Below are 468,673 nucleotides of genomic sequence, written 5' to 3'. Positions count from 1 at the left end.
AGAAGTCTCCTTCTTCAGATGGACAGTTGCAGGGGATGCCTAGCCCAGTGTCGTGCTCCAGAAATTCTAATGAAATGGTTGATAAAGGTCAACGCACTCAAGCAGAATCATCATCATTCCATTGCAATTTCAGCGTTCAAATTTAATTTTCTCCACTCAGACAGAGTGTGGCTTCATTTAGCCTCAAAAAGAGAACCCAGGATGTTAAGAGATGAAGGTCATGGACAGTGCTTACCTGCAAAAAAACCTACCTTTTTCTTTTCTTTTTCTCTTTTTCTTTTTTTAAAGCAGCATGCCTATCCCTGCTTTGGGCTCAAGGGTGCATTAGTCTGCTGCCTTTCCTCTCTGAGCACCTTGACCTTCTATTCATACACAAGGGGCCTCTCCCTGTAAAAGCTTTTAGGAACACATTTTTCCTCTTTTTTTCTTATTGGGAGCCTATTATGGAAGGCTCCTTCTGGACATGCTGATGTCTGTCCGGTGGAAGGGGCAGATACAGATTTCTCTGTATTAATCGTGCCTTTGTATTTTCTGTATTCCTAATGCTTTGCATCTGGGGCTTTGCAGACCCAGGAGGGACTGCCCTGGGCTAGCCAGTTCCTAGAGACCTTAAAGGACTTGCCTACAAGCACAACTTTCATATGCAAACCAACCAATCCAGAACCCATACCCCAGCCACCCCAGGGCCCAGTACCAGACAACTAGAGACAGTCCCTACACCTAGAGATCCCCCTTGAGATTATTCAAACTAGCCAATCCTAAACTTGCTTACCTTGTCTTGCTCTTTCCTTCCTGTGGAAACTACAATAAACCTTCTTGCTGACTTTTCCTTCCTTCCACTGCCTCCTGACCGACTACAGTGCTTCCTTCTGTGGCCACTATGGCAGGGTGTGAGTCCTCCTCTTGGGACCTGTGTGTAACAAACTCTTTTCATCAGCAATTGTCTCTTGGCAATCTGCCAGCCTCACCATATCTGAATAATAATAACGGCCTACTTTAAAAAACACATTCCTTAGGCCTTGGAATGTCAAGTTAGAGGCTGATCCCAGACTCGTGAGCATTCTGGGTTTCACGGATGGATCTACTATGACTTGGGGCAATGTAACAGATTTGTTGTCTCATTTCACAACAATTGGTTGGCAATTGTGTTCCAGAGAAGAAAAATGAGACTTGTAGAGGATGGTGGTGGTTCTTTTTCCCAGGAAATGAGGTAAATCAGAGAGCAGGTGTCTCATGTCCCAGTCCTGTGCTCAGGCTGGTTCCAAGGTAAATCACACCCCAGGCTCTGCAAATGGGAACTATAGAGGCAAGGAAGCAGTGGGGAATACAGTGGGGGAAAGAACCCAGCTGGCTTCAGGAGATAAACGTTTATGGATTTCTGCAGTTTTATCAACTTGCTGGCCGCAAGGGAAAAGGAGATGCTTATCAAGCACCTATTTATGCACCTGGTGATTTTTATGTATTATCTATGATCTTATTTATTTCCTCTAAAAATTTTATGAAGAATATATAATTATCCCCTTTCATAGTTGAGGACCCTGGGATTTTAAAAGGGTAAGAGGCTTCCTCGAAGTCATACAGTAAATTAGCTGCAGATGAGAGAGGACAGAGTCTTCAAACTCTACTGTGCTGTTTCTTAGGGCTTGAGCATTTTTGCTTGTCAAGATGCAGGGGTTAGCCTCTATCAGATATTGCAGACCTTCAGTGCGTGTGTAAATATTTCCGGTTTGGCCCCGTGATGTTTCAAACATTTAAAATTATTGGTTAACCTTTCGACAGTCCAAGACTACTTGTAACATCAGATTTCCATCTTCTCTTAAAAGACTGGAGGACTCAAAACTTCAGGAGCTGAGTAATGGTGACCCCTTCAGTAGCATGGGTTGTCTGTGGGTAGCCGCATGTCTCCATGCCTAGGCTGGTTCATTCATTTATGCTGCTTCCCTGGCCCTTCCATCATCTGAATTGACAGGAAAGGGAATAAAGGATAAGATGCTGTATTGATGGGGCTGGGAGGTGGGAGGGGGCTCAGTTTCTCCCTGAGGGACAGAAATTGTGAGGCCTGAGTTTGGAGGCAGCCAGGCTATGAGTCATGGAGGCTGCTGGCTAATTGCCCTTCTTTGCATTACATGAGAGAATTTGAAATCTGGGGTCTGTTCTTAGTCCAAGAGATAAACCTTTACCAATCTCAAAAATGATATTAAAAACTCTTTTTTGATGATCTCACTCATATAAGACCTTATGCTCTAAATAAAGCTCTTTCACATGCCATGTAACTTGCAGATCATCTAGGAGGGAGATGGAGCAGTCAGTGTTGTCCCTGTCACTCAGTTGAGGAAATGGGGGGCTGTGGAGATGGGGATGGCACCACATTAAGTTACAAGATGAGTGCAAAGCAGAATCATGAACCAACTGTCCCGATTTCCATCCTAGTACCAATTCCATTAGCTATGCCTCATCTGGGCAGGTTGACATGCTAGCTGTCTCAGTCATCCATGATCCTTCCAATGGGATTGCTTTTCAAGATGCCACTGCCATATTCTTTTTCCTAGAATTCTCAGGACTGAGTTTTAAGTTGGATATATATATATATATATATATATATATATATATATATATACCCAAATGCCCCTGTCTCTATAGAGAGAGGGAAAAGGGGAAGAAAGATCATCTCAGTCATTTCCTTAAAAATAATCCAAGTCACCATTTGAGAGGCTGGTGTCACTTGACCCCTCATTATTTGGTGAGTCTGGGCAGGTGGCACAAGTTGATGTTGTCTTCCAATGGACACAGCTGTTGCTAGATCTTTTTGGCAATTTTAAAGTAGAGTTCTGGCCCCATGAGGAGGCCATGTGTTCTCCTCCTCCCTCTGTGCTGTTGTTTTTAGATGGAGGAACAAAAATAACCATTGAGGAATACCATGAAAGCTGCCAGAGAGGCTGTTGTGCTCTTCTCCAAGAATCTGTTTCAAAATGTTTAATGTTTCTTAAGTGAAAAGTATTTGGGAATCGGGGCTGCCAGAGTGTTCATCAGTAATGTCCTCCCCAGTATTACTGCAAAACAGATGGCAAGTTAAGTTTCCTGATGAGTGTATGAGACATTCCAGGTGCTTGGGCTGGTTCAAAGGAAAGCCCTCCCCAAGACAAAAATGTAAATATACAACCACCTACATATTTAGAGACCACCAGGACTGGAAAGGTATCCTTAATCCCCAAAATGTTTCCTTTCTCAACTTAGTTATCAATTAAATGCTTTCAATCATTGATACAGCATTTTATCGTGGTTTGAGATAGTATAAATTGTAAATAAAATGCAAAAAGGAAATACAGTTGACCTGGTATATGCAATATTGCACACATCATTCCATGCAATCCCACCCCAGGGGCAGAACTTGACAGGGGATATAAGTTGAATTAGGAGGGGTGCTATAAGGAAAGTCAGAGTTAGGGACAACATGCATGGCATTACAGAGATAAGAGGTAGAGAGAATGCTATTGGAGCCAATGGCAAAATTTTCCTATGGTATAATTAAATTTTAAAATATTGCAGTTCTATTACACATAGCTAAAAAAAATTAGGGTACTAGAAAGCTTTTATTGAAAAATAGCAGGCTATTTTTCCCTATCTTTTCTATCCACCAGTCCTACTTCTTGGAAGTAACCAATTTCCATTTTTTTTCTCACATTTATTTCTATATCTCTTTTTTAAAAGATGTTATTTATTTGAGAGAGAGACAGATAGAGAGAGAGAGAGAGCACAAGCTGGGGGAGGGGCAGAGAGAGAGAGGGAGACAGAATCCCAAGCAGACTCTGTGCTAAGTGTGGAGCCCCATAGGGGGAGATCGTAGGACCCTGCGAACATGACCTGAGCCAAAATCAAGAGTTGGACTTTAACTTATTGAGCCACCCAGGCACCTCTCTCTATTTCTAAATAATGGGTTTATGCTGCTCTTACTCGATATATCAGTTTTAGACAATTCTTATGGTTATAAGAATTTTACCACTTCAAGGGGAACCTGGGTGGCTCAGTAGTTGAGCGTCTGCCTTTGGCTCAGGGCGTGATCCCAGGGTTCTGGGATCAAGTCCCACATCGGGCTCCCTGCAGGGAGCCTGCTTCTCCCTCTGCCTGTGTTTCTGCCTCTCTCTGTGTCTCTCATGAATAAATAAATAAAATCTTTTTTTAAAAAAAGAATTTTACCACCTCCAGCACATGTACAATGCATACTTCTCTCCCCATTTTCTTCCCATTTGGTTTTTCTTTCACGCTATCAGCCTTCCTCAAAGATCTGAATGGCTTTTGTCCTTTCATGTGCATTATGATGTATCATAATGATGAGCTATTCCAAATTTAAGAGTCAGGATAAGGTGTTATTCATTTTCCTTTAGCCTAGTGTTCTTTAAACTGAGGGTTGAGGAATTGGGAAATCGATTTAGTGTGTTTTGACCAACAATTTAAAAAAGAGAAACAGCATGGAATGGAGTGGAATTGCACAGAGTAAAATAGAAAATGTCAGAATGTATCTAGTAGAGGTTAACACTGTTTCATGTAACAATTTCAGGTGTGTGTGTGTGTGTGTGTGTATGTGTGTGTGTGAATATTCTCTTGGCTCATAACAGTTATATCACTCTGAGGGTCACAATAAAAAAGTTTTAAATTCTCAAAAACAAAACCCATTAATAATTCTCTCTCCATAAAGAGGTAAGATTATAAGTTAGCTTTTTTTTGTTAACAATTCCCAAAGAATAGCATATGAATATCTGGCACCATTTAAGCCTCCCAAGAGCAGTAAGTTTCCGTCCTGCCTGGGGACTGTAACTGCGCGCAGGTGTTCACGGATCAGTGTGGGGAACAGCACCAGGGAGAGTCGAAGTCATTCGGTACAGAGTTTACTTAATCCTCCTGTTTTGAGCCCATGCCTCACTCCTGCTTCCTTCTGTCTCTGGTGGCTTAAGCTGTGTTTTATTTGGATCATCTCAAAGAACCTCCAAGAATTTTCTAGATGACTCAGCACTTGCTCTCACCCTACCATTTCCTAATTGATGTAGCAAAAGACCAGCGCCAAGGACTAGCAGTGAGGGAGTCTTTCTCTCCGCTGCCCCAACTCCATTTCCCTTTGTCATCGTTAAGCCGTTAGTGGTCTCTCCTGCTGTGTTCATTGTCTAGAGGTGTCTGAATTTTGGTACAAACAAAGGTAAAATAGCTCTGCATGTTGAAAAGTAAATGTTATTCATAATTATGAGCTGGTACTTTTGGCACAAACTTTAAAACAATTTTCAAGCTGGGATCAAAAATATATTAGAAGCTCAACATACCCTGGGTGAAAATGGAGAGAAGGTAATATGGCAAGGAGGAGACCTACCGCCCAGACTGCACAGCATTTCACACATCCTTGTAAGATTTACTCCTTTTGCCTTTCTTGGATACATGATTGCAGCAGCTATGCAGCCAGAACCAAGAGATAAAGTGGGTGGCAGCAGATAGAGGCAGATTACTTGGTGTATGAAATATCTATTTTTAGGTCCAAAACTTTACATTTCCAATAATAGATTCAGGGAGCCCTGGCTTTGCAATGTATCTGAAAGTTGCTGTTTGTACCTGAGGATGGGACCATCCTGAAGTGAGTGCAGTTAGAACCTGCCTCAAGTCCCAGAAAGCAAGTGTGCACTGTACCCTGAGTTAATTTACATGTGTCATGTTCCATTCTGTTCTGGCTACCACACTTTAAAAACGTGTATCATCAATCTTCTTAGGTACTGACAAACTCTTATCAAACTGTTTGTATCAGTTTATTCTTCTACCAGCAATATATGCGTTCCTGCTTCCCAATACTCACACCAATGCTTGATTTTTGTTTAATTTTAATGTTTGCCAGTCTGACGGGCATAAAATGACACCTTGTGGTTGTTATTGTTTGAAGTAGAATGCACTGTTTCTGTTTTTCCAAAGATGCTATTTTAATTTTCTTCCTGCGCATTTATTTTTTTTAAGATTTTATTTCTTTATTCATGAGACACACACACACACACACACAGAGGCAGAGACACAGGCAGAGGGAGAAGCAGGCTCCATGCAGGGAGCCTGATGTGGGACTCGATCCCAGGACCCAGAATCATGCCCTGAGCAGAAGGCAGACACCTAACCACTGAACCACCCAGGCACCCCTTCCTGCACATTTAACTTAAACATTTGAAGTTAGTATGTTTACTCTTCTCTTGAACAGCCTACAGACCTTTGCATGCCTTAATTCTGAGCAGCTCTTCTATTTTCATGCACTTTCGGTGCAATGTTTTAGTTGTAAAGTCTGTCTTCGTTATTCACAGATACCTTGTTTGTGAGTTTGCTTACCCATTAAAATTTATCTTTAACCTGGAAATTGATATTCACAGCACTTTCATGATAATTCATGGACTTGCACAGGACAGCAAAACATCTGAGTTGCCTGACTCACATGTTCCCAGTGAAGGTCAAACAAGTTGATATGCTGCCTTTTTGTTTCAACTCTTATACTGTCAACAACTGCCCTTTTGGTGATTTGGCATCATTTTTTCCTCCATTTTTGTGTTTTTGTTGATGATTTTGCTGTTTAAATGGCTCCCACACATAGTGCTGAAGTTCTATCTAGTGTTCCTAAGTGTAAAAAAGCAGTGACGTGTCTTATAGAGAAAGTATACACTAGATAAGCTTCATTCAGGCATGAGTTTTAGTACTGTTGGCCATAAGTTTGATGCTAATAAATCAACAATACACTATATCCTGAAAAATGCAGGGGAAATCCTGATGTGTGAGGCTGCTCTGGAAAGTACGTAATATCTGTAATGAATAATGATGCTATTGAAAAGATGGAAAAGCAGCTAAATTTCCGGATTTATGAGATGACGGTTGATTAAAAGAAAGCCTAGTGGACAGTAATGTTATGAAGTTGAAAGCCAAAGAATTTTATGGCTGGCTAGTGTCAGGATAATGTTAAACCCCTTTCAGCTAGTGCTGTTGGCTCACACATTTCAAAAAGCAGTATGGTGTGAAAACGTTAAACCTGCAAGAGAGGGTGCTATAGATCTGGAGGCTACAGAAGATTTTTAAAAAACATCTGCTAAGTGTTGCACAGGAAAAGAGTTATGTGAGGGTCTTGTTTTGAATTTGTCTATAATTGGTTTTTTCTCTTCTTTATTCTTAAAAGATAGTTTTGCTGGGTATACAATTTTATTTTATTTTTTGAGATATAATTTGCATATAACATTGTATAAGTTCAAAGTATATAATGTGTTGTTTTGGTTATATATATATTGCAGTGTGATTATCACAATAGCTAACACCTCTGTCATGTCACATCATTATCATTTCTTTTGACAATTGTAGATGGTCAGTTATCCCCTCTCAGTATTTTGATTCCACTATCTCTAGGGTTCTAATTTTGCTATTGAGAAATCAGCTTTTCTAGTTCTTGATTATCTGTAAGTAATCTGGATTTTTCTTCTGACTGCTTTGTGATCTTTTCTTTATCTAATAATAAATTTGATGTATTTATTGATCCTACTTCGGATCCATTGTGTTCAGGATTGGGTGTGTTTCACCAAAGGAAATTCTCTGCCATTGGCTTTTCAAGTATACCTCTTTCCTTTGCCTCTCTTAACTCTTTATGGAATTCTGACTATTCTTATTCCAGACCTTTTTCTATCTACAATATCTTGTAACTATCATATTTGTCTTTCTGTGAGCTCTCATTTCAGATCTATTTTACAAGTTAACAGATCTCCTTATAATTGCGTCTAATCTGTTGTGTCCCAGGTTGGGTTCTCTTGAAAGCAGAGGTTGGAACTGAGTTTGGGGTATAGCCTGTCGATAAGGGATCAAAACCCATGAAAGAAGAGAATGAAGCAGGACTGTATGGAGGAATAAGGCAAATAGCAATGGCTTCCTAACCAAACCTTGGCTACTCCATTGAGGAGCTCTGAAGTAAGTATGTTCCATCAGAGTTGTCCTCTCATTGAAAGTATGTTATTTCATTGAGATGGAATAGTCAGGGCCGTTGTATGTCTCATCACTCAGTCATTGCATACAGCTTCTCCGTGACCTTGGGAAAGGCAACTCTGAAGGAGCTGACCCCTGGAGACTGTCTGATGACCACACTTCTTGCATTTGGTTAAGTCCTTCTTTGATAAGGAATCTTGAAGATATGCCTTCATGTCTACTACATGCTTTTTAATCTGTCCATTGCATTTCTAATTCCGATCATTATTTTTTCTGGACCTCCATTTGTTTGTTTGTTTTTTGGAAAATGTCTAGTTGTTTTGATTTTTGATTATCATTTGTTCTTACATCACACTTTCAATATCTTATTATATTTTTAAACATATTAAACACAATTATTTTATACTCTGTTTTTGTATTTCTCAGATCTGATTTTTTTTGGCAGGATGATTTTGCTCTGTGTTTTTCTGCAGTCTCTGACTCACAGTACCTTGCATTTTTATGGCTTTTGTGATATTTGATTGTGAATTCATCTATTTTGAAACTTCATTGGTGGAAATTTGTTGAGGGCTAGATTTAAACTATGTCCCTCTAAAGAGAATCTGCTTTTATTTCGCAGGTGCCAACATCTACCTACCTGGCACTTTAAACTGAGTGTTTATGTTCTTATAATTAGCTATGTTCATATAGTGTGAATTATCACCCTAAATCTACACAAATAGAATGAGAAATTTCCTGAGGACAATTTCTTTCTTATTTCACCTTTTCCTCTCCTACCATAATTTTTTCTTCTCTTCCTCCTCCTCCTCCTCCTCCTCCTCCTCCTCCTCCTCCTCCTCCTCCTCCTCCTCCTCCTCCTCCTTCTTCTTCTTCTTCTTCTTCTTCTTCTTCTTCTTCTTCTTCTTCTTCTTCTTCTTTCTTCTCCTCCTCCTCTTCTTTTCTCTCTGCCACTGCCATGGAGCTGTTTCTCCTTTGCTTCTTTCCTCTTTTTCCTCCTCTTATTTGTCTTCCACCTACTTTATTGTAGTTTGTTGTTCACCAAGCATCCACATTGCAATCAATCCTACCAGTCTCCCATGGTGTGGGTTTTTTTTTCCTAGATCTTCCATGGTGGATGCACTGCTTTGGGTTCTTAGGTATATGTGGGTCTTCAGTCCAACTTATCACCCTATTTAGGCTTTATCTTGTACCCTCCAACTCCACAATCCATTAAACAACCACTCCTAGTTAACAAGGGATCAGCTTATTGAGTGAATCAGATATTTATTTTAAAATTTTTCCTATATTTTATCCAGGATTGTAGGTGGTCTATACCAAGAGAAATGTCTTTGGATAGCTAGTCCACCATATTGCCAGAAATGAAGGCGGTTAAACCTCTCAAACATTGAAACCTCTCAAACATTTTAGTCCTCAGTTTTGCCATCTCTAAAATGTAAGAGCAACTGAATGATATATGAGGCCTTTCCAGCCCCAACATCCTATAATCCATTTCAATAAAGTCTGATAATTTGGTCTGGGGTGAGGTTCAGCAATCTGTACTTTTTTTACATGCTTCCATTGAGACACACTTTATCCTTTTCAAACCCCAAAAAACATTTCCAAGTTTTGTCCCAATTTTTATGTTTTTGGTAGTCTTTATCACTTGCACTGAATTCTTTTAATCTCTCCATACCTTCTTTTAAAGGGTGATGACAATTTGACCAGCCCCGTGGAGCTACTGTGTTCAATGTGATTACATATCCCTACAGGAAGGCAGAAGCTTCCACCTCATCAGCTGTTGGAGTAACAATCTAAAAACCTTCAGCATTCAGAGATTCAAAGCAAATGACCAAGTCTGTTTGGCAATTCCAGGGCTGTAGGGAATAAACACATCCTTTTTTTTATGAGTTACAATTTTCTTCATAATATGTTCCTCCCTCTTCCCTTCTATTTCCTTCCATTTCAAACAATTTATCCAGAGTGGTTTTAATAGTATCATTTCTGTTAATGTTTATTGAGTAATGGAGCAGGAAACACATCAGTGAACTCTTGCCTACCAGACTTCAGTTATCCATTAGCTTTGATGAAGTGATCTTTTGGAAATAGTTCAATGTCCAGTTTGGCAAACATGCTCATGAAATTACTTTCTGAGACAGAAAAACATCAAAAGGATCCATATCTATTCCTTAGAGAAAGGGAACACACTGGTATCTTTAAGAAGTTCTGCAGTTATGCCCTTTGAAAAGTGTTCTTGATGCTGTTCTACTGTTCTTCCCTGATGATGATCACCAAGGGAGGAGTAAGAGAGGGAAGGAGAAATAGAGAGTGAGAGAGAAATGTGAGAGAAAAACTAAACACTTGAATAGTAAGGGTGCCATTCAGGCTGCTTGCTGTAGGACCACAAAATATCTGATAAGATGGCAGTGTACCTCATAACTCTTGCTTCTACCTCATTCACAGTTTTTGGATTCTTTTTTTTTTTTTTTTTAATTTTTTTAATTTTTATTTATTTATGATAGTCACAGAGAGAGAGAGAGAGAGAGGCAGAGACACAGGCAGAGGGAGAAGCAGGCTCCATGCACCGGGAGCCTGACGTGGGATTCGATCCCGGGTCTCCAGGATCGCGCCCTGGGCCAAAGGCAGGCGCTAAACCACTGCGCCACCCAGGGATCCCAAGTTTTTGGATTCTTGTGGTGAGAAAGAATCTTAGAGAATTTCTGTTTCAATTCTTTCATTTTTTAAATAAGAGGACTAATTATTGTAGAAGTTAGGATTATTCTAGAAGTTGCTTAAGGCCACACAACTATTTGATAAAAGTAGAGCATGCAGGGTGTGGCTTTCTCATCCAGCGTTCTTTCCACTATAAAGTCCTTCTGAGATGGAGCTTTGACTATCCAAAGTGTGGCATAGGTTGTCCCAGGCTTGCCCTATTTTTTTAAAAGATTTATTTATTTATTTTAGAGTGAGAAGTGGGGAAGGGACAGAGGGAGAGAGAGGAACCTCAAGAAGACTCCCCTACTGAGTGCAGAGTTCAATGGGGGGCTCCATCTCACACCCTTGAGATCATGACCTGAGCCAAAACCAATAGTCAGATGCTCAACTGAGTGAGCCACCTGGGCACCCCCAGATTTACCCTATTTTAAATCCAGTTCCCATTTTCTAGTTGAGCATTCTAGTTGAATGAAAGGATATGTGGGTACTCAGGTGTTGTGGTCTGAATGCAGGTGGTAAATGGAGCAGTACCTGTTGTGACTTAAAAAGAACTGAACCGGGATCCCTGGGTGGCGCAGTGGTTTAGCGCCTGCCTTTGACCCAGGGCGCGATCCTGGAGACCTGGGATCGAATCCCACGTCAGGCTCCCGGTGCATGGAGCCTGCTTCTCTCTCTGCCTGTGTCTCTGCCTCTCTCTCTCTGTGTCTATCATGAATAAATAAATAAAATCTTTAAAAAAAAAAAAAAAAAAAAGAACTGAACCCATTTTCTTGGCACAGTAATTATAATAAGAATATCTTCTTTAGCCCAGGGAACTAACTGGTGCTGGCTCGAAAGTAGTAAATACTCAGGAAACCTTAATCAGTTCAGCAACCTCAAAAGCAAGGAAACAATTGGTTAATTATAATTGATGACAATAGGTGTAGTTTTATTGTATGTTACAGGAAAAGTCATAGAACCATAGGACTTATTGCCTGAAGTTCCTGGACTCTAGGCAGAGATAAATAGGAAACAATGAAATACTTTAATAAGTAGATGCTGAGGAAGGTGTGATGTAATGTTCCTCAATTGATTCCAAAAACCTAGAGTTTCTGTTATTTCTCTTCAAAATTAAAATTTTTGCTTTTAATTGTGGGGTTAGCTAAAAAATTAATATGGTATATATCAACCTAGATTATCCTCTCAATACTAAATACTGACCTGTGGTTTTAGGACCCCTGTTTACCCTGATCACCAAGTAGCATTATTTTGTGACTGTGGGCTAATGTGCAAAGAATGGAGATGGAATTACTCTGTAAATTATGCCTTTGTACTAAGTGAGGCCAAATGACCTCAAGACAGGCAGTATGAGCAAATGTGTTGCAATAATTGCGGTATAGAAATCTGACCAGAGAGCTGCTTATGCTCAAGGCACCCATTTCAAAAGAACTTGCTCTGGAGCAAACAGGGCCATATTTTTGTTGAAGGCGATGATTCAATTTGAGGAAAACAACATTATCCCTCATATATTAATAGTGTGATTTTTGAATATTTGGGTTGTGTACCTTTGTATTGCATTTGAAAATTATTTGGGTGTTATCATTATGCAACCAACATAAGGACTTTAGGCATTGTTTTTGTAGAACCATTAAAATGATAACTGAAAAAATGTAAATGAACCTGTAGGACGTAAGAATCAAATCTTTTCTTTTTTTCCTTTGAGAGAGTTCAACATGTGAGTGAAGATTGAGAAACAGTTGTATAGTGAGAAACAGTCATGTAAACTATCAGTCCAGTAGGAGTTCAAGTAAAAGTAATAGGAACGTATTTCAAGTCTCTTGGACAGCAGAAGCAATGTTGGACAAAAAAGGTTAAATTACTGCAATTCAATTAAAGACCTGACTCACTTGGAACAAAGAGGGAAATGCAAAAATGTTCTCGTGTGCAGCTCCATAATGGTGGATTGGACTACATGAGTTTTGCTAATTGTTCTCTGCTCACCAGAGGGACTGCAAATAACAGTAGCAGAAGCAGTCCTCCGAGCCCTCCATTTTTGCTGCAAGCAAACTCTGATCCTAAGAGCACCAGCATTTGTCCTCAGGGAACTTTTCCCACTCCAGTCAGCAGCATCTCAGAGTGGCAGCAACTGGAAAACTTGGCTAGTAATTCCACCCTGTAATCCTGCATCATCTTTGATTAATGAAGAGGGAAAAAACAGGCTGCACCATCCTGAACTCTGATGCAGGGCTTGGCATCACAGTTTAGACAGTTCCATCAAGAAATTGTTTGCTCCCTTGTCTTGCCATTGCCCCCACCTGGCTTCTGTTCAGTAGGACTCATGGTCTTAGGAGAATTTATTTTTCCCGTTTGTGTTCTAAGACTTAAAGTCAGACTGACTTCAATAATTTGTGGTCTCAGCATAAATTCGTTTTCATTTTTATTCTCCTAGAACATTGTTTTGTTTGTTTATTTGTTTACCTTTGTTTCAGAGGATTTCAACCAGTTTTGGCATTTAAAAAATTTTTTTATTGTGGTAAAAATGTAAAAAGTGATATTTATCGGCTTCATCTTTCTAAGTACCCAGTTCAGGAGTGGTAAATATATTCACGTTGTTGTGCAAGTAACCCCCAGAACTCTTTCATCTTGTGAAACGGAAACTTTGTACCCATGAAACAGGAGCTCTTCATTTCTTCTTACTCCCAGCCTGTGGCAACCACCATCCTGCTCTCTGTTTCTATGATGAATTTGACTACTTTACATACATCACATAAGTGAAATTGTATAATATTTGTCTTTTTTGTGCCTGGCTTATTTTGCTTAGCAGAATGTCCTGAAGGTTCATGTGTGTTGTAGCATGTGTCAGAATTTCCTTTCTTTTTAAGGCTGAATAATCCCATTATATGGATGTACCACACTTGATTTATTTACTCATCCATCGATGGACACTTAGGTTACTTCTACTTCTTAGCTATTGTGAACAGTGCTGTTATGAATGTGGGTGTACAAATATCCCTCTGAGGTCCTGCTTTCAATTCTTTTGGATATATACACAGAAGTGGAATTGCTGGGTCCTTTGATAATCTTAATTTTATTTTTTTAAGGAACTGTCACACTATTTTTGATCATGTCTGTACCATATTACTTTTCCAGTAACATTCACATCCTCACCAACTCTTCTTATTTCCTGGCATTTTGTTTTGCTTTGTTTTACTTTTATTTTTTTTAAAGATTTTATTTATTTGTTCATGAGAGACACAGAGAAAGAGAGAGAGAGAGGCACAGGCAGAGGGAGAAACAGGCTCCATGCAGGAAGCCTGATATGGGACTCGATCCCGGGACTCCAGGATCACGCCCTGGGCTGAGGCGGCGCTAAACCACTGAGCCACTGGGGCTGCCCTGTTTTACTTTTTTGATAGTCACCATTCTAATGGGTTGAGGTGATATCTCATTGTGGTTTTGATTTGTATTTTCCTGATGATGAGTGATGTTGAATATATTTTCATATGCTTATTGGCTATTTATAAATATTTTACCCTTGTTGCTTGTACTTTGGTGGCATATCTAGAAAGTCTTTGCCAAATCCAGCGTCATGAAGCTCCTTCTCTATTTTTTTTTCTGAGTATTTTATAGCTTTATGTCCTATGTTTTGGTCTTTGATCTACCTGAGTTAATTTTTGTAGATAGTGTAAGGTGAGTGTTAGATTGAATGTTTGTATCTTCCCAAGTTCATATATTGAAACCCTAACCACTAACGTGGTATTAGGAGGTCAGGCCTCTTGAAGGTGATCAGGTTTGGCTGAGGTCATGAGGATAGAACCCCCGAGGTTGGATTAGTGCCCTCCAGACACAAGGGATTCCTCTCTCCACCATGTGAGAACACAGATAGAAGAAGGCTGCCTGCAAACTAAGAGGAGGTCCCTCACCAAGAACTAAATTGCCAGTACCTCGATCTTGGATTTCTCAGCCTCCACTATTGTGAGAAATAAATGTCTATTAAGTCATCCAGTCTGTGAAATTTTGTTCTAGCAACTTGAGTTGACTGTAAGAGTAAAGGTCAAAGTTCATTCTTTTGCACGTAGACATCCAATGATCCCAATGCCTTTTAAAACACTATCCTTGAAGTAAGTCAATCGGAGAAGGACAAACATTATATGGTCTCATTCATTTGGGGAATATAAATAATAGTGAAAGGGAATAGAAGGGAAGGGAGAAGAAATGTGTGGGAAATATCAGAAAGGGAGACAGAACATAAAGACTCCTAACTCTGGGAAACGAACTGGGGAAGGTGGAAGGGGAGGAGGGCGGGGGTGGGGGGGTGGGGGTGACTGGGTGACGTGCACTGAGGGGGGCACTTGACGGGATGAGCACTGGGTGTTATTCTGTATGTTGGTAAATTGAACACCAATAAAAATAAATTTATTATTAAAAAAAAACCCCACTATCCTTTCTATCAAATGATATTAGTGCCCTTGCTGAAAGCATTTGACCATATATATGAAAGTTTATTTCTGTGCTCTTTTTCCTATTCTATTGTCTATGCCTACCTTGACACCAATATTTCACAGTTTTGATAACTGTAGCTTTATAATAGGTTTTGAAATCAGGAAGTGTGAGATCTCCAACTTTGTTCTTCTTTTTCAGGATAATTTTGGCTATTCAGGGTCCTTGGAGAATCCAAAACATTTTAAGATGGACTTTTCTATTTTGGCAAAAAATGCCATTGGAATTTTGACAGGGATTTCATTAAATCTTTCATTAAATCTTTTTCATTAAATAGATTGCTTTGAATAGTATCGATATCTTAGTAATATTAGGTCTATCAATTCATGAACACAAGATATCTTTCCATTTATTTGTATCTTCTTTCACTTTTTTCATTTTGTAGTTTTCAGTATATAGGTCTTTCCCCTCCTTGGTTGAATTTATTGCTAAGTAATATTTTATGTTTTCTGATGCAACTGTAAATGGAATTGTTTTCTTACTTTTTTTCCTGATTGTTCGTTGTTAGTGTATAGAAACAACTGATTTTTGCATGCTTATTTTTTAAAAAGATTTTATTTATTTATTCATGAGAGAGAGAGAGAGGTAGAGACACAGGCAGAGGGAGAAGTAGGCTCCATGCAGGGATCCTGATGTGGGACTCGATCCCACATCATGCCCTGAGCCAAAGGCAGACACTCAACCGCTGAGCCACCCAGGAGTCCCAATGCATGCTGATTTTTTATTGTAGAATTTGGCTGGATTCCTTTAGTAGTTCTGAGAGTTTGTGTGTGTGTGTGTGTGTGTGTGTGTGTGTGTAATATCCAGGACATTCTACACATAAGATGTTTTCTGTGAACAGAGGTAATTTTGCTTCTTCCTTTTTAATTTCAATATTTTTCATTTCTTTTTCTTTCTCTAGTGCTCTGGGTAGGACTTCCAACACTAGGTGGAATACAAATGGTGAAACTGGTCATATTTGTCTTGTCTTGATCTTAAAGGAAAAACTTTCAGTCTTTCACCAGAAAGTATGATGTTAGCTATGGGGTTTTTACATGTGAATTTTACCACATTGGGATAGTTTCTTCCTACTTCGAGTTTGTTGAGTATTTTTTTTTCTCATGGTAAGGTGTTGATTTTTTTCTTAAACCCAATTTTTAAGAAGGATTTTATTTATTTATTCATGCAAGACACAGACAGAGAGAGAGGCAGAGACACAGGCAGAGGGAGAAGCAGGCTCCCTCCAGGAAGCCCAATGGGGGACCCAATCCCAGGACCCTGGGATCATGCCCTGAGCCAAAGGCAGATGCTCAATCACTGAGCCACCCATGTGTCCCAGTGTTGAATTTTGTCAAACGACTTCTCTGTATCAAATCAATAACCATTTGGTAATTTTTAAAAATCTCTTTATTTTGTTATTATGATGTATCACATTCATTGATTTTCATATGTTGAATCATTCTTGCATTCTGGGAATAAATCCCACTTGGTCATGGAGTCTAATTCTTTTAATGTGTTGTTGAATTATGTTTGCTAGTATTTTGTTGAGAATCCTGCATCATTATTCATCAGGGGTATTGGTCTTGTAGTTTTCTTATAGTGTCTTTGTCTGGCTTTAGGCTCAGGATAATGGTGGCCTAGTAGAATAAGTTTGCAAGTATTTCCTCCTCTTTGACTTTTTGGAAGAGTTTGAGGAGGATTAGTATCAATTCTTCTATAAATATTTAGTAGAATTCACCAGTGAAGCCATTGGGTCCTGCATTTTTCTTCCTTGAGGGTATTCTGATTATCGATGTAATCTCACTATTAAATTTGTCTGCTTAGATTTTCTATTTCTTTATGATTGTGTCTTGGTGAATATAAGAATTCTTTTCTTTTTTTTAAAGAAGGACTTTAATTTATTTATGCATGAGAGACATAGAGAGAGAGGCCGAGACGGGCAGAGGGAGAAAACTCCCTGTGGGGAGCCTGATGCAGAACTCGATCCCAGGACCCTGGGATCATGCCCTGAGCCAAAGAGGCTCAGCCGCTGAGCCACCCAGGCATCCCAAGAATTATTTTTGATTTGAATTCTCCCTTGCAATACTCATTTTGACTTGCAGGTATTTGGTAGGTTAGATTATGGAGGTTTTGAGCATGTATTTATGATATATATTAAATTTTACTAGGTTCTTTGTGTTATTAGAGTCTTCCTAAAGTTTCAAGAACTACTTATTAGATCCAGTTTTGATTCCACTATTTCCCTCACTCTCCATAATTAATCTGTTAAAGACCTTTGGTTCTATCATAGTAATAACTCTCAAATATTTCAGCAATATGTATTCACCTTCCTAGCCTGCTGCCACTGCCTTGGTTCAAGCCCTTGGTATTTCTTGCATGGATTGTTTCAATAACCTCATCATCTGTTTTCCTGCTTCTTCCTGTCCAGAATTGTCTTCCATGCCTTGATAGCTTTCTAAAATTTATTTTTAATCATACCATTTCCCTTGCCTAGGAATAATCTATGCTTTTTATTTGCTTATTTCATGAAGTTCAAAATCCTCAGAATAGAATAGAAGTTCTTAAAGTCTGTAACTTGCCCTCCTCGTCTCTTGTACCTCTACTTCTCCCTTGCTCCTCCATTCTAAGTCTGTGTCTGTAGCAAAATATTTGGTATTTTACAGCATACCTGGCTCTTGCATTTTTCTGTGCTTTTGCAATATATTATTTTTGGATTGTGAAATTCTACTCAAATCTTCAGAAACAAGGGAAAAGTGACTTCTTCCTTGGAATTCTTCAGACACACATTGTTTTGTCTTCCAAGGTTGTGTTCTAAGATGCTTGGAATCTAGTAGAAAATAAGCACTTATGTCAATATGTTTTGTAAGTATTATAGTGTTGTTCCCTCCCACAAGACTCTGATCCTGGAAGAGTAGTATGTGTCCCCAATTTGTCTTTGAATACAGTGCCTAACATTGTCTAGTACATAGTAGATAGAGTAGCTACTTAATAAATGCTTACATAATGAATAATTGTTTCTTCTTACAGATGAATAATATTAAAGAAAACCTGAACTATACTCCTTGTTCTTCACTAACTACGTATGTGACCTTCAGTGAGTCATTTAACTTTTCTAGGTGTCAGTTTCTTCATTTGTGAAATGAAAGGTGGGAACAGATAATCTCCCAAATCCTTCCCAGCCCAGACATCTTATTATTGCAGGTTTTATTTGTGCAAAAGACAATCTAATCATTAACATAATTTTATTGTCCATGACTTGCAATGAAGACAAAACCCAAACCAAATTCTTTAACTCATTTGACTCTGCACTTCATGTTCATTCTTGAGAGGAGGATCATTCTAATCTTAATGAGCTTTCCTGATGTTACAAATATTCACAACTTTATTGAATTAAAATCTTTTATGTTATTATTTAAATCAAATATATGGCTGTTTATATTTCCAGCAACTCCAAATCAAAAGTTTGTGGTACCTCTATCTTTCATAGAGATACAAAAAGATACTTTTGAAGGAACATAGTATTTAATAAAACAATATTTATCTTTAAAATGTCTTACAATTATGACCAGAAAATAATTTTGAAAAAATTAGAAAAGTCATCTCAAAACCAACTATTTTCCTACTTGTGCATTCCTTGTCTGTCTCATATATGCATATTTTACCTAATCGATTATTCAACTTTATATACTACTCTTTTTACATAGCATATCATCAGCAGTATGTGTCATTTCTACATTGACTTATAATTATTATTTTAGAGTCCTGCATACTGTTTCTTCAATGGACATTAGAAAATTTACTTATTTCCCTACTGTTAATTTGTTAGATCACTTCCTCATCAATATAAACAATTCTACAACAAATGTCTTCCTTTAATCAGAATCTAGAGATTTTTGCTTAGGATCCATTTTCAGAAGTGAAATTATCTGGTTAATGAGTAAGATTGTTAACTTCATAGTTGCCTTTGGAAATTATGTGCAAAAGTATAATTTGGGGGGTACAGCCCAACTACCCAATTTGATTTATGGTGTTATAATATCTCAATCAATACACCATTTTTTTCTGGATTTATTTGTGCCAACCAAAAGTTACAAATGCATTTGGCTGCAAGCAAATGAAAAAAATTAATCCAGTCAAGAGTGGCTTAAACAGATTGGAGTTTAATTTTTTTCTTGTAATGAAAATCTAGTGGTAGGCAAGCTGTCCTAGCCTGGCAACTGCTCAAGGAAGTCATTGAGGACCAAGGACCATCACATTTGACTCTTCCATCCTTAGTAAATGGTTTTTTGTTTTCATGGTTGCAAGATGGCTATTATACCTCTAGGCATTGAATTGAAGAAGGAAGAGGGGTAAAGGACTAAAGGGGCATATTATCTTTCTGTACTAATAAAACACTTTCCCAGAAGCCCCGTCTGGTTATTTTGGCTTTGATCTCATTGTTCAGAACCAGGTCAGAGAGTCACACTTCACTGCAGGGCAGTTTGGGAAAGAGAGTATTTTATCTTTTATATCTTTGTAGTCTAGGAAGATTAGAGTGAAAGGGGATATGAATGGTTTTTGAGTAAAAAGATCATGATGTTGCCCCATTACTTTTATTATTTGCAGTGAAAAATAAATGTGTTCCAATTATTATAATTAAATGATAAACCTGTTCAAGGAAGTCTTTTCAAATATTTTATTTTTAAGTAATCTCCCCATTCAACATGGGGCTCAAACTCATAACCCACAGATCCGGAGTTGCATGCTGTACCAACTGAGCCAGCCAGGCGCCCTTGTTCAGGGAGTTTATTGAATCCATGTCCTAATCCTCAGCATTAGCATAGTGTTCATATAGAAGAGGCTCAAGAAATGTTTGTAATATGTTGAAAAAGAAAGATATGATCCCTGGAATTTAGGATAGGTTCATTTAAAAAGTCCTTTTAGATTTGACTCATTTTCTTTAATATGATTTCTTGTCGAATACTAGGAATCTTCATATTTTGTATGCCAATGGTGTAAGCCTGAGAATCTGGCATTTAACACACATTCATCATGGACATCCCTTCTTCCCTTATTTGCTGGTAAATTTATGACCCCAGAACCTTCCCGGTTGGCTCTCTGATTTTCCTTCTAGGCAGATGAATGTTGGATAATATTTATTCATTCATTCAGCAAACATTTGTTACATGCTACTATGTGCTTCACACACTTTTGTTGAACACATGAGCTGAAATAGAGCTCATGTTCTAATAAGAGAAGAAAGGCAAAAGTAAATAGCACAATTTAGACAATGGGAAGTGCCATGAGGAAAATAAAGTTATATGTCAGCTAGGGCTGAGAAAGACATTTTAGGGAGTGTTAGGAAAGCTTTTCTGAAAAGGTGATATGTAAAGTAAGATCTGAATGGTGAGAAGAAGTAGAGTATATGTATTGGACTCGGTTTAGAGGACCTCTCCAGAATGGCTTGGCCCCAGCTGTCCTACCCCTTTGCTTATTCTTTTGCTCAACAGAGAGCCCCCTCCCCTGACATGGACATTGCCTCCTCTCCTGCCTCTGCCAGCTTTCTCAGTCTCCCCCTGAGGAGGGCTGAACTATGGCACAGCCTCTACTGAGGTAATATTGGCAGGAGATTCAACAGCTTGCTGTTCAGGCCCAACCAGTATCTGTCCTTAGAAGTTTCTCCCATCACTTGCAGAAAGGGCTGAGGAGTCTTGCTGTGGGGCAGGGGTCTGGGGTCCCCAGCAGGTGTCATAATGATCCAGTAACACAGCCAGGGAGTGAGGGTGAGTTAATTCCAGAAGGGACAAACTTCAGCCAGTGAGAGATAAGGCACAAGAATAAAGTGGCAGCGAAATTCGTCTTGCTCCTGCAGACAGAATGTTCCCAGCTGCAAAGACGATGTAAATCCTGTCTGGAAGAAGTTCTGGTGATCAAGCAACCAGGTATGTTTATTTGTGAGGATGCAGTCATGCCATAACTCACCATCTTGAATTTAATTTCCCCCTTTTTCTACCTTCCTCTCTTTTCCCTTCATCAACTGCTGGGATTATATTTCTCCATAAAGCCTTGGCTTGTGAGACTTACATCAAGGTCTGTTTTTCTTAGGGAACCCACATGAAAACAAACACCGTGGAGAAATTTGGGGGTAGAGCTACAGTTCCCAACTGTGCATGAAGGTGCTCCGTTTCTGCCATGAATTTACAGGGGCATTGCAGGATGCTTTAAATTTCCAAGAGAAACACAGTGATAGCTTCTGTTAGATGCCATGCAACTACTAGCTCAAGGTAGTTGAGAGCTTCAATACTGGATCCACACTACCTTCTTTCAATGACATTATTATCTTGGCAACGCTGGGTTTTCAGTGCTTGCTCTGATAACAAGCAAAACCAGGTACAGGAAATGAAAGTGGTGAAATCTAGTAAGATTCCAAGGTTTGAGAAGTTGTGCCATGCCCATTACTATCCCATTGACAAGTAATTTTGGCTATTTTTTTTAAATTTTTTTTTAATTTTGGCTATTTAAGAATGAGATACAAATATCATGATTTCCTTTCAAACCATATGCACTATTAAAAAAAAAAAAAACAACAACACAAACAAAAAACACCTGTTAGGGGCAGCCTGGGTGGCTCAGCGGTTTAGCATTGCCTTCAGCCCAGGGCCTGATCCTGGAGACCCGAGATCGAGTCCCACGTTGGACTCCCTGCATGGAGCCTGCTTCTCCCTCTGCCTGTGTCTCTGCCTCCCCCTCCCCCACCTGTGTGTCTCTCATGAATAAATAAATAAAATCTTAAACAAAAAAAGCAAGGCATGGACTTAGAATTAGACCCTCAACTCCACTTTAAAAATAAAAACAAACACCTGTTAAAGTTTTGAAGACATAAATGCTTCTTAAATTGTTAGGACCCAACTACCTAATCAACAGAAATGTTAGGTTCTTCTTTTGGCTTGGAGTTCCCAGGAAAATGAATTACTGAGGCACTAAGGGTTCTGTGAACTGAGAAAGTTTAAGAACCTCTGAAGTAGAGTATTCCAGGTAGCACAAGTAGCAAGTCTAGACATTGAAAGGAAAAAAGCCTACACATATCAGTTCAACTCAGTTTTTTCCCTTTGGTGACAGTATGTTCAAAACCTTTATTACCGGGATCCCTGGGTGGCGCAGCGGTTTGGCGCCTGTCTTTGGCCCAGGGCGCGATCCTGGAGACCCGGAATCGAATCCCACATCAGGCTCCCAGTGCATGGAGCCTGCTTCTCCCTCTGTCTGTGTGTCTGCCTCTCTCTCTCTCTCTCTGTGACTATCATAAATAAATTAAAAAAAAATTAAAAAAAAAAAAAAACCTTTATTACCTTGAGTTTGGTCTATGCATAACTAAGATCCTAAATGTGTGTGTGTGTGTGTGTGTGTGTGTGGTTTATGTGTGTTACTTGCTTTAAAAAAAACAACCACCATAATTCTGTGTTATTTCCTGAAAATTCTCAATTGCTACAAACATTTTAAAAAATGTTTGTTATACTATTCTCTTTATTACTGGTCTTGCAATCTCTTTAAACTATAAAAAAAAAAGAAAGAAAGAAAGAAAAAGAAAGAAAGAAAGAAAGAAAGAAAGAAAGAAAGAAAGAAAGAAGAAAGAAAGAAAGAAAGAAATTGTTCTTTCTTTAAAACTCCATGCTTAAAGATGTTTTTGGTCAGGCTAGAATTTGGAGACTCCAGTTTGGTATTTAGGACAGGGATGATACCAGGTTTTTGTTTTTTTTTTTTCTTTTAAGATTTTATTTATTTATCCACGACACACACACACACACACACACACACACACACACACACACACAGGCAGAGGGAGAAGCAGGCTCCATGCAGAAGCCTGACGTGGGACTCGATCCCGAGTCTCCAGGATCACGCCCTGGGCCAAAGGCAGGCGCTAAACCGCTGAGCCACCTGGGCTGCCCGAAGATACCTGTTTTAACTATAGAAATATGAAGTAAGAAGCCCACCTCATGGGGCATGGCTTTGGGTCCAGGGATGGAGATATTTTCTAGGTGAGGCCTGGGATTAGAAGCAGGATGTTTCAACAAACTCAGAGAAGCTTATTTTCTTGTTTATGTATTTACTCAGAATCATACAAGATGCATTTTTAAACCTGTATGACAATTTCCTTTCATGTGATTGGAATGCTTTTGACCCATTTCCAAGGATTCTACTTTAGAGTCAAGGTAACCAAGAAGTTGAATGAATAATTACAAGGTTGCCTAGTGACCACTGAAAAACAAAAAGGAAAATACGTTGCCTAAAAGAATAATTGCTATTTTAAGTAACTTCTTAGAAGGTCATCTACAACAAGAATTTTCATTTGTTTTGTGCTGGAATGATTTGTACCTCTTGGGTGTAGGGCTTCTCTCTTTCTCTCTTTCTCTCTATTAAGTTCAATGGTGTGTGTTCAATGACCATTTTCCTAACCCTATTTTCCTTTGTTCAGCAGCCCATCTTTGTGGATACACTCTTTAAACATGCAAATACACAGCTGATTGGTCTAGCTGGCTTTTCCGTTAGCGTGGGAGGCATTGTTTCCTGTCGGTATGTACTGATTTAATCAGACGAAAAACTCAACCTTCTACTAGGACCATTCCACTCTGAGTGTCACTGCCTTCTCATGTATTTTCCCTGAAATCCTATATAGCTATTCTCTTTTTTCCTGTAAAGGATAGTATACTATATACTCTGAACTTTGTTTCTCTTTTCTTTTTTGTTTAACTTATTTAAATTCAATTAGTTAACATATAGTGTATCACTGGTTTCAGTTGTAGAGTTCAGTAATTCATCAGTTGCCTATAATGCCCCGTGCTCATTACATCACGTACCCTCCTGAATGCCCATTGCCTAGTTATCCCATCCCCCTGCCCATCTCTCCTCCAGCAACCTTCAGCTTGTTCCTAGAGTTAGAAGTCTCCTCTGATTTGCCTCTCTCTGATTTCATCTTATTTTATTTTTCCTTCCTTTCCCCTATGGTCCTCTGTTTTGTTTCTTGAATTCCACTCTGTTTTTCTTTTTTCGTTAACGTATTTGAGATTGTTTATATTATTATGCATCACTTTGCCTTATTCCTCTCAAGGCTGCAGAGAATTCCATTGTTTGGGCAAATAATAATTTAGGTAATTTGTCCATTTTAACATGCATTTAGGTTGTTTCAGTCTTAAATTTTTGGTGTACACTTACAAGAACATCAGAGGACAAATTCCTAGAAGTGGAATTGCTGGGTTAATTAGGTTGTGCATTCCAAGTATTGATAGATACTGGCAAATTTCCCATCAGGGAGATTGTATCAAACTACCCCAATAATTTGAGGAAGTGTTGGTTTTCCTAATCCATCATCAATACCATCTATGATCAAACTGTTTATTTTTTAAAAATGACATCTTATTATAGTTTAAAATTGAGTTTCTTTTATAAGGAGTGAATTTGAGCATCTCTGTATATCTTCAAAATCATTTGTTTTTCTTTTCTAAGTCAATAAACATTTAATGATGACCTACAAATATGCCTAATTGTTATCCTCATTACTGGAGACATGGTAATAAACAATATATAGCCTCCACAGACATATGGTAGAGACAGACAAGTGGCCAACAGTTACACTGGTCAAAATGTGGTATAATGGTACATTGGGAACCTGTTGGAGACACACCCATCATGGTGTAGAAGATCAATGGAGCCTCTAGCAGGAAGTGGCGTGCCAACTCAAATCCAATGGAAGTATCATTGTAGTTAGCTAGGCGAATACGAGCGATGGGAAGAAGATCACTAGGGGGGAGCAGACCTGGGTGTGCAAAGATGGGAGCAGAAAGCATCTGGCACTTGTACATAGTCCCATTCAGAGTGGCGCTGTCAGAAAAATAGGAAGGGGAGGTGGCAGGGCCGGCACACCACCCACTAATGTGGCCTTGAAAATCAGTTCAGGGGTTATGTGAACTTTGCCCTAATGAGCCTATGACATAATTCGAGGAGTTTCAAATGGAGGATATCATATCAGAAGTATCTTAGGGGTTGAGCTAGAGTTGATTGAAGAAGATATGGCGAGCAGTTAGGAGGCTGTCCAATAATTCAGGTAAGATGATGTTTTTGTGGTCTTAGGGATACACTAGATATTCGTAGATCTCATCGAACATTACTGTTGAAGCACCTCACTCCCCCAGGCCCCTCTGAGGATGAGGCACATGGCACAGGGGTGAGGGGCAACCCCCTACCACCAGACAGCCTGGGTGCGGGTCCTGCCTCTGCCAGTTCCTAGTTGCACGAGCCGGAGCAAAGGAGGAAGCCACTAACATTTGAAGAGTGCTGTGAAGATGCGGAGATAAGCGTGTCAAGTGCTACGTATGGCACTTGTCTTATAAAAATGGAAGCTTAATAACCACTATCTGGGCTTTCTTTTTTTTTTTTTTTTTTTTAATTTTATTCATGAGAGACACACACAGAGAGAGAGAGGGGCAGAGACACAGGCAGAGGGAGAAGCAGGCTCCACGCAGGGAGCCCGACGTGGGACTCGATCCCGAGACCCCAGGATCACGCCCTGGGCGGAAGGCGGCGCTAAACCGCGGAGCCCCCGCCCCCCCCCCCCCCCCCCGGGCTGCCCATCCCGAGACCCTCTTCGATGGAAGTAGCAGCTGTTGAGGAATAGCCTGCGCTGTGCGGTGTGCGGTGTGCGGTGTGCGGTGTGCGGTGTGCGAGGCAGACGCTGGGCCGGCTGGGGGATGCGCGGAGCAAGGGGTCCCAGCCCTCGCCCCGGGGGAGAAGCGGGGCGCCTCGCCCGTAGCTTAAGCTTGACCCGCCTGCCCCCCGCCGCTCACTTGACGCCGGGCACCCTTTCTCTCCGGGTCCGCACGGCGCGCGCCCCACCCCCCGAGCTGCCCGCGGGCCTCGAGCTCCGCACGCGCAGGGAGCCGCGCTGGCCCGGCACCGCGCACCGGGCGTCGGGGCGCTCGAACCCGGCGGCGGCCCCCGCCTCCCCGTGCACCGACCGGGGCGCCGCGAGCTGCCCCCTGGGTGCCCCCCGCCCCCCGAGTTCCGCTCTGCTCTCCTGCCGCCCGGTCCGCGCCCCCCGCCCCGGCCTCCCCTCCGCAGCCCCGCGCCTCCGGGCAGAGCCCGCGGGCAGCTCTGGCTCGCGCCCCCGATTTAGGGAAAGGGCGGCGGGCGGGCGCGGGTTGGCCGCGGGGGCGGGGGAGGCGGCCTCCGATTGGTCGGGGAGGGGGCGTGGAGGCACGGAGTTTCCCACAATGCCCCGGTGCGGTGCAGCCGCGGATGGATGCTGCGGGAAGGGGCTGCCATTTGCCGCCCCTGCCAGCGGCGCGCCGAGCGGCTCGCTCTCCCGCAGTGGCGGCCCGGCCCCCGCGACGCCGCCGCCCCGGCTCGGTCCGCGGCCGCCGCAGCGGTCGCCATGAACCCCGGCTCCGCGGCGGGAGAGGACAAGGGCGCGCCGGGCGGGGGCGGCGGGAGCTGCTGCCTGGGCGCCGAGGGCGGCGCGGAGCCGCGGGGCGCGGGGGCAGCGGCGGCGCTGGGGGCCGCCGCCCTGGAGGAGCCCGCGGCCGGCGGCCCGAAGGAGAAGGACGAGGCGCTGGAGGAGAAGCTGCGGAACTTAACTTTCCGGAAGCAGGTGTCTTACAGGTAGGCGCGGGTGCACAGGTGCGGCGCCGGGCGGAGAGCTCGGGCCCCCCCCCCCCCCCAGGCGCTCCCGCCGACCTGGGGGCGCCTGGCCCGCCGGCGCGCGCGCTCTGCTCCTGGGTACCCCTCCTTCTCTCTCCCCCTGGTGGGGAGATGCAGCCTCGTCTCCTCCCAGCACCCGGGCTGGCGGGGAGCTAGGGGCGCCCGGTTTCCCTCTGGAACAAGACAGAAGACTGGGTCCCTGAGGTCACGGCAGCAACCGTCATGCGTGTGCACCTGAGCGGGGCTCAGTTTCCCCGAGAGAAGTCCGCAAAGTTGTCCCTAAGCCGGTGTCATCTGTAGCCACTCCCCCTACCTCCTGGATTTCCTTGGATGAACCTTTGGCACGAACTCGGTAGTTGAGATCAGTGGAGATGGCCCTACAGACAGGAAGGAACAGCACCGCACTGACGAGGAATCCTTGGGGAAGTTGGCCCTGCCCTGAAATCTCCCATCAGGGAAGGGTCGATGTACAGGGAAGTCTGTGGGTGGTCACCTGGGGAGGGGTTACCTATACCCGTGCTCTCTCCCTCTCCCCCCCAGTGGAGGGTGGGGGGTGCCCAGCACCAGGAGGTGGGGAACCCGCAGGTCAGTCCGGGGTGAGTGCCACAATGGGGCCATGCTTGCCCCTGAGGATGGATGCAACTGAGAGACAAGGACAGTGTAGGATAAAGGGCCACCAAGTTATCATAAGAGATGACCCCAAAGTGTTTCAGTATGGAAACATGAGAAATGAGGATTCAGTACGTTCTCTGCTCCACCTCCCCACCCGCATCCTCAGGCAAGAAGAAAGCTTTTGAGAGGTTCCGAGAGTTTCAGAGACTCTCCCCTTACTGCTGGGTTAGTTTTAAAGTCAAGGCAATAAATAAGCATAGAATTACAAACATTTGCACTTGCTGGGCTCTGAGCATTTCCTGAAAAGGGGTCAGTAAAAAACATTAGTGTGACCTGACTCCTTTGAGCCGGCAGTCCTTTCCAGAAACCCATATAAAGTATTAAGCCTGCCACACCATGTGCTGTTATGTAAGCAAAAGCAGATGACAGAGGTGTGTGGGTTTGTGAGGGCGTGTGTTGTGTTTATGGGGGCATGTGTGTGAATCATTGGGATCCCCGTAGGCATTGCCTGGACTCGAGGCCCCAGTCACTAGGGCATGGGCCCCGTGTCTCTAAGTGTTGGTTGGCTTCTGATGACTCGGAATCGGTCTTGCTGGTGAGGCTGTGGCTCCCGCATCACCTGCGTGCATTTTGTTCACTGTGCACCGAGGGAGTTTCCCACTTGACTTGCTCTTTTAGTTACTCACATAGATCAGGATCAAATGAATCTTTCTCTTTATATTTTTTGGTTTCTAAAAATAGGTGTTGGAGAGTGGGGTAGCTCTAGGGAGGTATGCCAGGACACAGGCAGTTCTACTTCCTAGTGATGATGGCCTGCCCAGCCCTTAGGGGAACAGGGACCACATCCAGTCTAATTTGGGAGCTGTGGGTTTGGCGGGGGGGGGGGGGGGGGGGGGGGGGGGGGGGGGGGCGTTGATTACATTAAGCACATTGTAGGTCTGGGCTTCTGAGCTGAGAAACTCTCCTGCATTACTGGTATTCATTGGACTCCTGGCGACAGTGGGTAGGGCTCTGAGGCCAGAGTTTGCAAGGGAAATCATTTCAGCGTGCCTCTTGGCAGGGGGTCATTCCCTGAGGCTCTCTCCTGGACCTGGGCGCTGTGTGAGTGGGGCATGGCTTTCTGGATTGCACGCCCACGCATGCATGTGTGTGTGTGCACACACAAACATAGACATGGACACAGAATTTTTCTGTAAAGTACTAAGAATACGGCATCTGCCTTCCAATCCATCGAGGTGGATCCCACTTTGTGAACATTTCCTTTCAAATAAAGCTTTACAATCTCCAATTCATGGAACCACCTGCTTCAGCATCACCTCAGGGGGCTGGTTAAAAAGGCCTGCCACCCCAGACTTACAAAATCAAACAGTCCGTGGGTGGGAATCTTTAACAGCCTCCTGAGGCAATGCTTAAGCACATTAATATCTGAGGATTGCTGCCCTATTTTTTGCCCAAAGGCTAAACAATTGATCTTTGAGCTCATAAACGGGTGCCCAGCCAAACAAGGCCAGGGAGTCCCAAAGTCAGAGGAAAGACAGCGAAGACATAGGTGATTCCATCTGGCACATGTTTGTCCTGGGTCACCCGTTTGATTACTATTATTATCTTTTTTAGAGTCAGGGTGAGTGGCCTCCCCACTCGCATGGCAGCTGTTCCTGCTGGATTCAGGTGTAGCTGGGCCTGACCATTTTGCTGGTGGGTTAACAGGTAGTCTGTAAAGAAAGTACAGCTCTGGCTGGAGTTGGGCCCTGGCCCCTCTCTGAGGCCCACGCCGCCTCACTCCCGGGGGCACCCGAGGACAGCGACTGGTGGGGTGGGTGTTCGTGGAGACAGGTTGGGAGTACATCAGGGGATGGAGCCTGAGTCAAGGGGTCGGTTGGTGGGGGAAGCCTGGCCATTTGTGTAAGGGGGTCGTGTGAGGTGGGGGGGAAGAGGAGCCTTGCAGGTAGGTAAAAAATATCTTTTGGAGAACATGGGAATTTGCAGAATGACACTTGACAGGAAAGAAGAAGGGGACTTTGGGAGAGGGTGTGCGTGTGCGTGTGTGTAGGGGGGTCTCATCTGCTCCTTCTGTTGCTAAGGAACATATAAGCTAGATTTTAAAAATAAATGAGGAGTGGGTGGGCATATGCAGTGACTCCTGTCTTTTTAGGAACTGGAGCCCTTTACAAAAAGCCTTTAAATAACCATTTCTGGAGGCAGATTATTCATTTTGCCTGACTTTTACTTTGTTAAGTAAAATAAACTCTTTATATACCTCTAGATTTCCCCTCATTATCTTTTCTTTCTTAGCCTTTTTTTTTGGGGGGGAAGCCATTTTTCCCATGGAGAGTTTTCCTTTATTTCAGATTCTGCTCCCCTAGAGCAAATAGTCTCTGTAGACTGTAAAGCTAAAGGTTTTAGAAGGCAGTGCAAGTGAGCTGGTACTTTTCTCTTAAAATTACTACTTCCTTTTTCTTTGCAAATTATGGTGCTGCAACATGATACATATGTGCCAACGACTATATAATGTGTAGGAACTGGGTTTTTTTAAAACTGCTGTAAGAATTCCCATTTAAGTTAGTAAAAAAAAAAAATTCTTTCAGAAATCCACAGGGGAGGGGAAGAAGAGGGTAGCTGATGTTCCTCGTACCAGGCACTGCATATGCCATCCTGTTTACTTGTCATGATGGTCTTATGTGTGGTTATGGTTATTTCTATATATTTCTGTTCTATTCATTCTACAGACAATGAACTTGAGGGATAGGACTTGAGTAGGAGGCAATTTGCAAACCAAGATCTGACTCTAAAGGGTGCTCCCTTTATTTATTCTTTTTAAAATTTTTTTATTGGAGTTCAGTTTGCCAACATATAGCATAACACCCAGTGCTCATCCTGCCAAGTGCCCACCTCAGTGCCTATCACCCAGTCACCCCAACCCCCCACCCACCTCCCCTTCCACTACCCCTTGTTCATTTCCCAGAGTTAGGTGTCTCTCATGTTTTGTCACCCTCACTGATATTTTCACTCATTTTTCTCTCCTTTCCCTTTATTCCCTTTCACTAATTTTTATATTCCCCAAATGAATGAGACCATATAATGTTTGTCCTTTTCCGATTGACTTATTTCACTCGGGTGCTCCCTTTAAACCACGTTCTGCTTCCCTCAACATTCACTTCGGGTTGGAAGCCTCTCCACGAGTGTGCAAGCATATATATGTGTGTGTGTGTGTATGTGTGTGATGTGAGCTGTTGTTCACCTCCTTTGTAATAGGTCACAGGTCATTATATATTATCTCTTACTCACTCTGGGTCATCTCCCTTTAGCCATATAAATTTAAGGAGTTCCTCTACTATGTCAAAAATAAAAATGAATATAGGGCAGCCGGGTGGCTCAGTGGTTTAGCGCTGCCTTCAGCCCACGGCGTGATCCTGGAGACCCAGGGTCAAGTCCCACGTCAGGCTCGCTGTATGGAGCCTGCTTCTCCCTCCGTCTACTGTGTCTCTGCCTCTCTCTCTCTCTCTCTTTGTGTCTCTCATGAATAAATAAATAAAATCTTTAAAAAAAGAATATAAATAATTCCCTTACTATGTCAGAATAAAAATGAATATAAACCCATGGTCACCGAAACATGTATTAGTTTTGCTTCTTAGAACAAAACCACCTACGTGACACCTGCCATAATCATGAAGATGCCCCTGTTAGAGTTTTACATGCCTTTGAATAAAAATTACACAGATGTTGTGTAGGTGAACCTAGGTCCAGTGAACAACTGGCTTGTGTGTGTGTCCTTGGGCAGCCCAAAATACATAATGAGGTATGATTTCACTTGTAAGAAGGCCTGGGCAGCTACCATTATGTATAAGATGTTGATGGTATGCTTCAGCTTCCTGACTTATGCTCCGGGACAGTCCTGCCAAACCCTCCTTAGAGGGGAATTTTGGTATGATACAGAAGTAACTGGCAGGAACTATTAAAGTCCTTAGGTTAGACAACTTGGTAAAAAATGATTTGTTATTCTTTACAGGTTGACAAGAACATAGTTTCCATTCTTGTTTTTTTTTTTTTCCTGCAAAGCAAGATTGTATGATTATAGGAAAGGCCAGTGGGATGTAGAAAGCCAAATAGGACAGCATGGACTCTGTTTTTCCTTGCACAAGAACCAATCGTGTGCGGGCAAAGTTTTCTCCTGAATATCAGTACGCAGTATCCTCCTTTGTAAATCAATTTTGCTTATTTTATGTTTCATACATTTGCTCACTATTTAGAGCCTTCAGGATCAGATGAAAACTTCAATTCTAATTTAATGTTTCCTTCCTGAATAATTCCTTAAGACTTGGCTAAGTGGGGATCCCTGGGTGGTGCAGCGGTTTAGCACCTGCCTTTGGCCCAGGGCGTGATCCTGGAGACCCGGGATCGAATCCCACGTCGGGCTCCCGGTGCATGGAGCCTGCTTCTCCCTCTGCCTATGTCTCTGCCTCTCTCTCTCTCTTTCTCTCTGTGTGACTATCGTAAATAAATAAAAATTAAAAAAAAAAAAAAAGACTTGGCTAAGTGTAGACGTCCTCATTCAGGACACCAACTGGGCAGGATTGCACTGGAACCGTTGTTCAGAGTACTCAGTCTGCTCTAGTTGATCTTTCAGAGGCTTGCTTTTTACATGGTAGGGTGACAGCATTGGATCCTGTGGCATCAGGGGGAGGAGAAGTTGGAGGGGGTTGTGCTGGTGTTTGTTTCTGCTGTGGCAACAATGGCATTGCGTCATAGGGTCAACTTTAATTAGAGTAGAGGTAGCTCTTTGGAACATTTCAGCCTCTCTAATAGAGAAAATGAGGACTCCCAGTGAGGCTGGCTACACCTTCCCTGTCCGATGGGGCCGGGTTCTGGGATACACATCTTTTAGGCAACCCTGAGTTGTTCTTGAAGGGGGCTCAGAACTGTGTGAAGCTGGAAGCATCTAGAAGGACCATTGCCTAGAGGCTGACATGACATTTACTTTCTGACTTGGGTTTATGTTGATAACACCAATCCTAATTACTTTCGCTAAGACCCTCTAATTTTAGTTTTAGGACAACAGTTGCTCCACATCAATGGTGGATAACCGAGGGACCAAGGTAAGGAGCAAAAAACGTCTAAACTGCAGGTTCTTTTTTTTCCTTGGAAATTTAATTTGCATGAAATAACTATAAAAATGGACTAATTTCAAATTGTTTGAACTGGCTGGAACTATTTGAACTGTTGGAATTGTTTGAACTGGTTGGAATGTTATGCTTATTGCAAGGCATAACAAACCAAAGCAATGTAGAAGAAGATTAAAGAAGTTAAAATGCCAAAAAACGTCTGCTTGCACAGAATGCCCCCATAATTCCTCTCTGGCTTGTTCACCAGGCAAACTCCTCCTGAGGGTTAAGCTCCAAAGTGTCCACTTTCTGTGACAGGTGGTGGGTCTTCCTGTGTCCTCAACATGGCACTTCCAAAAACCTGTGTTAGGACTACCCTGTGATCTTCGGGTGTGAGAATTCAACTGGGGTTTGAACCTGGCATCTTCTAGCTGGTCTTGGGCATGTCATGTGACCCCACATATTCATCTCTAAAATGGGGGTAATAGTGATGCCTACCTTAGAGGTTTGTGATGAGAATTGCATGGGTTGCTTTATGCAAAGGACTCAGCACAGCGCCTTGCAGAGTTAACTTTTCCAGTTATTATTCCCCGCTAAGTTGTTAGCTCCTTTGAAGATGCAAATTGCACCTTATCAGTTGAATTTCTGAATCCTGTTCTTATTACTCAGTAGGTGTTGGATAAATATTTATTGGATGAATGAATTTAATTGCCTTCTTTAAATAAATGACTACTCTTCCCATTCCCTGTCCATCTCCGCTGCAATTTGGCCTTTCCACCAAAAGAAAGGTTGGTCTTCTCATTTACACTTTGTCCGACAGCCCGGAGCTGTGTTTCTGTGGCCCTCTTCCTGCGTGAGTACCTGCATCGGCCAGCTGTTGGAGGCTGGAGAGGGGTGGCAGGCTCCGACTTAACCAGCTATTTGTGGCTTGTCAAAGAAAAGACCTTAATTTGCCTTCTGAGTAGCACTAATTAGCTCTCAGGCTCTCCTTTCTGTCTGTCTCATTCCTTTCTAAGGGGGCATCATTGATTTCCTCCTCGGGGAATATTCCCATTGACTCCCCCCCACTCCATGATTAGAATTTAGAGCTGCAGGAAGATGGCTCTCTACCTCCCCCCCACCCCCGCACCCCGCCGGTTCCTGGAACCTGTCCTGCTGTCCACCAGCCCAGGTCCTGCCTTCCAGGGCCTCCGCTCCCTATCACCTCACTCTCCCTTTGCAGGTCACCCACTTGAGTTGGGTGGGAAGGTTATTTTAGGAAGAATTTCTTGGAGCACCTGGGTGACTCAGCGGTTGAGCATCTGCCTTTGGCTCAGGTCGTGATCCCGGGGTCCTGGGATCGAGTCCTGCATTGGGCTCCCTGCATGGAGCCTCCTTCTTCCTCCGCCTGTGTCTCTGCCTCTCTCTATGTATCCCTCATGAATAAATACATAAAATCTTTATTTTTTTTTTAAGAGGAAGAGTTTCTTTGTCGACGTAGTGACGCTGAGCTTTTGTTTTTCACTAGCTTCATAAGACATCCTTCAAAAAAGTGTTAGCTACCTTTTAGCCACGTACATTTACCACCCTTGAAGGATGGTGGTGAGTGTCCAGACACCCACGGGGCTCAAGGGGACGTGGCACGAGCATTGCTCTGTTCCCTTAGAGGAAATCGGATAGTCAGATGTGTGTGCACTGGCTGAGGTTGGGTAGGGATGGGAAGAAGGGTCTTTGCAGATGAATGTTCAACTCCTTCCCTTCCAGCCCTGAGGTTTTGTGAGCCTTTGAAATGGAGTAAATACTGTTTTCAGTTTTGTTTTGTTTTGTTTTTACAGACAACAGCTTTCTGACAGGGACTTCTGTAGTCCTTAACCTCCATGCATTCTACTCAAGTGGAGATTTGCTGTTAAATTTGCAGATTCATAAATAATGCTCTGATAAGAACCAATTGTCATTTGAGCTATCACATTAATGGTCTGGCTTGCTGGATGGAGTGGGGAAAAAAATCAAAGCTTAAAGCAGTAAGAACTCAACTGCAACCCAGTCTCATTATAATTACTCTCTAATGTCATGAGACACAGGTGGGATTGTGGTTAACAGCCCTGACTCTAGAGCCCTACCACCGCGTTTGGTTCTCCATCCATCTCTGCCTGCTGGGTGACCTCAGGCAAGTTACTTAATCTCTCTGTGCCTTTATTGCCTCACTGATGAAATAGTACGCACTGATGGTAGTACCCCAGCCTGTGGAATTGGTTGAAGGTTGATGCTCGTAATGCTTCCGCCACAAAGTAAGTGCTACGAGTGTTGGAGTGGTGTCTTTCATAGTTATGTCCAGCTAAGGAAACTTGGTGATTATTCTTCAAAATGTTGAACATGAGTCACATGTCAGTAGCTAGCAATCAAATTATTCAGAGAATATGAAAATAAGATAGCTCTGTACTTAGGAAACTTAAAGGTTTTGGCATTCACCGAGGTATAGGATATGCACTTTTGCTTTCACAACATACTAAAAATTAGTTGACTCTTACTAGAGCGTGTGAAGAGGATCAAGTTGCCCCTAAGTGCTGTGGAAACTGGCGTAGGCAGGAAGCCAAGGTCAGAGATGATGCACATGGTCAATGTGCCAAGCAGCAGTGGCCCACACCCCCAGACCAGTCATTTGGGAGCAGGAAGTCAGGCATGGAAGTATTGGATAACAGGGGTCTCAGAGCTTCAAGTGTCAGGAATAGATACACAGATAAAGACAGAGGTACTAGAAATAGAGTTGTCACCAGGGACTCCAGGACAGAGGTCATTTCTCTTCTGGCCTGGCTCGATGATGTCTGCTTTATGCGTCCAGACAATGGCCTGCCGCCCTGTCCTGGCAATCAGAGAAAAAGCTTCCCAGATGCTACCTGGCCTGGATTATTTCAGAAATGGAAGGCTCAGCCTTCTGGGATGTTCTATCAGTTTTCCCAACCAGGCCAAACAACAGAATTTACTTTTTAAAATTGTAGGTGGTTATTAAATATTTGTTGAACAAATAAAACTGGCTCAAGACCGTGGAATAGTACTGAGGAAGTTAATTCATTTTTTTTTCTACAAAAGGCAAAGGAAAGGCAGTTTGGTTGCTTTTGTGTTATCATGCAGATTTTCAGGAAATAGCCAGAAAAGAGACTCCTTGAAAAGTTCAAAGTACATTTTTAAAATGTGTCATTCCTTTGTATACCAGAAATATGTCAAAAATTCTATGGAAAAAAATACATTTTTGTTTTAAAAACACTTGAAAGTAATTTGTTTAAAGATGAAAGGGGCTATATATAAGCTTATGCGGAAGCGGTTGGGAAGGGTTCCACATATGACTTTTGAGACAAACTTCTGGAGCATTCTTCAAGCCGAAAGGACTGTGTTCTCATCACTGTCCTTAGGTAGGTAACCGGGTGTGAGGCAATCTCTCTCTGAGACAGAGAGCATTCCCTGTAGGGGTTTTGGAGAAAAGAGCCTGATTTAAAACGGTTTCTTCCTTTTAAATTGGCCCCCTCTCAATGCAAAGACTAAGCTATAGCATATTTTTGTCTCTCTCCAATTGAAGCACTGTCCTCAGCATCTAAAGTAAGACAGGAAGTGCAAAAACCTTGAACCCTAGAAGCCTCAGAGCATGATCTTCCCTGGCAGAGTGAAAACCCATGGAGCCTCTGAACCTTCCTGGTCTACACCACCTTTTCTCACAGTGGCCAAAGTCCAGTGGAAACCAGTTGTTCTTGCCCTTCCCAGTGGCCGCTGACAGACCATTCCCCAAGGCAGCAGAGACAGCCCACATATTTCCAAAGTCTTTGTGCAGCGCAGCTAAGAGAAGAAACAAGCTCTTCTTAGGATTGAGATGCGGACTGTAAGTGTTAATTTACTTAACTACCTACTTGTGAATATTAATCAGTATAAGGTCCTGATTTTGCTAAATGTTTACTCTGTGCCAAGAGCTTCTGAACACTTTATAGGTAGCGTTTCCTTTCAGCCTCAATCAAGTCGGGACTGTTACTACTTCCATTTGACAGACAAGGGTCCTGAGGCTCCGAGTTTAAGCAAATTGCCTGAGGTCACAAAGCCAGTGAAATGGCAGATGTAAAATCCATGCCCGTGGCTGCCCACTGCTCTCTTAAGGCAACTTTGCACCTTGGTTCTTCTTTCACCCTTTCCCACTCTCTCTGTGTGCAAATAGCCCCAGTTCCACCATCTGGTGGTTTATTGGACTAACATCCCCTGAGAGGAGAGATCCACGGGCCCATCATTTAGGTGGGTCCAGCCAGTCCTGACACAGGACATAGAGACAGGTTGATTGGCTGGCAGAGCAAGAGTTCCTTTCCTGTCCCAGCATGGACTCGGCTCTGGGAATAGCCCCGTGCTACCGGGAACTGTAGGCAGGCCAACATTGAGCTTTCTTGGGTGGCTCTTTCTAAAACTGTATGAATTTTCCATTGCATGAGATGGGGAAATAGATCCAGGTTCCTGGGGCAGAGAAATGATTTGCAGGGATTACAGCCCGCTCCTTCAAATGCTGCTTCCACTACGAGACCTTGTGATCTGTTGGAAGCAGAGTGGAACTTGAGAGGAGTGGTTAATGGTACGGTGGCTTGGGGTCCAGTGAAGAAGTTAGAACTGATTTATGTGTACCTTTTGTGGTTGAAATGGTCCAGTGAGCACCAATTTGATTTTTTATTTTTTAATAAGTATTAATAAGTATCAATAAGTAATAATAAGTATTAGTAAGTAATCCCAGGAGAGCTGAGTCTTCACCTTTAACAGGAGGGCCTATTCAGGCTGTAAGTACTTGCAGTATAAGTTAATTCATAACGACACCCTTCAGAATTCATAAGTGTATGCATGTGCACCGTTATAGTCACCTAGAAAGTTCCAAAGGATGATTTAAAAAACCTGAGTCATTCTTTCCCATTTGAAGAAAACCTTCAGAATTTCTTAGCGAAATAAATCTCTAGTTCAAAAATAAACGACAAAGCTATTTAAAGATTAAAACAGAAGCTTTCTATGAGCCAGTGTGGAATTATAACAAAATCTAAGGGATTTTTTTTTTTAAGACAGATTTCTGGAGATTTCTTACACTGTTAATACTGACTAAATTTAAGTACTTATAATAAAGATGTGTGTGGCACTTTTAGGGCTTTACCATTTATAAACTGCTTTCGTGTACTTGATCTAATTTTACCCTCAGAACGATCTTAGGCAACAGGTGGGGTAGGTACTGGTTTTATGGCCATTGCACATTTCGGGAAACAGGCATGACCACTAAGTGATGGGCTAGTAAGGGGCACTTCCAGGCTTAGGCTAGTTTCCAAAAAGTCCCACATTCTTTTCATTTCAGGGCACTGCTTCCATGCACCGTTCTCTGCGTAGGTTGATAGCAACATCTCCCTTTTGTTAATTTTATTTACTTGAATTTATCTCAGTTGTTAATCACAATGGGCAAAGTTGAAATCAGTCACTGGCTGGCATATCAAATCCATATCACATTGACAAGGAGGATGACCTCATTGTTGATCTCATTACTCTTTTTTGTAGGTTCAAAAACGTGAAACCACTGGCGGGATGGTATATGTTTATCACTCCTCTACTGGGAGAAAAAAAAAAGAAATATTCAGGCTCTTCCTTTGCATTAGTTGCTAGGCAGCAGCCATTTCATTGTAAAGGAGATTCAGTTCAAGTAATGATATAGGTATTCCAAGAATAGCATTTCATTTTTACAGCAACTGCATTTCACGTCTCCATATAGCGTATGCTCTTGTGGCTCAGTGATTTTAGGAGGAGAAGTAGGCACCTCAACACATTTGCTGAATGTGTGAAGAACGTTCTATATAGCTGATCACCTAATAGCCAAACTCTCGTGACCTGTGACTAAGGTTGTGCAGCATTCATAAGCTCCTTGCACTTTTAAGGATTTGGAAGTGTCTCCAGAAAATATGACAGCCAAACAGGTATGCTTTTGAGGCCATATTTGATATTAACTGAGAACATCTCAATGGAATGTTCTGGATAATTTAGAATTCTAAGTTTTTGAAGTAACATGGCACAGAATAGAATTTGGTTGCAGTGGAGAGTTGGATCGTGGACAAGATTTCATTGTATTGAGATTTTGCTAGCAACTGAAGATAAAAGAGAGTACCGCACGGCTAGCATAAGTCCTGGAGTTCAGTTTTATCAGTGAAGAGGGTAGGAGTATAGGGGAAGGCATGTATCTGAGACATGAGTGTGTGTCATTCTTCTATAGTTATGTGTGTAAAAGAGGAGATTGTCGAATTACAGGGCTGTCAGGTGATATATTTTTTTGATTGCACTATCATTAATCTTAAAGGCTGCATGATCTGTGTGTGGAAGCCCAAGGCCCTGCTTTTCGAGGCATTTATGTCATCTCTGCTATAGGTTATCCAGACTGTTGTGAAATTTATGTGTGCCTAGACAAATATATTTTCTTTAGTGAACTGCTTTATGGGAGCTGTTAAGGGAGCAAACTTTGTTGTTTCCTGAGAGTGTGCTGCACACCACTGCTCCCCCGACCCCCTCACCAGGCCATTTGAGAGAAAATACCTCTTTCCGGGAGCAGATGGGATGCTTGGAAGCTGGTCTTTAACTTCCAGTAAATTGCCCTCCCATTTATGGCAAAGTATCTCTTCCAGGAACTAAAAGTAATCTTCAGAAGAAATAATACGTGGATGAATCCACAAATGGCGAACGGTTATTCCCACTGTGGTGTGAGTTCATTAGTATAGTTGGTTTTAGCATCTACCCAGCAATTAGTGCTTCTCAGATATTTCATTGTGCACTTTTTACAATTACTTAAAACAGCTTTTGTGAAGCAGGTCTGGTGTTGTAGGAAACCATCATCTACATGGAGAAATCAAGTCTAGAGGGCTGGAAAGGAGAGGACTGGAATCATTGACTTCTCTCCTGGCATGAAGCCACAGAGGAGCAAAAGCCTCCATGTCTTTAGAAAAAGCACTTCCGAGGGGTGCTCAGTGGTGTACCCTCATCATTATTAATAGTAATATTACCAGTCACAATAATGTTATTTACTGAGGTCTTATTATAAGTGCCAGGAACCGTGCTAAGTGATTTGCATACTTTATTCCAGTTAATTCTTACAACAACTCTATCAGGTAGATGCTGTTACTATTTAAAGTTGGACAGAAGGGCAGCCCGGGTGGCGCAGCGGTTTGGCGCTGCCTGCAGCCTGGGGTGTGATCTTGGAGACCCAGGATCGAGTCCCATGTCGGGTTCCCTGTGTGGAGCCTGCTTCTCCCTCTGCCTGTGTCTCTGCCTTTCTCTCTGTGTGTCTATGAATAAATAAATAAAATCTTTAAAAAAAATAAAATTGGACAGAAGAGAAAACTGAGGCACAGGGGAATAAAGTACCGTCTCAGGACCTCATAGCTAGCAAGCAATGAAGCCAGGATTTCAGCGTCAGGAGACCTCCTTGGCCAGTGCTATATCCCGGTATAGATGTATAGATCTACCCTGTTCTCTTCTTGGGAATCACCTCTACCCTATTGTGTGCAGTCTCTTGGGGTTGTACATCAAGGTACCCGGCTCTGAGCCATGGAGGCCACTGAGGTCTCTGGAAGCTGTCACCACTGGCTTCCTCTTACCGCACTATCTTAGGGCATATGACCTGAGTTTCAACAGTTCAAGCTCTTTTGGATTTGACCTCTTAAAGGCTGTCAGAGGAAGTGACAGTTTGTTCATATCCATTAACAATTCCCCGGTAGGACAGTTCCTTCTGCCCTTGCTGCTGTCTATTCCAAGCATGGATCCCCCAGCCTTTCGATTAAATTGTGAACTATCCAACATCTTATCAATGCACTTCCTCTTTGTTTAAGTAAAAAAAGCAAAACAACAACAACAACAAAAACAAACAAACAAACAAAAAACACAACCCCTTCTCCCACCAAAAAACTCCCCCAAAAAACTAACTGATAAAGAGTCAATTGGCAAATAGTCCACAGCAGAGGCTGGTGAATGTCTTCCCTGTCAGGTGTTCTTGGCTACACCTGGGAGAGTGTTATACTGTGCTTAGGTCTAATAGTTGGAAAGTTTTCATTATAAGGAAAAATAAGACACTACCATTTTATGGATATTTAGCATAACTTAGGTACTTCGTGCCTCCTGTTTTGTTGTTCTCGTATCTAATTATCACAGCAACTGTCTGAATTTAGTTATTTCTATTTTACAAATGAGGACACTGAATCTCACAGAGGGAAGTAATTTGATTCACGTCAAAGAAGTATTAGCTGATGGGATCAGGATTCAGACTCAGTTCTAGGTCACCCAAGGCATACAATTTTCCCCATGATCCCATGTTGCCTCCATGTTGAGGCTAACCCTGACTCCTTTATTTTTTGCCTACTGGCATTACATTTGCCCTTCTGGTGGGGCATTTAGATTAACCCTCCCCATTTTGCTATATGGTAGGTCTTCAAGTATTTGAAGTCAGGTATTATATTTCTCTTTAGCCCTCTGTTTCTTTAGACTAAACCATCTCCACTTTCATTCTTCAGTTTTCCCTTATCTAAAGGTGATTGCAAAGCCACTGTTCTGTGTGTCCCTAATTTGACAGCATACTGGTTTCTCCATGACTTTCTTCATAAGAATTGAGCAGTAAACTAAAAATGTGGTCTAACCAGGGCCACCACGAGCACATGCGGTATCTTTGTTTGAATTAGAAACAGGTTCCAAGTCTAAGTGGACAAGTTAATAAAAAGCCTCTCTTACTTCCGAGCTCTTTCTCAGCCCCAGAGCCAGACTCTGCAGGTGGTAGGTGGCACTTAGGGTGGGTTTCAGCCTCCACCTGCCCCCTCCTCTAGGTGTCCTAAGCAAAGGGTACAACCTGTGTGTATATGGGCATGGCTCTAGGAACTTACTTCCCTGCTGTGGTGGTAGGCTGCTGTGAGTATATGGGTTAGCATGGGTTCAGGCCAACTGCTGTAAAACTTGTTCCAAAAGCCAAATATTCAGGTTGCCAATTCGACAAATTACTCATGAAATTTCCGGTGTCTTGCTTAAGATGCAGCCATTTCACTTAAGGTTTGTCATTTCAGTTTGGCTAAATGTTTATTTGGCATGTTTCATATTTATTTCAGACACCAAGCACTTCTAGAATGTTCAGGATTCCCTTTCCTTTTCTTCCTCCTTCCCTCCCACTCTCCCTCCTTCCATCCCTCTCTCCATCCTTCTCTCCCTTCTTTCCTAAATAAGAAATGTCAAGCTCTTAAGAACTATTTACTATTACCTCTATTTTTCAGACTTATGCCCCGCATCTCCTCCCCCTTGACCCTGCTGCTGTTGGAGAGATGCCTGTGGTCAACCTTTCTAAAAGTGGCTTAAGCTATTTGTCTGTGAGGTTTTGGTGAACTTTCTTTTAGTGTGTTGACGCAGAACTTATAAAGAAATCCATCTGCTTTTACTAAACCTATATTTGGGGGCCAAAAACATTACTTATTTTGTCCAGAGGATAGCCTTCTACTGTTTCAGATATGAGCGCTGCCCAGTACAGTAGACATGAGCCACATATGCCTATCAGAAGTCATTTAATACATTGAATTTGAACCCAATTCCTCAGTCACAGTAGCCACACATTAAGTGGTTCATAGCCATGGTAACTACTAGGCACCGTATTGAACAGCACAGATACAAACCGTTTTTATCACTGAAGACAGGTCTATTGAACAGTGCTTCTTTGAGAGATTAATGTCAAGACACTAATTGATCAAACCTCTAGAAACTGCTAGCCGGTCATCCTTAAATGACAACACTGAATATAGTTCTTGAATGAAGAAATCTAGTTCTCTAATTACAAAGTTATACTTTAGAAGTATAGTAGGAAGAAGAGAGCACTGAAGACAGGGAAAAGGGGAAGGTCATTCTTGGTGTTCTCCATCATGTTGCTGGTCACATCCCTACCCGCCTCCCGCCCCCCCCCCCCGCCCCCCGCCCCAGTGATAACCAATCCCTGTAAGGGTAAGAACAGGAAATTTGTCTTCTCTTTCCTTTGTAAGCTTCATCTTCCTGTAAATTGCCAGATATGCAGAGCTCTGTGCAGCCGGGAACAAGTTCTGTGGCTTTTGGGTGGACTGGCTGTTTTGCCCTCGAGAATACCTAGCTTGGCCTACAGTTGTTGTATTTGGAGCCCAAGGGAAGGGTGGGTGAAGAGCATCACTGCTTCCCCATCAGGAGATTCCTGAAATTTGGCAAGGGCGTGGTCCACCATGCAGAGTATGCAGAACTTGGAATATGAATGTGCAGCTTCAGGTTCTACATCACAGAAATTGCTTATTAGGCTCCTTGTTTCATTCTTAACACTAGTTCTCATTACGTTCAATAAGGATTTATTGTAAATTCACCACATAGGCATGTAAGTAAATGCATGAACTTGAACCTTTAAGGTGGCTCACCTGGTTCTTACAGGAAAGACCTTAGGAGACTATGAAAAGAGCTTCAAGGACAAAGCAAAAACCCCAGGGAATCCTTGTGTGTTTGTGTGGATTCTCTCTGGTGCTTTGAACTGCCAATATTGCACACAAGGGTGTTCTAAAAATAACCTGAGTAATGTGCATCCTCAGCTGAAGGGAGTGAGATAATTTGTGAGGATGATGAAAAATGGAAAAGAAGAGAAGCTTTAGGACATGAGAAATGAAATACATGAATCTCCCTGGTCTCTGAGGCTCTCCCACGCATCAAGTGCTTTCTTTGAAGTCTTGATATTGAAAATCAGGAAAAAGTACTAAAAAAAAAAAAAAAAAAAAAAGGCACCAAGGGGAGAATCATTGGGTTTTTCTCACCTATGTTAATAACACGAGCAGTTGTCTGGACGAAAACTCACCCATCTTATAGGAATAGTTATAGAATACTCACATGCTGTTCATGCAAAGCCCTTGCTGAAGAATCCAGAGTCAAATAATAAATGATTTCTATCTTAAAGTGATTTAAACTGATTATAACTTATTGGGGAAACAAAAAAATGTGTTGAGTGCCTACTGTATGCCAAATACTATGCTAAGTGCTAGAAATAAAAGAGAAGAAATTCTGTTATCTAGCTTTTACAGTCTAGTGAGGGAGAAGCAGGGATTGACCTGTAGCAATACATAGTGATAAGTACAGAGATGGAGGGATGGTTGGGGGCCCCAGAGGAAGGGCGCCTACATCAGATGCAAGAGTGGAAAAAAGATCTTCTAGAGCAGATAATGGTTAAGCATGCCTTCAAGATGAAGAGAGGATGGCTAAGTGAATTCGTTCATACCCCGGATTCAATGGAGGAAACATGCCTTTAAGTTCCAAATGGCAAACTAGAATTTTGGAACACATTCCATTTGCTTCTACTCTCTTTTCAATAGCCCCTGAAATCAGCCATTTGAGTTTTTTTGGAGTGGAAGCTTTCAACAGGCTCCACTACCTATAAATCCACACATGAAGGATCTTTACTAGAAATTTTATCTATTCTGTACCTCTTCGGCATCAGCAGCTTGAACAAAGCTACAAACAGTAGGCATAAAGTGACACACATGGTCATTTCTGGGTTGTAGAAGCACCAAAGGGAGGGAGAGAAGTTAGTTATGTTTGGGAGTTTTCTTGAAACATTGGCTTTGAAGTATTGGTAGGATTCCAACAAGGGGAGATAGGGTGCAAGGAGGGCAGGTATGGAAAACAAGCCAGCCGGAAGGATTGTATGAGAAAGGACTTGGTGAGTGGAATGAATAAGGTACTGGAGCAGCCATGTGAATTATGGGATAATTTTGCTTTGAGTAGGGAGATACATAATGAAAGGTCAGGCAAGAAAGGTAACTTAAATCTCATGATAGAACGCCTTCATGCCATCAGAAGGGTTTGAATTTTGTAGTTAACAGAGAGCCATTGAAGATAGGGCAGAGAGGTGACACTCTGGACCCAAATGTGGGAAAGTCCCTGTTCTTCCTGGATCCATTTCTAATTCCTCTTTCTGGAGACACTATTATTACTGCAGAAGTCATTGCTGCAGAAGTGACGCCTGTCCCCTGCTCTGCCATGAAACCTTCCAGAGTGGACAAGAGCTTCCCTCCCTCCTTCAGGGCATGAAGAGGGAAGGGAGATCTCTGTTGTCTCTGCAGTGACCATGGTGGCTGAAAGCCATGCTCCTCTCCTGCCTGTGGGACAATAGAAAGGAGGAAGGAGGACACAAGGAAGAAGGGCGAATCTCAAATCCATGAGAATCTGGGAAAGACTGAGTAAGGAGAATGTGAGATGTACTCAGAGCCTGAACATGAAACTCATTTTTCCATAAAGTGTAAATAAGTGGTTAGATTTGGTGTTCAAACCAGGTAACCATTGGGGAAGTTTGAGAGGATAGGGTGCCTTAGAACTGGGAATTTCTTTTTTCCCTTTCAAGATTTTATTTAAATTCTAGTTAACATACAGTATAGTGCTAGCTTTGGGGGGTAGAATTTAGTGATTTGTCACAAGTGCCCTCCTTAATGCCCATCTCCCAATTCACCTCCCCTGGGACTTTTCTTTCTAATCTGTTTGGAGAAACTCCCCAAATCACATCATCATTGAAATTTTGTTAATGAAGTGGAAAGGTCCCCCTAGAAAGCACTGGACAAATTAATAGAGAAATATGTGTTTTGAATTTATTAGAAAATAGTAGTTGAGCAGCTTAAACGTTGTTCACTGTCAGAGGACTGTGTTACTGTCTAACACTCTTACATGAATAGGGATTGGCTGGACCAGTTAATAGAAATACAGGTAATTTTGCAGCCAGGAAAGATTTGCTTTCAGCTGCAAACTGCACACTCTTTTCAGACCTAATCTTCAGTAAATGGAGTGCAGCATTGCGGTGGAAAGTCAGTGTGACCAATTCTGTCCCATGGCTTTCATGCTGGCTCTTGAAGGATTAGGGCGGTGCCTAGTTCATTCTTTGTGTTAGGTACGTTGCATTGCAAGACTTCAGAGCTAGCCCCCCTCTGCATTTTGGAAAATCATCATTTTTCTTGTATAAATGGAAAATAGAAAAAATTGGGTAGAAGAGAGAACAAGTTGGAGATCAAAGTAATATTAACATACGGGAGGGAGTAGAGCTTGATTCAAGGCCACCCAGAGTGATGAGTAGTAGTAATCTTGGGCCTGCAGGCCCACATGACCTGTCTGATGTGGGGACACAGCCTGCAAACTTAATTTCAGGATTTCAAGATTTAAAAACTCTGTCTACCTTTCAACAAACCCGACTGTTAATTATGTAGAGACCACCCAGCAATGCTGTAATTGCATTTCATAATAGTAAACTCTAAGATGCAAAACTTTTTATTCCTTCCCATGTTACTCAGTGAAGCCACTTTTGTTTTAAATGAAAAAAAAAAGTGACCCTCAGTTTTTTCCCTCGATAGCCTTCTTTCAAAAATGTTCCTTCTTCACTGTCCTAAATCGACAAAGGCATAAATAAAGTCAGAAAATAAGTCTGGGGGGTGCCTGGATGACTCAGTTAAGTGACTCCTTGGGCTCAGGTCATGACCTTGGGGTCCTGGGATCAGGTTCCATATCAGGCTCCCTCTCCATCTGCCTCTCCCCAAGCTCATGCGCTCTCTCTCTCTCTCTCTCTCTAATAAATAGATAAAATTGTTTTAAAAATTAGAAAATAAGTCTGTTAATGTGTCATTGTCTATCCGTGTTGGAAAATACTGCTACCATGTATGTGTGTGTTTGTGTATGTTTGAAAATGGAATTAGCTTGTTTGTGTGTCACTTGCTAACCCTCAGGTAGGTCTCACTGTCTCTGAAGTCTTGTGTCCTCATCTGAAAAATGAGGCTGGTGATACCTATTGCACAGCATGATGGTTGAGGTTGCATGGAATGACATATGCACTTTGTGGATTGTAAACCCCGTCTAGATGCAAGACACTGCTGCACTACCACCACGCTAGATCATGTGTGTGCCATCTGTGATGGAAGGATGTGAAGACCTTATGGACTTCTCAGGGTAACCACATTTCTTTGTGACAGCTCTGGAGCATGGCCTTGCCAGTGGTACACATCATTTTGGAGGTGTGCTCATGCAGGTATGTGAGGATTAGCCAACTTTTGGCTTTAGTTTTTGAATATAAAATTTATTTAAATCAAAGTAGCACATAACTGTAGCTTGATGCATAGTTCATAGTTAACTAAAACCAATTTTTGGTTTTGGTTATAAATATAACATTTATTTAAGTCAAGGTAAATATGTAAGTATAGCTTATTGCATAGTTTGTAGTTAACTAGCACAGGCTTATGACAAATATGTGATTTGCTTCTCCGTGTTTCTCCCATAGTCCCACTTCCCCAGAAGCTGTTGTGACATGTTAGCTGTTTCTTCTGGATTCTACATTTCTATTTATAAATGATTGTTTTTGTAATCTCTCTCAACTGTTTCCTATGAGAAGGTGAGGATTTCGTTCTCTTTTGTCCCATCTGCACGTGTCCCTTCTTTCATCTTTCCAGTAATGCTCACAATTTTATTTAAATTGTTCATAAATGCTTCTGTTATTGACTCTGTAAATCTTATGGATGTCTGAGCCACCCAGGGCACTACTGAAGACATTTCCTTCCTTATATTATTGGTCTCATTTAAAAATACTTTTTTATGTGGATTTGTTTCTAATTTTTCCATAAACTTCTTAAAAGAGCCATACGTCTTCTATGGCATTTACAAATAACAAGTCATGATTCAGTTTCCTTGTTTCTGAGTAGAGAGCTCTGGTTCCCTCCCATCTCCCCCCTTTCTGGGCTGGTGGGTACCATGGGGCAATCTTTCTTCCCTGTTTTCTAGATTTCTGAGATTCCTTCTTTGGATTATGCCTCATTAGGTGGAGCATATGACAATTTCGAGAGCATGACATTCTTGGATAGTTTTTTTTCCCCCATCATCTTTTTATTTATTTCTTTATTTTTTATTTTTTTTCCCATCATATTTTTAGATGACCAACTGGAAAAAGTTTCCCAGGAGGTGGCTTCCTCGGACAGAGTGCACAGAAGGTGGTAGATATTTTAAGTCTTTTCATGTTAGAGAATATCTTTTTTTTTTTTTTTCTTTCCTGCCCTCACTCTTAATCGAGAGTTTTTCAGGGTATGGAGTTCTGGACGGGAAATAATTTTACCTCAGAGTGGTGAGGGCATTTCTGTGTTGCTGCTCTGCTTCTAAGAGTTGCAGTTGAGAAGTCCAAATCCACTTGTTTCTCAATAACTTTGCTGGCTTTTTATTTTTTTTTCGTTCTCTGTGGGTTTAATTTTTTTTCCTCTTTATACTTAAAGAGAATATGTGCCTTAGCATGGGTGCATATATTCATGGTGTGGGAACTTTTTAGATCTCTTCAATCTGAAAACTTAGTTGTAAGCAATTTTCTGGTATCATTTTTCCACTCTATCTACCGGTTTTCCCTGGTTATATTATATAGCTACTTGTATCTACTGGAATATTCCTCTAATTTTCTTTTCTATAAAAAGTTTTCCTTACCTTCTATCTGTCCTCTGGGGGATTTCCTCATGTATTTTCCATCCTTTTATTGGATCTTTAGTTTTGTTGTGATCCTGAATAATTTCTAAGTGTTCTTTCTTATTTTCTAGAGTTCTTTTTTTTTTTTATAGTACTCCATTCTTGTTTCATGGCTTTAATATCTTTTATTTCCCTAAGGATATTAGTGATAATTTTTGGACATTTTGTTTGGCCTATATTAACTCTGTTTTCTTTTTTCAAAAAAAATTATTTTTCTTTTAATGTTAGTACCTTCTTTCATGTTGGACTTTGTATTCAAATATCTGATGATCCATTCATATTTAAGAGAGAGGCCCCAAAAGGCTGCACAGAAGCTCGCTGTGTACACATATGCGACTTGTGAGACGACTAAGCTTCACTATGGTGTCATTGGTTGGGGATGTCATTTGTTTTCCTGGGAAAACCCTAAACATGAACGTTTTCTGTTCAGTTCTCTGAAGAGAACACTCTACTTTCCTTTTAAGAGGTTTGCACCCGTTAACTTCTCTGAGGCTGGGATTTTGACTATTCTGTGTGTAGATTTTTGGTTGATCTCTCTCCCCTCAGTGGAGGGGCTCAGACTCAAACCAAGGCGTGGTTGATGTTTCTGATTCTCTCTGATTTAGTCTCTTTAGGAACTAAATCTCCAGCGTCCTGGCTGTGTGCAGCAGGAGTAGCCACCAGGCTGTTCAGGGAGGGATCTAAAGAGTGTCTGTAAAGCCTTTGGCTCCCTTTCAGGCCCCTCCCCCAGCCTCGCCTTCTGCAGGACCTGGTGCCTCTGATCCAGAGCTTCTCTGGAACAAAGCAGGGGACTCCACCTCTCATTTGCTTCTCCCTCCTTGATATACTTAATTTCCAGCATCCTCTTCCTGCCTGCACACAATCACTTCTACTCACTCTCTAGCTTCTAAAAATCTTGTCGTCATCCCTTTTGCTGGCATCTTGCCTGTTTTCTTTGTTCTTGTGAAATTATGTCTTTTATTTCCTTTACTTTCATTTTAGTGGGAGTTTCCAGAGGGAGCTGGGAGAGAGAGGTGTATGTCCAACTCACCATGGTGAACTAGAAGTTTTTCGCTCTGTTCTTCCTCAGTAAGAACAATAGGAGATTTGACAAATCAGTGTATTTCTTTAGAATTTTTGAACAGACAATAATGTTTTTAGTTTACTTAAAAGAGTTTCATTAGGCATTTTGTCTGTCCCAACTCTCTGTGACATGGGAAGGGGTGGTAATTTCGCATCATTTTTCAAGCATCCAAGTAAAGGAGATAAAACTCCTGTCACTTTCCTCAGGCATTTTGCCACAATCCAGTTGCCTTCATTCAGTTCACCATTCACCTTGCAGCCATCAACTGAAGCTTCAAAATATCCTTTTGATTTCTAGAGCCTCCTCACCTGAAACCACTGGTCTCTGCTAGACACAATGTTCTCTGTCTCCTGTCTGTATCCTATGCTCTCCTCGTTTTGGGATGCCCTGAGACTTGTCATTCTAGCAGCTCAGATGCCATGCTCCCCAAACACCCAGAGTTCGTTTAGCACCAAGGACTGTGCTCAGCCTGGGATTTCTGAGGGACCTGTCACTGGAGAGAGACTGTTGCTAATGAGGTGCAAATTGGGAGTAGCTGGGGAGGGGCAGCTCTCTCTGGGCTGGGCCCCATGGGAGGGGTAGATTGCTATGATGCTTTCAGGGGACACTGGGTGTGGGCTGGCCATGGGCTGGCAAGACTGATTCCTGGCAACAGGAGGCCCTGGCACAGTGTTGGAGATTGGTCTGGGCTCACACAGCCACGCCCCTGGAGCCACTGCCAGCTGGCTAATCTGTTGGCTAGTTTTCTTGGCTGGCTTTTCTTGCAAGTAGGAGAGGCCTTGCTCAGTCCTGGGGCTTTCCCAGACAATGGAGAGGCAGCTGGAGAAGACCCACAGTCCCCAGAGACTGTCTCTCAGGCTGGGATGCTAGAAGGTCACAGGATTGGGGTTGAGTGGTGGGATAGCAGTTCCAGAAGCAACTGATGGGGGAAGGGAGAGTGTCTGTTCCTCTTGAGCATTTACCCACTGCTCTTGCATGGAAGACTCTTACCCTCTAAACTGTTGACCGAGCGCCCTCATCAGCTACTCTCCTAGGTTCCTGGAAGGTTCACCCTTCTCAGTTATTTTCAGGTGCAAGTATTCCCACCAGGGCTGTGGCAGGGCCGTGGGTGGACCCACGCTCAGAACCGGAAACTATGCCCTGGTAGAGAGAAGATGGAGAGAATTGGGTGGATGTGGGATGTTGCATAAATGGTGAAGCGGCTATACCCTCTGGGCTGCATGACTGCGCATGAGTGAGTGGAGCCCCGTGTATCTATTTGGATGATCTTGAGCCAACCTCCTAAATTCTCTGACTTTAGCACCCTCTGCCCCTCCTTCTGTTTCTCTTTATCTCATTTCCTCTGACTTTATAAAGAAAGTCCTGGGTGCTGGTCTAGATGCAAAGGTGACAGAAATGAATGAAATACAGTCCCTATCTTCAGTGAAAGAAGACAGATATACAAACAACACAGATTTACACGTGATGAGAAATGCACTATATCAGAGGCATGTAGAAAATGTCACAGATGATGGAGGAAGGGCAGTAATGCTCTATGAAGGGGTCAGAGAATGCTTTATAGCAGTGGTGATGTTCAAACAGACTGTCGAAGCTCGATTCTGTACCCAGACAAGGAATGAAAGTCTGCTCTAGAGAGGTCAGAGCATCGTCATGGCGGCTTGAAAAAGCATGACGCCTTCTAGAAAAGGCAAGTTGTTTGTTGATCCTGGGGTACAGGTGCCAAGTGCCTGGGCAGGCTGTGGGTCTGAAAATACACGGGCTCAGATGATGCAGGATGCTGCTTGCTGGAAGAGTTTGGACCTCACCTTATCGGTGATGGGGTGCTGTGGTGGGTTGTGGAAAACTGAGATAACTCACTAAGTGAGGAGGCTGGGCTCGATTAAGATCCCTTGTAGTCTGAAATTCTTGGATTCTTTATGTGGGTACAAAGATGTGGGTCTGGGAACACAGCTTCGTTGAGGAGTGTTATCTGGTGTAACGTCTGTGAGTAGGTGTTTAAATGTGGGCTGGACTCGATAGCTATATTAAGAGGTAACATCAAGTGGGGTGTGGAGCTCCAGGTTTTGAATTAAGCTGGAGTTTAAATATCCAAGTCTTGGGGTGCCTGTGTGCCTCAGTTGGTTGAGCATCTGACTCTTGGTTTCAGCTCAGGTCCTGGTCTCTGAGTCTTGAGATCAAACCCCAAGGTGGGTTCCATGCTCAGGGTGAAGTCTGCTTGATATTCTCCCTCTCGCTCTGCCCCTCCCCCCATTTTCTGTCTTTCTCAAATAAATAAATAAATCTTTAAAAATAAATAAATATCCAAGTCTTACTTTAGCCTTTGATTGTGGTTTTGACCCTGGCTAAAACACTTAACCTGTCAGTGCCTCAGGATTGCCACATGTGAAATAGCACTTGTGTAGAGTTGGAAGGGTTTTTGTTTGTTTGTTTGTTTTGGAATAGTTATATTTGATAATGACTTTGCTGTGGTTTAGGGCATTTGAGAGAAAAATAAGTTATTTAAAAGCTTAGCATTATTTCTAATTTTATGACTAGTTATCAGTAAGGATAGAAATAAAAGTTATCTGTGCATGAATTTTGTGTAATACACTTGTGATGAGTTTCTCTTGAGTTTTGGTTCAGATTTAGAGTAGGAATCTGGTGGGAGTTAGGGTAGAAATGGGAATATGTGCAAAAACCAGCATTGCAGGAACTAACTTAGTGAACCATACAGACACACAAAGCTTTAGCTGAGTGTTCCAGCTGGGCCATTTTAGGAATGTACTTGTGTAGCTGATGACACATTCCTGGACTCCTAAGTGTTAGTTTATGCTTGTTGAACTTTAAACCCCAGGGGATTATTATTTTCTGAAACCACATGACAAACACTTTGGCCTAACTCCAGAGCAGTTCCCAAACCCTGAGTTGCCTATTTGCTTTTGAGCTGGGAATATTTTCTTCAATTTTGCCTTAAGAGTTTTTTGGTCACTAACCTGCCCATTTTCTCAAATTACTCTCCAGTTAGCTCATCTTTGTAACTAAAGGGATAAACGATTTCTATGTGGTTTGGTTCTCAAGCTCTGAGACAATGCCGCTGATGGCTCGACAGCCAAATATGGGTGTAGGCGAGAAGGATGTTCAAAATATGGAACAATCAGTGAAGTGTGGTTGTGTAGTTGTGGACAACTGATACTTTCATACCAGTGTACACTTTCTGGTGTTTGCCCCAGCTGTGGCTCGAGAGGTGTGGACACATACATATGGGAATAAAACTTAGTATATGTGATGTCTTAAAGAGACTGAGCATCAGAAGATATCTTTTAGCACTGGCCTCATTCAGACACACGGCTTGGGTCCCCTACATTCTTGGGGATCTTAGCATTGAAATAACTTGCTGATATCTGCAGGTTGGCTTTCCAGTGGGAGTGATAGTAGGAATCACAAACATCTTTACCTCTGTCTGGTCTGGGAGGCTTTTATTGATCACTCGTGAAATTATGACCATGGTCTGTAACTTGTAGGACTGTATTGGGGACTGGAGGGAGACACAGTTTAACAACGTACAGAATTTGCTTTGTTCTATGCAAAAGAGTAAACACTCAGTGGAAAGTAATTTTTCTTGAATCTGAACTCTAATAACACTTTGTGGCTATTTCTCTTATGTCACATATTATTTTTGGCATTATTTTAGAGTTATATCTGCATGTGTCTTGTTAACCTCTGAGTGATTGTAGTATTCTTGAGGGTGCAGCAACTAATTCATTCAACAAACATTTATTAAGCACCTGGGGTGTGTCAAGCACCCAGTGTGTGTTTTAGGCATCAAGCACAAATGAATAAGATTCATTTACAGACCATAAGAATCTCATTGATTAGTAGAGGGAGATAAATAAGTAGACTGATAATCATAACACATATATTATAGTGATAGAGATATTCACATGGAATTAGAAAATGAGATATTTTGGGTATTAAAGGATGAGGTAAGGAGTTCCTGGGTGGCACCGTTGGTTAAGCATCCAGCTCTTGGTTTTGGCTCTGGTTGTGGTCTCAGGGTCCTGGGATCAAGCTCCACATGGGGCTCTGCATTGAGCATGGAACCTGTTGGGGATTTTCTCTCTCTCTCCCTCCCTCCCGCCCATGCTCTCCCTCTTTCTAAAATAAGTAAATAAATCTTTACAATAAGAAGCATGAGGAAAAATTACTCAATTGAAGACAGTGGGAAGGATCTTCCCCAGAGGTCAAGAGGTCAACATGAGCAAACACATGGCTATAGAAACGATATGACTATATAGAAAACTAGAAGTGAACTGATAATGCAGGAATATAAAGTGATGGCTTGGGCTAAGAAATGAGCCCAGGGGCTCCTGGGTAGCTCAGTGGTTGAGTGTCTTGCCTTTGGCTCAGGCGGTGATCCCAGGGTCCTGGGAATCTGTTTCACAATAGGCTCCCCGCAGGGAGCCTGCTTCTCCCTCTGCCTGTGTCTCCCTGCCTCTTTCTTTGTGTCTCTCATGAATAAAATAAAATCTTAAGAAAAAAAAAAAAAAAAAAAGGAAAGGAGACCAGATAGTAGCACTGTTGTCATTTAAATTGTCATCTCATTGTTATTCAATGAGGGTGATTTTGTCACAACTCTGGGGATGCTCTTGGCATCTGTGGTTTCAGGTCTGGGGCACTGATAAACATCTTATGATGCATAAGACAGCCCCTCACAACAAAGAATTATCTGGTTCAAAATGTCGTCAGTAGTGCTAAGGTTGAGCAACCCTGCTCTTGACCTTTACGTGTCTGGCTTTTAACATTCAAGTCTTAGCTCAAAGGCTTCCTTGAGTCTTAGCTCCAAGCTCAGAGTCTTCTAAAGTTTTGAGTCTTAGCTCAAGGCCAGTTCTTCAGGAACTGCCTTGGCACCCCACCTGTCATAGAAAAGTTTGCTTCTTTTCCTTTCCTCTGTCACTCTCTATTATTCCTGTGGGTTTTTTTTTTTTTTTGTACTTTTTGATACCATCTGACATTATATGATGTGTTTATTTTCATTATCTGCCTCTCCTCCACTAAAATATAAACATCATGAGATCTTTGATTTCTTTGCTGCTATGTCTCCCAAACCTAGAATAGTGTGGGGCACATAAGCAAATGCACGGAAAAGTTTGACATCTTTGGGTTCTGGATGGAGACGTGCAACCACTTAGATGCAGATTCTGTGGTGTTGGAATGATAATAGTGGTTAACATGATAATTATTCTCATTCCATATATGAGGAACCTGAGCCAGTAAGAGAGATTGAATATTTTCCCAGGATTATGAAGTGGCAGTGCTAGGGAGGAATAACACCTCATGTGATCTTTGTGTATTTGCAAAAGCTCTTTATGGCTACCGATCTGAGTACGCTCTGGGGCTGGATAGGGACTTGTGAATTGGATTTGAAGAATTTCAAACAATATCCCCAAAACAAAGATGCTAGTTCAGGTAGAAATGGGAGGGGTGAGTAGGTGGTGAACAAAGGAGATGTAATAATGAAAAGATTGGTGCCTTGTAAAGAATGGAGTATGCTACTCTGTGAGGGTGTCCAATGACCCAGATAGGTCAAAACTCTTGACTAGAGTCCTCTTATGTAAGGAGGGGAGATACAATGAGCCCTGGCCTCCAAGGCAATCCCGGGCTTAGGAAAAATTGTGTCTTAAGTAGTGGCATAATGCTGAGCAGTACTCCTGACATAGGTGCATCAGAAGTTTCTGCAGACCATTTTCAATGTCGAGAATGAACTACAGGGATAACTGGGATGACAGGTTGCCTCAGAGGAAACTTTTGGGCAGTGTCTCTGTGGCTAGGTCGCAGAGAATGCTTCTCATCACTGTAGGATTGCTCATTAGTTATATTTACAACGTTCCTATCCTGGTGGCTCTACAGATCTCAGAACTAAAGCCACACAGCTAAGTCATTTCATTGTAGTTCCTGTGTAAGTAACCCAACCTATGTTTTGTGGAAGGCCATGAACCTGACCTTCACAGATAACATTGCTGACCTAGTGTGGCACTCCTGAGATGGACTGAGATGGCAGGTGGTTACTGGTATCAAGTACCTAGAAACAAGGGAGGAAGATGACAGCCTTGCTTTGTTTTTCTTTTCTTTTGCCAATGGTAGAGCTGCAAGTTGGAGCTCAGTGAGTGCTGGTGTAAATACACCTTACGGAGAAAAGAGGTGGGGGACTTCTGGGTCTTTAGTACATTTCACCACTGGCCATTGGGATTAATGGGGCAGAGCAGATTGGGTTCTGAGTTCATACCTCCTTCAATGTAGTAAGACCTCCTGACACTGGAGGACACTATTGGATTATGGGGAGGGGCTAGAGAGGGAGGTGGCTGTACCTGGATCAGCGGGGGGCTGCTGGTACTGGAATATGGAGAGCTTGGAAGCCTGTGGTTGAAAGTTCAACCTTCTCTACATCCAGCAGAGAATAGTTCAACTGGGGCAACAGGCAGATGCAGGTGATAGAGAGCTAGGGCTACTGTGCTAGCCCTGAACCTGAAAGACTCTTGACATTTTATCCTGCACTGTTGTCTAAGTTGTGTCTCCAGAAACTGGAGCTGGTGTGGCACTGGCTGACATTGATGTCTAGCAGTGGAAGATGGAGCAAAGGAGATGTTCAGTCTGACTTATAGATACAGCCATGTCTGGAAGCAAGGACTTAAGTCAAACTGAGTATGTAAAACTCAGTTTGGAAGAGTTAGAAAGTAAAGACTGGAAAATTCTTGTGAGAAAATTATGTAGAGGGAGAGCTCTTCATGGGAAGCCCCGGGGCCCCCGAGGCTGATGCGAGGGGCAGTGAGCCAGTATTGAAAATGGAGGATTTGTTGCCATTTTATGGCTGGTATGGGTGACTACAGAGAGGTTTTAGATAAGGGAGTGCATCTTTCAGATTTGTTTTTCAGCTAGATTATTCAAATGCATACACAGAGGATGGGATAATACGGGATCTTGTGCCAGTCTAGGTGAAGGGAAACAGGCAAGAACAGGCCTACGAGATGGAGGGGATGGAGAAGGTCTTTAGAACTTAAAATGAAGATGACTTAGTGACTGAGTGAGATTTATTGAGAATGAAGGAAGAAGCAAAGGTGACTTCTGTGTTTCACATTTGGTTGGTTAGTGGAGCTAATACTTAGATAAAGGGTAGAGGATAATGAACTACATTGGACAGGGAAAAAGATGAATGAAATGCCAGTCAAATTGCACGTGAGGTCCTTGTGAGCCAACAAGATGAGAAAGTCTGATGTGTAAGGGAATCTGACGCTCGAGAGAACAGTCTAGGCTGGATGTGTGGATTTTGTAGTGGGAACTGAAATCCTGAGAACAAATGTGACTGTCTCGGGATGGTCTATAGGATGAGTTAGAAAGAGGACGTGGAGGGGGGCACTCTGAAGTCACATCAATGTAAAAGTGCCTATAAGGAGCCCACACAGGAAACAGAAAGAGTAGTAGAGTGACATATCAAGATCTGTGTTAGATGCAAGCTTCAAGCTGAAGTCTCTCCTCTCCATTGTAGAATTAAGTCCTCCTTGCTCTGCTCTATTATTGTTATTTTTTATTTACAACGAAGTAAGTGATATTATAGAGGCATTAGACAATGGTTAGTGTCGTGAGTGTCATGCAAGTTGCCTATAAGCTTCTTTAGGCCTAGGTCTTCATGGTTATCCATGTCCGTAGTATGAACTTGAGTGGCTCATGTGCACTCATAGGCTTTTAATAAATAGATGATATTGAATACATGAATTAGAAAATGTTTCATGAGAGAATGAATGTACCATTTTAGAACATTTGTTTTTTAGCCCACATCAGAAAAAAGAAATTTTATAGACCAATTAGGTTTTTATTCCTCTTGATTTCACAATGGATTCAACTCCCAGTTGAGCAAACCAGTTAGCTAGTATCTGAAATTAGCTACATCAGTATCATGGTAAGGTCAGTACCATAGATGTTGGCAGCTGGACCAGAAACTCAAAAAAATACGATTTTCTAAAAGGGATCAGCTGTGCTGGTTTCATGTGTGGAGGAGAAGGCTCTTACATTTTCATTGTTCTCAGGTGCATACATGATTGTGTTCTCTTTACTGCTTGCAGGGCAAAAGAGGGGGATGTATTTTTAAAGATTTAAGGGAAAGAATGCAGATTCTGTTAATATCCAAGAAAAGTAATGATAAAACAAGTTATCTACAAGTTATTCTACTTTTTTGAGCTGAAAGCCTTGTTGTTTAGTGCTGTTTATTACTGGAAGGCAAAAAGAGCAGATCTTTTTGGTTGATATTTCCATGTTTGCAGCAGGATTCAAGTGAGCAAAGGAGAAGCTTATCTTCCATTTTCCAAACTTGGAGACATCTTGAGTAATCCAGAGACAGGAAATTGCTGCCCAAGGACTGTATTTTAGTTTAGTTTATATGCTTCTTTGACCTAAAACCATCATACCATTTGTTTTTAAATATAAATGATACACCTACATAGTTTGTTCTGCCTTTGGAATATTTGTAGGCTCAGATTTCTCTCTATACTTGTTCTCTAGGTAGGCTTTACTATTTAATAATACTTAAAGAGTCTAGGGCACTTCTTACTGAGGTTCTAAGCCTCAACTTACGTGCCAGGTAGCTTGGAATAGCTCAAATCCCTGTAGTCAAAGGAGCTAGAAGCTGTCAAATGCTCAAGGGTACAAGAGACTCACCCCTTCTAAGAGGGATGATGCTGATGATGGAATTTTAACCCTTCTTGGCATTTTCCCAGTTTGTAAGAACACTAGACGGTATTCCATTCCAGTGCTAAGTTTTTCTTAACTCTTAAACTGAAAGCCCTACTACTAGAAAAGGCCTCATGAAGGCTTTTGTGAGTGAGCGTCATCATGCTACACTTGTGGCTTCTTCTCCTTATTTCTCCCTTTGATCCTCATGTACCTCCAGACCTACCCCTCCGTCCCACCATGGAGAGCCTTTGAAAATAGAGCATTAGAAGAATAAACCATTGATCAAAAGAGGCAGCAAAGCTGCCCTTTGGGGTTTAATAATGTGTCCTGCACTATTTTTGTATTTAGCAAAAATCAATTTTGCCTCATTATAAATGTGTTTTCCCTTGGGCTTTCATTTCTGAGATTATTTCAAGGGAAATTATATCCATATATTAGTCTCATTTGTCTGGTATCTCACTCAATAACTATTAGAGTTATTAAATATCTTGAACCAGGAAGTTGTATTTCGCCAGCATTAAATGCAGCTTGAAATTCTAAGATTCAATTTGGAGAAAAATCACTACATTTGAGTGGGTTAGAATATTGCCAAAAATGCCTTTTCCATCTGTCTCATGGATAGAGCTGTTTTAGCATTTGAAATTTATAGCTGAGGACTTTCTGCCATCTTTGCAAAGTGGTCTGGAACTGGAGATTGTGATAAAGATTGTAGGTCCTTGGGAGCTGTCCTCACGGTAGAGGACGAAGTGGAGTAGAGGTCAATTTCTTTCTGTTTTAGTTCCTTGAACTGTAAATGTCTTTGGTGTCTGATACTGTCAAGTCAGCACCAGCACCCTCCACACCCTAGAGGTGGTTCTCAGGGTGTCTGCACCCAGAACCATGCATATTCCAGCGTGACATGACCCATAGTGATGATCATGGTTCCTTCTCATCCTTTCCTCCTGACCTGAGTCTATCCTGGAAATATTAGCATTGGACTTATCCTTACACACCTAATCTAACACATGCAGAGAAGACTCTGAGTGTGCCAAATGCAACTAAGAAGTCAAAGGCCAAGTCAGTAATTGGTTTTCAGCCTCTTCACTAACGTGGTCCCATATGCAGTTGTTCTTTATTGTCCGAGGTCATGCACCTGAGAGTAATCTCTTCTCTTTGTCTTAGCAATGCTGATAAAGCCATGAGCACTAACATCATCACTCATGGGCACTATAGTTGGTTCTCCTGTCTGCTCTTTTTTTTTTTTTTTAAGATTTTATTTATTTATTCATGAGAGATACAGAGAGAGAGAGAGGCAGAGATGCAGGCAGAGGAAGAAACAGACTCCTCATGGGGAGCTTGATGCGGGACTCGATCCCAGGACCCTGGGATCACGCCGTGAGCTGAAGGCAAATGCTCAACCACTGAGCCCCCCAGGTACCCCTCTTCTGTCTGCTGTTATGTGGATGGAGCCTGTCTCTTAGCATCAACATTGGTTTACTTACCTGGCTTAAAAAGAGGGACTCCCTTCCTTTTGATTGCATGTTGTGTCTCTGCCATACCTTCACAATGTCTGCCACAGAGGGTTATTGTGAGGATTAAATGAATTAGTACATGCCAAGGGCTTGGAATAGTATCTCTCAGAGATTGATATCAAATTTTAGTGATTGAAGAACTGAAAGAGTGGGGTTTCTTCATCAGTCATTTTGCCCTGACACTTTACTATTTATTGACTCCAAGAAAATATATGTGAAACTGCTTAAGAGGTCTGGTATAACTTTTACTAGGCTAAACGCCTCTCTACTTTATATTATGTGGATGATGATGATGATAGCCAACATTTATGGAACACTTATGATGCCCCAGGCCCATCCTAAACATTATATATAATCTTATTTATTCATAAAAACCACATGGTGGGAGGCTTATCTCCACTTTACAGTTGAGGAAGCTGAAACTCAAAGGCTTGGGACTGGTTTCATACTCAGGTCTATCTGCCCAAAGCCTGCACTATTAACCATTACTGTTAACTGCCTTGTTTACAACAATGGGCCGGTTCTCCTTCAAAGTGGAATCCTGGGTGAATGGGAAGAGAAGGAGATCTTTCTGGGGTCTACTCCTAAGGTGTTATTGGAACTTGAGGAAGGCACTCAACTTCCCTGAAGTTCAGAGTTTGTCTGCATGCTGAAGAAGACAATCACTGGTCAGGTTGTGTGACAGATGTAAAACAAAGTAAAATACATAACAAAGCAAGAACAGGGAGGTACTTCAAGGATTGTTTCCTGGCTGGCTTTGCCAGGGCAATCAGAAATGCTGAAGATTTCATTTCATATACATGTTTAATGTACATGATGAAGGTGGGACAGTGCATTCTGAGATTAGTCTGCATTTCTCTCCATGATGGAACCGAGCTCAATGGCCATTAAGCAATGTGACTTGGGGAATGATTTTGGCTCAAACTGGGTGCACAAGTTACTCTTGTTCTGTGCAGTCTGATCAGTCTGGGAGGCTGGGACATAGCCCTTAGACTCAGTCCCAGTCTTTCTCAACATCAAGGAATTTACACGACAAATTTCCGTTCTTTCTGATAGGCTTTGCAAAATGCTGGATCTTCTTGGTCTTTCTTTTTTTTTTTTTTTTTTTTCTTCTTGGTCTTTCTAACAGAGTATTTTGTGATTGTTTCCTTCTGAGGTTGGTCAGGAAATTATTTTGAAGGGAAGCTAGCTTTTGCAGCCTGTGATTATGGGTGATCGTGATGGGAGGGGACATCTTAAATCCTTTCTGTCAGTTCTTGGCCAGAATGGAGCTTAGAATGGATTTCGCCATTTATGAAACCCATAACGCTCCCAATGTAATGCCATTACAGAGCCTCCTGACAGCAGTCGGTAAGGAGTAGCTCAGGGATGTTACTGTTTAATCACTTCAAACTCAATTTCACATGTTATTACAGATCTATTATTCCCCCTTCTTTATAACTTCATCTTTGGGTAGCACACCATTGCTTCAGAAGCAGAAATTCAGCAACAATTTTAGTTTATCGGTTGACAATAAACATGTTAGATTGTCTGATCAAGGCTGATGGATGAGTTCCATCTTTGGGATTATGATCAGTTCAAACAGGGCCACCTCTGCCCCATATCTGTGGTAGTCATTGATGCTGTTCACCAAATATTCTCTCTCATCACTCTGGGAGCATGGCAGATTGTACTTCCTGGCTTTTTTATATTTTGGTGGAGCCATGTAAGTAGTTTTGGACGATATGGTGTGATTGTACGCCATTCAGTAGTGATGTACTACTTCTGGGCTGGAACATTTATTTGTCGACATGAGCCTATCCAGGGATCTCTCTTCCTTCTGCCATAGTTACAGGCAACAGTCTTGATTGTCATCTTGGTCCCAGAGAGCCCCAGCCAACCCTTTATGGCCAGGCAGCCCAAAGTAGAAATAAACTGTTGTTATTTTGACAAATGAGACATTTGTTATGTGCCTGCAGGATATCCTGCTCCATCTCAACTAGTGCAATGATCCATGGTCAAAGGCTTGTACTTTTGGTGAGCAGTCAAGATATATCCTTGATGGAACTTGTTTTCTCTCTTTTATCTTTACCATAAAGTCCTTCTAGAAGTCTGAGAAAATGTGACACCTTGATAATAAATGTATTAGGGATAATCAAACTTGCTTCATAGTCTGATTTTTGTCTTTTTCTTTAATTTTTTTCCCCTGTATCTCCTTATCCTAGCCTCTACTATTTTGCCGGGCATATAGCAGCCACTTGGTAAATGAGTGATGAATGAATTTGTACATAAATCCACTAATCTGAAAGGAATTTGCCATTAGCATTTTAGAAGTTTTTCTGACTCTTCCCGAACTTACTATTGCCAATTATCCTTTTATTAATTTGACCTGCAGTCATACCGTTTTTCATTTTCAGGCCTCCCACAATGGCAGGCAGCTCTGCTCTGGCTTTATCAGTAGCTGCAGTGGCCTCTCTAGAGAGAGCAGCACAGAGGATCTCCATCTTCTAAACTCAGCAAACCCAGGAAATGTATGAGATCCTTGCTTAAGCAGACAGGAAAATCCCTTACTCTGGCACCATTTTCTGGACAAGGACAGAGTACCCAAACTGCTGCCGGCTCTGGAAGAATTTTCACCTTTTTTAAATTTCAAATTTGTGTAGTTTCAACTCTGACCCTAGAGAGTGCCATCTCTAAACTTCTTCCCATGAGGCCACACCTAAGATGTCTGTCCCAGATGCAGAGGGGAAAATGGACAGGGGTTAGGACAGCCCAAGACTTCAGTCTGATACCTGGGGACAAAATACCAGTCTTTACAACATTCAGCACATATCCTGCCCAACCAGAGATAAGGAGATATCCTCCCCCTCCCATTTTTTTTTTTTTGAGATTTTATTTATTCACCCATGAGAGACACACAGAGAGAGGCAGAGACACAGGCAGAGGGAGAAGCAGACTCCCTGCAGGGAGCCCGATGTGGCACTCAATCCCAAGACCCCGGGATCACGCCCGGAGCCAAAGGCAGACGTTCAACCACTGTGCCATCCAGGTGTCCTGAGATGTCTCTCGAAGCAATTCCTTCTCTCCATTTCTCCTGTCATCGCTTCAGATCAGGCTCTCAAATCCATTGATTGCACTATTAAATTAGAACAGTGCCTAGGACACCAATAAGTACAGCTATTATAATCTGTGTGTCTGTGTTATTGCTATTTTGTCAGCCTCGTATTCTCCCTGTCTCCATGTTTCTACATCCCAGTCCGTACTCTGCATCTTTTCAAAATAGATCAGCTCCTGTCTTTTACCCCCTCTCTACAGCCCTTTGGCCTCCACTGCCTAGGGAATAAGGCCCACAGCTCTGAACGCATCGTCCTTGTCCGGCCAGGCTTTCACCCACGTTAGCCGTGTTGGAAGCACCAAGGATGCTGGTCAAACTCTCCATCTCTGTACTCTCTTCCCCAAGAGATGCTGACGAGCTGGTTGTTGATGTGCAAGGGAGACATAACACCTTCCTGGGGTGGGAATGTGTAGTTTGAGGAAGATTCCACACCTAGCAACCCCCTGCCTCCCCAGATAGAACCACTGCCTCCCATTCTGCTCTCCCACCATGGGGCCACATCCAGTGTGGGTTCCCAGCTTCTGGAGCCTCCTCAACCTCCTCAACTAAGCTCCGTCATATCTCCTGGCTCTGCACATGCATGATCATTTCCTTTTATGCCCTTCTTCCTTTCTCTGCTTCGGTGCATGTTTTTTTAACATTTAGTTTAAATGTCAGTTCTTAGGCCTTTCCCAACACTGGATGGTTCTCTCTCTCTCTCTAGAGAGATGGTTCTCTCTCTCTCTCTCCCTCCCTCTCTCTCTCCAATGCACTGTGCATTGACCTGCATTATTGTACTTGTCATAGGGCAGCTTCATTATTTGTGCCTGCAGCTGCCTGGAGAGCAGGAGAATGTCTTGTTCTGTGATCCTCTACCAGATGCTAACTGAGTTTTAGTACCTGGGAGGCACTTAATGAAAGGCAGCACTCTTTTGAAGCATGGGTTTTGGAGTTATCCCTCCTAGGGCCCCATGACAATTAAATGAGAATATACAAGGCACTTAGCCCAGTGCCTGACTCTCAGTAAGTGCTGGATAAATGGCACCTATAATTTTTATGAAAGAAATGTTTAGCAATTAGTCAGTATATGTAATTCTTGCATTCATATGCTAACTTGTCTGCACATTCGTACTCATGCCAGGATGCATATTTTCCTCATCCAGATAATATTTCGACTCCCAATTATTTATTTAGCAAATATTAGTTGCTATGGAGAATATATACTACTTCATCTTTGCTTCCAAAGAGATACAACTAAACACCACCGACATCAACACAAACACATGCAAAATGGCAGTGAGGCGACCACAGGTGGAGTTTAATTGGCTGTGTCTCTACAGCCCTCTGGGCTGTAGGTGCAACAGGAATGAAAGGAGGATATGAGGCCTGAGAGACCAGATTCACCTTTTGGGAGCTTCATTTACACACACATATCCATACTCACCTCTTAGGAAAAGTGGTGGCAAGAGGGGATATGGCTTGATGAGGGGAGGAAATACAGGGTGGCAAGAGGGGATATGGCTTGATGAGAGGAGGAAATATGGCAAGAGGGGATATGGCTTGATGAGTGGACAGGTAGGTGGCTGAAAGTCTGGGCTGCTTTGGGTAAGTACGATGCCAGGGCCATGCTACTCAAAGTGTGTCTATGCTGAGCAGCATCAGCATCACCTGCAAGCCTGCTAGAAGCATAGAATCTGAGGCCTGCCCACCTCCCCCCGCCCCTCCCATGAGAATATGCATTTTAAAAGCATCCCCGGATGATTCCTGAGCACCTGAAACTTTGAGAAACAGCAACCTAGAAGAATTTGACTTTATGGGAGGCTCATTTTGGGCTTCCTGCGAGCTGCTGAATCCTTACAGGGGTTCCATAAATCCATCTGTATCTCCAATGCAGTCTGAACACTGCACAGACTCTATAGCTCATGCATAAATGTAATATTTCTTTGTTCCAAATGTACCTAGATGGAATTATGACAAAATACAAAATTCAATTGGAAGTGTTACTGATTCTTAGTAGTTTTTCATCATTATGTGGTTTCTCAGGCATCCAGATCTAAAAGAAAACAGCTCTTGAGTGAAGGTTTTTTGAAACAATTTGTATTAAAAAGAAGTTTTAGTGTTTGAAAACCAGTATTTAGAAACAGATACACCTTCAGTACTGCATGATGCACAATATTTTGGGTCTTTGCAGACAGATTTGGGAATCAAAAATGAAATGCGTCCCTTTGTTAAACAGAGCACATCGCCTGGCACATAGCAAAGCTGCTCCCTTGACCCAGGACTTAGGGGTTTGGCATCGCTCTTATCCTCGTGCCTTGTGCTGTATGAGCTTCTGCTTCATAGGATAAGGGAAGCAAATACCTGCATGGTCCTGTTCCTTCCCCTTTCCCCGTGTCCTCTGTCATTTAGGCTGCTGGTGATAATTGGTGTGTGGGAGTGGAAATTGAGGCATTTTATCCAATTCTTATTCCACTTCTTGGCCTCGGTTGGGTTTTTGGCTTGGAGCATGCTTGTCATGCTTGGTATGGAAGAGGGCAGGAGCGAAGCCTGGCTCTGTTACTGAGCTCAGTCCCGAGCATGGGTGCATAGCTTTAGCACCTGGTTCTTCCCAGGCTAGTGTAGCACTGACTTTGAAATCAGCTGGACCCAGCATCAAATCCTGTCTCTATCACTCTGGGCTGGTTTCCTAACCTCTCTGGAACTCAGTTTCTTCATTTGTGAAATAGGGGTGACAAATCTGACTCAGCTCCTTTAACAAACGAATGCAATCTGCAAGTAGTTTGGCAGATCCTTCCCATCCCTGAGACCCCCTACTAGGCCATAGTCATTGTTGCCATTTGCTGTGTCTTCTAAAGACTTCCCTTCCCCTGGCTTTCAGGTGGGGACCTTCATGTGGTAAATCTGAATGCTAAAGAAGGTAGAAAAGGGAGGCTGAACAATTATTCCTGCTCACAAGTGATTCACGGTGGAGGCCAAGAAGAAGAAATGAAATACCCTGTCCCCCAGCTCTTACTCAGCTTGAACCCTGTCTGTGTGATCACTTAGCATCACAGAAATGATCTTCCCGAGCTTTCTTTAGCTCCTGGTGCTGACGCGGGCTTAGCCTTGGCTGACCTGTCTGGACTCAAACAATTTCCTTCATCTTCCTTAGCCTCAGTTTCCTTATCTTTAAAATGAGAGTATGAGCCTTTGTGATCTCAAAGGTATTTCCAATTATAAAATTCTGAGAGATTACGCCCCTCTTAGAGCAAGTAGAATTAATGCGATGAAGGGGAGCCCTCAAGGGGGAAGCGCTGGAGATGAAGACAAGAATAGATATGAATCATCTCAGTTTGGGGGCTCAGAGAAGCTCATGGCAGGCTTCTGATTCCGTCTGCCTGGTTGCATGCTTATGCATTGCCCTTGTTTGGCCTTGAAGGGCATGGTTTTTTCCATTGTTTCTAGTGGGGACAATACTGTATTGTCACAAATCATTGTGTCACATCTGCTTGGGAAAGCAACCACGGCTGCTTCTCTTTGGCTCCTTGTCCAGGAAGCTCTCAAGCCAGTGGATTGCCTCAACAGTTCATGATGACTCTCCTGGTGGCTCCTCTTTGGCCAGGGACTTGTTCTCCCCTCTGTGTTGGACACCAGAGGGGATGGTAGGCATTTTCTCTCCACTCACTCCCACGTCAGGAACGGCACTGGTGATTGTCAGGCAGGTAAGGGGATGCCGTCATGCTCAATAGAGATGTCAGACCAGACGTGAGTCAGCGTTAGCTTCCCCCAAGCACAGCTGGGAGACAAAGAAATGGATTTACTGGAGATGTACACAAACCAGAACCTATTATGTTAAAAAACATAAATAAAATGAAGGAAAAGGCATACAGAGTGAAATTATCTTTTTAAAGCATTTTGGCAAAATAGCGCTCAATACACATCAGCACAATAGTGGAGTCATCCATGTGTGTCAACCTGTAGTTTTTAATGACAGGGATGTATAAACAAGTAGGTAATATACAGCCCAGCTGCTTCTGTGGTTTTTCTTGCTCTCTTTGAGAATGAGTTGGTGGAAACACAGCTGAAAATACAGACTTAGAAAATGAGTAATTTAAGTTGAACATCGAAAAGGAGATGTGGATGAAGATTTAGAAAGAGTATATTCAACTTCATAAGTGTACAATGTAAGATTAGGCTAAATAGACAGAAATTTTACTTTGCTCTGAAAGGATAAATATCATTTTCCATTCCTTTTGGTGGATAGGCAAAGCTATGCCGTGAATAATTTTTTAACTGCTGGCTTCTTTATGAAAAGAAAAATATACCGCATTTTTTTCTCTCACCCTGTGTCCACTCAGGCTCGTAACTCAGGGGTCCCTCCATGTCTTCTCTAGCCTGTATCAGTGCTAATCACCCAACACAGAAACACCAAAAAAGTTTAAATCTCTTCATTTTTTTTCTGCAAAGAATTTAAAACTGCCCACCTTTGTTCTTACAGATAATTCATAATAGCAGATTGGTTTTATTTATGTTAAACGAATGTGTATGGGGCCAAAGAGACTCATGGAGGAAAGAGTGAGTGAGGGACTTCTCTTCCAGAGAGGAAACAGGGACGAGAGCCAATAATGAAATCTTATTAAATCTTATTAAGGCAGGAAAAACTTGCCTTTACTCATATACCTAGAACATTCCAGATTCTTTCCTTATAGGATTTCTTTACAATAACTGTAAACTGGTAATTTTCTTTATTTTTGAAGAGGAAGTCAATGCTCGGAGAAGCTAAGTAACTGGTCAAGTTCCCATATCTCACAGGGAGGAGGATAGAGTGGAAGTCCAATGTTAGGGCCTCATTGCTCCCTTTTTAGACAACAAGATCAAAATTACACATTAGGTAGCTACTGTATGCCAGACATTTTGATGAAAACTGGAGATGTGAAGGGAAAAAGAGCCAAGTACTTCCTGTTGAGTGCTTCACAAAGCATTTATTTAATGCTTGCTGTTTGTCAAGTACTCTCATAAAGGGAAATCACAATCAAGCCTCACAGTAGATAATCATGTGAAGTGGACATGGTTATTAGCTTATTTTTCAGATAAATGAAAAGTACATGCTCAGACTATATATCTCACATAGCTAAGATCATATAGTGAATGAGTGTTAGAAGTGAGGTCTGGACTCAGCTATGTCTAGCCCTCAGCCCTTGTTCTTTTCTGATGTACATTTAATGCTTATTGAGTTCCCCAGCATATTTGATATGGACCTGATATGTTACATCTGCAGAAGTATTTGTATTGTAATAGAAAATCCTAAGGTGAAACTGTGTTTGTGTAAGAGACTCATAGGTGGTAAATGGGGGAAGTCACTTTGCCCAGGGAAAAATGTCAAAACTCTTCAGAATGACACCCGATGTTAAGTCTATTAGACAAAGACACATAAATGTGAGAGGTGGATTATCTTAGTTGGTAGACCACAAAGAGAAAAATGACATCAAAAAGAAATAAAGTAATGTGCAAATAAACTTCCGGTGATATAAATAGTATATATAATTCTTGAAAACATTCAAAGTCAGTGAGGAGGATTCCTCTGAGGATCTATTTAATATACTCACTGATACTAGAATCATAAAATAGAGCTCCAGTCTTGGTACTTTCCTGTATAAATACCTTGTCTGGCTAATACAAAAAGCTCATCTGCTCACTATCGCCTGACTTTTGTTTTGTCTTACCTCTGTTCTTCTCTTGGCTAGGACCCTTGCACCCTTTCTCCCCAAGTGTGGGACCATTTTAAATACTCACTCAGTCTCCAGGATGATTTCTATGATATTTCTTTACTGCAAGTGACCTGACCTGTCTTTCCTTTGGACTCCTGTTTGAAGAGCTGACATTCACCTAGTGATCCTTATTTTGCTTTGCTTTGTGTTGTTATTAGTACTTGCTTTGCTTTACCCACTAAACTGTAAGTTTCTTGAAGGTTTTTCTCATCTCTTTTGATTCTTTGTAGCATCTAGCACAGGGTTTACAAGTTGCAGTAATGAATATCGGTAGCTATTGGTCAAATGAAACCAAATTAGGGGCACCTGGGTGGCTCAGGGTTGAGTCTTTGCCTTCAGCTCAGGTCATGATCCCAGGGTCCTGGGGTCGAGTCTCACATCGGACTCCCCGCAGGGTGCCTGCTTCTCCCTCTGCCTGTATCTCTGCCTCTCCCTGTGTGTGTCTCTCATGAATAAATAAATAAAATCTTTTAAAAAAAAAAAAAAAACAAATTAAATAAGGCCAGAGTGAAATGTGCAGTCAGAACAGCCAGGCATCAGACTTTCTCTGACTTGTGGATAAACCGCTTTCCAGCAAGGGAAGGAATTGGAGGAGAGAGGAAGACAGAAGTAGGCACTTCTGTAATTTGGCAGGCATGAAGTTTACAATGGAAAATCGGCATGTGTCCACAAACCACCTTCACTCTTCTCATGAGGGACCATATCTCCTCCTTAGGCAGGAACTTATACAGTGGGAAAATCTCATAACTCCCTACAGCCATAACCCTATTGATGGCAGCATATGTGGTTACTTAGCAACAATTATGGTATCGCACGTAGATTATTATGATGCTTTCAGGTATGAAAACAACTGGAACAAAGGATTAAAGTTAGCAATGAAAGGGAGAGATGTAGTAAATTTAGAGCTAGAACAGTTCTTTCCAAAAACACATTTTGCGTAAACTTTCCCGTGCAAGGACAAGGCGCACATCCTAAAGTTAAAGCTTTCCCCACAGAGAGAGGGAGAGAGAGAGAGAGAGAGCTGAGGCCTGCAGTTTTTCCAGATAGTGTTTTTCCCAGCTGCAAACCCATATTTATTTCTTCCAGGATATTTACTAATCCTCTTCCTCCTGCCCTCATCCCCAGGGGATGCATGGCTGGGCATGTAAACACATTCTATTCTTTATCATTCAGGACTGGCGATAATATATTATCATCAAAGAGAATGGTCTTCATTTGATTCATAGGACTCACTGTAAGGACTCAAATCGCACTCTGTAGTGGTTGGCCAGAAGGGTGATAGCGTTGCTCACGATATAGTCAGTCATACTTATTATCCACTTTGTGGTTGGTGAAACTGAGGGCCGAAACCTAGTTTGACTTTTTCAAAAGCAAATGGTTGGGACCTGCAGGGTCAAAGCTCTCTGGTCCTAGGACAAGTGGGCTCATATTTTGTTATCACTATTTGTTTTTGCCATGTGCTCCATAGTTATAACGATGTAAAGGACACTGTTGTTTACTTATTTGGTGTCCAATCCCCCTGGCTTCTTCCAATCTTGATTTTTCCCCCCTAAATTATGAGATTCAGAAAAGCTGGCCCCATTTCCAACTCCAGGGAGCAGGGAATAAGCAAGTCCAGGTGGGCATGGGGAGAGATGGTGGCTTCTTTCATTCCCTTGTTATTCATCCACCCATGCACCGTCGCTCTTTTTCTTCCTTTTTTCATTTGTTTTTGCCTTCCTTCTTGTATGTTCAAAACAACGTCAAAAATATCTTTGAAGGATAAGGAGAAGATACCTCCATGTGAGTGGGAGGGTACGAATATATAAGTGCATAGAGAAGGAAGTGGAGTGTTGACTTGAAAGTTAGTGGGGCATTTGACCTTCCAATTTTTTAAGCACCAGCTGGTACTTCCTTTTCTTCTCTCCCTGATCCATGAGTCATGCCTCATCAAAAGTTTCCTAGGGCCCGGGAGTAAAAACGACAAATCACTGGGTACGAGTGATAGGAGAAGATTTCATTAGATGGACTGAGAGAAAGACTGCAGAATGAAAAATTGCAGGGTACTGACCCTTGTACTACAAACAGAAGGGGCATAGTATTTAGATAGCTGCTGAACAGTGCACATCTTAAGATGAGATTCTTGAAATTGAATATGGCCTAAGGTGAGGCAGAAACTCTTTACTCCAAGTCATAAAAATTCTTGCTTTAGAATCTGATGGAATGGTGAACTACCAAACTCCACTGAATATATAATTATCGAGGATGGACTCACAGACACTTGATTAAGCATCATGAGTATGGGATGGGCACAGAATACTTAAAAATAGGATGAGATGTCAAAAAGCATATGATCCTGAAATAAGCCCTAAGTATCAACAAATTTTGAAGCCAGAATGCCTGAATTGAATCTCTGCTCCTCCAATCTTGTCCAGGCCTAGTTTTATACCTATTAAAAATGAGCACCAAACTGTGTCATTGCTTTCCTGAAACCAGTGAGAAGCCACCTGGATAGAGTATCACTCCCAAGTTGTTCTAAGGATGTAGTAAATATTTGCCAATTCTGTTGGAACAACAACCCCATTGCCTATCCTGCCACATTCTGCAGTGGAGAAAATGGCACCCTCAAGTCTCTTGGAAATCTGAGCTTGCTCATTTCCATTTATAAAGTCCTAGACCTATTTCTCTAAAACAACCACACCTGTGCTCCTGCTGTCTCTTGTGGTTTCTTTCGGCTTTATTCCCAGCAGTCATCTAGAGATAAGCATATTGAGCAGTTGAAACAGGTATTTCTAGAGTCATTGAATACTAAAAATTAGTAAGGAACTAATCAACTACAGAGGGAAATTTCAAAAAGTTAAAACACGTGGTTCATAATCACAGGGAGTTTAAAAGCTAGTTAAAGCTTCAAAATGGATGCAACTGATGGAACAGCAGGCAGGACTTCTGTTGTATGGGAGGGATTGTAACTAATTTCTCATCTGGTCGTTCTTTTCTTCAAGCACACCTTGACTGAGATGGATAAGGCCGATTGCCTTACTATTTCATATTGGGCTTTCATGTTCTGGCTTTAATTCTTGAAGGTTTCAAGATGTATTTTGATCATTTTCCCTTAGAAAAGTAAGTGATCAACTTCTTAACCAGTCGAACCCCAAACGTAATGAACCGTAATGTCAAAATTATGGCTTTTAAAGGAATAAATTATAGGCAGAATAGCTGAACTCAATATGTTCTTCTGAAGAATTGGGCTGGTTTTTTTTTTTATAGCAGCTTTATTGAAATGCAATTTACATACCATAAAATTTACCCTTTTAAAGTGTACACTCCAGTAGATTTTTAGTACTGTATATTCACAGAGTTGGGCAGTCATCCACAGTATCTATTTTGGGAACATTTTAATCATCCCCCAAAAAACTCTGTACTCATTAGTAGTCACTCTCTATATATCCCTATTTCCTGCAGCTTTTGGCAACCACTAATCTACTTTCTGTCTGTGTATTTGCCTATTCTGGACATTTGGAATAAGTGGAATCATGCAGTATATGATATCCTGTGGCTTTCTTAGCATCATAGTTTCAGGGATCATCCATGTTGTAAAATGTATCCAACCTTGCTTCCTTTTCGTTGTCAGATAATATTCCATTGAATGGACATTCTATATTTTGTTTGTGTATAATGAATAATGCTGCTATGAACATTCATGTAAAAGTTTTTGTGTGGAAAAAAAAAAGTTTTTGTGTGGATATATTTCTCTTGGGTGTAAACTGAGAAGTGAAATCTCTATGTTAAAGAGTCTGAAGAATTGCCAGACTGTTTCTCTAAAGTTCAGCCCCATTTTATGATCCCACTGGTGGTGAATGAGGGTTCCATTCCTCCACAACTTTGACAATCTATATAACTGTATATATTGCTATCTATATATCTTTATATCTCCTATCACCTCTCTTTCTCTGAGAACCCTGACTAGTATACGGGGTGAAACTGGCCACATAGAATAAGCTGGAAGGTGCTTCTTGGTTTTCTAGTTGTTGCAAGAGTTTTTAAGGGCCTAGTGTTAATTCTTCTTTAAATGTTTGGTAGATTTCACCGTTGAAGCCATCCAGAGCTGGGGATTTTTTTTTTGGGGGGGGGGGAGTTTTTAAATTACTAATTCAATCTCTTTACTTGTTATAGGTCTATTTAGTTTTTTTTTTTTTTTTTTGTCTTGAGTCCATTTTCAGTAGTTTGTTTCTTTCTAGGAATTTTTCCATTTCATCTAGGTTATGTAATTAGCATAGGGTTGTTTATAGTATTTCCTATATTTCTGTAAGATTAGTAGTCATGTCCTTCTTTTATTCCTGCTTTTTGCAATTTCTCTTTTCCCTTGGTCAGCCTAGCTGAGGGATTTTCAGTTTTATTAATATTTTTTTTAAAAAACTAACATTTGGTTTTGTAGGTTTTCTCTATTATTTAACTAGAACCTATTGCATTTAATTCTGCTGTAAACTTCATTATTTCTTTCTTTCCTTCTGCTTGCTTTGGGTTTAGGTTTATTTTTTCCCTAGTATCTTGAGATGGGAAGATAAATTATTGATTTGAGACCCTCCTATATATATATTTTTTGTTCTTGTATTTCTTCATTACTGCCTTCTTTTTTGTTAAATATACCTTTCTTAGTATACTAGTTTAATTAATTCCCTTTTTAATGAAATATTTGCGAGTTATTTTTTTAGTGGTTATTCTGGGGATCACATTTAAAATATTTTCTCAAAAAATCTAGTTCAGATTAATGCCAGCTCAATATCAATAGTATTACAAAAACTCTGCTCATATGTAGCTCTCTTCCCCCCATTGACCTTTGTGTTATTATCACACAAATCACCTCTTTTACATTAGAGCCACAGTAACATCATTTTAGGATTATTGGTTTATGTAGTTCCCATTTAAATCTGATAAAAAAGAGTTATGAATAAAAATACACTAGTATCATCTTTTATATTTACCTATGTGGTTACTTTTACTGGTGATCTCTATTTCTTCATGTGTATTCAAGTTACTGTATATCATCCTGCTTTTTCAGCTAGGAATCTCTGTAGTATTTCTTGTAGGGCAGGTCTGCTTGTAATGGGTTCTCTCAGTGTTCAGTTATCTGGTAGTGTTTTCATTTCTCCTTCAAATTGAAGGATAGTTTTGCTGAATTTGGTATTCTTTTTTTTTTTTTTTTTTTTTTTAGATTTTATTTATTTGAGAGAGAGAGCATGAGCGAGCAGTGGAGAGGGGCAAAGGGAGAGGGAGAAATAGACTTCCCACTGAGCAAGGAGCCTGAATGGGGCTCGATTCCAGAACCCTGAGATCAGGACTTGATCCAAAGGCAGATGCTCAACCAACTGAGCCACCCAGGCACCCCTGAATTGGGTATTCCTGTTGACAGTCCTTTTCTTTCAGTTCTTTTAATAACATATCATCCTATTGGCCTTTGGTTTCTATGTTTTCTTTTCTTTTTTTTTTTTTTTGTTTCTATGTTTTCTGATGTGAGGTCAGCTGTTCATGTTATTCAAGATTGATTGCATATGGTAGGTCATTTTTCTTTTGCTGCTTTCAAGATTTTCTTTTTTTTTGCATTTGACAGTTTATGACTATCAAGATATAGGTCTCTGAGTTTATCCTACTTGAAGTTCAATGAATTTCTTGAATATGTAGATTAATGTTTCCATAATTTGGGACATTTTCAGTCATCGTTTCTTCAATCATTCTCTCTACTGTTCTCCCTCCTTTCCTTTTGGGACTCTCATTTTGCCTATGCTGGTGCAATGTTCAGGTCCCAGTCTTTGAGGCTTGGTTTGTTTTTCTTCATTATTTTTTCTTTCTGTTCCTCAAGTTGGATAATCTCAACTGACCTGTCTTTAAGTTTTAGTTCTTTCTTCTCCCCATTCAGTTGGGCTGTTGGTCCCAACTTTTCGTTGATATTATTGTATTTTTGATCTCTAAAATTTCTATTTGATTCTTTCATAATATCTCTTTGTTAATATTGTCTATTTGGTGACATATCATTCTCATATTTTCCTTAAATTCTTTAGGCAAGATTTCCTTTAGTTCTTGGAGCATACTTATAATAACTCATTTATAACTGTGTAGTAACTCAACATCTGAGCTTTGCAGGGATAGTTTCTATTGATTCTTTTTTCCTATTTATGGGCCATACTTTTTTTTGGGGGGGGGCATACTTTCTTATGTCATTATGTGTGCTATTTTTTTGGTTGTTGAAAACTGGGCTTTTAAGATAAGTTCATGAGACATCTCTGGAAATCAGATTGTCTCCATATCTCCATATCTGGTTTGCTTCATTGCTTGTAGTATACTGTAGCAGTTGTTATCAGTGCTATTTGCTTGATTAATGACTTTAGTAATTTTTAAAATCTATATTGTTGTATGCAGCATCTAAAGTCTGCTTGATTAGCGTAGTAGTCAGGTAATGAGTCAACATAGATTTCTTTAAATTCCTTTAAGTAATAAGTCTCCCACCCTTTTGCTACAGATATATGTGTGTGAATTGAAGTATGCCTTCAATGCTCTGGCAGTTTCCAGTTATGCCTTAGCCTTCATCTCCTGTATGGCCAACCATAGGTGAGAGATGAGGGCCTTCTTAGGTGTTTTCCAAGAATGCATATACATATGGCTTTCTAGATTCCCAGGGATATCTCAAAACTCTCCAAAGCCTTCTATGGACATCTCATTTCCCAGATACTTATTATAAGTTTCTTTGGTCAGCTTCCTGTTTGCCCCAACTGGTTTCACCATCTTAAGCAGCCATGATGCTAAATAATTCCTGATTCTTTTGGAAAAACACTCCGAAGGTAGGGATTTTCTCACTTAGTAATATCTGAGTTAGATCAACTAAAGATAAATCCTGCAGGTGGGACTTTTCAGACAATAGAGATAATTCTCTAAAGATGGGACTTTTTGAGGGAGCTACAGACCTCTTCTTCTTTCTCAAACAGCTGGAAGACCACTGGTTTTCATAGCCACCATGTTTCTACAGTTGCTGGTTTTCAAGACTGCTGCAATGCTGGGGAGAGGGAGATGAGAAAACAGCAAATATAAATGCCACATAGCTCACTGTTCTTCTAGAAAAACGACTATTTTTCTTTTCCATCCTTTGGTGAATTTACAGAATTTTGAAAATGTTTATTTTGACTATTTTGCTGCCATTCTCATTGCTTTAATGGAGCACCATTCTGGAAGTATTCCTTCTTCTTGAGTGACCTTGATATCAGGGCTGCTTTTGAGACATAGGTTTAGACCAGAAAGTTGTTCGGTATGCACCAGAAAATGGAAATGGGTGAGCTAGAAGGATATAGATGGATGATTAAGTCTGGTACTTGTTTCCACTCTGGGGAGATTGATATTTATGTCGGTAGAGGAATGTTGTACCTCATATTTCTGTGTTCAAGAGCCACCATGATTAGATATTTCCCTTAAGCCTTGAGATCACAGAAGAGGAGGAGGGAGGGGCAGTTGCTGCTGATGATAAAGTCTGAGTGGAAGTCTCAACTGAAAACCCTAATAAAACTGACAAACTGACAGAACAGAACTGTGACAGTGGGGCTTTGGAATTGGCTGGCTGATTGTGAGCTGTTGGTTGGGGACCCTTGAGATGTGCCTGCTGTTGACTTGCTACTTAATGTGCAGCTTAGGAACCACAGTGTCAGCACCACCTGAGAGCTTGCTGGAAATGTAAAATCTCAGATCCCACTCTGGTTTTGCTGAATCAGAATTTGCATTTTAACGAGGTGATTTATATACACAGTAAAGTTGGAGAAATACATGCCTATAGCATATTTATATCTTTATGTGGTTGTCCCAGGAAGATTCCTGTTGATTGACTAGCCTTGTCTCTTTCATGTTGATTTTTATCAACTTAAATCTCAGATGTAGTCATCTGTTTTCCTAAAACTTCAGAGAATGCCAATCTTTGCACGGTCTTATCCTTCTAGGGTTTTATTTTTGTTTGTTTGGTTTTTTTTATAGTGAGGATAAAGAGTTGAACCTCAAGAGTTTCAGAGAGAGAGAAAGTATGTGAGCTGAATTAGTCCAGAAAGGCGTTATTCGAGTTGGACTTTGAGGAAAGGAAAGGGAGGATGTGAGTACATGTCAGGTAGATGACGGAATATAGGTCAGCCTACAGAGGTGGGGATTATCTATCATATGTAGTAGAACTTCAAATTATAAAATTTTTGAAGATGTAGATTATGTCTTGTTCATATATCCATCCTCAGTAACTGCATTGATTCACTGCCTACTCAATGCAGTAGGCACTCTGTAAATTCTTTTTAACTAAATAGTGACAAAACTAGCTTCACTGAAAGTGAGGACTTATATAAGAATTATGGGAGTTGATACAAATTGCTTAGGATACGTCCAGGTGATGGGGACCTTGAAAGCTTGGTAGGAGTTTGTATTTAAATTTGTCGGATAATTTTCAATAAGCCATGGGGAAATGGAAGGAGGTTTACTTGGGGCTGTTATTAGAAAAATGATAAAAAAAAAAACAAACTATGTTCAAACTCCAGCAAATATAGCCCTCTAAAATCTTGGCTATTCTAGAAATGCATACATTTAAATGAGAATGTGTTATGGGAATCACACATTAAGGAGAAAGAAAGCTGGAAAAAAATGGTAGACAGTAGTGGCACATTTCAACTTTTTGTATGTTGTAGGATCTTAGGCAGAGGAATGGCATGTAAAAAATGGGGTTCAACAGTGATTAAAACAATACTAGGTGGATTGGAATGGGAAGAGAATGGAGTCAGGTAGAGCAGCCATGAGGTGTTTTCAGAATTGGGATGAGGGCGGGTGGATGTGAACCAAGGTCTACAGGATGAAGAGTAGCTGCTACTGGAAGTTCCTGGTTTTCCATAGGAGTGAATTCTTATCAAGCAGCTTGGGTCTTGCATTAAAGATAAAGAAGGAAGGAGAACAGAGAGAAACCACCTGGTACAATAGTAGTAGTCACAACAACTATTTTTTACCACTCTCATAAGGCAATGGTAAGAATTAAATGAGTTAATTCTTGTAAGTTGCCTAGTAAATGCCTGGCACAGGGTAAGCAGTCAATGTAAATTTTAGCTATTAACATTGTTTCCTGGAAGAAGGGACCTCCTGGTGCTGACAACAAGTGGCACTTCTGTTCCTCAAAATCAGTACCCAACTCAGTGCTTTTTTGTAATAGATACATAATAAATGTTTGATGAATGGGAAATAAAATATTTATCAATGTAGGAACCAAAAATATTGATTCTAAATAAAATCACATTTTACTGTTGATATCTATTATAAATATTATACCCCAGTGGAGGGCTGGAGGAAACTGATTATTTATCTTGCATCTTCTGCTCTCCAAACCAACTTTCTCTTTTTTTCTTTCTCTACTTGTCTACTCCCATCCTGGTGGTTCCTATCTCTATACTCGTAACTCCAGGAAGCCAGCTCTTCCTGTCTATCTGCATTTTACAGTAGATGCTCAGTAAATATTTGTGTTAATTTGTAAACTTGTGTTTTCTAGACCTGGGGCTCATACCTCAAAGCACTCCCATCAGTGAGGAAGATACCCGTGTTTCTCTGCCATATGTAATTCAGCTCTTTTGAATAGCTTGTCCTCTCTGAAACATCACTGAAGTGTTTGGTACAACCAAATTAATGAGTTGTGGCTGAAGTTCTTTCTCTATTTCATGTGGCTGAAATACATGTAACTGCACATTTGTGCATGAGCCCAAGTTTCTAGAACTTTCATGATTACTTGACAGAATAATTGAAGCAAGAGGGAAAGGATCGAGTGGTTCATTTTCGCTTCTATTTTTTCACCCACTACTAAGATAAAATATTCTCCTGTGCAAAAGTCAGAAACTTTTCCAACCCCTATCACCATATGACAGCAAGTTGAAGAATGGAATTAAAATAGAGAGTTATCTAGAATCTCTTTCCAAGAAGCTGAAAGTTCTATTCATGTATCACCAGAGAATCTCTGTGATAGAAAAGTTTCCATATGTGGTGATATGGAACTTTTAAGAGACTTAATTTCACTTGAAAGTCTGTAGAAACCTATAGTCCAGTGCTTCTGATCTCTCTGAATCCTTCTATTTAAAGTTGGCTTGCTTTCTGCCATTAAATAGGCCTTTTCCTCTAATGTTTAATAATGGTGAGCCTTTTGGAAGAGATTTGCTACAAAGGGTTTTGAATATGGGTAGAGAATCTATATCAGGCCCAACTGACTCACTGAAAAGATTAATCAGGCACACTTAAGAAGGAGCAATGTAATTTAGGTCATTTAAGAGAGAATATGAAACCATTAAATATACTTCCTATCATGTCCAGTTGAGAAAGGTAAGGCAGGAAATATAGGGGAAGAAATAGAATCGATCAGAAGAAGGAAAAGAACAGAGGAAAATATGCACTCGGAAGTAGATGCCCATGGCTCAGAAAGGGCTAGGGAGGAGGGAAGGGATTTGTGAGTTCTGAGATGAGCTGCTCCTCATGTGCTGTTGTTTCCTTGGACTGATTTCTGTGCAAATGAGTTGTTCAAGTAATAAGTAGTTTAAGCTTCTAGCTCCTTCTACATCAACTTGCAAGGAGGAAAAAAATATTATTTGGACTATAGCAACATTGACCCAAATGCTTTCTCTCTGAGAGGACAAATAAAATTAAGGCAAAAGCTGGAAGTTCATCTGTGCTCTTGAAAGGAATGCAAGTCACAGAGTTGAATCCTTACTCTGTAGCACATACATGTTCTCCAGAGATTACCCAGTTTCATCCTCAGTGAGTCCAGCAACAGGTACTGTTTCACCCATTCTACAGATGATAAGACAGTCAGGGATTTGGCAGGTAACACAACTACTTGAGGAGAGGCCGATCTCCATAACCAACGATCTCCTGAGTCCCGTACTTTCTGTTTCACCAGCTGCATCCAAGTCTCTTTCTAGAACTTAAAGGAACTTCAGAAAAACATCCAGATTTGCAAATTGGTTGAAATGGCTCCAGGCTTCAGACCGATAATAATTTGCTTTATTGAGTAGAGATGCATCCCTGGGCCTCATGCCAGCCAGTCGAGCTTCTTATCCATTTAAAGTAGAACAGCATCCAGTTGGTTGTAGGGAGTATTGTATCTACCCTTCTCTGACAGATGGCTTTCTACTTGGCTTTTAAAATTTTTTTAGGAGGGAAGTTCACAGTTTCTCACAGAGCTTATTGCAGTCATTTCCAGATCAGTCTTAGGATCATCGACGTGACTATCCACTGTTCCTCCCTTTGAGTGTGGCATACTGTGTGGGCCTGGCTTTCCTGCTCAGTTAATGATGATGGGACAGTCACAGAAACTGAGTTTACAAGGAATAAGTGTGAATAAGGACTCAGCAAACTATCACCCTTGGGCTGGATCAACCTGAATGTTTTTGTAAATAAAGTTTTACTGGAATGTAGCTCTGCTTTTTCACTGTGTACTGTGTATGGTTGCTTTTGTACTTTAACAGTCAAGTTTAGTTATTGTGACAGAGACCGTATGACCTGCAAAGCCTAAAATACTTATTACTGGCCCTTTACAAAACAAATCTGTGACCCCTGCTGTTGATTAACAAGTCACCTAGAGAATTCTTGAAGGGAAAAAGGAGCATGGGTGTTGTCTAGGCCATAGTATGGTGAGGGTCTGCTACAGATGTTTGGGGAAATCCAAAGGGGACAGTTTTCTTGATTATCCCCTCATAACAGGGATTGAGAGTTCCTTGTAGAAATGTTGCTTGTGCAACAAAATACAGAGTTGTGATTCTCTGTTCTGTGGTTCTTGTCCAGGCAAGTTTGGAAATTGTGACTCCTTGAAACCATGTAGGGAGCCAAGTATTCCAGCTGATGTTTTGTGATCTCCCCCCCCACCCTTGTTTAAAAATAAACTCTGTAGAATCATTTTTTCTTTCTTTTTTCATGGCTCTCTAAATATTCTGTTTTGAAACATTTAATTACCCAGGTTATTTATATGGAAAGGTCTGATAATGTTTCTATTGGAGTCTGGGAGTCTGTTATTTATTTCTTTTGCTAAATTTTATCTTATATTAGGGGAAGGGCTGAGGTTGGTTACTATGGCAACATTCTCAAAACTGCAACAATCCTATTATGGATGCTAAAACTATAGTCATTCTGGTGGGAGGGTAGCATGGGTAGTGGGTGGTAGTCTTTTTATTTTTATTTTATTTTATTTTTTTAAGAAAACCTCTCCCACTTCCAACCCATTTGCATTCATTTATTTTAAGCTTTGCAGTGTAGGGTACTGGAATGAGAAATGAACAGAAAAAAGGGTGTCCTGTCCTGTCTGTCTCCATTAAATTTCTGTAGTCTTTATCTGCTCCATTTGTAAGGATACCCAGCTTTCTATCTGATCTTTTATTCATTTCTTCACCACTCTTATATTGAGGACTTCTCTGTGGTAGAAATGAGTAAGACACAATCTCTGCTCTCATTTCTTCTTTTAAATTACAAATTCCCTGAAGTCATTAATTCACTTTGCTGTAATTCAGTTAAATAAATATTTATGAGGACATACACTATACCAAGCATCATGCTGGCATACAGAAAAAGGGGTTTTGGTAAAAAAACATGGTTTTGTTTTGTTGCGCAGTATAGGGAAGGTGATTAAAATAAACCATTATGCCCAGAGGTGATTAAAATAAAATTTGATCGATGCTAACACAGAAGTATGTAACTCACTTAACTCTCCAGTCTGGAGATCAGAGGAAAAATTTTGCAAGGGGGGCAACATTTGGGCTAATTCAAAGACAGGTCCCTGGGAATGGGTAGGGCATCCTAAGCAACTTTGGACCAACAAGACAGGGAATATGGTGGTGAGAGAGGTGTGCAGGAGATGTTTAAAGCATGCAGACAAGTGGTATTGGAATAGTCGGAAATAGAGGTTAGACTCATCAAGAAATGGCACATCTAGGAGGTTGGATTTTGGAGACTGGGAGCCACTGAAAAATTCAGACAGAATAGCAACCTGAGTGTTCTAGTTTAGCAAGATCTTTCTGTTAGTGGTGGGTGGGATGGTAGATAATGAAGGGAAAGGGGCAGATTGGATAGAACATGGAGACTTGAAAAGATGGCATGTTTCCTCTTAGGCCTTAGTGAGCTTAAAATGAGCCCACCAAATTGGACTATCCAGTAAGCAGTTGGTGATATGGATGCAAAAGTCATGAAATGTGGGTGGGCACCCGAGACCAGGGTATCATCTGAGGCTTGTGGGTGGGAGGGAAGCAACCAGAAGAGGAGCCACTCATTATCACATCCTCACAGTGCCTAATGTGGTGTCTCACTTTGAATAAAATACTAATTTTACTCAAATTAATTTCAATTAATTTGAAAAAAAAAAAAAAAAAGGATTCCAAAGTATTGATGCGACCAAAAGAAGTAGTCATTAGACTCATGATTCTTTAAGATTCCTCTTGGAATTCCTAAACTCGACAAATGGGAGATACTCCTCAAACAGCCTAGCTTTCTCCTTCTATTCATCCTTTAAATCTGCACAGTGGGGCATGCCCTTCCCTGGCTCTGCTGGCCACTCTTAGGAAATGAAAAACCTTTCTGTTGCAAAACACTGTACTAATTCACTAACTAAAACTTTCAGAGCTGGGCAATAATGAAAACTCTGGACTTAGAACTGAGGTTTCTTCCCTCCTCCGACGTGGATCTGGACAAGACCACTGCAGCCAGAGAAGAGAGTGGCCAGCTGCTTCTTTCTTTCTCCATGGTGCCTTTTCTCTCTTGTCTCCTACTTGCTGGTCTCAGTTGCAAACCTCTCTCAAGCTGAAGTGGGGCTGGCAAAGAGGCGGAGAGGGAAACAGTGAAGTCCCTATCTGCCTGGTCATGATTTATGCTTCTACTGCTAGTGCTCTTTGAATCTTGCAGATATGGAAAGTTGTCTTTTTCTCTTTAGAGTTTTTCTGTGGAGTCTTTATTGTCTTCCCTCCCTCATTGCCGAGGATCTCATATTTGCAGTTCCTTGAGATGAGGGCAATGCATTGCTTTCTTGGCTACAAGTTTTCTCAACCCTTAGGATCTTGGTAGCACCTCTAGCTAAACTCTGCTGTGGTGTTTTGGATAGTATCTAAGCCAGTCCCAAGATGGCTGTCTCTGGCACATGGCCCACATCTTGTTCCATGGAAGACACTCAAGCAACCTCTTTTAAAATATATTATGTATTATTTCTTGATGTCTCAGAGAGACTATTCATTGGAACATCTTGTTACATATATATATATATATATATACATATATATATATATATATGTATATATATATATATATATAACTACTCTCTCCTTGTTTCTTTTAAACTTTCCTGTCTTGTAGAGACAGTTCTGTTACACAGTGTAGGATTGGCTGGCTGCTTCTGGGTGGATTTAGTGGATGACAAGGGTGGAACCAGGTAGTTTTTGTGAGCATTGTGTGTGTACCTTCCATGTGGACGGGGCATCCTTGGACGAGAAGCGTGCATCTAATAGGAGCTCAGTTTACAAGACCGATCCCCTCCTTGCTAATGACTTCCAATCTCTTTGCAGCCCAGGCTAAGAAAGCACAGATGGACCCTGAAAACGCATTACAACCTCTCATCAAAAACCCTGAACCCCAGCTGTTCACCCTCATCTCCATCCTTATGGGAACATAAAATGATTGGCAGCTTCACTGCCCAGTTTTTGCCACGCTACAGATAAGAAATGGGCATGTTCACATTCTCACTCTTACTTCGAGAGCCCTATCATCCTTAACCACCCAAGTAAAACCTGAACCAGCTTTCTTTGAGATTTTTATTTTTTTAAAAAGATTTTATTTATTTATTCATGAGAGACACACACACACACACAGAGGCAGAGACACAGGCAGAGGGAGAAGCAGGCTCCATGCAGGGAGCCTGATGTGAGACTCGATCCTGGGTCTCCAAGATCATGCCCTGAGCAGAAGGCAGACACTCAACTGCTGAGCCACCCAGGCATCCCACTCTTTGAGGTTTTTAAAGGTTTAGGCAAGGTGACCTCCTCTCTCCTCCCAGTTTGGATACCAAAAGGAGATTCCAAGTTGAATTTTTGAGCTTAAGATACTCTTCCAGAGATGCAGACCATATGTCTGACATCTCTGATCAAAATATTACAGACTTAATTCACATCATTACTATGAATCCCGCTCTTCATCCTGAGTACCCATTCATCTTCATGTAATTTCTCTTTAGTCTTAATAAATGGCACCTAGAACATCCACTTAATTGTTCAAATCAGAAACCTGGGAGTCATCTATAAGTTCTTAAGCTCTTATGCACCATAGGTACCCCCTTTGGCAATGTATTGCTATTTATGGACACTTTTCAAAATGATGTCTTTAAACACAGAGAACCATTATGGAGACCAGCAATATGAAAATACAAGTCTATTTTGAGTAATTTGGAATCTGTGAATCTCCCCCCCCCCTTTTTTTTTTTTTTTATGATAGTCAATGAGAGAGAAAGAGAGAGAGGCAGAGACATAGGCAGAGGGAGAAGCAGGCTCCATGCACTGGGAGCCCGATGTGGGATTCGATCCCGGGTCTCCAGGATCGCGCCCTGGGCCAAAGGCAGGCGCCAAACCACTGCGCCACCCAGGGATCCCCCCCCCCCTTTTTTTTAACCTCTCATGTGGGTTTAGTTTCAGTCACCAGTCACCTGGGTGGCAGACTCATTTCATCTTGTCTCGCTTCAGGGCTACTTTCTTCATTCAGGCCTTCATTAGCTCTCACTTGAATTGCAGCAGTTAAATTTTATAAGGAATTTGTATTGGAAAATTTCAAATATGTACAAAGTATATAAAACAGTATAATGAAAACCCATAGAACCATCACCTAGTTTTGACAGTTATCAACATAATACTTCAACCTACTTCTTTCTACTTCCTACTTGATGATGATGATGATTTTATAGGGTTTTAAAACAGTTTTTTATTTTATTTTATTTTATTTTATTTTATTTTTTTTATGATAGGCACACAGTGAGAGAGAGAGAGGCAGAGACACAGGCAGAGGGAGAAGCAGGCTCCATGCACCGGGAGCCCGACGTGGGATTCGATCCCGGGTCTCCAGGATCGCGCCCTGGGCCAAAGGCAGGCGTCAAACCGCTGCACCACCCAGGGATCCCTTTATTTTATTTTTAAAAAAGATTTTATTTATTCACGAGAGACACAGAGAGAGGCAGAGGCATAGAGAGAAGCAGGCTCCCTGTGGGTAGTCTGATGTGGGACTCATCTCAGGACCTTGAGCCGAAGACAGATGCTGCCCAGTTGAGCCACCCAGATGTCCCTATAGGTTTTTGGTTGTACAGTTTGGATCCATGAATCCACAATCCATCCTTCATAGCAGAAAGCCCACACCTCTATGAAGAGACATCTTCCCAGAAAGTTCCTTCTTTTCCCAGTCCCTTTCCAGTCTAGCCTTGCCCTTCAGAGGAAACCACTCGATGTTTCTTAAAAACCTTAGTTTAGTTCTGTGTGTTCTAGAATTTCATGAACCTGGAATACAGTATAAGGTCCAACTATATCACTGCATGATTAGTAGGTTCATTCCTTTTTGTTGCTGAATATTATTCCATTATATGAATACACTACAATTTGCTTGTGAATCTTTTGTTGATGGACATTTAAAAATTTTTGCATATTGTGTCCCTGAATATTCCTGAAGTCTTTTGTGGGGAAATGTTTTCATTGCTTTTGGATAAATACCTAACAGTGGATTGGGGGGTCACAGGGTAGGAATAATGTTGATTTTTTAATTAAAAAAAAAACACAACTGCTAGATCTTTTCCAAAAGTACCATTTCACTTCCACTAGCAAGATATGAGAGTTCTAGTTGTTCCAAATTTTCACCAATATTTGTTGTCAGTCTTCAAATCTGGCCATTTTGGCGGGTGCATAATGGCCTCTTGTGGTTTTATTTTACATTTCCCTGGTAACTAATGATGTAAGCATTATTTCTTATTGGACATTCACATAATTTCTGTTGTGAAGTGTCTGTCCAACCATTTCTTGCCTATTTTTAATTGTTTAAAAAAAGTATTAGTAAAGTTTTAGGATTTAAAAAAGAACTCTAGATATAAATCCCTTATCATACATATATTTGGTGAATATTTTCTCCCCATCTGATACATACCTATTCATTTTTTAAATGTCATTTTTAGTAAGCAGATACTATAAATTTTTCTTTTATAGTATTGCTTTTTATATTTTGTCTGAGAAAACTTTACCCTATCTTTAGGTCATGAAGATATTCTCTATTTTCTTCTAAAAGTTTTATATATAAGCTTTCATATTTAGATCTGTGATCCATTTTGAATTAATTTTCATGCGTAGTATGAGACAGCAGTTGAGGCTCATTTTTTTTCCACCTGGGTATCTAGCTGTTCCAGCATAATTTGTTGAAAAAATTCTTCTTTTATGGAATTGCTTTGGTTTCAAAGTTTCGCATTTTGTTCTTTCTTCAAGATTGTTTTACTGTTCTAGATTCTTTACACTTACATTTCCAATTAGATTTTAGAATTAGTATGTCAATTTTTATTTAAAAAGCCCTGCTGGGGGGAAAAATTTAAAAAGCCTTGGGATTATGATTAGTGTTGCATTGACTCGATATGTTAATTTGCATGCCTTGTTCATTGGTTAGCCAGGGATCTGAGATTTTATTCAGATTTTAGGACTCACTCCCTTTATGACTTCCTCCCTTCCACCATTTCCTCCTACCTTTCTGATGATTCTGCCTTCCCTGAAATCACCTGACATCTCAGTTAAGTAAGGAAGTTGTGGTTTCCTGCAGCCCAACCTTTGTGTGGATTGAGAGGACCTCAGACAGGAATTTGCAAATTCACACATTTTTTCCATTGCCTTTTTTTAAATTAATTATTATTTTTAATTGGAGTTCAATTTGCCAATGTATAGCATATCACCTAGTACTCAGCCTGTCAAGTGCCCCCCTCAGTGCCTCACCCAGTCACCCCAACCCCTTTCCACCACCCCTGTTCATTTCCCAGAGTTAGGAGTCTCTTATGTTTTGTTACCCTCTCTGATATTTCCCACTCATTTTCTCTCCTTTCCCCTTTAATCCCTTTCACTATTTTTTTTATTCCCCGTATGAGTGAAACCATATAATGATCGGCCTTCTCGAATTGACTTATTTCACTCAGCATATAATACCCTCCAGTTCCATCCACATCGAAGCAAATGGTGGATATTTGTCGTTACTAATGGCTGAGTAATATTCCATTGTATGTATAGACCACATCTTCTTTATCCGTTCATCTGTCGATGGACACCGAGGCTCCTTCCACAGTTTGGCTATTGTGGACATTGCTGCTAGAAACACTGGGGTGCAGGTGTTCTGGCATTTCACTGCATCTGTATCTTTGGGGTAAACCCCCAGTAGTGCAATTGCTGGGTCGTAAGGCACTTCTATTTTTAACTCTTTGAGGAACCTCCACACAGTTTTCCAGAGTGGCTGCACCAGTTCACATTCCCACCAACAGTGTGAGAGGGTTCCCCTTTCTCCACATCCTCTCCAATGTTTGTTGTTTCCTGTCTTGTTAATTTTCCCCATTCTCACTGGTGTGAGGTAGTATCTCATTGTGGTTTTGATTTGTATTTCCCTGATGGCAAGTGATGCAGAGAATCAGAAAAGACCCCAAATAGCTAGGGGAATATTAAAAAAGAAAACCAGAGCTGGGGGCATCACAATGCCAGATTTCAGGTTGTACTACAAAGCTGTGATCATCAAGACAGTGTGGTATTGGCACAAAAACAGACACATGAATCAATGGAACAGAATAGAGAATGCAGAAATGGGCCCTCAACTCTATGGTCAACTAATATTCGACAAAGCAGGAAAGACTATCCCCTGGAAAAAGGACAATCTCTTCAATAAATGGTGCTGGGAAAATTGGACAGCTATGTGCAGAAGAATGAAACTAGACCATTCTCTTACACCATACACAAAGATAAACTCAAAATGGATGAAAGATCTAAATGTGAGACAAGAATCCATCAAAATCTTAGAGGAGAACACAGGCAACACCCTTTTTGAACTTGGCCACAGCAACTTCTTGCAAGATACATCCATGAAGGCAAGGGAAAAAAAAACAAAAATGAATTATTGGGACTTCATCAAGATAAAAAGCTTCTGCACAGCAAAAGAAACAGTCAACAAAACTAAAAGACAACCTACAGAATGGGAGAAGACATTTGCAAATGACCTATCAGATGAAGGGCTAGTTTCCAAGATCTATAAAGAACTTATTAAACTCAACACCAAAGAAATCAACAATCCAGTCATGAAATGGGCAAAAGACATGAACAGAAATTTCACAGAGGAAGTCATAGACATGGCCAACAGGCACATGAGAAAATGCTCCATTGCCTTTTAATGGTTCTCTCTGCTCCAGTTTTTGCATGACCTTGGCCCCTTTGCAGTGCTTTTGAGTAATATTTTCTTTAATTTTCTACATTTTGTCAATGTTATCTATGCGATAGTTGTTATGTCCAAGGTGCCATGCTGTTAGCATAAGACTGCCCCGTCAGCTGCCTCGCAATGCTCTCCATGCCTCCTCTCTCCCCTCCACTAATTTACTTGTCCCTAGTTCCCAGAGTGAACTTTCAAAATTGCAAACATGAGTGGTGCCTGGCTGGTTCAGTCCACATGGGACTCTTGATCTCGAAGTTGTGAGTTTGAGCCCATGTTGAGTGTAGAGATGATTAAAATCTTTTTAAAAAGATGCAAACATGAGCAAACCATTCCCTGAATTAAAGCCCATCAATGGCTCCTCATTGCTTTCATTGTTCCTCATTGTTGTCATATTTTTCTAGATTCATCTGTGTTTATCCCAGGTGCTTTTGGACTTTATTGAACCATTGGCATTCCCTAGACATTGTTCCCTTAAAAACCTCCCCTCCTTTGCAGGTATCGTGGTCCTGGCCTCAAATACCTCTACCTTCTTCGTGGTCTGGTTGACTACTAAGGTCCTTTAAAAGTCAGCTCAAAGTACCAACCTTTAAGAAAAACGCCCAAACTGGGTTACTCATGCTTTCTTATATTCCCATTGTTCATATTATATTTTAGCATCACAAAGCATGTCAGGTTGTATGTAATTGTTTAATCACTTATTTGTTACCTCAACTATCAAGGCTGTGAGGTCCTTGAGAATAGGGTCTTGTGCTTGAATGCCTGTCACCTAGCATTCAAGTGAAGCAAAGACAGGAGTATGGATGGGTTTTATAGTTAAATTATGGTTGCATTGTAAATTGTAGGTATCTGACCATCCCCAAATATTTTCTCTCATTCCTCTTGCTCATGGGTCTGGATATTTAAATGCCAATATGAAATTAACAAGGGGCACCTGGGTGGCTCAGGGGTTGAGCATCTGCCTTCAGCTCAGGTCATGATCCCAGGATCCTGGGATTGAATCTTGCATCAGGATCCCCACAGGGAGCCTGCTTCTCCCTCTGCCTGTGTCTCTGCCTCTCTCTTTGTGTCTCTCAGGAATAAATAAATACAATCTTAAAAAAAAGAAATTAACAAGATAAAATTAAAACAACAGAAATACCTCAATTATCCAGAGCAATATATATATATATATATATATATAGCAAAAAATATATATATATACAGTTGATTGCATGTTGTAAATGTGTATGTGGGTTTGTACTCTTTCTTTTAGCTGCAATTACAAAAACAATAAATATAAATAATACTATATAATACTGTGGTTTATATAATGTAATGATATATCTTTATAATATATAACTATATATTTATAAATATATATATTAAAGAGAATAAAAGACATCTATGAGTAGAAGGCAATGACAAAATAAATAAAGGACCAATGATGCAAAATATTTCATTTGTTGAGATATAATTTAAAGTGTTGTGAACACAAAGAAAAAGGCTGATAATGATTTCAGGAATAAAGCAGCCTCTTGAAACTTTAATCTACATGGTCAGCCAGTGACACAGGGGAATACCAGGGAAGCTTAACCATAGCTATGCTCTTGTGGGACACAGGGAGCCAAAATTTTTGCACATTTACTTGAACTCATCCATCTTTTTCCTTTCCTTTCCTTTTCTTTCCTTTCCTTTCCTTTCCTTTCCTTTCCTTTCCTTTCCTTTCCTTTCCTTTCCTTTTCCTTTTCCTTTTCCTTTTCCTTTTCCTTTCATTCCTTCCTTCAGTCTTTCTGCTACATAATCATATAGGCATTACTTACTTTTATATGGATTCTTTCTTGGTGGAATCCCAATGTAAAATACTGCTTTCATAGAAGTCATTTTTGGTGGCCAATGACTTTTCCACTTAACATTTTTTTCTTGTGATGTCACAATCCTCCATATTACCATCTTGTCCATCAACTAAGTTGGAAAGTTCTCCCAGCTTTTCAAAGACCTTTCCTTGCAATTAGTGATGATCTCATTATTCCCCCTTTTCTCTTGCATTTTTTCCTTCTTCTCCCCTTAGATTAATCTGTGAAAATTACCTTTCTGTGTTCACTTCACTTTTCCCTCATGCCTCCCCACTGTATACTTCCAGCGCCTTTCCTTTCTCACAGGGGCCTGTCCTTTCATCATGCTTTACAACACTGATGCACTTCCTCGATGAAGTTCACCTGCACTGAACATAAATAGTTGATTGCATGTTCGTAAGTGTGTATGTGGTGTATGGTCTTCTTAAAGTTGTAATTACAAAAACAACAAATGTATTATTCATATAGAATAGATAATAGAGAGTACAAATGGAAAGTTTCTCCTTTAAATACACCTGCCCCAAATATACCTCTTCCCTCATCCCCAGGGGTAACTGCATTACCATTTGTTGTGTTGTGTGTCTTTCATATTTTTCTAAGCACCTATGAATGCACACATGTACATACATATAGCAAGATAATGATGAAATCCTTGGCCACTGGTATGGTAGTACAAATAAATATATTTATTTCAGCACTTCAAAATATATTCTCTTCTATTCTCTGAGTAAACTAACTATATATGACTGCCAAGAGCTAAATGTTAGAGGGCAAATCATTCATCAAATCATTATGATAATTTCCAAAGCATTTCTTGATTTCTTGTTGGTATGGTGCAGCTCTCTACAGCTAAGTGATAGTGCTATATGAACCATGATTTGAAATGGGGAAACACATGAATCTGTTCCACAGTTTACTCACTGCATTGATAAGCATCAGGTTATTGAGCCCAAGGTTTTATTATAGCCAGAAGGTGGCTGGACATGCACCTGAATGCATGGACATGGGGAGCTGGTATCTTAGCCCCCAGTGAAGTGCCATCTTAGAAGCTGCTTGCTCCACTCTCTAATCAGTGCTGGTCTCTGAGCCCTGGCCCAGTCACCTGGCTCTGTGGTCACCGCCAGATGGTGTCATGGAGTGATTTGTAAACTTAGTAGGCCTAGCGTTTCTATTTCCAAATTGATGTGTAGGTATTTAAATAAGTTAACAACTGGTATGGTTGTACCAGTATATATAATCTGTGTATTAATCTTGTATATATTCCACATGATTAAATTCTCTGTGCGTGTGCGTGTACATGCATCCAAGCTTTTATGCATCCATAGACTCCCCAAATCAGGGGCACAGTAAGGTAAGCAAGAGATAGGAATGGCAGAGGCACCTGTGTAGAAGGTAAAGGAGAAGAGGAAAGGTGGCAGGTCTAGGGATGTGTCAATATTCATGTACCTGGAAGGACTGTCTATCAAACTTTGAGAAAATTTTTTGTTGTTTTCCATTGTCCATCCAATGACACTTTGCACTTTTTTTCTGAGCATTTAAGATCACAAACTGTCCTGCTTGATTTTCAAATGGTTTCCCTCCCTTCTGTGAGAAGAACTAAACCTCAGTGAAGCATTTGCTTTCAGGAGTCAAGGAGTTAAGAAAAAAAAAGAAAGAAAGAAAGAAGAGAGAAGTGAGTCAGAGAACTTCTGCCTGTGTGTCTGAGTCAGCTTAGTGTGTTTAAAAAAAAAAAAAAAAAAAAAAAAGCTGTGTGCAGAGACCTGCCTGGAAAAACTGCTGAATGGAAAGACTTGAACATAGCTTATATACTTTGATGGTGAATTTTGATGTTTTTTCAGAAATGGTTAGCAGCCACTAATAATGCTCCATGACATCACAGAAATCTTGACTCCTGCTGGTCCTTTGCATTCTCTTCCCAAGCCCATCCCACTTCCTTATCATATAGGATTTTAGCACAAGGGGCTTGGGAAGAGAAGAGGAGGGAGTGAGGCAGGTGGAGCTGCTGTCCTACCTGGCAGGCCAGTTTCCCTCACAAATCAGGCGGGTTTTTTGGAGGAAATGCCATTGGGTAAAAGTGACCTGTGAGTACTCGGTTGCTACCAGCAGCTCAGACATGTGGGACCGCTGGAAGGAAAAACACCCCTGGATGGGGGGAAGGTGGAGTTCAATTTTATGTTTCTATTGTGTGTGTGTGTGTGTGTGTGTGTGTGTGTGTTTTGGGGGGGTAATGGTAAGAGTATCTGTTGCAGACACATGAACATGCAACAGAATAGTGGGTGTGATTTCATTATATTCATGCGTATAAAGGTGAACATTTTAATTTTATTTACGGTAGGGGAAGAAGCCCTTCAGAGTTGAAGATTTGGTGTAGTGGAAATTGCGATGAAGATCCTAGTTTCACTCTGTTATCAGCAATATGTAACTTTCTGAGAAAGAAAAATCTACATTTTCAAAGCTTGATTTCTTTTAAGATTTTATTTATTTATTCATGAGAGACACACACACACACACAGAGAGGGAGAGAGAGGGAGACAGAGACACAGGCAGAGGGAGAAGCAGGCTCCATGCAGGGAGCCCTACACGGGACTCCATCCCGGGTCTCCAGGATCACACCCTGGGCAGAAGGCGGCGCTAAACCGCTGAGCCACCCCGGCTGCCCTCAAAGCTCGATTTTTAAAACAGTTTGGGAAATTGGAGCTAAAACTAACTCCTCCTTTTTTCAACAGTGAAAACGCTTTTAATGTGCTTTTCATGTTGCCCAAATTATGACCATTGTTTCTTTTTTGATTCAATTTCGAATCTGTTGGAGAGTTTAAATAACAGCCCACATACAGGCCTCTATGAGATGCTGCATGTGCTTCACTATTTTGTTCTCATAAAAAGTGGAATTTTTCTTATGTGAAATAGTGATTACTTTCCCCTGCAGTCTTAGCAGGTGCGTCAGCTGAGTGTGCTGTGTCAAGCCCTGGGTCATTCCTTCTTAACCTGTCTTTAAGGGGCAGGGGAGTGTGCATTATCACTTCTCTGATTAAATGATGTCTGGAGGCACCAGCCCAGGGCACGGACCCACTGGAAGACTTAATCATACATGTTCTTCTTACTAAACGCTCTATAAAGCAAAGTTCACTTTCTTAGAACTAAAATTGAAGTTGAATGCCAAAGACCCTCTAACCAGAATCCAGTGGAATTTTAAAATGTTGGCCCAAATTGGTCACCTGGGAGATATTATAAGGCACTCAGGTAAGAAAGTTAAGTTTAAGTGACTGAGAAAAGTTTGGCCAAGCCTCATGGAGGCAAGTTTAGTTTATAAACCTCAGACATATTACTGTGCATAATGTCTACCTGCTTAGAGATGTGATTTTTCTCACCTTCTAGATATCTGCCTTTTCACGATAGAGAGAACATGGATTTAGTGTTCCACAGTCTTGGATTTGAGTCACTGTATCACTTCTGTAGCCTCTGTAAACCTCCATCACCTCATCTAAAAAATGAAAATAATGCCTATAGGTTAGTATTGGAGTGAGGGTTAATTCAGTTTATTTCTATAAAATCTTGGCTCATACTAAGCATTTAGAGAACATCAGTTTCACCATTTTTCTTGTTTCTTGGTTGTTATTATTTGTTTGTCTGTGTCTTTCTGAGATGTGGGTTTCTTCTCCAATTTAGGTAGAAGGTGATTTTCCTGCAGTATTGAAATCTGAATTCTGCTAACAGAATTCTTTTTTCCACTGGTCTTATGTATTTTTTCAACAAATAGCCACCCATTCAGCCCAGCTCTCTGATCAATATCTGGTTTCTCAGTTCCTGTGTGCCCCTACTGGATCCACTGAGGCACCGTGACAGGGGTGTCCCTCAGTCAGGGTCACCATTCAGGGCTCCAGCATTTCCTGGGAGTCAGGTCACCTTATCAGGCTGACTCTGTAAAGCAGTAATCTGTTTCTCTGGCAAATAGCCTAATAGCGTCTTTGCAAGTTAATCACATTTATTCACTCTGATTGGAGTGAGGATTTTCCCAAATTGTCATGCCTTCACAGAGGGTTTCCTACCATTATGTGCTATAAGTGTGGCATCATTTTATGTTCCTACTCGTTTTTACTAATATAGAAGAAACCCCATTATAAATAATTCCAAGGGATTTTGCAGATTATTTTGCTGGTTCAATATAAGAGGACCGTTCCCTGGAACCTGGAGCTGCTGTGGTAGACAGTTTGTAGATGTAGAATGGGGTACAGTGCAATTGCCCTGTGGGTTCCATCTTGTGTGGAATGGCACCTGCTGAAAGAAAGTAAAAGGGGAGCAGATCTGTGCATCTGGCAGTCCTCCCCATTCTGCAGCATTAACTCGAGCACTTTATCCCATTATGACACTGACTCACCCTTCCTCTCCACCCCCATTGTCTGGTTCTGATGTGCTCTGTCCCCACTAATTCTAGGGTTGCACTGACTTATGCCTTCTGCACCCTGAGTGGGGAAAAAAGCTGATCTTCACTAATAAAAGTATGAAAACCGAAATGCCACCACTTTCAATGTGAACAATATATGTTTGTTGAATGCATGAATACAACAACTTGGAACAACTGCTGGCAGTGTTTCCAAATATTTTAGGCCTATTTAAGTAAAGAGACATGAATAATTTGAAACTGGCATCCTTGTTTTCTTCTTCTTCTTCTTTTTTTTTTTTTTCGCATTAGCAATGAATGTGGTGATATCTGAAGACAAATTCTTACAGTTAGGAGTGGTAGCCCATAGGCAGTAGGACCAGCAGCAGGTCTGGGACTTAGGCTGTTCTTTAGAAACCATTCTGCATATTTTTTTGGTCAGATATATGCATTCCCTTTTTTTTTTTTTTTTTTTTTGATACCTGCCTTTGATCAGTTCAGTCAAAGTAAAATCTATTGAGGTGCCTTGTACCAGACATTGTGCTGGTCATCTGGGCCTAAGGATGAGTAAGGAATAACTCTTGCTCATGAGTTCACAGTCTAGAAGGAGAGACAGAACAGACCAGAGGTGTAGTTAAAAAATATGATTCTGGCTTACAGAGACGTAACTGTGAAGGTAAGCATCTTCCTCCCCACACATTTTATTCATAGTTAAAAAAAATTCTGTCTTTTTGATGAGTGTGAGTGTATCTCACCAGTGTTCTAATGATATCACCATTTTGGTTTCAGTGCAAAAGAGTAGATGAGATTTTATCTTCATTTCCCCAACATGGAAGACCCCAGAATGAATGACAGGCATAAAAACCAGTCACAAGTTTTATTTTGCTACTTTCTCTCTGGGCGTACGTGCACAACAGTGTACAGCAGCCCTAAGTCACAACTTGGAATAAGACTGTGTAAGTACCAGGACATTCTTTATTTCCCGAAGCACACAGCTGCCAATTCCTATGTCTATATCCAGAGGTTTCCACTGCTTTTCATTGATTCTGGAGCACCCAGGAACAATGGCATCTTATTATTAGGAGGTGTTTCCAATGTGAATTGGAGGCAAGCTGAGCAGCTGTCTCCGGCGCTAAGTACTTCTGGTTTTCCTGACAAAGCTTCCAAACTCATCCAGGGGTTGTTAGACACATTTAATTCAATCTATCAGATTGTTCAGCAGTTAATGAACAAAGAAAGAGCAAAGCTGCATCACTCTGCATATCATCAGAGTGTACCAAGTCATTCTGATTTTAAAATATCACTGATATATATCATTAAAATGTCATTCAAATAAAGATTTGTGTTTTGTGGTGTCTATCTATTCCTCTATCTTGTTCCAGAGAAATTTACTTCGGTTTGTACAAAAAAGCTTTTTTGGCTTAATTTTAGGAGTTTGTGATTTCCACAAAACTAAAAATATCTGCAATGTGTATGATGTACCAGGACTCTCATTTCTACTAACTAGTAGGAAAATAGTTTGTCAGAGATATAAGGAAGAGTTTCATTTGTTGCAAGATAAGTGATTTGCTTTTGTTAATTTCAAAGCTAAAACATAAACTCAGATTGGGAATAAAAAGCAGAAAATGAAAGTTAATGATCATATGGATTCAATCTTTAATGATTTCATTCAAGGGTTGCTTTAACAACAGAAATGCGGTAGGTAACTGTCTGCATTTTATCCGTTAATTCCAAGATTATATAATGATATTAAATTTGTAAAGACACAAAAATTCTTTTAAAACTCCGAGAATACTTTATTAAAATCCACTTGGGTATAATTTATTATTAAAAAAAACTAATATTTAATTATTAACTAGTGAGTAGTACTGCTTTTGTCTTCCTTGATTAGAACAATTCTTTATAGCTCACTTTAAACCCATTTCTTTGACTGAGATACTTTTAGCTCTAAAATTTCAGGTACATTTGGGGTCAAAATCTTTTAACCGAATTTTGCCCTCAACTGCCATGGCTGGATTCTACTTCAGCCAAAGTTTATCTACCATGTTTAACATGCTCTGGCTTCTTCTGCACTTGCTCTAGATTTCTCCCTTTAAAGTGACAAAAGCAGAAAGTGTGATTATTGTCATGTAGTTGGGCCCCATAATCAGAATGAATAATCCCTCCACATAAATGCTGGCTTTTCTCAGAATTTCCTGACCCATTTTCTATTTTCTATTTTTTTTTTTTTTTTTTTTAGAAGACAACATTTTCTTTCTTGCCCTCCTGACTTCTTCAGAAATCTCTTACATTAACTGGTATTTTCATCTGCTGGCACCTCTCAACTATTACAATGTGCTTCTCAGATGGAATAGAGAGTGCCCACATTTTCTCTTAGAAAAGAAATACCTTTTCTGCAAGAGTTAGTTTCTCTAATGACACCACCATATGGACCATTTAATAGAAAACTCAAAAGACGTGAGAGCACAATATAACAGCCATTCAATCAAGGGGCAGCAATCTTTTTGTCCCTGTGTGAAGGAGGCACCCCGGGAAGGTGTGGCTTGGGAGGTGGAAGGCCAGAATACAGGGGCGGGTCCTGGGGAGGGAGGGGAAAGTCGGGGCACCTGGGTCAATGAAGGCACAGCGGGATTTTGCCTGGGGCCCGCCCATCAGGTCTGGACTCTCCCTTCCCTCTGGAAGCATGCCCTTTGCTAACTTTTTGTTTGAAGCAGCTGGAAAGATATTTTTCGCTCTGAGTCATGGCTTAGCTTTTGAAGAAGCTGCTTCATGAAAGTCATCTATTGTCATCCCTCTGGGTTCCAGCTCAGTGTGATGAGGTTACTTAAATATGTGTGTGTTCTTAGATGGTTGGGAAAATAAACCCTTGGCACCAATGTGGCTCACCCCTTCCCCACTACTGAGTTCTGCTCTCCCTAGGAGCAGCTTTCACTTCTTCTGGCTGTACCTTCTGGTATTCATTTACTTCCACATTTCCGAATACTATGTTTGTTACCGTTTCCTGATCTGCCAGGTGTAGACATTCTCTATGGTTTTCCTCCTTTGGATGATAAGGTCTGAGACTGACACCTGTGTGTCCCCTGACGTACCTCCTCTTCCTCTCTCTTCTTTGTATACGTACATCAAAGCTTTGGGTTAAATTAGTGATTGTACTATTTGTACCGTGATATATAACATGTTAAATAATAGCTGATAGTCATTGGGTACTTTTTAGGCATAAGGCACCATTTAAGAGTTTTAGACATGTGTGAACTTACTGTTGAAACAATGGTATCAAGTAGGTAACTATTGTTTTCCATTTTGTAGATGTGAACATTGAGACTGGGTTAAATAACTTTTGTTTTGTTTTTGTTTGTTTGTTTTATTTAAATAACTTTTTTTGAAGTCATACAGGTAGTAGTTGGTGGAGGCAGGCTTCAGAGCAGAGTAAATCTGACTCCAGAATCTGCTTTTAAGCACTGTACTCTGTAAATTACTCAGTTTTTTTTTTTTAATCAATACTATAGGGCAGCCAAATGCATACTATCACTTTTTTAAAAATTTCAGTTCACTTACTATAATTTCATTTCATGTTTTTCACCATGGCGTCATTTGTTTCCTTTTGGAACTCCCAGTAGCTGGAAGTTGTATGTCCTGAATTAAACTTCTGAATTTTTTTAATTAATTAATTTATTCATGAGACAGAGAGAGAGAGAGAGAGAGAGAGGCAGAGACACAGGCAGAGAGAGAAGCAGGGTCCATGCAGGGAGCCTCACGTGGGACTTGATCTCGGGTCCCCAGGATCAGGCCCTGGGCTGAAGTCCACGCTAAACTGCTGAGCCACCTGGGATACCCAAATCTCTGAATTTCTAACCTTTGCATCTTTACTACCTTTTGGCCAACATTCTGGGAGATTGCCTAAACTTTATCTTTTGACTCATCTGTTGACTTTTTGTTTGGTAATGTTTCTTTTTTGGCACGTTCCTTTGTTTCTCTTTTACTTCTTCGTGACTTTGTATTTTTGGTCCTGTCCTCTGTATTAGTGGTTTTCCTCCAGTGTCAGGAGCTCTGTGGTCATCAGTTCACATAGACAAGTGAGGCTTTAAGGAGCTGAAGGGATGTACTCTAGGGTGGCCCTCAGCCAGTGCAGCTCACTGCTGAGTGAGCTAGGCCTCACATCTGTTTGGCTGGAGGATCCCCAGTTATCATCTGGAAGCTTTTCCCATGGATAGGTCAGATTCTCCAGAATTGAGTCTTCCAGATTTGTTCCTGGGAACATGTGCTGCTGCAGGGATTGTGGGAGCCAAGTTTGGAGCCAGGGACAGAAAGATCTCATAATGCCTGTTGACTTCCACTCACTTCTCCCTTTCCAGGCTCACATTTACCCCTGCACCACCCTCACCACCATGCAAGCCCTCCCTACTTTTGTCTCTAGTTCCTGAGGACTGCTTTTTCAATTTCTGTAAAAAGAAAATCCCTTCTCTGCTGCACTTCTCGGGAAAGCATGGTCACATGCTGAGTGGGGAGCACAAGGGGGTCAGGAGGTTTCTTTGCACCTTGTAGGGAGTTCATGGCACTACTTGTAATTCTGCTGTCCCTCAAAGACCTGCAGTTTTAACTGGCTTGCTTTTCTTTGACTTTGCTTTTGGAGAGTTTTAGCTTTCTTTGTTGTAACAGGTTAAGTAATGCCTTGTTTATTCCATTTCCATCTTCTGGAAGACTGTTGACATGTCTTTCTTACTGCTATCACCTTTCCTTTTCTCTTTGTCCTTGTGGAGTTTTACTTTTTAAATTTATTCACTTTCCTTATATTGTAGTTTGGGAAGGGAGCAGAGATAAATACCACGTTAATATGCCATGCTTAATGGAAGCCTGCTTACATCACGATTGAAAAAAAGAAGTATTTTCTGGAACTTGTTTCATTTTCCAGTTAGTTTGGAGAACCCTCCCATGGTAGTTGTTTCAGAACAATGGGATGGATTCACCTTTCTTCCTTCCTGCTTGAGTTTTCTTGATGTGTACCTTTCTTTGTTTTCTTTCAGAAAAAAAAAAAATCCTGTATGGTCTCTCAGCTCTTTTCTCTCAAGATCTTCATCTGTAAATGAAAGGGACTGACAGGTTTCAGGAACTGGATCCTACATTAAGGGAAACTCGTGCAACAGGCTTCTCTTGGCCTTGTCCTCTCAAGGATGTCCTCTGAAACCTTTCTGTATTGGGACCTCTGGGTGACTTAGTGGTTGAGCATCTGCCTCTGGCTCAAGTGGCGATCCCAGGGTTCTGGGATTGAGTCCCGCATCAGGCTCCCCCACAGGGAGTCTGTTTCTCCCTTTGCCTCTCTCCCTCTGTCTCTCATGAATAAATAACTAAAATCTTAAAAAAAAAAAAAAAAAGAAAAAAAAGAAAAAAAGAAAAAGAAAAGAAAAGAAAACCTTTATTGTACTGAGGTACAAGTATGGGATATTAGCTTAAGGTATAAGTATAACTTCTTTTGGGAACATGGATAAGGCCTTGAGGATAAAACTCCAAAAATGAATTTTTATCTCCTTAGCCAGTTGAAAGGCTGGGTTGGGGCTTCAGGGCCTTCTTGGAAAAGAGGTGAATTATTCAGTGGTGTGATTCAGCTCCATCATTTCTAGGAGGAGGCCCATGTTCACGTTTCATTGCAGGGAGCTGGGGCGGGCTGGCTCTAAACTTCCACAGGACAGCGCTTTCTGCAGGAATGCCCCTTAGAAAACTCGTGGCACAGGGGAGATGAGGAGTATCATCGGCAAAATCATTTTGAGATTTCCTAGTTCAGGGGCTCGCCCTGAGCAGTAACTTTGCCAGCAGGTTGGAAGAAGACACTAGAAGCGTGTTTATTAAATCTGTAATAGATGCAAAGTTGGAAAGAATGGCCGATATAATCAATAACAAAAGTATGTCTCAAAATGATCTGGATATGTTGGGATGCTGGGTTAAAAATAACAAGATGACATTTCAAAGAGATAAATGTAAAAATCTTATTTGGAAGTTAAAAAAAAATCAATGGTAATGATGGGAGAAAAAAATCTACTGGCAGTTGTTCTGGTAGAGAAAAGACATTTAGGTTTTGTTTGACTAAAACTCAATATAAGCTGCTACATCTGATGAGGCAACTAAAAAGCTGCATTAATGGAACCATAATGTATTGATCCCAGGAAGAAACCCCTCCTTCAATGGTTAGCCAGCACCTGGAGACATGTGTTCGTGGGTGTACCTTTGATTAGATCCAGCAAATAAGAATTTGTCGGAGAGGAGCAATTAGCAAAGGGCCTAAGGCCCTGGCATCAGAGCCACTGATGGAACTGGGTATATGCAGTTGGATAAGAAAACTGTCTGCTTCTTAAAAGCTGTAAAACTTCAGGCAAGTTGCTGCCTGGGCCTCAGATGCCCTGTGTGTGAAGTGGGGAAGGGAGAGCATTTCTGCTCAGTGAGAGTGGGGGCCGGAGACGGCAGGAACTCCTGAATGAGACCAGAGAGGTACGAGGTGGGCATGAGATGGTGAACATCTTTGAATTTCAGGATAAGGGATTTAAAGTTTATCCTGTGCTACACATAAAGTATTCAGTCATCCCAGCTATTATCTTCCAAACCAGGACATTGAGAGTGAAGGGGAGCTTCCTAAATTTTGAATACAACAGATATAAAATGCTACCAGCAACTGCGTGCCAAGGGCACCCCGGGCAAACATGGGAGGAAAGGCCATCCTGGTAACTGGTGCTATAGGCTGGGGAAAACTGCTTTTTGGGATGTAAATGAGGTGCCTTTGGAAGCTCTTAAGCAGAGCTTGGCTGAAGGAACCTGTGTTACAGACCAGACCAGTGGTTCTGCTTTAGAGGAAATGAACAAGATGAACTTTAAGATCCTTTCTAACTCCTGGTATAAGTGATGCTCAGTTGGGGGGTATATGAAACAGGTGACATTGAAACCATCCTGGCCTTCCCCTGATTTTTAAAAATGTATATATTTGGCAAAAATAGGGCAGTTTCTTCTGAATTATGAAACCAAAGCGTTGGAGTCTGTTTACCTGGAACAAAGATTCTAGTGTACTTAGGGAGCTTCTTAAAAACACTGATTTGCAGGGCTGGAGTCAGAGTACGGCTGGGTCACATTAGAAAACATCATCTGTTCTAGAGTGACCCCATTCACATCTGAGATGAGCAGCAAAACGTATTTATTAAATAGTTGCTGGATCTGTGATAGGATTTGATCAAAGACAGTCCGGGAGTCATCACTTGGCACCTGTACAGGTTTAAAATAAATGTTATGATGATGTGCAAACACTGAGCAAATACCAAAGCAGTTAGATGCCCTGTCACTCAGTTCTCTGGCTCTCAGGCCCAGACTACTGTGTCCTTACTGGTTAGAGGTAGTACAGAATGCTTTTATCATTGACACAGGAGGCTGAAAATTGCTCCTCGAAGGGTAGAGAGCTTCCTAGGGACTAGATGCAGACAGGTGCTAGCAGTTCACATGCAGAAGAGCAGCTCCCCTTGGATGGGCGGGTAACTTTGTGTTGCCTTGTTAGGAAGGGAAACATCCAAGCAAGTCAGGGCCTCTCTCCCATTGAGCATTTAAGTCACTATTGTCCCCGAGAACCAGACAGTGGACCTCGTACATGGCAGGTTCGCCCAGTCCAGGAGATCCTAGGTGATCCTCTCTTGGTTTTCATTTTCACATGGGAAAGTAACTTTCCTTGAGAAGGAAGAGGTCTCCCTTTGAGAACAGGTGACACTGGACCTAAGAATTCTAAGCTTTCTCGTTTTTCAAACGGAAGGATTTGATCTCCAAGTCTAGAAGAGAAATGAGAGAAAAAGGCCAAATTTGCTGAAGAAAAAATAATTCCCCATGAAAGGCAAATCAAAATTCTCAGACTAATTATAATATAGTTTCTATTTCAGAAGGCTAAAAAAATTTTTTTTAAGTTTTTTTTTTTTTTTTTCCTGAAACCTGAATATACCTCAACAACCCTAGACATGCAGAAAGGTCTAAGAACCGGGAGCCCGTTGCAGGCAATGGCTGACGGGCTGGTTTCTGTGAGGACTCACATTCCTTCCTACATCTCACACCTGAACCAATCCTTCCTGACTTGGGCTTATTAAGAAGTAAGGTCGTTGAAGCTCTGGGCGCCCAAGTAAGAGCGAATGTACATTTCAGCTATTTCTGTGTCTAAAAACTGAAACAGGGCCTGAAAGCTGAGGAAGCTTTGAGCATTTTGGGTGCAGACATTCCTTAGGTTGTCTTCAGATATGGGTGGGTCAGTGTTTTGGGAATGGACAGCTGAGGCGATCGCACCTGAAAATAACAACTGGGTATAGCAGGATTTGCCTGCTGACCCAGGAATGACACACGGCTCACCTGCTCTTTAGACCCTTGGCTTTGGCAGTATCCCAGAGCCCTTAGCAGGGTCTGATCATGCCAGTCTCCTGTCATTGCTTAACTTCATTCTAGGTCTTCTTTGTTGCTTTTTTTTTTTTTTCTTTTTGGCTTTATTTTTTAGAGCATTTTTAGACACCAGGGGGCTTACCTTACTCTTAGGCGTTCACTGTGATCTTCGCATCAAATGTATAAGGAAAATAAGATCTGTGGATAAGTAGTTTTCAGCAGTTCTTTTGGTGGAAGTCCTACATCATTGTGCTTGATTATTTTAATTCTCCCTGCCATATGATTCCTGACATTATTCTGGACCCTTTTACACCAGGAATTACATGCCAAAAAGTACTCATATGGCTTGAAGGAAAGCCTAGTGGCATTTGTGATAGCATGCACCATTTCTAGGAGCCTCTTACTGACATCTTTTTTTATATATATAAATTTATTTTTTATTGGTGTTCAATTTGCCAACATAGAGAATAACATCCAGTGCTCATCCCATCAAGTGCCCCCCTCAGTGCCCGTCACCCAGTCATCCCCACCCCCGCCCACCTCCCTTTCTAGGGAGTTCGTTTCCCCTAGTTCGTTTCCCAGAGTTAGGAGTCTCTCATGTTCTGTTTCCCTTTCTGATATTTCCCACTCATTTTTTTCTCCTTTCCCCTTTATTCCCTTTCACTATTTTTTATATTCCCCAAATGAATGAGACCATATAATGTTTGTCCTTCTCCGATTGACTTATTTCACTCAGCATAATACTGTCCAGTTCTATCCACCGAAGCAAATGGTATTTGTCGTTTCTAATGGATGAGTAATATTCCATTGTATACATACATCTTAAAGCTATCCGAAAGATAACATTATTGTTCTCCTTATTTTGAAAATGAAGAAATTGAGACTCAGGGGTTAATCATCTTGCCCGTGGGTGCCGTGTCACAAGGTGATGAAGCTTTGATTCTTATTTTTGTTCTTTCTGACTCCAAAATGTGTGTGTGTAGTGTAGTTATACAGCTCTGCTTGGGAAGATCAATGGATGATTGATTTGCCTAAGTCTATGAAGGAAATCACAGAAGGTTAGGATATACCTCTGACTTTCAATAACCCATAGAAGAAAACTAGTCCTAGTCCTTTTTCTCAGAATCTTTCTGAATGAGGAAGATGTAAGCAAACACAGGCCTGAGCTACGTGATTCAAGCCTCTTGGCCTGGATAAATTACATTCTGGGTAATGTAGAGAAGCTACTATTGAATTACTATTTAGAATCTTTGGAGAATCATGGCTAATAAATGGGACAGGAGGTGGAAAATTGAGATAGGCAAACATTTTCTAGGTTTTCAAAAATGAGAGGACTGTAGATGAGAGAGTCTGACATCATTTCCATAAAGCATTCTTGAACAGGTTATGAAACACATAATTTGTAAGTAGGATAGGAAAGGAGTGAACCTAAATGCAAACACTGGTTTACAGAGAACTTGTCCAGGTAGCATGATTTGTTTTTGAGAAATTTAAAGTTGCAAAGCCTAAATAGATGTAAGCGCAATAGGTATGGTATGTCTGGGGTTCAGCGAGACATTTGACAGTGTCTGTGCCAGGTAATTTCACACCCAAATCTTCTTGGACAAGATCGATAAGTATGAGCTGTATAAAAAGACAGTCAGATACACCATCCCCATTTCAGTGACTTCTCTGGGGCCCTTACATACAATGCTTCACAGATGCAGAGATATTTCATGTGGATTCTGTGCTTTAGGTCCCTATTTGAAACTTAATGATCATAACTTAGATGACGATAAAGAGTACATGTTACCAAAATGTTAGGTGATCTGAAGTGGCAGTGAATACTTTGGATGAGCTTATAAAGGTTTCAAACAGATATGAACAATTTAGACAACGGAGCTAAATCCTACTGAGGTCATTCTTTGTTACTTAGTCACCAATATTAAGTTCCCTGGTTGCTGAGAATTGGGCTAGGTTCTGGGGTTAGGAAGTACACAGCTATAGAAAGGAGAACAAGACACAGATAGTATCCTCTAACAGTGCTTTGATGGAGGTAGACCCAGGATGCTGGAAGAGCATAGACGCAATGAACCCCAAGAAGGGGGAGCTCAGGACCAGGTTAAGTCCTCCTGGAGAAGGTGATAATGGAGCAGTTTTGAAGAATGAAGAGTTGTTTGCTATGGAATCGTGTGTGTGTGTGTGTGTGTGTGTGTGTGTGCGTAGGGGGTGTATGTAGTGACCAGGAGCAATGGGGTCTGGGTATGAGACAATGTGCAAAACCAGTTTATGGAGGTCGTCAATGGCAGGGATCTGGAACAGAGAGATGTTACCTAGAGTCCTCACTTTTTTGTTGTTGGGTTATAGAATGCCACTGCTGCTTTTATCAGTGCTTCCTAAGAGTGACCACTGTTGTGGTTGTTTTACATGTGTTGCCTCATGCAACCATCACAGTAACCCATTGAGGTGGCTACTGTTATTACCCCAGTGGCATAGGACACTGAGGCAATAGGACAGTCATGCACCTTGGCTAAAATCACACATTGGATAAGTGCTAGAGCCCAGATGTGAACATAATTGAAAGGGCTCCAGAGTCCTATCTGTTAACCACCACAACCACTTGCTAGAGAGTACAATAGCTAGGAGGCTCACAAGCATTTGCTGGATTTAACAACAGAGAAGTTCCTCAAGACCCGGGCTCTGCCCTGGTGCTGGTTGGTGGGGGCTGATGCATAATGAGGAAGTAGAGACAGGGGAAGGAAGATAAGTGGGCTTCACCTACAGGGTAATGGGGCCAACAAGGATTTTGTTCTAAGATAGGAAATGGTGTTTACATGCTGCAGGGGAAGAGTAAGTAGAAAGAAATTGGTTTACGGTTCAGGAGCCGGAGCAATTTTGGTTGAATTAGATTCCTAAGTGTTCTTACCACACAAATGAACAAACAACAAAGCAAAACAAAAGAAAAAGGGAAAAAAAAAGGAAGAAGGAAAGAAAAGAAAATGGTTAACTATGTGAAGTGATGGATATATTAACTAGCTTGATTGTGGTGATTATTTCACAATGCATACAAATACCTATACTTTGAGTTGCACATCTTAAATAAATATAATTGTTTGTTTCTCAGTAAAGCTGGAAAAAAAAGAGAGATCCCTAAGGAAGCAGGAGATCATAGAATCCAGATAGGCAGCAAGGCACTGCTCTGGACCTGAGAAGGGAATGTCATCCCTTTGAGCTGGGGGAAGAAGGGGTGTCATGGGAGGTAAAAGGGATGGTCTCTGTAGAATAGGATGCAAGGTTCGCTCTGAGGGGAGCTCACTGGGTGGAGTTGGTGTTATTGGACCTCAGTAGGCCTAGCATGTATCTGACTCCTTTTGCCAACCAAAATAGTTCTCACTGGACTTACCCTTCTTGTTCCTGTTCCTCCTTTTCCCCCCGCCATTTCTAGAACTTGGGTAGAATCTTCATTTCCACTTACTGGTTGTTTCTGATGTGAGTGCCACTTTTCCATTTAGGACTATAACAGAAAACCCTCCTGATAAGATGTGGTCGACTGGATGGGTGGCAAGGGAAAAGTGATTACTGCGTTTCCCCTTTATGCCCCAGGAAAAGAAAGACCTGAGAGTAGAGAGAGAGGGAAGCCATGAAAGGACGAGGAGGTGGGGGTAACCAGGAGGTGGGTTGGAGTGAACTCAGCTTGTTTAACAAGCAAAGCAGATCTAGATTAGAGTAACCATGACAACAGGCTTTGGGCTAAGGCACTCTGGATTTGGGAAAGAGGGAGGGAGGTGGAGGGGAGGTGCAAGCTGTTGGCTGGGTATCAGCCTACAGTTTTGGAAAAAGCCGGTTCTTCCCTCAGGGTCCTTGGCTGTCACAGGAATCACCATAGTCACCAATGGTGGCTGGAAGGGAAAGGCAATCAGGAAAGGAGGGTGATCAGGAAAGAGCAGTGGGTGAGATGGGTCCAGCTGATTCAAAGAAAGGGAGTGACCCCCAAGGACTAAGCAGGGTTCTTGACAGGAGGTACAGAAGAGGATTAGGGGGAGTCTGTATCTGGTGCCTCAGTCTACCCCCGTGCCTTCCAGGCACAGATGCACTATCCAGTCACATTTCATTGCTTACTCTGTGGTAGCGAAGGTGGTACCACCTCCATGGCTTTTTGTTTTTAGCTTCTCAGAATATCACATTTTCCACTTCTAAACAAATGAGGTATAAGCCCCTTAAGACTCTTTTCCTGAAGCTGCACCAAGTCTCTCTCTGTGTGTGTATGTGTGTATACACGCACATGTGTGTATGTTTGTGAGTTCATGTATTTTTTTTAAAGATTTGGCTTAATCATGAGAGACAGAGAGAGAGAGAGAGAGAGAGAGAGAGAGAGAGAAAGAGAGGCAGAGACACAGGCAGAGGAAGAAGCAGGTGCCATGCAGGAAGCCCGATGTGGGACTCGATTCCGGGACCCCAGGATCACACCCTGAGCCAAAGGCAGACGCTCAACCGCTGAGCCACCCAGGCATCCCAGAGTTCATATTTTTTTAATATTACTTGAGTTTTATGTGTACAACGTAGTAATTCAACAACTCTCTAAATTATGCTGTGCTCACCTCAAGTGTAGCCACCACCTGCCCCCGTACAGCACTATTACAATACCATTGACTCTATTCCCCAGGCTGTGCCTCTTATTCCTATGAGTTCATGTGAACGCAGCCTCTTCACCCAGCCCGGGCCTGTCATTATCTACGAACTTCTTGGAAGTCTTGTATCCTTGCTCTGTCACCAACCACTTCTGTAGCTGCTTGAGAATCTCTATCCGTAAGAATATAGATGCTTTTAAAATATGTGAATTCAGTTCCTTCCTGAGTAAGCTCAAAGCACTTGAATGGGAAATGTAAGAAATTGCCATGATCCCAAACTAATGATGCTTTTAGCTTAAGTATCTCCTCATCACACCCCAGTGAGATCTCATCCCAAACAGTACCAGCAGCGCTGCTGAGGACAGGCCTGTCGGAATTTCTCTTAGGTTAACTTAAAGTGATTTGCAAAAATGGCCTTGGGAGTCCACTCCCTTCCTCCCTTTCCAACTAAGTTTCTCCCTAAGGAAATAAAAGCTAGACTCACCATGGAATGGGCTGAATGAACCTCAGGAAGATTGGAGCCCTACACCTCACCCAGGGGTTCTTAGAACCATGTTGGGGCTGTAGGTTTATGTGTCAACAGTTATCATTTCAGATCTTCTGCAATTTTGACTGGGAAGGAGGTGATCAAGGGGATTCACATCTATTTCTCAATGTCTTTTCCTCCAAATAAGGAGGAAATAATGTAGAGCCCAAGCCGTTGGAAAAAGAAGGTTCCTTTGCACAAAGAGAAGTTAAAACTTGAGCTCTTTCTTCCAAGCTGTCCTAAATAGCTGTGAGAAGAGAAAACAGAAAGAGGACTGATTTCCCCAGGGTGCAGAGATCTTTCTCAAAGCTGGAAAGAGTATGCACAAGTCTCCAATTTTGCTCTAAGCTTAAAGCTACCCAACCCCCTTTCTTGAAAAACAGTCTTATGTCAGGTAGATTTAGTCATCTTCTTCTTCTTGGCTACATTATAACTTGTAAATGTGTAGATCTGTTCTGCAGTGTTGTGAAGAGTCCTCAGTACCTTGAGAAATAGGTTCTACATTGAGATTTCATTGGTTCAGAAGGATTTCTGGAACGAGTGACTTCGGTCTGGCCTCCTGTTGTCAGTACCGGCCAAGGGAAATAGAGCCACATGCAGAGGGAGGTGACTGGCCAAGTGCTCCAATGGAGGGAAAACGAAGGAAAGCACACTTATAAAGTGATGAGGTGATCCCTTTTGGGTGGAACTGATTAGAGAGATTCAGGAGGATTTGGGGAGGGAATAGAGAGGTGGTTCTAGAATAGAGTCTGGAGCACATTGATTCACTCACACTGTCACCCCTTGCACATAACATCTCATATAGACACGCATGTGTGGACCCACAAACTCACACACACACACATCTGCACTCATGAACCCCCCACGTATAAATCCAGATGCAAACAAAAAATTCAGTTTTGCCTATTTCATTTACTAGTTCATTAATTCACCTCCCAAGCATTTATTGGACATTTTTTTTGGGTGGGTCCTGTGCTAGACTGAGAGAAGGAGCACAGAGAAATGTCAGACATTGCTGCTGCCCTCAGGAGTTTATTGTTAGTAGGTGAGAAAGCCCCACAGACGTGGTTGTATCACAGGATGGTGGATGCTGTAATAGACGGGTAGTTGTATGAACTACAGGAAAGCATGATCTCTAGGGTGAGAAAGAGGGGGATTAAGGGAGGCCTATTAGACTGCTCTGGATGCCATAACAAAATACTACACACTGGGTGGATTAAACAGCAGAAATTTGTTTTCTCATAAGTTCTGGAGGTTGGAAAACCCAAGATTAAGTTCCAGCAGTGTTTGGTTTCTGATAAGAGCTCTCTTCCTGGCTTGCACACAGCTACCTTGCTCTGTCCCCACATGGCTCCCTCTCAAAGTATGCATGTTGGAGGGAGGAAGGGAGGGGGGGACTCCCTAGTGTCTCTTCTGGTACGGACCCTGATCCTTTGGGATCCTGGCCCTACCCTTAGGACCTCATTTAACCTTAATTGCTTCCTTAGTGGCCCCACGTCCAAATACAGGCACGGGGGTGGTAAGTGGGGAGGGGTGGGTGGGTAGGACATGTGAATTTTTGGGGGGGACACCAGACCAGCATTCGGTCTACAACAGAAGGCTCGTAGAGCAGATGACAATTGAAATATATTTTTTAAAGTTATGCAAGGGAGAACAGGGATGCATTCCCTCCCCCTTAAAAAGAATAGATTAGGAAGGGATGGAAGGACTTTCTGCATTTCTACAGATTAAGATAGCCAGAAAGTAGACAGGGAAATGGGGAGTAAGGACACATCAAAGGGCTCGGATTTACTTTGTGGTTGATATGGAGCCACTCATTCCTGTTAAGGTGGTAACAGTGTATGTCGTCTCATCAGAAGCAGAAAGCCTGAGGTAGAGGGGATACCATCCTAGGTTAGCGTGATTGGCAGTAGAGGGGAGGGAGGACTGGTTGTATTTGGTGCCTGGATGTAGGGAGTGTAGAAGAGCAGAAGGTTAAGCCGATTGAGCTGCTGTCTTGGCTTGATGGATTTGTTCTCACGGGGAGCAGGGGTGGAGGGCAGGCAGGTGTGGAGGGATAGGTAATGAGCACAGTTTTGACATTTTGAGTGGGAGCTGTTCACATATAGCTGGTCAGGAGGGAGGTCCCAGAAATGAAAGTTTGGAACCCCTCAACATTCTATGTGGCCATAGAGTGAGGGTGGGAAATGATGTGGAGATGACAGGAGGATTGGGCACAGAACCCAGGAGACCCTGCAGCTGAGGAAGGAGAATGAGAAGCTCGGGAAGGAGAGGGGGTGGGAAACTGAGGAATACATCACATCTGGAAACCAAAGGAGGCCTTGGTTATCAGCACTGGTAGCTGAAGATGGGACTGAGAAATAGCCGTAGAATCTGGGCCTTGGAACAGAAATAGTGGTTTTGGTGAGAGGTTTTGAGTGGAGAGTGGGGAGCCCAAGAACCTCATATGGAGTGAATCCAGTGTTAAATGGAGCAGAATAGAGTGTAGGTGCCCAGGAGCGGGGAGTCTAGAGTGTCAAAGGACAGCTTTCTTTCCTTTGTTTTGGGGATCCTGAAGAATGTTTACTGATAAAATTTAGAGGAGAAACAAATACAAAAGAGAAATAATTTAAAAACCTAGATTATTTATGCAGAAACACATTCAAAATCTAGGGAGCCCACACAGTTGAGAGAGACAAAAGATACGTAGACCTATCTGCACAAAAAGAGCTAAAAACTGAAGCGGGGAAGGGGTGGGGGACGGGAAGGAAGTCGTTGAGGGGGTGGTCTTATTAACACTGTATTAATCACTCGGAAATCTACTCAAGGTAGTCTCTGAGGCAAGTTTGTTTTAAAATTGGAATTTAAATAATAATAATAATAATAATAATAATAATAATAATAATAATAATAAAAACCCTCCACAAGTCTAAATACTTATTCTTTTAGATCCTAGAGATGTATGAAGTTAAATAGCTCTTTTAAGAACAGCGCTGCGTGGAAAATAACTAGGTTTACCCGGCTAAGTTTAGCATATAAAGCTCTTTACTGAATGGCTTCTTTGTCAACCTCAGGCTGGAGGAGTTCAATTCCTTTTTATTTGGTGAATTCCTTAATTGGATTTTGTTTGCCGATCTTACTTTCTCACATTGTAAGATTTTAATAAATCATTATAATCATTCCCTTATGTCTTGCAAAAATAACCTTTCTGACGGTTCCCGAATGATTTTTCCCCCCTGTGTTTGCATCATGGGATTATTAGTGTAGCTTACAAATGAATCAGAAAAGGCTGTGCAGCCGAGGGCGTATTTCCATCATTTCCTAGGCGTGAGCTGGGGGCATGATAACCTGGAGCCCCTGAGGTCATGCGTGGCTAGGAAGGCACAGCAGGCCTTGGCATATTATCTCCTGTCTGGATTATTGATGAGGTGCTTTGCTTGGAAACAGGGGAGAGATCTCCTATCTGCTTGGTTATTAAGGCCTCTGTAGGAAACAGGTTCATTGGTGATCTATGTGCACTGGTGATTTGGCTGCATTTTCAGCTCCGATCCGTCCCTTTTACTTAAGGTTGATGACTGGGTAGAGGAAGAACTTCCCGTCTTGTTTAGCTGATGTACTTGGTCAATGTCTCGCTTGAAGTGTGCCTTTCCTATGGCCCTTCCATGACAGATCTCTTCTGAGAGGAGGTGTTCTCAGTCACCCATTTGGGAACTGGACCAGGGACCCAAGGCTTTTTTCCTTCTAGCTCCCTGGGCTTTCCAATTTGCTGCTTTGTCGGTAGACTCCAGCACAGCGACCTTCTTGTTGGCGGAGCTTTTGGGAAGCTGGGGTTGCTTTGGGCGGTGGGATTTTCCAGACGAGACTCGTTTCTTTGGCATCTTAGCGCCCTCAAAGAATTAAAAGCATTCAGATGGATTTGTTTCCGGTTTGCTCCCTATGTAAGTAACCAAGCCAAAGATCTCAATCTTGACATAGAAGTAATTTTTAAGCCTGAGAAGTTTTGTTAACTTGCCTCCCCTCTCCGTAGCTCTCTCAAATTAAAGGCCACCATCCCAAGGCCCTACCAAAAAAGCCAGGCTCGGAGGTGAAGGCAACACCCTGCAATGCTATCTTCGCCCTTGCTTGGTGGTGAGCCTGTGCGGAGCAGGAGGTGTCGAGAAAAGCCTCGCATCCTTATAATCTGGTCCGTTTCTATTTCAGTCTTGAATGGATTTTTGCTACTTGCAAGGAAAGGATTCTCGATGGATACCCCTGGAGGCTGGAGGAGGCCTTATTTTATTTTTCCTCTTTGTATCTGCAGCGTCTAACGCGCCCCTCACCCACAGCACGGCCGGGCACTGATCCTGTGTGGTCTTACTTGTGCCGGTGTGTGTGTGTAAAGGCTTATAACCAGCAGTGCCCTGGAGAGCAGAGCATGGCAATAAAGTGCTTAAAACGCACAGAAAAAGATAAGCCTTGGGCAGCCCCGGTGGCTCAGCGGTTTAGGGCCTGCCTTCAGCCCAGGGCATGCCCCTGAGGACCTGAGATCGAGTCCCACCTCGGCTCCCTGCATGGGACCTGCTTCTCCCCCTGCCTGTGTCTCTGCTTCTCTCTCTCTCTGCATCTCTCATGAACGAATAAATAAAATCTTAAAAAAAAAAAAAAAAGTAAAGAAGATAGGTAACACAGGAGGAAGAAGGCAAATGCCTTGCCCCAGGTGCCCTTTGGGAGGCCGGGGGTGGGGAGGCAGGTGCTCGCAGGGCCGGGTCTGTGCTGGAGGCCCGGGTGCAGGGCAGGGGCCCGCGTGGGTCTATTTATAGCTGGTGCGAGGCTGAGCACCTTGTTCTTTTCTTAGCAGCCGCTTGACTTGCTATCAATTATCTAGGAGGTGGATGCCAACACCGGGGGAGTTATTCGAGGCAGGTGCCCTGCGGTGAGAGGGACAGGGCGGGTCACGCAGGGCCAGCTCCAGATGGAAGGAGTGAAATAGGCCGTCCTGGGTCCCCCCAGCTGGGAGGATGGGGGGCCGGAGCTGCTTGCCCCCGGGACTTGGACTCTGGCTCGGCCCTTCTTACCTGTGTTCTGCTTCCATTTGAAAAGCCCACTTGGGCAGCCCGGGCGGCCCAGTCAGTGGTTTAGCGCTGCCTTCAGCCCAGGGCGTGACCCCAGGGTCCTGGGATCGAGTCCCCCGTCTGGCTTCCTGCATGGAGCCTGCTTCTCCCCCTGCCTGTGTCTCTGCCTCTCTCTCTCTCTCTCTCTCTCTCTCTCTCTCTCTCTCGTGAATAAATAAATAAAATCTTAAAAAAAAAAAAAAAGAAAGAAAAGCTCACTCGGAAAATATGGGGAGCAGGAGGCGAGCAGCGGGGGTCTCCTCCTGGGGGAGGTGCCCGCAGGGGTGGGGGAGAGGCCCCACCAGGAAACTGGGCATAGGGGTGGGGGTGGGGGGTGCAGGCAGGGGCTGGACAGCCTCCCTCCACCTGGGACCCCTACAGGCGACAGGCGGCAGCCCCAGGACAGAAGCAGGAGTGCCTACAGGGCTGCTCTGGGCCCGGGCACCTGAGCACCCTGGTCCTGGGCCATGTGCCCCACGCCCCTCAGGAACCCTCCCTCTGACCTCTTAGATTCTATACTAGGTTCTGATCTTTTGTTTGTTTCTGTTCTTTTTCTTGCTGCTGCTGCTGCTGCTGCTGTTTTGTTTTTTCCCCATTGATCATTTAGATTCCATTTTTGGGAAGCTATTTCTCCTCTTCCTTCTCCAACTTTTTTTTTTTTTTTTTAAGTGTTGTAACAGAAACACTGTTTGCCCCTTTGCAGTGGGAGCGGCTGCCCTGGTGCCTCCTCTTACCTACCTGCCGTTCACCAGGCAGGTGCTGTAGAAGCAGGTGGAATTGGCTACCAGAGCAGTTCTGACGGTGCTGACGTCATTGCTTTAGCTCCAGGAATTGAGCGGCCCTGGAGGTGCCCGGAGGAGGCCGTCTTTTCCACGACCCCTCAGTAACCAGCCTTCTAGTCCCTGTGCTCTGCCCCCCTTGGACTTTGAATCTGATGAGAGGGAGACTGAGTTCCAGTCAAAGAGAATGGAAAGTGAATTTGTTGAACATTCTATCAGCCTTGATTTCGGGCATAAACTAGCTCAGACTTTCTACCCCGTCCCTCTCTAAATTTTCCTAATTTCCTTCTTCCGGTTGCCCTTCCAGTTCTTTCTACCTTGAGGGATTAAACTGTCGCCGCCTGTGCTGTGTGCGCTTGCTGATGCCTGGGGGGACAGCGCGGCTGCGTCCGGAAAGGCTTTGGGATCCTTGCGAGGTTCCTAACTATATGTGGAGGACACTGCCACGGTCACGGGCAGCCTCTCCCAGGGATCCCGGCTCTGGCTCTAATACCATCTGCCCGGCTAATCCACTTTCCAGGCCAGTGTCTAGCGCCAGAGAGTGTCTGGGTTTGCGAGTGTCCTGGTGCCATTTAAACCGACTCCAGCTTCCTGGGGATCAGTTTGCAGCCTTTGTTATCTTTTGGCAGAGCCACCCTGTCTTTTTCTTTCTCCTCTTCTTGGGAGTCAGACCACTCAAATTTAGCTTGGTTTATTATTTAGGGACTTCATGGGGAGGAGTTGAGCACAGAGCACCAAGCTTCCAGGCAGATACTGTGTGTGTGCACATGTGTGTGCTCCTGGGCACACAAGTGCGCACTCGTGCAGGAGTAACACACACATGAGTCGGTGAGTGCTACTGACTGTCTTGGGAAGATGAGTCCAGGATGGGTGGATCTCTTTTGCAGAAGCTGCAGGAACCAAGACAGGTGCACAACCCCAGTACCAGAGGCCTCAGATGGCTGGTAAGTAAAGAGGAACTTCCTCCGTTTTGTTTTCGTTCTAGGTCATAGCAAAACCTTTAGTTGACAAATTATTAGGTCTTCTTGCTTCCTCTTCACAGACTGAAGTTTGTGAAACAGACCTCCTATTTATACCTGTGTGGGATTGTGTGATCAGAGTTTTCTTTTCTTTTTCTTTTTTAAATTGTTGATTATGTTATTCTTGAGTGACGGGAGTTCACCATCCATAGTTTTGCATTGATATCATTTGCCCACCTTTTCTACATTGTTTCCCTCAGCTTTTATTATCCAGGGGGAGATCTGTTTGAAGATTTCTGGCTCTGGGAGGTTCGTTCTGGGGATAGGTTTTGGAAATAGCCAGATTTTTAGCCTGAAGGTTATCGCACCGAGGTTTATGATTTTGCAACATATTGGTAAATTGTATGAAGCTATATACTTAAATCCACAGTCAAATATATATATATATATATATATATACATATATATATATGGTATTAAATATGATTAAATGATTGGCTAGCACCTAGACATAACCAATAAACCTAGATGTTACTTTTGTTTTATTTTTTGTTATTGTCATATTATTACGGCCTCTTTTCTTAGCTTGCTCCTTAAGAGTCCATATAGGACCAAATCTCTCTCATTGGGATTGGCAAAATGATAATAAATGGTTCTTAGGCCCTTTTTTTTTTTTTTTTTTTTGTTCCAAGATTTAATTTAGGAGTTGGAAAACTGCAGCCCATAGTCATTCTGGTCCACTGCCTGTTTTTATAAATAAAGTTTTATCAAAATACGGCACACTCATATATATGTAAAAATACTGTCTGTGGTTGTTTTTGTGCTACAATTTGTTGTAACAGAGACTCTATGGCCCCCAAAGCCTAAAATATTTAGTATTTGAGCTGTGTTGTGGTTTGATTTCCTCTTTTCTTTATGTACTTTCAAAAGATCTATAGTGACACTAAATAGGGTATCTTTAATGGGAGAATGAGCACTATTTCTACTCAAGGGGATTCTAAACCTATCAAAAAAGGAGGAAAGATATACCTGAAATATGTATAGCAACACGTGTGATAAAAATATATGAAAAGATAACCCAACAGATATTAACAGCACCCACTCAGTGCAAGTAGCTTGTCAGGATGAGGAGAGGTATACAAGTGAACAGAACACAGTCCTATTCTCAGAGTTAATAGGACAAATCTGCTACATAACTAGAGTTTCTGACAGGCTGTCACGGTGGCTATAGGAAAATACACATTGTTATGGGATTCAGAGGAGGTAAAATGACTTTTATGGCCCAGTCTAGTAGGTACAAACTTTGGAATGGAAATTAAAAAATGATAATGAGGGTTGCTTCTTAATAACAGTAAAGGAAATCTTTATCTGTTGTCTCCAGCTGTTCACTGAAGTAGACCTTTGCTTCTATAGTTGAAGAAGTCTTGTTTTTTACAAGAAAGGATAGAAGGAATCTTAGCCAATTATTTGTCATGAGATTCACAGTTGTAATAGACTCAGCGATACCTAATTTTAGGCAGTGGATAGGAACAAAAATATTATTAAAACCAGTTAGCCTGGACCTAGAAGTGACCCATAGAGCTCATCTACAAATAGTCCACTCCTTTTACAGCTGAAGAAACTGAGTCTAAGAGATCTAGTTAGTTGTATAAAATTGTCTCCAGAGCCTAGGATTTTTGGCTTCCTGGTCTTGACTAAAGTTCACCATAGTTTTCTTTCCAATTTTTAAGCGAGAGTCTCTGTGGATGTGGAGAACATCTCAAAATTACCAGCATGAAGTCTTTATGGCCTTAATGATCATGTCAGTTCTTTCCTTGGTCCTCCTGAATCCTCAAAATCACAGATGGGGGAGTAAAGTGTTGGCAAAACCCCTTAGGCCTCTACCTGCTTCCTACTTCCCTATTGGACTGCTTGTGGGCAGACAGACCTTCCCAGGCTGGGCTGGGTGTCCTGCTCTGCTGGAGTGCCCTCAGTTTTATAGTGCTGCTGATTGGAACAACCATATAAGGGTTTATCAGTGGGGAGGAGGACAGGAGAGAGTGGGTGAGAAAATGACCCACAGGTAATGATGGGGGAGGGCTTCAACTTCCATTAACTTTCAATTAGTATTCATTGGTTATTTACTCAGCAGGTATTTATTAAGCACCTACTGTATTCCAGGTTCTGTTCTAGGCACTTGGGATATAACAGTGGTCTAACAGACAAGAATCCTCCCCTTGTGGGTCTCACATTTAAGGGTGCTTCACTATGGGAAAGTGTTTTTCATGGAGATGTGGCTTGGAATGTGGACAGGTTGAAGTGCTGGACCTGGGTAGGAAGGGCTGGGTCTGAGCCCAGCACCACCTCTTGGCCATCTCCAAAACTCTCTGCATCTCTTTACTCTTCATCTCATCTCCCTGTACTGAGTCTCTGTCTCTGTAATACCTTCACCCTGGTTCCTTTCTGCCTCCTTTCCTGGTTCTACTAATTCTACTTAACCTTAGGTTCCCCTTTAGGTTCTCCTATTACCTTTTTCTAGGAGGCCCAATGTCAGTTGTGTGTCCTTGTGCTGGACTCTGTGATGCTCTGCTCTGCTCCTCTCCAGTTTTCTAGCTCCTACCCAGCCCCACTAAAGCATGCTTGGCTCCAGATCCTGGGTCCCATCCAAGGGTCAGCTCACCTTGGGGAACAGCTCTACCCCTAGCTGTCTGTATTCAGCACTTTTGCCACATTCCTTCCATTTCTGTGATGGTATTTATTCACTACATGTTAATTCACTCATTTTACAGTATTTATTGGACATGATTCTAGACAGGGACATAATGGTGAAGAAGATCAAATTCCTGTTCTCATAGATCTTACATTCGCAGATGGAGAATCAGGGTTGAATTTGGGTTAACTTCAGGGACTGATTCATCATATGCCAAATGATGAGTTGGGAGTTGATAAACATCCTTTTTAGCTCAAACATCCATCCTTTTTAGCTCAAAAATTTCTCCTTTTCAGTCACTCTCTGTCTCTCTCTCTCACTTGCCTCTCTCTTGCTTCCTCTGCCTACAGCCGATTGATTATTATATTCAGTTAGAGTTATAAAAATGACCAGGATTTTTTAGGAAAAAGAGAAAGAGAGAGAAAAACGAGAATTCTTTAGATCCTGGATAAAATGGGCCTGTTGGATAGTGAAGGGGGCAGTGACAGCCCTTTGGTGTCTGTGAGTTGGGGTTCACCAGTGGTTTGAGTGGAGACTTTGCTTGGGGAAAATTAACTGTCCACAGAAACAATGGGGGGTGTAACAGCTGAGGGGAAGGGTATTGGAGGGCAGGGAGCTCTGTGCTCCTCATCTTATTTTAGGGTTCTGCTTTTGTATGTTTTGCAAATGGAGGAAACACAAGCAGCACGTATTTTATGGTGTTTGAGCATGGAAAGAGAAGACAGACGAGCTGTTTGAGTTTATTTTAGGTGAAGTTAAGAATCTTGTTTTACTAGTTTATTGATTATAGAATGGCTGGAGCTAGAAAAGATGATTAAATTAATAAATATTCGATGATCATTCTGGATCTGGCAACCATGCATGCCAATTTCAAATAATGCGTTCTATTGTCTCCATAAATAATCCTGTCATCATAACCTGCATGTCAATATTTGGTTCAGAAAATATAATCAATGGTTGCTATTATTATCTGCAAGGCACGATACTGTATTATCTTGTCATCCAACTCAATTTTTACCATTTTTGCTTTGGCAATTTTATTGGAAGAAACTAGTAGCTCATAAATCATAAAAGGCTAATAATCCCAGTCATAATTTCCTTCCTTTACCAGGTGTCCTTAAGATGCCCACTCTTGGGGCACCTGGGTGGCTCAGTTGGTCGAGCATTGGCTTCTTGATTTTGGCTCAGGTCATGAGCTCATGAGTGATAGGATCGAACCCTTTGTCCTCTCTGCGCTCAGTGGGGAGTCTACTTGAAGATTCTCTCCTTCTGCCCCTCCCCCTGCTGGGATGCACACCCTCTCTCCCTAAAATAAAATAAATCTTTAAAAAATAAGATGCCCTCTTTCAATCCTAATATTTTTCTAAAGATTTTTAAAGAACTGGATCATGATTTCTATGATGAGATTAGGTTGGGAATGATGAGTTTAAAATGAATTTCTGACAGTATGTAAAGAGTATATTCCTATGAGAAAATTGAAATATAGAAAAACATACAGAAGAAAGTAAAAATTCCCCCCTGGCTTTCTGTTTCCCAAGAAATAATACTGGAACATAAGGGATGATGAAGTGAAGATATTACCTGTCTTCTGCTCTGTTTCTGTGCCAAAAAGTGCTTGGCACATAGTAGACATGCAGTAAATACTTGTGGAATGAATAAATGACTGTTTTGTGTATTTCCTTCAAGTCTTTTTTTTTCCTATATACATATGTATGAAGATTATATAATAATGATTCCATTTACATCTTTGAATCATATTCTGTGTTTCAGTTTTGTATCTTCTCTTTTTCTTCATTCCAACCATAGATGCATTTATATTCAGGAGTTCCTCGAGGGAGCAGAAGAAAAAACAATGAAAATAGCATTACATATGGAATGATTTAAGAATGTTTGGTTTATATTTCAACTCCTGGTGATTAAGAAATCTGAAGTTGGTGTTTTCCTTTTGGGCCTTACTTCACCAGCTATAGAACTTTATTTGTAGGACCCTCTCTTAGGTGCAGATAGTCACTTTTGGATGATGATGATGAGCTGGTGGCGTGTAGGCAAAGCTAAGAGCTTAGGTTCTGGGATCAGAAACACCCCAATTTGAATTTTATTTCTCTCCTACAGGACTAGGTTAGGTGACCTTGGAAAAGTATCTTGCATTTTATAAATCTTATTTCCTTGTCTGTAACGTGGGTTTGCATTTGTTAGATAGGCTAGCTAGACTATGACTGCCATAAACAGATAAACCCTGGAATTGAATTGGTTTAGGACAATGAGAGTATTTTTCACTCACACAAGTCTGAGCCAAGTCTGGGCAGAGGGGAGAGGGAGGCAGGGGTGGAATGCTCTGCTCTTTCGAATGACTCAGGATCCAGGTTACCTTCTTGTGATGCTGCCGTCCCATTCCAGCATGTGATCTTTAATGTCTCTGCAGCAAAGGAGAGGAAGGCCTGGTGATGGCACCCAGCTCGCAGCTGCATTGACATCAAAGTCACACATTAGATACCATCTCCGCTCACATGTCATTGTGTAGATCTCCTCATTGCGCCGCACTCAAGTAGAAGGGCAGGAAATAAAATTTTCGGATACCTGGGAAGAAAAGGAGACCCAGGCACGGGTGAGCACTAGTAGTTTTTACAACAGAGCCTAATAACAGTAACTTCAACAAAATTTGGTATAATCCAAACCTTTGCCAGCCTGTGATAAAAAAGAAGATTACACTTTGTTTTTTAATCTTAAGTTACTATGACATAGAACCCTACCAGCCAGATTGCTGGAAATAACAGGCCTCCACCCTCAAAGTACCTTTCAAGGATTCTCAGGGTCCCGCTCCTGGGTGTTCTCTAAGAGGTCTTTAGGCTTCCCCATTCTGGTTCCTTCCCTTGTCCTGTGGCAAACTCTGTTGCTATTGAGAGGACTGTGCTGTGCCTGTCCATCCTGCATTGGTGACCGCCCACTCAGTCTTCTTCTCATGTTCACCCTGGCTCCCTTCAGTAGAGCCACCATGGGGCTCAGTTCATAGGACCTTACTGAAACCTTGAGGTCAAAGCAAGCAACACCTAGAGCATACTTCACACTTATTACCAGACGTGTTTGGACTCGTGGAGCTTCAGATGGAAACTTAACTTCAGAGTCTCCTCTTCTGCTAATTTGGGGCTCACCTCCACCTTGCCCCCATTACAGGGACTACTAGTTCAAGCCTCTACATGCTTGAGAATCCAGATCCTTTGTGGCCTGGGGAGAAAGAGGGTGAGGACGACTTCCCTGCCCTATTTCAAGGCATAAAAAAACCCCAAACTGACAACAATAACAAAAAAGTGTTTTCTTCCCAGGATGACTGTCAGTGAGAAGCTCATTTCCCTCCGGGGGGGTTCCGCAGTGTGGCTTGGCCCCATATCCCTGAAAATATAATGTAATAATTCACAATGCATTAGTCCAAATCTGGATTATTTGCACTCAAATCACATCACTGTGGAACCCAACAGCCCATCCAGATTGTGCTTGATTAAGTCTGTATCACCTTCTTGTGGCTTTTCCTCTAGGGGGCGGGAGGGGAGATAGGGCTTCACCACCCTCCTGATAGTCTAGCTTCAGCTCCATCTCCTGAGAGCAGATACCTGGACAACACAAAGCATGATCTTACCCTCCTTCCCCCTGCCCCTTTTAAGTACTCTCCACACCCAGCGTGGAGCATGGCATGGGGCTTGGACTCATGACCCTGAGATCCAGACTGAACTGAGATCAAGAGTCAGATGCCTAACTGCCTGTGCCACCCAGGCACCTCCAAGCATGGTAGCTCAAGAACAAAGTTCTAAATCAAACTTTGGGGGAAAAAAAACAAAAACAAAAACAATTCTGTGTCTGTAGACACAGTTCTGTTAATACAGCCAATTCCCATTATTACAGAGACACCTAACATGTTAGTCTGAAGTTTTTACTTCAGGCACTTGTTGCCTTCCATCTGTGTGAATGAAAGGCCCACCAAGGTAATCCCTTCCATGATAAAGACTGATTCTGCCCCAAAGACCAAAAGATACATTCATTCTTCACGTTCTAAGACCGAATCCCACAAATGGACATTTTTACAGATTCATGTCAATTTTAGTCTGGTTTCCACTGGAACTCCCTTACATTAAGTATTCTGATTATAATAAAACAATTTTATATCTTCCCTTCTTTGTCTTTCTTTGAATTATTTTCTTTAATAAACTCTATTGTACATAAAGTTATAGTCTTGCTAGTGGTTACTTCTGGGGTCAAGTCCTTTTTGCTCACTCACACACTTCATTTTTCCTTCTCAACTTCAGGCTTTTTCCTAATAACTTGTTCTCTTTCTTGTGGTAACAATGAGTAAGACATAAGCTGCTTATCTACCCAGGTCTTCATTCCATGAATGTCATGTTTGTGGTTTGCCTATCATCAGTCTTGTCACATGGGTTGACCTGCTTCTGCAGGCAGGTCTGTGTGTCTATGGGGCTGGGTAGAGGTAATGGAGAGCTCCCATGGGTGTTCCTTTTTTTTTTTAATTAATTAATTTATTTCTAGAGAGAGACAGAGAGCATGGGACGGGGGGTAGGGAGCAGAGGGAAAGGGAGAGAATCTCAATCAGACTCTCTGCTGAGCAGGGAGCCCTATTTGGGGCTCGATCCCAGGACTCTGAGATCATGACCTGAGCCAAAACCAAGAGTAAGACACTCAACCGACCGAGCTTCCCCAGCGACCCACCCATGGGTGTTCTTGTGTGTGTCTGGCCAAGATACCGGTCCCAGATTGGTTCACTGGCACTACTTTACTGGAAGCTCTATTTCTACCCAGAGCTACTCTCAGGTTCACCACTGCTACTCCTAATGTAAGGGGACCCTAACTAAGAAGGATTTTAAAGTTCTATATCTTTCTTTCTTTTTTTCCCTTTTGGAGGTAACAGCTCACTCACCGCTGCCAGAGTTGACAGGATTGGAATGGCAGTAGGTGGGTGAGGGGAGTGGGGGTGGCAAGGGGAATGGCAATCATCAATTTGGGAACAATCTCAGAGCCAAAGAACTGCCTTTGGCATATAAGAACAATATGAGAGAGTTTGTCTCTGCCTCCTTGGAAGGAGCTATGCTATAAATCTGACTCAAGCCAGGAACTATTTATGGGATATCATTATTAAAGAACAGATATTTGGTTTTTCAATTAGCATAGGCTTGGCGAGATTATGAGTTGGGCCACTAAGAACTTGTTGTTCCCTGATAACTTTCCTCCTGCTATCCATAAGGCAAATCTAAATTCTTGACAGGAGTCTCTTCATGAGAAACCAGACTAGGCTTATGTATAATATTAGTACATGTAAAAGCACTAACAAGCGTGGAGCTTTGTTACGAGAGAGCAGCCCTATGGCTTTCAGCATTGTTAGCAGCAAGTTCGTGTTAACTAGTGACTGTGCTTTCCCAAATCGCCCAGTATTGCACCTTCATGAAATTGCAATGAGCATCCAGATTTGTCATGATGGTTATAGTAACTAGATTCAACCCCCGAGCCCAGAAGGAACTGTCACTCTCAGTGATTCAGATGGGTATTTGGGTACAGGTGGCCACGTTTGGCAAGCAGGTGCCATGCAGATTCTGCACTTGTGGTTTGTTTGGTCTTAGCAGTCAGGCACAGATGCCTCCTGGAGTACCGCATCGTGCTGTTGGCTGAAATCTTTCTGCATAAACCACGACCTCTCCATGATCCTAACAAGAAGGAGTCAGTGTACAGAGGGATGTGACATATTAAGAATCAGAAGCTGGGATAAGCCAGAAGGAATCTTCTAGGATTACTTTCTTCTCTAAGTTGGGTAATGTTTCTTACATACCCTCTTTTCAAACTTCAGCATTTCACTTGTCCATCTGCATTTTCTCTAACTATTGCAAATGTCAGGTTTGTGTGAAGAGGCATCTGCAAAGCTGTTGGAATGAATAATGCCCCTGATATTTCTGTGCAGACAAGAGTACCGGGGGCAAGCCGACTTTCGCACACTTACTATCTTTTACTAATTAAAATCAAGAAGACTGTGCAGTAAGACCTTTGATGTGCAAGCACCCGTTGAATTGATTTTTCTCCTTTTTGGTATTTCTGATCAGGTGGGAGGCAGGAAAGGATCGCCAAATGGCTTGCAGCAAGCTGCAATGGTGATGTCCCACCACTCCCAGACAGAGTCTTCAGTGGCCTGCTGAAGTGTGCTTTTCTATCTCAAAATAACCCTTCAGGTGGAGATTTATTAACCCCTTTTGTACAGGAGGAAATTGAGGCTCAGAGAGGTTAATGATTGTGCTCAATGACACGGAGTGTGACAGGCTAGAATGTGGACCCAGAGCCACCGCTGAAGCTCATTCTCCTTCCACTGTCATAGCCACAAGCAGGGGATGGTGAGATAGCCCAGTTTCTGCATGAGAGCAGCCTTATTCTATGTGGAGTGAGTTTACATTGGATAGTTATTTAAGATTAGAGTCATAGGCTGAGCACTGCGATACCAGCAAGACACAGAAGCTTTCCGGAGAAGTTTTCTTGGTGAAATATTTGCACAACTTCTGATCACACTGAGCAACCATGCCTGGGCTGATTGTTGGGGAGAAGGATGGGGCTGGTCAAGGTAATAGCTAGTCTCCGTTTCTTACAGTGAGACATTCTCCGACTTTCTAGTTTTGAGGCAGGGAGGAGTGTTTGTGGCGAATCCCAGGAGACAACTTGATGGATGTTCCCTCTGTACCTGTCGCTGCTGAACTGCTTTGCTGGGGGCTCAAGTGGACACACAGGTCGGCCAGGCTGATGCCCCGGGGAGTTTCTTCTGCAGCCTGACCTTAGGCATCCTCCCTGTGGAAATTCCTCACATCAGACGTCTTGCATTCATGCCAAACAGTACTGATTCAGTCTCATTTGTTCCCGGGAATAATGTGACTAAAATCAGAAGCAGGAGATAGAAGAAGCTGGCCTTTCATCCAGAATTAATAAACCAAGATCTTTTAAATGTGTTTCCCAAGACTGTGGATTTCTGCAGTGTGTCTCTCAGGCTGCATAAACAGAATTTGTGCTTCAATTTCTCAGCATCCTTAATTTCTCAATTCTCTCATGGGGCTTTCAGTAGAGGAGAGAGCCAGATTTAACTTGCTGTGCAGTCCTGGGGTGGGTTTGCGCTTTGACTTTATCCCAAAGCAGGTGATTGGTGGATCTTATTTGTTGCAGTGAGATGCTGTTTCTTTCCTCCTCCAACTTTGGAAGTTATGGTGGAGCAGAACCGTTGGGCAACACCAGGACAAATAATTCAAAACTAGAGTAGTTGTTACTAAACACACAGAGAGAGAGAGAGAGAGAGAGAGAGACCTCAGTGTCACCTTCCCTCAGTGGAACTGCCAGTTCCATTCTGCAATTTGCAAATGTAGTCTGGAAAGCAGATACTCACTCTCATATGCTCTATGGGCAAATAGGAAAAATAGGGAAGAAGGGACTCAGGAGGCATATGACCCAAACTAACTTCCTCTGGACAGTCTGGTTGATAAAAGCCACTGTGAGGAGCTAGTATAAACATTCACATAAAAATGCAGCACTCTTTACATGTGTCCCACACTTTCATAGTCACCTCTCATTGGCCATTCTGACTCTGTTGTGTGTTGGGCAGGTGGGTCTGTTCTATTGGCAAGAGGGATGAGATCTGAAGGCAGCCCCTTGGGAAATGAGCTGGAGAGCCGGGGCTCAGCTTGCAAAGAAGTCCTGCCTGAGAAGTCCTTCCTTTCCCATAGGAAGCCTCTGTGATCTCTAGTTCCTGCCCCCCCCCCCTTTTTTTCTTTCTCTTAAGTCACACTGCAACTCTGAAAAATCCATGAAGGACTAAGCTTTTCTTCTAGAGTTTTAAACATGGAAGGAGGCTAAGAACTTATTTTGTTCATTTTAGAGATGAAGAAAAATGAGACCCAGGGAGATGTGACTTTTACAGGGTCAAACAATGCTGAGGTCCTAGCCAGTCTATGAAATACCTAGTGTGAATTTACAAAAATGCACCGTGGAAGAACACAGCCTTTTGGACACATTGCTTGGTAAGCTGGGGTGTCTTTGTGCAAAGGAAAAGATGCCCTTCTTTCAGGTGGACACAAAGCCACGCAGGGCACATGGCTTAGATGGCTGAGCATGAAACAAATATCAGGTCCTGATCCCCAATTTGAGATGCACTGACGATGTACTTACTAAACAAAGTAGCTCTGCATAGTTTCCCCCATTGTTTAAAACAAATTTGGTTAGAAAACATTATTGAGTGAGGGAGTCAGTTTTCTATTAGGTAGATGAGAGTGTCCATATGTCTACTAATTGCCCTCATTTGGCATAAATCAATCAGGCCTGGGGCATCAGGGGTGAGTCTTTCTTTTTTGCAGTTATAGACATGAATAATTAAGATGAAGCCAGACCTGCATGTGCTGGTTTGACTGATGGTGAACATTTTCAAAATCATCGCAAAGAAAAGAGACTTAATGGAAAGTCTGGCAAACTTCACAATGAATATCTAGTGAATTGGATGTGAAAAGGAAAGGAAAAAACTCTCAGCTTTTCAGCGTCTTAAAAAAAAAGAGTTCATGCAAGACAAAGCTGGTAAGTTTGGAGAACCATTTTCCAAGCTTAGGTCAATACAGGAGGGTTTTTTTCTGGGGTCCAGAATTTGAATGGACAGGGAGGTTGGTATCAGTGGTTAATGATTAAAGCAGATAAACATAACCCCCCCACCAGCCACATTACTATAAATGCTTTTTACTAATATGACATTATATTGGAAGGTAAATGTCACTATAACATTTACAAGTAGTAAATTAATTCCTTGGTAGTGAAAATAGCCCTACATTACAGAAACTAGACCCTTCTCATAAATGATCTTTGAGTAGCCCAAAGTTTTCTTTAGTATAACTCATTAGTCTTATAAATAATTATTTGCAGGTATGCATTTGATGTGTGTCTCCCTCAGTAGCTTGGGGTCAGAATAGCACAGTGGCTAAGGGTTCAGACTTTGAGGTCTGGTTTCATTTTTTAAAAAAGATTTTATTTATTTATTCATGAGAGACACAAAGAGAGGGAGAGCGAGAGAGAGGCAGAGACACAGGCAGAGGGAAAAGCAGGCTCCCTGCAGGGAGCCCGACGTGGGACTCCATCCCAGGTCTCCAGAATCACACCCTGGGCCAAAGGCAGGTGCTAAACCACTGAGCCACCCAGGGATCCCCTGAGGTCTGGTTTCAAATTCCACTTTTGTCACTTAGCAGCTGTGTTACACTGGTTGTGTTACTTAATCTCCCTGTGCTTCATTCTGCATCTGTAAAATGGTAATCATCATACAACATATTTCGTAGGGATGTATGTTGGGTGTATTAAACCGGAGCATCCATGTGATTGCTGAGCACCATTCCCAGGACATGGAAGTCCTTGGTAGAAGTGCTGGTTGCTACTGTGGATGGAAGTGTAAGGCACTGTTTCTGTCTTATTCCCTTGGTTATTCCCAGAGTGTGGGGCACTTAGACAAACATTTGGTTGAATAAATTAAAGGTCTCATTTCTTCATAGCTCCAGTGCAGTGAAGCCTCAGATTGCCAACGGTGGTATGTGTGAAATTAGCTCCCATGTGGCTGGGCCTTTTCCACAGTTGGTGTAACTATTTTGTCGCACTTCATTTAACGCCAGATTGATCTGCCCTCACATAAAAACAGTAATCTATAGGGGGCTTGAGCTCTGGTTCTTAGCTTCTAAAAAATTGACCGCTATTGTTTAGAGGTATTTCAAAATACAGTCTCCCAACAATACGTAGGGAAATAGGAGATGTGTTTTTGCCTTATGAGAATGCCGGAAAAAAGACTAAATCAGGAATTCTGGGTTGTTAAATTTCCTCTGCTTAAATTTACCTTTTTTTTTTTTTTTTTAAATGAAGGATTAGCCTTGTGATCCTCAAGATTTCCTGTCTTTTTATTTTATGTGTTAGTGATTTCTGTTAACTTCTTCAATGCACCAATACAGGTACAACTTTACATAATAGAATGCAGATTTGGTTTCTGCAAATAATGTTTCTTTATATTCCAAGGAATCCTTCCATAAATATATCTTGTAAATCAAGAATCTTTTCTCATGCCAATAGTTTTCTTTTATGTCTCTGCTTTGAAAATTTGCATGCATTTTTTTCTTAAAATCAGGCCCATCCAAATATTTGCTAGTAAATCTAACACTACTTAGTGATTGTACGCATACCCAAGGTAGGAAACTAAGCATTCGGGGATTTGCATTTTTAAAACACTGTCACATTTCCTGCCATTGACTCCTATTCATCCAGTTGTAGTTTATAGCCTGAGTCTTTGAAACTGATGAGGCTTGATTTTTTTTTTTTTTTTTTTTTGGAGTCATTTCACAGATTGCTCCAACTTCTTTTCACCCTGATTTATAGGAGATAACAAAAAGAGATCATTTACAGCCACTATTATTAATGAGGTGAGGGCAGATATTAGAAAAAAACTAGATAGGGTGCTTATCTCTTCCTGTGGTGCACGTGACCTCCGATTAATTTAATCCTAGTTCAGCATCTAACGTTGAGGGCCTGACACAAGGTCTTGATTGACAAAATCTATTTCCTCCTCACGTTCACTCAGGCCTCTTGGAAGCTAGGGATTTCTGATTAAATTATGCTATTTTTATAACCTGCAGAAAATCTCATATGGTCAATCTCAAGTTCCCTTTGCTTCCAGTATTTCTCCCAGATGTTTGTTTTGCTTAGGACAATCAGGATGCTATTTGTGGGTTTGTTGTTTGACCTTCTCTTATGAAAAGGTTTTAAGTGTTTCCTCTTTTTGCTGACTATTTTAAAAGTGAAATTTATTGACTGCCACGCACTGTAATGTGTTCTCTCCTTTATTCTTCACAGCAACCTGATGAGGTAAGAACTACTATTAATCCCATTTTAACTTTTCAAAATAAGCTGCAGAAGAACTAAATAATTTTCACACTGCCAAGCAGCTAGTAAGAAGTTGGGTCTGAAATTCAGGTTCATTTGTCTCCAAAATCCATGCTTAAGCCTTAAGATAGGCTGCCTCTTAGAAAAACCTATCCTGATAGAGACTGCATGCTGAATAGAGTTTGTCTTAATGTTGGAAATGGTTTATTGATGTTCCCAGCATTTATATTGGTCAGGTTGCAAAATCTGTGTGGACGTTTAGTAAGAGAGTGAGGCAAAATTAATGATGTCTTCTCTGAATTTTCCTGTGGCTTATATTGGGAGAAGTTAGAATAAATAAGCCAAGCAGCAGAGGAGAAGAGGAAGCTGGGGTCAGGGAGGGCAGGGGACTTAAACACATATTCCCCAGTGTTGACTGGCCCTGTGCACAGAACATATGATCTGTGTCCAGATCCCTGTGTTGTGTGCTTAGACATGGTGGTTCTCTTATTTGAGCCATTGTTCCCTGGTATGATTGTGGTGCTGGGGGGACAGGGTCCAGGAGAGTGTCCAGCATCACTGACATAGCAGCATACTGCAGCCAGTACAGGTGTTTAACGTGGGCCACCATCCTGCTCTCCTAGTCCCTTCATTTCTTAGGAATTGTTGCCTTTTCGTTGCTGGGCTTGGAAGGGACCACGTGGTCTGTCCCAACTAGTGTCCTTAATGTCAAATTTGGAGGGTGAGAGGTTAGGGTTTTGCTTCCTTCCTTCCCAAAATTCCTTTGGGCTTCATATGCAATGGAGCCCATTTTCTTTATAGTGACTGGTTTTACATACTGGGGCTTCCTAATCTTGAGAAAATGGCTGGCTGCTCAGTTGACATTCTTCAATAGCTTAGAGGTGGCTTTGTGCCGCCAAGAAGAATTAATTTATTTTAGATAAAAAGTTAAAGGAAAAGCCTCTCTACCTCAGAGATATATGTGTGTAGTGGTAAATGCTGAAACACAGGCATATCACAGTCCCAGAGGAGCACAGAAAGGGGCACCTGGCTAAATCTGGAAGATTCAGAAAGACTTTCTGATAAGATGAATCCTTATCTGATCTTAAAGAATAGGTAGAAAAAGGTAGAAAGAGTTTTCAGGTAAGAGTACAGTATGAACAAAGGAAAGGAATAATGATGAAGTGCTGGTTTGTAAAGCAAAAATCAAAACAGATTAATATCACTAAAGCACAAAGCATGTGGTGGAGAATGGTGGAAGATAGGTATTAACACATCATTAGAAGTCCTGATACAGAGCCCTAAAATGCAAGATTAGAGTTTATTTTAAGCAATTTAAACACCTGAAGGGTTTTAAATAGGACAGATATGTTTTTCACGTTGGTAACTCTAATGGCAGTGTAAAGGGTGGATTTCAGGGGCAATAGGTAGAGTAGAGGCAGGGAGACTTAGTTAAGAGACAGATGGTATGTGAGATGAAAAAGGATCTATCCAAGTATAGGTAATGGGGATGCAGATGATTTTCATATTATGTTGAGGGACTAATGTAAAGGAGAGAGAGAAATTATCATATATTCATTGATCATCTAGTTTGTTCCAGGCACTTTAAAGGTCTTGCAATGTAGAAATCTGGAATTCTAAAAATCTAGAGAATGGTTGCAAGGGTTCCCCTTATGAGTGAGTTATCTATTGCTTCATAAAAAATTACTCCATGCATGCAGGGCAGAATAACTAAACTTTCAGCTTTCTGGCCAGTTAACTGAAAAGGGCAACCCCATATAACCAGAAAATATTGAGAAGGAGACAATGGAAAGGGGGAAATTTTAAAAAGCAACACCATAAAGTTGTTTATGAACTCCCAGGCTCATCCACAAGCTATGAATGAATATGTCTGACCCTAGTTTAATAAATAAAACATCTTCATTCAAGAGCTATATCTCCATGGTATGAAGGGCATACAAAATATATATTTACAAGTATCTATTGAAAAGTGATTATACATATTATTTTGAGACTAGATCACTATTTGGCTTATTAGCTAATCTTTACATAACTAGCATTAGCGTAGCAGTTGCCATGTAGACAAATAAGTTGAAATTACAAATGGCAGAACCGCAGGCTTTTCAAGAACTGTGAATAGGTTTTAGAGTATTGTCGGAAGATGGAAACTTTCACTAAGACATGAGAGATTTAAGATTGAATTAAAGATTGTCTCATAGACATGAATAATTCACTTAAAGTTACATGATCCAGCTAGAGCACCAGCAGTTAGGTGGAGGGAAGACCTGAGCAACCAGAGTTTACAGGAGATATGGTATGGGTTTTTATTTGGGGGGGGGGGGCAGCAACTCTGAGTTTAATTTCAGCATATTCTTGAGGGTCAGATGGGCCAAACTCCACATAGAAAGTCTGTGGTTTATTTGGTGGCCAGACATAGGAAGCTGAGAAAGGAAACACCATGGGAACAACTAGTTCTAGAAATCAAGGTTAGGCAAGGTCAAGGACATGAGGAGCATTGTAAGTTGAAATAATGGCGTTGACATCAGAATACAGATGTGGGCTTGAATTTGGGAGGAAAGGAACTGGCTCACAGTTTATTTTAGAGTTGGAGGTTTACTCGGTATGGCGGTGCTAGGACACATCTGATGATGACAACGATGATGATCATGGTGCTGATAACATCTGCCATTTCTTGGATCTGTACTGTGTGCCAGGCACTACTAATTCAACAAATATTTTTAGTACCTAGTCTGTGCCTAGTGCTGAAGAAACAATAAATAGATAAAGTTCTTGTTCTTATGAAGATGGTTTAATTGGAGCAAGACAAAGAATAAATACACAGGCCAGTATATAGGAAATTGGGGAGTGATCAGCACTTTGGGAAACAGAAGAGGCAGAGAGTGAGTGGAACAGAGCTAGGGGAGGGGGGAATAATTTCATGTAGGATGCTGAGGACAAGCCTGGCATTTTGTTTTTTGTTTTGTTTTGTTGTTATTTTAAATTTTGTTTATTTATTCATTTGACACACAGAGAGGCAGAGACATAGGCAGAAGGAGAAGCAGGCTCCCTGCGGGGATCCTGATGTGGGACTCGATCCCAGGACCCTGGGATCATGCCCTGAGCCAGAGGCAGACGCTCACCCACTGAGCTACACAGGCACCCCAAGCCTGGCATTTTGAACAAGGATACAATATTGGTATGGGGACAAGCCAGACAGGTCTGGGGAAGAATGTTTTGAACAGAGGGAGGAGTAGGCCTGAAGGCCCTACAACAGGCAATTGTTGCCAAATATAAGGAACTGAGCTGAGGTGAAACAGGACATGGAGACTAGATCTTGCAGAGCCTCACTGGTGCTCATTTCAAGGGTTTTGTCTTAATCTAGTGAAATGGGAAACCATTGGAGGCTGCTCTAAGCATTCTGAAGCTTTCACTGTCTTAGCTCCCCACACCTGTACAAGACAGGTAATATTATTATCCCCTTTTACTTTAAAGAGGAACCTAAGACATAGAGAGAACTTAAGTGACTGGCCAAAAGCAGCTTTGAAGTTTTGGAAGGAGGAAGTTAACCCAGGCAGTCTGATTTCAGAGCACATACACGTTGCATAGGAGGGATACAAAGAGACGCAAGGGAAATTTGGAGGGTGATGAATATGATCATTATCTTGATAATGGTGATGGTTTCATGCTTGTAGATGTATGTCAACACTCATCAAATTGTACACTCCCAATATGTGCTATTTATTGAGTCAGTTATAGTTCAGTAAAGTTGTAAAGAAAAATGTTTTAAAAATATGAAGGGTTTTAAAGCAAAGGAGTGACATTTGTATTTTGTGAAGGATGGATTGGAAATTAAAGAGCCAACACGAAATCGAGGAATTGAATTAAGGTAATGCAGGGAGGAAGAGAAGAGGAGCTTGACTGTACAATTGACAAGACCTGGAGACTATTTGAAATGAGGGGAGAGAGAAAGAAGGAGCCCGAGAAAACTGTCAATTTGGTGGTTTGGGCAGAAGTGAACCGTGGTGCCATCAACCAAAATGTAAAACACTGGAGGTTCTGAAGAAAGATGATGGCAGTTGTAGACATGTTGACAATTGGGGTGTCTGTTGGGTATCCAGGCCAATAGATAGTTTAACTTAGGTAGACTTCTGATTTGGAAATAGAGGTGTGGGAATCAATCAGTGTGTGAATTGTTGAAACAGGCACAAATGACACGATCCAGGAATGAGAAGGACATGGACGGTAAAACTTGGTGGATATTAATACTTAAAATGGGATTTACTTTATTTATTTATTTATTTGTTTGTTTGTTTGTTTGTTTATTTATTTATTTTAAATGGGATTTAAAAATATTTGCCATAAATTTTGCTCTGCACCTCCTTTCACGCTCATGGGAAACACTGTGCATCAATCACAACACTCTGTCCTTTAAAAATCTCTCTGCACAGTGTTCTTAGAATTTGTGCATTTGACCAGTGCCAGGAAGGAAGACAAGTCCTCTTTCCTCTTTTCCGTCCCTTATTTAAGCAGTGAGTGTGAAACTGTTAAGGGAGATGAAGGAGTGTATCCTGGAAGCAGAGGAGATTTCAAGGAAAAGGAAGTAGTCAGCATAGACTTTAATCTCATATTAACTGAAACATATTCACTGGATTTAGCCATCAGAATGGTAATAACTGTTGAGAGCTGTGTTTCAGTGGCATTAGGGGGCATAGGCCAGACTCGAGTGGAAGGAAGCGTGAAAGTGAGGATTGTTCCTCCCAGAAGCTCAGCACTGAAGGGAAGCAGGCATTTTATTGAAATAACCTATATTATGTTTAATAAATTTCTTCCCCAAAGAGTTCAGTTAGTTTTTGTAGATTATTCTTTTTGTTTCTTAAATCTAGGAGGATTCTTGTCATCTCTTTGCTGGGAGACTTTGGAGCACAAGGCAGACGCCTTTATTTCTGGGCAATGTCTTGCCCTGTGGTCTGGGAGGAGGCTAAGCATTAGAGCCACTAGGATGTCTTTCCAAATGCTGGTCTGCCAGCCTGTAGCCGCCCCACCATCCTGGCACAAAAAGAGGTGCTCATGGTACAAAGAAAAGTAAGAAAACTAGGGGTACCACTGGATTCTGAGATTGTCTTTTCTCCTATATTTGGATTAAAATATCCTTCCTTAATATCAGTAGATGGTATTTTTTAAGTACTATTATTCAGCAAAATAAATAAGTTGGCAACTCTCATCCCACTTTTTTCTTCAGTGATTTTAATTCCTTATAAATAGACATCTTTTAAAAAATGTTTTATCTTTTTGGGGCCAGAATTAATTTGGACAATGCTAACTAACTAGAATAATGAAATCATTCATCCTTGAAAGCTAGTGACCTGTAGCCCAACCTCCAAGACCTTTAAAATAAAGGATATGAGATTACCCACAGAAATTGGACATTAAAAGCTGTAATAGAAAAATGTACAAAATTACCTTAAAAATTCAGAATGGCTTTCCTGCCAGCCAGACTTGATTGATTAAAACTCTTAGTATGTCTAATGGAAGAACATTTGATGAGCAATGAAGCTGATTACCCCAGGGAACATGGAGAAGCCACCGGGGCTGGTGGAGCCTATCTGAACACTGATTAGATGACAAGAAACCTTGGCACAGCGTGTCTTTGGGGACTTGTGTTACAGCAGCAGAGACACTAGTGGGTGCTTTGGGCTGGAAAGGCCAGGCTGTATGAACCAACATTTACTGCATCCAACTGGCCTTCATCTCTTTCCACCCTCTTTTTTCTAGCTTTCCAAGTAGGAAAAGAATACTATAGTGCTGGGGGGTAAAATATTGCTTCTCCAACAGACTGAGAATTCAAGTCCCTGTGTGGATATTTTCTTGATAGAAATTAATAAACTGGCATTCTTGATTCATCCCTCAGTCTCAGCTGTGGGAGAAGGATTCTATAATGTGCTGACAAAGTCTGGTTTCTGAGCCTGTGGGTATGAGGATTGATTGAGACTCTTGTGACATTAGCCAGGAGGACTCTGAGCTGTGACTTTCCCCAGGTAGGAACAAATTCTGGCATTGCCACTGTTTTGGGTTTTTTTCTTCCTCCCAATTTTATGGAAGGAAATCGACAAATACAATTATGTGTATTTTAATGTGTATGGTGTGAAATATATATATATATATATGAAATATGACCAAGATCAAGATAATTAATATACCCATCACCTCACATAGTTAACTCGTGTGCGCATACATGTTGAGAATGCATGAGATGTACTCTCAGCAACTTTCAAGTATATGATACTATATTAACTACAGTCTCCATGCTGTACCTTAGATCCTCAAAAATTATTCTTCTTACTACTGAAAATTTGTACCCTTTGACCTATATCTTTCCATTTCCCCCTCCCTCTACTCCCTGGCAACCAGAACTCTATTTTCTTTGTCTTTTTTTTTTTGGATCCCACATGTAGGTCATACCATACTGTGTTCTCTGTCTGGCTTATTTCACTTGAATTATGCCCTTCAGGCTCATCCATGTCACATATTGGCAGGATTTCCTTCTTTTTTTGTGGCTGAATGATATCCCATTGTATTTATATACCATATTTTCTTTATCCATTCGTCTGTCAAAGGACACTTAGGTTATTTCCATGTTTTGGCGACTATGAATAATGCTGCAGTAAATGTGAGGGTACAGAGACCTCTTTAAGATAGTGATTAAGGGAACCCTCATATACTGTCAGGCAAAATATATATTGCCAGTGTGGAAAACAGTCTGGTATTTCCTTAAAAAATTAAAGATAGAACTACCATATGATCCAGCAATTCCATTCCTGGGTATATATCTGAAGGAAATATTGCCAGTGTTTTAGACTACATTGTAACTTGCCATCATTTTTCTTTTAAAGTTTCCCCCAAAATTACCATTTTGAAGAAAACACCCAGTTAATAGAATGCCTATTGACCAGACATTCTGCAGAAAGTCGTGCTGAAGAATAACATTTGCCATTTTTCCTCAGGTATTGTTTAGTCAAATTTTTTTCTTTGTTTCCTATAGAGAATAGCTTCAAATTTTTATAAACTGTTTTATGCTCATAATTTTATTCATGTGATTTTGGATTGTTCTGTGATGATAAACCCCAAGTCAGTTCCCCTTTCTTTGCCCTCAATTCTGCTGTGATGGATTATTTGTCTTGCAGATTTTGAAGGAAGTGGGTAGAGAGGGTTTAATCATACCAAGATAGTTTCCTAACCCCCTAGTTCTTTTTACAAACAAAATGTTTTAAGTTTTTGCTATGAAAAATTACATTCAATTTTCCTCATGGTTTGCAAATTATTTCACTAAGGCTCAAGGCTTTTGACATGACAGTGAGCATGTGAGGGGAGTTGAATTTAGTTATTTGAGAGGGTTTGATGTACATTTTGAGAAGTTCACACATTTAAAAAAAAGATTAATTAATTAATTACTTAGAGAGCAAGCAGGGGGAGAATCCAAAGCATCCTCCATGCTGAGCAGGGAGCCCAATGCTGGGCTTCATCTCATGACCCTAGATCATGACCTGAGCAGAAACCAAGAGTGGGACACTTAACCGACTTGAGCCACCCAGGCACTTCAGAAGTTCACACATTTATAAACATTCCCGCTTTGAGTCTTTTGAGTTCTTTCCCCACTTTCTTTATCTGCTTCTTTGTCATTATACAAACACTTCCTTTCCTTTAGAAAGGAAGAGAGAAAAGTAATTCTTTGCCCAAATATCCCTTTCTTTTGTATTTGATCAGAATGCCCTCTGTGCTTCACTCTGGATGTTACATGATAGATATGGAGGGGCTTTGTAGAGGAACAGTGGGATTAAGCCTGGGCCCTGTGGTTGTTGCGTAACTGGGCAGTTTTGAACAAAATCTTTTCTGGATGAAACTTTTTTCTTATTGTCATATGATGTATTTAGAAATGAAAATAAGATGAAATATTAACTTACTGAAGTCTGATCTTCTAGATCAGGGTCATAATCCTGTGTTCCCCACTGGCATAGGAAAGATTGGCTAGTAATTTCTGTCCCCTTTTCTCCCTTTTGTATGACTTTAGACACCTGATTATTAATGTCATCTCTGGTAAGGAAAAAAGTCCTGTTTCTATGGAAATGGAATTAGGAAGGATCTTTGGGAGCTAAACATTTCCTCTTCATGAGATAATGTTTTGTTTTCTTTTGTTCACCTTGAAAATAATAGTACCTTTAACTAGCAATATGCATAAATAAACGCTTTGATACATAAGATGGAAACATAGAAGAACTGTTTTATCAGAGTTTATATCAGACCTGTAATAGCAAAGTAGAAAGGTCATTTAGGAATGAGTAATCGTCTCCCAGGGGAAGTCATAGAAGCTTTACCAGTATGCTTAAGATAAGAATTTTTTGAGGAAATTAAAGCAGAGAAAGTGCTATACCATTATCATCTTTCATAAATCTGTAAGTCAACTGTAGAGGTCAATAGTAATATAGCAACAATTCATGAACCTTAGAAAATATTTTTTAAAGGCATAAAGTTTTAGAAATCATCTTGTTCTTAGCTGACTTCTTTAAGAAGTAAGGGTTGTTGATGATTTGGCTGATATGTAAATCCTTGACCCCTCCATGGAAGAACTCATGGTTAGAAGAAGAAAGCTCATTATCATATCACACGTGAATTATTATATTAGAATCTACATTTTTTTCTCAGATTTTTTGAATTCTCAGATCTTTTTAGCAATTAACATTATAATTCAGTATCATTATATTTTGATGAATGATTTTGGTTTGGCAGAGTTGTTTTTGGTAACTGGGGAATGGTGTCCATGAGAAAAATATTTTGAGACTAGAATCAGACTGGAAAGACAAAGTATAGAAGAGGAGAGACCAGCTAGGAGGTTTTTGTAGTAATCTAGGTGAGGATGGCATGGATTGGTGTGGGGGCAGAGGAGGTGTGTAATGGAGAGCTTTAAGACATAATGTAGAGGCAGACTTGCCCAGGTTTAATGATAATTGGTTGTGGAGGTTGAGGATGATAGCGTCCTCAAGGAGGACATCTAGTGACTGAGTGAATGAAAGGATCATCATCTGAGATGGGGGAGGACCAAAAGTTGTTTGGGGTGTGGTAGGTATGAAGGATCTTCAAATGGGACAAGCACACAGTGGAAACTATGAGTTGGGGCTTAAAAGTCTGTGGGACTACTGATATAACATGTTACAACAGCTGACATCCATGAGTATTTGAGTATTTAATAACTAATTTTAGGTACTGTGTGACAGCCATAAAAATAAGAAATGATATACTTGGTAATACCACCCTACCCACCCCCCAAAAAACCCACAAAGACAAGCACATCAGGTCAGGTCCAGTAAAAATCAGCCAGTCTTGAAAAGAATAAGAGAGTTAGGCTCAAAGAGAAATTTAAGACTTTGCATTTTCTCTTTTGGTTTGATTCACATGAAAATTAATGCTGGAATGGGAAATAGAGGCTGTTATCAGAAGTCAGGAAACAAAAGAAGAGAAAGTAAACAGATTGCTTTACCACCACTTTTGTTTTGCAAAGGTTAATTAAATCTATTTATGCTTTATAATGAGGACGATGTAACAAAAGTTGTTTTTTTTTTTTTAATGACACAACCATTTTTAAGTTATTTGAAATAGAAATATGTCTGTTAGAGTCTGTCTCCTTTACTAGCTGAGAGGAAGTTTCCCAGCAAGCCTCAGGACTTGAATGGTATCCTGTGATGTCACCAGGTCACCTCAGGGACATGTAATATAATAGGAGAAACCAAAAGGAGGATGTGATAGGCCTAAAAATTTAATGAATCAGGGAAAGATTGATGGTACTAGGGAAATTTTGGTTATTTTGACCATTTGCCAAGGTGGTCCTGTTTGTATTTCTGCCCAGAGGAATGTATTCCACATAGCTGTAGACTTCTTACACAGAAAAAAAAAAAAAAAAACAAAGAGCAAAAATTCCACTGATTTATCATTTCTCTGCTAGGTTGAGTATTTTTTGACCAGCTCCTTTCTTGGCTGTGGTGTGTGCACACACACACACACGCATGCACATGCACACATTTGGGGCAGCAAAAATGTAGAGAGGGAAGAAGTATAGAGACTAGGTGCTGAAGAGGAAGCCCAGGCTCTGAGAGGGAGTGGGATTAAAGAGCAGAGAGGGGATAGTACTTCACCTCTCACCTCCTTCTTACTTTTGTAAATACAAATAACTTTTTTCCACTCTTTGTTCTTCCGTCACTGGTTGCTCCTTTTAGCCTGTATTGCTATAACAATCTTGCCTATCCAACTTATGATTGTTCAGAGCCCCAAGTGCAATATTAGCACTTCTGTTCCTCTCTGTCCCCAGCGGCTCCCCACTGGGATCTCACCTGGCCCAGTGACTTTACCACTAGATGCTGAGGACAATGGAATGTACGTCTGCAGTCCTTCTCTGTCTCCTGAGCTGTGGACTACCTACTGGACATCTTTGTTTTAGGTGTTTTATAAGCGTCTTAGACTTAATTTGTATGAAACCAAAGGCTTGATTTCCACATTTCCAACATTTGTCTTCCCCCAGTGTTCCCCTCTCAGGAAATGTACTACCATTTGTCCCGAAACCTTCAGTCATCCTTGGCTTTTTTTTTTTTTTTTTCTTACTCACAATCCCCCTGCAGTCCATTAACGGACATCTCTGCTTTCAAGATATATCTTGAATCTTACCTCTTCTTGCCACCAGTACTGTTACCATTCTAATCCAAGGCCCCATTGTCTGGACCATTGCAGCAGCCTCCTAAATGTTTATTGGACTACCCCTGTCCACTTCCACACCATTCAGATTTATTCTTCACACACCAGTGACTGTGGTCCTTTAAAACATAATTCTGTACATGGCACTCATTGGCTCAAAAACCTCTAATGGTTTCTTCTCATACTTAGTAATCCAAAGTCCTTGCCATGGCTAGAAAGCTCTGCATGCTCTGGCCCCAGATGCCAGTCCAGTGTCATCCTGTTACTTTTCCTTGCTCATTCAGGTCTAGCTTTATCACCCTAGTTGAACAAGACAAAAATCGGAGGGGCTTTGCACCTGAAGTTCTGTGCATCTGGAGTTGTGTTGATTCTTTCTCACTTCAATTAAGGTTCTGCTCATGTGGCACCTTCTCTGAGAGGACTTTGCTAACGCCTTACGCAGAACAGCATTTCTTATTCTGCTCTCATCCTTGTTTCCACTGGTGCTGTTATGATTGCAGTCTACATTAAAAGTGTGTGTTTCTGTTGTCTGGCTCTCTACTCAATGGTAAGCTTTCTGAGCCTGGGGCTTGGTTAGGTTTTCATGTTTCATGTCTTACATTCAGAAGACTGCCTGCACATGAGGCATAAGTATTAGCTCTATAAATATTAGCTGACTGAATAGCAAAATCAATAACTAGGGAGATCAGATTTTATGTGTATGACTTCTTACTTTGGCAGCTTGGGGAAGATAGAGAGTCTGCCCATGCTTGCAAGTGTCTAGCATGGTGCCTAGAGCAGAGTTTGCACATAAAATACATGTTGAATAAATGAATGAATGATTAAGTGAATGGATGAAGTTAGATTAGAAAGTTATTACCAGGGATGCCTGGGTGGCTCAGCGGTTGAGCATCTGCCTTCAGCTCAGGGCATGAGACTGGGATCCAGGATTGAGTCCCACATTGGGCCCCTTGCAGGAAGCCTACTTCTCCCTCTGCCTGCGTCTTGCCACCCCCCCCCCCCCATCTCTGTGTGTCTCTCTCATGAATAAATAAATAAAATCTTAAAAAAAAAGAAAGTTACCATTACATCATCATCTGCTCTTTAGTCCCATTCTTTATGGTAGGGTTAGAATAGCAAATAAATGTAACCCTAAGGGGTCTGTGAAGCCCTCTCTAAGGAGAGTATGTAATAGTAATCTTACCTGTCACATTACTGAGTACTTACTATGAGTCATCTACTGTGCTTAGTATCTTGTGTGCACTAGCAGTTTAATCCTGTGGGATTGGTACTATAATCAGTCCTACTTTACAGATGGGGAAAATAAAGTACAGAGAAATAGATAAATTTGTCTCAAGATCTATAGCTAGTGGCTGATAGAGCCAGACCCAGGCAATCTAGTTCTGGAGCCTGTGCTCTTAACTACGGTGCTATAGGTCTAAGCTGAGGACAGAAGAGAGGCGTATATGGCTAAAAGGAGGGTTTCAGTTAGGTAGGAGTTAGTGTTCTGGGCAAATGGAATCATATATGCCAAGGGCTAGATCATGACCAGTTTCACTGAGGACATGAAGAGACATGCAAGAGGGTAAGAGAAGAGATTTGTTATCAAGGCCAGTAGGCTGTAGAAGGCCAGTAGGCTGTAGAAGGAGTTTAGAATTACTTTTGACAAAGGGACACATTAAGTGATTTTAAGCAGAAACATTAGGTGCACAGATTTACATTTTTAAATAGTCATGCTGGTGGCTCTGTAGAGGATGGGATGGAAGGTAGGCATATGGAAAGCATGGAGACCAGTTAGAGAGGTTTTGCGACAGTTCTAGAAGGGGGTCATGAATACCTGTTGTAGAAGAGGCCATGGAGAGGTAGTAGAGATGTGAGGTTGAACCAACAAGACTCAGTGGCAGGGTGAGGAAGAGGGAGATAGATAGATAGATGTCATTTAGAGGACCAATTAATCAATCACTTCACTTCTAGGGCTTGGTTCTACAGATAGACTAGTTACTGATGCATGCACACAGGCCTTATTTTACAGGATTATTTCACTGTGGGAGCTATTTGTAGTTAAACTAGACACAGGAACACTGTGGGGCCCTGTATTACCCCAAGGGCTGCCATTCACAGTGGAGATGATGAGGAGAGCTCCCTGAATTAGAGCAACTGGCAAATCAATTACTGAGGTACAGGGTGTCCAAACAATGAAATAGGATGCAGCAGTTAAAAAGTGAGGATGCAAGTCTTCATGTACTGATAAATAATGATCTGCAAGATAAAATTGTTAAGTAAAAAGAGAAAGGTTCATAACAGTGAATAGTGTGCTATGATTTAGATTATTGGAATCTGTTTGTACACACACAAGTATATATGTATAAATGTGTAATATCACTCCAGAAAGGTACATAAAATCTTTCAGTGTAAAGATTTCATAAAAAAGTCCTAAATGGATTGGAGGATTGAAGGGTAATAGTAGTAAGGAAATTTTCCTTTTTTGTACTGTTTTTTTATCTGTATTTATGAGATTATTAAAATAATGAAATTTAAAAAATAAATCATGGGAGACTTGATAAATGCAGTGACAGTTAAATGGGAATAAAGCAGACATTGTACTAGTTTGTGAGTATTTTTCTTTTTTTATTTTTCTATTTAAAGGCCTGTGACACACAAAAAATTTAAATTATAAATTTCAAGGCAAAATTAAATATGAATGTAATAAATATGGGATTTGGAATAGTGTGTCAGGGAAGGGCAGCATATTAAATTCTTAAGTCTAGGATAAACAAGTCATAACAAAAATTGTAAATATAAAATGTTTGTAATAGCATGTGAGTATAATTAATTGACCTTAAAGATTCATGTGCATGTACATGATTAGGATTTGAAAGAAAAGAACTGTATTTAGAAATACTATCATAGAAACTTTAAGTATCTAATAATTTTATGAGAAATTCCACTTTGCAAATCACAATGAGGACTCAAGGCTCTTTTAAGATTGATGAATCTTAGATTATACTTTTGGTTCTGGGATAATACTAGTTCCTTGGAAAGTGTGAGGAGCTCAGTGTCCTGCAGTAGGTGTACAGCTGCTAGTGGGACTTTGAGGATTTGTTCTATTCACCAAGACATGTGAGAACTACTGCAAAATGAATGTGTATTGTAAACAAGAATAATAGTTTGAGCAGGCCCAGAATATTAGATCCAGTTTGCCATTCTGGACTTCTTTAATTCTCATTCTATAAGTAATTGCTGTCTTTTGACAAGGGGCAGACTTTACCAGTCCTCCTTATCTGTGCATCCACAGAAATGCTTGAGGACCAGGTTGGTGATTTTCTTCAGAGCTTGCCTGGGTTCTAGGTGAGCTTCATGTGCATAATCAGTCTTGATTAAAAGAAATGACAAATTAAAGGCAGATTCCAGTTAGGAAATACTTTTTTTCCTGAAACTCAAAGTCAAACAATTGAAACTATAATACATATATAAATATAAAAAACAATAAATATATTGTCTGATTATCATTTCTCTCCATTCACCTTTTTTTTTAAATTTTTTTTTTAATTTTTATTTATTTATGATAGTCACAGAGAGAGAGAGAGGCGCAGAGACACAGGCAGAGGGAGAAGCAGGCTCCATGCACCGGGAGCCCGATGTGGGATTCGATCCCGGGTCTACCAGGATCGCGCCCTGGGCCAAAGGCAGGCGCCAAACCGCTGTGCCACCCAGGGATCCCTCCATTCATCTTTCAAGAGACAAAAGGCCTAACATTGTGAGGGCCTTGTCAGAGTGATCATTGTAATTGTCTCTGAAGACAATGTTGATTTATGCCATTTTAAATGCAGAGAGCAGCAAGAATGAAGCTTAGGGTCCTTGTGTTCTGAAGATTCCAGGTAGAATGCATGAACTTCTAGGTGTCTCTCTTCAGCTTCTCACTCTTTTGAGATCTCTTGGTTGGTCTTTCTCCTGCAACCTGTTGTCCTAATCACTGAGGACAATAATATTGGGTGGCATGAGATACAAGTATCTTGAATGATACTTGTAAGATACTTGTATCTCATGCCATCAGATATGCAATGTATCTCTAAATGGTGGGCCAATGTTTACCTATTTCCCGTGAATGCTATACAAATCGATACTTGGACGTTTCAGTAATCCAGAAATATAAAGTGCAACAATCTCTAAAAGTGCAGGATATTTAAGTTCCTCCCAAATTTAAACTCCAGTACCCTCCCTTAGGTCTCATCCTTCAACCTATCTGTGGAGTTGGCTGTTCCTGGAAACTCACACTGTGTGGAGAAAAGTGACTTTTGGGGATTACATAGACAACAATGTGTGTTGTAAACAAGAATAATAGTGTAGACAAACTGACTTTGGGAATTGCATAGACAAACCTGGTTCAAATGCTATTTGTATCTTATTGGGTGTGTAGACTTGAACATGTTACAAAACGTAAGTGAACCTCAGTTTCTGCATGTGTATGGTAGGATTAATAATACTGTCCATGTCAGAGAGCAGATATAAGTCCTCCCATATAATAGGACTCAGTAGTAAATGTTCATTCTTTCTTTTGGCCACCCGCTGTTCCCAGCTAGGGCAGTGTGTTTTTAAGATGTGGTTTATGGATAGTCTACATCAGAACTTGCTGAGGAGTTTATTGGAAATGTAAATTTGTGGCCACCCCTGGCCCCACCCCACTCCCAAAGCCACTGGACCACTAGGAGCTGGAAATTTTTGGTTAACAAGCTCCCTTGGTAATTCTGATAGAAATAGTTTGGGGACCTGCTAGGAGTGCTAAGAGGTGGTGCCTTCCCAACAAGCCTCAGATGAATCCTGTCAAGGCCTCCTTTGCCCACCCTTCCTATAATACTGTTCCATTGGGGGTCTATGGAGGAGCGGGCTCCACTGGGAAACCCAGGTGAACTCAGCTCAGAAAGTGATGGATTCATGTCCAGGAGGAAATGGAGACATATAACTCTTAAACTCTGTGATCTATTGATCAAATGCAGCAAGGCTTACCAAGAAAATCATCTGGTTTTAAGAGATAATCCTGAAACAGCTGAGACAGTTGTGACTGATTCTTGGCTGAGGGGCTGCTCTGAGATGCTTGCTATGGAGGAGGTCCAAAATGGGAGGAGCTGCTGTGTCCCCACGTCACCCACTACAGCCATAAGTCCATCAAGGGGTCGGCCAGCGTATACCTCCCCTGACGGTATTTGACTGCCAGGAATCCTATTGGGCTGCAGACAACAGTTGAGTGCCTATAAGGGCATATTTGGTGTGGATTTCGGGTTTTATGCCCTGTTTTAATTTCAGTGGCATCTAGTAAAGACAGCAAATGGATGCTGAAAATCTAGTTGTCTAAGACATTAAAATATTATGTACCAAGACCAAGAAACTTCTACTGTCCAAAATACTGACAAAGTAAAAGGCCATGTCCCTTGTGTATTTTATACACAAAAACTCCATCCTGCTAAAATATCTGGTCTTTTTTATTTATTATTATTGTGGTTGCATTTAATTCCCTCCAACAGGAAAATTTTTATGTCAGATGGCATTCAATCTTACATAGCATAGTCTGACTCTGTGTTCTTAGTCACTTGTGCGTCCACTAGGAGCTTCTTTTGTCCTTCATTGCTTAGGGCTGGGGAACCACTACCAGAGTCCTGAAGACCACTGTTCTCACTTGGAGGAATTATGAGCCTCCTGGTATTGTGACTTTTCCCATGTTTTCCATTGCCCTCCCTGGACATCTGAGGTTTCCAGAGGACTTCCCCTCCTTGTCTGCGGGGGTATTGCTGCCCTCAGCAAGTTTCCTATTCTTTTGAGGCTGTGATTCTATGACTGGACCGTGTTGGTTGGAACCTTGTGTGTTTTATGGAGAAAGCTCTTGAGTGCCTCAGACTGGTCCTGAGTCAGAGAGAAGGCTTTGGCATTGCCCTCCCATTTTTAGTGTCTTTTCCTCACTGGCCTTAATTCCTTTCTCAGTCTTCCCTGCCAACATTCACACCTCCTGGCAAGGGACATTCTTTGGGTTCAAATCCCCACTCCATCTTTTATTCACTTGCCATTTTTAGACAAGTTGCGTAACCTCCCTGGGCATCATCATACTCCTACATAAGGTTGCTCTAACAATCATAATAATGCTGCCTAGTGTTGGTTTTTGTTATTTTAAGCCTCATATGTTGTCTGCTAGAAAGTAGGTGTTCAGCTGCTCATCATTGTTATCTGTACAAGGCTGGGAGCCATTGGCCACTCCAGTTCATTCTCATTTTAATTCACTTGAGAAGCTGCAGGTGGGCAGCACCACTGGGCTGAGTCGTCGCTCCCCATTCTAGATGGGGCTGTGCTCTGAGCACATTCTCAGAAAGCAGCCTCTGAGGAGCACTTCTCTCCTGGTGGGAGTGGAGCTCATGTTTTCTCCTTATACTGGTGGGTTACATAATTTACAACAACAATGTTAAGGGGGAAGTTTAAAGTCATCAGAATGGTATATATGGAAACAGTCTGATAAGTATGTAAGGATTTTTTTCAGCCAGGAATGGCCATTGGATGCAGACTTTATGTGAGAAGGCTTCATGGAGTGTGAAGGGAAGTGTGAACCCTGTTCATCATATTCCCTTGTCAGAATTTCACCTTTTCCTCCTTCGCGCCTTATCTCTACCCCACGTAGTATTTCTCTTCTCTCTAATTTTAAGGGAAATTTAACACTTCCAAATACCTATGTAGAATATACTAAAATAAAAATAAAAAGAAGAACATAAAGAGTATTTCTGCATGACTGTGTACATGCACACACCATGGCTATTACTGAGTGGTACCCACTTGATAATAAATGAACCAACAGACATTTCTTCAAGCCTTGTGGAAACTTCATAGCATCTTATAAAATGCTGACATCACCTAAAATGTGATTACCTACTCTTTGATTTTATTTCATTTTTTATTTTCCTGAGAACTATTCCCTGCAGCCGAAATGCCAAGTACTCATTTTAAATGAAGTTTTGGGTTTTTTCTTCCAAGTTACAGAAAGAAAAAAAAATAGTCTTTCTTTTCTTCTCCTTCTTGAGAGCCAAAAAAGCATGTCTGAGCCATGTCTGCCCACGATTAAATAATAGGGTCTCACACATCCCATGGGCTCTAAACCACCAAATTGAAGAAAGCAATCGTGTTGGAGTTTTTCCATGTACAAGGCAAAATTTCTTCATGTAGTTCCAATCATATTAACAAATATTGGCCCCCTAGTATTTTTTGGTCACTCCGTGTCCCAAAATAAGATAAGTGCCTGTCTCCAGGTATTCTAGAATCTAATAAAAAAAGTTAGAAAAAGTGACCTTATAGTATAAGTGGAATAGCGTGAGTTTTACAAGAAAAGATAGCAGTGTGGAAGAAGAGAGTCAAGTTAGTAGTGAGTGACGGATGTTGATGCAACAATCTGCAAGAGGCAGACAGAAGTTGAATAAAAACATGGGTGGAGGGATGCCTGGGTGGCTCAACGGATGAGCATCTGCCTTCGGCTTAGGGTGTGATCCTGGAGACCCGGGATCAAGTCCCACATAGGCTCCCTGCATGGAACCTGCTTCTCCCTCTGCCTGTGTCTCTGCCTGTGTGTGTGTGTGTGTGTGTGTGTGTGTGTGTGTCATGAATAAATAAATAAAATCTTTTTTAAAAAGTGGGTGGAAATTTTTGCTTAAGCTGGGACACAGAGCTGGGTGTTTTGTTGTTGTTTGTTTTTCAGAGGGAGAGGCAAAGGAATGGGTCAGTAATGGTGCTGAGGCGTGTTTAAACTTGAGGAGGGAAAGGTTAAGGAGGCTCCCCCCTTGACCTTTGGGAATTTGCACAGAACCTTTTGTAGGGGGATAGGGGGTACAGATGAAGTTTGGAACTTGAGGAGAGAACCTTTCTTGGGCAGTGATGAAACGTTCACTCTCAGTGTCCCCTTCAGTTTTTCAACACATGCTGCATATGTATTCAAGAGTCTACATTATCATTTGCTTTCAAAGATCATTAAGAGAACAGTGATTTCATTTTTAATTATCTCCCTGCTGAGTTTTCTTTCACTGGTGTCTTGTGCTTTATGTTTGAGTTAACCTATTCTGGATCCAGCTGTCTTTGGGTTACTGGTGTAAAGCAGGAGTGAGTGGCAGGTTGTTATAGCAACTGAATGTGATGGCAGTTAGGGATACCTGTGGGGATTGATCATGAGCTTGAATAGCGTACAAGCTTTTCTTAGGAAATTTTACAGTCATTTTAAGTCCTTTCTTGCGGCTTTTGTTCTGACAATGAACCTTTTCAAGAATGTTCAGATTGTCTGAAGATGTTACAAAATTAGAATAAGGCAGTTGTAAGAATGTTCCATGATTCCCAGGAAACTATAACATTGTATGTTCTATTGTGGTTCTGTCGAAGTTCTATTAATAATAAAAATTTGAAAAAAAAATTTGTCAGAGACCAGAGTAATTATGGGTTTCCTTACATAAAAGCTTTGGTATTCCCATTGCCTGTGATCTTCTTAGGCCATTCAAGGCTTCGTCCTTTTGCTCTCAGTCATCCAGCTTTATGCTCTGTTTCTCTCCTTCATACTTTGTACACATGAGCCACGATGGGTGACTTCTTGTACGAGCACAAGACTTTCACTGTCACGGCTCTGGGTCTTGCTATGCTTTCCCCTCTTCACAGCAGACTTTTAACCTAATTCTTCATCTGGTGAAATTCTTCTCAGGCTGAGCTCAAATGCCACCTCCTCACTGAAGCCTTCTCTACTTCCTTTCAGAATTCACTCTTCTGTGCTCCTTGAAAACTAGCCATACCACTAATGCAACAAGTTGGGGGTTGTATCATAGTTATGTGGTTAGTCTTCAGTGAGTACAGAGTGTTTCTGAGTAACACATGTTTTTCCTAGTTGCTTTGCATACTCCTCTTCATCTTTTGCACAAAATGGGGCACTTTTGCATGTGCCCACACTTGCTTCTTCTGTTGGGTATTTATTACAGTGCCACCCTAAATAAAGCTGGGGCTTTAATACTGACTGTACAGGGGACCATATAACACTCACATGTTTTGGAAGACGTTGAAAGGGCAATGTTACTGGACTTTAAAAATGGGAGGGAAGAGGACAGTCGGCCTCATAACCTTCCACCCTTCTCTTCCATCAGACCAGCATACTCTTTTGCCCTGGGTTTCTCAATCTAGGCTTGGCAAGAACTATTTAATAATACAAATGCCTAAACCTCAGAGCTTCTAATTTGGTGGTGTGTGGATGACTCCTAATTAAAGCATGTTTCCAAAACTTGGCTGGAGACTCTGTACACAGCTGGACTGAGGAGCATTGATCCCGCAGTGACTTTTATCCCTGGCTGCACATTAGATTCCCACGGGGAGGTTTTCCAAATATCAAGGCCAGGTCCTACCCACATCATTTAAATCAGAATCTTTAAAACCAAACTACTGATCTAAGATTTTTCTCTTCCTGCTTTCCACCAAGAAGCAAGATATGGAAAGGAGCAGAGGAGGAAATAGGCAGGGGTGATTTTATTATGGGAAACCACAGAGAAAGCTTATCACTTTAGTAATTTTTATGGTGATTATTTTAGTTTTTCCTGCACGAAGGAGAAATAGATTAGCAAGAAGGTAAGGGTAAGGCCATTCCAGGTGGCCGAATTAGTATTTGTGAAGGTATGGAAATGAGTGATTTGCTTTAGCTGATGGAAGGACTAAGTATGTGGATTATCAAGGTAGATCCCTGCATGAATGATTGCAGGGATGCAGTGGGCAGAGAAACTCAAAGTCTGTATTGAGGATGTGGACTTAATGTTGGAAATAACATTCCCACAAGAACTCTTTAAAAGAAGAGTTACTTGTCTTTAAGCAGAGGAGTAATTTCATAGATAGCATTTCATTTCAATAAGATATCTTATTGCTATGGTTAGGGCATGTCTTGGTTTGCTCATGCTGCATAAAAAATTACCAGAGACTGGGTGGCTTAGCCAACAGGAATTTATTTCTCATTGTTCTAGAGGTTGGGAAGTCCAAGGTCAAGCTGCTCCTTGATTCATTCTTGATAAGGGTACTCTTCCTGGCTTGCAGATGGCCTTCTCTTATGTTACCGTGTCCTCATATGGATGAGGGCTGGGGAGGGAGAGAAGACTCTGGTCTCCTCCTCTTTTTATAGGAACACTAATCTCATTATTGGACCTCACCCAAAACTCCCAAAGACCTCATCTTCAAGTATCACTGGGAGGTAGAACTTCAATGTATGAATTTGGAAAGAGACACAAACTTTTGGTCTATAAAAGGATGAATGGAAATGGATGGTAATATGGAAGGATGTTACCCAGGATCAACCTGTGTGGTAGTAATGGGATGCTGATCACTTCCCATTTTGTATGTCCAAAGATGAACTAAACTCTAACGTGGAATTTGAGTAATCAATGCCACCTTCCTCTCTTCACATCCCTGCTTTTCTTGCCTTTTCTTTCCACTTTCTTGTCACCATTTTTATGTTAAGTATGTTGTTGTATTCTCTCTAGGGCAAATGTCTAAATGTCAGTGCAAGGAAATGAAGGAAAAATTAAGAAACAATGATAGACTCTGACTTTTTTAAGATGAAAATTACCTTATGACAATCAATATGGACTGTCCCAAGGCACAAACCATACAGATTAAAATATATATATTTAAAAGCAAGTATGTGTTAGATATTTTTAACACTAGTACCCTTGAAAGAATCCTAAATTCTTAGGAATACAATATTAGTATTTTAGATCTATATTGGACTCATGTTTTTGCCCATTGTCGCTTCAGATATTTTCATTAAGGAGAATTATCTTAAAACTGGAAGAGAGAAATAAATATTGATATGAAAAACCCAAGATCAGAAAGAACATATTTTGAAATAATCTACTTTTTTGAAGAGGGAAGCTTCCCACATTCAAATAAATTACATCACAGATTGTGGGAGATCTTGGAAATTTGATCATAGGACCTACCAATAATGTCTGAGATATATTGAAAATGGTAGTTTCTGGAATGTTGGTGATAGGAAAATATTCTCATTGTCAAAATTGGGCAGGTGAATTTATAACTTAATAAGATTAATGGCAACCTGTGCAAAATTCCCCTAAGAATCTTATACAGATGTTTTATGTAAACTTAGAAAGGAAAATCACAACGAGCTAGAATGAGTTTCCTAAAAAAATATATGTGGTTAGCCTCATTTCATTTATTGGATAAGATTACTATAGTGATAGATTTGGGAAATTCCATAGATAAATTATATCTAGACTTTAGCAATGCATCATGATTTCCTTATGGTCAAGATGGAAACTATCCCCATGAATATTATCAATTAATTCCAAACTGGAAGCAGGTTTCTATTTGAATAGAAGTTCTACACTTGGTCATGTCCTGGTTGCTACTTTCATTAATGACTTAGGTGAATCATACAGGCATGCTTATCAACTTATCACCTCGTACTTATTCTGCTCTGGGAACTAGAGCTAATACCGTGATGATGGAAATAAGATTTAGATATCTATAAACTGGAAGAATGGACCAATAGCAACCCATAAAATATAACGCAAGGTTATAAATTTAGAAAAGGTGGCAATTAGATTAATTGGTAAGTATCAATGCTTATTCCCCCTGGTGATCTAGGATGTTCTGTTGTAATTTGTGTTACTTGGAAATTCCAAGCTGAAGCTGTCTGGCCATTTGTCAGGATTCTTGGCAGAACTAGTTCCTGAGTTGTGAGGAAAGTTGTATTAGGTTACTTTGCTTGCCCTGAAAGTCTATTATTCTTTGAAATTACTTTGAGAAACTGTTTTATGAAACACATTGTCATCTTACTTATCTATTATAGAGCTAAATCACCCATCTCATCCATCAAACTTGATTTCAAATAGCTTGTTGCTGTTTGACTAAAATAAAATCTATCCTCAGAGGATAAGGACTGTCACCATTCAGAATGTACAAAAGAACAGCTGCAGGTTCAGAAGGCATTTCTAAAAAAGAGGAATCTCTAAAATTTTTAACAAGGTATCAGTATATCTGGAAAATACCATTTGCTATTGAGAGAAATTTTGTGTGTGTTTTCTGGGGTGGCAACTTTAAGTGGACAGTAGTAGCTTGACTGTGTAAAGAATCACCTGTCCCTTTTCTGCTTCTAATTTTACAAGGCTTAAAAATATTTTTTTATTGAGGAGAGAGTATATAAAATACAACCTATTTATAAAATGTAAATTATAAAAAAAATAAAATTAAATGTAAATTCTAAGGAATAATAACCGACAAATACTTGAGTATTCATTATCCATTTTAATACTGAAGGGTACTACCATAACCTCTGAAGTCTGTGTAGATATATCTACTTCATTACTCCATTTCTTTGCCTCCTCTAATTGGCCTGAAATATTTACTTGTTCCCTTGTTTTTCATTGTTTTTTTTAACCATATACATGATATATATTTAAGTTATATAAACATAACTTAAATAATGATGGCAGCATAAAACCTTAATACAGTGTTTTCTGTGTGGCAGACACTTATAAGTGCCCTAATCTCATTTTAACCCTGTAACAATCCTCAGAGGTAGGTAGACTAGTATCCCCATTTTACAGATGAGAAGCTGATGTATATAGAGGTTAAATAGTCCAGTCATATAGTTAGTAAGTATGGTAACCAGAATTCCAACTCAGGCAGTCTGGCTGTAAATTTTGTTCTCTTAAACCTCTATGTTATGTGACCTCTCAAGAATTTCTTGCAGTTAGGCAAGAAATAGAAATAAAAGACACTCAGATTAGAAAGAAAGAAAGAAAGAAAGAAAGAAAGAAAGAAAGAAAGAAAGAAAGAAAGAAAGAAAAATTATTATTCACAGATGATGTAAGTGTCTATATGGAAAATTTGGTGGAATCTCCAAACAAGCTACTAGAACTAATAAGTGAATTGATAAAAGTTGCAGTCTACAAAGCAATATATAAAACTCAATTGTATTTCTGTGTGCTAGCAATGAATAATTACAAATTGATGTTTAAAAGATCAACATTTACAGTAGCATGAAAAATATAAAGTACTTAAAATAAATCTGACCAAAAAAATGTTAAAACCTACATATTGACTACAAAATACTGCTATGATAAGTTAAAGAAGACCTAAATAAATGGAATATATTATTGGGTCAGAAGACTTAGTATTGTTAAGATATCATACTTCAAAAATACAGATTTAACATAGATTCAGTACAATCCCAATCAAAATCCTAGTAGGCTAGTGTGTGTGTGTGTGTGTGTGTGTGTCTGTAAGTTAACAAGCAGATTCTTGAATTTCTTGCAAAATACCCACACTAATCAAAACTCAGCAAAAAACTAACGAAGTTGGAGGACTAACATTATTTGATATCAGGAATTCTGAAGCTATAGTAATCAAGACAGTGTTTTTGATGTTACAATACACCAATAAATCAATAATAAAGAGTTTGTATCCTGAATATATAAAGAACTTTCAAAGCTCAACAGTAAGAAAGCAAACAATCGATTGACAGATGAATGGATAAAGAAGATATGGTACACACACACACACACACACAAAATGGATTATTACTCAGCCGTCAAAAAGCAATGACATGGATGGAAATAGAGGGTATTATGCTTAGCAAAATAAATGAGAGAAAGACAAATATATCATTTCACCCATATGTGGAATTTAAGAAACAAAACAGATGAACATAGGGAAAGGGAAGGAAAAATAAAATAAGATGAAAACAGAGAGGGAGATAAACCATAAGAGACTCTTAACTATAGGGAACAAATTGAGGGTTGCTGGGGGGAGGGGATGGGGGATGAGGTAACTGGGTGATGGGCATTAAGGAGGACACCTGATGACATGAGCACTGGGTGTTTTATGCAACTGATGAATCACTAAATTCCATCTCTGAAACTAATAATATACAATATGTTAATTAAATTGAATTTAAGTAAACATTTTTAAAAAAGAAAACAATCCAACTGGAAAACAGAAAGGATGTGAACTGATATTTCACTGAACAGGACATAGAAGTAAGGAAATAAGGAAAATAAGGAAATGGAATGATGTTCAATATTGTTAGACACTAGGAAAATGTAAGTTAAAACCACAATATCAGTATCACTATACACTTATTAGAGCAGTTAAAATAAAAAAATAGGGATCCCTGGGTGGCACAGCGGTTTGGCGCCTGCCTTTGGCCCAGGGCGTGATCCTGGAGACCCGGGATCAGGTCCCACGTCAGGCTCCCGGTGCATGGAGCCTGCTTCTCCCTCTGCCTATGTCTCTGCCCCTCTCTCTCTCTCTCTGTGTGACTATCATAAATAAATAAAAAATAAAATAAAATAAAATAAAATAATAGGAATTCCACAAAATTCTAGCAAGGATGGCAAGAAACTGGATTTCTCATACATTGCTGGTGGTAATGTATAAGGTGTCAGCCATTCTAAAACCAGTTTGCCAGTTTTCTATAAAAGTAAAATGCAATTACCATATAAATTAGAAATCTCATTCTTGAGCATTTATCCCAGGGAAACAAATTTATGTTTACACAAAAATCTGTGCAGAAATATTCATAGCTGCTTTATTTCTAATAGCCCCAAACCAGAAATTACCTAGATGTTCATCAAAGGGTGAATAGTTAAACAAACTGTCATGTATCTGTACCATGGAATACTATGAAACAATAAAAAGGAACAAATTGTTGATACACTCAGTAGCTTGGATGATCTTGGATTAATTCCATTAAGTGAATAAAGCCAATACCAAAAGATTTATACTGTATGGCTCCATTTTTATAATATTCTTGAAACAATGAAATTTTAGAAATGGAGAATAGATTAGTGGTTGCCAGGGATTAGGGATTGGAGTGGGATGAAGGGAGGTGAATGTGTTTTATAAAAGGGATCTTTGAGGGATCTTCATGAGGGATCTTCATGGTAATTGAAAAGTTCTTTATCTTGACTGTTGCTAAGTGCACAGACCTATACATGTGATAAATTGTATAGAACTAAATACACATACAAATACGTTTCGTGCATACAGGCAAAAAACAAAATAAAACATACTATATAGCTCTGTTTGCATTTTTAAATGTTCTGTAAATGAAATACAACTGTGGTATTCTGGAATTGGCATTTTTCAATCACCACTGCTCTGGAGTTTCATCCGTTTGTTCTGTGGAGCTGGAGTTCATTCATTTTCATTGCTATAGAGTATTATTCTATTGTACGAAAATAATGTATTTGTCCATTCTGCTTTCATTCTGCTTTCATTTGGGATGCTTTCATATTTTTATATGATAAACAATGCTGATATGATGTTTTTGACACCATCTTCTCCATGTGTGCCAGAGAGATCTATGATCTAGAACTTGGAGCATAACTGGTAATTCTTATTTGCAGTTTTAGCATTCCTCCGTAACACCAGTTTGCTTCCTAGAGTGATTATGCCATGCTGCACTCCAACAGTACATTAATTCATTCCATGAGTTAATTTGTCAGACTTTTAAATTTTTACCAGTCTGGTTTTTTTTTTGTTTGTTTGTTTTTGTTTTTGTCTGTTGGTTTTGAAGTAGTAGAAGAATGGGGTGAAGATGGAGGAAGAGGGCAGATTTCCATTTCTCTCATTACTAATGAATTTGATGTTTTCACTTTTTTTTTTTTTCAATTTGGATTTCCCCTTCTATAAAGTATCTGTTAAAATCTTTGGTACATTTTTGGGAGGAGGAGGATTCTTTTTCTTTTTTCCTATTGGTTTCTATTAATTGTCAGTTGCATTTGTGGAAAATAACTTTTTTATTTTGTGCCTTGTCCTTTTTACTTTCTTCATAGTGATAAACAATTAATTAATTTAATGGATTTATAAATTCTTTCTTTTAGGATATCTGCATTTTTGTGTGTGTTTATTTCTTAAATGCTTCTTTCCACTTTTATTATTTTTTTTAATATTTTATTTATTTATCCATGAGAAACAGAGAGACAGGCAGGGAGAGAAGTAGGTTCCATGCGGGGAGCCTGACGTGGGACTCGATCCTGGGTCTCCAGGATCACACGCTGGGCTGAGGGTGGCACAAACCACTGAGCCACCTGGGCTGTCTCCCCGCCCCCACTTTTTTTTTTAAAAAAGACACTTTCTTGTATTATCTTCTAAAAGTTACATAGGTTTTAATTTCACTTTTCCATCTTATTCTCCCTGGGATCAATTTTTATGTATCCTTTGAGGTAATGTCAATTTCATTTTTTTCTATAAGGATAATCTTTTTTCTGGGACCATTTATTACTGTCTTCTCTCCCCTGTCGGTCAGTTTGTCTATTACTGCCTCAATACCACAGTATATTAATTGTTAGCTCTTTGTAGCAAGACTTAATATCTGTTCATGAGCTAGCCCTACTTCCAACTTTTGGCTCTCCAGGAGTCTCGGCTACTTTTGTTCTTTGCTCTTCCATGTATATCATAGAATCAACCTGTCCAGTTCACCCAAAAGCCTATAGAAATTTTGACTGGAATTTTTTGAATTCAAAGATCATTGAGAGGAGAACTGACGTCTTCCACCACATGAACAGCTCTCCTTTTATTTGGGTGCCTTTAATGGCTTCCTGATATGTCTTTAACTATTGTCCCTTCTCAGTTCTTCCTCCTTTCTTTCTGAAACTCTAACAGACATGTGTTAGAGGTATTTTCTCAATATTTTTTTATGTTTCCTAACTTTCCCTTCCTTTCATATTTTCTATTTATTATGCATTCAGGTCATTTCTTTAGATCTGCATTGTAATTCACTAATTTTCTTTTCTACTATTTCTGTGTGCCATCTACTCATTTATTATTTCCTTTTATAGTTTTCCTTATGAAAAGTTATTTTTATTCCTTAAACAATAGTTTTAATAGTCCTTTGTTCTTTCATTTTAACCCCATCTTTTATTCCTTTAAAGCCATCCAACATGATTATTTCATATTCTACTTACTACAGCTTTAGTATTCTAGAGAGTTTTCTAGAGTCCGCTGCTTTTGCTGGCTTGTACTCATTGAGTCCTTTTTGTTTTCCTGTGGATTTTTTTTTTTTTTTTTTTTTTTAAATTTATTTATGATAGTCATACAGAGAGAGAGAGAGAGGCAGAGACATAGGCAGAGGGAGAAGCAGGCTCCATGCACCGGGAGCCTGACGTGGGATTCGATCCCGGGTCTCCAGGATCGCGCCCTGGGCCAAAGGCAAGCGTCAAACCGCTGCGCCACCCAGGGATCCCTTCCTGTGGATTTTTTATGAAGATTTTGCATGTCTTGGCACCTCTTTTATTCTATTCTCTGAGACCTGGTTTGCAAATTGGTTGCTCTAGGGAGGATTCATATTTGCTTCTTAAGCATTCAGGGAAATTTCTTAAACCATAGCTACTTTTGGTTTGCCTGGGTGGCTCAGTCAGTTAAGTGTCCATCTCTTGATTTTGGTTCAGGTCATGATCTCAGGGTTGTGAGGTCGAGCCTCTAGCCAGACTCACCTACTGAGTGTGGTAGTTAAAGTCTTTTGGACAACCCAGGAACAAACTCATATAAAGGCCAGCTTATAGTCAAATATCCAAGGGGAGATCTTTATTTTTTTCCATCACATAGTGCCAAAATTCAAGACAGATTTTTTTTTTAGTAGACCCCTGGAGCTTTACAGATAAATATTTTTATTTTATAAGGTAGTTATAGTTTTATGTTCTATAAGGTACTTTCTACTCTCTTTTACTGTTGAGGAAAAGCAAGCTCAGAGCAGTTGCAACATGGCTTGCTCAGAGTTACAAAGTTAGTAAGTGTCGAATCTGGTTGTTGTTGTTGTTGTTGATTTCATCATCATCATTGTCCAGTTCACTCTCCCCTTTCCAACCCTAATCCTCTCTGTAATGGTGACATAGCCTTTTAAAAACCTTTGCAGTGTTCTAGAAAAGTAATAGGAGAAAGGTACCTTTATTATTCTTACTTAATTAAATCTTCACAACAAGCCCGCCCATGTGATATAAATTATTATTCCTGTTTTACAGATGAGGAAATTGAGTTTAAGAGACATTAAGTAATAGAGAGATCATGTATTTATTTATTTTATTTTTTATTTTTTTATTTTTTTTCATGTATTTATTAACTAAGAGAGTGAGGCTTCCCATCCAGGAAGCCTTTAAATCCTATCTCTGGGGGATCCCTGGGTGGCACAGCAGTTTAGCGCCTGCCTTTGGCCCAGGGTGAGATCCTGGAGACCCAGGATCGAATCCCACGTCGGGCTCCCGGTGCATGGAGCCCGCTTCTCCCTCTGCCTATGTCTCTGCCTCTCTCTCTCTCTCTCTCTCTCTCTCTCTGTGACTATCATAAATAAATAAAAAAAAATTAAATCCTATCTCTGTTACCTGCTCTGGGTAGCCCATCCTAATAACTGGTTGTTGTTGTTGTTGTTGTTTTTAAGATGTTATCTATTTATTCATGACTGACACATAGAGAGGCAGAAACATAGGCAGAGGGAGAAGCAGGTTCCCTGTGAGGAGCCTGATATGGGACTTGATCCCAGGTCCTCAGGACCACACCTGAGCCAAATGCAGACACTCAACCACTGAGCCACCCAGGTACCCCTATCCTAATCCCTGTTCATTCCCATTCTCTGCCACCTTCTTCCTGTTGTACCCTTCATAGTAGTTACATCTATTAGCCACACATCATGTGTCAACTTATTTATCTCTGTTTTCTTCATCAGGATCATAGGCCCAATGAGAAGAGGGGTGATATGAGTTTTATTTACTTCTGTACAACCAGTAATTAGTTTAGAGCCTGAAATATAGCAGGCACTGAATAAAAATATTAGATGCCTGAAAATGGGATTCTGAAACTCATTTTATTTTTGCTACATACACTGCCTCCTCATTTCTTAAAAATCTCTATTGAGTAGAGTTTCTCCTATTATCTTGGAATTACAGCCAAGTCCCAAAGCAGAAGACCATAAACATTGTAAGTATCCCACATTCTAAGTTTAGAGAATTGTCAGTGGTTAAGGTCAGACACCAATTGGGAAAGCTGAGATCAGAAAATTATTCCACCAAGCCTTCAAATCCACTCTTGTAAATCAAGTGTAATATAAAGGGCAGATGGAAGAGAAGATGTCACTCTATCTGGAATACAGTGTTAGTGAGGAAAATTTGTTTGCTTCCCACATTCTGTAGCTATCCCTAAGGGCAAAGGCAGAGGGCTCAAGAGAATAATCATACAAGTTAAGGGTGTCTGCAAGAAGGTACTATAGACATTTCCACTTCCATTAGTGCATATGCTTAACTCGTGGACTTGACCACCTGGCTATCCAGTAGAAGAGAAGAAGTGATGAAGAGATGTCTTGGTGAATGAAGTACTGCCAGGCACAAATGAAGCACAAGCTAGAGTTCTCTCAAGTTCTTAGTTGCTTCAGGTTTTGAAATATTGGTGCCACCTATGCTTTAAGGCCAAATGCTAGAAATTTTTATTTGGAGAAGAGGAGAATCTAGTCTTGTTAGTATCATCACAACTTTGAGTGAGTTGGAGGCAAATAGAACAACGAAAACTTTTGTGTCAGAAGAAGGCTGCATGATGCTACTAACATCTCAAGATCAGTGGGAAGATATGACATGGTCTTGGTCAGGATGGCCAGTGTGGAGGGAGCTTTGTGGGGATAAGCCTGTGGTCAGTGGAACGCATTGAGGCTACTGGGAGTCCAAGACAATGAGCTCAGCCTGCCCTATGGCTAGCCAAGACCAGAGCTGCTGCCCGCCTCTTCCATTCGAATGGTAATTTCCAGGGTTCTGAAAAAAATATATATTTTGACAATTTTTGCTAGTGTTCTTACCACTTTTATAAAGGAACAACTTTTCAGAATTTTTGGCACAGGAATGAGAATGGCAGAATGAGTGTTAGTATCTTTTGATATGTCTTTTGATAAGTAGATTTTTTGTTTTTGATTAAATTTAATTCATCAATTTCTTCTCTCATGATTAGAACTTTCTGCATCCTAGCTTAAAAAAAAATCATTACCTACTCCAATGGATGAAGGTAATTTCTTATGTTTTCTTCCAGAAACTTTATAGTTTTAGCTTTTAGGTTTATATCTGTGATCCCCCCTGAAGCATTATTTGTTTATAGTTTGAGGTAAGGGTCAAGAAAAATTTTTCCCCAGCATGAATAACCAGTTTTTCCAGCATCATTTGTTAAAAGGATATTCTTTTCTCCAGTGATTTGCTTCAGTGTCTCTTTTGAAAATGTACATGTATGAGTCTGTTTCTGGAAACACTTTTTTTCTATCATTCTGTTAATTCTTCCTCCAATATCCTATGCTCTTTTTTTTAAAGATTTTATTTATTTACTCATGAAAGATTTTGATAGGGATTGTGTTGAATCTATGTATCATTTTGGGAAAATTTGACTTCTTAACGGTATTGTCTTTATTTATTTTTAAAGATTTTATTCATTTATTCTGAGAGACAGAGACAGAGAGGGAGAGAGAGAGAGAGAGAGAGGCAGAGACACAGGCAGAGGGAGAAGCAGGCTCCATGCAGGGAGCCTGATGTGGGACTCGATCCCGAGTCTCTAGGATCACGCCCTGGGCCGAAGGCAGGCGCCAAACCCCTGAGCCACCTGGTGACCCCCAGTATTGTCTTTAAATGCACAAATAGAATACTTTGATTCATTTACGACTCTTTAATTTTTCTCAGCAATGTTTTCTAGCTTTTAGTGTGAGGTCTTATATATATCTTATTAAATTTATCCCTTAATAGTTCACATTCTTGAATGCCATTGTTAGTGGTATTTTGAACATTTTATTTTTCAATTTGTAGTTGCTTATATATAGGAATACAGTAGAATTTTCTATATAGGTTCCATATACTATGATTGTAAAGTCACACATTAATCCTGGTAGATTTTTGTAGATTATTAGCAGTTTTACATGGTTATAAAATCTAAAAATGAAGAGAGTTTCACTTTTTTATTCCCAGTCCATATGCTTTTTTCTCTTCTTTACTTTTTTTTCCTCTCTCTCTCTTACTAAGTGGTTAGGACTTGCATTATAATGCTGAACTGCAGTGATATGAGCAGACATCCTTTGTTTCAATCTTAGGGGGAAAGTGTTTGGTCTTTAGCCATCATGTATTAGGTTCTGTGTAGATTTTTCATACGTACTCTTTATCATATTGAGGACATTTTCTTCCCTCTCTCTGGCTTGTTGAAGGTTTTTATCATTTCTTTTCTTTCTTCCTTCTTTCCTTTCTCTCTTTGTCTCTCTCCTTCTCCCTTCCTCCCTCCCTCCCTCCCTCCATCTTTCTTTCTTTCTTTCTTTCTTTCTTTCTTTCTTTCTTTCTTTCTTTCTTTCTTTCTTTTTCTTTCTTTCTTTCTTTCTTCTTCTTTCTTTCTTTCTTTCTTTCTTTTTTTTTGTTTTTTCTTTTTTCTCTTTCTTTCTTTCTTTCTTCTTTCTTTCTTTCTTTCTTTTTTTTTGTTTTTTCTTTTTTCTCTTTCTTTCTTTCTTTCTTTCTTTCTTTCTTTCTTTCTTTCTTTCTTTCTTTCTTTCTTTCTTTCTTCTTTCTTCTTTTTTTCTCTTTTACAAGTAGGCCTGAAAGACATGTTCAAAGCATGAAGATCTGGGTAGTTATGAGTTAGTTGCTAGGGAGACAGGGAAATGAAAAGAACATGTACACTTACTTGCAGGCCAGACTGGATGGGATGGACAGAGGTCACACAATGATAATATAGACAAACTGGGCTGGATGAACAGACCTGATTTCTATTCCTGGCTCTGCCACCAACTAGCTATTTGACCTCAAATAAGTCACTTTGCTGTCTATCTAGCACTGAGAGATACAGCTGAGAGCCAAGTGGATCTCAGAGAGAATTTAGTAGAGTTGCAAATATGATTAAAAGATTTGAAAAATAAGAAATATGAGAACAGATTGATATGCCTGGACTTCTTTTGTCTGCTGAAGAGAAGTCTAAGACTTGGATTAGTTTTATACTAATTCTTGTTTACTGCACAAAAACAACCATAAACCTGTTATCTGGTTTTATGGTGCCTTAATATCCCTTTTCTCCAATATCACTTGTTCTGGTTTCCTTAGGTTTATTATAGGTCTTGAGATTAGGTAGTGGTTTATTCCTTTATCTACCTTTAACTAGTTGCTTTATTAAAGCCTCTTTATTGGAATAATCTGAGCTGAATTCAATTTTTTTGCCAGGACCCTTCCTTCACTGACGCAAGTTGGCAGTGTCTTCTCAACATATGGTATACTCTTGGTTCTCTCTGTAAACCTCGCCATCATGCCTAGGGCTGACCTCAAAGTAGATAAGTAGGTCTCTACTTCTAACCCAGACCCCCATCCCATTCCTCAGTGGTATTTACAATATTCTGGATTGGGCCTTAGGAAAATTATTTTAACTGCTTTGAATGTCATTTGACTCCATTCTTTGGGTCATGCAAGGTTTTACCTTTTTATGAGTCCCTTTTGAGAATGCAGATACTCTTATGGGGGACATATCCTAAACTGCCTTCAGTTGGCAAAATTGTGTTGGGTGATCTGTTCAGTGATACCACCAGTTGAGCAAGATTGTGGTTGAGGCAGTGTAGGTGCAGAGTGAGGGAAATTGAGAGGAGTAGAGAGTGGTTACTAGCATAGAAATAAAGAGGGAGGCTCAGATGTTAAACTTTTCCTGTTGATAGTTTTACTGGGAGGAACCCCATGGAAATCCAAATCCTTTCCCCTAAAATTTCTGTGAATTCCCAGAGGGCTTATGTTATTTCTGTTCTCAGGCTCATGATTTTTCTAAATTTGTTCAATTTTGGATTATCTTTCTATTCCAGTAGGCAACATCTATTCTGTATTCATTGACCTAGATGTAAAATTCAGCTGTTTCAATTTCCACATTCATAAAACTCCACTGCCTCTAAGACAAGGAGTAGACTTCCCTGAAGATTTAGGTGCAGGTGGAAAATATGGAGGAGGAGACAAAGAAAGCATTTCCATCACAGTATTCATCAACTTCCAATTGAACGTTAGACGATATTTTTAAAATGTCCTCAGCCACCCTGACACCAGGGCATTTTCACTGGTGCCTTTCAGTCCATTGCACATCCAGATCTTTTCTTCTCTCTCTCCCTTTCAGAGGGAATGCAGAGCAATGGAGCTTTTGGAGCCAGACATCTTGGCTCTAGTCGTGGCCTTATTACTTATTAGCTGTATGGCTTATTTAAGTTATTCAAACTGTCTAATGTCAGTTTTTCCATTAGCAAAATGGGCATGATAAAATTACCCATTTCCTAAGTTTGTCATGACTATTAAGAGTGTGTAGTGGATGCTTGTTTTGCTGCCCACATGCCTTCTCAGGACCAAAATGTTCCTCTCTCCAGCTTCCAGGAGCCTTGGCTGCCGATGGTCTACAGCTGCACCCCTTCTCAGGCATTGCCCCTGTGTAAGAAAAGCTTTAGCCCATGGTTACACTCTCCCAAGGGGCTGCCCATACCCAAAGACTGGTGGATGTGGAATTGCAAAGTCTCATCCCTGCCTGAAATTAGAACAGCTCTGAAGGGATGTTCCAGCTCTAGAAACTTACCTTTTGATCAGCTACAGCTTCTGTGGAAATTATATCACAGTTCAGATTCTCAATTTGCCAATTCTGCTTCCCTCACAAACCCTCCGCACAAACTCCAGTAAACCTCAACACTTCGATCTCAGAATCTGTTTCCAACCTAAGAGAAAATAGCTAAAGTTATGGTAATTGAAGGAGGTAGGGAATAAATTGTTATTATCATTTGGAGAGTGAGAGATTTTTTTAGGAGATTTTCTATAATATTTCAGATATAAATAGAGCTACACAAGGAATTCTATATAATAATTTGAACTGTGAGTAGTAAAAATAAAATTATCTTAAATTTTGACAATGGAAAATGGTTATCTGGCTTTTAAAAATTATTTAAGTTTGTTATTTATTTAATTTATTTGACTAGAACATATTCTAATTAGCCTGCTCCAGTAGAAGTAGAACCTTGTTACCGAGTAATTGACTCTTACCTGATACTTTGGGCACTGTAATTTCACTGTCTCTGTGTCTTTGATTAATAATCCCTAACTGAGAATGTGAACCGGTGCAGCCACTCTGGAAAACTGTGTGGAGGTTCCTCAAAGAGTTAAAAATAGACCTGCCCTACGACCCAGCAATTGCACTGTTGGGGATTTACTCCAAAGATAAAGATGCAACGAAAACGCCGGGACACCTGCACCCCAATGTTTCTAGCAGCAATGTCCACAATAGCCAAACTGTGGAAGGAGCCTCGGTGTCCATTGAAAGATGAATGGATAAAGAAGATGTGGTTTATGTATACAATGGAATATTCCTCAGCCATTAGAAATGACAAATACCCACCATTTGCTTCAACGTGGATGGAACTGGGGGGTATTATGCTGAGTGAAATGAGTCAATCAGAGAAGGACAAACATTATATGTTTTCATTCATTTGGGGAATATAAATAATAGTGAAAGGGAATAGAAGGGAAGGGAGAAGAAATGGGTAGGAAATATCAGAAAGGGAGACAGAACATAAAGACTCCTAACTCGGAAACGAACTAGGGGTGGTGGAAGGGGAGGAGGGCGGGGGGTGGGGGTGAATGGGTGATGGGCACTGAGGGGGGCACTTGACGGGATGAGCACTGGGTGTTATTCTGTATGTTGGCAAATTGAACACCAATAAAAAATAAATCTATTATTAAAAAAATAATAAAAAAATAATAATCCCTAACTGAGATCCCTGGTGGCTCAGCGGTTTAGCACCTGCCTTCAGCCCAGGGCATGATCCTGGAGTCCTGGGATCGAGTCCCACGTCAGGCTCCCTGCATGGAGCCTGCTTCTTCCTCTGCCTGTGTCTCTGCCTCTTTCTATGTGTCTCTCAGGAATAAATAAATAAAATATTAAAAAGAAAATAATCCCAAACCAATGGATGTGCTAACAGTTTATATCCCCATAAGATATAAGAGGTTAACCTATGAAAAACTGATGAGTTATGATTTTATAGACCACATGAAAAGTTAATGCCATGGTAATTAAGTTATCAATCTGTAGAGAGATAATACATTTTACATCTGATTTAGCAATCTTTTTATTTTATTTTATATTTTAAAAGTTTTAATTTAAATTTATACATACAACAATATTAGTTAATACAGTAATATTAGTTTTAAGTGTACAATATATACAACACTTCCATACATCACCTGGTATTCATCACAAGTGCACTCCTTAGTCCCCATCATCTGTTTTACCCATCCTCCTCCCCACTCCCCCATCCCCCATGGTAACCATCAATTTGTTCTCTATAGTTAAGAGTCTATTTCTTGGTTTGCCTCTTTCTCTCTTTCCTTTTGGCTCATTTGTTTTATTTAACAATCTGTTTCAACATTTCTTTTCTGATTATTCATGTCTCAATTTCTTATACACACTTTGATTTTGCATTGGGTTTTGCTGCTGGCTACCTCCTTAATGAGTTAAATAAAACTTTATCAAATGCTCACTACCTATTTGTATGAGAATATTGCTTTTTAATAGTAGCTTTTCATAGGAATGTGTTTCTGTTTTTTTTTTGTTTGTTTTGTTGTTGTTGTGTTTGTGTGTGTGTGTGTATGTGTGTGTTTCTGTTTAAACATTAGTTTCTGAAAGGGTCACATTTGACAGGAAGGTACCCAAAGTTCCATGGGGCAATTGGAAAGAGAAGTCAACATTCTGAAGTTAGCCAAACCCTATCATACTATATGCAAACTTTGGGTTTAAAGTATGTGTATTTGCCAGGGTTGCTGTAATGAAGTCCCATGCATTAAATGTCTCAAACAATAGAAATTATCTCACAGTTTTGGAGACTACCAATCTGAGATCAAAGCAGGGTTGCTTCCTTTTGAGGTCTGTGAAGAAGAGTCTCTTTGGGTCCTCTCCTCTAGCAGCTGCTGGTTTGCTGGCAACCTTTGGCCTTCCTTGGCTTGTAGACACAACCCCCTGATCTCCGCCTTCATCTTCACATTCTCCCTGTGTGTGTCTGTGTCCAAATTTCCTCTTTTAATAAAGACATCAGTTATACCGGATTAGGACCTGCCCCAATGGCCTCATTTTAACTTGATTACCTCTGTAAAGACCCTAAATCCAAATGAGGTCACAGTGCGACCCGTAACAGTATGATTATTTTTCTCATTTCCAAGGTTTACTTTTTCTCCTCAACAGGTACCTTAAGAATGTCATTAACTCCTGATGAATCCCAATTGAGAAATCTCCCTCCTTGTTTTAAAATGAGATTTATTGCCACATCTCACAACAAGTCCATGCTGGCATTGCTTTAGGAATGTAGTTATGATGAAGTAGGTTTGGGAAATAAATCCTGTTTAACAGATGAGTTCACAAGTTCTCAGGGGCATTTAGCAGCCCGAGTGCTTTACAGATTCCACAACAACAACAAAATGCCTTTTTTTGGTATAGTTTTCATTTACATGATTTTAAATAAATAAGTAATTTTAATGGAATTTGGATGGTATTTTAAAAAATATGTCGGTAAATTTGTCTGAGGGGAGAGTGTGCTTTTGAATTTTCATTGGGTGGGTAGGCAGGTGGTGGGGAAGAATGATTCCTTTGGCAACCATGGAATTATTTGCCACGACTAGAAGAAGAACTTTCTGTTTGAGTAACCCCTTTGAACAGTGTGACACGTAATGGAAGCTTGTTAAACGTTTACTCAATGAATGGAAGTGTCCAGGGAACTTGAAATATTTGAGAAGAATCAAATAAAAAACACCTGGGTGGCTTGGTGGTTGAGCATCTGCCTTTGGCTCAGGTCATGATCTGGGGTCCTAAGATGGAGTCTTGCACCAGGCTCCCTGCAGGGAGTATGCTTCTCCATCTGCCTTGTCTCTGCCTCTCTCTGTGTGTCTCTCATGCATAAATAAATAAAATCTTTAAAAAAACCCACATATTTATGCAGAGATTTACCATATACTTTGCTTTGACTAGATGCAACGGGGCTGCCAATACATGTAAAAAAGAATAATAGTAGTGATTATTTTTTTTGTGCTTACTATGTGCCAATCATCCTGCACACACTTCTTTTTAAAATTATCTCTGAGCTAGGTAATATTGTTCTTATTTTACATAGAAGGACACCAAGACTAAGAGAGATCAAGCACCTTGACTATATAGCTAGCGATTGGTAAGGTTAAGTGTGCTCTTAATCTGTACACTTGAGTGCCTTTCAGATTGGCCTATTTCTAGAAGCTTATGTTATTATTGTGGAGATGGGACATTTATAATTGAGGCAATTGGAAATTTGGCATAGTAAGACTCTAGCTGCTTTGTATGTCTCTTTTGCCACGTATGTGTGTGCTGTCAAAATTTCATAAAAATAACCATTGTATCATGGTTAAGTATGTACAATCTGGATTTTGATGCCTGGATTCAAATCCCACTTGTACCTCTTCCTATCTCTGTGATTTTGGACACATAGCTTAACCATTATGTACTATCATTTTTTTAAATTATAAAATAGGGTATAATAAAAGTACCTCCCTCATGGTTGTGAGGGACCTATATGGTATGTAAAATGATCTGTGCCTCGCAAAATGTGTTTCCTGCTAGAATATAGGCTTCACAAAGGCAGCAATTTATGTCTGTTTTATTCATTCATGCATCTTATACATCTAGAACGGTGCTTGGTATAAAATAGACATCCAGTAAATACATTGTTGAATGAATGAATATATTTCAATGTGTAAATGCCAGGGCTTAGTCACATTTGCAGATGTAATGAAGTAGTCACATGCTTGTACATCAATGTAGAACCATGGTTCTCAGCCTGGGATGCTCATTAGAAATACCTGGAAAGCTTTTAAATAGACTGATGTCAAGCTACATCAGTCTCCACATTGAGCAGTGAGCCTGATGTGAGACTGGATCGCAGGACCCTGAGATCACGACCCAAAGTGAAGGCAGATGCTTAACGACTGACCCACCCAGGCGCCCAAACTATCAGAAGCAATTTTTTTGAATGACTTACAACCCTTAGGAAACTAAAAACAACCTTTGTTTTAATATTTACATTCTTGAAAATTTCAATTCACATTAAAATTGTCAAAACTACTTTGAGTTCATATGTAATATGGATTAGGATTTAGGCTCAAATAATTACACAGGATTTGTTCCCCTAAATAAGTCTTTAATGGAATATTTGGAGTTTGTATGGAGCTTTGGACAATTTTTTTTTAATCATGTGGACTAACCTTAACATTGCTGGCAGCTCCTCTAGATCAACCAAGGAGCATCGTGGGCTGCTTTGAATATAAACAAAGTTAGTACCAAAATAGCATATGGGGAAAAGCACACTAACACATACACAATGATTGAGATCCCTCTTGAGGCACTTGGGGAATTAAACCAAGGTATGGAGTACCTTTCTAGACAGCTGCTTCTTTTTCTAAAACAAGGAGATGAGTTCACCAATCCCTGATGTGTCAGTTGCTTCTCTTAGGAGACGTCCTGGTTACGGGAATCTCTCAGTTCTGATGTTTCTCTGCTTAGCAGGCGGGGTCCTCATTCTATTCTATTCATAGAATCACCCAGAAAGGGAGTTGGCAAGATGGGGATGGATTGAATATAGGAGCCATATAAACTTGGAATCAGAGTGGAACCAGAGCGAATTCAGAGAAAATTGCAAAAATGGATAATTAGAGGGTATCCTGGCTAAACAACCACTTACATGTTTTCCCATAAATTTTAAAAAATTCTTTGCAAAGAGTATATGCTGCACATTTCTTTCAACAAATACATTATAAAAATGTTAACACTATCCCATGCCCTTTGCAAATGTTATAGCAATAGGATTTTATTTTACGTGGATCACAAAGCCGTTTTGATGTCTCTTAGGCTTCTTAACCCTGAATTGTACCTCTTTTGCCTTTTTCTTTAAAGAGCTGTTTTGAAGGATTTCTGGCCCTTTCTGGAAAGTATATCACCGAAATGCGCAGCCTGGGATATAACTCAAATCTTCCTAATCAGATTTCTCAAACCTTGATCTAATCAGCAAGCTGTTTTGCTTAGCTCTTTGGTCAAGTTCATTCATTAACTCAGAAGGCATTTATTGAATATTTGCTGTGTCTACCCCAGGGCTAGAATGTAATAAGATTAGTAGATGAATTGAGCCCTGTCCTTTAGGAGTTTGTAGTCTTATTGGATGAAGTAAAGGAAATAATAGAATGCTATTTAAAATGTACTATGGCTTTTATACTTTAAATATGTTTGAGGTCTTTCATGGCAGGTAATTGACATTAACCATGACTTTGTGTGCCTGAAACCGCATTATAAAATATTTTCTTTTCGTTATCTATTTCACAGTTAATATCACAGTTCTCCTTTTCAAAGATTCTTTTGCCATTATAGTCATCCCAGCAAAGTGTTGTTATAAGATTAATAGGAAGAATCACTGCCGTCTCACTGTCTCACTGACTGTGGGTTTGGGAAGACTCTGGGCCAGAGTCAAAAACCCCATTTTTTTTTTTTTTTTTTACTGGAGCATATTGAAACATAAAACCCCTGCCACCTCAACACACCCCAAATCCTACCACTCTTAAATGTCATCTCCTACAACCAAGAATAACCCACATAGAAAAATAACTTATACTAATTTTATTTGAGGTCTGAGAAATAGTGAAATTGCTTTCTTATTTTGGAACAAAAGGTGTATACATATATGAGCTATTCAAGAAAAGGATTTTCTCACATGGTTGTTTAGAAAGATAGAAAAGGCTGTAATCAGAAGTTACCTCCTACTTCCCTATAGTACCTGCAGGTATTTTTCCTGTCCTCCTTCCTAGGTAATATCCTCTTGCGAGGTCCATTTGCAGTTATACACCGGCACCACTTTGATGATTCCTACTTATTTTCCTCCAAATAAGTGTTTATGTGTGTCGTACATATACAATTTTCCTCTATTAATGTTACAGAAAACCAACCTTAAATTTGCATCCACAATGAGGGATAAATAAGCAGCAAAAGCCCTTACTTATTGTTTCTATTCATGGGCCGGGCAAGAGTGCCATTTGACCGTACTTTCATTGCAGGGCTTACTCAGGGTTGAAGGTATGTATGTCTTTCCTTTTATTGCCATGTGTTTTGTTTTGTTTTGTTTTGTTTTTTTTGCTTTTTTTTTTTTTGCCATGTGGCTCTTATAGAGACACATGCAGCCCTTCACCCTAATTTGATTATTTGGGCAGTGTGTCCCATCCCTTCTGGCTGTTTTAATTAGGAACACAGGCTTTGGTGGTCAGAGTCAACAACTTCTAGTGAGTTAAGCTCATTTATCCTGTGGTTTCCACTGTGCTAGCAGAATTGTATTCCCTCCCTTCTTTTTTATTCTCATCACAGCTCTCTGCGGCTGTGCATGAAGACATGAAGGGCTTGTATTTTCCTCACTTATTCAAGATTTAGGGATTCTTCAGTTCTTCCAAGGCCTTGTGCTTTGGCACTTTTTTTTTTTTTTTGTTAGAGTACTTAAATTTAGTTTGTGTTTTAAGGAATGAAAGATGGAACCTGTAGATTCTGACTCCACAGAGATCTGATTTTCTTGTGATGAAAGCCGTGAGTTAGAATCACATATAGCCTCTTTCAAAGCCAGAGAAAAGTCCTAAAGAAAAATATGACAGAAGTTCCTTGAACTCAGGTGGAGAAAAATGCTGGGCCCTGAAGGAGCACCGTGTGAGAATCTTCCAGTGTTCTTTTCTTATTGCTCAGTGGAACGGGATATACTTTGGGGTGGAGGGCTGTGATATTGTGATTTATAAGAAACATACATTTGAAAAAAAAAAAAAAAAAGAAACATACATTTGGTCCACTGAATGACCAAATATAGATTTCTCATATGTATTTGTTCTTCATCCACAGATATCTGCTCACAGTTCCTGAAACTTGTGATAAGGGCAAAAGAGGTGTTTTTCATTATGTTAACGAAGGTGGCTTTGTACCCCACTCAAGGGTGGGGGCTGTTTGCCAGGAGGACCAATCTTGTGATGGGAGGGTCGGAAGTTTCAGTTCTACCCCCCTTTCCCACCAGGGAGGAGAGGGAGAGGCTGAAGGTTGAATCAATTGCCAATGGCCAATGGTTCAATCAACCATGCCTATATAATGAAGCCTCCATAAAAACCCAAAGGGATGGGGTTCAGAGAGCTTTCAGGTTGGTGAGCATTGGAGGTACTGGGGGAGTGAGGCCCCTGGATAGGGCATGGAAGCTCCACACTCCTTCCTGTACTTCACCCCTGTATCCCTTCATCTGACTGTTGATTCATATCCTATATCGTATCCTCTATTCAATGGGTAAATGTAAATAAGTGTTTCTGTCAGTTCTTTGAGCCACTTTTACAAATGAATCAAACCTAAGGAGGAGGTCATTGGAACCTACAATCTGTAGCTGGGTGGCCAGGAGCACAGGTGACAGCCTGGGGGTTATGACTGGCGTCAGAAGTAGGGGGGTGGGAAGTAGTATTATAGGGCTGAACCCTCAACCTACAGAATCTGATGCCAGCTCTGGGTAGGTAGTGTCAGAATTGAGTTGAATTCTGGGACACCCTGCTGATACCTGAGAATTGCTTGATGTTGGGGGAATCTCCCAACTCCCACTCCTCACCCCCCACCTGGCTGCCAACTTTGGAATTGGCTCTGGGAACGCAAAAGAGTTGGTGTCAGTAAAGGGGCCAGAATGGATGTTGTTAATTATTTGCCTTGATGAAAATGAGGAAAGAGAAGATTGTGTCATCGGAATGTCTTCATTAAAGGTCTACATACTTGTAATGACTCTTTGGGGGATTACATAAAGCAAGTACATTGTGTGCTACCCAGTGGGAGCTTCTGAAAGTAGGCTATTGGCAGGCTTGTTGTGATCACTTCCAAATACTAAAGACCTTTACGCTATTTCTAAGACTTCCTGAATAAGGGATGGGGGGAACGGGCTGGGCACTTGCTGAGCTCTTAAACATACTTGGCCATTGATCAGTGGCTGCACAATCTTGGATTCTTTTCTGGATTTTACCGAGCCTTTCTTTGGGTTTTGAGGCTACTGTTTATCTTGGTCAATTACAAATTCCATTTCTGGGTGGAGTTTGCAGAGATCAGTGAACAGAGAAGAGAGATCATCTGCCCCTAGATTCTAACAGAGCTTTTATGTTTTATTCTTATTCCTCCTCCTTTCCTGGGCAAGTTCCTTGCAGTGGCTCAGTCATGATGGGATTCACCGTACATCTGGCCATCACTGCCTCCCCTTTCCCCATCTACCTGTCTGCAGCCTTGTTCCTTTTTTATAGTGAGATGGGTGAAGGAGTCTGAGGATCTGGGCCTCCCTGGGGAACCCAAGTGTCTGCAAGTCCAGGGTCCAGGATGGCAGATTCTTACTGCAACGTTCACATCCTATGAGATAGGATGCTGAGAGCTAGTGGGTGTAAAGTGCATAATGAAGTTACTGATGCTTTCTTTCAAGGGTCCTGGGTAAGTTAGTGCTCCCCCACTTGCCCAAATGTACTTGCTATTGTCAACCTAAATAAAGAGGTAAAACAAGGCAAGCTCAAATTATCAGAAATTGAGTTTATTTGAGAATAGCATGGGAGTTGCAATTCAGGAAATGAAAACTGTAGCAAGCTGCAGGCAAGTCCATGTAGCAGTTTGGGGTGGGCTGTTTTTATGGCCAGGGGTGTGAAGAGCAGGGAGTCTAGCCTGAGTCCAAGCAGCAAGTTCAGTGACTTGAGGATGGGGAGACAATCTTGGTGGATGTTCATTGGTTGAGGGATAGGTTTCCAGTCTTCTGTAAAGCAGGCATTAACCTGAAATCCGTCTCTAAGTTCTTAAATTTTGCTTTCCTGAGGGTATATTTGGAAGATTCTCCATTTCATATCCTCTTTAGATTAAAGTCTCTCCACAATCCCACTGAGCAGTTTGAAAACTTTAGCTCACAGGAGGAAGCGTGTATACATGCAGATTCCTGGGCTTCGCCCTCAAATCTGTCCAGGACTCAGCTGCAGGGTCACAGACCCACCTGAGTCTAGTTCAGGTCATTCTCAAAGCACAAGTGGGCACCGCTATGGAGGGAAAACCCCCCTCCTTTCCAGGGAGCCACTTAGTTAATTCACGAATCGGTACTTATATTTAAGCTTGAGACCCTTGTCTGGCATTTTTCAAGGAGTTGTTCAGAAATTGTACTTATGTTATTAATGGTGATACCACAGGATCTCCCTGCTTTCTTCCTCTATCTTCCTGTTCTCAACTTGTCCACCAGGCTCTCCTCTCCTTTCCCTTCCCTTTTTCCTGTAGTTGTTAGATTTGCTTGCTAAAGCAACTCCTCTTATTTCTTATCTTTGCAGACCAAGGTCAGGGCTGACTTTCTCAACCTCTCCTGATTCATTCTGTCCTTTCCGACCTGCATTCTGTTATGTTCTTTTTAACAAATGCAACCTAAGCAACATGCTTTGGTTTTATCTCTCTGTGGGCCTTTGTAAGGTAGTGGTCTTTTAGCAGGTGCCTTTTCCTGACAGATACAAATCAGTCTTTTCCCACTTGGAACTTCAAGCTATCTGCAGAAGTCCTCTGCAAGGATGAGGGAGGATGTTCTTGAGAGGAGCAAGACTGAACTTGGCCTGTGACCAGCTTGGAGAGCAATTTGTTGGGAAATAGAATTTCAACAGAAGACCCCAGGAGCCTACTTTTCTTCTTAACTTTTGTCTCTGACAGCTTTAAACTTGTCCAAGTATTGTGACCACCCAAGCCCTAGATCTCTCTCTCTCTCTCTCTCTCTTTTTTTTTTTTTTTTTTTGTAGACAGAGAGACCTGCATTCTGCCCTCTACCCTAAATAGGGACTTACATTTTAATTTCTGGTTCTGAAGCAATACTGCCCCCCAAGTGATCCCCTCAGGCTCCCTGCTGTCTTTTGAGACTTGCCAGCCTCTATCTTCACCATGCACTTTAGAGACCTATATTCCAATACATTTGCAAAGGTTTTCGCATGTGGAAGACTAACTCAGGTATTGTTTTTACCCCAGGGGAAGTTTTTAACTGTGTATTACTTTCTGATGTTGGTTTTTCTTTGTGTTTTTTTCTTCTGGCTGCAGGAAAGCAATCTCCCGGGCAGGCCTGCAGCATCTGGCTCCTGCACATCCCCTCAGCCTTCCTGTGGCAAATGGTCCAGCAAAGGAGCCCAGAGCGACTCTGGACTGGAGTGTAGGTGTTGGCTTTTTCATTTCAACATAATTCAATTGCATGTGTGTCTCTCTCGTTCTCGGGCTCCCTATGGCTATGAAGCAAGGCTTAATAATTTTCAATATTGCTCACTGACCAATCCTCAAATACCTAAGCCATAGCTCCATTTGCAAACCTCCAGCAACATAGCTCCTTTGTATGAAATCAGATGTGTTTCAGACTAAAATAAAAACTTCATGAATTATTTGAGGCACTACTGCCTGGGTTTGCAGCTGTGAGATAAAAAGTATCTCTGTGCACATACTTTATTGGTTCTTGCCAACTTGATGATGAATAGAGCTTACTCTTAGCAACATCATGGCATCTAAGCTTAATTTCCTCAGCTCAAACTGCCTTCTTTTCCTTTTAGGTGCTTGTTTTCTTGTTTTTGTTTTCCCTGATACAAGATGATTTCATTTTACATTTTAGGTACTTCATGCCCTCCTGTATGATATACTTCTGCCCTTAACACAAAGGTAGATGGGTCTGGTATCAGTGGTTTGAGTATAGTAACAATTTTAACCAAAACACATACACAAAAGCTATTAACTTGAGCTGAAGATTGCATTCTGAAGTTCTTAAATTAATTAGAATACATTTATTGAGGGTCTTCAGTGAATCACGTTCTTGGTCAAAGACATCTATAACTGTGGACTGAAAGGCTTTGTCCCTTCCTTGAAGGAATGAATGTAGGGAACAGCATGAAGGTAGAGGAGGACTGCCCTAAAAATTTTGCCAGTTTGATCTTGATGGTGATTCTTGTTTAGCATTTGTAGTTGCGTTGAACAGTGGGGATAATTCATGTTATCCCATATTAAAGAGCATTGCAGGGCAGGGTGGGGGAAAGGAAAAGAGGTTTTTTAATTAAAATATATATTTTTAGCCCATCTGTCATGACTTAATGTCCTTTTATATTAAAACAATTCTTCCTCTTTCCCAAGCACACGCTTACTGACATTCTTATTTTACATTCTGGACTCATGCCAATGTACGCTGCCTACCTAGAAGAAGACTGGACTTAACTGAGATGCAGCTTCTTCCGTGATAGGGTCGTGAGAATGCTTCGATAGCACCTGCATGTGCTGGATTGGTGCTTAGGATGAATGCTCCTTTCCTGGAGTTTCCCTATATTCTGGGACAGTGACTTAATAAACTCTTAAACCATAATGGAGTATATTTATACCAGTGTTTATATAATTAAAAAGAGTTACATGGGTAAATAAGCAGATAAATAAGATCAAAGAGCATCATCCTTGATCCAATAGTGCGAATGTTGGGAATCAGGGACCCAAACCAGTGAATTTAGTGTTTATGATGCCTAAATAACCCTCTGACCCCCAAATAGTAGGACCCTATTTGAGAGGTAGGATTCTAATGAAGGATAGTTTAAATCACTGACATAGAAAAAGTCATTAAATCCTTTTGCTTCTTGGGTGATGTTAGTCAAGTTACTTGATTTCTTTGTCTGAGTGTCCTCATCTATAGATGGGGACAATTGTAGCACCTCCCTAAAGGGGACTTCTTGAGTGTTATTAGGATCAAATATGGCAGTAAGGGTGAAAGTTCTTTGTCAACTGTGCATATTTATTTAATCAGAAATAATATGTTGATGAATTCAGTAATTCATCACATATTTGAGTCCCTGCTTTGTGCTAGAGCCTGTGTTGGTTCCTTGGGATTCTAAAATGAGGAAGATGGGATTTCTGCCTCTGAGAAGCTCAGGAAACAGTCAGCATACAAAAATCAGTAGCAAGAATATAGGGTGGTGACACCTAGAATAGAGAAGCCCAGAGTCATGGAGTGCCAGGAAGGATGTTCCATCTCTATTTGATGGTGGAAATAGTTATCAGAAAATACTTTTAAAAAGAAGTGTCCTGCTTGAGCTGACGCTTAGCAAGAAGGTATTATTTTCTGATTCCTGTAGAGATGTATGCACTCTAATATCTCATCAAAATGGTATTTTGGGCTAGTGGTGGGAGGCTGCACTACATAGCAGGAGAAGAGCAAGTAAGAGCTAAGCTCTTTCTTCCTCCCTCTCCTTTGATTGTGGGCGCCCTGTCATGGCGCCCCGGTGAAACGATGGCATGGCAGGAAACACTTTGGAGATGTTTAACAATGGAGGGAGCACTGAAAGCCTCCTCTGAAGACACTCCATCTGAGGGCATATTTGAAGTTCTGACGTGTAAGGAGCTATAAAGATATGACTGAAAAAAAATTAACTGTGGGCTGATACTGCTGTTAGCGAACTAAAGCCAAACAGTGACCAACACTACAATTCCTTATTTATGATTGATTCCTTATTATGATCATTATAAAACATTTTTCTCAGAAGAGAGGAAGAAGAAGATGGTTAAAAAACATTTTAAAGCTTTTTTTTTTTTCTAAGACTTGCCCTTGCTTCAAAATTTTTGGCTTTTCCTAACAAATGTGCTTTTCACTAATTTGATTTATGTCACCTTAGTTTGCTGGTTTGTTCACATTGCTGAACCAGGATTTTCTTTGTTCTGCTTAAAGTGTGAGCTCAGGCCATGGGCGTGACTTGTCTCTGTCATTCCCTCATCTCACCCCCTGCCTGGCTCCCTGTGGAAAAGCAGCACGACCACCTATGCCCCTTCTATCAGCCTATTCTCTGGACTAACGGCATTGAAATGATCAAAATTCACTTACTCACTTTTACTATTTACTGATCTCTGATTTGGCTTGGAGCCTTTTATGTTTCCCAAATGAGGGGGTGGCCTTAGGGGGATGAGGTCATCTCAAAGGCTTATAGGTAGGACTCTGAGCCCCTGACTTAAGTCACCTCCCCTCTCTGCATTTCACCAGTGGAAAAACAGATACAAAAAGCTGTTCGTGGTACATCTGAAGTTGCAAGACGAATCAGGATGAATTAAAAACTTAGTCCCTACATTTCTACTTATTGTAGAATCCCAAAGGGGTCCTGTTTTGACTTTGTGCCAAAGCCTTTAGAAGGGGCACAATGGTTTCCATAAATATCTTTGTGCAAAGGGCTTTAAGGAGCAACCTGACTACAGGGGTGCACTGATTTGGTGAGCCTAGACTGTAGGCACCTGTGTACTTTGGCCAGGTGTATCCTGTTGTAGGAATCGGTTTGATGTGTTGGGTATGTAAACTTAATAATTTCCTTAAAGTATTCATATTCTCATTTTCATATTCTCATTTACCTACTTAGTGATATATATTATCTCTCTCTTATTTTTAGCTGTTCCTCAAAGTCCCAAAACTTCCCTCTTGCTATGATTTACTCAAATGGTTATTAGGACTTATCAGATTGTGTCTCTCATATGATCTCATTTTCTTGGTGACTCTTCATGAACATTCTCTCCTGCTCCCTGAGCAAAAACCTGCCCCTCCATGCATGTCAGGGATAGAACCCTGCATGTTGATGTGTGGGGAGTAGCCAAATCAGTCTTCAGTATGGTGCCTGAGCCTTCTATTGACAACAGTAGACACATGTGGAAATTGCTATTTCCTATAGAGATTTCCTCTCTTGCTTTGTGCCAAGTCATACTCATCTTTTCAACTGGCCTAATTCTGTTTATCTTATTCACTTTTTGCTTTGTTTCCTCACAATACCTCTACCCATGGTGCACTGTCTTAGAAACCTTAGAACCAAAATAGTGGTTTTTAGTTGCTTTCTTAGTCCAGGTCCTCAGGTCGATTTCAGGCTCCTTGAAGGGAGGGACCAAGTTTTTTGCCCAGTTTTTCTTCTTCACAATGGAGAGCATGGGATCATAGGCCTACCCGCTATTTGGCTGCTGAGATCAGGGGACAAACTGATTTGGGCAGCTTTTCTATTCAATTGGTGAGAAGTGGACATTTCAGTGGGAGTTGACCAGCATTCAGATTATCTCCAGTTCCTGAAAGGATTGGTAGACAAGAGTCCAAAGCTTCTTTTGAAAAAAGAAATGGGTTTATGCTATTTGAATACCAAGTAACTCTTTAAAAATCTCTTTCCTAGTATGACACATTTAATTAAGTCTTGGAGTACAACAGTGGTCTGATCTCATTCCTCCCAACTTACCACCCCACACCCTTATGGTGACAACCTGTAGGGGCTGCTTCCATGGACACCATATCATGCATGTTGACCAAACCAGTTTTTGGGAAAACAAGCTAAGTTGCCAGAAAGGGAGTAATACTCAAAAAGGAAAAAAAATTCTCATCTCCTGGGCTGGAATCCAAGGTTCCGGTTTAGAGTGATTTAGCCCCTGTAGAAGTATGTCTGTTATATAGATAATGTGTGTCTTCTCTTAAATGTCATATGCTTCATTCTATGATGGAGACTTAATTCATACTTAGATATTTTTTCCCCTCTTTTTAGTATTATAGCAGGGAGCATAGGAGGTGGGTCTTACTCTGTCTCCACTGTTTTATAATTTGTTTTTGCCCATTACACTGCCTAAAACAACTTTCAAAGCAATGGTGAAAAAGTCATCCAGATCTTTCTTAAAGGGCATGTTGGTTTTAATGTCGATTTTAATTTCAGTTCATTTTTCCCTCCCTCCTTGGAAAATTTCCTCCAATCGTGAGGGTTATGGAAAATAGGATCAACACAAACAAAGCCAGACTCTAAGTCCAGACCATATTTTCTTGCCTCTAGTTGACAATGCTAAGAAAATAACTGCATTCTCCTAGGCAGGTAGAAACAAAACACAATTATACACCACCTCACCACTTGGTTCAGGAACAAGATTAGGGAAACAGAATCTTCACGCAGGATTGGTTTAAACTGGGTTATGAAACTAGGTCATCTTATCTTTAGAAACCTTGAATGAAGAAACAGGAGGAGGCAGGTGTGTATGGGTATGTGTGTGCGCATGTTCTCATTTCAGTCTTATTTCAGATGGCAGGTCCTGACAAACCTGTGCTTTTAGGCTTTAGCTCTTGTACCTTCAGGTTTGGGTGTTGTCCCCAATAGTGACTCTCACCTCAACATTTTCTCCACTCCCATCCCCATTTCAAAAACTGTTTAGTCAGGTTAATCATTGTACCTGATGCTTGAGAGGTCAGGAGGAGCTAACCAACTATAAATCAGTGAAGGTCCTGGTCCTGGTCAGCTGTGTTAATAGTGGGACAGATCTAGCATGATTTCCAGAACCCTCATAATCCTTTATTTCCTCCAATTTTAAGAATTTTAAATTATGTCACACTGGCTGCTGGGAGTTATCATAGAATCCCACAGTTTCACAGGTCATTGAGAAGTGTCTGGGTCTGAACTTCTGCCTCTAAGCAAGTGATTATCTAAACTAACACTGCCCAATAGAAATACAGGTGAACCAAAAAGTATTTCTAAATTTTCTGGTAGCCACATTTTTTAAAAGTAAAAATAAATAGGTAATTTTAACGTTAGGACCATATTTTGTTCAGCCAAATATATAAAAAATATTACTATCTCAACATGTAATCAGTATAAAAACTATCAGTGAAGTGGTTTGCATCCTTTTCTTCACGCTGAGTATTCAAAGTCTGCTGTGAATGTTACATTGACAGGACATCTCAGTTAGAGTTAACCATATATCAAATTCTCAGTAGCCATATACTTATTGGGAAGCACAGAGCCAAACCATCTGAGACAAATTCTACCTACTATTATCATGAAAATTTTCAGGGAGAGACAGTTGAGATTTCCTTTTCTTTTCTGAGTTTGTAAGGACATTTACATGAGATACATCTTTATAACTTCCTTACTGTTTCAAAACATTTTTGTGAGCAAGTGTCTTCCTTTTGTGTAGACTATTTGCTTCTAGTGTCAGTTCACTCTGTGTTATTCAAACTCTTCCCCACCAATACACACACATATCTTCTTACCTATAACCATTACTAGGACTTCAGTAGAACTTGAGAGCAAGGACTCATATCTGTATCTATAAATCCATACCTAGATGGGTCTCTACTCTTAGGTAGCTAGATCTGTCTTTATACAGATGGATGTATATAAACATATGTGTATCTATAGAGACTTGTCTCAGTGCTCACAAATACAGAAGAAATGTTATCTTCATTTAAAAGTGGGAGAACTATTTTTTCTGTCTAGCACAGATAGATATTCTCAGTTATGTATTGTTTGAGATGATAGTTCAAGGTAGATGTGTACAGGAGAGAGAAAAAGGTTCCTGGGTGGGGAGAATGGAATAAACCAAAAACATTGCACAAAAGAAGGAAGATATGGCTATATTTAGAAAAGAGAGATGAAGGAGGAAAATGTACAAAGATGCATACAAGGAAGGTTAAAGATAGACAAATTGGTGCCATTAATGGAAGGTCTAGTATGTGAGATTAAATTTGGATTTCATTTTATAAATAATAGGGCATTGTTTAAGCATCCTGAGCAAGACAGAGACTTAATCATAGTTCTGTTCTAAAGGAATTAATTTTGCAGCATTGTAAAATATCAAAGAGAATGTCAGAATTTGAGTTCAGAGCAGAAGAAATCAGGACTCAGTTTAGACATGTTCTTCAGTAAGTAACTTGGGGGTAGACATAGATAATGAAAGGAAATCCAGACAAAAATATGAGGCCTATATTAGTTGGTGTAGAAGAGGCTGCAATAAATAAAATATTCAAAATATATAATTACCATGGAGGAGAAGTATATTTCTCTTTCATACAACAAACCAGGACTGTTTCAAGTAAGTTAGGCGGGAAGTAGGTCCTATTCCACATTGTTATTCAATGCTCCAGGCAGTTGATCTTATATCCTAACCAGATGGCTTCTGAAATCATCCCAAAGGTTGACTTTTCAAGTATCTGGTGTGGGAAAAGAGCGTGGAAGAAAGCATGTGGGAGGTTTCAATTGGCCAACTCTGAAAACAGTGCATGTCTACTCATGCTTATGTTCCATTGGCTGGATCTTGGTCACATGGCCACAAGTAGTTGGAAGGGAGGCTGGGTAATGAAATCTAGCTATATGTCCAGGAAGAAGGAAAAAATTATTTTAGTGAATCACTAGTAGTCTTGGCTACAAAGTCCAAGGAAAGAAACTTGAATAATACCAACATCTATGGGTTAGAAGGGAAGGAAAACTGGAGAGTGTCTACCTTAAAAGAAAACTGCCAGTTATTTTACCAGCAAACTGGATTTATTTAGAACTAGCAGAGGAATTGCGCCAGAGTCCAGAGAGGTGATGATTTCTCATTGGCTGAGTTGTGGTATTTTCTTATTGGCTGAGCCTGTTGCAGGGGAGGAGAAATTCTTTCCTCCTGCTGGAGTAGTAAAGTAGGCTTCTCCTTGTTGCAAATGCAAGATAAGTCTCTTCTGGTAAGTTGGGAGTCTGTAATTAATGACAAGAGGTAGAGTGTGTCAGCTCCCTCATCTGATCTCCTGACTCCATTTTATTTTATTTATTTTTAAAAAGATTTTATTTATTTATGAGAGGCACAGAGAGAGAAGCAGAGACATAGGCAGAGGGAGAAGCAGGCTCCCCACAAGGAACCTGATGTGGGACTCAATCCCGGATCCCGGGATCACACCCTGAGCCGAAGGCAGATGCTCAACCACTGAGCACCCAGGCGTTCCCTCCTGACTCCATTGTATTGTATTGTATTGTATTGTATTGCATTGTATTGTTTATTTTTTAAGGTCCTGACTCCATTTTACATGAATTTTCTTTATTCAGTTTTGCAAGGGTAACCACAGCAAAAATAATAGAAACTATATTGAACACCTATTAACTTCTTATTGGGTGCAAAACATTGAACATTATGCATTTTCACATTTAAATATCACTATGATTTTGTGAGTGAAGTACAATTATTATTGGTGAGTAAACTGAGATTTAGGATAGTTAGAGAGGCCCAGGGTCATATAGCTAGTCGGTGGAAAATCTGTCTCATGTTTATTGATATTGATCTAGAGAAGGATTCATCAGAAATGTAAGAAGAGAGCCACAATGGTTCATTTGTCTGTTCTATTCTTGTGTGAATGCAACCCCCAGCTGGATATCTTTATGCAGAATTCAGGAGTCCCCAAGACCACCTTCACTTCTGACATCAATTGAGGGCTTGGGACTCCCTAGCACCATACTCAAAATGTTTGATGAGTCACTAGAAGGACTCACAGAATTTACTGAAAGCTGTTACACTCACGTTTATGGCTTATTATAGTGAAAGATGCAGATTCAAATCCACCAAGGGAAGAGGTACATGGTGCAGAGTCCAGGAGAGTGCCAAGGTGGAGCTTTGAGTTATCCTCTTCCAATGGCTCTGTGGACAGTGCTAACCTCTCCCAGCAACCATGTGTGACAGTACATATGGCATATTGCCAATTGATCTGAATCTTGGTGCCTTGAGTAGTAGTTGCAGCTTGATCATGTAGATATGGTTGGGTTTCTTCATGGCGGAATGTAATCTCTAGCCCCTCTGAAGGGTGAGCTGATATATGGCTCCAAGCCCCACCATAAATCATGATTCTCTTAGACTACCTGGCATAGTTCCATGTCCCAAGGTAAACATAACACTCTTATCAGGTAGGACTTTCCAAGCACTTAGGGAGATGACCTTCCTAGAGCTGAGGACAAAGTCCAGATTTCTCTTTGGGTAAGGTTACTATAAATGTACTTTATTAGGCATCAGACAAGATAGATGCACAAGAAAAGAATGAGGCATGGGAGAAATGTAGTCTAGTAAAAGATATGCTTCGTCATTATTTTGCATGATTTTTTTTTAAAAAAAGATTTTCTTCTGTTTGTGATTTAGAATACTGTCATGTTTCTATTGGGTACTTATATTTACTTCTCACAGTTAATGACTCTAAACTAATGGACAGCTAAAAATATTTATCCCTTTCTACCCCTTTGGAGTTCCATGTAACAAAATGACCATTCATTCATTTATTTATTGATTCTTAGTCTTTCATCTTTTCAATTCTCAAAATTTATTTGTCATCTACTATTTTCCAGGAACTAAGTGAAGTGGACATTCAATGTTCTAGTGGAGTTTAGAATCTAGTATATGAGGGAACATTAATCACATAATTATGCCAATGAATAGATAATTACCAATGGAGATAATTTTGGGAAGAGAACATGGTTTGATGAGAGAAACTAACAAAGTAACTTGACTTAAGACTTAAGCTTTGGGGTCAGTGATGGCTTCTTGGAGGGAGTAACACTTGATCTGATGACCAGAAAGTAAATAGAAATTAATCATATAGAATCAAAATGGAGAAGAGTAAACAATTTGGATATAATAAACAGCATTTGCAGTGAATAGGGATGTAGGGAGATTTCACAAAGACCTAAACAAAAATGAGTAAGGCACAATGTAGGTATCTTGTGTAAAGAATTTTTAGTCAAGGAAACAGCCAATTCAAAGGACCTGATGTGAGAGCTTCCTTAGCCTGTTTGAGAAACAGCAAGGAGACCAGTGTGACTGCAAGTCAATGACTCAGATGTAGTATGATAGAAGATGAGGTAACCAGGACAGAAAATGAAGTTGCAGAGAAACAGAAAGTGAGGGAGGCAACCAGGGTCTAGATAGTAAAAACTTTGCACTCAATTTAAGTTCATGGACCACCTTTGAAGAGTTTTGAGGAGATCAGTAACTTGCTCAGATTTACATTTTAAAGCAATTACTTTCATTGTTCTGTGGAGAACAGACCATGGGGAGGCAGTACTGAAGCAGGGACACCGGTTGGGGGGCTATTGGGACATTCTAAGCCAAAGATTATGGAAGATCAGGTGGTGACAGTTGAAGTGGTAAGTAATTGAGTTTCATGCCCAGTTTGAAACTGGAGTCAATAAGATTAGCGGATGGGAGGAGTGGGAAAGAGAGATCTAGAATGACCCCAAAGTTTTTAGCAAATATTTGTGGCTATAAGAAAGGAAATGCCATTTGCTGAAAATCTAGGGAGAAGATTGGAGTATGAGCAGATTTAAGGAGTATATCACAAGCTGAGTTTTGAGAGTAAAATTTTGGGTGCTTTTTGTTTCAAGTGGACATACTGAGAGAGCAGGGTTTTTTATTTGTTTGTTTAATGAATCTGAAGTTCAAAGAGAAGGTTTAATGGGGGAGGCAATAATTAATTGATGGAATCTACAGCCAGGAGAACTAAATGCAGTAACCTAAGGACTGGATGTGGATAGAGGAAAGATCTGAGAATGAGCTGTGGAACATTCTAATGTTTAGAGTTTGGAATTATAGGAAAGGTCCAGGAAAGAAGATTGTGATGGAGTGGCCAATGAGGTGCCACAAAAACAAAAGGAGTATAGTGTTTCCAGGAAGCAAGTGTCCCTAAAAGAAGGAATCATCTGTATCAAAAGCTGTTGGTTAAGATAAAGATCAAGAATTGGCCATTGGATTTAGCCCTGTAAAGTCATTGATGATGTTGACAAAAATAGTTACAGCGGAATGAGAAGGAAGAATGCCTGATGGAGTTGGGTTCAAGAAATAATGGAGCCAAAGGAAGTAAAGGTAGCAAATAAGGAAAACTCATTCTTGAACTTTTCCAGGAAAGGAGAACAACAAGTAGAAGTAACTAACAGGGATGTATGGGTCCAGAAATCAAACTACAAATATAATTTCTCCAGCTCTTATTTATATTCAAAGTTGTGATCATAATATACAGGTAATCTCGAATTTTATTTTTATTTGACTTTACATCATATAGTTTTCCATATGGCCAATCTTCATAATTGTACTTCTTGATGACTTTATAATATTCCATTTCATGGGCAGCCTCAGTGGCTCAGCAGTTTAGTGCTGCCTTCAGCTCAGGATGGGATCCTGGAGTCCTGGGATTGAGTCCCATGTCGGGCTCCCTGCATGGAGCCTGCTTCTCCCTCTGCCTGTGTCTCTGCCTCTCTCTCTCTCATAATAAATAAATAAAATCTTTTTAAAAATATTCCATTTCATGTATTATTCTATCAAACATTCTTCTCTACTGGGCATTTATGATAATTCCAATTTTTTATTAGACAAGGTAGAAATAAGCTTCTTGATGTAAATAGTTTTTTTCTTCTGTTAGGATTATTTCCTTAGGGTACATTCCTAAAGTAAGATTACTAAGTAAGTGTATAAACGGATTTAATTTACTCTGTTGCTTCTTTAAAGGTTTGTGCATTGAAGACTTTTCTCTTATTCCCAGGATCTATCTTGTTAACTTTGAACCTTCTCACTATGTATCTATGGTTTCCTGTCTCTTTCCTTAAAATCTCTCTTGGCTACCTTATACCTCCTCATCTCTCCTCCTCTCTTACCTTTTCTGGTGACTGTACAAGGACAGAAAAGTATCAAATTTAATATGTCAGTCATAGACAAGTTCCAGAATCTATTAACTTGAATGGGTAGGGTAGGGTTTGCTAGATTAGGGGATCTCAGGCTCTCTGCACACTAATCCTTTCAGAACTTTGAAAATTCATGATGTCCAGGTTTCACCTTACATTAGTTAAAATAGACTCTCTGGAGATGGTGCCCAGGTATTCTTAAAAACTCACCAGTTCATTTTAATGAGCAGTCACATTTGAGAGCCACTGTGGCAGGAAACCTCTTGTCTTTTTTTTTTCTCTCTTTCCCTACAAAGGACAGTCTTTCTGACCAGATTTCCTCTTCAGAATGAGGTTAGCTGGACCTAGCAGCTCTGCTATGCCTGAATCTGAGTCAAGGTTTATCAGCAAGGATCTGAGCGCTTGTAGGTGGTATGTAGTATGCAGGGGGCAAATAGCCCCTGGCCCAGGTGAAGCCTACCAGCCTGGTGAGTTAGTGGAGTGCTTGCAAATCTGAGTCCCCAAGTCTTGACTGCTCCTGCTTCCCTTACTTGACCTCCCAGGAGTTAATTTCTGGCCTAGTTTGGTATTTACTATCAGTGGTTTTGGACCATTTGACCCACGGCAACATTTTACTCTCCATTTTTTTAAATTGCTGGCGGGATTTTTGCTCTTTTGGCTTCCCTAATATTTGATGCTGTAATTATGTGTTTTGTTTTCATGTTCTCTGGTAGGTTTTATGCCGTGGGTTGCCACACTAACCCAGTGCCTGGCACCAGTGGTCTGGAATAAATGTTTATTGAATGAATTAAAGAACAACAGAATGAAAAAAATATTTTATTCTATAAATGGCAATAAAAAAGTTGGATATTAAGTTCCCAATAATAGGCTGTTTTAGACTTTGGGGACCAATTTCTTTAGGATACCTAACAAAAACAGGCCTTTCACATATTTAAGTGAAAATGGATATTCATCCATCCCTATCTGAAAATTTCTAGGGTGTTCTTGTCTTGCTTCTGTTGCTTTTCTGTAAGGTGGACTGTGAAGTGAACCCCATTTTCCCATTGACTTTCATAAAGAACATGAACATGACTTTCTACAGGGAAAAATGACCAACAGAGAAGAAAAATTTCTAGTGGAAAGACGGTCAGTCACCCTTTGACATGAAGGGTGGTGATTCTCATTAGCATTGCTTTCTTTTTTGGAAGAGTTTTGAGGCATTCTGAGATATGCAGGGCCTGCTCCTCCCGCCTTGTGTTGTTCCTGATCCTTCAATATCTATAGAACTCATGAATTTCTCTTGCCCCTCACCTTCACTCTTCTAAGAGTTGGTGTCATCTATCTCAGATTGTGAAGTCTGTGTAACCTACGCTTATTCTTGCCTGAAAATCATTTGAGCCTATGGGCTCTGAAAAGAAAGGTTTTGTACTGGAATCTTAAGAAATACATTTATTTTAAGAGATGATGGCACTTTGTATGTTTTTCAGCTTCTCTTCAGTATATGTTTCTGCTACTTCATGTTGAGCTTTGGGATTCAGAGGGCAGTCAGGCGGGCATTTCTGGAGTCTGTTATTATAAAGGTGACTCATGTGAGATGGACTTCTAAGTTACTTGGTTATTTTGTAAAGCTCCTTACTGAAGTCATTTAACAAAAATGCCATAAGTGGCTTAAACAATAGGAATTTGTTTCTCACAGTTCTGGAGGCTGGGAAGTGCAAGATCAAGGCACAGGTATATTCGGTTTCTGATAAGAACCCATGTCCTGGCTTGTAGATGGCTGCTGTCTCACTCTGTCTTCAGATACCTTTCCTCCGTGTATGCATGGAGAGAAAGCCCTCTTGTGTGTCTCTTATCAAGGCACTAATCCCAATCATGAGGGCTCCACCTTCATGACCTAATTAACTCTCAAAGGCTTCATCCTCAAATACTGAGGAGTAGGGCTTCACATATGAATTTTAGGGGGGGGGGGATTCACAATTCAGTCTATAACATCCCCCATGGAAGAGTGATTGCATGCCCCCCTGATGAATGAGATAAAAACAAGAGCAATTTTCTTTTAAAATCAGTAAACTTCCTCTCTTTGTGGTTAACCCAATACAGTGCCTTCCTTAGTAGCTGAGTCCTTTTCAAGCAAATGAGCAAAATTCACAATTAATACATAAATCCACAATGTTTCTGAGGTAGTGTGCCAGAAGGAAGGTGGCATCCTATTCATTATCCTGTTTTAAAGTATTATACTCCCCCCACCCATCCCAATGAAACAGTATGTGTTCCTGAACATCAGATTATTGTACTTATGTCACCCATCACAGCACCTCTGTTTGCCATCAGATGTGACTATGTAGGAGCAGGGAAATCACTCCGTTTGAGGAATGTAGAACTATATGGGTAAAAGATGTACTGAAGTAGGAAAAGTGTGAATGAGTAGAAATTCATTATGCTTTGAGTACACAGTGACTTAAAGTAAGTTTTGAGAGGCCTCTGCTTTAGAATATAATTTACCCATTACTGATAATACATATGGCTTCAAATAGTCTTTAAAGTACTCTAATACCACTATCCTTCTTCTTAGCTAATTTACTAAGTAAAGGCACCTTTTAATAGGATTTTGGTCTCAACTGTTGTGGGCTGTGCAGTGTTGGGCCTGGATAAATATGGCCTTCCATTGAGCAATGTGAGGGATTTTTCTTCCTTTATTTAAAATATGTTTCACAGATGACGGCATCTGTGGATAAAGCTTTTATAGGCCTAATGTCTGTTTTAGTTATGGCTCAGACAAAGTTTTCCCAAATATCTATTCTGTTTCTAGAATTTTGATAGGACTAACACCAACCATATCTCCAGGGCTGCGCTTATTTTCTTGCATCCAGAATCTAAATTTGAGATCTCCCCCCTTGATGCCTGAAAAGAAAACTGAACTCAGGTGGATCTTTTCCTTCCAGGAGAATGCTGTGAACGGAGAGCACCTGTGGCTGGAGACCAATGTCTCAGGAGACTTATGCTACCTGGGAGAAGAGAACTGCCAAGTCAGATTTGCAGTGAGTGTGCTCCTCGGACCTCTGGGCTCTCACCTTCCCCTGGGAGGGCCACCAAGTTGAGTCTTCCAGCAGCACAGAGGCCACCATGCCTGAATCTCCAAGGAGAGGTTTGAGAGAGCCTGTACCTTGTGAGACGGTTGACAGTTAATGTGGCTTTCAAGGGGTCGGTTTTAATGGCTTTAGGGCTTGGCTCATTATTTGTTATGGTCGTCTGTGATCAGGGATTATGACTGACTGAAAGCGGAGATAATGGTTAGCATTTGTAACAATGAAGTATTTTTTAAGGTAGGTACTTTTTTTTTAGACTTAATGGCATTGCACATTTAATAGACTATAGAATAGTGTAAATCATAACTTTCTTATGCATTGGGAAGCCAGAAGATTCATTTGACTCACTTTATTGTGATACTTTATTGCCGTGGTCCAAAACTGAACCCACAATATCTCTGCCATATGCCTGAATTCAGATCAAGTTGTGGAGGATAAAATTCTAGAAACTGGACAATTAACAAATACATTGAAATAGCCCATGCTTTTTAAAACTTGCTTCATATCCCTATTTAGAACCATCAGTATAAATGTCAAGATTGTCTTTATGTTCTGTGAAAAGAGCATGGTTGCCAGGCATTAAGTTGTGAGGAACTAAAATTGTATTAAGAAAGTGAACTTAAATTTTATGTAATTCAAAATTATCGATTTGGAAAGAGAGTAATGGGAACCCTAGAAGAGTAAGGAAGAAATTTAAAAAAAAAAGGGGTTCCTTCTTATTTGGGGAAACGGGCCTCATAAATGACATATAATACATTTCTTTTTCTTTTTCATTATGTTTATTACATGAAAGAAAAATTGGGGGCAAAATGCAGGACTTTGGAATTACAAATGAATATGTTTCTACTAATGACTAATAAGGAAGAAATTGAGTTTTCACTACAGCTTTTAGAAGAATATAGCCCTCAAGGACTTTTATCAGGCTGCCTAGAATTGCAAAGCCTGTGGAACAAGACTTTAAAAACTGAGTTAGCTGTTTTGACGACTGGTTTCTAGGTTTTGTTTGGGAGATTTCATAAGAGTTTAGAGGACCAGGGTTGCTTTAAGTGAAGTTAGGAACAAAGATCAGTGACAGGCCCAGCTGTATAGGGAGGGTCTCAATTTGAATCTCACTGTTACCACTCACTGTGTGATCTTGAGAACTCCTGTCCTTTGGGCACTGGCTACCTTCTTAGAAAAAGAGAGTATAGGATGAAATTATTTTAATTGTGCTTCCAACTCAGATCTGTACTTAGTTGTTTTCATTTCTCTTAATCTTGTAAATTCAATTGATTTAAATATTAGGGTTTCAACTTTCTGCATACATATTTTTAATTAAAGTATAATTGCATAAAATTTGATTAAATTAACCAAAAACCCAGAGATGCTCTGCTGTTTGGTCTGAAATGCTGTAAATAATGAATTAACATTAGGATCTTAGTTAATTGCATAAACACTGGTCTTGGAATATCAGATAATATAAAATGGAAAAAAATGAAAGACAATTTTACTTCCAAACACTTGCTTTTGAACGATTTCTACTGATACTCTAATTTGTTATGGAGTTCTACATCATTTCCAAATTACTCACTTTGATCCTCTTCTGGTAGTCATTTAGGGTCAGTACCTCTCTTGGCATATATATGTAGATAAACCTTACACCTTGGGTAGCATCGTGACCCACCAACTGATTATAACTTGATCACTATTATCTCTATACCAGGAAAAATAAAAAAGAATAAGGGAAATCGTAAGTGTAAGTAGGAGACAACAGAGTTGTGAATATTCCTGGTGCTCTTCTGAGTCTTTCTCCAAAGTTCATCTTTAATGCTCAGCAATATTAACTCACTTTACAATGTGTCTGGAAGATGAAGAGCTCTCCTCCAAAAAAAAAAAAAAAAAAAATGATGAAAGAGGAATGAATCCGTGAGGAAGTAGAAGATCTGTGTTTCCTCATCATAGACTCCTGAAGGCTCAGTTTCTTCTGTAAAGAGAGCAATGTTTGTAGCATTACATGAGATAATGCATTGAAGGAATTTACTTGTAGCAATCGACACAATGAATTAAAAATCAAAAAAATAACAGAAAAGGCAGACAATTCACAAAAGAGCTACCAAATGCCAGTATATATGTGGAAAATATTTTTAAAGGTACTCAAAACAATTGTGAGGAGTCAACATCATGTGCCCATTAAATAAGCAAAGATTTGCAAAATGGTAATACCTGTTGGTTAGTTTAAGCCTAAATGGATCTTCTTATTGTCAGCTGGTAGAAGTGTAAATTGATATACAGTTAATTCTTGAGCAACATGGGTTTGAACCATATAGATCCACTTATATGTGAAATATTTCTGAATAATACAGTATAGTAATACAAATGTATTTTCCCTTATGGCTTTCTTAATGTTTTCTATAACTTACTGTATTATAAGCATACAGTATATAACATAGCATACAAAATATGTGTTAATTGACTGTTCATGTTATCAGTAAGGCCTCAGGCCAATAGCATGCTATAGTAGTTATGTTTGGGGGAGTCAAAAGTTATGTGTGGGTTTTTGACTGCACAGGAGGTCAGTACCCTTAACCCCTACATCATCCGAGGGTGAACTGCACTGCTGAAATTGTCAGTATGTCGTGAAAGCATTACAAATCTAGTGCTCTCTCTCATTTGGGCATATTTGGTGGGGGAAGGGGACTTTGGCAAGCAGGAAAAGACCTAGAGGAGTGTGAAGAGGTAGTAGGAGAAAGAAGAGTGAAATAACCTGGATTGCAAAAGAATATGAATGAGGGGAAGTAGAGAGAACTGATCTCTTCCAGTGTTTGAAGACATGCCTCAAAGAAAATGGAAGGGTCTTGCTCTCCATAGTTAGGACAGTAGAACTAAATTATAGGTGTAGAATCCACTGACTCTAACAGTGAATCTTACATGTTTCATAAACATCACCTGGAAAACCTGTTAACAATGACTGTTTCTCTCCTTGCTCCAAATGCTCCAAATGCTGATTCAATATGCCAGAGTTGGACTTGGGAATCTGTGATTTTAGCAAGCACCTCAAATAACTATGGTGCAGATGGTCCACAGACTTAACTTTGAGAAATACTCTATTATAAGGAAGAACTTTAACAACCAGAACTGTCCAGCAAAGGACCAAGGTATCTGGAGAGATGGGCTCAAATGATGTGTTTACCAACAAGATGGATGACCATCTTTCAAGGATGCTGTGGTGGGGGTAGGGGGTGTGGGGGTGTGCACATATGCTTGGCTAAGAGGTTAGGCAAGTTAATCTTCAAGAGAGGCTCCAGTTTAAATGTTCTATTTGCAGCTTTCTTAGCTGAACAACAGTTTTGTAAGAAAAAAGCATGTGCGAATGGATTATGCATTATATTCTCCTTTCTTTTAATGAAGCATCTTTGAAGATAGCCAACCTGTTGAGATAAAGACCAAATTACCATTACCAGGTACTACCTGGAGGCTTCTAAACAGTGTACAGGCACAGCATTTGGAGGAGGAGTGAGTCCATTCCCAGAGATGTGCCTTTCACTCCTTACCTTATTTTAGCAAAGCAAATGTCATGGGTAGAAGTTAAGAGAAGGGAGAAATCAGTGTGGGTTGAGGTAGACAGAGGCGGCTTCATGGCAGTGGGGCTTGAGCACGGTTTGAAAGATGGGTAAGATTTATGTAAGTGGAGTGGGGCAGGGGAACATTTAGGAACGAAGGGAACATTAGCAAACTCAGAGACAGGAACAAGCTTTGAGCAAGGGAGGAGTCATCATCAGACATGCATGAGCATACCAAAGGGCATGTGTTAGGTAAGAATGGAAATAAGGAAAGATGGGGGCTGTGTGTGTTCATGTCTTCTGAACTGAAACTTGGAGTGCATGTTATAAATGTCTGTGTGCTTATGAAGCATGGCTATATAATAAATCTTCTAACGTAAGATAGCTTTGAGGGTGAAAGAAGCTGCTGGTTATAAGGTGCTGTAACATTAACTATAAACCAGAACTGCATCAGGGACACTGAGGTAGTCACTCTACCTTACAGGGACATTGCAACAGTCTATTTGAAACCAAGTCCAAGACTTCCTGCTACCATATGGACTGATATTTGGGGCTGATATTGGAGGGTATTGAAAGCAAGGCAGTGACATCATAGGACACTAAGACATTTGTAGGAGAGTTTGCTCCAAAGCCTTGGGGCTGAACCAAATGACCTTTAAAATCCTTCATCTTCTGCATTTCTCTAGTGGCAACATTTAATAGTATAGAATGTCTGTGAGCAGAAATTTAATGGAATTAAAGTTGTTCCTAAATCAGCAACAGTCCCCAAATTAGTAACTGTTTCTTTTTCTGGTCTAGAGAGGAGAAAGGGATGCAGCAGTAATGAAATGGGAGCAGAAGGATCACTGTTTCCCAACACAATGATGGGGGGAGAAAAATTGAAATAAAATTCCAATTAGGACCACTCTCATTTGGTGCTATTTATTGAGGAGGACATTTCTTCATTCATTTATTATTCTGTAAAAGTTTATGGGCTGAGTACAGTACCCGAAACTGCAGACAGTGTTGAGAGTGACAGTTAATTGGAAATGACATTATCACGGTCCGGTAGGTGCACTCTGGAGAAACTATTCCCAGGCTTTGTTTATCGTATGTACAAAGATGTTGAGCCAGAGATTTGCTTCTAAAGAAATTCACGCCTCCATTAATAATCAATAGAGCACATTCTAGTGCACACCTATTTTTACACTGAAATGACATTTGCCTACATTGCTATGTTGAGGTACCTAATAACCGTAGTCCTGGTCCTCAACCTGCCTCTATACGAGAGACAGAGATAGGCAATGCGGGAAGTAGGAAGGAAATGGGTTCTGTGAGCCTGACCTGGATTTGAAAACCTGTTCTGGGGATCCCTGGGTGGCTCAGCGGTTTGGCATCTGCCTTTGGCCCAGGGCGCGATCCTGGAGTCCCGGGATTGAGTCCCGTGTCGGGCTTCCGGCATGGAGCCTGCTTCTCCTTCTGCCTGTGTCTCTGTCTCTGTCTCTGTCTCTGTCTCTGTCTCTCTCTCTCTGTGTCTATCATAAATAAATAAATCTTAAAAAAAAAAAAAGAAAAGAAAACCTGTTCCATCTGTGTAGAGTGAACTCTGGACAAATTTCACCTACTTTGCCTCCACTTCCTGATTTAAACTATGGTCACTAAGATCAGCCTCGGTGGTTCTTAGTGCTGGATGAGCACTGTGAACTTATAAAAACTTCTTAATTTTGTTTCTTAAAGTGGTTGGTACCAGCCTGGATCTACCACTCTGTTGGGTGGCACTGGGTGTGAATCTGTTAAAAACAAAATAACTCTACAGATGACTCCTTGCTGTCACATGTAGGTGGAGAAGTCTACCATTTACTTCATAAAGAGTGTCAGGACCCAATGAAGAGACTGGTCTCAGCGCCTGGTGTATAGTGGCTGTTGTGGCTTGAATTGTGTATCACAAAAAAGATGCTGAATTCCTAATCGCCAGGACCTCAGATTATGACCTTATTTGTATATAGGATTATTGTAGACATGATTAGTTAAGATGCCTCTTCCAGTGTGACAAATGAACTTCTAAGGAGAGAAGGGCACAGAGATACACCAGAAGGAGGCAGAGACTGGAGTGATGGAGCTGTAACTCAGGAACACCACAGACCACAGGCTGTCATCAGAAACTGGGAGAGAGGCATGGGACAGATGGCCCCTCAGAGTCCTCAGAAGGGTATCAACCCTGTGGATACCTTGATTTCAGACATCTAGCCCAGAACTGTGAGTTCATGTATTTCTGTTCTTTTAAGCTACCCACTTTGTGATACTTCATTAGGGTAGCCCCGGGAAACAAATACCATAGTTGTCCTGTATGGTGACTTATCTGGCCACATGGGTTCCTCCGCGAGACTCATAGATGGGCATACACCCAGAGGTATATTTCAAACAGCCTTGATTGAAGATTTCATTGAGACATTTGTGGCTCTCTGCATAAGTGAGCAGACAGGCAGGGAGGTACCCGCAGCTGAGAACCGCGGGGAAGAGAGTAGTTAGACGTTAGGTGAGTGAGAATGTGTAGGTTGGGTGAGAGAAAAAAGGAACTGTCAGACTTCAGAGTGCTGTTTCCAGATATCTTTTCTATTTTTAAGTGGGCTTATGTCACCTTGTTTTTGTGGGTAGGCTAATGGGTACTATTTTCCTTTTGTAATTGTTTTGTTTATACGTTTTGCTTTAATCTTTTCCCTGTGGGTAAAGTTTAGCAAAAATGGCCACCCCTCTCCCCCACGACCTTCATTCTAAAGTGTCTTCCAATGTTGCTGGGAAGCTTAACAAATACAGTTTTATTGAGTAAATGAACAAATTGCATTAGGGAGGCCATGTGATGTGGGGTGGGATGTGGAGAGTGAGGAACCATGCATATTTAGAGACAAACAGATCTGGATTAATATCCTAGCTCTGCCCAGCTTCTCTGAGCCCCAGGTCCTTCTGTAAAATAGTAGTGATTGTATCTGCCTCTCAAAAATTGGTAGAGAGATTAAATTACTTGACAAACATTAATGTCCTTTCTTGTTTTCTCCTGTCCCTACTTCTATTTCAATGGCATCAAGTTGGACTTTGCTCTCAAGAAGACTTTACGTTTGGGGTTCTTCTGCTAACCCCAACACTGAGACTTAAACTTTTACCTGTCATTTTACTGCTATGTGTGTAATATCCATAATCTTCCTAGGTCATGGATAGGGAAACGAGTGTGCAAACTAAAGTAACCCATTCTGGAAAACATCTCCTAGGCTGTGTCTCCTTATTGGTAGACCAGAAGTCTCATTGCAATATCACAGCCTCTGCTCACAAGGAGGCTGGGCATTTCACTGGATCCTTGGAAGAAACTTGTTAGAGTACAAGTGCGGTAGCTTCCTGCCCTATTTGAGCAACACTTTCAGCTTTTTGTTGCTTAAAAAAAAATTTTTTTTAAAAAGATGCAGAACCTGGTCACACACTGTTTATTTCATCTCTAGAATATGGACACACTAGACAGCAGTGAGTGCAGATGCTCTTCATGTGCATCTCTGTTCTGTGGGTGAAGAGGCAAAGCAGTGTCCAGCACACATTGGTGAGGCCTTTCTGCCCATCTGTGCATTCAGGTCTGGCAGGTGTATACCACAGAGCACCAACATTGGACTCAAGCCTCAGAATGCATCAGGACTGCTTGCCTGCTGATCCCTCACATGCCAGTTGTCCAGCGTGGCAGATTGATGGGCGGGCCATACCCCCAGATGGCAGCTTGGCTGAGTCGGGTGTGGGCTGTCGCAGGGAACTGTGAGTGTGGCAATAAAGCCCAGGAGGCTAAGCCAACTTTCTGTTGTTTGGGTGCCAGCCTTGAAGATGCCATCTCCAGGGAGCTGCCAATTCTGCTCTCTGCCAGAGGTCTCTCCCATCATTAGGATATTGAGGAGCTAATGAATCCAGATGACTCAGGGAGAGCCGAGCCATCAACAAAAATTGTTTTGAAAAACATTTGCATAGAAAGATTCTCTGCTCCTGACCCTGTGGTCAGTGGACGTGAGTGGAGAAAGGGAGTGAGGTGGTTCTGTGGGTGCAAGTGATGGTACTCCATATGTGTCTGGCCAGATGGTTGGGCATTTGCATGAGATCATCCAAGTGCACATTTCAAACTGCATCTGGCATGTGGCAGGCCCTCAGTAAATATTAGCCATTGTTACTATTATAGCTATCATTGTTGTTATTAGTGTAATTATTTGGTGTAGAGTGCTGTCCATGCACTTGAGGGGAATATCGTACTGTTCCTGCCCACTTCATGAAACAGAGACAGAGATGTGCTATGGAGCCCAGGAAACTTTAGGATTCTTCCCTCCTAAGTGACCATGGATCAACAGTATCATTGGCTTTTTGCACAGTCTGTTTTTTTTTTTTTTTTTTAAACCAAATCATGTTCTGGAGAGCACTAAACTCCTATAAAAAATACGGTGCATTGTTTATTAAAGCAGACTTATGACCAAATAAGTTTAGCAAACACCGAACACCTTTGATATACAAATGTATGTTATGAAGCTCTAAGAAGATATAAAGTATGCAGGATTTTCTAAGTTTTTCCTTGGGAGAAGGGATGATGAATCCATTATTTTTCCCACAGAACAGCTACTGGCATCATGTGGGATCCCAGTATTCACTGGAAACCTTAGAAATGCTCACATCATGGCATTTACCTAGGACTTGTCAATGTTGGTCAATAACAGGAACCCTTTGGGCTGGTCATCGAGGCAGTTGCCTCCCATTTAAAGGTGAAGGAATGTCAGAGAAAATAACCATACAGAGTTTCATACCTGTTCTTTATCTTCTGTTATTTTGCCTTTGTACTAAACTTTCATTAAGACAAGTGTGCACTCACGCACGCGTGTGTGTGTGTGAGAGAGAGAGAGCGCACGTGAGCATGTATTTTATTGTTAAGAGTTTGGGCTTCTGAGAATAATTGTCATCTCTTCTGCAATGATAAGTTTAGATTGAGGCGGTGTTTGTGGGTATGTGTTTGTGTGGAGCAGTTGTTGTTATTTCATACTGGCATGGTCCTGTTACTTAATAAAAATAATTTGCATCTAATTAAACATAGGGTTTGTATCTCAGCTAGGCAATGCCCAGGTATATAGAAATGTTTTTGCTTTTTCCACTGTTCTCAGTGCAGAGACCCAGAAAATAGAATTCAACCAATAGTCTTGTTGCTCAGAGGCCCCAGTCTTGGCTGAAGCATTATTTGTATCAGATGTTCCCCAGAATTACTACCAGCCTCTAAGTAGACATGATTTCTAATTGTTAGGAGCTTGTTGTTATTTTTGGTCCCTATCTCATAGACCAGGCAGATAGAGATTTTAGAAAGTAGTGTCATAAAAACACACGGAAATGGAAAAGCCTGCTTTGATGACTTCATTTGAGGAGGCATGTGGGCTGTGGAATCAAAGGGTGACCTGGCTTTGAATCTAGGCTCTGGGATTTCCTGGTTGTGTGATGTTGGTTATCATGTAGCCTCAGTTTCCCATCTTCAAAATGTGCACAATACCTGCTTCTTACCATTGTTGTGAAACTTAAATGGGATCATGCATATACAGCAATCAACAGCATGGCAAGTCACGAACACATGGTAAAAATCTTCCACTACAGTCATTACTCCTTCAGTGGAAGTGGCTGCAATGGGTTGTCAGAAACTGATCCCGAGCCAAAGCCCGAGTACAAACTTTGGAGGGCCTTATGATCAGCACGTTACTCTCACTGAATAAAAGAGAAGATGGAGCTCATGAAGTGAGATCCCAGCTGACAGTCTGTCGCTCAACTCTGTGGCCCTTCTCCATTCTCTTGATCTTATATAGCATGGATCACTTTCAATTTTTTTTTTTTTAATCACTTACCTACTTGCCTGTATCTCCATCCTAGAACATACAAGTTCCATTTAGCTCAGAGACTGTTTCCTGTGTTCTACTGTCCTGGATCCTTAGTTCTGAGAGCAGTGACTAAAGTCAGGAGTTATCCTGCCATTTTCTGGAATGAATGAGTTCAGTGATGGTATTACTGAGACACACATGCACACATGGATGCCTGTCACCAGATCGAACCCTGCCATTTAAGTATCATCATACTTAGCATCCAGGATGTTTGAATTCTTGCCTTACTTCTCAGGCTCTTTAGCAGGGGGTTCAACATTCATTGTTTAGCAGGCTCTTGTGGTTAAAACCCCTGTATAGCCTGTGCCATGCCAATTGCAGCCCATTTTATTTGGTTCTCATGGAGGATAGAGGCTGGGTGTTTACCATTCTTGACATAGGTGGTCATGTTATGGTTGTCTTATAGTCCATCCCCATGGGGCTCTCATGAGAATGGATCATCTGAAGCAATGTCAAATGTATTTATCTTCATTAGTCTTGTTCCCCTAATCTTTCACTAGTAAAATGACAAGGAAATAGTAAGTTGTAATAGAAATGTAGCTTTGAGCCAGAAAGACTTGGGTTTCACTAGCTAATCTATCTTGGGAGAGTTGTTCAATCTCATAGGGTCTTACCTCCTTTGTTGTAAAATGGGTGAAGTACTGCCTTGCATGGCTGGAGTGGGCTGTGATGACAGTGCACATAATGCATATATTCTACTACCAGCCATACTGGTAAATACCGTCAGTGGTAGTGATGTTCTCACTGAAGGATGGTATAGGTAGGTGTGTGTATGTGAGTAAAAGCCATGGTGCCAACTGGGGATATAGCATTGGGTGAACTGTGGCTGAAATAGTGGTCCCCCTGGGCTAGATTGGCTGGAAGACTTTCTCTTAATTATGTCACCAAGAGCTTGGGATATAAGAAATGGCAATGAAAGAATAGCTTATTTACCATAGCTCAATATGGCTTCTTAAGCAGGTACAGTATTCCATATTAAAGCATGTGTATCTAAATTATTTTTTAGAAATCTCAAGCTGTGAATTAAAAAGAAACCCAAACAAACAAAATTCCTCTATTTCCATGATGTAAACTGATAATGAGAACATGTTAGGAATCATGCTGCAGGTTAGGGAATGTATGTGGTGCCATCACACCCACAAGGAATGAAAGGCAGACTTTGGTGTTCTCTAGTTTATACTGAACCTCAGATCTCTACACACTTGACAAACTACCTCAGAACTAGAGAGAGCCATTAACACAACATAGGCACACCATTTCCTGTTAATTTTTATTATGACTTCTGTAGTATGTCCAGCCATTCTTGTATCTATTTCCTTGAAATTCATAATTGTACATCTTTGGGTGTGTAGAGTTATTGTGCAAATATCTACTTATTAGTGTCTGTCTTCTTATAATCCTATTTACATACATTTTTTGCACATATAGTAACACTTCATTTAATCTGTAAGATGTACAACAACTCTGACCTGAGATCACTTGAAAAGAGTATAAAAATTCAACAGGCAGCAGCCACAAAGTCATCTTGAAAGAAACAAAAATAGAAAGATAGCACACAATAAAGTCAAAGCCATTGACTGGCTGTGGTCATATAAGCTAGGACCTGCTGGCACCTAAGCTGAGAAACATAGAGGAAATGAATGGGGAAAAAGAAATAAGAGAAAAGACAGGCAGAAGAGAAAAAGGTAAAACAAGAGATGAGAGCAACAAAGTACAGAGGCTGTCAATAACAATAGTTATGGAAATATCAAGTATCCTTGGGTAAAATGACAACCAAGAGTGGGAAATAGAATTATGGATTTTTGAAGATTTCTTCTAGCTCATTAGGCTGAAATCCCTTTTTCTTTTGTCCTGAAATCCTTTTTTTAATGCATCAGGACCATGAAGGCGGCAGAACGAATGTGTAAGCAGCAGAGCAAACTTGTACCCGTCCATGAGTGCACATGCTGAGCATCCCATAGCCCAGCAGTCTCTCAGAGCAGCCCTGTGTACATACCTTTCCATCAGACCTACACAGATTTATCAGACCACGCACCTTACTTTCCATAAGTGACAACTGCAACATATATTTGCTTCCTATCTCTTTAACTGCACCCAAATTCTGCATAGATGTATAAAGTAGTGTGTGTACTAGTTAAACTCAACTGAGTTCCACGATGTGGACTCCTCCTAAGATTTTCTACATGTAGCTTTCTACTGCAACCCATCAGTACCTATCAATTTTTTTTTCGCTAGAGAAAAATGCCTTGAATTCACTAACGTTAGCCACTTTTAACCACTCTTAAAGAATATGATACAAATTTTATTGTAAGTGCGAGCTATTAAGATATAGGCAAATATCTCCCCCTTGGCCCCCACACTTAAAGTGAATACTGTGCCACTCTGACCGTAGCTTTTACCAATCTTAATATAATGTTAAAAATAAGACAAGATGCCACTCTTTATAACCAACCAATAATTTCATCTTTGAATCAACTCAATTTCTTTTTTTTTTCTCTTGGGTAAATATTTTTATTTATTTTTTAATTTTTTAATTGGAGTTCAATTTGCCAACATATAGCATAACACCCAGTGCTCATCCCGCCAAGTGCCCCCCTCAGTGCCCATCATCCAGTGACCCCAACCCCCCGCCCACCTCCCCTTCCATTACCCCTTGTTCATTTCCCAGAGTTAGGTGTCTCTCATATTTTGTAACCCTCACTGATGTTTTCACTCATTTTCTCTCCTTTCCCTTTATTCCCTTTCACTAATTTTTATATTCCCCATATAGACCATATAATGTTTGTCCTTCTCCGATTGACTTACTTCACTCAGCATAATACCCTCCAGGTCCCTCCACATCGAAGCAAATGGTGGGTATTTGTCGTTTCTAATGGCATAGTCCATTGTATACATAGACCACAGATTCTTTATCCATTCATCTTTTAATGGACACCGAGGCTCCTTCCACAGTTTGGCTATTGTGGACATTGCTAATCAACACAATTTCTACCAATTTAGTTTTTACCTAAGGGTTTCTCCGGTGAGCCCAGATTGCCTGCTTTACAGGAGGAGGAAAGGTTTTCATAAGATGTTTTAGTTCTCATATTCAGCTCACCCAGTCTGTTCCCTTCCACAGTTTTCTGCTCTAAGATTTGGGTTTTCTTTCCCTTCACATGAAAAATAAACATCATCAGTTGAGGAAATATAAGACTTTTATTTGTGTCGAAACAGTCAGGAGAAGGCACTTCTTTATGTGTCTCCAGAGAAGCTGTGGAAGCAACACCTCTGTGCCTGAGCTCAGGTGGCTCTTGTGACCTTCTAGATTTATAGGCCTATCTGAGGTTACTCAGGAGAGCGGGTCTCTAGAAATGTAAACACTTCACACACACATTGCTTCAGATACACATTCTTTACAACACGATACAATGTGCTGCTTGAAAAGCATATCAAGTGAGGCTTATTGCAGGACTTTAGAGGCAATCCGCACCATAACACGCTGTGCACTGTAGTATGTGTAGTCAGCCGGCATACACCAGCAGCAGGCTGGTCAAGGTGTAGGAGGGAAGCCGTCCTTGGCCGTCTGGAAGACCGTCAACTGGAAGACCTACGGGCCCAAGTAGGAGACATCTGTGTTAAGCTTTAGTGGAGGCCCGCAGGTGACTGGAGAGGGGTCTACTTTATCACTTACACACTTGTGCATCTCTGCCTCCACTCCTGTTTTGTTTTTGTCACTTCAGCTCAGTACCTAATTGCCTAATACGTGAGTTATCACTGTGGAGTCGGAACCATGATTTGCAAGACCCCTTGTGATCTGGCCTTGCCATTGTTATCCGGCCTCATCTCTACCTCATTTACTTCGACAACTCAGGCCCTTCTGTCACTCTTTAAACATCCCAAAGCCCTCAGGCCTCTGGGCTTTGCACTTGCTGTTGGTCCCTTTGCCTTGAATGCTTTCCCCCCAGACATCTGCAAGCGAACTCCTACACTTCCTTCCGGTGCTCCTCAGAATGTATCTTCTCATTGAGACCTTTCCTGGCCAACTACAGCTTCCTTCTACTCTTGTTTTTTTTTCTCTTATTTCTGGTTCTCTCTTTAATTTTCCTCTTTAGCACTTATATCTACCAACATATGATATTTATGTATCATATTTATTTTCTCTCTCTTCTTGGATAAAGTTATCTCCATGAGATAAAAAAAAATGTTTTGTTAATGCTTTGCTCACTGCTGTATCCCCAGAGCTCGGCACCTACTATACGCTTGGTATTTACTGATTGACTGAATTAATAAATTACTTTGTCCCATCTCCTTTTTTCTTCCTCTTGCTTTCAGATTGTGCGACATCTTGCCACCAGATTAAATGGTTATTTTTGGCCACATTGGTCTCAACAACTCTGTCAGCGTTCCATTGCATATTAGATTAAAATTTGTACTGCTCAGCCTAGATTTAAGGATTTGAGTAGTCTTGGATTTGCCGTTCTGGCCTGATCTGCATCACCTAACCGGGACTTCTATTTGGGAAGCCTGGCCTACTTGCTGGCCCCAATTTTGTCCAGCGTGTTTCCTCCCCACCCCCATGACCATCATCCAAGTACAGATTCCAATTTAGCCTGTACATACAGGTAGTATAACAAGAGCAGCAATAGCACCGACTTTTTGTTCTTAACTCTACCCACTTATGTAAGACCTCAGTCCTCTGCCCAATAGCTATCCCATCCAGTGTCCCCAAGGCTCTGCAGAAGGTATCTCATTTGTGACACAAAGGTGGTGCTGCTGTAATCACTGCGAAGCCTCTACCCTATCTTCCCTCTGTGTGGAGAGGTCTTCTCTTCCTTTAAAGTACCGCATTTTCTCTTTGGGGGTTGCCTACTGTGAGAATGCCTCTGTCCTGCTGAAGGTTTTGTCTCATGATCTCAAAGCCACCAGTTCTCCAGATTGGGGCTGATTTGGGGGCTTGAAAGAGAGAAAGCCCTTCTCTACAAATCTTTCTTCTTTCCTCTTTCCTTTCCTTCCAGAATGTCTACTAGGCTCTTGGTATGTATCCAGTAGTGTACTTGGTGATGGATTTTAGGAGTCTGAGGAATCTCCTACTTTTTGTAACCTACAATTTTTTAAAATTTTATTTTTAATTTATTTAGAGAACATGAGTGTGGGGAGGGGCAGAGGAAGAGAGAGAAAGAAGCAGACTCCCCACTGAGTGTGCAGCCTCACAACCTTGAATTCATGACCTGAGCCAAAACCAAGAGTCAGATGCTCAACCAACTGAGCCACCCGGGCACCCCTATACCTCTACAATTTTTAACCCTGGGGCCTCTTGGGAATAGTTCTGCTTTGCCATTTTTTTAAAAAAGATTTTTATTTATTTATTCATGAAAGACACAGAGAGAGAGGCAGAGACACAGGCAGGGGGAGAAGCAGGCTCCCTACAGGGAGCCCGACATGGGATTCGATCCTGGGACTCCAGGATCATGCCCTGGGCCAAAGGCAGACACTAAACCACTGAGCCACCCAGGGATGCCCTGCTTTGCCATTTGTCTTGCAGCCCCTTATGACACAGCTCCTGTGGCTTCTTAATATGGCCATTTCTCCTACTCCTCAACTTGGGGACACCTTATTCCATCTGAACCTCCAGCCGGGAACACACGTAGAAGTCTCCATACTTCCAAGTTTCAACCTGGCACCCAAGAACTTGCACCAGTGGACACCTGTGAGCCCAGCAACTCTGTACCCCGTGAAACATGCCAAAGCCAGCCTCCATTCCTATACGAGATATCAGTGACTGCTACATAAAGGCTCTTTACTGAAGTGTCCTCAAATTTTGAAATATATACATTTTATAAGGCCCAATTCAAGCATTTGTTTTTCTGTTAGGTCCTTCTTACTGACTCAGCCTCTGAGATTTTATCATCCTCTGAATAATGGCTCTCATTGTCTGAGCTGGTCATTTAGCATCTAGCCATGTGTGGCCTTCTCTGTTAATGACCTCCTCCCACCCTCCCGGCTGAGTCCTCCTTGCCTCAAGTGGCTTGCCAGCTTTTCTTAGGAAGGACAGAAGCTCCTTCCTCTTTAATTCCTGCACTGCACTTAGCATTGCCTTATCTTCTTAGTGGTGGTTAAACGTATTTCTTGATTAAATGTTTATAGATATGCTTTGGAAAAGTCAGTGGTTAACACTGTTTCTGCCACATGGAAAATTAATTTATGCAGGACACTTCAGACCATCATGGTTCCAGAGGACTGGCACATGCAGGTTTAGGTGTATTGATATGTATTTGAGCATTGCATGAGCAAATTTTGTGCACTCTCTTTTACATAAGTCCTCCACCCAACCTCCTGTTCCTGTTCCTTTCTCTGTCAGATATTTTGAGGTACATCTGGCATTTAGAATGTAGGGTGTCGATGGTGGGGGACTCCCTCGGAGGGGTTTGAGCCCTTGTCTATCCAGAGGACACAGGGGACAAACACATAGGACTTTGGCAAATGAGGGTCTTGACCTTCCAACATGGGCCAACAATCCTTAGGCTGAAGGCTGACCCCTTTAACACAGAGTGAGATCTTGTAGCAGACCCTGGGAGACAGCTTTGAGATTACCCTTGAGCCACAGACTGCTCCACATGTGTGGTGTTTTTGCTCCTCAGTCTGGGATTTTGAAATCCTATTGTCATAGACTTACTGATGTAATGAAGAACCACAATAGGGGTGCACTGAGACCTCAGATAGCTGCCCTCCTGGTTTGTCCGAAGTGTCCTGCATTCTGTTTGAGGAAAAGAGGAGCCAACATGAGTGGCATTGGAGGCTGTGCTTGGCCCTCAAATCACATTAATGGAACTTTCAGATAATGTCATTCTTCATTTTTCCTAATACCAATTTACAGATTGCATCCCAGGATCCCCAGAGAAGCAGAACTTGCCAAGTATGCTTGTCTTTTCTTCTAATTAGGTTTTTAAATAAATCAAAGAACTCTTGTTTTCATTTACCTTGGATTACACAGCAACAGTGTTCTGGTTCACGTTGCCCATAGAGGCAATCCCCACTGAAAGGACACCGAATTCCTGACACTCCAAAGGCTTAGGAGCTTTCCTCCCTCCTCTTTACTGAGCATTCCATTCTCTCCTTGGAGAGGAAGAAAAGATGGCCTTACCTGTGCTCTGTTGCCTCTCCTGGTGGCCCCTCCCACCAAAGCACCCCATAGACTGAGTTCTGTGTCTGAAAGGGAGCAAGAAGGGAGGATATAATTCTTCTTGCCTTGCTTTCTTTTTACTCTTTACCTAATTCTCAACCCTCACTTAGCTTCTGTTCCTCAGCCTGATGCTTTGGATCTGGGGTAAGCCAAGGGGCTAAGGAATCACTGGGAAGAAGATTGCTAGGCAGAGCTTGATGCCCATTCCCTTGGCCCCATCCCCTCACCTCTTTCCAACTCTGTGCTCCATTAAGTCTTTTTCCCCAGAGTGCCTCCTCTGTCTCCTTCCCTGATCCCAGTATGATTGGGTTCCTGCCCAGAGGAACCCCTCCCTGGCCATTCATCTTTTTATCAGTGTAGCCTCATTGTAGAGACAGAGCTGATGGAAGTAGTGACTCCTTGCATTAAGTCTGTGAGCCCAACCCTGGGAACTCTGGGGAGAGATGCTGCAAGTCCAAACTCTATTTGGCCAGCAGCAGGCTTTGGTCTCTAAGTTCTTCTGAAACAGGGAGACTGAGAAGGGGTTGTCATGCCAGCTCTGAGGACTCGAGTATTTCCTCCTAATATTTTCTTTGAATACTGACAAAATCAGAAAATCCTTAGTAAGAGCATTGAAATCACTTGATATTCAAAGCAGTAAGTCTGATTAGCCTTTAAATTCATAGAAAAGAGTGAGTTTTTAAATTTTTAAAATTTTAATTTGTAAACATATGTAGAATTAATGACTTTTTTTTTTTTTTTTTTTATAATAGTCACACACACACACACACACAGAGGCAGAGACACAGGCAGAGGGAGAAGCAGGCTCCATGCACCGGGAGCCAGACATGGGATTCAATCCCGGGTCTCCAGGATCGTGCCCTGGGCCAAAGGCAGGCGCCAAACCACTGCGCCACCCAGGGATCCCTTAATGACCTTTTTTGATTCATCACTTTTTAAGAGTGAAGCATTGGTTTAAATAAGAGTTCAGTGATTGTTTTTTTTTTTTTAGTGGTTTTTTAAAGAAAATGTAAATAAAGTCTATATTCTGACACTTTTAACTTTGTATTTAGCTTAAATCTTGCAGTTAAAAATTGTAAAATAACCTAGCACAAAAATTCTGTATGTTTTGAGCAATTTCTGCCCAAAAGCTTATCATCTAGCTATTTTGAATAACTTTGACCAGTCAAAATATAGTCATAAGCCAAGAAGTCAGGAGTTAAAATTTCTGATTCACTGGAACAGTTTTTGTCACTTGAGAAACTAAATTCCATGTGTTTTATTACTATTGAAAAAGCCCTTCATTCAGAATTTGCTTGATTTTGCATATGATCATAAGCCTCAATTACCCACTTTTTATATTTATTTATTTATTTATTTATTTATTTATAATAAATTTTTTATTGGTGTTCAATTTGCCAACATACAGAATAACACCCAGTGCTCATCCCGTCAAGTGCCCCCCTCAGTGCCCGTCACCGAGTCACCCCCACCCCCCGCCCTCCTCCCCTTCCACCACCCCTAGTTCATTTCCCAGAGTTAGGAGTCTTTATGTTCTGTCTCCCTTTCTGATATTTCCTACCCATTTCTTCCCCCTTCCCTTCTATTCCCTTTCACTATTATTTATATTCCCCAAATGAATGAGAACATATAATGTTTGTCCTTCTCCGACTGACTCATTTCACTCAGCATAATACCCTCCAGTTCGATCCACGTTGAATTTTACCCACTTTTTAGATTATTAACTGTTAGAAGCTGTCACTGAAGAAATAGAAGGCAACAAAAGACAGGCACAACAACATTGAAAGTATATCTAGTCTGTCAGAAAGAAAACAAAAATAACTGTTCTTCATAGTAAAATGCATCATGTTAGAGTGTTTATGAAGAAAAATTTAGATTATGGTCTATATATTCTGGTTCTAGAGGCATGAAAGTCTATATTTTTGGAGGGTTTTTTAAGATTCAATATTGTTTAAATAATGTTGGTTTTATAACTTACAGCATTTTATTTCCTACATTATCATCTGGAGAACATTGCACTTGAATTACACTCTATGAATGATGTTGACATATTTACATGCTGTTCCAGAAAGCTGAGAGATAACTTGTCTGAACCTTGTGATTCTCAAACTCTTACTATTAGCCCAGATACCTTATTCCAAAACTTTTCTTTCTTTCTTTGTTTCTTTCTTTCCTTTTTTTTTTTTTTTTTTTTTAGATTTTATTTGACAGAGAGAGAGAGAGACAACACAAGCAGTGGGAGGGCAGGCAGAGGGAGAGGGAGAAGCAGTCTTCCCACTGAGCACGGAGCCTGATGCGGGGATTGATCCCAGGACTCTGAGATTGTGACCTGAGCTGAAGGCAGATGCTTAACTAACTGAGCCACCCAGGTACCCCTCAAAAGAGATTCTGATTTAGAATCCTGGTACGGAAAACAAGGAAAGGAAGAGATATTCTGGTTTTACCCAGTGTTCTTGGGTCCCTGTGCCTGCTTGGTGCTCTTCCTACAATCCTCAGTGACCTCTTAGGAGCCTCCCAGAGTCCCTGGAGCTCTGCAGGTGCAAAGCCAGACTGAAGCAAGAATTACTGATAAGGAGGGAGGCTTGTCCAGTGTGCTTAAAAATCATAACCCATCAGTGGTGCCTACTGTGAGGAGAGTTGCTTTGTTTGTCTGCAGTGTAATCTACCAGGGGTTTTGTGGATGATGAGTAGGCTGGAATCAATTCCAGTTTCCATAGCCTCACTACAACTCTGATTGGCTATATGACTCAGTTGCCCCATGCATTCTCTGCAGGTGGTGCTGCATCAGTGATCTGTACCAGAAGATCTGAAGGAGAGGGGAGAAAAACATGAATTTGCTCATGGGCATTCTGCAAACTAGAATCCTATTGTTGCTTCGAGTGCTGCTGCTGCTTCTACCACTACCACTGTTTGTGCTCCCCTTCCCCCCCCTCGTCCTCCTCCCTCTCCTGTCTTTTCAGTAATAGAGCTGAGATTTTCCAGTCATGTAGCTAGATGCTTGGGTTTCCCTTATCCTTTGTTCTTTGCAAAATCAATTGATTGTCAAACTTAATGTTCCAGACCATGTTCTTTCCTCAGGCAGAGGAGAGCCATCTACAAGCAGGTAACTAAACCTCAGTCAGTGGGTGTCTAGACTGCAAGTTGAGATGCTGCAGGGTTCTGGGTGCCTTGTAGAAGGCACAGAGCACCATGCAAACCCCATGTTGAACGCATGGAACCATCTGGGACAGAGCAGGCTAGAGTTGCTTGCATTTCTGATCCTGCCCCTTCCGAGGGGGTGGCTTGCAGTCCTTCTAATTTTCTTCAGTAGCAGCAATACCTCAATTTTTGGCTCAAAAATTATATCTCAGCAGGGGAAACCACACATCAAAAGAGAGCAGTTTGCCAGTAATCTATACTAGCACCTTTCCTGAGAATAAGGACTCAGGCCTTTCACACTTGGATGCTTTGATTCACTGTTTCACAGATTAGCTTTGTTATATTAAGCTGCTTTCAGTGCTCAAACTCCAGTTATTCATGCAGACCTACCTTTTAGCGTGTGCTTTGTAGGGAGGCCTGAACATTTCCAGCTTGGATTTTACAGGACATTGGAGTATCGAGATACCACCTGTTCCTCTCTCACCCCACTGCTCATTTTTTTTCTTTATTGTTAGAGGAAAAATGCACCTCAAAAGTATTCTTATTGTGCATTGAAACTATACTGTCTGTCAGGCCAAACTGTATAATGCAGACAAGCATGAGCTCGGAGCCAGACTCCCTGGCTCTGCAGTATCCTAATTATGAAACCTCATGTGCATCACTTACTATGCTGTAGCTTTCTCATCTATGAAATGGGAGTAAAAATACTACCCATTGGGGTACCTGGGTGTCTCCGTGGTTCAGCATCTGCCTTTGGCTCAGGTCATGATCCCAGAGTCCTGGGATCAAGTCCCACATCAGAGTCCCTGTAGGGAGCCTGCTTCTCTCTCTGCCTGCATCTCTGCCTCTCTGTGTCTCTCATGAATAAATAAAAAAATAATCCTTTTTTTTTAAATAAAAAAAAAATCCTAAAAATAATACTACCTATTTCTTAGGGTTGTTGAAGGTTAACTGAGTTACTATTCATGAAGTGCTTCTGAGTGCCTGAGTGACTGAGAACTACATTTGTGTTAGTTGTTCCTGCTCCTGTTATTACTGCCTATTGGTATTACCAGGTGTAAGTGTTAGGCTGCTCTTATTACTTTGCTGAAGATTTGGGTAAAGACCCAAGTAGCTTAGTAGAGATTTTGTGCCTGGGATAGAAGCCTAAAGTGATTGACCCCTTGAAATGTCGATTCCTGGCAGTCACTAAAGAATGCCTATTTTGAATTTAGATTTAATTCTGCATGTTGGTCGGGCTGCTTAACTAGCAGAGTAAAAATATAAAAAGACAAAAACAAAAAGAAACCTACTAAGGAAAAAAAAAGAAACTTACAAAAGAGGAGGATACTAATGCTTCTGTTGTTCAGTTATAAAACTTAGAAATGACAGAAGAAAGAGCCTGGTCCATATTATATGCTCAATATATAGCAGCTATCATAAGTATTACATTTTGGAGAGAAAATCTAGCCCCCCCACCCCAAGTCCTCGAGATACGGAGGTAGGAGGTGGGTTGAGGGATTGAAGCTTGCCATATTATCAAATGTTTCAGATGATGTTTTAAATTTGCTTATGTTTGTCTTCTTTATGTATATTCTCTTTAATGCCAAGGGACTTTTCAGAACAGACTGTTAATGTTTCTTCTTGTATTTTGAATTGAATGTTGTAGAAATCGGCCCTGAGGAGGAAGTGTGCGGTCTGTAAAATCGTCGTCCACGCTGCCTGCATTGAACAGCTAGAGAAGGTGAGACAGCACCACCTGCTGCAGCGTGGGCTACATTGCAAGTGTTTGGGCTTCTAAGACCAGGTGTCAGTTCCTATTGCCAACTTTTTCGAAACAATGCCCTTTTAAAAAAACCTGAAATACCAACATTGTTACCAGATTAGTAATGGAAAAGCAGTGCTTAAGGTTAATTCGCCCTATTGTTTGCTGAAGGTAAATTCGATAACATTTTATGTTGCTTCTTGGGAGGAGGAATGGTGAGGTTAGAGGGAAAAGCCTGGTACACACAATTTTTTTTTTTTTTTACAGTGACAAAATTGTTATTCACCCATAGAATTTTCCACCCATAGAATCTTTTTTTCTTAAAGAAAAAAAATCTATAAGCTCTTTAAAAATAATTGTTTAGATTCGTCTGACCTTTGTGAATTTCTTCTTCTTAAAGTAGCTACAAGGAAGAGAGTCCGGCCAGAAGCCAGCTCTCTGTCCTTTCTTGGGGGGCAGCATGAATGTGTGGGTGGGATGGAAGTAACATCTCCCCGGTGTCTTGCCTCTGGAAGAAGTAGATTCTGCGGTCCATTTGGGTATTTGCAGGAAAGGGGAGGTTCCAGCTGTGAGTAGTCTGTTGGCCTCTTGCTCTCCTCTCTTTCCACCTGTGAGTGTCTGTGTTATATGTTCTTGAGCTGCCATGTGTGAACGTGTTGAAATATTTTCATCCCCTGAAACATTCGTTATTTTCATGAACATGTTACCGATTATTGCTAGCTGCTATTTTGTAGGGAGGACTACTAACATTTATACATATATGTATACATATACATATTTTTTTCTTCTTGCTGTTCCAACCCCATTTACTTATGTCCTCTTTCATTTCTATACTCCTTTCACCTTATCAAGTAACTAAAGAAGATGCACATATTACCAGGAGACCTGCCTATCTAAAAAAAAGGCAGTACTGAAGACTTGAAGAAAAATTTCTGTGTGTGAATCATCATCATCATATTAAATATTTCTCAAGTTTATGTTGTCCTACTTTTAAAATCTGAAACATAACTGGGTGATTTCAGCTGCCTTAGATATTTTCTTTACTCTTTATCTTTTTCTCACACTTATAGTGTAAGGGGATTATTGTTTAAAGATATGTTGATTTCATCAATGAGAATAAAGAGACGTGGATTAGAGATAGAGGATCATCTGGGATCTATATAGATTATGTAGGGTGATGATTTCAAGTGTTAAACTGTGTTCCTTATTCTTTGGGGCTTTTGTAGTCTCAATATGTGTCGCTGTTGATTTGTTCAGGTAAGTCAATCTAGTCTGATGCGTATCCCTAATGTAATACACTTTTCTTTTTAAATGACAGATTAATTTCAGATGTAAGCCAACATTTCGAGAAGGGGGCTCAAGATCACCAAGAGAAGTGAGTGTTTCAGAGCTCGACTTTAAATACCACCTTTATTTCCCATTGACTTACTGGATTGATAGATATTCACCAGTAATTAAATACCAAAGTCTAGCTCCCTCCATTCCATATGGGTTTCTCGTTAATACATCAATAAATACCATCAGTAGAATCTCCCAGTCTCTTCAGCATGTGTATATTGCCTTTTATTATTCTCATGAAATGCATTGGGGAACTAAGGTTTTCATGAGCAGGTGGAGAGGCAGTGATAAATTTGAAGAGGTAAGAAGTAAATAAAATTTTATTGTCTTTTGGTCCATTTTAATTCCATTTTTCAATTTTGAGGGGGGTAGAAGCTCTTCAGGGGGCTGCATGGTTATTGAGTATTCCCACGAACACGGGAGCCAGGTTGATTTCTATACCAGTCTAGATGCTGTGTGATTTGAGACATCGTACCTAATCTTTCTGAACTGCAGTGTTTTTACCTGTTAAGTCAGTAGGTAGGTAGGTAAATGGAAGAACCACATTCAGTGCTTAGTCCTTAACCTCACAGCCCAGTTGTGAAGACAAACAGCTAAAGAGGAAATCATAATGAAGAGCAGTTGCTCTGTTGGTGGTAAGCAGACGGGAGGACAGGAGGAGAGCTGCACTTTGGTCATATTTGTTTGTGTAGCTCTTTTCGAGGAGACTGAGCACATGAGGAGAAGTTAGAGAAGGTGAGACGGTTGGTAGAGGGTCTCAGCCCTCCTGTGCTATCCTGGATAGCCCAGCTCCAGGCCCCAGATTGCACTCTCCAACAGGCTGCAATGAACAGAATCCATCCTTCTTAGAAAATTGTTTAGGTGCCTAAGTGTTACCGTTGTATATGGTGCTCTCCGTAAGAGAAAGTGCGATGTGTCATTTTTGTAAAATATACTTTCTCCATTTCACTTACATTCCCAATGAGATTATTTTCAATTCCACATACAGATGTAGCCCCTTGGAAATCTTCCCAGCTGGTGCACTCCTCAAACTAGCTCTGTGTACTGATAAATAGGCAAGAGAGGTAAGGCACTGGAGAATGGGCTTCCGGGAAGAGGTGGCAAGCAAACTGAGACCCAGAGGAGTTATCTAAGTGATGGTGTGTGTAGGGGGAGGGTGGTTAGGAGGTAACAGCCTCCTAGACAGAAAGAGCACATGCTTCCAAGCTCAAAGATGAGAAAGAACATAACAGAAACGTGAAATCTGAGGGATAAAGCAGGGGCTGGGACACAAAAGTCCTTGTCACTGTGCTACAAGTTTGTTTTATCATCATGGTAATTTAGGTGGAACACTAACTATTTTTTAAAATTTATTTATTTATTAGAGAGAGAGAGAGAGATGGGGGAGGGGCAGAAGGAGAGGAAGAGAGAATCCCAAGCAGACTCCCTGCTGATGCAGGGCTTGATCTCACAACCCTAAGATCATGACCTGAGCCACATCAAGAGTCAGAACCCTAACTGAGTTACCCAGGTGCCCTGGGGCATTAAACTATTTTAAATGAAATATATTATTCTGGCTACAGTGTGGAGGGAATACCATACAGTTCAAGAGCAGCCATATTGGAGGCATGGAGAGAATTTAAGGAGCTCCTCTAGTGGTGATCTGAACTATGAGTAATATTGATTGGATACTGGACACGGAGATGGCAGAGCCCAGAGTAAACCAGTCTTCTGGCCTGGAAAGCCAATGAAACATTGGAAAATGAGTTGATCTGAGGATGGGTTGGAGAGGTAAGGTGATGAGTTTAGAGGTAGAATTTTCAAGCATGCAGTGTCCTTGAGCCTCAGTTGGAGATGCCCAGTAGAAAGTTGAATGGGTATATGAGTTTGGAGCCTATGAAGATTGGGTTAGAGGTAAGACATTTGTGAATTACTAGCACATATAGATAGTAATTAAAGTTATGAGAATAGATGAATGTGTAGAAAAGGAACAGAGAAGTGTGAGTACAGAGAGGGTCAATGACATCTTAATGATAATGAAGAAGACACTGAAAAAATAATGATCTTATTGTTACTGTTACAAATACAAGAAGATTGGGAGAAAACATGGGAGGAGGGTAGTTTGGGAGTGGAGATTATGGAGCGGGGAAATACAGTTGTCCCTTTCACTTGTCTTCTCCCACTGTATTTGGCCATTATGTCAGCAACAGGAAGGTGACAGGCCATATATAGGGTGAGGAAAGTGCAAAAGAGTGATAGGCTTGTGGGTACCCTCAATGCCATCCAAGTGCACAATAGCATTGGCCAGAAGAGAACTCAGAGTTCTAGTGAAGGGAAAAATTCCTATAGGACAGTAGAAGGAATAGTTTTGTGTTTTTAAGATGAACTGAATGACTTTCCAACCCAGGATCCATATGTCTACGTTTAGCTCCCTGTCCTTTCATTTCTCTCTTTCTCTCTAGATTGTGTTTATAGGTACTATTTTCTAATGCAAGGGGTTTTATATTTTTTTTTAGTTTTTAGTAGTGGTATCACTTGTCTTCTGTGAAGCCAGACCCTCCTCCACAAGTGTTTTTGAACACCTGCTCTTGTCTTTGTAACAAGGACTTGATATTTCTTCCATTCTCCACCAGTCCTCTAGGTTATTTCCATCACCGTAAACATGCTCTGACATCTCCCATCTTAAAAATAAAACAAAAATATTTCTTAACCATCAGTATCTTAACTGCTGTTTGATTCTCAGTTTTGCATTCACTTCTAAACATCCAGAAAGTGTTGTCTATATCATTGTTTTCATTATATCACTACCTAGTCATTTTAACCTGTTCTCATCTGGTTCCCACTCTATCCATTCACTGAAGTTGCTTTTTTTCAATGTTGCCAGAATCTCCCAGTTACCAAATCCATTAGATGTTGTCTGTTCTTTGCATATTTATTCTTTCAAATATATTCAAATTATTCAACCATTATTCAACCATTATTCCACCATTCTTATATTTCTCTCCTGTCATGACCTCTTTCCTAATTTTCCCCTTGTTTCTTTGTTTTTTTTTTCCCCCCCTTGTTTCTTTGGAGTGTCCTTCCCACTCATTGTTCACTCCTCCCAATTCCTATGTAATCCTCTGGGCTTGGTACTTGGCCATATTTTCCCTCAGTGCACTCTTGTTGGGAGATCTCATCCAATTTCATGGCTTTAAAAATCACATCTGAGCTGACAACTCCTAAATTTACGTTCTGGTCCACACTTCTTGGAATTCCATTTGACATGTCCCTTGAATGTATCATGGCCATCTCAAACATAACACATTAAAACTAAACTCTTTATGAACATCACCATAAAATCTTTTTTTTTTTCAAATTTTTTGCACATCAGAAAATGAGATAGCTATTGATCCAGCTCCTCAGTCAAAAAGACTGGGAGATCATGGATTCCTTCTCTGATGTATTCAACACATCTAATTCATTTGCCAACCCTAACAATTTTATTTATAAAATATATTTCAAATCATCTACTTATTTCATTTCTGTTAGCACCCTAGACTAAGACATCATGATGTCTTTTGACTATGGCAATAGCTTCTTCATGATTCCTTAATTTTTCCCTTTAATCCATTGGGATTGAAGAGAGATCTTTAAAACAGAAATCCAATCCTGTAATTTTTTTTTTTTAACTTAAAATGCTCCACTAGTTTTCATAGCACTTAGAGTATAACCCAACTCTTTGTCTCTACATGAGTTGTCTCTGCATGAGTTGTCTCTGGAAGACTAAGCCCTGCGTAGTCTTGCCCCAGCCTACCTCTCTAGAACAGGTTACTTCCTCCGAATAGGTTACACAGTGTTCTTTATCAAAGCACCTTGTTCTGCCCCTTTAGAGCACCTTGTATGTCATAATTATCTATGGGTAGTACTCCTCTGCTTGTTTGTTGTCCCCCTGAGGTCACTCATGGAATTTGTCCCAAACTCACTGTACCAGGATGTAGAGGATGTGATCTGTTGACTGTCCGTTGACTGAAAGCATTGATAAAGGAGTTACTTTCTCCCTCAATGCCTAAGAACTCTTGTTCTAAGAGGACAGTTTGAAGATGAAACTCATGGTAGGCTATGACTCACTGGAGATTCTTAATTAAGAGACCTCAGGTAATTTACCGAATGTCAATGGAAGAACAGTCACCTTAGAAATAGTTTGGCCTGAGTTCAAATCATAACTCTACTACTTTTCCACTTTGTCCTATCTCAAGTGCAAAGACCTAGAGCAGGGACTGTTCATTGCTGTACCTTACACTTTGTGGAATGTCTGACACGTGGAAGTTTGTTAATGAATGTTGGTTGGACTCCTCTAGGCGAAATCTTTCTGGACCTCAGTTTTCTTAGCCATATGCTATGTAGATTAGGTTGTAATTTCAAGATTCTTTCAAGCTTTCTATGAATAATGTTAGGAATTGAACTTAGTGTTTGAAAATAAGTGAGCAAGTATGTTATGAATGTCTGCTAACAATACTGAATATAAACCCTGAATTAATGTATCACTCAGATTTTAACACCCATAAGTAATAGCTATTTCTTTGCCCAGTACTTGAAGATAGTGTATGAATAATTCACAGATTATTGACAAGCAATAAAAAGATGTCATGGGGTTAGAAGCCTTGCTTTGCTATCTTAACAGCAGTATGTCAACACTCACATTTTCAGTGTAAGGATTTCAAGTCTAATTTCTACTCCATAATTTAGGAGATGTGAATAATAATCAAAAGGAAAGATGGTGAAAAATGAAATTGCTTGGGAATAAGGATCAGAAAACAGCAGTGATTCCATAGAAACTGGGCTCTTCCCCCGATTAATACGGCAATTGATCCATAACTATATGGTAACTATATGATTTGGTCATCAAAAGGTTAGGTTCAGAATTCCATTCTACTCAACACATATTTATTGGATGTTTGTCCAAACTGTGTTAAAGCAGCAATAGAAAGCATTTATGTTAGGCCTAAGAAGATCTATTCATAGAAGGATCCTTGACCTGTCAAATCAGAGCTACAGATGGTAGACAGTTACTCAGTTTTTTCTCAAGGAGTCCTCCTTTTGTTTCACTTACTTTAGCTGTGCCTTAATCTGTGACCCAATTTCTAGGAAGAATGATATTAAAAATATTTAACAACTTCCTGAGTCATATGTTAATATTTAAATAAACAATTTAAAACTGTTCCCTTTTATTCCCTAAACAGATTAAACTACGTGGTATTATAAATCTGCTTACCAAATGACACATGTTGCAAAAGAAATGATTCATTAAGTCAGTCTTATAATTTCTAAATAATTGTTGATTTCTGGAAATTGTTGGTTTAATCTTTTGATTAGAGCTGTCACTAGCTAAATAACCCCATGATTCAACCCAGATTTCATAAACAGTTGCATCAAATTCGTCCAACATTTCCCTCCTTAAATTGATAGTCATTAGGTGATTTATAATCTCCATAAGCAGAGAATTTCCCTTATCATCAATGATATTGTTCATTTTCCCACAGCTTCTGCTAAACTAACAGCAATTACAGTAAATTTTTCTCTTATGGTATTGTGTGACACTCCTGTGCATTCAATATTTCTACTATTGACTGTCATTGATATCATTTATTGAAGGTGCTTGATCCTGAGCTTTCAGAGCAGAGGAATGGCATAGCAGCATAGTGGTTAAGAGCATAGGCTCCGTTGCCAGCCTGCCTGGGTTTGAATCCTTGCTCTGAACCTTACATTTGAAGTAACTGCTCCATAACTTAGTTTTACAATCTCTAAAAGGAGCATGATAATAATAATTCAAGCAACACCCTCTGATAACGTGCCCTACAATGTTGTAAACTGAGATATAGTACTGTTGGCAGCTGGCCCAGTCCTCTCCAGCCCTGTTCTTAAGCAGGCAGTGGGCTAGAGTTCTCATCACTTGAGTGGATGGAAAGCTGAAATGATCAGCCTCACCTGTGAAGTAGAGAGGTACAGGGTCCAGCAATTTCATTCCCTGTAAGTGGTATGGACACTGATTACTGGGTGGTTTCCTGACTTGCTGCCACTGTTCTGAAAGCCACAACCAGGTAGGGGACCCAACATTGTATGATATTTAAACTTGCACAGAGAGCCACCATCAGTTGGGCATAGCCTAGTCTTCTAGGGGGCTAGGGGAACCCAATGGCATTGCTCAGGCAATGTGGTTTGTTTTCAAAAGACAGCTCATTGGAACAGAATCCCAGAGACCTGTTATGCCAAAAATTAACATTTTTGTTAATAATAAGGGTAGAAATGGTTTCCAATATTGAGGGGGTGAGGTGAGGTGGGGGTGCTCTGGTAGTTAGGGAGGAGCCACGGGATGGTCAGGGCACTAAACTAATTTATCAACCAGTATAGGAATGTTTCAGTATTTTAATGACTCATGGGATTTTTCTGGTATGTACTGACTGAATAGCACCTCTACTCATATAAATTCTCATGAAAATTGAAATCATTATTACATTTAAAGCATTTTAAAAAGTGCCTGACACAAGTTAGTATTCAAAAATATTATTATTAGCTTTTTTCTAAGAACAATATAAGAATTGTGTCCCTGTTTTATTAAACTGCCTCAGTGGGAAAAGCCAGACAAAAAATTCGACTAATTATTTATATCTTATTATAGTTAAAATACATTATTCCTTCAGGATCTATAACTTGAATCAATTTGACATTATAAAGAGAAACAGAGGTGGCATTGTAGAACTGATGCTTATGTCTGTTACAGGTGCCTTTGTTACTCTCACTTTCATGTGTTGATAGAACTTTTTCTTTTTCCTCAACACGGATCTATTTCCTATATACTTGTATACCTAAAACGATGCCTAGCAGGTAGTACACATCTAGTGAGTATTTGCTGAGTGACTGAATATACATTTAAGGGCCTTTTAAAGGGAGAAATATGGGTTGTAGCCCAATGATAGACATGTTAGTGTCAGGTCAAGTGTTTTCTCAGAAAAAGGCAAGAAAAAAAAAAGGAGATAATTTCTGTATATTGGTCTAAGAAGGACGAGTTATATGTAAGTTTATTTCTGCCATAGGGCCTGAAGACAACTTTCTCTCCTATAATATATCCTAACAGCAATAGTAATGGGGCTACTGAACTCCTGGCCTAGAAGTGATTGTCTATTTGGGAAGGCCAATTCTCAAAGATGAGAATAGACTTTAAAGCAGATCTAGTTTCTAGAACCCAATGACAGTTTAAGCATAATGTCATTGCACAAACATCATGTCACGATGGGGCCACATCTCTTGCCTCTGTCATCTTTCTCCTTCAGCTTTTCTTTCCCTTCACTTTAGCTAGTGAAAAATTCTCATCCTGTATGTCCTGAATGAGGAGGTCTGTTTCTTTCTGAGAACTCAGTTTCTTGAAGCTCTGTCTAGCATGGATGTTAGGTGCAGTGCCTGCCTGGCATATATAAAGCATTAAAGACATATTTGTTTTTATAAGTTTTTAAAAGATTTTTATTTTATTTATTCATGAGAGACACAGCGAGACAGACAGAGACACAGGCAGAGGGAGAAGTCCCGATGCAGGACTCCATCCCAGGACCATAGGATCACGACCTGACTAGAAGGCAGATGCTCAATCACTGAGCCACCTAGGTGTCCTGATACATATTTGTTTTTAAAAATGGATATTATTGCTTCATCTTATCTCCCTCATCTTCTTACCTCTCTGAGGATATTTCTGTTATTTCCCACATCAGCATAGCCTTTTACTAGGAAGGAAGCAGAGTAAGAGTGCAATGTTGTGGCCATGAGGAAGACATGGCAGGAGGACACAATGAATGGTTTCTATAAATATGGAAGGTGGCTGGGCATGGGAGTAGGTTCAGTTTTCTAAGTGGATTCATGTTTATTGTTAAACCAATCATACACACACACACATATTTGGTTTTGTGCTGATATGGGCTTAGGTTTTGGTTTATGGGAATCTATATGCTTAACATTTAAAAAACTAATAATGAGGTTTGCCAATCTAAACATACTCATTTAATTTTGTTTTCCCACAGAACTTTGTGCGTCATCACTGGGTGCACAGGCGTCGGCAGGAGGGAAAATGTAAGCAGTGTGGTAAGGTAAGGGGCCCAGCACCTCATGGCCATCACAGGAGGCTACCCAGGCCTTCATAAGCACCCGAGGTAGATGAGTCCTCTCACCCGAATCCAGTGCTCAGTACGTCTCTTCCTTTCTGAAAGGCCTTATTTCTCCAGGTCCCTTTTCTTAAGAGGTGTTTGAGTTGTAGAACTCCCTGCAAGAGGCAGGGGTCTTAATACAGGTATTGGCACGTTTTAAGGGAGATGGACACACTTGTACAGTGAATTTCATGGTCAATGGTTAAAAAAAAAAAACAAAAAACTTCCTATTTTGTTAAAACCCCCTCCTGAGGACTCCTAGCCTGCCATATTCCTTGCTCAGCAGAAAATCAGTGAGTAGCACTACTTTTGTTGACACATTATTGTGTTTGGGCAGAACTCAACCCAGGAAGGCAACACAGAAACAAGAAATGTGTTGCTCTCTTAGGCCATTATCCAGTTCCTGGAAAGAGATAGCCTCTTCACTTTGTGGCTGTTTATGTCTACTCTCCCTGTGTGACTGGTGAAAGGCCTCTTGGTGTACAGGGCCACTGGGCAAAAGACGGTGGGGGAGAGGGTAGGTCCCATGGCCACATGCTATAAAACTCCATAGATTCCACAAGTTATTGACTTCAAGAGATTTGGGTTATGGCTTTTTTTATTGTACAAAGAAAGGTCTGCCTTAGGAGTAAAAGGACCCTCTGGGAAGGTTAAACTGACAGTAAGACATACTACAAAGATTTTTTTTGGTAATCAATAGTAAGCTGGGTTCAGTAAAGGGCAGTTTTGATTTGGTAAAGCAGGATAACTTGGGAGTATATATATTCTTCATCAATTAATTCCCAATTTGTTTATTTATTCACATGACTTTTTTTGATCAAGCACTGGGATGAGCTGACCAGCATAGCATTTTTGACAAAAGAGGGCTGCAAGGAAATACTGGCTATCTGAGGTAGGAGTGTTGAGGGTGAGTGAGAATTGGAAAAAGTTTCACAAATTTTACTGTTTTGACCGGTGCTGGAAAGAAAATATCATACTGTAGCTTCAAATACCAAGTTTTTCTTTGGAAGGCTACTTGTCTTTACTTCAAGGGTATTGCCCTCCATTATAACTGGCGTTATCTCCTCAGTTCACAGTGACTTTTAGTTTGTTCCTTTCTAGCTTATAAAAAGAACACATGAAATAGGTTGAAAGGGGAAGAAAGTAAAAGGAAGATGAGGAGGAAGGGAGAGTAGAATGGTTTTTATTTGACCTTTTACATGGTTAGGAAGAAGTCCTCTACTCTTACATGACCTTCCTTCATTGGGTCCATCTACCCTACTCTTTCTGGGGTTGCCTTGGGGCTTGTAGGCTTTATCTTACATAGTAGACTGTAGACTATCTACAACTTTCCTGAAAGAAAGAAAAAGAAAGAAAGAAAGAAAGAAAGAAAGAAAGAAAGAAAGAAAGAAAGAAAGAAAGAAAGAAAGAAAAAGAAAGAAAGAAAGGAGAAAGAGAAAGAAAGAAAGACGAGAGAAGAAACAGGTAGGTATTCAGGCACAGCCAACTTTGAGGTTAGATATGTGAATAGTAGGAAGGATCTGGATGAAGAAGCTCTTTGCCTTGCAAACATATCTTCACTGGATAGCCTAGTAGCTGGCACCACCCCCAATAACTTTCAAGCCATAATAGAGTTGGAAGAATTTGATTAAAAAAAATCAATAAACATTATATTTTGGTTCAGGTATCCCCTTGTGTCAGTCACATCATGCTCCCTTTTCTGGCCTTGTCTTCCACTGGCTTGGTCAACCAAATGGGGAAACTGGACTCCCTGTACCCTGGGATGCTGTGACCATGTCTCCTTTGCTTCCTCTGTTCTCAGGCAGCAGTCTTGGAGTGCTTATGGCTATTAGCTGGGAAGTCAGTGATCCCAACTCTTCACATAATGTTCCCATAATAATATATTACTATATTCATCCCCTGTGTATAATCCAGCTGCTTATGACTTCTCAGAGACTCTAGGAGTTATAGGATGGGATGATCTTGCACCTGTGTGTCTCACCAGATGGTAAATAATCTTTCTTTGGATCCTGGTTTGTACTCTGGATTAGAGGACACAGAGAGAGAGAGGGAGAGGCAGAGACACAGGCTGTGGGAGAAGCAGACTCCCCGGAGAGAGCCTGATGTGGGACTTGATCCCAGAAATCCCAGATCACACCCTGAGCTGAAGGCAGACACTCAACCACTGAGCCACCCAGGCATCCTGGTTTTTTTCATAGTATTTATTTCCCCACCCTCTGTCTCATTAAAACCTCCAACGTACTTGCCATTTCTTGACACCCATTTCGACACAATGTCATTGATAGAGTGAACCAAGTGGTCTGCAGAATGTTCATATGGCTCAGGTCCCTTTGCACTACATTTGGATAGGATTCAGAGGAGTTAAAAGCCCTGTTAACTCTACCAAGTGAATGTAAACAGTTTTTGATTCTCTTTTCAGAAAGGGATGGAAAATAATTCATTTGCCAAATCAATGGCCATATGTCATATACTCAAGATCAGAAGATCCCTGCTTTTAGATACACTGGGTTGAATTTGTGGTAGTCCAGAATTATCTCCAGTATAATGTCTGGTTTTGTAGGAGCTCATTAAATGGCAATATTTTAGGGACTACCACCATGGCTTCCTGTAGTCTGTATGGGTGGCATGTAAACAGGTAATAATTTTTAAAAACATAAACACAATACTATTACCATAACTTTAAAATTAATCGTTTAATATCACCTAATTGAGAATGTGACATTGGTTTTGATTTAGATATGACAGGGAGAGTGGTTTATGGTTTCACTGGGGCTTGAGGCCTCCCTATGCCAGCTCTTGCATAACAGGCCAAGAAACCAATAACTGGAGTTCTGCTGAATATACCAGATATGTTTACTCCAATTACACAATTAGGGAGCAGGAAAATTAATTCTGGTGGATTTGTGAGGCTAGTAGACTCTCTGTGAACCGGTCCTGGCCCAGGACTTTTTTTTTTTTTTTAAAGATTTGTTTATTTATTTAGTAGAGAGAGAGAGAGAGAGAGGCAGAGACACAGGAGGAGGGAGAAGCAGGCTCCATGCCGGAAGCCTGATATGGGACTCGATCCCGGAACTCCAGGATCGCACCCAGGCCAAAGGCAGGCGCTAAACCGCTGAGCCACCCAGGGATCCCCAGGACTTTATTTTAATTGGACTTCGTATGTCCCTACTCTAAAAGGGCACCAAGATGTTGCTTCATACCCAGGACCTTGGGTATACAGATCAACTTGGACTCTTGTCCAGTAGTCTTCAGAATGTTTGGATATTTCTGCCTCCCCAGTGTATGACTACCCAAGTAAATGTCTATATCCTCTTTTAGAGGCTGAGGAAATGTTGCCATAGACCCCTACTATGATGTTGCAGGATTTTTCTCTGGTAGACTTGCTGTCTCTAATCAGTGAGTTTTATCTTTGAAAACTGGCTTAAGTCCAGAAATGAGGCAAAAGATTATGACCTGTGGGAGCATTGGTCTTCATATCTCTTGATTCTCCATTCCTGATTTCTTGTGATTGTTAGATTGAACAATACCCGTTTTATCTGTACTCCATCTTGCCTCTAGGGAGTTATTGCTGTATTAACCATTTGATAGCTCTTTGTAGGTCAAGCCCCCTTGGCTTCAACTTCAATCTTGCTGTGATTGTACCCACCTTGCTTCAATGGCTAATTGCTGCCATGTGGTCCTATTATTTTGGGATTCCATAGCCCTTGTTGCTGTCAGAATGCTCATTCTATAAGGCATTTCCTATCATCAGACCTAATCTACAGAGGAGAGCTTCTCAGCAATGATGGTATTCTTCTTACCAGCTTTTGTTGCTTTTGTAAGGGGAGTATCCTTTACCTCCTCTTGCAGAACAGAGTCCACTAGTGGATTTTCCAGCTGTACTTAATATAACAATTCTATCATGCCTATTTCTGTGAAATTTTCACAACTTCCTCTATCATAGCAATCCTGGCATTTCTACTTCACTTTAAACCCTCTTTATTCAAGTTTTCAGAATGCCATTGAATATTAGCATCATCTTCTGGGGTTCCTGATAATGTGTTAAATGCTCTATTGTAGAGGAGTGCTCCCACATTGAGAGACGTCTTTATCCAGCTTAAAGTCCTATCCCCTTTTATTCTGAACCCTCAGATGCCATCCCATATACACTTTCCCATTCCAGCTGGTAAATACTGGTTATGTCCTACAGCTAGATCTTTTGAGATGAAACCTGTTCTTTCTTAATGCCCATATACCTCCCTGGCCGGGCACATTGATGTGAAAAGTTATTAGGTCATTTGAAGTACTATCAGGAAGTGTAATGTAACATGAGATGGTGTTTGAAAACTGGAACAAAAAATAGTCCTCATTAAGTACAGCAGGAAAGTCAGAATTGCTGTGATAGAGGAAGAGACAATCAAAATCTCACAGAAATAGTGGCTCTATTAGGCATAGCTAGAAAATCCATCAGTGGACTATCAAACCCTTAAAATGAAGTCAAAGCTATTTCTAGGCAGCAGAATCCTTTCTTTCTCTAAAGGCATACATTTTATGGTGATGCTACTCTGACATAAATTCATGAAACCAGGAGGGACACAATCTAACTAATTTTGGCAAATTTTCTAACTCTCTTTCTCAGCTGTCTGGGGCTGTTACAGCAAAATAGCTTAAGTTTGCCCAGAAAGAAAGCATCGTTAGTTCTGCCAGCAGAAGAGCATTTTCCTCCATTAGTTAAGGGTAAAAGTACAGCCAATTATCTCCTGGAATGTCATACTGTCAGCAAGATTATAGATTATATGGCTTCTCAGAAAAGCTGCAATCATTTTTATTTGGTAACTGTAGTAACATCAATCCTATCTTTGGGAAAAGTTGTTTTTAAACAAAACAACCTGCTTGGTGAATATTATCAGTGTTATAGTTTTATTGGTAAGTATCAATTATGAGACAATCAGATGAAATTAATTTTCATGGATGATCATTACCATAATTGTAGCTGGTTGTATCATTAGGAAAATACTTTCATGTAAAGAACTTCCCTGGTATTTTAGGACAAAGATATAAACCCAACAGGTAATGTTTTATATACAGTTTTGGCCATATTGAGTATAACTCCCAGTATCTGTATAAGACGTTTTTGTCCTAGAATAAGGATAGTCATAAAACTATGAAATATAAATGTCACAGTTAAAAATAGTTGACATGTAAATTAAATGTAAATCAGTAGCCATTGTTATAGGCTTAATTCTAATTATTTCTTAATTGCAAGGTCCTAGGTTAAGCTGTTTCAATGAAGTCATCTGTCTTTGAAATGACTAAGTTCTGTAAATCAAGTCTTAGACTCTTCAAACAGCCTGACAAGTTCATGGTAGCAGTGTTAACTTTACTAAGATGACTGTGCCCTAAATTGTGCTTCCTCAATTTATGATCTGTAGTTTATGACAAGAGCCTTCAGATAAATTAATGGCAAAAACAGAAACTGTGAGGATAATAAGACTGATTTGCACTGATTAATGCATTGTAATTACTGGCAACATTAGAATGGAAGGATGCAGAATGTTTTATTGAAAAATAATAAAGTGTCAATCTGTGTGTAAGTCAGTGATTACTTTAGAGCAAGAGCATATTATCGACAATAAGGGCATTAATAAATTTTCAGAGCCTTTAATTAATACTGCAAAGTGTATTTTAATTAAACCCAATAGATAAGAATATAAGATAATTCTAATAAAGTCACTAGATTCATAATTTGCAGTGCTGTAAGAAGCCATAAAAACATTGCTTTCCATTCATAAAGACATCATTTGTTATAATTCATTTTAGATGACCACATAGGTTTACATTTTGAAAATCTTGACTATTGCTACAAATTTAGCTTTATTCCTACAAATAAGCCTAGTAAAATCAGTAGAGGAAATTTAGGAAGTTCAGGTAAATTAGATTTTCTATGAGTAAATAAACTGTAATGCTGCATAAACTAGAAAATTAATGCTGCCATTTTTTTCTGTACTTTTTGTTTCCTTGAAGTACGGTTGACATGTTATATTAGTTTCAGGTGTACAACATAGTGATTTGACAAGTGTGTATGCTATCCTATGATCACAAGCATAATTGCCATCTGTTACCATACAATGCTATTACAAACCGTTGATTCTGTTCCCTATGCTATGCTTATTATTTCTGTGACTTATTTATTCTGTAACTGGAAGCCTGTACCTTCCACTCTCCTTTACCTGTTTTGCCCATCCACCCACCCACGCACACCCCTGTCCTTGGGCAACTACCAGTTCTCAGTATTTATGAGTCTCTTTCTGTTCTTTGTTCATTTGTTTTGTTTTTTAGATTCCCCAGAAAGTGAAATGATACAGTACTCGTCATTCTCTGACTTATTTCACTTAGCATAATACCCTCTAGGTCCATCCATGTTATCCCAGTGTCAATTTCTCATTTTTTTTTTATGGCTGAGTAATATTCCATGTTCTTTTTTATGGCTGAGTTCCTTCTCATGGTTGAGTAATTGTGTGTGTGTGTATGTGTGTGTGTATGTGTACATCTTCTTTATCTATCCATTGGTAGACACTTAGGCTGCTTCCATATCTTGGCTATTATAAAGCTGCACTAACCATAAGGGTGAGCATGTATATCAATACTACTAAATTTTCACCATTGGAGGACCAAGGAAAAAGACATATTATAAAAATAGCCCAGTATCTACTGATTCACATTGTCAGGCAAGAGTACACATACCAGTAAAAAGACTGGACTAAATAGTTTGCTGAGGGGAAAAAGTCAACAAGTTGTATATTGTAGGAAACGGATTGGTTTATGGTGGTTTTGTTAAAGACTAAAGGTTGTACTCTGCATAGGGCAGAATTAGTCCATGAGTCTCTAGATAGTTGGTTAAAACAAGTGTAATTTTTTTTTATTAGTCAGGAAAAAGGTTTTAGATTGTTTAGATTAGATTGGTGTGGGTCTGTGCCTGGGTCGCTCAAAGGTCATACAAGTACCATTTTTCATTGGCTAAAAACATGTTTTCAATTAGGTTGGTGTGGGTCTACTCTGAGGTCATTCAGAGGTCTTAGTTATTTATCAGCTTCAGCTGGTGGTGCTCAAATGTCATGGTTGTTTGTGAGCCTAAGCTGGTTAAAAGCATTCATACTGAAACAGCACAACCAGTTTGAGATCTTTAGCGAGGTTCTGCTCTGATTGATAGCATTTCCTTTTTCATTGTATTGAATCACTGTGGTATTTGTATTCCATTGGATAAGTTTATAAGAGTGGTATAGCAGTTTATTTTAGAATTTCATTTTTATTTTCTAGAAGTAATGAACTTGCATCTGATGAAGATTTTATTTTATTTTATTTTATTTTTTTTGAAGATTTTAGATATTAAATATAAAATGTATAAAACTAGACATTTGTCAAAAATTATAGAAAGTACTTGAGCAAAAATGCTTCAAGTTCTCTGTTTTGAGATAAATATTGACTTAGTCTTATAATTCCCTTGGGTTTGCCTTTTGCAATACTTTGTGAATCTTGGACATGGGAGTGGATATGTAGAGGTTTATTTTGTTTTTGTTGTTTAAAGTTTTGGAGGCAAGAGCAGTATCAACAATACTGTTGGATAAAACAAAGTCAAACAGAGAATCAGGCGGTGGTCAGGAGATCCCCTTATTCAAACCTCAGTAAAATACATAAACAGTAAAATCATTTGTTTGTTTCAAGTAAAGCCCTTCGTTTCTGGTTTAAGCCAAAGCTGTAGAACTGAGGGCCATTTGGTATATGCCCTAGACTGCAGAAGAAAAAGAGACAGCAAAGCTTTAGATACTTTAGATACAGAAGAAATATTGTTTAAACTTTATTCCAAGGACTCAATTTCATTAAAAAACTCAACCCCCCAAAATAAATGACCTTATCTCTCAGGGTTCATGGCATTTATAATTCTGCAGTCAGTTAGATCCAAAGCATATGACCTCACATCCCTATTTTACTCTTTGATAGTGATGAACAAAATAGCCTTAAAAATCATAGTCAGCTGAAATTCAGTAAGGGCATCTGTCAGTACCATGATATTAGATTTGGGCCAGTATTTAAAAATGGGTAATTAGGAATCTGGCTCTTTTTGCTGTGATCCCGGCCAAAATCTCCCCATTGCAGGTGGTCTGTGAGAACTTGGTTCATGAAGGCTTTGATGTGGTTCTATTTATGTCTCTATGTTAGACAATAACCCTGAAGCCGTGGCTGCTGTGACTCTTCCAGACCAGCATCCAAAAACAAAGCACAGACCTCGTTTCTAAGAGACCTACAATTCTGTATGAGTGCAGTGCCCAGAGCCCTCGTTGTGGATGGCCTTGCTGTTTGTTTCTGGTATCAGCTTGGCTGTTGAGACTACAGCCTAAGTGGGCTGCATCTGTTTCGCTGAAGCCAGAAGGCCAATGTTCAGTAGAGGGGTGGGCTAATACACACACTCAATACCATCAGATACAGTGTCACTGGTCCTATCAGTCACTGCAGAGCTTCATCAGCAAGGCAATGGGAGAGGTTCCTGTTGATAGATCTTAGCAATAAAAGTATTCCTTCATTTATATTTGCTGTGTTGTAAAGATCTCGCAGATAAAATTGCTTCATTGTATACTTAAAACCATTTTGGGGTATAGAAGAAATTTGTATTTTTTATTTTCATTTTCAGGTGAAGGAAGAAATCTGAAGGGTTAAGTGATTTGTCTAAGATCACCAGGCTAATAACTATTAGAAGGTCCAAGGACTATTCTGTTTTTCCATCTCTCTGTCAGCTTCTATTTGATATTCAGTCATCTGCTGTATGAATTAATAGAAAAGTGGCTGTGTAACAATAGCATTTAAGACTGTTTACCAATACATCTGACAGCAGCATTCAGACTTCTGGTTGGCTACTGCTGTTGCATCACTGGTTCTACTATACTGATGGTCAGCCATGCAGCTTGTCAGTGTCACAGACTTAACAACTGACAATTAGAATCCTTGTATGCTTGCCCTGTCTGTAGGGGTTGGAGGAAGATGCAGGTAGGGGCGTATTTTCAGGTGGTTTGCGTTAGGTTTTTAGGGTCTGGATAGCATAAAATTTTTAATTGGATCACGTGGTGGCAATGACTTTCTTGTTCAATTAGAAAACATAACATGCCAATGATTTTCAAAAACTATGGTGAATTGTAGAGACCTATTAAGAAATATTATGGGGTGCCTAGATGGCTCAGGCAGTTAAATTCCAACTCTTGATATCAGCTCCAGTCTTGATATCAGGGTCATGAGTTCAAGCTGTGCATTGGGCTCTGCACTGGGCTTGGAGCCTACTTAAAAAGAAAGGAAAAAAAATTACAAGGGCTTCTCTCAAATTCATGTACACGTAAAATAACCAGCAACTTAGGGTAGCTGTTCATTAATGCTAAGGGGAGGACCAAAAAAAAAGGCTTACAATTTAGCAGGAGGGATCACAGTGAATTGAAGTGATCTTAGAAGACTTGGATTTTTGTAGTGGAAGTAAAATTCACATGCCATAGGTGATACAGTGGTGGGCATTCTAGATGATGGTTTGAAGATAACAGAAAAAATTGGCCAAAACATGGAAATGAATAAAGCATGTTGGAAATGTAATTAAATTAAATTAAATTAAATCCATTCCTCTAAACATGGGAGTTTATAATAGGGTGACAGATTGATGTTAAAAATTGGGAAGATTATGGGTGGCTCTAAATGCCAGTAGGAATAGTTGATTCTGTAGCTTTGAGGAAAGAAGTAGTTAGTTGAGTATTTTGAGATGATGCTGATATGTAAGAAGTAGCATTTTCCCTGGTGGCTGTGCCAGGATGGAATGAAGAAGCCAGGGGGAAACAGACTATCCCAAGAGCAACAAGTTAGCAAATGGGGCAGACATCCAGATGTGAAGTGACCAGTTGAAAAGCCTGCTGTCTGCTGCCTGTGAGGAGCAGGCTGGAAGGACCTAGCCATGCAGCCAGGGCTGGCTGCAGGAGTCCCTGTGCAGACACTGCACCAGCTTTAGTACACTTGCTCTTGGCTACAGCTTCCTTCCCCACACAGTTACAAATGGTTGCTATGGCTCAAAGGGAAGTTTTATTCATCTCTCTTTTACCTAGTCCATCAGGAGTAGCCTGAGAGATGATGGGGAACTTGGCAAACACCTCCCGTATGAATTCATTTCTTCCTATTTGGTGCCATCTTGTGTCACATTGACTCATCTTGAATCGAATTATATCACGTTGAATTGAAAGGACGTGTATGCCTAATCCTTTGGCCCCTGGGCTCTGTGTCCTCTCTTCTAAGCCGTGTCTATCAGGCAGCTCTCTCAGTGCTGGGGGATGTGTGGGTTGTTGCTGGCCGTGCAGCAGTGAACACCACACCTGTCCTAATAATTGATCCATATGTGTTTTACAAGTAGTGCTTCCTTTTGGGAAATGATAGTATCACCGACAGAAGGAGGCATTGTTTGGGAGAGGTGAGTGCGTTAGGGTCCCCAAGACCACCTGTTTGGAAGATTTGCTAGGAGTACAGGAATCAGTAAGTATTATGGCTGTGATTTATTACAATGAAAGGCCACACAGCAAAATCAGCAAAGGGAAAGGCATATGGGGCAAAGTCTGGAGACAACCAGGTGCAACCTTCTAAAAGTCCTTTCCTAACAGAGCCACATGGGTTGTGACAACACATGTGAAAGATTGTCTCCTAGTCTCGTTAAAGGCTCAGTGCCCAGCGTTTTTACTGGGGGTCTGGTTGCATAAGCACCTCCTGCCTGGCACACACCCAAGTCCCAGACCTGCTAGAGGAAAGCAGGTGTGCAGCATAAACCACATTGTTTGTACCAACACGTTAGATGTAGTGAGCCACTCTGAGCTGTTTGGGAGAATTGGGGAACTCTCTTGAAATCCAAGTTTCTACATACCAGCCAAGGGCCAACTTTGCGAGCTGGCCTTATAAGGAGAGTGATCTCCAGCCTGCTGGGTCAACCCCCTTGTTCTTGGAATGATGGCTATCACTTTAGTTGCTGAGAAAGAGGGACTGGTGGAGAAATTTTTCAAAATCCATGAAGGTCTGATGTTAAGTCATGTTTCTGGAAGTGAGATTTGAGTATGGGACAAAAGAAAAGGATTCAAGGAGGAGTCAGAGCATAGAGGGCTGAGAGCCATCCTGGTTTGTTTTGTGCAGGAGATGAGAGAAGCAGATGGAGAACATGAATGTGCTTTAGGAACTGAAGAGAATGGAGAGGCTCAAAATGGAGAAAGTGCTCCATAGTATATAAAATACTACAGACTGGTAGAAATTCTGGGGACTGCAGAAAAGTGCCATTGGGAATTCTTTTAATAATGTGTAAATTGATTTTTTTTCTTACAGTGATCTATACACATTAAGGCAAGACTTTTTCAGCCAGGACCTTAATAGCTTCCCTGCCCATTACATCTTTGTTTTCTTTTGATCACTTTACACAATCCTCTCTTCAAATGTTTTTTGTCATTGCCTTGCTTTAGTTTATTTGGGCTTATAGATGTCACAGGCAGATAGAAATGGATAAGCTTTGGGAGGACTAACCAAAGTTCTTTGAGCATTACTGCCTACTTCTCTCTGGTAATTGACAGCAGCCACCAAAAAACATCTCTTCTGTTCTTGATGGATAAGTAATTCTGTTTATTCATTTAAGAGGATTGTGTTTGCTATTCCATTAATCTCATTGCTGCTTGCCAGTGAAAAATAAAAATTGAAAGCTGATTATTTTGAGTCCCAAGGGGATGGAGAAAGTGTTTGAATTTCCTACAACACCCTTGGACTCTACCCAGACCCTGATTTCTAGGTCCTAACTCTGATATTTAATTTCTCTCTTTGTGGGTTCTTAGATGTTCATATCGTGCAGAACCTCTGAGGTGGATGCCCATCATCACAAAGAACCATGTGACCCAACAGTGGCTTTCCTTTTACTTATAATAAAACTCAATCTGAACCACATTTATTTGGGGAAAAGAAACAACTTTTTGTGGCTGACTTGAGTAGTTAGTGGCACAGCAAATACTGGTGCCTCCTCTCACATTACAGATGATTCAGGAGTGAGAAGTTCTGGGATGGTGGAGGTTGGAGGACACAAGTGCTAACTGTGGCATTTGCAGTGCTAGTCACCTTGAGTGGTGGGCCACTTCTGGCCTTACTTCTTTGGACTTCAGGAGGGCGAGTGTGTGCTGTGATTAAACTGGTTTTAAATTCTCTATCTCTTGTCCTAACATCCCAGGGCTTCCAGCAAAAATTCTCCTTCCACAGTAAAGAGATTGTGGCTATCAGCTGTTCCTGGTGCAAGCAGGCGGTAAGTTTGGGGATGAAATAAAACAAAGTGGGCTCATGTTTTATCAAAGTAGACTTACATCATTACTTGAGTTGCTGTCTATAAGTGGAAGGTTCTAATTTATGTATTATTTCTCTCACCTAGGATCCTTGAAGGAAGAAAGATAGATTAAAACTATAGAACTATAGCTTATATGACCTGGGAGAAACTAGAGAGGTCAATCAACCCCTTCATTTATGTACACTGAAACCTAAGATCAGAGACTGGGAAATCCTCCCCTGGTTCTCACCCTGGGTCTATAGTCGAGGACTTCTCATCCCTAGAACGTATTTCTTCCACCACACTAGATTGTTGATAACTCCTCTATGGTTGGATTTTGCAACATTAGATAATCTCTCTAACACTGGAATCCAGCCATCTTGCTTCTTCTGTTTTTTGATGTGGGTGACTTTTATGGGGTTGCGTTGGGGTCAGGGGCAGTCCTGTACTCTCTTTAGGCTTGGATCTGGTTACAGCTGTGCAAATGCTCATTGAAATGTAACTCTTCTTTATATTTGGGCATATATATTCATTAGGATCCAATGGTAGTTTCCCTGTTTTCCTCTTTTATCTATCCTTTATCCATTGTTTATCTCCTCTGTTCCAACCAGATGGTTCATTTTCTTGTTTGCTTATGCACCTGTTCTTTTTTTTTTTTTTTAAACAGATGATGCTAACTCATGGGTTGGCAGACCGTGGCCCATAGGCCAAATCTGACATGGCCTGTTCTTATAAATAACATTTTATTGGAACACAGCCATGCCCATCCATTTACATATTGTCTATGGCTACTTTCATGTTACAACAGCAGAGTTGAGTAATTGCAACAGGGACAGTATGGCCCCTTAAAGCTAAACTATTTACTAGCTGGGCCTTTTGTAGAAAAAGCTTGTGGACCTCTGCTCTAATCTCTCAGTTCACCTACTTTGTTGAATGACTGTATGACTGTGGCATAGAGTCCACTCATTGCATAGACAACCTGAAAAGAAAGGACTGCGGTGTTCAAGGTAAGTTAAGGTTTTGCAGGAAGACTTCAGCCCTCTACATACATCAGATTTAACTAGCCAAATGAGCACACAGGGCAGGAGCAGATGCATTTAGTTGAAACACATAAAATTGATATTTTTTGTGGGGCAAAAGCTTTTGAATTTGGGAAATTTTATGACATTTGACCTATATCTCTCTAGCATAATTTCCCTAGTTCCCTACGTATCAAGAGAACCTACTGTCACTAGGTAGGGATGCACTAGTCTGGAAAGTTCAATGCTTACTGTATCCTCATCCTGCCACATTTTCTAGGCATTTGCATCTCCTTTCAATTAATTTTTACACAAATAATCTTTGTGCTTCTGTTCAAGAACATGCTCATAAATGAGCATAAATGACTCATAAGGTCATTCTAGTCCTTGAATGAAACTATGCCATCAAGGCAGTATCTCCACCTGGGGAGAAAGAAACTGATTCAGGTTTCAGGTGTCTCTAACAGCATCTATGCTGTGAGTTTCCCTGATCTGTTGAGACTCCACGTGTGGGATAACATCATTGATAGTTTGAGCTCCTATGGACTACATTGGCTCCACTCCTGTAGCAACCAGGCTGTAGTGAGAGGGTTTCTTCAGCATCCATTGATTTTGGGAACTCAGTCTTACTTTCTGTGAAGCACATGTTCTCTTGTCACTAATTCATAGTCCAATTGAATCATGTTGTAGATGATTTTGCAAGAAGATGAGTTAGTGACAAACAGTTAAATGACAAAAAGTTAAGACAAACCATTTTAAGACAAATTGCATTGGGGATATATTTTAACCCTATTGGTAATCTCTTCAAGAATATCTGATGTCAAAAAAAAAAAAAAAAAAGAATATCTGATGTCAAACAAGTGCTGTCTGTAGGCACTTTCTGCAGCAGGGGAAAAAAAAAAAACTGGGTCCAAAAGCTAGGTTTTTTGGTTTAGGCTCTGACTCCACCTTGTAAAAATTATGCATTTTTGGACTTTATCTGGATAGCTCTTTGTCTGGGTTGGAGAGTACTCAGGTATAAATTGAGAGTTGAAAGACTGTCTCAGAGATCTTGACTATTTTTTTTAAAGATTTATTTATTTATGATAGACATAGAGAGAGAGAGGCAGAGATACAGGAGGAGGGAGAAGCAGGCTCCATGCCGGGAGCCCGATGCGGGACTCTATCCCAGGTCTCCAGGATCACGCCCTGGGCCAAAGGCAGGTGCTAAACTGCTGAGCCACCCAGGGATCCCGATCTTGACTATTTTAGAAATGCAATGGGCATGCAGTTAGGGGTTTATTTGAATTGCTAAAAGAAAATCAGTTTTGAAGAAGATATTTAGATAATGTTTCTCCAGTATATCACTGTTTGCAGATCACAAATAACTGGTGGTAGGAGAAATTACTAACTTATTTTGCATTCATACTTAATTAGTAATTTGCTACAGGATCATGTGAAGATAGGCAGAAATGAAGACAAATTCTCTCTCTGACACAATTGGGATGGCCATATTTGCCAGGTTTCCTGAGACAGTCCTGATTTATGTTTGTTGTTCCAACATAATTTTTATCAGTGCTCCCTTTCATTTTTAAAATTGTTCCTGTTAAGATGACACATTATGCTTCCATTAAGTATAATGCAGTAGAAACTGATGTAAAAGTTTTTAAAAATCATGGATTAAATCTTTAAGGCCCCAATTGTTGCATAATGTGGATTTTGTTTCTTAGGAAAAAATTGTTACCACACATCATTATCACTTTACACTCAGAAAATGATGGTGACTCAAGTCCATTGGTGCAGAGTTAAGCCACTAATCCTGAGGTATTGTTATGATCACCAGTCTCCATTTACTTTCTTCCTTTCAAAAACAGGAAGCCTTTTAGACTTATCAAGTGTGGTAGGGTCATTGTATTTTTTAGCAGCCCCAGACAAACCCAGCAGAGGCAATTTCTTTCTTACCTCTTAGATTAAGAACTCTCTAGAAGAGACGTCTTGCTTCTTTCCCGGGCTTCCTAAACTAGAAGGACTACCTGTGCTGGATTTACATCAATGATCAGAAAAAAGAGAGGCCAGTGGGAGGACCTGCCTCTCTGCTTGCCTTCATTGCCTCCTCAGCATTATCCCACATCAAGTCCATAACAAGCGCGAGTCAAGTGCAACATCCAGGGTTGGGATCAATAGAACTCTCCGAGACCTCATTATATAAATATCCTAATAAAAGCTTGTAAAGTTTTAACTGGCCTTGACCTACAAAATTGATTTCTTTATCAATTTGTGAAGGGGAATGAGTTGTAAATCTGGTCTCTAAGTTCCAGGGCTGTTTGGGGAGTGATAAGGAACATGTGTCTTCAGGGTCTGCGAGTTTGGGTGAGTGCACGTGGGTGCATGAACTATTCCTTCTTGCTGCAGCAGGGGCCTTTGCCTAGGATTGTTTATTGGCCTGTTTTTCTCCTCAGTTTCACAATAAGGTGACCTGCTTCATGCTGCATCACATTGAGGAACCCTGCTCCCTGGGGGCTCATGCTGCTGTTATCGTCCCGCCCACCTGGATCATTAAGGTCAAGAAGCCTCAGGTAACTTCTGGGACCCTGGTACTGCTGGGCCAGTGCAGAGAAAAAGGAACTGCTGCTTCTTGCTTTTCTTGCCCTCTTTTTTTGGGTTCCTAAAATCTCTGCTCACTCATCCCCCCAGCCCCACGCTCAGCTTCCCCAGTTCATCCCCTTAGCCCAGCACTTGACTGCAGTTGGGCTCTCTCATGGAACCAGCCTCCCTTTCCTAAAGAAATCAAAGTTCCACAGCAGGAATGTTTCCTTCCCATTCATGTGCTAATGAGACTCTCTTTGGGTGTCCTCCTGAGTTCATTAAATACTAGTGGCGGGTGCAGCTAATTCTGACACAACTCTCTTCTCTTCCAGCCTGGGCATCCCCAGGGAGTGAATGTGAGGGCAAACTGTGCAGGCTTCATTGTTTGGTTGAGATTACCACCACTTCCAACCTGAACGGCAGACTGTGGGTCATGACCTTCCTAAATACACAAGGCCTGCTCAGAGAGCAACACTCTTTTCTTAAGGCAAAGTAGAATTTATCCTCTTAATACCTAATCTCATTCTGTATTCAATTCTTGTTGTACATTCTGTCCTAGAGCGTCTCTGTGATATTCCAGGAAACCTTAGTGGTTTCTCAACAGGGTCACAGTCTTTGATAGCAAAATTTCTACCTTTGTCCTATACATCTTAGCCTGTGAGCTGCAAGTTACAAGATGGCATACTTGTAATGCTATGGGGGAAAGAGGATACTTCTGGGGACACAGCTGCCCATAGGATGTCCTTATTGAATGTAATACCTTTAAAAGATATGGCGGTCCTACTTCATATGGTCTTCAGAATCATCCTGCAGGTTATTCTCACTGACTTTGTTTTATTTTAAAAAGTGGTGGATCAGGGAGACTGTTTTGCTTTGTGTGTTTTTACAAAAAGTTCAGCTTCTGCTGATGAGTAACATACAGTAATAATCTTTCCCAGTTACAATCCAACAAAAGCCCTTGGGAAATCCCTTCTTCCAGAGGCAAGTGCAATATCTATGTATTAAAAAATGGGGAATTTAGACTTTTCATCTAATATTTTAGAGCCAAACGCTAAGAGCTGTTAATAAGTGAGTGGCCCAAGGTGACAGCAAGCGTAATACTGCATTTGAAATTCAAGTACCAATTTCCAACCTACTGTTAATTTAAAATCTCTAACCTTTTTACTTCTTTGATTCTCCAACACCTAAAATTCAGTGATCTGAGTTATATATCAAATACTCAGTTAAATCAACATGCTTACACTGAAAACCTTCATGGCATTGAGAAAGCTCCTAGGCATTGGGATATAATGTATGATCCTTGTTCTGAAGAACTATATGGTTTTCCTAAGGAAAGATAAGGGAGTGTCCTAAAGGAGGTGAGTTCTGTTCTACCCCTATAAAGATGGGTGGGATTTAGATCAATGGAGAAGAGAGGAAATAGCAGGCCCGGGGAATGGCATGAGCAAGGGTGCTGTGGCCAAAATCAGACTCAGGAGGCTATGAGACTAGTTTGTACTACATGGGTGGTGACGTATTTCTGTGATATTGCTTTCAGAGGAATGGGGCAGCAGATTGTTTACTCTTAGTTCTAAGACTGATCAGTGAGTTCGGGAGCTATGCTTCTGTTCCATCTGTCATAAAGTTGTCCATCAGCCTTTCACCATTTTATCCATTAAGGATTATTGCCTAAGTCTATTATGTTAGGGGTTTCCGAGAGGTGTTTTTTCGTTGTTTGTTTTTACAATTTTTACTCTTATTTTCCTGCTGGTAATAAGGGAACTAAAAAAAAAAATAAAGCTAATTCATGAAAAATGCTTGAATATTTATTTATCTTTATTTGTAAATTTTCAGAATAATAAGTTGGCAACTTAGCAATGTTATTAGTTGGCTAAAGGTGGTGGTGGTGGTTTTTGGAGAGTATCATTATGAGTTATCAACTTACCTCGTGATATCTAAAACATGTTTCAATCCATTGGCATCATTTTTTTTTGTATTAATGTCTTTGACCAGTTGGACCCTTCTAGATGGCTCTTGTCTCCATTTTTCATGAGCCATGAGGTTTTTGATGCCTTCCTTAGTTTCAGGAATCCTATCATGTTCCAGGATCATTTTAGGCATTTCCTGCCCATACCTAGAAGCAGCCATTTTTCTAAGGAATCTTGGTTACTTTTAATGGTGGATGGTATTTACAGTTCACAGTCTGTTCAAAGTCCAGATAGTTTTCATCACACACCTTCTTATTGTCCTTCTGTGATTCAGGAAAGTGTAATAATAAGGAAAACTAACATTTATGGAATGCTTTTATATGTATTAGGAAATATTTTAAGGACTTTACATTCAGTATCTCATTTTACCATTAAGTACCCCATGGGTATTCCCATGGGGTATCCTATTCCCACGTTGTAGCTGAGGAGAGTGAGGAATTAAAGTCAAATAAATTACCCAGAGCCATAGAATTATTAAATTGTTTAAGGTGACATTTGAACCCAGGGATTCTGATTTTGGAAACTGTGCTCTTAATGGTATGTCATGCTGCCTCACTGTCTTACTATAGCAAGCCTTGCCGAGGCACATATCTTTAAAAATTTTGTAGTCCCTCCTCGTCTGGGCCCCCAAAAGAAAGAATTTAATCAATAACTTAATTCTATTTGTAAGCCAGTGTACAATGAGCGTGGGGGACAATACAGTGGTGGTTAAGAGCTCTAGCTTATGAGTTCACCGCCTAGATTCATAATCTTGCTCTGCTGCTTAGTAACTTGTATAATCTCAAAGAATTTTTTTATTTTTTATTTTTTATTTTTTATTTTTTATTTTTTTTAATTTTTATTTATTTATGATAGTCACAGAGAGAGAGAGAGAGGCAGAGACAAAGGCAGAGGGAGAAGCAGGCTCCATGCACCGGGAGCCCGACGTGGGATTCGATCCCGGGTCTCCAGGATCGCACCCCGGGCCAAAGGCAGGCGCCAAACCGCTGCGCCACCCAGGGATCCCTTATTTTTTATTTTTAATCTCAAAGAATTTAAAGTCTTTGCCTTCTCGTCTGCAAAGGGTAAATAATACTAGTACCTAATTATAGGGTTTTCACGAGGACTAGGGAGCTAAGAAATGAAAATGAAGCACATAGAACAGTACCTAGCTCATTGTAAAACTCAATAAATGTTAGCTCTTGTTATTTTCCTTGTGAGTACAGAATATCAAATGAAGTTCTACATCAAGAAGAAAACCTTGGGGGATCCCTGGGTGGCGCAGCGGTTTGGCGCCTGCCTTTGGCCCAGGGTGCGATCCTGGAGACCCGGGATCGAGTCCCACGTCAGGCTCCTGGTGCATGGAGCCTGCTTCTCCCTCTGCCTGTGTCTCTGCCTCTCTCTCTCTCTCTCTGTGACTATCATAAAATAAAAATAAAAAAAAAATCTTTAAAAAAAGAAGAAAACCTTGGGCAGTTGTACAGAGGTCAGGAAGGACAGAAGTTATGGTTTCCTGAGCCATCTGTATCTTAATGAGAGAAGATGAGAAGAGATGGATTCTCATGGGGAAAGAGGCAGAGTAGGGGTCACAGCCTGGTGTCTCGGGTGCTCTCAAATGCACCTTGAGATGCAACTGTAACTATTGTATTTTACACTGTAGTGAGATTGTGTGTTCATAGCATGATTATCCCATGGGAGAGAGTTAAGAACTATTCATTTACTGAATTGAAGAATTGAAGAAGACCGAGTAAGCATCCACAATCAGAAAGTGGAAGGAGGAAGAGAATCCTGCAGAACAGGGAGAGACCTTATAGCACAGTTTCATTATTAAAAATAGAAAGAAAATAGGGTAGTCATCAAGGTTAAATTCTGTAGGCATTAAAAAATAACAAGGATTGAAAAAAGTCTTTGTGTTTGGCTATAGATCATTGATGACCATCAAAGCTATAGTTTTTTGTTTTTTGTTTTTTTAAGATTTTAATTATTTAATCATGATTGCTAACACACAGAGAGAGAGAGAGAGAGGCAGAGGCACAGGCTGAGAGAAGCAGGCTTTATGCAGGGAGCCCGACGTGGGACTCCAGGATCACGCTCTGGGCTGAAGGTGTTGCTAAACCCCTGAGCCACCAGGGCTGCCCTAAAGCTATAGTTTTTGGAGTGTGGGTGACAAGCTGTTAGTGATGGTGTTGGAAGCAGTGAGATTAGAGAGTTCATTGGAGACATTGAGAAATGCTAAAAAAAGAATTTGGAAATTAGAGAAGAACAGACAAAATGTTTTTTCTACTTGTAGAATTTATGTATATTTTTTCTGTATATTTTTGTATTCGAGGATACTGCTTAAAAACAAGAAGATATTCTTAACTGAGTGAGGTAGATGTTTAACTCCATTCACAGATGCCATTATAGGCAGTGGGATGTCCACAGATGAAACAGATGTTCACCTGATGTCCACAAAGAGTATCCTCCCTAGGTGAGAAAACTGATACAACAAACTAAACCATTGGGCAGAGAGTTTGTGGATTCTGGAAAAGGAATTCAGCCACCTGTAAATTCTTAATAAAAAGAATGGTCTCGGGGTACATGGGTGGCTCAGCGGTTGAGCGTCTGCCTTTGGCTCAGGTCATGATCCCAGGACCCTGGGATCAAGTCTTGCATCGGGTTCCCCATGGCGAGCCTGCTTCTCCCTCTGCCTACATCTCTGCCTCTCTCTCTGTGTGTCTCTTATGAATAAGTAAATAAAATCTTTAAAAAAAAAGAGTGATCTTCAGGTATCTGGAAGGTTTGCCTCTGTCATCAGTGTGCATCTTGTAGGACAGATACACACAGGGTGGTGAGAGAGAGGATGCCCCACAGGTTGGTTAAACCAGCCATGGTCTATGGGAAGCCACCCCCCCTCCCCATGGGAGGTGATAAAGATGGCTGAGATGTAGGAATGAGGTAGAAGCGTGAAGTAGAAAGGATTGATTTTGGTCGCAGAGATGGTTGGAGGCCAAACAGAAAGTCCTGTTGGTACTCAGTCTTGAAGGATGTGAGGGGCCACACTGGGAAGAGGGCTGAAGAAGGACAACATGAGTTTAGAGAAGATACTGAGAATAGCAGTTAAGGTGGATCACTAGATAAAGTCAGCTTTACTTTTGATGCTTATGTCTAAGAAAATGACCCAAGAGAGGAAGAAAGCCATTTGTGTGTATAACAGCCAGGAAAAGCAGGTTGTAATGAAGTGGAATCAAACTATATATTTTACATATCTATTAAAGGATGGCTGGTTCTGAGTAGATCATCACTCTGTGACCAGCTGTGTGAAGCTTGGATGGTATGGAGAATGGGGCTGGTTTGGATGGTCTGCTGGGTTTCATCACCAAATCATTTGGAGAGAGCTAGAAAACAAAAGATGATGGAATTTAGAAGACAGTCAAGAATTAAAAGCAACCCAAATTTTAAGAATCAAGCACAAATCTGTTCATATATTTAAAGGCAAAGTTATATTTAATGTTACAGATGTCACAGTTTCTCCTCTGGACTGAAAATGTTAGAGGATAATACTTTGGATAAACAAGTTAAAGATGTTAAAATATGAGCACTTGGAGCTGTTGGAGAAAGACCCATGATATGTGAATTTTTGTGGGGTTAAATTATAGGAGACTAGAGGTGTGTGTTTTTAATAAATGATGTCATTCTGCACATAATACTTTAAAACTTGGCTTTCCTAGTTTAAAAAAATCTTGGAGAAAAATTTGTATTAATACATGTAAATTTAACTCCTTTGAAAACTGCTACATATATTCTATACTATAAATATATTACAGTTTATTTAGCCAACTCCCTATTGGTGGAGATTTATAGTCTTTTTTTTTTTTTTTTTTTTTTTTTTAGTCAAATCACTAGTTGGATTTATTACAAAAGTTGAAGTTGCAAAATTACATGTTAAAGTTGGTGTTAACTTTTTCATCTTCTAACTTCAAAATTTGGAATTGATATTCATACCAACCTTGAAAAAAATAGTTATCACGATAAAAACTAAGCAGTTAGCAATCACAATATAGTAATATCTTGTTAAAAAGGTCACATGATGCATGACTTTTGGAATCCCAATAAAAACAAATGGAAAAAATCAACCAGCAGGAAACAAGATCAACCAGCAGGAAACAAGCATTTGAGGAAGAAAAAGTCCATTTTGCATGGAAAACTTCCTGCTCATGTGTGTGTGTGTATATATATATATATATATATATATATATATATATATATATAGTTTCAAATGGTCTCCTTATAAAAAATTCTGCAGTCAACTCCTTAGCCCATATGGGTTTCTCCATGTCAATCTCTTATTCGTTATGATCAGATAATGTGAAAATGCTGGAGACCCAGAACATGTAATAGCTATGATCAGCCATCTCTTTCAGAATTGCTCAAGCCATTTCCTTTGTTCAATTCTAAAGATTAGGCAATACTTGCTGCAATTTAACCAAATATCCCTGAGAAATAGCAAAGACTCTGTCCTTATCATTTGGAATTAGTTTTCTTTATTTCTCTGCTTGCCTATGGAACAACTTTTGTCATGGTGGTGCAGCTGGAGTGGGGCAGCAGGAGAATACCGTCTAATAGATGAAGTCCATGCCTCTCCTACTATCCATCAGAGTTTTGTCCCATATAGATGGGGGAAGGCTTCATTTGGCATGATGAAGTATGAGATATCTTCTCCTTAGAGCTGTTGTTATAACCTGTCCTTTGTGATCCCATAATCTGGGAAAACCCCTGAAGGGTATTAAGAGGTAATTAAGTTTTATTTACAGTTGAGTGATTTACCTGTAGGCTTTTTTTCTTTTTCTTTTTTCTTTTTTTTTTTTTTTATTTTTAACAGCCCAGGAAGGGGTCCTGACTATGAGAGAGGCTTTTGTTGATAGGATTATTTCTGTAGTAAAGTAATACTGCCCCAATACCTGGCATAGAAAAAAATAAAGTAAAACAAAAGGCCTTTATCTATTCTTAGAACTTGAACAAAAGAGTAGACACTGAATGTACGGGGGCAAATGCTGTTAGAGTCAGAAAAATGCAAAAATCCATATGAGGGTATAACATTTCACTGGATGGTGTTCAACTTGCCAAGTAAATCCTTTGTATCACTGAATTAGCTGCCCTTGATAACAGAGATGCTTTGTTTAAGAACACAGGACAAGTATCGATGGTTTCTTGGATAATGCAACCAACAATTCTACAAAATAACTTCTTGGAATAATTTTTATGTTCTTGAAAAGCATGCTATTTTAATTCTCACAACTGACCCAGGCAGGGTGAGCAATATCTCAGATTAGCAAGACTAGCTAACTTGTCTTGTCATGGCTGAAACACAACCCAAATCTGCTTTCACATCCATCTGTTCCTCACTGGATGATGATACCTTCTAAAAGAAGTTCTGTGTTGAGACCGAGATACATATTTACACATGAACAGAAGGAAGCCTTGGGGATTTTGAGGTGTGCTGTGAAATCCCATACTGCTTATCTTTTGCTATTTGACTATCCATAGGGCTGTAAGCTTCCTCAGAGTTCACATAGAAGCGTCCAGGTACTGTAAGTCAATCGCTGTGCTTCATCTGGGCTCCCTTGTTCTGTGAGATGAAGACCTCACGTGCATTTGGCTCCATGAGGCTCAGAAACATTCATATTTGCTATATCTGTGTGAGAAAGGCCATTGTTGTATGTTCCCTATTAGAGTTGAGTTCTTTGCCTGCTCTGTTTTCAGACATGAAGCCTTCTTTTGATGTGTTTTCTAACTGTTTCCCAAACATGCTTGATCTGCAGAATCCCTTGAAGAACTGTGATTTCTGTGATCAGGCAAGTTTAGGGAGTGATCTTAGTCTGATCCATTAGACTTTTCTCATAGTGCTTATTTATTGAGTCCTGCCAAGAACCAAGTCCTATAGCGTGTTCCTGAAAGCATGTGGCTCCCTGCATTGCTCTTGGCAATAAATGAACTAAAACAACAAAGAAGTTAGGAGACAAGAATTCATTTCTGAAAGATCCTTTCCAAAATCAGGAAAGATCAGTAAGTGTTGTGAATTATAATATTGATTCATTTCAACAATGATTTGAGTGCATACTATGTGCCAGGCATTTGTGCTCAATGCCGGGGATATACAGCTGTGAACGAGGCAACTAACATTTATGGAAGTGCTTATCATGGGACGATACCAAGCTAACTGCTTCACATACCTTTTCCCGTTTTAACTTCACAACTGTCCTGGGAGGTAGGTATTATCACCTTCGTTTTAAAATTAAGGAATCATTATTTCAAAAGCTTGACTGACGTGGCCAAGGTCATAGATCTCGTAACTGGAAGACCCAGAATTACCACCCGTTGTGTCAGATTCCTCAGCTCATGCTCTTTATCCCATTGAAATTATGCTTTAGTCCAGTATGTATGTCCCCTCACTTTTCCCTTTTACTTCAGAGGTTCCCAACTCTGGCTACACACTACAGTTGCCTGGGGAACTTTTCAAAAGTATCTTTGCCTGGGCCTTACTCCAAACAAAGAATATTTGGGGAGTCCACATCAGCATTTTTAAAAGAACTCTGGGTGAGGCCAATGTGCAGTGATTGGTTGAGAACCATTCGATATCATTAATTGCCCTCCTAATAGTTTCTAGCATTCTTCTTGGGACTGATTCATTGTTTCCAGTTTCCAGGTAGTTCTTCCCTTTTAAACAAAGTAGTTAACACGTAGGAAATACTTTAGTAATGCAAACGTTTCCTCAAAGTGGAACATGGTAGTAGATCAACTTAAAGAGGAATTCAGAAACTTGGAGTTCTTTATGTAGGACGAGTGTAGTCTACAGTGAGTGGTAAGAAATAACCTGGGGCCTAGAGCACCCATGAACTTCTGGATCTCTCTTTTCTGGTGAGACTCAGAACCTGAAAACTCTTTCAATCTGATGGAGGAAGAAAACTTCCTTCATCCTTGATGAGTACCAGCTACAGAGCAACATATTTTTTTATGGTCCAAATGAAAGTAAAAAAAAAAAAAAAAAAAGTAGTTTCAATCTTGCTAATTTGAATGTGTTAATATCTGTACTCTAGACTAAGGTTTATTTTGAATGCGGTAAGAAAAAAATACCCAGGAACCTAAGAATAGATATCTAAGTTTCTTGAAGCTGTTTGAAAATCTTTATCTGCTTGGGCAATGCATGTGTATATATGCTTATATAAACTTTTAAGTTAAGAATTCTGTGTTTCAGGCATTCAACAGTTTGCTAACCATCTATGGTATGATAGTAACATCTTGCCTTTGTGAAGATGGCAATGTAATTAATTATTGACTCTCCACTAATTAAACCAGTGAGTTGTGACTGTCCCTTAAGAGAGGTTCTTCTCAAAGCATCTGTATCATATATTAAGAGTAAATGGTTAGTTGAAGTAATCACAAGGTTGGGGCCCATAACATTCCTAGAAAGAGAAAAATGGGGAAACTAAACTTGGGGTCACTGTATTCCACAAGTTGGAGGCACTTCTATGAGAAGAATAAATCAAGGCTACCAGGGGAGGGAAGACTTTTTAAACCAATAGGTCTTTAGAGAAAGAGAGCAATGATTGCCACTCTACTAATATTAAAAGAAACTTCAGGTGAGCCTTATCTCTGCATTTTAAAACTTTGCCATCAGGGCTGATAGGATAGTTGGATCATAATGTTCCACTAGGGTTGAGCCATTTTATGACTATTACTAGAAAGGTCATTACCAAAAAAAAGGTAAACAGAGAAAAAAAAGAAAAAAGAAAAACATGAAAAATGGCCTCCTTTTTTACATTTCCACATAGGTGATCTCCATACCAGGAGGTGAACTTGAACTTGGTTGGGCGGGAGACGGACCTGGTTGGGCGGGAGACTGGAGCCCCTCAGAGAATTTGGGATTCTTCCATTTTTACTGGGAGGGTTGGCAGGTATAACATGTGTTGTTATGTGAGTCCATGAGAGCCTCCAGGGTTCTAACTCCCTGCCTCTCCGTGTGGTGGGGAGTCAGTCGCTCACTCTGAAGCACTCGACTGGTTTCTGTCTGTGGCTTACCCATGAACAGTGGCTTGGAAGTGTCAAAGCATGAGAAGCATGCAGTGGAACAGCATGTGCTGCCTTCATCTCCTACATGGTTCTGCATGGGAGGTTCGTGGGCTGTCTGCCTTAGAGCTCAGGTGTTTCTTTCTTTCCCCACAGAACTCATTGAAGGCTTCAAATCGGAAGAAGAAGAGAACAAGCTTTAAAAGAAAAGCCAGTAAAAGAGGAACTGAAGTAAGTGTTTCAGGACAATGTCCCAATAAACTATATTCTCCTTACTGTAACCACCTCTGTCCATTGTGATCTGGCCCAAGCTTCTTTTTCTGATAAATTTTCTACTCCACTTCCATCCTTCACTATACTTTTATGAACCACACTGGAATTCTTTTCTATTTCCAAAAAAATGTGTGTATGTGTAACCTTCTGCTACTTCAGAATCAGAGCATTTGTACTTGTCCGTGAAGTACTGTCCCAAAAACGATGAAGAACTAACATTTCTAGAATGCTCAAGAGCATACAGAATAACACCAAAAGCATGGCTTATTCTCTAGGGCAAATTATAGCTTGAGATCCTTTCTTCTAAGCTTTATATGGACTATCTTGTTAAGAGTAAGCCATGTGACATAAGATGGAACTTTTTTACTTGGAGACATCAAGGGTTAGTGGTGGTGGTGGGGTGCTGGTAGCTGCTTCCATTGCTTTTGGGCTACCTGTCCAAGTCATGGATGGATGTCTCAATAGTGTTGCTTTCTTCCTTTAGCAGGAAAACAAAGGTCGTCCTTTTGTGATAAAACCTATCTCTTCTCCTCTCATGAAACCCTTGCTTGTGTTTGTGAACCCCAAGAGTGGAGGCAACCAGGTGAGTCATTTTTCATGATTTTAACTTGGAATCTCAATGCTTTCTTGAAAACAGTTCCCAGCACCAACTACCTAGGACTCCAAGTGTTGGAAGAAAACCAATTTCCCAGGGACAGGGTTATTGTTATAGGGCATAGCCTTATACATTGCAGGGTTATGCAAAATCTAGAGGTCCTATGTTTATCTCTCAGCTTCCAAGTAAGATTATACCAGAGGCCTCTCTAAAAACCTGTTGACATTTTCCTTACAAAATTTAAAAAAAGTCATTCCAAAATCTCTTAATTAATATGTTTCAGGGTTTCTCAACTCTTACTGTTAGGAAGCTCTTTACGGACTTTGTTGCTTCCCCTTTTAAGTTAGACTTCTGTCCCTATCGAGAGGAAAGCGAGAACAATGGCTCATCATTGCCAATGATCATTAACAACAAACACCACCAAAGCTGTCAAAAATATCACCTTCTAAAGGTTTCACTTGGTCCTTGCCCAAATCGTGTAGCATAATTAATCACTACCTCATTTGAGGAGGAAGAAATGCCTAAGAAGTATAATTCATTAATTAAGTATAATGACCTACCCGAAGTGACACAACTCTCTAAGGACAGACTTTGTTCTAGAATCTAGGTCTTTGTCTCCTCATATGCTTCTCTTTCTACTCTGAGGCTCCTTACCAGTACTCTTATTTGGCTTTGATTTTCTCTATCTTCATGTGAGAATGGATGATAAGATATTTTATCTGTCCTCTAAGTGCACATTTTACATTTAGAGGTGAGATTCCTTGAAGTTCACACTTAACAACTAATGATCTGAAACTGCATACTTAACCCCATATAGGGAGGGGAGCCATATAATTAGGAATGATATTCTTACTACTAAGGATACTGGGCATTTTCCAGAATGGACTAATTATAATAAAGCTTCTCCTAAGAGAGCTTGTGATTTATTATTTTTATTTTATTTTATTTTATTTTTAAAGATTTTATTTATTTATTCATGAGAGATACAGAGAGAGAGGCAGAGACACAGGCAGAGGGAGAAGCAGACTCCATGTAGGGAGCCCGATGTGGGACTTGATCCCAGGTCTCCAGGATCACACCCTGGGCTGAAGGCAGCGCTAAACTGCTGAGCCACCTGGGCTGCCCCCAAGAGCTTAAGATTTAAAGAAAATATTATTTCTCCATTTCTTTATTTCCTTTAAAATTCTTGATAACTTGCTGTGTTAAAAATCTTTAACATGGTAGAAAACAGGGAAAAGAAATGTGTTGTTAGCAGATAATCTATTTTCAGCATCCTGCTTTTTTAAAAAGCCAGTGAGTGATGATTTTCATATTGTAATGATGATGATCTTAAGGTTTTTACTGGTGGAGCTTTTCAGGAGTGAGGTTCAGTGTGCCCTGAAACATACTCACTTTCTAGGTCTAGCCTCCATATAGGCCTAAGAGGGTCAGGAGTATGTTTGGGGACCACGGAACAGAGCAAAGATAATGCAATGGAGTCCATGATTTTGACCACTTGAATATCATATGCTAATTCCCAATATATTTTATTATGAAAGTCATTCTAGAGGATGCACTCATCAAATCATAAGCCTTTTTCCTAGGGCATTTAGAAACTTGTAGGTTTTAGGAGCAGATAGTCTAGTAAAGATAGAGCCCATTTTTGTTGGAATCTCTGTAAATTAGTAATGCCAGGGTCTGCAGAGATGATCTGATGTTATTTCCTATTTCACTAATTAGAAAACAAGAAAGTTTAAGTAAATTTTCTAAGGACATTTTGATAATGATACCCAAGGGGCAAATGTGAAAAATAATTCAAGCAACATTAACTATATGTGAGTTTTAAAATGAGTGGTTCAGACTGTGCGTGCTCTGAAATTTCAGAGGCAAGTAGTGCCTTGGGGGTGGTACAAAAGTGGTGTCATGGCAGTGGGTAAATTGAAGATGGATGGACACTACTTAGAGTTATACAGAGAAAGAAGGCTGGAACAGCACCACTTTTCTTCTCCTGTTCATCCTTTAAGGATTGGAACCATTTCTCAAAATTAATCACCCTGTCCAGGGCCGTAGTCCCATAGCCCTTGGTACAAATCTGTATTTTGTGAATTGCAACATAAGTACTCTGTGTGTGTCCTGCTAAGATACAGACTCCATTATGCCTGGGGTTGCACCTTTCAACCTGTGGTTTCTAGTATGTGGGATATGGAAATGAACAAAGAATTGTATAATAGGCAATTGGGATTTTACAGAAGATTATCTGGACGGTGGCTTTGTTACTGCTGAGAATTCAGGAAAGGAAAGAATTATTTTGGAAAAGAAGTTGAGGTGTGTTCAAGGAACTGTAAGTGACCGTGAGATATTCAAATAAGAAATGCCCAGTTATTAGAGACAGAGGACTTAAATGATTGGCTCTCATTTTATGCATTTTGGTTTACAAGATTACTTCTAGACTAGGATTCTCAGAAGTATGACTAACCAAATCAAGATGAATATTGTATAACTCTACATTTCTATATACTTTCTTTATAAAACAGAATACTAAGCCTAATAAATGAAGGGCATTGCTTCTAAGCACAGTGTGAAATGTTGAGAGTGCTTTATTTTTTTAAATATTTTATTTATTTATCCATGAGAGACAAGGAGAGAGAGAGAGGCAGAGACCCAGGCGGAGAGAGAAGCAGGCTCCATGCAGGGAGTCCAATGTGGGACTTGATCCCAGGTCTCCAGGATCACGCCCTGGGGTGAAGGTGGCGCTAAACCACTGAACCACCTGGGCTGCCCCAGAGAGCTTTAAAGACATCCGAATACCTATGTATGCTTGCAATCATTCCATCTGATCTCCATCTTCAATCTTGGGAAGGCACAGCATGATTCCCAGGGAAGGGTCGTGGTCATAGATAATCTAATTCCTCTGTTAGGGTCCACCTTTTCCTGTGCTGTGGTTGTCCTATGTCTTTAACATTGCAAATAAGGTTGGATTCTGTGTGATGGGGGAGTCAGAAGGTGAATTGGCTCCCTTGAATCTTGTTTCTTCATTTCTTGTTTTCTTATGAAGAAACTTCATAACTTCAACCTTTTTTAAGACTAAAAGTTCAAAGGAGAACTAAGGATGGCAGTAAAAACTGGGCAAATGAACCCCCCAGGAAGGTGGCTTTGAGAATCTGCTTTTCTTTTCTTTTTTCTTTCTTTTCTTTTCTTTTCTTTTCTTTTCTTTTCTTTTCTTTTCTTTTCTTTTCTTTTCTTTTCTTTTCTTTTCTTTCCTTTCCTTTCCTTTCCTTTCTTTTCTTCTTTTCTTTTCTTTTCTTTCTTTTCTGTTCTTTTCTTTTCTTTTCTTTTCTTTTTTCTTTTCTTTTCTTTTTTTCTTTTCTTTTCTTTCTTCTTTTCTTCCTCTCCTCTCCTCTCCTCTCCTCTCCTCTCCTCTCCTCTCCTCTCCTCTCCTCTCCTCTCCTCTCCTCTCCTCTCCTCTCCTCTCCTCTCCTCTCCTCTTCTCTTCCTTTTCTTTTTTTAAAATATTTTATTTATTCATGAGAGACAGAGAGAGAGAGAGAGATGCAGAGACACAGGCAGAGAGAGAAGCAGGCTCCATGCAGGGAGTCCAATGTGGGACTCCTATCCCGATCTTGGGTCTCCAGTATCAGGCCCTGGGCTGAAGGCAGCACTAAACTGCTGAGCCACAAGCCCGAGAGAATCTGCTTTTTTAACAAGCTCCCAGCTGACTGTTGTTGCAACTCCGAGACCACACTCTGACTGATTAGCTAGGGCTTCCTAGAAATACGTCACCGCTGTTGTTGTTCAGTCCTGGTTTTTGCCTTTTAATGACTGATTTATTTTGCTTATCTCTGTAGATACAGAGCACTCCCTCTGAAGCCTAGGCTTCAAACCTTTATTTAGACTTGCCTGGGCTTCTCTTAAGTAAATAACTAGACTATATCGCCATCTTCTGGCAAGAAAAATACCTTTTTTTTTTTTTTTTTTTTTCCAAGCACTCGTGTGTGCAGAAATTTTCCAACACTTTGCAGATATATATTGAGATGAACACATTTGGGACTGATGCTATGCATTTTTTTAAACAATAATTTGTTTTAAGCAGTTGTTTCACAATAATTGTCTCTGTTTTTTCTATCACTTAAGGTGGAGGTGATAGTGGGTATCTTGAAAGTTTTAGAGGTTGGCAGCTCTTTTGTTGTTGGGATCTGGGAACTGGAATCATGGACCACAAGGTCAACTTCAAGTGTGTCCTCCTGTGGAGAAGACGTAAGATCTGGGAGATAAAGTTTGCACCAGCACAGTCCCCTCTTCTGTGTTTGAAAACCTGAGGACTGGAGAGATAGGCACCCTCCTTTATATTTAATCTCCGCTCTAACTTCAGAACTTAGTATTTGTATTGGACATCCCTGACTCCTTAGCATCTTTCTCTCTGAGTCTTATAGACACTTCTGATATCTCTTGATGTTTTTCCTGCTTTCACATGATCTCTCCTGGAGGCTCCCTCTCAGGACTACATTTTTAGTGTCTTAGATTATATGTTTGGGGTTAAGCAGCTGCTCTGACCACTAGAGTGATTCTACCTTGAGGTCCTGACAGTTGGGGGGTCCCAGGCTCTGGATCCTCACACTATTCATTGTGAAATCCCATTGTTGAGGGGTGGCATGTGTTAGATTAGATTTCTAGGGATCTTATCAGTAGATGATAAGAGGAAGGCAGTGTCCAATTTGTGGGTAGGCTCATGCTGAGTCCACCACCATCACACATCTATGCACCATCACACCAGGGCTGCCCCTCCTAAGTCAGGGACAAGTCAACCAAGGTGGAAAAAGGAGACAAAAGTCAATAATCTCAAATGTCTGAGGCCCCAAACTTCCTAAATAGTTGACCGAACAGCCACAATTATTTTCTGTGATGTTCAACCTGGTGATAAATCAAGAATCATGACGTTTGGATAAAATTTTAGGCCCCTGATGCTTAGAATGGGCTAGGAGGAGGGCAGAAGGATATCAGTAGATGATCACACGTGTCAAAAAATCTAAGCTCAAGATCTTGTCAAACCAGCCTCAAGAGATGGAATTAAAACAACTGAATGATAAGTCTGTGGAAAGTCCCTTTTCCCAGTTATAATACTGGTGGAAGTGTGGGGGTACCTGTTTTACTCCACTGAGACTGCTCTAACTGAACACCACAGACTAGGTGGTTTAGTAACAAGAATTTATTTCTTATAGTTCTGGGGGCTGGGGAGGCCACAATCAGGGCAACGCAGATATGGTAGCCGGTCAGGTTCTATTTCCTGGTTCTCACAGGGCTGACCTCTCACTGTGTCCTCTTGATGTGTCTTCACATGGAAGAAATGATGAGGGAGCTCTTTGGGTTCCCTTTTATAAGGGCACTAATCTACTCACGAGGGCTCTATTTCCCCAACGTCCCATCTCCTTTGACGGGTCAAGGGCCTGCCCAACTGTCTAGCTTCTTAGTTGATAGCCAGACTAATACATCAAAATGTCAGTCTGGCTCCCCTGATTAAGACATCTCAATTACTTTTATTTCCTATAAAATGGAAGCCAAACCCTTTAGTACCTCTGCAACTCGGGTAGCTTCATCTCCCCCGCTTCTGCCTCATGGTTCAGAAACTGAACAGAATGTCAGAATGTCCTCCTCCCATGTCTTGCTGTTTTGCATGTGTTGTGCCTTCACCTTTCTCTTCTCCACGTGTAAAGAAATGGCTGACTTCACTCATCTTTCAAGAAACAGTTCAGATATCATATATAGGGTGCCTTCATCTAATCCCAAAATTTGGGCTTAGAGTGTCCCCTCTGGCCACTCCTACTTCTCATTATGTATCTCCACTATCACACTGACCATCTTTAGCAGGCTAATTTATTTTTCATTTGGCTCTTTCTGAGTTTCCTGAGTGTACACATGTACACAGAGTAGGAGCCTGGTATGTGTTTTTTAAGTTTTTTTTTTTAAATTTTTTTATTTATTTATGAAAGTCACAGAGAGAGAGAGAGAGAGAGAGGCAGAGACACAGGCAGAGGGAGAAGCAGGCTCCATGCACCGGGAGCCCGACGTGGGATTCGATCCCGGGTCTCCAGGATCGTGCCCTGGGCCAAAGGCAGGCGCCAAACTGCTGCGCCACCCAGGGATCCCCTGTGTTTTTTAAGTTAATTAGGTATTCCTTTGGGGTTGTTTGAAGCCAGTTTAAAGTAATTATTTCTTCATCCCTTCCTTTCACTAGCTTTTCTTTTCTTCAGGACTTTCACATCAGCTTTTGCCATGACCTAGATAATACCTCTGTTACATAAACCAAGGCTTGCTTCATAACCTACCAAAATGTTTCAGGCTATACAAGAGTTATAAGCCTTCAGTGAAGAGAGATGAGCCATTTGAGCTGATTCATTCTTAATTGACTTGACTCTCCATACCTCCAAGTCATTATCATATTTTCTTTCATGAATAATGCATAAAACTTCCTCTAGAGAGCAGGATCTTCCTGTTTTGTCCATCTCTCTCTCTTCCCGCCCAAAACAATGTCTGGAACCTAGTAGGTGAGTAGATGAATCTCCTTTATTTCCCTCTAGAACAATTTACCGGTTTTCTGGGAAGTTGTTTTCTCCTGTCCCAGCCTATTTCCCAAAATCTGGAGCCAGAAAGAACCTATTCATCACTCCACAGGAATACCCAATCTCACAATATCTTAACAGGTTCTTTAGTCAATGTGTATGAGAACCCTCCCAAGAGTGTGCTAGAATTGACCTGCAAGCTTTTTGTTTTTTTTTTTTTTTTGTTTTTTTTTTTACTTAGAGAAAAGTATAACACTCTTGCAGAGAAGTTGCAGCTTTTTTTTTTTTTTTTTTTTTAAGACTAAAGGAAAATAAGCAAACCAAAAGCCCTGAGTAACCTATATTTGAGGCCCAAGGCTAAAAGTTATAGCTCATGGCCTTGCTCTTCCTTTCCTGCTCACCTGCCATATGACCTTAAAATGAAAGCAAATGAAGATTCTCTGTTCTATGCTCTCAGCCATTGTGTCTTTCTTTCCCCCTAAGTCTTGATGAACCCTAAGGCAGTTTTATGTCTTTTGTCTTCATAGTCCTGTGGATTAACATAGTGGCTCTTTACTGACCACAGAGGGAGTGAAAGCAAGGAGGAAAGGCAGGTGTATGAAAGGAGGCAGGGAGGGAGAAAGAGCAGGAAGAAACAAACTGGCACAATAACCTCCAAAAAAACACAAACAAACAAAAAAAAAACTTATAGCTTTTGCATTTGGCCTGTAGCTTGTGCACAACTATGAGCATGTTTGGGATGCATTAGTGAATGGCAGTTGTGTTAATGTCCAAGTAGGTTTAATCCAGTCGGTGAGAAAGAAATTACTCTTTTCCTGGTGAAATTTCTCAAGCCATTCAGTTCTATTGAATAAATTACCTAAGCCCTAAAGTAGTTCATCCTAGAGGTCACAGCAGAGGTAATATAATTGACTTCAATGTGTCAGACCTTTTTTTCTTTCTCCACCCACCATGCTGGATTTAAAACAGTGCAGTGTTTTTCAGGCCCCTACACTTTGATAACACACATACTTTAGAAATACTACTTTTAAAAGAAATAATTCTATCATCCCTGAATAAAAAGTCTGACAGGGTTGACATGTCTGGCCATGCACATTACACCTGCACAGCTCTGAGGCCATCCTTCCAATGGGTTGTGGTGTCAGCAGAGCCTCCTGGAGATGTGCCTGCCTTAACTCCCCTTCCTCGAAGGGATAAATGTAGATAATTAGAATGTCCCAGGAATCACAAACTTAAAATGAGCAAAAACAAAATTTTGTGGTCACTCAAACCTTTTGGAGAAATTTCAATTTAACAAAAAACAACTCTAAGGACCCCTCGGTGGCTCAGTGGTTAAGCCTCTGCCTTCAGCTCAGGTTATAATCCTGGGATGGAGTCCAGCATTGGGCTCCCCACAGGGAGCCTGCTTCTCCCTCTGCCTGTGTCTCTGCCTCTCTCTCTGTGTCTTTCGTGAATAAAAAATCTTAAAAAAAAAAAAAAAGAAATAAAAACTACCTCTAAATGCTTTTTATTTTATTTTTGTAAGGTGTTCATTACCTGGTATCGTATGCATAATAGAAGCTGAAATTGAGACGAGCACTGTGCCATGGCCAGAAGTGGAAAGGAATAATTAACATTAACCACTCATATTGCTCTAGGAATTTAGAACTGGAAATTACTTTTCTAGCAAGTCAGTGGGAAATTTTTTATAAATTGGTCATTAAAATGACTCTGGTGTTACCGATTAAACATAAAAGATTACTTGAGAGAATCCCCAACTGACTTGGTAGCAAAGCCCAGTATGGGAAGAGAGAGAAGGATCCAGTTGTTACTAGTATTATGTATCCAAATCTATGTCTGCATTTTATAGGAAGCAAAATATGTCATTTGGTGAAATTGAAGGATTAGTTGTAATAAGTAAGGATAGAATGTTATTCCTAAATTTATAGCAAGCACATGATAAAGCAGAACTTTTAAATTATAGGTTTGGATGAAATGTGGAACAAAAGACCTGCATTGGCCCCTGTAACAACTGGCATAACAATGTGATAATTACAAGCTACACTTTAGCCCTCACGCCCTCAAGTGCAATTTACTGAATAGATTAACAAGGAGCAACAAAGAAAGAGACTAACCTTTACAAAGGCCTATTTTGCGCCACATACTGTGTTAGATCCATAACTATTACTGATTCATTTAATTCTCATTATCCTCTGGAAAGTGGATGTTGCCCTCCTATTTAATATGCTGGATTTCTGCAGGATTATAAATACTCACAATCACCTAATGAGAACACCCAAGTTATTACTGACTCAAATATCATGCTGTTTCTGCTATCCTAGAATGACTCTCAGATAAGGCATAGTAGGTGAACAAACTTGGGAATATTTTCATGAAGAACAATCATAATAGCTAACAAAGGAACTCTAATTATAAGGAACAAGAACTGCCCAACTAATCAAATGCTGTTTGCTGTGGTTGATAATGACCAAAAAGGGGTACCCTACACAGTTTTAAAGCTGTTTTGATGCTGCTTAATGAAATGATCCCTCTTTCATTTTTTCTTTGCTCAATTCACTGTGAAGAAATGATCTCCAGGACTGCCTTGCATTTTTTCCATGATGGCCAGTTCTGCAAATGCCAATTAGAAATTACTTAAAAAATTCTAAAAATGTTCATGTGAGAACTGTTTGACTTAGAGACATGGAAATTGAAACATGTCCAAGTAAACTATTACTAGGAAAGTTGTGTGTGTCTCTGTGTGTGTGTGTGTGTGTATATATATATACACACACTAAATAATGAGGAGCCTGTGAGACTTTTGCTTCAGTTAAATTATTTCAATAAAATGATACTTAGCTCACACTATGTTCATATTATGCAAAGATAAGAGTAATCTTCATAATGAAGTAAAAATGGATGTTAAATCACATGGATTGGCTAATAACTTCCCTACATGGATTTTCACGTTGAGTGATGGTAAAAATCGGTAGATACTGTTCAGTAATCACTTAATTGAGTGCCAAGCACTGTGATGTGCTCCCAAACATTATCGTGTTTAATCCTTGCAACAAGTCTGTGAGCTAGGCATTCTTGTCTCCACATTAAAGAGAAGGAGGTTCAATAAAAAAAAAGAGAAAAGAGAAGGAGGTTGAGTTTTACTGATATTGAAGAACCTGGCCAGAATTACACAGGTTGGACCGAAGCCTCATCTGGATATTCAACATGTATATAGATGGCCAAAGCCATGACTTTAACTACTACTCTATGCTATTTATAATTAGGTGGTATTTTAGAGAAGAGGATTTATTTTTATTTTTTAAATGAGCAGCAAATATTTGGAAATCTCTTCCTACTGTCTTTTTATTATTATTTTTTTCTTACAGGGAACCAAAGTCCTGCAGATGTTCATGTGGTACCTGAATCCTCGGCAGGTCTTTGATCTTTCTCAGGAAGGGCCAAAAGATGCGTAAGTCTGGAAATAAACCCCCCATGGTCCATATTGGTTTAGGCAAAGAGAAGGACTTCTGCAGCAAAGTCAAGCTTCACTATTAGATTCCCTCGTGAAATATTTTCTGACCATCCCTCGTTGACTTTCTCCCCTGCAATCATCTCCCTTAAAGCTTCATCTGATGTTTCTCCTCCTACTCTTCACTGGGCTAATTTCCTTCAAACCCAGCTACTCAGTTATCAACTCCAGGTGTACTTCTAGTGTGTTTGCTGCTCATGGACATGGTCTGTAGATTATTTACAAGTCTGCCTTGAGAAAAGATTTGTCATTTTCCTATCTATACAAGTACAACTTTGGAGGTGTACATTAGACTCTAAGTATATCTTTGGAGAGTGGCCATAATTGCTAATGAATATGTTTGTGTGTGTGTGTGTGTGTGTATGTGTGTGTGTCTGTGTCCGTTTGAGACAGATGAATTGAATCTGCCTACGATTCCACATCACAATGGGAAGACATTTTATTTTCTGCTCAATCCCTTTTCTGAGCTTCTCAGACATTTCATTGTCTTTGTTAGAAATGTTGAAAATCAAGTTTAGATGTCGGTGACATGTATCCCTTATCTTTCCTTTGGTGGTGGTGGTGCTGTACATGGTAACAAAGAGCAGAGCTGTTTCTGCTACTGTCTGATTCCCTTTTTAAAACCCATGTATTAAGATAGTTTGGATGTCATCTGATAAACGTTAGAACTTAAGTGGTACTAATTATTTTTAAATAAGTAATGATATTGCAGGCAAAGTAATCAGTTCAGATAATTTCTAGAGAAATAATATTCCTGTATGAAATGGATAAATCATATATTTTAAATATTCAGGAGAACATTAAATATAAAAATTACTTTCTGCTCATTCTTTTAATCTATAAACTTTTTTGCCACTAGAGTTCGCTATAAAACTTCTAGATTTTTTTTTCTGTATTTTAATGGACTAAGGCAAATCTGCTATGCCAGCTTTGGCCCTTTTAGATGCTTTTCTTTTCTTTTTTTTTTAAATTTTTATTTATTTATGATAGTCACACAGAGAGAGAGAGAGGCAGAGACATAGGCAGAGGAAGAAGCAGGCTCCATGCATCGGGAGCCCGACGTGGGATTCGATCCCGGGTCTCTAGGATCGCACCTGGGCCAAAGGCAGGTGCCAAACCGCTGCGCCACCCAGGGATCCCAGATGCTTTTCTTAAAATCTTATGACTTTGGTTAGACTTAGGCAGAGGCTTCATAGATCATCATAAAGAATGTGGCCAGATAGGAGATATTTCTAGAAAAAAACAGTTGGTTTAAAAGGTGATGTTTTCTACAACAGAGGTTCTAACAGCTTCACTTAAGTAAATGTTTTAGCAGGGGTGGTATAGTTTTATTTTCTCAAGAGCCAACATGAAAAATGATCCATTTTAAAGTAGACTAATTTTAAATACAGAAAAAACAGTAAATCTTCCCCTTTTGGGGCTGGGGAGTTTAAATTTGTTTTTGAGTGTTAGTGAATGAGTGGAGAGAGAGCTAGAATTGTAGGTGTGGTAGTAATGCTAGTGGATATCCTCCTATCACCCTGTTTTTCTGAAATGACTTCCTGGAATTAAGAGTGGAAAGTACATATTTGAAAAAAAAATCCAGGAAAAGCTGACAAAATATAAAGAGGAGACATATAACGACTGCTGACCATCGATTAATGATGATTTTCTTTGAGAAAGGTAGAAGGGGTATGATGGGAAAAAGAAAAGGAAGTCAAAACTAATTAAGAAAATAATGTGAGTTGATGTATTAATAGGAATTATGGGAAATAAAACTCTGAAATCCCATTCCAATGTCAGCCATTTACAAAAGATTTTTGCTGCCAATCTCTGATGCAGTTGTTGGGGCCCATACCCTTGTGATGACTTAGTAACTAGTTATGATAACATCATTATCCTCATGATTATACAAGTTCCCCGGTGGACATTCCCTTCTTTTTTGCCCTGAGTTTTCTCTCTGCGATGGCTGGTGATGTACTCTTTTGTTTACTTCATGTTCTTTTTCCTCTACAGGCTTGAGTTATATAGGAAAGTACCAAATCTGCGAATTCTGGCTTGTGGAGGGGATGGAACGGTAGGTCCTTGAATTAGAATTAAGCTCTCTTCCTTATTCTTCCATCTTTCTTTTGTTTTCTTTATTCATTCCCACCTCTTTCCAATCCCCTAAAACATAGGTCTCTGTCATGTGAACCCTAGCTTGAAGAAGGGATGTGGTTATTGTCCTAATGGATTCATACTTGGTCTTCCTAAATTATATCTTACTCCCTCAGCTCTACTGTATCCCTTCCTGTCCTACAAGGTAAAGATCTGGTCAGATTATTAGGATGAAAGTTACAGATGACTAAATTCTTAAAAAAACAACAACAACAACAACACCAAATACTTCATTTCCTTTGGTTCTTAATAATTGGTCGCAATTGGGGCACCTGGGTGGCTCAGTCAGTTAAGCATCTGCCTTCAGTTTAGGTCATGATCCCAGGGTCCTGGGATTGAGCCCCGAGTTGGGCTCCCTGCTCAGTGGGGAGCCTGTTTCTCCTTCCCCTCTCTGCTCATGCTCTCTTTCACTAACTCTCTCTGTCTCTGTCTCTCTAATTAATTAATTAATCTTTAAAAAATAATTGTTCACAATTATGAAATAAAAGTATATGGAAAAAATTATTGTATTTGTTCTTTTATTAGTGAAGACAAAACTTAGAATGCTGACATTGGTTTGCCTTAAAGATCATTGATTGGTCTCCTTTGTATTCATTTTTTAAGAAAAGATGGAATTGGGCTGAAGTTTAATATCATGGGTATTTTTTCCTCTATTTGTCTCATCTGTTTCTCCATTTACTCTCTACTTATGTTGGTATATTTAGAAAAGGCAAAGAATTGAGAACCATGACATTTAGACTCTGTTGTCAGGTGTCTTTTTCTTCTGTATTTGGAGTTTGCTCCCATAGGATCTGGAGTTTTATTATGAACTATCTTTGGCTTTTCTCTAATCTCCCTAATTAGAATGCTTTATTCTCAAAGGTAGCATCAAAATCTTTTAACCATCTCTCATAGCACTTAATGCAGCATTGGATACACATTAAATACCAATAAATGCAACTGGAAAAAAAAATAGAACAGTGTTTCCTGGTCCCTTATGTTACTCCATGAAGATGAAAATATTTTTCAGTTGGGAAAATAGTGTTTACCATTTGTCAAAATTCACAATACACATTATTAGCTTATAAAATTCATGATAAATTCATACAACTGAGAAGCCAAACCTGTTTCACTTTATTTAATCCAGTTTTTTCCAAAACGATTTGACCATGGAATTTTTTCTACCACAATACCAATTAAAGTTCAATCAGTTGCAGTGTTCTAGGAAAATATACTAAGGGATAGGCTGATTTGGAATTTTCCCAACTTTTTTAGTAGAATTATATTCAAGCAAATCCTCTAGGGATATATGTGTATTTAATATCTATCTATCTATCATCTATCTTTCTATTATCTATCTATCTATCATCTATAATCTATCATCTATCTATAGTGTGTGTGTATTTGTGTACATATATAAATATATTAAATATATATTAGTATATTTGTTATGTTTAGCATACACACACAGAATGTTCCTCTTAGCTCAGCTCTCCCCAGAAAGTTATCTTAAAATGTAAGCTTATTGTGACCATTTACTACGGTTCTTTTCCTTAAGTTAGAATCCCCTTGTCTTCCTATATGACTTTAGCATTTGCTCCCATATTTTCTCCATCTCAGTGATAGCAGCAGAGAAGTTGGAGATTTGCCTGCTGTCCTGAATTCATAGTTTTTATCCTTTCTTAACCCAAGTGGCTATGACTTCAAATCCACATCCACCTCCTATTCCATCTCTACGTCTTGGACTTCAGCAGTGATGGAGTGCCACGCCTTCCAAATTTCTCCCATCATCACGGAGCCTTCTGGCAGCTGGCTCTCACTTCTCCTTTCTTCGCCCTTTCCTCTACTCAGTGGGCACATATAGGAAGCATATTCTAGGTTTTGTGGTTTTGAGGCATTCTCTGCAAGTAGAGACATATTTGAAAACCTGGAGGTTTTTTTTTAAATTTTTATTTATTTTATTGAAGTTCAATTTGCCAACATATAGCATATCACCCAGTGCTCATCCCATCAAGTGCCCCCCTCAGTGCCCATCACCCAATCACCCCAACCCCCACACCACCTCCCTTTCCACTATCCCTTGTTCAGAAAACCTGGAGTTTTAAAGCCTAAAGGACAAAGAGAAAAGAGCCGAGTCCAACACTTGTGACAGGCCTGTGATTAGGGAGTCAGGGCCAAAGTTCAAAAGGCAAATGAAAAGCCAGAAGTAGAAAGGACCACTTGTAGTCTAGTCTGTCAAGAAAAAAACAAAAACAAAATACAAAGGAGTTTCAAGAAAGAGGTAGTGGTTATATCTTGAGGGAGAGTCCGGAGAATTATCATTGATTTTGAAGACTAGTAGGTAACTAGTGGTTTTTAAGAAAACCATTTCAATGGCGTGTTTGGTACAAAACCCAGAATGACGAACAAGTGAGACATGATAGATTGCTAATGAATCCTAAAGACCAGACCCAATTACAGTGTTGAATATCTGTGAATACGCCCTGGTGCCATTAATAACACCTTTTTGACACGAAGACTACCTAGTTCTCCTACTTAGCCTGTCTTTTCTAGCATCCTTTCTTTAAATGTACCATAATTAATAGGTACTCTACAAGGCTAGATATTACTCTTCTTTTATGTTCTAGGTAGTTTTTCCTCTTAGGGACTGTGTCTGTGTTCCTGGCTTCGGTTTTCACATCCTTCCACACAACTTGCGAATATACTAGACATTTATATTCAGGTCCCTCACAACAGGCATGCCTAAAAAGGAAAGTTGTAGGTTTACCCTAGAGTTGGTGCATATTTTGTACTAATTATTTTCTCAATAGTAACCCTCTGTGATTTAATCACTCAGAATCAAGACTTTGCTTATCTTGTACCTTATATAAAACCAGGTTTTATTTTATTTTGCTTTACATGGTTAAAATGGATATTTTGCAAAAGATGCCTGGAGTTTATGAAATGTTTTTCTGGGTAAGTGATCGATATTTTTAATCTCATTAGTTTAGGATATGAAACTTTTAATTTTGAGTAGGGGCAGAGTTTCTGTAAAGGCGAGACCTCCTGATGGATTTATGAAGAAAGCTTGCTGGCTTGAGGCAAGTGAAGACGAATTCCTGAGAGTGTCAAGTAGACATTTGACATGAGGCATTCAGCCTTTACTCAGCAAGCATGTCTATCACCGTAGAAGCTGTCAGAATTCTGTCTGTATAGTGACAAGGTTCCAGGCAGAATCAGGAATGGGATTTTTTTTTTTTTGACTGATTAGGAGGAGGATATATTAACCCTTAACTGCACTAGTTTGTGCACGGAGTATTATTTCACATATAGATGTCTCACGTTAATTTGGAAACAAGTTCGTTGGCTTCACTGCCAAAGTTCTGCGTTGCTCTGCCTCCTTGCACCTCTAAATAACCCATCCTCCAGCACTGCACTTGGAGCCAGAAGAGTTTGTTGGGTGCCTATATTTCTCTGATTTTCAGCAGGTTCCTCACCCTTCTTTGAGACCTTCTAAATTTGCAAAGCGGTACATCTGCATCGCTAAGGGTCTTCATAGTGTTAGCGTTGTAACAGTACAAACCTTTGCTGTTCAGGAGACCCACAATACAAACCACATTTTTAAGTTTTCTAAGTCACTTAAAGTCAGAGGCAGATGAAATTAATTTTATAATATATTTCATTTAACGTAATATATCTAAAATGTTATCATTTCAACATGCAATCATAGAAAAACCACTGACGAGATAGCTTATGTTCAATTTCTACTGTCTTCAAAAATCCAGTGTATATTTTTACTTATAACAGCACCTCCAGTTTGTATGGGGGCACATTCCAGTGCTCAGCTGCCACACGTGACCCATGGATGCTACAGTGGACAGTACAGATGTGGTCTCTTTGTAACCAGTTAGTGTAATCCCAAGGCTGTCACATAGTTGCGGGTATTGGATGGGCTTGTCTCATCTTTGATCTCTAGGCTGAAAGAAAACTCCCCTAGCTCAAGAATAAGCTTGAGGTTTATCAGACCTTCAGGTTTATAAACTAGGTTTTTTTTTTGTTTGTTTGTTTTTTGTCATGTGGTGAATTTATATTCTTTCCCTTCCTTGGCCACATCTCTACCCATCCAGCTCCCCATAACTGTCCCCATAGCTGCTTAAATATTGAAGGGCATATGAACCCAAGACCCTAGAGGCACACATACCCACTCACCCCCCACCCCTCCTGCTGGTTCCTTAAGGCATAAGGTGATCCCTACCTATTTGGCTCCTGACCTTGATAACTGGGGGGGATCCGCCTTTAACCATGTTCACGTCTTTCCAAAGGCCTAGAATTAAACTATTTAGCCATCCACTTCATGCTTATTTCCTGATCACTTGGCTTCCCTAGATGAGGATCCACCCCAAACAGCAGGTGCCTCCATGCCCTGACTTACTACAGCCACCGCAGGGTGGCAGGCACATCATTCCAAGCCCCTTTCCTCCCAAAGCCTCAGTTTATCTCTGTCTCTCCACCTCCATCTCTCTCATCTTCTATCTTGATTTCTTTAGGGCTGACTTTAAACGTTTCTTGGAACTCATGGTGACTTGTAAACTACTAGATGCGAACATAAATTAAAAATATCAAAGGGAAGAATCAAAGTGTACATGTTAGAAAGGGACACCCAGGCAGTGAATGCTGTCTTGATCTTTCAGTTCAGAAATGCTGGCCTTTTCTTTTCATTTCTCAATATGCACATCCTTCATCTTTTTGCCAGCATGTGAGGAAATGTGACATGTACCTGGTCTGTTCAGAGAAAGCGTCAATTCACCGATCTTCCCACCCCTCGGCCGCCTCTAATGTTTGTACATTGCAGAATGAAAATACTGCTCAGAACACACCGGGTGAACATTTAGTGGTAGCTAAAGCAGGATTTGGGGAGGCGGTGGCAGCACTGACCAGCTGCAGGTGGCACCTTGGGACTGCTCAGGGACAAAACCCAGGACCCCTGGGTTTCAGAACCCAGAGGCAGGAAGGAGCTTGCAAACTGGGAAATGGTTTCACCCAATCTGGATAGTTTTCTTCAATTGTGATAGAAAATATGCTAAGTACTGTGTTTTACAATTAATTAAATTTAACTGAACGAGTGCTGGATGGGCTGGTGCAGACGATTTGGGGAAATGTGAAAGCCTAGCGTGCCACAAACCTGAAGCCTGGATTTCCAGAAGGAACAGGTTCCTGATAAGGGAGAGGCCCCAATAACAGCTTTGGGCCTGAAGATCTTTTATAGAGTTTTGCTTTTATAAGGACAGATACAGATGATTATTCAAAACCTTTTATGCCTCTTGCTATTGTAGTATATTTGCTTACATTCTCTCTCTCTTTCTCTTTGTAGCAGTTTTCTACTTCAGTACAGTTTGGTTTTTGATAGTCTCTGAAAGACTTTGTGATGGGTGGCAGTCAAAAGTGGGATTGATATGCCACCTTGAGGCTCCAACTTTAAGTGGTGAGGCAGGAAGAGGGCATTTGGCTTCTAGGAAACTGGACCTTTATAGGGGAAGTGAAGAGGAAGAAAAATTAAGCTTAATCACAGCAGCTAATGTTAATTAAGCATTTCCTATTTGCCAGTGCATGCTAAGTAATGTCTACACGTTATTTAATTGATAACATAACCCTAAAAGGCTTGAGAGACAGATGAGGGAAATTGGAAAGATTAAATGGTTTACCTAAACTCGCCCAACTAGCTTGTGATGGAGCTGGGCTCACTGGGATCTGTTTCTCCCTTCAGCCCTACATTCTGTTGCCTACTGAGGAAGTTGGTGTTGGCTAATATGGCTCTTGGATGAGAAAAACTATTAAGGACTGTGCAAAGCAAAGATACAGATTCACTTCTGCTAAAGAACTATGATTAGCCTAACATTGATGGCACTTGAGAGAATTTCATGACAAATCTTGGCTATGAAAGGCAGGTGACCTCTCATGACATCACAGTTATGTGATGATGGAATACTAAACCAGCTGACTGTATCCAGGAGAAAAATGGAATATTTGTCCACTGGAAAAGAAAGTAGGACATATTTATGCAGTTTTTTTTTTTTTAAAGATTTTATTTATTCATGAAAGACAGAGACAGAGAGAGAGAGAGAGAGAGAGAGAGAGAGAGAGGCACAGACACAGGCAGAGGGAGAAGCAGGCTCCATACAGGGAGCCTGATGTGGGACTGGATCCTGGGACTCCAGGATCATGCCCTGGGATGAAGGCAGGGACTATACCCCTGAACTACCCAGGGATCCCTATTTATGCAGTTCTTAAATCAGTTGCTAAGAAAGGAGAAGATCCCTTGATTCAAATAGGTTGTTATGCATTTTCTTCTTCTGCTTAGGCCAAGTGTGAGAGACAGAGAGTGGATGAGAAGTCCAAGTGTCCTGAGTGCTCCCGCATAGTAAAGTATCATATGGATTCTTGGCCACTTTCTTTGAAAAAACAGGAACAGCGTCAGAAGGTTTGAATGAGGGCTGTTGTACAAATTAAAGAATTAGTAGAAGATCAATTCATGAAAGTTACAGGGCACTCGTTTCAGTCATTTGAAAAGTATTTTTATTTCATGCACTGTGGACTAATCCCCTATCCTTCCCATCCATCTTGGTATTAGTGTTCTTCCTACGATTTAGAATTTTTCTTTGCAGGCTCCTCTTCAGAGGAAGTTAGTTTGTTGTGTTTTGTCTTTCTCTTTTCTTTGTCTGCATCCTTTCACTTCCTAGTGATCTTTATCACTTCCTAGTCATTTGCATGGTTGCCAGGACTCTGGGACTTGAGGATTTTTTTGTAAGTGACTCAGGCACCCATCCCGGGAGATGTTGGGTGTTGGAGGTATGTCAGTGAGCCAGTAGGAAGGTGGGCCCACTGCTAGAGACTTTGTCCCTCCAGCCTCAATGAGTCTCCACTGTCTTTGGGCTATGACCTGGTGCAGGTGTTCTTCACCCTTTTCTAGCCTCTCTCCTACTGGCCAAGAGGCCCACGAGGGGTCTCATTCATATGTGGCCTCCTGCCAGGAGGGGTTAACATTTACCCCCTATTATCAGACAGAAGCTAAACTCCTGTCTTCATCTGCTTGCCATTTTGTGTTTGGTTTGCTTCTGGTCCCTGAAGATTTATTTTTCCTATCATTGTGTCTAGAGTGCAATGGGTATTGCAAATGTGAATACATGACATTATTTTGCCAGGAAAAAAGAGACTTGTTTCACCAAAGCATAAGAAAAAAAATTCTAATTTAAGTCTACCTGAAAGAAAGTAGATGGACTTGTGAGTATAATTCATAAGGAGGAGACTGAGTGTTCATCTCTTGGAGAAGTTTTAGAGAGATTGCCTTCTTTACCGGGGACATCAGACTCGATTTCCACCAAGTTTCATCATGTTTCTGAGAGTCTCTGAGTCACAGAGCTGTTTACATTTGTAGTCAGTGATTCCTGATTGCTAGGATTCCTGAGTTTTCATGTCTTGTTGTAGTTTATTAGAGGGATCTTACGGTGTGCAGTTCGTGCTTTTAGCAGCACAGGTACCGTAGCTAGCAGAACTATTTAGCATCTGACCTATACTTCGACAGCAAGCTTTGTTAATACCATCTGTAAAAAAACTAAGAACGTGTGGGGTCAGAATCTATGGAGTCATCTAGGAGTGACTTGCTCAGTTTGAGGGAATAGAGGGACTTCTAGATACTTCTTTAGATCTGGATTTTTAGTTTCTCATATTGGGTGAACATGATGGTATGCCTTTCTAGGAGGTAAACACAATGTAGGCTTCTTAATGGACAGGCAAGTTTTACTTCCTGGGAAGAAATATTGTGGTGGAGAAAGGATGGAATCTCTAGATGGAATCAAGAGACCTGATAAGATTCTGATGCTGAGACTCCTAATTATTTAGTCTTGAGCAAATTACATGACCTCTTTGCACCTCAGTTAATAAATCTGCAAATTAACTGAACTTGATAGAGCAATTGCTAAGATTTCTCCAGCGCTCCAAAGATTCCAAAAGAACATGCTGCTGTCTCCAGCATGGTTAGACTATATCCAGAATTAGGTTTAGGTCTTTATTTAAAGGCTCCCTGCACCAGAGTGGCTAAGATGTTAGCCTTGGTGTTTGACATATCTAATTTTGAATGCAAGCTATACTGCATAAACGATATGATATTAAAGAGGTCATTGAATCTTCCAAGTTTTGGCTTCCTTATCTATAAAATAGAGGTGAAAATTATTTCTACCTTACAGAATTGTTCTGAACTTTAATAATATGATTACAGAGCTTTACTCAGACATCAGCACATAGAAAGCAAAGGTATGTTCCTCTCTTTGTTCACTGTAAGCTCTTTGACAGCAGCCGTGTACCTTACTTATCTTAGCCTGGCTCATTCATCTTATTTCAGTTGCTTAGTTCTGTTTTATATGTAGTAGTGTTCAGTAAACGTACTATTAAAGCACAATTTTTAAAAAAATTTGAATAGGACTCGTACAAATATAGAATATATGCATGTCAAATTTATTTAGCTCTTTAATGAAGGAACCAGCAAGATGATAAAGTTGATTTATTAGAGAAGTAGAAGAAAAGGACTATGTAGTTTATACCAAAATAATTTTTCTAAGTTTGAGACATAAATGGTTAATGGCCTTATGGAAGAGTAAAACCAAACTTTTAACATAATCATTTATTGTCGACATTTGTATCTCCACAGTACAGAAATCTGTCCGTTAACCTACAGTCACAAAGTTCTTAGGCCTAGTGAAACACTGTTTTAGTATGACATTGGGAGGATATGCAAGTTTCTTTTTGCTATTTCCAAGTTTGGGATAATTATTCTAAATAGTTACAAGACCAAACCTAAAGTATTATTTATCTTAGAAAAAGATTAAATGGGAATATGATTCTAGTATATAAGTATCTATTTTCTGCCTAAACTTATAATAAGTCCCTAGGACCATCCATAATTATGTTTTCATAATGTTTCATTAAGAAGAATATAAGGATGTTTAGGAAAATGCTACTAATTTCTTACATGATGCTATGGAGGGTAACCATTTAATGAATGCTTACATGGACCATATCAAGGGCTTTATATATATTTTAGTTTAATCTGTAAACAATCTTGTGAGGTAGGCATTATCTCCATTTTGAAAATCAGGTAAATAAGTCTCAGTGAGGTTAAATAATTTAATCAAGATTATGTAGCCAATATGAGCCAGAATTGAAATTCAGTCTGATTCTGAGTTTTGTATTGTTTCCAGTGCCTATGTTATAAACCTCCCTAAAGTTCAAACTGTTCTGAATTTTAAGGTAGATCTCAAGTTAAACATATAGGTTAGTGGGTCTAGTTTTGCTTATATGACAGCACATACAAAATGGCCCTTCTCCCTATAAAGGACTTGCCATTTTGAAACTGTTTGAGATAAGTGGTCTGTTTCCTGGCCACTAGATTAAAACATATATGTTTTCAAGAAAAACCATTTCATTTGCTTTTTAAAGCTCCCTTCTCTCAGGTTGTCTTTGTAACTTACCTATCTTTCTTATATCTCTTCTGGCCCCCACAATGTCTCTAGGTGGGCTGGATCCTTTCTATTCTGGATGAACTACAGCTGAGCCCTCAGCCTCCCGTCGGGGTCCTTCCTCTGGGGACTGGGAATGACCTGGCTCGAACTCTCAACTGGGGAGGGGTAAGAACTTTTCTAAGGGGCTGCCCATACCATCAGGCAGGAGGAGCCTTGAATCCACAGATGTTCTAATGGAAGGGAAATGTGCTTTTATTGTCCAAAGAATAAGTTAGAATTCAGAATCAGGGAGCCCATGCATAAGGATTTTATCTGGACCTTATTCAGTTTAAACCTTTAATCATCTAGAGAAGAAAGTATGGTATACAAAACAGGAGTTAGTACACAGGCTTGGAGCTTCTTGAGGTAGCCATTGGAAGGCAGTTGGGTAAGTTGGCCTCAAGTCTTCATCTAAAACAATTACACAGACCTCAACTGATCCTGACTGTAGCCCTAGCTAGAATAGCCAGTCTGCTTCAGATTACAATCCTTAAGTCAAGAGAGTTACAGCTTTTTTGGAGCATTTTGTTTTTTTGGTTGATGCCATCATTGGCTTTGTTGGGCAGGTAGCCAGCTGTCCTTTCCACCATAGAGCCAACTTTAAGCAAGCTTAGTGGAAGAAGTATACCTGTCACTATCTAGCCATTTTATTAATTTTTCTAGGGTGTTAAAATAGTAAGAAGACAAATTTGCTAACATATGCGGTCCCACCAGCTTTTTATCTACTCATATGAGAGATTGGGCTGGGCTCCATGAAAATTCTCTTCAGATATTAGCAGATACTGATTTGACCTTTGTGTGAATTAACTTCCCTTAGGTGATAATTATCTTCATATATTAACAGATATTGATTTAACATTGAATGAATTAACCTCCCACAGGTCTTTCTTATTTTTTCAAGTGAGCATAGTATAAATGCATTAGTTGCTTTGTGCAAATATACTTATCACTGTTAACTCCTCTCATCTACATCAATAACTTGACTATCCTTAATAATCATGCTGCAAATAACACATAGTCAAGGAGTGAGTGGGTGTCTGATACAGCTGTGCTTCAGACAGACTTGCCTTAGGTCATAGAAGGAACACAGAAAGAGCTCACTACAAGGTTAGGGAGAGGTGAATGAGGTGGAAGGTTAATAGAAATAGTTGTCTATCATATACCACCTTGATTCTTTTCCTCCTTTTTCCGCACTCACACTTGTTCTATATATGTCTCAGATTCCTCTATTAGGAGGCTTGGGGAATCCTGTTTTCATTCTGATAGAAGCAACCAGCCAGCATGGCCCTCAAATGCCTACCAGTGACATTGGTTGTTGATGGTGGCAAAAATTACTTCTCAACTTAAATCAGTTAGAGCAATATTTCTATGCATATTGCCTGTGACTATTGTCCTAGATTCTAACTACTTCAAGAAAACCAGTTTACCTTCCCAGCCTTGATAATTGTAAAATAAACAGAGATCTATAGCAGAAGGGCTCTTGCTTGCATGAAATTCCTTTGGCTATACTGTTCCAAGTGGCAATGGGTGTATTCTTTGATTCCTTAGGGCTACACTGATGAACCTGTCTCTAAGATCCTTTGCCAAGTAGAAGATGGGACAATCGTACAGCTGGATCGTTGGAACCTCCATGTGGAAAGAAACCCAGACTTGCCTCCAGAAGAACTTGAAGATGGCGTATGTAAGGTGAGAGAGTTTTTTCTTCAGTGGAAGGGAACCCTGGAGCATGTACCTGAGCCACAGGAAATATACTGCTGGCTGGAGAAGCCTATGCTGATTCCTTCCTATGAGATAAGAGGATGATGTTTGAGTTTATGGCTATTAGGACTACAAATATGACACTCCTTAGTGATTCTGCCCCCATAGACTTCTAAAGATTGAGGTTTCCTACCTGCTTCCAGACCTCTGTCCTCAACTTCCACACCAAAGAGAATGTATTCATTTTCTAATCTTTCAAGCATTGTAAATTCATAACCTATGAGAAGGTGGAAAATATGGGTGGTGTAAATTCATAACCTATGAGAAGGTGGAAAAATGGTCCTGAAGCATTAGGCATATGGTCTTTCAATGGAAAGATAACCTCCCAAGATTTCTAGTCTCTTACTAAATATCTCTTATGTATAAGAAATATTAACTTAGTCCATTTCATTACTTGATTGAGACTTAAAGATGCCTAAATAAATATTTTGACTTAGTATTTTTCCTTCAGTGATTGAGCTTTCATTTCCACCCAAGGCAAACCAAGAGACACAATTGTATATATGTTAGTATAGAGCTTCAGTAGAACATTTGGTTCTAAGTTCTGGCCTCAACTTCAGATAAATCTGACAGATTGCCAAATAATAAATAACCATGTTCTGCATATTACTTTCCACTTTTCTTCTGTGATAGTGTTTTCAAGGTTTTGCATGCATAAGAACCTCCATATGCATCTGTTAAAAATGCAGATTATGGGGCCCAGTCCCCATTAATTCTGATTAAGTAAGTGCAGAGTTAAGGCCCTGAACCTATACTTTAAATGACATCCCTACTTTATTGGATTATGCAATTGATAGAGCCAAGATTGTCATGGATGTTTCCACTTTAAAATATGTTGAACCAGATATCCTTCCCAACTAAACCAAAACCTATTTATTCATTAGCAACACGATCCTGACCAATTGTGATAAACACTCAATCTATGGCTAAGATAAGTTAAAAGGTGTTTTATTTTGTCTTCATGTTTTTTTTCCCCAAAACTATGATCCAGAAATTATAAGGTTTCTAACAGGTATCATGACTGCTTAGTGGATTTGCATTCATAATGTCACAATGTTGTTTGAAACCACAGGTATCATTTTGGGATATGATGTTTTTTTCTGATGTGTTTGACCTACAGAAATTCAGTAGAATACAGCCAGTGTGAAAAGAATTATACCATATGGAGATTTTACGGTCCTTTCCCCACCGAACTTAGAATGCTTCGGCCGTCAGTAGAAATCTCTATTTAAATCTCTTCCCAACAACTTAAGAAATGGAAAGACTCCTTGGTGCAGCCAGGGAGCATTAATTCAGATAATTAAAGGGCTTTGAAAACTTGGATTTTGGAGGAGATGTGTAGGAAATTGGGACAATTTTCCCTGGAAAATATGAATAAGAACTTAATAACAGACTAAGTTGGGATATTATTTAGGGAATGGCAACCAGATGTTCTCCTAAAGTTATCAGTGAATGCTAAGACATGGGTTAGAATTGTAGCCAAGAAAACATAAATGGTAGGGATGAACATATCTATGCTTTTGGCAAGATCACCAACCCTTGCTGTCATTACTAAAGCTTGGTATTTTGTTTAAGTGCAGGAACTGGACATTCTCAAATATTAAGCCAGGAGAATGAGACGTGATTTTGGCATTACTCTGTGTTTTGTTTCTTTCCTGCTCTCCAGTCAGTTGTAAACATTTCTAAGGGGGCTGATTTGACCTATGAGTTTATTATAAGCTCTGACTCAGGGCCTTCTGTAGGGGGTTCATTCTTTCTTTCCATTGGAGACCAAGGCAATCTGTTTTCTTTTCTTCTGTATTAATATCTCTCTTTCTGCTATTCTTCCTCTTGTTTCATTTATCTCTTAATGGGATAAAGTCCTCACTCTAGTCAAACAAAATCTTACTGATTAAGGAGCATATGAACACGTTTGATAAACTTACTTTTGAAATCTTGAGGATTAAACACTTCTAACAGAAGAGAAGTATATTTCTATCTGGAGGCTAAACCTGATAATTATCTGGAAACATTATCCAAGCTGAGATAAAATTGCTTCTCTATTTAACATTTACCTTCTACTCTGAGTTGCAGAGGGAAAAGTGGAAGAGCCACAATTTCCTTTCTAGCATTTTCCACGGGCTTTTCTAATTGTTCTAACATTAAAGCCTTAAAAGCACATGAATTTTGCAGTTATGAAGAAGGATTGTAGGTTGTATCATCTTCTTTACTAAGCTTGCAGTGGTAACAGCCAGGGACCCAGAGGACTATAGGAAGACTTGTGTGTGTACATGCATCTGTGTCTGCATATTTCATAGTCTACTAAAGATACAAGATCTAATAGACTTCTGATAGATTCAAATAGATTCAGATTCAAATAGAAATCTGAAAAATACTAACAACTATGTATACATATATCTTTTTCCCCTGTAGATCAGGGATAGCTGAATGTTTCCCACTGCCTTATTGCTTATGACATATGTCAAAAATATATTTTAAAAAATTAAAGGGTAAACATTAAATATTATTCATTATAAGTTGCAGTATTAATATGCTGAATATAAATCCTCAAAAAGTTTATCCACTGATTAGCTTACACATGATCCTTCCAGTTGAATTGACTTTCTAAGTTTACTTAGTCATTCTTTGTAACTATTGCATATGTGCTTCCCTCAGCTCAATTGGACTCTCATTAATATCCACAAGAATAGTTCCCATTTCATAATTTGTTTTTGTTTCACTTGTTTCCTATACTACTTAAGATTCTTGGGAGTGTTATTTGATTTGAGCTTTCACTAATGAATTAAAAAAATCACCTGTTCCTTCTATGCAAACACCTTCTACCTCGGGTTGTGACTTCTCTTTTTCCCAGGGACTGCCCGAGAGGTGTCTGGCCTTAGGCTTTATTTTACTCTTTCTGCCCAGTTACACACCACTTCACCTCTACTTTGTTCATCATTTCAGCTCCCTCTGAATGTTTTCAATAATTACTTCAGCCTTGGATTTGATGCCCACGTCACACTGGAGTTCCATGAATCCAGAGGTGAGGACAACGTCCCATTTCCATCTCCCAGAGAGGAAGTTTCCAGCAGGTGTTTTGCATGTTCCCTTCTGCTTGCATATCACTTTAAGTATTGACAGTGTGCTTCAGTGTTGTTCATTTTAACTTTTATGATGACCCTGTGAGCTAGACAAGATAGGAACTTGTTATAGATCGGACCTTGAGATCTAGTTGTTTAGGTCTCAAAGATGTAAAGGATGGCACCAGATATATGTTTCAGGTCTCAGATTGCTTTTTTAAGTGTGACTAGAAACTTTGAAGTTAGTGAACTACTAGAAAGTGATAAAGTTTCTTTCACTCAAGTTATTAGGATATTCACAGCTTCTTGAACCACCAATTAGAAAAATCCAACACTTCATACACCAGGGCCATTGAAATTAGCAAAAATATACAAATCCTCCCTGGGTGTGCAAAAGAGACAACAGGCATCTTAGAACAATAGGGGAACTGACAAGTGGTTTAGGTTGAAAGAAGGGGTAATGATTGGATTGGTGGCAGAGGTGCTGGGAATGCCCATTGGACAAGCTAGAGGGATGAATGACACCGAGTGGTAATAATTTCAAGGGCTAAAAGATATGGGAGCAAGATTAGAGAACAAACTATTTTTGAAAGAGAAATAACACAGAATAATGGCACACAGATAAGTACTTCATCAGAACATTTCCTATGCCATTCAGAGCTGAGAAAGTTTAGGATTTGGGCTTATGTTGTAAAGCCCCAATCTTCTGTGCTCATGCTCACTTACTTGGTGTCTCTTCATCTCTCTCTTAAAATCTCTTGTTAATGTAGCTATATGTCTATGCCTTTGCCTGTATCTACATCTACATCACACCTAGTACCTGGTGAATATGTTAATATATAACCAAAACCATGCCAGGCTGTAGGTTAGTGGGTGTGTTGTGAGATAAATGAGAGGATTATTTTACTTCTTTTTCTCCATATTCTTCAAGAGCATCAGTGGTTTTAACTCCTAGAATTTCAAATACAGAGACCTAAAAGCTAGAATTTGAATGTTCAGATTCTAGTAATAACACAGAAGAAACTCTCTTACACACTAAAGGTTAAGAGTTGAGTTGTAGGATTAAGGGTGTTAGGATACAAAATATGAGTGAAGTCCAAACCTGTAATTCTCTTACTGAATTTAGCAGTTTTGGTAGGCTTTGCCTTCCTGCTTTCATGGGGCTTTGAGGGTCAAATGCTGTGTCAAATAAAAGCAGTACTGATGGAAGAGAAAGCCATAGTTTGACTTCTCTTTTTGAAGGGTTAGTTGATAACAGAATACCCAAATATTCAAATACCCAGATCAGAAGCAATACCACCCTCCCACCTCCTTGCCATAGGCAGGTCTTGGAGACAGATATTGAGAGAGCCCTACTTAAGGGCCTACATTTATAATCTGTTGGGCTCCCTGTATTTAAGGAGACTTAATTTGGGGCAGTAAATAGAGATTACTCATTTCTTAACCCATTTGTTTTTCTCTCATATTCTTCAGGAGACTCTGGCTCTGGGCTTCCTAATAAAATCCTTAGATTTTTTAACAATACTTATAAGTATCACCAATGCATGAATCTCCCAAAATAGATATCATGGCATGAAAAGAGGCCAAAATGAGTAAGTGGCAGACAACGAGCTCATTCAAAGGAGCCTAATATTTTGTCCAATTAATCTGACAATTTCCTCATGATACATTTCCTTGTGCTCTGATGAAACTTCAGTGTCTTGGAGAGACAGGAGCAGAGACATCAAGATGGAAAGATTGGGTTCAGAAGAGAATTCTTGAAGGAAAGTCATGGGCTTCTTTGTTTTGTTTTGTTTAGTTTTAAGCTGTGGGACTATTTTATTTATAGAGAGGAATATGCAAACTCTGGTGTATATATACATAGTTTAATATATTTGTAATTATAAAACAATTGGTTAAAAGACTCAAGGTATTAGTCTTTGAATAGTTTATTGTTGAAGCTTAGTAATTTAAATGCTTTCAAGCAGTATGAAATGGTATTACAGATATTTGCCCTGGAGGTAAGCTGGAGCCCTTGTGGAAAACCAGCCACTGAAGAGCTGATAAGGGACAATTGATACTGACTGAGACTAATCTGCAATATTCATGAAGATGGTATAGAGATTTGGTTGATATGGCTATACCAGAAGTGTGGACTTCTTAGTATCTGTTGACCTATTACTCATTTTGCATTAATTAAAAATCATTAATTTATGATGAAAAGTATAATTGCCCAAACCAGTTTTTTTTTTTTTTTTACTTTTTTCTGTTTCTTTGGATTTTCCCCCATATTTTTACCTGGATAGACAGGAAACCTCAAGCTCACCTGCAAAAGAAAAAGAAAGAGAAGGCTATATTTTCAACTTGTTTCTTTTGGTCTTAAGTGGCTATTCTCAAGCCAAGAACACTAATTGCTGACACTTCAAACTGTTCTCAAATGCAGACATTCACAGTTGGAGGCATCATGACAAAACTTGTATCATTTGCCATGAAATACTTGGAGGGTGATTCAAAGCCTCATGAGAGCCATTATAAAAAAAATGAGCTTGGATAGAATAACCTATTAGGTATTAAGAAAAAGATGTGTAAGGTGTGTGTGTGTGTGTGTGTGTGTGTGTACTTGGGAATTATGCTAATCTATCTACATGAAATGGGTAATAAATACAAATCTTACTAAGGCAGAGTCTTTAAAAATGTAATTGCAAAAACTATTTTTGGCATAGATGTGAAATAGCCCATTGAATAGAGGGGCTAATTAGACACAATTGAGATCATTTATTGGTGGCATTACCGTGTAAATGCTTTTAGAATTACCAGTAGAAAATCAAGCAAGGAGTAAAGATAGTCTTAACATTTTGATTGCCTTTGTATATAAAAAATTAAACATTTGAATAATTTTGTTTCTATATTTGATCAGAAGGTAGGGTTAGTTCATTTGATTGGAAAATAGAGATGCTTTCTTCTTATTAAAGTGGCTAAACCATGCATGGTTGAACTGTTGCTTGCATATCAGAAAGTGCAGTCATTTGGAACAGAACTTGGAGATGTAACAGAATTGGCCATTTAATTTTCAGCTGGAGTCTTGCCCAGAACTTTAATAATTATTGCATTATGACAGTGCTTGAGCAAGTGCATTGAAAATATTCTCATCTATTAATGTATAGCCATGTTAACAATGATTATGGTTATCAGGTGGCAAAGTTAGGTCTCACTTTGCCAGCTATATGAATTAGATTGTCATTTCTTTGGACATGAAGGATATTAAGCACCTCAAACTTTTAGCCTGAGATTGGATGCTTAAATTTTACTGCCTCATTGAAATTACTTATCCAGAGGAGTTGAACCTTATGCTACAAGGTCAGGGAAATACAATTATGACTCTAGACAAGGCAGTATTTAAATTTGATTTAAAATTTACTATTTTCATTGAATATATAGAAACATGCAGATCGGCATATTTCTAAGGATTATGAATGTTACATGATTCATATGGAGAATGAACAGATTTCTTTAAAACGATGTTCAGTGGCTTGCTAAATTTCATCATCATCATCATCACTGCAAAGGAGACACTATCAGTCTTATGTCTGTGTACTGAGACTCAAGCTTGATTTGCCCTAGAGAAACTCTCACTGTCCAAGGTTCTCTGTAACCTTCTTTTCCATTTTGAACCTCTGCATGGCACCAGCTCTTCATTCAAGATTCAAGAACTCTTTTGATCATTCCCTTTATGTATGACTCTCACTTCATCTGATATAGGCACCTTTGCATGGCATATAAAAAACGATGTTTTCCTCTGATTTTCAAATCTATCTCCTCCACTCTAAACTCATGAGGGCAAAAGACCACATCTTATATTCTCTGTGCCAAGGCCATGGCTATCTCAATAAATGTTATAGTAATGGAAAGTGTAATTAGAAGATAGGCCACATATATAATATAAAAGGTAGAAGTAGAAAGGAATATACAGCAGGGACAAGATTAGTTAGTTGTACAGGCAATAAATAATACAGGAATTTGGCAGGAGAAAGGAATCAGAGGAAAATCTCCAGAAAGGGTAGGATGGAGCTGAAAGATAAAGGAGGAGTATGATATATGTAAAAAAGAAGTAAAGTGGCTGAGGGCATTTCAATGAGGAACAAATGAGCTTGTGTAAAGATGTGGACCAATTAACACATAATGACAGATTTTTACAGCGGTGTTAGAAAAATGGGTAGTATTGGTAAACATATTTGTCCTTAATGGGAGAGGAAGTTGGAAGAAAAGATTTTTTTAGATACATACAATTTAAATTGAAGGTGGCATTGTTACTGTAGGTATAGATTTTGGGATCATTTATGTATATATAACTGAAGTCTTACAATTAGGTACATAGCTAATGCAGAGAAGATGGAAAATGTGAGTTCTGTACAGTTCAAATTGCTTATTGATTTCTATAAACATAGAGTTGAACTTGTTTTTGTGAATATTTCCCCTAATAGACCAATTACAGACGAAAGTAGGGTTTAGGATCCTATTCTGATGGCACAGATGTTACCATGTTATACATAAAAATGGGATTAATATTAAATCAATAGAATGGATTATACCCTGAACCTTATTATCATTATAACTGGATTATATCTAGAGCCAAATCATTTAGGTGATTTAGATGGTGAGATTTGGGAAGTTTGAGCTAATAAAATTTAGATGAGATTTTTAGATTTTGAGTTGATGCCCTAATTTGGGATGAGACCTTTGGGGACCTTAGAGGGTATGAATGTTTTTCATCATGGGAAGGATGTGAATCATGGGGACCAGAGGGTGGGTAATGGTAGGTAAAACTTTGGCCTTTATGACCTTTGCTATTTGGTGTCATGCTTGTTGGTTACGTTATTTTACATGGTAAAAAGACTTTCTGAATGTTTTGAGGTTAATAATTAGCTGACCTTAATAAAAGGAAGATAATTCTGGGTTATCTGAGTGGGTCCAATGTAACACCATGAGCCCTTAAAAGCATGAGTGGAAAGTTAAACAGGAAGTCAAAGAGATGTAGCAGAGGGGAGTCAGATAGATTTGAATTGTGAAAAATACTTGATATGCCATTGCTGGCTTTGACAGTGGAGGGGATCCCAAGCCAAGGACTGCAGGTGGGCTCTAGAAGTTGAGAATGAACCCTAGCCAACAACAACCAGCAAGGAAAAAGAACTTCACTCTTCCACCTGTAAGGAAATAGGTTTTGCCAACTATCTGAATAAACTTTGAAGTGAATCCTTTTCTTTTTTTTTAAGATTTTATTTGTTTATTTATAGCACATACACGCCCATGAGTTGGGGGACAGGGGAAGAGACAGAGAGAGAAACTCAAGCAGACTCTGTTGGGTGCTGAACCTAATGCATGGCTCCATCTCATGACCATGAGATCATGACCTGAGAGGCAATCAAGAGTTAGAATCTTAACCCCCAGAGCCACCCAGGCAGCCATGAAAGTGAATTCTTTATAGAGCCGCCAGAGAAGAGCCCTGCAGACTGACACCTTGATTTGGGCCTTGTAAGACCCTAGGTAGAGGAGAGTTCAGTCCAGATTTTCACCTAGAGAATAAGAAAATAAATGGATGTTTTAAGCTACCAAGTTTTGGGGAATAGAAAATGAATACAATTAATGTTGGTGTCCCATCTGATTAGAAATAAGTTAATGTCCTAGACATACACAGTGTTTAGATCTCACTTGGTTACACTGTGTCCTTGTGGAAGAGGAAGATGGGCAGTTGAAGAATTGCAGCAATAAGTTATGAGTACTTCCAGTATTAGGATCTTGGGATACTTTGAGTATTGTTGGCATTTCATGAGAATGATGTTTCATGGTTGACGTCATACCAATTAACCGATACAATTTCCTTAAGGAACAAGAATGCTTGAACTTTCTTACTGGTCCTTTCTCGATTCTGTATGACCCTTTTCTTTGATATATTTGGGAACCACGTTCCTTGGACCTTCTCAAAGACCTGTCAATTCTTATATTCTTATATTACAATAGATATATTGTAGATATACATGTAGATATATTCAGCCACTCAACACTTTAAGAGTCAATAAGGACTGATTAAGTACTATTATTTGCAGATTTCCCCTTGCTTTTTAATGGACTGGCTTCTGCAGGGACTGGGGAAGCTCTAACATAACCCAACACCTCTCTCAGCTCTAGTCAGCCTTTGTTTCCGAGGCTGTTTGGAGTAGGGTAAATATTAAAATGGAAAAAGTATTTAATCATCAAAGTAGGCTCAATCAAGGAGTCATTAGTATAATACCATTATACTATTAACAGAGATAACAGAATTTACCTCCATCTTTTCTGTTCTCAGGGCCAAAGCATAGGTATGACTCTCCTACCTTGTTATGTTTCTGACACCTCTCTAAATGCTAGTGTCTTAATCTTGTTTAGTTTACATATTAATTGAATTTTATCTAGTTAAATTACATTTGAAGTAACTGTTTTCATTAGCTGTGTCAGTGAAATCATCAAAACCCCAGTTTACTTACTAATTTTATTCTACTCTTTTAGGTCTTACAGAACATTTTCTGTATCTTGAGAGAAAACTATTTCTTTAAAAGGAGAAATAAATAGGCTCATAGGAGAATCCCTTAGGAATGTGAATCTTTTTCAAACTGTAAATTAATATTTTTAAAAAATAAATGTAATAGTTGATGCATGATTCACTTGATAGCAGTGGATGTGAGTGCCCTGAAAAAGTTCTATGTCAGAACTATGGGTTCTGCCATTTTGCATTTTTTTTTAAGATTTTATTTATTTATTCATGAGAGACACAGAGAGAGAGAGGCAGAGACACAGGCAGAGGGAGAAGCAGACTCCATGCAGGAAGCCTGATGTGGGACTTGATCTCAGGTCTCCAGGATCAGGCCCTGGGCTGAAGGCAGCACTAAACCGCTGAGCCACCCGGGCTGCCCTATTTTGCATTTTTTTTATTGTAACTTGCATGATAGCCAGATCTGACTATTTTTCTTTCATCTTTTTAAAATTAGGAATTATGTACCCCTGATAAATTGCATTGCAACAAAAATTCTAATTTTGCCTCTGGTTCCATAAAGCAAGAGTTAATGCAACTGAAAATGGTACCCAGCCAAATCTGGGTTAAGAAAGGTTAAAAACAAATAAACAATGTTACTTAGCAGCCAAATTTATTCTAAAGACCCATACTGTAAAAATGGTGACTTTGGGGTCCACAAATGGGGACCAGGGAGATAGAACACTCAGTACCACTTTTATCCTTTTTTTGTGTTTAGTATTGCCTACAAATTAACCTTCGACTTTTGTTTTATTTTGTTTCTAGGGTTTAGAGTACTTAATTCTGTATAACATAGTGAATGTTTAAGGAGAGGTGTGAAACTTAAATATGTAAAAACTCTCAAGAGTTTCCATGTTGTGTGCTAATATTATAGGCAGTACTAAAGTACTCAATTTAGGCAATACTAAAGTACTCAATTTACAACATACTACCTTATTTTTTTTTTAATTTGCAAGATTCCACCCAGTTTCCACATTATGTGCTAATATTATATTCTAATAATCATGAAAATTATCTAACGATCCTATGCCTAGGATTATTCTCTGAGATGGTACAGCTCTTATTCTGCACAATCTTAGTGAGTGAACTCTTTGCTACTGTTCTTCATCTAGACAATTGTTGAGATTTGCCATTCAAACATAGGGCCAGGACTTAAACAGCTTCAGCTAGCTGGCCAGCTGTCTGATGAGAAAAAATTTGAAGAGACACCTTGCCTGAAGAAGGAATTGATGAGCACTTGGAATAAAATAACAGGAGGCAAATCATTGACAGTAGGCCTGATCAGAAAGTCTTGGAATTCTACTAGAAAGAATGTAAGGAAATAATATTTCATTTTGGGATTTTGTAATCCCTTAAATTCATATGAACATTCTCCAATACAGATTCTTATTTAACTTTTTTGTGGTCTTCAACCTATATAATTAACAGAACCAAACTCAAAATTAAACCATTTTTCAGCCAGAGCCTTTGCTGTTGAATGCCCTGAGGGCATTTAGCAGTTCACCTGCATATATGTATATTTATGTACCCCCACTAAGTCAAATGACTTTTTCAAGGATTGTTACATAAATAGACCGTAGGGGATCCTGGGTGGCTCAGTTGGTTAAGCATCTGCTTAGGCTCAGGTCATGATTCAGGAGTGCTGGGATTGAGCCCCATGTCTGGCTCCCTGCTCAGCATACATAGTTTATAAAAGACATGTCTTATGGAGGTCAAAGCGAATAATCACAAATAATCACCTCTTATCACCCCCTCCTTCATCCTTTCACCTCTGCCCTGGATCCCTGCCAGCCCTCTACTCTGAATAGAGTCCAGAGTCTCTCATCTTTTAATGTACATACAAATCACCTGGAGAGCCTATTCAATCATGATTTCTAGACACTACCTCCTAAACATTATAATTCAGTGGTCTAGGGTGGAGTCTAATAATTTGCATCTCTAACAAGCTTCCAGTTTATGCTGATGCTGCCATTTTGGAGCTACAGTTTTGTAGCACTAGACAACTATACCAACTGGCCTATAACTAAGGGAAAGATGATAATAAGGCTGTTGAATCTGTTGGATCTGTGGGGTGGGGAGAGAGGGGAAGGAAGTAAGAGTGCTAATGGAAGTTACTACCTTTAATGAGGTCTCTATAACAAAACTACCTTTTTCCTTTCACAGAAGCAAATCCAGAGAAATTCAACAGTCGTTTTCGAAATAAAATGTTCTATGCAGGGGTAAGTATATATTGTATTTTATAAGTATTATGTATTATTTAATACTAATTCACCATTGATAATAAGGATACTAACTATGTTAAAAATAATTACACATCTCAGATGTTTACAAGTATGCCTATATATGATTAAGGTTTAATGTCTTGGTTTAAAATTAAGATGTATTTAAGTTGGTAGAAAGGGAGCTGGTGTTCATCACTTCGAACTTTAAAACCTAAGGCTTCATGTTGTACTGAGGGGATGATATTCAAGGAGTGACATGAAAAACATCAAAGCCAATCTAGAGAATGAGACAGGCAGACTTAAAAGATGTATGGAAAGTCTTGGATAAGAATGTGGATTGCATAGGAGTTCATATGCATCCATGTTTGGATGAGAAATTGACAGAGGATGGGCAGTTTCTCATGAAAGGATATATGTGAGTAAAGGAGATCTTTTTTCTTTCTTCTCAGGAATATCCCTGGGGATGCATGACCGTTGATGGGGGGAAGCACCTCTAAATTATTGATTTAAAGAAAGTATAGTTTAAATTTATAACACTGGATAGACAGAATTGAAATAGAAGAGGAGAGGGTGAAGCAAGATGTTCTTAGTGTCAAGTTAAAGATGATATCAACACCCTATGGTCAAGTAGGAGGTCAGGAAAGGTCATCAAAATCAATCTTCAAACTGGCTCTTGGAATTATCTACTTTTTCACTTTTCTATTTGTGTTCTTAAATTTTATTATAGGTTATAGTTTGAAAACAAAGTTTTCATCTTGACAGCTACTGCATTGCATTTTGTTTTGGATTTAACAAGAAAAGAACTTATTTTATATTTTGAATAATTTAGAAGCACTAGGAACTATTTATAACATGGAAGCAAGGACTTGGCATAACCATGTGATTAAATTTGTTTTTTTCCCCTTTATTTCCGTGTGGTATAGGCAGCTTTTTCTGATTTCCTACAGAGAAGTTCTAGAGATCTATCCAAACATGTTAAAGTTGTTGTAAGTATTGAATGTGTTGACTCAGTTCATTTGAATATAAATATGTATGCTGCAAATAATGTACCCCAAATACCAGTTTATATACTTAATCAATGGGCTGCCTTAATTCCAGAGATCATTTAATATAGTTCATTCAGCCAACATTTCTGATAATATAACTCTGTATTGGGAACTGTCTTAGTTGCTGGGATGAACAGTTAGTTTCACTCCTGAAGAAACTCACAGTTCCATTACAGAGAGGGCCTGTAAGTCACTGCATAACATTGTAGTTAGTGTTGTTGATTATGCATTCAATATGGTGGTGGCACAAAAAGGGGAATGGAAACTGATTATGGTGGGTTCAGGGATACTTTCATCAGAGAAGTGATGTTGAGCTGGGTCTTGACATAGAAATAGGTGCTCACCAAATAAATATCTTTATTTCAGGGCTACCTGATGAGACTCCATCTTAGAAAAAGACTCTTAAATACAGAGAACAGGTGGTTGCCACAGGGGAAGTGGGTGGGGAGATGGGTGAAATAAAAGGACCTAAGAAGTACAAACTTTCAGTTAAAAAATAAATAAGTCATGGACATGAAAAGTACAGCATAGGGAATATAGTCAGTAAGATTACAGAAATGATATTTGGAGACAGACAGATGATTTCACTCAGTGAGCACTGAGTAATGTATAGAATTGTTGAATCGTCATGTTGTACATCTGAAACTAATAACACTGTATGTAAATTATACTTCAATAAGAAAAATTCATAAAATTCATAATCACCAATCAATAAAGCATGTATGAGACATCAGTCTCCTGAGTCAGTTGAAAGAAGAGAGAAAAGCGATTACCACTAGTGTCAAAGGCCATTGGCATCACTTTTAGGTAGTTTAGTTCTCATGCAATAGCAGTGAAAACAAGCATCTCCTAGTAGTAGAGACTCTTTAGAGGGGAGGTACTGCTTTCTTAAAGCTGGAGGCAAGAAAGACAGTGGTCCACTGAACTATGAAGATCTTTTATTTTATTTTGATTTTTTAAGATTTTATTTATTCATGAGAGGCAGACAGAGAGAGAGAGAGAGAGAGAGAGAGAGAGGGAGGGAGGGAGATGCAGAGACACAGGCAAAGGGAGAAGCAGGCTCTATGCAGGGAGCCCGACTTGGGACTTGATCCCGGGTCTCCAGGATCAGGCCCTGGGCTGAAGGCAGCACTAAACTGCTGAGCCACCCAGACTGCTCCTGAAGATCTTTTATTGATAAAATTATGGTTATTAAATTTAAGTAACAGTGACCTCCCTGTTTCTTTAAATTTTAAAGATTTAAATATTAAATTTAAGTAATAGTGACCACCCAGTGAAAAATGAACTTGTCCTGCTTTTCCAGTATTTTTACATTGAGAGGAAGGGCAGCAACACTGCCCAGGGGCAGTGGCCATATTGAATGGCATTTACTGTTCAAGTCAGCTGCAGTGAAATTAAACTCTGTATACTCCCTAACTACTGGACAGTTTGTCTGCACATCTAGCACTCCCCCTGATGACAAGTATCTTGTACGTAGGTGGCTATATAACAGGGATTAAAAGAAGCTTACAAAGAGACCAAAATGGCACCCAGATAACTAGGAAAGATAAGCTGTCAGCCAATACAGGCAAGATTCCAGGTGAATTGGTTTGTGTAATACCATCTTCTTTTTTTGTGAGGAGAAAAAAGATTAGAAACAAAATAGAAATATTTGGGATTCAGTCCTAGGTCCACCTTTATGAGGTATATGACTTTCGGGGAACCAGGTAACCTTCCAAAAGAGTTTACTTGCCTCCTTTAAAACAGGCATAACAGGGATCCCTGGGTGGCCCAGTGGTTTAGCTCCTGCCTTTGGCCCAGGGCACGATCCTGGTAGACCCGGGATCAAATCCCACGTTGGGCTCTCGGTGCATGGAGCCTGCTTCTCCCTCTGCCTGTGTCTCTGCCTCTCTCTCTCTCTCTCTGTGTGACTCTCATAAATAATTAAAAAAAAATAAAAAAAAACAGGCATAACAGGACATGTCTTTGAACAACAATTACTGACCATTGTGATGTGTCACACAGGGATACAGAATATTTCTATAAGGACATCACTGTATGTTTTCTTGAGTGAGAAATGGAAAGGATAGAAGATTAGCTAGAGCAATTTAATGTACAGGTAACAACAGACTGTCTCATTTTTGCCACAGGGTGAAGTCAGGTGTTTCTGAGGTAGTAGTTAATCTCTCGCATAAATGTAGAGTAGTTTGCATGACTACTACATCAGAAAATCATAGGACAATAACAAAATCCTATGTACAGCATTATTTGTCCTCCTTCCCATGTTTTCTTCTTCTTATGACTTATCAATATGTGAGCTTCTGTATAGGAACATATTTTATGTGTAGACATTTTCCTTTGTGTGTTTGAAATAGGAGAAAAGTTGAAAGCTGCTGTTCTTTTTTTTTTTTTTCCAGATTTTATTTATTTGAGAGAGAGAAAGAGTGAGAGCATGGGGGGCAAGGAGGGGTGGAGGAAGCAGCAGACTCCCATCTGATCAGGGAGCCTGACTCAGGACTCCATCCCAGAACCCTGAGATCATGACCTGAGCCAAAGGCAGATGCTTAACCAACTGAGCCACCCAGACACCCCGCTGTTATTCTAAAGAGACACAAAATTTAAAGGCAGCAATATGTAAGAAAATTTTGTGAAGCATGAGAGATGGTAAAGTGCCCTCTTTTATAATTTGATAAATTCCCAGAATCACTGACATGTTTCTCAGGAAGAAAAAGTAGAAAATTTAAAAAGATTTCCGTTCTAAATATGATAATTTTATAGTTTTTTTTTTCTGTAAGGCAAACAATACTGCTTTGTATGCTATTAATGTATCACATCCTATTTTTAAAGTTTTAGTTACTTACAACACTCAATTTTGATAATTTAAGGTATCTTCCTTGGTATAGTCCTCTATCAATCATTTCAAGTCCTTAAATTGGGAGACTTCATGTTTTCTTGGTGTCTGAGGATATTGTAAAAACACCTTCAATCAATGTCTAGAATTTGATTCCTTTCTAAATCACCTTTTGAAATATTTTGTTTATTTAGGGCTATAACATTTCCTGGAAACAATTTTTTAGGGCATGCTCATTAAAATTAGGCTGCATTAAGATCAGCTGGGAAAACAATGAGACAATAATGCTAGGAGAAGCACTGTTCTTAGATTGAACACTCTTTTGAAAGAAGTCTTTAAAAATTCACAAGGGGCTTGGGAATGCATTACTGTGCTCTCCAAAGGAGAAGATAATGGGGAATTCTGTGATGAGGGTATGAGGAGAGCAAATACAGAAGTACACCTTTGACATTGAGAAGTCTATAGTTGTGACTAGAATTTTCTTCTTTTGACTTTTGTCACCAGTGGGAAATGAGAAAAGAAAATGAAAGCCTTTTCTTTGATTAGTTGGAGGATGCTCAAGGGAAGTGCTAACCATGAGGGAAGCTCCGTACAGAGATATTGGGGCCAAGCCAGCCTGAGGCCTTTGAGACACCTGGGGTCATTCAAATCCAGAAAAGCAGTTTATCTCAGAAGACCAAAGTCTGTAGGACATTAAATGTGTAAGAGCAAATCCCTAAAGGAGATATCACTGATTTACAATAGTTTTTTTAAAGCTTGCAGTATATATTCCTCTTAAACAGTTTTCAAAATGTTATGTTTAGTGTTTTCAAAATAAAAATTATTTTCAGAAAGCAAATTGAATAAATGGTTATATTCATCCCTATTGTTTGGGTTGGATAACTGTGGTGGAGATCACTACAGCCTGAACTCAAGGCTTCCTTTTAAAAAAAATATTTTATTTATTTATTTATTCATGAAATAATAAAGAGAGAGGCAGAGACATAGGCAGAGGGAGAAGCAGGCTCCATGCAGGGAGCCCGATGTGGGACTCAATCCCAGGACTCCAGGATCAAGCCCTGAGCTGAAGGCAGACACTCAACCGCTGAGCCACCCAGGTGTCTCATGAAGGCTTCCTTTTTATGCCCTTAAATGTTCATAAATCTTTTAAGGTTGATACAAGTCAAAATATCTAAAAATCCAAGGTTAAGAATGATGGCAGTTCCTTTGTTTATGAGGCCAGAGAAAAATTATTTTGGCAGCTTTGTTTTCCTATTAAAACAAAACCATTCTCTGAACCCTGGGTCTGCTAAAGTTATAATCAGAATACATTTTCAGTCAAAGTAATGACATCCACTTAAGCAGAGTTGAGGGCAAGGGGAAGACCGTGATATATACCACTGTGCCAACCTAGTTATCTTTGATAAAATTTGTAGACTTGTGACTACTTCAAAAACCCTTTTTCTACTCTGATTGTTGCAGTGTGATGGAACAGATCTCACTCCAAAGATTCAGGAACTGAAGTTCCAGTGTATAGTATTTTTAAATATACCCAGGTAAGCTCTGCTCATCCTTTTTCTTTGGTTTGATATGAACTCTGTTTGACATGAGGTTATCAGTTTTCATTATAGGAAATGTTTAGGTACAAACAGTGAAAGTAAGTTATCTTACTGACTCATTAGGGGTGTCCAGGCCTGATCATTTTGTTCTCGGTTTAGTTAGTGTTCTCTGTGGTAGGTGGTTTTTTTTTAATGCGATGTGGTGTGCATGCTATATACTTATCCATCGTTAAGAAACCCAGGCACCCCTATTTACTGGAACATTTTAATATAATTCTCAATTACTGATTCTCTCTCCCTCCCAAGAATAATAGACTTGAATAAATCCCTGTTCTCAGTTTCCTGAAAGCTGTTAGGAAGCCATGCAGCCTGATTTTAGCATGGAACTCATTCAAAATTGTTGCTAGATGATTGCTTTGAAAAAATAGGATCAATTAGAGTAGCATTTTCTAGCCAGGATGTCAACTCTCTTTGGTGCTATTATGTACCTCTGGAGAAAGGGGTATTTAAGATTAACTAGACTCAAAATAAGCACATTATCTCAGTGGTACAAAATTAGAGTCTAGACTCCCAAGCCAAGATTTTGGAAGGGATGAATCTATGACCCTTTGTTATTTGCAAACCACACAACTCAAGACAAAATCTGCAGATAAGTTCTATTTAGACTGAATTTAATTGAAATGAGAGTTGTATGTAAATCTATGGCTAGGAAAACATAGTTTCTTGATTATTTTTGGCAGTGCTCAGCAGAGTCACCTACAATCTTATTTCAAAAGGTTTTCATCTTCATTATTTCCATAAAAGACCTAGATTCTCAGGAAACATTATTTTCTCAGGAAACATTATCTTCTTTATTTTTTTTCCCTCTTTTTTTCTTCTTGCTGCCCTCCTCTCTATTCTGCTTCCTCTACGTTTCCAATTTCCTTTATTTCTCTTTCTTTTTTTCATCTCTTATCTTTTCCTCATACCTTTCTCACTCTTCCTCAGCTACCTTTCTCTGCTTACCTTCCTGGTGGTTATTTATTATCTTAGTTATGCACATAATGACCAATGTGTACCTACCTCCATTTCCTGGCCCTTTTCTGCTGGCATGCACTGTCTTCCTCCGAGACCAAATTCCGGAACTGCCCATGGATAACTCGTGACATATCATAGAAAAAAACATAATGGATCACTGAGTGAGAAATGTTAATAAACAGTGAATTAGGGATATAGTTGGGCACTATGAGGTACTTTTGTTATAAAATTGTGACCCATTTTCAAAGATGAATATTTGGAAATGATGAGTCCATTTTCTTTTCTATTGGAAGGTATGCACCAAGAACAGGAAACTGTTCTTAAGTGAGATACATGTTGGATCTTACTGTAAGGTAATGCCTAGTGACAATCATGAGAGAGATGGAATAAATTTAATTCTGTGTTTAATCTTATCTTCCAGATATTGTGCTGGCACAATGCCCTGGGGGAACCCAGGAGATCACCATGATTTTGAACCTCAGCGTCATGATGATGGTTATATTGAAGTCATTGGGTTCACTATGGCCTCTTTGGTGAGCAATGCAATATTTTATTGAAATGAAATATACATAAGTTACAGAGTTTATTGATTTCATAGATTTTGGGGTTTTAGCCTTTAATTTTCTCTCCTACTTTACCAATTTATGAACTTTATGCAATATAGGATTGTTTGAGGAAAACAAGAAAAAAAGATAATTCTTTATGTTACGAGAGAAATTGATGCACAATTGTTTGAATTTCAAAAATAAATATTATTTGTTCATTTTCCTGATTAATTTTCTACCAGAATGAAATGCAAACATTTTTATTGAAATTAAAAAGCGTTATACCACAGACATATCTCAGCATTAATGCAGAAACCTTGCCATTTGATACCTTTTTGTTTCATTGAGGAAACAATGAAAGGTAGAAAGGAAGGTGGTCATTTGCATTCAGCTTTATCTTGCCTGGTTAAGAATAAGGTAGATAGCTCCATTATCACCAAATACAGGAATAAAGAAAGACATCATTATTGTAACAATAATGAATATTCATTTGCTACAGCGCTGAGATCATCTTCACATTTTAATTTTGTTTGCTTGCATTAAATTGTGAATTATAGTGTAAGGGCAATTTCAAACAGGTTTTAGCACATATTTCAACTTATTATTGAATGATGAGGAGACAAATTAAAAATTATGCTTATCATCTTATCTAGTATAAATCAAGCCACAGGGATGCCTGGGTGCCTCAGTGGTTGAGCACCTGCCCTCGGCCCAGGGTGTGATACTGGAGTCCCGGGATTGAGTCCCACATCGGGCTCCCTGCATGGAGCCTGCTTCTCCCTCTGCCTATGTCTCTGCCTCTCTCTCTGAGTGTCTCTCATGAATAAGTAAATAAAATCTATAAAAAAAAAATAAATCAAGCCACACTATTGGTTTATAAAATGAATTAAAAAATTAAAAGCTTCTCCTTGCAGCCCATGGTTAGCACTTGGTTTGTGCTATACCTTATGCTTGAAGGTAAAAAGGTTCTATTTCTTGATCCGAGCAAGCCAAAGCAGCTTTCTTTATCACTCATCTTGTGGATTCCTACTGACTTTTCCTCAATCACCTCAGGTTACTGAGATCTGATAGAAGAGACTGTTGTGATTGTAGCAAGGTTGTCCATCACCTGAGATGGTGATGCTCCTCATGAAATCCACCCTCTCTGGGATGAAGTGATTGTTACATGTGATAGATTTGTCTGGGAGTGATCTAATTTTCAGGGTTGTAGCTCAGGTACAGCTCTTTCTCTCCAAAGGTCTTTATGGTAATTAAGGCAAAGACTCAGCGGAGAGCAAATATAGGAATAAATTCAAGAAAGATATCTGCAAGGAAGAATTCTTGAAAGCAACCCCAAAAGCCTCAAATCTAGTCACATGTGTTTCATTCATTCATTTATTCATGGGTTTGGTGAACATTTATTGAATGTTCCAGAGCTTCCTACTCCTGACTGTGTGGCAGCAGGTTGTTAAGGGATGTGGGAGAGAAGATGATCCTTCACCGAGGCTTGGGAGGGCAAAGAAAATATTAGTTACTTCTGCATCACTCTCAGGATCAAAATCGAAATGTAAGCCTGCAAGATTGAATTTCTAACTCTCTGGCCTTTCCCCTGCCTTCTTCACTTTCTAACTCAAGTAGCCTCTCAAGTCAAACTCAGCTTTGAACATCTCTTGCTGCTTTTGTACCACAGGGCCATTGCATATGCTTTTTTCCTCTCTAAAATGTTCTTCAAGTTTCCATCTTCTATAACTTCTCAGCTCTATTTATGTCAGGTCTTTCTTGGGTTATTTTTGTTTACAGTTGCATAGTATCTGGACCGGAAGGAGATAGCTGAAACTGGGTAAGTAGAGGAGAGTTTGTGGAAGGATTCTACAAATATTGAACTAATTGTGAGCAGCAGCAATGGATGGTGGTGTATTCCTGAGCTCAAGGTGCAAAGATAAGGAAGCAGTCAGCTGCACAAGAAGGAGAATTATTTGGGAAGGACCACGTGATAGGAGTAATGTTTGCCAAGTGGAAGCAGTCAGTCAGTGGCAACCTGGCAGGGAGGGAGCCAGAGCCCTAGATATAGTGACTTTACTCTTCTTGGCCCTATAGATCTTTTTCTGGTGCTTCCCTCTGGAGAAGTCTAACCAGAAGCCAGGGAACATGCAGTTACTGCTATAGTCAAAGGGGGTCAGGTTCACAAGGCAAGACGGAGAGCAGGAAAGGGTGGAGTGCCAGCCAAGCATGGCAGGTGGTGGATATGCATCAGTCCAGTGTGCCTTCCACACGAGACAGATTGATAACCTATATTGGCATAAGCAAATGTGGCAGAGCAAATTAATTTTGCCAGGAGAAGAGGAGCGGGATTTGGCATTCTGTAGAAAGAGAAATTTACGTACACTTGGAATTGTGAGAAATCCTAGTCCTCTGTGGGAACTATAACCCATTTTAAGGGGGTGAAAAGTGAGGGTGGTCGATGATGCTAGAGAGGTAGGCAAAGGCCAGATCATGGACTGATTATAGGATTTATACAGCAGTTTTGACTTTATTCCAAGGTCACTGGTGAATTAGTAAAGTGTGTTTTTAAATAAGTATTTATTTTGAAAAGAGCCCAATATAAAAATAGACAAAATAATATATTGAACCCTCATGTGCCACCACCTAGCTTCTATAATATTCAAGACATGGGCAATCTTCTGTCTCCACCTATGACCGCCTCCCTCATACTAATGTGAAGCATATCTCAGGCATTATATCAGTTACTTATAAATATTTCTGAATGTGTTTTTAAAAGAGAAGACTTATTTTATGAACAAAACTATATACTTTATATCTGAAAAAATTAAGACAGTTGCATCTGAATATTACTAAGTGCTCAAATTTCCAGTTGTCTTGCAAATACCCTTTGTTTTCTTATGCTCTGTCAGTTTGAACCAGGATTCAAGTAAAATTTATTGATAGTAATTGATTGATATGACTCATGTATCTATGTATCTATAGATTTCTGCCTCTTTACCTTCTTCATTATTTATTGAAGAAACCAGGCTATTCATCCTGTAAAATTTCCCTGAGTTTGAATTGTGCTGATAATATTTCTGAGATGTCAATTAACATGTTCTTCTCTCTTGCTGTTTCCTTTAAGTTGTTTGTTGGATGTAGATGTATCACTTCCATCCCTATCCCCCAAATCTACTTTGTGGGTATTATTTTCTTTTTCCAAAAGAGAATAGGTAATATCTAGTTGTCTTTCTTTTTTGACTAATAGTCCTTGAGGAGCATTGTCTGGATCCAGCAATCATTAGAGGTTGGCAGAGTAATGATATTCTAATTGTATCCTTCTTCATTTATTAACTGGAATATTGTTATGAAGAGTAATTTCACCCATTATTTGGGTACTCAGTTACATAACTTATGTAGGAAAAGTGGGATAACAGATTCTTTTTATTTATATGTTTTCAAAATATAGATTCACTAGCACCTTCTGATGGTGACCATTGTTTTCAATGGATTTGGATTTTTTTTGACACTTACCATTACAAGTTTGGGTGTATGTACCCTCTTCTCACATCTGCGGAGGCTTACAAATACTTGGCAAGTCATTGGGATGCCTGGGTGGCTTACCGGTTAAGCATCTGCCTTCACGCTCAGGGTGTGATCCCGGGGTCCTGGGATCGAATCCCGCATTGGGCTCCCTACAGGAGCCTGCTTCTCCCTCTGCCTGTGTCTCTGCCTCTCTTTCTGTCTCTCATGAATAAATAAATAAAATCTTTAAAAAAAGAAACCAAGTACTTGGCAAGTGAGGTACAGTGGAAGTGACACTAGGTAGCTTGGGATGCTGGATCATGAAAGGCCATGCAGCATATGGAAAATACAGGTCATACTGATGGTCTCTAATTAATAGGAATTTTATACATTCTAGGTAATATTTTTAGCTCCTTCATTTATTTGTTTATGTAATTTAAATTCAGTTAGCCAACATATAGTACATACTTAGTTTCTGATGTAGTGTTCAATAATTCATCAGTTGTATATAACACCCAGTGTAGTATCTGTTCTTATCAGTTTAATATTTGTTATTTAAAATGTCTCCCTGCTTTCATTCATTTAATGTCTGTCATAAATATTTATTGAACATTTGTTGGAACCACAAATACTTATTGAATTCGTAAATGACACTCTGCTACGTAGAACAGTTATGAGAGGGACCCAAAGACAAGCACTGTCTTCAGGGTGCCCACACACAAAAAACACGAGAGTTGTGGTCTGGCATCATAAATTCTGGGAAAAAAGGCATATGTGAAGATAGAAAAAGAACTGAAAGCAGACCAGTGTTTATAAAATGGAAAATAAGCAAAAAATTGCACAGAGGAGGCAGGAGTGGCTACAGATGAGATTGCAAGTATCATTCTATGAGAGAATTAGCCTAAGAGAGCATGGTATTCTAGAGCTCTCATGGTGGTTTAGTGATGACACATACAGTGAAGAAAGACACGTGTGGAGGAGAAAGGATGGGACAGGAACAATATTTTGTAACTGTTGAGAAGGTTGAGAGAGACAGAATGAGACAGAATCAGATTTGTGGTTTAGATAGATTACCTGGATGTCTGTGTGGATGATAACCAGAATCTCTACTGCTGGAGGCAGATTGACAAAGCAAGATGTTGGTACCAAAGTTCAGGTGAAGAAATGAGAAAGCCTGGAAGCCCGAGGGAAGAAAGTGATAATGAAGGTGGGAGGACAGGCAACTTCAAGAGTTATTCAGACAAGGTAACTTATTGTGAAGGGTGAAAAAAAAAAGAATAAATGAATCCTGGCTGGCTAGAGTAGGCCAGTAGATAAATGGTGAATACATTAGAGATGTGGAGAATATAAAAGAAAGATAATATTGCCAAAAAATGAATTGTGGGTTTTTTTTTACCACATTTTAAAATTTTATTTTAATTCCAGTCTAGTTAACACACAGTGTTCAATTAGTTTCAGATGAACAATATAGTGACTTAACAGTTCTATATAGTACCCAGTGATCAACTGTGTTTTATGGAAGTTAAATTTGGAAACCCTGCAAGACATCTAGGAAGACAGAGGCAATTTGAAATGCATGTTTAGAGCTCAGGGGTTCCTTCCAGGTTGGGAGAAAGGGTTTTGGAGGTCTATCAGATCTCTTTCTCTCCTATCCCATCATTGGTAGGAAAAGGAGAAGAATAATAGTTGATGGAAGCTGGTGAAGAGAAAATGGAATACTAAAATTACGTTGATCATTTTTTCTCTTTATATGATACAAATCATTTAAAAATGCATACTAGCTAACATCAAATGTGTGATTGGATCTCATATTCTAGTGACTTTAGATTGTTTCTAAGATTTAAAAAAATTCTACTTCAAAAAAGCAGAGTTAAATGTAGTGTATATTGCAGTTTTGAACACCCTATGCTCTTTAAAGAATATGGGCATATGTTTCTCTATTTTCATATCCATCTTACCTGACTGCTCATATAACAGTAAACTATTGTTCTGGAAGAAAGAATTTAATTTTCAGAACTTGAGTTACATGTTTCTTAAAACTATTATGCTGATTATGTTTCTAAGAACATAAATTATTTGAAAACCACATCTGTGTAAGATGATTGCATAAACAGAGGCGTGTGGTTATTTGGGTATATGTATATATTTTTGTGTACTTAAAATATTCAGAGTGGCACTTGAAAAGAGATTCAAATAGAATTGCTGGATGGGAAAAGACATTGTTTCTTTTAGGTTCTTTATCTTGTGATTGCAAATTTCAAAACAGAAATCTTCAATTTATTTTCCTGGTTGAAACACATTCCTACAAATTAAGATGATTCTGCATTGGGTGCTTGGTAACCTAATTACCTTTTTTTAAAAAAAGATTTTACTTATTTATTTTAAAGAGAAATAGAGCATGGGAGTGAATAGGGTGAGGGGCAGAAGGGGATGGAGAGGAAAAGGAAAGAGAATCTGAAGCTGACTTCTTGCTAAGCATGAGCTCGACAGGGACTTGATCTCACCACCATGAGACCGTGACCCGAACCTAAATCAAGAGTCAGGCACTTAACCAACTGAGCCACCCAGGTGCCCCAATTATCTTTTTGGATTCTATGCAGACCATAATCAGGTGTTATAATTCTTGTTTATTTCTGCCACAATTTTTTGCCTTTATGATTTTGAAAGTCTTTTCATATTTCTAAGTAATCTCAAACTCTATAAGACAGCCCAAAGCATTATACAGATTGAGGAATCGGTTACCTAATTTGCTATGCAGTATGAAATCCAAAGATTTCAGTCTCCTAAACTTTAAAGAAAGTATAGCCAGCTTTTCTGTTGTTAATTTAAATTCAAATATGTAAGCTCTTTTTTATGTATGAATTAGAAAAGCGAAAGGTTATTTGATGAGAAAAATCACATGGGGAAATTCCCAGGGCTGAAGTTTCACACAATCAAGAGAGTATGTTCCTTACTTCTTCAAGGAAAAAATATTAAGTGGGTGCTTATTTGATAACACACTTAAGAACTGAAAATAAAAATATCAGTCATAATTAAATAACCTATAACTATATATATTTTAATGTGTTTTCTTCCAATTGCTTTATTTGTTTTTAAACATATAAAAATAATATTATAAGTAAACCTCATAGCACAAATGGCTGACTACAAATGGCTGACTACTCCTTCTTGTATAAATATCTCAATTCATATAGTAATTATTCCTTTATGAAAACCTTTCTTTATGAAATGTTTAGGTCTTTGGATGTTTGGTGGTATAAATAATCCTGTGATTAACATAATTGTTCATGAGCCTCTGTTCACTTTTCACAATACTTTCTTATGACATATCCCCACAGAAGAAATTACCGAGTCAGTGACATGAATATTTTAAAGCCTCTTAACAGTTATAAAACTGCTTTCTAGAAATTTTGTTCATTTACTTGCCCAACAGCAATGTACAAGAATACCTATTAAGGAGTAATATCCCATAGGTGCTGGAAATGTGTTAACAGAAACAAAAAGCTATTATAATACTATACCTGATGAAACAGAAGGAGAGATGAGAATAAAATCATGAGTGTTTTGTACATTCCATTATGTCCTCTTAAACAGCAAAAAATGAGAGTAAGGACACATTACTCTTTAACTTTATTGTTACCTTGCATTTTTTTTGAAGTGTGTTTTTTGCATATTTTCATAAGGTATTTATCTTTTATTCTTAATTTCAGGAGTTATTTATATATTCTGAATACAAGTTTTTTTGACAGATGTATTTAGTGCAAATATATTCTTCATTTATTCTTACATTTTATTTACTTAGTGTTTGTTTTGATGAGCAGAACTTTAAATATTCTTCTGAATTCCAATTTTATGAGGTAGGCTTATTTCATTGTTAGGGCTTTTGCTGCTCTTCTTAAGAAAACGTGGTTATTCCAAGAAAGGTCAGGAAAATATTCTCCTGGGTTTTCTTTTTGAAGATTTATAATTTTAGCTCTTGTGTATAAGTCTGTAAATCAGCCCAAGTTAATTTATGTGGATAGTGTAAAGTCCATATCAAGATTCATTTTTTATTTTTTTATTTATTTTTTATTTTTTTTTTCATTTTTTAAAAAAGACATTTATCCAATCTTTTTTCTAGCAGTATTTGTTGAGTAGATTTTTCTAAAGAATTACCTTAGCACCTTTGCCCTTTGATTGTATGTGGTTCTATTTCTGGACTCTATCCTGTTTCACTGACTTATTTCTTTATCCTTATGGCAATGCCACACTATTTTGATTACGATAGCTTTATAGTAAGTCTTCAAACTGGTAATATGAATCATTTCACTTTGCTCTTCTAAGGATGTTGTGGTTATTCTGTCCTTTATATTTGTATATACATTTTAGAATGAGTTTGACTGTGTTTGAAAAAAAAAAAACCTGCTGAATTTTAATTGGTATTGCTTTGAATCTATAGATTAGGGAAAATTGACATATTAACAGTACTGAGCATTCCAAACTATAAGCATATCTTTCTTCATTTAGCTGTTCTTTAATTTCTCTTAGCAAAGTTTTATAGTTTCATGGCTTCAGCATAGTTTTCAGGTTCTTGCATACCCTTTGCTAAATATATTCCTAAGTATTTTGTTTTCTTCTCTGCCATCTCTGACCCAAGATTGCCATTATTCCCATTGGACAACAAGTAGAATAAGGGCCTGAGTAGTAAGAAAGAGGATCAGGCTTGGAGGAAGATGGAGACAAGTATCACAGGGAGGAATATAGTTTGGAAAGACAGAAGATCTCCTGGCATGAAGGAAGGTTGTTATGGTCTGGATAGCAGGGCAGTAAATGACAGTGGATGCACTTGGTTCCAGGAAAGTCTTTGTTTTCCTATCATGACCTATACTATCAGAAAGGCAATGTTTGAAGTTTTCACAAGAGTAGTCTATGCAAGATTGAACAGATCATTGAATGTGTATCACTAATAAATCACCATATTATTAGCAGTAAAGATTCATTCTAGCAAATCATGGGAATATTTGTGGTTAAGCCTAGACCACCAAGTGATGAAAAATAATTATTTCTAAGAAGCATTTAAAAAACTACCTTTACTCTAAGTTGTTCCAAAAATAACATGGCTATGCTAACAATAATAGGACTGTCTTTATCCTGCAAAGCTATTTACTGTAATTCCTCTTGTGCCTCTGCAGTGATCTTGGATTGATTTTGAAATGCCAATGGGACTGCCGTTGACAGCTGTGGACATGTTTGTGGTATTGCTGCTGTTGTATGTTTGAGGCTGAGAAGATGAGTAAAAGTGCTCCGCAGTGCTGTGCCTTCTCATGCCAAGGGGTTGGAAAGTATTCAAAGTAGTGTTCAATTCTGTTAAACTCGAAGAAGATCTCATCTGGCAGTTTCTGCATTTTTATTTGTAATTAGGCCTAGTCAAGGGTAGCAGTGGGGAGAAGAGATGGTATTTCCAGAACAATGGATGAAGGGATAGAGTTCTCAGCTGAGAAGTACCTGAAGTCAAGGGAAATACCTTAGAAACATTCTGGAGATGAGATAGTGGCTCTAATTTAATGGACTTAAGTGGATCGTTAGATTACAGCCAAGAAAAACCTTTCAGCTGAATAACAAAGGATCAGGTAATAGGCCAAAAAGAATTTTAGTAAATCCTCACTGCATCCTTCTCTGCTTTTTTTGTTCTCCCCAACTAATTGAATAAAATTGTATGTAAAGCACACAACGGAATGCTTTTAACATTATAGGTGTTCAGTAAGTAGTTCTCAGTTTCTATTCTATTTTCTTTCTAGCCTTTTTGCCCCTTTGTGTTTCTTTTCTCTTTGCATTTATAGATAATTAAGTTTCAATTGTTCAAACTAAGGCAAGTACAAAAAAAGAAATTTAAAGCATCAGATAAATACAAATATTTGGCAACTGAAGAAGAGGAAGTTGACTTCACAAATCTTAACAAAGTTTATTCCACATTCACAAAATTGAGACATACAAAAAAAGTTGATAGTATGTTTTAACCTTTTAGATTTTTGAGTGTGTTACTCTTTGACTCCTTTTTAATGTTTATTATAAGCTAATTGATAACTCAAAATGCATAATATAACCTTACTAAAAAATTATTTAGCAGTATCTACTAAAGTTAATTATATATCTCAACTCAATGGCATAGCAATTCTTTTCATTGTATGTACCCAGGAGAATATTTATCTACCAAGAGATAAGTACAAGAAAGTTTACATCAACAAGAGCTACAAACTGGAAACAACTAAATGTTTACCAGCAGAAGAGTAAATAAATGCATTTTGCTATATATTACTGAAAAATAATGATGAGCAAAATATATGAAACACAAAAGAATCATCTAGTATGGTTTATATGAAGTTCAAGTTCTAACAAAATGAATCTATGGTGATAGGAATCAGAGTATTGGTTGCTAACATGTTGGTAGGAGGAGTTAAAAAGTTTGAGAAGGAACACATAGAAACCTGTAAATTATCTAAAGCTTGATCTGGATGGTGATTCACATATGTGTCTAAAAATATTCATCAAGTTGTATAATTTGTGTACTCTTTTATAACCAAAGGTGTATGATTTTCATTCATCCCTAAAAGGTAAATGACACTAAATATGTAATAACATATACAACATAAAAATATATAGTATATAATTTAACATATATAAATGTATATGTTTGCATATACATATATTTTTTTAACTAATGCAGGAAAGTTATGTTAATTTGTTGCTTTTAACAACAGGCCTTTCATGTTGGATTGACTTTCCATTCTGTGGAAATCACGGTGAACTGAGCTCTGTATTTGATTTTGATCCTCAAAGCTGCTTAACTTTTGATAATGTGTTTAATTGAGTTATTAATTGATTGCATTGATCTTATATAGATTAGAAGTAGCTCGAGGAGGTTTTTGGTAAAAAGAAAAAAACTTGCCCAAGTTTGAAAATTAACCAAGGGTAGGCTGCCTATTTAAATATTAATATATTTAATATATAATCTGTAGTTACATATTATAGCATGTATGTATATAAGACATAGGTTACATATACATATATATGTTATGTAATTATATATTTATATTTAAATATATGTTATGTATTTATATTTAAATTAGTATAAAAGCTGTCTTAAACTGTGCTTTATGCCTTTTATTGTCTTTTTTTCTCCTTATATTGATTATTCACTGGGAATAGATAGCACAAAGGACAATTTTGTATTAAAGTAATGTTTTAGATTAAGACTGAAAAATACATAAAACTGAAAATGGACTATCAATGAGAATTTTTGGTCAAGCTCATGAAAAGTTTAGAAACTTTATTTTTGATAAGGCAATTTATCCAAGATTTCTCATTCTACTCCTGGCTAGCAATTTTCAATGTGTTTATCAAAGGCCTTTTGGTTATGCAGCATGGTCTTGGGGTTTCTAACCTTTCTGACTCTTAAGAACTAATGTCTAGCTTCCTTTGGCCTCTTGAATTCACAGGCTGCCCTGCAAGTTGGGGGCCATGGGGAAAGGCTACACCAGTGTCGGGAGGTCATGCTGCTCACTTACAAATCCATCCCCATGCAAGTGGATGGGGAGCCCTGTAGGTTGGCCCCGGCTATGATTCGGATCTCCTTGAGGAATCAAGCCAACATGGTACAGAAGAGCAAGAGGAGAACATCCATGCCTTTACTCAATGAGTGAGTCTGCCCCTTGCCTACCTTTGTGAGCACAAAGACCATGGAGAGAACGCCAAGCATGTGCATGGTTTAGGGGCCTTACCATGTTGAGAAAGGAACAAAGTCCAAGAAACAGCAGTCATTGGTTTCTCTGACATATTTTTCTTCATGTTTATTACACAGTGACCACACTCTTCTTTTAGAAATAACTACTATATCGTATACTAGAGAGAGAACTTTTCTGCATTGACCGCTTTGGTATATATTTTTTGGGAGCAGCAGAAAATCATTAAGAGTGATCTAGGGTCATAAAATGCATCAAGATAAATATGCTCTGTTTCATTTTAAGAAGGCATGCTGTTGGCCTCCTTTTTACCCTGGTCACTTGGAGAGTGTTGGTTTCCCCAATAGCAGGAGGCTGGTGGAGCTGGATGTTTGGAGCTCATCTCTCTCCATCTGGCATCCCCTTCTGCCTGTTAGTGAGTTGTCACTTTCCCAATACCCCCATTTTGGGGTCCTGTGGACTCTGGTGTTTCAACTCAATTTTGCTATTCTGAGAGTGGATCCTATTATCTGGATATAACCTAACTCACTATTCAATATCTAAAAAAAAAAAAAAAAAGGTATCCCTCTTGGACCCTTTCTTTTCTTTGTGGTTTTGATGAACTGGTTTGAGATACGGTGATGATAACTAGATATTTAGAGTATATATTCATTCTATAGCACCCCTTCATCTAATTTTGTTAATGGAGAGGTCTACCTGGGTTTGGAGAAGGGGATGGGGAAGGATGGGGATTTGGGGCCTCTTTTTTGGTATCTTCTATATATAATGCCCATATGCCTAATCTAACTCAAGGTAAGGCTGCTTCTGGGCTCAGCCTTGGGTCATTATCCTGTCACAGTGAGGGACCTTCTGAGGTGCTGCTCCTGTCTGTGGTCTGTGATGCATGGTTACTGATTTGTACTGAATGGCTGGCTTCCTGCAGTGCCTATGAAGCAGGGCATGCTTTGCCACATATTTATGGAGTCACTATGACAATCTACAGAAGTGCCTAGAATAAATCAGTGACACAGGTGCCATAGCTCACTGCCAGAACCTGACTTCACCTCTCTTTCTGAGATGGCATATGGTGAGGAATAGCATTAGACAGGGCTCTTAACGTGTTTGCATTTTTTGGCATCTGCTTCTAAGTCTGAGCTGGTGTGAGAGATCCTCTCTCCTCTGCTTCCTCCTTTCTCAAAGTCACTGTGGACATCAGAGTCACTTAGCACTTTCCCCAGACCATTATCCAGACAGCTCATTCAATTGTATTCTTTATTTTGTTTACATTTTGTAGCTAGTGAAACTCCTAGCTCCTTCCCAAGGGTTTTCTTTTCTCTTTGCCTTTAGCTTCTCTTAGGCTGAATATACAACTGGCAACATTTATATGTTAACATTTATATGTTAAAAAGGTAGGATGCCAACAACAGTATATGGTTGACCATATCCTCTCAAGAAATGTTAGCGTTAATCCATGAACGAGTGGTTGGGGAGAAAGCTCTGAAATAGTAAATGAAAAGCCATCTTGGAGGTCATATGGCAGCTCAGGTTGTTTTGAGTCACTTGTAGATAGTTAAGAAGCTATAATAAAACTAAAAGTTCTTAATATCTACAGGTAAAGACTTCTCATCCTCATGCCTGGCGGTGCTATATTTAATAACCTTATTAGACACAGAATTGTTTCTAGGTGCTTAAGTTTCAAACAGCTCTTGCCCTTGAACTGAGAAAGAATTTGTATTTGCTCAGCAACCATATTGTTAATTCATCTGGGCTTTCTTCACATATAAAAACAAATACAAATGGTTGTTTTCTTTTCGTACTTAGACTACGTATGACAGATGATGTGACCGCATAGATTTAGCTGCAGGGTGTTCGAGAAACAGCCTCAACTCAAAAATTGTTCCTTCCCACCAGGGGGCAGTGGTGCATCCACCTAAGCAGCCTCTGGCCTCAGGAAACCTCTGTGAACCACAATAACATGCTTTTCAGTTCAAAAAAGGACACCTGCAAAACTTAACAAAGATATTTATTATTATATATGATGAATAACTATAAAAACACTACATTTTTTAGAAAATCAATACAGATAGCACATTTTCAAAGGAAAACCAAACACCTAGTTATCTTGTCATGCTTGTTCACTAAACCTCAATTGCTCTCCCTCACTGCTCTTGTTCACCCTTTGCAATTAGATTTCTTCTTTCTTTCTACTAGAAATCCTTGTTTTGAAATCTGACTTCTTCCACTGGATTTCCAGGTGGAGTTTTCAGTTTGAGGATTGCCTGGTCATTAAGTCCTTCCTACAAGTTTCTAAAACCTTCTATGTCCCCTAGGCTTTTCTGTTTTGGCCATGGTTGTGCCAAGTTCACTTTTGCAGCTAAGGCAGAGAGATAATTGAAAGATATTTCTTTATTTCCATCCTTCCTTCCCTGTTTTCCTCTATTTTTTTCTCCTTCCTTCCTTCCTTCTTTCCTTCCTTCCTGTTTTCTAAGATTGTTACTTCTGTTCCTTTTGCCTGTCTTCTTTTAGAAGAAAGAGAACTGGCTTCAAATGTCTGGAGAATTCATTTAGAAACCTCTGTAGCTGATAAGGATTGGGCTGGGTGTAGCGAGTTAACTTGGAATATTTGAGAAATAAGTACTGTGATTCCCTAAACAACTGGCTTCCTTTTCCACTTGAGCAATGGTGTTCCTCACAGGTTCGCCTTTCTCTAGGAGATCACATCTGTACTCCAGATTTCACCTATGACAGATAAGTGAATAAATCTCACATCTGTGTTTTCTATCCAGATATTCTTTCTAAAAGCCAGAGACTCATACCCAGATATCTCACGTGACATCTTTACCTGGATAGCAACCTCAGACTGCAGGCTGAAAATGGGCTTGTTAATTCTGCTCTCTTTCCTTCCCTGCTCATCAGCCAATGAGCCCTTTTCATTCATATTTGTCTATATGGAACCATCTGCCCATTCACCACATCCTTGCCCATCCTTGCCATGGAGTCCTTGCAGTTACCTGCGCTGTTACACACCCCATGTGGTCTACCTTCTATTTATTTCCCACATCTCTCTTTTTTTTTTTTCTTTTTTCTTTTGGCAAAGGTTTATTTATTTATTTTAGAAGGCAGGGGAGGGGCAGAGGGAGAGAATCTTCAAGCAGACCTCCCACTGAGTGTGCACCCCATATCACAAGATATGGGGTTTGATCCCACGACCCTGAGATGATGACCCAAATTGAACCCAAGAGTCAGACACTCAACCACTGACCCACCCAGCCACCCCTATTTCCCATGTTTTTAACTCACAACATCTACCCCCTCTGCTAGTGTTACAGCCTCTGTTCAAAGGCCATATAAGTTACCTCACCACAGCATCACTAAACTATGCTCATGATTCCTTGCTTCCAGTGTCACTGCCCTTCACACAATGCTTTTTCCAATAGACTAATTACAAGGATCTTTCTAGAAAGGTCAAACTTATATTCCTTAGCTTTGTGGACCTTTTGATCATTGCCTCCATCATCCTCATCTTTCACTCCAGAAATCATTGCTATTCTGGGGCAGTGGACTGCCTTGTGCATCCTCATACTTTTGCACTTCTGTCGCTCTTCCAGCCTTTTTGTCTGTTAACTCTTGCTCAAGTTTAAGACTCCATTGAAATATCACTTTCCCTAATCTATCTACTTCTACTTCTAGCCATTAGCCCTAATCTATCTATTCCTGTTAGTGTTCTAGGTTATGTTCATCACACCATTTATCAAGAATAATATAGTTCTTAATTTACGTGTCTCTCTTCCATGCTTAGAGATTCCTCTTAGGGTCCTCAGTGTCTACCAGTATGTCTAAGACATGATTATGTATTGAATAAGTGGGTTGCTCATGGATCAGATACATTTCTCTGAGATCGTATTCAAAATAACATAGATCTAAAAAATATCACCCCCCAAAAAGAAATAGAGGAAATTATCTAGGTTCATATTTATATATTAGTAACATGGTACCCAGGTAAATTTGATTACCCTATTTGAACAGCACCTTTGAGAGAGATCAGAAATATAAAATTTCTCAGGCCGTTGGGGAGATCTTAAGCAAGCTGAAATCCTGAGTTCACTGGTAATTCAGACTACACTGTGAAAGGCGATCATAATATTCAGGGGCAAGATTTTTAGTTGGCAAACTTTGAATTGGGCAACTCGGTTAATTGGATTCCATCATCTTGGCTGCTCAGAAGCATTATTGGTTGTAAATGATAGTCCTTTGAGGAAAACAAGGAGTTGATTCATAGGTGACTATGTGTAAGGACTTACATACCCAGCAGAAAAGAGGAATGGGGCTGCTGTGCCTACTACAGTTACAGAAAAGCTCTTCAAATGGTCTGAGAGAGCGAAGAGAACTATTATGTAAATGTGACAACAAATTTTGGAATTAGTTTTTTAAATTTTATGTTTCATCTTTTGTAATAGCTACTGAAGGTTCTTTATAAAAGAAGAGAGAAAATAGAGAAGTCTATGGCTTCCCTCTTCTACCAAGAGTATGAGTGGAATTACAGCATCACTGTGATGAAGTTAGGCTTTCTTGGTATTACCTTCAGAATCTTCAAAGGTTTTGTTGAGCCATCTTTCCACGATGGTTGTCTTTTGACACAAATTTCCTCCAGAGTTCTGGAGTTAGGAGGACTATGTTAAAGGATTAAGTTTACCTGGACTTTCCTCAAAGATGAGTTTACTGTGCTAGCCTACCCCTCTCTAGTGCGTGTGTGCCTGTATGCATGTGTGTGCGCATCCTCTCCTTGGATGTGCCAAATGACCTGGAGCGAGAGAGGAGCACGCCGATGCCTCCCACCTGTAGCCCTGCCCAGTGTCCGCACTGCTGCCGCACCTGCCCGCGCCCTGCCCCATGCTCCGGTCCGCTCCGTGGCTCACCTGAGAGTCGGCCCTTGCCGTGTGTCCTGTTGGCTTCATCGCAATCACCGGCTTTTTGGATTATGTCCGTGGCTGGCTGGATTTTCCTTTTCTTTTCATTCACTGTGTGGTGATGCACTCATTTAATTTCTGTTTAAACTGTGTATGTCTCTCTTTCTCTCCCCTGGCTTGCTCCCTGTCTGTCCACGCTGTTGTGCTGACTGTCTTCGCTGCTCATTCCCTGCTGCCTCTAGTATGCACCAGGTGTCCGCTGGCGACCTGCGGAGAGTCTCGGCTCCCCCTGGCTCCTTCACCACGTGAGTACAAAGCCGCTCCATTTCTACATTTTGGCCAGCAACCTCATGTCCTCCTGGGGGTGGGGGGGTGGGGACCACCTACCTGCTCCTTTGCCCACCCACGTCTGCTTCTCAGACAAGGACCTGCCAGCCCTGGTTGCCTTCTTTACCCCTCTGTGATTTGAGAAGGAGCTGTCCAGTCCTTTGTGTCCTGTTTGTCTCAGTGCTCTCAGGCTTCAGGTTTAAATTTTTGGCTAACTACTTTAAGGCCCATAATTACATGGGGTTGTATAAAATTCCATGCTAAGCTGTTGGTTCTTCTGGAAAGTTTGTAACAGCCATAGACCATTCTGTTATCTGCAGCTCAGGGATGATGTTGAAGGAGTGCCTACCATCCTTGATTTGTGAACCCACTCCGAAAATTACGTGTGAAGTTTTTTTTTTTTTTTTTTATTTATGATAGTCACAGAGAGAGAGAGAGAGAGAGAGAGAGGCAGAGACATAGGCAGAGGGAGAAGCAGGCTCCATGCACCGGGAGCCCGACATGGGATTCGATTCCGGGTCTCCAGGATCGCGCCCTGGGCCAAAGGCAGGCGCTAAACTGCTGCACCACCTGGGGCTCCCACGTGTGGAGTTCTGAGTGAATGCAGATGCATCTGGGCATTATTGGGGGTGGAGAATCCATGGATTGTAATAAAAGATCAATGACTGAAAAAACTGGCTCTGAGTTAGCAAAACACACTTCACCCAGGGTTCATAATTTATACTTAATGTATTCTATGCTTTTATTTTTTCTCTGGTGGAAAAAAAATGTGATTTTTTTTTTTTAAGCATTTTGCAACTTTTTAGGTTGTCACATCTGTCTTGCTCTTTCTTCATCTTACAAATACTTAGCTTTTGTTCTGGTTCAGGTACTGTCACAGGTGCTTTACATTAACTACTTAACTAGTTACTCCCCTATCCATGGTATTGTGGTGAATCTGATGCACAAAGAGGTTAAGTAACTTGCTCAGATCACACAGCCAGCAAGTGGTAGACTGGGGTGCAAACTCACATGGTTGGCTTCAAAGTTCACACCTTTAACAATTTACAGTTTTGCCACCTTTCATCTATGTCTTTCTAAGTCCTAGTTGAATCATTGGCTTTTCAAGGAATTCTTTGTTGATTCTTGTTGTATTAATTATGTTCTTACTAGAGCTCACTATTGATATATTTATTATAGTTCTCAAGGTTTAATAGGCTGGTATTAATTACATTAGGTCTATATGTGTATGTGTCGTGCACTAGACTTAGGCTACTTGAGATCCTTGACCATATCTTCTTAGGAATTTTTGTGTCCCTGGCCCTGAACACAGAACTTAACCCAAAATATTCTGAAACCAAACAGAGTCGTTGGTTGGCAGAATGAATGAGTGAAAGAATACACATGTCATTGAACTGTACAGTATCTGTCATCTAGGAATATGCCAAAATGATCCCTAAAATTTAATCATATAATCCTACTTTCAGTCCTAGTCTTATAGATATGCATTTATTCATTCTTTGTTTTTCAAAAACATTACTTTGTAGTTGTTCTGTGTCCACCATTTTGTCCTTGAAATCTAGAGGTGAGCACAACAGAGATCTGCCTTCATGGAACTTAACACTGAGTAGTCAAGGGCACTTGGTGGCTCAGTTGGTTAAGCATCAACCTTCAGCTCAGGTCATGATCCCAGGATTCTAGGATTGAGCCTCACATCAGGCTCCCTGCTCAGCGGGGAGTGTCCTTGCCCTTCTGCCCTTGTGCTCTCTCTCTCTCTCTCTCTCTCTCTTCAATCAATCAATCAATCAAATGTTAAAAAAATTAATTTAAAAAAATTGAGTGTTGAGAAAATCAATAGTAAAATAATATTTAACTTTCAATTAGAGGTTATTCTGGTGTAAATCCTACATTCTACAAAAAGCCTCTTTAATAAATAGGAGTCCAAGGAGTAGCTTTCAGTAATTTTCAGGGGCTAATAGATAGATTTCAAAGAATTGAGAATATCAATAGTAGAGATGCATGTGGAATCTGTCCCATTTCTATCACAGTTTAAGTTTGGGTTGTGTTTTAAGTGTTAGGTTGTAAAATTTAAAGGAGACTCTTTTATATTGATTCCATGTGTGCATACTACAGTAAGATAAACTGTCAATATTGTGATAAGGTGTAACAGGGAAACACCTAGGTGTGGCCACTTTAAACTTGAATGTTGATCTAAAATATTTTATATCTATATATGATATAGTAAATATTATATATTATAGATTTTATATTTATATGTCTCTAAAGTATTAATGAAATAAGCTTTATTAAATTAGACTATTTTAAAAAAAAACATAAGAAAACACTGTCAAGGAGCCTGGAGAAAAACCCTAGAACAGATATTGTCTTTATATATTATGTCATTGGTTAACAGTTTTGACCCACTCTCATGCTGCTATTTGCTATTTTCAGCAGCACTTAATATATGCATTGATGTTGCTTTGGTCCTCATGAAAGTGAAGACCCCAGTATTTTGAACTAAGGTTGTCTGATTTGGGTTTTTTTTTTTGACCCTTGGTCAGCCATTCTCTGCTCAGAAAAACTCTTCTATGATCTTTTCTGGAGAGAAGCCTCCCTTTCTACTGTTTGATGGTAAATGTTGGGTTTCTAAAGCGACGCACATGGTCTTTCTCTTTAGCTTTCTAAAAACTTTTTTTTTTTGAGCAGTTTATAGTAGTAGCAGTGTAATTAGGAATTGGAACATACTATTAATATCTGTGCATGTGGAAAATTTCACCTTTTTACAAAGAACCCTGAAATTTTATTTTTGATCACATATGATCATGTATGAATCCTGAGTTTTATTCAAAAGTATTTAGTGCTTTATGCAGTAGAACAAAACAAAACAAATGGAGAATTTTACCACAAATCTCATGCATGTAGCTTAATGAATTATTGAGCAATACCTCAATTTAAAAATTTCTTATAATTAAGTGACTTCATAGTAAAGTCCTCGCTGAGGGACACATATGCACACTGAATTTTATAAATTCATGAATGTTATAAATTTTATAAATTCATGAATATTTATGCTAAATATTCCAACTACCAGCTCCTGTTCAGCCAAAAATAGCACAAAGGTATGTAATTGTAAGTTATCTTTCTAGAACTTTTATCCTTCACTAACTGCTTATTAAATTCCATTTTGTATCTGTTCTCCACCAAAATGAAATAATGTAAACCATTTATACTTAATTTTCGTCAATTTTTTATCTTTCAAAAAGTATTGAGTGCCTTCTTTAAATACCAGGGGTTCTGTGGGATACTGGAGATACCAAGATTATAAAGCTAAGGTTTTTGTCTTATAGAAATCAACATTCCAGGGATAGACATAGTTTGTTGCTTATAATAAAATGACAATGCCATCTGATAAGCATCCATGTACATATTCTGGTTGTTTTTCCATGTAAATGACTATGTATTTATTACATTTGTTTTTATTTTTTATTATTTACTTATTTATTTGTTTTAAAGGTTTTATTTATTTATTCACGAGAGACACAGAGAGAGGCAGACACACAGGCAGAGGGAAAAGCAGGCTCCCTGTGGGAGACTGACATGGGACTCGATCCAGGACCCTGCAATCACATCCCGAGCCAAAGGCAGGCGCTCAACTGCTGAGCCACTCAGGCATCCCTGTTTTTATTTTTTATTTTCTTTTAGTATTTAAAATTAACATACAAAAATGGACTTTTTTGGTATACAGTTGGGATTTTAAGGCAGGTATAGATTCATAAAACCAGCACCCTAATCAAGATACAGAACTGCTCTACTACCAACAGAAATCTGCCTAATTCCTGCATCTCTCCTTCCAAACTCTGGCAACCACCAATCACTATAGTTTTATATTTTTGAGATTGCCACATAAATGGAATCATACAATATGTAACCCTTTGCACTTGACTTCTTTCAGTGTAATGTCTTCAAGATTTATCAGTTGTTGCATGTATCAGTCACGTGTTCCTTTTTATTGCTGAGTAGTGCTGAGTAGTATTCTACTATATGGATGGATGCTTCCATTTATTTATCCATTTACTTGTTGAAGGACATCTGGTTCATTTTCAGTTCTAGGCAGTTATGAATAGTGCTGCTGTAACGTCGATGAACAAGTTTTGTGTAAATATAAATTTACATTTCTCTAGGTTAAACACCTAGGAAGGGAATTCCTGGGTCATACGGTAAGTGTATGTTTAACTTCATAAGAAATCGACAAACTATTTTCTAGAGTGCAAATTTTGCATTTCTACCAGCAGTAGGAGAGAGGGAGTTTCAGTTGCTCCACATCCCTGCCAGCACTTGGTATTGCCAGCACTTTAAGATTTTAATCATTTAATCATTCTAATGAGTGTCTTTTCATTATTTGCCATCCATTATATACTACTCGATAAAGCATTTGCTCAAGTCTTTTGCATTTTTTTAAAGATTTTATCTATTTATTCATGAGACACACACACACACAAACACAGAGAAGCAGAGACACAGGCAGAGGGAGAAGCAGGCTCCATGCAGGGAGCCCGATGCAGGACTTGATCCCAGGACCCTGGGATCACACCCTGTGCCAAAGGCAGATGCTCAACCTCTGAGCCACCCAGGCATCCCTTTTTGCATATTTTTTAATTGGGCTATTTGTTCTTTTCCTCTTGAGTTTTGAGAGTCATATATTCTGGATCCAAGTCCTTTGTTAGAGATGTGTTTTGCAAATGTTTTCCCCTCAGCATGTATCTTTTCTTCTCTTTCTCTTTACACAATCCAACTTATCAAATTTTCCTATATATATATGTGTGTGTATGTGTGTTTGGTGTTATATCTAAGAATTTTTGGTTTAATATCAGGTAATAAAATATTTTCGCCTTTGCTTTCTTCTAGTGGTTATATAGTTTTGTTTTTTTTACATTTTGCATTCAGTTCTATGATTTGAGTTAATTTTTGTATAAGATGTGAGCTTTTGGCTAATGTTTTATTTCACTTTGTGTATAGATGTTCAATAGTTGCAGCACCATTTGTTAGAAAGACTGATTTTTCCTATTGAATTGCCTTTACATCTTTATCAAAAATCAATTGGATGTATATATGGAGGCTATGGATATATAAGGATGGATAGACATTGATTTCTGCACTTTCTGTTCTTTTTCATTGATCTATTTGTGTCTTTGTCAATGTCATGTTATTCTGGTTATTGGACTTTTATGTAAGTCTTAAAATCTAATTGTGTTATTTTTCCACTTTATTCCATATTTTAAAAATTGTCTTGGCTACTCAAGTCCCTTTACTTTTCCATATAAAATTTATCTTTTAAGATTTTATTTATTTATTCATGAGAGGCACAGAGAGAGGCAGAGACATAGGCAGAGGGAGAAACAGGCTCTCTGCGGGGAGCCCGACATTGGGACTCGATCCCAGGACTCCCGATCACAACCTGGGACAAAGGCAGATGCTCAACCACTGAGCCACCCAGGTGTCCTACACATAAATTTTAAAATAAACTTTACTGTATCTCCAAAAATTCTACTAGAACTTTGGAACTGTGTTGAGTCTGTAGATCAGTTTGGGGAATGTAGACATCTTTACTCTGATGAGACTTCCAGTCCATGAATACTGTATTGTATCTCCATTTGTTTATTTTGTGCATCATTGTTTTGTAGTTTTCAACATAGAGATCTTGTACATATTTTGTTAGGTATGTGCCTGTGTTAGATATGTGTTGGTTTTACATTTTGGTTACCGGTATATAAAACTACAATGGATTTTCATGTGTTGACCTTGTGTCCTATGGTCTTATGAGAAGTCACTTTTTAGTTCTAGAAGTTTGGTTGCATCCTTGGGATTTTTTACATGGTCACACTTGTCATCTGTGAATAGGAGTGGTTTTCTTTCTTCCCAATCCATATGCTTTTCATTTTTTTCTCTTGTTCCCTTATTGCACTAGCTAGAATTTCTAGTACGATGCTGAATAAAAGTGATTGCAGTGGATATCCTTGCTCTGCTTCCAATATTAGGGGGAAATCATTCCATTTTTTTTCACCATAAAGTATGATTGTTAGTTGTAGATTTATTTGTTAAAGTCCTTTATTAGGACATCTGAAAAAGATTAGGGGACTAGGAATTATTTGTCCTCTAAATGTTTTTTAATCTAATTTAAATTTTTTTAAAGATAGATTTATTTATTCATTCATTCATTCATTCATTCATTCATGGAAGATAGAGAGAGAGAGGCAGAGACACAGGCAGAGGGAGAAGCAGGCTCCGTGCAGGGAGCCCGACGTGGGACTCGATCCCCGGACTCCAGGATCACACTCTGGGCTGAAGGTGGTGCCAAACCGCTGAGCCACCCAGGCTGCCCTCTAATGTTTTTTAGAATTTGCCAAGAAACTGGGATGCCTGGATGGCTCAATGGTTGAGTGCCTGCCTTTGGCGGAGGGCGTGATCCCAGTACTTTGCTATTCTCTAAGTCTCCTTTTTTTTGGTCTTCCAGCCAGAAAGTTAAGGTTTTAGTTATCTTGCTCTACTGAATACTTCCTGCAACTTTGTTCATGTGCAGGACTAAGCAGTGAAAGAGGATGAATAAAAGCAATGTTGATTTATCCCATCCTCTTGGGATTCCTGCTCCTTTTATCAGAGAGGAAAGCTCTCTTCCATTATAATTTTAAGCACCTTATCAATGCTGCTGCCAGGGTGAATGCTGAGGTGTAAGAAAATGGTAAGGAGAGAATATATATAAATTTTTCTGAGCATTCAGAGCCCCTTTCTTTTCCTGAAGCCAGAGCTCAAGGTCTTTCTTGGAGCTTTCTCTACCTACATTTGATGTTCATTTCAGGCTTTGTGCTGCCTGGAGTCCACACCAAGTTTATTGGCAGGAAAAGGAAGGGAGAGTTCACCACCATTTGATGGGATTTTATATTCTGATCTTCTCTAATCTGCTGTTGTCATTTACTTTCCAGATTCTCAAATAGCTGCTTTATGAATCCTGTCCAGATTTATAACTGCATTTATAGAGAAAGAATGGTGTATGTTTACTTACCTTACTCAGAACTAGAATTCTCTACTGCTTTCTAAAAGCAGAGTGCTATATTACTGTATCCCCTTCTCTACCACTGTACCATAGCTAAACTCCGCAAAACAAATCTGCAGAGAAACTACTATATTTCTTGAACTACAATCAACATATGTAAAACATAATATGCCATTTTGCACAACAGGTACAATTTAAACATAAACAAGATATTTCCCACTGCTAAGTTGTGTGGATTTGCTTGTTACCTTGGGGAAGGCAGAGTTGGACACAGATCCATGAAAAAGCAAAAATTGTCATGTTTGACTACAAGCTGAATATGATTCAGCATTCTAAAAGTGGTTTCAATAAATGAAGTCTTCATGGTAAAAGATGAAAGTAAATTGATTTTTGTTCCAAGAAGAGGGGGAGTTTTAGTAAGAGAAAGAGAAATATTTTTGATGTCTTTTTTTAGACAGGTTCTGTTTTGGGTTGAGTTTAAGAATTTTATTGTTGGGAAACTACTCGGATAAAGCCAAGAGTCTCCAGTCTTCATGACTGAAGAAAACACAAACTGGTCATAGGTAGTTTAACATTTGCATGCCGGCCGGCAAAGTGAACTAGTTGATCTTTGAAGTGCTTTCTAAAAGTCTATTCTCCAACTAGTGACATTAAATTTTTTGTTAACATTTTTATGAATTTGTCTAATGTGGTGTAAAGAGTCTGTTTATTCCATTTATTTAATATTGGCCCTATAGTTAGAAAATAAGACTTGATGTGCTTTATTCAGACCCTTTCTCTTTTCCCTTTTTTCTTTCTATAAACTCCACTTTACTACAAACTACACTGTCTGGGAGTAGTAAAAACATTGCCAAAGTAGAAACTTACACGTACATTTCTGCAAACTGTGAGGGTTACCTCTAAAGTAGCCCAGAAGATCTATCAGATATACTTTGCCTGAGAATGAATAAAGCTAAAGGTGGATAACACAGAAACCTTCTTGAGAACCTCAGGATAAAAAGCACTCCTGCACCACTTGAGCCTCCAGAAGAGTGCTTCATGTCTGGGGTGGAAATCTGTCCTGATTCTGATTCACAGATTACAATTTTTAGGTCAGAGTTTCTAGATCTCAAAATCAATTGTGAGGATAACAAAAGTGCCTAAGCATTCAAGAAATTATGAATATATTTATTGTTAAGGCTTTCACTGTTATTGGATCTTAGAGTGATTATTATCTCTGAGTGACAGGATCATGGGTAGTATTTTAGAGGCTTTCTGTTATTTTCTGAATGATTTTAGTGAACACGCATTACTTCTATAAAGGGAGAAAAATTAAAGTTCATATTTTAAAAAGGACAGGAGAGAATTGCTACATCCACAGAACAGAAAAAAAAATGTCATTTACTGCATCTCAGAGTGAGATAGGGAGGCATTAGAGTTAGCTTCAGGCTTTCTGGAATACAAAACTATTTGTTCTCTGAACCACTGAGCAGAGGAAACTGCTAATCCATCTTCTTTCTTTTCTCTTAATCCCACTCTCACATTTTCTGGGTTATCTTCCTGGTGATTTTGCATTCTATTGTCCGGTTTCTTGAACTTTCATAATGTCAAAATATTTGGTGTCCTTTCTGCCAGTGGTATCCTCTCTCCTGGTTGTGTAAAACAGATAAGCCAAATTGAGAATTCCAAGGAAAAGTAAGAGTTACTTGAGCTTCATCTCATACTGCTTTTCAAACTTGAGCCCAGGCTGCAGCTTAGATGATAGTGGTTTTATTTCCTGTGCTCCGCAATGTTCCCCCAAGAATTTCCTCACTCCACTTGCACTTTTATTCCCACTCAGATGGTCAGAAGAGGGACATTAGGAACAGACACAGGAGGTCTCTAACTGGAGTGTCTTCCTCCTTATTCAGTAGCACTGCCCTGTAACATCTTGCCATTTTGAATATTCAGGGGAGCTCTGCTTTTGTTTGTCTGACATTGACCAGTGTTAATCTCTTTGCATTTCATTTTTTCAAATATTAAAATAGAAATGCAGTTGTTCCCCTGGATTTCTATCATCTCCAAAGTTCTGTTATGGTAAAATCCAGGGCATCACCCTTGACTATATGAAGGTCTGCCCCAAAGGGATCTAAGACTTGAGGTAGGCAAGACTTACCCTGGGACATGACAGGGTCATCCTTTATCCTAAAACTGGTCAGGGAGGCTAGGCCCCATATTACCTTAGTACATTTAATTGATATTTCTCCTTGCTGTCAGTAAGAACCCAAGTGGATTTTTTTCATTTAGCTAGAAAGGTAATGTGTGTCTGGTATTATGCTAATAAGCACCTTGACTTGTGATCAAATTTAATGTCTTGATAACTGTGGTAGCAATTGTCATTATTCCCATTACATCAATGACAAGATTGAGAAAAAGAAATATTAAGAACCTAACTAAGAGTATATGCCAGGAAGTGGTAAAGTTTTCTGCTGTGGAGAGGGCATTTAAGACCCTAAATGCCACTGTTGATATAACTTCTGATCATTTTCCTGTGTGTGCGTGTTTATTTTTGTGTATATGATTTATGCATTTTATTCAGTCACACTATGTTAACTTCTTCCTTTTTAAAGAAAACTTGGAAATATTAACTTAGAATTCAGTTTTGCGTGTTTCAAATGTGTGACTCCTTAGTATTATAGGCTTGCAGCTCCAGTGTTATTATAAGAAAAATGTCAGAATGACAAGCCCCAATTAAAAATAAGTTCTAGTACAGCTAAAGAACCCGGAGAGTCTTGTAGAACTGTTAGTAATGGTGTTTGGTCTGTGAACATGGCACCTCAGGAAGGGTCATGCCCACGACTATGGTGGACGAATGAGGCCTATGTTCTTCTCTTAGCAAAGGTAAACACAGATGGCAGCCTCTGGTACAGTTATGTAAGGCATAATACATTTAGGACTCCCTCAACATTTAAAATTGTATCTTGTTGCTTTTAAAATTTATTTTTGGAGATGAATTATTCATGTCTGCGTAGGTGTAGAAACAGTCTTACACTTACGAGTCAGCACTTCTTATAAAGTAAAAGGTCACTTCAGAACTGAAGGGAATATATACCCAGGTGTTGGCTTGAGGTGTAGGGCCTGAGGAGGTGATTGCACAAATCAGCTTCAGAGCCATGGGGAGAGTTTGTAGAAGGGTTCAGGTACAGTGTGTGCACCAGGCCCACTGGGCAAGACAAAGGAGGAGGAAAATTTATTAATTTCTTTGTTTATTTAATCAAAATAAATTTTAAGAATTCCAAATAAAAAATGACTTTGGAAATAAATTAGTTCAATAAACACAATACAAATATGTATTATTTATATGATTATTCTATGTACCTTGACTTTTAGGAGAAGTAGAAATTAAGGTCTGAATATCCTAAACAGTGACATCAAACCAGCAGAGATTAGATTTCCAAGCCAGGTAGGAATTTTGGAAAATGAAAAATCAGACGCCTCTCATTCTTCTCTTTGTGTGATCTTTTCATAATCAGTAGTTGTAGGATGAAAATAAAATGTAGTGATTCTCTGTAGTAGGTATTTGTGTAGTTTGCTTGGGCTGCTGTAACAAACTACCACAGACTGAGTGGTTCAAACAACAGAAATATATTTCCTCACAGCCTGAAGGCTAGAGGTCTGAGATCAAGGGGTTGACAGGGTTGGTTTCTCCTGAGTCCTCTCTCCTTGACTTATAGTTGGTAGTTGTTTTCCTGTGTCTGCAGGTGGTCTTCCCTCTGTGTGTGTGTGTCTGTCCTAATCTCTTTTTATAAGGACACCAGGCCAATTGGATTAGGGTCCACCCATATGACTTCATTTTAACTCCATTCCTCCTTAAAGATCCTATCTTTAAATACACTTACATTCTGAGGTACTGGAGTTAAGAGCATATGAATTGGGGGGGGGGGGGGGGACAAGGGAGGGGAGGTGATGACACAATCCAGCCTCATACTAGATAAATTGGACTGAATTTTAGTTTTGTTTCTTTTCCTATCACCAACTGTGTGAAGACTGAACTTTGAGTATGTGACTTGTATTAATGGTTTAATTCTTTAAAATCTTTTTTATTAAAAGGTATAAGAAAGGCTAAAGAATATTGCTCTTTTATTTATAGCAGACTCTTGGTATTTGGGTGCAGTAGGGTTGTTGTTGACCTCTCTGGACCCAAATCCTATTTCTATAAAATAAGGTGGTCAAACAAAATGAACTTTAAATTTTTATTCATGTATGAATTTCTAAGGTATTACTGTAATAAAAGCAACAATAGAAATTGAACACCAATAAAAAATAAATTTATTATTAAAAAAAAGAAATACAGACTATAAATGCAAAGGGAAGGGAGTAATTTTGCTAGTGTTTGTGAACAAAAGATCTATTTACAAATGGACTCTCTATGTAGGAAAAAAAAAACCCTTCTGGAAAGTAGTTATTTTTATCTTAGATAAACCACAATCTGCAGTGTTATTAATGGATTTGCTGCATTCAGAGAGAAAAGAGAAGCATTGCAGATTTACTCCAGTATTACAATGATAACTGATACCATATTCCATCATAAGTCAGAGGAATATATCAGTAACAAAGAAATCTAGATGTTTGTTTGGAGCATTCCAACAGGTTGTTAGTTTGGATTGCTTTGCTGAGGTAGTAATAAGCTGCAGTGCACACTTTATTTGTAGAATTTTAATTTAATTATACCAATGTGGTTTAGCTTCCCGATCTGTCATAATGCCCTGAAACACTTACAGGAAATGAAAAGGAAGTACATGGTTAAAGGCAGAAAGAGAAAATCCTTGTTGATGCTACACTTAATTAATCCCCAGAACTCATCACATTTTGTGTTAGAAAATGAAATTCTAAAAATGAATTCAGCAAGTTCCAAAGTTGGAGCTCAGATATTTGACTGAAATGAAAGTGATGTTGGAAGGATTATAAATGGAACAAAAGGCCGAAGTTTTCAGCTTTGTATTAGAGAGAATTGTACTTTTTCTTTATCATGTAGCCTCTCCTTTGGCTCTCAGGAGAGGTGATTTATGTCTCTAATTGGGACATAAATCTTTTGGTCTGATGATATTTTGTTGCTCAGGCAAAGTAAAACAATTAAATGTTTCCTTGATGAGAGGTTCTTGGCTTATGAAATGTTAAAATACTGCCTTTGGTAGAGGCTTGCTCTGTAATACGGTAAGAGAAATGAGAAAGGGAAATGTACCTAAGCAAAAGTACCCTGATTTATATTCATATTCTATCATGGCATTCTCAGCAGAACCCATTGTTTTCCTTCTCTCCTCCATTATTTTCTTTTTAGTTTTGGTAACTAGTTAGTATTTTGACTAATTTGTGTTTGCTCTTGACCATCCAAGCAATTTATTAGTCTACCACTAAAAGTATATCTTAAGGAACTTTTTTTTCCTCAAGTTTACTATCAAATTTTGCATTTGTTTTTAAATTTTTGTTGATTAGTAGTTGTAATGATAGAATTATATGATTTGGGGCAGCCCGGGTAGTTCAGCATCTGCCTTCGGTCCAGGGTGTGATCCTGGAGACCTGGGATCGAGTCCCACATTGGGCTCCCTGCATGGAGCCTGCTTCTCCCTCTGCCTGTGTTTCTGCCTCTCTCTCTCTCTCTCTCTCTCTCTCTCTCTCTCTCTCTCTCTGTGTGTCTCTCATGAGTGAATAAATAAAATCTTAAAAAAAAGAATTATATGATTTTTGCAAGTACTGTTCTATGAAGGTGTCTTTGTTCTTTCCATTTTTTGACACCAACAAAAGAATGATATAAAAAGATTCCCTTGGTCATTAGATTAGGGTTTAGAGAGTGGCAATAACAGTTTCTACCTAATTGGCTACATTTACTGACTTGGAAAGAGGAGTCAGGTTTGGGGACTCTGATTTGTTCATGGATCTCTGACGAGGAAGCATGAGCTGGTGGGAGCCTATCTGTGCTATGAGTGGAGGACGTAGCTTTCCCCCAGCTATAGGTGGATGAATAGGAAACAAGTGGTGTCCTCTCCTCCCTAGGGCCAGATGCAGCACCACTGAGTATTCCAGATCTTGCAAGCCATTGTCAACCTGGAGGGGAACATGAGTCAAATGTAACATGGTAAAATACTAATTATTTAATATGAGTAATGGTTTCACAAATTTTCTGAATACCTAGATTTTAAGAAAGTATATGTGTCCTTTCTTAAAATGTTTTATATAGAAAGCTGAAACCATTTAAGGAAGTGTTTCTTATGTAATGCCGTTTACTGTTAGGCCAATACGTACTTTTTTATTTCCTTGATGTAAACCAAATATGGAATCTTCTTCTTACTGAGCTTGTTTCCTAGGGGTGCAGAGCTATTTCCTTTGCCCTATAGTTTCCAGTAGGAGCACATCTGGTAATATGTTCAATCCTTTCTCAAATTAAGTGAGGTTGCATTTCTCTACCTTATTAAGATGGCCATGTTTATCTTTACACCATTATTGTCTTACACATTTTTGGCTTCTGCTTTGTTGGTTATTTTTACTTTAAAAAATTCTCAATTTTTCCTATAGTATCAGAGATGAAATAAGTGTTAAACATTTTTAGATGACATGTACTGTAGGTTTTTATTAAAAAAAAGATATTTATTTTTAAAAATTTATTTATTTATTTATTTATTTATTTATTTATTTATTTATTTATTTATTTTAGAGAGACAGAGAGAGAGCCTGGGCAGAGAGAAGGAGAAGCAGACTCTCTGGTAGAGCAGGGAGTCCAATGTGGGGCTCTATCCCAGGACCCTGAGGTCATGACCTGAGCCAACCGTAGACACTTGACCAACTGAGACACCGTGCCCCTCTAGGGTTTTTTTTTTTAAATAAATATTACTCTCAATCAAATATCACCACTTGATTCATCAAAGTGTATAGGGTTTCTATAAGGTGAGCAAATATGCTAATAATTCTGGCCTAATTTACTCCTTTATGATATGTGTGAAGGGCTACAGTATTTTCTTTTGTAAAAGAACACTTTTAATTTTTATTTATTTATTTTTAAAGATTTATTTATTTATTGGATGGGGGTCAGAAGAAGGGGGAGAGAATCTCCAGTAGCTTTTCGCTGAGCATGGAGCCTAACCCAGGGATCCATCTTATGACACCGAGATCATGACCTGAGCCGAAATCAGGAGTAGGACACATAACTGACTGAGCCACCCAGGTGCCCTAGAAGGACACTTTTTAAACTACACAAATCCCAACACTTGCTCTATACTCTCTTCCAAAAGAAAGACAGTTTCTTTATCATTTACAAAGAAGAACAGGATATTACAACAGCTTGTGATTGCAAACCCAAAGGAAGATTTTAGCATTTAAATAGCAAATGAATGCTTGGTTTTCCTTTTGTTTGATACATAGAAATTGAAACCTGGAGAAAAAAAATGTCTTTCTTTCTGAGCACATGATATCTAAAGCCATTTGGATGTCTTGAGAGTAACATTATTCTGTTATATCTCATTGGTTCAGGCCCAGGGTTTCCTTCCTTATTCCACTGGAGCTAATTAATGGACCTCTGTACAATCAGAGCAGCAAAAGAATTCTCCAAGCCACTGCAGGCTCTGCTATTATAAGTAGCCCATATTAGTATTTTATGATAGAATTTTTAGTCATTTTTAATAGCCAGGACACCTCTATCAAGTAGACTTATCTCATGAGGCAGAAATGATTCTTGCCTGGTGTGATGAAAGACTAACCTTGAGTTCCTGTTCCCATTCCAACTGTTCTTAACTGTTCTTCATTCAGCAGTTAGAATTTGCAGGATTCTACAAAAATGCATGCACCCTCTACCTTTAATTCCATCCCTCTAGATTTCCCAGGGGTATTTGCTTCCTTTGCCTTTCATCATGATATTTGTCCAGCTCCTATACTCTTTAAACATAAAACAACATAAAAAGAGTATAATTGGGGACCTAAGGTCTGAAACTCCTATAAAGTTTTCTGAGAAGTTGTCATCCCTAGTTGCCAATTCAGCAACTATTAGGGCAGGAAACTCTCAGGAGATTTAAATCTGTAGGTGGTATCTAATTACAAGTGGACATTTTTCTCCATTCCTATTAACCAGAGATAAACCAGAGAATCAACCCCATCTGTGAGGGTAGCATGAATATTGAGATTGTTTTTTGTTTGTTAGTTTAGTAATGGGAATTGAATTTTCCCTTGAACCAATTTCTGTTGATTGGTTAGTGATGCACATTACATAGCACACATGATTAGGTAGGATGAAGAATGTAGTTGTCATGAAAACTGGTTCTCACTTCAAAATTAGTAAGTCCATGTAGGAAGCAGCATCTTACTGCTGGATAAGATGTAGCTGGCATCCTGTCCTTGAAGAGCTCATGATTTAATGGGGGTGAAGCATTACCATGTCATGATCACATTTACATTTCACACTGACTGCGCCATCTATGGCAGTCAGTCTAGGTGCGAGATGATAGTAGCTTGGTCTGGGGGAGGGGAGGTGCTACTGGAGGGGGTAGAGAAGCATACATATTTGAACACTATTTAAAAGAGGATGAATTGGGACGCCCAAGTGGCTCAGCGATTGAGCATCTGCCTTCGGCTCAGGGAATAATCCCAGGGTCCAGGGATTGAGTCCTGCATCGGGCTCCTGCAGGGAGCCTGCTTCTGTCTCTGCCTATGTTTCTGTGTGTCTCTCATGAATAAATAAATAAAATCTTAAAAACAAATAAAGGAGGATGAGTTGCAAGGGAGGGAAAGGAGGAGCAGGTGGAAAATCAGAAGAGTATTTTGAACAGAAATCCAGAGAAAAGTACTCCAGGAGTTAACCAGAGGGAGGAATCCTACTGAAGGGGGGATTTGAGTGAGGACGGAGAGATGGATTTAGTGACCGTGGATAAAGGGAAAGGAGAAGATAAAGGGACAGTGTGTTCTTATATAGAGGAACGTTTGGGGGTCTTTGACTTAAAAAACATACATCTGTGACTCTTGTACTCAGAAGTTGTAATGTTATGTACACATGGGATGATTCCACATACAAGTCTCAGAGTTGATGACTGAGGCAATGACAGTTATGACATTCACTATCACAAAAAGAAGAGGATGGTCGGAGAACTTGAAAAATTGACCAAGGCTAGTGGGTTCTTTTCCATTAAAGCGAAATAAAACTGCTATACTTGCTGAGCTGCTTATAGTGCCACCAAGTGAAGCAACTACTAGTTCTTTGTCTTTGCTTCTCCTTTGCATTCCAGGAGCCTGACACCCAGCTGAAGAAATAGTCTGTAATACGACATGCTAATTTCACTCCACTGCATATTCATTTATCACAATTTCAGAATTAAAAAAATTTATTCCAATAGAAAGCATGAAAATGTACATCTCAATATGTATTTGAAGATCTCCAGAAAACTTTAAAAATATCTGTTTCTACCAGTTGCATAAAAGTTCTCTGATATTTGGTACTTAAAATCTATTTTTAATCTATTAGCCATTAAGTCAGCAAATAGTTTCTTTGATATGTGTCTAGGCCTGGTGCTTAAAGTTTACATTCCTTTGCCATTAGTGTCTGTGGTTGATTATCCCAGTGACTTAAAACCCAATTCCAACCCAAATAGTAGAAGAGAAGTCAATAAATTATGGAAAGAGATATAATTTCTTTGGGAAGAATTTACAAATGCTTAGAATAGTCTAAACAAAGAATAGAGCACTTCTATCCTTCACCTTCCACACTTGGTGAGGGTCAAGCAGAGATGGAGCAGCCATGGCTGCAATCAGAGACACAATATACAATCAGATGGAATAGCTAACAGTGAATTAGTGAACATCTCAGTTTTCTCCTGACTCTGTAATGCTGTAATTCCATTATCTTGTTGGAGATCCGGAGGGATAGCTGTCTCAAATAATTTGCCATTATGACATATTATATTAACCACCTCACAAATGGATGTCTTAAGAACTTACTCAACTTAATCTATTTTTTTTTTTGAGAGAGAGAGAGAGAGAGAGAGAGAGAGAGAGAGAGAGACCACAAGAGGTGAGGGAGAGAATTTTTTTTTTAAGATTTATTTATTTATTTTGGAGAGAGAGTGCGAGTGGGGTGGGGGGCAGAGAGAGGGAGAGAAGCAGACTCCCTGCTAAGTGTGGAACCCCATACCAGGCTCTATCTCAGGATCCTGAGATCATGACCTGAGCCGAAATCAAGAGTCAGATGCTTAACCACCTGAGCCACCCAGGCACCCCAACAACTTCTATTGAAAAACAATTAACAACCTTTAAAAAAAGTACTTTCTCTAGAAAAACATGTTGGACCCTGGGAGCTCATGATTGCTGCTAATGTAATCTTGGTTTATCTTTGGTCCCAAATTCAAAAATTCCTTTATATCTTTTTTTTTTTTTTTTCAAATTTCTGAAGCATTGTTCTCTCTACTCCAGGCAGGAGACAACTGAATTCTAAGAGTGCTGTGTGAACACAGCAGGTGTCAGAAATCCACTTTAAATCTCTGTTCAGAAGCTTTGATTCAATTTGGTTTCACTGCTCAATGCAAAGAGGCCTCTTTGGATGTGTTTTTAGATAGATTATTGTGCAGTGGCAGCTTGAAAATGTCCCAGGGTAAATTGCAGCAATTTCTAGGAAGTTGTTAAAGAAAGCTCTTGGATATAATTATATCTAAATAAGGCCCAGCTTGACAGCTGATGAAAGGATGTGGTGTGGTCAATGTTTCTGGTTCACTGTGATTTAATTGAAGAACAGGCGGTCCTAAAATGGTTTACATACTTTCCTGGTAGGGACGTCTACCATTTGTATGTTCTTTTCTCTCTGTGCAGATCCCCCTAGAGCTAAGATGTGAAGGAGCATCATCCTGCATAGATTTACCTCCAGATCTTGGAGAGCTGGATGGAAAAAGGACAGAAATGGACAACTCCATCAGGGGTTACCTAGGGCTCACAAAGAGAAAAACAGCTATGGAGTGGCTCAGATGATGTCAAACTGGGCTAAAGGGCCATGCATAGTCCCAGAGGAATTCAGCTTTCTTGCATTTCACTCATTTGTTTGTTTAAAAACATTTATTGTAAACAACCCAGGTTAGACTCTTTTAGGTGCTGGCATTGTAAAGAAGAGGAATAGTCTTTTGTGCCATGAAGTCACACTAAAGTCCGTTCATAAAACAAGGGCCAGTTCAAAGAAATCCTTTTGGAGAGTAGTCAGAAATATATTATATGTAGGTTATGGTCAAGTAGAATCCCACATCCACATTTACAATTGCTTGAAATAAATTAAAGCAACATACCATGATTAAATCAGGCCCGGAGGGAGAAAGGCAGACAAAAGTTGTGATGTTTTCTACCTTTCAAAGGAAAACTAACTCTTTATATATGAGTAGCAAATTCCTGGTTAAATTACAGTTCATCATAAAAATCAGTGAATCTACCTAATGAGTGTTTTAAGGGGCGGGTCTTACCCTGAAGCATTTGAAAATGTTAAGGAAGATTGGACATTTACAAAGTACGAAATGTAGAGTACTTATATAACTTTGAGGGTCGCACGGAACATGAATGAAGATTTATATTCTTAGTATCCTTAAGATATCTTGCAAACATTCGCAGTCCCCATTTGCTTTGTCATCCCATAGCCTATAGATGGCTACGTAACTCAGTCTTGGCTCCCTGCCTGTATCATCAAACTGTCATTATGCTAAAATTCAGTATCTACTAACTACTAAGAGCTGTGACTCTGGCCTCTGCTATATTATCTAGGATTACATTAAAAAAATGCTTGTGGAAGTTGAAGCATCAGACTATTAACTAATTGTCTATTAATAAAAATAATAGTCTATTAATAAAAATAAACAATAGGGACACCTCGGTGGCTCAGCAGTTGAGCATCTGACTTTGGCTCAGGGAGTGATCTCGGGGTCCTGGGATCGAGTCCTGCATCGCATTGGGCTCCCTGCAAGGGGCCTGAGTCTCCTTCTGCCTATGTCTCTGCCTCTCTCTCTCTGTCTCATGAATAAATAAAATCTTTAAAAGAATACAACAATATATTTTACACTATTTACTAGGGATGTGCTGTCTTACATGTATTTTCTCATTCAGTGCTCACATATTCCTATTATCAGTTCCATTTTCAGGTCAGAGAATGTTTTTGCCAAGGTAACTTTAGGGTTCTCAATGTCAAACACATATTAATTGACAGCGTTCAGATTGGAACTAAGATTTTTCTGAGTTTCCTTCTTGCGTTGCACACTGTGTTATAGTGTCCTAAAATTAAAGGATATTATTCCCATATGATTTGTGTTTCCTTTTTCTTTTTTCTTTTTTTTTATGATAGTCACACAGGGAGAGAGAGAGAGAGGCAGAGACACAGGCAGAGGGAGAAGCAGGCTCCATGCACCGGGAGCCTGACGTGGGATTCGATCCTCAGTCTCCAGGATCGCGCCCTGGGCCAAAGGCAGGCGCCAAACTGCTGTGCCACCCAGGGATCCCATGATTTGTGTTTTCAATGAGAATGAAGTCTGTGGTGTTGCCGGCCTTGAAGTAACCCTGGGGAACAAAAGCCCTCAGCTCATTCTCTTCATGCATAAAGGGTATCCATGTGAGAAGGTTGGAATGAGGAGATTCTGTTATGAGGATTGTGTAGTAAGGAAGGTGTAAGTTGAATAGCATTGAGTGTTCTGGGAGTTGTCTGGATGGTGCTCCACCTCCGTCCTCCCCCACCAGTGCCTCAGGGTAACAGGTGTGTATAATGTGGCTATGGGAAGGCATGGTCTGGAGCCAAAATGCATGAATTTAATGAGATTCTTTTATGGCAGTTCTTGAGGGAGTTGTCATGGGGACCTTTAGGAGTTATGTTCAGAGTCATGAACTTCCTACATGTGCAGAAAACTCAATCTTGACATTTCAGAGGAAATTTGTGATAAGGTAATAGGTAGAGGTCACTGTCCTGATTTCAGGGGGAATTCAAAGATTGCTGAGTCCATTTTCAGAACCTTGAGTGTTTCGACAGAAGTCTGATTTAAAACCCCTACCACAGAGCCTACGTCAGTATAGGAATAGTTTGTGGTAGATGTTGGCATGGAGGCAAATTCATTTTTATCCAGGAGTTCATCTCTTCTATGCTCTACTAACTTTCTTGGGAAAATTTAATTTTAGAAAGCTAATGGCACTGCTATTCCCCAGACTCCAAGGAACAGCTTTGTCATCGTCCACCTCCACTCAGCCATTAATGGGAGATTAATATATTTTGACATAAAGGGACACAATTGAATTGCTTGGCTTTCACTTAATGTCTGTGTATTTTATCTTCCCCATGTTCTAGTTGTCTGTTTTCATGTTATTGGTTGGCCTGTAAAATACCTGTGGGAGAAGATCCAGGTGAATGATGGCCCTATCCAGGCTAGACCATTTCCCCTCAGAGAAAGCCCAGCTGCTTGTCAGAAGTGCCTAGGCGGGCCCAGCACACCCCTGAACTTCTTCCACTACCTGGCAGCAGCAGATGCTATTGTTTATTAGCAAAATCTTATGTAGGGGAGTAGTTGTCAGAATAATGATTAAACTGATAATAGCTAGTATCTACTGAGCACTTACAATGAGCCAGGCATCATTTGGTATTGACTCATTTAATCCTCATAGTATCTTTGTCCATAAAGGGTATTCATGTGAGAATGTTGGAATGAGGAGAGTCTGTTATGAGGATTGAAAGAAACCTGTGTAGTGGATCTTGTTATCTCTACATTACCGGTGAGGAATCTGAAAACACAGGGTTTCCTGATTCTGGTAATTGCAACACCTGTACTTCACATCTAGGCGACCTGACTCAGAGCCTGAGCTCTTACACTTTGCTGAGCTGCCTACTTTAGTCCAGAATCCAAAATAATTCAAAGGAGACTTCCACGATGGACCCCATGATTGCCCTAAAATTAGCTGATGGTCCCCAACATTTGATAGCAGGCCAAACACCAAGTACCTCAGACAGAAGGATGTTTAAGCAAGCAAGCCGTGGCTGGTGGGAACGTGGGATGCCTTGTAGGTCGTTTGGAACAGATGGGTGCGACAGCAAGGGAGTGAGTGTCTAAGAAGGTGGGATGGGGGAGAGTAACAGGCAGTTCCAGAGACTCCATTTTATTGTCTCCTGCCTAGCTGATCACTCTGGAGGGGAAGTGAGGTAATATATAAATTCATTTGGATCTGGAAAGTTCCATTCAAATGACAGCTCCTATTGTATGTCCATGGTGTGCCACCTGTCAGGTCAGGAAGATTGGTGGAGACTGTGGCTCAGGAGGCAACACTGTGTGGCTGAAATTGGTGGGCAAAGATATAAAGCTGGGAGACAGAAGCATGTGGGCAGGGAGTGGGCATGGCTGAACCATGAGAAAGGCAGGACACACTGGTTGGCTAGTGGGGAGCGCCTGGGGGAAAGGTGTACAGTGACTGGTCTATAGTCATTCTCTGAATCCTCTTTTCTACTCTACAGCTACTGCTGGACCCAGTCTTATTCCTGATACCTCTAGCCTGCTAGAGGATCCTAGAGGTTGCTGTCATTAATTCTACAGTAATCTCAAAATTTGTTGAATTAGAGCTCTTTCAACTTCTGTCCTCCCCAGAGGGTCTGGTGGGCCACCACATTCTCTGCTTATCACTTCCCTCTTACCTAATGTACTTGTGGGGAAATATTTCCTAATTACAATCTTTTCAGGTCACTAGGGTAAACTTGAAAATGAAAATATCAGACCCCTCTTAATTTGAGGAATGAGCATTTGGTATAAATACTGTATGATCACTCTGATAATTGCTTAAATTCTTTCCTATCATTTCCTATCTACTCACATCTAATATCTAACATTCTTTACTGTAATTCTTATTTTTACTCTGGTTCTGAGTTAACATTTATTTATACATTGACATAATTTTAAAATCTTTTTCTAAAAACTATGATACTCAAAGTAAAATAATCCCTAAATCCCATCATGTAGAGATAACTGGTTGGGATAGCTCACTGAACATTCACTCCAGACATTTGTATACAAATACAAATGCTGATTCCACAGTTTACATGAAGGGGATTATTCCAGATATAATTTTCCATGACTTTTTTTCACTTCAGTGTTATGGTAAGACTTTCCTTTAAACAAATGTAGATCTAGACACTCATTTGTAAATCCCCAGTGTTCTCTTGTTTCAATATACCACAGTTTACATAATTTTCCCCCAGTTGATTGCTTATTGATAACAGTCTGAACACCACATAGAGATTATTTGACTGTGTTAATTCAGGCTCTCTGGTTTTGCTGTCAAATCCACAGGATTCTTGGCATCACATAATAAAGCAAGCATGAAACTGATGAGTGAATAGTCCAAGACTCTGCTCCCAGCTCTTCCACTTAGTAGCTATGTGACCATAAAATCACTTTACCCTTCTGAACCTTCGCTTCCCTGTCTGTAAATGATGGTAAGGTTATATATGATATTTAAGGTGTGTTCTACTAATTCAAAACATGCCATTAAATTCTATTGCCCATCTCAATTTACCAGTTTTATTTGTCAATGCCTATTCCATAATCAGCACAATGCCCAGTACAAAGTGGACACCCAACAGAAACACTTTGAATGAACTAGTCTATTGATTTGTCTTCTCAAAACTTTCTCTCAGAATTATCCATCTTGTCATTTCCTATTAGCTTTGTTTTAAACCCAGTGAACCTCAGACATTTTTATTTGTCCACCATTTATCTTTAGGATTTATGCTCTTGTATCTAACTATCTTTGTGTGGGGGGAGGAGGAGGAGAACTACATATGGGTGTGCACATATGAATCCATAGTTGGATCTATATATTGTTTTGGGGGTATTAGAGTGGGAATCTATATGGAGGGAGTTAATTATACTTTCCCTAAGATAAGGTGATAGGCAAGAGAATGAGATTGAATTATTTTTTCCCTTCTTCCAGAATTGCAGTGAAATTCCATGTATGTATGTGTTTGAGGTGGGGGTCATGGTATCCTGACAATATTTTATCACTCCCTCCTTCCATCTATCTTTTTCTTCTTCCTTCTTACTATTTCTTCTCTTTCTTTCTCTTTTTCCTCTTTCAGTCTTTCCCTTCTTTACTGAAATGAAGAATAATGCTATTCTTTCTACTTTGGTCAATAGTGATTTTTATTCCATAATACAAGAAAGGAGAAGCGATCTTCTATTTGCTAAAATTATCTGAACCAATGAAATCTAAGTATAAACTAATACTGAAGGACAGATGGGGATTGTGTTGTATTAATATATTGAAGAAATGCATTGATCCATAATGGTGATGATGAAAATTAAATTGTTACACTCAACTAATGCCAATGATTAAACTGCTTTGAAAAATACTATGTAAAACCCAAGGGCATTCTATAAGTGAACAGGATGATTTGGAAACCTTCGTACTACCCTCTTTTAATTGTTTAACATTTATCCTGAACCAATTTGGATTGAGTTCTTTGAAAATGAATTACAACTTCATTCCCTTTCTAAAGAAAGTACATTATACAAATTTTAAAATTTTTCTTCATTTTGGGGTACTCAAAAATCACCATCACAGGCAGAATGTATTGTCCTAAACTTTGAGAGGTTCCTTCAGACTGTTGGGGTACGTAGAGCTGTTTTGATCTCGATCATATGCTTTCTTAATTCTTGGTCTGCTTTTTAGAGGTTTTTTGTTTTTGTTTTTGTTTGTTTTTTTGGCTCTTTTGAGGGTCTAACTGTTATATTTGGCTAACAAGGGCATATTTTCCTAGAGGAGTTTTTTACAGCTCTGTGCCATGTCTCACAATTTCAGATTAGCTATGTATAATTTATTGCAGAACTAAGCACGTGAGCTTATTGGAATTTTTAATAAGTTAATAGTAAACAGGACAGGAGAGGCTTCCAGAAGCTTTTTCTGCTTATTTCCATGTTCTTACCTAAATTCCAGAAACTTGAGGTTTCTGGAGATGTATTCTCCAGATAATGGTCAAATTGTGGTAAAGAACCTCCAATTCTGGTTTGAATGAGAACTTATTCTCCCAAGCATGAAGAAACATTATTGGCTTTAGTTCTCCCAAGTGTATGTGACTCTCAATTCCACTCTCTCATTTGTTTTGCAGTCCCCAATCTGTCCCAGACCGCCTGAGGATCCGGGTGAACAAAATCAGTTTACAAGACTATGAAGGATTCCACTATGACAAAGAGAAACTTCGGGAAGCTTGTAAGTTGGAAGGGCCTAAAGTTGATCTCATGTGATCAGTCTATCTTCAGCTTCTTGACCCTCCTTGGTTTGATGAATAGATTCATCTTGTGTCTGAAAACAATGGTTAGGGAAATGAAAGGAAGCACAGTAATGTGTGAACCCCAAGTGGTGATTTATGGGCTGAAGAAAATGGAACTGAACAAAGGAAAGTAGCAAGATAAAATTATTGTGCTGGAGATGCCAAGTTAGGATTTGTTGGTTTATTAAACACTTTAGGCTCAGGCTCACCTAAAATGAGGAAGCAGAAAGTTGGCAAGTGTCATATGGTATCACAATGTCTAGAAATGTCTGCATTACCAAATACTATCCTTGTTCTTCATGCAGGTGTGCCAGTTATCTGCAAAGACATGTCCAATGCTTCTAGCTATTATGTGATTGCATAAATGTCAGAGGCCCACAGAATACTCAGTGTCATGATAAAGTGACTCATGGATGATGAGATGCCATTGTTCTGAAATCTTAAGTTGACTCAAAGAATGAATACTTCTTAATGTTCATATTTTCCACATGCTTCTTTAAATGCGTAGCTAGGTTTTAGTTCATCTTGTCTATCATTCAGTATTTATTGGGCACTTTTTACATTCCACTTACTATTTTGGCTCCCTGTCTGTACTGTGATATATGAGGTAACCAAGTAAAGTAGGCCAGAAGATGTGAAGACCACAGGTGTGTTAGATATTAGGGTTCTGGGCTCTGTTATAACTACGGAGGCCAATAGTGAAATGCAGTAAAGTCAGAGAAGATCAGGACCAGTATCCCAGGGCATAGGCAGGGATCCAAAAAAGAACAAAAAGAATTTGACATAGAACCAGAGGTTTATAAACTTAAAATAGAAGACACAAATAGCTCAAACTGGCAGGAAGAACATAGGGGACACATTCCTGGGATAATGACTTCCAAGTTGTAATTCTGAACCTGAGATCCGGAGTGGGATTTCGTGAATGGAAATCCTGAAGTTCCGGGTCAGTCTGGGGGGTCAGTGAGGGACTTTCCACTCTGGAGGTGGCAGTGAACAAGGGTCTATTTCACTGGTAGCCCAACCACTGAACGTCCCAGCAAATTCTGTGAAATTCCTCCTCTCTGAATTCTCTCTGCCACTTCAGTTGCCTCAGCCCTTCTGGTTCTTTTCCTTAAACATCAATACCTTCTAGCTTTTCCCCAGCCTTCTCCCTCTCTGTTCTTCACTCTCATTTCCTCTCCTTGGAAAGTTTGAAGCCAAGAAGAAGTACTTCCCTGACCCTCTGTATTTCTCCCTTCTATGAATGACAGATTATATATTTAATACAAATGAAATTATAAGTGACAGACTAGCACAAAATCTAATTTAACTCATAATGTGATGGACATACATGTTTGTATTGGGAGGTGTAGCTAGCTACTGTGTAACTTAAATGGACTTGTAAAGGCTACTGATTCTAAAGAAGAGTGTCTATGTCCTTTCTCATTCCAAACTTATGGACAAAAAGCTTATAATTTTTGAAAACTAAAAAAAGAAAGAATGGAACTCAAGTCAGTAATATTTTTCAGCTTACCATAGACTCTAAACAAAGTTGGTTGGGAGTAGGGAAGCATTTGAAATTTGGGGCTGAAATGGGATTTGAGGCTTATCTGTGGATTTCAATGATCTGTTCTATCTCTTCTGTGACATTATCTGTCCACCATTGACAGAGGTAATTGTGATTTGAGTTTTTACAAGAAGATGACATTTCCTGGCAGGTGCTTTACTCATCATATCTTCTGTGATACAACTTCTCTGTAAGGAAACTTCTTATATCAAATTGGGGGAGATGACTTGGTATAAATCTAAATCCAATAAATTCAACAGTGTCTATGGGTCTCAGGACAAACACTCAAAGAGGGAATCAAGAAGTTAACTTGCTCTAAAGATTTGAGTCTGAAGGAAACAATATATTAATTAGAAGTGAAGATGGCCAACTCAGACATTCCACATTGAATATGTAGTTGTGATGCACCTAAACTGGTTGCTCAGGGAAGTTTGTCCTTCAGGGTTATATATTTGATTATTACCCTCACTCTCTTGCCTAATTCCAACTTGCAACCAACTACAGATTCACAGGAAGACTAGCAGAGCTCAAACTGAGTATAAAGATGAAAACCAGTTCAAGTCCATTTGTGATATACAATGCCAAAATAGATCTGTTATTTCGGAAGCATCAATTAAATAAAATGCATAGAACACATATAGATAAAAGGGATTTGAGGACTGCACTCTGACCTGCATCACAAAGGGAGTGAATCCTCTTCGGCCATCTATTTATTGTCAACATAAAAACCCTGAACTAGAGCAGTACTGCATTATTGGGTTTAAAAATTAGTACCCCCCCAAAAAAATTAGTTCCCTTTCTTGATGATACACCAAGTGATTCATCCAGGCAGCATGTGGTTGTTTGCCATCACTGTTTAATGGATCTTGCTCATGTGTCTGGATCATTGTATTCGATTACAAGCTCGAATATTTGTTGTCTAACAAAGCCCCACTTCCGTCTATAAGGCAGGACTCCTTGGTAATTAGAGGATGGCAGCTCTTTTAATTACCTTGCTTATTTTAGCGTAGATAAAGATGACTACACTATTTCAAAGACTTACCATCCCTCTTCCATTTAGCTCCGACTAGCCTGGGGGCAATCCCCCTGAAATAATAGCTTAAAGAGGGTTAATATATACCAGTCCCTTCCCTGGCTCTTGCCAGTAAATTTCAGACTTACTTAAAATAATTAGAATCTCATTCCTGGATTTATGAATTATTAACCCTCAAGATAATGGTTATGATGTCCAAGAGGAAAGTCTATTCAGCTTAAAAGGCAGAACATAAAGAGAAACATTTTTAAAAATCCTTAAAGTAAATCCATAATGATCGCAGAAACTCACTCCCATAATCTGAATGAAGTAGATAAATGAGTCCTTAAAAAAGCATGTAATCATGTAGTCTAGACAGAGGGTGGTTAGTTATTGAAAATCTCTTATAGTTCTAACTCCAAAGGAGTTTTGTTGATGCAACGTGTATTTTTATATCTAGAATAACTTGATCCTGGCCAAGATTGAACTCTACCCTGTGTAAACTGGCTAAACTTGACTTCTGGCATTAGCTTACTCTGTGCTTTTGAATTGCCCTGATAATTCATACAGGTGTAGGCCCTAAAATACAAGCAAAAACCAGTTTGAAACTAATTGAAAATAGGGGTAGCCTCTAAAGGTAGGAGAGGACTAACATTTGTTGTTTATCAAGTATAGTGTTCAACTATCCTTTTACACTTTCTCAGTGTAATGGGAATTCTATGGATGTTTATAAGCCTGTATAATGTATAGTATATAACATCTCACTACATTATTCTCTGGCAAAGATTAATGATATTAGGATTCTTTAGACAGTTGCTTTAATGGAATTCCCTTGTCTTTCATTTACTACTGTGGTGGAAGAGTCAGACATGTTTGTGTATGAATCACAGTTGGAACCTTGACCAAATAAATAATCTCTCTGATGATCCTATCTCTCAGCTCTAAAATGAGAATATAATTGCAGCCTCATAGAATTACAGGGTGCAATGTAATCTTGTAGATGAAACCACTGGTACAATGTCTGGCACACAAGCATTCTCTCCAAGAGTGATGGCTCTGATTGTTGCGGTTGCTGTTGCTCGAGACATACTACAGGCACACTGGCTGCTCTTTCATCTGCAGGTCCAAAAGCCAGCTGACCTCTCTCACCTGTGGCTTTCACTTTAAAGTACACATGCTACCACCTTCCAACTCCCTTTCTCACTTTCAAAAACAGTGTTGAAAACACTGATAAATATCACAGAAAGATTATGGGAAGAGAACATAATCACTCAATTCACATTTATTGTGTCTGCCAGGACAAGACACTGCTCTGATGGCAGGATATTTAAACCTGTGAGACATGTAAATACTGAGTGCCCATATTTGGTGATCTGGCTAGATATCTATCTGCACACTTCTTGAGTCCTAAGACAGCCTCATACGTGCATCATCTGGTATTTGGGACTGATTTTTTTTTTTTAAACTTATTTTGGGAGTGCCTGGGTGGCTCAGCCACTTAAGCATCTGGCTCTTGGTTTTGGCTCAGGTCATGATCTCTGGGTCTCTAGAGCGTCATGTTAGGGCTCCACGTTCAGAAGAGAGTCTGCTTCTCTGTCTCCTTATGCCCTTCCCCCACTCATGTGCGCGCGCGTGCTCTCTCTCTCTCTCTCTTTCTTTCTCTGTTTCCCTCTTTCTCTATCTCTCATATAAATAAATAAATCAAGGGGTGCCAGAATGGCTCAATCCTACTCCTGGTTTCAGCTCAGGTCATGATCCCAAGGTCATGGCATCAAGCTCCTCTGGGCCTCCATGCTCAGCACAGCCTCTGCTTCAGATTCTTTCTCCCTCCTCCTCTGCCTCCCCCCCCCGCCCCCACCCCAGCTCATGGTCTCCCTCTTTCTCCATCTCTCAAATAAATGAATAAGTAAAATCTCTAAAAATCAAATAAATATTCTTTTAAAAACTTATTTTGGAGTAATTTTAGATTTTTATAAAAGTTCCAAAGATACTACTGGAAGTTCCTGTATACCTTTCACCCAGTTTTCCCAATTGCTGAACATTTTATATTACCATGCTACCTTTGTCAAATAAACTGATATTGCTTCATTACTATTAACTAAAATCTGGGGATCCCTGAGTGGCGCAGCGGTTTGGCGCCTGCCTTTGGCCCAGGGCGCGATCCTGGAGACCCGGGATCGAATCCCACGTCGGGCTCCCGGTGCATGGAGCCTGCTTCTCCCTCTGCCTGTGTCTCTGCCTCTCTCAATCTCTCTCTCTCTCTGTGACTATCATAAATAAAAAAAAAAAAAAAAATTTAAAATCTGTACTTTCTATTCCACAATCCAATTCAGGACAAAATATGGTATTTGGTTGACATGTCTTCCCAGACTTGTCTGGTCTGTGGCAGTTTCTGAATCTTTCTTTTTCTTCTTCCATGACCCTGATGGTCCTGAGAAATAGTGGCCAGGTGTCCCGTAGAATACCTGCAATCTGGCTTTGTCTATTGTTTAGTTCATAATGAGAGTGAAGTGAGTTAAAGGTTCTTGGGAAAAAAATACTGCAGAGGTGTAGTTTCCTTTTAGTCTCATGATATCAGAGATTCCCTGACACCCATATGATATCCATGATGATGGTAACCTGATCACTTGGTTAAGGCTGTACTTGCTAGGTTTCTCTACTGTGAAGTTACTATTTTTTTCCTTTCGCAATGCTGGTTTGTTTGTCTGTTTGTTTGTTTTTGTGAATCACTACGTTTAGCCCATCTTCAGACTAGGGGGAGGTCTATCACAAGGGTTTTCATCGTTTCTAGTGTCCATATTTGACCTCAAGTGAATTTATTTTAATACATGTGGCATAGTGGAGCCATTCATTCAGATGCATCCATGCTTCCAAAAACTGTGTGTTTGTGACAATTATATACTATCCACCGCATTAGATGGTAGGCATTGGAAAATGAAATTGGGACATTTAACATGACAATATCATTTATGCAGTACACATTTATTGAGTGCTTACTGTTAGCAAACAGTGGTGGGGGTTAAAAAACAGAAATAGTACCTGATTCATTGGAGCATTTTTCTCATGTGAATTCCAGTAGGGCTATGGAAACACTAGGTACCTATATTCCTAGCAAACATCACTTAAGTGACTAAAGAAAGTGATGGAAATATAGAAGCAAGAATGAGAAAAACCAATCTAACTACTAATTACTTGTATGACCTTGGGCAATGCATTTATCCTCTTCAGGCTTCATTGGCCTTATCTGCTCTACACACAGTGGTTAAACTAGGCGTTTCCTAAGAACTACTGTATTATAGTAAATGTTTAGCCCTATAGAAATTACATAGGGTTTAACATTTTTCCTCCAGACATGTCTTCTTAGCGAAGTTTTTAAAGCACACACATCACTCATGAGTATGAACATTAGAAAATTCTGTAAGTGCATTTTGCTTCATGAATTTGCAACAAATACTGATATTTTTTTCTGTTGATAGCTTCATGTAAAATTTAGTCTTCTCCACTCCTTTAACAAGTTAACAATCAGGATGTTCAGTGGGGATTGAGCCCCCATTCGGTGGAGGTAAGTGTTCCATTTTGAAAGCTGTCTGAGGAATAAAATGATTCCAGTCTGTTCTCTGAAGGACACTGTATATCCCTTTGTGAATGTGTTTGTCTTTTCCTATTTTTCATGGGTTGACATTTACCCAGAGTTTTGTGCTTAGTTTCTTTTACTGTTCTTCTCTGTCTTTTGTCTATACTGTGTATTTATCTTTTTATTTAAAATGTAATACTAGGTTATGCCTGGATGGCTCAGCAGTTAAGCTCTGCTTTCAGCTCAGGGTGTAATCCTGAAGTTCAGGGATCAAGTCCCACACCGGGATCCCTGAGGGGAGCCTGCTTCTCCCTCTGCTTATGTCTCTGCCTCTGTGTGTGTGTGTGTCTCACAAATAAATAAATAAAATCGTTAAAAAAATTAAAAAAAATAATATGTACTAGTAAGTGAAAGTAATAGTTAACTCATAAGCATTACTGTGAGCAAGGAAATATCCTAACATTTCTATTCCTCTCATATAATTTAATTCTTCCAAAATCTTCTGAGGTTTTGGCCTGAGAAGCTTGGTAAATAGAGACAGGAGAGATGTAGGGGCCCCCCAGCGACCAAGAAGCAGCACACAGTGAACTAGGAAAAAAAAAAAAACTTGTTGATTGCAAGCCAAGAGAAGAAAAATGTTTTATGCGAGAACAGTGAGAACTATGCCAAATGCCCCAGAGTGGGAGAGGTGGAATAAGGATTGCATGCTAAGAACTGGTCATCAGATTTGGATTTGGGCCGAGGGTGATTATTCATCACCCTACAAGAGGTTGAAGAGTGAAAAAGTGAAGATGACTAGAATGGCTACATGCACACATGGGAGGGAAGGAAGTGAGTCTGCATAGGTTGCTCTTTTTAGATGGTTAGCTACAAAAGGGAAGTGGGAATGGAATGGTGGCTGGGAGGGGACGTGGAGCCCAGGGAGGATTTTTTTCTGCTTTGTAAGATAGTACAGCTGTCTCTCTTGATGGAACCCATTTACTAGAGAGGGAGAACTCCTTTCAGGAGAGAGGACCAAATGCAGGGGTAATGCCTTGGAGTGGGTGGAGATAGGATCTAGTGCCCAGGGCACCAGTACAGAGTACAGAGCAGAAAAGCAGAGGAGTGTTGCAGAGGCAGGTGAGTTGGGGGTTTGGGTATTAGAGAGAAGCAGAAGTTCCATTCTGATGACTTTTATTTTCTCAGTGAGATAAAAAGCAAGCCTACCAGATAACAGTAGGGACAGGAGAGTATCAATGTTCAGGAAGAACAGAGCAAGTTGAAAAGAATCAATGTGAAGAGCAACACAGTGAGTGGCTCACACAGAATTGCTAAGCAGCACTTTCGATATAGATCGATTAATTCATTGGCTTTTCATAAGTGCATAGAGCCTGACCCGGTCTGTTCCTAGGGGTCTTAACTTATAAATGAGTGCACTGTCATTCTTTCCAGCCTCAAAAATTCAGATGCCAGGAGGGTATTAGGCTGGAAGATGGTGATCTTACTTTTAATATAAATGTCTAAATGATCTAATTCTTTTTATGACCCAAAGGCTTGCTTTGTTTATAAGAAAATATGTGCTTCCAGAGCTTTGGTGAATTAGATGCTGATGATGGTAGGTCTCAGAAAGGAAATAAGCCTCAGGCATTGATATTTGATCCTTCTTTCATTGTTGAAATGTAGGTTTGGGGAATGAGAACCATCTATTGTAGGTACATCCTCAAGTCTCTACCCAAAGGAATATTTTCCCCCTTTAGTTTATTCTGTGCACACACACAAAATCATGACCAATTCTTACTGCTTATACACCAACCTAGTTCACTTTGTTGATACCTTCCCAGGTTGACAACTCTAGGATATCAACTCAGATTGCAGTCAGGTTTCTCTTTAAAGGCTTCCTTCTAAGGGCCTTGTATAAAATTATGGCTTTTTTATTTATCATGTTAACATGTGGGTGCCACTGCAATCATGGCATTGTGTTTAACAGCTAGTGTCTACACACTGCTCACGGTTTACAGAGGGTGTTCATCTATGCCATATGCATGTGTTATCACAGGGACACTTAGAAACACTGCCTCACCCGGGGTCACATGGCTGTGATGGGATTTTAATAAGAACCAGCATCTCTCTCCTAAGCCAGTACACTTTCCTAATACACAGCTCTACTTCTTTGTAAAGACATAGCTGTGCACTTATAGAAATGTGTTTTTAAAAAGGATTTGGGATCATAGTTTTTGTAAGTGGTTGGGTTTACTCAGAAATAGAATCTGAGGCTTTTGAGTTTTAGATGTAGGAGGTTTGTTGGGGACTCTCCAAGAGGGAACAGCATTTGTGAAGAGGGAGGAAAGTACCATCAGGATAGGGCAGAGGAAGATGTTGAGCTGTAAGACAATTGCAACAGAGGCCTCCCACAGGGATATTTGCATCTGAGATGGCCATGTAGGGTTGTCCCAGTTGAAACAAGGATTGTCCCACTCAAGCCAGGCTGTCCGCTGAGAGGAAGCAAACCCTGAGTAGAGTATTTTCCTTCCTGGAGAGGGATTCAGTTGTGAGTTATCAGTAGAGCCACCACTTGAGAGCTGAAAGAATGAGTGCTTCTTTGTGTCACCTCATCTGGGTGGGGCACTTCAGCTCTGAAAGCATCTTCTTGTTTACAGTAACAGAGCACCTGATTTTTAAAATAAGACTGGGAAAGATCCACCCCCAAAATCCTTGAGTGCATTTAATCACTTTAAAAATATATATATTTTCTTTATTTTCAATTTGTCAACATACAATATAACACCGGGTGCTCATAACACCCGGTGCTCATTCCATTAAGTGCCCTCCTTAGTTATTCACTTCTTCATTAGCAATTCTTTATTGAGTAACTACCATGTACCAAGCACTGTTCTAGGTGCTAGGGATTAGAGTCAAATTTTAATTTGTATTTTTTAACCTGAGTCTCCTACTATTCCAAATTCAGGGAATTGGAATATAAGTTATCTTCTTTAGATGTGTCAGAATTAGCTAAAAGAAACTCAAAATGTTAATGATGACCTTTTCTTGAGAGCTCTTTTTGACGTGAACTATTATTAAGCCAAATATTCTTCACTTGGAATTTGAGTGATTAAAATTGGAAGCGTAAATATAAGGCAATCTAAATTTTAAGCTATTTCTAGCCTGACACTGTAGTTAGAGATAACTTCAGAGTTTGAGCTTCATCAAGATAGACATTTCATCTATGTATTCTTCCAACTTATTGGTAAAGATGTTGAACCAAATAGAACCCAGGACAGAAATGTATACTAATCTGAACATAATAACCTCTTTGCGGATTGACTCAGAATAACAATTTTGTGTGCTACTAACGTGGGTGAAAACTGTAGACTTTTCATAGTTCATACTTAATACTTCGTGGGTTTCCTGAATCACTGACCCATGAATCTCCTCTGGAGTCACTGATAAACAGAATCAGAGTCCCCTGGGTTGTCAGATTCTAAGGATATGTTTGCTGAAATCTGCCCAGTTTCACATCTTTATGTGGCAGCTGTCTACATATAATTTGTTTACTCTTTTTGCTTCCAGAAAGAGATTTAGGCCTCTTCAGAAGGTTTTGGGAAATCTTTGTATCATTAATTCTCTACATGTATCCAATGAACTCAGAAATTCAGAGCTACGTGACTGATTATGTCTTCCATATCTAACTGTTGGTGACCTCGCGCATCACTGAATGGTACACAGACAGTATGATGTTGAAATTTAAACTAGTGTCTCTAACCATCATTTTTAGTATTTAAGTATGTGGTACAGTTATGAATCTTTGCTTTTGAACCCTTAACGTTTCATCTGACTTTCATATTTTTTTGGCTGGCCAGGCCAGGTAGCTAAGATTCCAATGTCATAACCAAATATTTGCTATCTCCTAATTACTAGAGCACTAGCTCTAGTAAGTCGTCACTGGTGCTTCTTCTCTGTATCTAGGAATTTTATAAATCCTACCTTATTGATAAATGCACCTGGAAGAAATTCTATTTTTCAGTGCCCATTGTCAAGTACATTCTAGAATCTCACCATTAAAAGCTGTTATTACATTTTACGCTGGGAATAAATCCCAAGGAATTTTATAACACATTTTGTTGTACTAGGATTTCATTGAATGTGACATTAGGAACTTTCATTGAAATGGAATTTTCTGCATCAAAATTAGAAATCTATGTTATTGTTGTTAAGCTTTCATACTAAGTTGGAAGATTATGGCATTTCATAGAACTGAGCTAAAGCTCTTCCTAACTCACCTTCCTGCCACTCATCGTCTTCATATCTCTGCCAAAGATTTTTCTAAAATGTCAAAGAAAAATTGCATTGGACAAATTAAACAGGCTACGAATAATTTATTCAAGACTATTGCAATAAGAAAGAGAAAGTGAACTCAACTCCCCTGTAACAAAAGGCAGGAGAATTTTAAAGCAGAGGAATGAGTGAGTAGAAAAGTAGTGCAGGACATTGGCAGGTTAGTCTTTGTGATTAGGGTATCTGTGTTTGTTAATTGTCACTTATTAGCAGCAATTAAGTAGGCTCCTACCCACCCAACCCATGGAAATTCAAGGATCCGGACACAATCTTCCTTAAAGGGTCCATTTCAAAAAGATGCCTCCCAGGTCTTTGCGAAGGACATTCTAGGGTTGTAAAAGTGGCTGAGAGGCTGGGAGAAGATTGACACCTTAAAAGGACAGAGAAGTAATTTACAATTGGAAGTCTTCTAAATAAGAATTGGGAGGTCAGACACTGTCTTAAGTATAGTCAAGCTGAGGGGGACATTAAGGCCTTCTAGATTAATGTAAATCTGAAACTTTTATCATCTGTTGGGAACCCGATAGTATCTGTCTATCTTTTTAAGAATAAAGTCTCAATTCTTAGCATAAAAAAAAATGCAAGTCTCTGGCCTTGGCCTCAGCTTGTACTCTGCATCCATCTATTTTCCTAAGTCCTGAACATTTGCTGTTTATGAGACCTTGGTTTCTCAAAATCTAAGGATGATCTAAAACTAAGGGAATTTCTTGTGCCTGAAAAACTCTTGTCTCTGTTGCCAGACTTCCTTATTGTCTTCATTTGGGATAACTCCTCATGAATTGTATCCTGACCTAGGAAATGTGCAACTTCTCTGTATCCTAAACACACTAGTTTCTTGTCTGTCAGAATTCCAATCACAAGGTATATAATCAAGAGGATGTCTTTAATGTCCCCCTTCTTTTCCCAGTCTATAATATCTTGAGGGCAGGTACTGGTTCTTATTCAGTATTGCGGCCTCACTTCCTAGCACTCTAGTTGTTGCTGGCACAAGAAAATCCTTAAAACTTGTGTGTCAAGTGATTAAGTGGATGACTTATAGACCTGAAAAATATTTTCATACAATTCCATATATATATCTGAAACACAATTGGCCAGTTAAATGAAAGTGAGTACCAGGAGTTGTTATTTTAGATTATAAATGACAAAGTATTTAAGAGAATTTTTAAAAAAGTGAGTTGGCTGTCCCTTGGGTTGCCTTCTCAGTTAGTTTACTATTAGGATAAGAAGCAGAATTCGAACTGTAGTTTGAAACCCAGATTTGTAGAGAAACTGCTACTTCCTAGAAAGCATGCCTCCAAAATATTATACTCACATAGAATGCAATGAAAACTACCTAGTTGACTTTTATCTTGTGGTGACGTTTTGAACTAATTTTGGGGAGATTTAGCTCAAGCTATGGAGTACAATCTCTAGGACCACTTTTAATCACAAGAATCAGGTTTCCTGAAACCTTTTACAGACCCCAGCTATGGCAGAGTGCAGTATAAAGTTCTGAGGATGTTCTATACCCTGTTGAGTGCTATATGCCTATTAATTTCCCCTGTTGGTTCCATTGAGCTGTGGCAGTTAATGATGACAAGTTGTTATAAAATGGACTTGTGGGGAAAAATTGGATTGAAACATTGCCAACTCATTCTCTTTAATTATTATCAGCCATCAAGTTAGAACTTTAGTTCCTTGATAACCCTGTCACATTCAAAACTAATGAGGACCATAGGAAGATTCCACTTGCTCCTCCCATCTTCCCTTAGGACTTTCCTCCCTTTCTCTAGTCCCCTGCCTCCCCTCCCTGATTTTTACTTCTAGTCCCTTCTACCCATCATTGTGTGACTTCTTGAATAGTGTTAAAACTATGGCCAAGAAAGTCGGTAACATTTGCTTTTTCTACGTGTAAATAGATTCTCAGATGTTAGCAAAGTATCTGTCTATAGGAAATTCAGAGCCTGTTTTTTCTTTTCTCTTGCTTTTTATTTCTTTTTAATTAATAGATTTTTTTTTTAAAGAGCAGTTTTAGCTTTACAAAAAGTTTAAGTGGAAAGTACACAGAGTTCCACATAGTCTCCCACTGTAGGCTCCCTACCCCAGCACACAGTTTCCCTTATTAACATCTTGCTTTAGTATGATATATTCAGTTACAATTGGTGAGCTAATGTTAATGCATTACTATTAACTAAGTCCACATTTCTACATTAGGATTCATGTTTGTGTTCTATAGTTTTATGGTTTTTCACAGATGTGTGGCATATATCTACCAAGACAGTATCATTCAGTGTAGCTTCACTGCTCTAAGTACCCCTGGGCTAAACCTATTAATTCATCCCTTTCCTGTAACCCTTAGCAACCACTGACTTTTTTTACTCTTCATACTTTTCCAGAATACCATGTAGTTCAAATCATGCAGCACTGTCTTCTTTCAGTTAGCAATATACACTTAAGCTTCCTTCATTATCTTTTGTGGCTTGAAAACTCATTTCTCTTCGTTCCCAAATAGTAACCCATTGTACAATGATAAGTTTTGTTTTTCACTTGCCTATTGAAGGACATCTTGGTTGCTTGCAAGTTTTGGCAATTGTGAATAAAGCCAATTGTGAATATTCATGTTCAGATTTTTGTGGGGACATGATTTTGGGCTCATTTGGGTTAATACCAAGGAATAGTTTTGCTGGTAAGAATTTGTTTAGTGCTATCTTCCAAAGTGGCTGCGCATGTTGCACTCTCATCAGCAATGAATAAAAGTTCCTATTGCCTCCTTCTCACCAGTATTTGGTGTTGTCAGATATTTGTTTTTATGTTGTCTATTCTAACAGATATGTAATGGTATCTTGTTGTTTTAATGTGCAATTCCCTAATGACATATGATGTTGAGCCCCTTTTTCATGTGTTCATTTACCATCTAAGTCTTTTATCCGGTGAGCTGTCTGTTTAGATCTTTTGCCTACTTTTTTTTTTTAAGATTTTATTTATTTATTCATGAGAGACAGAGAGAGAGAGAGAGAAAGAGAGAGAGGCAGAGACACAGGCAGAGGGAGAAGCAAGGCTCCATGCCGGGATCCTGACGTGGGACTCCATGCCGGGAATCCAGGATCATGCCCTGGGCCAAAGGCAGGCACTAAACTGCTGAGCCACCCAGGGATCCCGTTGCCTACTTTTTTTTTTTTTAATTTTTATTTATTTATGATAGTCACACACACACACACACACACAGATTGAGAGAGAGAGAGAGAGAGAGAGAGAGAGAGAGGCAGAGACATAGGCAGAGGGAGAAGCAGGCTCCATGCACCAGGAGCCCGACGTGGGATTCGATCCTGGGTCTCTAGGATAACGCCCTGGGCCAAAGGCAGGTGCCAAACTGCTGCACCACCCAGGGATCCCCCGTTGCCTACTTTTTAATTGACTGTTACTTTTGAGTTTTAAGAATTCTTTGCATATTTTGAATGCCAGTCTTTTACCAGATACGTGTTTTGCAAAGATTTTTTTCCCCAGTCTATCTGGTCTTTTCATTTGTTTAACAGTATATTTAACGGAACAGAAGTCTTAATTAAGTCCAACTTATCACTTTTCTCTTTTATGGATCATGCTTTCGGTGTTGTAGTCACCTGTCATTGCCAAACATAAGCTTGCCTAGCTTCTCGCCTGTATTATTTTCCAGGGAACAGTTTCTTTTTCAGCCTATCAGTTTCTCAAGGCTGTGTATAGGTTGATAGAGAGTGAGTATTGATTATGCCAACAAATCTAAAATCAATGCTTAAGGAAATGTCACATTTTAAAAAGATTATCTCTAAATAGTATTAACATAAAATAAATTAATTGTAATATTATATTTTCCCTGATTTACCATAGTATTTGAAATGCTTCCCTATTTTGTGAATTTTTAACTTAGATTTATTCTTTTCAGGAGGCGACAGTGTTTTTATTTAGCCTCGAGACTGCAATTCTAACATTTTTATGTATACACTTAGAGCTTAAAACCCAATCTTTGCAAATCCCTGCAGTTTCTGAGAAGTTTTTCTCTAAGATCACACACCTTCTTTTAATGATCCTGTTGAAGATAGTTTTTCATGTTTTGAATAGGTTAGCAGCCCCATTCAGCTGCAATTCTGTTGTAACAGGAATGACACTGTAATAAAGAGAGATAGACAAACCAACTGACTTAAACATCTTAAACATGTAAGGAAAAGGTGATGATTTCACTTGTATTTATTTTTATTATTTTTAAACTTTTTTATTTTATTTAAATTTAATTAATTAACATATCATGTATTACTGGTTTCAGAAGTAGAGGTCATTGATTCACCAGTCTTATAGAACATCCAGTGCTCAGGACATTATGTGCCCTCCCCTAATACCCATCACCCAGTTACCCCATCCCTCCACCCTCTCCCCTCCAATGACCCTCAGTTTGTTTCCTATGTGTGATTTCACTTGTAGAGGAAGGCTCTCAGGACAGCTGAAAAGAGTCTGCATCAGTGTCTGGCTTCAGCTTCCCTGAGAGTGCACATGAGCCCCTTCTAAGAGGATTTAGGGGGCAAGATTATGATTGAATTCTGAGAAACATTTTTCAGGGTGTTGGGGTGCATTCAAATTATCAAGCAGAAATATGGTTGGGGGAATGGACTTCTTTGAATATTTCTGCTTTACCATAACCTAACAATTGCTCTGAAAAACAGATTAAGACAGAGTACATCTAGGGTGCTACAGTGTTGATATATTTGAGAAACTGGTTCAGACTTGCCTGGGCTGTACCCTTGGGTTGAAAAATAACTCCAAGGATTGTGAAAATCTCAATGATATAGCTATCCACATAAAGGTCACTTGAGTCACAGTGTTCCAGTATATGTTGTTTGGTAGCTCATTGCGTCTGTCATCCTGTGCTTGTCTAATCCCACCTTTGCTCCTCTTATTTGTATTCTCTATATGTTATATTGCATGCATTTCTCATCCTTATTGCAAATTCAACTTTTGTTTGGAGAAGTACTATAGGAGCTTCTTGATAGAGGGTGTGTCCTTTATTCAATCCTTGGAATTGTTTGATAGCTTGGATTATGTGTAAAAGTCTTAGAATGCTGAAGGCCTTGTTTGATTTCCTGCCTGACCATGTAGATGCCTGTACAGTTTAAAACTAAATAATTTCTGATCCTTTATATGTCATCTAGTTATTCTTTTCTGGAAATTTGTAGATGCTTTGTCCCCAGTATTCTTAAATTTTAAAATAAAATGTCTTCCTATTGTTTTATTGTTATTGTGCTAGGCACCTGTCAGGCCATTTCAGTTTGAAGGTAATGTTCTTCAGTTCTAAGAAATATTTTTTATTTTATTTCTTTAAAAAAATTATTTATTTATTTATTTGACACAGACAGAGAGAGAAACAACATATATTTAGGCAGAGTGCCAGGTAGAGGGAGAGGGTGAAGCAGGCTCCCCGCTGAGCAGAGAGCCGGATACAAGGCTTGATCCCAGGAACCTGGAATCATGGCCTGAGCTTAAGGCAGACACTTAACCGACTGAGCCACCCAGTCACCCCTTATTTTGTTTATTTCTGATAATTACCCCTTTTGCTCTTCTCTGGTTTTTGGAACTCCTGTTATTTGAATGTTGGACCACTTGACCCAGTCTTATTTTTCTTAGCATTTCTCTTGTATTTTATGCCTCCTTTTATTTTTGCTCTAAGTTTATGGAGAGTTCCTCAACTTTATCTTCTATTCTTTCCATTAAACTCTATTTTTTTTCTATCAGTTTTTAAAATTTTCAATATTTGTTATCTGAGTGATGTTCCTTCTCCTTTTTCTTCCTCATATTCTTTATCTTCTTTTAATATAATCTGTTTATATTTCATAGATGGAATTTTTCTTTTAACTATCTGAGGATTCCTCAGAGAAGAGACTTCAAATTTTTTTTCCAAAAAAGTGTAAGGTTCTGACTGCCAACTTTTGGAGAGTAGTGAGGGAGAAATCTGGGAATCTTTGCATTCTTTAGATGGTTAGTTAATCCCCCATTGTCTGTAAAGTAATTACACTTGCCAAGAGTGGCTAGTAGAATCTAGTCATCTATTTTGGCTGCCCCTCCAATCTGTTTGTGAGTCGCATGAAACGGCCACTTACAAGACTTCTGAGGGTTTTCTGTATAAATCATGTTGGTTCTCATCAATCCTACCCATGGTTTAAGATTGGATTCTATAGGTGCTATGGGTCATTTACCAGTTTTCCATCTGCTTTATCTGTTACTCTCTGCTCACTGTTTCTCCTCCTTTTTTCTTGGTTTATGTCTTTAAAAAAATCCATTTACTGTAATTTAGTAGCATTTCTGGCAAGAGAAAAGGAGGTGTTAAATCTTCCATCTTAACTGAGAAACCAGCGTGTTCTTTACTGCTTGGAACTTATAAATTCCATTTGATCCCTACAAATAAAAGTTCCATTATGTAGGCTGAGTATTGGCTGTTGCTTTTTGGAGTCAAATAAAATCTTTAATGCCAAAATAACATGAACCATCAGGATTGGGGATAATGATGCTAATGCTCAAGTGGTAACTGTTTTCATTGTTCCCAACAAATATGAATGAAACTTCATTGAAGTGGTGGTTGGTTGTCAATATTATAAAAGGAAGGTGATAATTTCCACAAATTTCTACTTTCTCCACCAAGTTAAGCCCCAAGTGATATTGTCAGATTACAGTATTTTTGTACTACAGTTATTTTCTCATTGCAGAAAGAATAGAAGTTTGTTTTAAGAAAACAGGAATAGGGCAGCCTGGGTGGCTCAGTGGTTTACCGCTGCCTTCAGCCCAGAGTGATCCTGGAGACCTGGGATCAAGTCCCACATCAGGCTCCCTGCATGGGGCCTGCTTCTCCCTCTGCCTGTGTCTCTGCCTCTGTCTCTCTCTTCCTCTGTGTCTCTCATGAATAAATAAAATCTAAAAAAACAAAAAACAAAAAAAAAACAGGAATATAACTTATGGAACTATCAGCTAATCCTTACAGTATTATGATAAACTGAAAGATATATGATTAGATGTGTTCATTTTCTAGCTAAAATTGCTCAAAAGATAGTAAAGGGAGTACGTGAGAAAGAACATTGATATTTTGGCTATTCATTTTTAAATAAACTGTTGCATTTAATCTTCACAAAAACCTAGAAGATACCTATCCTAAATACCATAGTCTTCACTTTAAGGATCAGATGAATTGAGTAATTTACAGGACCAAAGAGCTAATGTGAGTAATTCCTAAGATTAAAACAGCATTGGGATTTGAATCCAAGAGAGAATGACTATAAATCCTTTCTACTGCATACTGCTAGTTTCATAGGATAAATTTGACAGCAATTGTCAGTAACTATGGTATTAAATTGTGGTGGAGAATGCCTTTTTTTAAGCCCAATTTATAGCTTACATCAATCAAAAGCACTCTTTCTCTTAATTGACTTCTTGAGGAATATTGCAAAGTAGCTGATTTTATACTTATAGTAGAAATGAATGACACATCTTTGAAAACTTTTTCCAAGCTATACCTTCTTGATGCTAGGTCTGGAATATCTACTCTCTAAATGTAGTTTAAAATATCTGCTACCACATACATTGAATTTATGGCCAGATTAACTCCAAGCATTGATAATAGAAGGAAATGAGAGATGTTGAAAGGATTCCTGCATTTCTAAAAAAATATATCTCCTAATTTAAATAAATAGATAAGTATTGATCAAATTTCATTTCTCTACATTGGCACATTTGAAATTAAGAGAATACATCATTAAGACTCTAACATGGGCTCTCATGTTAGTAATAGTTACATTTTATTTTCACAACATTTGACTGACTTTCTAGGCCAAAATTTTAGCTTCTCCTCCTTATTCCTCAAGGGTTAAAAATCTTTATTCTTCCTTTACTTCAGTGGCTAATTTTATTTGGATCTATTTAGTAGTCTAGCTGAGGATGATTATTTTAATTAGTAGTTTTAGGAATCTCCTCATTGAATTTTCCTTCCATTTCTTTTAAAGATGCATGATTACCACATGATGACTTTTCTGATGTTTCTGTTTATATTCAAAAAGAAAAGAAAAATGTTTTTCCAGATTATTATTTCCCCTCAACACATGACACTTGCAGGGCTCCTTACCATTTTGCTTACTGCCTCCTCTACTCCAACCCAATGCATGCTCTGTCTCCTGCTCCAAACCTTTGGGTTTTTTTTTTTTTTTTTTTTGCCTCCTCTGGAAAGCTGACCTAGCCTGTAAAGACATACTTTCTCTTTTACACTTGAGCATGCTCTAAGCTCTTCTTCCTCTTGTTACAAACTTTTATTGAACATCTACCATTGCTATACCAGACATTATGGTTGTGATAGTATTTATTCACATGTTTACATAGTTCTACAAGATGATGACTGTTTTCAAGCTTTATGTATGCAAGACTTTGGTTTCCATTAGAGAGATCAATACCACACTCTGTTGCTTTAGGTTGCCAATCTAAGAGGTATCATTGAGAAAGAAACTATTTCTTTTTCTCCAGACTACCCTCACTTCCCTAACTAAAAGAGCCAGTGGGGCTTCATTTACAGGGAGCCTAAAACTATCCTCCTGGCAAGAATTAGTCCCACTCTCCTATAGTTTTCAAATGACTAAACTCATATTTAATGTAGCCTATGCTACAGCTATTATTGTTTATATGTATGTCTTCTCTACTACTTTGTGAGTTCCACAAGATTTCCTCATGCATTTTATATGTATTTTATTCTCTGTATTATTAATTTTTAATGCATTTTGCATTTCAGACCCATTTATTGATGATGAGGCTTTAAAAATTCAATGGGTGAAAGGTTTTAGAAAATCTTTAGTGAGTATCATTGTCATATCATATGCTTGCTAGACTCTAGTTGGTTAATTTAGAATTTTGAACGGTGTTCTTTTTTTGTTAAATAATAGATTTAATAGTATAACTGCACTTTTAAAATTAGACATAGGCAATACATATTTTGAAGTTTTGGGAAGGAGACTATTTTTCAGTGTTTCAGGAATCTTGTGGTTATATCTGAAGTAGGAAGTTCTATCCATGCCTCTGTATGACATTTGCCACCACCTAAATGTAAGATATTTAAGACACATAACAGCTTTTCCTAACTGTTCCCCTGTTCCCTGAAGCTCTGCTGCTACCACATTTACACTGACCATCTTTAAAATCAATTGGATTTTTAAAGTTTCCAGGATTTTTTTTTTTTTTTTTTTTTTTTTGGTTTGTTGTTTTGTTGTTTTTTAAACATTTCATATCTATGTAGTTCTGGTGTTAGCCACCAGGTAGCACAGTGGCTGGAGTAGCTTGAGTCTCTTAAACAGGAAATTGCTGCACACTGACAGAAAGGTTAAGCTCCATGCATTCAGGAGGGAAAGGAGTAAGTATCCAGAATCATGATTTTTTAATTCCTCTCTCTGGTAGTACATTGACCATTGAAAATGCAGGCATAAATTATTAGCTGGCTGTGAGCCGCCTCCTGGTCCTGCCAGTACACTGTTTCCATGACATTACAGTTCATAGTAGGGCCACCAAGACAAAATAAAGGCTGGCCAGGTGGCAAAGGACAACATGGCTCATGCAAGGAAAGCTTATGACATAAAGAGATTGAGTCACAAGGGAGGTTTGAGAATTTTGTATATTGAAATGTCCAAAACACTAATAATATTTATGAGATTTTATTTTAACCATAAGAAACACATCTATGCCAATCTAGAAAAATCAAATATGTTATTTTAGACTTTTCTCTTTCCTTCACCCTTAGCTATCCCTCTGGGTATTCTAGTTGTGCGTGGAGACTGTGATTTGGAGACTTGCCGTATGTACATAGATCGCCTACAGGAGGTGAGTTTTTTTAGCCAATTATTTATTCTTAGTTTTCCATTTTTGTAAACGGTTACCAGCCATATATATATATATATACTTCTGAAATGATGCATCTGGGGAAGAAATGGAAGTATGGTGTCCTTGCCTGTTAAGCATTGACCACATCTTCTCTCTCCCTGACCCCCCACTGCTATTTTCCCTCCTCAGGTGACTGAAATGGGGAAGGATGTTGCTCTAGTGCGATCCTTAATTATAGCTTGGAACATCTTGTCTTCTTGCCAGACTACATCCCTGTATTTTTTGAGCTATATAAAATTTCAAAGGGTCCTGATAAATAATGAATGAGAACAGAGAGATTATTTAATGTTTTGTATCTAGCCCAGTCTTCTGTCAAAGATCACTACATTTTTTAAAAATATAACTTCTACAGGAAAGAAAACCCTTCCATCTTTCATAGGAATTCATGTCAGAACACAGAAGAATATTCTCCTTTTTCCCTCTGTATGATTTACCATAGAGAAGGACAATGGAAGAGACCTCATGAATGTGAACTACACCAGTGAAGTCAGGAGACCCAGACCCATCATTGCAGTGGCTGTTGATTGTTTTTGCAAAACTTTGAGGAGGAGTATTCACTGTGTCCATTCTACAAATGATGAAAAGCATAAATATCTACTTCATCATTGTTTCTTGATGAAAGATGCACATTAAAATCATTTTTTTTCTGGATGTGGTCTAGACATTTGTATTCTTTAAGCTGTTGGGTAATTTTGATAGATACCACAAGTTGAACAACTCTCTTCTAGATGACACATTATACATAAGTAAATATCACAAATAAGATATAAATAAATTACTTAAAATATCTTCCAGTTGTAACCAATTAGCTTTGAACATGAGATTCTATTTCTCTTGGTGGCAATAAAATCAGGTAGGAGGCATAAATATAAAAAATTGTTAAGTTTTCTTTTCAGCATTTTTAAAGATAGAGATGGAATTGTGAATACAATGTATTTTGAGATAGAGAGCAAACTTTGAATACTGATGTGGATGAGAGAAGAAAAGTCAGCAAATTTTATACTTGTGGCTTTATTTGGCTATCTTTTTTACCAAGGATAACTTTAACATGTTAAAGTAACTCTTGGGTAACTTAAGATTTCACAGTAGTCAACTACATGACTGATGAATTGACTCTGTTGAAAATTAACTACCAATATTCAACTAAAATTAAGATTCTTAAAAAAAAAAGAATGAATGAACTCAAAGAGGATAAGTTTTAAAACTAAGTTGGGCACAGAGAGTAGGTTGGTAAAGCCCTATGGGAAGCAGGTCTGAGGACAAAGGTACCCAGGATTGCTGACATCTGTAAATAGAATCACTATCCTCATTAACAAGGAAGCCTTCAGGACATGATCATGGTGACAACTTAGTTATAAAACTTTATAAAGGGAGCCAGACACTCAGAATCTGCCAGTAAAACCTCATTAATTTCAACCCTATTAATTTGCACTTCTTAATAATGCAGAGGTGGCCAAAGACTTTCTCTTTGCTATCTATGAAAACCTGTGTTTGCCAAGCACTTATTGGTATAAACACAATTACTATGACAATTTGTATTTGGTCTAAGATAAATAAATTCTTTCTAAGTACTGAAAGGGATTTTAGAAGCTTTCTTCATAAGTCAATAGTTCAGGTGCAAATTAAATACAACCCTCATTTATTAAAACAAAATTGGCTATTTTTTTACTTTTGATCTTTTTGATCCTTGAAATTATATCACTCACTTCTAAAACTATTTAGGATTTATAGATTTCAGTAGCTAACTGGCCTTTCTTCTCTCATTCCAACTTGGTTTGTTTTTGTTATTTTGGGCATTTTCTTCTTTAACCTTGATGAATTTGGAAGAGTTAGATCCTTTCTAGATGAGTTTAATAATATTAAATTGGGAGTTTGGTTCATAGAGTTATAGAGTCAGCCTGTTCAAACTAATCTTAAGGTATGGATTTTTTCCCCCCATTTTCTCATTAGGACCTGCAGTCAGTTTCTTCTGGCTCCCAGAGAGTTCATTACCAGGTAACACATAATTGACCCCCTGTTGTTTTCTTACCTCCCCCCTAAAAGAAGGTCCATCTTTCAATCAATGTTCATAGGCCAAATCTTCCCTAGGGATGGAGTTGGTACTAAGAACTAAGTGAAGTAGACATTCTGATTCTTTTACATTTTCCTGGTTTTGGACTATCCTAGTGTAGCACAGATTTAGACTGTGGATTTTCTCCCAGATCATTTAGAAAATATTATAAAACGAAGTGCTATCAACGGTAAATATTAGAAACTCAGTTCAAACTAGCTTGAGAGGGAAAGAGTATATTGGTTCACATCAGCAAAAAGTTCAGATCAAGGGTGGAGTTTATGTATCCGTTGGCCATGCTTCATGCTTCATTTTTCTGCTGGCCTTTCTGCTCTATTCTCCTCATCTGTCAATTTCACCTCTCAACTAGATGTTTCCGTGTCCAACATGGCTGCCATTAGCAATCAGGGCTGCATGTGTCTTCTTCACATCCAGGAAAATGAATTATCTCTTCCCACAGCCATCAAGCAAATGTTCTCAAATGCATTCTGACTGGCACATCCTGGTGTTTTGGACAGGATCTAGAAACCCAGCCTGCCTCTCTCTCTTGTGACTCACATCAAGTCCTCAGGAAAACACTCAGATATCCTTTGGCCCAACAATCTTTGGGAAGACAGTTATCTCCTGCCTTCCCTGTCCCTAGTCAATTGCACTCTCTAGCCATCCTCTTACAAATTAGATTTCTCAGACATGGTTCAGATCCCAGTGTTCAGTACACTCCAAACTGTATGGGGCAAATGTGAAGCTCTGAGTGGTCCCAATAAATCCCTTTTCTTTGGGAAGCCATTACCCTTCCCTGTTAGAGGGGTGTGTGGCAGTTAGAGCATGCCAAGATTCCCTCCGAATAAGTCCTATCCTAGACCCTTTCATATATCCATGTGGGGGACAAATGTTTAAATATGTCTCAGTCCGTGAATCCTGGTTTAGCACCTCACATTTGCTTTTGGTTTCTTTTTTGCTACACCTCAACATCCTTTTATATAAACAACATTTTTTAAGCCATTTTTAAAAACTTTATCTTGTAACCTCCAGGTAGCTTCTCTGCCTGCTGGTGGATACAATATACCTTCAGCCAAGGCAGTCTAATTATCCTGAGGCTTAATGACAGAAATAGCCTTGGTGTTCTTGTTTGTTTATATGTTTATGTTTCAAACAAAGTACCCCACTATTCAAGAGTCTTTTCTTCCATCTGGCCTCAATAAGAAGGATAAGAATTCACTTATATTTACTTTGAGAAAACAAACTCTACTTCTGAGATTGTTTATCAACCATTAAAAGTCTAATTTCCAATTTATTTTTCAGAGCACAACATTCCTCCCATTGGTTATTTGCATATTTACCTGAAACCACTAAGCTTAATTTTATTTTTAAGTTTGGTACTTTTAGAGGCTACAGCTGATCTCTACTCTTTAAAAATTGGCCCTATTACTTACAAGATTTTATGAAACTGTCAAGTTTTTTTTTTAAGTTGGTACTCTTTACTCATGAACAGTTTTCATCTTCGCATTTTTATCAAGACATTTCAGATATTTTTTCCAAATAGTTTTATGAAATTAATACATCTCTTTATTACTCTGGCTTATATGATGTAGTCATTTGGATGCGAGAGTTTTAATAGGTAAATATTTTGTGCCATGTTTTCTTTATACCATATTTGTACATGTTTGCACAGAGATCAGGAGATGGTTGACATTATAGCATATGAGAAGGGTATTTGTTTCATTTGTTATTTGGTAACAAAAACATGCAAAAGAATTAGTGGTATTTATTTAACTATATCAAGAGTTTGCTGTGGTTTTTTTTTTGTTTTTTTTTGTTTGTTTGTTTGTTTCTTTGTAGTCAAGTCAAACTTTGGTATCAAAACTGCCACATTATAAATGTCACATCAGAAGCTTTTATGCACTGTCCACATAGGATAACCAATGCAGTGACCAAAGATGAGTGTCAGGAGTGTTACTGTGCCCACACCTCTACTTGCAGAGTTATAAAAAAAACAGGGGCCTTTGGGCATTAAGGAAAGAGTGGAAAAAGAAGTCTAGGGAAGCCCAAGATCTGCTCATGCAATAAGAAGCTGAGGGGGAACGTTTGAATTAACATGACGAGGGAGTAAGTAGAGGGTGGTGAGGAAATTTCCTGAGCAGAGGTAAGGAAATGGGGGACAATAAATATTCACATTTGGCTCTGATCTTAGGCAGTCAGTAGAAGGAGGAGTGAGTGAGAGGGATGGGGAATAGAGAGTTCTGTTTTAGCCACACTAATTTTTTTATGCCCATTAGATCCAAGAGGTTTTGGTGTATAGAAAATGAGATATTAAAAAAAAGATAAGAAAATGAGATATATGAATTTTAAAGCTTATTGAAAAATTCAGGTCTGGAGATAGAAATTGGTTGGTCATTAGGAAGTAGATGGTACTTAAAACTATGAGGCTGGAGGAGATCACTTAGGAAGAGTTTAGATAAAAAAGAGGGCTCCATGTCATATCTGCATGTACTGATGGGTCAAGAAGAGTGGAAGTTTAAGAGAACCATTAATCCAGAAGAGTCGTAGAAACTGAGATGAGCAACCAGAGAACCGGAAATCAAGGGGAAGGTGGAATCATGAAAGCCAAGAGTGAACTATGTTTCAGGGAAGGAGGAAGCAGTGAAATGTGTCAGTGCTGTGGAGAGGCTGAGATGACATAGATTGAATTCTATAGCATTCTGAGGGTTTATAGGTTTATAGTTTTATAACATGGCATAGAAGTGCTATTAGCTTCACAAAGAAAGTGACCAAACCAACCAGCAGGAAATTTAATATTAAATTTGTGTTTCCTAATGCAGTAACTAATAATACCAGACTCTAGTATGACTAGAGTCTAGTCTAGTAGACTCGGGTACTAGACAGGGGGGATGTAAGAGAAAGACCTGTCAGAAACACAGACAACAAAATGCATTAAATGGCACTGAGGGGGACACTTGATGGCATGAGCACTGGGTGTTATACTATATGTTGGCAAATCAAACTCCAATAAAAAAAAAAAAATATATATATATATATATATATATATATATATATATATAAAATTTAAAAAATTTAAATACATTTAAATGGGCTTTCTTGTGTAGGAGATAGCACAAACTAAGCTTGGAAAATTCATTTTGACAGAATGAATAAATACCAGTAAGTTAAGAAGAAAAAAAAAAACACCCAAAAACAAAGCATGAGAAATTCCTATCAGCTCACTTATTGGCAGCTGGCATTTTACCTGACTATTTTCTAAGGCTAGAAAAAACCCAAGAGAAAACAGCATTTAGAAGGGTGTGTTAGTGCCCAAGTCACCTTATTAGTGAGACAAATGGCAGTTCCTAGTCATTTAAGCATTTCATTGCTTTGGTTTCTTCCTTTCCTAAATTCATAATGAATTGCCAACAAAGCCCGAAGACTCAAAAGCAACAACTTATATTAACCTAACAAGGCATTATGGGTTCTACAAGAATGTGTTGGATATTTATAGCCTGCTGAAAATTCCTGCCTACACTGTCTCTGAGGTCAAAATACAAAGGCCCCTCCATCTTAATGACATGTCTTATAACCTGTAGCTGATAAGTTAGACAAGCAAAATGCACTGTGCTGACGGATTCAGGATATTCTTGAGCTTGACAGAAGAGATAGAAGTCATAGAGAAATCGGACTCTGCCTACCAATTTGATAGAAATTTTTCTTGAGGCCGCCTCCTATGAAATTATTCGTTCTCTGTTCCCTCTCTGTTCTTAATTATATTCCTTTTTAGCCCTAAGTTGCTAAGTTAAGGAGTAGAAGCAGATACAACTGTTCCAGTGATTCTCAACAGGGGGAGATTTTGCTCCTTGATATAGGGCATTTGGCAATTTGGATATTTTTGTATATGACCATCAGGTGAGGTAGTGCTACTGGAATGTGTTGAGTAGAGGCCAGGGATGCTGTTGAACATCTTATAATGCACAGGACAGCCCCCATAGCAAGGAATTATCCACCCCCTAATATCAATAGTGAGACTCATATGAAACCCTGAGTCATTCCGATGGCTCTCAAGACATTACTAGAGACCACGGGCAGATGTAAATAAGACCTAGGTGAGCAGAAGAAATGAGGAAGGAGCAGGATGAGAAAAAAAATAGTGCAGGGAAACAGGCATCTGTGGATATGGCACAGGAAAATAACAGAGAGCCGGGGATAATGGAACCAGGAGCAGTAAAGGTTTTTTGTAGACAATGAGTTTCCCCATTTCCCTTGTGTTGTGCTCCATGAATGTAGTGGGCATATGAGAGTGTGCTTTCCAGAATCTTATGAGCTAACCACATGAGCTCTTAGAGTACAGTAGGATTCAACAGTAGCTGCAAAAAAGGAATCTATCCAGGTGATGATGATGATGATGATGGTTCTTCTTCTTCTTCTTCTTCTTCTTCTTCTTCTTCTTCTTCTTCAAGAATTAATTTACTTTAAACTAACAGTAGAATGGCTGGAATACTTCAGAATAGGTATAACATTTTCAAACAGTTCTTTCATCCTTTAGAAATGTCCTTCACTTCCATAAGAAAAAAAAAAATCCCTTGGTCAGATCTGAGTCTGTGTCAATTTGCTCATCCTCTGATCCCTCTTCCCCACTTCACATAAATACCTGAACTTCTGGGAGATAGATTTACATACTTCACCAGAGTGCTGTCCTAGGTAAACAGCATTTGCCCACAAATACTTGATCTATTTCTCTTTTCTTGACTATCCTTATTCATCTCTCTCCTTTTTCTGAAGCTGCCTCCTCTTAATTTGTTTTCTGGATTTTAGACATCATTCAGTGGATGGGTTCAAACAACTTTAAGGGGTCACCCTGGGAATTAATTTATCTTGTCTTAGAGAAGGACAGGGGTTAGCTAGGAACTTAGTAGAGTGTTGTTCCTTTGGGCTAGATCAAAGCTGTCAGAAATGGATCAAATGAGGAATGAAAATAAGACTTGCCTGGGGCCAGGTCTGTTGCAAGAGAAGGCATTGGTACTGCTAACACAGACACACATGCGCATACAGTGTAGTTGTTGTTAATAGAGGACTTTCTCACACAAGAGGGCTCTTAAAAATGTTAAAATATCTTTCATCTTCTAAACCATTATTATTTCTTCACTTTTCAAAGCTGCTTTTGGAAATGGGCATCCCATTTCTGTATTCTGCTGCTGCAGAAGTTATCGGCAGTAAAGTAGATTTGAGGAGCAAGAGTTTGAAAGACAAAAATAATGGTAGCAAAGTCTATTAATGGGGATTATAGTTGAACAAAGATGAGCAAACACATATTTTCTACCCATCCCTGGTAGATCTGTTCACCAAGGATAAAAATATATGTTTATACAACGTGGTGATGAATGGAAAGAAAAAAATGAATAGATGGGTTGGGCAGGAATGAGAAATTTGGGTGAGTAAACAAGTGGCCAATATAAAAGTAGAGTGATTATTGACTGGACATTATTGAGTAAAGCAGGGATTCCCAATCCAAAGGGACTTCTGTTTACCTCTTTGCCTTTTACATCTTCCCTAAGTTTTATGACAGAAAAGAAATCTAATTCACAGTGAAGGTATAGTTAAATGCTAGGTGAATACTGCTTAATTGAATTACCTACTGGAGTGTGTAATGGGCTGCTGTGCTTTCATTAAATTATGTGTGCATCAGCTATGAGTAATTGAATGTAAATTAAGGGCAAGTTTGGCATATGCGTGCCAAATAGTGGTTCAGATAATTTCCTTATCAATTACATATAATTTATGCCAGTTGACTTTTAAAAATATATGTGAGAAATAACAGGTTTGCTTTTGTGCATGCAGCTGTATTTTTAGCATGAGAAACTGGTTTTTCATTAGCATATGTTTAAAAAATTCACATATCAGGGATTTTTGAGATGAATTTGTTAATATTATTCATTTAAAGAGCATGCGGTTTTACATGATTATTACATTTAAATGGAAAGGAGTTTGGGATGTCTAAGGTTATGTGATTCTGCCTATAGTATAGAACAAGGACAGTCGTATTCATCTAAATCACACTATTTCTATGAAGAAAAATAACAGATCATAAAATGGGCAAGGATCGTTTTGATGAATTGTAGATTTGATTATATAATTTGAGAGGACTGAGGGGACTCAAAGCCCTAAATTTAGCGCCAAAAGCATCAATGTCATTGTGAGTGGCACTGCTCAGTTAATTATGTGAATACCCCCTACCACATAGCAGTGCTCACACAATTGTGTTTCCTAGGTATCTATACAGTCAGATCACTTTTGAAAGGTGCATATTTTTAAGCTTATTTTTGTTTCTATCAGAAATTAAGTCTCTTTACATTTATTTCAATGCACAGCATTCACAGACATACTTCCGGCCACTCTTTTTTATTCTAATTTTTTTTCTTATTTGATTTAAAGATTTTATTCATTTATTTATGAAAGACAGAGAGAGAGAGAGAAGCAGAGACACAGGCAGAGGGAAGAGAAGCAGGCTCCATGCAGGGAGCCCGATGTGGGACTTGATCCCCGGACTCCAGTATCATGCCCTGGGCCAAGTCAGACGCTCAGCTGCTGAGCCATCCAGACGTCCCCCGGCCACTCTTGTTTAGTGGCATGGATGTTTCTGTGTTCACCATAGAGGGTCCCTGAAGCTAAGGTCTACCCTTGAGGTAAATATTCACCCTCCTGTGAGGAGCTGTTTTGTTTTTCTCATTTTCCCCTTTCAGCTCCAGTCTGGTTCATAGTCTGCACCGCAGTGTTCGGTGATCCCCTCTGGGGCCTTTGAATCCAGGATTCCTTAATGCTGGGGCCACCTATTCTACCTGTGTGCCAGGCCCAGTGTGGGAGTACAGTGAGTTATTTACCCGATGTGAGGTACATCACCCACAATGGGTTAGTAATGCCAGTTATTTAAAACAAAATTGTTTTAAGTTAAATATTACCTGTATGTCAACATCACTGTCACTTGTATTATGATTCTCTTTTTTTGAGTAGGAGAGAAAGGGGTGTAGGTAGACAAGATGTAGGAAGTACATGAATCCTGGTCACTTAACCACCTATGTGGTCATCATTAGCTAAAAACGTCAGTGTGTAAGGAAGTTTATGGACCATGGCTTTAAGTTACTGTGAATTTTTTTCAATAATCTTTTCTTTATTCCTGTTCTAATTTGAATCCATCCACAAATGCATTTGTCTTTGACATTAAGGTCCTCAAGGTAATTCTCTTGACTTTCATTAGCTACTTGTGTTGTGAAGTCTGCCGGGTTTTATAATCCTGGCTTATCTTAATTTTCTAATTGTGTATTATAATTCTAGACTTCTCTTTGGTTTTTAACTCCCCACAGTAGACCTTAGGACAATACCTTTCAGTGGGTACCTTTTGATAACTTTCTGTAAATCCATACGAAGTAGAACACATAGATTAGATATACATGGATATACATTTGTTTTTTTCTTTTCATATATTTTTTTAAGATTTTATTTATTTCTTTCAAAGAGAGAGAATAAGAGAAAGAGCACAAGCAGGGAAGGAGCAGAGGGAGAGGGAGAAGCAGGCTCTTCACTGAGCAGGAAGCCGATGTGGGAGATGTGATCCCAGGACCCTGAGATCATGACCTGAGCCGAAGGCAGATGCTTAACCAACTGAGCCACTCAGGCACCCCTATTTTTTTTCTTTTTAATAAAAATGGATTTGCATTCTTTGTACACTCACTATGTATATTATACCACAACTTATTTTTAACAGTAACATACCATGGAGATTATGTTTTGCCAATAAATGAAGCTCTAACTCAGTTGTTTAAAAACTACTGCTCTATTCCATGGTATATATTTAATCCTGTCTCTCTGGATAGACATTATGTTATATGCAGCACTTGCCATTGTTTTTCTAAACAAAGTTGCAGTAAACATGGTTGTGCAGATTTGAAAATAAAGCTGTAACAGAAGTGATAATTATGTCACATGCTGAACAACTTGGTCACTTGTATGGAGTTGAGAATTGTAATCAGGTAACACAGCAAAGTTATCGTAAACTATATAACCAGAATTTACACGAGTCTTGTTTCAGTTTCTCCACTCAGAATTGTGGCTCATTCTTTTTTTCATTGATTACCATATTTCTGTGGGATTCTCAGGCAGATGGGGACATGGGAGGGGAAAGTGTGCAAGCAATGTGACTGGAGAATTTGAGAGAAGAAAAAATCCTGATTTACCAGACAGTGAACCCTGATATGAAATATGGAAGATATCAGTGAACCCTGATATGAAATATGGAAGATTAATGAAAGTTGAAAGTATGAAAAATCCAGAGTCAAAAGAAAGTTTTCATGACCATTAAGATTATTCTAGCTTTTGCTTTCTTCGTGTTTTTGCTTGAGCTGAGTACAAAAACAACTTCTGTCAAACTTGACCTACACAAATTCCACCCATCTTTCAAACCCCCCCACTAATTCATATTCCTCCAGAATCTATAAACCTAAGTATGTAAGATCATAATCTCTGAAGTAAAAAAGGCCTGCATTTGAATAGCAGCTCCACCACTAAATGGCTGTACTTGTGAGAGTTTACTTTAATTCTCAAAGCTGCTGCTCTTTATTTATGACTCACTGTTAGGTGCTGGAGAAGAAGTTCAAGAAGAACAGTGGGGATAGATGGTAGGTAAGGTAAATGGGGCTAGATTATACAGCTTTCGTAATGACAGAATGGATATGCCATAAGAATATGGCTTCACATCACTTACCATATAAGACATAAGCCTGATATTCCTAAATGAACTCTGTGGTAGTGGCCAGGTAACCTGAAAAAGCAAAAGGGATGGTTCTGTGAATTTTCATTGTAATCTGTCCCATACATATGCTTTGAGGGGAAATTTTTCCAAACATAGAATATTAAGTAGTTGTAATAACATAAAAAGACTGGTGGTCTAAATTTTATTTAATACAGAACCACCAAGGAATACAGAAATAGAGTTATGTTTATGGAAAATTCTCAGAAGTAAAAAAGGAGCATACTATAAAAGGAGGAAAAGGAAAGAAAGTTTACCAGTCACCAACTGTTATTCTCTGAGTAGTTGACAGCTTGTTAAGATTATTGTTCCATATCCTTTGATGCCAGACAATGGAGATGAGTCTGAGTGGGAGCTGTAGGTGGAAGACTTAAAGTGCAGGAAGGCATGAAGGAGAGCAAGAGTCAACAACCTGCTGCTCTGTTTGACATCATGGCCACTGGCCTTTGTGTAAGTGGATTGCATGATTCAGGAATGTGCCTACTGGCACATCTAAGCTACACCTCAATGTCGGAACTACCTGAAAACCCTGCCCCACAGCAAAGATTGCTAGCCCCACATTTCCAACTTGAAAGGAAAGGGCGTTCTTAACTGTGAGCTGACCCTTCCATTTGCTTTCCCAACTATTAATATCTTTTGCTGTCTTCACTACCAGGCTCCAGGTCTTTGGGTAGCTGACTCAAGATCCTTTTCCCAAAGTCAATGGCTTTTGACAGTATCTAGGAAATAAAGTCGTAATTAGAATAGCCATCTCTTGAAAAATAAAGATGTTGAAATCTGGTAAATCAAACATATAGCAGCTCCAAAAATTGGGGTGAGAAAGTAGCTTGAGGGCACCCAGGGGGTTCTTACTGCAGTAGACAGCATCTGAAGACACAGTCCAGGCTTTGCTCTTCTTTATGACTCTCATATCACATGCCTTGCACTTAATTAGCTTCCATCAATATGAATTGAAAAGACTGAATAGAATTGTGTCAAAGGAATAAGAGTAATGTATAGCTGGGTGATATCTGACAATCCAAAGCAGCAAAAGAAAAGATAACAATTTTGATGAAAATGGGTGAATATCAGGCATAGTTACTATTGAATGGGGAATATTATTGAATATGGGAGAGGACAGATAGTAAAGTGGATATTCTGAAAAATATTGTTATTGGTGACAGAAGACACGCCTTAAAAACCACACCCTGTACTTAAGGCAAATATATAGTATCTGATAGTGTGAAAAGAGGTGTTAGGTGCAAGCATCAAACCAAGGATGGCATGGGTTCAGCTGCAGTTTGATGCCATTCTTTTTTGTGTCCACACATACAGATCTGTCCCATTTCTCTCTCTGAAATCTGGATTCTGAGCACAAAGACATTTATGGATAGGATAGTTTTGTGCTGATGTAGCACCATCTGAATGATCCAGTCTAAAATGTGGTCTATGTTCCATAAGCCCCAAAGGCGATTAAAGGTCAGAATTGTTTTAGGTTAAAAAAAAAAAGGTCTCAGCTACCCCGGAATTACTTGTGTAGCATAACAATATCAGCATATCAACATGTGCCAGCCCTCGGGTTAAGCATCCCACCTGACCTTTCATTTATTTCTCAAAAGAATCCTTTATGATATGCTGTGGTAGCCATTTTATAAATGAGGTATCCATTTATGGTCAGCAGGTGGTGAAGCTCCAGGATTATCATGTGCATGAGCTGGTGCTCTCAGCCACCAGAATTCCTCTGCCTTTGGGCTTGCTCCTTGAGGTGGATCATGTACCATTGATTGTACTATTGTTCCTTCTCATCTATAGAGCTGCCTTTCCTAAATACCTCAAGGACAGAAACCTTTTTGTCATCTCATTTCTTAGTCAGATGATGTCATCCTTACAAAAATATCAGTTTTTCAACGCACCACTATGTCAGTTGACTTGACTTGTAGATATGAAGAATTGATAAGTGTGATTATCTACCACTGTCTCTTGGGTTTCATTACTAAATGGTTACCATTGAAAAATTCCTGGTACTACATGGATGAGATTCAGCATTAGGCGGTTTCCTACCTAAGGTATATCTTTTTCCTGAATTTTCAAACAGCAACCATTGATGAGGCAGCAATGACACGACAATTCACAAGATCAGTTTTTTTAAAAATGGACTTTTGGGGGAACACAATTTCTATTAAATCTAAATGTAATATAATCTCAAAACAAGCAATCTTGTAATGATCGAAACCACAGGTCTGAAAAAGTATATGTCAAACAGTCTGCTGCCTATTTATCTTTTGCAAAGCCTGTGAACTAAGAATGGTTTTCAGATATTCAAATGCTTGGAAAAAATGTTAAAGAATATTTTATAATTCACAGAAATTATGTGAAATTAAATTTCAGGGTCCACAAATAAACTTGTATTGGAACACACATATAAAATCAGTTTTTCAAAGCAGACTTTCTCACTAAAAGTAGCTCTGGGCTCAGTTTTTCAACTCAAGTGAAATACAACAGCCTCAACCACCACCAGATTTCCTGTCCCTAGTATGCTCTTTACCTCATGTTCTCCCTCAGATCTTTTAGACATCAACCTAGCACCCAGCTGTGCCAATTAGCTGGATTTCTTTGTGTCTTATTTTATAGGTTGTTGGTTTATTGTGTGGGTATGCTTTACATTTTGTCCATCTGCTGCATTGAAACGTTTTAACATTGATTTCAGGTAATCTCTAACTTTTAGGGAACTAATGCAAGTGAGATCCTTTCATCTGCATATATATGTGTGTGGGCTAGATTAGATCCAAGGGGAAAATTTTGTTGAGACTTGACTGCTTCTATATATCTTTTGATATGCAAAATTTTGAAATAAGTAGTTTAATTGCATTGCACTATAAATTCTTCCCATATTGGGGTAGGTAATATTTGCATTTTTACTTCAGAACTCAAATGCCTTTTAACCTGGGACTTCATTTTATTAATAACACTCTTCTTAAAAGCTCATATATATATGTATACATATATATGTGTGTGTGTGTATATACATATATATATGTTTATTTATGAACAAGGTTGAAAGAGCTTCCTAAAAGGAGGGAGAGGATGCAAACCTAGTTCAGGGAAGCTATGCCAGAGAAATTAGGGCTCTCCCTGTGCATTGGTAACCATCTCTTAAAATGGCAGGTTAATCTGCACAGGAAAGTATCCAATTATTTTTCCAAGACATTTTTCTCAGATCACTTTGATAATCTGTAGAAAGCAGTGAAAATGCATGTACACATAGACATCCTGAAGTTAGCCTAAAATTTCAGGGAGTTAAGGATTGTTGAACTTACTAGAGGATCCATTTGAACCTATTTGATGTGTTTCAAAGATCTCTATTCTATGGCAGCCAGTGTATTTTCACAGAGCAAACTGATACCATTCACTTTACAAAAAACCTCTTTAAAGCAGTTGGGTTGTAGCAAATGCCTGTGAATCAAGGTATAGAGAAAATAAACAAAGAAAATATACAAAATAAATACTTAGGCACATGCATAAAATTCTCCTGACACACAGACCCTCATACCTAAAAATGTATACAATTATACCAATATTACTTTACCAGTCTGTGGTAAGCTAGTCAAGTGGCTGAGGCAATACATCAATCTACGTTTTATTTATTTTTTTCAATCTGCATTTTATTAAGCTAGACTAAATAATATCCAATATTCTCCAACTTGAACACTCCAGCAATAACATTATTAATCTTTAGATTTTTAAAATCACAAGTCATGTATTTCTGTGTTCTTTCAGAGTAGATTTTTACCTAGGGAAATTTGATTTTTGTATATGATGCTTTCTGTAGTACATTTGACCTCAAATTTCAGAAACTATCCCTAATGTCTAAGCCATGTTTATTTCTAGAGAAGACAGCCATGTTTCTTTTTTTTTTTTTCATGTTTCTATTTAATATCTTTACTTTGTAGCTTTCATAGTTGTCACTAAATATTTCAAATCACATTTAAATTTCTTGACTTATTACATTTGACACCAAGCTGACATGTTGGTAACTTTACATGTTTTATAAAAATATATTAAGAACCTTAAGTTTCTTTAAAACAATGTATCACATGTGTCAAATGTAATTCTCAAAATGTTAAATATAATTTTCATACAAAGAGGTATTGAGCACATGTCAGGATTTCATTTAGTGCAACCAGCAGGATGGCAAAGCCAGTTCAGAAAAGAGATAAATATCTCTGTATCCATAGCTATGTATATACTATGTATATGCATAGGGATATATGTTTATCTATCCATCCGTAGCTATATCAATTCTACATATATAAATATAAAGTTTTGTTGTCAGACCTGAGACCAGTTTTTTCTCTATCAATTATTTAATTTGTAGAACCATTCATATTAAAAATTCCATATATTCAAGGTTTCTAATAATAAAAATGGATTCCTCTTGTTAGATCTATGCTTTGAAACCTCTAGTGTCCATCACTTTCACCTGAAACCTTGCTGGGTTCCACTCCCAGAGTTTCTATAAACTTGGGGTGGCACCTGGGGATTTGTATTTCTAACAAGTTTCTACCTGATGTTGCTGTTCTATGGCTCACACTTTGAGAACCACTGATCTAAGCATAGGCTTTGCCTGAGGATCAAGTGAGACATGAGGGAGTATTGATCAAAACCCAAAAAAGTCAATGCAACCTCTGATTAGTTCTCTTATTGTTTGTCCTGTATTATTCCTATTTCCTTTACCTGTCCCCCTCTGTACACAAGGATCATCCAAGCCCAGCCGCCCTCCAAGGATGCTCCCTACATTTGAACATCTCAGATCCCTAATATGGGTCAGACTCCCACTGCCTTCTCCACAGAGACATAGCCTTCTTCTTCATTTGTCCTATTTCTGTCAACTATTTCAAATTCATTATAAGCCAGGGCTAGCATGCTCCAAGTCATGTGTTATAAACTGGAATGTGCTTTTTATTTTTAAATTATCATCAGCAGAGCTTCTCTTAGGAGAGATTTTTAGTTTTTGAAAGCTTGGAATTATAAAGAAATAATCCATTCTGCTTTTAATCTTCCAGTTCTCTAGTCTGTTCCTCTGTGATGTGGCCTCAATTCCTTGTAAAAAATAAACACTTCAGAGACTTCTGGGAAGCTTGGGAACTGGTAGTAGTGTTAAATCAGGAAGGATGCTGGTCTTGACGATCTCTTGGAAGGGTAGCTTTTGAAGAATGGTGTATCAGAAGCCAGCCTTCTAGAGATTGGGCCAAAATGGTTAAGAGGCAGGGGATATGCTAATGGCATGCTTCAGGAGTTTGGCAAAGCAAGGAAGGAAGGAAAGATTTATTTTCAGGAGATGTAACAAGATCAGTTGAAGGGAATTTGTTTTGGAGAAGGTGAATCATTGAAAGCAGAAAAGTTAATGAATTTCTGGGTAGGGGGATAAGGATTTTGGTAAGAATACAGAAATAAAACTTGAAAGGAAAGAAGAGGATAATCTGGAGACTAGATGAAGTGGTTAGCTTTGAACAGGAAAGAAATATTTTTATCTAAGCCTAGAGGAGAGAAGATAGAGGCCCTCAGGCTTGAGATCACACATGAGAGGGAGGGAGGGTCGGCATCTTAGAAGCTAAAAAGCTAGAGACTGCTGGGGTGGATGAGGACATCTCTGGCTAAGTCAGCATTGAAGAGATGTTTGTCATCAGCCAGCTTGGCAGAACTTTCTTCCTCCACTGCTCTGCACTCAGGGTCAGTGCATAAGGTTGAGGTAATGATGGCCTCAACATATGAGGTTTTCTTTGCTCTCATGCAAGTTGCCCTGTATAACAGATGCTACTCTAGTTAAAGGGATTTGACGCTACATGTGGATGGCTTCTTCTGTTTCTTAGATGCCCCAAGTCCATTCTGGCCAGTAGATGAGCTCAACTCTCCCATTTTGTGCTAGTGCCTTATACCTACAGGGGAAACCAAGGTGTAAATGTCAGCCAGCTGCCACTAGTTCCTCAGCTTCACGAAAGGAAAGAAATTCCCTAAAGGAGATAAATGTCCCAAGTTATATCATTTATGAATGCTTAATACGATAGTTGAAAACTTCCTGGAAATTTCTTTGTGGGAGTTTTAAATGGTTCTGTGTGAAATAATTTATTTGAAAGCAGAGCCTCTTTCTAGTAAAAATACGATTTGGTTTCTCACCAGTGCTCAGTTTAGGAAAGGATGCTCTCTCTTAGAAGTAGTTGATAGAGTACAATGAGGTTAAATCCCCCAGGTCAGTCAAATGGAGTAATGGAGTCAGGAGGATGTATGTGTCTCTTTCCAGGACCATGAAACCTCCTTCCCCAGGGCGCTCTCAGCTCAGAGACTCTCCCCACGGTGGTGCTTTCTAGATGGTGAGTATTTCTATATTTCACGGAGTGGTGGGGGTTGCATAAGCAGCAGGACAATGAATTGATAGATGGTGCGGAGTGGACCCTGGTCTTCCAAGGGATTATTCAGAAACCCTTCATGTGGCTCTGTGTGATTGGTATTTGCATCTCAAATGATGTGGACTTGTTGATGTTGCAATATACTTTCCTGACGTCATTTTTCTCAAAGAAAGTTGGTTGACTTGGGCTGAACTTCTCAGCCTCAAATTGCCCAAGTGGACATTTCCCTTCCTGTGTCCCCTCCCCTTTCCTAAATCATATTGAGTGCTTGTCATAAATACAGGCCAGTAGATGGATCCAATACACTGGGGATACGTACTGATTTCTCTGTTGTTTGCTTATTGTGGAACTTTCATATGTTTCCATTAGCCATCATTTCAGTACAAGTATACATTTTTACAAAAATGCAGAAATTTTCAGTTGCATTCGGATCTGCTCTCCTGAGCATGACCTATTGAATGCATAATATTTCAGGTATTTTCAGACTGGTTAATAGGTTCATTTTCCATTGCAAGCATCCCTCACTCCCTACATGCTGCCCAATTCTGTTTTTCTATCCATTAGTTACCCATATTACAATCCACTTCTGCTTACCTACTGCCCATTATATTGACTCCATGGTATCTCTCTTGTCTACATGGACATGTGGTTTTCACTGTAGACATTTCATTGGTTGACCTGGGGGTGCATCTGAGAAGATATAAATGCAGATAAGAGTATGACAGGATGTGTGAGTATGCGAACAGTACTATGAAGATTGAGCACTTGCATTTATATCAGACCTAACCCATGTGAATCATGACCTAGGTTTTCATTAAGAGCTCATCACCTACCTCTGAAGAAGAGAATCTACACCACTTTTCCTCTGGCTCCTTTATTCCCTCGTGATGAGAAGCACAATCATGTATTTTTTTCTGATTTCACAGAAGACTTATATTTAAGAAAATTTTGGAAACTTACTTGAATTGTTCTATATATTGTCTGTTCTGTATACACTCTTAGATAAAATTTTAAGTGCAGGGACTGGTGTGTTAATACAGATATTTATTATACTCTATAGATATAAAAAACCTTTAAAAGGTGATCACACTTATGTTTAACAAGAACAAAGTAGAATACGTCCTTCTCAGATAGATTTTACTCCCCTGCTGCTTTTAGGGGGCAGGGACCATGATTGTCTTCTCAACTCATTTCCTTTGGAGAGAAGCTACTCATTAAATATTTATGATTTTTGAATGATCATTTGCATTTTGAGTTATTCCCTCTAGTACTATGTACTTTGTAGAAAATCTATTTATAATATTTGGACTCTGTTGGAGAGATTTAAGTGAGGAGGAACATAATTCTTTTGAGTATTAAGAATAATCAGAATAGTTTCTAGAAACTCAAAGTTTGCAGTTTTTCTCCCAAACCACAGATGTAGCCCAATCCCTTTTAGGAATGCTTAAATAATTATTTTTCACTGTTTTGGCTTTCTTTAGACATGGCTTAGGGACTCAGCCTTGAAGTGAAATGAATCCTTCAATACCAGATGTGGTCCTTGGCTCCACATCTTCAAGCTTTTTTTCAAAATGAGAATCATTTCCCTGAGAAGTCTGGCTACCTATAGGAATTTTTCACACACACACCCCCAACTTTATTTACTTAATAAATACATACAGAGTCCCAGCTCTGTTTAAGGACCTGTGTTAATGTATGAAGACATAAAAGAGTAAATGAAACAGTGACCTTTAAAGAGGCAGATATCTTCATCTCATAGTTGTTTGTGAAGATGGTTTGTACAAGAAGAAGAAACAAAATGTAAATATGAATAAAGGTAGGAGCAATGAATTTTCTCTGGGTTAGGGAGGATGGGACCGAGGAATGTTTCACAGAGAAGGTAGCATTTAAGTTGGTCCTGAAGAGACAAGTAAGATTTAGTTAGGGAGATAATGGGGAAGGGCTTTCTAAGCAAGGACATGGAGGACACAGCAGACATGGAGGTCCTGATGTTTCTATGTAGACTTAGGAATGGGCTAGCAGTAAGGCAGGACTGGAATGTTAAGATTTTGGTGGCATAATATGAGAGAAGGCTATGAATTTGGTGCCAGAACACAGGATTCTGAATGCCATATGCATTTTTTTTCTTCCTAGCAACTTCTGCTGATCGCTTTTACCGAATAGACAGATCTCAGGTAAGCTTTCTTGAGCCTAACACTTTATTGGTAGCTAATCTTATACATTATTTTCTAATGTAAACCCTAAAACATTTACAAATTCTGGAATGGCACTCATAGCCGAAGCTATGAGTTTTCTTATTTGTCTTCACACATGTTGTAATCTGTGGACTCAGGATGATGTGGCTTGACCTTGCAGATGAGTACAGAAAATGACTAGGTTTGTAGATATCATTACCTGCCTGCGCTCTAAATTTTCTCACACACTGCTACTTTTACTGCTTCCTAGCTCAATTTTATGGCTTTTAAAGTTTATTTTGGTTAACAAGTTTGACACCTCCAGTATATATTTATGCTACTTACTTGCAATTCATCACTTCCCAGAGTTCCATAATGAGAAAAAAAATGCTTATGCCCAATGATAATATGTGTTCTCATTGTCCAAATTCTCCTGAAAAAAAGAAAAAGGAAGAAGATAGAGAAGAGGAGGAGGAAGAGAAGAAATAATACAGTATGGAATCCAGTGATAAAACTAGTTGTTAATCATGTCACTTAGTTTGGCCAGATCCTGGGGGTCCAAGTCCAGCTTATTGCACAACTCATGCTGGACCAAGCCGCAGGTGGGGTATCACTTCTTTGACTGTATTTGAAAAGAGGCAAGCCCAACTCTGGTCATACCTGACAAGATCCTGGTCAAGTAGGAATCCCAGGCCAAGAGGGCTTCACCAGCCTCTTCCTCCCGTGTTGCTTCAGGGATGGATGTCCACAGGTCAGACCTCTGAAAATGCACTTGGTCTTTTGTTATGTCATAGACTTTGATTATCTTTCAAGATCAAGAAGGCTTTATTTTGTTACATATCCGATGATAGATTTGAGCATCCTGTCAATCCTCTGACAGACTCCTTTTTCTTCCTTAGGAACATTTGCACTTTGTGATGGAGATTTCCCAAGATGAGATTTTTATTCTGGACCCAGATATGGTGTTGTCACAGCAGGCAGGGACACCTCCAGGAATGCCTGACCTGGTGGTGGAGCAAGCCTCAGGGTGAGTATGCCTCGTTTTTGGTGACATGGTAGCGAGGCTGGCCACAGGGTGACATCCATATCTGACTTTGCACTTGGCATTTCTAATGACATCAAACTAACTTAAGATACAGGTTTTCTTGTTGTGTTTCATTAGAGTGTAGCATAACTGGTTCCATTATATGTCTGTCTTTTGAATGGCTGCATAGAATTATTCTTTCCCACCAAGATTTGTACCATGTCTGAGCCTTCTTTACACACCATGTCTACACCTCTTACCAAACTATAAAGTGCTAGTATTTGCATTTGTGCGTATATATCTATAATGCTTGTATTATCCAAAGAAAAATGGGCACAAGTGGTTTGACTCTATGTTTCTCCTCCACCACTTCTCCTTTTTTTGCTATATCTAAGCAGCTTGAGACATAGATTGTATAATAATAACTATGATGTATGAAGCACTTATTATAAGCCACCTACTGTCCTAAATGCCTTTATTATATCCCTGCCATCACTTCATAGTAACCAAATCATCAGATTTGGTGCTTATTTCTGTGCTTATTTCCTGATCTGTAAAATAGAAATAAAACCTACTCAGAGAACTGTTCAAAAATTAAATGAATTGATACTTGTGAAGTATTTGGGATAGTTTTTGACACTTGGTAGACACTCATTAAATATGATGTTGTTAAAATTATCAGCCTCATCACGGTCATGTAACAATGCCCCTGTGCATCTGGAACTTTTATTACCCTAAATCCATAGATAACTAAATTGAGGCTTAGAGCATTCTTTAACTTGGCCTGTATTGCATAGAAAATGAATGGCAAAATTGAGATTTGGTCCCAAGTTTTATGCTAAAGCTTATGCATTTAATCACTACTTTGAGCCACTAAAATATTATTAATATTTCTAGGTTATTTCAGCAATTCCAAAATATTTATTTAGACAACTTTTTATGTGCCAGCCACTAGTATAAGTGCTTAAGAGACAACAATGTAAAAAAACAACCCCAAAAGCAAGCAAACAAAATCTCTGCCCTTGTGAAGTCTAATGAACTTTGATGTCTTACTGGTATATGGAGGCCAATTAGTTAAAATAAGGATTTCCCTGGAAAGCACACACACATGTGCTAAAATAGCATTTGCAGATTGTGTACACACACACACACACACACACACACATACCTACCATATAAGTTGACATGTTCACTTGAGGTAGCCCTTATGCCTTTTTACTCCTCTGCACTAATTTATTTGACCATTGTTGCCATTTCTGAATATCTCCCACTCTGCAAGGGCCAGCTGATATCACTGGTATGTATCAAGTCAAGAAAAGACCGAAGTAGCATGACAGGGCAAGTATATAGTTGTGTTTAGGAAGCCAGAGCTAGTGATATCAGATATGTTTCCCTGGGCATCCCAGAACGTGGTGGAAAAGCCCATCTTCACAGTCCACGTACTGTAAATCCAGTGTGTCAGCTGGAGGGAGGAAAGCAAGTGAGATGTTGGGTCCTCCTGCAGGAGCAGTGAGCACTAGAGTCTCGGTGTCCCCCTGCCCAACATGATCTTGGCTACAGTATTTGATCTGGGAAAGAATCAACTCATCCTGCCACACTCATCCTGGTCTTTGTCCTTCTCTATATCAAATAATGGCCAAAAGAAATGGCTTCGTCCTGAGTTAAACCTCTATTAGCCCCAGCTCCCAAAACAAAGTAGCCCAAAGTAGCCTGAAAATCTACTAGAACTTCAATCAATCCCTTTCTTATTTCAGATCAGTTGCCCCTTCTGGAAATGAGCAAGGACAGGAAAACAGTGAAAAGGGCTGAGCTTTTTTATTTCCCAATTTCCATTTCTCCATCAGGTTCCATTACTTCTTATTTACATCACATTTAAAATTACCTAATCGTGAAATGTAGTCTTCTCATCTGTAAAGAAGGCAGAGGCACACAAGCAGTTCATGATGGTTGAGAAAAGTAAATAATAAATGTGGAAGAAGGAGCTAATAGATGAAGATTAATTTCCCATCTCCTGTTCGGACAAGCATCATCTTGAGGAAGAGCAGAGTAGGTCCTGTGGCTGGTCCTGAATGCCTAATGCCTGGTACCTTCCTTCTCCCAGGCTGTCAGAATGGTGGAATCCTGCCCTACGGAAGCGTATCCTGAGCGACAGTGGTCTGGGAACGATTACTCCGCATTATGAGGACTCCGATTTGAGGGATCTCAGCCACTCACGTGTGCTACAGTAAGCGCGCTCTCACTGTTCTTTTCCTGTGCGCCCTGTGGTCACCTGGAGAGGCCTGCCAGGTACCTTGTCAGTGACAAGGGGTCTCTTTCCAGTGCTGTTCTCACGCTGTCTCCTGTGGCACCCAGTGGTTTCACATTGCATTCACTTGGCTCACTTTTCCCAACCCCCGGCTCCTAGTGGAGCTTCACTTTCCATTTCTTTGGCCCCCAAACCACACTGAGACCTCGCATGTCCATCTACAAATACGTTGAACGTCACCAGTGTTTGCTTTACTGAAGTCCAGTGCTTACTAGATGTCCCTATGTTTGCCGCCTCAGGAAGACATGCATGAAAGAGATGATGAATAGTTGGGAAGTGACATAGCATCTTTTCATCTGTATGAACATCCCCACTTGCTTTTACAACTCTGTTTCATTTGTGTCCAGTCCTGAGCCTCTGGATGTGTGCTCTGTGTAGCACAGCCAGGTAGTTTTGTTGGCTGAAGTGGAGCTGCTCATGTTTCTCAGAGTCTCTGGGTAAACGAAGCAGCATCTGTTCATGCTTATGGATGCTTTTTGTTTGTAGATCAGAATAGTCGGTGTGTTTTCTTCTGAGGTTGGATCACAGTCAAGAAGTAGGATGAATGTTGGAGTTCTGGCAACAGTGTTGGCACATTTCTGGCTGGGGAATCTTTTTCTCCCTGTGATATCTCCTTGCAGGAGCGGATTCTAAGTACAGTCAGTGGTCATGGGTACATTTCTTCCACACTTCAGGCCAATCACCCCATCTCAGAGGCCATACAAGTTGGTTGATTCAAAATTTGTGATATTAGGCTGATTTCCGTTCCTACCCTAGGTCCTAATTGAATAGCGAAAATGGCCTTGTTGCCATGTAGTCTTACCATTTTTACAAAATAAAAGGAGTCAAAGTCTTAGAAGCCTAAGGTTAACTGAAGAGGTGTTGTTTCTAAAGGAAGACCACAGCAATTTTGGTATGACAAAGGGGAGAATAAGTGAAAAATCTGGAGCTCATTACTTCTTTGGTGAAGGCTCTACTCAAATATCCCAGGGGCAAAAGGCAACTTCATTTTAATTGCTTCTCGGCACTACCTCTTATTTTTGTTGTGTGAAGAGTAGAAAGGAAAAAAGTGAATTACCATGGATTTTCCTTTATAATGCAACCATATAGTTAGATTTTGGTCACATCTTGATTCCTTACAACCCAGGGTTGTTTTTCCATTTCTTTTTTATATGAAATTGATGCTTGTAAACCATGGTGAGTCAGCCACCCATTGATGGTTAAAGACATGGCTATCTAGCTGTGGGCAGATTTATTTGAAAATTAGAGTTTAGCCACAGAAATAGAAATTATGCCTAGACCAACCAGATGAGTATTGTAGTTGTTCTTCCAGACAAGCTATTTCCAAAAAGTAGAGTATGACCTCACCCTGGTTTCCTGTTTCCTGATTTCCCTATATGGAGTATATTAAAGTATGTATCATGATATGTGAAGTGATTGTTTCTAAGGTAGTAAATATCCTTCCTAAATCACAAATAGATGTACTACTTTATATTAATAGCCAAGTTCTTAAAACTCTACATAAAAATCAAATCTTATTCTTTATTTGGGATATATTATCCTTCAAAGATTTCTCTTAATTTTCTTATTGATCTTCACTTGGCAGCTGTTAGTTGTCCTGGTCATTTATACTACCTTAGCTCTCAAGTGCACTAGAGCAGTTAACTTAAAAAAAAAAAAATTCTGCCAAATCTCCTTGAAAACAAAGTAACACTCAAATACTCACCTTCTAGTGCTCGAGTCTCCTAGCTGAATCTCTGGGCATCATGGAAGCGAGACAAGTTGTTCCCCCTGGCTTCTGTCTGAATCCCTGACTCAGAATACAGGACCATAATAAAACAGTTGTTTTAAATCACTGACAATAAGCAAATACCGTACTCTACCCTCATTTTGCCTATTAATTCTTTAATTTTTTATTATTGTTACTGTGTCCATTAATTCCTTAGAAAGAACATCTCTTTGTTTCCTTCAGAGATCATCTCTGATGCGAAGAGGTATATTTGCAGTTATCAAATAGTTCAATTATATAATACCTAGATATTATGTGCCATGTTAGTAATAGCTACTACTGATAGAATGTCTCCTGTTTGCTTTGTGTCATAGATAAATTATCTTTAATTCCTGTAACAACTTCTAAATCTTGCCATTGCTTAAAAGATGAGTAAATTGAGGCATACAGAGTTTAAAATACTCATTTTGGATCATGCAAGATAGCAAGAATGGAAATTGTGGTTCGAGTCAGTTGGCTTGACTTCTGACTTCATGGTTTTTCTGACCATACTGTATAATCTTCCTGAAGGGCTAGTGCAAAGGCATGGTGCCCACAGCTCCACGGCCCAAAAAAGGTTTACTTTGGTTTCTATTTTTTTAGCATCTTTAGTGTAGTGGGGAGAAATATATATTTGCATATATAATATATTTGCATATATAATATATTTGCATACATAATCTCCCTATATAGAAATTTTCACTTTATACATATATTATATATTATTATATATATTTAACTACAAATTAACCCAAAAGTAAATATGATTGAGAATTAATTTTAAAGCAGTTTTACTGCTTTTTAAAAAAAGATTGAAATTTTAAAAATGACTTTTATTTTCAAAAATTATTAAACTATATTAAAATTGTCCCAATGTAAATAAGTACAAAAATTATTTGAAAGCTCATTTGTTCTGTTTCTTAAATTCTACATATGAGCCAAGGGAAAAAGAAATTCCACATATGAGGTAAATGGTATGGAGTTTCCTTAAAAGTTAAAAATAGAGCTACCCTATAACCCAGCAATTGCCCTACTTGGTATTTAGCCAAAGGTACAAACATAGTGATTCCAAGGGGCACATGCACCCCCATGTTTATAGCAGCAATGTCCACAATAGCCAAACTGGGGAAAGAGCCCAGATGTCCATTGATTGATGGATGGATAAAGAACATATGGTGTATATTTACAATGGAATATTACTCAGCTATCACAAAGAATGAAATCTTGCCATTTACAATGATATGGATGAAACTAGAGGGTATTAGGCTAGGCAAAATAAGTCAGAGGAATACAAATACTACATGGTTTCACCCATTTTTTTTTTTATTTATGATAGTCACACACACACACACACACACACAGAGGCAGAGACACAGGCAGAGGGAGAAGCAGACTCCATGCACCGGGAGCCCGACATGGGATTCGATCCCGGGTCTCCAGGATCGCGCCCTGGGCCAAAGGCAGGCGCTAAACCACTGCGCCACCCAGGGTTCCCTGGTTTCACCCATATGTGGAGTTTTTTTTAAAAGATTTTATTTATTTATTCATGAGAGACACAGAGAGAGGCAGAGACACAGGCAGAGGGAGAAGCAGGCTCTCTGCAAGGAGCCTGTTGTGGGATTTGATCCCAGACCCCCAGGATCACACCCTGAGCCAAAGGCAGATGCTCAACCACTGAGCCACCAGGCATTGACACCTCATCTGTGGAATTTAAGAAACAAAACAGGTGAACATAAGGGAAAGGAAGGAAAAATAAAATAAGAGGAAGACAAAGAAGGAGGCAAACCATAAGAGACTGTAACTCTAGGGAACAAGCTGAGGGTTGCTGGAGGGAAGTGGTGGGGAGATGAGAGATGGGGTAACTGGACGATGGGCATTAAAGAGGGACTGTGATGTAACAACCACTGGGTGTTATGCAACAATGAATCACTGAATTCTACCTCTGAAACTACTAGTATAGTAAGTGTTAATTGAACTGAATTTGAATAAAATATTTTTTAAATGAGGCAAACCAAGAATCTGTAACTATAGAGAATAAACTGATGCTCACCAGAAGGGAGGAGGGGTGGGGATAGGTGAAACAGGTGACCAGGATTAAGTAGTGCACTTGTGATGAGCACCTGGTGTTGTATGGAAGTGCTGAATTACTATATTGTACATCAGAAGCTAATATTACATGTATGGTAAGTAGCTGGAATTTAAATAAAAATCTTAAAAAATTATAGGAAGGGTATTCATGTGGCAAATACCCTGAAATATTATGTTGTTTTATGTTATTATTTGCATTAGGTCTTTCACTCTATAAACAACATAGAGTAACATAAAAATATGTTGTTTTATGAACTTTTTTGTTTATATTATCTTTGTACTTTCATTACCTACATTGAACAATGCATACGCTTTTCAGACTTGCCATTCATTCAATGGTCATATTTTTAAAATATATTAGTATTGATATATGCAGTTTTTAATTAACTCTACTTGGTATGGAATATTGCATCATTAGTACTCCATAACTTATTTCTCCATTTTGATAGTGATTTCTAATATTTTATTATTTTAAAACTGCAGTGAATACCCTGCTCCATGTGTCCTGTGTTGCAGGGTGTATGTGCAGTTTCAATTTTGCTTGATATTCCTATCAGGAATATTAAAAGTAAGTATGTAAAAAAAAAAAAAAAAAAAAAAGTAAGTATGTAAAAAAGACCTGAAGAATTATTGTAATATTTTAGGTACAGTTGGCATCTGCTGCTTTCAGCTTTAAAGCCCCAGTAAGTTTGGAGAGAGAGAAAGTCCCAGTTTAACATCATGTTTACAATATTAAATAATACACTACATTAAAAAAATCAAAAGGGAAATTTTGAATTCCTAGAACTGAAAATACTATTTATCAGAGTCTGCAGAAACCACTAGTCTTACTCACAGAATGATTTATGACTATGAATTCACTTATCAAAGGAAAAATGATTCATACAAATAAAGCATTCAGTTTGATAAACTGGGAAAAGAATCCCAGAGTAGAAAACAAAGAAATAAGAGGGAGGAAGAATCATAGAGACAAATCAATGACAAAGAGAAACTGTGGAAGGAGCCTCGGTGTCCATCGAAAGATGAGTGGATAAAGAAGATGTGGTTTATGTATACAATGGAATGTTACTCAGCCATTAGAAATGACAAATACCCACCATTTGCTTCAACGTGGATGGAACTGGAGGGTATGATGCTGAGTGAAGTAAGTCAATCAGAGAAAGACAAACAGTGTATGTTCTCATTCATTTGGGGAATATAAATAATAGTGAAAGGGAATAGAAGGGAAGGGAGAAGAAATGTGTGGGAAATATCAGAAAGGGAGACAGAACATAAAGACTCCTAACTCTGGGAAACGAACTAGGGGTGGTGGAAGGGGAGGAGGGCGGGGGGTGGGGGTGAGTGGGTGACGGGCACTGAGGGGGGCACTTGACGGGATGAGCACTGGGTGTTATTCTGTATGTTGGTAAATTGAACACCAATAAAAAATAAATTAAAAAAAAGAAATGATTAACCAAGACTAAAATGTAGGTAAGAGACAAAAAGTAGGTAAAAAAGGTAGGTAAGAGACAAAAATCCTGAGAAGACTGATTTTTAAAATAGTAAATTTTGGAGTTACCTGGGTGGCTCAGTGGTTGAGCATCTGCCTTTGGCTCAAGTCATGATCCCAGAGTCCTGGGATTAAGTCCTGCATCAGGCTCCCTGCACGGAGCCTGCTTCTTTCTCTGCCTCTGTCTCTGCCTCTGTCTCTGTTTTTCTCATGAATGACTAAATAAAATCTTTAAAAAAAAAAAAAAGTAAATTCGGGAAACAGGAGGAATTTAACTGCAGTGCTTTCCCAACTCATCCTTCCTGCCTGGCTCCCCGACCTGCTCACAGTGGCCTTTTCCTCTCTAAATTCCAAATGCCCTAATGCCAGGGGTCTCCTCAGAGTTGTCTCTTCGTTTTAACTTTTATTCATAAGATCCATCATCCTTCCTTCTACTTATACACAGTCCTCTAGGAGAGAACATAATTCCAGTGAAGGACGTATAACACATCTAAGGTCTTCAAAACCTATGAAGATAGTAGAAAACAATCTTTAAGTACCAATTTTAAGATAAATTAGGTAGAGACAGTTGACTTGCATTCTTACAAATAGAACCATAATGAATTTGTCTTTAGGTTCAGAAAATATTTTCAGTATCTAAGAAAGTTCTATTTAAAATCTATTTAAAATAATATGATTTTAAGTAGATTCTAGAAACACATCAGCTCTCATCATTAATCATACCACCAGAATTAGTGACAAGGCTATATTTCATTTTGGCAGAAGATTTGCAAGGAAGGAATTAATGGAAATTATAGCAAACAGAATCTTAGTCCTGAGAAAGAGTTTTCTCAACTTCAGGATCTGAGATTTGGAAAAAAAAAAAAAAAATAGCACTGAGTGAAAACTAGTATGTTCTTTTTTTTTTTCTTTTTTAGATTTAATTTATTTATTTATGAGAGACACAGAGAGAGAGGCAGAGACATAGGCAGAGGGAGAAGCAGGGTCCCCGTGGGGAGTCCAATGTGGGACTCCATCCTAGGACCCCGGGATCATGACCTGAGCCAAGGCAGCTGCTCAACCACGGAGCCACCTGGGTGCCTCAACTCTAATATATTCTTAATAAGTTATTTTTTTGAGAAGGAAAGACTTAACCTGAGTCAGATGGGTTAAGGAAAAACCGGTAAAGGGACTGGGAGATATTTAGTTTCTGAAAAAGAATGATCTTTTTGAAATTTTTATTTATTTAGGGTTATGCAAAACCCCCAAAACTGACTGAAAGAAGTACACTTTTTCTTAGTGTCTTCAAGTCCTAAATTGGAAGGAACTAAGTAAAGGTCACACAGGTAAAAACAGAATATCTTGCCACGTGACTAAGACAAGAAAGAAGAGTGTAGTGAGCTACCCGAAGGCAGACGTTCCATCCAGACATCTGTGTCTCGGCAAGTATCTATTACCTGATCAACTCAGCAGGGCTAATAGATCCTTATGATCTGCAGTCTCTAAGAGATAATGTTATCAAAAATCAAACTATGATGTATCTGGTCTGATTATTTTCATTGGGATTCCAAGAAACAGGCTGAGTCATTCAGTAAGTCATTCATTGATTGAGCAAATAAATATTGAGCACCTTCTCGGTAAGGAACTGTCCATCTGGTATATGTATATAGGCGCACACTCATACATACGTAGGCACTGAAGAGATAAAACTAAACAAGAAATTATTATCTCCTTTGAAGAGCTTATATGCAAAGGGGAATATTACACAAATCAATTATTAGAGTTCTCTCTGCTAAGTGCCATAATGGAGATATGCATTAAATGTCCTGGAAATAAGAGGACTAGAATTTGCTGCTTCCTCCAGATTTCACTGTTTTATATTTATGTGAAAAGAATGAGTATTTAGAGAAATAATGAAAATGTTAGCCTCAAAGGAAAGAGGCTTTTTAAGAACTCCAAGCTTATTTTCTTCATCCTTTGTACATGAGCAGATAACTATCTGCTTTTCATCATCATATAACCAGAAATGCTCCTCGAATAATTGAATGCACAGTTTAGCATCACTCTAACTGACATGTGCTTAAGGAAGTTGGTACAACTAGCAAGTTATTTAGGGATATCCAAGATACCAAATAGTACTTTAGAAATTGGCTTTTCCAAGTGCTCTAAAATTCTGAACCACAATATCGAGAAGATAACCCTTCCTTCCCCTTCCAAAAACTCAGTCGTTCTTGGCTGAACATAGGGTTAAGAGCTGCATTCCCCTCTTGTTTTCCGACTATTTCCTTTATCCAGTTTCTTCGGGAACATTAGGTGATGGCCTGACTCTAATAAAAAGGATAATTGGCTTATAGTCACAGCTCCAAGTTCTCAACAGGAGGACAGACCATTGGGCAGTGATTGGGTTGTGGAAATACCCTTCATGCTTCACAATCTGATAAGAGGGAGAAAATTAATCTTCTTAGTGGGATGCCAGTTTTGCTGGAATCTGTCTTAGAGATGAAATCAGTGCTGTCTGGATGGAGACACACAGTCCCTTGCATCTGTTTCACTAAGATAGTTGGTTCCCATCCTACTTACTGTTGACTGGTCTAAATCTTGCTCTCCCTGCCTAATCACTGAAGCTGGAAGGGCTCCAGTTTATCTGACATATATCTTCCTTTCTTTTTCTTCCTGCCTTACCTCCAGTTTTTACCCTCCCTATTTAGCCAAGCACATAATGCTCTGTTCCCTTGTGTGTGCAAAATTTTTAATAAGAAAATTTGCTCTATTCCTCTTATAGTTGCTCCTCAAATACTTCTGCATATGGGGGTCCTAAACCTTTTGTCAGATATGGAAATCCTTTTCCAAGTTTGGTTAGTGGCAGAGCCAGACTAGAATTCTTTATATGTCTTTATATGTCAAAATATATCTTATTTTGACCAACACTGAAAAAAATCTTGTTAATGTAAATAAGCTCTAATATTAAACATCCATTGGATTTAAAATGACGCCAAGAAATTCCACCCTTCCATTTTTATGAGTTCAAGTTTGGTCAGTGATTACAGCACGTCAGAATATTACTTTAAGCGCTCTTTCTTTTCACTTGCAAAAGATGTGGCATTACCTACTCACACTTGAGGAACATGGTAAATGAGGGAAATTTTATCAGACCCTTCTTTAAAGCATGTGAGTTCCTTGGATAGCCAAACTATATTACTCATTCTGCATCCACAGCACTTTGCACCATATCTGGTATACCAGGTGTCCCGTAAGGCAGGCTTATTGGATAAATGGATAAATATGGGACATTAGAGAGAAGGTACTCTATCAAACCAAAATAGAGATGTCTATTTATAATACTGCAGCAAACCCAGTTCTAATCACACACATACAAAAATGTAACAAAATGTTACATTAAATGTTAAACATTTTTGTTAGGCTGTGGAATCCATTTATGTATTTCGTATTTTAATGTAGATCTGTTTGACGCAGGGAATTTACATTAAAATAATAATGATGCATGGAGTCCCTCAGACAGAGAGAAGTTGCTGTTTTATAAGTGAGAAAGTAGAAAGCAACAATGGTGAGTATAGAGAATTATAGGCACTGTTGATGAGCACACAGATGAGATGGGGCCAGGGGGTGGAGGAGAAGAATCCCATCTAGAACCTCGTGCATTGAGAAGTCAGCATGCTCCTTGTGTCAGAGCTCTGGATTTTTTTGGTTATGTCAGTAAGTTGAGTGCTTGAGGAGGGTTTGGATGTTCTTTGGACAAAGGGGAAGAAAGTTGCCAAGTGGGAAACCATGAACGGTCAAAATGTTATGGATGGAAGAGAATTTGGGGATTTCCTAAGGATTTCCAACCTAAAGAGACAGGACAGAGCCAGAGCATGAGGAAATATGGGGACGAGACATGCAGAAGGAAAGCATTTTTTTTTTTTTTGAGTTCCCTTAACAAGTAGGGAGCAGTAGAAGGAGCCTCTAATGAAAAACTATCAGTCTTATTTAAAAACAAGACAAAGGGAATTTCTCTCTCCTTCCAACAACACATTCTGCCTTAGGGCATTAAGAAAAGCTGGTCCCAGGTCACAGTCTTTTGTGACAAAAGCATCTACGTGCCATTCTAAAACTAAACTTCTCTGTGCCCGGAAGTGAGAGCAGGTATTGTTAGGCCAGTAGAGAAATGAGAATTTTTCTTTGTTTTCAGAGGCTGTGCCAGAGATGGAGACTTGGGTGTGTGCGAGAGGAATCTCCTGTCATTCCTCTGTCTTGTGCCCTCTGGGAGTAGCCATGAGCATGTGGCTGGCTCACCATGCAGTCTGGTTTTTGCACATTTGGTGCTCTTTTTTTTTTTTTTTTTTTTTGAAACTGTTCCTGGTTCTTCTTTAAGGGCTTAACGTTGAAATCTTCTCAGTCTGGTAAAGTAGGAATTTAGGGTGTGTTGAATGGGATCCAAGCTAAAAAAAAAAAAAAAAAAAAGTTGGCATAAAGTGGATGTTAATCCCAGAAAATGATGGCACGTCTCTTCTTGAGGGCCCACTTTTTCTAAGCATCAGGATTAAAATTTAGTCAAGTGTGATAAGAATCCTCTCCCAGAGCCTGCTGGGAAAGTGTCCAACCCATCAGACAATTGTACAGTTTCTGGGGACTCTTATCAATGATCTTTCCTTCCTTTTGGAAAGGGTGCAAAATCCAGAGTTGGGTCTTCTGTGATGTTATTCCCAGAGGGCCCATCCCATGGAGTCCTTGTTCCTCAGGACACATGCCTTGTCCTTGGGCATCCATAGCAGGTTTTGGCAACAGGAGGAAAGGTGAGATAATCTTTCCCAGAGATTATCCCTTTACAAGTAAGGGTGACTGACAGGATCTGAACTAAACATTTGTTTTTTGATTTATTTATTTTAAAGAGGGAGCACACACAAGCTCAGTACTGGCTGCCTCTTGCCCTCCTGCTTACCTCCACAGAGAGGGGCAGAGCACTCGGAACACGGGTGAAGAGGCACTGGGCCTCCTGTTGACTTACTTCCACAACCTGCTCATCCTTTTGCTTCTTTCTCAGACTGCCACCCAAACTCTTATTTTCTCAGTGCATCTGCCTTAGATGAGGTATTGATTAAATGTATTTAAAATGTCAGTGATAAATTTGAAATCCTTCCAAAAATACTTGCCCAGGAATCTCAGGTTGGAGGGATATTGACTAGTAATTGCTTGGCTTGCACAGGTATGGGGTCAGAGTGAGAAGGGTCCCTTTATTGCTTTTGGAAATGAAGGGGTGGGTATAGGACTTCTCTCATGAACCTCTGGGGACCTCTGAACCCAGGACCACCCTGAGGAGACCGGCACAAGAAAATTCTCTACAACATGGAGAAATGACTTGCTTGGAATTCAGGGAGACAGGGACCATGTTTTCCCTTTTCCTAACTTTTCTGGCTCTTGTGCTAATCACCAAACATAAGAACATCGACAGCATTGCTTTACAGTTTCTCCAATTCTCTCTTTGATGTTGGTCTTACTCCATAAACCTCTTAGAGTCTCCTTAAAAGTGGGATAAAATGTTGTAAGTTCTGTATCTCTGACAACTTCTGGAATTGAATTAGGTTTATAGCAATGCTTGATAGTCACATGTGGAATTAATTATTCTCAAAGAGAGTCTGTGGAGCCCACTTTCACATCTTGTTCCCAATATTACTGTGGTTTATTTGTATTAATTTATCATTTTTTCATAGAGGTTTGTGGGTTTTTTTTTTGTTTGTTTTTTACTATTTTGGGTTGTTGGTAATATATTACGTAGAAACTGTCCTGTCCTTGGACACAGAAGTGTGGGGAGGAGATACTTTTCATATTCTGTTTCCCATGCCAGTGTCTTGAACATGAATTCCCTCTTCAGAGAAGTGGGTAAGGTGGGAGATGTTAATAGAAAAACTTCTGGAATATATCACAGTTATTTTCAGGAAAAGTGCCAAAGCAGCTTCCAACTCCACTTCTGTCTTTTCTTCCATTTTCTAAAGCTGGATTCAGAAGGTCTTATTTAATGAAAATAAAATTAGTTGTGAGTAAGTCTTTGCTCAATTACGTTGGCCCCACAAGGTAGATACTGCTTATCCTGAATATTGTGATATGTGAGAAGTTTCTTCTGTTAACAGTATAACGTGACACTCACACGATTTGCCTTCAGTGCCCAGAGCTTTGTTTCAAATTACACTTAAAAAAAAAAAAGTCCATATTCACAAAACTCCAGATCTATTGTGCCTCAACAGGAGCTATTGGCCAGCATTCACCGAGTGACTAAGTTAGAGCCAGTGGCTCTTGGTATCAGGTCCTCCTTACTCATACTGCCTATTGGCTCTCTGCAGATATATCTCCCTTGGTTCAATTTCAGAAAAAAAATGCTTGCCTTATTCTTTTACTACCCCCCCCCCCTTTTTTTTTTAAAGAAATTAAGCAGGCAACTATATTGCAAAAACTGATTTCTAATGTGAAGTATCCCATCTTTTGTGCCTACATGGCTGTCCTAAGTCTCGTATGCAATTATTTTCATGTCTCCAAAATGCTAAAATGTTTCCCAGGAATGTTCATATTTTAGGCAATCAAAAGTGTGATGGACAAGTTTTCATGTTGAATGAACTTGGTTGATACTGGTTTCTTCAGCACCATCTCTTCATCTGTTTCTTCCCCTGTGTCTACTGCCCACTTTTGCCCACTTGTCCTGATCTTTACCAGTAGATTTCAGAGATGCCTTTCCCTTCATTTTGTTGCAGTTCTTAGGCATGAACATTAGGTGGCAGTACAATTTCAAGCTCAAAGGGCCCTCAGGGGCTTCCTTCTCAGCAAACAAATTGCAGAGGATGGATAGGAGAAATCCAGTTGTTACAAGCTAGTGTAACAACTAAAATACAGTGGTATTTTTTAGATACCAATGAAATACAGGTGCTTATATAAAAAAAACCCGGAAGATATTTCAAGTACAGTTCATGTGGGGATCATCAGGTATATATTTGGGTAGAAGACTCTCAAGGAATAGGAAATTAGGACCCTGAAAGGAATTAGAGGATATTTACATCAAATGGAGAAATGACCGAGCAGCCTTTATCATTTAGGTTCTGTGTCTTATTTCCTTACTTTCACATAGATACCTATCTCTCTCTCCTTCCTTCAATTTTGCTTTTTCCTCAGCACACTCCCCTCCCTGCCCCCACCTCATTTGTGGTGAATATTACCTTTGAGGCTATTTGGCATTCCCTGAATGGGTTTGTGACCACTTGAATAGAGAATGTGTTTGTCTCTCTCATCTCAATGCCACTTTGTATGGTCGCTGTAACTTTCATCTTTCTGGCTCCCATTCTCTGTAGCTCTTTTACTGTCGGTGCTTTGTTCATTGTCTTAATAGCAATATTCATAATTAGAGGGAAGAAAAGCAAACAAAGAGAGAATTGTTTGGTTGATGGAGATTCTCAGTGCTAAGGGACTTCTGGTTCTGTTTTATCTAGTTAGGGATGCTTTGGTGCTAAAGTAATGGTTGTGAAGTTGTCACCTGGATCTGTGATCTTACTCTTTCTCCCTCAAGCTCTTAAAATGATGTCATAGGCTAGACATGACAGTCCTGTAGGCAGTGCACGTCCTTGAGAGAATCTTAAGGGGGAAACGCATTGCCAGAGATGATAATCTACAGCCATGTTTTCAAATCACATTAAATCATCCTTTGGCTTACTTAAATGAAAATTCTTTGTCTATCAACAGTTTCAGGAAATAAATTGAATTTGTGTAACACCATTACTTGAAGGTAAAACAAAAGAAAAATAAAGCTTGTTTTATTTGTGTTTCTGCAGCAGTGACATGGTCTCTGGAAATGTGCCTAAAAGGGGTGTCCAGCTGGGAAATCAGTTTCCATTTGGGGTACTTCTCAGGAGTTTGTTAACAGACAACTAGCAGTAACAGTTCAGGCAGGAACAGCATCCAACCCAAGGACTTTGCCCACACCTGACTGTCCCTGGTATTCTTCAGTTGGACCAAGTGTATTAATTAGCACATGATGGGAGGCCTATTTCACAGAGAGATTGGATTCTACCAAAGTGTGAGGAAGGTGTATGAGATAAGCCAAGGTACTTCTTAGGCTGTGGTAAGGAGAAGGAAAGAGAAATAAAAGTAGACTGATGAAAGGCATTCAGAATTGATATAAACAGCTAGAAGCCAGAGACTTCAATTTTCTCTTCCTTTCCTGAGTAGGATGGATGGTCACCCTTGCTTATTGAAAGTGGTGTTTTTGCTGGTCCTCATCCCTAAAGCTGGAACATGAAGAGGGAAGGCAGACAGAAAAAGGAACATTGACAAAATATTCATAGCATTGCTTTCAGTGTGGGGGCATGGACTGCCTTACTCATGAGGACTTCACAGTCGAGAAATGTTTTATTTATTCATAGTGTGCTGAGTGGACTGTAGAGGTAGCAGAGCTTCCAGCCCATTCTTGTTTGCTTTCTAACAATTCCATGTTAGTAACTAGGAAATAAAGGGGCCCCAGATTTTCTGGCCAGGCCTATGAGCTGGTATGAATATGTCAGAGCTTCCTTCTCCTGTCCAGTCAGAGAAACTCTCTGTTGCTATTTTCAGAATATGGATCTGGTATTTGGTATTTTCAGAATATGGATCTCTGCCTTTATGCCTATTCAAGCTTGGTTCTTATACTTATTCTATATGTTTATTCCCAGTCCACTTCTATATGGTAACCCCAACCCTTGTCCTACTCAGATGATGGTTTAGAAATGCTAAGTAGAGGGTATATGGGTTGGGGATACTGGGAAGGGAAATTGACATTTATTTGTGAATGAGTCTTTCTAAGAAGTAGATGGGTCCCCAGTATTCATTTGGTCTGTCTTTAAGAAAGACCTTATCTGAACTAGACAGTCTATTGATCTACTACTACCTCCCAGGAAGGAAGGAAATGATACAGACATTCTGAGGAAGGGCCAAGTAGGAAAGCCATGGATGCTATTGGTTTAAACCACAAAATGAAACAAAAAGCAAAATACTGTAAGGAGGCCTAAAAAAAAGAGTCAGGACAGTATTATTAAAAAAAAAATCTTGTCTTAGGATGCTTATGGGTTTAGAGCATTTCATGGAGGCTGCCAAGAAAATGCATTAATCTAAAATGTATTGCAAAGCATCATACCACGTCCTACAGGCTGAGGTAGTCATGATGCTCATCATCTCAGTTCTAGGTTTATTGATAAAACAACAAGAAATCACAAGAAGCGTAGTACTTCTTAAAGACTTTTGCCTTCATAAATATATCACTCTTAGGCTCTTTAGATCTCAGGTGTTACTTTGCTGATTGAAAACTGAGCATGATTTTCAATGTCTTTAAGCCTTGTAATTGATCTACTTGGAATATTAGAGGCCTTGAAGGGAAACTTGCTGATGGAAAGCAATTTAAATAACTATCTTTGATTTTCTTAGGGATTCCTTGTTTCTTAATGACGGACAACAGGATCATAAGCTGTGCTGTTTACCGTTTAACAGTAGCAGCTAGTTAATAAATGCCTGATGTCTCATTCCTTCAGATTCTTAATCTGATAAAAATGATTTATTCCAAATATTATGGCTGTGTATATTTTCATGTTTGCAGATTTTTCCCTGGAAACACTCCTATTCTAGAGGTGAACAAATCTACCCCATTCAGGCCTTGGGGTTATTGCCTGAGGCTGACTGCCTCAAATACAGACTTTTTTGTTGATGTTGTTAACTTTGTTGTTTTATTTTAAGAAGTCAAGTGACTTTTGCTTTGGGACCCATAATATGTTGGTGCTGATTTCAATAAAAAAATAATATTTTAATTTTTACCTGTTAAATTATGTAATCCCCCATCCAAAACCAGTGTGTTGGTTTTCCTGGGAGCCTCCCCTATTTTCCAAGTTCCTTTTTTTTTTCTTAAAGATTTTATTTATTTATTCATGAGAGAGAGAGAGGCAGAGACACAGGCAGAGGGAGAAGCAGGCTCCATGCAGGGAGCCCAACATGGGACTCGATCCCGGGTCTCCAGGGTCACGCCCTGGGCCGAAGGTGATGCTAAACTGCTGAGCCACCCAGGCTGCCCTATTTTCAAATTCCTGTGTAGATACTTGTTTGAGAAGTGTGGCCTTCATGTAAAAGGCGAGAACAGTATGAATATTCTTAGCATAATTAACACTGAGAAGAGGACTTTCACTAGCAAATCTTCAAATAAAGATTTATAGAAAAGTAGATATAATCCTAGGAAGACAGTGGTGGAGAAGAGGACCCTAGATGCACCTCATCCCATGAACACAACTAGATAACAATCAGTCATCCTAAATTTGTCAGAAATACCTGAAGAATGGCAGAACAAACCCCACAATTAAAGGAAGATAAGAGGCCACATTGAAGAAGGTACAATGTGCGGAAACACAGTTTGGGAGAGAAACATGTAGCTCCTACGGAAAGGAGGGAGCCACAGTTGCCAAGAGGGGTGAGAGACAGACTAACAGAGAATGCATGAGGAGAATGAATTCCTATAGCAATTGGCTTGGTAAGTGAGAAGATCCAAATTTCATGAGTTCTTGCAACCAGGGGAGCTTAAAGCCTGAGGTTTTAAAGGTCAGCAGGCTTGGCTGGGCTAAAGCCTGGAGGGCATTGTGCTGCTCCTGGGGAGAAGGCAGAGCAAGCAGCCTGCAGACATACAGCATGGCTACAGCAATCTGAAGAGCACCTATGACACACAATGGGGAGGTTATTCACTCATCTTGGAGCATGTCCCAGAGGGTCAGTGTTCACAGAGAGACCCCTCTGGGAACAGAGGAAGTGGCCGGCACCATTTACCTCCCCTACTCCTCAGCATAAGTGCAGGGCCACCCGTGGGAACCAGTTCAGGGCTGACACTACCTAACTTACATCAAGCCCTGCCCCTTGGTGGAACCACTCCTCCCAGTCACACTTATATTGGTCCCAGCAGAGGGGGTGTCCTTGCCCCCAGAAAACCAACCTAAAACACTACTCACACCACATCTCCCAACAGGGTAGTTGTGCAGAGCCTCAGTTCTGGAGACAGGTCTCTTGTGGTGACAGGTCTCATTTCATAGACTAGAGCAAACCTAGTTAAAATATGCCACATTCAGGCTAGGTACCAAGCAATGCTCATAGCAGGCAAAGAGAGCCTCTGTAGGCAACTGGCCTGAAGGATAAAGTGACCAGGACAAAATGATAGAGCACATGCAGCACATATTGGAGGCACTCCTAAAAGTGCCAGGCCCTAGAAAACAGGGGACACTACACCGCAGGACACTACAAGATCTCCTCTTCAAAGGCCATTACCTTCAATAACAGGAGATGTAGGGGTACCTGAGTGGCTCTGTTGTTTAAGCATTTGACTTTTGGTTTTGGCTTAGGTCATGACCTCAAGGTTGTGGGATTGAGCCCTGTGTTGGGCTCAGCATGGAATCTGCTTGAGATTATCCACCCTTCCCCTCCCTCAGCCCTTCCCCCCAAGTGCTCAGTCTCATAAATAAATAAATAAACAAACAAACAAACAAACAAATAAATAAATAAATAAATATTTAAAAAAAAGAATAGGAGATGTAGTTGACTTTCCTAACACAGAGAAATAGGCACAGAGACTCAGACAAAATGAGAAGACAGAGACATTTATCCCCAATTAAAGAACAGGACAAGGGCATGGCCAGATATCTAAGTGAAATAAATATAAGTAACATGCCTAATGGAATATTTTAAGCAATGATCATAATAAGGATACTCACTGGACTTGGGAAAAGAGTAGGAGATATATGAGACCCTTACCACAGAGATAAGGAATAACAGAGAAAAGGGGCTCAATAAATGAAATGAGGAACACACTTGATTGAATGAACTGCAGGCTGAAGAAGCAGAGGAATGAGTTAATGACCTAGAAGAACAAGTAATGTTAGGTAATCAAGTGAACAAAAGAGAGAATAAAGAATTATGCAAAATGAGAATAGTTTTAGGGAACTCAGTGTCTCCCAACAAATGTAATAACATTCACATTATAGGAGTCCCAGAAGAAGAGAGAGAAAGGGGAAGAAAATATATTCAAAGAAATAATAGCTGAAAACCTCCCTAATATGGGGAAGGAAACAGAGATCCAGATCCGGGAGGCACAGAAGACTTGCATAAAGATCAGCAAAAGCAGATCCATACCAAGACAAGTTGTATGGCAAAATGTAGGGATAAAGAAAAAATTTTAAAAGCAGCAAGACAAAAGAACAGTAACTTACAAAGGAAAACCTATAAGGGCAGTAGGGCATTTTTCAGAAGAAACTTTTCAAACCAGAAGGGAGTGAGTGGCATGATATATTCAAAGCACTAAATGAGAAAAATCTATAGCCAAGAATACTCTACTCAGCAAAAATATTATTCAGGATAGAAGGCAAGATAAAGAGTTTCTCAGATAAACAAAAACTAAAGGAATTCATGACCATTGAAACAACACTGCAAGAAACATTAAAGGAGACTCTTTGAGTGAAAAGGAGAGAACAAAAGTGACAGTATAAAGGTAGGAAACAAAAACAGTAAAAATGAATATTTTTGTAAAAAAAATGATTCAAGGAACTCACAAAATAAAAGGATGTAAAATATACAACAGATACCTAAAACATGAGGACATGAGGAGTAAAGAATGTGTTCAGACTTAAACTACCATCAACGTAATATAGATTGCAATTTGCATAGAAGGTTATATACAAATATAATGGTAACCATATAACAAAAGCTACTAATAAATATGCAAAGAATAAAGACAAATAAATCCAAATATATCACTAAAGAAAATCAGCAAAACATGAAAAAAGACAAGTATCAGAGAAAATCTTCAGAAACAACCACAAAACAAATAATAAAATGACAATATATACATAGCTATCAACAATTACTTTGAATGTAGATGAACTAAATGCTATAATCAAAAGACATGGGGTGACAAATAGGATAAAAAATACCCAACACCCATCTACATGCTTCTTACAAGAGACTCACTTTATTTTTATTTTTATTTTTAAATTTATTTATGATAGTCACAGAGAGAGAGAGAGAGAGAGGCAGAGACACAGGCAGAGGGAGAAGCAGGCTCCATGCACCGGGAGCCCGAAGTGGGACTCGATCCCGGGTCTCCAGGATCATGCCCTGGGCCAAAGGCAGGCGCCAAACCACTGTGCCACCCAGGAATCCCCAGAGACTCACTTTAAACCTAAAGACACTCAGACTAAAAGTGAGAGGATAGAGAAACATTTATGCAAATGGAGATCAAAAGAAAGCTGGAGTAGCAATACTTATATTGGAAAAAATAGACCTTAAAACAAATACTGTAACAAAAGACAAAGAAGAGTGCTATATCATAATAAAGGGGACAATCCAACAAGGAGATATAAAATTGTAAAAATTTATGCGCTCAACATAGGAGCACTCAAATACATAAACAGTTATTATGAACACAAAGGACCTAATTGATATAATAAAATAATAGTAAGGGACTTTAACACCCCACTTACATCAATGGAAAGATCATTTAAACAGAAAAAAAACAAGAAGATGGCTTTGAAGGACATACTAGACCAGATACATTTAGCAGATATATTTAGAATATCCCATCCTAAAACAGAATGCACATTCTTTTCAAGTGCACAGGGGTCACTCTTCAGAATAAATCACATATTAGGCCACAAAAAAGTCTCAATAAATTTTAGAAAACTGAACTCATATCATGGATCTTTTTTGACCACAACACTATGAAACTAGAAGTCAACCATAAGAAGAAATCTGGAAAGACCACAAATATATGAAGGTCAAATAGCATACCACTAAACAATGAATGGGTCAACCAGGAAATAAAAGAAATTAACAAGTACATGGAAACACAGGAAAATGAAACCACATGGGTCCAAAACCTTTGGGATATAGCAAAAGCAGTTCTAGGAGGGAAGTTTATAGCAAGAAAAATTTCAAACATCCTAACCTTATACCCAAAGGAGGTAGAAGAAGAACAATAAACAAAGCCTAAAACCAGCAGGAGGAAGTAAATAATAAAGATTAGAGCAGAATTAAATGACATAGAATCTAAAAAAAACAATAATAGTACAGATCAATAAAACCAGGAGCTGGATCTTTGAAAAAGATCAATAAAATGGATAAACGTCTAGCCAGACTTATCAAGGAAAAAAATGCAAAGGACTTAAATAAATAAAATACATATGAGAGAAGAGCCAACACCACAAAAATACTAACAATTATAAAAGAATATTATCAAAAACTATATGCCAATAAATTGGACAACTTAGAAGGAATGGATAAATTCCTAGAAACATATCAAATATCAAAACTGAAACAGTAAGAAATAGAAAATTTGAACAGACCTATAACCAACAAAGAAGTTGAATTAGCAATCAAAAAACTCCCAACAAAAGGCAAAGACCAGATGGCTTCACAGTTGAATTTGATCAAACATTTGATCAAAGAAGAGTTAATACCTATTCTTCTCAAACTGTTCCAAAAAATAGAAGAGGAAGGAAGACTTCCAAATTCATTCTATGAGGCCAACATTATCCTGATACCAAACCCAAATAAACTAAAAAAGAAAACTACAGGCTGAAACCCCTGATGAACATAGATGCAACACTCCTCAACAAAATACTAGCAAGCCCAGTCCAACAATATATTAAATCATTCACCATGATCAAGTAGGATTTATTTCTTGGTTGCAAGGGTGGTTTAATATTCATAAATCGATCAACAATGTGTGATATATCACATCAATAAGAGAAAGGATAAAAGCCATCTGATCATTTCGATAAATATAGAAAAAGCATTTGACAAAGTACAACATCCATTCATGATAAAAACAAAGTAGGTTTATAGGGAACATACATCAACGTAATAAAGGCCATATATGAAAAACCCACACTAGTATCATCCTTAATAAGGGAAAATGGAGAGCTTTTCCCCTACAGTCAGGAACAAAACAAATTTGTCTACTCTAACTACTTTTATTCAGTATAGTACTGGAAGTCCTAGCCACTGCAATCAAACAAGAAGACGTAAAAGGCATCCAAATTGGCAAGGAAAAAGTAAAACCTTCACTATTTGCAGATGACATAATACTATAGAGAAAACTTGAAACATTCCACCAAAAAAAACCTGCTAGAATTGATAAAGTCACAGGATACAAAATCAATGTATAGAAATCTGTTGTTTTTCTATACACCAATAGTGAAGTGGCAGAAAGAAACTAGGAAAACAATCCCAGTTACAGTTGTACCAAAAATAAGATGCCTAGGAATAAACCTAACCAAAGAGGTGAAAGACCATACTCTAAAAACTATAAAACACCGATGAAAGAAATTGAAATGACACAAAGAAATAGACATTCCATGCTCATGGGCTGGAAGAATAAATATTGTTAAAATATCTATGCTACACAAAGCAATATACAGACTTAATGCAATCCCTATCAAAATACCAACAGCATTTTTCACAGAGCTAGAACAAATAATTCTAATATTTGTTTGGTGCCACAAAAGACCAATAGCCAAAGCAAACTTAACAAAGAAAAACAAGGCTGGAAGCACCACAATTTCATACTTCAAGTTATTTTATAAAGCCGTAGAATTTAAAACAGTATGGTATTGGCACAAACACAAACACATAGATCCATGGAACAGAATAGAAAACCCAGAAATAAACCTACAACTACATGGTCAATTCATCTTCAGAAAAGCAGAAAAGAATATCCAGTGGGAGAAAGACAATCTGTTGGGAGAAACACAATGGTGTTGGGAAAACCGGACCATTTTATTATACTATATACAAAAATCAATTCTAAATGGATTAAAGACCTAAATGTGAGACCTCAAGCCATAAAAATCCTGGAAGAGAACACAGTAGCTTCTCTGACATTTGCTGTGGCAACTTTTTTCTAGATCTGTCTCCACAGGCAAGGGGAACAAAAGCAAAAATAAACTACATCAAAATCAAAAGCTTCTGCCCAGCAAAGGAAACAATCAATGAAACTAAAAGACGACCTATGGAATGGAAGAAGATATTTGCAAATGACATAGCCAATAAAAGTTCAGTATTAAAAATACATAAAGAACATATACAGCTCAACTCCCAAAAAACAAATCTGCTAATTTAGAAATGGACAGAGATAAGAACAGATATTTCTCCACTAAAGACATCTATATGGCCAACAACAGACACATGAAAAGATGGGCAGCATCACTCACCATCAGGAAATACAAATCAAAACCACAGTGACTGTTGGTAGAAACGCAAACTGGTGCAGCCACTTGGCCAACAGTATGGAGGTTCCTCATAAAGTAAAAAATAGAACTACCATATGATCCAGTAATCGAACTATTGGGTATTTACCCAAAGAATACAAAAATACTAATTTGAAAGGATAAATGCAGCATTATTTACAATAGCCAAACTATGGAAGCAGCCCAAGTGTCTGTTGATAGATGAATGAATAAAGGAGTGGTATACACACACACATACACACACAGAGAGAGGAATATTATTCAGTCATAAAAAAGAATGAAATCTTGCTATTTGCAACAACATGGATGGAGCTGAGAGTTTTATGTTAAGTGAAATAAGCCAGTCAGAGGAAGACAAATACCATATAATTTCACTTGCGTGGAATTTAAGAAACGAGGCAAATGAGCAAAGGGAGGATAAAAGGGGGGCGAGAATCAAAAAACAGACATTAACTGCAGAGAACAAACTGATGGATACAGGAGGGGTGGTGAGTGGGTTGATGGGGAAAAGACGTGATGGGGATCAGTGGGTGCACTTGTCATGATAAGCACAGGGTGATATATGGAATTGTTGAGTCACTATATCTGTATACTTGAAATTCACGTGATGCTGTATGTTAACTAACTGGAGTTTTTGAAAAAACTTAAAAAGCAAAAAAAAAAAAAATCACAGAAAAGTAAATCAAAGTGGAAAAACAGCAAGACATTTTCCACAAAGCAGTTACTTGAATAGAGGAATAAATGAATGGCTTATATCTTAATATATTTGTAGTTATTATTCATCTCTTACCTTCTCTTAATATCCTTTTCCTAGTGCAGTGGTGACACAGTGGAAAGAGCCCTCAAGCTTTTTCTATAATTTACCTGTTCAAATATTCTGGACCAACTTTTGCTCTTTTCTTCTGCTAGAGTGTTAGGATTATTTCATAATCATTATATTTCTTCCTTATGTTTCTGTTCACAGAGGCTCTATTCCATCCGTTACTCCTTCCTCCTTTCCCTCCTTCCCTTTTTCCATTTTAAAATTTTATGGAGATCTGTTAATAGTTTTACCTACCCCCTGCCATCATCTTTTTAGTGTACTCCCACCTTAAGTTTTGTTTGTCAGCAGATCCTTATCCTGCTTTCTTCTTGGAGTATTTTCGTGTGGATATCATGCTGTCTTTTCTTCATTACTCATATTTGTTTTGGAGGAGTTCTTTTTGGAACTGTTAGTTTGGAACGGATAATTAGGGATAGTGGGTTGGTGTGTTTCTGGAAGCTTGACTTTGGGTCTGTTTTCAATTTCTTTTTAGCAGCGCTATCCTCTGGCATTTGATTCTACTTCTGACTAACAGGACACCTGGCTCAGAGCAGAGGGCTTTCTGCCAGATTTTGTGGTGCACAGTGTAGCTCATATCTTTTGAGTTGACTGAGATCAAAATATGCTCTCCTTGTCTTTCTGAAACGTGGTCGAATTTTCCCCCTACTTGGTAGCTCTTTTTTTAAAGATGATTTTGGTTTATGAGCATCTTCTGGCTTAGTCAAAGACGATGCTTCCTTTTCTGTTTTCTTATTCTCCCTGTTGTCTTAAAAAAAAAAAAGATGATTGATTGATTGATTGATTGATTGATTGATTTGAGAGAGAGAGAAAGAGAGAGAGGGAGAGGCAGAGAGAGAGAGGCAGGTTCCATGAAGGGAGCCCGATGTAGGACTCAATCCCAGGACCCCAGGATTACACCCTGCACCAAAGATAGACCCTCAACCTCCGAGCCACCAGGCGCCCCCCTCCCTGTTGCTTTTCATGAATTTCAAAGAGAAGAGCAGAAGCTTTGCAGTAATAGTTTCTAACTCATCTTCCACCTTTATTCTTGCTTTTTTTTTTTATTCCACTCTGCACAGCCTGCCTGATGAGAAGCACCAATGAAAATGTATGACCTCGCTGCTTCGGAAACTCACTTCATTTAGCTTAGGAGGTAAATTACCAGTGCTTCGAAATGGCCTGTCAGGCCATATATGAAATGGCTCCTGCCTCTTCTGTCTCCAGGCCTAACTTATTACTCCTTTACATTTTAGCAACACTGAGTTACTCATCTGCTTGATAACGTATTACAAAACTTCCTACCCAGATTCCTTGTCATACGCCTGGTCCTTCTGCCTGAGATTCTTTTCCTTTCTTATTTACCTAACAAGTTTCTGCATTTCCTTCCAAGCCCAGCTCACATGGTTCTTGCTTTCTGAAGTCTTCTTTTGCTCTTCTGGAATAAATGGGTCTCTCTATCTCCTGTTCCCTCTTTACTTCACACATGTTTTGATGATTATACTTTTTTCAGTATAATCCTTTATTTACCTATTTTTCTCCTTCACTAGACTGAGGTCCTTAAAGTCGGTATCTTGTTCATCTCTGTATCCTCATCACAAGGTGTAGGGCTGGTACCTAATAGGGTCTCAAATAATTATTATGTAGGTTTGAATCAACATAAATAGATTTAAAATAGGAGAGAGGTTTTGAAATCTAAGGACATGAGATTTTGTTTCTGCTTTTTCACTTTGCTGAATTTGAATGAAATGCAAAAAAAAATGTTTTTAAGAACCACAAAGCAAATGAAACTAAGTAAAATCAAGTATAAATATTCTACAGACTGTCATAAAAGACTAGTACTGAGGAAAGAGGTAAGAACTCTAAATCCTGGAGTTATTTGAATGATAGTCATAGTTTGCACTATGAGAGCGATGCTATCCCCAAGATAAAGTGTACGTGGAGGAGAAATAAACAGTCTGGAACAGAACCACAAGTCTTGCAGGTGCAGTGGGAAGAATAAGAGTGAACTTTCCTGCATTCCTCAGTTGTCAGGTTGAAGAAGATTATCTGTTCCTGGAGTTCAACCACTCTGTTTTAAAAATAACTACTTCTATTGCTGATCGCATGAATTTTCCTCTCTCCTGAGCTAAGTTCTGTAAAACTTTTTATGCCCATTTCCAGCAATAATGGATGATGTGCATGTCTCAGTAGTATAATTTAGTGACTCGTTAGAGTGAAAGGTGAAATACTGAGTGAGGATTGAAATACTCCATATGTCTTAAAATTCCACAAATCCAGGCGTGTGGGAGACATTCAGCACAGAAACTCAACATGACTAATCTTCAGAAAACACTCTGAAATTGATAGTTCTTCCCACTGCCTGGACGATTGCATCCCCTTGGGACTTGAACGAAGCCATCTGGAATTTTTCAGATTTAATATTAGTTCTTTGCTTTCACAGAAAGGCACCAAAAGCCCTGCTTTACAAGCCTTCTACCTGAAACATTTAGCCGTCTGTTGGCATGGATTTTTCTTTGTTCCTGTAGAAGTTAATTGCCAACAGTCCAACAAGTCTTATTGCTTAATTCCCATTAGAATACACCAGGGCTAAAGATGTTACCTTGTTGCTGACTTCTTTTTATGCCCTAAGCATCTTAAGAAATTATCTTATTTTAAATACATATTTCTCATTAGACTCACCTTTCAATCCTATTTACCTCGATTCAGCACTGTCTCCCCCTTTCTTTTTCCTAACCACTAAGGCAGATCGTGGGTCTCTGTTGCTGGGTGTATTGGATGTCTTTTGATTCTGAGAGTGCTCCCATTATCCTTATTCTGGAACTTGTCTCACTCACTAGGCCCTTCCGTCATGGTTGTCCTAGGACCTGGCAAACCTGGTTTGCAGAAAGTTTGAAGGTGACATGATGATTTTTTTGAGGCCCTCCAGAATATGTTTGAGCCTAAGCACCACTGTGGTGGTGCTGACATTAATTAATTCAGTTCAACAAATTTTAATCAGGGGCCCATTCTGTACCATGTAGGAAATAGTCCTAGTTTTCTATTTGTTCACAACCCAGTGGGGAAGACTGGTGTGTGAAGACTGGTGTGTGATAGCATGAAAGAGGGAAATCCCGAGGAGAACACAGATTGGCTTCACCTGGGGAGGCCAAGTGGTATTTCTCAAGCAGTGGACTCTGTGGAGATGACTTAGCTCATGGCAGGTTCCCTCTCGGTGCTCCCTGTGTCCATCACCCTGATGTCAGTTTTCTCGCTACCAAAGCTTGGGACCCTCTGTTGTTTTCACATGCAAAAGTTCACTTGAAGAAACTTGTAAGGTTGAAATGATTTGACACTTTGCCACTATCTTTCCCACCACTACTGCTGTGTCCTTACACCTTACTCATCACTTACATAATGAACAAAAATATTACTGAGCAGTAAATAAAGTAAAGCATTCTCAAGCATCCCAAAGTAGCTAAAATCTTCCTTTAACCACTGTGCCTCCATGGAATCATTCTTGCCCCGGCACGAGTTATGCAAATGGATGTGTTACTAAACTCTTGCATTTCTCTTTGGTCATCTTCCTGCTGTGGACCTCAGGAGGCTGATCATGTAGAAGAGAGGATGCCTCCTGCCTGGTTTCTTGCCTTTCCCTACAAAATTCTATCACCTGTTAGTACAGAATTATACACCTCCCTTTATCCCAAGGAAAGAATGATATGGTAGAGTCAAGACTGTATCTTTCTTTTTCTTTTTTTTTTTTAAGACTGTATCTTTCAAGCTTGAGGGAAATTCATCCTCAAGGATGAATCTGTATTGCTCAGAGTAACTCAATCAGTGGCTAGCTGAGGAAGAAAGAAAGGTTTTTATTGAGAAAGGGTCGATAAGATGCTTCATCAGTGTCTTCCTAACATAATTGGAGCTGCAGAAGTCATCCATATATAAAAGTTCTGTGGGACCCCAATGATCACTCTTTTGCTCATCCTGGTTCTTAAAGGTTTAGAGCTATGAGGTCAGTACAAAGAGGTTCTATGTCATGCTCACGTAAACCTTAAATTCCACGAATAGTGAAAACAAAAAACAATAATGATAAGGGTACGTATCATTTGTTTTACTTCTGCCTCATTTTTTACTGTCCAAGTAGATTTCTTTTTACTTGCACACAGTCTAGTGCTTATTTATATCCCTGGTATTTTCTCTGAAGGCTTGGCCTTTGGTGACATCACAGCATTCCATCCATTATCACATTTCTATGACTTTTCTATTTGTGTGTGATAAATACAGACTTAAGTTCGTTGCAGTCCCATGACACTGTGCAGTAGACTGGAATTTTATTAACCCCAACCAATCAAGGTAATCTTTGGGAGTGATCAATTAGAAAATACCATGTGACCAACAAATTAATTACACTGTCTACTATATTGACTTTGTATTTAATTAAATTTGGGGGGTAATATTCCTAGGAGATTATTCTTGATCATTATTGCATTTGTAATTATTAGTATTATTTACAAAACATTTATCATGCTTATTATCTCGTTTTAGGTCACCAGTCTCTTCAGAAGATCACGGTAAGAATCTGTCTTACTTATACTAATTCAAGATTAAAAGTTGAGCTCCGTTCCTTACATTTCATTGTCAGAAGAAAGAATTATTTAAGGAAATGTTTCTAAGACATTGGTCTAGTATTTTTTTTTTTTTCATGTGGAGTGTCATGCACTTTTAAAAATTCAATGCATCCTAGCTAAATGTGATGTCTTCCAATCTATTATAACCAATTTGGTTGACAAATATTATGAAGCTTATGTATCTGCCTGATTTATGACTGGATACTTTCTGTGACTTGGGGCTAGCTGTGTAACTTCTCTGGATCACAGATTTTCATCTTTAAAATGAGAGTTTGTAGTAGACATTCCCAAAAGTTTCTTCAAGATTGGATGTTGGAATTTGCTAAAAGTACTAGAGGTCTGAAATGAACCTAATCCACAGAGGTATTAACTGTTACCCAGCTAAGGTGAGTTATTCACATTTAAGACATAGTTATTTTATTAAAAGGATAAAATATATAGTTTTGTCACATCCAACTTTTAGAGTTCATTTATTCAGTCAGTCATTCAAAAAATGTACACTTTAAGTGTCTACAATGGGTCCATTATACTATGTAATCATGTTATACAATATTAGGAACTATGTGCAAACACATGTGGTACGTGACATAATTTTCTCCCTCCAGGAGCTTTATGAGTCTAGTGGTGAAGGAAGTGGTGAGAAGATAGTAGGACTCTGAGTAATACTGGCATTCCTCGTCATGCCATCCCTAATTAGTGAGGGCACTATTTTGCATTCAGCCAGCTAAATACAACACATGAAAGCTGCTATAAGCTTCCCTCTTCATCCCTTTAGTCTATTCGGTCATTAAATTTTATTAACTCTGGTTTTTGTATTTCTTTTATCTCTGTTCTCTTTTCCATCCCCAATGCTGTTGCTTAGGGTTTCTCCATGTCTTATTTGGACTTTTAAAGTTATCTTAAAACTGCTATCCATACCCTAGCTTTCTATCCTCTAGTTCTCTGTATACTTGGATAGCACTACATTGTCTGTTCTGTAGCAAAAATCTGCACCCATTGCCTAAGGGTTGAAATCTTATCAAAAGATCAGTCGTTGTATTCAGGTTTCCACTATTGTATTTTAATGTGGAATGGAAATCCTAACTGATGGAATCTTTGTTTATTGCTACTGCTTATTGCTTCTTATGGCATCTTTTCCCCCTTCTGAATGCGCAAGCCATGCAGTATATTGCAACTAATTTCTGAAACTCACCATGTTTCCTGTGTCCTGCTTTTATCCATGCTGTTCTTTGTGACAGAACTACTCCTTTTTGTGATATACATGGTTTACATTTACCATTTGAGACCTTGTTAATCATTTCATCCTCCCTGAGAGCTCTCTGATCCACTTACCATTTGCATGAAAAATTTTTCTTCTAGAATTTAATAGTAAATTTGATGCTTGATTTGCTTGTCTCCCATGCTGGGCTGTGAGTTCTTTGATATAGATCCTAACAAACAGTAAACATTCACCAAATGTTTATTAAGTGAATGAATTAAGGACAAAGAGAGGGAGTTTTTGGATATCGTGCCATATCATAAGATCTCTCGTAATATTGAAATGAAGATGTATCACATCCCTGAGGATCATAGGCAAATCATGTTTAAACTTATTAAGTCAGAATTGGGTAACCAACCACCTAATGATGACCTATTACGGTATGCTATTTCGCTCATCATTGTTGGTCTGACTAGATTTTTTATTGTGTGTTTAGAGATCCTTGGGCTTCTAATTTCCATGGACTCAAAACGTGTTTCGTTTTTATTTCGATCTAGGGTTCTCCTAAATGACTTTTGTTTGCTTTGGCCTTCCAATCTATTAGACTTATCCCCTATTCCTAACAAAGGAGTGTGTAGGGGACTTCTGAATTGTTATTCTGTAGTTCGCTAGGAATTCTTAAGGGGTTATGAGCTATCAGTGAGCAAGTGATGGCATCCTTGGAAATCCTTGAAAAATGACTATCACCAGAAAGACTTGCTCAGTATGAATAGCACTTCAGAATTAATTATTTTAAGAACTAGTATATGTGACTAGTTAAGGAAATATTATCCAAATTTGAGGGCTTTTATATTTTCATGGCTTCAAAAGTTATTACATGTCCATGATTCTTCGTCGATTCTACAACTTCCAAAAACTACTTGAATATATAAGGTGAAATTACAGTGCTGATTTATCTAATCTTATTAATTTTCCATCATCTTCTAGCCCATGTATACTTGGGAAAAGTATTCTTAACCCAAGGAAAAGGAAAATATTCTTAACCTTTTCTTTTATCACCAAGATTTTCTACTAGAACTTAAAATATGTTTCCTCCTGCTTATACATTTTTAGGTTCTCATATTTTCTGTGGTTCACATTAAATCTCCTGAATATTCTATCAAGCTTACATTTATACATGATAATGATATTGCAATATGTGTGCTTTTAAAAATGGTAAGAGGTAACAGTTTTCTTTTCTCAAACTTAACAATAGAAAAATTGAGGTTCATTGGGCAAATGGATTGTGACATTGGAATATAATGCCCCATGCCTCTTGACTTTCTATTTTGTTAACTTACTACCAGTGATCTTACTTTTCTCTCTAATAACGGTTGCGCTGGCTAACTTCAAAACAGACTTTGTTCTTGAGAAAATCTAATTTTCGAAAGTCCAATATGCCCAGTATTCTCAGTTCCCACAGATTACTTTTCATAGAAAATAGGCTTGAACATTATGGCTCTGTCATTTACCCTTTCTTACCTCCTGCCTCCTTATCTGTAAAGTGGAGATCATCATATCTACCATGCCTACCTCATGGGATTATGAGTTCAAGGGGAGATCATCTGTGAAATCATTTTCCAGTTTGCTAAAAGCACCCCAAACACAATGCTGATATCATCCAGGCAGTGGATGAGGAAGTGTGAGTTTATTTGTGATGTTTGCTCAGCATTGGACACTGTCTTTGAAAAGTTAAAAGGTGTCCTGGGGGAGAAGGAGAGATAGAAAACTGTTTCCTTCAATGTTATCATTAAATATTGTGTTTTCAGGTCCTTGGGTGGCTCAGTGGTTTAGCGCCTGCCTTTGGCCCAAGGCGAGATCCTGGAGACCTAGGATCGAATCCCATGTCAGGCTGCAGGCATGGAACCTGCTTCTCCCTCTGCCTGTGTCTCTGCCTCTCTCTGTGTGTCTTTCATGAATGAATAAATAAATAAAATCTTTAAAAATTAAAAAAAAATAAATATTGTGTTTTCATTGGAAACCTTTGAACATCTGGGTAAGGAAGAGTAAAATGGTTAATGCACAATGCAGCTTATAGTGGCGAAGTAAAAATACAGTTCATGATTACATGTGGCATCATATAGGAAACTGACCATATAAGGCATAAGTGAAATATAAAATGTTCCTATTGGTATATATAGTATCAGAGTCATTAAGAATAAAGGCTAACATTTTTTAGCACTTTTGATGCAGACACACTGTGCTAAAAATACTTCAACTATATTACTTCATCTCATTTAACAAATAGTACACAGTAGACATTTTACCATCTATTTTTTAGTGGGAGGCAAAAGGTTCATGATACTTAAATAACTTGCTTAGGATCACATAGCTAGAGTTAATTTTCAAACCCAGTTCTTTTTTTTTTTTTTAAGATTTTATTTATTTATTCATAGAGACACAGCTAGAGAGAGAGAGGCAGAGACACAGGCAGAGGGAGAAGCAGGCTCCATGCAGGGAGCCCGACGTGGGACTCGATCCCGGGTCTCCAGGATCACTCCCTAGGCTGCAGGCGGTGCTAAACCGCTGCGCCATCGGGGCTGCCCTCAAACCCAGTTCTAATACCCAACTCTTGCTCATTCATGTACCATATCTCCGGAAAACAAAAGAAATGATTGTCAGAATTAAGGTGAATAGAATTATAAAGAAAAAAAATTCCCTCTAACAAGAGTTTATTTACTACTGTGTAAGTAATCTCTTTTTAATGACAAAACAAAACAGAACAAAAATAACAACCTGTCTCTCCTGCTGGGAATGATTTGTCCCTGTAGAAAAAGCAAATACCAATGTCACATTCTCTCATAATTAGTTAACTGAGTGAAACCGAAGCTTCAGGGAAACCTGCCACACCAAATCCCAGTGGGAACATTACATTTTAATGTTACAGCTGCAAGCTGGAGTCCTACCCCTTGTCAAAAGATAAGCCTGGCAGTGATTGATTGCCCTGCCCTAGGAGTTTCCTCTGCATTTAGAGCCTATCACCTCATCATTTAAATTGCTCCAGGAGCATAATTCCTGTGCCCAGGCTGCTCTGCTTGAGCTCTCAGATTCTGTTTTGTCATCTTGGCCACCTTATTGTGGGGACCCCTGAGAATGCCCCTGTGCTGCTGCTCCTCCACCAGTGCATTCACAGAGGGTCATCTTCCAACTAACGTCTGCTCACTTACAAAATACAGGACAGTCACTGAATCTCTCACAAGGAAGTGCCAACACTCTGTTTGATTCCCCTAGATGTCTGAAGCAGGCACCCCCTTCCTGTCCTCCCTCCTAGACCGGTTGGCAATAATGGTTCTTGCATTATATGGTGGCTTTTTCGTTGCAATAGTAACACAGTAGACAAGGATGGGAGTAGCAGGCATCTGGAAGTAAAATTTTAAGGACCACAGTCACTAGAGTAAGTCCCCAAAGGGTCCAGTATCAGACTTGGAGGCAGTTTTACTTTGCAGGAGGTTAGACAAGAAAAAAAACAACTCCAAACAACACATTGTTGGGTGGCCTACCACTCTTTAATATATCAATAACTATCTCTTGGCTCAAACATCATAGATGGTTTTTTTCTCCAATGTAAACATATACACATGCAGTTTTACTGACATAGATAATATTCATAAAAATGTACAAAATTTATCAGCTTAGTTTAAATGATAACCAAAAGGAACTATGGCATGCCCAGCCCCCAGCCTAAGATATAAAACATTGGTAGTCATCTAGAAACTTCATATTTCCCTTTCTGTTTACATTCTCTTCCCTCTCCCACTGAGATACCTCTGTTCTGTTTTTTAAATAATTTCCTTGTTTCTTGTGATCATTTTACTACGTATACACATATTCCACATATGAATGTGTGTGTGTATTCCAGATATATGTGTCTTTATATGTATAGAGATTTGCTTATATTGAACTCTCATAAATTGAACCCTGTGGTAAATTCTTCTGTGCTTCTTTTGTTCAGAATGTTTTTGTGACACATCCTTGTTAAGTGCCTTATTGCGTACATTTATTTCATTAATTTTTCATGTTGTATAGTATTCTATTGTATGAATATAAAACAACTTATATATCCAAACTCTGATGAATATTTGCACAGACTGGGTTTTTTGGTTTTGTTTGTTTGCTATTGTAAACAATATCATTATGAACATTCTTTTTCATAACTCCTCTGGCTTCCATATGTATGCATTCTTCTAGGGATTAAGCCTGGGGATGGCATAGTTAGGTGGTAGGTTATATATCTGTGTAAGTTATCACATCATGACAAGTTGTTTTACAAAGTAATCCTAATTTACTCTCACAACTCTAGTCAGAGCTCCCATTGATCCCTATACTTGCCAACACTTGATGTTAACTAATGAAAAAATATTTTACCAATTTGGTGGGAGTGTCAAATGTTATCTTGGGGTTTTAATTTGTGCTAAATGATTACACGTCAGATTAACTATTTTTCATATAAGCCATTTGTGTTTACTTTTCTGTGAAATGTTGCTTTATTTCTTTTGCTCGTTTTTCTCCCACTAGGTTTTCTTTTTCTTAATGATTCATAAACATCTCTACAGATTCTAGGTAAAGGTTTTTTGTTGATAAGCGTGTTGCAATTTTTTTCCAGTTTGTGGTTTATCTTTCCAAACTTTTTTTGAGGAATAGGTATTCTTTAATTTAATGTAAACAAATTACTAATATATTTTTTAAGATTTTATGTATTTATTCATGATAGATACAGAGAAAGAAAGAAAGAAGCAGAGACACAGGCAGAGGGAGAAGCAGGCTCCATGTAGGGAGCCTGACTTGGGACTTGATCCCGGGTCTCCAGGATCGCGCCCTGGGCTGAAGGCAGAGCTAAACCTCTGAGCCAGCGGGGCCCTATTAATATTTTCTCTATGGTATCTAGCTTTGGTATGTTCTTAAAGAAGTCCTTTCATAGGCTAGAATATCCTAAGGATATTGTCCCGTTATCTCTTCTACTGTTTTCATAGTGTTAAACTGCAATTGTGTCTTCATTATTTTGGAAATGATTTTGTGGTTTGATGAGAGGTAAAGATCCAGTTTTATTTTGATTTTTTTCATATATATAACCAGTCATTATTGTTTATTTCTTTCACTGACTTGAAAAGCCTGTTCTATCTTTCCCTATATGTGGATTTCTAGATCTCTTTTCTATTTTATTGATCTGTATGTCAATTCTTGTACAATGATTTTTTAAATTGCTCTAACTTTGGTATAAATCTTGCTATCTGGGAGAGCACATACTCTAAAATTTGTTCTTCTTCAACAATGTCTGAATTGTATTTGGACCTTTGTTCCTGCCTATGTATTTTAGAATCATTTTATCAAGTTTTGTGTTGTAATTTTCATGGAAATTGCATGAATCTATAAATCAGTATAAAGACAATTGATACTACAACAACACGTCTATCTCAAACAATCTCTTTATATTTAATTTTTTTGTTTTTGTTTTTTTTAGAATGCCTGTCCATAGAATTTCATAATTTTCTTCATGAAGGGTTTGGCTGTCAGTTTTAAATAAAGTCCTAGGTACTTTACAGTTTTTGGTGATATTTTAAAAATTGTATTTTAAAAATTGTATTTTCTAAGTGATCATTGTTGGCATAGTAGAATGAAATTCACTTTAGAATCTTGTTTCAAGGTTCTTGCTTCAAAATCTTAAGTCAAGATTCCGGCTAAACTTTTAAATTCATAAACTTTACTTGAAGGGTCTGTTGTGAGGAAGAAATTCTGCAGAGGCATTATCATCTGCAAGTAATGATAATTTTGTTTCGTTCTTTCCAATGATTATACTTTGTTATATATTTTTCTGGTCCTTTCTATGCTGATTAGAACCTTCAGAACAGTACTGAATAGAAGTAGAGATAGTAGATTGAATAGTGGCATCATCGATTTGTTTCTGATCTCAAAGTGACTGCCAACCACAAGTCACCAATAAGTGTGGTGAACAGCACTGGTGATGCTGGTTGTTTTGCAGATAGTATCTTCAGGATTTTCCTTTTCATCCAAATGTGATAAATTCAACAGGTATTAGAATTTTACAGACTACTTTTTTCTTCATCTTTTGAGATAATGATTTTTCTTCTTTGGTGTATGTCATTGTCTAGTAGAAAGCAATACCATATGCATGAGATAAATTCAAATTGGTTATTATATTAATCTCCCTTATATATTGCTGGATTCAGTTCCTATTCTTTTTAGAATTTTTGTGTCCATGGTCATCCATGTGATTGGCCTCTCATTTTCCTTCCTATTTTACAGAGCATGTGTGATAAATCTAGCTTTATAAAAGGAGTTAGATTTTTACTGTTATTTTATTTTATTTTTTTCAAGGAATGTTTCTTTTTAGCTTCATTGGTCCTCTGTATTACATATTTGTTTTCTGTTTCATTGGTTTCTTATCTTTATAGTTTCCTTTATTCTAATCATTTGGCTTGTTTTTATACTTTTTTTCTATTTTTTATTTTTTTCTTAACAATTTTATTTATTAATTCATGAAAGACACACACACACACACACACACACACACACATACACACACACAGAGGCAGAGACACAGGCAGAGGGAGAAGCAGGCTCCATGCCAGGAGCCCGATGTGAGACTTGATCCCAGGTCTCCAGGATCACGCCCTGGGCCAAAGGCAGGAGCCAAACCAGTGAGCCACCCGGGGATCCCCCTTTTTTTTTCTAACATAGACAATTGAAGTACAAATGTAACCAGAATGCTTTCTCTTCTCTGTATATGTCCTTCTGGAATTCTGTTTAGATGCATGATAGACCTTTTCATCCTATATGTGTCCTACTCTCTTTTGTATTTTATTTCTCCTGGTTTCTCTGGAATGCATCCTGCATTATTTCTTCAAAGTTGTTTTCTTGTGTTTTTACTGATTTGTATTTATCTGTTTTTGATTATTCTTTGAGCCACTCATATCTTTGGGCCTTCATACATGAGAATTCTTTAAGTCCTTGAGAGAGGTTTTCCAATCACCAAAGAAAAATAGCAAACTTAATTAAATTATCTGTTGGTGAGTGTGTGTGTGTATGCTTGTTTGTTTCTTTCTTAAGATACATAGAGAACATAGAGACAATAATTCAGAGTGCCCAGTGTTCTATTGATGGCAATAAATTCACATAAGAGTTGCCTTGTTTTTGGTTTTATGTCCACACAACATCAAATTTTCTTGTTCAGTCCTTTATAGGTCTTATTTATTATTCATCCTATACTGATTTAGCTCTTCAGGGGCTCAATTTTATGTGGGGGTCTCTTTGGGCAGGTTCCAGGCTTTATCTTCTATATCCCATGCCTCACACAGTCATCAAAGAGAGGCTCAAAATCCTAAAGGTGTGGCAGAAAACTTTAGGGCATCGGGTGGTTTGGGCACCTGTTCATCTGCGAGGGTCAGTGGATTTACTTTGTTTAATGGATTTATATATTCCTGTCTTTCTTCACAGTAGAGAGTGTGTGTGTATGATGAGTTTTTAAAGGTTATTTTTGTTGTAAAATGAAACACCATACATAGCTTGGCATATTATCATGGTAATATCCTCATAACCATCACTCAGGCCAAAAACCGAAATTCCTTCCATGTGTCTCCATCCTAATTACATCTCTCCAGGCCTCTAAAAGTAACCACTATCTTGACTTCTGTAGTATTTTTTTTGTATATCTATAAAATCTAATCACTCATTCTAGTCTTATCTTAACTATATTATAGTTTAATCTTGCTCATTTAAAAATATAGTATTGTCATCTAAGTCTCTTTTAAATGTACATTCTCCACATACCCCTTTCTTTTACTTAGAATTTATTTTTGAAATGCTCAGGCCATTTGAACTGCAGACTTTCACACAGGCTGGGTCTTGCTGAGTGTATTCTAACACAAACTCTGATCTCTGGCAAGTATATTGGTGAGAATTTGTTCTTTTATCAGAGACAAATGATGTCTGGATTTCACTGTTTTGTTGATGTCAGACTTATCAATTAGGGTTATAAAATAGTGCTGTTCTAGTTCTACCTTTGGGGTTTTCCCAGTTCTTTCATTTCATAAAGAATCACTTCATCTCCTCTACTGTTTTATTTCTCAGTGAAACAGTGCTGTAAAGGAAAACAATAAATGTTTGAATCTTTCCTTTTATTTATCTGGTTATCAAGATAATTAATTGATTCCTTATCAATGTAAAAAATGACCAATTTTCAAAAATCATTACAAATTCATGTTTTTTTTTTTTGTAGGCTCCATGCCCAATGCAGAGCTTGAACTCATGGCCCTGAGATCAAGAGTCACATGCTCTACCAACTGAACCAGCTAGGCACCCCATAAATTCACAATTTTAACACATTTCATGGGCTTCAGTGCATTGCAATTATCATTCTTATTGAAGCTTAAATTGTCCTATCTATGGCAAGAAGGAAGTCCCTTCATCTTGACTTCTAAGGTCTAATATGGTCCTAATATTTATAGATAATTTCCTTGATACCCAGCATAGCAAGATGTTTCAAGCTCATCTTTTGTAGTTCTTGCCCTGGACATCATTTCTCTAAAATTTCTTAGATTATTTCAAAGAAGAATAGTATTTCAAGATCACAATTTGGGCACTAGTTACTATTATGTTGTTCATTGTTTCTGGTTGAGCAGAGATAAGACAATTATATTTGCATTATGGATACGTATGTGTGTCTATATCTGTGTATATACATGCCTCATCTTTTATTTTAACTCACACAATTCATTTAGGATTACTGAAAGGATTTAAAACAGATTTCCTTGTATTTTTATTGATTTATGATATGTTGGTATTAAAATCATATAGACATTGTACACTATAATGTCTCTCTTTTAATATTCATTTTTGACTTGGTTGCAAAAGTAACTAATGCTCATCATGAATTAATATGCTGAAGAAAGTCTAGTTATTTTGGTTGTCTGAGCCACTTTTTCCCCCAGATCCCTTAGGAAAAATCCCCTGAAAACAGTATTTTTTGAGTTGTTTCATGAAAAAGCTTATCTGGGCCTTTTACCCTAAAAAATTAGTTGTGGTCTGTGGTGCCTAGGTGGCTCAGTCAGTTGAGCATCTGACTCTTGATTTTGACTCAGGTCATGATCTCAGGGTCAAGCTCTATCCTCAGTGGGGAGTCTGCTCTCTGTCTCTCTCTCTCTGACCTTCCCCTAATGTGCTCACACATGCTCTCTCTCTTTTAAATAAATAAATAAATTTTTGAAAAAAAAATAGTTATGGTCTCTACAGACTCATCGTGTCACATGTTCTTTCCTTGATATTTTGAGTATTCCATTTTCTCCTGGAATAAAGTATTGCCTTTAAGGTCTGATGATATTCTTATAAAAGTCATTTCTTGGGATCCCTGGATGGCTCAGCAGTTTAGCGCCTGCCTTTGGCCCAGGGCGTGATCCTGGAGGCCTGGGATGGAGTCTCACATCAGGCTCCCTGCATAGAGCCTGCTTCTCCCTCTGCCTGTGTCTCTGCCTCTCTCTTTCTCTCTCTCTCTCTCTCTCTGTGTGTGTGTGTGTGTCTCTCATGAATAAACAAATAAAATCTTAAAAAAAAAGTCATTTCGGGATGCCTGGGTGGCTCAGCAGTTGACTGCCTTCACGCCAGGGCATGATCCTGGAGTCCCAGGATCGAGTCCCATGTCAGGCTCCATGCATGGAGCCTGTCTCTCCCTCTGCTTGTGTCTCTGCCTCTCTCTCTCTCTCTCTCTCTGTGTTTCTCATGAATAAATAAAATCTTTCCAAAAAAGTCATTTCTTTTCTTTTCTTTTTTTTGTATAGATACCCAAAGGATATTCCTCTTTAATGTCCAATACCTTTACAAAAATATGCCTTGGTATAGATCACTTTGAGACATTGATGCTCTCAGATACATGATACACTATTTAAATGTATGGTTCATTTTGAATTTCAAAGCAGTGTTCTTGAATTAAGTGTTTATACATGGTCTATTCTCTTGCTTTGGTTTTCTTCTTTAGGAGCTCATTTTGTATGTTTGATCTTCTCTATGTCTCTTTAACACTTGTCATTTCCTATCACATTCTTTTTACCCCTTTCATTATTTTTTGAAAGTTTCTTTGTGCCTTCTACTTTTCTTAAGGCTTTACTGGTTGAATTTATTTGTTCCTGTGTTCCTTCCAGTTTGTCTTCATTGGAAAATGATTTTTTTCTGTTATTTCTAGTTTTTTGTTGAATGACATCACCTCATTTCTGAATTATTCTGATTCAGATGGGCTATTCTTGATCTCATGTATCACTTTACTAACGCCATTAAGCTTACTTGAAATAGTATGCTACTTTTTTTTTTTTTTTTTTTTTTTTAGTATGCTACTTTTTAAGCAAGTCTTTATGGTACACTTTCATTGCCTCTCAATGTTATTCTGTTCTTTATCCTTTTTTTTAACTAAAATAACTTCATATGAGATTTTACCTTTCTTTGCTATTTTTTCTATGAAATTCATTTTCTTTCTGAATTTTGGAAAGAAATGTAAGTTCAGTTAGCTATTCTCGCTTCAGAGGCCTCTTTCTTCTGTTGGTTTTGTGTCCTATTGAAAATGTGGTAGCTTGCTTTCTCTGACTTCCTGACTTTGATCCATATCCTCACTTTTATCAAGACCTCTTTCTTTGCTCCCATTAGCCATATTCAGCACAATGTGAATTCCACTCAGAAATTCATCCTCAGTTTGGATCCTGTCTTGAAGGGGTATCCTAGGTGGTCAGTTTTGAGAGTTCACAGGAGCTACAATGCTCTAGGTACTTCCGTTTGTAGTGGGGCCCCTTACATGGATTTGGCAAGGGAAAGGGGAAAACTTCTGAGGCTGCTCTCATACTGGAGCCCAGTACTTTACCAGGACCACCTGTTGGCTACTTTGTGGCATTCCTGCTGTTAGGTACATCAGCTTCCCCACTGCCTCCCTATGCCCTCCTGTGCAGACACTGGGAGAATGCAGGTCTTTTGGCAGTTAATGGCCTCTCTGCAGCCACTTGTAATCTTGAAGTTTGTAAGGATATCTTGTTACCTTGTTTTTACAATTGATGGTGTATTTTGGTTCTTTTACTGAGTTTCTCTTTCTATGTGTAGATTCAGATGGGCATTAGGGAGGGCACTTGTGATGAGCACTGAGTATTGTATGTAAGTGATAAATCACTAAATTCTGTACCTGCAACTGATATTACACTGTATGTTAACTAACTGGAATTTAAATTAAAACTTGAGGGGGGAAAAAAAACAACAAAAAAGAAACATTCAAAAAGTCTGCTGCTACTATTACCACCATCTTCCCATATTTCCTGATTTTTAAAAATCCATCATTTTAGCTTAAATTGTTAGAAATTTAGTGTCTGTGATTCCCCTTATTAGCAAAAAGAGAACCCTATATTCATTTTTATTCAAATTAAAGTTAAACATCTTGAAATTTATATATTTTTAAATTTCTGCTATCTCCTGAAATTGAAGAATTAAAACAAGCATAATAATTTTTGAGAAACTCAGAATGGAAGGGATTAATTAAGGTCTGGGTCCTTGTGTTTCAGCAAAATACTTCCAACTACTCCTTTGGGATTATGTGGGTTAATATACTCTTAGGTGTCCTTAAAATTAAAAAAAAAATGTCAGTGTTATTAAAACTTAATGCCAGGCATTGTCCTAAGGTGTGTTCTGATGAAGCTTAGAGAGGTTAAATACTTTCTTCCAGATCACATCAAACTAGTGTATATTGAACCAACTACTCCGGATATTTTAGACATATTTACTCTACAAAACAATCATAATAATACTACTCTTACCATTTTACACATGAGGAAACTAAGGCACAAACCCTGTAGGTAATTTTTCCAAGGTCCTATGCATAGTTGATAAGTGTTAGAACTTGGATTTATACTCAAGTAATCTAGATCCAGATCCCATTCTCAGTCACTGCCCCACAGAGTCCCTCAATAGCATTGCTAAGAGTCGAACTCATGTGGTAGGAAATCTTGATTCTTTTGGTTGAATGGAGATCTCCTACTTATTGGATGGCAATTCATCATTAAAAATGAGGTGTTTATTTATTTATTTATTTATTTATTTATTTATTTATTTATTTCATATCAGTGACCAGTACCTTTGACACAGGATAATTCAAAGATGTGTTCTTGATCTCCTATCTTCATACTTCCATGATCAGGGAAACAGTTTCTTCAATCAAGGAAGCTAATCAAGGAAACAATTTCCTGTCAATAGCATCCATTTTTCAAAAGGAAGAATTCTCGAAAGGTAGCTATTTCCTTAAGGAGATATCACAACCGGAAGACAATATTATGACCAAAATGGTAGTATATATTAAGAAAATCTGGTATTTTCCCTTTTATTTTCTATAAGCTGCTTATTAGCAAAATGTGATGAGTAAAGTAAACTCAGCTGATGATACAGCTGGAAACCTCACAGCTCTTAATTGCCTCAACTGGGAAGAGTCTTCAGTGTTGGCCATCACAGTATGCCACTCTGCAATGACTTTGGGCTAGCTAATGCAAAGTTGCTGGAGTGTTCTTTTTTGCCCCATATTCTATTTCTGACTATGGAATCCCCCATTGGCTTTTTAATTAGATTCAAACATTTTAGTGCTCACTTTTGAGGCCCCTTCTTACCCTGGTTTAGCTCATATGGCTTTATTGAATTATTTTTACTCCTCTGCTTGTGGGCCTCTCTCCATGTTCATCTCCTTTATATTCACCCAGCCATATGGTTTATATCACCTCCTACCATCTCTCTGGCAGACCACCTTCATTGTCATTCATTCAAATCCCTCCTTGGCACTCATTAATTCCCATGTGTTGGAACCACCTCCATAGATTCGAAGGACAAACAATGATGAATTTTCCTGACAACTCAAATGCCCACAATTTCTCCTTCCCTATTCATTTACTGTTTTTTTGAGTGTATTCCAAAAATGTTTCCCCATGGGTGGTGTTGCCCTTCTTATTTGACTATGAACCCAGTGAATAGAGATGTTGCCCCATTCTATGCTGTGCCCTGGCACAGAATTGATTTTCTCTATACAAATCTCACTGTTAGATTTGCTGCAGTATGTGGTGTTGGCAAACAGAAACTTTCAATACACATCTTTGAATTCCATTGTAGCCTCATTAACATTGTTCCCTGTTGGAGAAGGTAAGTTAGTCCTGGTTCTTTTCCAATGAAATTCAGTTGGTAATGTGCTGAAAAAAATGGCCTTTTATGGTGGCCTCACTGGGTGCTCCCCAAAGACTATGTGAAAAGGAAAGGAATAAAAATGATGGCATGCTTTTAGTTGGCTAGCCTTCTTTCACATTTTGTAGGAAAACAGACAATCACTGCTGATTAAAAAAATAAAATAAAACAGTACAAGCGAACAAAACAAAACAAAAAACCCTGGGCTTTCCAGAATCAGGTTATATTACTTTCTATGTGTCCTGACCCTGCTCTCCTCTCTCCTCCCCCTATCTTAAATCTCACTATTGATTGTAACCATATAATCCTTTGATCCTGTGGTTTCTTTGGAGTGCTTTGTTGGCGATCATCATCTAATTATCTTTTGAAGCCTTATTAGAGATGAGTGTATGTTGAGGGGGAGGAGTGCTCTTGACTGAGATTCACCTGCAACTTGGCTTGAGTTTATCTGGCCTCAAGAGAATATTCTAAGTATTTAAAACATTGCAAAATAAGAAAGTGACAAGAAAGGGGAGAGGAGGGGAGAACATTAACCCCCTGGTTTGCATGTAAGTAAGTGGATGGGTCAGAAGAGGTCAGCAAATAAGGTTATGTGTCACTGTTCCTCTGGCAACAGATGAAACTATCACAGATTTTATGCCTGCAAATCAGTTACTTCTCCACCAGGTGAATGTGCGAAAGGACAGGGGAGGTGTATGACCTGGTCCCTTGTAGTCATCGATAAGAGCAGAAATGAAGAATGGAATTGTGCTTACTTTTTAAAGTTTACTGTGTTTACTTAAGCTTTCTAGTGCATGAAATGATAGGAGCTGAGCTATGGTATGAACTCATATCACCAAGGGGCTAGACAGGTATGCTGACAAGTACAGTAGGACCCTTAGATGAAGGTCATCAACACTCCATTTGTCTGTTGTCTACTTGACAAGAGAAACCTCAGTATCCAGTGAATATTTTTTCCCCAGGGAGCTCCACCGAAAGCTGATTTGTTCTTTTGATGCCTTCCTCCTGCAAAGAACTATGTGGGTGTGGGCACTGCTTTCCCTGAATTATGGTCTTGGCCCAAGCGTCTCTTATCATGCTTACCAGTTGCAAAATACTAGAATGCCTCATCACTTTTTCAGTTGGAAGATGAGCCCTGGATATTTTACAGTACATTCCATCCTGGCATGTTCCACTTGGAAGCATTTTTTTTCTGTGTGAATTTTTGTTTGTGCAGGCTGTCTATGCCAGCCTTAGAGCTTGGAAATAGCCATCAGTCCAGCTCGCTTTCAAGCTAATGAAGTCAACGAAATGCTGCCTCATTTCAGCAGCCTTCTGTGTCAGTCCTCATTTTCTGGGTCCACCCCGGGTGCTCTACGTGTCAGGTCATGACTGTCTTAGCTGCACGCGGTATGTCTTCTTCCGGTCACCATGACTGCACGTGGTGCCCATAAGCAGTTCATTACTACTGCATTTCCTTCTCCCAGCACTGCTACATTTCTTTCTGTAGCCTCCCTCTTCAGAGCCGGGGAATTCTAAGGCATGGAGGCATGACAGCTGCACTCCTCGTGGCTGACCAGGGAGATGAAGGGAAGAGAGGACCTCGTTTCACCACCTAATGGCACCCTAGTACTGTCTGATGCTCTGTGCAGCCAAATAATGGAGGAGTGTAGAGCTGTCTTGCAAGTCACTCTTCCACATGCTAGGTTTCCATCCTAGCTTTGCCACATATAAGCCATGTGGCCTCATGCAAAGTGACTTAGCCTCACTAAGCCTCAGTCTGTCATACTTAAATGGGGGTGATGACAGTCACAGTACCTGTCCAGCAGTTGTATCAGAGTATTAACTTAGGTAGTATTTAGCTCTCTGCCTAGCGCATAGTTTGCCTGCAAATACTCACAAAAGGAAGGGACAGAGCAAGAGAGTAGATGTGCCAAAGAGAGCAAGAGAAGCTACCAGAGTCAAAAAACAAAATGGGAGAATCTTTTTCTATAAATAGACCCATCCCATTGTATTTGCCTGGACTTGGGATGTTATTCAGGCATGTTGTATTCTAACTTTCCTGGAACTAAACATCCTTCAGGTTACAGCCCAGTGGGCAGAGAGTGACTCATATTGTGCTGGGCAGTGGCCACTTGAATGTGGATGGTTGTATAGGGCAAGGACAAGACCATTATTTCAGAGTAAGGAGGACTGACCCCAGCCCCGGCTCTGCTTTCTGCTAGGGTGTGGGGTGTAGGGGGTGTGGAATCTAAGGCAGATCATTTCCCCTTAGACCTTAGTCTCTGCAGAGAACAAGCTGACCTGGCACCATCTAAGCCTTTTCCTGTCCTCTAAACTCAAGCCTTGGGATTCCTGGGTGGCTCAGTGGTTAAGCATCTGCCTTTGGCCCAGGGCGTGATCCCGGGGTCCCGGGATCGAGTCCCACATCGGGCTCCCAGCATGGAGCCTGCTTCTCCTTCTGCCTGTGTCTCTGCCTCTCTCTGTGTGTGTCTCTCATGAATAAATAAATACATACATACATACATACATACATACATACTCAGGCCTCTGAGCCAGGGAAGACTCCTGAGCAATGAGATACATGAGATGAACCCCAAAATGTCACCTTCAGTTTCGGAAGAGTATTTGGGAGACATCCAAGCTCTGCTTTCTAAGGAGCAGGCATATGGATTCCTGCAGATGAGTGCCAGTCTCTTAATATTTCTGCTGCTGATGACAAAACAGCACTGCTGTTTCCAAACCTCACCAGGTACTCACCTTCTGAAAAGAAAGAAAATCAACTTTGCAAGTGCATAAATGCTTCGGGCAGATTTCACACTGATAGCTTTCTTTAACAAGGTAACAAACTACATTACTATTTAATTATTCAGCTCGCAGCCTCTCTCTTGACAAAACGATGCCCTAGTGCTTATTGGAAAAGGGATTTGTAATCAGCCAGGACCCATTCAATTTTGTGCAGTCTGGTGACATTTCCATCCCATCTTGTGCTTAACCAAGTAAAGGCAATTATTTCAGCCATTGCAAAAACAAAAAACAAAAAACAAAAAACAAAAAACAAAAAACAAAAGAAGTAGTGTTTTATAAGACCACAGAAGACCATGTTGAAACCATATTGTTTGTGTAGCTGCTTGTTCTATTTCTCTGACCATGTGCCTCTTTGGGCCTCATATCTTCCCTAACTCTGTGGGCTCATTCTCAGAAAGCAGGGCTTACCCCAAGATGTTCTTTGGGCATCCGATTGCCCAGCAATTGTTCTCTATAAGCTCCTTTTATATTTGAGGAAGACAGTGATAGTCTTGGTCAAAGTTGTATTCTGAAAAGGGAGTTGGTGAGTGATTTTTCAGTGATGTTAAAAAAAAAAAAAGTTTTTGGCCTCACATGACTGTGTCTTGGAAGCTGTTCTCTCCAGATGCCCTCCATACCCCCTTCCTGCCTCTTTTCTCTCTACTCCCATTCTAGACATGCTACTCAGTCAAGTGAACCCATTTATCACTTGTTCCGTCATGCCTCCATGCCAGCTAGTCTTCTTCAGGGAAAACCCTCCACCCTTACTTATTTTTTACTAGGGCAGATCTTCCCTTTTTGGACAATTTCTTATGACTTTCCCAGGAAATCATTCCATATGCCACTCTGTTTCCTTAGCAGTCAGGGGGCTATGAGTAGATATGTAATTATACATGTGTTACTTTATGGATGACTCTCTTTCTTGAGAATACATGAGTTCTTAAGAAGAGCGAAGGTTTAGTTTTTATTTCTCTTCATGGCAACTAGATGGTAAAATCTGCTCTTGAGTAAATATTGAAGATGTGCTCATGCACTGAAGCCTGTTCTATTTTGTATCTTCCTCGGAAGCTTCCAGACTAACCATTTACTTTAGAATTCTTGCTTTTAAGGTGTGATATGGCTTCAGTCAACTTAGCATAATGTCAAAGTGAAAGTTGAAGTTTACTGTTCATTTCTCTGAAATAAAATGCTTAAGTTTTCTGTGCTTTTGGTTCATATCTGTCTTATGCTAATTCAGGGAAGGTTCAAAATTAGCATTTTATTATAACTTGATTAGAGGTACAAATTGTATTTACAAGTATACATGAGAGCAGGTTCTAGAAACTATCTTTTTTTAAAAAAAGTTGGACACTTTTGCTATATGTGCATTTTGCTGCTGGATGTCCCTGAAAGTGACTTTTGCAATGTTAACCCCTCCCTGGTTTTACTTGTGTTCTAGGGAGGAGTGTTTGGGCTCAACCTGTTCTTCCTTTAAGTTCAAAAGGCCTTCATCGTACAGAGTGGTCAGTGTGCTGCTAGACAGTGATAAGCTACTTACTGTGCATTCCGATGACCAGATGACCTATAAACCCGTCATCTTTTTGAGCCCCAGAGCGCATTCATTTGTACTTGGATCCTGGCCTTAAACACCATTTCCCATATGCCGTCTTGATGTTTGGTTAAAACCAATAACCATCCATCACTTTCAGGCCACGTCAGACCTGCTCGCGGCTATCATGGAATGAAATATGAGCGCAGCTATTCCACCTAAGTTCCTTTTAGAGGTCCTGAAGGACACAGCTACAATATATCAGATGAATTCAAGGAGACCTATCACAGGAGAAAGGTGGCCTGATGTTGAGAGGCGGGATGAAGCCAAGGCCCTGATGCAATCTCCAAGGTCCTTGGTGAGAGTCATTAGGAACCAAGTTCAGCCCCAGCACCACTTGTACTTGGCACCTTCCTCCCACCTGTGAGGCAAATGAGGACTTTGCTTATTTGTTCTTCCATTTCTCTTAGCCTCTCAGGATTATAGCTCTATCATCTATAATGCTGGGAAATCAAAAATAAAGTTCATCAACCTGAGTTAAATTCTCTCGGGGTTGTAGAGGCAGAGGACTTTTGGAGGGTGCTAGAATTTTTTTAAATCTCTCACAGCACTAAATTGGTTCTAATATACTAAGAATTTTATTATTTTTTTAAAGATTTATTTTTTATTTATTTATGATAGACACAGGGAGAGAGAGAGAGAGAGAGCGCGTGAGAGAGGCAGAGACACAGGCAGAGGGAGAAGCAGGCTCCATGCTGGGAGCCCGACGCGGGATTCAATCCCGGGACTCCAGGATCACGCCCTGGGCCAAAGGCAGGCGCGAAACCACTGAGCCACCCAGGGATCCCCTACTAAGAATCTTAATATGTACCACTTTATCCAAATGTGAAGGAGAAAGAGTGTTATTGTGGACTCTGGTTATATGGGGTTCACGAATATGAATTGAGTAAGGTGTAACCAGCTTAAAACCCTTTACATATATGAAAAAATCTTCCCTGTTGGTAGAGACTTAACAGTTGTTGAACAAAAATAGTTGATGGGATTCTGTAAAAAAGAATTTATATTTTTCCAGTTTTAAGGGAATGGTTGGATATTACTTTAGAAGGTGATGTTATATGTTTTTAAAACTGTTGGTGACTACATCCAAAGATTAATATATCATCACTAGAGAACATATTAATTTTGAGTTTAATAGATTCTCAGGAAGGCACTTTCAAGAACCTGCCTCATCCCTCCTGTGACTATTGGCACATATTTTACACAGCTGTCTGAAACCGTGACTGGGGAAGACCTGTGAACTTGGCTTCTCTAGCCCAATGCTCAAAGCAAATTAACCCATGAAATTTCTCTTTACACCAGTCCAAACCTTACCAGTGATGTTCTAGGAAATAACTATTGCTTAGCATAGGGCTCTGATTTGACCCATAATATAAATATTCCTGGTTCATTGAGATACTTATGATGTTGTTTCATGGCATCTAATAAACGCTATTAGATGCCTGAGAAGATAAGAACATATTTTTAACTCTAAAATTGACTGCCAGGTGTAGCAGGGGCCAGTAAAGTGGGCTTGCTTCCATTCCTTAAAATGCCTTCCATGATTCAGGGGGGTTGGAAGAAGATTGAATGATAGCTCACTGTATCACCAGACCACAGTATCAACCAAGTGTTTCTTAAGCACTTCATATAGTTCTAGTACTAGAGCTTTTATTGAAAGAGGGAATGTAGATAAAACAAAGAGAAAAAAAAAAAAACAGTTAAAACATAGCCCCTGTGCTTTTGGCTTAAGTGCAGAGATGGGGCTTACACATGTGAAACAACCAGAGAACAGTTTTGCAACCCCAGGTAAACAAATGGGGTGTTTGGGAGAGACATCTGGTCTCCTCACTGTTTATAGCTAATTCCAGGGGGGAAATAAGAGAAATGGAACCAACCACTTCTGAAGGGAACACGTCCCGTCCTCTGGCAGCAAGGTAGAAGTTTTCTGCCAGGAGGGAACACTGGATAGGGGGCTGTTTGTTTTTTCTCCAAACAGGAAACTCCTTCCATGCCAATAGTAGCTTCAAAAGGATCTCAGCAGCAGATGGAAAGAACCCATATGCATTCATGCATTCAATTAGCAGGGACTAATTCAATTTGAGGATTAACTCTGTCATTAGAGAGAAACAAAACCTATTTAAGTCTCCCATCTATGGTTACACACTCTGAGTGCCATTGGCACAGGTGGTGGGTGAATATTAGACCATTGTAGCATTTAATGGCCTTCAGATGTGCTGATGGAGTAATCCCATTGATGAGGAGATCCTGGAGATGTGTGCTCTGAGCCCTCTGCCCTGTATCTCAGCAATGGAGGAGAAGCCGGTAGGCCAGGTGTGAGGGATATGGGACTAGTTTGGTGAGTGAGTCCTTGCTTGACTGGAGGAGGAAAAAGAGGAGAGATGGTGGGTTTTTTTGTTTTTTGTTTTTTGTTTTTTTTTACATCTGGTTATTAAAGAGAATTTCAGGGTAAAGCTTACCTTAGATAGACTTCTTAATTCAACTCAACAAACACTTGTCTGCAGTGTCTTCTACTTGCCTTTCTTCCTCCTGCTTCAAAAAGCTGATCCTTCAGATAAGCAGCTGGCAGCATTTTGTATTTTTCTGCTGAGATATTCATGACCTAAAACAGATGACGTTGTATGCAAAACACACTACTATAGATGACACAGGTAGCAAAGGCTATGGTTCAAGGTCATTTCCCAATGCTAACCAAAAGTCAGTGTCAGCCCTCTTAATCAAGGCCTGTCACAATGCTAGCGTATGATGTGACCGAATTTTCCAAAAACATTCACAGCATTATCTCCCCATCCCACACATTATTCTTGCCGTATGACTTTGACATTCTTTTCATTGAGATGTGGGGGTCTGTGTCTTCTTAAATATGGGCAGACTTAAGACTGTAGCAGCAGAAGTGACACTACATGATTTCCAAGGCAAGGTGACTTCCATGAGGCTTTCTTGGGATGGTTGCTTTTGAAACCCAGCCACCATTTCAGGGGGAAGCCCAAGCAGCTGGAGTGTCATGCTTGAGGATCTAAAGCAGCTGGAGCCAGCACCCAGTTTACCTGTCATGTGTAACCATCCTGAAAGTGGATCTTTGAGCTCTCAATGGAGCTGCCCTACCTGATGCCAGGTGGAGGGGAGACAAACTTAATGGCTGAATATGGCCCAAGTTGCAGATTTTTAAGCAAAACAAATAATAGTTTTGTTTGAAGCCACTGTGTTTTGGGATGATGCGGCTCTGTGTTACTATATAACAAAGAGCTGATACAGATTTTGCACCATTGTAAGAATAATCTTGAAATTGTTCCAATATATTTAAAAACCCCAGTATTTTAATTATTAACAAATAACTTGGCACATAGCTTATTATCAGTTGTCAAAACCTCCCCTAGACTTATATTAAAATGTAGGAGTCTTTCGAGATACCAAATTCCTCCGTTCTCTCACCTCATCTTGTTGAGTATGACTATGTAAAATAATACTAATTACAGTCATTTTCATGAGCTGCTTCTCATTTATGCCTCATTAGCATAATTCACAGTAGTTATCCATACCATTCATTAAGTGAGTGTTAGTTACCTTTGCTGTATCTGATGATGATACTAGATTCCATTTTGGGGAGCTAAGCCTTCACGGTCTGTTGCTCATGTCCCATGACTGCTTACAAAGTAGAAAAATTGGACAGAATGCTTCTGATAAGGAAAATATGGGAAAAGGTCTGCAGAAATATGTATCTGAAAGAAGTAGGCTCTTGGGCACCTGACAATGCAAGCTATCTGTGACTATGCAATAAGTAACTTTGAATAAAGGGGAAGTAGGAAGATGCCCATCATGATCAGACTAACAGGACTGTGAACACAATATCTGCCCTGCATGCCCTCTCTATTCAGTGGCTCTGTCAGCATAAAAAGAGTTGGATCATAAAGGATAAACTGACTTCATTTTGTATGTGATGCATTCATGAAATTTTTATTAGGGGTTATTTGCTTTAGTTTTTGCCCACCTTGATCCTAGTTCAAGAGGAAATGGCATGGTGGAAGGACTTCTCACATAGGGGTCAGATACAATAACATTAAAGAAACTATAAAAAAAAATAAATAAATAAGAGTCTCTGTCATCTGGGTTGCTAACTACCTGTGTGACCTTCTGTGTGATCTTGCAAAAGTCCAGTTACTTCTCAAGCCCATTTTTCTCATCTATGAAATGAGAAGTTTAGGCTAGGGCCCCAAATAGCTCTGGAATATAGAACATGACCACTGCTGAAGGAATGGTTCTCGCATATGCTTCTTGCTTTGTGGATGAAATATTTCGGGGTAAAAAGTATGCAGAACTTGGCAAAGCCAGTGATATATTTATGCCAGGTATATATTTATGCATCAGCTGATTTCTCCCACTACCTCAGGGCTCTACAAGCTACTCTTTGTTCTATGGTGGTTGTTTGTACTTTTAATTTTTTTCTTCCACAATTTTTTAAAAAAGATTTAAGCAGCTGCTGTCATTAGTAGGTGACAAGCAATTTGGAAATAGAATATTAATTTAAGGACTGAGAAGCAGCATGAAAGATTAAACTTTTTAAATAGACATAAGTGTTCAGAGTTGAGACTATATGATGTAGTTATTTCAGCTGATTTATTGAGAACTCAGATATGTGGCTTTGCCAAGTCTTGTAGACTTTATATTAAATATTTTTGATGGCATAGCAAAAACTGCAACCTTAAACTATACCTTTGGAAGTAGTCATATGCCAAACTCTACAGCTGTAATTGGCCTTAATCTAACCTCATTTCATAGGTGAAAAATGGTTCTTTTTCTGTGTAGTGAGGTCAAAAACATTAGTATTCCGTAGTGTTCTATGCAGGAGACCATAATAAATCCTCTGGTCCTTGAGCTTATTTAAAAGGCAGAGTCCCAAAGGAACTGACTTTATCTTCATTATTCTAACAAGAGAACTGAAGTTTAGTAAACTTGTGCAAGGTTATAGCTAGTTCATGGTGCTAACCGGCAGTCTGGTTCTTGACTCAGTTATGATGTATCCCTTCGTAGTTTGGACTTCTTGCCAAAAGCCAGTTCCCTGAGAGGATAGAGTTTGTTTTGTCCAGAAGTATCCCCAAAAGCTCCAACAGGGCCTGGCACAGGAGCAGGAGGCCAGCCAGTGCCCCCAGTGGATTCTTTGGTCCCTATCCTAATTCCAGTGGGTAGCCATTATTCCTTCATGCATGATTCCTGAGGATATCCAGACTGTTGGGAATCGAAGCCAAAGAGAGAGACAAGAAGGAAGATAGTGGGCAGCCTGGGTGGCTCAGCAGTTTAGCACTGCCTTCAGCCCAGGGTATGGTCCTGGAGACCGGGATCGAGACCCGGGATGGGGCTCCCTGCATGGAATGGAGCCTGCTTCTCCCTCTGCCTGTGTCTCTGCCTTTCTCTCTCTGTGTGTGTGTCTCTCATGAATAAATAAATAAAATCTTTAAAAAAAAAAAAAAAAGAGAAGAAGAAGGAAGATAGTGATTCCTTCCTGGCAGTCCTGACTTCTCAGCTCCAGGATATTTACTGGATAGCAGTTTAATGGAAGGCATAGCATTGAAGGAAAAATCAACCATTTCATACAAATTAATGATTCCACTTCTAAGCTCTAAAAATGACCAGCTTCTCAGTTCTCTACTCCCTTAGTTTCCTGCCTAACTACACAAGTTTCTGTGATTTAATTGTCCAGGAAACTTACTATCCATCTACTCATTTACATCCCATCAGCAATTTGACTTCCTTTCTTTGCATTTGGGAGCATGATTTCCCCAGTTGGAAAGAGTTTTGGAAAAGGCGGGAAGGCAAGCTTGGAGCTCAAGAAATAATAAAGAATAATACTATAATCATAACAACTCATTATTTGTTTTTAAAGCTTGATCTTCCAGAAGGTTATTTTCTGGAGTTGAATACTAATAGGTTCACGCTCCCTTTATGCAGAGGAAATCTTAAACAACAGTGTTCATGGGGAAGGACATTAATCAAGAGAAAGAAGTGAGCCTTGAGCCTAATAATGTTTGCATAATAGCAACCCTTGGGTGTATTGCTTGACTTAAAAATAAATATCCCCGCTTTCCGTCTCCAGTACAATTGGAAATTATCTGTGGTTATGATTCTGTTATATGATCCTCTACCTGTTCATGGAGACTTTAACCCACAAGGCAGCTGGAAACCAACAAACATAGCAGTGCTTGTGAATGTTGGGGTAGACATTTAAAGAGGCTATAATATGGGCAATCTGGAGAAAGTGAGCAGGGAACAGGTCATAACTCTCTTTCCGGGAGGAGAAGGGTGGGATTGAACTGGCATGGTTGACATTTATATGCTTCCCTGCTTTACTTTTGCCTCTGCAGTGGTTTCTCACCACCTGCAGGATAAACTCCAAGTGCCTTATCTAGACGGAAGAGGTGCTCACTGGGTGGGGGATTCCTCTGACTCTGCAGCACCTTACCTGAGACCACTCTCCACCTCAGGGAGGATAATATACAGCTCTTTGCGGGTTCCCTTAGATAATACAACTTAATTTGCATGTCTTTGTTCAGATCCTCCCTTTGTTTTGCCAGGATGTTCCAAATCTTCTTTGCTAATTAATCCCATTTACCATGGAAAAGTTGGCTTAGGCTTCATCCAAGAAATCTTTGAACTCCACAGCTAATCAATAAGCTTTCCCCTGACTCCTAATATTTTTCGTTCTTTCTGTTCTTTCTCTCATCCTTTCCTTCCCTTCCTTTTCCTTTTCTCTCTTCCCTTCCTGGTGCTCCTTCAATAGACTGTCTTTACTGTCTTGATTTGTTGCTTATATGCACCGAATTTTATTACACAAAGGCTTTAAATTAATGAATTCATTTTTCTTCTTTTCTCCCCCTTTTCTCTTGACTTCTGGAAAATGTTTCAATATAATCTTGAAAAAATGGGCACTCTACTGTTTCAAAATTATAAAGCTTTCATTGTTGGTTTTGTTCTTGCTATAGAGAGATGAACAGGACAGCTATTAATTTTATTTTAAAAATTAAGAAAGTTGGTTCATAAACATTGACTTGTTAAACTTACATGTCTGCTAAGTTAGAGATTAGAATTAGACTCCAATCCAGTGCCTTTTTTGGATTTATTTATTTATTTATTTATTTATGGAGAGAGAGAAAGCATGTGCATGCAAGTAAGGGGCCCGGTTGTCACCATAATGCAAGTCCCTGTGTCCAACCCCGGCCTCTGTGCAGTGCCCTCTGGGAGTCCCCCCTGTAAAGCTCCACAAGGCTCTGGGAGGCCTGAAGAAAAGAAAAGTAAATAGTCTTTATAGGCTATCAAGTTTATACTGTTGTGAAAAGGCACCGCAGTGGTGCTCCTGGGTGGCTCAGTCAGTTACGTGTCCGACTCCTGATTTGGCTTAGGTCATGATCCCAGGGTGATGAGATCAGCCCCACGTTGGGCTCTGCACTCATTGGGGACTCTTCTTGAGATTCTCTCTCTCCCTCTCCCTCTCCCTCCGCCCCTCCTGCAGATGCTCTCTGTCTCTAAAATAAATAAGTCTTAAAAAAGTAAAAATAAAAAATAAAATGATGCTTTGAAAAATAAAATTCAAGTTACTTTCTTCTAAAATTTTGTGTTGTTCAAGCCTTAAGATCATCTATGTTTTCAGTAGTTCTAGAATCTAAATACTTTTTTCTGAAGGGACCATTTCTATTCCAATGCACATGTTCCCTTCAGGAGACATCACTGTCATTAGATGCTTCCAAATCCTGCCCTCTCTCACCAGCTCCCCCTTCTATCTTCTCCTCTACCTCCCAAGTGACTTGTATGTCCACTTTGATTCTTTGCCCCTGGAGCTACATATCTTTACAATTAGTTTAGGCTTCCTAAGACTTTTAGAGTTCTTTTCACAAGAGTCATCAGGATAGATGCTGACCACATGGTTATTTTCCGTAGAACATAATGAAGCATACATGTTCCCTCCTCACTACCTCCAGTCCTCTTCATTTCCATAACAGTAGAAGTTTGTTTCTCACTATAGAGCAAAATTACTAGTGATTTATAGGACCCCAAGAGGACAAAGCGAAAGGAATTGGAAAGAAGGGAGCAGAAACGATCATGATTAGGCACCCAACCTGCCTCAGTAGATGAGTTGAGAAATCCCTGTGATTTCATCCATCATTTCAGTCACTCTGTAAGATTTAGACTTGCTGGTTGATAGATGTAGAAATCGGGCTCAGAGGGCTTCCATGATTTGCCCGCAGCTTGTGTTGGAGCTAAGATTTGAATCTAACCTCTGTAGCTCCAAGTTTTATGAGGAGTGTTCGGGTAGATTCTAGAATGATAGAATGGGTACCTGGGTAGCAAAAGGATGAAGTGAAGGCGTTAGCCTGTTGCGAGATTCAACCTTTGACATGTTTCTCCTTCCCTGATTCCTGCTCCAAATGTAGACTATTTCTGCAAAATATGGATCCAGCCCTTTGTGTATTTTAATGAGAGGGTCTTCTACTAATGGGACATCTCTCTTTTGTCTTCCACAGCAATTTTGCAGGCAGTAATAGCTGGTGATCTTATGAAGGTAAGATATCTTCCTACCCAAACTTTTGGTGATTCTTTAAGAACTTTAACATCGTTTCTCACCAAATTTTCATGATCTCTCATATGTCATTTATCATCCCCCTGCCTGTGCTAGCTGACTTGAAAGGGGAAGGATGCTCTTTTGAGAACTGGGCAGAGAGGGCCAGAGAAGTCTTCACAGCATCTCTACATTTCCTAACAGTGAAGAATGTATGCAGGGGTACCATGCTGGTTGCCTCAACTAGTTAACATGGATCACACATTCCCTGGATGCAGTGTTCAGGGTGTCTGGAATCCCTGCTCTCTAGAAGCTGATATTTGACATTTAAAGGTTTCTTTTTAGATAGGTCTTGAAATGAGTGCATCTGTAAAAATTATCTGGACAACACCCAGAAATACATTACCCAGGCCAGAGCTTACAGCTTCCAACAGTATTACAGTTTTGTATGTTGAGAATAACAAGTAAGCAAAAGAACACACTTTGTCTCCCTCGAATACTTGAATTCAGGCTTATATTTTCTTAGTTTGGAGGGAAGGAAGTGGTCACTGCTGCCTCTAGAGGGAATGCAAATTCTGGAGTCAGAATGCCTGGGTTCAGATCTTGGCTCTGCCGTTCACTGTATGTGTGACCTTGTATAATCATTTAATTCTCTCTGTGCCTCAGTTTCTTCAGCTGTAAAATTGAATAATGGTGCCTCTTTCCTTTATTGTGAGGATCAAATGTAACAACACATGTAAAGCTCTTAAGACTTTTTATTATATAGAAGGGACTCTAAAATGCTACCTAGTGGTGTTAGTCTGTGTTTTTTAAATAAACATAGTGGAGATGCAAATATTTGTTATAAACTATAGTATAGTCCACGAGTATCCTAAAAGCTATATTTGGTCTCACATCATTTTCAGGCGTTGGGACCCATGACGGCCTGTATATCCCCGTATAACCCGCACTGGCATTGATCTGCTCTATAATATTGGCAACTGCATGGAGGCAGAGGCTCTTGCCTTACTCATTAGCCTGTGGAGTGTGGTGCCATTGCAGACCGGGAAACCAAAACCCTTACAAGAGAGCTGAGAAGCACTGACCTTGCTTGCAATTTCCTTTGAAGCACATCTGTTGAATAAACTGAGAAACCGCTGTGCTGCAGTGTTAACAGGTTACTAATAGGAAACAAATGGCGAGAAGGTTGCAAGCATCTTGATAAACTGCCATCTTTAGACACATAATCCTAGAAATGGTGCCTGTGGCAGTGTCTAGAGCAGAATGTTACGAGGAACTGTTACCCACAAAAGAAAAGTATTCCCCAAGCAGCGTACCTGGGAGTTTGATGCTGTTGTCCAGCCAGCAGTGGATTGAACCCATATTATCTTGTACTCCCCACAAGGCCTTGTATTAGATGCTTTGAGCAGTCTTACGATGGGATTCCTGCTTCTGCAGAGCTTCTAAGTCAAAAAAATTTTGCAAGCTGCTGTAAATTTGGAGTCTTTTTATTTCACTGTGTGTGTGCCTTTCATTTAAGTAGCATATTTTTCAGGTCTCTGGGTATACAACCACACTTTTTTTTGTGCTTAATAGAGAATTATTTGAAATATGAGCAATTGCTATATTCAGTTGGTTATCTTATTACATTCTCTGTTATAATCATTTTCCTAAGTGCCTAAGAAATGACTACACCGTGGAGCACCTGGGTGGCTCAGTCAGTCAAGCATTTGCCTTCAGCTCAGCTCATGATGTCAGGGTCCCTGGATGGAGCCCCTGCATCAGGCTCTCTGCTTAGTGGGGAGTCGGCTTCTCCCTCTGTGCTCTCTTTCTCTCTCTCAAATAAGTCAATAAATAAAATCTTTTTTTGAAAAAGAAATTATTTAAGTTTATTTATTGAGAGGTGAAATATAGTGACTTAGAGTTTTTCTTACACCTTTTTCTCTCTTTCCTTCCCAAGTCTTTCTTCCCCTTTCCTTTCCTCTTTTCTGCCTTCTTCTGGTTCTCTGTCCCACCCAGAAAGCATTATAAATACTAAATATTGCATGTGTCTGTAAGAGAGAGAGCACACACCAGACAGCAGAGAACTGAAGACCCCAGGAAGCAGTCAGTGTCAAGGGGTATTGGGAGTGGCTTCTGTGCAACTGGGATGCGTCAGATACCCATGCACTGACTTAATGTCTGTACTGTCCAAAGACCCCACAGAAAGGCAACATCCCAGCACCTGATGGATTGAGTCTGTGCTAGTCCATCAAGCGCAAATCCTTTGTGGGTCTGCCTATAAAGAAAGGGAGTGTCATTGTAAGATTGTTATTGACCAGTACCGGATATGCTTAGATTTTGGAGGGACAACTATTAGCTACCTCTTGCTGTCCTGTGGTTGAGGACAGCAAGCCACCATATGTTCTTTACTTCTTTTCAACTCTTCTTTTTTGAACTATTTTCAAGGAAGTCTTCCCTGACTCCTTTTTTTTCACTCTGTAATAGCCTCCTGTGTTCTTCTGCATTCCTGTCTCTGTCTTCGACATCTGTCCTCCCCACAGACTGCAAGTTCTCGAGGCCAGTGGCATTTGGCACATGGCAGTTCCCTGGTTGGATCTGAGTGAAATCGTGAACTATGTTTACTTTCTTTGACCTTAGGAGATGTTTACTTTTTTTTTTATATATATAATGTGCGATCTAACTTCTTGGTGATAGATACATTCCTTTTGCTTAGCACCTGCTGGGTTACTTTATTCTTCTTTGTCCTAAAACTACTTCTTAGAAGTTCCAGAAAGACTCTTTTTTGTTCTGCTATTCCACAGTTTGGAGAACAGGAACCCATTTCCACTTTCTGTAATGTTCAGTATTTCATGAAATGAGACTGCATCCTCTTTTTGCCACATTGTTCTCAGGCTGCAAAATCTGTTGGTTGTTTTCCAGTCTGTTCTCGTAATACGGGTGTTTTAGGTTTCTCCTGCAACATTCTCTGAATCCTTCTGGTTCTCCTCCCGTGGATTGTCTCTAGCCTGATTGGGTATAGGTTGGATGATTAATGGAAGGCGTGCAGGCTGGGCTGCAGAGTTGGAGAAGAAAGAGGCCATACATGTGTGTGCTTGTGTATGCTGCACGCACGTGTGCCACCATCTCCCATGGGAAAATGGGAGGCAGCTTCTGTATTTGGTAGCTAGGTTCATTAGAGTTTGAAGAGAAACCCTAGGCTAGGAAAGGAGCTTAGCTACCAGACACCAAGCTATTCCTGTCTCCAGCCTTAATTACTCTTTCACTCAAGAGAAAGCAAAGCCAACATAGGAAAGCATTTTTTTTTCCTCTTTGCTGCTCTCTTGGGACAGAGACCAGTGCCCAGAAAAGAAAAAGACATCAAACAGAAAAGAAATAACTAAGGCAGCACATTTTCAGTTTTGCTTGGCTGCTCGGTGCCCGCAGACCCTCTCTGGAGTGAGAGGAGACACTGGCCATCTCCTTGAGTGCTAACACAGACCAGGAGTGTTACTTCATCTCTTTGACTTTTCTGTGTCCTCTGAGGCCAGAAACATTTGTGGTTTGCTACATTACTCTTATTTTATCACCGGTTAACTATTTCCCTGGTTCCGGACTCTGCTTGAGCTGCTTTTCCTATGTTTCTTTTTCAGCTAATGGAAAGCTATAAAAATGGAGGCAGTCTGCTGATCCAGGGGCCGGACCACTGCTCCCTCCTTCACCATGCAGCTAAAACTGGCCACGGGGAGATCGTAAAATATATCCTGGACCACGGTGAGTAGGCACAGTAAACCAAGGGTCACTTATCCAGGAAGTCACTGAATTTTCTAAGTTGACTTCAGGCTATCTTCAGAACAGTAGAAATGCTCCCCAACTTACAGCTGACACCTCCTTGCTTATGTGCGGCAGACAGAAGTGTTCCTCACCAGAACCAAACAACTCCTAGAAATAATTTTCATAGCAAAGTCTTTGCAGGATATTGTTGAGCTGATTGGTAAAAAAGACAAGAACAAATGCGTCCTTACAGAATATGCTGGATTGTTCGGGGGAAGAGCTTTAAGTTGCCTGGTTGGGACCAGGTACCAAATCCATGTTCATCGCTGAGCATTCTGAGGATTACATGAACCCGTATTTTTCTAGCTCTTTGGCTTCTCTCTTTTTATTTTTGGTCTGAATGTCATTCATCATTTCAGTTTAAGCCATAGTTCACTCTCTTTGAAAACATCTGGTACTCTCATGTCTTCTGTACTTAGATGTTTGCTGGAAGTAGCACATACATGGAAGATGCAATGGTGGCATCATTCTCTCATGGCCCTTTAGAGGCATAAGCACATGGATGGATAACAAATCATGACCAATACCTTCAACTTCCCATGTTTATAGTGTTTGTAGGAATTAAGAACAGGAGTAAAGGAAAAACTCTGCCTGGCTTGGCTCTTTTTTTGGGGGGGGGGGGGATTGGAGCAGCCTCTAGCTCTGCTAGATGCAGGTACACAGAGATTCTAGAAGATACTCTATGAGCCCTAGCAGTGAGGCTGTGAAATCCAGATTCAGGCTGTAAGTAAGCATATTAGTAGAAAGGTACATTCCTTTTGCTCCGCTTTTTTTTTCTTTTTTTGAGAAAGAGAGAGAGCATGCATGCATGAGCAGAGGAGGAAGGGGTAGAGAGAGAGGGAGAGAGAATCATAAGCAGGCTCCACCCTCAGCACAGAGCCCAGTGTGGAGCTCAGTCTCACGACCCTGAGATCATAACCTGAGCTGAAATAAAGAGTCAGATGTTTAACCAACTGAGCCACCCAGGTGCCCTGCTCCTCTTTTATTCAGTTCCACAAATGTGTCTTTTAGTCATTCAACAAGTATTTGTAGAGTGCCCAACAGGAACTACCTATTATAGACCAGTGTACACACACACACACACACACACACACACACACTACACACACAATACAGTCACTATTTTCAGGCAGTTGGAGGTTAAAAAATATATAATCATATGCAGAATTAAATTGAAAACAGTTCTTTATAGATGTTTTAAGTCCTATTGTAAAGCCGCAGGTAGAAAACACAGCTACTATTTGTCGCACACTTATTATACTTCAGATGCTTATACTAAACATCCTATCATTTAATCCTTACAAAGACCTTGTAAGGTAGATATTAGACTGTCAGTTACGCTTGACTCACCTTGCTTTGACTTCAGTTCCTTCCCCCTGTGATGACTTTGCTTAAACCCTTGGCTGGAGTTACGATGGAAAGAATGGTTTAAGGAAAGGAAAGTGTGTTAAAGCAGGTTAATGATCATTTGACCATTTCTTTCCCCCTTGTAGGCTGGGCTGGACAGTTCCAAGTCTGTCTACCCTGGAAAGCCTAGGTGGTAAGCTGTATTCTTGGTGCTGTGTCTGGGGTATGCATCTTTTCATCTCCCATTCCCCTGCCCATTCTACCCATTGCAATAAAAGCACTTGGGGAAGAGGGGCAAGACTTAGCAATGGTGGCATAAGTTCTGCTTACCTCCTTCATGAAAAAAAAAAGGCATAGGTATTTTCTCTTTCCCGCAGTGACTTCTCCAAAAGCTGGTGAGAGGTAAAACCAAATGTTAGAAAACAGTCCCAGAGACAACACATACAGTCACAGAGCTTTTATGATTATTTTTCTCTTAACAGAATAGATCTCAGGGCACCTGGGTGGCTCAGTTGATTAAGTAGCTGCCTTTGGCTCAAGTCATGATCCCAGAGTCCTAGAATAGAGGCCGAAGTCATTGTCATCATCATCAGGCTCCCTGCTCAAGGCCTCAAGGACTCTGCCTTCCGTCTCTGCCTCCTCCCCCTGCCTGTGCTCTGTCTCTGTCTCTTGCTCTCTCTCAAATCAATAAATAAAATCTTAAAGAAAGAAAAAAAGATCTCAGGATTTCTACCATACAAAATGGAGATGAGCTTTAGCTATACATGTTGTCAGTTTATTCCTCTTTAGCTCTAGTTAAAGTACTCCTGATTGCTGTCTTCTTGACCTTTTCAATCATTTCTTCCTAGTTTGTCCTTTACCCAATGAGATTGAATGCTTGCTGGCATACTTTAAGTGGTTCAATACCCACAGATCCTCTCTCGAGTTAGGTGAGACACTGGCCATCTTTTTGAGTGCTAACGCAATTTAGGATCTCTCTCTCTCTCTCTCTCTCTCTCTTTTACCTCTCCTGAAGAGCTAGCATCTTCCCCCACCCCCACATACACCCATAGTTCTGAAAACCTCTCTGTATCAGTTACCTATTGGTCTCATTTGATCTCACTCATGAGGCTGTAGGGAGCTGCAACTGTAATTGAGTCTGTATTGAAGACAGACTCCCCCACATATTTGGGGGTCTCAGCTAAGATGGCTGGAATGGCCAGCACACTTGAGCCTCTCTCTCTACCTGTTCTTTTATCCCAGGCTTCTTCACAGCATGATAGTCCTAGGGTTCCAGGAAAGTGAGGATAGAAGCTTCCAGATGTCCTTGAGGCCAGGCTGGAAAGTTCTGCATTATTTCTGTAGCATTCTGTTAGCTGAAATAGGTCACAGAGTTACCCCTAAGGCAAAGGAGGGCAAAATGGCCCCCACCAACCCATGAAAGGAGCTGCAAATAATCTGTGGCCAGATTTACCCTACCGCTCTCCCTTACTCTCTATTTTCTTCAGTTGAAAATGATGAGCTTACTTTCTCCATATCCTGAACTACTGTCTCACCTGGAAATCCCCTGGACCTCAGCTTCTACATTTTCCTTTGGTTCTGGGTCCTAAGGTTGATTAGCAACAATAATTCTTTTAATTTGCAGCTTCTGCCAAAACACCAGTTTCCCCCTTTTTAAGCATAAGTATGACCCATGCAATATTTGGGACGTACTTATACTAAAAACAAAACCACAATGCCTCTCCTCAGTTGCATATCCCAGGAGCATGAGTGATGAGGCATGAGATGACATGAGTCTAAAACCATAGATTTAAAAAAAAAATAAAAAAATAAAACCATAGATTCTTCATCTCCCCGCTACTCTTTCCATTGCCCTAAATAATAGTGCCTCTACAAGCTTGCAGTTTCTAACAGCCCCCCCCCCCCATGGACTGGTGCACCCATACTTTGCCTGGCATGAAATCAAGCTGGTTTGTTAGTCTCTTAGTGCTGTAACCAAAGCCTGATGTTCCAATGCTAAACTCATTTCTCTTCCATCGCCAGCATCTCTGGCAAAGGTGAATCACACAATACAGCTCTCTATCAAAACCAAGGACACAAAGCAATCTGTTAATTTGGGGCGAGGAGGATGTTTATTTTTCCAGCTTTCTGTGGGGATTAGATTTTATAAATTAGTTACTGTCATATTTACGATAATGAGAGAAACACTCACCTCTGCTTCCCTCACAGGCATGTAGTTCCCATGGTCACGGGAGGCATCTGATTCCCGGCCCCCCTCATCAGAATCTCTCATACCTGAGGAGAGACTGGAGTTATGAGGCACGCTCCATCTTTCTGTTTGAAAATAAAATCTTATTATGCTATCCAGTCCAAGAATCACTGCAGTTCTGAGGGATGGCAATTTTTAACCTTTCAGCACTATAGTCAAATAATGGAAACTGAATTGCAGTTGATGTTTTTATTGAAATTAGCATTTATCAACCTGATAGGCCCTGCCAATTTTAGCCTTAACGTAGACCTCACTATTCCAACATATTTAGGTATATGCAGGTAAGTCTTTTGACGTAGCCAGCCTAATAAGTCAGCAGCTTCCCCAAGAGCTAAGTGCATCTGCTTACCTGTTTTTATTATTGTTGTTTGTTTTGACATCTTTAGTCGCTGATAACAATTTCTATTAGCCTGTGCATGTTGAGATTGTAAACTACTTTTGTAAAAAAAAAAAAAATTGTCTCTTTTAAATTATAGGAACCTCTGTAAATTATAGTGTTTTTGAAGGCAGGGACAAGCACATGGGAAACATGACCCTTTCTCTGCTCTGTTGCAATCCTTTTAATGTAACCCCTGCTCAGTGAAATCATCTCTCCTAATTTCACGTGATGGAATCCCCTTGGTCTGACAAGGAAAATAGCCTTTTCCAAGAGGCCTCAATGAGGCTGGGAGTCAGGATGTACATCAGACCGTGGCGACATATTTATAAACCAGCATCAGATTTGTGGTCAACATGTCTGATCAACATGAATTCATGGAAATGGAAAAATATTAAAATTTTACACTGTGCCAGAGATGGAGATGGACATTCCTTCCAATTTCGAATGCTGCAAATCTTTTGAAGTTTTAGTTTATTTATTTATTTTTAATTTGGTTTAAGTCTTTCCTGGGGCTTCATATGATATAAATCGTAAAACTTGTTCATAGACCTGACTGTAAAGATGCCGTCCTGACCAGGGTTCCCCAGAAATTGGTGGGCTCTCTCCAAGGTGCCTGAGAGGGAGCTGGCTTGTTTGCTTCTCGCATCCTTGCTCAGGTGGGAGCCTCTCTCTCCTCTGCTTGGCCTCTCTCCTCACTGGTTGTTTATGGTGAGCAGTGGTCCACAGTCAGGAGGGCAACCCCCCTACCCTCCCTACCCCCAACAGGAGCCTGAGACATTACTTGTTCTCCCAGACTCCACATTCAGCAATGCATTTCTCTTCTAAGCACTCTTTGAAAGCCAGGCTGGGGGGCGAAGGGCAGGGGTATGGGGTACACTCTGAAAAGCCACAGGAGGCTTGCATTTTTTTTCTGTCCCACATCTTCTTTGGGACTTTCTCTCAAACATACAACCTGCTGTTTTCCTTTATGCAAAGCTGGAATTGGGGGCATTTGGAGGGTTGCAGGGAGAATGGAGGGGGAAGAGAGCTAAAATTCCATGGGGACACGGTGGAGAGGGAAGGACGCCGAGGGGTCCCAGCCAGGGTCCCCCAGCGGTTCCTGCTTTTCAGCTCCTTTCAACCATATATTCTACTCACTCCCTCCTCCCTCCTCATACCCCTCCGAGAGGCACTTTTGTGTTGTTTTAGTCTTTTACCACCCCGCACATTTTGCTCCTTTGTTTTTATTCTCCTCACTCCCACCCCTTTGCCCCCCTACCGTGGGTCCCGATAGAAATCTCACTCATGCATTTCCTTTTTGATTTCAATGGCTTATTTTGCCTTCTCTCTTTTTCTGTCTCTAGTCTTTCTTTTTTTTTACCCCCCTTTTTTCTGCCTCTGGTCCCCGAGAGAAACGACCACCATCCCGCTGGGACAGGATGACGGTGCTGTTAGAGTTCCCAGAGCCAACTCTCCCCACATCTGTGCAGCTTTTGTCCTGAAGCAGAGGAGGATTTGGAATGGTCTGCTGGCAGCGTCAGGGAGACTAATGGGAAATGAGGTCTGGGGAGAGAGAGGCCATGGAGAGGTGGAAGGAATAGCAAAGGGGATTTGGATGCCTTGGTGTGGGAAGCAAACTACAGGATGCACGTGACAAAAGACACATCATATATAATGCAAGGACAAAATCGATGATAGGGTTGTGCTCACAAGAGGCTGGGATGTCCAGTGGAAGAGCCAGTGGAATGAGCACCGAGCCGCAAACTTCCAGTTTGGAAAGCTTGACTACTTGGCCACAGTTTCTCAAGTGGGGAGATTTGTGAAGTTTGCTTCCTTTCACACTCCCTGGCTTTCACCTCTATTCTGAGGTGTGAACCCTCTTCAAACATTTTCCCCCCTATTTTTCAGGCCATTTTCTATGTAGCAGTCTCTTGAATCCATGTAACATTTATGGATCTTTCTCTGAGAAAAGTTATGATACTGGCTAGGGTCCACACTGATTTTTAAATGTCTTCATTCATTCATTAAAGAAATGAATTCTGTCCCATGAACTTTTGAGAAAAAATATTATAGTAATAGCCACTGCTGACTAAATGCTTTGTATGTATTAATGTGTTTAATTCATAAAACAGCCCTACATACGTGAGTTCTCTTATCTCCATCTGAGAGGTGGTGACAGCTGAAGCATAGTGAAGTTAGGTTCCTTGCCAAGACACATACGTAGTATATGATCTCTGCCCTCCATATTTCTAAAACCCCAGTAAGGGCAGTGAAACATGGATAAAGAGCCACAGTGCAGGATCATTCAATATAAGTGTTGTCTGCAGGGTTCCAGGGACAACTGGTGCAGAGCTATGGAGGGGCAGCGATGGCTCATCTGCCCCCGAAAGTTTCATGGACAAACATGAACACACGTGTGCCTTCAATTGGGATTTAATAGTTGTTTTCCGGTGCAGGTCACTTGTAAGATTGGGTGTGGACATTGTAGTAAACTCTAGGAGGGACAGAGCACCGAGACTTCCTTTTATATTCAGGGAATTATTGTGAGTTCACTGCTAACATGTTCATAGTATTCCTTCGACTTCCCCAGGGCAGATGGCATGATCTCCACAATCAGACCATATGTATACCTAACATACACAGTAAGCCCTAGGTCCAAATGTTCACCATTGACATAAATTGAAAGAATTCCATCATCTTTTCCTTCTTGTGTCTCTTATCAGTGCTCTCTCTTATCAGTGACACTCAAATTAACTTTCCAAAAGTCATAGATGCCATTTTTAAAAGTACTTTTTCTTTTGAACAGAATTTTTGAGGTCTGTGTAGATGATTTTTTGTTTCTCTGGCCATGTCCCCTTCTCTGAATCTTACACCAATGCTGCTAACCTGTGCAGGGCATCACTCACCAGTACAATATAGGACCCAAGGGGCTCCCAGCAGGTCATTGGAAGCACACACAGGGAGGGAAACTCCAGCCTGTTCAGAGGCTGCCCCTGCCCCACTGGCCTCTGCTTATTTCCTCCTCTGCACCCCCCTTCTTGCTAGCATTATGCAAACACAGTTATTTTAAAGCAGGTTAAAACATTATTAGAAAATGTAGCCGTACTATTAAAAATAGCTCCCTACTCCCGCCTCTCATCAGTTTGCTGCCTCCCTTCGCTCTTTGGCGATTTGCCTGACGCTGTTCAAAATGTTCTGCTCCTTTGTGATTATTATGTATTGATGGGAAGAGGAGGAAAGTTTGGGTTAATTAAGTCCATCATTCCGGGGCCCATTCCATTCCTGAAACCTGTAATTGGAGTTTCGTTAGATTTTAATTAAGAGCAAAAGTATCTCATTTTAGGAGCAGCACCTCTCCCTCTCACCTCTGCCAGCTGCCAAGGATGAAAAGGAGAGAAGGGGGATGTGATAAGCAGCTATAGGCATGCCTGACTCATATGCTGGATAATCAGCTCTGCAATTATCCTGGGTTGGCTGCATTTATGGTGATTCTTTAAGAAATTCAAGGAGCAGGGTCCCTTCTTTTCCTTGTCCTCGCTTTCAGAGTGTCCAACAATTGCCATTTTAGCTCAGATTTAGCTGGTTCCACAGCCTCTCACTTACGTGGTAGTGTGGCCTCTGGAGTCAATGGGCCAAGGGAGAAAGGACGTGAGGCTTCTGGTGCCTGAATAGGCATGCACTTAGCAGTGAATGGTGGGAACAGAGCTCCTGCCCATGGGGCTGGGTTGCTCCTATTCATGGAATTCCTTTCCAGATGAATGGCTCCAAAGGTTCTCTGAAGGTGGCAGGCACTCTCTGTGAGGACCCTAGGACCCTGTAAGCCTTCTTATTCCTGACCTTGTGGAGAATGCCCTGCTAGTGGTTGAGGGGGTCTGGAGTTACTGGTTCTCAGGACATTGAATTTGAGTCAACAAGTGGCTTCAGAAGTAAATGGAGGTAAATGCAGATCCTGGTATATGTCCTTCCTCCACAGATGCTTCACATCTCCACTTAGTGTAACCTGCTGGATTATGTCAGAAAGTAGGACACTTCATATCTAGACTTCAGACATTGCCTGTATCTTGCCAGCTCCCATTTTAAGCACATAACTTATATTAGTTTGTGAAATCTCACAACAATTCTGTGAGAGAGATATCAGTCTTTTGTTATGAATGTGGCTGAGAGATTAGGAACTGAGAGATTAAATGAACTTGCCCGAGATGCAGTAAGTGGCAGGTAGAGTCAGAATTTTGAAGCAAGCAGGTTCGTCTCTAGACCCCATCACTGCACTATACTGCCTTGCACTTCCCTGGGTGTGTGTGGTGGGAATTATTGTTCCTGTTTCCTCAGAACGCCAAGACTGAGGAACAAAAATAAATGAATGAAGTCTTTGTTGAATCTTTCATGTAGGATAGTGCTAGCAAAATAATAAATGAAAAATAATAAATATTCTTACATGGCAGGGATTTAGAATAATTCATTTAGGAAGACAAGTTATATGACTGAAAAGCAAATACATAGTACAAGAGTGGAGCCAAGTCAATGTTACAGGAGTTCAAAGATAGATTCTTTCTGTCAAAGCGGGTCTTTTCAGAAGACCTTGTCACAGACTGGGCTTTATGGAATGAGTAAGATTTAGGTATGTGGCTAGAAAAGGGAAGGCTGTTCTGGATTGGGAGAGTGGTGGGAACAAGCTCTGTGAGCTGGGAGGGGCTGAGAGAGGGGGATGATGGCACAGTTATCAGTTTAGGTAATGTGAAAAAAATGGAACCTGGAACAATTGAGAAAGGGTAGTTCCAGGTGAAAGTCTGCCAACTTTCATGTTTAAATACTTGGGAGCAAGCAGTCAATGTGTTGAATTAGAAACCTAGAAATCTGAATGATAAGAGAACTTTTCATTTTTCTTAGTAACTGTTTCTGCATGCTAATTATGCCCTAGGCAGAGACCAATTAGGAAGCCTATTTATCAAACAGGACAAAGCGAAGAGGTGAGTAGGGCAGGGGGTACAAAGGAAGATTCACAGGACCTACGTGGCTGTAGATGTGAAAGAGGAGGCAGCTCTTGGATGACCATGAGGATTGTGGAAGTCCTTCTTGGCCTGTGACTTTCATGGTCAGGGAGTTCTAACCTCTTCCCTTCCTTTTATGTAATAAGCAATCATATAAGCAAATTTTCAATGATAATGATATTCAACAATATAGCGACCAGATCAACAGGATTATATTTCTAAAGACTAAAATGCTCAATACATAGAACTGTGTTTGGTACATCTAAGCACATTTATTCATTAATTCAACGAAACATTTAAGCATCTGCTTGGTACCAGGCTCTATGCCAGGTACCAAGGAAGGACGGAGTGGTGGACAAGGCATAGGCCACAGCTTCAAGGGGTTTACTAGAATCTAGTTGTGGAGAGAGACTAGTGGTTTTATTATGGTGTAAATCTCATGATTGTTAAAATGATTACCTATTCCCACCTATCTGGGACAGTCTCAATTTGGATGATAAATTATATTACCTTCACAATTTTAGGACATAGGGTTAGGGCACAAAGTGAGGGGCACATAGACGGAACATTTGATGCAGTATTTGGAGGGAGGGTTGTGGAGGGCTTTATGGAAAATATGTCTCAGCTGATACCTGCAGACCAATTAGAGTATAGGAGGGTTGGGGAGGGAAGCAGTGGTGCAGAAGGTGGAAAGGTGATCATTTCCAAGGATTGTTTGCAGATTGAATTAATTAATTGGTGATCAAATAGAATGTTGTCAGTGCAAAAACTCACCAAACATGTCACTTCCTGAGGAAGCATCTATAATCTTTTGGTGTGTATGCATGACATTCCTTCCAGATCTTAGAAGGGAAATTTTATGAAAAATGTAATTTTTCTCTGTTTCTAAAATACAGATATTAGACGGAATGATATCTGTGGTACCTTGTAGCTTTAAAATTATACTATATAAAACCCCATCTCAACCTGCCACTGAGGAGTTATAAACAATCCTTAAAGCCTACTGAAGTGTCCCCTTTCTCCAAGGTAACCACTTAGCTATTTATCACTTATTCTATTCCAGTTAATTTTATTTCTTCTACTTGATTGAAGGTTGCTTTAAAGGTATGGGCTATATCATTCCACACATATGGGCTGGTGGTGGTTGGTGAGTGGGGGGCAGAGAAATGCTTTCTTTTCCCTATCACCAAATGACTCTTTTTTCAGCTTTCCAAGGTATTTTAATTCTGTGACTATAATTTTTTGTTAAATGGTTAGTTTTTGAACTTATTTTTGATGGGCATCTTGCTTTCCCCTTATTTAGGACCTTCTGAGTTATTGGATATGGCAGACAGTGAAACGTGAGTATTGCCTCTCGTCACATAGTCTAGATTATTTTCTTTAGTACATATCTAGGAGAAGAATGTAGTCTATAGAGCATGCAATAGATAATTTAAATGTCAGTGATAAGAACTTCACTTTCAATTGTATTTACAACTGTGCAGGGCTAATCTTCTAAATCAAAAATTACACAATAAAAATTAATGACAGGAATCATAATGATTACATGCACAGCCATTGCTCTTCATCATTTAGAGCTTCCTACAGGCAAGGGAGTTCTGCACTGGTGCCTCTTGGACTACTGAAAACTCTAAATAAGTACATTCACCTTTTTTATTTACTCTTTCTCAACTGAGGTTTGTGAGAAAATTAAATCCTAATGCCCTATGGCATCCTTCGTTAGTAATGAAACCCCTCTCCTGGCTCTAGAATGGAGCAAGTTCTATACAAGCACTGGAGAATTAAGAATATAGTCATTCCAATCATTTTTATGTTCTGTGGTCCAGATGAAAGACTCCAGTTCAGAAAGTCCTCCTCTCTGGTGTGGTCCCCAAACTGATAATGTTTGTTTTCAACTTTTCCAATCCTAGGGCAGCCAGATAGCTACTACTCCCCAAGTAGGAACAAAGAAAGGCTAAACATCTAACCCTGAAAGCCCCATAGAAGCACTAAAAAACTTCAAAGAAATTTGAAGAGAGATAAAGGAAGGAGAGCAGCTAAGTAGGTCTGGAGGAGGAAAAGTAGGAATGAATAGAATGGCAGATGAGTGGGAAGGGTATAGTTCTATACTTACGACTTCCTGGACATGGAGGAAACACTCCTTTGTGCCATAGAGTTTGTCCACATACCACATCCTAATGGCAAGGTGAACACTTACCTGAATGGAAATCTCGCCTCCCTATGCTGCCTGTTAGAGGGGTGGAAATAGCTACTCGGCTTTGCTCTCTTCCTACACCGAGAGGCTGGCCTTGGGCCTATGGCCAACATGGGAGAGCTCATGTTCCCAACTCTCCCAGATGTCCTGTATGGCTCCCCACATCCTCCCACCTGCCATTCACATGAAATCAGTAGATAGGGCAGCTTGTGTTGACCTGGTCCTTCGAAGTTGAATCCCCCGAGATACTCTACCAAGGGCACAATGGCGGTCTGCCAAGCATAGTGGGAAGTATCTGAAGGGATGGTGGTTTTCCATCACTGCCCCGTGTATGCTTTATCTGGTTCCCCCATGTTCTGCCCAGATGCATCCACAGAGAAAATTGTTTGACGGTGCTCAGAGGCGTCTATACACATCCGTCTGTTGAATAGTGCCATTCAGTATGACCTAAACCAGAGGTTATGGGTGAAAACAAGTCGCTCAGCCTAGTTAACACTGTGGAGGAAAGAGACTGGAATCAGAAATTATGGTTCGTTGATGACTAACTGAAGGCATGTTTAGACACCCCCTCATCCACCTCCCCAGAATGTGCCCCCCAGCCATGGTCTCAGCTGTGCAAGGAGTGCAAGGAGGCACAGGAGCACAGAGCCTCAGCAGCAGGGATGGGAAGCTATCCTCACCCCCTCCCTGCTGCCTCTACCCCCACCCCCATCTCCAGTCCCTTTATGGGTGGTTTCCCATTTCCTCTTTGATTTAGGGGTGAGACCGCACTGCACAAGGCTGCCTGCCAGCGGAACCGGGCTGTGTGCCAGCTTCTGGTGGATGCGGGAGCATCTCTGAGAAAGACGGACTCCAAGGTAACTTGATGAGTGAGTGCAAACATCCTCCCGCTGGGCAGGATCACCGGCACTGTTGCCTTCACTTGTGCGCATAGCAAAGGCGCCCTTTCTTGCTTATGGAAGTGCCTGGGGCTTTGGAAAAAGGAGGAAAAAATAAAGTGCTTCATTTAGAGAAACTGTAGTTTAAATGTATAAGCACAAAGGGAAGGGTGTGTGCTTGCCTATGGGACTTTATAAAGCTCTGAATGTCCTGGCCTTGGGATTTTGGGGTTGTCTTGCTGAAGGCCAGCAGCCAAGGCCCTGGGACGTGAGGTTCAAAGCCTGAGGAGAGGGGTGAAAGACGTTGCCCTGCTACTGAGAGCCTCTTTGGACTATCTCCTTCAGCTACTTTACCTAGGGTAGCTTAAAAATCTATGATTTATGATGGCCCCATGTACAGGTGCCCAGGTGATTGGCAATCACCGTCAGGATGGTCAGCCCTGACTTCAAGAGGGTTACAATCTTAAATCTGGCGCATTTGTGTTGGCTTTCTATTTTTAAAAATTTCTTCCTATTTATTTTCTTATACTTTTTTCCTAAAATCTAACCCCTGAAGTTAGGGTGGGAATTGCTCTTATCAGTGCAAGAACTGAAACTAAAAGAAAGTTCTATGCCCTGAGACCATAGCTGAGCCCAAATCCAAATCCAGTTCTCTTGACACCCAGCCCAGTGTTGTTTGAGCAGATCCCTTCTAATTTGGTGATGGAATACCCCACTGGATCCAACAGGATGAAGTATGGTAACAAAGTAACCAAGATGTGTTTTTTTCCTATAGTTTGTATAATGTTTTTGCCTTACAGCGGTACCTATGGCATCGTGTGGTTGGTTACCCTGCAGCTAAAGGCATGTAAATCTGGATTTAAAATATGTTAACGTCTTAAGGAGGGGGCAGGGAGGCCAGAAACTGATAGTGGGACATATAAAAATGACCCACTAAAATGCCTTGACCAGAAAAATGCCAACAGGTAGAGAGGTAAGGCGTCAGGAGAAACTCGGTTCAGGAGACCTGAGGTCAAGGTACAACGCAAGTCATTCATTTACTGAGAGCACCAAGGGAAGGGCAGAAAGCTGGAGCTGAGGAGGTGGTGTAGCTGGAGCTGCAGCCCAGGAGAAGGGGGTGGGGGTGGGAAGACAGCGTCTACAGAAGACAGAGCCACAGAGGAGCCTGATGAGCTCTGAGAAACCACCCTGGGTTGACCCTAAAAAAGGAAAGACTGTTGAACTGTAAAAATTGATTGAGAAACACAAACCATGTAGGCGGGAAAGGGGGGGGGCACGATTTCAGGTAGGGGTTGCCTTTGCTGGGGCCAACCACACAACAGCGTGGCAATTGCCTATTTACACACAAAGGGCTACTCCTACACTCAACTCAGAAAATAAAAAGAAAAGGAGGAGCAACGTGAAAGAGACAAACAAAAGACTAGGCTGGAGACCCGGCTCATGAGCAGATTGCTCTTTTTTATCTTTCGAAGTTTCTAAATCAGATAAATAGGCTGGACATTCCTTGAGATTGCTTCCTTTTTGGTGTTATGTGTGTGCCTGCTTTTTTTCAAAACACAGTTTCATTATATTTATGATTATAAATATAGGGCATTCTTATATAAAAAACTCTAGCAAAAAAAAAAAAAAAACCTCTAGCAATGCAAAGAATATGTAAAAGGATAAAAATCACTAGAAATCTCACACCCTAGACCTATGTACTATTAAAAGTTTAATGATCTCTCTTCACATGTAGGTATACCTGTTTTTCTGCCTCATTTTTTTTTTAAGCCGGTGAAGTCATACTATTCATGCTGTTGTAGAACGCTTGTTTTCACCCAACATTGTGTTCTAGAAGTCTCACCGTATGACATGCTTTATCCTTTTGGGAGATCTGTTCATTTTTTCTATTTTGGAATTTTATGCTAGGTTAAAGCAGAACATGATAATTATAACTGGATCTTTTCATTCATATATATATATATATATAGGGGATCCCTGGGTGGCGCAGCGGTTTAGCGCCTGCCTTTGGCCCAGGGCACGATCCTGGAGAACCAGGATCGAATCCCACATCGGGCTCCCGGTGCATGGAGCCTGCTTCTCCCTCTGCCTGTGTCTCTGCCTCTCTCTCTCTCTGTGTGGCTATCATAAATAAATAAAAATTAAAAAAAATATATATATATATATATTTTTTTTTTTGTGAGAAGTAGTATCTTGACAATTTCTCCTGCTAGAGAACAGTTTCTTTAGTATCAACTCAAGAGCCACCCCAGTCTCCCTCTCTGAATACTTGGAAGCTAGTAATTCCAACCTCATTAATAATATTGAAGACCCGTATAAGTCTATTTATACTGTAAATAAGTTGGAAAAAATATTAAAAGAGCTTTAAGCTAGTGGTTAAATATTAAATCCCAGCTAAGTATGTATAAGTAAAATTTTAGAAAGAATCAAGAGCCCCTGTTACTTTCCTTTCATCCTCTACCCACGTATCTTTGTAGGCTAGTGGAAGCAGGCTTAATTGAGCTTGATGCTCTCCATTGCAGTGACTCAAATGGAAGCTGAGAAGCCTTCGATCATTTTTTGTAATACTTGTGTGCATTTATACTTGGAGCTGTTTCTTTGGTACAATGACCATGCTTCCACCTTTTTTAACTTAATATCACTTTTATTTTTTATTTTTTATTTTTTTATTTTTTAATATCACTTTTTAAAATAGTTTTACCTGTATCTTTATCATAGAACAAAAATTAAAAGTTTCAAGGAGTGTTAAGTAATATCTATATGCATTCAAAAAAATGAAGACCTTCCTTCCTTCTACTACTGAATTCTCTTCATTGACCTTCTTCCAAAAATATCATGTGTGTGTATAAATATACATACAGCCTTATAGCAGGCTGCAAGAAATGATATGATCATTTAAGATGATGTAGAAGAACATTGAATGACATAAAAGTCATATATTTGATATTTGTGATATATTTGATATAGTAAGCAAAAAAGTGTGTTATATAATAGTATGTAAACAGAGTATGTTTTTTTAACTTTTTTTTTTTATTGAGAGAGAGAGCACAAGCAGGGGAGGAGCAGGGGGAGAGGGAGAGAGAGAATCTTAAGCAGACTCCACACTTAGCATGGAGCCTGATGCGGGGATCAATTTCATGACCCTGTGATATGACCTGAGCTGAAATCAAAAGTCAGACTACTTAACTGACTGAGCCATCCAGGTGCCCCAGAGTATAGTTTCATTTTTACAAAAAATAGTTATGTGTAGAACTATAGAAAAAGACAAAATAGCTACTCCGTAGAAGGTTAACAGCAGTTATCTTAGTATAGTGTAGGAATTATTGGCAATTTTTATTTTCTTCCTTATGCTTTTGTGCTTTTCCCTGTTTATTTAGTCAACATCCATCACTTTTATAGTCAGAAATTAAAGCACTTTTTGGAGAGATGAGATGGTTCTGAATTTGGAGAATTTAACTGAAGACTTTGAAATCAGCAAAGAAACATCTTTAGATCATTTACAACCATCTGGTCCTCTCATTTTCTGCTTGCTGCCTCCCAGAGTTTAGGATAATAGGAAGAGTCCAGCATCAGAAGTCCGAATGCCAACTTCCTACTTTTTTGTTCAGTGATTTCTATTCCTCTTCTCCTGGAAAGAATCTGGGTTCAAAACTCACTGTACCACACTGTTTCCTGCTGTGGACTCAGTTACTCTGAACTCCTGTATCCTTGGATCTCAGCCCCACCTGTTAAGTGATTATGTCTTTCTCTTGAACTTACCTAACTCACATGTTTAATGTGACAATAGATTTGAAAGTGTCTTGTGGATTCTAAAACCACAAGCATGGAAAAATCCTTTAGTGAGTAATCTTTAAATACCTCTGTACCTTTTTTTTTTTTTTTTTAAATCTCATTCCAAGTATTTGTGTCTCCTTCCTTCCCACTGTTACCTATAGGGTAAGACCCCTCAAGACAGAGCACAGCAAGCTGGAGACCCAGATTTGGCTGCTTACCTAGAAAGCTGCCAGAACTATAAGATCATTGGCCATGAGGACCTGGAAACTGCTGTTTGACCCTGGTAGATCACAAAGAGAACCTGCGCAAGTGTATCACCTGTGCCCTCCCGGCGACTGGGCAGCTCCCCTGGAAGAAGCTGATGGAATCCATAAATCTGTCTCTCTCTGCAAGAATCTGATACCATGCCACCAGTTGTTAAGGGCTACCAAGATGTACAACAGAACATGGTAGCCTACTGAGGAAGGGGCAGGATACCTGGAGATTTGTGGAATACCCAATTCCACAAAATTTGATCCTCATTGCTTCCAGCAAGTAGCATGAACTTCTGTGTTCACCTGTATAATTTATTTTCAAGATTCAAAGGATGTTCGTATAAATGGCACCGCTCCCTCCTCCCCCAATGCATTCCTGAGTCCTCTGTACCACACAATTCTACTGTAACTACCCATCATTCAAAAAATATGATCTGCTTTCTTTATGTTCAGTCTTTGAAGATCACAAGACTGTCAGAAAGTCTATGAAAACCCTCTGGATGTCCTGCAGAAACACAACTGTAAAGCTGCTTCCATTTCCAAGACAAAATATACCAAGATGATTAGTGACCTTTTGCATGTTTCCCCTCCCTCCCCAATCCCTTGTCATTATGTAGGAGCTGGGACGTGCCACATGGATGATGTCAATTTGTGCGCTATATATCTGAGGTTTGGTAAGGTGGCATGGGAGGGCATTCAGGGGCCGGCCCTGGCCGCGGGGCTGTTGCTGATAGCCATGAAAGACTGGTTCAGCTTGGGCTGTTTGCACAGCCCCATACTGCCTACGTGTAGCCATCTTTGCCTTTTGCTGCAATAGAGACGAGCAAAGGGTTCAACAAAGGCCCACGGCCAGTTTGCGGAACCACTGGATTTTAAGTGCAGTTGAAGTTGCTGAGCAGAAAACCATGTGTGGGGACTGCGATTACAGGAAATGGAGCACTGTGACAGCCTCTACTTCTAGACTTTCTTGAGTGATAATAGAAAGCAGGCTAATTGACTTGAAATAAAACAGCCAATGCAAAAGTAGCAGCATCTGTCAAAATAACTCACTTACGCAAGAAAACAGTCACTGGCATGTTGCACAGAAACTAATAAGTATAGACTGTTGGGTTACTGTGGTGAGAGGGGGCCCATTTTAGGTTCTCTTTCTAAGTTTTTGGTTCTCATCACCCCAAGTAAGCCTTGTCCCAAGGACAAAGCCTTGTTTTATGAGTTCCACTGCCAGATTTCCAGGATGGCTGGATCTTTCTGATGGATGCCTCATCTTTTACTTGTCAGGTCCCAAGGTCATACCCGATAGCACTATAACCCTATTTCTTATGTACAGGGTAGTCTAACACATTCTTTTCTCTGTTTTCCCCTATCAGAAAATTCTTAGTACAAATTGCTGTGGGAGCCTAGCTAGAAATGTGTCTCTGGCATTGGAATTACAACTTCGAATCTTGCCACAGATCAGTTGGTACCTACAGGTCCCTCTATCAGGGACTCTGTGATAACTACAATAGCAGGAGGAAAAGCCTCCTAACTTTCAGTGAGGAGGTCTACTTGCCTTGGGTATAAAACAGAAATGAAAGTGGATAAAGGGTTGTCTCAGACTAAAACTGATGTCTTCTGAGCTTTCTTCCATTTTGCTCTTAGACACAGGCAAAGTGCTTCCCTAGTGTGTCTGCATGTGAACATATAAATGATCTTTTTTCTACATTTACTTTAAAGGTCCATTGTTGACACATTGCTTATTGGAACCACATTTTGGTCACATATCATTTTGAAAGGACAGATATGAATGCTGTATTAAGTAGGAGAAACTTCTCAGTGGACGAGGATGAAGTATCTCTTTAGTCAATTCAAAATCAAATTGTTAGTGTTATTTCCAGCTGTAGGAGAACAGGTTGGTTATGAGTAATCTATTTCCATATATCAGTCTTAGAAATGGAATTATCTGTTGGGTTTTATGGTGAGGTAAGGAGGACAGCAGTAGATTGTTTCCAGAAGCTGGAAAAAAATATGTTACAGGAGAATTTAATCACTGAGCTTCATCTGGGAGTTTTTCAGTTGGTGGGACTGTCAAAGAGATGTTGTGAGGACAGAAATATAATCCTTAAAACAGACTGGAATCTGGCTTCGAATGGTGCCTTCCATTCCCTAGACTGAGCCAAACAGTTGGCCACACGGTTGGTTACGCAGCTGCCATTTCTGGGATGTAGGACTATTTTCACCAACTACCATCTCATATTTCGTTGTGATGCTTCAAAGCAGCCCAGAGAAAATTTAGGGTATAGATGGCTATGGGCCAATTCAAATAGGTCCAACTGAAGTCACAAGTAAATTCCTGGTATGAAAATTGATAAGATAATGACTACTGTAGGGTTCTGGTACATTTGGAAATCATTCCAAGCCAAAAAAAAAAAGGAAAAAAAAAAAAAAAAAGAAAGTTCTACATTATTGATGGGAAACTATGTACAACCAAGGCAAATATCCCTTTGAAGAAGTGAACAACCCTCTGGACTTGGGTTTTCCAAGAAAAGAATATAAAAAATAAGCAGAACAGTTACATATTTAATGGATTCAATATTAAACCTACCTCCTGTAGCATTTTTTTTTTTAAATTGATCACTGCATGTAACAATCTTGGGCTTCAGAAAGAGCTGAAGCCATATGCTCCAGGAGTTTCCAGCTCAGCTCAAGTATATAGTATCCCCTTTAATGGGCTATCAGAAAGCGTAGAAGCAAATGATCTGGCCCTGGCCTGTAGACCCATATCCATTTAATTTAAAAGACATAAAACTGTACACTTATAAAAATACAATTTTCTACAAAACTCCTGAGGCGGTATTGGAGAGAGGCTGTCTTAGCTGCCATTCCTCTGTGTTTGGCTCAGAAGAGCCCCTTACATAGCAGTGCTATCTACTCTTGGATTCCATGTGTAGGTTAGGTTGACAGGGAGGGGGGTAAGGAATGGAGAATTATTACAAGACAACATCAACCTTAAAGGTAGTCATTTTTGGAGCCATATATTCCAGTAGTACACATTTAATGAAATAGGAGCCAGTTAAGCTGTGCTATATCACATTCAAGGACTGTTAAAAAAAAGAAGCCAAGAAGGAAATAAACACCATGGCTGCAAATTTCACTTTGAGAGTTCTGGTTACCTCTATGGAGACTATAACCTACAACCAATGCAATTTCTGAAGAAGAGAATTTAGTTGGCAAGTGCACAGCCCTGAAATTCATGACAGCTGATGGAAAGCCCTGCACACCCCATCACTCCCTTTCCTGTCATACTAGCTGGCTTTAGCACTTAGGCAGATGTGTTTGCACCAGGAGATACTCAACAGGTAGTTTGTATTTGGGCCTTGTAACCATTTCTTTGCCTAAAGGATTTCTGAAATTTATTTACCAGACTTCTCACAATATCCATGTTTTATAATATATGGGGCAGCAGTTTTATTTTTTTACATTTTGATTTATTTAAAATATTTAGATTTTTTTAAATTATAAAGGTAGAACATGCTTTTTATAAAAAAGTTCTAATGGTACAGATGGGAATCACAGGCAAGAGGAACAAGGTGTTCCTCTGTGCTAGTGTCCTCCATCCCACTCCCCAGGGATAAACAGTGTTAACACTGATCTACATTGCTGCTTGTATGTTGTGTCAGAAAGATTGTGTGCACACAAGCCCCCACAGACCTATAGAAATCTATTTATTTGGATACATATGTGTACATATCTATATGTGTACATATATATACATATACTATACACATGTTATTACATAGGTTTCCAATAGACAAAACATTTTAGAAGCATGCTAGTCATCTCTCTATGTATAGTTAACACCAACAGGCAAAGACAAGCTAACAGAAATTTTTCATTTATTCTTTGTTGTTTCTGCTGTTGCTAAGCTCAATTCTCTTACTGCAGCCACTCCAATTGCACATGGCATTTGCTATTGCCTGCGTCATAAAATCCATGACCAAGAGGTCTCATAACAGTTCATGTTACCTTACACGAAGCATGAAACCTAGAGCCCAGAGACTTGTCTGTGCTGTTTTTGGATCTCAGATGGAAAGTTTCTTTCTCTGTAATGCTTTATAAGGTTGAATTTGCAGGGTTAACACTCAATACGTTGCCCTAATGATATTTAATGAGGGCAAGCTGCTGCCAGGAAGGTGTAGGAACTGGGATATATGGGCTGGGGGTCTGAGGAGCTCGGCTTCCTTCCAGTAGGTGTAGCTCATGAAATCATTGAAAACAGCATGATCTTTCATTCAGTTCTGCTGTTTAAACATATAATAATAGATCATTGTTGATCATTGTTGAAATGGGAGACTTTTCTAACTAGTTTTTGACATTTATTTGTATACAATAGTTTCTTTTTTTTTTTTAATTTTTATTTATTTATGATAGTCACACAGAGAGAGAGAGAGAGAGAGAGAGAGGCAGAGACACAGGCAGAGGGAGAAGCAGGCTCCATGCCGGGAGCCCGACGTGGGATTCGATCCCGGGTCTCCAGGATCACGCCCTGGGCCAAAGGCAGGCGCCAAACCGCTGCGCCACCCAGGGATCCCTATTAGTATACAATAGTTTCTACCCAGGTCTCAGTAGAACCTCTCTGAATCCCTCTACTTCCTCATTCTCTGAATTCCATATTCAGCTGATTGCTGCAGTTTTTTTTCTCTGTCTGGCTTCTCAGATGGGCTTTGTCCCATCCCTGTGCTCTGTGTCCTGATCTTCACTCATCTCTAGTCCCTCTAGTTTTCTGACCATGGCCATAGTCTTCCTGGACTTTCTGCCACTACCTTCAGTAATTTTGTCATACGGACACCCAAATTCTTCCTCAGGGATTCTGCTCAAAATGTATCAAAATGCAGTTACCCTCTGGGACAAGTATCCATTTTGTCTGAAGGATGAAGAGATGTCCACTAACTCTGATCACCTAGTTGACTGGACTATACACCTGTTATACCCATCTGTGGATTTTAGGCTGTATCCCCACAGTTTAATGAGAAGCCTAAAAATAGGAATTAAGCAAGGAGTAGTGCCTTTGGAAAAGCCACTCCCTGGACACACAGCACTGACCTGGTCCCCAAAAGAAAACAGGAAAAATAATTCTTAGGCTGTTGAAGCATTGCCGTTTACAGTAGAGATTTGCATATTGAATGGTGTCCTCATGGTAGACAGATTCCAGAGTCTATATATGTACTCAGGCATTCTGCATGCAATCATATGTTCATGAGTCAAGCATACATTTATGTATTTAATCATTTCTATTAAAAATCTATTTATCCCTCACTCTGATGCAGGCAACATGCTAAGGATCTAAGAATGAATGCAAGAACCAAAACTCTTGACTTCATGGAGCTGGCAACCTAAGAGATTCCAATGGGATCAGTTCTGCATGGGAGAAGCACAGTGTAGCAGGGAAGCATGGACTGGGGGATCCATCAGGCCTTTATCGTGCCAGTCACTCTTCAGCCAGCAATGTTTTTGTTCTAAGAAATATGACATGAGAATATGAATATGAAAGAAATGATATTTTGCATTTCCTTTCCCTAAGAGTCTTGGTAATGTTCTTAAAAACATATTTGCAACCAAGACTTTCAGATGAGACAGAAATACTACTAAAATGAGAGCTAAAACTCACGCTATGTCTTCAGGACAAAACTAGAAGCAATAGGCAAAATTTGCAGTGGGTTTTGACTGAATGCAAAGATGAAGTATAAATATTATCCAACAGTGGAGTGGGCACTCCTATGGAATTACATGTGCTTTCAGGCCCTGAGACTGTTTGAACAAAGGCTACCTGACTACCTGGGAGGGATGCTGTGATTAGGAACATTTGTCCGAGAGGCTGGAATCAGATTCTGTGAGTTTTTGAAGTTTATTTTTTTTTTTAATGATAAATGACAAGATTTCATTTTTAAAATTTATTAAGATCTTGATTTTTAATCTTTAAAAAATCCCATTGAGAGGAAAAATCTTGGAGATAATGATTTTTGGTTGCCATTAAAAACAATTTAAACCAGCTAAGCCTGAATTTAAGAGCTAGTGCAAAGAAAACATACTGAGAGGTCTAACTTACTCCAAAATGCTGCTTGAAGCATCATGGATTTTGATGAATGTCCTTAGGCATTCTTAAGTCACATTAGAAATTGGTTTTACTGTTCATCCAACAACAACAAAAAAAGTGCTGTGATTTGATATTCTTACAATTAAATGGACTACAACCACAGAAGAAAATTTTGCCCAAAAGATATTTAGGAGCCAAGTAAATGTATGCAAAAGACAATCAAGGAAAATGCCTTTGCTTCTGCTGCAGGCATGATAACTACTAGGGAGGGCTCACCCATGATGATAAGTGATGATTCTGAACATTTTCCCAAGTTTTCATATTTGAGCCAAATGGCATCTGAAAGGGATCCCTTCATGGCGGGAACAACCTAAACTCTCTTGTTTCTCAATCTTTTAATGAAATGCATATAGCTTTCAAAAGAAAATAGTTTAAACAACTCAAATCTATACTGCTTACTGTTATTGATACTGTCTACTGCAATTTCAGTATTTTAAGAAAAATTTAGTGTTTTAGCATTTCGGTGCAGTTGTGACACCTTTGAGCTTCAGTACAAACCCATGAGGTGGATAATGCAGGTAATCCATTTTAGGTGATAAAACCAAATCTCAACACAGTGAATTCACCTTGCACGGATGCATATAGTAAGTGGTAAAACTGCAGTCAGAACTAGGATCTCTAGATATTACAGGCTAACACATCCACAGTAGATGTTTGCTACATCCAGTAATTTCCCACCACTGCCTGCGATGCTGTTTCACGTCATTCAGATTTCCATTCTCCAAATTGAGAAGGTGCCTCCTTGAAAAGATAATGATTTAGTATCCCATAGCAAGAATTGAGTAGAACTGAGGGAAAATATGGAGTTACAAAGTCAGAGTTTTTGCTACCAGAGGCTTATCGGTTGGGCAAATTTCAAGGAATAAAAGATCAAATGTTTTGGTGCCAAGGTGGATTTCACGAGAAGAAGTGAACACTGAGGACGACTTCCTGGTTTCTCTGTGGTTCTCAACATTTAAAAATGTTAGTACTATCTTCTTTCCTTGGATGTCACTATTGGAATGAGATTTTAGAATTCTGTGTCCCGGAAAATGTTGACGATGGCTTGCCATTCAAGACTCCCTTGTTTTAAGTGGGTGGGCATGCAAAGCTGCATCTGTCATACAGTCACATAGGTAGAGGCCTCGTAGACCCACAGGAAGTCCTGCTGACCTTGAAATGGGAAGAATAAACAGACCTGAGGGATTCTTCACTTCCGGATCTCATATTTTACAAAAAGGCACCTGGATGGGCAGATCAGTGACTATGTAGAAGAAGGATATTTGATCTGGAAAGAGGACAAAGTTAGATTAGGAACAGGAATGTTTGGAGGAGCCGGGTAAAGTAGAATGGTGAGATTCAAATTCCATACAGCAGATAATTTGTAGAATAAAGCAAGGACAGAAGAGTTCAGAACTGACATGAAAAGGATGGGGCATTATTACTTCTAGAAGGATTTCTCTTTTTCCGGAAAAATGGGTGGGGCTTTCTAAAAAGCAAAGTGACTTACTGCAGCTAGGATTTCTTTTAGTATTTAAGCAAAAATTGAACAACCAAATGAGGGAACAGGAAAAAGCTTTAGTCTAAGCTCCCTCCTTAATCGTGAGGGAGCTTAGACTAAAAGACTTCTGTGATATTTTCTAGTTTTAGATGTCAATGATTTCAGACTCAAGGAGAACTCATTTAGAGTCCCTGGCTTCTCTAGGTTCCTGCCACGTAGATGGCAATTAAAGCTATTTTGTGGAAACACCAGTCATTGTAAATATATCCCAGATCATTGAGAAGCAAGTATTTCATGACCTTCTAAAACAATTTTCTTTGTTTATATACACACCTGCAAATGTGTACATGCACGCACACCCCCCCCCCCCACACACACACACTCTGTCTGTTGCTAGCTGTTTCCCAAATCTCCTAAGATATATGTTTCTACTAAGGCAGAACAGTCACAGGTTCAGTAACTTTAAAAAAAGGATCTAGTATTCATTTTCCTACTCTCTACCCATTTGTTGTTTGGGGTGTGTGGTTGTGGCTGGGGCTTGGAAGGGGCAGATCTCTTTTCTGGTAAAGAGGCAAAAAGGCCATTTTTGTAGCTTGTTGCCATTAAGTAGGACTTAGTCTTGTGTCACTAGACTGAAATGTTGCTATAATGTTTGTAGACTATAGGTTTTTTTAAAACCCATTTTTAAAATCTTATAAGATTTTTAGAGAGAGAGAGCATGTGTGCCCAAGTTGGAGGAGGGGGAGAGGGAGAGAATGTTTCAAGCAGATTCCCTGCTGAGCAAGGAGCCCATTGTGGGGCTCTGTCCCACAGCCTATGAGATCATGACCCCAGTTGAAACCAAGAGTCCCACGCTTAACTGACTGAGCCACCAGGTGTTCTGTGGACTATAGTTTTAATTGCTTATCCTCCCTTATTTCCATATTAGGCCTGGTTCCTAGATTTCAGGTTGGCTCAATGGAAGGCACTGTTGAGATAGTCTTTAAAAATGAACTCTTATCTGGAATCTTGCTCAGAAAATGCTCCCACTCCACCTTCTCCCCCACCTCACCGTTACCCTTGCCTTGGGAAGGTAAAGGAAGAGCAGGGATATGATAAAGGAAAAAAGATTTGCAGGAGTAGAGCAATAATAAGGCTCAGTCTTTACACAAATTGCCATGGCAACCCACAAATAAATAATATATACACTCAGCAAACTTTGATCCTCATGAAAAGCAAATTCAGAAGATGTATAAAAAGATTGAACTTATTCAGTGGCTTCAAGGACTATCATGAAATTTTCAATCTATGTAGCTTAGAAAAATTATGTGTGGAATTTAGGGGAAGAGAGGGTTCCTGTAATAGAACTTTCTGATAGAGCTTTCCTCAGGACTGGGTTGTTTGTTAAAGGAGTTTCTCTAAGTGCTCATAGGAGGTTAGACCTGTCCACAGATTTGTGATGGTCTATGGTAAAATTTGAGAGAAATAAGGACAACTTAGGGTTTTTTTTTTTCATAAGTCTAAATATATACAATCCTTAAAAATTCAAAGGCTAACTTTTTTATTTTGGGGTTTACACATAACCTTCTTAAAATTATAGAATAGGAAATGTTTACAAATTGTCTTTACTTGTAAAAATAAACCAATGACAGCTCCAAACTGGTTTACCTTATATTTTGTTTGAAATTTATAGGTAACTCTGTGAGATATGTTGGCGAGATTTATCACTTTTAAGATACTATCTAGCTTTGATACTTACTGCACCTCGTATAATGAATCCAAATGGTTCCTGACCATTGGGTTTTTGGGTTTTATTAACACTACAATTTTTCATTGGCTGTCCTCAATTCCTTATTGGTTGGACTGAGGCTCTGACCACATGCATAATTTCCAACACGACTAGAACTCAGATTGATGCTAACATCCTGATTGTGGGCTGGGAAGCGTGGGCTTCTTGCTATCCTGGGAAATGAGATTCAGAACTTTCATAGACATAATATTCTAGCAAAATAGAATATTTTGCAAAACACATCTTTGAAAGGGTAGAGTTTGAATTAGTCTCAGCAAAGGTTAGGTAGTCTGTTTTTTAGGTTACTATTTATGTTTTACCAATGATTAAGTGACAACCATGAATCTGAATATAATACGGATCCTAGCTGATCAAAAGAGGGGAAAACCATTCCTGTTAAGAGTTAAAGGAACAGAGGACAATCTCGGTTCCTTACGAATGAATATATTTTGTTTAATTTGATTTCTGAGTGTGAAAAGATTCTTGGGCATCCAGAGAACCCTTGGCTGGGGGTAGTTCACTCTCAGAGGCTACATCTGTATGAAGAGTTGCAGCCACATTATAAAGGGCTCTTTCATGATTTCTGATTATGCCCTAGCACATCCCAGAGCCATGATTTTGCAAAGCTGCCAGCTGGCAGGTGGAATCCCCCCCACCCCAAAAAAAAAAAAAAAAAAAAAAAGAAAGTAGCAGCTGTGGCAGTAGATTGATGAAGTTTTATTTCCAGGTGAAGTGGGATCCAGATAATACAAAATGGAGGGGGGGGGGGTGGGAAGGGTGGGGAGGGGAAGGGAAGAATGGATTTTTTTGTAACAAAGTCATAAAGTATTTTTCCCTAATTTTCTTGCATTTCCTATTTATATAAAGTATCTTGATCACTGTGTTGCTCTACAGAGATTTTCAACAGAATTTCATTTGGGAGACTGAACTAATCTCTGAAAACGAAATTGACTAGTTACAGTTACTTTTTGGACACTTTTTCTGTATTGTGAATTGTGTGGCAATGTACAGAATAAAAATTAAGAAACATAACTAGTTTCTTTTCTTCTGTTACTAGCTGCTAGGTGTAGTCGGTGGGAGCACTGGCCGTAACGGTAGTTAAGTTAGAGTTTCGGTATCATGAGCTAAGCAAAGATTGGCTGTTAGACAAGGCAGAAAGGGATCCCTGACAAGGAAGAAGGTATAAAAAATAAAAAAGATTTCTTCTTTCAAGATGGACTAATAGGGTACTTGGTGGCTCAGCCGGTTAAGTGTCTGCCTTCAGCTGCTTCCCCCTCTCCCTCTGCCCTTCGCCCTGCTTGTGCTCTCTTGTGTGCTCTCTCTCACTCTCTCAAATAAATAAATCAAATCTTAAAAAATAAAATAAAAGATGGACTAATAGAGGCCACATTTACCCTTCCACCTGAGTAAAGAACATCTGTATATAAAACAGTGATTGTTAGGACACCGGGCGTGAGTCGAAGAAAGACAGTGGTCCCTAAGAGATGGCAGTTAGCTGCATGATTGTGCCATTTTACAGACTTCAACGTTTCCAGACAGTGGCTCAGAGCCTGGCAGATTTCCTGAGTTGGGGAGACCGAGGCAACCAGTGCTTACAGAGCGGAATATCAGGAAACTACACGGAGCCCCACAAATCTGCAGAGACCCCCCTGCCACACACACACCCCCTTAGTTATTCAGGAAAACACTTGGGCGTGTGTGTGTGTGTGTGTGTGTGTGTGTGTGAAGCTTGCCCAGACTTTGAAGAACTGTCCCAAATACTTAGAAGGAACAACAACCAGTACTCTCACATGGCTGGGAATGATGCCCTTTGCCACCAGCCATGCCCACCCCTTCCATCTACTCAGCTACAGCTTTTATTTTTTTTTTTTAATTTTTTTTTAATTTTTATTTATTTATGATAGTCACAGAGAGAGAGAGAGAGGCAGAGACACAGGCAGAAGGAGAAGCAGGCTCCATGCACCGGGAGCCTGACGTGGGATTCGATCCCGGGTCTCCAGGATCGCGCCCTGGGCCAAAGGCAGGCGCTAAACCACTGCGCCACCCAGGGATCCCTACAGCTTTTATTTCTTAACAAAATGTCACACATCTCCACTCCGGCCACAGTGGCAATCGCTATGATGGTTTTGTATGAAGCGTAACACATCCTCATCTCTTGTCCCTCTACTTCTCAACTTCTATAACTATATTCCCTGTCACAAATGTGCATTTTACTTTTTTTAAGTTTTTTGTTAATTCCAGTATAGTTAACATACAGGATTATATTTGTTTCAAGTCTACAATATAATGATTCAACAATTCTGTACATCACTGGGTGCTCATCACATTAAGTGTACTCTGAATCCTCTTCACTTCTTTGCCCCAACCCACCTCCCCTCTGGTAAACCACCCATTTGTTCTCTGTAGTTAAGAATCTGTTCCTTGGTTCCTCTCCTTTTATTCCCCCTTCATTTTGTTTCTTATATCCCACATATGTGTGGAGTCATGGTGTGACTGGCTTATTTTGCATGGTCTTATACTCTCTACCTCCACCCATGTTGTTTCAAAAGGCAACATTTCATTCTTTTTTTTTATGCCTGAGTAATATTTCTCACAAACACACACATACACACACACACAACCTCTTCCTTATCCATTAATCTATTGATGGACACTTGCTCTGTTTCCATAGTTTGGCTATTGTAAATAATACTTCAATAAACATAGAGATACATATATCCTTTGAAATTATTATTATTTTTTTTATTTTTGGGGTAAATACCCAGTAGTGCAATTACTGGATTGTAAGGTAGTTCTACTCTTAATTTTTTGAAAAAGATTTTTTTTTTTTATTTATTCATGAGAGACACAGAGAGAGAGAGAGGCAGAGACACAGGCAGAAGGAGAAGCAGGCTCCATGCAGGGAGCCCGATGTGTGACTCGATCCTGGGTCTCCAGGATCACACCCTGGCTGAAGGTGGCACTAAACCACTGAGCTACCTAGACTTCCCTATTCTTAATTTTTTGAGGAACCTCCATACTGTTTTCCACAGTGGCTGCACCAGTTTGCATTCCCACCAACAGTACACAAGTGTTCCTTTTCCTCCACATTCTCACCAACACTTGTTGTTTATTGTGTTTTTTTTTCTTTTAGCCATTCTGACAGGTGTGAAGTTTTACCTCATTATACTTTTGATTTGCATTTCCCTGATAATGAGTGATGCTGACCATCTTTTCACGCATCTTTTGGCACTCTGTATATCTTCTTTGGATGAACGTCTATTCATGCCTTTGGCCCATTTTCAATTGGGTAACTTTTTGGGGAGTGTTGACTTATTTAAGTTCTTTATATATTTTGGATACTAACTCTTTATAAGATATGTCATTTGCAAAAATCTCCCATTTATAGGTTGTCTTTTAGTTTTATTGATTATTTCCTTCACTGTACAGAACTCTGTTTTGATATAGTCTACAGATGTGCATTTTACATTCTGTTTCATACCAATGTTAAAAGTTCTACATATTATCAGTTTTTTTAGTTCTAAGGTTTCAAAGTTAAGAACACATACATTCATTAGCATGGCATGTTAATGTGTACCTCAGAGGCAAATAGTAAGCTACAGTTACATTTTTTTTCTGAAGCTTTTCAAGGCCACCCAAATGCCAAGGAAAGACAATGTTCTGTCATTCAGATCAAATCATTTTTCTTACCACTTCTTTTTAGATTGCTCTGCTTCATATTTAGACCTTTTGATACTGTTTTTTTTTTTCTTTCTCTTGGTGTTGGTTGTTGAAAGATACAACACACACACACACACACAGATTTTTTCTTTTTTTTTTTTTCTTTTTTAGATTTTTTCATTATGTCTCTAGGATCATTGATCTCCTGTGTCATTCTGGAATCCATTTCATTCTTTTTTCTGAAGGCACCTCAGAGCCCAGTGGCTTCCTGTTCTAATTTTGATGAGCTTTTTCCTCGTAATGCTGTACAACTATCACCTTAGGCTTTTCTTCTTTGGATTTCCACATTTGTCTTATCACTTTTAACTCATGTGTTTCTTAGTTTCTTGATTTGCTGGAGTATAGTCACAAATTACTTAAAACTAAACACTAGGGAAATAAATTCTCTGAGTTCTTGCAAGTCTTAAAATGGCTATTTTGCCTCTTAAAGTTTGTCTGTCTTTGGGATTCTGGTGGCAATATCATTTTTCCTTAGAAATCTGGAAAATCTTAGGGAAAAGAAGGCCCAAGCGTTTTGTGAAAAGTAGAAACTAATTTGCCAATACATTAAAATCACAGAGTCCTATGTTATGGGAGCAGAATGACTCTAGAAAGCATGTGGAATAACTTTGTTTTGCACAGGAGGAAACCAAGGTTCAAAGAGATGGAAAGCGCTGCTCAAGATCACACAGCTAACTGTGCCAGGGAGACTTCACCAAAGCTCAGGGGCTCATTTGCCCCCTCCTCATTTGCAACTCCTATTGCAATAGCATGTTCAAATGCTTTGGATGCTGTCTGAAGGAGCTACTGGGGTAAAACAAAGAGATGCTTGTAGCAGAAAAGAATGCACTGGATTCCAGCCTAGCTCTGCTCCTAAGGAGCTATGGTTCTTGATCTCCTTTAGTTCAACTTTCCTGATGTGTAGAATAAGCCTGTACAAATGATAGGCTTCGGAGGGCCCCTTTCTTTTCTCAAGTAGTGAAATTCTCTAAAGAGGTTTTTAAAAAAGTTTTTATTTATTTAATTTGAGAGAGAGAAAGAAAGGGGGGAGAGGAGGGAGAGAGAGAGAGAGAGACTCTCAAGCAGCTCTGTGCTAAGCACAGAGCTGATGCCGAGCTCTGTCCCATGGCCCTGAGATCATGACATGAGCTGAAACCAAGAATCCATCTCTTAACTGACTGAGCCACCCAAGTGACCCTGAAGGGGATCTTTTAGTTGAAAGTCATTATAAAGATGGAAAAAGCTTCAAAATGACCTCCATTTGAGCTCCTCCCTTTGGAAAACATTACTAAAGCTATCCCCCAAATATCTTGTTTGAGCACTATTTGTCATAGCTTTCATAACTGGTTAGCATTTTAAAAATCTAAAACAAATGCATTTTTAATAAGATATCTCTGGCTCCAACCCTTGAAAATTTTTATATGCACTTGTTTTCAGGGATCAGTGCAGTGAGTCACAGGTTGGTAGCTCCCTGACTCTACAGGCTATCACTTCTGAGGAATAGAGATAATTAGCTCAGTTTTGTACAGATGGAAAGGACCAGAACTTACACGGAGCACAGATACTTAATAACTATTAGATGTTACAATTACATCTCAGCTATGGTGATGATAACAAGGAAGGATGTTTCTCCTTCACTGACCAATCTAATTAGGTTGTGAGGTTTCTTTTTGGCTTGACATTGTCTGAATCCATAGAGACAGCTGTGGTTTTGACACCTATGTTACTGATGACAGGTGGGGTGAACTTGGTCATGTAATACTGTTTCTCAGCCTCAGTAATGTACCAACCATTTCTCAACCATCGGAAATGTAGAAAACAATACTACCAACCAAGTGGAGTTTTGGGGACATGAAATGAGATATTGGCTGAAAGAATATTAAGAACAAAGCCTAACACATAGTAAGTGCTCAATAAATTGTGCCCATGAAAATGTGCTGGGGAGGATTGCTTTGGTGACATGCTTATCACATTTCTTGCACTTTCCCTGCCCTACAGGGCAGGGGACAAGGTGAAAGGAGAGCGACTATACATACTCACCTTAGATGACTTAGTTTGCTTGATTGTCTTTTCTCTGACATGAAGTTCCTAATCTAAAGTTTGCCTCAATCCTTTTTACTCTCTCTGGCTTGTAAAAATGCCTTAAAAATTAAAGATATACGCATTTTGACAGTGATAAATACGGCACAATTCTGAAAACTTAAATTGAGAGAAAATATGGAATAAATAGACCCAAAAGCTAGAAATGAGAATGGAAAAGAAAATTCATCAGCTTTATTGTAAGTCTAGTTTCAGATGATGTCAGTCTGTGGGCATTGCTGGTTTAAGAAACCACTGTGCTGTCTCTTGTAATTGCATACACACATAACCCATATTAACAATTTAGTTAGGTCTAGGGATAATTTTCTTATTTTAATTTACCTATTTTTAAACAGTCTTTATTCTTCTGAGAATCCCAAATTTCTAGACTCAGATGGTATAGAGCCAAACTTGTGAAGATTCTTTCATAACATGAAAACCTCTGACAATGGGTAAGCTGTAGTGGTATTCTTTATGCCCACCAGATTACCCATACAGTTCAGTTTCGGCTTCTGTGTCTAGTCCCATTCCTTGAAGCCTCTCTTTAAGTGTCCTGTATTCATAACTTTTATTCTCAGCTTTGGAATTACATGGAGTCTGACCCCCCTGAATTTAGGTTTTTGGGGCCTTGTGGTGAGGTTTTTTTTTTGTGTTTTTGTTTTTGTTTTGTTTTGTTTTGTTTTGTACTGCACGGAAAGGAAAATGCTTCTTCAGCCCAAACCTAGGGTTTGCAATGAAGACCATGATATATTCACATGAATTAAGGCCTTTCATCGTCACTGATGATGGGTATAAAATACAGGCATGCAAGCTGTTTTTAATTATCTGTATAGAAAACTCAATGGCAACAGTTTGCGCTGGCTCAGTGAGCTGCTGGCTCATTGCAGAAAGAGATTACAGCTGCCCTGGCTGCCAACGACAAACTCATTCCTCTGACAGAGGCAATCAGGGGTGAGATTCTCAACTCCGGTAGCAGTAGCCTAAAAGGTACATGCTTAATTACCAAATATGAAATGGCCATTTTGGTTGTCAAGAGTAGGGTGATCCAGAAGGGATGGAATTTTCTTGCTCTAACCCAAACCCAACGCATATTTTTCATTCTACTATTTTGTCTAAAAAGAAGTAGGGAATTAAGGTTGGATGAGCAACAATTACTAAATATCATCCATGGGATCTGTGCTAGAATAATATCCTAGTTACCTGATTTAATAGTCCCACTCAAGAAAAATGAATCTTTCAGAAATGTGTTAGTACTATTGCCATTTTTCTATTTTCAAGGAACAAAACATGGGCTGTGGGAGCCCTGATCAGAAGCTATTTCAGTCTCCTGACTTTTTCAATTGAACCAGAGATCCCATACTTGTATTTCTGGTCAACTGCTATTTTATGGCCCATATGAACCCTGCCTCCTGGTCTTAATGTCCTGTATAATCCCCTTCCTCATTGACCTTGGGTTTGTCCCTTTTGCTAATGTTCCTTTTAGCTGGTGTGAAGCAAGTAGTGGTTTGATAGGTGCTTGCCTACTGGGGCTTGTCCCTCTTGTATGCTCTTTCTGGGGACTCAGCACCATTCCAACTTAGCCACACAGGGAGACATGCAGAGAGAGAAAGATGTTGAGCCAGCCCTGATCTGTTTCAGCCCCCCCAGTGGAGGCATCCATCCAATGGGTGATTGAAGAGGACATATCGGATGGTCCAGTCCAGTGTGTAGCAGAGCAGAGCTGCCCTGACAAGTCCAGTCCAAGCGGCAGAATCATGAGCAAATAAATGATTTTGGGGTGGTTCGAAACAAAGCCATGGATAACTGAATCTGAGTCTCATTATCTGGAACGATGCAGCCTGATTGGCTTGACCATTTGTGATCCGTTCCCTTATGTTAGTGAAGACAGGAAAAGGAACACTTACATGATTTTTTTAGCCCACCAATAATTGAATTTGTACATTGAAGTGGCCTGATTCTATGCTATAGAATCAGAATTATGGAGTTGGAGAGTCCTCACACGGTATTTATTTGTATTTTCAAACTCTCCAGCCAGAAAATTAAAAAAACAAAAACAAAAACAAAAACACAAAAACCCTGGAGTCCACACAAGTTAAACTAGGAATAGAATTCAAGCCTCATAATTCTCCCAGTATCTGTATGATGTTGACTCTAGTGGTTTCCAACACTTTCATGGACACAGACCACTGTTAACAACACTGGAACATATAGTTAATGCTAAATTAATATGAATTAATTTATTTGCTTTATTGTTCTTTTTCTGCTCATGTTCACCAAAAGCTGTCAGATTCACAGCTATATCTGTATCAAAGGACACAGTTTAGGCTGATAATCACATCTTTGAAAGGAAAGCTAAGAAATTATCTGTAGGGAAACAGCTTCCAGCCACTTTCTGGCCTCATAAAGAAGCAGCTATGTCTGCAGTCACCCCATAATATAGAATATTTTAGCCTCAATGACTTGTGATTTGAGAATTCTGCTTTTATAAAAAAATACCCACTTACTGATCTGGAGAAGTTTTTTAAAAATATTTTATTTGTTTATTCATGAGAGACACACAGAGAGAAAGAGGCAGAGACACAGGCAGAAGGAGAAGCAGGCTCCATGCAGGGAGCCTGATGTGGGACTCGATCCCAGGACTCCTGGATCACACACTGGGCTGATGGCAGCGCTAAACCACTGAGCCACCAGGGCTGCCCAAGTTTTTGGTTCTTAATGAAGAGCTCCACTGGGTTCTAAGAGAAAAATAGTGCACACCAACCATTTGTGAGTTTCTAAACCCTAGGGATGCAAATCTGATAAGCCTCTCGCCATGCGGTCAAGGAATCATAAAATTTGAGGTTAGAGAAGCTACTAAAAGAACCTATTCTATACTATACTTAAGAACCTATTCTATGCTACAGGTTCTTAAGCTACATCTTTGAGGTTAAAAAAAAAAACAAAAAAAAAACAAAAACACCCAACTGTTTATGACATAGTTTATCCAGTTTACAATAAACTGAAGGTAGTTGACCAGTAATATCCTAGTTATTCAAGAAGACTTCGCTGTTCAGATTCCTCAGGTAGTAGTAGAATGTGTAGTAGATCAAAAGTTGTGGTGGTATAGAACCATTAACTTTTGAGCATATCACTAGCAAAATTAGTCTCTCCTTAACGAGCCTTTCATTCCAGATGCTAGCATCTATTGTCAGCTGTTGAACTTACATCTTATTGGGCCATCTCTCACTGATTTTTTTTTTCTGATTTTTTTTAATGCTGCAATATCCTAACAGTACAGCATAATATGAGGAAAATAAATTATAGAAATAAATCACAAATCTTTTAAAAGATAGAGAATAATGGCAGTGTAGTTTCTGGAAATGAGGATAATTGAATAGCAAAGAATAAGAGGGAATCTCGGAAGATTGATGAAATCTTTCCATATTATTATAAATATAATCATGCTTCAGATTTAAAATGTGAAATAGGGCATATTATCATATATAATTTGTTGGAAAAAACAGAAACAAAGTGTAAAGACTAAATTACCATTTGATGTATTCTTTGAGTTTATAATTAGTATTTTTTTAAAGATTTTATTTATTTATTTGAGAGAGAGTGAGAGAGAGAGAGAGAAAGCACGAGCAAGGAAGACAGGCAGAGGGAGAAGCAGACTCCCTACTGAGCAGGGAGCCTGCCATAGGACTTGATCCCATGACCCCGGGATCATGACTTGAGCCAAAGGCAGAAGCTTCACTGACTGAGCCACCCAGGTGCCCAATTAGTGTGTATTTTTATATTAATCTAAATTTGTTAAATAATATACTTTTATTTTATTCTTCAATATAAAAACCCCCATTTACTATAAAACATTGGTCACCTATCTAAAAAGATACTTTCCAGGTTCTAATTATACTCTGGTAATGAGATCCTCCTGTACTTATTAATTGTATTATATGCATGATTTGGCTTCTGATACAAAGGACAGAAAGAGATGACCACTTACTGAATGTCTTTTACATTCACTTTCTCATTATTAATCCTTGTACAACCTTCTGGATGGAGTAAAAACCTACCGGTAATCCCATTTTATAAATAAAATAAACCCCATTACAAACCAAGGATTAGGAAAGAAAAGGAATTATGATCACAAGTTGTTTATTGATGTGGTTCAAGAAAAAGTCACTAAATAACACATCACCTTACTGTTCAAGTTCCAAGCCAATTGAGACATTAAAATAAGTAAATACAAATAAAATAGGACAAAGCAAATGGGAGCCCAAAATATTTCTTTTATTAATGACAAATCTGATATCAGGAGTGTGGTTCATATTGAAGGATAAGTGGGCTTCCTGTTAGCTTCTAGAAGGACACAGCCCACAGGATGGCATCACAGGTTGTCCCTCAACTCTTCCCACCCTGAAAGTGGAAAAGAACTATGAATTGAAACAATTGGGGTCTAGAAAATTCATCAACAAGAGATATAGGATTGGCAGGTCAGGAAAAAGAATCTTCTTTAGCATAAATTCCTCCTTTAATAACACTTGACCACTTGACACTTTCATACCGCTGCCAGAGATAAAATATTTGGTTGAATGAGGCATTAGGATCACTTATTGGGAGTCTATCATAGGCTCTAAGTGTTTTCTTATTCTAAACATTATGACAGAAAAAGTGCTTGAAACATGAATCAGTTAGCAGCAGATCCTACTAAGGAGTTCTGAGTCTATATGGTGAGACCAACAAAGAACTCTAAAGAGGCCGAAATAGACAATGAAGAGCCTAAGGAAAAGAACAGAACTGCTTACAGATTGTTTGCACAGGCGAAGTAAGTAACCTGATGGAAACGAGGAGTAAAAGAACTGTTTTTCCACGCAACAGCTTTCTATTAAGCCTGTGGTAATTAAAACAGGAAATTAAATGTTGCTAAAACTTAGTAAAGATAAAGGAGCTGAAATCCAGCATTAGAAAAGCAAAACAAAATGAAACAAAACACCCCAAAACCCAGATAAGTGCAGGTAACAGTGTTACCTCTTCAGGGAAGAGATCATGTGATTATGGTTTATTCATCAAACTGAGGGGGGAAAAGTCTGTCCATGCCATGTAATAATTGGTGCGGATGTCTGTATGCCTTCTGCAAATTCCATCTTCCCTGCCTGGCTCCCATTATGGAGGCTGAAAAAATTGTATCTCCGACTTACTCAATATTTCTTCCAGGAAAGATCACATCTGACCCGGTCATGGCTAATAGCGTGCAATGAGGAGTCTTCTGGGGGCCTTTGGAAGGATTTCTTTCCTCCCCATGTGGAGGAGATATTTAAGGTGAAACCCTCTGCTGAGCACCACTCCTGAGACGCAGCCATCTTGTAACACAAGGTGCAGGACTATAGTGTGGCAGAGATACCAAATGGGCTCTGGAATCTGGGAGACTCTGAACCATTGCCAACAACCACAGATTTCCAGAAGTCTTGTTATGTGAGACATTGCTAGACAGGTTTTCTGTTATTTGAAGCTGAAAGCATTCCTAACTATTCCTAAAAATGGAGGCCACATTTAAGGACAGAAATGGATCTTTTCATCTGAATTCCATTATGATTTTTCTCTAACAGTTTAGTTTCAAAAGGTAAATAACCATAATCATTCATTTCCCACAGATCAAAATGTCATATCATGTGGCAAAAAGTCTGGGAAGATGATGACCAAAAAAGGTCAGAGTACATTCTAGGTCAGACTTGGCTCAGACCTTGACTTGACCACCTCAAGCTGTGTGATTTCATCTGCAAAATAAGGATAATGAGTCACTTACCTCATGGGGTTGTTGTGAGAATTACATGTGATCTTTGTAAATCATTTACCCTGGTGCCTGGAAGATGAAGATGATTCTGGCCTGTTATTACATATTCTCGAATTTGCAAAATAAATGTTCACCTTTATAGTCATCTCCTTGATATCAACTTTCACTTTTCCATTTTTCAGGAAATCTTTTATTCTGTATTTACTTCTCAAATATACTCACTCTTCCTTTTTGACAAAATTCCTATCGGAGCCAAGTTTCTTCTGAGTAGTCACTTATTCCAATCCTTTAGATATTATGCACAAATCAACCACTGCATTCTTCTTACCAACCTCTCCCTGACTCATCTGAGTAGGATGGGACCAAAATTAGTGTCATGTAGAGGAAGTGTGGAGAGCAGGGCACAAGATGGCGAGGCAAAAGTAACTGGAGACAATAGCCAGCCCTACACATGTAAAAGCAATGCTGAAGAAGTGTCAACTAGCTGGGGTAGGGAGATGAAACGGAAGTTAGGGTGGCCCTGATCCTCTCACACTGTACACAGGGAGCCAAAACAAAAGAAAACAACAATAAGACGAGTCAGAAGACTCACAGACATAAACACAAAACAAATAAAAAGCAAGTAGGATTTAAGACGTTGGAATTACAGGTCTTGGGCAATAGCAAAAATCTGGTGACAAATGTACTAGATATTCATTAGAATAATTATTTAAATGGATAAGAGAAGGGCACTGGAGGAGGGACAATGGGTGGAAAACAAGACTGAATTAAGCTACCGGCTTTGTCCCTGGAGTCGCAGACAACCAGGTTTTTACTTAAATAAAGACACAGCTTCCCATTTCTCTAGTCACTTTGATATAAGGAACCTCCAAAATATGGTTGCTTCCGAGTGGGGGTGAAATGAAAGAATTAGTCATTAGCAAAGTTTCTCCTTTCCATTTTGGAAATGGAAGCATCGAAAATTAACAGCCCCTTTTAAAGGGCAGACTCTCGTTTGGGAAGATTTTTATTACAGGGTTGAGAGCTTCTTGCACGAACTGATTCAGAGAGGCATTCTAAATGGACTAATCAAAGCAAGTGGCCCAGAGTCTTAGATAATGCTTTGAAAATACATAAAAAGTGAACTTAAAATTGTCAGTTTGTGCTGTGCTATACGTTTCTTTTCAGTCTTGTTTGAATAATGCATTCTCCATTTGGATGTCACATAAACCTCCAAACTCAGCATTTCTAAGGGTGGACTCATTTCTCCAGTCCTGTTCCCTGTCTCAAGGTTTGGCATCACCATCCACAAAGCTTGAATTCTAGGGATTATTTCTGATCATTTTTTCCCTTTGCCATCCATAGCCAATCCTCCACTGCTTCTTGTCCATTATTTTCTCTCTAATCTGCTGTCTCTCCATCATCATCATTGCTGGCTTACTTACTCAACCACCGTGATTTCCCAGCTGGATTATTTCAACCCATATTCCCACTGCGTCTTCACTCCTCCTCCTGCTACTCCAGGCAGACAGAGCCAGACCTTTCAAATGGGCAACTCAATACATAGTGCTTCTTGGCTTAGAACATATCAAGGAAAGCCTATAATGATGCAATAAAGTCTAACTTCCACATGAATGTTGGCAAGGTTATCCATAGACCTGATCCATGCTCATCTCTTCAGACATGTTCTTTTGAAGCATGCCATGTCATGAAAAAAACATGACAGATCTATGGTAAGTAGTCAGCTATAGTGACTCAGTTTTGTTTTCTCTCTAACATACATACAGAAATTAAAAGAGATATCTATCTGTATATGTATCTATACATTGGCTTTCCCCCAAACCCAACATTTTATTTTCTCGCCCAGATTTCCACTGGAATTTCTACTGGTGTCAATCAAAAATGTCAATCCATTAACACAAACCGATGAGTCAGCAAGGTAACACGAGGGCTAGGAATTTAACTTCTTACCGCAATTACTATTCATTTACAGTTTGAAAGAATGCAGAAATCTGGAAATTATATGCTGGAATACATTATGACAGGATTTGGAAATGAGAAGCAGGTGGTGATTAAGTGAGGTAGTCGCAATTATTCAAATTTTCAATATTCTAGACTTCCCTTTGCATACAAGATATATTCAATCTAATCCTTAGAAAGTACATTTTTTTTTCTACACTAAATGTGAAAATGAAAAAGTGACCAGTTGTGAATGTTCTGGTTTCAAGAGCAGGCCTCAAAACACACTGAGGTGAATGGATGCCGAGAGGCAACTGCTCAGCAAGCAGCTGATTGGGGCACTCAAGAGTCCCACTAAATAATTCAGAGTTCCCTAATGGAAATCAGATCCAGTGTTTCCCCAGTGGAAGTGCAGCCCTTCTTGGTTACCTGATATCCAGCGAGCTACTCAAGAGCTTTGGAAAACAACAATAAAGTAAAAGGTAAAAAATATTTTAATGGCGTTCATATTCTCCTGGGTGCTTTCTTGGCATGAAGTTCCCAACTTCCTGACAGCTGCTGCCATTGTGGAGACAGGGAGAGTGAGAGAAAGAAATCAATATTTAAATCTGAAACGGCCAGAAAGTTCCACGAGGGGTGCCAGTATTAACTGGTTTGTGTATGTGTTTGGTCTTTCAAAAGCCCCCAGTCTTTTAAGAGGAGAGAAGGTATTCTAAGTAAACAGCTCATTAAGAATCACACAGCAACGGATTTAATTTAAGGAAGAATATTCATGTGAGACTTTGTCTAGAAATTTCAATAATATCATCAACTGTTGCATAAAGTAATCTCTCTCTCCCTCTCTCTCTCTCTCTCTCTCTGTCTTTTCCCCCCGCCTTCCCTCTCTCTCTCTCTCTCTCTCTCTCTCTCTCTCTCTCTCTCTCTCTCTCAAAACAGGAAGAGAATATTGATTGCCCAGTTTTGGCTACCAGCC

At 39.6% G+C, this 468,673-nt stretch overlaps 1 protein-coding gene and 1 long non-coding RNA gene across 2 annotated transcripts; one reads left to right on the top strand and one right to left on the bottom strand.

Annotated features, from left to right (window-relative positions):
- Positions 1-26,382: 26,382 nt before the first annotated feature.
- Positions 26,383-455,243, top strand: DGKI (diacylglycerol kinase iota). Its single transcript, XM_049094866.1, is given in 35 exon segments — positions 26,383-26,459; positions 26,461-26,745; positions 172,513-172,621; positions 186,803-186,898; positions 208,331-208,405; positions 209,745-209,801; positions 217,792-217,857; positions 230,156-230,227; positions 233,703-233,819; positions 243,978-244,052; positions 244,579-244,677; positions 254,588-254,670; positions 256,726-256,786; positions 266,388-266,501; positions 267,924-268,061; positions 271,077-271,155; positions 279,897-279,952; positions 280,879-280,941; positions 285,293-285,366; positions 286,808-286,919; positions 297,893-298,092; positions 303,264-303,326; positions 327,462-327,562; positions 347,827-347,906; positions 349,917-349,961; positions 365,079-365,148; positions 367,318-367,358; positions 368,258-368,385; positions 370,484-370,606; positions 397,591-397,616; positions 424,966-425,003; positions 428,612-428,732; positions 439,037-439,073; positions 440,685-440,784; positions 444,741-455,243. Coding segments are annotated over 35 exon segments (3,198 nt in total). The 3' UTR covers positions 444,858-455,243.
- LOC112670442 (uncharacterized) lies at positions 64,486-89,436 on the bottom strand. Its single transcript, XR_003142954.3, has 3 exons — positions 89,351-89,436; positions 75,035-75,123; positions 64,486-66,127 (listed from the first exon to the last, which is right to left on the bottom strand). It is a non-coding gene; the product is annotated as an uncharacterized LOC112670442 (long non-coding RNA).
- Positions 455,244-468,673: the final 13,430 nt, after the last annotated feature.

Source organism: Canis lupus, chromosome 16 (assembly GCF_003254725.2).
Source record: "Canis lupus dingo isolate Sandy chromosome 16, ASM325472v2, whole genome shotgun sequence".
In the NCBI taxonomy this organism is placed as follows: Eukaryota; Metazoa; Chordata; class Mammalia; order Carnivora; family Canidae; genus Canis; species Canis lupus.
The sequence above is the reverse complement of the archived record's forward strand: the minus strand, read 5'-3'. Positions and strand labels throughout refer to the sequence as shown.